This window comes from Eptesicus fuscus, chromosome 10, assembly GCF_027574615.1.
Source record: "Eptesicus fuscus isolate TK198812 chromosome 10, DD_ASM_mEF_20220401, whole genome shotgun sequence".
NCBI classification, from domain to species: Eukaryota; Metazoa; Chordata; class Mammalia; order Chiroptera; family Vespertilionidae; genus Eptesicus; species Eptesicus fuscus.
Genome location: NC_072482.1, coordinates 31,771,679 through 32,311,201, shown reverse-complemented (window position 1 = coordinate 32,311,201; position 539,523 = coordinate 31,771,679). Strand labels below are relative to the sequence as shown.

General features: G+C 38.9%; 2 protein-coding genes and 1 non-coding gene across 3 annotated transcripts; 1 reads left to right on the top strand and 2 right to left on the bottom strand.

Annotated features, from left to right (window-relative positions):
- The first annotated feature begins 75,770 nt into the window (after positions 1–75,770).
- Positions 75,771–162,325, top strand: COL9A1 (collagen type IX alpha 1 chain). The gene is made up of 38 exons (XM_054722235.1): positions 75,771–75,817; positions 76,339–76,415; positions 77,572–77,649; positions 77,787–77,919; positions 83,980–84,376; positions 95,892–95,975; positions 96,679–96,699; positions 98,161–98,235; positions 98,563–98,598; positions 98,722–98,784; positions 105,842–105,895; positions 106,159–106,194; positions 108,406–108,429; positions 108,775–108,828; positions 110,084–110,137; positions 110,765–110,797; positions 111,529–111,585; positions 113,232–113,285; positions 113,705–113,758; positions 116,428–116,481; positions 121,310–121,363; positions 122,702–122,755; positions 122,895–122,948; positions 123,080–123,133; positions 123,568–123,621; positions 124,691–124,735; positions 125,789–125,842; positions 125,945–125,998; positions 135,421–135,474; positions 136,093–136,164; positions 136,710–136,745; positions 137,862–137,906; positions 140,224–140,256; positions 143,283–143,429; positions 143,651–143,705; positions 145,456–145,644; positions 152,343–152,420; positions 161,955–162,325. The coding sequence occupies exons 1-38, from the start codon at positions 75,804–75,806 to the stop codon at positions 162,137–162,139; spliced, it is 2,769 nt and encodes a 922-aa protein (XP_054578210.1). The 5' UTR covers positions 75,771–75,803; the 3' UTR covers positions 162,140–162,325.
- Positions 162,326–172,804: 10,479 nt separating this feature from the next.
- Positions 172,805–467,302, bottom strand: COL19A1 (collagen type XIX alpha 1 chain). Its single transcript, XM_054722351.1, has 50 exons — positions 467,212–467,302; positions 459,384–459,458; positions 457,823–457,922; positions 426,473–426,596; positions 424,129–424,404; positions 420,073–420,153; positions 416,813–416,938; positions 415,438–415,500; positions 389,952–389,996; positions 386,537–386,581; positions 342,168–342,221; positions 333,582–333,635; positions 331,929–331,964; positions 309,142–309,195; positions 275,007–275,060; positions 252,443–252,496; positions 245,062–245,106; positions 239,205–239,267; positions 234,893–234,928; positions 233,590–233,625; positions 233,441–233,494; positions 232,720–232,773; positions 230,472–230,525; positions 229,666–229,755; positions 228,855–228,899; positions 228,670–228,747; positions 227,079–227,114; positions 226,928–226,972; positions 226,782–226,835; positions 225,447–225,488; positions 220,737–220,841; positions 220,599–220,652; positions 220,285–220,338; positions 217,334–217,387; positions 215,633–215,686; positions 212,795–212,839; positions 210,807–210,857; positions 210,685–210,729; positions 210,206–210,232; positions 205,846–205,899; positions 201,881–201,925; positions 198,722–198,766; positions 198,570–198,632; positions 193,683–193,718; positions 193,071–193,115; positions 189,745–189,915; positions 188,025–188,091; positions 180,181–180,309; positions 173,105–173,182; positions 172,805–172,932 (listed from the first exon to the last, which is right to left on the bottom strand). Exons 1-50 carry the CDS (start codon positions 467,300–467,302, stop codon positions 172,805–172,807), a joined length of 3,414 nt encoding a protein of 1,137 aa, XP_054578326.1.
- On the bottom strand, positions 361,129–361,245 carry LOC114231193 (small nucleolar RNA SNORA77). The gene has a single exon (XR_003617164.2). It is a non-coding gene; the product is annotated as a small nucleolar RNA SNORA77 (small nucleolar RNA).
- Positions 467,303–539,523: the final 72,221 nt, after the last annotated feature.

Genomic DNA, 539,523 nt, shown 5'->3' with positions numbered 1-539,523 from the left:
GGGAGATCCACGCTGGCTCTCGACGGCTGTCTTTTAGGGACTCCGTTGTTGCATTTCTTTGGGGGGACGTGGGTGCTGCTACGGTTACTTGTCAGTGATGGATGCTCAAGAGGGCGGGAGGGGGGCGATGAAGTGAACCTTTGCCTCATAACTTCCCACGACCACACGCATATGACTTGGGTAGCCTGCGAAGGGTCATCCTTCAGTGATGTACCTCACGCATCCCAGTCTCTTGAGTGGAACCGCACAGAAAGCTCTGTGGTGCATAAAGCCCAGGATGTTACTGAAACAAAGTTCATGGAAAGAAGGAAGTTGCGGCTGCAGCCTGTGTGATAAAAGTGAATGAAGAGGATGGCCCGTGGTGATGGCTGTACAACAATGTGACTGTACTTAATGGCACTGAACTGTGCTTTTTAAAGTGCTTAAGTGGCACATTGTATGTGTGTTTTACCATAATAATAAAAATGAATTTGAAGGAAAAGCTCTGTGTACCGGTTTGGGGGTTTGGGAATATCGTCATGCCCTGTAGTCTCTCTAGGCCATTTGGGAGGCAGGTTTGGAATGTCACTTAACCTCTGGTTTTTCTTCAACAGTAGGAAATGTCCCGTTGTCCTATGGTAACAGCCAATGTCGTGCTTTCCTGGTTCCTAATCTTTGTAGTTTTATTAATAGCCAAATCTCATTTTACTATCCTTTCTCATAAGAGCCTTTGTTATTTGTTTTGTGATCTGAATTGTACCCTCAAAATTGAAATCCTTTTCTATTTTTTAGGTTCTGTCTCAGGAAAGTATACCAAATATTCATTTACTTGCATTTCTACATCTGTGCCTTCCCTGAAATACACTCTGTGCCAAGATGACTTCCCTGTTACTTGTTCTTTTTATTCAAGTCACATATTAAAGTCATCTATGTGCCAGACAGTGTACTAATCTTAGAGGATACCACCAAAACAACTTGGGTGGAGTGTTTGCATAGTTACTTTATGATGTGATGGTGTAGTGCAGATATGTGCCCAGAGAACTAACGGCTGGTTCTCAGAAGCATTAATCCAGATTGGGAGAGGTTATAAATCAGGAAATATTGCAGGAGAAAATTATTCCAGAAAGTTAATGAAGTCGGATGTGTGTGGGGGAGGTGGGAGAGGTGAGAGGATAAAAGAAGAAAGGGATCACTTGAAGGAAAGAAACCATACAATGAGAAACTTATCTTTACACAACTAAAACTAAGAACAATCTGATGCCATAATTCGAGGAAGTGAGGCTAGAGAAGTAGGCAAAGGTCAGATCATGGTGAGCATTTTAAGGATTTTAAAATTTAAGGATAGATAAATTCAAGTAGTATTTTTGAGTACTAGTGTGCGCCAAGTATAAGGTCCAATGAGGATTAAGATTCAGTTCCAACTCTCGGAGTTTACAATCCAGTACGGGTAAGACAAGTCATCAAATATCAGTGAATTGTCTCTGTGCAAAGTATTGATTTAATCACTTGTAGGCACTAGGTGAGTGCCCCCAGTACTCAAGGGTAAGTTTTTTTAAAAGTTATATAATCTTAACAAATATGAGATGGAGCTAAACAAGGTTTCATTATAGGACTTCCTCATGGGTTAGTAACAGCTACAAACCATGAGGACAAATGTATTACTCCATAACTTAATGTTGTAATGTTACTTTATGACTTAATAGCCATGGCTATCTAGAGGAACCGCCATATAAAACTTAATTACCAAGTTTTTCTTCCTTGTAATGTAATAGCAAACTCTTAAAAAAAGATTTATTTCTTTTTTCTTTTAACTGACAATGTTGGTTGCTTGTGAGAGGGAAATTTGGAGGCTGGGTGTTTGGTGAGGGGAGGGAAAGGAGACTTTTATTGTATATTTTTCTGAGTATACAATAGTGAGTGTATTAAAGAAAAATATTTGAATCTCTGTAAAATGAATGCAGTTTTAAAAATGGATATACCATAGTCTTTAGTAATGACATTACGGAAAAAACCCTGATAGCTACATAATTGATTAAATGGCAAACAAGTTTTTTCTATATAGTGTGAAAGGGGCACTAAAGTAGTGACTTCTTGATTGCAGCTCAGATTACCTGGATTTCCCAAAGACAGTGTGTCTGCTTAGATCATTCAGAGAGAATCTGTCAGACAGAAGATATTCCTCCCATCACCATTATACTGAATCATTTCTGTGAAGGATAAGTATCTAGTATCAAATGACAGTAATGAAATAATTTCTGAATATTCTCTTCCTTATATACTTGAAGCTTACCATGGTTGTTTTTAAAATAATATTTATACTTGATGCTAATTGATGTGTGATAGCAAACATGTTAGGGCAATTATCTCTCTCTTCTAATTATCTTGATTCCTGATCTTTAAACCAACTCCAGGCACATCGTGACTGCTTCATATTAGATCTTGTCACTTAGTTTGCCTGTTGACTCCTCTTAGTCTATCCCAAATGCAATTCATCCTGCTCGTCATTCCCCATTACACACAACTCCATCTTTCTCCTAACCTTCTAGTTTCTATTAATGATCCTCCCCACCCATTTACCGAAGCCCAGAAACACACAGCCATATTAGCACATAATCAAAACTTCAAAATATCTTTCTGTATCTGTGACCCTATACATTTACATAACTTTTTTTTCTAACTTCCTGATCTGTAATGTGGATCCTATATAATAAAAGCCTAACATGCAAATCAACCGAATGGTGGAACAACTGCTGCAACAATTGGTCGCTATGACACGCACTGACCATTAGGGGGAAGATGCTCAATGCAGGAGCTTCCCCCAGCCTGCAGGCCCCAGGCCAGCCAAGGTGGGTGCCAGCAGGGAACCCCCCAATTGCTCTGCCAGTCACCCTGCAGAGGGAGGCGACTGACAGTGGCGGCGGGGGGCGAGGCTGGAGAGCGGGTAACACCAGGCTGGCCAAGATGGGTGCCAGCGGTGGCCCCCTGATCACCCTGCTGGTCGCCCCACAGATTGGCCCTGATCATCAGCCAGGCCTAGGGACCCTACCTGTGCACGAATTTCATGCACCAGGCCTCTAGTATTATAATAAGAAGCTGCTTCATCCAGATGTTGTGAAATTGATTATTACAAAGATCCTTTACCAAAAAAAGGTATTTATTTCTGATTATTCCTGTCACTGGCAGAAGTAGTGAAAAATAATGACAGATTAACATATCAATTGAACTTAGAATAAAAGACAATTATAATTAGTGCTTAAGACCCTCTTAACAAATAAGATATACAACTCTAAATTCCTACAATTTGCAAGACCCCATAAGGAATGCAAAATTAACTTCATGTTTTAAAATCTCTTCAGCAGAAAAACTCTTCTTTAGTTTCTGCATTGGGAATATTGATGGGAATGCAGTAAAAGGAATAAAAAACTACAATAAAGTTATTTTTCTATATTACAATTGCCAAATTTATCTTGGGTACAGGAAAATAAAAACTTCTCTGTATTTGGAAATATGAATTGCTTTTACTATTTCCATTATGTTTTTAAAAGCTACAAACCACCCTTTTTTTCCAATTTGCTCAGCAAAAAAAAAAAAAAAAAAAGCAATGTGTGTTAAGATAATATTTAATTTAAAGTTCTGGACCTTTGAGAAAAAAATCAAAAATAACTAACTTACCTTTTTTTTTCAATCCTTAAAGAGTTAATCTATTATTTTTAGACTTGCTAGACATCTCTATATATAAAAACCAAAGTGACCGATATGACTAAATGACTAGAACGACTGGTTGACCAGTCACTTTGATGCGCTCCCACAGCCAACCTCCTGCAGCCCCTCTCACCCCCCAGCTGGCCAACCTCCTGGGGTCCCTCTCCCCGACCAGCTGGGCCCCGCTGATAGGCCTCAATCATCAGCTAGGCCGAGGGACCCCACCCGTGCATGAATTCGTGCACCAGGCCTCTAGTAGTATAATAATGAAGTAATGAAATTAGTACTGCTTGAAATCAGTTAATGAATCCTTTGTAAACAAATTAATAGTGCCTTTCTGACATGCAGTCAGAAAACATAAAATTGATTCTTGGGTGATTTTAAATTTTAAATGAAGATATTTAGCTCATTCCCTCTATCTCCACTCTGTCTTCACAAGACAAAAGCTTTGACATTGCTGAACTAAGTTCAAGGCCCCTTGAACAGTGTAATTTCTCATTCACTGATAGTAATGAGGCTCCTCCTCTTCTTCCTCCTCCTCTTTCTTCTCTCTCTCTCTCAACTTATTCTGAATGTCTTCTGCTTCTAGTTTATGCCCCTCCAAACTATCCTCCACATTGCTGAATAATTTTTCTAAAATGCAAAATGTATTATTTCCATGCTTATGATGAAAATTCTTTGGCAGCAATCTAGGGTCAAGTGCAGGTTTCTTAGCAAACCTTATAAAGTCTGTATATGGGATATATGGGATGAGAATAATACTGGCAGAAGGAGCAAAAGGGTGCCTGGAGCAAATCAAATAGAACCAGGAAGAGTGTTCAACTAAGGTGGTTTGAGGCAGCTTTTGCAGAGTGAGAACTACTACTTGTTATCCAGTGGAGATCAAGGTTGTTATTTGGACAAGATTATTTCCAGATTACCAAAATAATAGGATGAAGATAAAAGACAAAAAGGAGTTACATATATAAGAGAAATAGGACGCCTATTATGTAGTGACTAGTGACCCAGTGCACGAAATTCATGCATATTAAAAGGGGATTAATTAGAGGAAATAATTTAATATTGCTATTTGCCCTTTCTCTATAATAGAAGTGTCAGAGATGAAAGAAAATTAGTAAAATGTATATGAAAATCTTCCTCCTGTCAGAGTCTGGGGCTCACCATGGGACCCAGAGTCAAGTCCCTGCCCACGCACATGCACCTCAAAATCGCGTGAGACCCAGACCTGGCCAGCGCCCCCCCATTGGGCTAGATGCAGACCCGGCCAGTCCTACCCTTGTCAAGCCCTGCCAGGCAGGGGGCGTAGCCTCAGGTCCCCTGGCCCAGCACCAGGATGGGGGGCATGGCCTGAGGTCCCCTGTCAAGCCCCCTGGGTGGGTGGCATGGCCTGAAGTCCCCTGTCAAGCCATCCCAGGTGTGGGGTTGCAGCCTCAGGTCCCCCGGCCCAGCACCGGGAGGGGAGCGCAGCCTCAGGTCCCCCGTCAAGCCCTGCTGGGCAAAGACGCGGCCTGAGTTCCCCCGACCCAGCACTGGGGGTGCACCTTGAGGTCCCCTGTCAAGCCCTGCTGGGTGGGGGAGGGCGTAGCCTCAGGTCCCTGCTGATTGCTTGTTAAGGCTCCTTATGGGAACTTGGCCTCAGCTGTGGGTGCAGCCATCTTTGTGATGGAGTGATGGTCAATTAGTATATTCTCTCTTTATTAAATAGGATGTGTGTGTATGTTTAGGGGAGGGAGATAGGCAGATATTAATCTTTGTAGTTCATAGATTGTATGTCAAGGTAATATTTAATTAAAAATTCTGGGCCTTTGAGAAAAAATTTGAATCAAGTGTACACTAGACTCTTAGGCCACATTCTTACCAGATGGAGCAAGGACATTACTTGAAGATCCCATCCATGCAGGAATTCATGCACCGGGCCTCTAGTTCTATATATAAACCACAAACTAATTCTAAGCTGTGATGTGTAACTACATGCTAGTCACATTAGTTTTTTAAAAATTGATTTGAGAGAGAGAGAGATTGACCAACTGCCCCCTCCCCCCCCCCCCCCCACACACACACACACACACTGGGGAATGAGCCTGCAACCAGGGCATGTGCCCTGACCAGGAATCAAACTGACAACTTTTTGGTGCATGGGATGACATTCAACCAAATGAGTCACACTGGCCAGGGTTAGTCACATTAGTTTTATCAGTTAATTGCCATGTAGGCAATATAATTTACTTGTCAATAATTCTGGCTCTTAAAAACAAACAAACAAACAAAACTTTGGTTTAAATTTTGGCTCAGCTGACCTAAGCTTCTTCACTTGAAAAATGGTAAAATAATGCAATTTTATGGAGTTGTGAGCAAAAACATGTAAGGTACCTGGCTCAGCACCTACTGTATGGTAAGTTTTCAATACAGAATTAACTCATTTGATTTTAGAAGATTTTTTTCCCCTAAATTCTGTTCATGGTGGTTTATGAATTAAGAGTGTCCTCAGCTCCCAAGTAGATGGGAACTGATTTTATTTGCTCCTATGAAAAAGGGGAGGTGCCCATCTTGTTGTGCCTCTTCAAATCCTCCCCTTCCCTCCTCCTCTCCAAGTTCTCTTTGAATCCAGTGCATGCTGGGCTGGAGGGAGAGGTGTCACAGAAGCTGTATTATTTGGCATTGTCCCACCACAGGCTGCTGTATGGAAACATAGCGGGGAGTCTAGTGTTTCTCTTAGTGGAGAGAAGGGCATATGCTTCCAGGGCTGTTTTTCTTCCAGGTGGAGGAGAACTGTTGAGTTTTCAGGTTTATTTAATCACCATCGACTCTCACTTTCTATTTCTTACTTCCACACTCCCTAGGTTAGGATGCTGCTCTGTGCTTTATGTAACAGCTCACCGCTTGATCAAAGTCAACATGAACAAATATTTATTGCTCTTTCATAACAAACAAGGCAACATAATTTGAAAGAACAAAAAATGATGATGTAGACAATGCATCTTTTTATCTGTTAGCCACAGTGCTTGTGTAGAAATGGAGATGACATTCAGCCTTCAGCAGCAGTACTTAGGGCAGATGAGTAGTTTGCTGAAATATGATTATAAAAACACCTGACTCAACAAATTATTTCCTACAATAGTTAGCTGGGTGGAGGCTCACCAAGTTAATAACTAAGCCCAACCCTCGAGTCTATTGGCAAAGAGCATATTTCAGCTTAATGACTCTGTATCCACCCAGAAAGATAAAGTTGACTGTGAAGAGGACCATGACTCATTAGGTGCCTGGGACACTGAATGAGTGGCCTGTATTGGAAATATTCTGAAAGGTGAATTGAAGTACGAAACCAGGCTTTTGGAGACTGCACCACATTAAGCCTGAGGCAGATGATGATTCAAAAAGAGAGACAATCTTGTGCAAGAGAAACATAGGGCAGAACAAATAACCTTTGCATCATGAACACTTGAGTCAAGAGTTAGAAAAAGGAAACTAAATAATGTACCTCCACAAGTTTAGAACATTTCCTATCTAATTATATTATTAAATGACCTAATGTATTTAAAGCATGCAGTCCAGTGTCTGGCTGGCATATAGTGTCACTCAAGATAATGTTTCTTCCCTTCATCTCTCATCTGTGCTTTTTTTTTTTTTTTTTAAGAGAAAGAGCATTCTATCTAATAAAGAGGGAATATGCAAATTGACCATCACACTGTCACAAAGATGGCGACACCCACAGCGGAGGCCGAGTTCCTGTAAAGAGCCTTAAGGAGCAATCAGCAGGGATCTGAGGCTGCGTGGTGCTGGGCCGAGGCAGGGGACCTGAGCCTGTGCCCTCCACCTGGTGGGGCTTGATGGTGGACTTGAGGCTGTGTCCCCTACCCTGCAGGTCTTGACAGGGGCCCTGAGGATGTGCCCCCAACCTGGTGGGGCTTGACGGGGGACCTGAGGCTGCACCCCCTGCCTGGTGCCAGGCCAGAGGACCTGAGGCTGCGGCCCCTGCCTGGCAGAGCTTGATGGGGGTGGGGCCGGCTGGGTCTGGATCTCACCCAATGGGGGTGGGGCTGGCTGGGTCTGGGTCTCATGGGTGGGCAGGGACTTGACTCTGGGTCCTGCAGCATGCCCCAGACTCTGACAGGAGGAAGATTTTCATATACATTTTACTGATTTTCTTTTATCTCTGACACTTCTATTATAAAGGACAAATAGCAATATTCAAGTATTTCCTCTAATTAATCCTCTTTTAATGTGCATGAATTTCATGCACCAGGCCACTAGTTTTAAGATAGTATCTCTAACAGTTTCTAAGGTATTAGTGTCTAAAATTTAGCTCTTTCTGTTAGTTTTACTCTTAACAGTAACCAAACATGGTAGCAAGTATAGTTATTGGTATCAGATTGTTGCCATATGGCTGAGCAACTATTTTGGGGAACATTTTGGAATGAAGAACATTAGTTTACTTTGGTATACTTACTATGATTTTGTCCCCCAAAACTACCCATCGCCAAAATGTGAATTTTTAAATACCACTGATAACTCCATGTAGTTACTCATTTTTTAATGCTCAACTACTAGTGTTGACATTTTAAATTTGGAACCAATCTTTCTAGTTCTTTCCCTGAGAAAATAAACGATGCTTTGAAATAGTAACAAAAAAGAGCACCCTTTCAGCTCTTCTACGATAAATTATTCCACAAGTACCATTAAAAGGCCTTGCATTCTGGCCCTGGCTGGGTAGCTCAGTTGGTTGGAGCATTATCTTGTATACCAAAAGGTTGTGGGTTCAATTCCCAGTCAGGGCACATACCTGGGTCAATTAAAAACACAATATATCCTCGGGTGAGAATTAGGAAAAACGTCCTTGCATTTTGAATTAGGGTGACAAACATTCTCATACATAAAAAAAATGTATATAAGGAATAGACAATCTAAAATATTTGCCTCTTTTTCAACTCTACCCAGTTACTAGTTTACTTAATGTGTACAGCTAATATATAAAGTTCTACATATTTATAAATATATTAAGTTCTATATATTTAGAACTTGATTAAACTTAAATTTATGAAATAACCTCAATATAATTTCTGTCAATGACATTTAATCTTTCTAGAAAATGCTAACATTGCTCTCTTCTAGAGCAAAATAGCAGGAAAAAAATCACGAGGATTTACTTGACTGAGTATATATAGGCTGGATTCTAACTCTCTTGAAAATCCACTTTCCTATTTCAATTCCCCCTTTTCCCTAAGTCCTTCTGATCCAGCACACACCCTTTTGGGCAAGTTTCACTTCAACAGATACAACCTTGTTGTTGGGCCAGTCTGTCTACGGACAGGATGTAACTTGTAAGAGAAGCAGCATCAATAGTGTGTCAGAAAGACTGAGGTGGCCAGCAGAGGGGCAAGCCTGCCTCTTCTCTTTACTTTGCTGCCCAGTATTTGGGCTCCTTCAGAAGTAGACCGCTGTAACTCAGGAGCATGAGGAGCTGTGACTGATAACAGGCTCTTTGTAAGGAAGAGGGGAGAACGCAGGATGCAGGATCGTTGAAGGGCAGGAGGTGCTTCCAAAAGGAGGAGAAAACAGCTATGAAGGGTGGTTTGAAGACTTCAAAGATTTGGCAACTTCTTACCTAGGGCCAGTGTGGTGTGTGTGTGTGTGTGTGTGTGTGTGTGTGTGTGTGTGTGTGTGTGTGTGTGTGTGTATGTGTGTGTGTGTGTGTGTGTGTGTGTGTGTGTGTGTGTGAAGGTGCGCGTGTGAATGCTTACACAGGAAGGAAGTAGCATTGTGAAATATCCTTAAGCACCATTGATCATCCTGCCTGTCTTTGGAAAACAACAATAAAAAACAAACTACTTTGAATAATTTTGTAACAGGAAGTAACACACTGAAAACTGGAGAATGGTGATGTGGAAAAATCTAAGAACCTAGAACAATAGAACCTAAATAACTTATTAACATACTATATATAATTGAGGTTGAGAGTAAATAGAAAGGGAATTTTAGGCATCCTGTTTAGTTTACTAGGCCTCAAATGAGGCAATGAACGCAACTAAGAATCAACCATGTGCCAGGCTTTCAAATATAGTAATAGATTTTTAATATCTCCTCTTCAAATAATTATAACCCACGTTCTTTTTGCATTGCTGCTGTCTTAAATTCAAATAATAGTAGTAAAAATTGCCAAAGGAATTGACAAAAACCAAAGTGTTGGTAATTAGAAAAATCTAGCTATTAAATATGAGTGAGTTATTATAGAATAAAAAAGGCATATTTCACATTTCACTTTAGTCAAATTAGAGCAAGTTTTTCTTCTGATTATGAGTAGAGATGCCATGTGTGGCTAGTTATTAGACAACCATTGGTTTTTGTCATATAAGAATTACTAAAAATACAGTTCTGAAAATCATTTATACCTACATCTAACCTAGATGATTACAAGAAGAGGATACTGGAAGTAATAATATACACACAAACAATATCATGATGAAAAGTGTTAAGGGATATGGTTCTTTACCTATCAATTCTAATTCATTTATTATTTTCACAGTCTATCTCATTTCAAGACCTGTATTTTCATTTTCTTCTTTTAGACACAGAATACCTCTGTTGTCTTATCATGAATTCCTTCTTACGTGACCTTTACTTTTTTTTCATTGACAGAATGTCAAACAGGGGACGAAGTGGAAAGAAGGGACTTGAAGATGTGCTTCTGGTGAAAACAAATTTTATCTATTTTCCAATTCTACCAGTGGGAAGCCTCCTGATTATCATTTGCACTACACTTCCAAAGTTAGTGGACGTGCATGAGGAACTAAAGTTCAGGGGCATCTCTTCATAGGCTTTTTGTTTAGAGTTGGTTTATTCTGAATAATTTGCCTTATAAATGTTGTTTATTAAGTGCACCTTATATTCTTATATTAATTCTTTCCTTATCACTACTCTTTATCCTCGCTTATCTTTGTTCATCTCAGTTTGATTTATTATCCTTCAATAAATTGTCTTGTCCCTCATTCAGTGACCTATTTCAAGATGCTGTATTTTTTATATTGACAGTGGATTCCTTGGGAAGAGGGGAAGTAGTGATTCTATGTATGGGGGAGCTTCACTATTACTTCTATAACATAATGTTTTGTGAATAATGTTAGAGGTATTAAATAAATTCTTTCTTTGAAATGATCATTGGAAAGATTGCCTATTTACACTCAAAAGAATTTACAACAAAGGACTGAATACTAAAATGGAATAAAAATGCATTTATCTACATGAACTATTCAAAATAATTAATTCTAAAATGTCTGTCATGCTGGTAGTGCACTCTATGAGAGGTTTAAACCATTCAGATGGAAGACAAAAAGTCCTCCAGATTTTCTTACCAACTGTGAATACTCAGGTATGAGACTGATGTTTCTGTGACTAAGACTTGTACTTTGTGTAGCTTGTTACATAATCAGTTGTAACCATTTAGAATAGCTGAAATTAAAACAATAATCTTTCCTTTTCCAATAGCTAGCTTACATGTTAACAAGTTAATTCAACCTTCTTTCTCATTAGTTTTAAAAAATTCTAGGAAATTCTTTCTATTGTATGCTATGAGAGATTTTGTTATTGGATTAAAATCTTTTCAGTAGATAATAGAGACATGAGGTTAGGGTATAGGTATTCTATATCATAAGCCAATACTACACTGCCAGGTAAATCTTAAAATGGACTAAATTTAATTATTTCTGCTTTGTTTTTATGGTAAAAATAGCCATGTTTTAAATTTTGCACACCATATCTCAAATTCTCCATTCTGAATCAATCTAACCACCTTGTTCTCACACTCAGGACACTGGGAAAGTTCCTTGGGGGAAAATTTCATACTTTTCATTAAATGTCTGTTAGGTCCTTGTGTGGTTTGTTTGGTTTTGGTTTTTGAGAAGGCACATCTCGGGCTATCCTCCTACATTAACTATTCCTAACCCTCACTGTGGCACCGACTGCCCACATTTGGCCACAGATGGCCTTGCTCTTTCTTCATAGACAAAACTGAAGCACGAGTTGGGAACTTTTTTCAGCTTTGCTGCCATTTGCAAACTTATGAGCTTCTATGCACATTCTACAGTTGTCTTCTTCTGTAAGTGGAAGGGATGTCCTCCTTTGAAGAAGGCTAACCCATTCATCTGTGTTCTAGATCACAGGCCCTCCAAAGTCCTTATGCCTTTGCTCCATCACTTACCCTCTCCCTCTTCTTCTTTATTTTTTACTGGTCCCTTGTCACAGACCTTAGTCCTCTACCCAGTCCACAAATTAGGATGTTCCACAGGTTCAGTTCTCACCCCTTTACTTCTCCCATGTGTAACATCACACAGGAAATTTTATCCACATCCATGGCTTCAAGCTCACATTCAAGGCATCCGCATCTGCCTCCAGCCCAACTTCTCTCCTAAGCTCTAGGTGTCCACAGAATATCTCTATCTGCCCAAAGATATAGCAGTCTTCAAATGTTCAAAATGAACCCTTTACAACTGGACAATTTTATAACCTTCTCTTCCAAATGAAAGGCACTACAGTTGTCTAACTTTGAAACCTAGAAATCATTTTTGTATCTTCCCTCTCTCTGATTCTTTTATCTTCAGAGAATTACCAAGCTCTGTTCAATTTATTTATTTAAAAAAAATTTTTTTTTCAGTCTGTAGTGAGTTTCTTTCTGGACCAACAGTTCTTTTGAGACCCAATATCAATGTCCATCAGTTCCTTATGTGTACATGTTGGCACTGACCCCTCAGCTCTGGATGGTGGACAAATGGTGGTAATGCAGGTCCGACTCCCTCTGGTTTGGTCTCAGCCGGACCCAGGGGCACGGCTTCACCCGGACTCAGGGGCGCGTGGCCTCTCCCAGACCCAGGGGCGCGTGGCCTCACCCGGACCCAGGTGCACACGGCCTCACCCGGACCCGGGACCCAGCCTCACCCGGATCCAGGGGCACACGGCCTCACTCGGACCCGGGATCCAGCTTCACCCGGATCCAGGGGCGCGTGGCCTCACCCGGACCCAGAGGCGCGTGGCCTCTCCCAGACCCAGGGGCACGTGGCCTCACCCGGACCCAGGGGCGTGTGGCCTCACCCGGGCCCGGGACCCAGCCTCACCTGGATCCAGGGGCACACGGCCTCACCCGGACCCAGGGGCGCGTGGCCTCACCTGGACCCAGGGGTGCGTGGCCTCTCCCAGACCCAGGGTCGTGTGGCCTCACCCGGGTCTAGGATCCAGCCTCACCCGGACCTAAGGGTGCATAGCCTCACCCGGACCCAGGGGGGCGGCCCCACCCAGACCCAGGACCCAGCCTCACCTGGACCCAGGGGCGTGCGGCCTTACCCGGATCCAAGGGCATGTGGCCTCGCCCGGACCCGGGACCAAGCCTCCCCCTGACCTAGTTCCCAGCCTCACCTGGACCCAGGGGCACGCAGCCTCACCTGGACTCGGGACCCAGGGGGGGTTTCGTCTTCTTGATCCTAGTTCCTGTTGGTCAATTCCCTCTCAGCAATTCCTTTGGCCATTTTCTCAGAGCTCCAGGGTGGCTGCCGCAGAACTCGTTGGGCGGTGGGCTCGTTGAAGCTCCGGTGTGCCCGGTGCATAGTGGCGGGCTGGTCCGGGGTCGCTGCGTTGGCTCTTGGGTCTGCAGCGGTGGCCGGTCGCCGAGCGTGCGCACCTGGCCGCTTCCGGGGCGTTGAGAATCTCGAAGGACTCAGAGGTCAGCAAGTGCGGAGTCTCCCACCCCATGTCTCCCAGGGGCTCGTCTGTCCGTGCTCGGCAGCAAGTGGAGCCGTCCCCTCAGCCGGAGACCGCCGGGGGAACTGCGCCAAGCACGTTCCAGGCCGCCATTGTGTCGCCTGAGCCGTAGTTCTTAAAGTGTGGTCTTTGGCTCACCGGCATCAGCATCATCCCGTGTACCCCTCTCTTTTATTCTAGTTGTAGAGCATCTGTTCAGCCAGCTCTTCGGTGGTTCTCTTATTTATTTAATTTTTAATATATTTTTATTGTCTGTTGAAATTAATAATAATTAATACTTCTTAATATGAGCCAGGATTTTTTCTGGCCATCTCATTTCATCTTCAGTCACCAAATTATGTGGATGGCTATTATTATCTCCATTTTAAAGGTAAGGAAACTAGGCACAGTGAGCCAAAATAATTTGTCCAGGTCACTGGGTAGTAAAGGGTAGAGCTGGGATCTATGCCCAGGCTTAAATACAGAGCTGGCCTTTTAATAATCACACAATGCTGCCTTCCAACATGTCAGGATCCCAAATATCTCTTAAATTCACTTCCTCCTATTCTTTCTCATTTTGGTGACTTGATTCATGGCTTCCTTAGTTCTTGCTGGTGTAACTTCCTGCCCCAAATCCATTACCTAGGATATGTCTGATTACTCAGTCTTAATCCAATTTTCTGGGGGTGTTGGCTAAGCTATGTCCTTTTAATCTATAGTTTTGAATCTTAATTTTAGGAACATTTATTCAATTATATGTTGGCTTTTCCTCCCATCCCATGTATTTTCTTCCAGAACAGTGGTTATTTGTATGTTGTCTATATTTATCATCTTTTTATAATTCTATCTCTTTGTTCTTATCCATTTCATTTTGTTATTCCTCAAGCCAGTCCTCTTTATCTTTGATTATATTTTTATTCATATCTATTTTACCTTTTTTTGATTCTAATGAGAAGCTCACATCTGTAATAGTTTCATCTTATTCTTCTATTAATTCATTTTTCATCTTCTATTTTCTTTTCATCTCTTTTTAAAAATCTCTTATTAGTCTTTCAGGCTCATTAATTTAGGAAGGCCAAATTGCTTTTAGTTTCTTTGAATCTTGGGAGAACTATTTGTTTAAAATTGACCCATTTTTCTAGGAAAGGTCCTATAATTCTGTGTCCTTTATTTAACTCTTGTTTATCTCTCTCTTTTGTGTTTTTCTTCAATACCCATGTTCCCATCAGCAAAATGATGTTTTAGAAAGAATAAAACATAAAGACAAATGATAACTTGGCAGATGGAAGTCAGGCTGCTATACATGGAAATGGTAAGTGTGAAGGAATATGAGGTATGCCTGGCTTTCAGTTCCCAGGTGGCAAGGATGCTGACTTCACATGACTTTTGGTTATGTGAGCCAATCAATTTCTGTGGTGGCAGGGCTCTGTGACATAAAAGTGGAGGCAGAGAGAGGACCAAGCAGAGATGTGGAGGGCTGCAGCCAGAAGGGGCAGAAAAGAGGTTGTGTCAGCAATGCATAAGCCAGAAGAAAGAAGTGAGAATTTAAAAGCCATATCGTGTTACACCACAGCTCAGTTACACTGAACATATGCAATTTATTCATTTCTGTCTATAGCAAATCTGGTCTTTTGCGAAGCTTCTAGCTTCTGATTAGTAGAAAAATATTAACATTTTAAGCTTATGACATTGTTTTCTGTAGCATTATAACCTAAATAGTCCTTTCAAATAAAGTTCAGTCTCATGGAAGATAAGCTTTTAGGTACCTTCCATTCCCACATCTCCTACTTGTGACTCCTCCACAGGTCATGTCCAGGTACCTGGAGAGAGGTGTGCCTTACTTGACTTCCTAATAGTGAAAGAGTCACCGTCCTCAGATGTGATATTCCCTTGGTCCTCTGGTTCCCAAGTGTTTTCCTTTATATCTATGTAAGGTTAAATTAAGATACATTTCATTTAGCACAATCCACAAGTCACAATTAGTTATAATTCTTTACTGGTTTTGCATACACTAGTGCATATTCGTTATCTGCTTATTATCTTCTCTGGCAACAAAGTCTCTTATTCTCTGGCCACATTAGTGGTCATGGGACCTAATCAGATAATCAGAGTGCCTCACCTGCTAATTATAATTACCTAAGGAATGGTCTTGTACCTCCACTGGCCCAGTCAGAGTTCTTATCTGGAGTTTTTATTTTTTAAAATATATTTTATTGATTTTTACAGAGGGATAGAGCGTTAGAAACATCGATGAGAGAGTAACATCGATCAGCTGCCTCCTGCACACCCCCTACTGGGGATGTGCCCACAACCAAGGTACATGCCCTTGACCAGAATCCAACCTGGGACCCTTCAGTCCGCAGGCCAATGCTCTATCCACTGAGCCAAACCGGTTAGGGTTTGTCTGGAGTTTTTAATCTGGAGCTGAGAAGAAATTGGGAGGAGGTGAAGCTGGAACTACGGACAACAATACCCTTCCTTGATGGAGAAACTGATCTGAGAGAATGAGACCAGCATTCATTGAGAAGCAGAAATGAGCACTAGAGAAAAATCCTAATGAAATTAAAATTTTTGCTTCCAATCAACCCCCCAGGCCAACTCTACCTTTCCCCTGTCTACTGTTTGGTTATGTGAGCCAATTATTTTCTCTTTTTAGAATTTTCTTTAATACTTGTAACCAAGACAATCAACAAGGGAAAGTTAAAATTGTTGCTTTATTTTAACTGTGGGAATGAAAAGTGTAAACTTGTACAACCACTTTGGAGAAACAATTTGTATTATCTACTAAAGTTAAAGATATCCATACCTATTACCTAAGAATTCCACACCTTGATATTCACTTCTAAGAAATGTTTGCACAGGAACACCAAGAGACATGACTAAGAATGTTTATAGCATCATTAGCTCTCAATCTGGAAATAATCCAAGAGCCTTCTGTATGTATGAACATAAGAATGGATACTTTATGATATATATTAATACAATTGAATATACATTGAGAACAGATAGATTTATCAACATGGTAAATAAAAAGTACAATGATGAATAAAGAAAATTTATTGAAGAAAACTATTATGATTTGAATTATAATTCTTAAAAACATGTAAAACTAAACAATAGGCATAATTATATGTACTGCATACATGTGGTAAAACTGCAAAGAAAAGCATGTTGTGAGATTGATGAAATTCAGGATAGTGTTTGTCTCTTAAAAAGGAGAAAGTGAACAAAGATTTTGGTTATGTGTTTTTTCTTAAGTTGTGTTATATGCATGTTTACTTTATTATTCTTTAAATTGTATGTATAAATTATACTTTCTTGTTTGTATATTTTATTAAAGAAAAACCAATTAATTAATTTGGAAGTAACACACTATTAGGTTGGGTCCATTTTCCATCTTCTGGTAATAAATCACAGGAAATTAGAAACATTTTAAGAATTCAATGGAAGGAGTTGTTACCAACTCTGATACCAAATTGTTTTTATTTTAAATTTCTAATTTAAAAAAAATATATTTTATTGATTTTTTACAGAGAGGAAGGAAGAGGGATAGAGAGTTAGAAACATCGATGAGAGAGAAACATCGATCAGCTGCCTCCTGCACACCCTCTACTGGGGATGTGCCTGCAACCAAGGTACATGCCCTTGACCGGGATCGAACCTGAGACCCTTTAGTCCCCAGGCCGACGCTCTATCCACTGAGCCAAACCGGTTAGGGCTCTAATTATTTTATAACAAAATGAATAATAACAATACACATGGGCACACTACTCAAAGCAGTCTCATCTAGAAGTTAAAACAGTGCTAGTTAATTAAAATAATGAAATGGTAAAAAAAAAAAAATAATATACCATAGCTATTGACTATTAACTACATTTTTATCCTCAAATGTCTTGGTTAAAGTTTTAGTTTAGTCTCTGGTGAAATACACCAGAAGCAAAATAAATGCAGGGATATTTCAAAGTGGCAACATGGCAATGTTTGCCTTTGTAAAACTCAGAAAATGACTCATCTTCCATTTGAGGACATATGTTATTTCTTCATATGTGGTTGGGAACCATAGAAACTATGGCTGCAAACAGTGTTGGAACAAGCAAACACAGCTATTTTTAAGACTATGATGATTTTGAATATAATCAGCACTGAACTAATAAATCATGGAATTAGATTGGTTATATACTTAGTGTTGAGTGGATCCTGGCAACCTCTGGTCAAATGCTTTGCAATTAAACATCACAATACCTCCAGGTGTGGGTCCTCTGGGCCAGTACACAGATAAATATTTACATAAACCTGCTGCACAGCAGCTCTCTATTATCCTAGTAGTCCATGTGGAGACACAACTCAAACATCAATAATAGGAACATCTAGTTCCTCCTTTGGGTTTTACTTACTAAATTTATATTAAAAAAAACTTTTAAATTTTGATTTTGAAATATACATACACAGAAATGTGTAAAATAAAAATAGACAAGTATTTTAAAGGGAAGACCAGTATAACCACCACCCAGGTCAAGAAATGCGCCTCAAAGAGGCCAGCAATGCGCCTTTCCTGATGGCAACCCCCTCGGTACCTTTTACAAGGAACCACTATCCTCATGTTTTTGCTAATTCCTTGTTTTGCTTTCGAGTTTGGCTTTATAACTATGTATTCCCAAACTACATAGTATAGTTGTGTCTGTTCTTAATCCTTACAAATGGAATCATAGTGTTTATGATACTCTGTTTAACTTCTTTTGTTTATTATTATGTTCCATTAGCTCCATCCCTGTTATTACATAGAGTTGCTCTCGTAAAACTCCTTAATCTTTCTTATATCCTCTGCTGTGCTTTGTAATTTCTATAGCACTCTAGTGATGAGAGGTACCAATAATTCTACTTTGGTATGTATATAATTATAATCTCCCTGGCTCTCCCAGCATATAATAATATATATTTTAAATTATAACTTTTATTCACCATGAGCTAGGACTGCATAAAACACTGTTCATATAGTATTACTATACTCAAAATAATTCTATGTGGCATGTAGGTTTAGCATACTGTTTTTAGATAAGAAACTGAAATTCAGAAAGATAAGTTCTGGGTGTAGCCTTTCTGATATTTAGGTATCAGCAGCACAAATCTAGTTTTTATTGTTATTATTATTATTATTATTGCGATTTTAGTGACATTAAGTGAGTAAATGAGTAAACTTGCCATTTCATAGTAGTCTTTGTCTATCTCACCAAGCCCTTGGCATATTGCCCTCATGTTCCATTGGTGCTTGCATTTTTTGTACTCCCTTTAAAGTAACAGTTTTTTTTTTTTTCCTACTATTCACACAGCAGTCACTTCTTTCTGGCCTATGTATGACACCTACAGAATATCTCTGTAAACTTACTTTCGTAGGAGTACTAGAGAGGGGACTGCCTTCTTGTAGGAACCCAGGAGGAGGTCAGTCTAAACAGGCAGGGTGTCAGAGTGGGAAGAGCACAGAGCTGAGAGGCAACATCAGTTCTACATGGGATTGTCATTAGCCGGCTGTGTGACCTTGGGTAAGTCACTTACCCACTATAGGGCTCAGTTTCATCACGTATAAGTGAGGGGGTTGCTCAGTAATTTTCAAAGTGGAGTTCAAGGACCATCCTGAGTTCTGACTTTAAATGCAGATTTGTGGACCTCATAAAAACCCTCCAATGTGGGAATCCATATGTGTAACAAGCTCCCAAGTGATTCTGACACCCACCAAGAGTGAAAGCCAATGAAGCAAGAGATGTCTGTCCCAAGCTTCCTCTAATTTTAAAATTCTGGGATAGAATTTGAACTTTTGGTACCTTTGTATTTTTCGTTAGAGCTATGTGCCTACTTATTGCAAAGAGTTCTGTTTGCTTTTGTTAACAAAAATAAATACAAAGCCATTAAAATTTAAGGTGCTAAATAAATACTGGCTATCATTGCTATGAGTAAACAATGATAACACAGGTCTAAGGTATTAGTCATCAAAACAGCTTGGGGCTGTTTGGTATTCATAAACTGAAAAAAAAAAAGATTGCTCTGATGGAATTCTATTATATCATTAAGAACTATTAATACAGTGTAGCAGGAAAAGCAATATCGCCTGTCAACAGGACACAGCAGGGTCAATGTGATTAACAATGAATAATATAGAGTGCTATACAGTCATTAAAAAAACCCTAAATAGTCATTTAGACTCTCAAAACAACTATAAGCCCAGAGGCGTGGCTCAGTGGTTGAGCGTGGACCTATGAACCAGGAGGTCACAGTTCAATTCCAGGTCAGGGCACGTGTCTGGGTTGCAGGCTCGATCCTTCATGTGGGGTGTGCAAGAGGTAGCTGCTCAATGATTCTCTCTCATTGATGCTTCTATCTCCCTCTCCATTCTTCTCTATGAAATCAATTAAAAATATATTAAAAAACCCAACAACTTTAAAAGTCAGTTTACTTAATTGTGAAATATGCTAAATATATCACCCAACAGATTGGAGACAGTCTGTTGGCTGATTTATTTTTACTTTGATATTACATTCCTTGCATATTTTTCAAATTCCTTTGCGATTACTTAGGGGAGAGGGCTCTCCTTATACTATTTAATACTTTCCTGGAGCTATTCTTTATATCCTGAGGAATTGAGTCACCCAATTAATTGCTTTCATTTTTGTGTGATTTCTTTTTCACTGGGAATAACTAACCTGAAATTTCTGCCTTTTCCCACCCAAAATAGTCTGCAGGCATTCTCAAACCCATCCCTGAGCCAAGAGGTACACTTATCAGTGAGAAGACTCACAAACCACGATTCTCAGGTAGGGGGCTTAGCCGCCGAAGGAGGTGATAATGGAATCTCCAGGAATGTGTGTAATTTTGAAAAGCTCCCCAGGTATTCTTCTCTAATGCTTGAATTCCAAAGCTGGATCCAAAACCTGTTACATAGCAGTTGTTCATATATTCACTAGCAGTCTAGAAACCTTTAACACAGGAGTTGCTATGCTGCTGTAAAACCAAGATATTACTATTTGAAGTCAACAGAAAACTTTAATATCAAAAGTATATAAATGCATGGAGAGGAATAACACTTTTCAAAATCGTATGGCTATTAATCTCTACATTAATGTAGACATTGCTATTTGTTTTCTTAATCAATTCCCCATATCTTTACCCCCTTTCCTTCCTTCTAGCCCACCGAAAGGTAAAACGGACAAAATTGTTTAGTAATTATTCCTACTCTTTCTTTTTCTCAGAAAACTTGTAAATTAATTTGGCCTTGAAGGATGGGTAGGCTTGATTACCTGAGAAAATGCAGACAGTGTATCAGTCAGAAGGAAGATGAGCGTGCTCAATGACTTGGAATTTAGGAACAGTGAGAAGTCCATTTTGGCTGAAGTAGGGTAGAATATGGTTATAAGATGTATACGGAGGACCAATCCTGGCCAAATGTCAAATTTCAGGCTAAGGAGAGTATAAGAGAGAGGAACTGTTGAAGGTTTATTTATTTATTTACCTATTTTATTTTTATTTTTTACTGTGTGATACCATTTTATTTTTAAAAAATCTTTATTATTGAAAGTATTACATATATTCCTTTTTTACCCCCATTGATCCCTTCTAACACTCCCCCACCCCATCTCAGGCCTTCACCAGTCTGTTGTCTGTGTCCATGGGTTATGCAGCTATGCATACAAGTTCTTTGGTTGATCTCTTCTCACTCGCCTGAAGTTTTCTTTTTATTAAGTGCAAAAGCAAATTTTTCTTTTTCTTTTTTAAAAAAAATAAATTTTATTGATTTTTCACAGAGAGGAAGGGAGAGAGATAGAGAGATAGAAACATCGAAGAGAGAGAGACATCGACCAGCTGCCTCCTGCACACCTCCTACTGGGGATGTGCCTGCAACCAATGCACATGCCCTTGACTGGAATCGAACCTGGGACCTTCCAGTCCGCAGACCGACGATCTATCCACTGAGCCAAACCGGTTTTGGCAAATTTTTAATTTATTTTTTTCAAATTGAGATATAATTGATGTTTAACATTACATTAGCTTCAGGCGTACAACATAATGATTTAACATTTGTATATATTGCAAAATAAGCACTATGATAAATCTAGTTGGTATTCATTATCACACATAGTTGCAATTTTTTTGTGCGACGAGAACTTTCAAGATCTAGTTTCCTTCTGAAGCTTTTTAAATGGAGACTCACATGAAGCAACTGATGTTCTAGAAGATTAATCTGGCAGCTGGGTGGAGTACGGCTTGGAGAGCAAGCAGAAGCAGGGGGAGTAGTTGGGAGGACTGAAAGCAGGTCAGAGACAAAGAAGTCTTGACAAGCAACTGCAGAAAAGAGAGGAAGAGTAAGTCTTGAACAGAATTTAAATGAAATACCAATAGTACATGTTTGCTTACTAGACTGAGAGAACAAAGAAGAAGAAACAGACGCAAGGTCTTCAGTCTGGGGGCTTCCTGGGATCCTGCTTCCTTCAGAGTTGCCACTTCATTTCTTTCTTTTTTTTTAACTGTCAAACTTCTTTTGTTGTTGTTGTTTATTTGTTTTATTATTTTTAAAAAGATTTATTTTTGAAAGAGTTATGCTCAAATGCTACTTCTGTTCCCACTCCTCCACTGAAACGGTTCTGGCAAAGATCACCAATGACTCGGCTGCTAAATGGAGCAGCCTCTTTTCAGCTCTTATTCTCTGAGCCCACTCTGGAGCATTTGGTAATGCTGACTTGTTTCTAGATTCTAAAATATTCGTTTCCATTGGCTTTTATAACATTGTATTTGACTCCCCAGATTTTTGATTACTTTTCAAAATCTTTTAATGGCTCCTCTTCCTCTGTCAATGTCATCCTATATAATAAAAGCCTAATATGCGAAGTGTCCACTTGTTCGGTCATCCGTTCAACCAAAGTGTAATATGCTAATGATATGCTACGGCCGCTCAACCTCTCGCTATGACGTGCACTGACCACCAGGAGGCAGACAGTCAACTGGTTGACCAGTCACTATGACGTGCCCTGACCACCAGGGGGCAGATGCTCCGACTGGTAGATTAGCTTGCTGCTGGGGTCTGGCTGATCAGGACAGGCTGGACATACCCTGGAGCCCTCCTGTGATTCTTCCCCGGCTGGCCAACCTCCCGTGTCCTCGTGCACTGGTGGGGTCCCTCGGCCTGGCCTGTGCCCTCTCGCAATCAGGGCTGAGGGATCTCCCTCCCCCCCCGAGTGCACGAATTTTATGCACCAGGCCTCTAGTATATATATATATTAGTATGTATACTGGGTCACCAGAATTTCATTTTTAATCTTATCACCATATTCCCTGAAACCACCCACACTACTGCCAAATTCTAACTTATCAACTTCTATAACTTGGCTTATCATCTATAACAATTCCCAAAGTTATAACTTATGCCCATATGGCTCTATTGAACCACAGAATTGTTTTTCCATTGCCTTCTGGATATCTCCACTTGGATGAAGCATAGATATTTCAAAATTAATATGTTCAAAACTGAACTCAATATATTCCCCTCTAAAACCTGCTTCTCCATCTCTATTTCCATCTCAGTTAATGATCTTGCTCTCCAATTATGTGGCTAAGCTAAATCTATGCATGCTTCTCCATTAATGTTTACATATGGTCTGTTTTGCATTGTCTTTTTCATTCTCCATCCTCCCTGCCATTGCCACTGACTTTGTTCAGGTTCATGCACTTTCCCACTGAGACTCTTCCTAACTCACTCCAGTTCCTCCAGTCTCTGTCCACTCCAGTCAAAAAGTGCTCCACAGCATCACCAGAGACATTTGTCTAAAACCAATCTCTATTCCTCTTCTGTGAACAAATAGCTCTCACTCTCTCTGGCCTTAAGATAGAGTCCAAATTTTTCATTATGGCATTCAGGGGATGATCTGACCACAAACAGCTTTTCCCAACTTATCTGCCATCATCGCTCAAAGCAATGCTCAGTTTCTGCTTCATTTAGTTTAAAGGACTATGTGAACAAAGTACTTCATTTCCTGCCTCTGTGGTTTTTACACTTTGTTCTTTCAGGTTTCCTTCTGAATTCTTCACCAGGTAAACTCCTATCCCTTTGTCAAAATCCAACTCAAATCACCTCAGAGACTGGTCTGCGACTTAAGCCAGACCTCTCTTTGCCATGGATTCAGAGCCTGTTCCTCCACCTAGCAAGACAGAAACCTGAAGTTTTTTGAGAGTTAAGATGCAAGATGATTGATTTATATCAGTTAGACTCATGGAATTCACATAAATACAAATTTGAACCAATTTATTAATTTATAATGAAAATCATAACTATCAAGCAAATTTTAAAGTTCATGATCACTAGTGTGGAACTCACTTATAGGAAAATCTCCAGAGGAAGCTACATTATAATTAGGTTGCTAGTTGACCATGAAATCAGTGCAAGAAGGCTATGGTGGATGATACTAATGGCTGTTGACACCAACACAGCCTGATGCATTCATCTATGTTATAAGGGTGTATGTGCCAGATGGACTAAATGTGAAAACATGGCAGGAATTTGCCTACCTGGGATAATGTTAGAGACAGACTAGAAAAGCCATTGCTCCCTTTTCTTAGACAGTAGTGTTCACTATGTGCCCTTTGGTCCTACATCCTTTCTCTATAGCCATGAAACTTGAACATCTCAGGCTTTTCAAGCTGTGATTATAAATGTAGTCATCATGATTGCAAAGTCTCTGATAGATCCTTCTGTCTGTCCCCCTCAGGATTTCTAAGAATGCTTACTTGGGTTCATGCATAAGCATTGGTCAACCCTCTATGGCATAAACACTGTAGCCTTCAGACATTGGTATTTCCAAAGAGTAGCAGCTCCAATTTAGAATTCTGTTGCCTATCTATAAAAATAAAAGCGTGATATGCTAAACTAGACTGGACAGCCAAATGACCTTCTGGATCTCCTTCCGGACAATCTTTTGGATGAAGCCACCATGGTGGGGATGAGGCAGAGGCAGTTAGGGGTGATCAGATAAGTGGGAGATCAGGCAGGTAGGCAGACAAGCGGTTAGGAGAAGGCAGGCGAGCTATTAAGGACAATCAGGCAGGCAGGCAGGCAGAATGGTTAGGGGCGATCAGGCAGGCAGGCAGACAAGCAGTTAGGAGCCAGCAGTTCCGGATTGCGAGAGGGATGTCCGATGGGTCCCGAATTGTGAGAGGGTGCAGGCCAGGCTGATGGACCTCATACCCCCCTGTGTACGAATTTGGTGCACCGGGCCTCTAGTGTATTAATGAAATTGCATATCTACCATCTAGTGACTATAATCACCATCATTTCTTGACTGAGGTACAGCATCTTAGAGGTCTCTCTTAGCCCTCCTATAATCTATTTTCCATATAGTGGCCAGAGTACAGGCATAACTCAGAGATATTACAGGTTTGATTGCAGACTACCTCAATAAAGCAAATACTGTAATAAAGCAAATAAAAATTTTTTGGTTTCCCAGTGCATATAAAAGTTATTTTTATGCTACATTGTGGTCTATGAAGTATGCAAAAGGATTATGTCTAAAAAACAATTTACATACCTTAATTGAAAAATACTATATTGCTAAAAAATGGTAACCATCATCTGAGCCTTCAGTGAGTTGTAATCTTTTTGCTGGTGGAGGGTCTTGCCTTATGATGATGGCTGCTGACTGATCAGGGTGGTGCTTGCTGAAGGCTGGGGTGACTGCTGCAATTTAAACTAAGACAGCAATGAGATTTGTCATACCAGTAGACTCTTACTTTCAGAGCAATTTCTCCATTGCATTCAATGCTGTTTGAGAGCTTTTTGCACACAGAACTTCTTTCAAGTTTGGAATCAATTCTTTCTTTCTTTTTTTTAAAAATATATTTTATTGATTTTTTTTATAGAGAGGAAGAGAGAGGGATAGAGAGCTAGAAACATCGATGAGAGAGAAACATCGACCAGCTGCCTCCTGCACATCTCCCACTGGGGATGTGCCCACAACCAATGCACATGCTGTTGACCGGAATCGAACCCGGGACCCTTCAGTCAGCAGACCGAAGCTCTATCCATTGAGCCAAACCGATTTCGGCTGGAATCAATTCTTTCAAACACAGTTGCTGCTTTATCACCTAAGTTTATGTAATATTCCAAGTTATTTGTTGTCATTTCAACAATCTTCCCAGCATCTTCATCACGAGTAGAGTCCATCTCAAGAAACCACTTTATCTGCTCATCCATAAGAAGAAGCCCCTTGTCCATTAAAATATTATCAGGAGATTGAAGCAATTCAGTCACATCTTCAGGCTCCACTTCTAATTCTGTTTCTCTTGCTATTTCCATCACATGTACCATTATTTTATCCACTGAAGACTTGAACCCCTCAAAATCATCTGTGAGGGTTGGAATCAACTTCTTCTAAACTACTGTTAATGTTGGTATTTTGACCTCTTCCCATGAATCATGAATGTTCTTAATGACATCTAGAATGATGAGTTCTTTCCAGAGGTTTTCAATTTACTTTGCCTAGATCCATCAAGAATTCACTTTCGCAGCTATACCCTTACAAAGTGTATTTCTTAAATAATAAGACTTGAAATTAGAAAGTACTCCTTGATCCAGGGGCTGCAGAATGAATGTTGTATAAGCAGGCATGAAAACATTAATCTCGCCCAGCCCACGTGGCTCAGTGGTTGAGCGTTAACCTATGAATCAAGAGGTCAGGGTTCTATTCCCGGTCAGGGCACATGCCCAGGTTGTGGGCTCGATCCCCAGCAGGGGGCGTGCAGGAGGCAGCCAATGAATGATTCTCTCTCATCATTGATGTTTCTGTCTTTCTCTCCCTCTCTCTTCCTCTCTGAAATCAATTTAAATATATATATATATATATATATATATATATATATATATATATATTTATATATTTTAAAGAAAACATTAATCTTGTACATCTCTATCAGAGCTCTTGGGCAGTAATATTTTGAAAGGAATATTCCTTTTCCTGAGCAGTAGGTCTCAACAGTGAGCTTAAAATATTCAATATACCATGTTGTAAACAGATGTGCTGTCGTCCAGGCTTTGTTGTTCCATTTATAGACCACAGGCAGAGGAGAGTTAGCATTATTCTTTAGGGCCCAAGGATTTTCAACTGGAAAGTGAGCACTGGCTTCCACTTAAAGTCACCAGCTGCATTAGCCCTTAATAAGAGTCAGTCTGTCCTTTGAAGCTTTGAAGCCAGGCATCGACTTCTCCTCTTAAGCTCTGAAAATCCTAAATAGCATATTCTTCCAATATAAGGTTGTTTTATCTACATTGAAAATCTGATGTTGAGTGTAGCCACCTTCATTAATTATCTTAGCCAGACCTTCTGGATAACTTACTGCAGCGTCTACATCCGCACTTGCTGCTTCACCTTGCATTTTTATGTTACGGAGCCTGCTTCTTTCCTTAAACCTCATGAACCGACCTCTGCTGGCTTCAAACTGTTCTTCTGCAGGTTCCTCACGTCTCTCGGCCTTCATAGAACTGTAGAGATTTAGGGCCTGGATCTGGGTTAGATTTAGGTTTAAGGGAATGTTGTGGTTGGTGTGATCTTCTATCCAGACCCTAAGACTTTCTCAGCAATAGGGCGATTTCACCGTCTTATCATTCCTGTATTCGCTAGAGTAGCACTTTTAATTTCCTTCAAGAACTTTTCCTTTGCATTCACAATTAGGCTGTTTGGTACAAGAGGCCTAGCTTTCACCTTATCCTAGTTTCCCACATGCCTTCCTAACTGAGCTTAATCATTTCTAGCTTTTGATTTAAAGTGAGAGATATGTGACTCTCCTTTTCACTTGAACACTTAGAGACCATTTTAAGGTTATTAATTGGCCTAATTATATCGTGTGTCTCAGGGAAGAGGGAGGCCCCAGGAGAAGGAGAGAGACAGAAATGACAGGTCGGTGGAGCAGTCAGAACACACACACATTTACTAAGTCAGCAAGTTCCACGGTTGGTGGTGCCCTAAAACAATTACAATGGTAATATCAAAGATCACTGACCATGGGTCACTGTAACAAATATAATAATAATGAGAAAATATAAAATATTGTGAGAATTACCAAAATGTGACACAAACATACGGAGTGAGCAAATGTTGTTGTAAAAATTGCACCGATAGGCTTGCTCAATACAGGGTTCCCACAAACCTTCAATTTGTAAAAAATACAATATCTGCAAATTGAAGCACAATGAAATGAGGCATGGTGGTAATTGTTCAAAATCATGTCAGTTTGTGTTATTCCTTTGCTCAAAACCGTCTAATGGCTTTCTACTTCACTCAGAGAAGGGTTTTGTCTCCTTTCATTCTCTCCCTGGATAACTCTGCTCCAGCCACACTGGCCTCCTTGATATTCTATGAACACACTGGCACACCCTTACCTTGGACCTTTGCACTTGCTGTTTCCTTGGCCTGGTATTCTTTTCCCTTGATATTCTCTTGGCCTTCCCTCTCACTAAATTTAAAAAGCAACTTTCTTTATCTCCCGTTTTGGCTTTATTTTTCTTCATAGCACTTACACCATTTAGTCCACTGTGTATTTATTTGTCTATTATCTGTGTCTGGCTACTAGATGATAAACTCCATGAGGTCTGAGGTTTTTTTTTTAAAATATATTTTTATTGATTTCAGGGAGGGAAGGGAGAGGGGGAGAGAGAGAGAGAAACATCCATGATGAGAGAGAATCATTGATTGGCTGCCTCCTGCATGCCCTCGACTGGGAATAGAGCTTGCAACCCATGCATGTGCCCCAACAGGAAGAAAACCATGACACAAGGTCTGAGGTTTTGTCTCTTGTTCTCTGCTACATTCCCCCCGAGAACTGGGACAGTGCAGGGTCTGCCATGTAACAGGTGCTCCTAACATCTGCTGAATAAGTGAATCCAGAGTCTTTGCTTTCACTCCTTTCATGAAGGTACAGGTTTGTAAAAGCAATAATAGGACAAGTATTTCTATTTATCTCTTTTTTTTTGTTTGTTTTTTTAAAGGAGAAAGTGTTTCTCTTTGACTCCTGTATTAGGGTTTTTCAGAGAAACAGAACCAATAGGATGTGTATGTGTATAAAAAGATCTATCTATCTATCTATCTATCTATCATCTATCTATCATCTATCTATCTATCTATCTATCTATCTATCTATCTATCTATCTATCTATCTATCTATCTATCTCATCTATCTATCGAGATACAGATTTGAAGGAATTTGCTCATGTGATTGTAGGGCCTGACAACTCCAAATCTGAAAGGTCGGGCAGCAGGTGGGAGACCCAGGCAAGAGTTGATGTTGCAGCTTGAGTCCAAAGGCACACTGCAGACAGAAATACCTTTTTCTCGGGGGAACCTCAGTCTGTTTTCTCTTAAAGGCCTTCAGCTGATTGCACGAGGCCTATCCACATTATGGAGGATAATCTGCTTTACTCTAAGTCTACTGGTTTAAATGTTAATAGCCTCTAAAAAATACTTTCACAGGAATATCCAGACCGGCACTTGACCAATATCTGGGTGCCATGGCCTAGCCAAGTTAGTACATAAAATTAACCATCCAGTTTCCTAGTCTTGGTTTTTCTGGCTCTTGGCATTCAGCGAGGATCTACTGATAGACATTGTTCATGCAGCCGGATATTGTTGGTAGTTTGTTGAACTTTATGGTTCTTTTATTTTTCTGTATCAGCAGAAAATTTATTAATTTATCAGATTACTAGTTTATTCATTACTAACTTGCTCTGATCTTAGCTTACCCAATGTTTTCTCATCAGTAGCTTATTATTACAGTTCCTAGAGCAACTAATTCTCAACTCCTAGTGTCTTCTAAGCTGGTTTTAATACAGATCACTTTTTGAAAGAATAGACTTTTAAAATACACATAAACAAAATTTTAGGTTTAAAAATGCATTCAAAATTATTTCATTAAAAGCTATCTGAGGTATGAAAACAACAACAAAAATGTATTTTGGACATGATGTGAAAGCAGGAATTTATTTTATACTATAGTTTATTCAATAATATACTTTTGTTTTCTGAAATACTGTTCATCTCATCATTATTCTTACAAACTGCTTTTATCTGAGCAGTTACTCTTTGATTATTAACTCTTCTGATTATAGCCTAGATGCCTGGGTCATGGGTTCAATTCTTACGTAGTCCAATTAGCCAACTTGTGTTGAGGTCTGCCACCACACTCCTAGGCCGCCTCCAGCCATTGTGCAAATGTATGTTTTTGGACCTATGGGGAACTGTCTAAAACAGTGGTTCTCAACCTTTCTAATGCTGCGACCCTTTAATACAGTTCCTCATGTTGTGGTGACCCCCAACCATAAAATTATTTTCGTTGCTACTTCATAACTGTAATTTTGCTACTGTTAATGAATCGTAATGTAAATTTCTGTGTTTTCTGGTGGTCTTAGGAGAACCCCTGCTGAAGAGCCTAAGACCATTGGAAAAACAAAGATATTTACATTACGATTCATTAACAGTAAGTAGCAAAATTACAGTTATGAAGTAGCAATGAAAATAATTTTATGGTTGGGGGTCACCACAACATAAGGAATGGTATTAAAGGGTCGTGGCATTAGAAAGGTTGAGAACCACTGGTCTAAAAGAATGCACTGATGTTTGCAAAGCTGTAGTTATTCATGGAAAATCAATTGGAAGTCCATCACCCTATTAACAATGATTCAGTGGTGTACACAAAAGCACTTTGGAAAAAAGGGTGCTTTATTAAATGTCTTCAATTATTTATTTGTGTCTTCCTCCTTAAGAACAGAAAAAAAGAATTCCAAGGGAAATTTCCTTTTATATTCCTTCTCCTAGACATTCTGAAGATTTCGCTAACATTTCATGTGGTTGTTTTTTTCCCCAGAGTAACCTTTTATAGTCATGTGAAAATCATGATCTCTCAGATTTTCCTTCTGAACATCTTCAGTGAGGTAGGTAGGACGTTTGTAAGGTGTTTGGAAATAAACACGACTTTATCTTGTGCTTCCAGAACATTTTTAGATTAGATAGAAAAGCTTTTGGAAAGCTTTGAGATATCTGGCACACAACAAAGTAAATTTCTCACCTTTTTTTCTTTTTTAAAAATAATTTTTGCAATTGTGACTAGTAATATGATAGATGATTGGGGGGAAATTTAGTTGGATGTTAGACATAACATGTTAGAAACAACTTAAAGTGATTTGAAAGGGGTGATTAAGAAATTAAAAAATGAATAATTACTTGATATTTGAACTTTAGGCTGTGCTCTTAACAGCAGTTCTTAGATCACCAGTCATCCATCATGTCCTGTTTGTCCTCAGCTTACTGAGTACAGGTACCTTTGGCTTTAAGGGTTTGAAGTGAGGCTGCATCATTAGTCCTAACTCTTCAGCTAATCTCTGAGAGAGACCTCTTTTCAGATTTTATCAAGGTCAGGTGAGAAATTGCTCAAAACATTTTTTTGCTGAGAACTAAAACTCCAATGGAATCTAGGATGCAGCTTTTTCACTTAGCAGTACTTAGATCTTATCCCTTCCCACATCAGTGAAGCAACTGACTTGTAGGGACTTGCAGAAAATTTGTGTCAGAATTTGGTAGCATGAATTTGTAGGCCTTAAGCCATGGTTTCCATAGATTCCCTGGTTGACAAACTGGGCAACATTATACCCCTCTCTTTTACAACTATTTTCACATTAGCACAGTTGCTTAAGATGTAATTTTTTTTTTCTTTTTCAAGCCTTTCTTAGTATTTTCCTTAAATAATTTAAAAATATGTTTAATTATGAATTCACAACTATACTCTTGTTGTAAAGACAACAAATTCAAATACTATAGCTGAAGTCCAGGTGCCCTGTGACCACTCCTGCTCCCTGGTGCCTTCTCCAGAGGCAATCACTGCTATTATCAGCTGAGGTGTTGTTTTACAGCCCCTTCTCTATGGGGTTATATACATATATGTAGAGGACATACATACTTAGGAATGTAGTATGTGTGGAAATATGCAGTTAAAAATGTATCTTATTGTCCTTGTTTCTATTTTAGATTTTTTGCTGCCCACAATATTTGTTATTCAAGGTTTTGCTACACTTGATTAAATTTATCTGTGGACTTTGTCACATTCCAGACTTCCTTGTCCTTATCAGGTTCCCACACATTTCTAGTGATAGCCCTTTTCATTTTCTTTTTCTTTTGGCCCCATGATATAGCACAATGTGATAACACACTTGTAACATTCATATACCGTATCTTATCACCAAACATATTTTAATCTCAGCTAGCAAATTAGGGCTGGATCAAATAAAATTGGCCAGGAAAAAAACTTCTTTTTTTGCAGTCTTTCACTCTTAGTTTGCTGGACGTGATAGAGGTTTTTGAGTGGCATGGAATATCAGTTAGGGGCTTTTTGGAAAAAGGAGTTGTAATTTTTAAACATCTTCCCTTTTCTGGAGTCACAGAGGGTTTTATGACCTTGGCAGTCTGAATCTATCTAGAAAGACTCATACTCTGAGACAGGATCATTGTTTCATTGAAATGGAAAAGGTAACTCAGTTAGTCAACAATATCCAACAGTGGCCACCCAACAGCCAGGACTTACAGTAGATTTGTTCCTCATAAAAGTTAAGTCCCAGTATTTGTACATAGCACCATATTTTACATGGAGTAGGAGATTCTTAGCCAGGAATTCTTGTTGCAAGATTCCAAACCAAATCATTAGATTCTTAAATTCTGAGTCTGTACAGTCCCTTGTTTCTACTTTTTGGTCTGCAATTTTCTCCTGTCTTCATACTGTCCTCGCCTCCGCTTTCCCCAACCGTGGCCCACTACTTGCAGTTTCTGTTCCCTATAACTATAGCATGTATTCCGCTTGGTGTTGCTGTGGTATAAATTTGCTGTGGCTCAGTTCCAGAAACGAACACAAGTGGGCTTGCTTTGTTTTTGTTCTATCAGTCTTATGGTCAGCCGATAAATTAGCCAGCCATGAGCAGTCCTGGTCCAATCACGTGTGCCTTGGGGTGAGGAATGAAGTTACATACTACAAACAAGGATATCCTTGGGTGGGTTATAAGTAAAGGTAGTTTTCAGAGACAGAGGCTGTGGATGGGGCAGACAAGGCTGCCACTAGGAGCAATCACACTATTTAAATGAAAAGCCCTTTGTTGATTTTTTTTTTTTTTTTTACATAGTACATTGTTACAATCAAGTATGTATCGTTGCCAGCAAAGGCATGGTGTGATTAAAATTGTTGGAATACACAATGTGTTGATGGTAAAATTCACCACAAGAGGAAAGAGAAAAACAGTTTCTTTTATTTTCATTTCAATCCTGTTAGGAAATACACATTTTCTGTTTTTTAAAAATGCAAGTAAAATACAATTTAAGATTTTATTTCATGAAGTTAACTTTTCTCTGTTACCTGTACTATCTGGTACTTCAGCAAGAACTTCTGATTCTCTCCTAAAATGTATCCTGAATCTGACTATACCCCCTGGCCATTGTTATTTCTTTGCTTAAAACCATCTAATGTCTGCTCACTAAAATTAAACTAACACCCAAACTTTTTATCATGTTTGACAAGAGCCTCTATCATCTCACCTCAGCCTGCTTCTCAGACTTCATCTCCTATCACTCTCCCCCATCTACTATGTCTACCTCTTCCTCCAACAGCTAAGCTTGTTCTCATTTCTGCATGTTTTCACTTGCTTGGTTTGTTCCCTTTGCCTGGAACTCTCTTTCCCCAGATCTTGACACAGTTTGCTCCTCCTTATCTTTTTGGCATTAAGTGCAAATGTCACCTTCACATACAGACCTTTTCCGACTCTCTGAGCCCAAGTAGCCTTTCCCCCTCATGACTCTTTATTTCATCATCCTTTTGAATTTTCTTCATAGCTTTTTTCACCTTCAAAAAAGAGCTGATTTTATTTTTAGGTATCTGTATTTCTTATCTGTATCTATCCACTACAAGGCAGGTAGGTTCCATGAGTATAAGAATTTTGTATTGTTTATTGATGTATTTCAGTGTCTAGGATAAAGTCTAGTCAACAGTCATCACTATCCAAATATTTGCTGAATGAGTGAATAAAAGGAAGAACAAATGAATACTGTCATGTTTCACATTCTGCTACGTCTCTTATCTGTATTAAAATATTAGGTGGGGCACACATTTTGAAATAGGCTGTCTTGTTTGTCCCTGGGCCTCCTCCATGTTATAATTACAAATCTAAATTCTATCTGTATGTCTATAGATACAAGTATTAAGTGTTCATTGGAAAATTTCATAAATGACTACTCTCTCTAGAGGACACAATAAAGAAGCCAGAAAATTGTTCTTAGAGACAGACAGATCTGGGTTTGAATCTGGGCAAGGTTATTAGCTTACTAATTTTGTCACCTTAGGCCAGTGGTTTATCAGATGTAAAATGCCTGGTACAATGCTCAGTGTGGGTGGCAATTGCTCTCATTACATTGTACATCACTTTTATTAACTGAGTTTATGAGGCATTTTGTGTGTCATCTGCAGTTGTTATTGGCAGATTGGGGTTAAGTTTGAGAAACAGCACTCATGAGAAATAAAATTAATTTCATGCAAACTTGATCATTTGGTCAGATGCTATTTCAATATAGGTAGTCTTCTAAGTAAGTTTCTTAATAGTAATACTTTTTACCAAGAGGCAAAATAAATAGATATAAATAAGAATTTAGTATACTTTAGAGTGTCATGTCTTATAAAATTTACAAATTTTGTAATTCATAAGTAAAACATACAAAGAGAAAATGAAGGTAGAGCTACATAAACTGGGTTTTGAAAACAAAAATAATCAAGTAGATTTGTTTGTTTATTCATTAATTTATCAAAAAATTTTGAGTGTCTATTCAAGCTAGGCTTCGCGTGCTATATTGAAATTACAAATTCATTTGTAATATATAAATGAATAATCTTTGTCTTTTTGAGTTTCAATAAAGCACCTGGAGCAATACTTCTTGATTTTACTTTAAAACATACTTAAATTATATAAAATACTAGAGGCCCGGAGCACAAAATTCATGCACGGGGGTGGGGTTGTGTCCCTCAGCCCAGCCTGCACCCTCTTCAATCTGGGACCCCTCAAGGGATGTCTGACTGCCCTCTCACAATTCAGGACTGCTGGCTCCCAACTGCTCACCTGCCTGCCTTCCTGATTGCCCCTAACCACTTTTTTTTTTTTTTTTTTCCGATGCAAAAGCAAAGAGTCTTTATTCAAACCCGGGTTTGGCGCCCGGCCTCTTTCTGGCATAGCAGTGAGACCAAAGAGAGCGAACCCCGGGAGAGCGGTAGGTTATAAAGGGTTGGTCATTTGGGTGGGCTTAAGGAAGTGACGTGGGTTACAGAGATTGCCTAATTTGGACCGAGTCTACTTCTCTACATTCCTATTGGCAGGTTTATGCAACTGTTACATTCTCGCGGTTTTCTAAGAAAAAGGAGTCATATACATAGTTACACAGGATGGAGGGTACAGTACATTTTGTGCTGGCCTGCTCTGCCCTTTCATTCCCCCCTTGTCTTGGGACACCCGTCTCAATCATGAGACGGTTTGCATTTCTACTTTGTCTCTTATTTCTGGCCAAGGCCTCTAGTACTACAGTCCCCAAAAGTACTGTCCACAGTGAATTCCAGTTCCTCTCCTGTAGGTGTCGAATTTCCTCCTGGCCTGTGTGGAGCCCAGGCTAGGGATCTCATGGGTAGTTGCCAGGATCCAGGCCGTTTCCTGGTGCGGGAGCTGGGAGTGGTGTAGCCAGGTCTGGACACCATCTACTTTAATAGCCGTGGGTGCCCCTAACTACTTTTGCCTGCCAGCCTGATCACCCCCTAACCACTCCCCTGCCAGCCTGAATGATGCCTAACTGCTCCCCAGCCAGCCTGTTTTCCCCTAACTGCCCTCCCCTGCAGGCTTGATCGCCCACAACTTCCCTCCCTTGCAGGCCTGGTCCCTCCCAACTGCCCTCCCCTGCTGCCCATCTTGTGGCAGCCATCTTGAGTCCACATGGTGGCAGCCATCTTGTGTGTTGGAGTGATGGTCAATTTGCATATTTTATTAGATAGGATAGAGGCCTGGTGCACAGGTGGGGTTGGGGGCCAGCTGGTTTGCCCTGAAGGATGTCCCGGATCAGGGTGGGGGTTCCCTTGGGGCGTGGGGTGGCCTGTGTGAGGGGCCTGTGGTGCTTTGCAGGCCGGCCACACCACCCGGCGACCCAAGCAGAGGCCCTGGTATCTGGGATTTATTTATCTTCTATAATTGAAACTTTATAGCCTTGAGTGGAGCCAAGACTACTACTTGCTCTGTGGCCGCAGCCATTTTTGTTGGGATTTATTTATCTTCTATAATTGAAACTTTGTAGTCTTGAGTGGAGGCCAGGGCCCGCCAGGGTGTGTGGAAAGCTTAGCTTCCTCCATTGCCCAGATACCCAAGCCTCCTGTTTACTCTGTGGCCACAGCCATCTTGGTTGGGTTAATTTGCATACTTGCTCCTGATTGGCTGGTGGGCATGGCTTGTGGGTGTAGCAGAGTGATGGTTAATTTGCATATAACTCTTTTATTAGATAGGATAATATGTTACCTGGATTAAGACAATTCAACAATTGGGCAATAATAGTCTTTTGAACAAATGGTGCTGGGACAACTGGATATCTACATGCAAAAGAATGACATTGGACTCCTACTTCACACATAAAAATTCATTCAAGATGGATCATTGACCTAATGTAAGAACTACAACTGTCAAATTCTTAGAAGAAAACATAGGACTAAATCTTTATGACTTTAGGTTAGACAATGGCTTTTTAGATATAATCCAAAAAGCAAAAGTGACAAAAGAAAACGTAGAAAATTAAGTTACATTAAAAAAAACACACAAACCCTTTTGTGCTACAAAGAATGCCATTGAGAAAGTGAAAAGACAACCTTCAATATGGGAAAAATATTTGTAAATTATATATCAGAAAAGGAACTTAAATAGAAAAAAATGTATAAAGACTTCATGGAACTCAATAATAATAAGACAACCCGATTACAATGGGCAAAGAATTCAAATAGACATTTCCCCAAACAAAACATACAAATGGCCAGTAACTACATGAAAAATGTTTAACATCATTAGGCATTAGGCAAGTGCAAATGAAAGCCACAACGAAATATCACTTCACACTATAACTCTAGGATGCTATTTAAAAAACACAAAAACTGTACAACCTCCAGAAAATAGCACTTGGGACACTTGTATATTGTTAGTGGGAATGAGAAATGGTGCAACCACTGTGGAAAATGGTTTGACAGTTCTTAAGGATGTTAAACAAAGAATTATATGACTTGCAATTACATTGCTAGGTATATACCCCAAAATTTGAAATTAGAGATTCAAACAAATACTTGTATGCCAATGTTCATTATTTCAAGTATGCCAAGTAGCATTATTCATAATAGCCAAAAGGTGTAAACAAGTCCATAAATTGATGGAGAGAGATAAAAATATGGTTTATATTAATAATATCTAATAATGCCAATATGGTATACAAAACATGTATTTTCAGCTATAAAATGGAATAAAGTTACCATTGGGGAAACTGGGTATAGGGGTACATGAGGTCCTTTTGAGTTATTTCTTTAACTGCATGGAAATCTACAATTACCTTAAATAAAAAGTTTAATTTTTTTTAAAAAAGGAATGAAGTTTGGATACATGCTTCAATGTGAATGAACCTTGAAAATATTATGCTAAGTGTGCGAAGCCAGTCACAAAAGAGCACATATTGTGAGATTCCATTTACATGAAATATCCTGAATAGGCAAATCTATAGAAACACAAAGTAGATTGGTGCTTGCTGAGGGGACTGGTTAAAGCAGATGGGTGTTGATAGCCAATGGGTACAAAGTTTATTTTAAGGGAGACAAATTGTTCTAAAATTTGATTGTGGTGATGGTTGTATAAATTTGTGACCATTCTGGAAAATATTGCATTGAATGTACACTTTCAATGGTTTAATTGTAGAGTATGTGAATTTTATCTCAATAAAGCTGTTAAAAATGTTGTTTGGAGTGAAAATTACCATTGGGGTTTATAAGTAAGGAGCTACATTTAAAGGCATTTAAATTACTGAATATGCCACCAGCTGGTTTCACTTAAAATTAAACTAATTTATTAATCTTTAAGTCTATGTTTCTAATAGTTGCATACGTATATTTATCTGAGTTATCCCAAAGTAGATGGAGGGGAGAACCATGGGTTTTAATCCCTATAGTTCTCTCTTGTTGTTTTTTTTCATTGTAATATTTATCATAGTGAAAATTAGACAAATATCAGGAAATACATTTTTGCCTTTCACCAAATTTCTTTCCTACTCTCATGTGTGCCAAATTATAAGATTCTAGTAGCTTAAATTTACATACAGGAAACCTAAATCTGGTATAAGTAAAGACTCATTAATTCTTCTTTTCTGCTTTGACCCAAAGTAGTATAAACTTTTTTTTTTCTTTGTGCCTACCATGTTATTTTTGTTTGCTTGTTTTTGTTAATCCTTACTGGAGGATACCTTTTCAATTGATTTTTAGAGAGAGTGGAAGGAAGGGGTAGAGGGTGGGAGGAAAGGGAGATGGTGGGGGAGAAACATCAATTAGAGAGAGAGAGATTGATTGGTTACTGGCCAGGTATCTAACCTGCAATCTAGGTACATACTGTTGACCAGGAATCAAACCTGTAACTCTTTGATGTGAGGACCAACACTCTAACCATTGAGCAACACTGGTCAGGGCTGTGCCTACCATTTTTATAGGATTTTGAACAACATAAACTGATGAACAAAAACAGATCCAGAGACAGAGAAACATGGATCAGACCATCAAACCTCAGAGGGAAGGTAGGGAAGAGTGGGGGTAAGGGGGAGAGATCAACCAAAGGACTTGTATGCATGCATATAGGCATAACCAATGGACACAGACAACAGGGGGGTGAGGGCATGAGTGGGGGATATGGGGGGTAACGGGGGGATAAGGACCCATAAGTAATAACTTAATCAATAAAGAAATTTAAAAAAAGGATTTTGTATTTTATGTTTTAACTTGTACTTTTAGGCCAAGACTGGGTCTCCAAGTCTCTGCCATCTAGTGGCAATATTGAAGAAATACAAGCTTTCTACAAGCTTAAATGTACAAATGTTGGTAGATGTCCAACAAATGTTAAGGACCAGCAACAAATTAATCATGAATCTTTATGGTTGCTCTTTAATTCAAAGCACGGAACTATGTATTTACATAAAATTTTTATGACTTTATCTGTCTTTTATCTTTTTTTGATGTTGACTGCCTGAAATACAAAACCTGGGAATTTAAGCAGACTGGATTTCACAAAAACATTTCTGTTTGTAGTGTAAACATAAAATAATTGAAAAATTTGCTAATTGTTGTTAATAATATTATCTACCTTCAATCTTAAATTCTGATATGTACACATATTAAATGTCAGTTATATTGTTTTAAATGAAGCTTTAATTGATTGAATATATTTGCACACATGAGCATAGTGATATGTCTCTACATCATGATTGATTTATATGATGGATAAAATAATGTTTTTTATGTTAAAAATCAAGAGTAGGATGTCTCTGCCTGGCTAGTGTGACTCAGTGGTTGAGTGCTGACCCATGAACCAAGAGGTCACTAGTTAGATTTCTGGTCAGGGCACATGCCTGGGTTGTGGGCTGGATCCCCAATAGGGGGCGTGCAGGAGGCAGCCCAATGATGATGTTTCTCTTTCATGGATGTTTCTATCTCTCTATCCCTCTCCCTTCCTCTCTCTCTAAAAATCAATAAAACATATTTTTTAAAAATCCCCTTAGAAAAATATTTAAAATGAATTTTAAACAAAAAAAGAATTGGATGTCTCATTAATTAGAATGTATATAATGCACTGATGGCAATGGCTTTATCTACTGGTAACATTATAAGGAAGCTATTTTAAAGCTGTCTTATAATATGTATATTAAATTCTCATAATAAGTTATCTTCTGAGTGATCAACTTTTATAACATTTGCTTGAATCAGCTAATTGTATTCAATGACAGAAAAATACTTCTTTATTAAATGTGGAAAATGCTCATGGTTAGTTTAAAAAGTAAAATAAAGTACAATTATTTAAAATAGATATTGTTTACACTGTGGACTCATTTTAGCTCACTTCTGAATAAATGTTAATTTACTTTTAGAAAAGACATGTCAGACATGTGGGCAACATATTCAGTAATAACTTGGGTAGAGATTTTAATAAATCCTCCTTCCAGATACTCAGCTGTAGCATTTATATTCAAATGAACCCAAATCTTATTATTATGGATGAATTTAGAGAGAATAAGCTTAGAACTTAATTCTCAATCCCGTTTGGAACTGACACTGGCAGACTGTGAATCTTTCCATCTCTTTAGGAAATAGAATAATTAGCATGTGCATGTGTTCGTAAATTATAAAGTTGTTCATTCTTAATAGGGTTGCACAGGGGAAGGAGTACAGGGACTGGTGAAAACAATACAGCTAGTGCATTCTCTTTTTGCCTAAATGCCTTAAGTGCTGCCATGTTCTATTGTAACATATTTTTCACAATACTGAAATTATGGACTGCTAGAGTTTTAGGACTGGAAGGGAACTTAAGTCACCAGTCAGGCTACAATATTTCTGGGCACAGCAGCATTCTGGGATGTAAGACCATCTTTTTTTTGTTGACACACCCTGACTCATGGCTACATGAACTAGGATGCCAACTGCCATAGCAAACTCTTTGCCAGCACCCACGCAGAGATAATACTCCTACTTTCCATTTCGGCTTGGTTTGTCTATCTATATACTTGCCTACTTTGGGGGTGTGACTAACCATTATTTTTTCAGTTTTGATGAATTTCCAGCAGACGTTTGCTGGACATACACATGGGAATAATGTTTTAATTTTTTCCCCAGAAAGATTATACAATTTGCCACTTAGAGGCCTGGATCTTATGCTCTGGTCATTTGAATGCCAGGGCCAGACAGCCAGTTAAACTATTAACTCCAGCCCAGAAATCTGTATAAACTAGGACTATGAAATGGAAAACAGTGAATAATGTAGAAGTGTAGGAAAAAAAAAAGAAATGTTAGGTCTTATAATGGACATCTATAACTTTCATTGAAGCTGTTTGAAAAATTTCCCTTAGGAATGAATATAGGGTGTCCCAAAAATGTATACACACACTTTGAATAATTATAAAGGCAGTATTTATTAAAATACATGTCATTTTCAAAATTGAGTGTATATTGTATACATTTTTGGGGACACCCTATATGTGGAAAAACAAGCAGCTGTCCTTATGGGAAAAGAAGCAGATTGTCTATTTGAAGATGTCCATTATTAATAAGAAAGAAGAGGAAATTCAGGAAAGGACTCAAGTGTTAACAGAGAAGTTATGGGAGAATCCAGAAGAGATAGCTGCCTCTGAAGCCAGACCAGAGTACAAAGCAGTTCACAGAAACACGCACAAGCCGGAAGGAAAAGAACAGAGCATAAAGGATTTTGAGCAAGAGAAGACTCCTGATGACTTTGGATTCCTGTCCAAAGGATGGGGCCGCTAGTCATTACCATCATTTGACAGAAGGGGGCAGCAGAGAGCTGCTAGGGTGACCTAGTTGAATTAAAGTCAATTTAGAAGATGAGAAATGCAAAGAAGCTGGAAGGAGAGCTGGGAGAGCCGGAAAGCCTCCCACTGATTGTGCTGGCTAGGCTGATTAGGTCAAGCGTGTCAAACTCAAAGGCTAACACAGGACAAATAAACAAGGTTTAACTTTATGTGGGCCGAAAAAAACCCAAAAGCTTTAATTTTCATAGAAACGCAGGTTTATTTCGATAGAGACATGCTGAACACAAAGGGCTGAAATAATGAGTAATCATTAACATAAAATAATAGAACACCTTAATAAAAATTAATATTTTTTCTTGAACATTAACTTACCAGACACTGAATTAACTGCACAAATTAATAAGCATAACGCAAATAAACCTATTTTTCTTGTTCTCTGAAAGCAAAATATTTCCTGTTGTGCACACCAAACAAGTCAGTACAAGACTAATGATGTGGCAATCAGCTGCTGGTATTAGTGGAGAGAAATAGTGCGCCTGCGCGTAAGGCGCGTAAAGGAAATGAATGCAACACGATTATAGTAATCAGTCATTAGCGAACGTTGTAGTTTGTTATTAATAATTATGTATAACAGGATATTGCAAAAATTAAGTTATGAAATTTTTATTAAAACATTTCTTGCATACCGTTATATTGGCTGGGCCACAAAAATATTCATTGTGGGTTGCATGCAGCCCACGGGCCGGGAGTTTGACATGCTTGGATTAGGTGATTAAGGCCTGTAAAGGAAGCTACCAGCACGATTCTCTAGCCCCAGAATGCCTTTTTTTAAAGGCCATTCAAATAGCCACTTTGTCATGGCTGGGTAATGAATGGCTCTGGTCCTAAGAGAGATACCAGACTGTAGCTCTTTATCCAGAGCCTATTATTCACATTTAACCACATGAAGGGCACAATACCAGTAGTGATATTAATAGTGAATGAGTCTCTGTCTTTCTATCAGTTGCTTCCACATAGGTTCCTCTTATTTACTTAGTATTGTCTCTAGGTGTCATACTTGACATTGATTTCTGTGTTACTGCTGCTGAACTTCCATCAGCCTGATCTCAACATAATTTCAGAAGCAAGGCTGGACAGTTTGAGTACTCCCAAAGAAATCTCTCCTGGGCAATGCTTTTGTCACACCTGTTTCTGGAAGTGTAATGAGCAACATCACTGCTATGACCGAGGTCAAGTTCATGCTAGTGAGCCACGGTAGGGAGGAGCAGGCTAGTGCTGTGCTAGGAAGGCACAATAGTTTAGTCTTTTCATATATATTTTTTTTTAATGAAGTGGAGCACTTGTGAGGAAGATACGATTTCATTTTGTCTTCCATAAATGGGCAGCCCTGGCTCAACCATTGACTAAGGCCAGAAGGAGGTTGAAGGCCCCATAGGTGGTGGTTGGCTGGTTGTTGATGCATTCATCAGGTGCTTATTGAGGACTAATAGAAGTGGTGCGTTCGAACCAGCTTGTACTGAGACCGGAGAGCCAATTGTTAGCGTCTCAATAATATCACATTGGTAACTTGAAATAGGTCATGAAGGGAATATTTACACCACAGAAATTGAAAAGCCCAACAAATGAACCTCCCATAACCTGTTGTGAAAACTGGGTGTTGGACCTTTACCAGGACACTACTGACTAGGCACTAGGTCCACTGTTATGTCCTAATTCAGGTATGGGCAGAAATAGGATTAGCTCACCCTTTTCAGGTCTTCTCTACTTTCTTTCTTACTAGAATTTCCAAAGCTGCTCAGTATTATAAACTACTACAGTGAAAGATGACAATTTTCCCCCTTACCCTCTGACTTTGTAGTTATGGATGTCCACCCCACCCCCCTCCCAAATATCCCATTTCCGGTATGAGGTCAAATGGTTTGGATCAGGTCATGAGGTTACAGAGCTGGCTGTGTGGCAGAGGAGCAACATGAAATAAACATAGACCAGCAGACAAGAAAAGTAGTGTTGCCTTTACCATTCATTAACTTGAGGGAGACAAATATCCTCCCCCAACCTGAGTTTTATGGTCTATAAAATAAAGGGGCTTCGTCTAGTTATTTCTGCTCTGACCTTCTGCATTACAAACCTAATTTTCTTTTAAATGTCAAGTATCTATGTACTTAGAGAGGGTTATCCATCATCATCTCTAAATAATTTGCTCAGAGCCTCTATTTGTACTAAACCATCTTTTTATTCCACAAAATATGCTGTGTCAAGCCTCTCTGGGCCTTTGTATTTAATGTTCCCTTTTATGAAATGTCGTACCTTCTCTGTCCATCTGACAAAACCCTGCTCCTCTCTGAATGGTCTGCTTGTGTGACCACCGCTGTAAAGCATTCCAGGACTTGCTCAGCACACTTTAATGCCTATTTTGTTGTTTCTCATCGCACCAGCAGCGCTCTCCCCCGGCATAGAGGAGGCTGCCTATATGTGTGGGTCCTCCTGACTGTCCCCTGGCTTCACCCATCTCCTGTGTATCCTCTTGAGTTCATTTGCTCCATTTGGCTTGGCTGAGTTTTGGATTCCATTACTGCTTGATTTTCACTTCTCTGTTCACCACTCCCCTTTGGACTTTATGTGTTAGAGCAGTGGTCGGCAAACTCATTAGTCAACAGAGCCAAATATCAACAGTATAATGTTGAAATTTCTTTTGAGAGCAGAAAACCGACTTCTGCGCACGGGCCACGAAGTTTCACTCACACTGTACGTGCGCGCCCGCACGTGGTATTTTGTGGAAGAGCCACACTCAAGGGACCAAAGAGCCGCATGTGGCTCTCAAGGCTCAGTTTGCCGACCACTGTGTTAGAAGATGCCTTTTTTGCCTTTTTGTTTTATTAATCCTCACCCGAGGATATTTTTCTATTGATTTTTTAGAGAGAGTGGAAGGGAGAGGGAGCGACAGAGAGAAACATTGATGTGAGAGAGCACATTGACTGGTTGCCTCCTGCAGACACCCTAATCAGGGCCGGAGAACCTGCAACCAACATACATGCCCTTGATTGGAATTGAACCTGGGACCCTTCAGCCCAAGGGCCGGCACTCTATGCACTAAGCCAAACCAGCTAGGGCTAGAGAATGCCTTTGATATCGCTTCCATTCTCCTTTTGTTCCTGACCTCTACCAGCCATTTCTCTTACCCCATTCCCATGTCTTATTCCAATTCCCGAAATACTAAGCCTGGCCAGATACCCCATTCCCTACCTGCCAGAGAAGGCAGTTCTGATAAGAGCTTGGAAATTATTTAGGGAAGGAACTATTCTTTCACCCATGTGTCCTCAATGCTTATAATCATGTCTGAAACATATAAGTGTTCAATGGATGTTTATTAAATACATGAATACATGAATGAATATGGCAAGAAGAACTAATCTGGCAGAAGTTCCTACTTAGGGGATACTAGTGAAAAGCAAGCTTCATCTCACTTCTTGAACGTTGATCACCGAGTTTGGATTTTGCTCTATAGATTGGGGATTCTCAACCTTTTTAGGGTCTCAGGGAGGATAAAAAAAAAACCTGGAAATTTCTACCAGCAAAATAATTTTCTACAACATACAAAATTTGCACAGAATTTCACTGTCTTCAAAAATCCCCTTGAAGCCCATCTGTGAATGCCCGGTAAATAACCCCAGTTATATACAATGGAGAAGCATCGAAAGTTTTATAGTTTTCATCATGTCTGGATATGGCAAGATGAAATGATGCTTGAATGAGATGTTCAGAATAGACTGGAAGGCTGGGCACTCTGAAGAGCTAGAGGATCTGGGTGTAAGGTGATGAGGGGCTGAGATAGAATTTGATGCAGTGTGAATAAAAGAAATGGGCAGATATAAGAGACATTGGAAAGAAAAAATAGAGGGGCTTGATTATCAATTTTATGGAGGAACCAAATAATAATTATTCTGTGCTCTTGAAAAAAGGTTCTTAAAGAAGTTAAAGTCTAAGACAATTGATTCAACAACCATCACTTTTTTAAAATGAGTGATACTGACGCATGTAAAATAAATTAATATTTCCAAATATATTGACTCATTTGTTGGGAACAGTAAATTTACCTGCCCAATGATCTGATGACCTGATCATTATTGGCTTAGAAATTCAGTGTGAGAGAGCAGAAGTAGGAGGGAGGTGTAGCTTACAACTTACCAAATTTTAAAACTGGCACCTTTCTTTCCCCTCCTCTTTCCCTTCATTCCTTTCTTTCTGTCTCTTTCATATAAAGCAGAACACACTCTTCTGTAAATTACATTTCCCCAACCATTTAAAAAAATGAAATATACCTATTCTGTTGTTTGGCGCTCAATTAAAACAAAATGCCTTCCTGTAAAACCTGCGCATAATGCTGTTGTACTTCTGTGTTCAGGTTGGTAAAGTCTCTCATACCTCAGCAATTGCCTATTTTAATTTATGATATTGCTTGTGTGCATGGAGCATGAGTAACTCTGCATAGAAATGCATTAAAAACATGTAAGATTTAGAAGATATCTGGCTTAGCATAAATTAAAACTAGGCATTAAGGGTGGTCTGTGGGGATAAACCTGAATTAATGCAAGTATGTGAAAAAGATTAATACAAGCTCAGTCATTTGGAAATTCCTTTGATTACACTTCTATCAGAAGATGGGAAAAGGTGGTCCATTTTGCAATTACTAGGTTTTCTACAACTTTTAATAATTTCTCCTCTAATTTCTTTGTTTCTTCTCCCATTTTACTTTCCGTTGCTCTTGTCTGTGAGCAAACACTCCTTTTGAGACTTATTTCCTTGTGTCTTTAATTTTAGTCTTCCATTTCTTTTTATGAAAATGGATCCATCTATTATGTCCTTTCTTCTTTACCTGACCAGTTTCTTCATTGTTCTCCATCCTCTCTTTGGTCACATCCTGTGTAGCCTACTCTTTTTGCCTCACCTCCCAGTATATTTTTTGCATTAATTAAGATGCATGGTAGGTTATGCTATGATAACAAATAAATGCTGAACTCTCAGAGGCCGAGCAAAACAGACATGTGTATCCCTTTACATCACAGTCTGATACAGGCTGGGAAGGCTGCTTCTATCCCAGTGGCAACCCTGAGGCCTGGGCTACATCCAGCTCAACACTGCCCTGTTCGAGTTGAATCCTTTGATTCAGCCACACAGACAAGGGAGAGAGTGTATATGGTAGATGAAACCCTTTACTTTAACTGCCCAGACCAGAAGAACCACCTCATTTTCCCTTTTGTTCCTTTGGTGAGAAATAGTCATATTATCCCACTTTGGTGCATGAAGGTGGAAAATGTTGAGGAACACATGGATTTTTAATGAGCAATAATGGTCTTGTCCTTATCCCCATTTCCTCAATATCATGTTTCTCACCCCTTTGAAGGAATGAAAGAACAGATCACGGCTTGATTATGCCCCATGTCCCTCAGGCTGCACCTGGGCACACTCCGTGTCCTTCAGGCTGCATCTGGCCAATGCTTTGGAAGGCGAGGCTATGAATACTAAACTGAATATATGATTTGAAATTTTAAACTGGCCTAGACTGGACTGGATTTTTAAAATATTCAAACTGACCAGAAAGCTATGGGGTCTGCCTGACATGCTGTCAGGAGTCAGGAAAGGGAGATTTGACAAAGCATATTTGAAAATGGTGATTGAGAAAAATAAAATGGTTTGCACCTTATTGGGTTTAAGACTGTCCAATATAAAGCCTGTGTTGAGTTTAGAGAACAATATAATTAGATAGAAATAAAACTATGCCACATTTTATTGTTAAATGTAAGCTATATGAAACAAAGTCGTTTTTTTAATAAGCTTAAACAATGATTTTACTTCAATTTAGATAACAAATAAGGAAACTTAATCACATTTTAAATTAAATTCAAAGATAGATCTTCTAAGAATAATTGAAGTTTGGTGAATGCCTTTCTGCTAAGAGTGCTGTGAAACTCTCATAATTAGATTACTGTTTAATGCCCTTGGAGCATTGCAGCCAGTGTGGATCAGCCCTAATCGTAAAGTTCGTCCCTTCTAAACAAAGCAAATGCCCTGCAATGCCCTCACAATGACTTCCTGAGTGGAGTTTTCAAATTCTAATAAGTCCTCACACATGTTTTTAACTTCTAGGGACTTTAGTGTGAATTATCATTTAAAGATAGAGTTTGATTAATAAAGTATCCCTATGAATAACGAAAAAGACCCCATAGTTATGGCAAATAAAATACTTTAGGTATGAAGCAAATGACTCAAATGATATTCAGAGGGCTGGAACAGGCCTGATATGTTATCTCAGCCTTCTTCTTCCTTAAGCCATCCCACCACAATCAGCTTTGTTTCTAAGGATCTCCAGAGAAAAAGATTTCCACATCACACAGCTCAGCCATTCTTCTGGTCACTCAACTAAATCTGTATATTATTGATTAAACTGAATATTATTTATTATAGATTTCTTAAAACCATGCCTATTGTGTTCTTACAATTTTTCTTACTTATTATTCTATTAATTCTTTGCACTTTCAAGTGCCTTTTCCCTCCTGGAAGACAAGGCATTTATTTGTTATGATATAGCAAATTGTTGGGATCTAAAATAATGTTGGGATTGAAAAGATATTTGTCATTTGATTTTAAAATGGGAAGGATCCCACCAGGACATCTATGGCACATATGGACATCTATCTAATTTTCAGATTCTAAAGAACTCTGCAAGTTCATTTGATTGGTGGAAGAGCTGGGATTCAACTGACTTTTCATGCTGGTGCTTTGCGCCTTATATAATAATTTCTCCATTCTGTGTACCTCTTTATGGACATAGAGTGGGTGGAAAGATTGAATTGGGATGTATGCAAGCAAAATTAGTATCAATAACTAAAAAGCTATGGACAAATTGTTTAGAGGGTATAGACAAAATAAAATCAAAATTATTGTTTGTAATTATATACTAATTTGTTTGATTAATTACTCTCTGCCTGACCCATTAAATTGTAAGCTCCAAAACAGCAGTAATATTTTAAATTATATTTTAAGAACAGGCATATGGTCGCCATTTCTTAAAGAGATATTTAATTTGGCAATTTGTCATTCCTCTTTAAGTATTTTCTCTAATACTATATTAGCAGTTCCACAGGTGATTTCCAAGGTCTGAAATTTGTGAATTTTATGATTCCATCTTTTTTCACAAAGTCATCCTTTAAAGTAATTGCTAAAATACTTTATATATATCTATATATATAAAAGTCTAAGTGACCAAATGACTGAACGACAGAAAGACCAGTTAACTGGTCGCTATGATGCACACTGACCACCAGGGGACAGACACTCAATGCACAGGATCAGACTCCCTCCTGTCTGGATCGGGCCTGCAGGGATTGGGCTCCCTCCTGTCTGGATAGGGTCTGTGGGGATTGGGCCAAAACTGGCTATCTGATATCCCCCAAGGGGTCCTGGATTGCAAGAGGATGCAGGCCAGGCCAAGGGACCCCATCAGTGCATGAATCCATGCACCGAGACTCTAGTATATACATGTTTCTAAATACACACACACACACACACACATATAATACACACACACACACACACATATAATACATATATATATATATGTACTAGTATATACCTACATACATATTTCTAAATGTCATCAGAAAAGCCATGGTGTAGAGTTCTCTTGGAATTTTTGATATTGTTCTAAAGGATTTTTCTACTGGAATACTTGTTAATTGCATCACTTTAAAGTAGTCAAATGGACCAATGAGACATCTTACAAATTGAGAGTCACTATTGATGAAACTATCCATTAATGTCTTACATTGATGGCTCATTCAACCTGCAGTTGGTCCAATTCTGAAGGTTAGGAGATAACTGGAGGTGTCCCTACAAATGAATTATAGATCTCTCCCCACTTTGATTTGACTTTATTTTAAATTGTCAAAGAATACATTGATATATTCTCATACAAAAGTGAAATAAAATAGCAGTTACAGAGCAAAAACTAAAATTTTTCCTTAATAATTTTATTAGTATTTTCAGGCTGCCATAAAAACAAAACACCATAGACTGAGATGGCTTAAACAACAGACATTTATTTTCTCACAGTTCTGCAGGCTGGAAGTCTGAGATTATGGTGACAGCATGGCCAGGTTCTGATGGGAGCTTTCTTACTGACTGTGGATGGCTGCCTTCTCACTGTGTGCTCACATGGTGGACAGAGAGAGCAAGCTCTCTGGTGTCTCTTCTTGTAAGGCCACTAATCCCATGAAGAGGGTACCACAGTCATGACCTATTGGGGCCCAATTACCTCCCAAAGGCCCCATCTTTAAAGACTTATCACCTTGTGGGTAGGGCTTCAACATACAGATTTAGGAGGGATACAAGACAGTCTAGGGCAATAATATTGATGCACATTTGTGTAATGTTTGCTAATTTATTTAATGTGAATTCTGTGCCAAGATCTGTCCTAAACAACACTTGCACGTTATATACATTTTACAGATGAGGAAACAGGGATCTAGAGAAAACACTCAGCTAATAAGTGGTGGAGCCAGGACTCAAATTAGGAGATTTCACCATAAAGCCATGCCTTAAATTCTATTCCACAAGATTCTCTAAGCCCTCGCTCTTTCCATATAACCCTTTCAGCAGTCGCCAACCTTTTGGACCTCATGGACCACCAATTGGGGACACTGGATGGTGTTTTTTTGTTTTGTTTTGAGTTTTGTTTTTTGTTTTTTTGTCACTGAGTTCATCAGGAGAGTAATATAGAATGTGGCATATAGAACAGAACATGCTAAGCCTCTGGGCTGCTCCTCTTCCTGCATCCACCCTACCCCGCTTACCTCATTCATGCCTGTCAGTCCTTAGGATTTCAACCTAGCAACACTTGATTACGGAGGCTTCCCTGATTTCCCACCCCATTTATTCTAGAGTAAGAAAATGAGATCCAGAGAGGTAAAGTGATGTCCAAGAGGCTGCTTTGCCACTTGGTATCAGAGCTAGGACTAGAATTCATGCCCCTTGATTTAAGAGAGCTCTCTTTCAGCCCACCACTTTGATTTTCTGAAACTCAAACTCACCACTATGACTCAAGGCAGAAATTCATAAGAGTACTATAGTCTTGGGCTTTGGCGTATTTTGGAAAGCCACACTTTAGAAGTTGAATCTATAAACTGATTTTTTTAAAGCAGCTGCAAGATAATAGAGACCACTCTAGACTTCAGCATAAAATAAAAATTTGAAATTAGTTCTGTGAAAGGCAAGGTCATTTAAAAAGATTTTTTTGGTTATAAGTTACACGAAGGTATGGAGGCAGTACTTCTATCTATTAGAAAAACAGAGAGGATCAAATTATTATAAGAATTTAAATCTAAATGTATAAGTGAATATGTATTAGTTGCCTATTGTTACCAGCAAATTATAATAAATTCAGCAGCTTAAAACAACTCATTTATTATTTTACAATTGCATAGGTCAGAGGTCTGGTAGGCTTCGCTGGTTTCTTTGCTGTGGGTGCCACAAGGCTGAAATCAAGGTTTTGGCCAGGGTAGAGGCTCTGAAGGAGAATCCACTTCAAGGCTCATTCAGGTGGTTGGCTAAGGGTTTTTCTCTGTTTCTAAAGGCTTCCTGCATTCCCTGGCTTGTGGGCTTCTTTCTCCATCCTTAAAGCCAGCAACAGTAGGTCAGTCCTTCTCATACGTATCTCTTTGATGTCATTCTCCTTTTCGCCTCAACTTTCCTGCTTTCTTTTCTGCTGTAACTCTCTGATTAACTCTTCCACTTTCCTCTCCTACTTTTAAGCACCTTGCTTAATAATATATTGGGCCCAGCTGAATACTCCAGGATAATATCACTATTTTAATATCCATAGTCATAATCACATTGATATCTTGCCATGTAAAGTAACATTGTTCTGGGAATTTGGGTGTGGAAATCTTTGGGAGCTCATTATTCTGCTTGCCACAGTCTATCTTCTGGCCCTGAAAGAGTCACATCCATCCCACATAACCAAATACATTCATCTCACCCCAAGATCCCCAATGATCTCATCCCATTACAACATCAACTTAAATTCAAAATTGCATCAAAATTTCATCACTTCCAAAATCCCAGATCTAATCACCTAATTTATCTAAATCAGGTATGAGTGAATCTCTGGGTATAATCCTTCGTGAAGCACAACTCCTCTCCTTTAGGTCTGTGAAACTAAAGAAATCAGGTATTTGCTCCAAACATATGATGATGGGACAGGCATTGGATAATAGTTATAGACATTCTGGTTCAGAAAGGAGAAAATGAAAAGATGAAAAGAGTCACTGATGCCAAGTGATTTTGGAATCCAGCCACGCAGATTCCATTAGATTTCAAGGTTTTGGGATGGGAGTGGGGGGGGGGGGGCGATCCTCTGGGTTCTTGTCTACATCCTCTTGGGCTCTTATTTCCTTTCTCAGAGTCACACCTCCTTTTCCAAGAAAAGTAGCACAGTTTGCAACTGAGTAGTTTTGTTGGCCTGTTTTCTGCAGGTAGAATGGTGGGGTTCAGACAGCCTCTTTCAGTTCTGGCTGGCAGTGTTTCCACTGTCATAATATCCTCATGTGCGTCATGGGGGTTCACCTTGTACACAGATCTTTCTTAGATAACCTTAAACTATTTAGGCTTCTGCCGATAGGACTGAAGGTCTTTATGAATCACATCCATAGTCTCTTCAAATAGCCCCTGTGCAATGGAATATTCTGAACTTTTGTACTTTCTAAGGCATTAGCAGAAGGTGTTACAGACACAAGTGCCCTTTTTCTCTATAAAGTGGCTTCCTGACGAAAGGATTTCTTCAAAGCCAGCAATGGTGTGTCAAGCCCTTCTCAAGTTTTGAATCTGACTTCTCCTTTGACTTCATCTCTCCTCTGCCTCTTTTGTCTTCTTTACCTCTTTCTGACTGAATCCAGGCATAGAAATTTCTCTACTTTTAAGTGCTCACATCTTCCTAATCTTCCTTTTTTGGGATCCATAACTTTAATCACATTTTCAATGTCTGTTTTGCCCCGTAACATAACATTCACAGGTTCTATGGATTAGCATGTGGTAATCATTGGTGGACCTTTTTTTTTTTTTTTCCCTACCTACAACAGAATATAATTCCACAGATCTATCAGGTCATGGGTAGGAACATGAGAGGGGAGGTGGGAACTGAAGAGAGAATAGCTCCTGACAGCCAAAGGATATTGGAAAACATTCAATGTGTTACGGACCTCAGGTTTCAGAGTAGCTACGTAGGTTGGTGGCTGAGAGTACCGAGCAAGTGCTGAGTAGCCTGACAAACCTAGAAAAGCCTTTCTGGTTTGAACAGGAAGGTAAACTAGGTAGCAAGGAAGCCCAAGTAGAAAAAAACATTGCCTTTATCTTTAGTTATCATGAACAAGTCTGGTCATGGGTTATACAGTGTGCGAGTAGAGCGATATGAGAGCCTCACAGACCAACACTGAACTATGCTATTTTATGTTAAGGGTTTTTAAGAGTACTAGCATGCTGGTCTCATAGTGCAGAGATTCTCATGAATGAGAGCGTCTGGGTGGATAATAAACCCATAACATCTAATTCCTGGAAACCCTTTACTTGGAGTACTCCTGTGAGAACACAGAGGCATAATAGCTTCTATCGCTTCTCTGAGTAACGGTATGGTAATTGTCTATTTATTTTTTCCTGCAGTAGAGTTATTCATCTGGATCACGGGAGTCACACGCCTCCTAACCTGGCAGCTCCATAGGAGTAGCAGATCTTCAGCAGTAAATCATATTAAGATAGGCTGTGGCACTTCCCTAAGAGACTCCTCAATCCTGGAAGAGTGTGCAGGCATCTATTGAAGGACTCTGCCATTTCCATCTGCTGCAATTTCAATTACATTGCCAGTGTGATGTTTAAACTGCCGAGTACTAGAAAATTAATCAGAGAACCTCATTCATTCCGGTTTGCTTTTCTGCGGTGTTGGCTCACAAGTTCAGATATATGATGAGATACCATATTTAGCTTAGCACTTAAATCAAGGTTACAAGAACACACAGTGACTTCAGTGTGTTAGTACTCCTTTCCTGGCCCTGATGGCTTGCTTTCTAAATGGGATTCTTTCCAAATCCTCTCCATAGGGGAAAATAAAAGTAATTTAGAATACAAGCCAGTAGTTAGTAGTTCACACAACATGTTTAATATGGAAGCTAAATCTTAAACTAAAATTTTATCCCAAGCACCAAGAATTTGGACGTAAGCCACAGTAATAACTGAAAGGTCTTCCTTTCTTTTTTCCTCTTTTTTTTTTTTTTGGTGGTGAAATAGAGACCATGATCAGGGAGTAACATTGTGTGCGTGTGTTTATTGTTTTTCTCATTTATATCTTTCTTAAAGACATAGTACTTAATATTTGTATATGCTGGTACCTAAATCTTGGGATATTACCTTGGAACTCCATCCCAGAGCACCATTCAGTCTCGTGTGGAAGTGACTTTTATTTATGTGCCATAATCACCTGGACGGTGTGGCTGGGGCAGGGGAGTCGGTGTGAGTTTGTCTCTTTGCTTACCTAAATTTATGGCCATTTACTTTTGTTTCTTATTATCATTCTCCCATCCTGTGCCACAAAAAATTTGGGCCCAAAGTCCAGTTTTATTCTAAGGTGAAGGAATTTAAGGAATAAGCTTCAGAGGTTTAAGAGTCATGATGAGCCCTAGCTGGTTTGGCTCAATGGATAGAGCGTCGACCTGCTGACTGAAGGGTCCCGGGTTCGATTCCAGTCAAGGGCACATTGTGGGCTCGATCCCCAGTAGGGGGCATGCAGGAGGCAGCCAATCAATGATTCTCTCTCATCATTGATGTTTCTCTCTCTCTCTCTCCCTCTCCTTCCCTCTCTGAAATCAATAAAAATATAATTTTAAAAAAATATAAAAGTCATGCCGAAACCGGTTTAGCTCAGTGGATAGAGCGTCGGCCTGCGGACTCAAGGGTCCCAGGTTCGATTCCGGTCAGGGGCATGTACCTTGGTTGTGGGCACATCCCCAGTAGGGGGTTCTCAAGAGGCAGCTGATTGATGTTTCTAACTCTCTCTTCCTCTCTGTAAAAAATCAATAAAATATATATTAAAAAAAAATAAAAAAAATATAAAAGTCATGACCACTGTTTAGAACTCTGTTGGTGTCAAAAAGTCTCACCTGGTGCCACTTTCCATCTCGGTCTGTGGCAGTGGCCTCTCCAGTGAATGTCCCCCAGTCCCCTCAGGCTCATAGCCCATGTCGCCTTCTGGCAGGAGCCAAAGACAACTTGGAAGAACAAGAAGGCAATGATAGGTTTTTAAAGGTATTTGTGGAATGATGTGAGAGGTGACCTTTTCTCACCCACCCAGCTCCCCACCCCTGCCACTGAAACCTTCAGTCAGTTCTATTAACCACATGAAAGATTTATTTTTCTGTCCGAATTGAAGCCTAGCAAAGTAGAGACACATTTGTGGGGGCAGACACCTAAGAGCAGAGGAGGCTTTGAGAATAAATCACCTAAAACTTAGCCACGTCCTAGGAAGGGCTTTGGACTTGCACAGACCAGGGCAATTTCATGTAGAACTCAAGGAGTGGGGAAGACCCCAGGTACTATCTGTATTGTGCATGTTAACACAATAAGGTGTTTAAAGGTCACTGTCAAAACCTTTATTAGCAAATACCAGTGTTGACTGAAAGTTCAGCTTAATAGAAGCATTTTTCCTTGCGGAATGACATAGTACAAGTGTGATCTTTGCCCTCCTGATATTATCATCCAATCTGGAAAGACTTGAAAAAGTCAGATTCGGGTCATCTTCCTAACCATCTCTATAAATCTCATTCCAACCATCATGCCATTTATTTCCTCCCTAGGCTTACTCTAAACCCACTTGAAAATGACACAAAGCCATATTACCTTGTCTCCCAGAGGTGTACCCTTAATTACAATTAACTGCTCATTAAGGGGAGGCTGCTGGTTGGACAGTAAATATACTTTGCCACGTCTTTGATATTGAATTGGCAATTTCGCAAACATATTTTTTCATATGAGCAATCAAGTCAAAAATATTTCAGGAAATCTGCAAGTCCAGCACTGAAGGTCGGTTGTCTCTTCAGGTCTGTGAGCACAGTCTGGGAGCAAGGGCTCTGCTACTTGTTTGCTCGGAGGCAGCTGGACAGTGAAAGTCGTTTTAAATATAAAGGGGCTCCGAGTTTTTAACGTCTCACTGAAAGGAACGCTCTTTGCCTCTTGCCCTGCCCTAGACTTAGACTTTCCCAAGGAGACATTGCTGGACCAACAAGAAGTTTCCTTGTCTGCTGTTGAGATGCCAGAAAAACTATGAGAAGAGCACACCAGGTCCATTTATAAAGTAAAACTGTTTCCAGCCACAGCGAGCAGCATTCCTATGCCAATTTTCCATACTGCCTGCATCTGTAACAGTTGAAGAAAGATTTTTCTAATGTGTTAAAAATTTCTCTAAATTCTTAAATTTTAGATGTTTTATCATTTGGTACTGTATTTGAGATATAAAGAGAGAGGGAGTTATTTTGTGTGTGGGAGTTACTGGTTTATTTGAATATCACATTAAGAAATCTTTTGAGATGTGTAAAGTTGTGGCTATAAATATGTTGTTTTGGGGGCTGGGTATGTCATTGATGGGCTCTGCACATCTTGAAATAATTGGAAACAGGATTTCCTGCAGGGATATATTTGTTCTACCTAACTTTCCTGTGCTCCCAGGTACTGAAAATAAGGAAAGAGCAGCACCATCTTAAGAAAAATAAGGTGAATACACAGTCAATTTTTTTGGTTTTGAATTTCAGTGGAATCATTCTGGGTTAAGTTTTGATGATGAACAAATTTGATTTGGCTCAATATTGTTGGCTCACCCAGTACAAATCATTATAATTTCACCCTATTTATTATTTCCTGCAAATAACAAAAATTTCTCTTGTTCAATAAGGACCTTACTAATACTTTAGTAATAACATCTAACATGTATGTATTGAGTGCTTCCATGTGATAAACATGTGTTCAGCACTTTAATGCATTATTTAATTTAATCCTCAGAACAACTCCATGCTGTGGTATTATTAACTCTATTTTGCAGATGAAATTGTTCAGGTTCCATGAGGTTAGGTAACTTGACCATGAGGCTGGTAAATTGTGGAACTGGGATCTATAAGAATAAAAGGGTAATATGCTAATTAGACCAGGAGACCTTCCGGACATCCTTCCGGACAAAGCCATGGTGGTGGGGCCGAGGCAGAGGTGGTTGGGGGCGATCAGGCCAGGAGGGGAGGGCAGTTGGGGGGGATCAGGCCAGCAGGCAGAGTGGTTAGGGGAGATCAGGCAGGCAGGCAGGTGTGCAGTTAGGAGCCAGTGGTCCCAGATTGTGAGAGGGATGTCCAACTGCCTGAGGGGTCCAGGAAGAGATTTGGGAAACACTTTAAGTTTTATTGCCAACACATGAACTAATCATTATTTGGGGTGGAGTAATTTTACTAATAATTCATCAAATTTTATTTTTATTATTTTCATCATAAAGTCCATGGGAGAAAAATTTCTAATCTTGCCCCTAAATTCTAGAAATTTTGTATCTGTAACTCCCTTTTCATGGGCTACATAACTCCTAATAACTCCATTTGGTAATATTTTCAAGGAGACAAGAGGTGTAAGAGAGTATTGAAAATATACTCCAAAATTGGAATTCTTCCGATACTTAAAATTATAGATTTCTTTGCTAAGAGAAATAATGATATTTAAAATAACCACCCCCCCCCCTCCACACACACCCATTCTCTGTTTAGTCATTTCCTCCACATTGTATTCTGCTTAGACATATGAAACATACCTTGTCTTTTCTGAATGGTGTACTTTGCTCTATTTTAATGCTGTTTCAAAAGCAAAATAATTGAGAAGTAATTTTCTTACTTTGAGTATCTTTGTATTTTTATATACATCTAAGTTGGGTTCTTCTCTTTTCATTTCTTTATTTTAAAATAATTAAATAAAATAAGAAAATGCAGCTTACTGCCTAAATGCTGACATTCTGAGTACCTGCTGGATTCATTCCAATTTATAAAGTTATTCTGAATGATAATTTCAGAATTGATTGGATGCATTTCTGATGGAGCCCCGTTTCTATGGCAACACATTGGGTTTACAGACTAAAAGACTATTCCAAACAGCATTAAGTAAAATTGCATATGCATAGGACGAGTCCCCTCATTCCCTAGAAAAATTTATTAAAAGAATAAATTATCCAGTCACCTATAGGTTGTCTACCCAGCTGTAGAAATAGTTAATTTTATAGCCAATATCCTCTGAGGGGAGAGGGTTCCTTATCAGGGAAGTAGTAGAGCGCCAGTACTGGCAGGTGAGGACATTGTTACTGATAGGTTACTTGTGGGAGTGTCTTGCCAGGCACATGGGTCAAAGGTGAAGCTAAGATCTGAGCCTGGGAGTGAGTAGTTCAGGCATCAAAGCAAAAACAAAACTGAAGTGAAGTACTTGACTCAACATGGAGAAACCCCTGGAGAGCAAAAAGGAGAAAATGGGGCAATTTGAGACCGGGGTAGTGAATGCAGAGTTTCTGAGGAGGATAGTGCTGTGCTGCCCTAAATAGCAATTGGAGATCTTTAAAGTAAGAACTTTGAGCTATATTTCAGCATGAAGTTTTAGTACCTAGTCAGTGTTGAGAGATAATTCTCCATGGGTATCTTAAAGTTTCTGTATATCTCATAAGCAGAGGCAATAACTATGTTTATTCTAGATTTTCTTTTCAAAGACTTTTGTATAGTGAACAGCCTTGGAAGATACAATGTCTCTGGAACAAAGTCAAGTTTGTTTACTCACCAGTATAGTAAATATGTCTCCCTAAATGGCAAGGCCTGACAGGCTTACTGCCCATTATAAAAGATTAGAGGCCTAATGCACAAAAGAGTAGGCCTTCCTTCCCCCGGCTGCCGGCACCAGCTTCCCTCTGGCACCTGGGACCAGAGCTTCCCTCACAGCCCCGGCTTCATCCGGAAGGTCGTCCAGAAGGACATCCGGTCTAATGAGCATATTATGCTTTTATTATTATAGATTTGGGTTTCCTAAGCACTTCTGCAATGGGTCCCACTATGGATACAGGGATCACCTGGCCTTCTTCACATCACCCTGTGGGAACTGGGGTTCAGGGAACATGCACAAATGCTGCTACTGTTTACAACTATAAATGGTAAACTGTGCTTTATCTCTGACCCAGGAATGTCATGTCTTTGCCAGGGTCTATGAATCTCTGCTAGCCTATCTTGTTAGCTTGCAATTAGGGTAAATTTTTAGACCCTGCCCAGTTCTCCACAATCAGTATGGTTTGAACATTTCCTTATTGTCCTCAGCTTGAGCCCTGAAGCAATGTAAAACATACTATTATCACCTAAGGCACCAACCAATACTGGGCTTCTGCTTCCTCATGCTCCCATCACTGAAGTGCTGGGGTGAGTAGAGCCCTTGACCCTTTGAGTAGGTTTCTGGGATTCCTTGCTGCCCTGCTTCCAAAGGTCTCGAGTGTAAAGGGTAGAGAAATATACTCTGTCGTCACACACATGTGTTGGCTTGCACTGGGTTTTGTATTTAGCAATAGTGTCTAGTTTTAACCTTATTTATCACATTTGAACATTTATGCAAAATCACTAAATAATCATTTTGTCCTTTTATTTAGATTGCTTACTTTTTTATCATTAGTGGTCTCTATCTCACAGGGATACTGACACCTACTTTGAACGGGGTTTTCACTCTTCCTTAGGTTCGGCTGCTGGGAACCGCTGTTCAATACATGTTATATGGCTTGCCTGGGTGTGGCAATGTGTTTGACGAGTCCCTCCTAGGAGATTGTTAAGACACAACTAATATCAGGATATGGAGAAAATATTTACATGACAAATGAGAAACGTTAGAATTTTAATCATAAAGCCAAAACTCTCTTAGTAACAGGAAAGAAACATTATTAGATTCTAAATTACTTCCTGTTTTGTACTCTTGCAGAGGATAACAAAATAAATGTAACTCACAGTTTGCTGCTGCCGGATATAAGATGCTTTTGAGAAGCTTTCAACCTGGTTTTGACTTGGTGAGAATTCCAAAAACACTTGATCGAGGATTCTTCCAGATCATCCCCCTCCCCTACTTCATGCCATTACAGCTTCACACAAGGTCAAAGTTTCTGGAGGAAAAAAAAAATGTGTAAAAGTTTCTACAAAATGGAGACTGTAAAAGCCAACTTCCCCACTCCACAACCATCTTGAGAGTTATTTCTGTTCTCGTCACATTCAATTTCCTGTGTAACAAGGTGACCTTTTAAAAAATGCACAAATTAGTTGTTTTAATTTCATTCACACTACAGAAATTTGGGAATTCTAATGGCACTGGCAATTAACTTGTCCATTTGTGCCCAATCTTGTCACGCTAATGTATAATGATTGGTGCAGAAAAGAGCAGAGCATAGGTAAATAGGAAACATGACCTATGATTTATAATTACACATGCCTTACATTGACTTTGTATTTAGAAACAGTGCTGAGCTTTTAACCCTTTGAACTGAGTTTTGTACAAAAGCATTAATTATTTTAGAGGCGTTTATGACTCAATTTGTATTGCTATTCAGAGTGTCCATCTGTTCTTCATGAGTTCTGGGAATTAGTGAAGCTTCGTGTTTACCCCAGTGGTAAAGAAGCAGAATATAACCATAGAAGGAATACATCTGCATATTTATTAGCCAAATAAAAAATACAGTACAACCATTAAGATTTTCAAGAGCTTACAGGTATTATAATGATAACATTTGGTTTGCTTTTATTTCAGGTAATTTTTTTCCTGGTAGTACAGATGAAGCAGTTATGAGAATTAAAAGAAAAATCTGGCAATACTGTTAGATTTATACTAAATCGAGATGGTACTTAAAGTAAAGAGAACTAAACTGTTCTCTCTCACTCTCGATTCTTTTATGTTCCTCATCAGCTGGTTGAAGGGTTCCCAGCCCTGTCTCCTCCTGCTCATGAATGTGAGCTTCAGATGCTGTGAGAACCTGCTTTAGTTTGGGCTACTATTACAAATTACCGTAGACAGGATGGCTTACAAACAACAGAAATTTGTTATAGTCTGGATGCTGGGAAGTCCAAGATCAAGGCCCCAGCAGATTTGGTGTGTGAGGAGGACCCGGTTTCTGGTTCAGAGGTGATCATCTTCTCCATGTGTCCTCACGTGGTAGAAGAGGCAAGCGAGCTCTCTGTGTCTACGTTATAATCCCACCCGTCAAGACTCCACACTCCTGACGTAGTCACCTCCCAAAGGCCCCACCGCCTAAGATTATCCCACCCAATATAGGACTTTGGCGTGGAGGCACAAAAAATTCAGCCCACAGCAGAGTCCATTGAACTCAAACATAAAGTTCAGAGGAAGTCGTCCTTGCTATCAGGGACTACTGCACATCTCTTAGAGAACATCTAATCCATAGAGAGGCTGCATTACATCTATGACAATGTACCAAGGCCAGTTAGTAAAAGCTGCCAGAAGATAGTTGAGTCTCAAAGACATTTTATTAAATGTTTCCAGATGTCAGCAGTGTTTAGTAAACCACAATACTAGATACTTTGGAAATAATTGAGACCTTGACAACTTTAGCGCTTGTTGCAGATTCTGCCACTTGTCAATCTGATTGTCCGACCACATTTAAGAGATTTAAACTTTTTAAAACTTGCTGAACAACGTTAAGGTGGTGTGATGTGAGAGCACACATTTTAAAAAATTAGTTTAAGGTCAGCACCAGAACGGCTACCCCTCCGTCACGCTGTTGAGAGATTCATATTGGAGCCTGATCTCAGTTGTCACACATTGGCAAGACTCACCCTCATTAACACTGACAGATGTCAATTCCTGTTCTCCAAATGCAGCTAATAGGAGGAAATCTCCTTTGGTATGCATTTTCCCAAAGAACCAGTGCCAGGGGCAAATGATAGGATTGACATGTAGGAAAAAATTAGGAGTACACAAGAATGTCAAGTAAAAAAACAGCAGACAAGAATTGCTTTAGGAGTATCCTTGCAATTCTGTTGGTCCAAAACTATGTGCCAATTTAACTCAGATTTGTATATATGCTGAGAACAAATCCTCATAATATTTAAATTATAAATCAATAGTTTCTTATCCTTTTAAGACAGTTCTTAAATAGCAGCTTTATGATTCTGTTTTTCTTTATAAGCATGTAGGATAAGTCGAAATACAAAAATTTAAGCAACAAATCATATTACACTAAGTATGATTATTCACTCTGGGGAGAAATAATTAGGAACAAAATATTTATACACATGAATAGATTTTTTTAAACCTAAGGCCATAGTATTTTATTTGAACACTTGAAAGGATGTTATAAAAAATCTTATGCATTTGACTTTGAGCAATTTGTAATCCATCAATTAGCTGCTGGTTGTCTTATTTATGTCCTACATTTGATTTAATTTATACAGATTGTGATATTTTGTTTATTTCCATTCTTTCTCTTTGTTATTACTTGATTTTACTTTGGCTCTAAAATCTCCTCTATGTAGGTCTTCTTAAAATGTATTATGGTTGATGGACTTCAGTATGCAAGAGGCAGAGAGTGAAAGAGACTGAGCCCGAGCTTTGAAGTCAGAAGAACTAGGCCTGAATCTCAGCTCTACCATGTATTTCTAGTGTGGTCCTGGGCAGGTCACTTAATTTATCAGAGCCTAATTTCTTTACGTTACAATATTGGAACAATGACGGTCATCTTCCACAACTGTTGGGAGGATTCCAGGTAATACGTATAGAGCACCGTAGTGGTTCTCACGTGGCGGCTGGTAGTATCAATCCAGCCCTCTTTGGCACACATTGTTACTATTACCAGGAAAGATGATCTGGTCCGAAAGATGGGTCCAATAGCTCAAAGCGAACTCATGACTGGATTCTGATTCTGGTTGTTTATGGGGTAACCAACCATCTCAATTTGCCTGGGTTTGAGGTGGGAGGGTGGTTCCCAGGACACCAGACTTCCAGTGCTAAAACTGGGACAGTCCTGGGCAAACTTGGATGAGTTGGTCATCCCAGATCTTTTGTTTATGTATTATTGAGGATAAAATGTGAATTCTTTGCGAAGACAATGTGTGTGTGTGTGTGTGTGTGTGTGTGTGTGTGTGACATGAACCTAAGCCTAGAGGTTTTATAAAACAAAGAACCACTCATATTGAGTGTCATGAGAATTAGGTCTCACTGCATATTATATATGGCAGGGAAAAAATTCTTGCACTTTGAGAAAAGGGTCTCAATCTAGTTGCCTAACCTGAAAATAAAACCAACCAGGAATGAAAGGTAACTGCAAACAAGGCCAAGCAAGTTCCCTCTATATCCTGGACTTCAAAGCCAGAGTTATACAATCTCTTTGACTAGATGATTTTTTTTTAACTGTTCTATGTCTTGTCCTAATTACTATCAATAGTCTATGCTTCTTTGTTTTCCTGGCTCAGAGTCTTATTAGCATGTAAATATAATTTCCCCTCCCAAACAACTTTGCTGCCTCATTAGCAAGTTCAGCGATGTCGCATACAGCTGGTATAAAGATAACAAAGTTAGATTGCTTGGTTAGTCCCTTGAGCAGTACTGGGAATATTTTAACTTAATATTTGTATCCATGCTTGTAGGAAAAGAAGAAATAATTTGGTGAATAGATTTGAATCTATTTTTACCTCAGATACAATCTTTTTTTTGTTGTTGTTGTTAATCCTCATTCAAGGATATTTTCCTGCTGCTTTTTAGAGAGATGGAAGAGAGGGGGAAGGAGAGGAGAGAGACAAAAACACCATGTGGGAGAAACACATTGATTAGTTGCCTCCTGCATGAGCCCCAGTGAGGGCTGGGGATCGAACCTGCAACCCTGGTACACTCTCTTGACTGGGAATAGAAACTGCGACCCTTCAGTGTGTGGGCCAATGCTCTAAGCAATGAGCACACTGGTCAGGGCACATCTTTACCGTAATTAAAAAGAAACTAGCTCTAGAATGTATTCCAAGATCCAGAGAGGATACATATACATTTAACAGTCCCTAAAGCTTTCAGGTTTCGGATTGGCTCTATACCAGTGGTTCTCAACATGGCTACACTTTAGAATAACTGTGGATGAGGGTAGAGGTTGGGATGTTGGGGTGGGGGAGAGATATTTAAGAAATATAGAAGTTTCCTGACTTACGATGGTTTGACTTAGGATTTTTTTTACTTTAAAATGGTGCAAAATCTCTACATATTCAGTAGAAACTGTACTTCAATTTTGAATTTTGATCTTTCCCCAGGCTAGTGATATATGGAAAAACAATGAAAAGCAAGTACTTAAGGACTGTAATGTAGAGTAGTTAGAATACAGAAAGCTAAGTTTGGGGCAAAGTTATCAAGGTTGTGACACACACACACACACACACACACACACACACACACACACACACACATCCCAGGTGCTAGATAATAGAGGGAACAGAGAAATATGGCACCATTGCTACTTGCTGGGAGCTAACTCTGTTCTTGGAAAGCTTATTTTTATATAGAAGAGATAAAGAATGATTTAAAGACAGAATATAGACTGCCTGTTTTTATATTGTCTAGTTTTCTGACTCAATAGGTGATAAGGCCTATTGTAGAGAAGTTAGGATTTAAAGAAAACTGTAGAAAGAAAAATAATGATCACCCTCCATCCCTGAGTGCTTCCTCTTTTGAATTCCAATAGCATCTTCCTTCAGTTTCCCTCTCTGCTCTGGATCCCTTTTCTCAGCCCACACCCGTGGTCAGCTCTCTCCACCTCAGTTCTTCTTCACCACAGTGGAGATCATTGTACTTACCACTTAGGACTGCTGTGCGATTAAATGAGGTAATAGAGGTAAAATTCTTAAAACAGCAGTATGTAGTAAACAGCCTTCAATTGTTTTAAAACTTATTTAAAAACAAATAAACAAATAAAAAAACCTTTTGCTAAATCCTGTCCTCCTCTAACTGCTGGCTTAGCCTTTCCCATTCTTTGGTTCCCTGACCTCTGTTGACCCCCCCGGCTGTGCTTAAGATTCTGAGGAGGCTTGCAGAAATTGCTAACCTTACCATCAGCCTCTTACTAGGGTGCTTTCCCAGCTCTGCTGAACCTCCAGGGTCACCTCCCTTCTTCTCCTATCCATCTGCCTTACAGCACTGGTCAATCCAAAGCCTGATTTGGTCCTTTTTACCTTTAAAAAACCCAGTCTTTGAAAACATATCCTAAGCTCTGACATCTTCTGTCAAACTTATCCTTGAGCATCGAGTCCTAAGCCTTCCCACGTGTCTATCTCTACAGACCTAACTCATTCCCAGGAAGCACTTTCTTTATTGTGTTTATCATCATCTGCTTTGTGTTGACATTGTTGTCACGTGTGTGCCCTTCGTGCTGGATAGGTGACAGTGACCCACCATGTTTATCTTTGTGTCTCAAAAGCCTGTTTTATGGATATTTGTTAAGTTGAGTTGAAGTCCTGGGGGTATCACTGAAGGAACTTACTATTTACTACGCTGAATTTTATGTACTAAGGTTTATGTCTCTCCTTTTCTACTATATTTTAGAAAGCCCTTGAGAGCTGAGACTTGGCTTTCTTCAGTGTTCAGAACGGTGCCCTGCATGTGATAGGTACTTCCTAAATATTTCTGAAACAACAATTACCTTTGCAGAGGACTCTATACTTTACAAAGTTTTCCCACCTGGATTAGCTCACTGAGTCTCTCAGTGAGCTCTCAGGGCAGTCCCCATCTGGCAGGAAAGGAAACAGGCTCAGTGGTGTTACAAGACTAATGAATGGAAGGGCACACACTGGTGGAACAAGGACGGTCTCAAGGCCACATCTTCTGACTTAAGGTGCCCCTGCTTCCTTGTCTATACTCTCCTGCCTGTGAAACTTAAATGTGGCATCATTTCGTGTAAGCAGCTTTTCCTATGAGTGACCAGAATGGAGAACATCGGGCTGGAGGCACAGGAGAGCTTTGTGGAAGAGATGGGTTTGCTTGAGAAGGGCTGGGAAGTCTGCCTTGAAAGGGCATGCAGTATGGCCAACAGAGAAGAGGAATGATGTTTCAGAAGGTATAGTATGTGAAGAGAAAGGTCCTGTATTTAAATTACTTTCACTATTCCTCATTTGAGAAAATAGCAGTACTTAGTTTTGGCAGAAAAGCATTTGTTTTTAAAGGAAACACATGAGTTACAACTATACAAATTGAATTTGTCACCAGTGTAACTGGACACAGAGCAATAGGAATGACTATGGTGGGCTCTGTAGGCAACGCAGCAAAACTCTGAGGCTTTTTATAAGCTTTCAATTTCTTAAGTAAGCCTTTTTATGGTTATTTATAATCCAATGAGGGTCAACTAACTTGGGGTGTGTTTTTTTCTTTTTTAAATAACTGCTCACAATAATGCACCAAGGGTCTGTCATTTAGCCTTGGGATATAACATCAAAGTTATTTATTTCTTGCCTCCTGTGTTTATAGTGTATATTTATGGACAGCTTTATTACGGTACAAATCTGTAGCCAAATGACATTTTCTGGTATTGTACCAAGAGACAGATTTCTACTGGTTACCCCTGTGATTCTTGTAATAACATTTTATACATTCTTCTGGCTTTCCAACATTGTCCTGTCAGATAACAAAGCTTAAAAGGACATACAGCAACGAAAGCCTTGAGAGGCCACGATTTCTCTACATCTACTTCTGAAACCAACCTTATGTAGCAAGTTACGCTTGGTGAGGCCAATAATTCTAGGTCATTTATTCTCTGATTGCTTTTTTACTATTTTGTTCTACTTGACTAAATAGGTCCTAGGAAACACACCATGGGCACGCGGATTTCCATTTAAGTTGCTCCAGCTTCACTCTGCATTTTTCTCTGTCTCCCTTTTGAGCTCCATGCGAGAGCTCATTTCACTGTTCAGAGCAACTTCAATTTCAAATATTTTTTTCTGCACATAACACATCTCCCATTCTTGGCTCTGTGCCTTCCTTCTTGCAGTCTGAAATGATTGCTTAGTATGTAACCAGAATTCTCTTGGACCTTTCTTTTTGGAAGTAGTGTTATCTTTGTTTACTGATCAGCTTCCCCCCAAGGACATGAAAGCTTCGCTAACTGCTTATTAAGGGTGCTATTGACCCTTCCTAGCACCCAACTTTAGCCAAGCTTAGTAGCCTATTACTAGTATTGATGGAAAAACGAATTGTAACTTACTAGTAAGTGGTAGCAAATAACTTGTTTTGTCCTAGAGAAGACATCTTGCCTCTTTTACTCCTGAGGCTGCTAACAGGGCCACCTGGTGTTTCTTCAGTCTTTTTAAAAAATATATATATATTTTATTGATTTTTTATAGAGGGGGATAGAGAGTTAAAAACATCGGTCAGCTGCCTCCTCCAAACCCCCCTACTGGGGATGTGCCCGAAACCAAGGTACATGACCTTGACCTTGACTGGAGTCGAACCTGGGACCCTTCAGCCCACAGGCTAACGCTCTATCCACTGAGCCAAAACGGTTAGGGCTGTTTCTTAAGTCTTGATGGAATCCCCAAACTGAGAATCCTTTGCAGACAACAAAAAGGTTCTCCTAGAACTTGCCCCTCTATAGCTAAAGCGCTTATTTACATTTCCCACTCTAGCAAATGGATTGCTGATTTATTTTTCAGTGACAAAATACTAATGTGATAGGCAGCCTAATATAAGGTAGTCATAAACATTGTTGGACTATTTATCCTACCTAATAATAGACAAATATGCAAATTGACCATACCTCTGACACACCCACAAGCCATGCCCACAAGCCACACCCACCATCCAATCAGAGCGAGCATGCAAATTAACCCAAACCAAGATGGCTACAGCCACAGAGAGCAAGGTTTCCTAGGTAACAGAGGAAGCCAAGCTTTCTGCCTTCCCTTGCCAGGCCTAAGCCTCCACTCAAGCTACAAAGTTTCAATTATAGAAGGTAAACAAATTCAAACAAATGGCGGCAGAATGGAGCTTGAGAGAGCAGGCCAGGGTTGCCACCGGCAACAGGGGAAGCAAAGCTTTCCGCACACCCTGGCTGGGTCCACCCGCTTAAGGCAACAAAGTTTCAATTATAACCCCAACAGAAATGGCTGCCGGCCTCAGAGGGAGCCCCAGGCTTGGCTCTGCTCCAGTCTACAAAGTTTCAATTGTAGAAGGAAAATAAATTCCAGATACCAGGGCCTCCACTTGGGTTGTCAGGGGGTGTGGCTGGTCTGCAAACCACCACAGGCCCCTCGCTCAGGCTGCCCATGCCCCAAGGGAACCCCCACCTGATCCGGGACACCATTCAGGGCAAACCAGCTGGCCCCCACCCCTGTACCAGGCCTCTATCCTATCTAATAAAAGAGTACTATGCAGATTGATCATCACTGCAACACACAATATAGCTGCCCCCATGTGGTCAAAGATCCTGCCCCCATGTGGACACAAGATGGCTACCACAAGATGGCCAGCAGGAGAGGGCAGTTGGGAGGCACCCAGCCTGCAAGGGAGGGCAGTTGAGAAGGACCAGGCCTGCAAGGGAGGGCAGTTGGAGGTGATCAACCCTGCAGGAGAGGGCAGTTAGGGGCGACCAGGCCGGCAGAGGAGGGAAGTTGGGGGCAAACAGTCTGGCAGCAGAGTGGTTAGGGGGTGATCAGGCTGGCAGGCAGAAGCAGTTAGGGGCAATCAGGAAGGCAGGCAGGCAAGCAGTTGGGAGCCATCAGTCCTGGATTGTAAGAGCGATGTCAGACTGCCCACCGGGATCGGGCCTAAAAGAGCAGTCGGACATCCCTCGAGGGGTCCCATATTGGAGAGGGTACAGGCTGGGCTGAGGGACAAGCCCCCTCTGTGCACAAATTTTGTGCACCGGGCCTCTAGTTTACTATATGTACCTTAATGATACTATTTTTCTCCATCCCTGAGTTCACAGTGACATACAAATAATATTTTCAAAAAGTTAAACACAGGCCTTTAACATAATTAAATACATTCCACACATTATCATGCCTCTGAGGTTTTGTTCTCATTATCTCGACTGCCTTGTAACCCTTTCTGCCCTTTTCTGTCTTGTCAAATATGATTTATTCCTCAAAGCCAAGTTAAAATGTCACTTTCTCTGTGAAATGCTTTTGAATCCTTCTGGACAGTATCAATTACTTTTGGTTTTCCTGTCTCTAGGACAATTTGTTTATGATTTTAAACAACTTGTTTTCTTTGGGGGTTCCTTTTAGGCCAAAGTGTGCTTCATAGTTTTAGTGCGTGTGTGTCCTTTTTCCTTGAGGGCAAATAAGGCATTATTTGGCTCTGAAAATTTTCTTAGTACCCAGCACTGTGCTTTAAATATAGTGTTGGTTGGTTGAGCATTTGACTCCCAAAGAATATACAAAATAATGTCTGCAGTAGGTAATAAAAGGAAGTACGGGAGAGGTAATGAATAATTGATGTCCTTAACCGGTGAGAATTTAGAATCTGAGGCAAATTTTGATATACATAGAACCACAGGAAAATACAGAAATGACCTTTCCTTCTGCCGTTACTTACAAAAAGCACCGCTAAGGTAAATCTTTGGACACAGCTTGCTCAGTGAGGGCACCAAGTTGGTGACCAGTACAATGGGCAAAACTAATCAGCTCTTGCAGGACAGCTTGGTGGTTTATGAAAAAAAGAAAATAATAGTGGAGGATTAGGTGCACAGTGAAATGGAAAATATACTTAAGCAAACTGCATTGTGTGTGTGTGTGTGTGTGTGTGTGGTGTGTGTGTGTGGTGTGTGTGTATGTGTGTGGTGTGTGTGTGTGTGTGGTGTGTGTGTATGTGTGTGTGGTGTGTGGTGTGTGTGTGTGTGGTGTGTGTGTGTGTGTGGTGTGTGTGTGGTGTGTGTGTGTGTGTGTGTGGTGTGTGTGTGTGTGTGTGTGTACTCAGAAACAATACATTAGAGGAAGAACATTGGCTTTGATGTCAGATAAACTCAAGTTTAGCTTTGGCCTGTCATCTGAGATTCCCCTAGCAAGTTATCAAACATCTTGAAACCTCACTTACCTCACCTATAAAATGACAATGACTGTGCTAATGCCAGGACCCTTTCAGCTTGTAAGGGCTCGAAGTCCAGCCTTTAAGAACAAAGGCTCTTTATCACCTGCCCATGTGTCAGTCGCTATTGCTATTTCTGGCATTAATCATGGTTTCAGGGATATTTGAAATGCAGGAATGGCAGGAGGCGGCACGCCCCTGTGGCTGCCCTTGGGTGCCTCTGGAATGTCTACTCAGACCTCTGCTGCTTTGTGGTTAGTCAGTTAGTTGGGAGTTTACAGTCCCACATGGTTTTGGGTGAGAAAGAGACGAATCTCCCCCAGTTACTCAAACATGTCTCTGGAATTGTTTCTTTTTCAAGGTTACAGTAGTTACAGTTAAAATCCATCATCTTGACTTCAAGACAAAGTTCTTACACTTGGGCTTTGGTATCTACTTTGTGCTATATGATTGCATGTAACTTTTGTGAAAGAAAATGTGTAAGTACTTTAAGTGATGAGCATTTATGCAAGTTGTAAAACTATGAAGAGTATGACCACAACTTGTGCATAGAAAAAGGACTAGGAGAAAACAGTCTAAAATGTTAACGGTGAGTTGTCTCTCTGAGTGATCTTTTTCTATGTCTACATCTTACCTTATAATAGACAAATATGCAAACTGACCGCACCTTCGCTACGCCCAAGCCACGCCCACCAACCAAGCCACGCCCATCTACATTTTCTATAATTTCACATATTCTCAAATGAAGAAAACAATTATATATACATAATTATATATATGTATCTTTATAAACCACTGTTTCACTGTTGCTACAGTGGTTAGTAGGGTTGCCTTTTCTTTCTATCAGTTCAAGATTCAGTCAATAGACTGGAGTACCTTTTTTTGTCACTAAGTAACTATGGATTTATACATTCCCCCCCCCCCCCCACCTTTTCACCTAAGTTTCTTCACCAGGAAAACAGAATGGTCACAACTATCTTGTTGGATTGTTGTGAGGTACAAAGGAGATTATGATGATAAACATTCTTGAAAAATCATAGCATGTTATGAAAGAGAAGGTCTCATTGATGCTGAAGTAAACTTAAGGATTTATGAATCACAGTTTTGCAGGAGGAAAAATCAAAAGTGAAGCAAATAACCAAAGATCTGAGTATTTAAGGGGGAAGGGGGCTTTGAATTGATTGACTTTGGTATCTACAGGTGAATTTTTTCAGTAGTTGCATATTTTCAAAGAGTTTTGAGTTTCTAGCACCACTACATTCTTTCTTACTAAGAAGAAATCACCACTATTTACTGCAGCAGAGTGGGGTTGAGTGGGAGAATTAAGGAGAGAGCGTTATAATAACAAGAACATTTGTATCTAAAATTTATTGAGTTCCAGGCACCATTTTAAGCTCTAGTTTAATTCTTATACCTATAACATGGGTACTTTTATTATTCATATTTACAGGCGAGGAAACTGAGTCACAGTGAGGTTTATTATCTCTCCAGGGTCTCCCAGCTAAAAAGTGTTAGTGCTGAGATTTGAACCTAAGCAGTCTGACTCTAGAGCCCACAACATTAACTTTGGAGATGCCTATAGGGTCAAAATTGGTGGTGGAGAGGGAGGGCAGAGAGCATGGCTCATATATATTTATGGAAAACAACCAGGAGTGGAATATTTGCATAAAAATCAAAGTTATCTTCCTAAAGACTGGAAATCAAATTCTAGTTGGATTTCTTTGCTTACGTTTCAAATATCAGGATTACACTGCCACCTAGTGCAGACAGAACATTTCGCAGAGTGTGAAAGCTAGTGAACACATAGAATTTCATAGGATGCAACATAAAACAACATTTATTTAAGGGCTCTTTCATAAAAGAGAAGGAACGATTTCAGAATCAAGGTTCTCTCTCTTTTAACTGATAAAGGGTAACAAAGAATTCAGGAGCACACATATTCTTTGGTTGATAAATGATAATAGTGCAGAAGGGAATCCTTGGGTTTCTGCAGTTATTTCTGCCAAGTAAATTTCTTTAAAAAAAATGTTTTTATTTATTTTAGAGAGAGAGGAAGGGAGAGGAAGAGAGCGATAGAAACATCAACTAGCTTCTTCCTGCACATCCCCAGCCGGGATCCAGTCCGCAACGCGGACAGGTGCCCTAATCGGGAATGGAACCGTGACCTCCTGGTTTATAGCTCCACGCTCAACCACTGAGCCTCACAGGACGGGCTCCCAAGTGAATTTCTTAATACACATCCAGTAAGAAAATTAGTACAAGTTTTTTCATGAGCTCAAAAGTTACCAGCAGTTCTTCTGAGTTCAACGGATAATTATTTAAAAAATTAAACAAAAAGCAACAGATGAACAAAGAAACCCCAAACAAACTCAGAGATACAGACCAGAGAACGAAGGTTATCAGAAGAGGAGGGTGGGGGGAGGATAAAGAAGATAAAGGGGGCTACATGGCGAAGGAAGAGGACTAGACTTTGGGTGGTGAGCACATAATAGCGCATACAAGTGTCATATTTAAGTTGTACACTTGAAATTTATATAATGGTATTAACTGATGTAAATAAATATAATAAAAAGTTATTCAGCAAATACTTACTCAACACTCACAGTCTGCAAGTCAGTATCAGTTGTAACAAAGGAGAGGCAGCTTCACGGAGTGGAAAAGGTGACCATCTGAGCAGCATTTCTCACTGGCCCGCAGCACCAGCAGCACCGGGGAGCTTGTGGAAAAATGTAAATTCTCAGACCCACTTTAAACCTCCTGAATCAGAAACTCCTGGGCGGAGCCAGTGCTATGTTTTTAACAAGCCATTCAGGTGATTCTGATGAAGCTTTGGGGAGCCCTGTTAGAAAGGAAGGCCGCCTGGCCGGCGTGGCTCAGTGGCTGAGTGTTGACCTTTGAACCATGCCCGGGTTTCGGGCTTGAGCCCCAGTGAGGGGTGTGCAGGAGGCAGCTGATCAATGATCCTCTCTCATCACTGATGCTTCTATTTCTATCCCTCCCTCTCCCTACCTCTCTGAAATCAATAAAAAAAAAATATAAAAGAAAGAAAGGCTTTCCACTGGGCAGAGAAACGCAGATGGGCCAGCACGTGAGGTTTATTGGAAGAAACCAAAGAGGCTTAGGACATGCATCAGATGCTACAAACGGAAGAACCACAAAGCAGCAAATATATAGCAAACAGCTCCTAGATGCACATGGGCCATGAAGGGAATTGATTTCTCTCTTCCTTGGGGAAAATGGAAATGCTCATATTTTAGAGAACGCACAAGTAATATGCTGAAAAGCTTGAGGGTGTGTGTGTGTGTGTGGTTTGTGTTAAATAACACATTCTGGTTTTAATGGTCCATGGCGAGAACACATTTATTTGTGAGTGATTTCAGAGAGAAATGGCTATCATCATGGGGCTCTATTTGCTTGCTATGTATGATTAGGCTACAATTACAAGGATAGAACCAAAGTAAGCAGATTAAAAATAGAGCTTTGATTGTGGTAAAATTTCTTTACTGTAAAACTGAACCCAATGCAAAACTGTGGGAGTCCTAGTTTTAGCAACTCCCTGATTGTTAATCAGCTTCTCAGCCGGAGATTTCCATGATAAATTTCAGGCTCTAGCTGTGGCTGATTTGCAGCATCCTCACACAACTGCTGTGTTCCACCAGGCATTTTGGGCCTTTTATTTTTAAAACCAAGCTAGACAGAAGAAAGCTTAAAACTAGGCACTCTTAGGAAGCTAGTTTTTAGTGCCTGTTTGTTTTAATCTATAAAGTAAGTCAAAATAGTACTCATGCATCTTTAATTAATGTTACTAGTTTTTGGTGACTTCACTTCAAGAGAATACTTGCAAAATAATATAGTCATATTAAAGCTAAGGAACTGGCCTTACTATTCTATGAATTTTATGAGGCATTTCAACTGTTGTGCATTGCAAATAAAGAACTTCAGTGGAGAGGGTCCGTTTGGAAAACGCCTTTTTTTCCTGTGGATTAAGGGCTGGCTTATCTTGTGTGATTTTAGGATGTCAGGGAGGACCCTGCTGCACAATTCCTCCTCTGAAGGCCTACCAGTGGAGGTTCAATTCTTTGGGTTAATAAACCGCTCCATTTAAATAGGCCCTGGTCGACTTATATGGATGAGCGAGGCTATGACCACTTGTGACTTGGCCAAAACGGCTGCCCTAGGGAACTGGAATTCTGACAGATGGAAGGAGAATGACAGGGCCTTGTAGAAAACTCCAAATGATGTGAGGAACTGGATGTCCCTATGCTGGGAGGGCCCCAACAGTAAGGTGACCAGATTTTAACATTGGTAAAGCGGGACACCATTGACCGGGGAAGGGGGGTGGGGAGGGGGGTTCTTGATTAAAAATTTGGTTTATATGGAGCAACAGAAATTTTCATAGAACGCAAAAATAGTATTGTAATATATTTTTTTAAATTTCAACGTAAGTACAATTTACAAATATAATAAAAAAATTATGTATAGTATTATTTTATTCTTTGGCATATTTCTCATTTGAGTGAATTTTTTTTAGTTGATTGCTGTCGTAGTTTAAAAGGTCATGAATTTGCCGTAACGTAAGTCGTAAGTGTCACTTTCAAGGCCGGCGCTAGACTTTTTGCCGCCACTATAAAATATAGATAATATGAGTACTGTCTGCTAAATTCAAGAAAATTTATGTATTTATGAAATAAATAAATAAATTACTTACCTAAATTATCTGAATAGCTGATTTGTAATGACATCACTTGTTTAACTAGCTTACTAGCATGCAGTACGATGTGTATCGTCTGAGAGACAGTTACAAAATGTTTTCGTCGTTGCCAATCCCAAAAAATGCCATTGTTCATTAAGTCCAAACAATGGTGGTCGAATTCTAACAACTGATCAACAATGCGAACTTTGATAAGCAGTTCTCAACAATTATTTGTTATTATTAAAGTTTAACATTATAAACTTAACAAAAATAATATAAAACTCATATCCTGGCTAAATAGCCACATGGCCGCCGAAAAACGTATATTCCCTTCCCGCCGTTCCCTTGCTTGTTGTGCATTCTTTCCAAAAATCGGGACTTTTTTAAAACGCCGCGGGACGCGGGACAAATTGTTAAAAATCGGGACTGTCCCGCCAAAAGCGGGACGTCTGATCACCTTACCCAACAGGTAGTTCACGACTAGTAAAGGAATGCCGAACAAGTGGCACAGATGGTCAAGGTTGCCTGGTTCCCAGCTGATCAGGGCAAACTCTCCATTGAGCTGAGGGAGGTAGAGGAAAAAATAAAATTTATAAAAATAAAAAAATAAGAAACAATGCTATTTATTTTACAATTAATTTAAAAATAAAAAAATGTTCAAGGAAGCAAAACTACCTTATGCTAGATACCACAATTTATTAAGATAACTGGATCTTCTGAACCTAAATGTCCCTGTTATAGGACAGGACTGCCATATCCCCTAAGATGGAGCCAGAAGCAGACTATCCTGAGTGGGGGGGGTGGGGTCTCTACCCCGCCCCCCCCACCCCCACCCCCCCTCCCCGTCTCTCTCTGAGCTTGGTTCTGGACAGAAAGTGTGTATGTGTGACATAGTCCTGACAAAATCTCTCTCTACAGATCTGTGCTCCCCCGTAACCTGCTCTCAACTTCTTTATAGAGGGTAATGTACTGCTTATTTCCAAAGTTATTCTGCTTGGCTCTGGTAATTACTGAGTTTAAGAAGAAATAAGAACTAGGGGCCTGATGTTACATTTATCAAGCACAAAGAAGAGGGATATAATGTGTATTGAGTAATTAGCTGTGCAACTTTGGACAAGTCACAAGTTACTTCATTTTCAGTGCCTGGTTTTCTCGTCGATAGATTAGAAAACATTTTAGTTTTACCTTACAGGGTGAGAATTAAAGTCATTAAGCTTCAGACATTTTCCACAGAGGGGCCCTAGTGAAGTGTTAGCTATAATGATGGTAATATGAGGAATCCGAGGCAAGCATTAGATTCTCTGAGTTGCTATCTTGCTTAATTCTCAAAACGATTGTTTTAGGAACTACTGTTTTTCAATGAAGGCAATGGGTGTGACAGGCAGATTAACTAATTTGCCCAAGGATATGTAACTAGTAAACTTCAGAACAAACGGGGATTCAAACCTAGGTTGGATGGGCCCCAAGGCTCCCAAGAGTTCCCACATCTCTCCTGTGATTTCTCTGTACCCCAGTCCTCTAAAAGGTTCACTGTGTGCCTATAGCAGTTCTAAAAGCTTCCACTGTGTTCCTATAGCAGTTTGCCTGGGTTTTTCTAGTGAATTTCTCCACATCCTGAAATGTGTGTGTGTGTGTGTGTGTGTGTGTGTGTGTGTGTGTGTGTGTGTGTTTTCTTTTCAGCAAATTTTCCCTTGCTAATCCCTCCTTCAGTGTAACCTTGTTAGCTTTGGGGCCACACCCCCCACTTTTCCCCACCCCTTCCTTCTCCTTTGGTTTAAGGTGTCACCAGATGGCTCTGGTTCACTCTTTTGCTTGTAGCCCTGACAGGGGCAGGAGGAACCAAGGCTGGGTCCAGAACTCCTCAGTCCTGGGGAGACAGTGAAGGGGTCTTTGGGGAGTACTGACTCCCCAACAATCCCTGCTTCATTGGGACGATTGGCAACAACAAAAAACCAATTGGGAAAATGAAGACCTTCTGGTAAGACCTCGACCCTGGAAAGAGTGGTGGGGAGATGGCCAGGGGTGACAAGATGAGGGGAGGTGAGGGGAGGCTAGGGGAGAGATGAGAGGAGAGAGATAGGAACAGAGACAGAAATAGAGAGAGACAGATGAGAAAGTGAGACAAAAAAATAGCAAGCATGGGAGACAGAAGAGAGGGACAGAGAAAGAGGGAAAGACAGCCACCAAAATGGAGAGGCAGAAAAACTAAGATGAAAGAAAACAGAGACAAGGAAATATATAAACAGGGAGATAGGTAGAAATGGAGACAGTGAGGTAGAAAAAAAAACAATGACTTAGTGATTGTTTTAGAATAGGAGCTGAAAATATGAGAATTCATTAAATTTCTCAATAAGACTCCAAAGTAAAAAAAACACACCAAAAAACTATACTGAGATTTGATCACCTACATTAATTAGGTTTTTACCATGCTTAAAAATACTAAAGTAGTCTCCAGCTGGAGGGACTTCTGTATGAGTCATTTTCTTTTCTCCTTTTCAGGAAAATTTCAGTTTTCTTCTTTGTATGCGGTTTCCTGGAACCCTGTGCATCTGCGACTGCCCTCAAGCGTCGCCCAAGTAAGGGCCACAGTTTCTAGATTTTGAAATATCACTTGTTACGGGAGGGATCAGGCAGGGCGGTGGCTCAGTGAGGACTGAGTGAGGCACCCATGGTCCCTCATACCCTCTCTCCAATTCTGCTTTGGCCCTGGTCGACTTATAAGAATGGATACTCTATGGTTTTCCGTGGTAAATGCTGGGTATAAAGCAGAAGTCATGGCTGTGATCAAAGTTGGCAGGAAAGCCAGTTTGTTCAGATGGGTGGATGACTGGCTGGCTGAATGGCTGGCTGGATGGATAGATGTATAGAAGCCATTAAACTGGGGTCACAGGGGGATTTGTTTGATGTACTGGGATGTCTGGGCCAAAGCTTTGCAGCTGTAAGATGCTTTTTCTGAAGTGTAGGATGTTTCTACCATCAGGCGAGTCTCCGCAGGGCACAAGGGTTGTATAGTTACAACAGGTGGCAAAAACACTCCTTCGCCACAACCTTCCACCTGTGTAAGGAGCACCCAGTTTCATTCTAGGAATCCCCATCAAATTTTGTATTTAATCCTTTTCATTTTCTTCTTACTACTCTTCCTCATTTTAGGATACTAGCAACAGTCTAGTTGGGACCCTTATTTGATCTCTTAGAATGAGCTTCTGAAATTAAATGTGTTCTTTATATTTTATTTAGGATTAGTGAACCAGAGACTCCACCAAATCCCTCCTCTGTTTGACAAAGATTCCTAAGATCTCCCCTATCCAGAACTCTCACTGAACTGGCTCAAGGCTGGCTCTGGATTCTCTTGGGAATTCTAAAATTTGTGGTATTTAAGGAATATTTTCTAGCCCAAACCACCAAAAGTTTTCCAAACAGGCCTCTGACACTGTGCCATTCAGAACGTTGTGCAGCTCCAGTTCCAAAAGGAACAAATTCCTAACTTCCCCCAAAAGAACCTTTTCCCAGCACAAATTATTAAAGCACCTTTGTGCCTTGCTTCCCTTTCAGGATGAATCGAAATGAATGAGTTATAATCACAGTCATAGTGTTAAAGCCAAATACACTTACAAGCAAACTGCTTGGTATAATATAGTGTTTTAAATAATTGCTCAGCTCTTATTATTATTGACACATTCCCCACGATCCCAGTAAGAGGTGAGGTAAAATGACATGTGATCTCTTTTGCAGGGTTTCCTATCAATTCAGTTCCTAATGGTGAAAATGAGCTCTGTCCAAAAGTCAGAATTGGCCAAGATGATTTACCAGGTGAGTAGCAATGTATCATATTGAAAATGCATGCCTTCTGTAAACTTATCTAAAATATTATTTTATTTGGGTAGGCTGTGGAAAGGAACAAAACCAATCTCAATGTGGACTTTTAATTTTTTGTTCCCTTTTTATAGGGTTTGACTTGATTTCTCAGTTCCAGGTAGATAAAGCAGCATCTAGAAGAGCTATACAAAGAATAGTGGGATCAACTGCATTACAAGTGGCTTACAAATTGGGAAATAATGTAGACTTCAGGATTCCAACCAGGTAATATTAAAAAAAAATAATCTAATCATCTGCCTCAAATGCAATTTTTTAAAAAATACATTTTTATTGATTTCAGAGAGGAAGGGAGAGGGAGAGAGAGATAGAAACATCAACAATGAGAGAGAATCATTGATCGGCTGCCTCCTGGAGGCCCCCTATGGGGATCGAGCCTGCAACTCAGGCATGCGCCCTTGACTGGAATTGAACTGGGGACCTTTCAGTCCGCAGGCCGACACTCTATCCACCGAGCTAAACCAGCTAGGGCCCTCAAATGCATTTTTTAAAATAAAAAGCTAGCCAGTGTTAGAGAACTTTCTTGCTCAATCTTTCTTGAATTATGATTTTATTTAAATATGAAGGAATTATTTACTTATCTATCTTCAGTGCCTGAATATATGAATGCCTTTCATGTTTTCAGTATGTAATTTCCCATTCCAGGGGTGAGGGTTGGGGGTGGAGGTGGATCACCGAGACTATTTATTATACATTGATTCAGGACAAGTTCTTATTACTCAATGCACTGTTTTTCTATAATTTGTCTGGTTTTGACTGAAAGAAGTCTCTGTGAGAAGTGCCAGAGGTTAAGCATAAATTTAACTAGGAGCCACTGAGTGGTAAGAGGACTCACAATGGTGCTGTTCAAACGTCCTGGTGCTGAAATGGAAACACACATGCAGTGCTTGGCTCCTGACAGGAACCAAAGTAAAACTAAGGCCCTGGAGGAGTAGTTCAGTTGGTTAGAGCATAATTCTGATACACCAAAGTTGTGGGTTCAATCTCTGGCCAGGGGACACACAAGAATCAACCAATGAATGCATAAATAAGTAGAACAACAAATCAATGTTTCTCTCTCTCTCTCTGAAAATCAATTAAAAAAAATCAAAACTAAAGAAATGATAACCGGAACAATGGTAGTGATAATAATAATAAAAAAATCCCTCACTTCATTTATCTCTTTCTCTGGAACTCTTTATCCTCCAAATCACTCATTACTGAGATGCTTTTGTGTATGTGTAAGTGTTGAGTCATCCCATTGTTATAAATGAGCTTTCAGTTCAGTGTCACCTAGTACCTTATATGTGACTATTATGATTGTGTCTTAGTGCACTGAAAAAAATTAAGATTCCTTTGGTAGATGAACAAGCAATTTAAGGCTTTGATAGAAATTACAGTGTAAAGGTAAATAATGATTAATTAGAACAGCAAAGAATATTATAGAAACTCTAAATGTTTATGATAATGAAAAATTTGATCAAATTAAGAATATTCTGATATAGTGCCAGATGCAGATAGAAATTTATGTTTTGAACATACTATATTTTATAAAATAATAACAGTGTGCTGTATACATACTTTCGATAAATTTCCCAATTAACATTAAACCTCATCTTCATCACACCCCTGTGGGGAGGACATTATTTTCCATATTTTATGGAGGAGGAAATTGAAGTTAGAGAGTTTAAGGTACTTGCATAAGGTCACAGGGTTGGGAGGGGCTGGGAAGACTGAAACCACAGGTAGAATGGCTCTGGAGACTGTGCTTCCAGCCACGATTTGATATAGACCCTGGAAAACCATTCACATTTGGAAAGATTAAAGGCATAATAACAGCAATTAAGGTTTTTCTCTTATATTTTCTTTTCATGCACAGACATGGTAGTTGTCTTCCTAAATAATTTTTAAAAATATTCATATTTTAATTTCTTAAATAAAATAGTAAAACATGACAAAAACTCGAATTTGCTGACTTAATTTTCTCTTCTACAATTTAAGGTACAGTCTGGAGTATCACAGACTTTAAATTCAGAGATTGAAGGGCACATAGATCCCCTACCTCCTGTGCACCTTTTTTGCTGTTCCTCTCTAAGGGCCTAGAATGACTCCAAATACTTTTTAACAGGTCATAGTCAATGTCATATATTCTCTATCTCCGTGACTCTCTGTATCCCCACAAATACTAAAAACTCTCACTTTACTGGCAAGGCTTATTAAGTTGAAAAAAAGAAAGGACATTAAAAAAAAAGAAAGGATGAAGAAGGAAGTAGGAGAAAGAAATACAAAGAGAAGGAGGAGAGCCAAAGGCCCAAGATAGATGGAGTCCCAAATAGGTAATAAAGTCCATTCTCGGGCAAGTTACTTAAATAAACTTAGCTTCAGTGCCCTCCGACTGAAATTAGAATGATAATAACTATGTCAAGAGTGCCAATGAGGAGCAAATGTAAATCAATGGAGAGGGCTTGAATAGAGCCTGGTACACAGTGGTAGTTGCCATAAGTGGTGAAGAGCACTAGAATGAGAGAGTGTATGCAGGTGGAAATCTTTTCTCCTTAGTGAATGCTTTCTTTTCAAGCTGCCCTCCAAGTCCTAATCATTAAAAACCAGGTGGCAAGACAGGCTGGAATTGCTCTCAGATCATGGAGGGGTTAGACTGTCTTGATGTAAAGGGAATTTCTATGCTGGAGAATATAGACTCTGAGTGAGCAAAATAGAAACTTAGTAGTGGGAAGGTGAATATGGCATTTGGGATGAACGAGATAGAGACACAGATTATTCTTACTTTTCTTTTCAATTTTTTTGAAAGATCATGAGACAATATTTTGCTGTTTGCATTCTTTATTTTGGGCACTATAGTTTCTCATTCTCAACTCATACTTACAAACATGCCATGTTTGTTTGCCTTAACAAATACAATCCGTACCTTTTCCTTGGGTTAAGGTCATAAACAAATGTGTCAAGGTCTAAGACTTCTTATCTTTTATTCAAACCCTTATGGTTCTCCTTTTAAGATACTCTGTGCAGATTGTAACATAATGAAATAAATGATTTATAGACCCAGTTTCTTTTAAATTATGTATGCTGTCAAGTTTACTTATCCATGTGCATAGCGTATTTGCAAGAACAGAACCTGAGGTGTTCAAAAAAAGACAGTGGGACTGACTGTTCTATAAATTAGTGAGGACTTCTAAAATGGTCTTAGATCTATATAAATACATATATATTTCATTAATTTGAAACAGAATTAAATTTTCTTATCATATTGACATACTATTTTAGCCTAGTTTAAAATATTAATAACATTATAATCTTGATTATGTTTGTATATATAAGCACACACAAATTATATATGTATATATATGTATGTATATATATATGAATATAATCTTACTGGACATAAAGAAAGATAGATAAATATCTTGGGTTTAACAATATGTCTATAAATGAATTGTTCTTCTAGCAACCTCACCACGACTCCATTTTAAAAAAGTTTTTGGCATTACATAACCAAGTTAGAAGTAAATGGGGACGTCATGCCCTATGCTACTTTCAACATAAGCTCTTTGCTCATGTAGCAGGAAAGATTGGCTGAAGCACAAATTGCGAGGGATCCCTCACTTAACTTCATGTCTTTGCAAAAGAGTTGCTCAAGCAAGTTACCATGACTTCTAAATTCAAATCAAATACGTGTTTTTTTTTTTCTGGGACTGATGAAATTCTACATCCACACTCAGTACATGTGTAAACACATAAATAGGTAACATAGATTTTTTAAAAGCCTATACGAAGAGTGCTTTAAGGAAGAGAAGAGGACCAAGCATTAGGATTTAACTTCCTTCTATAAAAACCTCAGACCTCAACAGTAACTGTCCTGGACAAAAACAACAACAACAACAAATTCTTTAAGCATCTAATTAAATCCAGATTATTAAGTGAAAATAATATTAAATAACCTATTTGTAATTTAAATGGATACTAGTCAAATTTCACCATTGAATAAATCTTTAAAAAAATTATTTTGTTAATCCTCACCCGAGGATATTTTCCCATTGATTTTTAAAGAGTGAAAGGGTAGGGGAGAGACATAGAAGAGACACATCAATTGATTGCCTCCTGCAGGGCCTGAGGCTGGGATGGAGCCTGCAACTGAGGTACGAGGTACGTGTCCTTGAGCAGAATTAAACCTGGGACCCTTCAGTCCGTGGGCTGATGCTTTATCCACTGAGCCAAACTGGCTAGGGCTGAATAAAACTTTTAAAAGTTATCTTCCAGCTCCAAATTGAGGTCAGTTAAATGAAATGTAAAAACTTCTATGAAGTTTTATAATTATACAATAGGCAATATATTATGCTGTCATTAATGAGTCTCGGTTTTTCCCCTAGAAGTTATTCTGGAATGTGTATATTCAGAAAAATCTAAAGTTCAAGGGAAATATGACAAACAATCAATATTAAAAAATATCAAAATAGATGTGGTAGACATCTCCATTCTGGGGGAATGGTTCTTGTATATATGTTTTTTTCTTTAGCTCCAAATTGAATCTTTTAAAAATATACTTGTTAAAACCTCCTGCACACTTCACAGACATAAAAGATACTTAGTGAGTTGAAAGGTTTGAAATAAGTAGAGTATACATCACCAGTAATCATTTAAGAATGCGTACTGACAAAAAAATTCACCCAATATTATAAATAAGAGCCAGTCATTTTAGAAAATAATATCTAAAAGAAGTCCTTGGATGATAAAAGAGTATTCAGATGAAAAGTTTCACATTTTTATAAAACTAAAAAAGCAATGAAATTTGTTGACATAGTTGACCCATATTATTGAAGGCTTGCAAAACTGTTTGCAATTAAGAGTTATATATTTGTTTATTGCTATTATAAGGATGACAAAGTTTTATAGAGTAAAAGTAAAGGCAGAAAAATCTTAGCAAGTTGAGTAATTTTACATATTGCTAAACATGCTTAGAACAGAGGAATTTTTTGGTTTAGAAATTACTGGCCCCAACAATATGTTTTAGTATAAGTGGCAACAACACCTATGCCAGTACAATAAATTTATGTGTTATGAATTTTAGTTTGCAGCACATTAAATCAGCATCCACTTAGGTATTTATTTTAGCCTTTCTCTTTTTACTCCTCACAAGAAGGGGGCTATATACCAGGAGTTTGACCTGGAGAGAGGTTATGTGGGACTTTGGGTCTTGGTTCATAACTGTTCTCAGAAATGTCAAATTTTATTATTTAGTTAGAAAAATTAATTTGCATCTAGTTTTCCTAGCATTTCTTCCTTACTTAGGAACATTTCTATACTTAGGAGGAGGAAGGTAGAAGGACAAAACCTTCAAGCCCTTGAAGGTGAAGTTTACATTTAATATGTCTTGATTTTCTTAAAATGTTGGTCCTCAGGTTCTAGCAGTTTGGTTCAACCGAAGATGATCCAGGTAGTCGTTGCAGCTACAGATCACAGTTCCCGCACAGACTGGAGATGCCTTAGGGCCACTGGTAGTCTTAGGCTGCCATTTAAAGGAATAAAGTAGCAATGATACAGAGTCAGTTGTTGGATGGAGGAACACCTAGGTTGGAGCAGAGAATTAAGAACTGGTCACCTGTCCCTTGTCACATATCTAGTGACAAACAACTGCTGCTAATTTAACATCATACTTCGAAGCTCCCTGAAAATGAAAAACAGGCTCAGTGTGAAAGAATTACTCAAGTCTGAACAATTATCGATTCTCAAAATGCTTATATGGGTGCAGGATATAGTCATGGAGGGAAATCCCCAAGCAATTATGGAAATAGCAAATAATCCTAACATGTTATATTAAAATATAAAAAATTAAAAGCTGCTTTAATTAAGTGGTCTCATAAACTAGCAGAGCTGATTTGGATTCCAAATGATCTCTTCTTTCATACGCAGGAGAAATGGTGCCAAGAACTTTGTAAGGATGTGTTTCTTGGCTGAGATGAAATTGCTGAACAGTAGCTCTTGAGGCAGCATAAATCGTAATATTGTTGGGATTATGTGGCGTTGGGAACTCTCTTTAGCTTTGAGGGAGGGTTTTTTTTTTTTATGTGTATTTTAGGATGGAGCATAAATGTACATGAATAATTGAACTTCTGTGAAGGCCTTTATGGACAGTCATGAAAGAACAAATAGCGCATCGTTTTTCACACTGTAGCTTTTCTGTAGAGCTAGAATCTAAAATAGCATAAGAGAGGATGGTAATATGCATGGGCACAGAAAACGAGATTTATGTTTACTGTTTTAAAATTTCCTCAGGCATTTATATCCCGGTGGACTGCCTGAAGAATACTCCTTTTTAACTACTTTTCGGATGACTGGAAGCACACTTGAAAAGCACTGGAGCATTTGGCAGATTCAGGACTCCTCAGGGAAGGAGCAAGTTGGCGTGAAGATTAATGGCCAAACAAAATCTGTTGCATTTTCATACAAGGGACTGGATGGAAGTCTCCAGTCTGCAGCCTTTTCAAATTTGCCCTCCTTGTTTGACTCCCAGTGGCATAAGGTTATGATTGGTGTGGAAAGGAGCAGTGCTACTCTTTTTGTTGACTGCAACAGGATTGAATCCTTGCCTATAAAGCCAAGAGGCCAAATCAATGTCGATGGCTTTGCTGTGCTGGGAAAACTTGTAGATAATCCTCAAGTTTCTGTTCCGGTAAGTATAAAATCATACACTATGGTAGATTAAATCAAAGCCAGATTGCTAACGATGAATACCTCAGAGATCTTTAGTAATCATCTGCATGTCTTAAACAATGAACAGTTATTCATCTTTTTTTATTCACTCAAGCACTTATTAGAAAAGCCCTCAGTACTAATTTGAGTCTAGCATGTACCAGATAGAATGAGGATTCAGAGGAATTTAAGTAGATGGCTCCTGATCTTAGGAGCTTAAGGTCTACTTGGAAGTTGCTACATGTCTACCTGGAGTACCCAGAATCCTTTGGAGGGGACTTAAACCCATGTGGTACATATTATGTATAAATAATTAATGTGAAGATTCAAAGTAAGGTTAAGATGAATGAAGGATTCAGTTAGTCAAGAATTCCATGCTTCTTGAAAGCAATGAACCTTGAAATGGAAAGATTTGAATTGGCAAAAGAAGAGGAGAAAGTGCATTCTAGCTTAGGAAAGAGCATTAAAGGAAAAAGAAGCAGAGAATAAGTAGACCAGATTCAAAGATCTGAAGTGTGGTTGGTTTGAATGAAAGGCATTTGAGAAAGTGTGTGTGTGTGTGTGTGTGTGTGTGTGTGTGTGTGTGTGTGGTGGAGGGGGGGAGGGGTGAGGGATACGAACTGCAGAATGTAGAAAATGTGGTTAGGAAGCCATATGGTGTCTTCTAAGCAAGAATGAAAATTGTATAGAGGACAAAATAATTGTTTATTCAAAAGTAGGTCTTGCATGGAGTATTATAAAAGTAAAGAATTTTAGAGCTCTGTTCATAATTTTATCATAGAGATCCATGGATATAAAGGTAAGGAATAATATAAATTACACATAATTGTGCCAACAAGTACCATATAATTCTGTCAGTTTGAATTGTTAAATTCTCACTGAATAATTATTTAAAAAGATATTTTATAGTATGACAGGAATTAAAAATATATATATATATTAGAGGACAAGTGCTCTTTGGGGGAAACTAAAGAATTTATGGATCAATAAAGAAATTATTGATGCCAATCTCTCTCTCTCTCTCTCTCTCTCTCTCTCTCTCTCTCTCTCTCTCTCCCTCTCTCTGAGCTATTAAATTCTAGTTACCTAACTCATGTCATGGAATGTAGCAGCAGCAGTACAATGATTTTGAATTGTTTCTCTGCCCTTCTCCAAAGTGGGGGGGGGGGGAAAGGTTATCAGACATCTCAGTAATGGAATAGTTCAAATAACTTATTTCCAAGGGAAGAATTGTGATTTGTGTGAAAGGTAGTTTGAAATTTTCGATATTCTCTGATGGACAGGAAACAATTTGAAACTGCCACATTGCTGCTCTGGCTTGTAGACACTTGAGAAAGTATTTCTTCAATGAATGAGTTATCACATCTCAAGTGTGCTGGGTCAGAAAGCCCATGGGACCACTGTTGTGCCATTTTGAATTTTAGGCAGTCTAATCTTTGCAATGGCACTGGAATGGTTTTCAGACAACACTGAACTTCTGCAATATCAGGGATGACGGGGGGGGGGGATGGTAAAGACCTAAGGGGACACCCTCACTGTGATGTATATTGATCAAGTACTTGTAAAATTGATTCATTAGCCTTGAAAACAGTACAAGTAATTATAATTCTGAATCCTGGTGCTAGCATGCTATTAAATTATCTGGTTGCCAGAAGAGTAAAGTTACAATATTATTTCATTATATTACAGTATAGCCAATAATGCTAAAGCTGATTGTAAGTTTTCTGACAAGTCTGGTTTCACATCACCATGGAGACCAGTTATCTTCTACTTTATTCTTTCTAGTGCAGGAATGCAGCAGAGAACCTGGGAGCTGCTGTTACATTTTGCTGCTGGTTCACCAAGGAGTTTGTCAGTCAGTACAGTGTAGTCAATGTTAAAAGTACTTGAAACAGACCTAAACGATTTTTTCTTTTGTACTGACTTCTGACTCTCCCACAAAGAAACACAAGAGACTTAGTATATTACGGGTATGAAAAATTCCATATTTGATGATATAGTGGTGGTAATGGTAGTGACAAAAACTAAAATAGATCAAGGATATAGGCCAAAAAAGTTTACTTATATCCAAGGACTGACAGTGACAATGTCAGATTCAAATTCGTCACCAAAATGTATTCCTCAACTTGCACTCTGTATAAGAAAAAGTAGAAATCTCTATGTAAGAAAAGCCCATTTATGCTTTAAAAAAACATTTTATTACCCTTAACATACCAATGTAATGTTTTCAAAATTCTTTCATTCCCATTAACTTATTTGATCCTTGCAATACTTTTATAAGTTAACAAGCACAGATAGGATTATCTCCATTTCTCAGTTGAAGAAGTAATCTCAAGAAGGTTTCTGAGCTTGCAAGAAACAGGGTTAGGCATAAAATTTCTAATCTGCCTTATTTTCTGCAATGACAACTATTCTCTGATAAAAAACAAAAGGATGTGCAACCATATATCCTTCCTTATAAAACTCATCATTTTTATTTTGGAAGACATTTGTAATTTGCGTAGATTTTCCCGAATTTACTTTGCAGGACAAACAATTTTTTTTTTTTTTAATAAGAAGAAGGAACATGTCCTCAGACATTAATCCTACTTATTTACTTAGTGAATGTGAATGTCATCATGTTCTTATATACTGGGTATACAAAGTTAATCGCAGCTTTTATATTCTTTAGTCTGTAGAGGGTGAGGGGTTGAGATGGTAAACAATCTATACAAATAAAAGGGTAATATACTAATTAGACTGGACGTCTTCCGGATATCTATCCAGGCATCCTTCTGGACAAAGCCACGGTGGTGGGTGCCAAGGCAGAAGCGGTTAGGGGTGATCAAGCCGGCAGGGGAGGGCAGTTGGAGGTTGACCAGGCCAGCAGGGGAGGGCAGTTGGGGGCGACCAGGCAGGCAAGGGAGGGCAGTTGGGGGCAATCAGGCAGGCAGGCAGAGAGGTTAGGGGCAATCAGGCAGGCAGGCAGGTGAGTGGTTAGGAGCCAGCAGTCCCAGATTGCGAGAGGGATGTCCTGGATTGGAGAGGGTGCAGGCCGGGCTGAGGGACACCTCTTCCCCGACCCCCCCCCCGCACGAATTTCGTGCACCGGGCCTCTAGTGACAATATAACACAATAAGGACCATGATAGTGAATGGAAGCACATGGGAAAAACTCCTCACTCAGATTAGGGTAGGGAGGCCTGAGAGTGGAATTCAAGGATGTTTCCTAAAGGAGATGATGGGGATGAATAAAAGTTATCCAGAAGAAGATAAGGTCCAATATTCTAGGCAAAGGGACTCTCATTTGTGAATTCTCATGTTTACCAATTCTTTCCTTTTTAAACTTTATTAGTTTTCCAAACTGCTCCTCACTTTTCCAGACTAAGAATGGTCAAATACCCGTACAAGTTCCCAGACAAAGCCCAGATGCCCACAAGTTGTCCCTTTGCCCTCTTTTATTTTCTGTCCTATGATATCACCAAATTTGGCTGAAACTGAAGTTGCTGACAATTACTGAAGATTAAGTGACTACATGTCCCTTAGAAGACTTAGAGAGTGATGAGTATTGGTATCCATCTATTCTGGGAGGTAGGAGAAGTACATTGATAGGGCACCCTTTTCTCAATTTGCAGACAGCAAATATTCAGTATCACTATGTGAGAAATTTTAAATTAAAATGAAATGTGCCAATAGCACGAAAACAACAAGGAACAGTGTATTTTTCAATTTTCTTTCATGAAATTGGATTTATTCTAATCTTTGACACTGCATTAATTGAATACTTTTTTTCAGGATCAATGGTTGCTTTTGTTTAGTAAGTAAAACAAAAGCAAATATCCCTTCTATGGGCAATTACAGATGTCAAGAGGTAGCCCTAGGAACTGCTTAATAAAAAAGGCAATGGAAAACAACATTTGATGGAGCATCAATGCTAAAAGACTCAATTATATTGTACTTGTTTGTGACTTTCCCCTGTCTATTGTATCTTTTGTCTCTTTTCCATTTTTAAATTGGAAAAAGAAACCAATTTCAGGAGGTTTTCCTAAGGCTTGCAATACAGCTGCTCACGTGGTCTACAACTCAAACACCTTCTCATCCTTCATGGTTATTTAGGGACTTCAGAGCATTTTATATTTTTTCCCAATGTACTGCTGTAAGACATGGTTAGTTTTATTTTAAAGCAATAAATCCCATATTTCCTATTCTCCGTTGTGCACATATTTTAGGATGGTGCTATTTATCCCACTGCAAAGCTCAGTTTCCCGGCAGCATATCATAAAAAACATGTTACTTTATGACAGGTTCTTTATTGTTTGCTGTCAGCATGATTGCCTGGGAGAGTTATTTGGTACAGCTCTATTAGAAAACAAAGTTAGCCTTTTTTCCTGTTCAGGGATGTACACTGGGGGTTTGGGCTTGTTTGAGGCAGGATAAAAGTTTATGTGGCATTACAAATCCTGTGCATATTCCAAATAAAACAACGTGGAACAGGATTAATCAGACAGATAAGTGCTTTTAAAAGTATATTTCAAATGTGTCACTCTGTTATTTTTGTTAAATTAAGAGAAAATATGAAAGTAAATAGAAAGAATAAAATAAAAAAAAACACCCAAAAAACTGTTGATAGAGGAGCTATCTGTCCTTCTCTCTACTCCATAGAATTAAATCATACTAACCTCCAAATGCAAAAACAGGGCAAGTGTCATAGATGATAATATGGAAAAATCAGTTATGAGGTTGCGATTAATATTGTTTCTGGTATTTAAGAAACATTGTAGGGAAGCTATTAGTGATTTAGGAAATGCATAATACCTACTATGCATAGTATCTAAACTATTAAGTTGGCTTATGAAATTGTTTTTGACAAGTACACCTTTTACAAATATGCTTTCACTTGGAAGTAATAAATAAATACAAAAGAAATGGCAATGTTATTTGAACCATATTCATAGAAAATACTTTTTAAAACACTTTGATGAGACTTGATTGGAATACTTTTGAATGCTGACTGTCAAAATAATTTTTTTTTGGAGATAAAACCTAGCATGCTGCATTGTAGACCGTATTAACAATATCAGCTGGATTTCCCACTAGGTGACAATGAAAGGGGAAGAACACACAGTAAAAGAGATGCCAACATAGGAGAAGCCTGATTGGGGGAAAGGACTACAGATAACCAGAATAAAAAGGAAATGATGGTCAAGCTTGTTTTTAATGGAAAATTGAAAACAGTAAAAATTTTTATTGGCCTTAGCTGTGCCCATACTGTTGCAATTTTTAAAAAATCAGTGCTGTTAGTTTTTCTATTTCTATTAAGATGTGTGCGGACTAAGGGCATGTAGATTGGGTGGCTAAAAGGCAAGAAGTTAAATCAGTGGTGGTTTTCCTTTTCTTCATGTTGATTTCTGCATGGTTAGTGGTTTTGGTTACAACGTGTTGGTGTCAATAGAATCATGGGCTCTCACAGCTGGAGGAAACTGAGTGTGTCTAATCCAAACCTCTCAGTTTACAGGTGAGAAATTGAAACCCAGGCAGGGAAAGGGGCTTGCCCCAACTCTTAATCAAACCAGAGGAAAAATACTATTAATTATTTTTTCACTATATTTCTTATCCACTGTTATGCATTCATTTATTAACACTAAACAACTATTTATTAAATAGCTGCTAAGTTATAGACAGAAATTAAAGCTCAAATGGAGCTTACATTCATTCTGGGGAGAAGAGATGGACACAAATGAATAAATGAGTAAATGTATAGTATGCCAGGTGGTCACAAATGCTATGGAGAAAAATGAAGCAGGAAATTGTTGTGCCTGGAGAGAGGGCCTTATTGAGAAAAACATTTTTTAGGAGAAACCTGAAAGAGTTAAGGGCATTAGCATGTGGATATCTCAGAAAGGAGAATTCAAGAAGTAGGGAACATAGAATGAAAAGAAACTGGTGTTCGTGCTATCTGTTATGTTTGAGGACAGCATTGAGACCCGTGTGGCTAGAATGAGACTGAGAGAAGTAGGCAATGAGGTAACAAGATAGAGTGAGGATGGGAATTTTGTGTTAGTATTTTGGATCTCCTTCTGTGTAAGATGGGAAGCTATCAGATGGTTTTGGATAGATAATCAGTAAGTTCTCATTTATAAAAAGCATGTTTTTGGTTTCTGTTTGACAATATACTGTAAGGGGAGAGAAGTACAGAACAGTTAAGGGATCCTTAAGAGAAGAGGGTGGTGGTGGTGGATGTGGTGCACATTGGGCAGATGCTGATATATTTTGAGGGTAAAGAAAACAGGATTTGAAGTATAAGAGAGCAGAATCAAGGATGACATCAATATTTTTGGCATGACTCATTACAAATACAGAGTTGTCATTTACTGAGATGGGAAAGGCTGTGGTGACAGCAGGCATCAATGAGAATATTAGGAGTTACTTTGGAACATCTAAGTTGATCACAATTCTAGACATCTAAGTGAGGATACTGAGCAGGCAGTTTGATATGTTCTTCTGGAGTTCAAGTGACAGGTCCTGCTGGGAATAGAACTCTGGGATTTGTCAACATGCATATGGTATTAAAAGCTATGGAACAAGATTAAATTACTGAGAGAGGAATGTGATAGAGAAGTCTTGCATTGAACTCTGAAACAGCCAACATATAGAACTTGCTGAGATGAGGAAGATTCATCCAGAGACTAAGGAAAGCAGCCTGTGATACAGGAGAGAACTAGCAGATTATGGTTCCCTGAAAGTCAAGGGAAAATAGTATTTCAAGGAGGATGGAATGGTCAACCCACTCAAATGTTGTACATGGATCAAGTAAGATGAGGACTAAGAATGGATCATTGGATTTAGAAACCAATGAGGGTAAATTTGAGAAAAGAACAATTAGAGTAATGGGAGGAAAAGCTGAGTTGGAAAGAATTCAAGAGAGAATGGAAGGGAAAGGAATTGAAGTCAATGGACATAGACAACTCTTTTGAATTTTGTATGATGAGGAGCAGAAAGCAGATGGCAGCTGAAGAGGGATGTGGCATGAGGGAGGGTGTTTTCATTGTTGTTTTTTAAATGGGCAAATAACTCAGGATGCCTCAGCATAGTTCAGAGGATAACACTTCTTGATGCTATACTAGAATAGTCTTCTTCTGCCTCAAAGGATCAGGCACTTATTATCACATGAATCTCCTTGAAATGCCCTTTTCAATTTGGCCACCTTTCCCTATCCCTATCTCTGTTGCAGACAAATTTTAATAGTCATCCAATAATCAGCTACCCAACAGTGTTAAAATTCCTTAGCTTAGAATTCAAGGGGAAAAAAATCTGTCTACTCTTTGCAACAGCAAATTTGATCTCTTTTCTGCATCACTTTCCACCCTGGTGCCTTGTTAGTGTCACCTCTCTTCAGAACTTTGTTACCCTCCTCATCTTTGCTTATGAAAATCTCAATTTTTTTGGGCCCTACTCACATATGACATGTTATATGATCCCCTTGTTGATATCACATGTCAACTGCAATAGTATTTATTGTCAAAAACATTTTTTTTGGCTTAGATAACTGCCTATATACTAAATATTTTTGTGTCTTGATATCAAAGTACATGAATGTATTACCTAAAGATACGTTGACAAAATGAATAAATCACTACACTCCAGGTCTGCTACCTTCAAGTCATCTGATCTCTTCCCTTTCATCATTCTGCCTCTGCCTTTGGTATGATTCAGATGATTGTCACCTACTCATATTTAACTACAATTCCTAGCACTGAGTGTAAAACTGCATGGCCTAGTCTACCTAGAGTTGGGGAAATGTCTCATTTCAAGGCAGCTGAGAGCCTCCTGCTCAGTAGCCAGGAAGCTTCACTTGAAGGAGGTCCCTTATGATGGTAAAAACCAACATTTTGACATAAACTGAAAAGAAGAATGAGATCAAATATAAGAATTCAAGTATTTCTTCAAATATATGTTGCCACTGAGTAGACCGAGGCTTAATGAAACATCTTTCTGGTTAAAAAAATATTTGAAGAGCTAGTTTTAGGTATTTTATACTTGCAAAATTTAATCATAATTCAGCTTGCAAAAAAACACACACCCAAGCTTTGTGTCATTCTCATTAATATTGAGTGAAGTTCCATAGTCTGTCAATAGAATTCTCTCAGGAGGAAAAGATAGTTGTCTGCTATTAGTTTTTGTTTAGTTCTTATGAAGGAATTAAATACCTTATCAATTTTTCTCAACAACCTAGCAAAGTAAGTAGAAGTCACTCATCCTATTAAAAAAGTAGAGAGTTGGGGCCAGAATTACTTGCTTTAATGAGTTGTCAGCTGGACACTACTTTGTCTTAGGGGCTGGAATTATACCTTAGTTTCCTAAAGAAAATAATTGGATACTGCCAGCTGGGCATATATAAGTCACCTTACACTCACACAAGTTTCTGAAACATGGCAAAGTATTTTATGTTGAGAAGGATGGACTGTTTTAGGACATTTTATGTTCTATTGAACACATTTAAAAAAATCTTTTTAAATTTCTTTGCTTGGATTTTTCAAATTTTACAAACTTTAAACTCCTTGTGGGGTTGGGGGAGAATATATCTGGTTTCCCTGGAATGTTTCCTTTGTGCTTGGCTTATATTGGGGCTTTAAAGATGTTGCCTGAAGGACTAAATTAAAATATTTGTCAGATATATTTTGTCATTGTGCATTCAAAGAGAAGAATGATTCCAGGTATGAAAATGAGAAACGTGTGGAAATCAGCATTTTAGATGTATAATGAAAGTGACTTTTACCAAGGAACTCTGCCAATCTTCCTTCAAAATAATTAACATGCAAATTGGAATTCATATTGTATGCCAAAAAATGATTGTTGTAGAGATGATTATTAGTACATAGGTGGTGTTTATGTGGATGCACAGATGTGTTCAGAAACTTCTGATCTATGTCCCACTCTGAACAACCCAGCCTGTATTCACAGATGAATTACATTTCATTCCCCCATTATCCTGTGCCACAGTTGCATCTCACATATTTAAACAGGTGTGCTAATTTATCCAGAGAGAATTACATTTTTTGAGAAAACAGCTTAATGAATCATTTTGCATTTGCAATAAGTATAATTAAAGCTTCTCAAAGTGATTGAGGTATAAATTATTTTTGAGAATTAAAATATTACACACACACTCTCCATTCTAAGTCTGAGTTACCATTCACAAAGAACTTAGTGAATAAAATTATATATGGTCTCTCTTATTTTGATAGGTAGGGAGTGAAAATATATCTTTTCTTATTCTGGTAACATTTTTATCTGGTCACTGAGAAAAAATTATAATTATTTTTCCTATATGATATTTCATTATACACATTAATATGAAATCGCCTATAGAAATAGCTGTCAGTTTTTGAAAGAACACTAGAAATTTTGCTTCTGGATATATTTCTGTAACAAGCATGCAAATAGGAAAAGGTTTGAATTCTTATGAAAGTTTCTTAGCCTAGTTCTGAAGTTTTCTAGCAGATGTTGGAAACTAGCTTACATAGTTTTAATTTATAAATAATTCTTTTCTATTCATCTTTAATAAATACAAATATTCAGCTACCATTTGCCTTGGTTACCTCCTTATAAAATTATAACTCATTTCGTATTATTTGGGGAGGCTGAGTAGGGTAGCAGAGAAAACTCTTATTTTAGAGTCAGGCACATTTGGAATGCTATCTCTGCCTTTTACTAGCTGTGTGACCTGTGGCAAATGATTTAACCTCTCTGCTCCACTTTACCCCAGGTGTGATTAGCTTCAAAGAGTTGTTTGAGGCCCTGCCAGGTAATTAGTATTCATTTAGGAAAAGGTTGTTCCATTCTTTCTTTTATCTTTTAAAATTCCCACTGCAATTTAGAACAAAACAAAATAAAATCTCTTCCAAACAAACAAAAGTATTCCAATAAAAATAGTGTTTGATGAAAGTAATTTCCTTACCTGCAAGACATTATGTCTTTCCAAAGCAGTTCTTTTGAAGAATGTCAGTATATTATTAAATAGTTCAAACCATGAAGAAACAGATAATTGTCATACAATCCACAGATAAATTTCCATTTTAAGATATGTCTTAATTTAGTGGCTCACTTTCTTTTCATCCTACTTAACTCATTTTTCCAGATGCCCACATTTTCTGGAGAAAAGGCATGGTAAGGTTGAGAGAAATCAGAATAATGGAGAAAGAGGACTCTAGGATACTTAGAATCACGTAAGAAGAGGCATCAATGCAGGAATGTGAAAGTTTAATGTCTTATTTTAACCTTTTATAAGGGAAAACTTCATTTGTTGAACGTTCCATTCATTGTGGGCAGAAGGGAAAGACTTCATCCTTCATCCTCTCCAATTTTGATCTCCCATCCAGTAACTTCTGGATGATTCCATAACAGTTGAAAAAATGTATCCAAGTTAATTCTAGATCCAGCAGATCTAGTCAATTTGACAGGTGGGATGGAGTATAATTCATTGTTTGATTAAAAAAAGAGATAATGTTTAGATTTGGGACCTGGACACTTAACTAGACATTCATATAATGCCAGAAGAATCAACTGACCAAGAAATATGGATCTGACTTGAAATGCCTAGCAACGAACATTCTCAATTTAAGAGGGGCCAGCAAGGCACATAGTGGCATGCTCCTTGTGGAATACATCTCTGTGTGTTTTGTTTTGTTGTTTTTTCCCCCCTTGTCTCTTGAAGCTCTCAGATTCAGATCTGGCCACTCTTCCTTTGGCCTGTAACTTTTCTATTCCACTCTTTTTTTCTCCCTCAGCACCTGCTGAAATGTAAGAAGTTGGATTTCAAGTGCTTAGAATTTTATATCTCTGCAACCAATGAATAAAATTATACCAAATCTAAATATATTTTTGTTATCTTGTTTTCCCCCTGAATCCTAGATTTCCCTCTCATTTCCAGTCTTTCCTATTTTTATTTCAAGCTGTGACCACTCCATGGAGAATGTCTTCTCTAGCATGCATATTTCTTCCAGGATCAGATTTTCTTTCCTCGACTTTATTCCTGGGTGCCACCTCTTTGGCTGCCTTAATCTTCTCCCATATGAACTCTTAGCACATATGTTCTCTGTGGAGTTCAGTAGGCCTGGGTTATAATTCAGCCTCTAACTCTTACTGGCTTCCGACTAGGACATTTCTTTGTTCTCTCCAGTCTCATTTTAATAGAATGGACTTTTTGGGGGTTTTGGTGAGGACAGAAATAGAAAATCAGTGCCCAGCAATCCGTTTCCTGCCTAGGCTATGCTGGAGTAATGCAGAGCTAAAGACATCTGCATCCAATGATCAGAGAAACTTGGGATTCCAGCCCATTTCCAGTGGAAATTTATATTCAAGGAACAATGCAAGTCCTGGTGCACTGAGATCAACCAGGTCAAGTTGGTCCCCAGTCACTTAGCAATTGGACCACACTTACCAACTCACCTCTCTCTTAAATGACCTGTTTCTGTCCTCCAAAAGAACCTGAACTGACTGTCTGCTGTCTTTGTCCAGTTTGAACTTCAATGGATGCTGATCCATTGTGACCCACTTCGACCCAGCAGAGAAACTTGCCACGAGCTGCCAGCCAGGATAACGGTGAGTCCACCTTGACCGTCTGCCCCTTCCATCCAGCTGATTCCTCTCCATCCTGCCTCCCATACTCTTTCTCCAAAAAGTCTGGGCTTCGCTGTACCCATCGGATAGATATTAAGGAAGCACAGCCTGGAGGGTAGAAACCACCCAGGGGTATCTGATTCTGCCTTTGGTCGCTCGCTCCCTTCCAAAATGCTCCTCCAAGAAAGCTGAAGGTCTACTCGCGCGCCCACCAAGGCGCACAGGCCACCTGAGGAGGCTCTGAGGACAGCCAGTGGCAGCAGTGGGTCTGGTGGGCGGAGGCAGAGCCGGTGCGGTTGGGGAAAGGGTTAAGGGGACTGTTGTCATTTTATCCGTCCTCCGGGCCGCAAGCTCTCCTCCAATCCCCAGGACCCTCTCCGGGGCCATTCATAAACAGGAGGAACGTACGCCTCCCCCCACGCCCAGGCACCTTTGCAACCACTAACCCCGGGGGCGCTGTTTGCGGGGGAGAAGTACCACTTTGTGCGCGGGGCGGAGGCAGCATCGGCCCCGGGGATTAGGAGAGGGTGGTGGGCATGGCGTGGACGGCGCGGGACCACGGGGCCCTAGGGCTGCGACTGCTGCTTTCAGGGCTCTGCTTGTGCGCGGCTCAAGTAAGTTGTGCAAGAGTCTGGGGCGGGGGCGGAGCGCCTTCTCACGTTCTCCCCATCTTTTCCTCCACCAGCCCAGCCAGGCTCCCGATCAGGTAAGCTGGGGGCGAAAAATGTTTGCATTTTCCCAGCGCACACGGGGAAAAGGCGGGGGCGCAGCTGCTGAGGGAGCGGAAGGGAAGGCTCGGAGCATCTCCAGGGCTGAGGGTGGCGCCCTACCTTCGGCCCGGAGCACCTGCAGCAAGTACCATGGGAATCGGGGACCCCAGATGACCCATCTGCCCGGGAAAGGACACCTCCTCCCACTTGGGACCTAACGCTGCGGGCTCAGACCCTAAAGGCCCCCGGTGTCTCCAGACTCGGCTTTAAAAGCTTGGTTTCCTCTTACCTTCTCCTCCCCTCCCGCTCCTGGACACAGCCAAAAGCCAGCCGGGGAAGGCGGGCGAGAACTCAGGCCTGCGCCCCTAAACCTCCCTCTGCCGCTCCCCCAGCCCGAGGAGGCCGCTCTGCACCGTGCGTCCCGCTCGTGGTGCCCGTGGCGCGGGGGTTGGCACGGGGCAGCCCTGGCGCCCATAAACATTTCAGCAACTTCCCAAAGGCACCGGCGTCGCCTCCCGCCCGCCCGCGCCGGGGGCGGAGGAGTCCGGCCGAGGTTTGAGGTTTCCCTTACAAAGACCCCATTGTAACCTGTCTGCTCACTGGAGTTTAGAAACACAAAGTTTTCCTTGATGAAAGAAGCTTTTTTTTTTTCTTTTCTTTTTTTTTTAAATTTAGAAAGGTGGAAAAGCCCCCCACATTCCCTAAGCAACACGCTCACACTATTTCAAAAGCTTAGCTGCTTGCAAGCGATAAGACGGGCCACTCCTTAGGGTCAGTCTGAAATGTGGTGTCGTTTGGAAGCAAGGCGCAAAGACCTCACGCCAGAGAGCGTCCCTGCAGGCGAATCTGAAATGAGGCCAGGCGCTCGCTGGGTGTCGGGACCTTCTGCCCCACTCCTCCCCAATCTTTCCCTCCAGAGCATTCCCCTCCGATTTCTACTGGACTAGAGAGACTGACAAAAACGACATTGTAATCCACCTGACCTAGGGTACCTCCAGCCTTAGCGGTTCCATTTTAGCCAAAACACGGACTTGCAATCACTGGTTCAATCAAGGTATCCAGTGACCACCGTTTTCATGATTGAATCCCTTAAGGGGCGGCGGGGGTGGGGTGGGGTGGGGAGGGGGAGGCATCAGCCCCCCCCCCTCCCTCCCTCACACCCCTTTGGTTTAGAGCACTTTGTAGAGGTGAGGTGAGGCCCTAGGACCCCTCTCCCCACTGTGGGGGCTTACAAGCTGCTCCAACCCCACTGTTCAGCCTTGTCCAGAACGTGGCAGAGCCCCAGCAACCTGCGCAGCTTGGACGTTTGATCCATTTCTGTTCTGTTGGGTTTCAAAAACCCGGCCTCCTCAGGGGGGTGTCCTTGCCCTGCGGAGGTGGGGGCCTCAGGACACCGCGCCCAGTGTCTCCTTGTTGCCCCACGTGTTCCTCTAACCCGTGTGTGCTGTTTTTGTCAGAGAGGTCCCCCAGGCGAGCAGGGCCCCCCGGGGCCCCCGGGCCCCCCTGGAGTCCCTGGCATCGATGGCATCGACGTAAGTGTCTCTCTCCAGCCCCTCTGTCTTCCAGTCCTGCCCTTTCCTACCCTTTCTCCAGCGGCTCCGAGGCTGTTTTTTGAGGGGGCAAGTTGCCCTACCCCCCCCCCCCCCCCCAAAGGCGGGATTGGACCTGGGTGACAGTTGGGGGTTGGATCTTAGAAGACTCGGGGTTTTCGGAGGGAGGAGGCGGTTGTCTCCCGTGGTCACGAACCTCCCTCATTTACCTTGTTTCTGTTCCCGTCTGTGTGGGGAACATGGTGGGATTCTCTCAGAGGGTCCCCAGCATCTCAGAGGCTGCTCTTTCCTTCTCTCCTACCCCTCCAGGGTGACCGAGGTCCAAAGGGTCCCCCAGGCCCCCCGGTAAGTTGATCAGCGCGTTTGCACTCCACTTGGTTCCTTTAGATGTGGTTTGCAGCCACATGCGTCCACAGGGTCTCAACGTGTCACCTTTTCCTCTCCCTGCCTCCCCCTCCCCCTCCTCAGGGTCCTCCTGGAGAACCTGGGAAACCGGGAGCTTCTGGCAAGCCTGGCACGCCTGGCGCTGACGTGAGTAGGCGTGTGTGTGCATGTGTGTGTGCGTGTGTGCGTGTGTGTGTGTGTGTGTGTGTGTGTGTGTGTGTGTGTGTGTAGGGGAGGAAGGAGGAGGGCAGGAGGAGGGGGGAGACAGTGCTGGGAGGCGGCAGACCTAGTCGGAACGGGGCTGTGGCCCTGAATTTGCCTGGCTGACTTGGAGGCAGCAGCTTTCTGCAAAGAGGCCTGCGAGGGTGAAGCTCCCGCATACCTCGGAGCTCTCTGGGGACTGGCACGCAGCGCTGGCATTTCCAACTTCCAGAAAACAGCAATGGTACCAGGTTCCTGCCTCAGACAGTCCGTTCTCTGCTCACCTTCTGCACTCTCAGCCCCACTTGGGGGCACAAGGGGTGCTTGGGGAGATGGGCGCCTACTGGTCTCCGCTGGGGCTTCGCAGCACGCTGTCTTTGCTCGTGTCCTCTTACTGCCATTCCCTAGATTAATTCAGAAAAACAACCTCAGGCAGGGAAAGGGGCAGAGAAAAAAGAAACTGGGGTGGAGGGGAGGGCCGGAAGGGAGTGGGGGTGTCTGGGGGTGGGGCAGGGGCAGGGCAATGGCCAGCACACATGGGATAGGAAATTTAAAACTAGTTTTCTCTCTTTCCCTGGGGGTTTCTTAGATAAAAATAAGCTGGCTAGGGTCGCGTGAAGCGGAACCAGCAACCGTTGCCCAATATACTCATCTCCATACTCCCCCCATCTGCAGGAAACTCAGATACTGACCCTAACCCTGAATAATATTTCCTCCGAGAAAGATTACTTCAGGACGCTCAGCTTCTCCCGTCTTTAGGCGCTCAGCTCATACTGACTGAGTTCCCAGTACAGGCCAGTGCTGGACTTGGTGGTTGAGACACCGAGTGGAGAAGGATATGGCATCTCTTCTCAGAGCACAGACAGTGGTGCCTCCAAGTTATCCTTCAAGTTATCACTTGATGTCGTTTCCCAAAACTAAAGACTTTTCTGACTCACAGAAAGCACCTGAAAACCGATGATTGTAATCTCCAGGAATGTTTGATTCGAGTTTAGGACAAATCCTTCATTTTGAGAAAAGCAAAATAGCAAGATTTCAACAGCTAGTAAGATGTGCTTTCTTTATCCAGATTATCATAATGAGGACATTTGTTTATGGTATTTATGCTTTAGGAGATAGACTTTGTTTTACATTTCAAAGCCTCTAGTTTGAACTTTCTATGTATGTATGCAAAGTGATAGTGTGTGAGGCCCCCAAGGATGAATATTTGGAGAATACAAACTGAATATCAAATTAATTTTTGTATAATACACAAACACTCTGAATGACTTGAAACAGCCTCATAACAAAAAAGTCTAATAAATATGAGACCACTAAAAAACTATTAGTCCAATATAGGTTGGATTTATTTCTTTGAAACTTTGATTTGACTTTTGTTTTGTGTGGAAAGAAATTTTATGATTGAATTATTATTATTATTTCTGTTAGTATTATCATTATTAATTTTTGTGGTAGTTGAAGCACCTGGAGTCTTGTCTTGCTATTGAGTTGCAATAATCTCAGACAGAGGGCTAGACTTCTCTGTGCCTTAGTTTTATGGTCTTATGTAGCATGCTCAACAATTCTTTATTTTTTACCATAAGGTCAGAAAGACGATACCTAGTTTTGCTTTATAATTTCCCTACATAAATAGATATTTTGGATAAACAAATGGGAGTGCTTCAAAATCTTCAGAAGTAAATGTAAATAACAATTACAATAACAATTTTTCTGTGTCTGTAATTGCAGTACTATAGTACAGAACAAACCAGATTTCCAAAGTTTAAAAATGTAAGAGTAAGGCTTCTTAGTGCCTTACTTTGATCCTGGAAGGCCCTCAGGGAGAGTCTGATGAGGATATTGGGTCAGTCTTCTGGGATTGAGAAGGAAAGCAAGAGAAAAAGAGAAAGGAAGGAGGAAAAAAGTAAGAAATCCATCTATGTGCCAGTATTTTAGGCATTTCCTAGAACTAAGCAAAATATTAACTATACTAATTTGCATTTTTCTCAAGCACCCTCACAAAACATTATTTCCTTTAACCTTACAACAATCTGGAAAGCAGGTTTGGCTAATATTATTCTCCACAGATAAGGAAACTGAATAATTATGAGGAGACTAGGTTCCTCAGGGACCTAGAGTTCTTCAGTGGCTAAGAAACCAGATTTCTTGATTTTTAGACTTACTCTCTTTCTAGATAGTTTTGCTTTATTCAGATACAAATGAGGTTCTTAAATAGATGGATAATCAGAGAAAATAGAGAGAAAAAGAGTAACTGAATTTTTGGAATCTGAATTACTAATGAAAAATGATATGGATAATTCAGTGGATAATAAAAATAATTTATAATTGATATTTTATAGTTATTTATAAATATTTCTATGTTTCTTATTTACCACTTTTTGAAATGGAGCCACATCTACACTAATAAAAGAGTAAGATGCAAATTAACCCACCAGCCAATCAGGAATGAGTATGCAAATTAACCCAATAAAATGGCGGGTTAATTTGCATTTGCAGGCGCCAAGCGGCCCGGGGCAGTCCGAGCCTCTGGGCAGTGTGGGAAGGCGGGAAGGTGGCTCCGGGTTGGAGTGAAAAGGTGGCTCTGGTCGGAGTGAAGGAGGTGCCAGCAGCCAGGGGATGGAAGGCCCATTCTTTCATGAATCTTTGTGCATCGGGCCTCTAGTAAGACGTATAAGATTCTTAGCCAAAAAGTTTTCTTACTCTACTCTTTGTCTTATTTGACATTTTAAACAGGTCCTTTACTCTAAATTCAGGATAGACATTGAGAATAAAGAAATATCAATAACAAGATCAGAGTTTGCTGTTTGTTTGTCCCTGGACATAGGGAAGTAGGAAAGCTTCAATAATGTTTCGCGATAGGTGAACCTTGAGTGTAGTTGTAGGACCGTAAACCTCCAATCTCTGCCTTCTGCTGTTTGGATCATTGCAAAGCTGTATTTTTTTTTTGCATTTAGTTAACATTACCACATGTTAACATTACCAGATGATGTTTGGAAGAATTTGAAAGGAACATGGTTTAAAGGTAATTATCCTAAATTAAGTGGATTTTTGACAGAAAAGATAAAAAGTCATGGCAGCTGTTATGCCTGGAGTCTCCAGACCTGAGTCATTGGAATGCTGGAGGAAATTAGATCGAGGGCTGGAAAGCCTTGTGCTCCCTGCCAAGCAGCAGCGTGGAAGTTCAGAACAGTCATCTTCACTATCATCCTATATAGAACTTTATCTTTATAAACATTCATATAAAAGCAATTCTTTCTGCCACTGGTAAAATTGTACTTTTTTATTTCTTTAACCTTTTGCACTCCGATGTCGAGTGTGACTTGATGGTTAGCATTAGAATAAAGGAATCGAGAAAAAAGCAAGCGAGTGCAAAGGGCTAATAAGTAAGAATTATTGCAAATTAAAATTGTGTGTGTGTGTGCATGTATGTGTGTGTAAATGTAAATGTGGGGGAAATATATATCTAATCTTTTAAAAAATATATATTTTTATTGATTTCAGAGAGGAAGGGAGAAGGAGAGAGAGATAGAAACATCAATGATGAGAGAGAATCATTGATTGTCTGCCTCCAAAATGCCCTCCGGGATTGAGCCTGCAACCCGAGCACATGCCTCTGACCAGAATCGAACCTGGGACCCTTCAGTCCATAGGCTGATACTTTCTCCACTGAGCCAAACCAGCTAGGCTTATATATACAATCTTTTCCTTCCTGCTATGACTTTAAGTTCTTTGCCCTTATAGACATGTAAAATTAGAGAAGTCGGAGCTTGGTTATAAGCTTGCACTCAAAGGACAACTATGTTATTATCTATCTTCTATATATATATAAAAGGCTAAGCGAACCGCTGACTGGCTGGTAGGTATGATGCGCACTGACCACCAGGGGGCAGACACTCAACTCAGGAACTGCCAAGCGACAGCAACTTTGCATAGTGCCCTCTCGCACTCTGGGACCCCTCAGGGGATGTCGGAGAGCCGGTTTCGGCCCGATCCCCACAGGCCAGGTCGAGGGACCCCACCTGCCAGAGGGACTCACTCCGCCAACACCCTTCAAGCCCCACGCCACCTCAGGTGCAGCCAGCCAGGGAGGGACCGCGGGAGGTTGGCTCCAGGGTGTGTCTGGCCCCTCTTGCCCAGTCCTGCCCCGCTGGCTACCTTCTAATTAACTTCCTTTCAATGTGCACGGATTTGTGCACCGGGCCTCTAATCATTAATAATTTTGCTAGAGACATTCTTATAGGCACTATTTGCTGTGACATGCTCAGCGAGCTCTGCAAAACAGTATTTTATTTATTCTTATAGCATACATCTAAGATAGGAAGAAGAATAATTAGAATTAATGATAGGAATTATAGTTAAACCATGCCCTTTTCTACAGGAAAGAGGTTAGAACATACTCTGAATGTATACAACTATTATCCCTGGGAGATGGTATATGTTTAGCACAGTGCGTTACTAAGAAATTATTCTGAAAAGTCAGTATAAGTAGAACTAGTAAGGCTTCAAAGAAATGTGAGAGGTCTGTGAAGTACAGTGCCTGTGGTCAGTATCTGTGTTTGTTGGTCTGTTTGCAGAACCCTTTCCCAGAGAACAGGAAACATGTCTTATGATGCATGTGAGCCCTTCCCAGCATCTAGAACAGGGCTGATGCTACAACAATGATGACAATAAGAGTAGCAAACATTTATTCAGAGCCCGCTCTGCCAGGCACTGGTGTAAGCACTTTGTGTGTTATATCCCATTTAATCTTCAACATTGCCACATGAGGTAGATATTATTATCATCACATCTATTTTACAGATTAGGAAACTGAGGCACTATGTAGTTAAGTAACTTGTGAATGGTTGCACAGCTAATAAGCGGCAGAGCTGGGATTTCAACAAAAAATAAAGATGTTGTTTAAGGGACAGGTGTCATATCCTTTTACCTACCAGGCTGACCTAAATTAATTTTATTCCATAGTCAGGTATTGGGTATATATTAGATGCTCGAGGCAATGCTCTAGGATCGAATGGACACGCAGCCCTTGTCCTCATGGAGTGTTTCTTTTTACATTTCTAAAAATGTCAATTACAGCTCATGGAGTTTTATGCCTTTCTACATGGCTATTTCATAACAGAGTACACTGTAACATCTGATACCAGAATATATTTTCAATTTAATTCAGAGAACTTCCTCGGGATAGACATCTTTATCATGTCCTGTGGAGGATACTAAGTAAGAAGAGACCTGGAAGCAACCTCCAGGTTTTTCCAATCCTTTACTTGGTTCTGCTCTATTCTTGTGCAGCTGGAATTCTACCATAAATAGAAGCCACTGTCTTCTAATCTTATCAGTTATTCAAGTCACAGATTGGAGATGGTTAGTGGGCCGTGTGTGTAAAAATTGACTAGGATTGGTATTGAAGGACATATACATAAAGTGGGAATTAGAGGTTCCATTAGTTAAACATGCCCCGAGATTTAGAAAATCTATGTGTCATATATGCTTCCAGAGAGGGTTCATGGATGTATGGTTTGTTTGCTGAAGTACTGACGCCAACGTTCCATTACCATAGGTGCTCAGCAACTAAGATGTTGGGGCTTGTTCCCAAATTAGTGTTGTAATTAGACTAGGGCAATTGAAAATAAGAGACAGCCTGTCAAAAATTCTTTTGTGTGGGTTTAATAATTTTCTTCATTGGCACACTTCCAGTAATTAACATTTTCAACTCATTTTTTTCTACTTCCTTTTATTCACTCTATGGAGTTATGAGGGAAATTAATTAATGTAGAGAAATGTAAAAATGGTGACCAGTGAACAAATATTCTCTATAAGTTACAGGAAAGCATTTTATTGATAATTATGTAGACTATGATAGATTAAAACTGGATTTTGATGATCCATTTTTAAGTTGGGTTTTTATAATTTCAAGGAATCCTTCCCTCAATTAATATCACTTGAATCTTTTTCAAAATCTTAATAATAGATAGGTTTTATAAGATGTTTATGTAATCATGCATATATGTATATGTACAAATCTGTGCATATATATAGATACACATACATAAAATTATCTTTAGCAAGGTGTAATTTCCATTTCCAGATTACATTATAAACGACATCTAAAAGAGTCAAAGAGTAAATAAAAAATTAAAAATATAAAAATGTATCTTCACCAAATATGGAAATTCAAATAACACATAGTGTTATCTTGCTTTAGTATCTATTTTATGTTGAGAATGACAATAAAATAAGTACTGGAAAAAAATGAGCATGCTTTGGAGACATGCTTTAATAACTGCTTTAGTATTAAATATGAGAGTTATAAAGTGTTTTATAGTAAGTGGCTTAAATTTTATAAACATAGTTGTACAAATGAAAATATATACTTAATTACAGTATAGCTATTTTTATTAAGGAAGGTAATATAGAAAAATTAATGCTCTCAAATGTTTCAACTTTAAAAGTTGATGTTCTTAAATAAGCAGTTATTGCTAGAAGATGGCTAGAGGGCTTTACTTAGTGGCTGTAAGGCAATAAGGATATTGATTATTTTAATTTCCTATTGAAGATACATTTTATTAATTCTCAAGACATTATTAGAGAGTTATAGAGACACATAGTGCTTTTATTTTATAAATGAAGTAAAGGAGGTATTAAAATATGGATAAGTCACACAGCTAAGACCTGTTGTTCCATCAGATTTAGCTATTAGAATACTGTAGTTACTATGTTGCATTTTTTCAAAGCAATGGAAAAAACATTAAGTTATTGAACTCTGTGATAAACAATGTAGTTAGCAGGAAGTTAGAAATGTAATAACATTTATCAATATGAAGTAACTAACAGATGGTATGTTAAACATTACCTTTGAGTAAGAATATAGAAAGATATTTTTATGAATATTTGCATTATACATAGGTAACCATTCTGTACATAATTAATAAATAAAATGAAATTATCAGCTTAATGGTTTGACTATGGATGCTATAACAGTTCTAATATCATCTTGCTTTGTTAGGGATTAACAGGACCTGATGGATCTCCTGGCTCTGTGGGACAAAGAGGACAAAAAGTAAGTTAGCCATCTGGTATTGCTTGTTGGTGTTAATTAAATGCTGAAGTATAATTTTATTGTAATGACTGCAAATCAACTAACAGATAAGTTGTGAAGCAGCTGAAATACACGGTTCAACTAAAATTGTATTTTAGCTGAATTAAATTAAATAAAAAACACTCAGGTGGAGTGTTTTAATGATTTTAATATTAATACAGTTTGTATATTTACATATTTATACTACAAAAAGCTAAGTACAATGAAGCTATTTTTATTTTTAGGGAGAACCTGGTGTGCCGGGATCACGTGGATTTCCAGTAAGTGCATGAAAAGCAATAGAATTGCAAATCTATCTTTAGGTAAAAATTTGCCACTGTGGAAATTTTAAATGCAGTTTTCTACATATTAGACATTACAAAAAAAGTTATGACTTACCTGGCATGGTAAGTATTCTGAATATGAGTAGAAACACCTTAGAGAAATGTGAATGTACAGTAAAATACATGTTTGTTTGCAGGTGGTATTTCCCAATGGAAAATTCCCCTTCCGCCCTTATTGATAGAAAACATTTCTTGCTTAACATCAGCAAATCGAAGTATTCAGTGTTTAGCCCATGACATCACACTACTTTCTTCATAACTGGTTTTTATCTCTTACTAGAGGCCCGATGCATGCAATTTGTGCAAGAGTAGGCCTTCCTTCCCTCTGGCTGCCAGCACCCGGGACCTGGGCTTCCCTCGCAGAGGGCAGCCCGCCTCCTCTGTGCAGCGATCATGGGGCAATGGCTGGGCCCCTGACCAATCACATTGCACCCACCTTGGCTGGCCTGGTGCCAGTGGGTGTCATAGCGTGGTCCTGGATGGTCGTCTGGATGGTTGTTCCACTGTTTGTCTGTTTGGTCAATTTGCATATTACGCTTTTATTATATAGAATGAAATACCAGCCATCAGATATTCACACCTGTCTGATTCCCTGTCTAGTCTTTTCCTACATTGCACAACTTGGCAGATTTGTATTATTTCTACTTCTAAGAGGAATAAGTTCTCTGGCTGCTTTTCCTTTATATTTTGCTCTTCATTCCTCTTTTGTTTTTGTCATTAATCTATATTTTTCCTCCTGGTTTTTTCTTTGCACTGTTTTCTTTGCTATATTTCAGCAAGTGTCAACTTTTCCAGTAAAGCCTATTTTCAGAAGTGAATAGCTCACTGGTCTTCCTTCCATATTTTTCAACTAAGAGCTCAACATCTTTTGGTGATGCCTTTAAAAAATTTAGTGAAATTTATCAATCACCTAGGTCTCTGATAATGAGATAACTTATTGATTACTTTGGTATTTTAAAGCATAACACATTCCCCAAAATTGATCCACATATTAAAATTTTCAAGTAGGAGCAATTTTTCAAAGAATGCCTTGAAAAAAATCCCACTTATCATTAAACATACTGCTTGTGTGAAATTACTTCTTATTTTGGCTGCCTAAATAATTAGAAATAATAGTATTACTATCAGAGGGTATATATTGATACCACTGGATGCTTCATATATGGATTTTTTAGAAAAGAAAGTCTAGGATGAAAAGTTAACATGAATATGGTATCAGACAGAGATAGCTGTGAATAAAAGTGATTCAAGCCCGCGTAGGCGAGAAAAGAGTTATGAGGAACCCCAAGAGAGGAAAGGTGAACCTGGAAAGCAAAGAGAGAAAGTAAGGGATTTTAGGCAGCTGATGTTCAATTTATTAATAAAGTTTAACGAGCATATAGTTAGGGTTTATTATATAGTAAGCCTTGTGCTAGGAATTGAGGCTTGGAGGATGAATATGATGTGGTTTCAACCCCTAATTATACACAGTTTGGTGTTGCTAAAGAGAGATAAAGTGTAAAGGAGAGGGGGATGGAATGCTAGTTTTAAAATCAAATTCAGCCTATTAAATTAGGATCCCATCATAGGTCATTTCAGGAGTGGCACCATTTTACTTTTAATATCTACTGGAGTCGGTGTCTGGGACTAGAGTCCTGCCTGTCAAGGAGTGTGTGTTTGGACCCCTTTTCCTCCCTTGCCTCCCTGTGCTGAATATTTGTCTGGGCGAACATCCAGACGTCACGTTATAAATTATAAAACATTACACTATGTTGCTCTTAATGTAGGTTTCTTACAAAACACGACAAATGAAAAGCTCTTTAAACTGTCAGGTTGTGATGTGTCTCTTTGTGAGTGATGGTAAGTCCTCTTGAGGGCAAGCATGGGGACTTCTTTACTTTGATTTTCTTTAAAAAGAAGTTTGGAAAAAAATATTCCTGGTTCGCTTAGACGCCAGAGGGATGTTTGAGGAGCTGGCACAAGCTCCCCCTTCCTTTAGAAGCAGAGCCGTGTTTGTGTTTCTTCATCCAGCGCTTTCTTCAGAATGAGCATCATATATTTATTTAGTGACAGAGTTAATAATGTACTTTTGAACCGAGTTAGGCCTGTGTCTGTCTTTATACTAAATATAAATCACATATCATTGTCATTTTCATTTTAATCTCTTAGGGCCGTGGTATTCCTGGACCCCCTGTGAGTATCGTCTTTTGATTTATGTTTACACAGTCTATAAAAATGGCCTATTTTCTCAGATCTCAGCCTTACTCTCCAACTAACATCCTACCTACTGGTGTTCATAGTGCCCCACCCACGATGACAGCACCTCTATTATGCTAAACAAAGTATTTCATTAACTTGAGAAATTTCTGTTCTACTTTAGCAATTAAAATTTGGTCAGATGGCTTACTGTTTCACTAGAGACCAAAGCTAGCACAGACACATAATTCCAAGTCAGTTGTTTATCATACTGGATAGCAATTGTGCTGGATTGTTAAAATATGCACCAATGACCCTGTCCCTCTAATTTGTTGTCTTCAGGGTCCTCCTGGGGGAGCAGGTCTCCCTGGAGAGCTTGGCCGTGTTGGACCAATTGTGAGTACTACAACATCTTTGGATAGACATTTGCTGATTTAAAAGATGATGTTACTAGGGAAGGCAAATTACCCAAACTGTATATTATTCCCTGGCACATCCAAAAAAAATGACAGATGAATTTCATTCAGTTCATAATATTGATGGGGACCAAAAGATAACAATGCTACCTTGTTTTTGTACAGTGAGTTAAAATTTTCCCCAAAGTTTTCAGCCAAATTTTTCTTCCCAACTTTCAGAATTAGTGATCAAGTCAGGAAGTGTCACCTCTATTTTACAGACTCAGCCAGGATTGGGGCCCAGTGTTTTTTCATGAAATGATAAGTGAATAGGCTACAATCATTACTGCGGGTATTTATGTTAGGGCTGTTACAGCCTAATCAAATGAACAGAACAGCTTTAGGCAATAAAGGGCTGAACTTCATAGGAGAAATTACTGGTCATAAGTGCTTGATGTTAATATTCAATACATATTTCAAAAATGAAATACCGATGTTATGTAAATTCCTTGAGAGTAGGAATCACTCTCAAGGTGTGATTATATACCTTTCTTGTTTACTGTTTGACAAATTTACTTATTCAACAACTGAATGAATATGAAATGATTTTAAAGTTAAATTAAATCTAAGATGCTTTTGACTTCTTATAGTAGAGGATTATGAAGGAAAACATATGCCAGGAGTAAACTCTGGATATTAAGACTAATTGGAATCCATTTTCCCTGAATGGCTTGTTTGAATTTAGCCACATTGGATCTTCTGTCTCAATTGCAAGAGAGTGCAGTGACAGAGCAAGTGACGGTTGTGGGTGACCAGCACCAGGGAGAGTCTGGCTCTAAGAGATTAACCTTCCATTTCACATCTTCAGGCTGGGTGCAGGCCTTCTTTTGCTGCCATTAGATGGATGGCACTAGCAGTATTGTCTGTCCAGTTCCTCTGCAAATCAGCTAGAAAAATATGTAGTGTTTCCAGTTTGTTTTCAGAATAGAGAAAGTGATCGTTTTATAGAGAATTGGCTTTGCTTTCCCCCCAAGTCTCCCTCTGCCCTGTTTTATTACTTTGGTGCGACTGGAACCCCTTCTGGTTTTGTGGAGCTGATTGGATTATGGGCCACCCATTGATTTTGGTGACAGGTCTATGCATGACTGAGCTCTGTAGGGGTTTCTAGTAATATCATTCTCTCATGCCTCACCAGTTTTCTGCACTGTGTTTTGACATGTATGTAACCGCTGTGTCACAATTTTCAAATAACTTAGGGTGACCCTGGGAAAAGAGGACCACCTGGCCCCCCTGGACCCCCAGGACCCAGTGTAAGTTATCTGCAGCTTAAATTTCTCTGAGTCTGAGATTCGGGATTAAAAAAACCTAAGAACCAAAAAATAGAAGTACCTGTTAATTAGTCATTGTTCTAAAATTCCGAAATAGCCACCAACTTTTTGCACCCATTCAGAACACTGTTCTTTTTAGGCAAGAAACGTAGAGGAATCACAATAATTTTAAACGTGGTTTTCACAGGGAATGGTTTACTCATTATATTTGAAGTCCTTTGATGTTTGTGACTCTCAAATGCTCAGAACTTGGACATATGAAAGAACATTTTCAAATGAACTAGTTTTTACAAAGGATTTACACAGTAAGCAATTAAAAAATGGAAGCTCAAGTAGGAGATAATCCATATTTTAAGTTTATGATTCCAAGTTCCCCATATTTCCTATTCCTCTCATTTCATCTTCTTTCAATCCCCTGAAAGAAATAATCTACGCAATTTAGGGTTCTCCAAAAGATATACACCCATGAGGCAAGGTTTTAGAATATTATATGCTCTTTGTTCCTTATATTTTTATTGAACAAATATATTTTGTTCAGTGAACTTCCTATTTTTAGTAGGTTTAAGTATATTTAAGTATATTCTTAACTCTAACGTTTTGTTACTTTAGGGAACGATTGGCTTTCATGATGGAGATCCGCTGGTAAGATGTTTTCCTCTGAACAAAACAGTTTTAAGTCAAAGACCATGCAATCTTCAGATGAATTCTCTTTAAACTTATCTCACTGGAATATGTTGTATTTCTGTGCTTTACTCAGATGACAGAGCAAGCCGTAGTAGCATTAGTGGACTGGTAGCTTGTATACACTCAGACTGTAACTGTTTTTCATTATAGAAATATCTTTGTTTTTCTATAATCTTTTTACTTTATGCCTTTTTACTTTATGCCTTTTTTTTTCAACCAGATCACCCCCATTTTAAAAGACAGAAGTCAAAGACTTGTTTTACTTATAGACTAATTTGCAAATGATGTTGGTAAACTGCACTAAATGCAATTTTGGCACATTTGATGAGGGGATGTGACCCTCAGGGTAGAGCTAGTCCAATGGAGCGGGGAGGGGAAAAAGATCCAGTCATGGTGTAATGGGTTACCTGGATACATTTTTAAAAAATAAATTAAATCTTAAATAAGTATGGCAAACTATTAGCATTTATTAAATCTGGATGGTGGATACATGGGGGAAAGGGTTTGCTATATTCTCTGTACTTTTCTAATGAAAAATGAAATAATTAAAAAGGGAAAAGGTTATTCCAAGTTATTCAATGAATACAATTGCATTGGAGTTCTATGGCTGGAATTCCTTAAAAAAATACCATTTTGCCACAAAGTGGAAACTCTAGTTTATGCATTTCCTGTCTCTATCTCTCTGGCAGTGTCCCAATGCCTGTCCACCAGGTCGCTCAGGATATCCAGGCATTCCTGGCATGAGGGTAAGAGAATAATTTCAGTATTTTATTTTTGAGAGTGATATTCATAGAAAAAATAGAGCCTTTCCTTTAAGCACTGGCCTTTCTGATGCACAGACCCCACTTGATGAGTCAGGCAAGTCTGTGTTTGCTCATTCTGTGGCTTAGTCTGTGTCCTTATTCATAATAGAAATTCCTGCTGGTGCCCCTGACAGGTCTTCCTACCGAGACACAGATATGTGGTTATACAGTGCTTTTGTTGTTCAGGGAAGAAATACTCATATTGTATTTCTTTGATTGAGACACTTTAGACACCAAATTAAAAGTTAGAAGTTTGCCTTCTATGGAGGGTGGGGGGAATTGTGCACATCATGTAGTTGAAACTATTTTAGTTTAAAAAAGAAAAACAGCAAAATAGGCAAGAAAAGGGACATTCCAAAAGCATTTTTTCTTTCACTCTGCCATTATAATTCAAATTTTCCATTAAAAAATAAAAAGACAAAACCAAATGCTAGGGTCAAATGGTTTTCTATCTCTGGTCTATGAGTCTGAAGTGATTTTGAAAAATGTCAGACCAATGGAGTTCTGCTATGATCTGAAATGCCCCAAGGCACTGATTTTCCAATTATGGTTTTCTCTAAGTTTACTTTTGATGGATTCCCACAGTTGCCTGGATTGGTGTCTTATTACTTACAAAGACCTGCACTCTCAGAACAAGAAAGGCTCTGAGAGTGAAAGCTCTGATACACTTACGTTGGAATGTTCATTTCATACTTGCCTCATGTAACTGCCCAAAGTACATGCATGTGTAGAACAGCTGTCCTAACAAGAAAAGATGGGGATCTTTTCTCATGCTATGCAGCCCTCACTGACTGCTTTTTAGAGATTTCCTTTTGCATTTAAAATTGTGTATTAGAAGAGGCAGTTGTGCATCTGGGGAAGTCCACACCTTTTTTTTTTTTTTAATGTTTTTTATTTCTGAGAGAGGAAGTGTGGAGAGAGAGAGAGATAGAAACATCAATAATCAGAGAGAATCATTGAGCGGCTGTCTCCTCCACAACCCCACTTGGGATCAAGCCTGAAACTTGGGCCTGTGCCCTGACTAGGAATTGAACTATGACCTCCTGGTTCATAGGTCGATGCTCCACCACTGAACTACACAGGCTGGGTGGAAGTCCACTTCTTATACCAGCCCTTCTTCACCTCCAGGAAGGAGATGGCGCTGGAAGAGGCAGAAGGGTTTTCAGAGTAGCTTCCACAGAGCATAGGACACCAGTTGAGTTGGATCAGAGCTGTCACCTTGGAAAGTAACTTACTGGGAAAGACAATGCTCTCAACCCAACTGTGAGAGGAAGTTTGGGGTGGAGGGATCTAGGCACCTATAGTCAATGAACCATGTTGCTGAACCAGGTTATGGAGCTTTAGTTATTCTAGAACAGTGTTTTTCTATGAACTAAGACTAATACTTACCATATGTAGCAGTCATGTAATACATATGGCATTACTAAGGTCATCTAAGGTAGTCACACAATCTTTTTCTTAGCAGCACATTGACACAGAATTAGGGAAGCAAGATCACTTAATGAGCCTTCTGACCACTTTCTGTGCCAATCCCAATACAAGTATTCTTTTTATTTGTTTGTTTGTTTATTTATTTTTGCATTTGTTAGGGACATAAAGGGGCTAAAGGAGAAATTGGTGAACCTGGAAGACAAGGTCATAAGGTAAGGAAAATGAGTGTTGTAGTTTATGGAAAAGTTTGCATAGTGTGATCTTATTTTTCTAGTAATACCCCCCCCTCCCAACACATGCACACTTGAAAGATGTATGCATACATGTTCTTTCTCTGTCTCTCTGTCTCCCTCCCCCATCCCTCTCTTTTTCTACTGCCCCCCTTTCTTTAGAAAAGCATCTAAAAAGTTACCGGTATTTATAGTTGAAAGGTGAAATTTGGGTGGCTTTATTTTGTATACTATAATGTTTTATAATTAATATGGATTACTCATGTAAAATAATGTTTTAAGGCATAGTAGAGTAAGTCAGAGGATGCCAAATAAATTAAAAATATGCGGATTTAGACCAAGCCTATTTCTACGCTCATTTGCTAGAATAACAGCACGTGTGCTTTTTGATTGCTTTTTAGGGTGAAGAAGGTGACCAAGGAGAACCAGGAGAAGTCGGAGCTCAAGGACCTCCAGTAAAGTATTTTTAAAAAATTTAACTAGGACATGCAAATATTATTTTCAGGACATTTGGAATATTTTCTATTTGGCATTTGGATTAATAGTATTACATTAACATGATATTCTCTATTTTTCTGCCAAGCCAGTCTTTGGAGATTATTATTTTTTTCAAAATAGGAAAGATCCCCATTGTATATTCAAGCACCATTTTAACAGGAAAATTCTACACATAGTTACATTTGTTCATTTACTAAATTTCAGGGATAGGCAATCTGGAAAAAATACTGAACACAGAGAATGATATATATTTTCTGTGTTCCATGGCACTATTTATTACATGATATAATGAGAAAATTTTGTGTATCCTGAATATTCAGCAGGTATATCACCTGGATTTAATGTATCTTATGCCAGCATGCAATTATTTTAATTAGAACATTCTCCTCACCCGCCTCCCCAATCCTCACCTGAGGACATGCTTAGAGAGAAGAAGAGAGAGGGGAGAGAGGGAGGGAGGGAAGAAGGGAGAGAGAGAGAGATATCAGTTGACTTCCCTATGCTCCCTGACCAGGGATCAAACCTGCAACCTGGGTATGTGCCCCAACCAGGAATGGAACTGGCAATCTTTTGGTGCACAGGGCAAACTCAACCATCTGAGCCACACTCCAACTGGGCTAATTAGAACATCCTTAATTGCTTGTATTCATATCTTTTAATAAAAAGTTGATCCCTTGTGCTTTGGCAAATTGCTGCAATAATATGCACAGTGAGGAAACTGGGGCTATCAGCATACTTCATTTAAAAATGTTTGTTAAATCAGAATTTACATTACTTTCATATATGAAAATGGAAGTGTGCCACTTTTTGGTCACAATGAGTAATAACAATTATGGGAATAATAATTTCAAGATATTCACTGAACATTGTAGCTAGCCAAGGCTGGGTCCTGTTCTCAAAACTAAAGAGTTAAGTAGGACAAACACGGGGCCACCCTTCAAGCCCTTGCTCTGTTCTCCCCGAACAACTGGCTTTTATAAAGGGTGCAGGGAGCGTGCAGATCAGTGCTTACCAGAGCTGACGGGAAATCCAGCTAAAGGAAATGAGTCAGAGAATCTGTAAGAAACAGACTCTACTTTTAAGCCACGTGAGAAGTTTAAGAAAATCTGAGGAGTCCAAGGGTGTTTGTTCCAGAAGCTTGCCTTCCTCTAGCTTTGCTGTGAAACACTATATGTGGGTGGAAAATAGAGATAAATAGTGTGAGAGACTTATGCTTTACTTTTTACTTGATGAAAATTTTATAGGGACTTAAAAAAGTTATTTAAATAGCCATTCCCCAAAATCCTACGAACAGGATTTTGCAAGGAGCATTTAAAAAAGTGCTCATGGATTAAGGATCTCTGTTGGGTGCTTCATGGCTCAAGTGGTCCATTGGGGGTATCATTAGTGCTTGCTGACCTTCTGGGGTTTGGGAGTGGATATGTAAAGATGTTTTTGTAAAATTCACAGATTTTCACTTTTTAAACATGTCTCTATAAAGTTATGTACAGATTTAAAAAAAATACATTTTGGAACATTTATAAACAAGCTCTGCCCTTCAAAGTAGTCACCCTGAGGGATGATACCTGGCACTGTCATGACTCAGAATCACCTTTGAAAAGAGCAATTTTAATCTGAGGTGGCCACGTCTCACATCATATCCTAAATAAATATCCTAAGCTGGATCATCCTGCACATTTGTATTTCAGGTCAATCCTAACTGATCTACATAGACTTTGTGACTGACCTGGATGCAGAGTTGGCCATGGAATGGCCCCATTTTCTCCACATGAGAGCACAAGGGAAATAACTGGCCTTGAGCTGCTTTATCTTAAGCCAGTTACAGTGGACAGTCAGCAAGGAGTTCAGAAGTAGCTACCCTATTTCTTGCTGAAGCATCTACCTACTGCTGCTCCCTGGGAGCTCTTAGGCTCACTCTTTACAGGATTCATTTTTGGGGCCCTCCTGCTGTGGGATCAGGGAGCCAAGAGGTAACATTTTAGTAGTGAAAAGGATACTAGAAATCACACTCCACACCCTCATTTTTAGGATTACCCACTCTGGTGCCTGAGATTGGGTGAGATGGTTTTCTACTGGACCAACCTGGAGTTCAGAACACACTTATCATGGAAATGGGTTAATGAATAGTGACTACAGGTGGCTAATGGAGACTCGAGCAGCTGCATTTATAGGCCATAAGCTTTCGTGGGTTAGCTTGGGAATTTAGTTGCCTTTGATGGCATACAATGGGGAGAAAAAATTATCCCAAGGTCTAAAATCACAACCATGTTACATGTAACCAATTTACAAACCATGAAGGAGGTGAGATTGGCAGTGTATTCTGTATATATTAAAAGCTAAGCCATATGCATTACCATAATTCTCTTGTGCCAGTGATAGTTACTTTTTTGTCATCAGTAATTGTTTGAACTCCAGGTGTGTAAGTCTTCAACATTTTAAACAAGGATTTATCATCAGAAGAATTCTCCTTGGACTTTTCTTTCTAAACTAGAAAAATATGATGTCACTATTTGTTAATGTTACCTTAGGTTGTGATAACAACCTTCTTCTGGATCAGTTTTTGTGATGAGATAAATGAGTGTGTGCTTCAACTACAATAATTCACTTTTCTTTTTTACATTTCCAGGGCTCTCAAGGACTGAGAGGCATCACCGGCATAGTTGGGGAAAAGGGAGAAAAAGTAAGAATATGATGATTATCCTATCTAATAAAGAGGGAATATGCTAATTGACTGTCCCACCCTCAAAGATGGCGGTGCCCACAGCCAATAAGGAGGGAATATGCTAATTGACTGTTCCACCCTCAAAGATGGCGGTGCCCACAGCCAATAAGGAGGGAATATGCTAATTGACTGTCCCACCCTCAAAGATGGTGCGCCACAGCCACAAGATGGTGGTGTCCAGTCCCCCAAGCCCCGCCGGAGCGCTTGCCTCTGGAGTCCCCCGGTCCCCCTCAGTCCTCCAGTCGCCCAGGGCCGGCCCAAGGCGCAGGCAAGCCTCAGATGGTGGCTTCCCAGCTGCCCAGGGCTGGCCCGAGGCACAGGCAAGCCTCGGATGGTGGCTGCCCAGCCGCCCAGGGCTGCCCGAGGTTCAGGTAACCAGGGCTGGCTGAGGTTTGCGCTGCTGGCAGGGGCAGCAGCACAGGTGTGATGGGACGTCGCCTTCCCCTGATCGCCGGGTCGCCTCCCGCCCTGGAGGGCTCCCGGACTGTGAGAGGGGGCAGCCTGGGCTGAGGGACCCCTCCTCCAGTGCATGAATTTTCATGCGCCGGGCCTCTAGTCTATACTAATAAAAGGGTAATATGCTAATTAGACCAGATAGACCGGATGTCTTCTGGACATCCTTCTGGACAAAGCCACAGTGGCTGCGAGGGCTGAGGGCCAGTGGCACGGGAGAGGCCATGGCGTGGGAGAGGCCTTGGTGCAGGCTGGTCCAGCACTGCGGTCCTTTTGCAGAGGCAGCGGGAGAGGGTGCTGTGTGGGCCCAGTCCCGGTGCCATGCCTCTGCAGAGGCTGGACAGGGTGTGATCTGGTGTGCCTCAACCTCCCACAGCCCCTCCCCCTGCTGGCCTGGGGGTCAGCACTAAGAAGTGAGGGCCAAGGGCTGGATGCCTCAGCGGCCAGCAGTGGCAGCAGCAGCGGGGTGATGGGGGCAGCGCCTTCCCCTGATTGGCCCGGTTGTCTCCTGCCGTGGGAGGCCAGAGGCAGCAGCAGTGGTAGGGTGATGGGGGCAGCACCGTCCCCTGATTGGCCCAGTCGCCTCCTGCAGAGGGAGACCAGACTGTGGCTTAGGTTCGCTGGCCCCGGGGAGCAGGCCTAAGCCATCAGTAGGACATCCCCTGAGGGCTCCTGGACTGTGAGAGGGGGAAGGCTGGGCTGAGGGACCCCTACTCCCCCAGTGCATGAATTTTCATGCACCGGGTCTCTGGTCTCTCTCTCTATATATAAGCCTAATATGCAAATTGTCCCCTTGGAGACCGGGAGTTCGATTGCTCACTATGACGTATGCTGACCATCAGGGGGTGGTGTGGAATGAAGGAAGGCCCTGACCAGCAGCTGGGAAAGGGAGGCCCCAGCCAGCAGCTGGAAGGCCCCAATTGGCCCTGATCTCTGGCCAGGCCTAGGGTCCTTACCCATGCATGAATTTTATGCACCAGGCCTCTAGTATAATATAAAAATGTATAAATGTTTAAATTTTTGGCCACTTAAAAATATCTTATCTTCAACAACATCACTTTTTTAATTATTATTTTTTAAATATATTTTTATTGATTTCAGGGTGGAAGGGGGAGAGAGAGATAAAGAGAGAGATAGAAACATCAATGATGAGAGAGAATCATTGATCAGCTGCCTCCTGCATGTCCCCTACTAGGGATCGAGCCTGCAACCTCGGCATGTGCCCTGACCGGGAATCTAACCAGGACTTCTTGGTTCCTAGGTTGCTGTTCAACCACTGAGGCACACCAGCTGGCCACTTTATTTATTTATTTATTTATTTTTGGTGCTTTGTAGATGTTTGGTTAGACTGTCTCACATTTCTGTTTATCACTTAGCTGATAAAAATGAGTAGTATGCATAATACTTGTCATGTATTACATATTTTAAATAGGCAAATAGTAATAAAGAGGGCCATTATACTTTACCTCTTTATCATTAATGGTAGTTAACACTGGTAACACTGATGCAGTACCTGGAGAGCAAGGCTAGGACAGGGGAAGATGGAAAGGGAGAGTGAGAGAAGGCAAGATACACTCAAGGACACCGGGGCCTTCGGCGGCTGTGCTGCCACGCTGATCACTGAGCTCTGCCCTTAGCAGGGATCATACCCTCGTGACCGGACTTCACCAACTTGTTCTTAGCCTGGTCTCAGAGCCCAGGTTCTCCTAGCCCAGTGATGGCGAACCTATGACACACGTGTCAGCACTGACACGCGTAGCTATTTCTGATGACACGTGGCCGCATGCTGAGGATGAAACATTTGCTGCTCCTAAGGATGAAACATTTGCGACTAGAGTCTTAAAGTTAGTTTTTTCCTCAAAGTGACACACTACCCGAGTTATGCTCAGTTTTTTGGCGAAGTTTGACACACCAAGCTCAAAAGGTTTCCCATTACTGTCCTAGCCTTTCCATAGCAAGGTGCTCTGTGAGATGCTGGGGAGATTCAAAGAGGAATAAGGACTTCTGCAAGTTTGTTATTTATTGGGAGAAAACAGCTAATTATAATGCAAACAAGAGAGATATCAACTTGAGGACAAGTGGTATGAAGGAGTGAAGAAGGAATAGCTAACCTTGATGGGGGAACTGGGAGGGCTCCTGAAGGCCTTGGCATCAGACGGATGTCAGGCCTGGAAGGATGAGGTGTTGCTGCTAGCGGAGGATAGAGATCAAGGGATGCCTGGCTGAGTGAATATCATAAGCAAAAACAATGGAAACCTGAAAGTTCATGATGTGCTCAGAAGTGTCTGTCTGGCTCTGTATGTGTGCATGCGCGTGTGTCTAGCTTCTTTATCAGACTTTAAGAAAACAGTTACCACTTCTTAGAAAGTATGTTAGGAACTGCAATTTGTAGGATCCAGAAAAAAAAAAAAAGCACTTTTGCCAACCACCACATCTGACTCTTGCCCCATTTCCTTTAGAACGTCTATGGCTAATGGCTAATTTGTATCATTCCACACAGAAGCATACAGCCTTCCACTAACAACTAAACAAGAATAATTTGCACACTGTCGGTACTCAATAAATGAAATTAAATATATTTTTAAAGAGATGCAGATTTTTGTGTTTTGGAAGAATGATTTTGTGAATACTTTCTTCAACTTCATTTTTTTCAGCCTCTTTTAGGTATTCTCAGTCTGGCTGATCTCCTCTTTCATTTCTTTAAAAAAAACTCTGCACTTTAAAAAATATTTCACATTTCTATATTCATGTTACCTTAAGTAACATTCTGTGTATATCTTTTCTGTTATTAAATAATAAATCCCATTTATTTCACAGTTGCCGATACTCAGGCCTTTGCTTTTTCTGGATTTAAATCATTCCTAATATATATGATCCCTCACTTTGAAACCAATCACCGATCTTGATATGCTTTTTATTTGAGGTATTTTTCTAGTTGCTATTTTTCAAAATTTCTCATTTCCTCTGATTCCTGTCAAATTGCTACCAATTAAAAAAAAAAAAAGGCTCTTCGTGTGAACTCAGACCCATCGAGTGGTTACCTAGTAACAGCAGTTTGGGTCTGAGCTCTTGCTGAACAGCATGAGAGAGAAGGTGCACAAAGTCATTTCTGTAATGCAAGGCTGGGCATCGCTCTCACAACACAGGCTGAATGATGAAGTCAAGGTCTTTCTCAGGTCTTCCAAACCCCTTCTTCCCTGGTGAATGTAGAATGCCTACTGGTTTGTTCTAGTTTTTAGGGATCAAAGAATTTCAAGGCTCCGTGGTGTTTTCTCTGTGGTGGTCTTTCTTCGATGCTACCTATGTCTGAACCTTCTATCACAGGTTTTCTAATTTTTAATTCTTACTACAGGCGCTGTTCACCCAGTTTCCTTGGCCTGACATCTATTCAATACTCTTTCGACTGTTTTCCATTTATTTTATCATCTCCCCATCTCAACCCTGCTCATTAGAAGATGGCCTGTTCACTTCAATTGCCTTCTCGTTCACTTAATAGAAGAAAGAAGGTTTAAAGGAGGGGATTGCATTTTGTCATGCAGTATACGTAGACAGCACTAAAAAACGCCATATGTTTGTTTTAAAATCACATTTTGATTTTTATAATGAAAAAGAGGAGATTATATAATGTAATATGTAACCAAGTCAGAGATAATTCAAGATAGATTTATAAAGCTTCGTAGTTCTTACGCCACATCACTTGGCAGGGTGAATCTGTTGTTGAGCGAAGAGATCAATTGCTTTATGCAAACTGAACCTAACATCTGTCTGGGATGGGAGAGGGGCTGCTCAAATCCTTATTACAATCCATTCTTCCAAACCACACGGCTGGACTTCTGAGTCTAAATCTGATTCTTCCTTGGTGGCAATCCAGAATCCCAGACACCCCTCCCACAGCTCTAGCAGCAGCAGGGTTCCTGGCAGCTACTTTTTGGGCGGCTCCTTGGTCTTTGCCATGAATGAATTCCCATAGGGATTCTGAGTGTCCTGGAGGGGGACTACCAAATCTCTTCCAATACACTTGCCACGTTCTCTAAGTAGGTGCCAGTGTATTTATTCCTTCAGCAATCAAGAATGGCTGCAGTGTTAAGTTCAGATATCCAGAGTGCTATCAGTCTTGGTGTAAGCACTTTTGGTGGGATGAGAAGATGTAGACTTGAGTTTTCATATTTCAGGTGTCATATCTATTTTTTGGGGTTCACTGATGAATAGGATATATATCACACACACAAAACCTCCTTTTTTAGTGGCTATTAAAGTTCTTTAGAAAGACTGATATGCCCTTTAACATATATGACTGAACTCATTTTCATTTCTTCGTCTTGTTTTTTTGCAGGGTGCTCGGGGCTTTGATGGAGAACCTGGGCCTCGAGGTATTCCTGGTGCATTTGTAAGTAGTTTTCCTTTAACAAGACCCCATGATGGTTTTTTTTTAAAAAAGCAATGATCAATGATAGATTTTTTTGCTATATGCATGTGTATCTGCAAGTGTCCCCTACACGTGAATAATTAAAGTGGAAAAATGGGCACTAGTTCTTATATTTATTTAAAACATTTTAAATTAAGATAAGCATCTCTTTCCTGGGTTGAGATAGGTTTTGTTTTTTTCATAGGTAAAGTAAAATTGTTAAGTTTTTGTCTTTGCTATGTTTTCCTTTTGTTTTAGTTGTAAGCATGCTTAGAATTATAGTAACTATCTCATGTCAAGTTCTTGGGTAGTTCTATCCTTTTCTTTCTCTATGATTTCTGACCTCATTATTCCATATTTTGACTGCCATAGGTATAAGTGTCAGTATTGTGGGCTGCCTCACACCTTTTCCCCTTTCTGAAAGCAAATAGAAAGCCATTCATTAATGATAACCTATACACATAGAGAGTAGAAAAGGTATAAGTAAAATAGAATTTCCAACTATCAAGGTCCTATGGTGCAGTGTGAAAGACAGAATGTAACTAAACCATTCATTATAAGGTCAAACACTAGAGCATGTGGTAAAGGTAATCTGAGCAAGAGGCCCTTAGAGGAGGCTTGGCCTGGAGAGCAGCAGAATACAACTGAGAGGAAGCACTTTAATGGATGGGGTTGCTGTCGCAGATGCTGCCACTGTCTGGAGTGGAAAGTTTATGCTGAGAAGGTGACATTGCATAGATAAGGCAGAACCACATTGTGGAGAGTGTTTCATGCCAATCTTAGCAATAGGAACTGATCCAGTAGCAATAGGAAGCCATTTGAGGTTTTAGAGGAGGTAAACAATCCAACAAAAGCTGTATTTTAGGAAGACACATCCTCCATCTGTTGCCACCTATACCATATATCAACAGGAGCTTGATAATTTTTACAGAAACCATTATTATTAACTGGGGAATTAAATAATATGGAGAAAAGGTGGGCAATTAATCCAAACCTTAACCCACCAGGATAATCAATGGGAGTAGCTGATATGTACACATAGTTACAAATGTCAAAGTTACTTGCAGTATGGACCTTAATTTTATTTTACCTATACATCCAAAGAGCAAAGAAGCATATGCATTTAAGATGAAAGTAAAAGATAAGTAAATCTCAATGATCCCGATGGAAAATCATTTCTTAAGACACGATTTTTAGAAAAAGATTTCTTGAGCTAAAGTCATTGGGATGACAGAGGTAAGGTGGATGGTATCTTATAATTTCAAAAGTCTATCAATAAGTAACTTTTGCTTACAGTAACAACATTTTATTTTCATACAGGGTGATCAAGGACAGCGAGGACCTCCAGGAGAAGCAGGTCCCAAGGGAGACAGAGTGAGTTCAAATAGGTGTTCATCGCCACAGACAGCATGATTTCCAGCGTCATCCGCTGACTATGCTCACCTCTTTGACATGTCCTAAGCATTGTGATAATTGAGCATGACTTGTCTGTCCTTTCCCTTTTGCCCTGCAGGGGGCTCAAGGTTCTAGAGGAATTCCTGGCCTCCCTGGGTCCAAAGGAGACACGGTATGTCTTGAGCAGTAGTCATCGAGCACATTTTTCAAAGTGATTATTAACTCAAAATAAAACTTTAGAAAATAACGAAGGGCAGAAGAATGTGTTTCTAAGAGACAGTGTGCTTCTTTGTGTGTCTTTAGGGCTTGCCAGGTGTGGATGGCCGTGATGGGATCCCTGGAATGCCTGGAACAAAGGTAGCTGTGTGATTTAGTCCAAGAGTGAATAGGGCCATCACTACCCTGGCCAACCAAGCATAGCTTTTCCATTACTATATTACTGGGAAATTTATTTAGCTGGTTTTGACTTCTTTCCTCCTTTTAATTTTTTAATCAAGTGTCAATTCAAAGTGCTTATTAGAATAGAATGCTTATTTGCTTGATTTCAGGAACTCAGTAAAATTGTCCCATTGATGCAAGTAGGCTGAAGGAAATTGTGTATTTTGATTGAATTTATATCCTAAGTCTTATCCCACCACAACCTCTGCCCTTCATTGGGTCACATTATAAAAGTGCATGTAAGGTCAGCTGTTGGGATAATCCTTTTACTCTGAGTCCTTCCTTTTCTTAAAAGCAATACAGCAGTTGAGACAAGTTCAAAGATACAATAAAAACTTTTTTCCCCCCCACAGGGTGAACCAGGGAAACCTGGGCCTCCTGGTGATGCAGGACTGCAGGGGTTACCTGTGAGTACTTAGCTCTTTAAATGCTTATTGGTTTATATACATATAGTGATTTACATGCATAGATATGAATTTGGGGGGAGAAACATATTAAGTAAATTGCTAAGTCCTGCGGAAAGATACAGTGCTTTAATTCATCTTTTTTTATATTTACATTTTTGTACTTTTTCTCTGAGTAGCTAGTTCTTTTTCTAATAACATACTAAGCTTTAATTTTACATTTTGCATCCCTCTTTAGTTCACTCAATCTTCTCTATATCTTTTTCCTAACCCTGAGCTGTGGGCCAGGGTCATATACTTTCTCCTACTTTTAACCAGTTCTGAAGTTTTTGTTAGCAGGGTTGAGCTGTAAGATAGTTGTTATGTCTCACATTGTTCTTGAGGGTAAGCTCAAGAACAATGTGTTACATAAGATATCATTTCTGAGTATGTGCTATTTTGTAAAAGGCAAAAGATTTATACGGTCTGAAGAGAAACCAGAGCATAGTATGTGCTATTTTGAATGATTCAAATTGGTGTTTCCCTGCATTAATGTGGCTAGAATTTCATGTGGATCATACCACGTGTATTCTTGGCTCTTTGGAAGCAAATGTTTCAAGTTAATAAGGAATAGTTGGTAATACAGAGGACTGGCCTCGAATTTATTTTCTGACACTTTAAAAATAACCAGAGAATATTAGGACTCCCATTAGTATTACATCTTAATCAGACCCAGCATTCTCCTGCCATTCTTTATTTAACTTAAGCTTAATTTTTTTTCAAACAGTCCTTGTTTTGTTATTCTATACATGAAATCATGCTGATAAGAGCTCCCCTTGACAAAATGGAAGTTCAAAAATAACTAGTGTGGAGGTAGGCTTTGCTTTATGGGTGTTCAGACTTAACAAGCCGGATACAGTAAAGACATACCTTCTGAATTGTTCAGAGTTGGAGAACAAGGAGAACCTTCCTCCCGCTAAATCTTTGAGGTTGTCATGATTCCCTCAGTCTCTGGGCAGTGTGCAGTAGGCTTGGCACGTCACAGATTCTCAGATAAGGTGATTAAAACTATGTTCTGCCTGCATTCTTTTAGGGTGTGCCTGGAATTCCTGGTGCAAAGGGTACTGCGGGGGAAAAGGTAAAAGAGTGAGCCTTTTAAATTAATGCTTTTTTAAACTTCTTTATTTTATTAACATATTTAGTTATCATTTTTAATACTTACAACCTGCCTTTTATTTTATATTTGACACTAAGGAGAAATTAAAAAAGCTTTTAAGTTTTCAAATGCTAATCTCTTTGTCAGCTGTAGAAAGAATACTTTGACAAAGGGTTGCTGATCAGATGTCCTTCTTGACAGTGTCACCTTTTGCTAGTGTAAAACAGAGGATGTTTTACTCTAGTAAAAGTTTTACACAAGTAACATAAGGAAGACATTATTAAGCCATACAAATTATGCCAAAGAATATTATTACGATGGTTAAGTTTACACTGAAAAAGATGTTAAGCATCTCTTGTTCACATACTGATCAACTAGTGCTTATATTCATGTATTATTTTTAATAGGTGAAAGAAAAAAATAGATAAAATGTGAATAATGTAGAAATTGGGTACCATTAGATCACATGCTACAGCCCTCCAATCATATTGGTCCACAGTGTGCGGACCAGAGATGTGCCTTGAAAGTGGATGGTGAGAGATGGATGTGGAGATGGTGTCCCCAGACCTGTGCCTTCCCTGGAGCTTGCTGGGAGGGTTTCTCAACAGCACATTCTCTCATATTTCCTCATGTTGACATAAGTGTTTATAATTTGAATAGTGTCAGTGTCAGGTAAAAGGGCTCCGAGAGGTATATCGGAGGTGAAAATGGTAGAGGAAAGACATATAGTTAATATATAGTAAGTAAAGAAAAATCCTCTCATATTCTTGTCAGGCTAAAGACATTTGATATTTGACCTTCATTTTTTTGGACATTTTTGACACCTTTTCTATACTTCTGGGAATAACAAAACATTACCCTGCATCTAAAGAACTGTGATGTATCCACCAAGAAGGAGACTGTACAACCTCCCACATTCTCAATGTAAAACTGAGAAATTAATGCTGTTGAAGTGTAAGACATACCCGGGCTGGGTGAGACAGATGGATGATTATGCTTACTTACTGTCTGAATTATGCTGCATTTTACCTTTAGGGTAACACAGGCGCTCCAGGGAAACCTGGCCAATTGGGGAATTCAGGCAAACCGGTAAGATGCCATAAGTTCTTCCCACACATTATGACCTGTTGTAATCACTAAACAAGGACTAGGGAATGTTAACTTTTTCTCTACCTGCTTTCCTCATAACAGGGCCAACAGGGGCCGCCAGGAGAGGTGGGACCCCGAGGACCCCGGGGGCTTCCTGTGAGTATTCCTTTCCTTAGGACCCTCCCAAAGTGCCTTCTCAGGGCTTTGCTGGGCATTCATTCATTCATTCATTCACTCATTCATTCATCCGCCAATCCCTCCTGATGTTTGAGCATATGCTAGTCTATATAGACAATGAAACGGGAAAGCCATTTAGAACTACAATGTACTTGTTTTTTGAGAAAGTGGAAACGAAAATGAACTATTTTACAAAAGCATGACAATCTTTTCTGCTCTCATCTCATGTTAAGGAAATATTTTAGTGTGATTAAAAAACAATTAAATCAAGAGAGAACTCATATACTATGTAATTCACCCAGTTAAAGCATATAATTAATTGATTTTTAGTATATTTACAGAATTGTGCAGCCATTGTCACAGTAAATGTCAAGACATTTTTATCACCCCCAAAAAGAAACTGTATTCACTTGTAGTCATTCAAATTACCCCCGAATCCTCTCAGCCCTATGCAACTGCTAAACTAGTTCTGTCTTTAAAGATTTGCCTATTCTGGAAATTTCATACAAATAGGATTATGCAATATATGGGTTTTTAAATGATTGTCTTCTCTCATTTGCATGTTTTTAAGCTAATCTATGTTGCACCATGTATCAATACTTCATTTTTATTGTTAAATATTTAATTGCATGGATATACCACATTTTATTCACCCATTCATTCATTGACGAACATTTGGGTTATTTCCACTTTTTGGCCGTTATGAATAATGCTGCTATGAATATTTTTCTACAAGTTTTTGTTTAGACATTTATTTTCATTTCTCTTGAGTATATAACTAGGATTAGTGGTAACTCTGTTTAATCTTTTGAGAAAATGGCAGACTTCTTTCAGTGTGAGTTTGCAAATATCTGTGTTGCAGCAAATATAGCAATGTATATATTCTCAATAGATACAACTTAACCCTCAGAGAGAAACTGATGAGGAAATTAAACATTATGCACTTCAATTTAACTTTAAAAAATTCTCTCTGACCTTCTACTAGTAAGTTCTTTTTGAAAGCCTGCTGGGCAAGAAAAATAACTCCAACTGGGAAAACAGAAACTTTTTCAATCATTATTTCTTGTAAAGCATTTCTTGAGCATGATGAATTAGGATTTTCATGCTTTAGGAGAGTGAAATATTCCAGGTGTCTTGTGACATGTTAGTGCTTTTCCCTTCTCACAGATACCTGTCACCTGACGTCTACCAGGTGGTTTCCATAAGTTCCTCTGCAGACTCAAACCAGCTCCTGCTCCTCACTGTACTCCTGGCTCTCTCACTCCTCACTTACCCTTTCCTTCTCTCTTGCTCGGAGCCTGTGACTATCTAATAAAAGTACTTTCATTAGACTGTCAAAGCAATGAAGTTACAGCTAGGTCACACTTCCACAACCGTGAAGATGCTATATGACTGGTTCGCAAAGATTTAACAGTGTGCGAGAGGGCACGGGGACTTTGAGAATACTGACCATCACGTCTAGTTTTCACTTGATAGAGCGGAAAACTGTATCGCGGAGCAGCTTCTGTGTGTCAGCACCATGCACCGACACAAAAACCGACACAGGTAGAGAGGGCCTGGCCCCTCACCAGTAAAGTGCCACGGGATGTATAAAGCAACGAACATGAGGCAGAACTGCAGAAGGAGGCAAGGTGGTGTGTGTGTGTGTGTGTGTGTGTGTGTGTATGTGTGTGTGTGTGTGTGTGTTTAATATTCTCATGTGAAAAGCAGCAGATCCCAGAGGAAATTATGCCTGTGCAAGGTTTAAGGTTTTGATTTTTGAGTTTTTATGAATCCAAATTGTTCCTGTCACTGAGGCTCAAAGCTTTGGTATTCTTCTTCACATTTCCTATGTCCAGTAGGACCTTTTGCTTCTATTGCCTCCTTTTCTAAGCTCTGATATATTCCACTCTTCTCTTCTTAGCCCTCCTTTACCACCCTGGCTCAGATCATTCACTGCTGGTGGGATTATTTTGGTCGTCTCCTGATTGGCCTTCTCAGCTCCAGTCTTTCCTTCGTCGCCCAGTGTCTCCCAACAGGGTACTTGGTATTGTGGCTGGAATGGGTCTTCGTTCTCCAGGACTCTTGCACATTGCAGGGTGTCTGCATCTCTGACCTCCACCGTGGAATTCCAGCAGTGTCCCTACAGTCATGGAACAAACAAAAACGCCAAACACAATTCCAAAGGCCTGGGGAATGGCAGCACGCCAAGTTGGCACACACCACCCTGCTGCTGGTCCTCCCAAAGCGCAGCTTCCATCATCCCTTCACTTAAACAGCGTTAATCCATCTCCCCTGAAAGTAACAGGAAGTACAGCAGCCTAAACCACCTGTTTATGCCTGGGTTTTCTTCCATTTTCTGCCTTGCTCAGAGCCTGTGCTCAAGTCCATGCTAACTGCCCGGTACTCTCTGCACTTCCCCACCCTGCCTGCTTTCTTCTGTTACACCTTTCTTCTTCATTTCTCTGGCTCAACTTCCCACGTACCTTCTGAGGTGTAACTCAAATGTGAATTCCACAGTGAAATCATCTCTGATTGTGCCCTGTCCCCCAGAGAGAAGTGACCTCTCCTTATTCTGAACCCCGTCACCCTTGGCCCATTTCCATCCCACGCTGTGGAAACTGCCGGAAGGCAGGGACACGTCTGGCCCACCTTCTGTATCTTACATCTCTTTACTCAGGGTCTGCCATAAACTAGTAAATATTTCTTGAAAAGAGCTGAATTGGAGGTATCATAAATCTTGCTATGCTGCTTATGTAATAATTGACTTCTCACCCGCTATAAATTTTTCAGGAGTGTCATGAGAGGTTATAAATATTTCAGTTCTGGAGTAGAGCTTCTACACCCAATCTCCTTGCTGAAAGATACATTTGTTCTTTCATTTTACATCATTAAATTCAGTTTCACAGACAAGTTCACACATTTTCAACTAGTCCTCACAAGTTGGATCAGTTTTTCCTGCAAATCTCAAACTGAGAAGCTGAGTCCAAGGAATGAAAACCCATTTCTAATATGCTCTACGAATGGATCAGAGCTCATTGGAACCCGTCTTTGAAATTAAGTGGTATTCCCCCCTTTCCCCATCATCGTTCCATTAACTTTTGCCAATACTACAGCAAGAAAATATTGAAGTGTTTTGGTATCTCCTGTGGTTATATGTGAGCATATACCTTTACCACTTGGACCGAGCTTCTGGCTCTCACCATGGCATGTCACTTGGTTTATAACTGGGTCTGGGTGGTTCCTGGTTTGAAGTAGGCAAGTGGCTGGGGCCTCTGATTTGGTCCAACCAGGATGTGGTTCCTGGTCCATTTCCCTCTTCCAGGCCTCTCAGAACTAGCCAGGGCTTTTCCTGGGGGGGGTTGGGTTCCTCTGATCTCATGATTCTTAATGGGATGAGTGCCATACTGGTCTCCCTCCAGTTTTCTGAAGATTATATAATCCTGGGGAAGCCTAAATCATGTTTCTTTTTTTCTTTATTGATTAAGGTATTACATAAGCGTCCTTACCCCCCATTGGCCCCCACCCCACCCCTCTGGTCATGACCTCACTCTCCTGGTGTCTGTGTCAATTGGTTAGGCTTATATGCATGCATACAAGTCCTTTGGTTGATCTCTCCTCCTTACCTTCCCCTCCCCTACCTTCCCTCTGAGATTTGATGGTCTGATCGATGATTCTCTGTCTCTGGATCTGTTTTTGTTCATCAGTTTATGTTGCTCATTACATTCCACAAATGATTGAGATCATGTGATATTTATCTTTCTCCAACTGACTTATTTCGCTTAGCATAATGCTCTCCAGGTCCATCCATGCTGTTGCAAATGGTAGGAGTTCCTTCCTTTTAATAGCAGCATAGTATTCTATTGTGTAGATGTACCACAGTTTTTTAATCCATTCATCTGCTGATGGGCACTTAGGCTGTTACCAAATCTTAGCTATTGTAAATTGTGCTGCTATGAACACAGAGGTGCATATATCCTTTCTGATTGGTGTTTCTAGTTTCTTGGGATATATTTCTAGAAGTGGAATCACTGGGTCAAATGGGAGTTCCATTTTTAGTTTTTTGAGGAAACTCCATACTATTCTCCACAGTGGCTGCACCAGTCTGCATTCCCACAGCAGTGCACGAGGGTTCCTTTTTCTCCACATCCTCGCCAGGACTTGTAATTTGTTGATTTGTTAATGATAGCCATTCTGACAGGTGTGAGATGGTACCGCATTGTCGTTTTGATTTGCATCTCTCGGATGATTAGTGACTTTGAGCATGTTTTCATATGTCTCTTGGCCTTCTGTATGTCCTCTTTCAAAAAGGATCTATTTAGGTCCATTGCCCATTTTTTGTTTGGGTTGTTTATCTTCCTTTTGTTAAGTTGTATAAGTTCCCTGTAAATGTTGGAGATTAAACCCTTATCAGAGATAACATTGGCAAATATGTTCTCCCATGCAATGGGCTTTCTTGTTGCTTTGTTGATGGTTTCTTTTGCTGTACAGAAGCTTTTTATTTTGATGTAGTCCCATTTGTTTATTTTCTCTTTAGTTTCCATTGCCCTAGGAGCTCTATCAGTGAAGAAATTGCTTCGGCATATGCCTGAGATTTTGCTACCTGTGGATTCCTCTAAGATTTTTATGGTTTCCCATCTTACGTTTAAGTCCTTTATCTATTTTGAGTTTATTTTTGTGTATGGTGTAAGTTGGTGGTCTAGTTTCATTTTTTTGCATGTATCTGTCCAATTTTCCCAATACCATTTATTGAAGAGACTGTCTTGATTCCATTGTATGCTCTTGCCTCCTTTGCCAAATATTAATTGAGCATAGTGGTTTGGGTCAATTTCTGGGTTCTCTATTCTATTCCATTGGTCTATATGTCTGTTCTTGTGCTAGTACCAGGCAGTTTTGAGAACAGTGGCTTTGTAATACAGCTTGATATCTGGTATTGAGATCTCTCCTACTTTGTTCTTCTTTCTCAGGTGAATCATGTTTCTTAAAGTCCTTCCCCTCCACCCTATTTTCAACAGCCTCAAGCACAGAGGTTCCCATAGGGTATGTTTTTGAGTGATTTAAGCTGTCTTCCTATCCCACTCAGGCCCCAGAATGTTACCCCTGTCAATAATTTGTGAAACAACTGTGATAGTTATAGTTTAGACAGATTTTTATCTAATCTGTGCATGAGGGAATATTTAAACCTATACCAGAAAGAAACAGAAACGATATAATTTTGTGAAATTGAATAGATTTAAAAATATCTTTGTGGCAAACCTAAAAAGTATTATTGTGGTAGGACTAATGTGATATTTTGAAGTTAATATGTAAATAGGTATGTAAAAGCAACAATTGATAGAAATTATAATTGATTTTCTGGCTTAATCAGCATTCTTTTTGCCAAAGAGAGGCACTTAGTATAGTGATTTATATTTCCCATTTCTAAAATTGGCAAAGTACTAAGGATAATGTTTATCCTTCAGCTAGTTAGCATTTTGGGTAATCAGGCAAATACAATCACCATCACAGTCTAGAGCACAATGAAATAAAAATCCATTTTTTTGGGGGGTAAAATAATTATGACAATGCAAGTATTTTTCTGCATTATTTTAAAAGTCTAATAGTTTCATTTTTTTAAAAGGGAGACTTCCAAATAGAATTATTTTTCTGTATTTATTGAAATAAGTATTTCTGAGTAGCTCTCACTATAGCGAGTTTTCAAATAACATCGGTTTAATCAACGTCATTTCCTCATAACATTGATGAGATGCCATAGGAACTTAACTCTCATTCATATCAATTAGCCTTTTATTATACATCGCTTCACCTAAAATCGCAGAACCTATTGATGATGTTAAGTGAGAATCTTCTGTGCTTGCTTCTAAAGAAAGTGCCCTCCTGCTAATCAATGATCTTAACAGAAACTCAAGAAATGAGGACCAGAGACTCATTTTGTCCAAGCACAACTTGAGCTTTTTAAGAAACATAAGAGAGTTGAAAGGCAAAAAACATGTAATCATTCAATTAAAAAACAATTTTGACTGTTTTTCTTTAGTCTTTGAATGAAAACATGGATAAAAATAATAAGACTTCTATAAACTTCCTATGAGCCAGACACTGTTCTAAGTGCTTCATGCATCTAATCAATCCTCTCAGATAGGTACTGCTTTTAAGCCCCACTTTCTAGACGAGGAAACCCAGGCACAAAGAGATTGCGCTGTGTGCCCGGTGTTAGCTGATGCACGGGGAGCCAGACTTTCTTATTGGAAGTTAGCTTGCCAGATTCCAGTGGTACAAGACATATTTAGCAAATTTTAGTATTTATAGAACTTTTGTAGTGAGCACTTATCAAAAGTCTAAGTAAAGCTCTTAAAGACAAACACAACATAAGCCCAAACAGATTCTTAAGTCTTACCCCAAGCCTACAGGATCAGAATCTGGGGGAGAAAGGGTGAAATATGAGGGGGAATGGGGAGAGGGACTGGTGGAAGATATCCGGTGAAATACATTTCTAAAAAGCCCTCCGGATTCTGATGCACAGCCAGAATCAGGAATCACTGATCGAGGGTCTGCATCTTTATTTTTAAAGCCTTGCTTGGCTTCTTAAATAGGGATGAACTGGCTGATGTGTCTGAACATGTCAGAGATATACTAGTATGTGGTGGCACAGAGCATCCAAGAGCAAATTATAGCCTCTTATTATGGTGCTTACATTTTTATTGGTAGGCTTTTGCCTTTTCCCTCCTGGTTTCTTCAATTCTCTTATAAAAGAAGTTATAACTCTTATTGTCATGGGGTGTGTAGATATTAGCCACTGGGCAGAATAACCATTTCCCTACCAGCCTCCCTCACCCTCATCTGAGAATGTGTTTATCATCACAGCTGTTGAAACGTAGGAGATTTAGCATTTATTTAGCATGCTTGTGGTTACCAGGTCAGGGTTAATTGCTCTCTGCAGAATATGTTTAGTTTATCTATCTTTTTAGCGATTACTGTGTATATATTGATTATTCATGTTCATCTTAGTTACAGGTGAAATTCCAGAACTTGGAGAAGGATCATGCATGTTTTTGGAATACCTAGAAATGTTAAGAATGGCCATTAGAAAATCTTGCCCTAACACTTTGTTTGTAGCTGTTTGATCATTGTTGTAAAAACAATCATTACTTTTTTTTTCCCCCACAGTTAGATGATTTGCATAGAAATAACTGCGTTTAGAATGGCCAAGGATTTGTAGGATGGAAGTGAAATGAAAACGAGGAGCCATGTGCTATTTGTGCAGTAACAGAGGAGTAAATGCCCATAATCTCACCGATCCTTCCCCCGGTCCTACGTCTGTCAGGCTGTCATGTGTACACAAGTTCAGCAGAGCAGGCTGTCTGCACTAGGGTTCTGAGCCACTCATATGTATTACCAAGGGCCTGCCAGTGGTTGAAAAATACTTATGAACTAAATAATTAGAGCTCACCAAAGACAGAGAAAATAAGATTCCAGCAGAGAAAATCCTTGTCTTTGACTGGAAAGATAATTAATCTCTCCAAAAATAAATGAAAGGTTATACAATCCTTTATTTTGATTTAGCCCTTTCGTTGTGGAAGAGAAAAAAGGTACTATATTCATCATCTTTATTTTGGGTAAGATGGCATAATGGCTCATTTATTTAGAAGTGAATGCTTGAGGTTGTGTCAAGAGCTGAGTTCTCCCCTTCTGATATGATTAATTATTTTCTTCACCAATGACTACTAATTATTCTGTGAATTAAAGTCATGTTAGCCCAATGACATTTAGGATCTCAATCATGATGCAGTTCAGAAATTATTTGAAAATGCCAAAAGAGCAGATATACTGAAGAAAATCTGTCTTGAACTTTGAAGTGCTGGGCCAAATTAATGGGTGGAATCTAATTTTCTATTTATAGGTGAATAGAAGAATCTATCACAGTGACTGGTTTTCATTTAGACTTATATCATAGGCACCGTCTCTGGCTTCCAAGCTTCTTACATGGTTAAGGACCAATGTGTTATCCAAACTCATACACTAGTCAGGTTGCTTATATAAAACTTTTGGAAATTATTTGTCCTGGCAGGATGGCTAAGTCAGTTGGAGTGTCATGCTGTACACCAAAAGGTGCTGGGTTCAATTCCTGGCCAGGACACACATCTAGGTTGTGGGTTTGATCCATGGTAGGGCACGTACAGAGGCAACTAATTGATGTCTCTCTCTCTCTCTCTCCCTCCCCCCACCTCTCAAAATCAATAAAAAGATTGATTTTATTCTTGGGTGAGGATTAAAGAAAAGAAAAAATTTTGGAAAGTATTTAAGAGCATTTCATTTAAATCACCTATAAGTAATATGAAATTACTGCCACAAAATTATACCTCATAGCTAGAAACCGGTAATTTGGCAAATATTTCTTAACCCCTTTAGAGAAATTGAAAATTTAGTAGGTTTATGAATCCTGACACCTTGTTCAACTTATAGATGAATGAATAGTGTATGGGTCAGATCGGGATAATCTTACCAGAAGCATTTACAAATATTAAACATTAATATGAAATTGTAATGTCATTTTAAAGAAAAACAAACTTCCATTTTTAAAGCACTGTCCAGTGATTATTTATCTAATAACCTCAGTGTTCAGCTTAATTGAACATGCTTAGAAATAAAACAAGCTTTTGTCAGACTGCATAAAACTATATGAAGTTCTCAGGGAAAGAAATGGAAGAGTTCATGTGTCTCCACAAAGTCCTTAATGTTTCAAATAAAAATCTAAATTGGCTCAGAAAATGAAGTTAGAATGCTGCTTTTGGTGTGTCTTCATTATAAATTGTACTTTTCAAAGTGTTTAATCTTTTAAGACACATTTAAGACATGAGTAGAGCAAAGCATTTTTAATTTCAGAAACTATAAATTTCTACTATCTATGTCTTTTCAAAGTTGCAATAGTAATTTAAAGGCAAACTTTTCTGTCTTTGTCTCTTTTTCACTCTTTTTAGGTTCTAGATAATTTGCCAGATATTGCTTTAAAATGTACTGTTTACTCTGAGTTTTAGGCATTGTGTGGCATTCAAAAGTAATGTACCTACACCTCAAGAACACAGAGTCTAAATGAGGGGATAAAACATGTACATAAAGAACCATAACGTAAGTTAGGTGGTGATTTCGATGCTGAAAATTACTGAGTGCATTTCATACAGATGTACCAGTTATTTCTAATGGTCTGTAACCACAATGAACAGCACTGATGACATTCGCCGAGGGATGAACACTGAGGAGGCTGAGGCATTTTATATAAAGATGTGTCTGCCTTTAGTCAAATATGTGAATACTTTAATGACATATTTAAATAAAACCCTTGGTAGGATATGGTTTTATCGGCATGGTAATTAAGCATTTGGATGTTGGCAAACGATCCAGCTGACCATCGCGTTGTGTTTTTCCAGGGCAGCAGAGGAGAAGTAGGACCCGTGGGACCCCCAGGCCTACCAGGCAAACTGGTAAGTCATGTTTTCAGTCTCCAGCAGTTTATCTGCTTCATATAAAACACAGTGCATTTTAAAAAATAAGCAAGGAGAGAAAAACGATTTACAAAGGGCAATTTAATCATCCTTTCTTGATTTTCATTGTTTATGTGAAGATGTGAAAAAAGAAAATGGGAAATTTCAAACTATATTTGAAATACCCTCCGAGGGCATTTTAATCAGTGTGGTTTGAAGCATACATTTTAAAACCGGGAGAGACATCAGTAGCTACATTTGGCCTCTGGTTGTTCTTGGAATGGAAGAGAACTGTGCTGAATGCCGCCTTTTCCTCCTCCAGCTGCGCTTGTTTACACAGCAAGAGGAGCAGTGCCCTGGCAGGGGTAGACTCAAAGAGCCCACTGTTGGGAAGGAGTGCAAACTGGGGAGTGAGGAGCTCAGAGGTGGGGCAGAGGGGGTGGGGGAGCTGGTCTCTCTTCTCCTGAGAATGTGGGAAAGAGGCAAGTTTGAGGAACAGAGTAAAACCAACCACACAGCTCATTAATTTTAGTTAGACAGGCGTCAACACACCCCGGGCCTGTGTGCTTTCAGTGTGGCAGCAACAGTGATTCTGGGGACACGGTGTTTGCTTTTCAGGGTTCTCCTGGTAGCCCTGGCCTCCCTGGCTTGCCTGGCCCCCCCGGACTTCCTGGAATGAAAGGTGACAGGGTAAGCTTTCTAGTCCTCCAAAAAGGTTCCTTGTTTGGAAGGGATTTCTACTATGCTGAGAAACCAATCTTGCTTTTGGCTTTGCTTTTAGAAAGTTCTAAATTTTTTTTAACTTATCACAGAGAGCTATCAAGAAAGGTATTTGAAATTACTGCGAGTTGAGATTAGGAAGCCAGAAAAACCTATTAATATAATAATTTATCAGGCGGGGGGAAAATGGAAGAAAGTAAAAATTTCTGTTGTAATCATGCTCTCTATTTAGATCTGAATTTACATTCTTACTAGTCAAATTGTACATAAATGGGATCAAAGAATGCCCCAAGTTGCCCCAACGCCCTGGGGTGGGGTGGGGGACGGGACAATTGCCTGTTTCTCTAGGTCTTACCTGACTCTTGTTAGGTGGTGAGAGAGGGAGATGTTCTCTTCTTTCACAATATTTGTATTTGTGCTTATCCACCAGCCCAATAAAGGGGGTTGATTCATTTCAGATTATATACATAAAAATATTAAAATACTGAAAAAGTATTATATTTCATGCATTACAGGGTGTAGTCGGTGAACCTGGTCCAAAGGGTGAACAGGTAGGTCCTATTTGAATGGTAGTATAAAATGCAGGTTTAATGTGCATGACCATGCTCTACCAGCAGGGGGCACCAGCTGGTTTATGGGTGTAATTAAAATGTTGGAGGGCCAGTGGTTTTTCTCAATGTGTTTCACCGTGAGTGAAACCTAGAGTTTAGTTTGGACGGTAGCCTTCTTCACTGTTTTAATCAGCTGGAGCTAATGATGGCTCTGCTTCCAGAGCTCCACATTTTCCTTCCTTTGAAAAAAGTGGCCCTGCCTCTCTCCTTCACCAAATCGGTTTATTCTGATAAGCCTTCCATAGCCACGCTATAATGTTTTAAGTTTCTCTGTATCAGGGAATTAGCAAATAAACTATGCATATGAATTAGAATCAGTCCTTTCTCTGGAGATCTTTTCATACTGGAAGAGCCCTTTGTCAAAGATTACCTACTTATAAGAGTGCTGAATACACTCAGTAATCCTTAATTTTAGCAGAAACTTGGCCTCACCTTCTGGCTTTTCTCTAGGCCACTTTCTTTTTGTTTTCTTCTCACATATGGATTCTTTTAAATTTTATTTTTCAATTACACTTTACATTCAATATTATTTTGTATTAGCTTTAGGTTTACAGCATACAAAATGCTCCCCTCAATATTTCCAGTACCCACCTGTCTAGGCCATTTAATTAAATTAATTCATTAACTAATTAACTAATTTTTAATCTTTACTCAAGGACATGCTTAGAGAGAGGAAGGGAGAGATAGATAGATAGATAGGGAAAGAGACATATCAGTGTGAGAGAGAAACATCAATCAGTTAACTTCCGTACATGCCCTAACAGGGGATTGAACCCCCAACCTAGGTATGTGCCCTGACTAGGAATCCAACCAGCAACCTTTTGGTGCATAGGATGACACTCAAACAACTGAGCCACTCTGGCCAGGCTAGGCCATTTTCTGATTTGGTCTGGCCACCGACAGCTAGATTGGAAAGCCACTGAGAGCATTTTGTATTTCTGCACGATCCTGGAAGCAGTGTGGCCATTTATGAATGCTCATTAATGTTGACTAAGCCGGGGGGCTAAGAATTTTAAAATGTGACTTTTAAATTTTCAAATGTGACTTAATTTTTAGGGTGCCTCTGGTGAAGAAGGTGAAGCAGGAGAAAGGGGTGAACTTGTAAGACATCTTTTTTTTTCTGGTTAATGATGGAGACTTACTGACTTCAAACTGTATTACAACATATATTTTTCCTTTTCTCTGCCCGTCTTATCTTTTCTGTCTTCTTTAAAAGTTAAGATGTTTCTTATATATCATAACAAATGACTCTCCAAGATTACAGCCAAGATCAAGTAAGGCAGAGGGGAAACATTCAGATGGTGATAGACCGAGCCTTAACCCTTTGGAGAACGAAGTGTTCCTGTTCCCTTAGACATGGTGAATTCTCCTGTGGGTTTATATCTAGACATTCAGGGTGACATATACATATATACATATATACACACACACACACACACACACACATATATATTCTATATAATAAAGAGGTAATATGCAAATTGATCATCACACCCTCACAAGATGGCTGCCTAAAACCAGGCCAGCAGGGGGGTTAGTGAGGAACGACCAAATGACTGAACAAGCACGCTGCGTGGGGCAATCAGGCTGGCAGGGGGTTTAGTGAGGGACAACCAAATGACTGAACAAGCAGGCTGCGTGGGGCGACCAGGCCAGCGGGGGGGCTGTGAGGGGTGACTAGGCTGGCAGGGGGGCAGTTGGGGGCAACCAGACCAGCAGGAGGGCAGTTGGGGGCGACCAGGCTGGCAGGGGAGGCAGTAAGGTGAAGGGGCAGTGAGGCCGGCAGTGAGGGGGCAGTTGGGGCCGACCTGGCCAGCGGGGGGAGCAGTTAGGGGCGATTAGGCCGGCACACAGAGGCAATGAGGGGCGATCAGGCCGGCGGGGGGGCAGTTAGGGGTGACCAGGCAGGCAGGCAGATAAGCGATTAGGAGCCAGTGGTCCAGGATTGTGAGAGGGATGTCCGACTGCTGGTTTAGGCCCAATACCCGGGATCGAGCCTAAACTGGCAGTTGGACATCCCCTGAGGGGTCCCAGATTTGAGAGGGTGCAGGCTGGGCTGAGGGGACCCCCTCATGCACAAATTTCGTGCACCGGGCCTCTAGTGTGTATGTGTGTGTGTGTGTGTGTGTATGTATTTATATATATATATATATATATATATATATATATATATATATATATATATTTTATATATGCACATATATATGTATATATTATTGATTTCAGAGAGGAAAAGAGAGGGAGAAAGAGATAGAAGCTTCAATTATGAGAGAGAATCATTGATCGGCTGCCTCCTGCATGCCCCACACTCAGGATCAAGCCCATAATCTGGGCACGTGCTGACCAGGAATCGAACCGTGACCTCCTGGTTCTTAGGTTGACGCTCAAGTGCTGAGCCATACAGGCCGGGATTCTTATGTGACTATGGAAAGTCTGAATATTGCCTCTCATGGAAACAAAACATTAAAGTTTTAGTATAGTTAGAAAGCTGTGGCTCACAGGTGGGCATTCTCTGTACTCTAAAACCCTCCAAAGAGGAGACCTCCATCTCTACCTGCGGCTAAATCCACAGGAAGACAATAAGAACAAGTAATTGTTACTGCCAGGACAGCTAGATCCCTTGGTTCATCCTTACGGTTTTGACGACGTCTAGCATGACCTAGTGTGGAAGCTAATGTTTGGTCCTTGGGGGTGGGGGTGATGGATTCCTCATAAATTAGTTTTGGAGAGCTTTTAGTGCAGGAAAAAATTCTGGTAATGTTTTTATTCAGATTTTCAGGATTTATAGTATAAATGTAACATCTGAATTAGGCAAAGCTTCCTAACTATTAAGCAAATTCCACAAATAATTGTTTCTATTTTAGTTTTCTGTTAAAACTGTTCATTTTATGGACTAAGGGGATGTTTTAAATCTTCCGTTTGGTAGTGGAGATGAACTGATGTGCTAAAACTTGAGCTGCATTCATATCTAGACTTGATGGTGGGAGATTTTTAAGGTTTTGTTTTTTTTTTGCCTAAAATATGCATATTTGGCTTGATAGGCTTTTGGGATACATTTTAAAATATTGTTAGAGTTTGAAAAACAAAGTCATAGGTTTAAATGCCTATTAGGTTTTATAACAGAATGCTAGTTTAATATCTTTTGACATTTTAATTCTCACGGCCTAGCATTTTAGATCTGGATGGAGCCTTGGATAGCTCTGATTCAACCCTGTTACTTAACCAGATAAGTTAGCCAAGTTTGGGAGGTTACCTGGCTCACACAGGGTAGCAAAACTGGGAGTAGAATTCAACTTTTGAGTCTAATGGCTTTCTGTGGTGTCAGGGTTCATCTCTGTTCACGGTTTTCTATAGATTTCAGCAGCATAATATCTTTGTGAATACACTGTTCTAATATAATTTTGTTTTATTGATTTAGGGAGATATAGGATTACCTGGCCCAAAGGGAACTGTAAGTATAATGAACAGTAATGGTTTAAAAATAAAAATATCAATAATGCTGAAGAAAATGCAATGTTTTGCTTTATGAAATCATTCTGTAAATTCAATTCTTAATGGATTTATCTTCAAGGAAATGAATGTCTAAATTTATTCTTTAAGGAGTGGATTAATTCAAAGAACAAAACAACAGAGCAAATAGATCTGCCTATTGAACTAACCATTCTAAAGGATGTTTTTTATTTTTTCATATTATAAGTGGCTCAATGAATATATTACATGGTAATTTCTTCCCCAAATGGGCCATGTTTAAAGAACTGACTTGTGCTTCACGGTGATGAGAGTATAATTGAGTTTTGTTGGCAGTTGTACAATTTGTTGGCAAATATTTCAGTAATTTTCTTAATCTCCAGGGTATTCTATTTGGGGAAGTAAGATAGAGACATACTGCATAAGAAAATGTAATAGAGAATTAATAGAGCTGGAAAATGATTACCTTCTTTAATTCATCATTTTATAGAAACTAAACTGATGTCCTTAGAGATTAGATGAATTCAGAATGATAGAACCAATTAGTGGCAGACCTGGGATGATCTGTAATTTGAAAGGAATGCACTAGGACAATAAAGGTTTAGTGTAAGGAGAAAAGATGAAGCTCAGATCTCAATCTCAGATGTCACTAACCACCAGTTAGTCTCCAAGTCCTTCCTATTTCTGGAATCTCCCCCACTCCTCTCCATCCCTGTCCAACATATGATCCTTGTGGCAGCCATGAACATCTAGAGAGAAAAGATAAACACACTACCCCTGCTCTGCTTAAAATCCTTCAGGGATAACAGTTTATGGAGTAAAATCGGATTCTTAGCAAGGTGTCCACAGCTTTTGACAAAGTGTTGTCTGCCTTGCCTGTCTCCTCTCATCTCCTTCATGTCTGGAAGTGCATCTGTTTGCAGCTCTTCTTACATGGCATGCTGTCTGATGCCTTGTGCTGTTCACCTAGCCTGCTGCCTTCTGTTTCTTCCCTTAAAACAGCTGCCTCCTCCTATGCATTCAGCCCTACTTTCTCTGGGGAGACTCACCCAGACTTGGTTACAAAGCCCAGCCCTGGGCTCTTTACACACCACCGAGGTGGCAATTATTACTAAGTTGTATTAACTTAGCTGTTTACATCCTGCCTCTAAACGCCATGGAACAGTCTCAAGCTTCAAGTAACATCTTTCTGCCTAAGAATCTTAGACGGACATGGTTTGGGATTGAGAAAAATGTAAAAGATAAACCAACTTAGAATTTGGTAATAAAGATGCTCTTTCATAGTGTAGCAGTAATTGCTAATGTTCAAGCTATAAAAGAAAAATGAACAATGCAGTGATCACTTCATTTAAATTTGGATATAATACTAGGAATCAGCTCTTGATTTCCTCACCTCTCTTCCTACCCCCGTCTCCTCCAACATGACTCAGGTGATACTGATGAAATTAAAGTGCACTGTCCCAGAATCAGGGGGAATAGTCACTAACAGGAAGACTTTTGCTGTCCTTAGTGATTTCAGCGTAGACGAACTTGATAGCAGGTAAAGTCTGTTTCTACTTTAGCATACCTCTCCTCATCTGAGGGATTTCCCCCCCAAAGATCCAGGATCCTTATCATGTCCTGGCGCCTTGATCTCTTCATCAAAAATTTCTTGTCTCTTGTTCCAGCAATATTTTAGCATTGTCGGCAGAAACTACACTGATCCGGTCTCCTCTGTTTTCTGCCAGTTCCTTAATGCATTTCTGCATTCATTTTGGCTTCTCCTCTGGGTTGCTTCAGAAGCTGTGACAGTTCTGCACTCTAGTCACCTGACAACTCCCCAGCCTTCCATTGCACATCCTTCCCTCTCCCTGTTGACAACGTCTTTCAGGAAGTCTTTTAAGCTGTAATTTCTTCCTAGGAGCAATTTTGACAGGTTGACTTAGATGAATATCATATTTTTTGTTTTGCATTAAGAGAGATTGGAAAAAGCACACTTGCTGAGATTTCTTTGGATGTGTCTGGTGAAAGCATTGCTTCATTGCCTTCTTCCCTTCAGTTTGAGACATTTGAGTGTTTCAAAAGAGCTTTTTCTAGAGAAATGTTTCGTATGAAAAGGAAGCAGGATTAGGTTGCTTTATGAACATTCGTATCTTGAACTCTAGCATCCCTTGCTGCCTCCTGTTCTTTTATCTTCTCATTCTTATTCTATAAACAACAGTACATTGTAACTACTGCGCCACAAATTCTACCAGAGGTAGTTTAACAAAAAGTGAATTAATTTAGTCTCTTTCTAAAGCAGTTATTGTACTCGAGGATTCCTTTATATGCTTTCAGTGGTCTGCTTCCAGAAAACAAAAATCTAATGGGTGTATGCTTTTGTGCTAAGGAAACAGTTTATTTCTAACTTCATTAATATTTAGATTTTTAACTTTTCAATACTTAAATTATGGACTTACTCTTTTTGTTCCAGTATTTTAAATGCATTGATTTTAAATGCAATGTTGTAAATGTGGTGTTTTGCATGTATTGATTTAGTTCCTGTTAGTATTTTATAATTACTGGATATATCTGGCATCTTCAAATTCTCCAAAGAATCTTATAAAAGCTAAATACCTCATGTTCTTAGAGATATCTTTGTTTTATGCTTTCTGTATTGGTGATATACAAAGTAACATGTAAGAACTTGGTGGCCTTTTTGTGGAAAGAAAAAGTTAACAAGCCTTATTAACCGCTAACTTGCTCTTCGGAAGTGGCTTAAAGTATGAAGAATGTGGTTTTAAAAATGCATTCTTTCAATTACCGACTTGAAATAATAACTATACAAAAAGGAAAGATTCTTTAAAAGTGTGTTTGAACTGGAATTCTGAGAGACTGGTGAGTTGTGCGGCCCTGTGTGTCTACGCTGAGGAATTCTCACCTTTGACTGAATAGAATGTAGTAAACCTCAAAGTTTGAATATTAATATTGTGTCAATATTAAGCAGACTTGTATTTAGTCCTGGTTTCACACTGTGCCACTTTGTTCTAGGTGGGTAACCCCGGGGAGCCTGGCTTGAGGGGGCCTGAAGGCGGTCGGGGGCTTCCCGGAGTGGAAGGACCGAAAGGACCGCCGGGACCCCGAGGCGTGCAGGGAGAACAGGGCGCCACCGGCCTGCCTGGCATCGAGGGCCCTCCAGTGAGTGGCAGGCAGCCCCCCCCGTTTCTCTGTGGAGACTCCATCCCACAGCACAAGGGGTCAGGGCCCCCCGGCCAGCCCAGACACCCGCTCCTGGGCAGTGTGGGCAGTTGTCCTGTTGTAAATCCAGCCACCTGTTCCCTGCCACGTCTGTCCATTTACCCTGTAACAGAGCCCTGTCTATGGTTCCGAGGATAACTGCCTTTTTCTTCCTGCCCCAGGGGAGAGCACCGACGGATCAGCACATTAAGCAGGTTTGCATGAGGGTCATGCAAGGTAAATAAATCACAATGCTTGATTTTTTGTATGCTTTAAAGGAGGGAGTTTTTAAATAATACTCATGTCAGTTCTGTTTTATCCAATTGGTCATCATCACAATAGCTTATAGCTTCAAAGAAAAAGAAAAATATTGCCTTTCTGGATTAGCCTGAGATTTTTTTTGGCCAAAGGTATTAATTTACAAGAAAGCGCACGCGTGCGCACACACACACACACACACACACACACACACACACACACACACTTTTCCCTGTTGAAACTACAATTCTCAGGTATCTTTCCCTTCTTCAACACCTTACCACTCTGTGAGTACCCAGCACTGACCGAGGCTCTCTCTGTAGATTGCATGAGAAGTAACTGACAGACTCCATGCCGTAAGAAGCGTAAGGACAGTATGGCTACTCATGTACCACCTTTATTGAAAATCAAGAACTAGTATTTTACCAAAATGGCAACATTTGTTCACATTTGTTAACCTTTATCTAAACTAATCTGTAGCTATGGCGATTGCTGTTTGCCACAGCTGTTTCAGAACTGGCCTAGTTCTGAAATCACACTGAAAATGGAGGTGTGCAAATCCTCCTGTAGCAGGAGGCCTGGTAACCCTCCTGTAGCAGGAGACCTGGTAACCCTGGGGCTTTCTAACAAGTAATTGTCTTATTCTGGTTGGAACCACTCCTGGCAGAAAGGAATACGCTTCTCTGTATGCTCATGAGATTGTCTAATTTGTCTCGTATACTTGTAGAGTTTTCCAGAATGAAATGGTCACCTCTGTATTTGAAAACCGGTATAATCTCTTTGCTGCAGACATTGTATCTTGAAAGGATACTTCCATTTTAAACATCACATATCCAGAAAATTGTGACTTTATACTAGCTCTTACTTATGCAAGGCACACTTAGCATACTCACATTGAGACAGTTTTAAAATATTGGTTAGAAATGTGTTTCCAATTCCTATTCTCCTTTACACCCTAAAGCGTGAAAATATATTACATCAGAATTTGTTCCTTAGGGTATTATAATGGGAACATTGCCTTGTTCTCTATGGTTTTAGTGGATGATTCTTAATCTATTTAATGGTTCCTGAAAAAGCCCACAAAGTTATTAATGTTTAAGACAGACTGCGACCATTCCCAGGAAGCAGGCTATTTTTAATGTTTATTATCTACTCCAAGCATGAAAAAAACTTTTGAGAAGAAGGATTCATAAGAAGTCATGAATTCGCAAAATATTTCAAGTTACTTAGTTATCTTCAAGCTAAACCTGTGAGGCTAGGTCTCAAATGGTGTCTCAATACTGCTTCTGGACAATGTCCTTGGCTTTTAATAAGCTCTGGACATCATTCTACCTCTGCGAAGAGACTCATTTTCTCCCCATCCTGGGCTTTCCGATAACAAGTCAGGATGCAGGTGACACCCTCATTCTTTTAGAACACCACTCACCCCAAAGCCCTGCAGTTTAGTTTAGTGTTGTTTTTTTAAAAAATCCTCATCCTTTTGTCCCTGGTCTCACACCAGCAGGACCAAATATATCCAGGCAGAGCTGAATAGAACAGCCCCATGAAGCTTCCTGGCAGGGAGCCCCTGGGAAAATGATCCAACTTGATTCACTTCTCACCACCAATTTTGAAGTTCTGGTGACACATTTTTTTTTTTTTTAAAAAGGCACTTGAAATACCCCTCTTTTCATTTGTATCCCTTTCATGTCTCTGACTTTTCTGGGCTGTTTTGTTTATTATCTTTTAGAGCATCTTGCTGAGATGGCTGCTAGTCTCAAGCGTCCAGACTCGGGAGCTTCCGGCCTTCCTGGGAGGCCTGGACTCCCGGGTCCCCCAGGGCCCCCTGGAGAGAATGGCTTTCCGGGCCAGATGGGACTCCGTGGCCTCCCAGGCATGAAAGGGCCCCCTGGTGCTCTTGGTTTGAGGGGGCCCAAAGGTAAGCCTTTTTGCCCCGGTGGAACCAAGGACTCCAATTAGTCCTTTTTCAGGTGTATTCACATGTCCTACCAAGCTCCAGGTATTCTGTGAGCTAAGATGTGTTCTTCTCTTTTGCAATGCTGCTGGTAAGGATTAGAAAACTGTTAGATGGTATTCCCTTGACCTTGCTCTATGACAGTGGTCAGCAAACTCATTAGTCAACAGAACCAAATATCATCAGTACAACAATTGAAATTTCTTTTGAGAGCCACATTTTTTAAACTTAAACTTCTTCTAACGCCACTTCTTCAAAATAGACTCGCCCAGGCCGTGGTATTTTGTGGAAGAGCCACACTCAAGAGGCCAAAGAGCCGCATGTGGCTCGCGAGCCGCAGTTTGCCGACCACGGCTCTATGACAACAGTAGAGTAAACACCAGCATTAAGGTCCCTTGACTCCCAGCATTGACCTTTTCCAATTATACGCTGCCTCAACCCCATCATTCAAAATAAACGACAGGACCTAGTACAGGATCATTCAGCTGTTTATTGTTTTTTTTCAGACTCTAAAATTAGTGTAGAGGTCTTCTAAGATGACAACCAGCCTTAGGATGTTTGTATCGGTTACTTAAACGAACAAATTTGTTAGCAGGATGTAAGAAACATTAATTACATTATGAGTTGAAGCTGCCTCTCCCTTCTTCTAAAATGTGACACTGGATGTTTGGTTTTGATGGATTTTTTTTTTTAGTTCTGAAGTACACTCAAACTTTATTCCTTCTTTAACATGTGAGGGAGCATGCGAGAGTCTGTTTCTTCCCCTTCTACTTAAAGCACGTTAAGCTCTGGTATCCAGTATTTTTTCAGAAAAATAGGGTTGTGTGCTAGGTATTAAATGGGACTTGCAGAAGGACTGGTTATAAGGTGAGTGTGTGATCTTGGGGTGTGTGAGCCCTGGGGTGTGTAGAGGACTAGATACAATGAGGAGTTTCTGTATCATGATGAGTGACTGACAGCTCCCTGGGAAACTTCAGAAAGGTGTGGCATAAAATAAACGAGAGAAAGACTTATTTTTAAAATGGTGGTGCTCCAATTAGGATTAAATATTATGGTGTGAATGGTCAGAGGGCAAGCAAGCTGCCTTTTTGGATCTATAAATGAATTGCTGATGCATTTGGCTAACTATACCCTCAGCTGGAATAAATTCCTTAATTACAATTGTTTTTGGCGTGTTCATGTTAATAAATGAGCCCTAACTGGGGCCTCTTGTAAGCCTGGCACCATTTCAGAGTTTTCAGAGGCTAGACAAAACCAGATATGGAGAGAGCTCAGAGTTTATCTTAAAGAGAACCAGAGAAAAAATTTATCTGAGAAAATCGCATAGGCATTCATCGCTGTTCTGCTTTCAGCTGTTAGTTTAGAAACTCATGCTGTAGGTGCTTTACAGTTAGTTCCCATTCATTCTGTGAACCATTTTAAGAAACTCCATTACCTTGGGCGATTGCTGACGTAGTTGGCTCCGTTGTGTCGGGCGCCTAGGATGTCTTCTTAGCTCTCGGGAGTTCACTTCGGAGCTGTGGTTGTGAAAGAGTGGCCCCAGGAGCTTCGCAGCACCAGGGACCTTGTTAAGAATGCAGGCTCTCCAGCCCACCGGACCCACCGATCAGAACCCGGAGGTGGGGCCCAGCAGTCTGCGCTCTAACAAGAGGCCAGATTCCCATGCAGCTAAGTCCTACTGAAAAGGGACAGGTGTAGGGCCTGTAGAAACCACAGCCCTTTGTCATTGGCTAAAAGGAAGTCTCCATATTTGGATAGAGCCTAACTTTGAGTTAGTGTCAGAATGCTCCTCAAGTCCCATCTGATTCCTTTAAAATCGGAAGCTGTTGACTTGCTCCGTTAGGAGAGGCCGCCTAGAGCTGCGGAGGCAGGCGGGGCTTCGAGCTGGGACCACCTGAGGAGCTTTAGGAATGACTCACGTCTGGGTCCCATTCCCAGAGATGCTGATTTAATTGGTCTGGGCTTTGGAATTTAAAAATACACCCCCAGGTGATTTCAATGTGCAACCGGGGCTGAGGACCACTGGAAACAAAGATGAAATATTTGGAAACTGTCCGGAAAGCTCTTTTAAAAAAACTATTTTTATAGATTTCAGAGAGGAAGGAAGAGGGAGAGAGAGAGAGAAACATCGATGATGAGAGAGAATCATTGATCGGCTGCCTCCTGAATGCCCCACACTGGGGACCGAGCCCACAACGTAGGCATTGCCCTGACCAGGAATCCAATGAACCGTGACCTCCTGGTTCATAGGTCGACTCTCAACCACTGAGCCACATTGGCCAGGCTGGAAAGCTCTTAATAGCACTGACTTGTGGCTGGGCTGGGCTGGGCTGGGTTGGCCCTAGCAGATAAACCTAATTTTGACGGGGAGAAAGGTACATTTCTATCCTTGGAACCTGGGAAATGTCTCCACCACAAAGCCTATTCATCAAGCATAGCTTGATCATATAAGGGATTTCCCCTAATTTTCCTTCAGTATTTATGATGTAGTCTATAGTCTAGGAGTGATGTAGTCCTTTTCTTTTTTTCTAAAGGACTTTCTCTCCCCAGCGCCCTCCATCTCTTTCTTGTCACTGGATCCCTTTAAAGCAGCACCTTTTCACGTTTCATTTCTTAAAACTTGGGGTGTATGCAGAAAAAAGTAATCAGGTTTTCTTTATCAATCAATGCTGTCACACACTTGGGAATGTGTGATTCTAGGTCACTGGACTTGAGCTCTCTTGTCCCCCACATTCATTAACAATGGCATGTAATAGAAAACATAGTGTTTCACCATCCAAAGGCTACAGATCACCTTTTCCATGAGAATAAGCACCTCCCCATTTGAGACATAAATGTTCAGCCCATTAGAGAAGAGAGATGCATTTCCATGTCAGCTGTTGCCTCTTCCCCATCCCTCATAAAGGTATGGAGCCCTGCTCTGCCATGTTGTCACTTTGAGATGGTTTTTCTAGAGAAATTGTCATGTAAGTAACAAAGAAATAAGTTTTACTAAAGCTCTTAATAGTTCAGGCTATGTCTTAAGTAAATCACTATTTTCCTCCTAAAAATTACTCTGAAAAACACAGTAGCACATTTTCAATAGGAGCCAGTAGAAATAGGCCTCAAGTCATACTCAAGAGCTTAAGTCATTTATACATATGTTATATGTTTTTGTTTCTCATACAACATGTCTCGGCCCATGCACGGTGTACATTTTATGTGTGTACTCAAGCAGAGAAGCCTATGTTCACTTTGCTTAGTATTAAATCAGTCTTTCGTGTCATAAATACCATTTTTGAATGTTCACAGTGTGGATTCGTTTGAAGTCCTTATGAGTAAAGCTGCATATTTTTTCAGATATTTCAGTGTGAGTCAGACAGGCATGTCAGTATGTGAGTGAAGGTTTGAGAAAGTACAGTCATACTGTGACTAATACTTCTTAAACTATCAAGATGCTCACATGATGATGGGCCTTCAATTATAACTTTCAAACAAATTAAATAAAGAGCAACAATGGAGCGATGAAAATTTAGTTTTAGCCACTCTGTTCATAATAAGCTGTTTTTCTCTTCAAACCGTGTGCTTTGCTTCATACCTTAGGTAAAGCTGATTTGATAAGCTTTTTATACGTATTTTATGACACAATCGGCTAACAAAGGTGGACATTTACTTCTTTGAGCCGCTTTTTGAACATCTCAGAAGCAGGCGGGCCCAGGGCTTGAGGAAGTAGATGAACCCTGGTGACAAACAGAACCAGGCTGTGGAACAGCGGTCTGCAGCACGGCTGTCTTGGAGCCCTGAAATTTGTTTTCTTATGACCGTTAACCAGAATACAGCATCACAACTATGACGGCAGTCTTCCTCCTTGCAAGCAACGATTTCAAGTTGCCATGGCTTCATGCCGAATGTGTTTAACTTTCACTATCTGTGTGAAAGTTGCATTTTAATTTATAATTTCATCTCCTGTATGAAAAAACATGGCACATTTAAAGATTCTCTTCTCATTGCCAGTCTCCAGAATTGCAGTGATTTGACATTTAAATTGCTAAGTTAACTAGAGTGCTTCAGCTGTTAGTTTTAAAAATGCCAATTGTCATATCTTCCTAATATAAGAAGACTAGATTAATGATGAGTGTGAAAAAGTAGCTTATGTGAATATGAGTCCGTCCTGAGCTCTGTTCCTTACACAGTAGTTACATAAATTTAAATTGCTTTGAAAATGTAGTTGTTTCACCATAAAAATATCCACATGAGGACATTCACAGTTAAAATCAAAGGATGATAACTAAACATTCCTTCATAAGGAGAGATGGTTGATATTTGACTAATGTATCGATGGTTGTACAGATATGCTTCCTATTTTTGTTGTGTGCATGCCTTTGTTTTTAAATTATTGGAAAGACTCAGTATTGAATGAGGTTGGGCTGATACAGATGTTTGGGAAAAATGATTTTGTATAGAATTCGTTACAAAAGACCATTGCATTTTCTGAAAGTGTCGAAAATAATACAATACTATACTAATGAGAGAGTAGGATAATGCCTGCCTGTACTGGGAGCACTAGAAGTCATTCAGGACCAGTTTGTTAATGAGGCAGAGTTTCTGGGTTTGGTCTCTGCAGGCAGCGGGGTAATTAATGCAGCTTTGCTTCTGTGACTGCCGATTCCCTAAATTTAATCAACTGTCATACAAATACACACAGTTGGTTCCAATCCGAACCATATTCTCTGTAAATAGTGAGTCCATAGTAAATTGTAGGCACTTTTGATAGCACACTTTAAAATTTGGAAATTCATTAATTTATTTTTGGTAATACTAACTTGCATTATTTAAGAATTTTAAAATATATAGAAAATATTTAGCAAAGAGTTTTTCTGTCACTCCTGTCTCCCATTTGCTGAGGTTTCTTTATTCTTCCTCTGAGGTCATCACTACTGTTAATTTCTTCTACATCCTTACTAACTATGATATGCAAGGATATATGAATATAGTATATTTGTCCTAGATTCCTTAAAAAACAAGTTATATTGTCTTGTAGTAAGTAATCTGGACTGTGTGTTTCTCATTTAACAATATCTTGAAGATCATTTCAAAGAGCTTCCTGATTCTTCTTCATAGCTGCATAGTATTCCATTCTGTGGAAGTACCATAATGTATATAACTCTTCAATGGACATTTAGAGTGTTTTCAATCTTCTGCTGTTACAGTAAGGCTGCAGTGAGCACCGCTGCATATGTTTCATTTTTGTACAAATATCAACATAAGCTCTATATCTCTAGGATAAATTCCTAGGAGTGGACGCTGGGTAAAATGGTAGTTCTAGTTATAATTTTGATAGATATTGTTAAGTTACCCTCCAAGAGACTGTACCAATTTACACTCTTATCAGCAATGTGTAACAGTGTATTTTTTAACAGCTAGCACATATTTAATTAAACGTTGGAATTTTTGCTGATCATGTAGGTTAAAATAGCATCCTAAGTTTACATTAATTCTGTTATGAGAGTGAAGTCAGGGAATGTTTTTATATAGGTAAGAGCCTTTTATTTCATTTTATAGACTTTTTTTGCTCATGTATTTTGCTTATTATTTATTGTGTTGTTTGCCTTTTTGTATTGATTTTAGGAACTCCTCATATTAGAGTTAGAACTCTTCATATCATACTAGAAAGGCCAACTCGAATCTGAGGTGGCAAAATAATTCTCCCTTGTTTTCTTCTGGTTCCTAAATTGCATTTAAAATATTTGATACATTTGCCATTTATTCTGGCTTATGGTGTGAGAAATAGATCCAACATGTTTTATTTCAAGTAGGCTACTCACTTTTGCAACACTATTTATGGAATTATTCAACTTTTTCCCACTTTGAGATGACACCTTTAAAACAACCAAATTCCTATGTGTATTTGGGCCTATTTTTAGATTTTCTATTCTGTTTCACTGACTTTTATGATGATGTCATTCCAAATGAGAACATTTCCTCAGTCTTTTCATATCCTTTAGAAATATCAAGTATTTTCATGTTGTATTTGCATATTTCTGATTAAACGTATTCCTAGTATTTACTATTTTAATTGCTATTACAGAAGGTATCATTTTTCACTACCAATTACTGACTTTTTTATATATGAAAATTATTGATTTCCATATATTAACTTTGTATCTTGCCGTTTTACTGAATTATCTTATTGTCTGTAGTACATTTGGAGTTGATTTTCTAGGGTTTAATATATATACACATAGCACCTGAAAACAGAGGGTCTTAACTTCTCAAACCAAATGATAATAGTGATAAAGGGGGAACCTTGATAATGTTCTGACTGTAGTGGGGCTGCTTATCGTGTTTCCCATTAAGCATCATGCTAGCTTTTGGGCTGAGAGAAGAGAGTAGTTTTTTTCATGTTAAGGAGGTAGCCATTGATTATTATTTTATTGACTGTTGCATCAGGAATGTGTGTTCAATTTTTTCAAATGTCGTTTCAGCATCTATGACTATGGTTATTTGATTTCCCCCCTTAGATCCATTATGATAATTAACTTGATTTTTGCCTTGCTACAATCTAGTTGTGGCAATTTTATGACCTTTTGGTTTTAGAATTTGGGCTTTGATTAAAGTTTCAAGTTACAGAACTTTATTTTTATAGATGTATAGAAATATAACATTTCTCTAACACTCTGCAGGTGACTTGGGAGAAAAGGGAGAACGTGGCCCTCCAGGAAGAGGTGCCAAGGGTTTGCCCGGAGCCACAGGTCTACCAGGTAAGTGTGATGTATGGCAGGAGGAGGTTGAGAAGTTGGTAGCAAATGGGATAATATTTTAAAGAATTGTTCTTTAATTACTTAAGCATATCATGTGATACTTGAGAATGGCTGGCATCAATTTTTCCAGACCAACTTTAATGAAGAGTTAAATGATCTCTAAATCACATTTGTACTCTTTGTGAGAAAATATATGACAGGACTTGAAATATTAATTTTTTAATGGATATTTTAAAAATTGTTGGTCCAGCCATACGCACTTAGTATGAAATGCTGAAGGAATGGGGTCCTCTCCATTTCAATCCCAGTTGATAGTTTTCTGATTTTTTTTTTTAATTTTAACTAAAAAGTCAGAGCAACAGGAAAATTCATCCAAGTCTTCAAACTATTGCACAGAGAGTAACTAAAAATTTATTTTAAAAGCTCCTGTTTCAAACATCCTGAACTTCTAGAAACACATGTCCCCCAAATAAATAAATATGTAAACCTGAATATTCCTACTCATAGCCACAAAGAGCCACACACAGGCCACATATCACTGCTGTGTCAACCGAGGCCACAGAGCAGCCTGTGTGTGAGAGCCGGGACTCTCTCACTGGGTGTCTGTTCTCTCCTTACACACTGGTGACTCTGTCCCCCAGCGTTCAGGCTGAAGCACAGTCGTCTGCTGGGAAATGACTTATAGGCCCAGCCACAGAAGCCGCATAGCAGGATCGAAAAGCCAGCCAGTTTAAGAGCAAGAATGAGGTGCTGTTTTACAACACACTCTCTTATCGCTGCTCAGTAAGGCTCGCAAACCCTGGCGCCGAGGAGAGGTGAGGTCAGAGGAGTTGTGCAGAGAAAGGGAGGCTCATATTTCCACAATAGATTTGCAAAACTTGTTTTAAGGAACTTTAGGAAAAGAAATAATCATGTTCTAATTCTGCCACAGGCTTACGTATTCAATCATGGCTATAATTGCAGCCCCAAACATCATTGCTTTCTAATTATACATTTCATTGCTCCTGGGGATTGCTTTCTCATTAAAATACATTTTAAAAATATGAACACATTTGGAGATAGCTCCAACACTGCCTCTCTAAAACTGTGGGCCTGTCAAGATATTTTCATAAATTGATGCTTTTTTTGTGTGTGATTGGAAAAGGAAAGAATCTGCTTGGAGCTAAATGGGACCAAGGGGAGAGTATTTTAGAGGAGCCTGGATTCATTGATAGGTGTTTAGAAGAGAGAAACAAGAAATAGAATTTACTGAGTCATTGCCTTTATCAATGGCAGCGATAGGAGGCTTTAAAGCTGATAAAATACCACCATTACAATGTACTCAATTACTTGTATACATATAGGATAACCTTATAATTTCTCCTCCCATTTTGTTGAGAAATCACTTAATAGTTCTTGGAACAGCCACTTGCACTATTGGCAAGATTTTCCTCTAACAAAAATATATTATGGTTTCTGGTGACTCTTTCAAAAAGTCTGTTGATAAACAAAATTTTAAGCTTAAAAATGGGAAGATTGAGGAAGACTAGCTCTGTATATGCAGTGTATCAGGCTGCCATCCGAGGCCCATGATGCCCCACTGCGGGTGGGGAGGGTGTCCCTAAGTCTGACTGGAAGGGGTTTACAAGTGCTCCCTCCTGTTCTGCCAAAATAGGACTTGGCTGATTTGCTTTTTAGTACATGAGACACCCATGTATGGGCAAAATGGTAAGGTAAGACAAGCTCATCATTGGCCGCTCCACCTGGCCGTCATCTTTTCTCCCTTATAAGTAAATTTGTTGCAGCTGGTCTTGGATCTCATATTTAAATTTGACTTGTTAAAAAATGTTATGGACTCCCCTTTTTTAGGACTCCTGAGACCTGCCCTTCTCCTCTCTGCCTTTGCCAGTCCTTCCCCTGCCTCCCTGGTACCACTCTGAAATTCCGGTCTTTCTTTTTCTGAGCTTCTGTTATATTTTCATTGGGAGGATATTTGACATTGTTTTTTTAAAAACAAAGGCTAACTTTCAAAAGCACACAGGCACACGGGGGCCTTTGTTATTGCACTCTTTGAGGCGCAGGCCCTGGGCTTTGGGTTTTAGGTCATTCTCGGGTCTGCACATAATTTGCACAGCTGACAGTTTCCCAAATCCATCAAGTTCCTGAACGAAAGCTTTTGGGGTATCCCTCCTCTAAAGCTAGTTCCTTTTTTCTTTATTGATTAAGGTATTACATATGTGTCCTTATCCTCCCTTTGCCCCCCATGCCCTACCGCCCTGGTGTCTGTGTCCATTGGTTAGGCTTATATTCATGCATACAAGTCCTTTGGTTGATCTCTCCCCCTTACCCCCACCCTCCCCTACTTTCCCTCTGAGGTTTGATGGTCTGATCAATGATTCTCTGTCTCTGAATCTGTTTTTGTTTATCAGTTTACTAGAGGGTGGGGGAAGGGTGTCCCTCAGCCCAGCCTGCACCCTCTCCAATCTGGGACCCCTCAGGGGATAATTGGCAGTTGGACATCGCTCTCACAATTCAGAACTGCTGGCTCCTAACCGCTTGCCTGCCTGCCTGATTGCCCCTAACTGCTTCTGCCTGCCAGCCTGATTATCCCTAACTGCTCCCCTGCTGGCTTGATTGCCCCTAACCACCTCTGCCTCAGCCCCGCATCCGGGACCCAGGATTCCCTCCTCCAGCTGACCACAGGCACCCGGGATCCGGGCTTCCCTCCCTCTGGTCAGCCATACGCACCCAGGCCGGCTGCAGCCGCAGGGGATGGTGGGCAGGTGGCTTCGCCTGGGCTGCAGCTGCAAGTGCTGGTGACTGGGACCGTGGGGTGGGCGGCTTCTCCGTCTCCCGGGCAACAGCCAGCAGCAGGTACTGGTGCCTGGGACTACGGGATGGGCAGCTTCTGTGTCTACCAGGCTGTAGCCAGCCGCAGGTGCTGGTGCCTGGACCGCAGGCGGGCGGCTTCTCTGTCTTCCCTGGGATACAGTGTGGGCGACTTCTCCGGCTGGCTGCGGCCTGGGATCATGGGGCAGGCGGCTTCTTCGTCTCCTGGGCTGCAGTCAGCCTCAGGCGCTGGTGCCCAACTTCTTTGATCCCCACAGGCCCGGTGCGGCGGGGGGCGGGGCTGCCGCCATGGTTTAAGGCTAATTTGCATATTCACTCTGATTGGTTGGTAGCGTAGTGGAGTGATGGTAATTTGCATGTTTCTCTTTTATTAGTGTAGATGTTGTTCATTATATCCCACAAATGAGTGAGATCATGTGATATTTATCTTTCTCTGACTGACTTATTTTGCTTAGCATAATGCTCTCCAGGTCCATCTATGCTTTTTACAGCAGCGTAGTATTCCATTGTGTAGATGTACCACAGTTTTCTAATCCACTCATCTGCTGATGGGCACTTAGGCTAGTTCCCTGAAAGTGGGCTGTTGGGAATGTGGGCTCCACAGTTTAGACATGCTAGATTCAAGTATTGACTCGGTCACTCACTAGCTTTATGACACTGGGCAAGTTACTTAATTGCTCTGTGCCTCCATTTCTCCATTTATAAGATAGTGATAATAGTATATTTGAGAAATCCCTCCATATAAAGGGATTAGGAACATTTCTGGCCATCGTAAGTGCTCAAGAAATGTTGGTTATTGTTACTCCCATGACATAACAAATCCACTTCTGTTTTCTGAGATGAAGGGGAGCTGGGCACAGCTGGGCCTGGCTAAGCCCCTGCAGCCTTTTGCTCTTGCCTTCAATGGGCAGCAATCAGCTACTCTTCTCTCCGCCAGCACCACCCCTACACCTCTGCCCTGCCCCCACAAAACCCTCTTCAACTCCATGTCACAAACGCAAAGCACTGGCTGGCAGTAAATTATTTCACTGAGTAATTGTCCACTGAGAGGCTGGGCCATTTTAAATGTCCCTGGTGGAGCTTGGAATGTGATTAGAAATGTGATTTCTGGTCTCTCACAAAGATAATGGTAATAGGACTTTAAGACCCGGGGGAACCTTCACATTACTCTATGCAGGAGCTCTCTGGAACCTTCTAGGTCAATACATATCTTACCTAAAAGAAAGAACCTGCAGAACAAGTTATTCTATAATCTTCTCTGTTGTCCCTTCTGTTAAAATTGAAACGCAAATCCTCCTAAATGGAATAAAGATCATTTTGGTCATTCTTCTTTCTGCTAACCTATCTGATATATTTGAAAAAATGTACCCAAGGCCTTCGTTACCTATCAATTATCAGAATTTCTTTATTCTTTCTGCACAGTGTTAGCTCCAACTCCCCTTCATGTCTGTCACTTTGTTCAGGGTTAAGAATTACATGGCCCTTTGGGCTGTAATGCTACATCACCTACTATGGACCATAGGTTATTATTATAACATCACATCGACTCTCATTCGGCTGCAGTTCTAATGTTCAAAGAGTAGACAGATACCATGTAGTTTGTTTCTTCTCACAGTCAGTAGTCAGGGCAGATATGTAAGAAGTCTGGGCTCTGGGACGAGGCTGCCAGGTGTATGCACTGCTCTCTTACTTATTTTTAGCTCCTCTCCCTCTTAGTGCTTCAGTTTCTCCCCAGCATGACGGCAATAATAACCACACCTACCCTATGGAGTTATTTAGGGGGACCTATGTATGTGTTACCACATGGAAAGCACTTAGCGTAGCGCCTGGCATATGGCACACATTCTGCAAATTTAGCTGTTATTATTGCCATTTCTCTTCTTATATTTGCAGAAATAGGGACTTACAAAGGCCACATCTCCTGACAAAGTCCTCTCGGTAATAGGTGATAGAGGCAGATATTTATGCTTCCTGCATTCAAGCTCACTTAGTAGGCAAAATGATGGGCTGGCTGGTTAGTAATAAGATTAGTTTGTCCCCGCCACCCCTAACCACTTAGTGTCTCCATTCCCTTTCTGTCTCTTTCACATGGCTGTGTGGATCACAGTCGAGACCCCTGGGGCTCTAGAACCTCCCCCAATGCCTGGCCCCGCCTCCAGTTTCTTACCAGAGGCCGTTAGTGGCATTACTTGACTGGGTCATCTCATTAAGCGGAACTCTCTCTGTCTCCTGACACCGAACTGTGCAGTAAGTTCCTTGGCACTCTGAGGAGTTCAAAGAAAACTATTTAATAATGGGTCCTGACCTCCTTCATGTGCATTCAAACTCACGAGGGAGAGGAGTTGAATGAGGAATCATAGGTATGTGGCCACCAGGCCTGTGACTTGTGAGCTGAGATGCTTTTCCCTTCTTGGCCGGGGAGGGCAGAGCTGGCTTTACCCTGGGCCACACAGGATGAATGGGTTATTCGGGATTCTCCCAACATCTGCTGGTGACTAGTGAGTGGGAAAAACAAAAAGCAAACAAAGGGCACACTTAGTTCAGCAGTACGTTTAGCGGTAGTCATTGATCTTATTTCCATCGCTGCAGAGATCTTATTTGGTTGTGGGGATCTTACGCAAACCTACTTCTCAAACATATGTGCTTAAAAAAAAGTACGCTCAGCATAAGGTGAGAGATATAAGAAAGTCCCTGGCACATAAAACATTTTACATAAGCAGTGGATTAATATCAAACACCCTACTTAATACTTTAAATTATTTTCAGGTTTCTGTGTTATTCCCCCTTTAAAGTCTGCAGAAACAGTCCCTTTCATTCTGTGGCTTGCATTAGAGTCTTCAGAATGTCCTGGCGTGGCTTGCCTCCATCAATGTGACATGACTACCCTCTAGTGTTTGCACAGGGAATGACATAGACATTCAGTTTTAAAAGCCATGCATGTTTGGCAATGGCATTTTCATAGGTCCTTGAAATTTCGGAACCCTGCGTAGTCATCAGGCAGGCAGAGCAGAATGGCAACACTTTAGATCTGTGCTTTCTCTTCTTAAGACTTGAAAAGTAGTTTATGCATATTTGTTCATGCAGCTACTGGACTTTTTGAATGACTTGGACTGTGGTGACATTGCTTTACTCCCAAATTAGCTCTTACTCAGTAAGTTTAGAGCACCTTTGAGAGTGAATGCCCAGTGTCAGGGCTCACCAGAAACTGGCAGTCTGTTATGTGAAGGCTGGTTTATTTTTCCTCCGACCATTTCTACAGGGTAAAACCTCAGAAAAATATCGTTAGTTTCTTATGATAGGTGGAGCTCTAGAAAAATTAATACTATCTCTTGGCTATTGTGCCTCTTCCTGTGGAAAATTCAGGCCCAACAAATTAAACAAAATACACTACACACACACACACACACACACACACACACACACACACACACACACACCCTCAGCAGAGTTAGCAAATCAATGGGTATGGAAATACAGTTAGGCAAGGCTAGTAGGTCCATGTTTCTAACTCCAACACTTTCTAGCTATGAGATTATGGGCAATTGTTTAATCTTCCTAACTCTCAGGTTGCACATGAGGAAAATGGATCAATAATGTGCACAGTGCATGGGCAGGGTAAAGGGAAAGCACTTTGTGATGATGATGATTGATGATGATGATGATGATAACATCACCCAAAGCTCTGCAGGGTAAATTGCTGTTTTTGCCAGAGGGAGAATTGGGCTAGATGAGCTTTTTATAAACTAAATCAAGGCTAGAGAGGATGGCTTTGTCAATTCCTTCCTCAAAGGATGAGCAGGAATCTGAAATGAACTCAGCAAGTGGGAAGAAAAGGCCTCTCCTAGAACGTGTTGAAATAGGGAGCAAAGCATGAAAATCTATAATGCGCTCCTTCTGCTTTTTAATAGTTTGTGTATTAGAGAATGGCTTTCCTTAAATTGAAGGTTTTAGGCAGGAGGCTGGCTCTACAAATGTTAAATAAAATTTTGAATTAGTTGCTAACATTATAAGTTGAGAGCTATTTATTTAAAAACTCAGCTTCCTACCTTCCCTTGAAGATCATCAGAGGTCCTGGCAGTCCTGGTCCATGCTCCCTCCTGGCAGCTGGGAGCTGGAGCAGAGCCGCTGCCGACATCCGCTCTCCAGGTCACCACAGGCCTCAGTCCTCCCTCAGTCCTCCCTCAGTCCTCCCTGCTGCCTCCCAAAGCTGATCTAGAGTATCGTTATCCATTCCAGTTTTCATCACTTGTGCCATCAGTTTTCTTCCAGAAAAGACAGTAAGGACTTTCTTAATCCAGGGTTACTTCTTTATGACAGTGGGAGTGAGCAAACTTGTTTTGTAAAGGAGCATGTGTTTTGGCTTTAGGGCCCTGTGTTTTCTGTTGAAGCGACTCAGCTCTACCCTTGTCTTGCAAAAGCAGCCATAAGCAACGTATCAATGAATGACCATGGCTGTGCTCTAATTAGGCCACTTACAAAAGTAGGGCTTGGCTCATGGGCTGCCATTTGCCTACCATTACCTACATACCGGCCTTGTCCCTGTGGTCATCTGGTTTGCAACCTTTCCTTTGGGCATTTTCTGCTCCTAATCGTGGTTGATTTTAGCCTGCACCTGGTATTGCTACTGATGAGGTGCATGAAAATCTCCTTTTATATGCACTTATATCTGGCCTATATCATAAACCTTAAAAAAAATCACCTTTAAGTGACCCCAGTGTGAGGAGATCTGAATAGGCTCTGCTAAAGGCACGGATCTGCTGGCGTCTCCTTCATAGGTGCTCTGGGTGAGAGAGGAATTGTCTCAGGGGCCTCATCTTTAGGGGAAAACACATAATCCCTGGCTTCATCACAACTTAATATAGTCAAATGAAAGCTTATGGGATAAGCGAGGGGAAATTATATCGCTGCTTACCTACAGCCTTGAGATGGACATTGTCAAAGATAATTATTCTCTTGAAACTTTTAATGTTTTGTCCCATAACATTGCTTTATGTGGATCTACTTTGTAAGCTTCTTGGGGAGAATGAGATGGTAAATGTAAAATAGGATCTCTAACCTACTTGCCTTCTAAAAGTATATGCGTCTATGTAATAAGATCGTGTAATAAGACCAAGGAGACATATATAACGTCACCACTAAAATAGAAAAGGAAAACTAAACACCATTGAGAAGGAAAGAAAAAAGCCTCAGCAAATGTGTAATTGCACGTGTAGATTTGGCTTTCATCTTTTGGCCGGATGGACAGATTAAGATGGCTGAGGTAGAAGGAGGGTCTCTGTAGAACTGAATCATCATCACAGATACAAGTTGTTTTACGCTGGTTTCTTACTGCCACCTTTGCAATAACAGCACGAAAGCACGGCTGGTGTGATGCGGCAAACATTGGGCAGAAATCCCTCTTTGTTAGGGGCGCCTCACTGGGGGAACCGAACAACTTCCAACACACAAAGGGAAGAAATGCCCCCGAGGAGGTGAGACTGGAGTGAGGTGCCCTTGGGGTAGGGCCCTGAGAAGACGGCCAGGGAGCTCTGTAGGGTGCATTGCACAGTTCTCTAGAGACATTAATCAATAATACCCTCATAATTATAGTAATAGCCCCCATTTATCAGATGCTTTCAGGCATAGAATTTAATTATAAGGAAGGCATTATCCCATCAGAAAGTGAGAAATTAGTGACTTGCTAATGTCACCCTGTCTGTAAACGGCAGAGCTAGACTTAGAGCCATGTGTCTGTCTGCAGAGCCTGTTCTTCTCACCACTGAGCTATTCTTATCCCTGTCTGCATACTGATCCCCTATCAGAAGTGAGGGTGCCGCTACCGGAGTGCTGTGCAGAAGAAATGTACTGGGAGCCCCACATGCCAGTTGCACCTGTGTGTAATTTCAAATCTTGGAAATAAGTCAGATGGAAAAAGTATGTGGGTTATAAGACTGAAAGCAACAAATGAACAAATAGGACAAATAAAGAAAAACTCATAGACACGGACAACAGTATGGTGGTTACCAGAGGGAAGGGCGGTGGGGGGTGGGATGGGTAGTAAAGGGTAAAGGGGGTCAAATATATGGTGACCGAAGGAGATCTGACTTTGGGTGGTAAACAAACAATGCAATATACAGATGATGTATTACAGAATGATACATTTGAAACCTATTTAATTTTATCAACCAATATCATTCCAATAAATTTAATAAAATAAAAAATAAACAGTTTTGGGATTATGAAAAATAAACTTTAAGTAGCCTCATTAAAAAAGTCTAAAGAATCAGGTGTAATTAATTTTAATAATATAGTTTCTTTAACCCATGGTGTTCAAAATATCATACCATGTAATAAATATAAACATTATTAACGAAATAGTTTTCATTTTTTTCATAGTCTAGGTGAGCTTATAGTTCATCTCATTTTGACTTAGCCTCATTTCACTGCTCAATAGATATATGTGGCCAGAGGCTACCAACTCAGACAGCACAGCTCTACAAATGGAAATGTGGGTTCGAGATGCTGAGATCTTACACTTTTAATTTATAAGAAACCTAAGTCCAGTGAAGGAATTTTATCATTGTCATCATCATCATATCATCACCCATCATTTCCCAAAGTTCCTATGTACACCTGCTGGGCTGCAAGGTCTGATGCCTACTGCCAGTTTGCAGCCTTGAGTGTTCTCGTGTTCACATTGAAAATTTTTGTGTGTGTGTGTTTCAGGTGATCCAGGTCCTGCCAGCTTTGGGAGGAATGGCCGGGATGGTGAGCGAGGCCCTCAAGGGGCGGCAGGCATTCCTGGTGTGCCCGGTCCCCCAGGCCCTGCTGGCCCTCCTGGTTTCTGCGAGCCAGCCTCCTGCACCATGCAGGCTGGTCAGCGAGCCTTTAGCAAAGGGCCAGTCCAGTGAGAGGCTTAGTGCTGCATGGCTGTCTGCATAAACCACCCCTGGCAAAGGAGCTTGGAGGACAAACACCACCCGAAACTGGGGCAAGAGACGACAGTGTATTACCTTCAACATTATTGCAGAAGTCCTACTTGACAATCAGATTTAGATCGATGGTGCTATTCAATAAATCCTCTTTCCTTTTCCTTGGAGGAGAGAGAGCAGAGTCATTGGTAAAAACAAACAAAACCTCCCTTTGAATGCATTTATAATCCTGTTCCCAGGATCTTGAACTTTAGTGTGCTATACATATGTGACATTGTGGGCCGCGGTGCCAATAAACAGAAACAACTGTTTGGTTTACCTCAGTTGCCGTAGTTATTTTCATTTGTAATGGGATGTTCTCAGATTGTTGTTCAGTCATATAGAGGATTTGCAGACTAGCTATGAAGAAACCCCTCTGCAGTCAACAGAATTGGTGCCTAAAACCCCCATCAGTGTGCTCTCTGGAGTGACAAGAAAGCGCTGTGCTATGAAGAATGATTTCTTCACAGCACATGTTGGTTCCATGGTCAGCCTGATTTTTTGTGGAATTGTACTGTATCCCAAACCTATTAACATTTTGAGCTCTTCTATGTGAAAGTAAAGAAGGACTTTTAATATCCTGTCGGGCATAAGATTTATTGATGAGATTATTTATTTGTAAGGTGTGAGGTAACATCTCTGGTTGTACCCAAGAAGAAATAAATATGGTTTCTTAATCTCTTGCATGTTTTCTTGTAAGTAATCTTGTTCAATAAAAAGGAGTCACTGAACTTATTTAGATACATTAAAAGTTGTAAATTACTGCTATTTCTCTAAGTTTATGTTAGTGCTTTTTTTTTTTTTTTTAGCACAGAGAAATTAAAAAGCCCTTACTGTTCCCTTGAAGGTGCTACCCGGGGACAGAAATCCATTGTATATGGGTGTGTGGTGTAGGGCGGACAGCTTCATAGACCTTTTGGAAATTCTAATGAAAGCTATGGACCCAAACCCTGGAAAAATGCACAAATGCTTATGCACAAACATGTCTGCAGACTATTTCAGAGACTTGATCGACCCCTTAAGTCTAGCCTTGCTCAGGCTCCTGCCTTCATTGCAATGGTTTGTTAGCTCCCTCCTATTCAGAACGTCACTGCTGCAAAATGACTATTTCACCAATTTTCTTACACATTTTATAAAGGCGGCTCCGCTAAAGCACTGGATTCTTATCAATAAGCTAGGTATTGCCTGACCAACTCAAGCACTTGATTATCATTTACATAATCACATTGGTTTGCTATTTTACCAACATCTACATAAATGACTGATGAGACTTAATGCATTCATTCTGTCACAGTGCATACGAGTGACTTGTCCCCGAGCCCATCACAGTGCACAAAATAGTCAATGCCTTCAGTTAGTTTATGGAACTCAATTCTCTCAAGTCAAGGGGAATGAGCCCTAATAGGATTTTTTTTTCTTGTGTGTACGCTCTATACCTTTAAAAATTTTAGCCCTATTTATTTGGCCAAATCAATTATTGTGTAATCTGCATTTGGGATTCTCTCACAGCATCTATTCTGTACTTCCAGCATAGACTGTGCTTAAGAAGAGAGATTTCACCTTGGTTCCATAGATCATGCTATTTACCCCCACTGAGAGGGACGTTATCCTTTGTGTGGAGTAGATACGTTTTTGGAAACAGAGGTATCTGTTTGAGCTACTTGAAATGATCTTTATATAAGTGGCAAACCTTCTCAGGGTCTGTGACATATCCTATATAATAATAGACAAATATGCAAATTGACCATACCTCCGACACACCCAGAAGCCACGCCCACAAGCCATGCCCACAATCCAATCAGAGTGCGTATGCAAATTAACCCAAACCAAGATGGCTACAGCCACAGAGAGCAAGGTTTCCTAGGTAACAGAGGAAGCCAAGCTTTCTGCCAGCCGTTGCAGGCCTAAGCCTCCACTCAAGCTACAAAGTTTCAATTATAGAAGGTAAACAAATTCAAACAAATGGCAGCAGAATGGAGCTTGAGAGAGCAGGCCAGGGTTGCCGCTGGCAACAGGGGAAGCAAAGCTTTCTGCACACCCTGGCCAGGCCCACCCGCTTAAGGCAACAAAGTTTCAATTATAACCCCAACACAAATGGATTCGGGCCTCGGAGGGAGCCCCAGGCTTGGCTCTGCTCCAGGCTACAAAGTTTCAGTTGTAGAAGGAAAATAAATTCCAGATACCAGGGTCTCCGCTTGCATCCCAGGGGGCGTGGCCCACCTGCAAACCACCACAGGCCCCTCGCTCAGGCCGCCCCATGCCCCAAGGGAACCCCACCTTGATCAGGGACACCCTTCAGGGCAAACCAGCTGGCCCCCACCCCTGTACCAGGCCTCTATCCTATCTAATAAAAGAGAACTATGCAGATTGATCATCACTGCAACACACAATATAGCTGCCCCCATGTGGTCAAAGATCCTGCCCCCATGTGGACACAAGATGGCCAGCACAAGATGGCCAGCAGGAGAGGGCAGTTGGGAGGCACCCGGCCTGCAAGGGAGGGCAGTTGAGAGGGACCAGGCTTGCAAGGGAGGGCAGTTGAGAGGGATCAGGCCTGCAAGGAAGGGCAGTTGGAGGTGATCAACCCTGCAGGAGAGGGCAGTTAGGGGTGACCAGGCCAACAGAGGAGGGAAGTTGGGGGCAAACAGGCTGGCAGCAGAGTGGTTAGGGGGTGATCAGGTTGGCAGGCAGAAGCAGTTAGGGGCAATCAGGAAGGCAGGCAGGCAAGCAGTTGGGAGCCAGCAGTCCTGGATTATGCAGGCAGGCAAGCAGTTGGGAGCCAGCAGTCCACTGGGATCGGGCCTAAACGGACAGTCGGACATCCTTTGAGGGGTCCGAGATTGGAGAGGGTACAGGCTGGGCTGAGGGACAACCCCCCTCCGTGCACGAATTTCGTGCACCGGGCCTCTAGTAATCAAATAAATGCAAAGAAATTGCCTTGTCTTTTCACCAAGTGGTTTTATTTTAACTGGAGTGATATAATTAAATACAATAAAAGAAAAATTAGGTTACCAAATAAATACGTTTCTCAGTTCGGTAATATAATCTTCATAAGAAGAATATACTGCAATGTATTTTTTTAAATTTACTTACAAATAAAGGTTTAGGTTGATAAAAAAAAAAGATTGGAGGCTATGTTAGGTTGAGAACAAAATGGAGAAGAAAATATATTTCTAATTTGTAACAAATTAAATATTCACACTTCAGTTAAAAAATAATTTCCTAAGAAAACAAAACAAAAATACCCTCAAAGGAACAGGTCATTCAAATGTTTTACAAACTTGATATCTAGAAGGCTACCCACCACGCTCCACAGATATCATAAGCAATATTGGAAACAACTACATACAAATAGATTATGTAAAACTAGCAGGTCCCCAGTGGTGGGAACAATCCCTATGAAACTCGGTTAAGTGAAATAGTTCACAGAAGCAGTAAATACTTGACTGAGAAATTGCAAAGAAAGCCATCCAGCAATGCCTCTCCATTAAAGCGTCGGTAAATATTGAATTAGACCAAATATCTTTTTGTAGCAAAACAGAAATCTTCAAAACCTCTCTGAGATATTTGTTAAAAGTTGGATGAAGTAACGCCTGGAGCACTTGCTGAGACAGGAGTGTGTGACTAAAGTTGGTCAGAAACTGGCATGTTATTCGGGGCAACTGATGTCCAATTGTTTTCTAGCCAGGGCTTCTGTGGCATTTTCATCCCAAATATCTGACAGTTTGGATAAGAACTATGGAAATCACTTCCCGGTCTGACTGAGCACATAACCTCACTGGCCTGGTTTGGCATAACTGACCTCTGTCTATCTCAAGAGTATGAATGAGTAGTCCTATCAGTTATGTAATTGACTTGGTTACCGACAGACACTTAACATTTCAATCTGTCTAAACACATAGTGCTATTCTTAAACATCATTAGTTAAATCTGATTTATTTATTTGCAATCAGAAATAAGCTTAATGTAAATCCCTACTTCAGAAGATCACCTCTGATTGTATTATTTAATTTTGGGCTGTTATGGTGTCTCTGACTTACAATAATCTTCAAATAAACCAATATAAGGGGAAGGTCACTAGAAATACATAAAATCATACCAAGTGTCAAGGGAATTGCTTTTAGACATGTCTTAGAAGCTAAAGTAAAAGTGAAAAAGCAATAATAAGAACAATAATACTAGTGAACTAGTAGTTTTTCTATTTACAAATGGGCAATGGATATAAATGATTTTGAATACATATATTTAAAAAAAGAATATTTGTGCTCAATAAATATAGGTGAAGTCCTTTTTTTTTCATAGAGTAAAATAATTAAATTTTAGTTGTGTACTTCATCCTTTTTAGTTAGCTTGTGCTCTAGGACATGGCAGTACTAAGTCCATATGGCTCAGTAAACATTAAGTCAAAAGTGGTGACTATACAAATGTATGACATGAATACAGATGCTCAAATGCTCTTTAAATGATTAAGTAGAGGAAGTGCACCATAGTCATTAGATTATCAGAAAGTGGATGCTGACTGCTTTATGTTTAGTTTTAATAATATTACTATTAATAGTCTTAATAAATGACAACCCATGCTAACTCTCCCTTAACATGCCTTCACATTTTGCTCTTGAGCCAAGTTTTCTAAGAACAAGTAGAAAGAGAACAAATGAGGGAAATTGGCTCCAATGAAGTAACTTTCTTTCTGAGATTCATTTGAATTTGTCTTTGCCCTCCAAGTTGAAATTTTGTGTGTGCAAAGGCTTAAGAATATTTCTGAGAGAGCTCCTGGTTGGTTTACTACATGGAAGGGGACCTGAAGATGAGAATAGTGTAATTTATAAGTAAACATGTAAATCTATTGACATGTTTTAATGTAATTAGTTGCTGTTAAGGAAACACTCTGTGTATTAACTTATTATTGCCTATTATCACTAATGATGATGTTTATGAGTAAGTTACTAGTAATTGTGATATTCCTTATTTTGCACTGGCCCCTCTACAACAAGGAGTCCTGAGTGACTTTAGTGAGGAGATCACTTTGTGGGACAGAAGTTGCAAAGGCCTGCCTGCTCTCTGACGTTTGCTTCTGCCTCTAATTCTCATCTCAGTCATTAGACCAGACCTTTTATGAGCTGCCACGGAGATGAGTTATACATGTAAGTAGCGTGAACTAAGCATTGATTCATGTGACAAACAAAACTATAACGACCAGCACAGTATAAACAAGAACTCTGCAACAGACCAATGGACAGGTATCTTGGCACCCGTGTGGCTCATGATTGGTATGGAAGTGCTCTCGGGGCATTCCTGTCATTGTGGCCTAACAATGCAACTCAAGTGTGGCTCTTTGGCCACAAGAGGTGGCGACGAGTAGACATGGTGTTGATAACTGCACCTCAGAATTCCTGGATTTAGGATCAAATTCTTTATTGCTGAGATAAGCGACAAGCTCATTATGCATCATGAGTATATTTAGGAATCAAGGCCTCAAAGCATTATATCCACCAGAGACTTAGAATAAAATTAGTGCCATTCCACTTAACATGAGTATGTTGAATTCAATCTTTAACAGTTTGATGAGGTAAGATCGAGAACAAACAAAATGGGAAAATGTTATTTTTGGCACAGTTATAAAATATGCCATAAAACAATCTGAACTTAAATACAAGAATACACTGACAAGTATTTAACCCTAAAATATACTTTAAATAATACAGCAAAATAAAAAGTTGTAATCACCATCTTTACACCCACAAGCTTATTATAGTCAAACAACTGGCAACCCTTTGACAAACTTAAATCTTACTGAACTACCCCCTAAGTTCAGTGAAATCTCCTACTTTACTGGCAGTACTCACTTTTGACAAATCCATGAAGTTAAGTAGTTAACTCCTTGAGTTGTACCTAAACATGAAGTTTTTTTTTCCCCAATGAGATTTTTCTTAGACTTGGCTTTGGTTTTATAAGCCTTTCTAATCTGAGGTAAATTTTTACTGTTCTGGGTCTGTTTGTCTGAATGAGTTTTCTCTGTGTTCATCTTGTTCTTTATTCAATTTAACTAAAGTGACCAGATATTCTGGCATGATTTTGTTGAGAAAAATGTTGGGGTACACCACACAATGAAAATGAAGACACCCATTTGTCTTGTTTCTTGAGACTCCTACTGGTTAAACGAATTTAATGTAATTAATGCTACTTTTACCAGCCAACTAATAAATAAATGTAATTCAAAGGCTAAGTCACTTTGAAGTATCCAGGCATAAAATATACAAATTCAATTCTTTTCTGCATCTCCTCCTCTTGGAAGTCTGTGTAATCTCTGAGAGCAAATCATATAAAAGGGGGGTACGTTCCTCAACACTAGAATGTTAAGAAACAACATTGGGAAACAATAACAATATACACTGTGTCTTAAGAAGGTGAACATGAACAAATATGAAAAATAATTTAAGAACAAGAGAAATGAGCAAATCTACAAAACTTTTATGAGAATTCATTGAAAAAACTTCAGCATATAACAATCTAGAAATTCTCAGTCTCAGGATAATATTACCAATGTTAGGAAAAATTAAAATGGTATTTTGAAAAATGGTGTTCTTTATTTTACTTTTGTAAATAGTGATATAGTTCTAGAAAAAAATATTGTACAAATCTAATTGTAAAATTTTAAGTACTTTGAACAATATGAAGATTTATTGGTAGACAGTGGGTAATTTTATAAATGGTCAACATCTTGTATTAAGCTAAATAAAGGAGTTTGCTTGTCTGTCAAAAGTGAGTATATATCCTGTATAAAAGGTAGGATGACTTCTTAGGTGTTTTCATGTTAATCACTAAAATATGAGGGTAGTGTACAAACAAAAGTTACAAATAGTAAATATTCAAGTTAACTAAGTTATATAAATCCACTGAAGAAATAAAATTGAAAGAGCTAACAAATCAAAGGTTATTTTGTCTGCTTCAAAGAGATACTTACAATGAGAAAATATATAAATTAACAAAACAAATTAATAAAACATAAGTTAACAAGTAATTATTTACAAAAGTAAAAAGAAAAGTGCAAAGGCAAAGGTCTGATTTAGTTGTTGTCCACTAAATGGTTTCTACCCTTGTATTTCTGCAAGTCTGTTCAGTTCTGATACAAATTGCTTTAAAACACCATCTTGTGGACAAATGGAGGTATATCACAGGTTCTCAACAGATGTGAGAGACTGCAGAAAGGCTAAATCTTATTTAACTCCGAAAACATACTTTAAAAAAATTATTTTAAAATCTAAACATCAAATGACAATTCTTACAGAGAACATATGTTAAGATAATTATTTAAGCTCCATAATATAAGTCACTAAAATTTTAAAGTTTCAACAATGTCATGAAATATAAGCATATGGGATTAGAATCATTAACTAAATTACTTTGATCACAAGATGACAAATTTCAAAGGTTAAGACTGGCTGTGTATCTGTTATGCTTAGGGGAAAAATGTTAATGTCTTCAGTAGGAAAGAACAATGAACAAACTCATGAATGATTTTTCATTTTTTCTTTAGATTACAAAGGCCATAATTACTAATTGACTTCATACCTTATTTTTTTTTGCATAGAAAGTTTTCCATTTGAAGTGTTAATTTATCTTGGTATAAAATGTTTGACTGGAATTTAAAATATGTACATAGGGCAAACACAATTTTAATTATTAATTGTCTTCATGGCCTATAATTATTTTGTATTTCAACATTTATGTTGTCTGGAGTCCAAACAAGAGATAAATTAGGAAATTTGATAATTCTTCTTCCCAGCTGTGGACATTACTGACATCTATGTGAAAGTAAACAAATGTTTTGGAATGGAGTAAAATGATAAAGAGATTTGGCAACCACCAAGTTATTTAGGAGAGAATTTCCCACCCTACTTTGGGGCCTAAATTATCCATTTTCTTTTTTATTAAGAAAAAATAGGCAAATGCCAAATATCCACTTTATCTGGTGTTTATATTAGCTGGACCCAGCCTTGGGTATCATTTGTCCAGAGATGAGGCAGGAACAAGTGTTGGAAGGTAAGTAATACAGTAAGGTGAGAAAGGCTCATCCCACGGCACACAGCCCCGTTTCTATGGTTTTGCCAAAGGTATATTTAGTCATATGTGTCAGTTATAAAAAATGAGCCTGACAGCTCTACTTTGTAATACACATCATATACCATTATAAACCCCCCATACTTAAATCATCTGAATAAATACAAATTCTTGACACAGGAATAAACCAGCCCAGTATTAATGGAATTTAGAAAAAAAAAGAGAAGGTTCCTAAATATACAATTCGTAAGAAAGGATGCATGACATAGTCTGTGGAATTAAAATGAACAGAAGTTATGAAACAAGGAAATGAATCGAGTCTTTTGATGTAGATGAACGGATCAACTCAAAGAAAACAAAGGAAAATACATTGATCGCCACCAGCAAAAAGTTCATGAAAACATTAAAATGCTAAAATAAATACTTCTGGATTAGTAAAGAGGTATAAGGATTAAACAACCTATTAATATGAAAAAAATAATTTTTGAAAACATAAAATATTTAGCTTCATGACAAATTCAAATAAATTAATGAATGGCAGATGAGCTGTAAGCTTTCAGAAAAGTCAACAAATTAAAAGCTCAAGATATACACATAGCACCAGATTTAGATCTTTGTATATATTTTTGGGATAAATTATCATTGTACTAAAAAAATGCATATGTATATTCCAATTGTATAATTTAAAAACACAGCACCATTGTTAAGTATTGCACAAGAAAGAGAATAAAGAACAAAATCAATTTAAAGTTAAAACCACTTGAAATAAATAAAATAACCTTGGAAAAAAATAAATAAACTTGGAATTGAAATATACAACATAATTCAATATGAAATAACCAAAAGGTTGTATGTATGCACAACCATGTAGATATCCCTGACCAGCAGTTCGTTAATCTACAATGAAAATCAGTTCAACTCATGGGTGCATTAGAACAAAGCCTGTCTTAATCTAGGCGCGCTCCCAACACAACTCTGTTCATAGCTTTTCCGATTTCAGTGGGTTTCCCTTGCTAAACGCACTTTTCAATTAACCGATGGAAGCTATCATCCTAGCCTGATTTGGCTAAGCTGGAATCGGCCCTGTTTCTTGAAGAGGTGAGACCTCGTGGTTTCTGTGACAGGAGGGCTGTGGGCGGCAGGCTCTCCGCATCGGTGGGACCCAATACTTAGATTTCAGCAACATCCTCATGCCCAATGTTCCAGAAAATGAGTTGCTTTCAACCCACAGTCTCTCAAAATAATGTATAGTTAGGCAATACAAGTATCATTTAGTGATGTGGTTGGCGATCACTGCATTTCCGTTCCCTGCCAGAAGACACAGTCTTTTGCAGCCCCTGTTGTTCCCCCCTGAAGTGAGTGTTAACTCTTTGGTCTGAGCACTAGTTGTATCTCCAGTCCCATGGCTTTTTGTCGCTGCCTGTACTCCTTGCTGCAGCTTTTAGGGAAAACAGCTTTCTGGAGAAACATGATTCTCCATGAGAGCTTCTGGGCTTCACCTTGTCCATGTGCATCTGTCACACCACAGGGAAGGGGTTTCTTTTCCGGCCGCTACTCATCTCGTCTTTCGTTCTGGGTCTTGTCTTACAGTCTGAGAGTGATGCGGTCAGAAGGATAATGGATACAGGGGTCCAAAGTTCTTGCTAGTACCAAAGGCAGCTTGGAGCCTTCACCACCGAAGGCCTCTTGGGGGAAACAGCTTTATGTTTCCCAGCGGAGAAACTCAGCAAAGGACTACAGTGCTAGGCTTTTCTTGTGGAACTCATACACAATTGGACTTCGTTTCTTCCTTTTCATGCCATACATATTCATGCCGTGATGACTGCTTTGAATTTGGCTCATTATACAGATTTAAGAAAATCATTTCAATACTTGGCTATATTGGGTTTTGGGGGCTCCCTGATAAAACAGCCTCCTGGTAACCCCTCAAAAATATGTTATAAAGTGAAACTCTTATTGCCTATCTATTTCTCTGCATAAGTAGGATGGATGTAAGATGGTAGAAGAATTCTTAAGCTATAAAAAGTAGTCAAAAAACATTCAGCAGGAGCAATGCACTATATCAAAAAAGATGACATTTTTAGCAATGACAGCAAATTTAACCACCAAGAAAACCTCAATATAACTCTGAAACTTTAAAATTCAGAAGTCAAAGGCCAAATACAAGCTGATGAGACTACAAAATGTACCTCACCATCAGTCTACTAAATCATAAAATGTAATTTTCTCTTGAAGAAGAGCTAATGACAAGATTTGCTTATGTATTTCATAGAAAACTCTGAATAAAAATCAGTAATGCTGAAGCAAAACATATGGAATGAATTTGGGAAAAATTCTAAAAATGCTGATATCGCAATTGCTATAGGAATAGGATTCAAATTGTTGCTTTTAATGTCTGCCTACACCAAAAAAAAAAAAAAAAAAAGAAAGAAAGAAAGAAAGAAAGAAAAAAAAGCCACCCACATATCATGAGGGTTTGACCGTATCAAGATAGCTCTGACAGCAAGGGGATATCACCCAAAATCAAGTCCTCCTCAAGTGTGCTTATTTCCCACCTGTCCGCTGACGGGCATGAGATACAGGATAGAGGCAATCTTCTGGGTTACATCTTCCACTAGGTCCTGGGGGTCCCTGGGGACCTGGGGCACCTGGTGAGCCTGGCAAACCCGGAGCTAATGAAATAAAAGACCCCGTCAGAATGCAGATCACGTATGGCTCTTTCTTTCTCACTCCCACCAACATTATTCAACCTCTCCTGTAGCAACACCTAAGGGCATAGGGGAAAAGGCATGGCCCCTTGTTTTAGAAGCTTGCTTGTGTTGTGCAGATAAATATCACTATTACCTGAAGTCCCAGGGAGACCTGGACTCCCTGGAAGCCCAATTCCAGGTTCCCCTCTTTCTCCTTTCTGTCCTCGGTAGCCTAAGGGAGAGATATATAAAAAGAGAGACACAAAAGTGAGAGAATTCTATGGCAGCACAGTACAAATAGAAGCCACGTTTCTAGTCTAGGATATTTCTGTAATTTGTTCACTTAACACAGAGCTAATATACTACTTTAACTGTCTGTTTTGCATTAACTACATATCAAACTTACATACCGGATGAGATGCAATAGGCAATGAGGATCTTAGAAATATGCAACTACTATAAAAAGTACAACTAGTCAAATGTTTGACAGTGAGGCTTTGGGTACTGAAAATGATACCTAAGTAACTCAAATCCATCATTCCAATCTTCCGTCAAATAGCGATGACAAGGTGTGTGAGCGTCTTCAATAGGAATTCTGACTGGAGGGTAGGTTCAGGCTAAATATAAATATACTGAGAGTTCTGCTTACTACAAGGACAAAATAATTTGACAGCAAGAAACTGGACCTTAGTCTAAGAATTAAAGGGAATGAAAGGAACAAAAACTCATCATTTTAATAAATGACAGTAAGAGTGTGAATATATGCGAATTCACCCATCTCGGAGTCAGGAGAGGACAAAATTGGGATGTGGTTCAAATGACTGTCTATAGCAACATGATATCCTTTCTAGTAAAGTTACAACAGCAACCTCCTGTTTAATATGGAAGTTCGTAACTCCAGAGAGGAGGGACTTCAGCAGTTCCAGAACACAAGAGAAGACTGAGGGATCCTTCTAAACTCACTTCATCAATTTAAGCTACTTTAACCAAAATAAATTAGGCCTAGGATCTCTGTACATTTTAAGACAAAATCACTCTTGTTACTGAATATGCTTATTGTTACCTCAGGTAGAAAGGTACAGAGTAGTTTGTGCCTCTTATCCCTGCTTTAAGAAAGCATAAAACATTTTAATCTGGGTTTTATATAATGTCTTCATCCATGTAAGACATTGAAGAAAAGGTTCTGTGGCTATAAGTTTCACAGTGATGGTAAATGGAGTTTTAATTTCCAGCTTTCTCAGACTTAAACCATGGCTCCTGGTCCTGACGGAACAGAGCGGTCATGTAGAATCATGTGGACACACAGCAAGGCTAATAGGTAGGAGAGTATCTCAGTAGGAAACAATAGGTCCTAACTTAGCTGTGCCTGTCCATAAAGGTGTGTTATTACAGCTGAACATGATAGGAGGAGAACATTTAATGTTCTCTATGAACAGTATATAGGACAGATTATTTCCCATTATTGCTCAGAATTAGACATCAGTTTGGGAGCAACAGTCTTGACTTGACCATACAGTCTATACATTATTATCCAAATAACTTTAGCAATGTAATCACCACATCATTATTTCTTGGTTTCGGAAGGTATGACCTGACCATAAATGTGAAAATATTCAAAAAAAGGATTATATTCAGGATATATATATAGAAATATACCCAATGGGAATCTTCACACATTTATATCTGAAAACTATGTTATAGACACTCAATAGAATCCTAGATCCTAGAGAGAGCAGTGGCTTGAACATGTAGCCCAGTACCCTAAATTGATACATATTCAACTTTAAAATATTCTCAGGATTTCTTGTATATAAGTGACTTTCATTTAACACATGTAAACAACAAGAAACGATATTTGTACTTGGGGTCATTTCGAAAGCACCCTTTCAAATGCATTATTTAAACTTGCCTGCAGTAAAATAACATCTCATGCCTGAGGTATATTTAATAATCCAACATAGGTTTTACTGTTACAGAAAGATTGTAAAGTTGACCCTCAAGCTATCTCAGTAGGTTCTTAAGATCATAGGCTAAAAAAATGAGGAAGAAAAAAATATGACTAAATATATACAAACTTTAAAAATATATATTTTTTATTGATTGTAGAGAGGAAGGGAGAGGTAGAGAGAGAGATAGAAACATCAATGATGAGAGAGAATCATTGATTGGCTGCCTCCTGCACACTCCCTACTGGGGATTGAGCCCGAAACCCAGGCATGTGCTCTTGGCCAGAATCGAACCTGGGACCTTTCAGTCCGCAGGCTGATGCTTTATCCATTGAGCCAAACCAGTTTGGGCAAGATATACAAACTCTTGATTAACAAGAGAATTAACAAGATTGCAACACAATTCCAAATGATGAATATATCTGTTAAAATCTATATATTTAAATTTAGTTCTCAGATTTTAACTAAGGCAAAAATACATTATTCCACATGAATTTAAGTGAACATGGTATCACAAAACAAGAATTAATAATTTGTATATTTGTATAAGAGGGTGACATATACTCTTCTCCTATCAAATGTACTAATTTATTTGTACAAATCTCTCAGTTCTTTGGTTAATAACAACCTACTATTAATAGACAAAGCTGTTGAATTGTACAAGGTACCAAAATCATCATGGATGAAGGCTTCCATAAAGTTATAGGGTCTTATTTTATAATTGCTTCACAACAAAATTTCCGATTAGAATACTAATAAAGTCAATAACAGCTTTCTTACTTTCTAGAATTAAGCTTTTCACCCACTTAGGGTAGGCCTCCCCTGAAATTTGGAAAAGACTAAAAGGTGGGTTTATTTGCAAATGCACATGTATTTTCGTGGCCTGGAAGTATGCAGGGTGACCGTCTGACATCACTGTAGCTTATGTAAGAAAACAGAAATCCAACAACAGCAGTGTCCTAATCTAAAGCACCTAGAGCAGCGGTTTGCTGCTCTGTTGACTAATGAGTTTGCTGACCACTGTCATATACTCCCCTTTACCTCTTTGCACACAATATGCCACAATTGCCTAATCCTCACAGCTTCCAACTACACGGTAACATTTAGTCTAGCAGTGGTCGGCAAACTCATTAGTCAACAGCTGCAAACCGCGGCTCGTGAGCTGCAGTTTGCCGACCACTGACCTAGAGGTATTAAGTGAAGAAATCAGGGTGCTGCTGTAGTTTTTTAGGTGGTAGGCTTCATTTATTGCTGGTAGGGAGAATTCCATTTTAATGCCAGGGATATTCTTCCAAAGTTATAAATCTGTGCATCTATATGCCTACTGGGCAAATGAGACCAGTAGAGGAGTATTACTGGCATTTCCTCACTTGGGGGCCTGCCTCAAGCTTCTTAAGCTGTTCAGCCTCCCTGGTTTCTTCTCCTAATGGACCACAGCGCCCTCCGTCATTTTGACACGCACATGCCTCCCATTACTTAAGCTCCCTACTGCTGACAAATTTTAAAGGTCAAATCTATATCCGTCACATGAACTACTCTATGGGCCACTGGCTTACAAATAACAGCAAGTTTCCTTCCTTATAAACCAATAACAGGTAAACTTTGAAAGTTTAAAAGAAAGAAAAATAATTCCCAACAGTGTCTTTTCAAAACCGCTGGAGGTTATGTGAAATGGCTGGACCTGTTTTCTCCTGACCCCACATCCACACAGTGGGGGGCACAGTGGGGTTGTTTCTCCTGAACGGACAGGGCTTTCAACTGTGGCATCTGTTCGTCCCGGTTTTCACAGAGGTGGAGAAATAATTGTGTTTTGGAAAAAGTTGAAATAAAGTTCTTTCTCTTAAACTCGTTCAAGAGGCTAAGGTCTGTTAGGAAAATGCGCCTCTCTTGCTTACACAGGAGAAGCCAGCTGGATGGAGGCTTCTTTGATCCTAACATGGCACAATCTCGCTCATCCCAGGCAGGACAAATGAGGAGGCCCCGCGCTGCAATGCAGACTGAGGTGGAACGCATACCAAGGAAGGTGCTCTCCGTGGGCATCGGGAAGGCAAGAATCAGAAACCCACGGGGTGGTTAAAATATAAGACTGTTTGGAAATCCTTCTGAATTTAAAGAAGATGCCAACAATCACCCACTTTGAGAATTTAGAAAAAACGTAAATGAGGTGGCCCTACTCGAATCAGAATGATTCACTATTTTCACGGAGAGATCAGGGGGCTCCATTAGGGTCCCCAGTTTTCATGATCACAACCTCAGCAGGAGCAGTACCTCCCTTTTCCAAGTTAGATCATGTGCTTCTAATGCTCTCGTATGGATTTTCTCCTTGATTTCTACACATTTTCTGCTTTTCAAAATAAGCACAGGAAACTAATGAGACAGACCCCTTAAAATTTGTGTCCTTCCCTACACATCTATTATAACAAAAGCATAATATGCTAATTAGACCGGACGTCCTTCCAGATGAAGCCAGGGCTGCGAGGGAAGTTGGGGTCCCGGGTGCCAGAGGGAAGCCAATGCCAGCAGCTGGGAGAAGGAAGGTCTACTCTTGCACTAATTTCCTGCATCGGGCCTCTAGTAGTAATATAATAAGGGACTCATTCCATAGTGCATATTTCAAACCAAATCACTTTATTTCTAATGAAAATGGATTTCTTTTCTGAAAAACACTGAAAAGCTAATTCTTTTAGAAATTTCAGAAGAGCCACCATCAAACAGAATTCATGAGTGGGCAGACACACTGCTGCTCAGCGCCCACATTTCCTTCCCCTCTCTGGGCTGCGTCCTCACTTCAACCTGGTCTCAGACTCAGCCAGGCCGTGTGTTAAGAGGACGAATTCAGCCAGCGGCACCTGAGGTTTACATGGTCACTAGGGTAGCAGTTTTACATGCATTTTTTCCTTTCCTTTTTGAGAAAACTTTTACATTGAGTGGAGCAAAGCTTTGAAGTTACATGTATAAATTCGTTTTCTGAGCACTTCATTCTATTTATCTACCAGAGAGTAGCACTTCAATTCCTTGTGAACTCCTGGGAAGGCATCAAAAACCAAGCGGTAGCCCCTTGGTTTCCTTTTTCCAGTCAGGTTTCTCTGTGGCTTTATTTTTTAAAATTTACTTATTTATTTATTTTTGGTTAATCCTCACCCGAGGCTATTTTTCCATTGATTTTTAGGGAGAGTGGAAGAGAGAGAGAAAGACAAGAGAAACATCGATGTGAGAGAAACACATTGATTGGCTGCCTCCTGCATGGGTCCGGGTTGGGGAGGAACCTGCAACTAAGGTATGTGCCCTTGACCCAAATCGAACCCAGGATGCTTTGGTCCGCAGGCTGATGCTCTATCCACTGAGCCAAACTGGCTAGAGTTTCTCTGTGGCTTTAGAGATAATTATCAGCATAGTTTGATGATAGGCAAATATTCTTTTAAAAATGAATCCCATAGTTTGCAAGTTTTATTTTTCTGCTGCATTTCTGGCATTTAACAAATACTGCAAAGGAGATATCAGGGAAACTCTGTGGAGTCACCAAGCTGAATTATACTCAAGACATGTCTATTGTCAGAAACCCTCAGATGAGACCAAAGTTTTATCAACTTCACTAAACCTTGGTTTTAAAAAAATTGAAAATCATTTGGCCAAGTCTTTCAAATTTAAGAACTGCATCCAAAATGTCTATCAGGAGTGGAAGCAGGCTGTAAGATCTCAGCAGAACTGCAGGTAGAACTCATAGACATCACATCACGAAAGGAAAGGGAAGTCACGTGGGGAATGGAAGTCTGGTTTCCAAAAGCTTCGCTGACACTGTGGACTTAGCCTTGCCTTTGAGATCCTTCCAAATGGGCCTTCCCTACACGGGAAGGGAGCCTGGAGACAGGTGCTGTGTGGACAGGTGACTCCAGTTCCAGAACGGTTCTCCTCGATGTCCTGACTTTCCACTGTCCTTGTCCTCTTTGACCGCCACTGTTCGAGGCATCTGTCCAAGGCTTTTCTCCTACAAGTGTTAACAGTCCATACTCTTCAGGTCTTTTGAGGCATCTTCAGATGGGCTTTCAAGCTCCTCATTCCAGTCTCATAAACTCTAACTTCAGAACAGACCCAACTAGCGAAAGATAATAATTAACCACCCTCTATACAACAGTGTACACACAGAAGGCTGCACCTGATTCTACACTTTTCCTCCAACTATCTGCCAAACCTCTCTATTATCTAAGGGAAAGATAGAATGTACTCCAGAAACTACAGTGATTTTACTATTGTTTTACACTGTGCGTATGAGGCCAGAAGCCTTGTCACTCTGGATTGTTACTTCGGACCCTAACAAACCCTGCAGTTGGGGACAGTTCTTGCTCTTTTTGTTGAGAGAGGGCATGTCAATCACCTTGGGGCACTTCCTACAGAAAATGAGGCTTGATGTTACAGAGGAGCAGTAAGAAGAAAAGTGAACTAGTGGACGAAAAGTAATTCTCTGCATACTATCCTTAGGTAATTCCGTTGTGAGCTTTCTCTTTTCTCCTAAACAAACTTTTTGATTATTTAACAAGGAGAGCTCTTGAGCTCCTCCATGGTAACACATGCAATATAGTTTCCCTGGTCTTATCTTTCATGGTACATATCCATTGGATTTATTGTTTCATTGTCGGAGTTGTGAATCTTCTAAACCAGGGCCTATGTGGCCCTTTGCCTGATCGCTAACCTAATTCTAGAAAATGGCCTTCCTAGATCAATCTGAGCTACATCCAAGATCTGGTCTGTCATTTTTTTTTTGCCAATTTAAGAAAAGTCTTGCTTTAAAATTTTTAGAAACCCTATGAGAAATTCTTTAAAATTCAAAGTTACCACCCACAAGTTCTATTAGAGAGAGAAGGATTCTAAATTTTCTCAAAAAATATTCTGGCCCCAAATCACTACTTATAGTAGCTTCTTTTCCCTCAGTTTCTTTAAGATACTAAGATGATGATTCTTGCTGTCTACATACATCAACAGGGTGGCAAAAACAACTCTGAGATTCCCAGTTAATAATGACATGTAAGCACCTGTTATTGCTGTTATTATCACAACAAATATTATTATTAACATACACTTAGATTAGCAGGTAATTATCAGTTTTAAATTTGAAGAAGTAATAGTTAAAATCTATGTCTAGAATGTCAAATATTAACAAGATATTCTATATTAAATCATTTTATATATACATATATATTGAATATATATATTGCCTAACTGTGATTAGCATGTTATAAATATGGAGCGTTAAAGAACTGGTAAACAAATATTATACCTGAGGACTTACCTTGGGGTCCAGGGTCTCCCGGTGGCCCAGGTAATCCATCCTTTCCTGGTGGCCCAGGCCTCCCATGAGCTTGAGCAGCCAACATTGCCGCTGGGAGCTTGAGTTGGGAGAGGAACACAGCCATCCTCTCTGCATTTATGAAAGGAAAAATAATATATCATGCTATAAGGATACTTTTAGGTAAAAAAATGCCAAATATTTTTTACATGAAAGTCAATGAAAAAAAAAAAGATTTGGCTTTCAATTTAAGCACATCTAATTTACCAAATGGTCTGATTGCTGAGAGAGGTTTTTGATTGGTCAAATAAGATGGATTGCACAAAGTTGTTTGAATATAGATGAGGACCAGCTGTGCTGATCACAGGATCTAAGAGTGTTTGGTGCGTCAGACATACAGCCAATCTAGTGGACAGAACAGTTACCTAGAATCTAACTCACCTCCTGGCAATGACTTGTGGAGAGAATTTAGGTTCATATTAAAAAATGGTTTTAAATAAATTTAAGCTACTTTCCAACAACCTTGTGAATGTGCAGTGATTTAAAATGGGTTTACAAATTCTTTGACATGCCCTTCCAAACAGAATCAGGGGAAGTCTAGTTCCTCCATTCTCCAGTGTGGCCTGGAACTTACTTTTCATTTCTAGTAAATAGAAAAAAGCAGAACTGACAGTGTGTAACAAGGGAGACTAAGTCACCCAAGGCACTGAAGACACTCAAGATGTTCTGTGGAGAGACCCAGCTGGGGACGAACTGAAGCCACCTGCCAGCAGCCACGTAAGTCCACCTGAAAGTGGGTCTTCCAGGCCGTCAAGCTTTTGGCTGACTTCCACTCTGCCTCACATCCTGACGGACTTTGTTGTAGACAGAACCACACAACTAAGCAACCTTTCAAGTCTCTGACCCACAGAAAATGTGAGATAATAAAATTTTTTAAGCCACTGAAGTTTTGAGTTGTTTTCTTTTTAAAAAAATCCTCATCAGAGGATATGTTTTATTGATTTTAGAGAGAGAAAGAGAGACATCAATGTGAGAGAGAAACATTTATTAGCTGCCTCTTGTATATGCCCCAACCAGGGATCAAACCTGCAACCTAGGTATGTGTCCTGACTGGGATTCGAACCCGCAGCCTTTCAGTGTACTGGACGATGTTCCAACCGAAGCAAACCAGCCAGGGCTTGAGTCATTTTCTTATGCAGCAATAGATAACACATGCAGTATTTGAAACTTTATATCCTTGAATGAAACTGCATTAATAACAGATAAAACACATTTGTAATTAATATATAGTTATAATTTTGCAAATCTATACATTGAATGCAGTTATATCTTTATTATATTAAATTATAAGCTGGGTGTTTTATAAACAAATATGAAAGTCAATGATTATAGCTTGAAACTTTGAAAACTATTTGTTGTTTTGAATTTAATATATATATATATATATATGTTAGTAAATATATGTGCATTTCAGTATAATTTTTCTTAATTTAAGATATATCTCATTGAATACCTTCAATGTCTAAATGCAAGTATTCACAGTACTAATTTTTCCTCTCTCATGTATGAATTAAGTTTACAAGTAATTTGCTTGGGGTGGTTTTTAATATTTTCAGTAAAACAGAAAATTTTAGAATAATTGCTTTTAGCTGTAAATTATCTAGCTTTAAGATATGCTCAGAAATAGCCATTTAGTATAAGGTAATTACTGCTTCAGAACCCTACTCTAATGCTCTATTATTTAAAATAGCATGTTTCTGAGCCTCTAAATAAATTGTAAAGACCTGTATTTTTTATTGCCTTTCCTCTGTTTTCAGCGATTTTTCATCAATGAAACTGTTTTTGGCTATGCTTTCTAATGAGGCAGGAAATTGAAGAGTTCAGACAGGAGCCAGCACAAGCCAAACTCACATATTCCATCTGCCAAGGCAAACCCTCAGCAATCACTCTAATAAACAAGACCGATGGTTTGCCTTCCTTGGAGAATAAGTTCAGTACTGCAATGAAGACATTAATAATAAAGTAATGAGAAATTACCTATACGAAGAAGGAATATTCAGATGTCATCTAGCCCACGTTTATCTTCTATTTCACAGATAGAATTTGTAAATATTTTCAAAGAGAGAAATTCATCTTTTTCTCCTAACGCTCATTCAAATGTTTAACTGCCCATTTTCTTGGTACAGCTTCAACTTTCTTTTGCTACTCCATAATGGAAACAGAGGGTAGCTAATGAGTATTTCTCTTAGGAAATCAGTCACATACTTAAAACTATTGTTACCTCTTAGCCTTCAGGTTAAACAACTTTTACTCATAAGCTTGGTAATCTGTTTTGTAAATCACTTTTTGGCTCCCCTATCCCAGGGCTTTTCCATATATCGCTTAAATGTGGAAACCAAAACTAGAAGCAGTTCTCTCCTAAGGGGCAAACATATCAGCAGAGTAATTTCCTCTCATACTGTAGTAATTATTTTCTGATTTCATTTTAACTGCAAATTCAATAGCATTGTTTGATGAATTCATATTCATTTTGTGGTTCATCATCACCCAAAGGTTGTTCCTGCCGCATGTAACTCTGGCCCAGTCCTTTGCCATCTTTATAAACATGTTGCTTTGACATGTTATTGTGGGTAAAGATGGTGGACTGAACACATGCATCTGTTTTAACTCTTCCCTGAATCCCTGAAAAACAAGTAAGATACTTTTAAAGGCATAAAACCACAGGAATAGAGAGACCATGAAAGGAGAGAGTATAACAAAATGTTGGAAGCCGAGAACAAGAAAGATGGGAATTGGCAGTGCATCTGGAAATGGGGGTAATGGATGGAACTTATTTTAAGGAGAATTGGTTCAAAGCCTGTTTAAGAAATAGTCAGAAATCTCTGTCTCTGCTCTGCACAGCTGGGCTTGCCCCTGCCCACGCCTAGCAAAAGACTGAAGGTTTATTATCTGAAAAGGCTAAACAGACTGTCTCTGCACTGGGGGCCACAGACTCCACTGGGACGTGGGCGTTCCTTCTGAAAGCAAGGAGAATGAATGAGCATTTACAGGTTCTGTGCTAAAGCCCCAGCTCAGTTCTCTGACTTTGCTCCCCAAATGCTGGCAGCTGGGAGGAAATGGAAGTGTTTTCATTGGGGGATCTGATCATATTAAGAGGAGAGACTTAAAGACACCGAAATCTGAGGATCCCTCAATGAAAAAGCCCAGCTAGACTGCCTTAAAGTGAAGCTCACGCTGCCATGGTGTATCAGTGGTTGAGTGTTGACCTATGAACCAAGAGTTTACCAGGTTCAATTCCAATCAGGGCACATGACTGGTTTGCAGGCTCTATGCCCAGTGGGGGACCTGCAGGAAACAGCAGAGAGATGTCTCTCTCCCTCATTGATGTTTCTATCTCTTTCTTTCTTCCTCTCTCAAATCAATAAAAACACATTTAAAATAATAAAATGAAGCTCACGATTGGCAAGCCTCACCATTCACTCACAACTCTCAATTTGTTAGAACCTAACTCTTATGCAGGAGCGGACAGCCATGGAAATCCTGGAAATCCTGAGGAAATCCTATAAACTGAATGACAGATCCAAACAAAAACACAGAAAGAAATTGGATGAAATAGAGATTATACTATGGAAAATATTTTTAACTGTAACTGTTTTAACATGTAAAAGTTACTCTTTGCTTTTACAGAGAAAGCTTTCTTGAAAAGGAGAACCGTGACCTTGGAGCTCTATGATTTGTGAAAATGGAGTTTTTCTTTTTTCTTTTTGTAAGTAGTGTTCAGAAGCCATGGGAAAGAGACTTCTAAATGGAAAAATAAATGGACTGAATTGGGATAATCTTGAGACAAGTGAACTAAAGTGCTAAATAACTAAATTCTGGGTTTCAGGAACAATTTTGTTTGGGAGAAGCGAGTTTTGTGGGACTGGTGCCGATAGAGGTAAAAGGAGAGGGGGTATCACAGGTGGAGTCTCAGCGTCAAGATGTCTCAGGAAAGAATCTCCTTGTGGGCCATTTGAGAATACTGTCTTGAGGCTGAGACATCTGGGGCTTGTGAGGGAGCTGGACTCAGCCAGGCTGGAGAGGCCGGGAATGCTGGTGGGAGAGATGTGGTGAAGCCAGAGGAGAGCTGGGGAGACTGCACCCTGCAGGTTCCAGTGGGCAGGGGGGACCCTGAGAGAGGAAGAAGGGGTTGAAATGCAGAGGGGGAGCTGGAGGACTGAGAGGAGGAGTTGTCCAGCAAGTGCAAGCCAGGCGAGGCTGCCCCAAGACAGCCAAGAGCGATCAAATCCCCCTGGCCTCCTCCACAGGAGGCTGACAGCCTCTCATGGGAGTAACCACAGAATGTCTGGGAGTGGGCAACCCGGGAGCCTCTCCCAGGAAGAAGGAGCCACGTCTCCTCTGCTCAAGGTGCAGGGCAGGCCACCGGGGGCCAGGTCTTCACCCAGTGCCCACAGGACTTGAAAATGAATATTTTGCAGATTTCAACGCAAAACAGTTCCTGGTAGTGCTTGATTGTATTTTCTGACATTCTTAACCAGCTTTTAAGAAAGTGAGACTAATGACTGCTGAAGTATTTAATGTACATTTTCATCTAAAGTCTTTTACAAAATTGAAGTTCAACATTAAAGCTGCTTGAGATGAAAAATAAAATAGAGGTGGGCAAAGGGTGGGAGGAGATGGGGGATGTCTGTAACAGTGTTAACAATAAAAAAAAATTTTTTTTCAGTGATCTCTTTACATCATCTATTCAGTGTGGTTTGTCTGAGTCCACAACTCCATGCCAAACAATAAAACATTAAGACCCATCATCTCATAAATGGAACCCACTATATTTACCATAATATATAGATATCCTGCAATGTTGAGACATTTTTTTTTACATTGAATCTAGAAAGTATTATCAACCACCACTGCTATTTCAATAAAATACCCGTGGGCCCACCAGCCCTCATAAGAAAAAAAAAGAAAAAGATAATTGACATGAGAACTCATGGAAATTGAGAATTCAAGGAGAATTTTAGACTGCAATCCAAAAGCATGTATTTGCTGGATCTCCCTCTTCTACTAAAGATGCGGTGCTGAGATCCTAGGTGCCCTGCAGCTGGGGCGGCTTCATGGACAGGCTACCTGTGAGTCACACAAGGCCCCGTGCCCAGAAGGGCCCTGTGCTTGCTATTAACATTCTGCTGCTGCTGTCGTGTAGTTCTTAATGAAATTTGAACAAGGGCACTTGGAGGTTTCATTGTGCACTGCATCGGGCACATGCTTCTATGTTCTTCAGTGTCTGTCCTCCAGAGAGCCTCTGTGTCTTTTCTTTGTGAGGCAGTGAAGCTTGAGAGATGATTGGTGAGGTGGAATGTCTGAATTGCAAAGTTCGGAGCCTAATCCATGATCCTTGATTCAAAGGTCAATAAAGGAAAATAAAAGGGGATTTTCAAATGTGGGGGCAACATTAAAATTAGAAAGAGAAAACTGGTAGCTTAAAAAAGAAAGAATAGACAATTATATCAATAGACTATCATGTAAAGCACTGTCCAGATACTTAGTAGAGATCAAGGTAAACTGAGATCAACAGGACGAATTCATGAAAATATTTTTTGCCCTATTTTGTCACTGAAGTGGCTAAAAGTCCCCGTGTTCCTCTGCTCTGTGTCCAGCGTTCATGTGAAATAAGATAATGTGCACTCAAGCACTGCGATTTTGGTCTCTGATGCTAATTACTGCTTAAAATAATCAGAGCTTCTTGGAGAGTAGCTAACTCCATGTTTGCAGTAGAAATGTTAATAGATGAACTTGGGGCATTTTGTAATCTTATTCCTTGTAAATTTAACCATCTATTTTTAGCTTAGCAAGGGCAGAGCACTCTGCAAAAGAAGCAGAAACTGTGAGAGCCAATGTAGTAGATTTATGTTCTGACAAATAACTCCCACTTTATTAAGTTCACAGTTGAGGGGAGTGATCTTGATTTTAGCAAACCACCTGACAAAATCATGTGCTATCCTGTGGATAAAAAAAATATCCACAGGATATCACATGATTAACAGTTCCTGGTAGTGCTTGGTTATGTTTTCTGACATTCTTAACCAGCTTTTAAGAAAGTGAGACTAATGACTGTAGATTTTAGGACAACTACATGGATTCAGCACTCACAAAAACAAAAGACTAACAGATGGCGTACAAATGGGCAGGAGGAATGCAATGGCATTTAGAAAGGCCTAATCCTTGACTCTTTTTTTAAATTTAAAATGTCTATCAATAATTAGAATGATGACACACTACCCTCCCCCCTCCCCCCCAGGAAGCATAGCCATGACATTCCTTTCCCTTCTCTTTCCCCCACAGGAACCTATTACCCTAACCTCTACAAGACCCACAAGACTTGCAACCAGGGGAACAATGGGCAGTGGCAGCTTGTCCCAGGCAACCCCCTGAACTGGTCTGCAAGGTCCTCTTTTCTCTGACTTCCCAGTGAGCCACAGCAGCCCAGCCTAGGCTCTCCTGTTGCTTCTTCTATGCCTTTCTTTATTTCACCACCCTAAGTGTCAAAGTTCTGGCTGCCATCAATGAATTCTTGCTTGTTTTTCTAAAAAAGATAAAAATTAGAATGATGAGATGTTTATAAAATTTAGAGATAACACAAAGTTATAAAGTTCGGCCAACCTGCCTTATGAGACATCATTCCAAAAGGTATCTACAGGTTGGAACAATGTGTGAACACAAATCACTTGAAATTTAATAAGAAGTAACATAAAATAGCACACCTAGATTTTAAATATGGAAAACAGTGCATAATGAGAAATAGCTAATTTTAAAAACTTTGTATAAGAAAGATCCAAAGTTGCTAGTTAATTAAAAACTCAATATGAATCAACAATGTGATATGGATGCTTATCAAAAAATGCTGTCTTAGGCTGTGTTATTGAAGTGTCTGTATCAGGGGTCAGAAAACTTTCTCTGCAAAAGTAAATATTTAAGGCTTTGCAGGCTATCCTGTCCCTGTCACAACTACTCAATTCTGCTGCCCTAGCATGAAAGCAGCCAGAGAAAATACATAAAGGAATGAGTGTGATTGTGTTTCAATAAAACTTTATTTATGGACACAAATTTGAATTTTAGGTCATTTTCACTAGTCATGAAATATTCTTTTGATTTTAAAAAAAAACCATTAAAAAAAGGTACTCCCCTGCATCTCCCCTCCAAAGTAAAACCCATTCTCATTTGGGCCGCACTAAAACAGGTGGTAGGTGGATTTGGCTGGTGGGCCATAGTTTGCTGCCCAGGACAAAAGACACTGCCCTGTTCAAATACTCCTGGGTGAATGAAGGACATGTAAAGATTAAGTATTTCTAAAGGGCAATGATCATGGAGGAGCTGGACACACTCCACTGAAGAGAAAACTAAGGAGGATAATGAAAAATACATGGGCCCTGGCTGGGTAGTTCAGTTTGATTCGAGCATCGTCTAGATACACCAAGGTTGTCAGGGCACATACAAGAAGCAACCAATGAATGCAAAAATTAGCGCAACAACAATGTTTCTCTCTGAAATCAATAAATAAAAAAGAAAAAGGAAAAATACCCGAAGGGTGGTCACACTTGAACAGAGAAAGATACTTTACCTGTGTTGTTGCAGCAGACCAAGAATGATGATGGGAAGTTACGGTGAGGCAACTTTAACTTAGCATAAGGAAAAATTGTCCATCAAATACTAGCAGAGCTTCCCATCACAAAGTGGGTTGGCTCTTAAACTTGTTTAATGACCATCTTTTGAGAATGTTGCTGCAGGGGTTTTCCACAGTGGATGAGAATTGGTAAAGGATTCAGAAATGTTTATTAAGCAAATCTAACCTTCAAAAATCCTTTGTACCTCTTGATTAATATACTTCTTTATTTCTTCAAATGAAACTGCATCAGCCTAAAGAAGAAGAAAAAAAAAGGTCTGTTAAAATAGAGCACAGCAGAAATGAAGAGAGAATAGAAATATTGAGTTGGCATGCATACTTGAAGCTTCTGTAGAGATACATTTATCAGGCAAAATGCTTTTGGCCACTGACTATATTAAGCAATACATTTCTTTTGTTTTGATCAAATGCTAGAAAGAAGTTGAAGTGCATAATTGCTTTAAAAGCTGTGGGCTGAAATCATAACCAGTAATGTGAACATATTTCCTATTGAATGGAGAGACATGGTTTCATATAATCAGGAAAGACATTTCATATTACTTCATTTTCTGAAGTTACAGAATTTGAGCAGTGTTATCATGATGTTAAATATCCCAGGCACAACTAAACTTCTAACCAATCACTGGACACTAGTACAGTTATTAACTCACTGATATTATGTATTTTCAAAGGAAGACAACCTGGAAAAGAATTCTAAGTATTCCAGATTATTTTTTAAATGTTTTGTGCATGGGATAAAGCTTACTAAGTTTTTCCCATTTCATGGTAAAGTTTATTCTGTAATTTATATTTTGCAGGCCTATTTCTATTAAGTAGTTTTCTTTTTTAAGAGAAAATGCAAGTAGGTAAATGATGTCAGTTGAGTTTTTAACTTCTTCACAAATAAATTTACATGACTTTGACAAAGAATCTATCAATATAATAGTAATGTTTTACTATAGACCTGATACTTCAAAAGGGAGCTATCATTTTTTCATGATGGATAGGATTTCAATTAAAAAATTAAAGACAATGTGATGAGCTCAGATGACAATTGCTGTTAGGACTCAGTAGTTCCAAGAATGCCCTACTTCAACATTTTATTTTCACTGCAGATGGGACAAATAAATTTGATTTAATGCATCAAATACCAATTATTGACATAGCACCGAGAAGCCATTCTACAGGTTTTATTCAAGTAGAGCTCAGGGGAAGTGGGTAAAAATAAAGAAGTATGAAAATTATGGGAATGCTCAATTTGGCCCTGTCTGGTAATGACATCTGAGGACAGCATGTCCTTAACTCCCTGACCTCACTCCCAAACTCTCCTTTCTTCCTGACATGGACATTTTCACATGAAGTTCCTCTGTGGAATGGCACCCACCATGCTTCTGAGGATTTAATAAAGACATGGGCTTTTTTAACCAAACACTCTTGGCCCCAATGGTCTTCACTTCAGAGCACTTCTCCGAGCAGATCTGCTGTTCTGATATTCATCAAGGTGAAGTTTTAATATGAAACATACATAGTATGTATTTTCTGTGTAGTGGAAGGAGGCATTATAGATAGTACTTAAAAGGAAAGCTTTGGAGTCAGTCGAACCTGGGTTTGATCCACTAAATAACTGTGTCCTTGGACAAGTTGACTCCCAGTTTTTGCTTTTGTTAAGTCGGATGGAAAGGACAGCCATCCTCCCAGGTTCATTGTGAGGATGCAGGGAGGTCACGTGTCGGAAGTGCTTCGCAGAGGATCTGGTACATAACTTGAAAGAAATGACAGCAATTGTACCCTCGCAGAGACCACTTTAGGCTCATTTCATTTATTTTGAAAGAACTATGTTGCTTTCATGGGAAAAGGGATATGTGGTCAGTACCAGCCAGGAGTCTGGAGCTCTCAGTACCACTTACCGGAGTGCCGGGGACGCCTGGAATGCCAGGAAGGCCTTGGTGCCCGGGGGATCCCACAGAGCCCTTGTTTCCAGGTGGCCCCACAGGACCTACGTCTCCCTTCATGCCTGGAAGGCCTGGCTTTCCCTGTTCACCTTGTGGGCCTCGGTCTCCGGGAATCCCCTGATCACCCTGTTAAGGAAAAAATTAATTATAAAGAATGATCTCTTCTACAACAGCAACAGCTGTAGTTCAGACAAAGGATCGGGATGGACATTGGCACTCCCTAGCTGTGGGACCTCGGGTGAGTGAATTAAATTCTCTGTGTCCAACTTTCTCTTCCGAAAAGTGAGGGTATTAATAGTGTCCACTAAGCAGGGTGATCCTGAGAAATGAATGAGTTAACTCAAGTGAACTGCTTAGAACTGTGGTCGGCAAACCATGGCTCGTGAGCCACATGTGGCTCTTTGGCCCCTTGAGTGTGGCTCTTCCACAAAATACCATGGCCTGGGCGAGTCTATTTTGAAGAAGTGGCGTTAGAAGATGTTTAAGTTTAAAAAATTTGGCTCTCAAAAGAAATTTCAATCGTTGTACTGTTGATATTTGGCTCTGTTGACTGATATTCATCAAAGTTTGCCGGCCACTGGCTTAGAACAATGCCTGGCATGCTGAAAGCACTCAGTGAACGGTAATGACAATGTCAGGTGTACTGTTTCCAGTCTAGAATAATGACAGTTTCGAAAGTCAGTAGCAGCTGTCACTTTAGGCCTGGGTCTCCTTTGCAATAATAAAGGATGATTACCAAGAGGATTTCATCACTGAAATTTTTCACTCAGAAAAACTTCAAGACACTCAAAATACCTCCTAAATCACGTGCTTTTTTCCCCTGCTTGCTATTATATGTTTGGTCTTCATTAGATTCTGTGGGTTGATTTCTATACAGGTGTTTTGTGTGTGTGTGCGCACGCGCACCCGTGTGTGTGTGTGTGTGTGAGAGAGAGAGAGAGAGAGAGAAGAGAGAGAGAGAGAGAGAGGGAAGGGGAGAGGGAGAGAGGAAGACAGATTATGGCAGGTGTTTCAGTTATAGATATTTCAAATATTCACTTCCCTACTCCATGAGGTAATGACCAAACCAAATATGATGAAATGATGCACTGAGGCTGCCTATATTTCACTGTATTATTTTTTTTATTTGTTGTGGCTCCACTGCAAAAGTCCAAAGTCTATTTCTCTTTATTAAAAAACTAGAGGCCCAGTGCATGAATTCGTGCATGGGTGGGGTTCCTCAGCCTGGCCCCTCGGCCTGGCCAGCGATTGGGTCCGGTCAGGGGGAGAGACCTCAGGAGGTTGGCCGGCTGTGGGAGGTTGGCTGTGGGAGCACAATGACCACCAGGGGCAGCTCCTGTGTTGAGCGTCTGACCCTTGGTGGTCAGTGCATGTCATATCGACCAGTTGGGTCAACCGGTTGTTCGGCTGCTTAGGCTTTTATATATATAGATGATGAAAACAAATGAACAATTACAGAGACCTATTTAATCATGGCATAAAGAGGTGTAGAAAGAAGCCATGTAGATCAAGCATGTCAAACTTGTGGCCCGTGGGCCACATGTGGCCCACAACAAATATTAACGGTATTTAAGAAACGTTTTAATAAAAATATCATAACTTAATTTTTACAATATCCTGTTTACATAATTATTACTAATGAACTACAACGTTTGCTAATGACTGATACTATAATCATGTTGCATTCATTTCCCTTACATGCCTTACATTCAGGTGCACCATTTATTTCCACTAATACTAGCAGCAAGTATTTTAGCAGCTGATTGCCACCTCATTAGTCTTGGACTGACTTGTTTGGTGTGTGCAATAGGAAATATTTCGCTTTCAGAGAACAAGAAAAATAGGTTTATTTGCGTTACGCTCATTAATTTGTGCAGTTATTCAGTGTCTGGTAAGTTAATGTCCAAGAAAAAATATTAATTTTTATGAAAATGTTCTATTATTTTATGTTAACGATTATTACTCATTTATTTCAGCCATTTGTATCCAGTATTGTCTCTATTAAAATAAACCTATGTTTCTATGAAAATTGAAGCTTTTGTTTTTTTGTGGCCCACCTAAACTTAAACATTGTTTATTTGTCCTGTGTTAGCCTTTGAGTTTGACATGCTTGATGTAGATGGACCTAATTTCAGTGCTACTGTCTTAGTTATAAAAATGTATTTGCACCCAACTGGCATGGCTCAGTGGGTGAGAGTTGACCTATGAACCAGGAGGTCATGGTTCAATTCCCAGTCAGGGCACATGCCCGGGTTGTGGGATTGGTCCCCAGTGTGGGGCGTGTGGGAGGCAGCCCATTGGTGATTCTCTTTCATTATTAATGTTTCAATCTCTCTTTCTCTCTCCCTTCCTCTCTGAAATCAATAAAAAATATTAAAAAAAAAGAAAAAATGTATCTGCATGCAAGTATATCAACCCAGATCACATTTGGAGAAATATCTGAGACTATTAACATAAAAAATAAATAAAAGAAACACTAGCACACTTTGATCAATACCCTGATCATGTGCAAAATGATAAACACAATCTTTAACATATTAAAATTATTTTATAACCTAGGGACAAAGATGCTCATTATAGTGATGTTTATAATATGAAAACTGGGAGAAACCTAAATACCCCCAAAAGGGGGACTGGGTAAGTGAAATAAGGTGTATCCAAACAGTGGAATAACGTGTAGCCACTAACAGGTAGCTGCAGCTCTATATTTACTGACATGGAAAGGCAGTCATTATATATTATTAGGCAAAAAAAGACATTTACAAAAAAATTATGAGTTCACTTTTGAAAAAAGTATATATTCTTTTGTATTGATTCATTAAGTATATGTAAATGTTATGAATAAGAGTGAGAGAAATGGAAATTGGGCCAAAATATCAATAGTGCTTGTCTGTAGTGGGGTAAGGTAGACTTTTTACTATCTTCATGTTATTTCCTCTATTTTCATATTTCCTTCAGTTATTATGAATTATCTGTGGAATAATAAGTAAAAGCTTTTATTCCACAAATCCTCCTATGTCTGAGATAGGAGGATGATAAAGCTTTCCAAACCAACAAGACTTAGCTGTTTAGAAAAGCCAGCCATGCAGGTGTATCTGCCACGTGGCCTGCTTTTGGGTCTTCAATGGTCCTGCTTTACATCTAGCAAGATCTAGGATCACATACGCTCTACCCTTTTCATGCTGAGAGATTTATAGGAGGTCTACATACATAATTGGGAAGTCAAATGATGGGACAGGTGTAGCAGACAGACTTAACAATCTAAATACTAATATACATACACGTTCTCCTTTGGGGCCTCTGTCTCCAGGCTTACCCACGATGCCCTGAAAAACAGATGTCAGCATGAAAAGTCACTGCATGTCAAGATTTCCCTCCAGTCCAATCCTCCAGGTATTCTGCTGCCAGATATTCTGTGGTTGTGCATCAGAACACTTATTTTAAAGTAGAGGCCCGGTGCACGAAATTCATGCACTCAGGGGCGGGGGGTGGGTCCCTCAGCCTGGATTGCGAGAGGGTGCAGGCCAGGCCGAGGGACCCCACGGGTGCACGATCGGGGCCAGGGAGGGATGTGGGAAGTTGGCCAGCCAGAGAGAGACCGTGGGAGGGCTCCAGGGTGTATCCAGCCCGTCTCACTCAGTCCGATTGGCTGGACCCCAGCAGCAAGCTAACCTACCAGTCAGAGCATCTGCCCCTTGGTGTTTAGTGCACATCATAGCACTGGTCGACAGATCGACTGTCTGCCTCCTGGTGGTCAGTGCACGTCATAGTGAGTGGTTGAGTGGCCTTAGCATATCATTAACATATTATGCTTTGATTGGTTGAATGGATGACCGGACGACTGGACACTTAGCATATTAGGCTTTTATTATATAGGATGGTATTTTCCATACCTGAGCACCTGGTAGTCCATCTTTTCCATTTATTCCCTGTAAAGACAAAAAAATGATTAATATTTCTAATTCTGCGCTGACAGACATGTTTAAATACAACAAAAGGGTAGAGACCGAAGGACTTCATCATATTCCTGCAGAGATTTTGGTGATGCAGTATGGTGAAATGGAAAACAAAATCAATAGAACCAGATAGCTCCACGTTTAAATTCTGACTTTGCCACTGAAAAGTTCCATTTACTTTAGGCCAGTGGTCGGCAAACTCATTAGTCAGCAGAGCCAAATATCAACAGTACAACGATTGAAATTTCTTTTGAGAGCCAAATTTCTTAAACTTAAATTTCTTCTAACGCCACTTCTTCAAAATAGACTCGCCCAGGCTGTGGTATTTTGTGGAAGAGCCACTCTCAAGGGGCCAAAGAGCCGCATGTGGCTCGCAAGCCGCAGTTTGCCGACCACGGCTTTAGGAAATTTACTTAACCTTAATAGCACTGGCTTCTTCACTTAGAAAGTCAGGGTAAAATAATGGCCTTACAACAAAAGATTTAGTGAAATAGCTGAACATGCCAAGCTCACTGTAAACAGGCAACAGGGTGATTTTCCTTACTTATTCTATCAGGTACATTCTGAGAAATAAGAAGGTGCCCAATAGTGCCGGGTGGCTGGTGAATGGCATTTACTGCTACCTCCTCACAATTTTTCCAGCACGAGGAGTCATTCTCAGTCAATGGTCTCCGCTGCTGCTGGGGAAATTTCATAACATGGGCAGAGCATGATCTTAATATGAAATAAACTGTCAGCCAGAGAAAGAATGTTATTTTTCAGCTGGAAAATATGAAGGGAAAGCAAAGAACCTATAATCACGGTTTCTGAGAGTATCAAATAGTGGCTTTTTATTAGTAAACTGCACGTTTATAAGGGAGTTCTGGAGGTGGTAATAAAAGCTCGGGGATTTATAAGACGGCGAGAACTATCGGCCGGGAGATGTGAGAAGGAAAAGCACTTGGGGGTCAAATGAAATACCTAGAGTCCAAGAGCAGATGTGTTTTTGAGATTTGATTTGAAGAGGGAGATCAAGGTGAGGAAAATGATTTCTTAGCCAGCGGGCGATTTCATGGACATGCTCCTTTGAAAAGCCGAGGGGACTTTCATTGTGCGCCCGGGAATGGATTCTATGCCGAACTGCAGACAACCTCACGTGCTCAGTGCTGTAAATTACACTAAAGTCTGTCACAGCTGAGAGCCCAGCCAAAGTCCCCCGACCTCTCTTAAAGATCCTGGGAATTGTCCAGAATATTTTTACTAAGAACATGTTACCTGAAGGGCATGGTTCAAAGAATTTATGACATCCAGAAACACAAGCAACGAAGATACAGCTGATTGAGCAGAGGATGTGAAAGAAACAACTGTGTCACTTGATTAAAAGAAGATAAATCTAGTGTAAAAATGTAATTCATGTCTTTGGTAACAGTATAGGAAAGGAAATAACCCTTACAGTCTTTTTTTTTTTTTGGGGGGGGGGGGAGGACTCATAATTCATCAAAGACTGTCCTGTGTGTTCTCTTTTGCATACGAAGGTGTTACTAACTTGCTTTCCATAGCATATCCTGTTCTCAGAGATTTTTACAATAACCCAGGTGTCCCGCGGGCCACACGCGGGAGTTTTTGCCATTTTGTTTTTTTTACTTCAAAATAAGATATGTGCAGTGTGCACAGGAATTTGTTTATAGTTTTTTTTTAAAACTATAGTCCAGCCCTCCAACGGTCTGAGGGACAGTGAACTGGCCCCCTGTTTAAAAAGTTTGAGGACCCCTGCACTAACCTATGTGTCCTGGACTTGCCGCTCCCTCCCCTCATCTCACTTCTCTGGAAGAATCCATTTCCGGGAGAGCCAACTTTCTGTCTATGGTACGTCTGCATCTGAGCGTCGAACTGTGGTTGAAGAACACCACGAGTTCCTGCTCGCTTGTTCCAATCTAAGGGGAGGATGGCAGAGGGCAAGCAGTCCTCCTGCGTTATCAGGTCGCCCTTCTGTATTTCCGGACTTGACTCCCTTCCCTTCTCTCCAAAAATGCTCTTTCACATATTTCCTATCTCTTCAAAAGTCCAGCATCATCCCCCCACTCCTCAGGGCCAGCTGATGACCCCGATTCTTCTTTCACTGAGGCAATAAACAGGAGAGAACCACCTTCCCTTCCCTCCACCCGACCCACCAGCTACATGCATTTGTATTTTGACTGGTGTCTCCTGTTAAAGAGGAATGGACTGCCCCATTCTTTGTTAAGACCAATTTCCATTTGTGAGTGGAATACTAGTCTTCTCCCCATGCCCAAAGTTACCTGTACTCTCTTATATCCTCCAAATTTCCTCTCTCAATTGGACCATTCTTATCAAGTTGCTAACATGCTGGAATCTCTCCCACCATGACCTCCTCATTGCAAAATCCAGTGGCGAATGATCAGCTCTCATGCCACTTACCTGTATGTTTATCACTCCTTTCTTTTAAAACACTTAGTTCTCATGACACCCAGGAAGCCTCATTCACCTGGTTTTTCTTCCCATCTCTTGGCTGCACTTTCTCAATCTTTCCACTAGATCCTCCTCTCTGCCTCACCACAGTGGCTCCGTTTCATCCAGCTCAGCTTTAAGTACCCAGATTGGTCTCTGCAGTCCCAGCCTCGCCATTCACTCCAGATGCTTCTCTCCACAGCTTACTTGGCATTCCCCTTGGATATCTACTCGTGCTTCAAGATGAATGTGTCTCAAATAGACAATTCTTGGGTTTCCCTCCCCAAACCACCCATCTCCAGTCTTTCCCATCTCACCGAACACTCCACTGTGATACGGTGGCTCATTCCCCAAACCACAGCTTTGATTTGTCTCCCTCACACGCCACAGCTGGTGCCTCAGCAAGTCTTGTTGGCTGTCCCTTCAACCCCAACTCTTCCTCCTCATGATTTCCCTGTTCTCACCATCTTTCTCTCTCATGGGGGCTATGGCAGTTCCTCCTCACTGTTCTGTCTGCTTTCACCCTACAGTCTGCTCTCCATACACTAGTCAGAGTGATCATTTAAAATGTAGTCCAATCATTTTCCTTCCCCTCCACAAACACCCCAGCGAGTTTCTATCAGGTTGCAAGTGAAATCCAAACTCTGTTCAGGACCGAGAAGTTCCTTGTGGTCTTGTCACTGCCTACCTCTACCTCAGGATCGTTTCCACTTTTCTTTAGCTTAGTTCACTCTGAACTTCATGCCTTTTGCTGTTCTTTAAACACACCATGCTCTGCTAGCCATTTCTTTTTCTTAAAACAATGCCCCCACCCCCAACCTCCCCAGGACTTGATCTCTCACTCTGTGCAGGTCTTGCTCCAATGTCTTTCCTTTTTTGTCCACCCTATTAAAGGCTACTCTAGTACTTCACCCTGTTTAGATCTTCTTCTACCTGAAATTGCGTGTGTTTGTTGTCTGTGGCCCTATCATAGCATGTAAATCCCATGAGTTGCTAGCACGCAGCACGGTGCCTAGCATAGAGTAGGTGCTGAAGAAATACTTGCTGAATAAACAAATTGCCTTTTGCCTCATCCCCTAGGCACCCCGTGGTAAGCATTAGAATGAGATGGTGTTCAGGGGTTAGAAATGGGAAGTTGGTAAGAGAAAGCGAAGGGGGAGGCAGGGATTAAAGTAATATTTATTGAGCACCTCCCCTGGGCAGGCACTGGAAATGCTTTCCCTATGTCATGTTACTCAAGTGACTCACAATACCCTTGGAGTCATAATTCAAACCCAGATCTTCCTAACGCTAGATTGCAGATGCTTCCCATTTTTTCACGTTGCCTTCTCTGGGGAGGTGGCGGTCAGGGAATGCACCAACCCTGAATGTTTCACAAAGATAGTAAGTGGCCTCATGAGTTCTGTGCTGCTGGTTTACATTCAGTACCCTCTCCTCCTTATACACACAGAGCAAATAAACAAGAAAAGGGAGCAGTGACCTTCTTTGTGTGTTTTTTTTTAAAAATGTATTTTTTAAATGTATTTTTTTTATAGATTTCAGAGAGGAAGGGAGAGGGAGAGAGAGATAGAAACATCCATGATGAGAGAGAATCATTGGTTGGCTGCCTCCTGCATGCCCCCCTACTGGGGACGGAGCCTGCAACCTGGGCACGTGCCCTGATTGGTAATTGAACTTTGACCTCCTGGTTCATAGGTCGACGCCCAACCACTGAGCCACTGTGGCACGGCAGTAGTGACCGTCTATAAAGAAAAAACCTGAGACTGGGGTATGTCTTATTCATCTTTATATCCCTCCCTCTGGGCTCAGCACATCCTTAGCAAACAGCATGAATATATGTTGAATTGGATTAGTAGGAATGACTGTTACAGTGTCACAGCAGCACTATATATCAGTAGCCCAGAGCTCTTTAGGACACAGGGGGATGATATATTTGGCAGCAGTGATTTATGAAAGTGTAAGAACAAGGCACATAGATAAGGGAGGGATCCTGAGAAAACAGCTTCTACTTTAATCTTTAGCTTCACACACAGGTGTTTTATATCTGTGAGTCTTCAGTTTCTTTATATTTTAGGATGTGAAGGGCCATTTTATTTTTAAGTCCACTGAGAACATTACACTTAAGAAACAATGAGTCTAATTCGCTGACACTTAATACGAAAAGAATCTCAGCTTCATCTCCCTTGTGTAAGACATAAAGATACCTCATAGAGAGCCAGGACACTCAGTGAGAGCCACACCCCAGAAACCATCTGCAGAACCTCACTTACTTCCTCAGAAATGCCTTACTTAAATCTCAGGTGTTCTGAGGAGATGGAGAGGAGGCAATGCTTAGAGCATTTCTCAAGCTGGCAAAGTTTAAACCGTGGAAGTTCTTACCGGCTTTCCCGAGGGTCCTTCCGGTCCAGGGAAACCAATGTCTCCAACAGGTCCTCTCTCCCCCTGTGGAGATGTCCACAAACGTTAGTCACCAAGAAAGCTTTAAAACGGCACGTGGTGCAACACAAGTACAACTGTTAGTAATAACTCACCGGTTCCCCTGGAACTCCTGGAGGCCCCTGGGCGCCTGGTTTCCCCTGGGAAATCAAACCAAGGAGAACGGTTAGGAGCCAAATTACTGAATGATGCCAACGTGCTCAACCCCCACACTCTGAGCTTAATGTGCTGTCAGGCTGTGGCTCTGCACTCAGATGGCACTCCTGGTGGGACAGAGTCCCGGGAGCCCCTACTCAGCCCTGCAGGCTCCTAGGGACAGGCTGGGGAACAGTTCCATGAAAGTGCACATGTGTGTATGTTGGGTGGGTGAGCGGGAAGGATAATAAGTTTTGAAAATATTAAGAAAATGCATTTTCATTTTTGGAAATCCCTCTGGTGCCTGTTTGACTGGCAGTTCGTCTTTAAGGGGGTGGGAAGGCACAGAGGGGAAACAAAATCTTTCCTGGACTTTGAGTTTCACAAGAAGGTTTCTAAGTTTATAGTAGGATAGCCTGGCAAAGAGCATGTTTGATTTGAAAAGCTGTGTTTTGTTGAAAGGGAGATGACAAGATCGATTTGTTCCAATACACATCAATAGATGCGTCCTGGAGCAGTGACAACAGAAGAATCTTGGGGTGGGGAGACCACAGGGATGATACATGTGAGAAGGATGGTCCCACAGAGTCTGGAAGTGGGAAAGTGCAAGTGTCCAGAGTGGGCATAAAGATGTTGCCTTTGAGAAGGAACTGCCCACGATCCCTTGGACTTAATGTGGTTGGGAAAGACCAACTAAGTGGGGATGTAGGTGTATGGCTGAGACTGTAGAAACCATGGTAGGTTACGAGGAAATCTGAAAAGGAAGGGCTTTTCCCCTGTTTGCTGTTTGGAGTTTTGGGAGGAGACCTCCTCCCAGCTGAAGATATGGCTGAGCAGTGAAGATGGGCAGACGCCAGGCCCGAGCGAGAACCCTGGCTCTCCACAGCCTGTGTGGGCAAGCAGAGACTCCTGAGGTTCAGTGGGGGAGTGGAGGGGCGGAGGGGAGTGCGCTGACCAGAGGCCACACCCACTGCTCATGCATACAGATACTTCCTTCTGTGTCCCCATATGCCATTCTGGCAGGGCTGGGGAGAAGAAGCCTGGGGAACCCCCTGGACAGGCCTGAATAAGCCAGAAAGGGATAGACTGGTCTGCTCTAGGAAGGGCAGGGCTGGGTTCCCTTGGTACTCAGCAGAATGGCGGTGACGTGTCTGTCCAGGTAGGTCTCAACCAGAACAATCACCTTACATAGTTTATTTCTTACTGTGGTTAAGATACACATGACAAAATCTACCATTTTAAAGTGTAAAATTCAGGAATATTAAGTATATTCCCACCATTGTGTAACCATCACCACTATTTCCAGAATGTTTTAACTGTTTTATTTCCTGAGCCACCGTCCGGTCCAGTTATAAAGAACAGTCGTGTATTTAATTACACTGCCCTATATTTGCAGGGTGTAAAATTTCTACCCCTTCTCGATTTTTGTAATTGTCAGTTCATTCTCTTAATTATGAGGTAAGAAAACTGCAATTACCCCTTATTTCAATCATGCTGCAGCCTTCAAAAATCTCTTTGGAATTCTTCATTTGGATTGAGTCTGTCACTCATTTTTTATCTTTATTTAAAAAAATATTTTTTATTGATTTTAGAGAGGAAGAGAGAAGGAGAGAGAAATAGAAACACCAACGATGAGAATCATTGATTGGTTGCATCCTGCATGCTCCCCACTGGGAATTGAGCTGAAACCCGGGCATGTGCCCTGACTGAAAATCAATTCTGGTTCATAGGCTGCTGCTCAACCACTGACCAACACCAGCCAGGCACTCATCTTTTAAATACCTTCAGTGGTTGCCAATATTTTTTCTCTGATGAGAGATTTAATTTAGGGTAATAGCCAAAAGTGATCTGTAGCACACGTGGGTGAATACAGTGGGGCATTAAGCTGCATTATAACATGTGGAAACAAAAACGGGTGTGAGTGAATGTGGTTGTAAGGGGACTATGGGCAATTCTGCAATTCTGGAAACAAAGTTCCAAACACATTTCTAGGATGGTAGTGAGGGGAGGGGAAAGGAATGGGATAAAGTGTGAGCCAACTTTCAAGAAGAGTACTTTCTTGAATAAAAAATTCTGTAGTGTTGCTAAAGAAAATGTTTCCATGTTACTTTTCAATCATACTAATATTTTTGCTTGATCTAGAACAGCTGAATAAGGAGATATCCTCTGTAAAGGATGGTTTTCTGTGGACTGTGGACAGAATTAATTAATTGTTGTTCTTAGATTTAGCAATAAAATAGAGTGAAATAGAGTGGCTACTGGTGGGAGGTGGTGATGGAGAGCAGAGGGGTTCTGTGGCTGGTGGCAGGGGGTTCTGGGTGGTGTTGGGTAGTGGTGGGTGGTGCTGGTAGGGCCCTTTGTATCTTTCTCATGTTCAAGCACGTGGTTTCCATTGACTTTCCTACCCTGCGCCTACCCTGCAGGGACACTGAGCAGGCAGGAGGATAAATGGGCTGTTATTCATAAAGCATGACCACAAAATTTTAATTAGAGATTTGTGAATGAAGATCAGAACGATCCCTGGGGCTCAGAGAAATGATTTCAACCTTTCCTGCAGCGCTTTCTATTCATCTGAAAAGACCTTGATGAGATTAAAACATTTGACATCAGAGAGCAACAAAGATGATTGATATGATTGAAGGGCTAGTTTATGAGGAAACATTAGCAGCAATAAAGCTGTGTTAATAATGCTGGGCTGAGGAAAATCTCGGGCAGATTGCAGTTTAATGCAAAGAACCTGAACTACATGCCCGAGGATGAAAACTTTACCTTTTGAGGACCAAGAAACCTTGACATATGACAAAAGTAGAGCAACAAAACAAACTTCTCAAAGCTGTGCTTGTATATTAATGTATCATCACATTATACATTACCCCGTAGTGAGTTGGGAAGAAAAAAATATAACAAAAAATAAGACAGAGGTGGAAATGAAGAAAGGAGCATTCTTCAAATGGAAGAGGGACAGGTAGTTTTATTTTTTTAAACTGGAGGTTTCAGGAACCTCATATCATGGGAGTTGCCACATGCTCCCCAGTCCTTCTCACAATCCTCAGCTGTAGGTTTACTGTGGAGACAGAACTGTTTACCTGAGAAAATAATGAGAGATAATTTGCACTCACCAACATGCCAGCTATTCCTGGGGGACCCGCTGGGCCTCGATCTCCCTGTTGGGATTAAAGAAAAATGGTACTTATAATGATATCTATAAAATCTTTACCTATAAAATTAGTGCTCAAAAATCATTTGAATTTGGTAAAGTTCAAAACTCTTGACCCATTGCTACTTCTAGTCCTCAGTTGTCAAAACTGGAACCTTGTTTGAAATTGATAAGCATTATCAATGTTAGCTGGTGTGAAGCTAGAGGGTAGATGGGAAAATAACAAAATAAGTAGCCAATTGAATGTGTTAGTAAAACTAAATCAAATAATCTTAATGAAAAGAAGTATTCATCTGATCATTTCTATGACCTACTGTTAATAGGACCCTATACATACTTGCAGCTAAAATTAGTCAATATTTTTGTTCCACATATTTAAAAGTAATTCATTACAGTACTTGAATTCTACTTAAAAGCTTTCCCTATACTTGTCTTGTTGGATGTAGGGTTGAAATAAAAATATTTAGAACAAGGGATTATGTAGTTCTCATTAGGCCAATCAGAAGATCCCTTTAATTGCTCTGAACAGTAGAGTGACTCAACATTTTATCCAAAGGCAATGTGGTATTTTAGATAAAGCTGACCATGCTAAAAATACTAATGATTATATATGGGATAATAAAATGGCAATTTTTATTGAGCAGAACCTACATTATAAACTTCCTAACTTCCTTCAGGGACATAAAAGAAGGCCTGATTAAATGGAGAGATATGTTTTGTTCTTGGAGGGCAAGACAATATTGTAAAGGTGTCACTGCTACCCAAACTAATTTATCAATTTAATACAATTCTTATGAAATTGCAGCTTAAACAAATAATAGTATAGTTCACTCAGGATAATAAGTAGAAGATAAAAGAAAAATATTAAAAGAAGATTAATACCAATATTTAAACACATAATAAAGCTGTAACAATAAAAATAATGAAATGTGGGCATAAGATTAGGCAGTATATCAATGCAAAATAACAGAAACCTCAGAAAGAGACCAACATTTATAACAGTATTGTTTTTTTAAAAAAGGGATGTATTATTCAACAAATAGTGCTAATAATGGAATAATTTATTTGAAAAAAGTTCATTCCTCTTTTTATATTATACTTCATATAAATTTCATGTATATTATGTAAAAATAAAATAATATGAAGTATAAAGTAACTAGAAGAAAATATAAATGACTATCTGTAGTTGAGTCTAAGAACAAAAGTAATTTAGGGCATATAAGCAAAATAAGAAATCATAAAGCAAAATAGTTTTATATTTGACTATATAAAAGTTTTATTTACATATGCAATAAGATTAAATATAAAAATGGAAGGCAAAGATGAACTAGATTAAAAACTCCAACATATAAGAAAGAAGTAATGTCTTTAATATATAAAGCATAACTAGAGTCAAATAGAAAAAGAACAAAGAAACATGGGCAAATAATGAAAACAGCTAATTCTTGTCAGTTTCACTCTGCTCTTTTTAAATTTTAGGATTTTTACCCTTTTAATGAATATACTAGAACCTTTCATTTAATGGGAACATTTGCATATCTGATAAAGATGAATGTTAAGCAAACTCTCTGACAAGATGGTCCTTCCAACCATCAGGTCTTTGAACTACTCTCCTCAGTGATCTGGCTTCTTTCTTATTTCCAAAGTTATACCTGAGACCTTGTCAATAACAATCACTGCATCCCCTCCATGATCTCAGTTTTGTGTATTCCAACCTTGGACCACCATCTCTTATTGTCATAATCTACTCACTTGGATACTGTTGATGCCACCAAGACCTCTAATCCATTAATAGACAAATTTTTCAATACCTTTCACTCCCTGGATGGCCTCTCTATTTATCTGGTTTAAACTCCATGGTCACTTGTTATAACCATTCCCCTGTGTATACTGGTAACTCTTAACCCATTGCTACTTCTAGTGCTCAGTTGTCAAAACTGGAACCTTGTTTAAATACAGCTCCCCTCCTATTCTGTACTTTTACCTGAGAGTCTGTACATGGCTGGAAAAGCACTCATAATTTTGCTGACTAGTCTCACTTCAGTCTTAAAGGAGCCATCACTCTGCAGTCCATGAACTCTTCCTCTCTCATAGAAGATCTTCTCCTTAAATCTCCAACCTCTTCTCCCTACCCCACCTCAGATGATTACCTTGCTTTCTCCATCTTAGAAAATTTAAGAAATCAGAAAAGAACTTCTATAGACTCTAACTAATTCATCTCTCTACATATCAACATGTGTACCACTATGCTTCTGTTTTCCCACATGTTACCATAGATGAACTACCCTCTCTGAAGCCAAACCCTCCGTTTATGCACTAGGTCCCCATCCCTCTTAGCTATTTAGGGACAACATTTCAGCAGTTCCTCCCTTTACTCCTATATCATTCACCAAACCTTTCTACTGGATCATTCCTTTAGCATACAAAACATTCTGGTATTTCTATAGTCTTAAAATCCATTTTATCCCAACCAGCTTGGCTCAATGGTTGAGTGTCCACCTAAGAACCAGGAGGTCAAGGTTCTATTCCCAGTCATGGCACATGCCTGAGTTTCAGGCTCAATCCTAATGTGGGGAGTGCAGGAGGCAAACAATCAATGATTCTCTCTCAACATTAATGTTTCTCTCTCTCTCTCTCTCTCTCTCTCTCTCTCTCTCTCTCTCTCTCTCTCTCTGTTTTCATCTCTGGAATCAATAAAAACATATTTAAAAAAGACCCCACCATTTAAAAAATGGTTAAAAAATCCATTTTATAAAATCTTGTCTTATTTCCTTCAGCAACCACTGGCCCATTTCTTTGCTTTTCTTTGCAGCAAAATTACTTGAGCATTGCTTATACTGTCCCTAAATCTTTTTTTCTCATTCTCTCTTAAACCCATTCAAGTCCAGCAGTTGTTCCTAGCAATATAGTGAATTAGTAATAATTATTCTGGTGATATATGGCCTCTATGGTGCTAAAGGAAATGGTCAATACTTGGCCCCATCCTCATCACACTTGGCCTATTTGCAGTATTTGAGAAAGGTGATCACTGCCATCTCCTTGACACCTCTGCACTTGGTTTATAGGACACCAAATTGTCCTTCTCCCTCCCTGGTGACTTCATCTTTGTCCCCCTTGCTTGTTCTTCCTTTTCTTCCATGTCTCCTAATGTCAGAGGGCTCAGATCAGTCCTTGATCCTCTTCCCTTTTTAAAAAGCTTACTGTCATTCCTTTGGTATAAGCTCATCCACCACACTCCCCTCACTCACTTCCTTGGGCTCATTGGATGGAACAAGAATGCTCAGGTCATTTAAACCTACTGTTCCCTTTTTATTTTAAATGTATACATTTAACATGTACAATCTGATGACTTGATATATGTATATACTGTGAAATAATCACTACAGTCAAGCTAATTAACAGCTCTATCACCTCACATAGCCATCTCTCTCTCTCTCTCTCTCTCTCTGTTTGAGAACACTTAGCAAATTTCAAGTACACAGTTTAGTATTGTTATCTATTGTCACCAAGCCATACAACAGATCTCTAGAACATACTTATCTTGCCTGGGCCATTCTTCCTGCAGAAGACTTGGCTAGCTCCCATTCACCTGTTTCAAGTCTTTGATCAGCTCTTGCTATTTGATCAGACAACCCTATTAAAAAATCACCTTGCTCCCCTTCAGCACGTCTAGATCCCTTTAACCTGCTCTTTTTCTTTCCATTAGCACTGACCAACAATATTATTTAGTTATTTGTGCTTACTCATTTAATTTCTGTATCCTCTTCTTGGAATATAAGTTCCATGAGGTCAGGGATTTTTGCCTGTTCTGTTCCCTCATGTATTCCCAAACCTAAAATAGTTCCTGGTACAATAGTAGGTGCACAGTAAACATTAAACATGTTTGAGTGTTGAATCAGTGAATGCATTTCTAAGCCCTGTACTTACCTTTATGCCTGGAAATCCTTCCAGCCCTGGCAAACCCATTGCACCAGGTTCTCCCTGTTAAACACGAACACAAGGAACTCAGCAGCAATGATTAAATGAATTTCAAACACTGGTTTTCAAAAGCAAAGATATATTTTGCATAAAACTACTCCCTCTAACATTGATTGGTAATCTAGCAAGTAAATGGAATGCTCTATTTTGAAGCATTTGTATTCTTGCATTTGGTGTTTGAAAACAGTTTGAGAATAAGGCTATTCCCTGGAGAAGTATGAGTCTATTTTCTGATTAGTTGTTTTTATTCTGATTAGGAATCTAATCAGAATGAATCCCTCTAGTCGGTGGCAACTCCAATTGCAATAAGAATTAGAAGGAAAGGCTGTCTTAATAAAGTCGGCCAATGTGGGAGGTTCCTGGGGCTGCTAGATTACCAGGAGTAAGACTATGCCCTTTAAGAGCAGAGGAAGATGAGCTCTCACAGCAGAGTTTGTCATCCTCCAGTCTTCTCTGAACCTGCAGCGGGACATGAATTGTGACCCCAGGGGCAGCATTCCAATGATTTTAAAAGTTACTGATCAGTATGGCCGGCGGGGCTCAGTGATTGAACGTTGACCTAGGAACCAGGAGGTCATGGTTAGATTCCTGGTCAGGGCACATGTGCAGGTTGCTGGCTCAACCCCCATTGTGGGGCATGCAGGAGGCTGCTGATCAATGATTCTCTCTCATCATTGGTGTTTTTTTCTCTCTCTCTCTTCCTTCCTCTCTGAAATCAATAAAAATATATTAAAAAAATGTTACTGATCAAGCTGATGGGTCACTGATAGGAGATGGGTAACCATTTCCATTAAAAAATCTTTTATACATTCTAGTGTGTGGTCTCAAGCTCACTAGAGACTTCTGATCCTCAAGGAACACATTTAGAAAAGTTAGAGTGAAGAAAACTGCTCACTTTGAACAAATAACCTTTTTTAAAAATATTTTTTTGTTAACCTTCACCTGAGGATATTTTTTTCCCCTTTGATTTTTAGGGAGAGTGGAGGAGAGAGGAAAAGACAGAAATATCGATGTGAGAGAAACACATTAATTGGCTGCTGCCTGCATGAGACCCAACCAGGACCCAGGCCGGGGAGGAGCCTACAACCAAGGTACGTGCCCTTGACCGGAATAGAACCTTGGACCATCTGTTTGCAGTCCGGCACTCTATCCACTGAGCCAAACTGGCTAGGGCGAACAAATAAACTTTTATTCAAGAGAGATAAAGTGGGTAGCATAGGACCTGATAATATTTTTTCTTTTCTCAATTTTTTTAAAAGCAATTATTTTTCAATTATAGTTGACATTCAATATTATTTTATATTAGTTTCAGGTGTACAGCAGAGTGGTTATAGAATTATATGATTTCTAAAGCGAGTCCCCCGATAATTCAAGTATCCACCTGGCACCATACATAGTTATTACAATATTATTGACCATACTCCCTATGCTGAACTTTATATCCCTGTGACTATTTTGTAACTACCAGTTTGTATTTTTTTTAAATCCTCACCTGAGGATATTTTCCCATTGATTTTTAGAGAGAGTGGAAAGACAGAGAAATATCGATGTGAGAGAAACACATCAATTAGTTGCCTCCTGCACAAGCCCTGACCAGGGCCTGGGCTGGGGAGTAGCCTACAACCAAGGTAGTGCCCTTGACCAGAATCGAACCCAAGACCCTTTGGTCCACAGTTCGATGCTCTATCCACTGAGCCAAACCGGCTAGGGCTCAATTTGTACTTTTTAATCCCTATACCTTTTTTTACCCATTCCCTCCAATCCTCCTCCCCTCTGGCAACCATCAAAACAGAAATAGACTCATTGATAATGCTTCAGAAATCTTTTAAAATGTCTATGACTATGTAACCTGTCAATAAGAAAAAAAAAGATATTCAAATTCTATTCTACATAAAGCTCTGTAAAAGAGTCCTTGGGTTATTGACAAAGGAAATAAGCATTTGATTCTCTTTGTTTACAATCCCAACAATCCTTAGGACAGAGAAAGGTGCTCAGCCAATCACTATTTGTTTGAAAGCAGCTAATAATGAAATATTTAATTGAAAGCCACTTATAAATTGTACACCAAAGAAATGAAATGGAGTACCTCAGAAAATAATTGAGTTTAAGGTAATTTTCATCTATAAAGGTCTACTAAGCTGATTAGAAACAGGTGATCTGGTGCCAGGGGGTCTGAAGGATTCTCCAAGAGTAAAGCTACCCCTACCCACTTCAACATGACTTCTCCATATTCTATTCTGTGACCATTTCTACCTTATTTCTAATGGCACGAGATATTATTTCTCCCTACTGGGCAACTGGTGGGAAATGAAGGCAGCTGCATGGTGGTGTTGACATAGAGCCCAGAAGAGTACTTTCCAAGTTTTACCTAAGATAAACCTGAAGATTTACACAGGATTTAATTTCATGATTCCACATTCTGTTTTTGTGCTTCACTCACTTAATTCATCTTCCTAAAGGCAAGGAACATCCTTTAATTAGTTTTTATTCTTTATCCTTTGTTGCAGCTAAGAAATTTGCAGCATAATCTCTTAAAATTCTACCCAAATGTCTGCATTTTTGTTGCCACCCACTTTCCAATCCAAGTGAATTATAATTTATCCTTTATTATAATGCTTTTTTTTTTTTTTAAAAAAGCCTTTCTCACCTTAATCTGAAGTTATTAATGATAAAACTTGAATGTTGCAGAAAAGCTAGTGAGAAGTCTAGGTGCCCCTAGATCAGTGATGGCGAACCTATGACACGTGTGTCAGCACTAAATATTTAGTTTTTGGTTTATTAAATACAATTATATATAACAATTATATATTTATGTTATTTAAACTATAAATATCACGAAATAATGTTTTTTTCCTCAAAGTGACACACTACCAGAGTTATACTCAGTTTTTTTGGCGAAGTTTGACACACCAAGCTCAAAAGGTTGCCCATCACTGCCCTAGATGATTCAGAGGGGATGTTTTGTGTGTGTGAGGATGAGAAGGAAAGACCATGAGGAAATTTTTATCAACAAGATGAAAGAAAATTAAAATTAGGATGAAAGATATAGTTGGTGAATGCATAACAAATGTTACAGATAAAGCTCTGGCCGGTGTGGCTCAGTTGGTTGAGTGTCTTCCAATGCACCAAGAGATTGCTGGTTCGATTCCCGGTCAGGGCACATGCCAAGGTTACTGTGGCTCGATCTCCAGTAGGAGGAATGCAGGAGGGAGCCCAACTATGATTCTCTCTCCTCCATGTTAAAAAAAAAGTTACAGATAAAGCAAGGGCAGAATGAGTAGCAAAACAAAGGAAACTTCTTGATGACATATTTGGAGTTTGAAAATGTTGGTCAAAATCATGCTTTCAGGGGAAAACAAATTGGCTTTTAATATTCAGTGCCCCATAACAAAATTACACTCTTCAATCCATCTTCTTTGAAAATACATTTAGATGTGAAAAGATTACTTTGTATGGTTTGTTCTTTTGCTCATTTAAAATTTATTCATCTAGTTTTACCAAACTGTAAGGAAAGGGCCTTACGTTTTCTCACATGATGATGGAAAGTGGTTTGGAAGTTTACTTCTTCAATTTCAGGTACAGTTGAGTTCAGGTATATGCCCCGAAGTTAAAAGTATATACAAATGGAATATAAACGATGGAACATATGCTTATGAAGGACATGAAGGGGAAACTGCCAACAAATAAAGGGGATGTAATTGAATGTGGCGGAACTTTCACAGTGACGCCCCCTGGCTGAGAAGGACGCTTGAGAACAATGACCATTCTTTGGGCAGCTGAGGACAGGATCTCTTTCTGTGCTGAGTGTTAACCTCCTGGTACATTACTCCCAAGAAGCGGGTTTATGACAGCACAGCACATCTCCTGCAGAAAAATTGCCTCACATTCAACGCAGATAAACAGCCTCCCTGCTTTCTTTTGCTGGGGAGATGGCCGACATATTAAGGGATTTCTTTCCAGTAACTATTTCTCTTCTACAATCTACTTAACATGGAATCAATCATCAACATTGTTCTAGTAGAAGAAAGTGTCCCATTTATCAGGAGCTGTATATGTGCCTTCCTTCATCACAGGGTGATTTTAAAACACAGCGATGAAAGAGACAAACGCCAAGGGCAGTGACTTCAGGACGGATGCGTCTTACAAATGAAGAGCACACTGCTGGCATCTCTTCGGTGGCCCGCCTGCTGCCCCGGCACGTTAACTGATGAACATCTAAGAAGGCAGGGCATCTCTGCCTGATGCTCCGCTTTCAAATTTTAACCAAGACCTATTTGCTAAATGACACAAAACATGGGAATATACATACCACTGGGCCAGGATCACCTTTTGGGCCCTATGAGAAAAAAGAAAGCAAAGTTATTTTTAAAAGTATGACTGAAGCAAAATTACCCAATAGGAAGCATTTTTTGTCTGATTTGCTTTAATACACATACAAATATTTGCAAGTTTTGTTCTGCTACAGTTTGGATTTGAAGAATGAGATGAAGAAACATAACTTGATGGAACTTTCATGACAGCAATTGATTGGAAATTGATTTAGTTCTTAGACTTTTAATGTGAAAAGTGGCACAGCGATGCATAATGCTATTTTTCATTATTTTGGCTGTGTACATTTTCTCAGTTTTATTATAATTGGTTTCATTATGTCCTCCTGCATAAAATTTTGGTTATATCTGTATCACGTATTTTTGTGTGTGCACTTAGGAGTTATTTTTGTTTGCTTTGTTTTGTTTTAGTTGTGGTTGTTCAGCTAAGGTATGCTTGGTGATAAACAACTGTACTCACAGGGGGGCCGGGGGGCCCTGGATAACTGGGAACAGTCACGCCTCCCTTAAAAAAAAAAGATGACCAGAATTATATTAATCCATAACTGAAAAACTATTTTATGTAATTATTAAGGTAAATACCTGGATTTTATATAAACTGCTCATTCCATTTCCTTCAGTGAAGGGCACACCCTTAGGAAAGAAATAAGATATAGAATTATTCTTTTATCTTTTTACAAAAAGATATTTTTCCTGTTCTATTTTAGAAAGTGAGTTTAATACCATAAGTAAAATAATACAATGTTTCTATTTTTGGCTCTTCCAAAGCAAATATAGAGGAAAAAATGGAAAGGAGTGTGAACTCTACCTGGAGAACACAGGCACATCCAGTGGGGGTGTGATTAATGTTCAGGTTTGACAGGCGAGACACTAATGCACTCAGAGGAAAATATTATTGGTGCATTAAAATTCAGTTTCTGAATTGCCGATTTATGCAAACTGTTTACAGCCCGCTGACCTGCAGGCTGTACCACAGTCCTGCTGATGAAGATGTGAATAGGGAACAATTTGGCTACTGAAAAGTAATTTTTTCCCACAGTCTCTTCATACTAAACAGAAAATTAAGGTTAAATGGGATGATGTTACTCACAACCCTCTGTGGCCGTTTCTACAAAAACATATTCCTTAGAACAATGGGGAATAAGAACTTCCTAATAAAATTGGGCTGTGATTGGAAAGTCCCAAAGTAACTAACACAGAGAACTCATCTGAGACCTTTAGAAATCACACACGTTGGCATTCAGGAAAAATCTGCATATGAAAATTTTACTTAGGATCTTTTATCATTTTTAAAGAAATTTCCATACAATCACTAATCTACATTTCTCTTTTTATGACTTGCACATTTCCGGTGCCAAGTTGAAGAAGCCACCATTTCACTGGTTTAGGATAATGGTTATCATTTGAAGACTTGCATCTTCAAATCACTAGTGATGGAAGAAAAAAAAAATGCTCCATTCATTTACGTCTTTATTATTTCATTCGTTAATTTGACAATTGCTGAATGTCTACTATATTTTAGTGTGCTAAGTCCTAGAACGATGAAGGATAATTTTGTCCGAGATTCCCCTCCCCACCCCAAAGGTGAGAGGTTTCCCCCCAAAAGACAACATTAATCTGTCTTGAAGAATAAGTAATTTTGGAGGATTCAGGGGGAAGAGGAAGATTTTTCAAGCCCATTATAAAATACAGGTCTCTTTTGTGTGTTCAGTTTATATTTTGCTGCTTTGTCCACTGGAGAGGGAGTGTATCTTAGGATTTGAGCCCCAAATGCTTTCTGTCCTGTTTCCCTGTCAAGGGAGAAGGTAAACAAAATGAAGACCAGGTTTAAGGAAAACAGAGTGAAAAATCCCTTCTTTGTGTGTGCAAAGTCTACATTCACATGAAGACTTATCAACATATCTCTGTGGTCTTCATAAAGTCACAGTGAGTTTGGCTTCTGAAGTATTCCTATGAGGCAGGGTGGACCACAGTTCTGCTGCGATTTGAGCGTGTCCCCACACGAGGGCAGACTTGCTACAGAGAGAGGTATCTCTTCTCTTCTCGGCCTCCTGACAAAGTGCACATCTGTCTCAACCAGGAGCATAAAAACTCCGATGGCTCTTGTACATTTTATCCAGTAGGTGCTATGTAAATAGAATTTCCTTGCATCTCAGACATAATGGACCGCAATGAACACATATAACATAATACCAAATCCTGCACCTACTCACATTGTTGGAAGGGATCTCTTTTTAAAGCCCACCTGTTTTCTGTGAATGAGGCTGGCTGAGGTTTAATGACTTTCCCATGACCCCCCAGGCAGGAAGTGGAGAGTCTGGGCACCTACCCAGGTCTTCTGAGTCCACAGTAAGGAGGCCTGCAGTATGCAAATCTGAGCACTTCTCATTGGAGCAGAGCTAAAGGGGAAACACCAGGTCTCCCCAAAGCTACCCTGGCTAACATTTATATGGATACATAAAACTCAGATGACTTTTTATCAAGAACATCTACATGTAGTCTGACCTCTGAGATACAGAAGTCATAACTAGGCACACACAAATTTAACTTTTAAACCTGAAACAACTCACAGGCGGTCCAGGAGGTCCAGGTCTCCCAGGAGGTCCTTCACTGCCCTGCAAGGGATATTCAGACCAAAAATCAATGGTTTAGACATTTCCACCCCAGGCTGATGAACCAGATTGTACCTGCTCTGAGAACGGCATTCTGAAATCAATATGGCCTGTCATTTTGTTTTGGCCTTGCAAGGTCTTATTCAACTTGGCTTTTCTCTTTCATCAGGAAATACATGTCTAGACCACAGGGAAGGTAAATGCCTTTTCCTACACTCATTCAAATCCTTACTCTGGGAGCCCAGGGATGAAGCTTATTTTTCGATGGAGCCAGACAACCCAGGTAATCCCATCCTGGACTTCGAGTGCAGCTGGGGGAACTCTCCACTTGTGGGGGTGCAGAGCAGAGCTCCTGCAAGCAGGGGACAAACCACTCACTTCAGCCTCACCTCTATACCTTCAACTTTTGGGAACCAGAGGGGTCATCTGCATAATTTGACCAAAGTAGAAAATCTATTTCATGTCTGCAGGGGGAGAAACCTCTCTCACTTCCTAAGTTCATATTAGACTTTATAACCAAGTCAGGCATGTCCCACTGAACAGAAGTGACTGTGGTTCGACACTCTTTCAGATAAATGTTCTATACAATTTAAACAGCCTCAGACATTTTGTTTACAGGAGAAGCAGACTGAAAAATGAATTCAAGTTGAAACTTGAAAAATGGATTTCACTTTTATTTTTATAAAACACAGAATGCTTATCAGTCCATAATAAGCAGAGGTATTGTGGTCCCTTCGGTGCCTTTAATAAGTTCTTCCTGTAAATTTTCTTTTAGAATCTTTTAAGTACTACCTTCAGACCGCTGGCATGAAATGGTTAATTAAAAAAGAATTCAGAGACAGTAGAATTCCTACTTACTGTGCCCCCAAATCTTGAGGGATTTCAACCCATTTCCATAAATTTAATGAAGGATTTCATTCCAATCTCCCATTTTTTAAGGAAAGTATCATAAAACAACAACAACACCTTTCGTTTGCATCTTTGTCAATGAAAATAAACTGTAAAGTTTTTCTTGCAATATGTCTGCCTGGGAATGTGACAGTGAGTATATTGTATCTTTGCCCAAACTGCTTTGATGGTGGCTCTCTCTCCAAGACATGTCATATTCCGCTGACTGTGGGCAGTGTCCTTCCAGAATTATGTCATCGTTCTCACGAGCCATGAGAGGACAACAAACAAGGAAAAACATGTGCCTGTTGAAAAGACTTTCATTCCTGGCACAATTAAAAGACATATTTTCATCCTCAACTGCGCCCTAAAGCTCATCCAGTGCGGAATTCCATTAACTTCAAAAGGCAAATCTCTGACTGAATAATTTCCATAGAGAAGAAAGGCTGGTGGGGTTGGGCAAGCTCCTTGGAATACTATCAGAAAAATATGTGTTGAGACTATTTGGAATAAGCACATTGTTTCCTTTCACATTTTTTGGGGGGGGATTCCTTTGTTCCTTGATGCCATTTTGTCCCATTTTGTTCATTTCAGGGTAGAAGCCACTTGCGTGTCTCGTGTGGACTTTTGATTGTTACTTCCCTCATCTGCATAGCTAGTCTTATTTCACTCATTTTCTGGCTCTGTCTGGATTCATATTGTGGGGCCGATTTAGATTCTAAATCAGGTAAACTTATGAAGCCCCGTGGCCTTCCTGTCTGTCTCCTGTATTGCTGCTCCTCCCTTCCGACCACAGTAACCCATTTGTGCAATCAGCAGCCTCCCCAGGAAACAAGCCGCCCTGGTGAGGAGAGAGAAGGAAGCTAGGCAGTCAGGAATTGGGACCATAGGGGTGGGGAAATAAAACCGGGGAATCCAGCGAATGGGCTAAGGGATCTCAACTGGGCGGGGAAAGGAGGACACCTGTACGAGGCACGAACTTTAAAATGTACAGATGCTGCTAAGACAGGCAGCTTGCAGATAACCAAACACAAGACAGTGAGGCATAGAACCAATCCCAAGAATACTATTAAGGCATAATTCTTTGAAAAGACCATTGAGGAGCTAGCCAGGTGTAATCCACCCCCTAATTAAAGGGTGTGCGCCTCCTCTCACCCTCACCCTTCTCCCCGGCATGCAGTGGGTTCCGGACATTCCTGTGGTGGGGGAGCACACCCCTGCACCCACGTGGCTTATGGCCATGTGGGCCTGTACACATGGACTGACAGACCTGAACACGCAGCTGTGACATGGAAAGGAAGCTCTGGGCACCGTCCTGCTCCTGGAACCCCAGCTGCACTTTTTCCAGGGCGGGCTTCTCTCAATAAACTTTGGTTCCACTAATCGTTTTTGTCCGTGACTTCATTCTTTGGTTTTGCAAGACAACGAACTCAGACTCAAAACCCCACCTTTTGGTTTCACTACCGGCTCCTTAGTAAATTTCTCCTATGACTCTCAAATAACAACTCCTCGATTTTCTCAGCCGCCGCCTGGTTATTGGACTCCTAGCCCCGATGACCAGCCTGCTCTCCGAAGCCCGGGCCCCTGTGGCTGGAACGCCCGGCACAGAGAAGAGGTGCTGGAACGGCACCTCTTCAGGAGGCTGCTCCCACTCCCCCTTCCACAAAGCACCATGGATCCAGCTTTGACTTTTGCTAAATGGCACCAGTGTTCTCTTCATCTTTCCTCTAGGAATGTATCTCCTGTATTCGGTCAGGCCAATTTTTTGACCTATGTCCTTCTAAGCCCACTATCAGAATAGCTATTCCCTGACATCCATTCTACTGTGGTGATCTCTCTGTAAATGGTCTCAGCCTGCCCCGACCCCGGGCCCCAGGTCAAACACTAAGGGAGGCTTCTCCTCTGTACCTTGTCACCCTTCGTTCCAGAGGGACCCGGATGTCCGGTTCTTCCCAACAAGCCCTGTAAAACACAAAACTAAGTTTGCTACAGAAAACAACAACAAAGTGGCCACAGGGTATTGACAGTTGGTCTAAAACTGATACATTTTGAAGGTCATTTAATCCTAATTAAATCAATCCTACAAGCTTCCATTTCTTCAGGCTGATGCAGCAGCTGTAGCCTGCTGATAAGCTCTTGCAAGGGTAAAATTTGTATTTGTGGCTGCTTTTCACCTTGGCCAACCACGTTTAGTGACCTTAATTGGAACCTTTTGATACATTTAAGAATTTAGCCTTGCTGTTTAAATGGCAATTTACATAACATTATGCCTTCCTAAATGAGCTATAATTTCGGTAGCGATCAACATTTTACATACTTCAAGACGAGGCAGAATTAACAATGTGCATATTGAGTTATGTGATCTGCAATTTACCAATGGAAAATAAAATTTAATGTTAATTCTTTTTTGAGAATAGAGTTAGCTATAATTTTCATGGTTCCTTTCACAACCCTCTCTCTTAATTTTTAATTTTAGTCTGCAATTTAAAGCCAGGTTTGTTTGTACATAACTGTGGTGAAAGCAAAAATGATAAAATTTTAATTATGGCAAATCCATGATTCAAAACACTAAGGAAAGTGATTACATTCCCACTTGTGTGGTAAATACCATTTGCATAGGAACTCTAAGAAGGGAAGAGCTGGAGAAGTTAAGAATAGTGTTGCTATCTTTAGCAAATGAAAATACAATATTTGGGCCCTGGCCCCTGTGGCTCCGTTGGCTGGAGTGTGGTCCCATGCATTGAGAAGTCTCGGGTTTGGTTCCTGGTCTGGGCACATGCACGGGTTTCAGTTTCAATCCCTGGTCCTTTGCTTGTAAGGACAATTGATATATGCTATAGAGCAACCAATCTATGTTTCTCTCATTGATATTTCTCTCTCTCTCCCCCCTCACCCTTACTTTATCTCTAAAAATAAATGAATAAACATATCCTTGGATGAGGATTAAAAAATATACTATTTGGGACATTCTAAAAATATTGTTCAGATGAAATTAAAATTGAACTGTGTATGCTATATTTTAACTGGAAAAACTAGACTTGAGCTTTGCTTTAGTGAGAAATTGGATCTAGCAGGTGGAAAAGGAAAATATATTTTATTTTGGAAACACAATATAACCAAAGACACAAAGATGATGGTGTTGTGTCTGAGGGAAAGTGAGAAAAGGTACTGAGTAAAGTAGAGGGCATTTTAATTCATAAATAGGAATGAAAATAAATTGAATCTGATGATCCATGACCAACTTTTTCCCTGTAGAAAATAAATTCTTAGTTTATGGTGCTCAAGAATGTAAGGGTGTAACCATCTAAATATCTCTTCCAAAGGTTAATGCCAAAAAATTACAATTAAAAAATGGAATGTTCTTTTCTATCCAACTTGTTTTCAAATAACTAGCTTAATCCCAGACTGATTTCTGGTCAGGTAGCAACCCTGAACAACCTTAAGTAATACTAAATGAAAATCTGAGATGGTAGATGCTACTTTTCTATGCAACAGCTGGATAATCTACATAGAAGCACAGAGAACAAAAAACAATGAAAAATATTAGTTCACCTTTCATCACTCCAGCAGATAAGACCCATGGGCAGAACAGTTCTAGCAAATACTTACAGGGGGTCCAGTTGGACCTGGAGCACCCGGAATGCCTGGAATTCCTTGAAGACCCTAGAAGAGATAGTTCCTACCATAAAATCTATCACATCAGTGAAAACAAGGCATTTTACTTAACCAAATAATTTTATATTGAAAATTAAACATCTATGTCGACTAATCAAAAACCATGATATATGCCCTATTACAAATACTCGATTTCAGAGTCTTGTGTAACAGGGAGGAGGAGATCAATGGGGGAACAAAGGGGGACATTTGTAATATTTTCAACAATAAAGATAAATTTAAATAAAAGAGTCTTGGGGAAAATCTTGTGTGTGCTTGTGTTAAATAATGTGGACATATTCTTTCTTCAAGATGATATCATCCTCACTGGCAATACTATGTGTGAGTGTGTGTGTGTGTGTGCATCCACACATCATGTACATGTGTGAATGGTATGAGTTAAGATATTGTACTGGCTCTTTTTATTTACCCACCATTAATTTTTTTTACAGGTGTATAAGTAGAAAGAAAAAAAATTACTTTGGGAATGGCACCTCTAAATATCTGGAAATTAGAAATGCTATGCCACAAATTGCTTTATCTAAAAATACCAACATCTTCATAAAATTCTCTCCATATGTACATGTATAAAATATGCATTTACTTATGTATTTTTTTCGCTACTTTTAGTTTCAGCACTGAATCAGCCTAGAGATGCTGAGTGAGTCTTTAGGCAGTCTAATTTATAAGCTTGGGACTCATTAACCTTTGATGACCACATTAAACTTTAAAATAAACCTCAGTCCATAAATAAAAAAAATCATTCTCGGCAGTCTTTTTCTGAACAAGCTGAAATTTTGGAGTAAGGGTAAAAGTTACTATGGATGCATAAAGGGCAATAAGATAATTTTAGAAGACAAGGTGGTCATTAAAGAAGATGAATACATATTAAAGAGTAGGACAGTCAATTTAGCATATAGTGCCAAGCTAAAATATAAATTAAAATTTATTGCATAGTTATTCAGGGACCACTAAGTTCTTTCCCTTCTCTGATATTTTCATTTTGCAAGTCCTAGCCCAGTTGCTACAAGAAAATTTATTTATTCATTGTAATAATTTATGGCTGACAATATTTTCATGTCCTACTTATCAATTATTATTCTGAGATATTGTAGGAAGGCCTGCATTCCAAGCAAGAATTTACTTTGACTATAAGATGTGTGTTCTATTTGCAACTTACAAATTGCTACCTTGAGTTGTGAAACATCTGCAAAAAACATAGAGGATAATGTCACTTTTTCTAAGACCAATAAACAAACAGGCAACTCCTGTCTCTAAGTTCCCAGATAGAACTTAACTTTCTGGAATTCCCTATGTAATAAGAGTCTTGTGCAAGATATTGTGTACTCTGGTAAAGGTCAATCAGGTGTCCTTAAGAAAGAAAACACTAAAATAGCAGAGGAGTAATAGCAATGGTTTTCAATTCACCAAGAGGATGAAGTATCTATCCTGTTAAATCAATAAAAATTAACTTCTGGTAAATTTGACTTAGAGTCCCTTATAAAAACCTTGAATTCCAATTATTTCCTGGTCTTTTTGTCATTACCTTCTCAATTGCCTCTGAAGCCTACCTCTTGAATCTAGGCACTTAACAACTATTAGAATATTAAAATCAGATATTGTGTTTGTATTTCAATAAAACATTCTATGGAGCATGAAAAAGCAAATACTCAACAACTCTTACTTAATTTGAAAATAAAATGCCCTTACAGTTTTATTTATGAATGAAAATAAATGTTATATTTCTATTCTTCAATTTTTAACTTGGAAAAAATCAAGAGCCAATCCTCCTATTTCTAGAATAGGATCAATATTAATGAAAAAGAATAATACACAATGATCATTTATAATTTGAAATAAAACTCCAACTCAAAAAATAGATCTACTTCATACCGTTATGATATTCTGCACTAATATCAAGGTTAATATATGCCAGATGGCTTACTTACTTTCATTAAGAATTATTAGCATCAAAACTGTTTAAACTAACAACAATTCATCATCCTAATAGGTTTTTCTAATAGTTAATGTGAATTATGCAGGAAAAGAATGATACCCTGAGCATCATCATGGCTTTGAGTCAGAAACTTATACCATCATCTCAAAAGCACATTTGACTTTGAACCTTAGTCCGGGGATGGGCAACTGATTTAAGCTAGTACAATCAGATTCTTTTCTCCCAAGAGTTTGAGAGTTGAGCAGACACACTGACAAAACAAGGTCATTGAAGTTGACTCATATTAGAGCCAGGTTCCAGAGAAGTCCTGTGAGTTCTGGGGCTGTTCTTATCCCTAGATTGGTTCTTAACTATTCTTCCCATCCTACTAGCTATCTTGGGATATTTGTCAGTGAAACCCCCTTCTCCAACCCCATGCTTTTTTTAAAAATTGTCTTTAAAAAAAAAATTAAATTCTTTATTGTTTAAAGTATTACGAGTCTCCTTTTCCCCCCATTGACCTCTCCCCGGCCACCCCCACCCCCAAGCACAAGCCCTCACCCCCCTACTGTCTGTGTCCAATGGTTTTGCTCATATGCATGCATACAAGTCCTTTGGTTGATCTCTTACCCTCACCGCCTCCCCCCCCCACCCCGCTGGCTTTCCCTTATACAACCCTTGGCTTTTATTTTGGGAGAGCTGGAATTATCATCTGCTACATGAAAATAGAAACATAGCAACTGATATATTAACTTTGTGTTTTAATTTCATTGTCTTAAAAACTGGACCATTGATAATAAACCTTAACATATTGATATATTTAAAATGTGCTAACATTTGAAAAGACCTAAGTCTTTGTTTTTATTTGTTTCAGTATTAAAAATGAACTCTAGAAAAATTGACGTCTTTCTTTTGATGAGTTACATAAAGAGAATCAATAGGACTATATTATCAGAGAAGAATCTTTTACCTCATCGCCTTTCTCCCCAGGTACCCCAGGGTAGCCCCGTTCTCCTTTGCTTCCCTAAAAAGACAATACATTCAGCAAGTACACTCAGTCACTTTGTCGTCGTCTTTTGAAACAATGACGGTATCTCTTCTCAGGATACTTGGGCCATATAATTTGGACAGAGTTAGGGAACAAATAAATTGCATTTGCCAATGGCTTTATACCAATTTTCCAAAAATATTTTGCAAGAAGTAGTGTATTTTAAAACAGGTTTTCCTTTTTTCACACTGAATTGGAGGTCACACAAAGGAGAGTGAAGAAGAGACCTTCCTTACCTTTGGTCCTTCTCTGCCTGGGATTCCTGGAGGACCCCGTGGCCCTACGTCACCCTGGAGGACAGGGGAGTAACAGATCTGAGAGAAGGCACTGCATGTCACCTACGAAGGCCATCCACACCCAGCCTGCCTTCTCACCTTCTGGGCTATAGAATCGTACTTTCCAGGCTCACCAGCGCCTCCTTCTTCTCCTTTGTTGCTTTTCAGCCCAGGGACACTGGTTTGGCAGTTGCCACAAAAATTCTGAGGAGTAAAAAGACAAGGTGACTGAGAGATTCATGAAAGTCACCTATAAAAGGGAGGTTTGATCAAATTTGGAGTTCTAATTGAACTGTTGCCAAAGATAAGGGATAGAACAATTGCTATTTCATCACTTTCAGAAACTTAATTTATCCAATTTGAAAAGACTACTTTTTGTGCAGTAAAAACTACTTATGTACCTAGTCACTAATATCTGTTTCTGATACTGGTGAGTTATTTAAGAAACATGTATATGATGAAATTTAAAAGGAAAATTCTAAATAAATAAGGAATAGACATGACAGTCAAGAACGCAGACTGAGTTCAACTGCCTAGTAGCATGTTTAAAAAAAGAGGTGGGGAAATTAAGAATAAAAAGAGAGGTGGCATTATAGTTTAGAATAACAAGCAAGATTACAGAGCTCATACAGCCAGTACAATAAATTCTTAAAAGAGAAAGAAAGAGAAAGCTGTGAAGAAAGGATTTTTCTTTTCTGAGAGCAAAATTAGTTAGAGAATTCTACATCGTTTACCAACATTTTATTTGTCAATGGAAGCACTCATGTGAGAAATAATTACTTGAGTGACTTGGACCTGACTTCTATGTCAGATCCAAGTACAGATAGGAAATATAAGTGGAATTACCTTTCAATTGCCTTCTCAGTAACCTTTAGCTGATTGGGAAAGGCTTTAAATTAATTGTCTGAGCTTCCAAGATAAGTATCTTATCATGTATCTAAAGAAAAATTGTCTGCAAAAAGCCCTGGAAAGGCTTATGGTTAAATAAATTGTTAAATAAAAATATTATCAGGAAAGGCACAGAACAGGGACCATTGGATGGGGGAGAAAGTTTAGTTGTTTTAACAGTTGACCGAAGATAGGACACTAGAAGCCTCTACCCTTTCATCCTTTTCACCAAAGGGAAGATTCTTTAAACATGAAGAGGGAACCAAGCTTGCTATTGTGAAGTTAGAAAAAAATTTGCTCATGGCTATTCAAGTTCAATATTTTTGACCCATTGAATATTAGCATAAGTCTGATTTCCAAATAAATTAGTTTCCCTGGAGAACTAATTTTATATGATAGTGAAATGATTCTAAGGCAATTTGTCTTAAAAAAAATGCTGGGCTAGAGCTCTCTTCATGGTAGGCCTTCTTAGTTCTCTTCATGGTGGGATATGTAAATGGGAACTAACGTATACATTGTTTCTTAAACTAATTTTACCATCAGGATCTTTTTACAGAGGCAATGTGCTGGTAGAGGAATTAAAAATATACATATACAATTGTAGACTACCACTTATAATGTCTGAAAAACCATAATGAGAGAGAGATGCCTGAGGACTTAAGAAAACCAAAAAGTTTTTCATATTTAAAAAAGTATGAAGAAAATGAATTATTGTATCTATAGACATACATGTAAATGTGGTATATCAGTACAGAGCAAAACCCTGACATATCAATATACAACAACATTTTAGAATAGAGTATTCAATTGATTATTTTAATAAAACATAAAATATGGTAATCATTAAGAGTTAATAGAATTTTCTAAGTGTCATTTCAAACTGTCCTCATTTTCTTTAGTGTAGGATTACCAGAATGGTAAATTAATGGTAAATTAATTTTCATTAATGGTAAATTAGTTTTTATTAAGCTTCTTGAAAAAAATGTCTTAAGATTTCCTTATGAAGAGGATAAGGATGCACCAATTATTAGCCAATACACACTCTCATTCAAAGAGGGAATAATGCACAGATTAACCTACATGATGGTCTTTGATAGGGTATCATTTGGGTCTGGAATTATTTCAGCTCTTTTAAATACTTTAATCAAAGATATTTTTGAAAACAGAAATCAGGATGACCAAATTTGCTAAAGACTCAAGACAGAGAAGGAAAGTTAATGAGTTGAATAACAGGGTCAGGATTTAAAATGGCATTATTAAGTTGGGCTAATAGAGCCAATCCCCAATCTAAATTCCTGTATTAGATTTTGCTTTGGGGAACTACATGCTTTCCTGTTCTATTGAATACAGTTTGTTGGGACTATCAGTCAACATGTCCTGCCCGCCTCTTGCCAATCGGCTCTCCTGGGTCTCAGAGCCTCAGCTGAGATGCTAGGACTGGAAGAATGGCAGAGAGCTTTATTAGAGGGGTGCTGCCCTGATGAAACTGTCTAAATTCCAAGAGCCTTGCAGTCCTGGTCCCTCACCATGTCAGAGCCTATTCCATCTTTTTGAGCCACCCAGTATCCCATCGGGATATTTATTTCTGCTTAAGTCTATAAATTTTTTATCCTTACAGTAAAGAACCCTAACTATTTTGGAATGTTATAACACAATTCTGCTATTTACAACACTACTGCATTGTAAAGAACTGAGACAAAGTGTGAGGACCTGTATTCCTATGCTCATGTTACACTTATGAGCTGTGTGACTCTGAGCAAGTTACTTAACTGCTGGGAACCTCAGTCTTTCATCTACAGAACGGGGATACTACCACAGCCTGAACTCACAGGATTGTTGTGAAATTAAGTGAGATTACATAAGTAGAGCAGCACACTGCCTGGCATGTAATTGTAACTCAATAAATATAAGATCTTCCTGAAATGCCCATAAATATTCTTTTTTGACTTATTAGACAATGTTGACCTTTGAAGGTTTTAAAAACTTCTATAATATATTTTTATATATATTCATATTGAAATTCATATTTACATTTATCTTAAGGTGACCAGATTTTAACATTGGTAAAGCAGGACACCATTGACCGGGGCAGGGGGTGGGGGGGAGTTCTTGATTAAAAATTTGGTCTATATGGAGCAACAAAAATTTTCATAGAATGCAAAAATAGTATTGTAATATATTTTTTTAAATTTCAACATAAGTACAATTTACAAATATAATAAATAAAAAATTATGTATAGTATTATTTTATTCTTTGGCATATTTCTCATTTGAGTGAATTTTTTTTAGTAGATTGCTGTCCTTGTTTAAAAGGTCATGAATTTGCCGTAACGTAAGTCGTAAGTGTCACTTTCAAGGCTGGCGCTAGACTTTTTGCCGCCACTATAAAATATAAATAATACGAGTACTGTCTGCTAAATTCAAGAAAATCTATGTATTTATGAAATAAATACATAAATTACTTACCTAAATTATCTGAATAGCTATTTGTAATGACATCACTTGTTTAACTAGCTTACTAGCACGCAGTACGATGTGTATCATCTGAGAGACAGTTACAAAATGTTTTCGTCGTTGCCAATCCCAAAAAATGCCATTGTTCATTAAGTCCAAACAATGGTGGTCGAATTCTAACAACTGATCCACAATGCGAACTTTGATAAGCAGTTCTCGATAATCAGTTCTCAACAATTATTTGTTATTATTAAAGTTTAACATTATAAAATTAACAAAAATAATATAAAACTCATATCCTGGCTAAATAGCCACATGGCTGCCGAAAACCGTATATTCCCTTCCCGTCCTCCCGCCGTTCCCTAGCTTGTCGTGCATTCTTTCCAAAAATCGGGACTTCTTTAAAATGCCGCGGGACGCGGGACAAATTGTTAAAAATCGGGACTGTCCCGCCAAAAGCGGGACATCTGGTCACCTTAATTTATATATATCTATTCTCAAAACTGTAATCACCTAACAAGTACATATACTAGAATTCCTGAGTGTTTTGAATTCAACAAATATTCCTGCCTGCCTACTACTATGTAAGTAATTGTACAAAACATTGGGTAAATGCCAGGAATATAAAATAAATCACATATACACACACATAGCCCAAATGTATGTGTCTCTCTCTGTGTGTATACACATGTACACTGTCCATTCACACACAGACAGATAAAACACATTAACATTTGAATATAATGTAAAGAATCAGATTTTCATGTGGGCTCACTCTATCTTAGCATACCATGAAGAAATGCAAATACATAGAGCTATGGATGTCCCATTATCATTCTCCCCACATCTGTTTTACAAATAAAACACAGGGAAGTATTAGAGAAAAATGGCAGCAAGATTTATTCCCTCTGAGATGGAAAGAAGTAGACATACTTTTTATTTGACAGAGTAACAGGTGTTAAGGCAATTGTTGGCTTTGGAACTTGAGAGTTCATTTCGTAAACTCCCATGATATCAAACCTCAGCCTTGCAATCAAGCTGTTTATTGAGAAGCACTGGTTTTCATCCTGGGTCTGGCCAGGGCAGATACAGGGAGAAGGATTAGGTTTCTCAGTGGTGAGCCAGGGTGAGTAAATACCAGATAAGAGAGGAGAGGATGATCTACTCAAGGGTGTCAGTGACAGGATTCCTTCCCTGTGGTTCATCTCAGTACTATCATCTCTCCCCTCCCCCGCCCTTCTACACCCAAAATGGGAGGGTGGTGATGAAGGAGAGAGTAGAAGGATTAGTATAAAGGGCGCAAGGTACATAAAAGTACATGTTCCTTTTTTCTATCTTATAGATGTTCTGCCATTTAAAAATTGAATTTTAGCTCAGGCTAAGCAATTAACTCAATTTCTTGTAAAGATTTCCTTTCTGATTTTTCCTGGAAATTAACATGTAATTTCTTACATAGCAACAAAGTACCTTGAGCAAAACACCGATGTCTCCCAAGAGAGGAAGTGCAATCTGTGGTTGAGAAAGAAGCAGATCCATGTATTTGTACATATACAGGCACACAATACGATGCAAACATTCAGCACAATGTAGACATTTTAAAGAAATACTCATTATTCCTCTACTACGAACAACCAAACACATGCATATTATTGCTTTGATTCTGTGTCTCTATTTTATATTTTCATGACCATGGCAACCTTTATACCAGCCCTACCATATTACTGGTTTTACACTTGATCTTAGCCAAAAGGCTGAGAAGCAATTTATTGTTAACATTTTAAATAATGCATAAAGGTAAATCATTTATTCAAAGAAAATCACTCCTCTGCCAGGCAAATTATCAAGCTGTTGAAAAATATAAAAATTACAGGATGAGTTTGCCTTAAAGTTCTTTCTCGCTGAAACTTAAAAGAGCCTATATGTGGCTTAAGGGATGGGCAAGACAGGTCCGGAGGGAATTCAGGCAGTGTTTTGGCTCATGCCTTAAATTGTCCCTTCAAAGAGACACTGTAAACCCAAGTAACACTTTACAAGATTCCCAGATGGTGCACCGTGATTCACTCAGTGGTGGAGTTCAAGTACAGCTGAAACGTGCCTCTGCATGTAGCTTATAAAGGCACACAGGGCCCAGCCAGTGTGGGAACTAGAAGGATTTGTGAGGCTTAGAACTGAGAGGCCAGATTTGGATTTTATTATATGAAACTCTTAATACAATGTCATGTCCCATATGGCCTCTCAAATTATAGCTGCTGAATCTGAGGCTATTTAAAGATTTCTCTGTCGCTCAAAGCAAGATTTAGGCTAAAATAAAACTTTGGAACACACAATTAGTGCCTAAACTCATTTTGTAAGAGCCCACTCAAGACACTTTTTGTAATCTAATCATTTCAGCATTTTAAAGCCACAGAATCAATGGCTACATACCATATTGTAAGTAACTTACCTGCAAACTTCCATTTAGAGAAATGAAATTCATTTAGTCACTAGCATTAGAAAGAACAGAAATTGTGGCTATAGATTTTAACTCAATTTTCCATGGGATTGAGACATTATATGCCAAGGCTCAGCCTGGGGCAAAAATTGTACAGCTGAATTATACCCTTAGGAAGTAAATATTCATCACACACGCAAAAATGCTGACACAGCTTGACTTTTTCCCCCTCTACAAAATAATGGGGACAAACAAAATCACCAGGCAGTCACCGAGCATTCTAATTAGTTTGGACAGCAAAACTTGCTTGGTAGGCTGTTTGGCTTCTGGGTGTATTAAAGATACATAAATCAGGCAGTCTGTTGACATACCGGGTCACCTGGGGGGCCTGGCAGACCTGGCTTTCCATCCCTCCCTGGAGCTCCCTGAAAACAGAAACATGTTCACATCTTGGCACAGAGGAACAGGTGCAGATTAAACAGGTTGTGGGGGAGGAGTCGGTCAAGGCTGTCCTTACATCATTCCCTGGAGTTCCTGGCAATCCAGGGTGACCTCGAGGACCCTGGAAAAGGGGGGAAACAGTGACTTATGAGGATGGTCTTTCAGTAATTTCACCCAAGTCAGCAAGCTGGATTTGCTGTGCCTAATAACTTGGTTAAGTAGCTTACCTGAATACCTGGCTCTCCAGCTGGTCCTTGGGAGCCCTAAGTAGAATGAGATGCAATGATCAGAATTCTGCCAGGAATGTCCATAAATTACCCAAGGGGGATAAAGGGCTAAGTATGGATATTTACTTAATGGAACCACACGGCTTGCCACCAGGCACACCCTGAAAACTCTCTGCAAAGTCAGCCCAGACTTTTGGGTGACAGGTAAACACTTCACTAGATGCCTGTTTCTGGAAACATCCACATGGTTTGGCTCAGGTGCCACATGGTTTTGCTCTCTCAGCACCATCATCTGTCCCTGTACCCTCATGAATACACAAACAATGCATCCAAATTCTACCAATTCAGAAACTGACTGCCCACAGGGTAACTGGATCAGGGCTTCCTTCTCCTGCTTCTACTTTGTGTCATTTCTCTGTTTGAAGAAATTTCCAGAACCGGTGTCCAGTGACAGGAGTAGGAAGTAAAACATTAGTCAGTTGTCTGTTTCTACTTCAACAAATCAGAATTTGGGGTAACTAAAACAAGGCTGGGTGATGATCAGTGACCCTAATGATGACAGTATGTAACCATGGACCACTGAATGAGGAAGTGACAACCAAGTAAGTAAAGAGCTGGTTTCCCCGCAACTGGCGTCAGTAACGGCTCACAGACCTTTCCTTTTCTTATTTTTTATATAAATATTCACAGCACTGTTATTGTCAAAGCTACTTTTGCTCCCTGTCTGTTTGTACTGTGTTCTTTTTATTTTTTTTTTGCTTCAACCTCCTCCACTCCCCTAATAATTTTCTGATCTACTTTCTTTTACTTTGTTTAATCTCCAGTGGACTTTTATAGTCTTGCCCTAGAAAATCAAACAGTAGTCAACACACAACTGACTTCACTACTGACACCTCCTTTTAGCTCTCATAACTTCATTACAAGAGCAATTTCCCAAATGTCATTAAAATAAGCATGTATTCAACTTTTATTGGCCCAGAATCTTTGTGTTTTTAAAACAGCAAATAAAAAGCTTTATTGCTTATTATTATTTAGTCAGCAAGTATGCATACACTGGTCATTATTACCAGGCACTCTCCTTATAGCTAAAACATGTAAAAAAACTGCCTATTCTTTGTCTTAACTATTAAAAACAACTTCTCTTCTCTATTCTTTAAGATAATACTTAGAGATGTTTCATATCATCCCATTCATACTTACTCCATTCACTTTAAATATTAACTTTTTATTTTATCCTACTTAAAAGCAAATGGTAATCTATAATAACCTAATAGTAGGTATTTTGATAATTGTACACACATTCACTCATACTTTTTAGTATATAGAATAGAGGAATAAAAGGTTAGATAACTGTTTCTATTCCAAAATCAGTGTATGTGTGATCAGCCCTGTAAGTCACACACTGAGTGCCCTCTCTGTGCTTTGTAACCTAACCTCAGTGCCCTTTAATTCTCTCCCTCTGACCAGTGTTTATTGGTATTTCCTCCTCAGACCCTTTAATTCTTTTCTCCTTTTCAAATTTTGTCACTGGATTTTGTTTCACAATATTGGAATCAACAGGGTTTCAAAAACTCAATTGAATTTCACTTACTGTTCGGCCAGGAATTCCGACCCCTGGTGGGCCTATGTCACCTGGGGAGCCATGGACACCAGGTAGTCCTCTTTCACCCTGGAAATGAGGTGCTTCGGTTAGTGCAGAGCCCAAGGGATGTAAGCTCTATGGCTGTATTATATTAATGAATAATTCTTTAAAAATCATCTATGATATTTTTATACCTTTGGCCCACGGGGCCCAGGTGCTCCAGGATGTCCATCTAATCCCTAAAAGAATAAAAAAGGTGCATACATTTCTTTTTCTAAAAAGGTTAATAACATTTAAGAAATCATTAACTCAAAAATATGTTATTGCTCTTCATCTTTCTTGAATAAACCCTTTTCTATAAAATAATAATAAACCAGGAATACAAATTTCACTAGGGTATGGGTTTTATGTAGTTACATTAGAATGCCTTTTCATCTTTAAAATAAGGCATCTGATACTGAGAACTATTTATCATTATTAATTAATATGAAAGGTCAAAGGGGATGAGAAAAATGCATATAAAGCAGGCACACTGGTTAGATTTTCCCCGCTAACCAGTTTTCTATGTCCTGGAAACAGCCTGGACCAGCAGGACACTTTCTTCAAATGACCCCCTGTGGCCACACCTGCGGAGCCCCAGAAAGGAAAACTCAGGCAGTTCTTCTGTTTTAACATAGTGTCCTAAGAAGGTTTATTGTTTAAAACTGGTGTTCCTTACTAGGCTTCATAGATCCCTAAAGAATCTATGCCTTCTGCAAAGCGGGCCTGTGAAGCTTCCAAAATTGGCTGTAAGATGGTGCATGTATGTGCATTTTCTTCAGAAGAAAGGCCTTTGCTTGCATAAAATTTCCAAAGAGATTAGGTCTCTAAGCTGAAGAATAAGATGAATATTTATTTTTCTGCAGATCTGAACATGTTCCTGTACTTCTGATCTGAAACTGGGAGCACACAAAGGATAGCTCACAATCTTCCCGGGGAAATATTAATAAAAGAGCTGGTACTTACTGGATCTCCTGGCAGGCTTTTCCCGGGAGGACCAGCCTCACCTTTTGGACCTGGAAGCCCAGGAGGGCCGATAATCCCACCTGGATCTCCCTGAGGAAAACACGGTAAGATTCTTACTTCCTTGTCCAGGCTCATGGTGGGAGGTGTGGAGGCAGTAGTTTCCATTGATTTAAATTGTCATTATAGCCGGTCAAACTTCATTCATTCACTCTTTCTACAATATTTAGTAAGTGCCTAATTCATGCTAGGCACTGTTCTAGTTATCTGAAGTGCATTTAGATTTTATAGTGAGTTATGTTAACAATAAGTTTTGCAGTATCATGACATATATATGTGCATAAATATATGCACAATAAAGGCATTTATTCATAAAACTCATTAGCTGAAGTCAAGGAGGGTTCATTCTCCAATACAATTTAAAGCTTTCTTTAAGTTATTCCCCAGAAATGGTTCAACACTAATATACTATTTCCACATAGACATCAAGAAACAGGTCCTGAAAGATTGAGACTTCTAAGGTCCATATCAGAGGAAGCAGCTGAGTCTGAAGCAGACTTTCTGAGTCCCGAGATCTTCCTCTCTGAGTTAGTTCATTTTGTCAGATTGTGTTTTTATGCCAGAACCAGGGCTGCCACTAATGCATAACATTATTCACCCCATGGTTTATGGGGCTGTCACTTCCCTTCATAATCCTGGCAGCCGAGTCCTGAGTCCTGTTCTTTCACTGCCCCAATGCCCTTTGACCCTCTGCTTCTTCCTCTGCCTTAGCCACTTAATACGCACAATGAGTAAAATGGAAGCTATACCTTTTCTCCTTTAATGCCTTGTTTTCCTGGGATACCATGTTCTCCTGGCAACCCCTAGACAATTTAGAATTAAAGGGAAATAGCAATTAGAACATCTCTTATTATAATGACACTAGAGGCCTGGTACATGAAATTTGTGCACGGGGTGGGGGGGTGTCCCTCAGCCCAGCCTGCACCCTCTCCAATCTGGGACTTCTTGGGGGATGTCCGACTGCCAGTTGGCCTGATCCCGCAGGGATCCCGAAACCCGCAGTCAAACATCCCTCTCACAATCCAGGACTGCTGGCTCCTAAGCACTTGCCTGCCTGCCTGATTGCCCCTAACCACTCTGCCTGTCAGCCTGATAGCCCTCTAACCACTCCCCTGCTGGCCCAACTGACACCTAATTGCCTTCTCCAGCGGGGCTGAGGGTACTGGGGGACTCCGGCTGGATGAGGCAGGGCTGAGGGGACTGGGGGACTGAGGCTGGATAAGGCAGGGCTGAGGGGACTGGAGGACTGAGGCTGGATGAGGCGGAGCTGAGGGGACTGGGTGCCACTATCCTGTGGCTATGGATGCGCCATCTTTGTTAGGGTGTGACAGTCAATTAGCATATTCCCTCTTTATTGGCTGTGGGCACCACCATCTTGTGAGGGTGTGATAGTCAATTAGCATATTCCCTCTTTATTAGATAGAATTTTTATCTGAGTCTTTGTCAGGAAAACAGAACTTCAATATATAAAGTGTGTGGGGATGGGTTGATTTTGATATTTTAGAGAGGAAAAATTTTAGTGAAAATATGTTGTTTCAAGGGAAGTAACCAGGATATAGTGGGAAAGAAACTAAACAAGGGAGAATTGAACCAAATATTGCCAAGAAGGGGTGGGATCATGATGATTGGTAGCATCACATGATTCAGAAGGACAATGGGGTAAATAGAAAAATATGCTTTTACTATATTTCAGCAATAGGGGCCCTTCCCCTTTTGATTTTGTTCTCTTTTTTAGCTTCAGCCACTATCACTTCCCTTTACTTCATGGGCATCTTGTGGCTCCATCTGTGAAACCAACATTTTTTCTCTTTCCATAGGATCTCTTCACTAGGGACACCTGTAATGGTGCATTCACTGCCTTAGGGGATCAACAAAAACCTTAGCTCTATGAACTGAATGCTCAAAGTACGGAGCAGAACAAAATGCACTATAAGATAGACCTCTGGAGTATGCAAAACAGAGCAAGGGTTCATGGAGCTGTCTCCAAGATGATGGCCTAAGGAGAGATTCTAAAACTTGTCTAGAGAATACTGGAACTGTGGCCAAACAGAGATCAGTTTCCAAGAAGATATGGGCAAGCATTTTTCTTGTTTTGCTCAAGTGAGGACTGATGGTATGTCTCAGCGCCAAAGGTGTCAGAAGGCTAGGAAGGTAGTCCAAGGGACAAATGGCTTACTTGGAGGCATGGATAGAAAAGTGCATTTAAGGGGCAAGAGAGAAAGACACAGACAGAGAGAGAGAGAGAGAGAGAGAGAGAGAGAGAGAGAGAGAGAATGAGTCCACTAAATATAGGTTATAATGCAACCTGAGGACCTTTCTCCAATTGCATTATAGAAATATTTTCAGCCAAAAGACTTGTTCTTTTGGGAGGCTCACACAAGAACAACAGAAGCTTTGGAAATATCTTTTTTTTTTTTTTTTTTTGGATGGAGAACTGAACCAAGGCCATGCATAATGGAAATGCTTTCTTTCTTGCTTGCTTTTCCTTATTTCTTTCGATGTTTCCCATCTCCTTTACTATTGGTACACCAATGACAATCATATAAAAATGATAATTTAGTTAACTTGTGTCCCAAAGACCAATTTATTAGGCTACTGATATTAGAAAAGACTTCACATAAATATATGCAGGTACTAGCCTCCACTATAGCCCTTGACATTAGCTATGATAACTTTTTTTTTTTTTAACAAGAGAAAAACAACCAAATCTAATTATATACATACGTATGGGAACTTCACATACATGAGCATCAGAGACCCCACATACATGAATTATTCAGAGGCAGACAAGCAAAATGAAATATATATGACAAACTGAATTAAGAAATGCAGTGAGACACAGGGTGCTATGATCACTTTAGTGGTAGAGATGACCTATGACTTTGAAAAATGCAGTATAACTCAGTCACATGAACAGATGTTGAGATTCTTTAAAACAAGTCCCAGTCTCAATTTAATTTTCAAATATAAAAGACACTTGTATCTACTAATACATACAATATCTCCAGGTGGTCCTCTGGGTCCCATAGAGCCTGCAGATCCTTGCTGACCCTAAAGTAGAAGGTGACATGTACTTTTAACTTGGCTAAAAGAATGTACCTGAATATACATAAAACATGGTGTGGCTTATATCTGTAGAAATGTGGACCTCCCACCCTCCTACCTTCTCTGAATAACACTGAAATGTGCTGTGGGCTTACAAGAGAGCTTTAAGATGTTCTCATTTTAATGGATTTCATCAGCAGATGAGGCCTGAATAACTTGCCTTACCTGTTGGTAGGAGCTTCCCCTGTGAATTTTTCCCCCACCTCCCAACAGGGGGTCTTTCTTGGGACACTTCCCCAGATCCCAGATGGGGAACTCAAGCATCTCAGGGATGCACAATTTTGGCTTAGAAATTGAACCCTGAATCCTACTTACTTTAAGAAAATAGTTCAGGGCCATAGATTTAGCTCACATTGTTTACTCTTGACACTTTTAGGGGTGCTATTGTGAATATGTTCTGAAAAAGAATTTAAATCCCTATTGTGAATCAAAAGGCACAGCTACTGTGTGTGTAATAAATGCAGCCTATGAGGGGAAATCACCATGGAAACATGATAAAGCCTCTGAGAACATTTGTGAAGAAAATGAGTGGCACTAGACTACCTTGTTTCACATAGAAATTGTGATAACTCCAAAATTATTTCCTCCTTTATTTCAGTTATTTCTTATATACCTTTAGTCCTGGGCTTCCTATTAAACCGGGGGGACCAGGATCTCCAGGTTCACCCTAAGAAAAGGAGTGAAAAGGAAATTAAACTGGTTACTTTGATTTTCACATTATCATTAGATTGGAGATGCAATTGAAAAATGTCAGGATATTACCTTTATTCCTTGTGATCCTATTATTCCTGGTTCTCCCTGTAAATAAAATAATCAGTAAATATATATAATGCTTAAATTCAGATGGAGATGAGCATCTCTTGTCATGAATTCATTTGCATTTCTACTAATTAGCATACAATAAAGGGGGAATTATGGAAGACATGATGAAGTCAAGGAGGGTTCATTCTCCAATACGATTTAAAATACTTATTGCTAATAAATAAACAATATTTTTCTTTTCTTTTTTTTCTTTGTAAATTTTTTCCTCAATGTTGCTTTTGACACTGTAATCATCACATTCCATTATCAATATCTGCCTTCTCCACTCAGCTGACATTGTTACAATTTGCCATAGGCTAATCTTTTATCTCAGAGAATGAAAAATTCAGATGAGGAGGTAAAGAAGACTAGAATTGAAGTTGCTATGTCATGGTGATTCTACTATCAGCTATATGTACTTAATTAAAAAAAAAACACACAGAAAAAATAAAAGTTATACACAAGACAATGATATTGGCAATACTAAGTTTGCTTTTATATTTCCCATGACTTATTATTGACCATTTTGATAAAATTATCCTGGTTGATAAATACAATTTGTATCATTAAGATAATTTTTGAAAAAACTGTATTTTGTATTTTATATATCTTACTAGAGGCCCACTGCATGAAGAGATTCATGCAACAGGCCTTCCTTCCCTTGGCTTCCAGCACCGGTTTTCCCCCAGCACTGGGGACCCAGGCCTTCGCTCTGGCCGGAGTCTGCCATCTTCATCTTCACTGCAGACTCCAGAGTCTGCAGTCTTGTCTTCACTGTGGCACTCTGCTCCTGTAGATCCCTTCGCCCCCTGCCCTCCCTCTCATAGCAGGCATCCTGCCCTGCCTGGCCACTCAGCGCCTGGAGCAGCTGGGTGGCCGCCATCTTTGGCCTTATAATTTGCATACTCACTCTGATTGGCTGTGGGCATAGTGGAGGTATGGTCAATTTACATGTTTGTCTATTATTAGGTAAGAAGTGGGTATATTTCAAAAGATTCATGTCCAATCACAAACAGTAATGGGTTAAAAAAATATACTCTACCCATACCAGATGTTAAAGTGTCATCAGAGGATAAAATTTAACAAGGTTTAAAATTTCTCATTTATCAAAATAAAAGAGTCAAAATACACAGAGGAAAAAGTAAAATGCTCAGGGACCTTCTTTCATCAAATATATTAGACTCCAAAGTAAACATACCAGGAATCAGAGAGAAAGAAATCAATGAAGTAGAAAACCCAAGATAGTGATAAAACATCCACTTACTTTATCTCCCTTTTCACCTTTTGTAAAAGGTTCCCCCTAGGAAAATGGGTAGAAAACAGAATCAATTACAAACACTTTTAGAAATAAACTCTCCAGAACTGAAATTGAATATCCTGCAGGGCAACCCAGACTCCATTCAGGCACACCTCTGCAATGGTCCAGAATATCACACAGTACCCTGTACAGCTTAAAGGGAGTATATGAGAATTAGTTACAAAAACCTTCCATATTCCCAAATGAACAATAAGCTAATCATTCTAATACTATTTTGAGAATCCTGAGTGGATGACAAATTGAAATTGAAATGCTGCCCAAGGCCCAAGTTTCCTTTTACACAGTTCACATAGAAGGTGAACACACACACACACACACACACACACACACACACACACACACACAATTTCTCTTATTAGCTTCTATTCCTGGAGTTCTATGCCCATAATCTCATTTACTCTTACATCAGTGCTATGGGGAAGATATTGTCTCATTTCAAACATGAGGAAAGAGATTCAGAAAGTTATTTCCCCTAAAACAACATGTGAACTTTATGTTTCCTTATTTATCATGCCTATAAACTCTTCAAATGTAGAGATGTAGTTAATCTTGACTAACACAGCATCTCTGGTGTACACTGTTAGTACCCAATAAAAGTTTAGTAAATTAGAGAATTTAAAGTTATGCAGATATTACAATAATGGCTGACATTTGTTAAATTCTTATAGTGTATCAAACACTTCACATAATATGTATTAAAATATTAATCTTCATATGTCAGTGGAGTAGGTACTAGTAGTATACTCATTTACAGATGAGGAAACTGAGGCACATAGAAGTTAACCAATTTCCCCAAGGTCACATAGCCATCAAGAGGTTGTTCAGGGTTTAAACTCAGGCAGCCTGACTTCAATCTTTGGTTTGAAGGCTTTGGTTGCTCAATTTGTTTGATTTAATTTGTAATTTGATTTATTTATTATTTAAATTAGGTGAAATGACAAGGACAAATTAAAAGAAATTAAAAATATTTCTTTTGCAAGAGAACATGTGAGAACAATCATGGACTACTCTTGAAGGTCCTCTTAGGATTTGTCATTCTCTTCAACAAATCACTAATGAGAAATAAGTGGTTACTAAATGAACTTCTGTGATTTTCACCTCCTGTCCTATGAGGTAGGGACTATGGGGCTCACCTTCTCTCCCATTATTGCTAGCCCCCTTGCAGATACATGGGCCTTACAGTTAGTTTTGGCAATAAAATGTGAGAAGTGACATGTGGTACTTGTAGGCTACTGCAGGGAAAGTCTATTCATGATCCTCCATTCCCACATTTCCTGCAGTAATGACTAAGAAGGTTGTGTATACCAGATGGCTTAGTGACATGGTGATAATCAGCCTGAAAACTGAGTGTGGTATGGAGTAGAACACCCATTCCTCCCAACGGAACCATGCTGGGCATGCAGCACAAGCAAGAGATAACCTTTCTTGGGTTAAGCCACAGAAATTTCAGGGATAATTTGTTGCTTAGCATAACCTTGCCTACTCTTACTAATATGTCCCAATACCTAGCCAACATGATTAAATCTCTTAATATTGGTTAATTTCTCACATTAGAGTAGGGCTTTATTTACATTCTTACCTTTCAGCTTTAATTCTTAAACATCTACTTGATTTTTAAGATAGGAGATGATGTTAATTAGATATAAGCAATGGGTAACACTGCTTATATAACAGCTCATTTCTGCTTATCTTATGTCATTGCTCATTTAGAGCCACTATCAGGCCACATTGACTAAAGTAACTGGTTTTAAAAAACACACAAAAACAGTAAACTGCTTGTCTAGAGACTTGATGCTTAGTCTAACTCCCATGGCTACTGACTGGGTCAAGTCACTTAACTTTCAGAACTTCTCTTTCATTATCTACAAAATCATGGTATTCAACGAGATGATCTCTTACATATATTTTAGCTCTGATACATTTCAGTAGACATTTAGTCAAATACTCAATGTCCAGTTGTGGGCGGCAAACTGCCATTTGAGATAGGTAGTTCAGAATTTTTTGCCTGAATTTTTTGGATGAGTTGTTTGAACCTTCTGGTTACTATGCAAAGTCAAGTCCAGATCCTGTTCTAGAATAGACATGTTGAGGCTATAGAAAGCTAAACTTCTCTGCATAATCATGTAAAAATGTGCTTTTTTATGTTGGTGGGGGGGGATGTCAAGCAAAGTTGTATAAGGAGGTGGGATAATTAAGGGAGTAATAAGGAACTTTCAAGAAGACGAGTTAAAAGAAAAGAAGGTTGTTCACCTGGGTAAGCCAGATAGTTGGGCTGCCCCCAAAGGTTGGTGGTAGGAGGGAAAGTCAGAGGGAATCTCTCAGGAGTTGTGAAATCCTCCAGTGCTTGCTACTCAAAGCATGACCCATGGACCAACAGCAGCAGCCCTGCCAGGGCGCTTGTGAGAAATGCAACTTCTTAGACCCCACCCAAGATCTAGTGAATTAGAACCAGCATTTCAAAAGGATCCCCAGGTGATTCAAGTGCACCTTTGAGAAGCAGAAAGTATCTCCTTTCTGCTATACACGTCCCTGATTTTCCAGTAGAATTTCAGTAAATCTTACTGCCAGGCCTGCCATCTGTCACGTGGAAATTAAGGGTCAGTGTTCAAGCTTGGAGAGGAGTCAGTGGAGACCTGGAGAAGCAGTTAGGAGTTGGTAAGAGGTGTCAAGTGTGAAGCATCAGGAGTGAGTTGGCAGATGGAAGAGGCAGTGACCACTAGATTTATGGAACATGTGAGTTTCCTAGACATTCATGGGAACACCCAGTTGGGGAACCCTGTTAAAGATTGTTACTTCCTGCAGAGGGTGGGGTGGAGGTTTGGGCTTGATACTAAGGGCAAGCATGACCTCTGAAGGTAGGAGAATGCAGGGTACCTGGGTAACAGCACTCATCCTAAAGCTGCCTGAAAGTTTACTGTCATTGCCAGAGATGCCTAATTTTTAAAGCTGAAGCACAGGGAACGTTTAGCTTAGTAATATTGAATACTTTTAATAATTGTTCCTGTTTGGCATGCAGACATTTTAGTGCCTCGTCATTCATTATCCCTGGTGAACCAATATTCTTTGTTCATCCTGGCGAGGAAAAGTAAAGGTGATTTTTAACAAGTATGACCTTTTTGTTTATTTTTTTTTATTTTTAACAAAAATGAAACATTTGTTAAGTCTGATTCTTGCTGATTCATATAAAGATTGCCATAGGTTGTCTGTCTGTTTTAGCAGCATTTTAAAAAAGTTATTTTTGTAACTAGGATTCATGTAATCTCTATATGTGGTCCTATTTGAATACAAAGGGTACTATAGGGTCCCCCCACCATCAACAAAATAACTAAGTTTTTAAAGAAACTGGCCTCAGTAACATTGACAAGTGGCTTGAGAGGCCACTTTGATCTTACAAGAACCAAGAAAGGAAAGTAACTTTAGGAAGTATACTGAGAGCAGTTGTTTGAGCAAATAGACACGTTTCTAATTTTTTGGATAAATTAGCCCTAGTCTTTAGATATACTGATTTAATTATTCATTTCAGCTATAATATTTAGTAGCTTAATGGTTTTTAAACCCTGGTTCTAGAGTCAGGCTACTGAAATGGGAGTCATGGCTCTCAGACTTACTAGCTGTGTAACCTTGAGCAAGTTACTTACCCTCTCTGTGCCTCAGTTTCCTCATCTCAGGGTGATAGTAGCCTACCTCAAGTGGTTTTCTTTCGAAAGAATTAAATCCCTACAAGTAAAATGTAGGGAGCGACTATGGGGTTATGCCTCAGACTGACCTGTGGCAGGGCCACAAACAAGTCCCAGCTTGGAGGGCAGAGCCGTCTTAGCATAATTAAGCTTAACCTTATAGCCCTCCCTAGTTCCTTCCTAGGTAGCTAATGGGCTGTGCGAGGTGCAGCAAGTGCTGCCAAAACAAGGTGAAACTCACAAGAACATTGAAAACATGTTGACCCTTGTTTTGATCTCACTATAAAATAAAGCCTGGGCTTGCAGGCTGGATCTTTCTGTGTCCTCATCCAGGCATGGGAGATCCGCCGAGCCCCAGCTGTATTCTCTTGTCTGTCTGGCTTTAATCCTTCACCACCCCTCCTCAGGCTCACCGAACCCTTGGCTGTGCTGGCATAGAGCACTTGCTCAAATATTGGAGCTATTGTTCTTGGCCATGGCAGGGGCAACCAAGGTATATAGAAGTGAGGCTAATTAGGAAAAACATTTTTAATTCTACATTTTAGATATTCTTTCTTGGCCCTAAAAGCTAAAATACTTACAGATTCTCCTTTTTGACCTTTAGGGCCAACAGACCCTGGAAATCCTGGTTGTCCAGTTTCTCCCTTTCAAAAAAAGAGCAGAAGAGAGATTTTGCATGAGGTCAGATGAGATGAGTACTGTTGTGACGATCAGAGTCAGACTAATTGCTCGAGCTGCTTCTAACCTATTATCCTCCAAGAGACAATGACAAGTTCTGAATGGAGTTAGGCTACTTGCATAGTAATGTATTTGTCAGCACTTCACAATGCCTTTAGGTCTTTTAGACATCCATAATATTCACTACATTTAAAATTAATCTGAAACAAAAATTATTTTTCAAGAAAAGAACATCTAGAGGAGAAAAAATAATTTTGCTCTGCTGTACTAAAAATTTTTGTGTGATCTTAAAGACATCAGATTGTTTAACTGACACAATAATCCAGACTCATTTTATTTCAGACACTTCTTTCTTTTTTTAGCTGGGGAAGATGGAGGAGTGGAGAGACAGGAAGACAATGAGTCTCTCAGCTGTTTCCAGCATTTACGTTGCAGCTTAAATGATTGGCTGTGGACAAAGAAGACATTCTTGTCAATGTGGTGACAGCAACAGCTTAGGAATGTCTAAGGATGTCTTAGATCTTGAAGAGGAATTTGTATGCAACATATAATTGAAAAAATACAATTTTAGAAATAATACTTGTGGAAAGGAAATATCTCACTAATCAGATTTCAGAGGAATCTTCAGCATTGTGCTACTTTTTAGTGTTTACCAAAATCCTTGACTATGGCATACTTGTATATCCCATAAACATAGTCGCTAGAAGTTATATAATGTTGTTTTTTTCCTTAACCTCAAGAGCATTTTTGCAAAATGATGTTTCTGGGCTTATACTTTTCTCACCTGTCTTGTCTATTTTTTTATTTAAAAAAAAAACAAATACAGAAAACATAAAGTTGAATTATGTCAAACTTCCATGTCCCAGGCCCCCAAAATTAAAAAAAAAAGAAAGAAGATATCTCCTATATTTCCCTCTCTGTTCCTGTCCCAGGGAGAGCCACACTCTTGAATTTAACACTCATATTTTTAGTCCATATGTTTGTACTTTTACTACATATGTGAAATCATAAACAATATATTATTCTGAATATTTAAAACAAATTCCATAAATAGCTTTATCTTGTATATAACATCCTGTGACTTGTTTTTTTCACTGAACATTGTTTTTAATATCCATTTCTATTGATACATATAGAGCTAGTTCATTCTTTATAAGTGTTGAATTATATAATGTTATATAATTACCCTATATAAAAAAGCCTAATATGCTAAGTGTCTGGTCCTCTGGTCAGCTGTTCAACCAATCAAAGTGTAATATGCTAATGATATGCTAAGGTGGCTCAACTGCTCGCTATGACATGCACTGACCACCAGGGGGCAGACGCTCCAACTGGTAGGTTAGCTTGCTGCTGGGGTCCAGCAATCAGGACTGAGAAAGACTGGCCAGACATGCCCTGGAGCCCTCCCATGGTCCCTCTCGCCCCGATCATGCACTGGTGGGGTCCCTTGGCCTGGGGACCCTCACAATCCCAGATCTCTCGGGGGATGTCGGAGAGCTGGTTTAAGCCCGATCCCGCAGGCCAGGCCAAGGGACCCCACTGGTGCACGAATTCGTGTACTGGGCCTCTAGCAGCATTATATAATGCTAATGTACCAGAGCTTAGCCATATCCCATTTATGGGCACCTGGGTTGTCCCTAGCTTTTCTCCATTATAAACAAGGCTTCAAAGAACATCTCTATATGTGTCCCCTTGTATGGACATATTTGTTTGTTTATTTTGAAGCCTCAAACAATAGTCTACCCGAAATACTTCAAGTACAAACTGATTACAGTCCTGTAATAGATGTTGGCTTAATTCTAGATTTCTATCCAAATCAGTGTCTTGTGATTTTAGATTAGAGGAAGATGGAGCTTGTCATACGTAATTGGTAGACAGGATCATATTTTTATTAAGGAGTTTCCTAGATTTGTGGAATATATTTCATAAATTTAATCTTGATTTTATTAATATAATTATTTTTCCTTCTAGTATCTAAATATCTAATATGCCACCAATCTTATACTTAATAAAGGTGAAGGGAAGGCATTTTCCCCTTAGAGAAAATACATTCTACCCAAAGTAAAAAGAGGGAGAAATTGGTAGATACATTTCAGGGACCAATTGGTGTTGGTTGAAAAGAGGAAATAAATAGTTGTCCTAGTATGAGCACTAGGGTGTACAGTGTGACCATCCTATAACTATCTGGTAGGTGCTAAAATCCCCAGTGCACACTAGTGAAGGAAAATATTCCTAGTAGTTAGACTGATCTGCAAAAAATTAAAGTAGAATTCAGGGAAGGGGTCTAGAAATGACTATAAAAATCACATCTGCTCAATACCAAAAGGGAAGGGGGGATGAACATGGAGAAAGCGTAATTATATTCATAGCTCATATTCATTGAACTGATGTAAATAGGTCTCCTTTGGAATGTAGATGAAGGACCCAACAGAGACTTTGATCCATCTCTCTGTGTGGTACATTGATGTGGTTGGGTTTAGAAAAAGATGGCAGGAACCAATTCCCTCATATAAAATCCTGGAAACAAAAGCATTTCATACCCGAATCTTAGACACATGTGGAGTTGTTTTTCACATTTAAAATGGATGCTCAGTGATTTGTCACTGTGGATATGAGTTGAAAGGCAAGTGATGAATTTACTTTGCTTCAGAAAAGGCTGCCCCTGGACACTTTTGGTGCTATTTTTAAACTTGGTGCTTTTGTGGCTTTATCTTTTCTCTCTGACAGTGGGCCCCAAAAGACCCCTGCCAATTTCTCAGAAGTCTTTAAATATTCACCACCTTATCCCACTGTCTCTATAAAAAAGCAGTTCTTCTTAATCACCTTACAAACACATTATTCCTTCATCACATTTAGTTAGCTGCAGTCAAGTTCCAGAGCAGAGATTATCATTTCAATACTGGTAGATATGTAACATGAGTGCCATTTGCCATCGATGGCTACCAGTTTGCCTTCATATTCCCTCCTGCCTCTTAGTGCTCTTGACACTTGGTACAGGATGTGGCTGCTAAACCAGGAGTGACCCATGTGTAGATTCTACTGTTGCTGTGTCTGTGGGGCAGGGTTCCAAATTTGGCTGGTTTTGTGATTCTGTTTTGCCCATCAGCATATTGAGAAGTGGTAAGTCATTTAGGTGCTGAAATTGTACTTCTGGTTAAATCTTTTATTCTACAACATAAATTCTGCCCCTTCTCTGTCAAAATGACAATGGAAGATGAAACAATGAGCAAGACCATGTGTTAAGGATGGTAACGCCTAGTAACACCAAAAAGAAATATATGAGACCTCATTAGAAGAGAGAAAGTCTGGGGTGGATGAACAGAAAGAAACAAGTTATTAGTGGGGGTTTAACATGGGTCAGGTGTTAGGCTTTCAGGTAAGTTCATATCATCGCATTTATTTTTAATCTTGACATCAACTTTGTTTAGATACCATTATGCCCATTTTTGACACGAGGAAACTGATACTCAGATAAATAAAGTGAATTTCCCAAGGAGACACAGCTGTTAATGGCACAATCAACTTTTGCCCCAAAGACCATGCTCTTTCCACCACTCACTGGTTTTCAACCCTGGCTGCCAGTTAGAATCACGTGCAGTATTTTTAAATGACAGTGATATGTAACCCACCCCAGATCAACCAGAGGTATGCCCCAAATCAGAGTCTCTCATGATGGACACTGAACAATGGTATTTTCTAAAAACCTTCCAGGTGATTCCAGGGTGCAGCCAGGGTTTGGAACCACTGGGGTCCACCACAGGTGGAAGCAAATCTGTGCGAGCAGATTGCAAGAGCTTTAAATTCTTACTACAGTGACCCTTGAACTGAATTATAATTTTAAAAACCAATGTATTGATTTAGAACAGCGATGTGTGTAAGGGAGAGGTGATTTCACTCTTCCAGCAAATGCTATGCTTAACATTTTTTAGTTTATTTTATGGATTATTTATTGGCAGTCTTTCTCCTGTTAATTAAAGTTCTTACAAATCGCCGAAACCGGTTTGGCTCAGTGGATAGAGCATCGGCCTGCGGACTCAAGGGTCCCGGGTTCGATTCCGGTCAAGGGCATGTACCTTGGTTGCGGGCACATCCCCAGTAGGGGGTGTGCAAGAGGCAGCTGATTGATGTTTCTCTCTCATCAATGTTTCTAACTCTCTATCCCTCTCTCTTCCTCTCTGTAAAAAATCAATAAAATATATTTAAAAAAAATTCTTACAAATCATTTTATATGTACATTTACATCAGGTTTTGCATCAGGTTCCCTGCAGACTCTTCGAGAGGTTATTTCTTTGAGTGGGAGGAGGGGACAGACATGCTTTTGTAATTCCATTGAAGACTCTGAAGCAATTAAAAAAATTTGAGCAATAGAAAAGGTCCTTAGAGCTTGAAATACACCTGTTTCACAGAATCAAATTTCTCATCATTGAGGTCTTAAGAATTTCTAAGTAACATATGTTTCCTAATGAACATAGCAAAACAGAAGCCAGCTGTTTTGTTTCAAGAAATGAATCATCATTTAAATACTTTAAAAGTGCCACAACTCCCTTCTTTGCTCAGCTGTCCTATGTGACAAGCTCTGTGGCTTTATTTTGCTCCTCCCCACTCCCCCTTAGCTTGCAGGTGTCCAGTAGTAATTGCTTTGAATGTAATGTGTTCTTTATGGTGGCATAGGAATTCTGTAAGCTATTTGGTTACAGGAAATAGTGCTAATGTACTAGCAGTACAATCCAAGACGCCCAAATGACTTGTTATTGCTGTATAATAAATATTTTGGCTGTCTCTTGAAGAATGTCAAGGTTTTATTTATTTTTTTTTTAAAGAAAATTTCATTTTCAATGGCCAGTCTCTAAGAAGCTCCGACTTCCTGTGGAAACTATCTTTTAGCAGTATTTTTTAGTGATGGATGTATGATCTTGTGACTAAATTGGCTGCACTGATTTATAAGGCACAGAAGTCATATTTCCTTGGATTCATGTCGAAATACCCTGCCCTCAATCAAGATGATTTTTACTGGGTGAATGAATGAAGGTAGCACTCACAGGCCACATTCCCTCAGAGTATTTTCAAACCCACTCATCTCTGTCTGTAGATTTAATGTGTACTGTGCCCCCCCCCCCCCCCGCCCCCGACAATGGCACATTCACACGAATCCAAGGTCATCACAATTTCTGAATCAAATGGGAGTGAAGCACCTTTCTGAGCGGGCAAGCGGATCTGTCATCTTCACAGCTAACACAATTAAACCTGTGATGATGATGAGAATGCGTCGGACACCATCAGCCGTTTAATTTTAAAACTGTTCTGAAAGAATTATTTGGTTAAACCATGACTGTACATTATAAAACCACCAAAAAGATGCTCCCGCAACAGGCTATATTTGGATACTTAAGAAGACACAAAAAGAGTGGGCCTGAGCCTGAGGCATTTTGTTAAAGGGGTCTACAGATTGGTTTTGTCACCTGCATGGACACATGAAGCACCCAATTATAAACGGAGGCTTGTGCCCTAACTCATTTACCTTGTTACAGGTATTTCCCCTTCATGTGTTCCCTTCCTTGTAGCAACTGCCGCTCAGCCGTCTTCACAGAGGAGCTGATTTCAATCCTGCTTCCCCAGGCAGCAGGCGGGCAGAGGCCGCGCCTGACACACCTGACCGCCCCTGGACAGTACCCCCGTGGCAGCAGCACCTCCCCTGACATGTGAATGTGTGACTCTGTCTGGAACCCCAGACGTGTTTATTCATGTTGAAAATCTGATTACCTTCTCTCCTTTTGGGCCACCAGCTCCATGTTCACCAAAGCTGCCCTAGGTAAACATAAAACAAAAAAACACACACACAACATTTATCTTTTGATACATTCAATCTCTACTTTAAAAATACAAATAGGTAATAGTACTGTAACAGTTCCCATGGGTACCATTTTAATCACTTTTGCCTCTCTCACCTTCCATTAACTATTCCTGCAAAATTCCAACTTTGGGTACACTATCTATCTCCTCTGTGATGTCCCCCTTGGAGATGATTCTGGAGAAATATCACACTTGCAGAGGAAAACTGTCACTACTCCAAAGGAATGCCTGGAAACCTCACCATTCCATGGATATGACTCTCTAATGTTGTTAATGATATTTTTGTTGCTCAGTATGATGGGCATTGGGTTAATTGACCTCTTGGCGGTACTTGCCACTCTCTTGACTTGTAGAATTCCTCACCCTCTTTTTCTTTCCATCTCTCTGATCCCCCCTCCTCTTTCCCCACCTAATTGGCAAAGGCTGCACCTCCTCAGGGCTCTGTGCAGACTCTCCCCTCCTGTAATACAACATTTTCTCCCAGGCCTTCTTATCTACCCCCATGGCTTAGGTGTCATCTACCATACAAACACAGAGAAAATTATAACCCAGCAAACGAGGTCTCCTTTCTGAGTTTTGACTCATATATATAATTTTCTATTTGATGTATTCGCTTGCAAAATCTAGAAGAAATTCATACTCAGCAAGTTCAAAACTGAATTTAAAAATATAAGCCCTGGATGGCATTGCTAAGTGGTTAGAGCACTGGCTCATGCATTGAAGGGTCACGGGTTCAATTCCTGGGCAAGGGCAGGGACCTGGGTTGCCAGTTCGAACCCCAGCCCTGGTGCAGGAGGCAACTGATATATGTCTCTCTCACATCAATGTTTCTCCCCCTTCCTCTTCTCTTCCACTCTCCCTAAAAATCAATGGGAAAATTATCCTTGGGTGAGGATTAACAACAACAACAACAAAAATACAACAAACACACACATACATATATAAGAGAGAAAGATGTAAGAATTATATCATCCTGTTAACATTCGTTAGTCCAGAAGTGTGAGAATGACTAACTTCTTCCTAGTGTAAGTCTTCAGTGTGACTTGTTAAAATGAGTGGTGATTTCATTTTACAATTGAAAAAAAAAAAAAGTCAAGGAAAGAAAGAAAATCTGAATTCACCCTCTCCCTTCCGTGGAATGCTTCCTTCTTCAATCTGCATGTCCTTCTTAACACCACCCTACTTATTCCTCCAGGACAATCAGTCTGATGGCTTTTGTTTCCAAAACCTCTTCTCACGCTACCTGCCTTCACTCTGGGAAGGCCACCATCGTGCCTTGCCGGATCACTCAGTAGCTCTCTTGATGGCCCTCTATACTCCACTCTTGCTCCCCTGCCCTCCCCGCCGCCATACACACACTTTAAATAAGGTCAGAGTGAGATCTTTAAAAGACATCCTAACTTCATTCCTTCTAAACTTTAACAAAGCCATCAAAACCCGGCATGAACTCATTTCCCTCTCCAGCATCATCTCGGCCACTCTTCTCCCTCAGAAATTCCAGCTGTAATGCCTTCTCTCCACTTCTTAAATGGACCAAGATCCTTCCCATTCCACCATCTAGATCCTCCTCCCCAACAACCTAGAGGTGTTAAAGATGCTGTGGTTGGAATGAAGAAATGCCTCTTCAGTACTAAGTCAAATTATTTTATCCATATACTCCATTATTCTAAAATTTTGATTTTCCTGGTGGATTTTCCACCCAGAAGAACAATAGGGTCATTTACTTCCTAGCAGAGCACCATATGTTTGCTTCGCTCAATAGCTAAGCCAGGAAATTTATCTAATCAAGGATCCGCAGGGCCTCTATAAGTGTTTTCCATTCTTGGGCTAACAATACTCAATGCAGATTCAAAATTGAACTTCAGGAGCATCTATTCATTGACATTTAAGATTCTCTTCTCTACTTTCTCAAGATAACTGCACCAGACAATTACTTGGCTCTACAGAAATAATAAAACATATTATTGTTATTGTGAAATAATAAGACATTATTACTGTGAAATAATAAGACATATTATTATTGTGTTTCTGGAACCTGCAATTCTGCCGCAGATACTATTCTAATTTTACTAGGTCATTTTTGTACCCTGGCGTCATGTTATTTGAATGCATTATTATAAGCCTTTTGAATAACTATAATAGCTGTACAATTTTGAATGTTTTTATTTAAAAGTTCCTGGTGCAGTAGTGAGGGTTGTGGGGTGAAGAGTGCTAATTAGCCTGCCCATTTCAAGAATTCTGGGATGTCCTTTGTTCTCTTGTGGATTACGGTGAACAGAACTTTGAAATGTATACTCAGGCAAGTGGGAAGACTTTCTAGCTATTTCAATGGCCCTGGAGAGGGTATTCTCTGGAAAGAAGGGAACATACCTAGACGTGTATAGGTTCAACCATAAGAGATGGCCATTTTATAGGCCCTAAAGAGTCAAATATAAGCAGTTTCCTGTGGCTCAATATAATAAAAGAGATAAAGGACATGAACCCTCTTCCAGGATATAGGGTAATTAAAAATCCCCCAGTTTAGCCCTCGGGGAATTTGCTATAAAATCCTAAGCATGAGGGAACATAACATTACAAAACAACAACAGGTGATCTATTACAGATTGAATTGTGTTTCTCCCCACAATTCGTATGTTGAAGCCTTAACTCCCAGTACTTCACAATGTGACCTTATTTAGAAATCAGTTCTTTGCATATGTAATTAATGAAATCATACTAGAGTAAGGTAGACCCCTAGTTCAACACTTTGAACCAGAGACATGCACACAGGGAGAACGCCATGGGAAGGTGGGAGTTATGCTGCCACAAGCCAAGGAATCACCAGGAGCCAGGAGGGAGGCCTGGAACACATGCCTCCCCAACACCTTCCTAAAGAGCATGACCATGCTGACACGCTCCATCTTGCACTTTCAGCCTCTACAACTGCGAGACAATGAATTTCTGATGCTTAAGCCACTCGGCTTGTAATATTGTTACAGTCGTCCTAGCAAGTTTATATATAATACGTGGCCTTGAAAATAAGACCTGAAGCTGGCTTCAAGTCCAACCTCTCAGTTTCTTGCAGGAAGCCATTTCACCAGCTCCAAGTGTGGCGGACCACAGAGGGGAGGGGGAAACCCAGGAGAGCTTTGGGGTTCTCTGTAATAAAACTAAGATCCAAAACTAAGATACATCTGTGCCTCAGTTCCCAATGTTCTCCAAAGCTACTGGGTCTTGCAGTACAGGGACAGACAGGAAGTTAGGACTTATATTTTATTTCCCAATCTTTGGGCCCACAGGGTTGCTTCCGGTGTCTCCAAGGAAGCCTTCACGTCCTGTGCCATTGTTGGGTTCAGCTCACAGCTTGGGAAGACCCTGAATATTTGATTTTGGAGAAAGGCTTTCTGTCCTTACTAGTCTGTGAATATTAAAGTGAAGTTATGACTTGGTACTTGAAAAGAAAAGTAGATTATTTGGCTAGCAAATTGGTGGATTTTTTTTTTTTTTTTGGAACAACAATTTGGAGAAGTGAACACCAGAATTGGCTGCTGGGGGACACAGTGTCAATCTCCAGCAACTGAGACTGATTCTCTGCAAATTTCACCGAGTGTGGTAATGTAAGATAGCACAACCGCACATTTTCACTGTGGATCTATAAAAACAGTATGAAATGTAAAATATGCCAGTCTGTGGCCTCCACAGATAACACTTTATCCCCCATCTACAATGTTGTAAAGGGGCTCTGGATCTGATGGCTTTAGCAGTTGACAGAGCCTATCAAAGCCTTCTGAAAATCCCCAGAGCTGGAGACAATGAAGAGCAGTTTGCTGGTAAGTGAGCAGATTTTCCTTATGGGGAAGAATATGTTCAGCGTTGCTGCTTCTTTGCAAACAGTCTTGCAGATTGGGAGCAGCTGTTTTGCAAATCATTTTTTGTGATGGAGAGGGAAATCTTCTACCTTTTGTTCTTTGCATCCTCAAGTGGACATGAAAAAATACAGATAAACACATTTGGATAATCTCCCCGACCTTAGTCTCTCTCTATTCCTTACTTCCTTTTTTCTTCCCTATTAGCTTTTGGATTTGTGTTGCCGGGAGAGGGTCTTTTAGGCCTGACCTTCTCCCTCTGATGACTTAAGAAAAAAATATAGGGGGGAAAAAATCAGCACTTGAACAGGACCCAAAGGCGTGTGTGGGCAGCTGCTGGTCATCTTCCTGGGGTCGCTGCTTCAACAGGCTGCCCCGACTCCTGTAGCCTCTTCGAGCTGAGGAGCTGAGGTTCAGGACTCCAGTGCAGAAATACATAAATCAATGCCAATTCAAGAGGGAAGATTATTTTAACCTTGAAATGTCATTTTTATATCTCAATCCATGGTCCATTATTTAATCTCCATGAAAGTTTCATTCTGAACCCTCCCAATCCCCCTCCCTCTGTGTTCATTTGTTACAGCCAGACTATCCGGCTTGCATTGAGTTGCAAAATGAAAGAACCTCAGTATCCAAAAATAGATAGAGGCATGGGATGGGGCGGTGGGGGTGGGGGGAACACTGCCGAATGAAAACATACTGCTCACCCATTATGGCACATCTGGCCCTGTCTTCTGTGAAGCTGGGGGTGAGGAAGGGGTGGCTACCTTTCAGAAACATTGGTCAGTGTAAGGTCCTGGGATGCTGGGCATTGCCTCTATCAATGTAACAGCTCTAACTCTTTGCAGAAGGAAACCAACTGTAGTGTTTGGGAAGTGGCCTTGCATTAATCCCCAGATGGGTCTAAAGCCTCCTGATGCTAAGTGCCTATAATGCATCATTTGGGGAAGAAAAGCTATGGTCTCTCTTTTTTTATCCACTGAGGCTCCAGCTCTACAGCCATGTTTTGAGCACATGTGGAGTACTTACCTGGGAGCCCCTATCCTGTAATGGCAATAATAGCTGGAGTTCTCTTAGGTGAATCAATTAGCTAAGTTCAAAGTACTGGCTTGCTATTGGCCCTGGCTGGATAGTTCAGTTGGTTAGAGCCTCACCCTGATACACCAAGGTTGTGAGTTCTATTCCTGGTCAGTGCACACACAAGAATCAACCAATGAATGCATAAAAAGTGGACCAACAAATCAATGTTTTTCTTTCTCCCTTCCTCTATTCCCAAAAATCAATCAATAAGTTTTGTTTTATGTTTTTTTTTCTTTTATAGAGAGGGAGAAGGAGAGGGAGAGGGAGAGGGAGAGGGAGAGGGAGAGGGAGAGGGAGAGGGAGGGAGAGAGAGAGAGAGAGAGAGAGAGAGAAACGTCAATAGTAGAAACATCGATCTGTTGCCACCAGTATGGCACCCCACCAGAGACCTAACCCGAAACCTGGGCATGTGCTCTGACCGGAATTGAATGGGTGATCTTTTGGTGCACAGGATGACTCTCAACTAACTGAGCTACATTGGCCAGGGCAATAAAAGTTTTTTTTTTTAAAAAAAGTATTGGTTTGCTATCAGCAAGACTCTCCATTCACCTGCTCTGGTTAGCCCCATTTTTTGAAATATAGCCTTAATACTCAAAAATTTACATTCTTTAGACTAAAATATAAATGCTCCATATATCTTCATTTAAGGGAAAACCTACTCATTGGCAAGATAAAGTATATATACAAGCAGTATTAGGAGACCTGTAAAGATATGAGCTTTAAAAGTTTTGCAAGAAATAGCAAATATTTAAGTAGCTGAGTCGCAACTTAGTAAATTTTATACTAAGCATGAAAGTAATATAGTGTGTTCTCTAAGTTTTTATAGCTGACACTGTGACATCAGAGCCAACTAATTCTCATTATTTTGAAGCATTTATGATAAATCCTATTTTGTAATAGATGTCATTACAAAAAAGCATTGTATTTTTATTAATTTTAGACATGATTCACTTACTTATTTTCACTTGTGCCAAGCCCTAATGTTTTGAAAAAGCTAGTATAGATCTATTCAGAAAATGTTCAATTATACCAAAACTTTATTCCTAATATAATTCTCCCTGGAAAATCTAAGTAAAGGAGAAAATGTAAGATAAGCTTACTTAGGAAGTGTAACAAACTTTCCACACTTTTGAAATTTATCAACCCCAAATGATGTAGGCCTTTATGTTGAATTTAATCCGATGAACAAAGAATTGGGATTTAAAAAAATGAATTAGCTCATCATTTAAAAAACACTTTTCTGAGCACCTGCTATCTTTAAGGCCTCTGCTAGCATATAATGTCTCTTTGGGGTTTCTAAACAAAAAGGAATAGCAGTAGTCAGGAATTTATAGGAAAGGAAAGCATAAACTAGAGGAGTGTCTCTGAATTTGTTTGTCTAGAGGCACAATCACCAGCACCGTATCAATGATAAGCTACTATGTATGAAAGGGACCCTCATCAGTGGACAGAATGCCTCACAGCAAGTGATTACACCCACATATTTGTTATTGAATGATGATGAGTCAATCAATGGTCCCACACAGGTCTCTCAGTCTTACTTCATTGCCAAGACCCATTCTTCTCCCTCCGTTGTGCTTCCTTGGAGAAGAAGAAGCAAAACTGTCTTCCTTTATGCCTCTCAGATACTTCCATGTCAGAATTCCATCCATCCTAAATGGAATTTAAAAACCTTGGGGAAGTTAAAAGTGGCTCCTCCTTGAAAGATGGGGGACCCCCTGCTTTGACCTATGGGATATAAATATTTGCTTGACATTGTAGTGTAGCACCTGTTGGTTATGATAAGAAATCTATCAGCCGTTATGTTACCCAGAGCTTCAAGGTAGCAAATAATCTCTATCCTCAGAGAAACTAGATATATGACATTATCAATGGTAAAATGTAATTTTTGCATTTATTGTTTGCATGCAAATTTTAAAAATTTGAAGTGAACTTTTTAAATTTATTAAGAAAATATCCTAGTTTTCAAAAAAAGATACTGAGCAAAATTTTTTTTTTTTTTTTTGGAAATATTTTCAGTATGGAAAGATGTTAAGAATATGTGATCATGTTTCAAGTCTGAGCAGTTAGGAATTAAAGTGTGTGTTTTGTTTTCCAGAAATATGATCACATAGCCCTGGTTGGCTCAGTTTGTTGGAGCGCTGTCCCGTACACCAAAAGGTGTGGGTTCGGTCCCCTTTGGGGTGCATACAGGAGGCAACCAATAGATGTTTCTCTCTCACATCGGTCCCCCCCTCTTCCTTTCTCTCTCTCAAAATCAATAAAAACATACCTAGCGTGATGATTAAAAAAATAATAATAAAATTTTAAAAATATGGTCACATGAAATCTCTGTGTATATAATATGTGAAAATAAAAGGCCATACCTTGTTATAATATCCACTAAGATTCTGCTGCATTTCTTGTGTTCCAGGAGGTCCCTGTATTAGAAACAAATGAAAAATAAAAACCTAAACATTTACCAAACAATGTGAATTTAAATAATATATCTAAGAACTCTTGAAATCTTAGTTAAGGAAAAGGAAGAGTATGTTCAGTCAAATATTCCAATTAATGGAGAATTACAGGGGCATTAACTCATCAGGTTCCTAAAGGTATGTCAAGGTTAAATCCTGCATGAATTCAGAGAGGTCTTTAATGGGAACATGTAACATTTCACCAGAAGGTCAGCATCAGCATATTTTTATTAAAAGGAATTGTGCCCATAAAACTCTTCAAGGGAAGAGATTTTAGCTTCAGTTTATTTTTGACACTTTTCACAGGGCTTTGATTGATGTGTTATAGAAATGTGTGGCCACTTGTTATTAACTTAGAAAATATGGGAAAATATGTTTTCTATTGCTTTATCCTTTTGAATGGGTTGCACATGACTTTCAGGCCAGGAAAAGATGTTTGCTCTAAGACCTCAGATTTAAGATATTTAAACACTCATACTTTTCAGTTTACATGGAAACATTTGCTAAGCACTATGGTGAGCTTTGGGGAGACAGTAAAGATGTAAAGGCATTTCCCCCCTAAAACTTACAAAAAGAGAGAAAGAGAAGAGTTTTTTTAGTTTTTCAGGGATTAAACTTTGGGGAGAGGGCCATAAGATAATACAAAGCTTAGCATTATTTTAAATCAAGTAGTTCAAGCCAACAGAGAGGCCGCTATTTAAAAGAAAAAGATTGCAGTCCAGCTGTGTGGCTCAGTGGTTGAGCATCAACTTATGAACCAGGAGATCATGGTTCAATTTTCGGTCAGGGCACATGCTCAGGTTGGAGACTCAGTCCTCAGTAGGGGTTGTGCAGGATGCAGCCAATCAATGATTCTCTCTCATCATTGATGTTTCTACCTCTCTCTTCCTCTCTCTGAAATAAATAAAAACATTAAAAAAAAAGATTGCGTATTTCATAGATCTTTAAAATGTCCAGGAGAAAATATTATAGAGGCAAAATTATTTATATTTTACCTTAAAAGATAAGACAAAGAAAGATTATGATTGAGTAAACCAAACATTACTGTTGAATAAAGATTATTTTTTAAAAAAGGTATTGAAAGCTTTAAAAAATGGAGAAACATTTTAAGGAACCATTGTCAGCTGCACTCACTGATCTAGGTACCATTGAAAAAATTAACATTAACATTTGTGACTGGTATTTCTTAGGAAAGACTTGTGACTAATGATCTCTTCCAATATGAAACGTTTGCATTGTGCCACTAAATGTACAGGACACAGAGATGTAGTGATGGATGTTGGAAGCAGGTTGGTATAACTCTTAAGAAAATAATAGGCCTCCTGAGTAATGGGGCCGTCTGTGATTGGAAAGACAAATGATGCTGTTACCTTGCTGAAGTAAAAACAAAGCTAATGTCAGAAAAGAACTCTCATCGCATTATATATTGCTCTTGTTTTTTTTTTTTTTTTTTTCTCCCTGCCAGCCAGCTTTGTGTAAAGTACCTAGGTCAGTTAGATGAAGCAATGAGGAAAGCAATCACTGAGTTGGAGATTGCTGCACAAAGTTTCCAGCCAAGAAGATGCAAGTTAAAAAATCGTTCTTGAAACTCATGAGACATGAGATTCCATATACATTGATCCACCTGCAATTATATAATGAGGTAAGAAGTTTTAGATACCACATGTAGTATCATTAACAGGTAGCTCAGGTAGTAGGTGCTTGGTAGATGGTGAATGTGTGTTAATAATGTCAGTTAGAAAAAAGAATAGTGATGTGGTAGGTAAATTTTGCTTTATACACATTCAATCTAGATAAAATGAGAGTCTTATAATTAGGGATCCCAAATATGGCAGAACAATTAATAACAGAGTATCTGAAACAAAGCAAAAGAAGCAATCAAATAATAATAGCAAATATGTAGTGCTTATTGTATGCCAGGTGTTATACCAGGGGCTTTATGTGGATTAATTCATTTAATCCCCACAATGACACCATGAGGTACATACCATCATTATTTCCAATTCAACAGTACAGAAAACGAGGCTTGAAACTGTTAACTGGCCCAAGGTCACACCACTGATAAGTGGCAGGGCTAATATTTAACATAGGCAGCCTGGGCCCAAACTCTACCATCTTAACTTAAAAGCAGACTCTCAGCCTAAAATAATTTTTGCAGTAATTTCTTTATCATGCTGACCGTGCTGTTGAGAATACTAGGTGATCACTCTCCCCTGTTCTACTTCCCATATTGAAATTTAAAGAAAAAATCAACAAAACTGGTACTCAGCACTTCTCCTGAGCCAGACTGTGCTTGATGCAGGGGGTGGGGGTGGGGGGGGGAGAAATAAGAACTTGGACTTTAGATGTAGTCCTAGCAGATAGCTGTTCCTTGCATCTCCCATCTTATCTGCATATAATCACTCAAGACATGATAGGAAGATTGTGCCTGAATATTACAAAAAAATTCCTCTTAATCCACAACTCTACTAAAACGCATCCTATCTTTGTTTGCAGAGGTTAGGAGAGCAGGTGGTCAAAGGATATAAGTGGGCACCTTCAAAGGGGGCCCTGGAAGGGAGTAAGGAGAAAGAAGCAGAACAGCCAACAGTGTGAGAGGGGTTTCCTGGTACAGAACAGGTAAATGGATGAAAATAGTAAAAATAACAGGATGGTGATAACTTTTAAAATTGGGTGAGAATGGGTCTGATCTTTTACAGACTGGCTATCTGCCTATAGTACATAGGTGAAATACAGAATATATTCCTCATCTGGAATCCTGACCTTGCTGTTGAGGGTATCATTGGGGATAGGGTAGGAGAGCTCTAAAAACAATAGCAAGAGCATAGCTCACGGAACAGAGCCACTGGCCAATAGAAAAGTTTGGCCCTAACCAGTTTGGCTCAGTGGATAGAGCGTCAGCCTGTGGACTCAAGGGTCCCAGGTTCGATTCCTGGCAAGGGCATGTACCTTGGTGGCGGGCACATCCCCAATAGGGGGTGTGCAGGAGGCAGCTGATAAATGTTTCTCTCATCGATGTTTCTAACTCTATCCCTCTCCCTTTCTCTCTGTAAAAAATCAATAAAATATATTAAAAAAAAAGTTTGAACAATATTATTCAGATACCCACAGGATTAATAAACCCTATAAAAGTCACTGCCATGTTTTCATATGTTCTGTTCTTGCCATAAAATGTCATATCCACAAAGTAGTGCTCCAAATGGGGTCAATCTGAAATTTTAGTCTCCACTGCTTAATTGGCTGATGAGCATTTATGATGACATTTTCTTCCTTGTTCTTTTAGTCACCAGGATACTTTGGGTACCACAAATTTCAAGTTGAATGTAACAGAGATTTATAGCTAACAGCCTACCCTGCAGGCAATACTTCACACAAACTCTCCCAGGGGGCTGAAGAAACCCTGCAGCAACTGAAAGAAGATACCAGCACAGAGTCCTCAGGCTGGCTACCTGTACGCTGACTGCAGTCAGTACAGCAGCCACTCACTGGGTTGTTCTCAAACTGTCAGAAGCAAACAACCTTGATCAATGTGGCGACAGTGACCACAGAGAAACACTCTGCACATAAATGCCAAGAGCAAGTCTGCTTACTGTAAGAAAAACAATATAGACCCTGGGGTCTTGGAATTGGTGGCTGTCCTATTAGCCACATTCCCCCAAGAGATGGGCTATTGTGCTATTTTCTATTCTGGCACAAAAGCACAGTTGGAGAAGATCCAAAGAGTCATTTGTTTCCTCCTTTAGCAAGAGCTGCCAGTCTTGTAGACTATCAATCAACTCCGAGGAAAGAGAAGTAAAGACCTGTGATAAGTGACAGGTCTCCTGACATCGCACAGTTTTAGTAGATGCTCCAGGGCACTTGGGAGGTCACTTTCTCTGAGGTTTGCAATTATAAGGACTCCTCAAAAAGATGCATAGATGACCCAGGATGAGTGGAGAAGAGAGGTCAGTTATGGAGGGCATATCAGCCTTGACTAATGCTCGCAGGAGCTCTACTAGGAAAACCATTTGCAGGTTTATAGAAAGGAAAAATGTCCCAAATCTGGCTCAGGATGGTGACCTGCAATATAGTGATACAGAAATCATGGTCATGTAGTGTCTATCTTTTATGCATTTCTGCTTCACTCTATTTGTACTGGGTTGGGAGACACAGGACATCTGGGTTAATGTGATGGGTACACAGTTATAGAGCAGCTTTAAAATGAATTCCAGGGAGATATACCTGTTCAGAATCCAACTTTACTTAGGTGTGATTACCTGAGAGAGCCTGTTGTTGTTTCTTACTGCAAAGAACCATACCTAGTGTGAACAAGTGAATTAAAGCTACATTCAGTTTGGGAGTATATACACTCATCAATAGTTTAAGGTTTTTTTTTTGGGGGGGGGGGCTAAAATCTTGTTAAAGATGGAAAATAGAGAAATATGTCTTCCACCAGCATCATCAGATGGGTATGTAAAAATGAGGAGTTGCTTGCATGATCAAAGATTGGAAACGTTCTCAGTTAAAAACCATACTTCCTTAGTCCTGGTCCCAGCTACATTTTCATTTCCAGCCGGTTGAGGTAGCACACTTAGTTTGAAGAACTTAACTTTTGCCTTTTTTTCCTCTTCCCTGATCTTTGATATAAACTCTGTGCAACTCAAGGTTCAGGTCCTTTGATTCAGCTTTAGCACACCGTAGATATTCTAAATCAAGATCTCCCTGGCTCCTCGGTCAACTATGTCATTCCCTCTCTGATCCTCCCTCCTGAACTATTTTCCTTTCTCCCTTGCATCCTTTAGTTCTTCATATTGCTGGCCAGTCCCCTTGAGCCATCTGGGTGCCACTCTCCAGGCACCATAGCTTTTCAACCTCTTATTAGGAACTCCTTTCAGGGTTCACAAATACGTATTTCCAGGCTACACATACCTGCCTCTGGCCTGTGGGTCTCCAATTAACGTCAGTAACAACCTCTGAAATACCAAGAGCCTCTGTGAAGAAAGTTGTACTAGTCAACTCTCTTCAAACATGCCAAAAATTGCTTTGTGATAAGAACAAATAGAAAGTTTGTTATTGTAAAGTTATTTGTGCTAATTTTCAAGAAATGGTCCAAATTTTCTAAAAGCCAGTTTAAAAAAAAAAAAAAGGCAGAACTCCTTTTTTATAGCAGTGTAGTATTCCATTGTTCAGATATACCATAGTTTTCTAATCTACTCACTGCTGATGGGCATTTAGGCTGTTTCCAAATCTTAGCTATGGTGAATTGTGCTGCTATGAACATAGGGGTGCATATATCCTTTCTGATTGGTGTTTCTAGTTTCTTGGGATATATTCCTAGAAGTGGGATTATCTGGAGAGCATTATGTTAAGTGAAATAAGCCAGGCAATGAAAGAAAAATACCACATGATCTCACTCATTTATGGAAAATAAAGAACATTATAACCTGATGAACAAAAAGATAGATACAGAGGCAGTAAAGCATCGAACAGACTGTCAAACTACAGCGGGAAGGCTGGGGAGGGGGGAAAGAGATCAACCAAAGGACTTGCATGCATGCATATAAGCACAACCAATGGACACAAGACACTGGGGGGTGGGATGAGGGCATGTGTCAGGGGGTAGGAGAGGCTGGGGGAAGGTCAATGGGGGGAAAAAGGCGATATATGTACTACTATGAGTAATACTTTAAACAATAAAATAAAAAGAAATTAAAAAGAGGCAGAGATCAGTAATTTCTTTTCCCTTGGTACTAAAATATATATTATGAAGCCTAAACTCATTCACAGGAATGGGAAGATGAAGCACCTTTCAATAGGTAGTATCCTGGAAAAGCTAATGTCAGAAAGTTTTTCTCTCATATAAATTTCCATCTCTAACATTATTTATAACTTGTACTCTGAGTATAGTGGCTTATGAACATGCCTGTTTTTCCAGTTGGAATGAAAATTCCTCGCAGGCAAGGAGTTTAAATTTTTTTATTCTATCATAACACAGGATGTAGCACATAGTAGCTCTCCCTTCCCCCCAAATGTCTGTTGAATACAGTAGAATAATTACTTTTACAAGAAAAAAATCTGAGGGGAAAGACAATTTCTTGCTTGTTGGTTTTGGTTTCAGTTAGAAATGGCAGCAAACAGAGCGGAGGTCTTGCTGCTTCCAAATTCACAAACGACAGGCCAACAGATTGAGATTGATCTAAGAATCTGCCTAAATAATTAAAAACCAAGTTGCAGCAAGCTCCAGTTAAGTAGGAAAGAGCTTATGAATAGATTAAAAATATATTTTTACTTATTTTAGAGAGGAAGGGAGAGGAGAGAGAGATAGAAATATCAATGATGAGAGAATCATTGATCAGCTGCCTCCTGCATGCTCCACACTAGGGATCGAGCCCACAACCCTGACCAGGAACGAGCCATGACCTCCTGGTTCATAGGTTGATGCTCAGTCACTGAGCCATGCTGGCTGGGCTGAATGGATTTTTTTTTTTTTTTTACCAGAATTACAATGCAGAAAGTTGTATTCTAATTCTGAGAGAAAAATCAATAATGCTCTTTAGATAGAAAATATTTGGGAAACCAATTGCTTTTTCTTTTAAACACACATCCTTTTACTTAAATATCTGCTCTAAAAGAATTTTTGTTTCTCTTGGGACTTAATTATGTAGGTTAAGCAACTGTAATTTTATAATGGGTTATTTTTCCGAGAATGCGTCTGATACAAATTTTTTTGTGACTATGGAGATGCCACAAAATTGCTGAAAATGCTCAAACTGCAAATATTATTTCTGAAGTCAGGAGAAAGTTCACTGATGTTTATATTATGTTTACATTTCAATACAGAACTTCCCTTTCTGGTATTACAATGGGAATGTAGTACAGAGCTACTATGTACCACATGTATTAGGTAAAATTTAAGGTTCCTGAGAAGGAGCTCTTGTTCCTCAAAGTATTCCACCTACTTTCTCTGGTTTATGCCTAAAACTCCATAAAGGTAATTGAATTATTTGGCATTGGGTTTTATTATCAGCTCAAATGCCAATGTTCCTGGGAGATGTAAAACTAACCCTTCATATTTAGACAGCTCAGGATAATTCTAAAATTGTTTTCACTTATATTTTCTTGGATAGCAGGGTGATGTGATTGCAAAACACATGATAATATTTGGTGTTCTTAACACCTAAGTGCGGTGGATATTATTATATTCTCCATCTGACATGGCACAAAATGAGAGATCCCTTCCGCCAACCCAATCGCACAATAAACAAATAGTAGAACCAAGTCTAAGAGCTGTTCCACTGTAATCTATTCCTATGAAAGTCAGACCCAGGGCCCTCACTTGCAGCAGGGGGGTGTGAGAAATGGAGCTACTTCTGAATCAAATGTTGAGGTTAACTTTGCTTATAAGAGGTGGGAACTCAGAAATAAGCTCAGGAAAAACTACTATTTCAAGCTAATCAGAAGGGCATATTACATTCATTTGTCCAATACATAGACATAATCACGAAATTGGAAGTGCCCTCATCCTTAAGTATATGCTTTCAACTGTTGTTTTTTTTCACATTAAAAATAGAATCTAATGAGTTTTTCTGGATGATGAGTAAGTCAATGAAGGTATTTAGGTCAACATTCTTAGATAGATGAAGTTTCTCTATAAAAACTTGAATGGAAGAAATAGAAAGAAGGAGAACAAAGCAGGTAGAAGAAAACATTACATGAGAATGAGAAGGACAGAATTGGGGAAAGTATCAATACTTCTGCTTTAGAAATGGTAGGCCCTGAGCTAAGCCCTGGGAAAGAAATAATGAGCAAATGGAGAATGATAAAATAAATATTAATAAATAACAATACTTTCCCTTAGAAAGTAATAACTGTACATATATTATTGCAATCCAGTGAGGTAGGCATTATCATTATTTTATATGTAACAAAAGGTTAATCATCTTATTCAAGGTCAAAAAACTAGTAGACAAAAGCTAGGTGTGAACTCAACTCAGACTGACCCCATAGCTTTGATCTTTTAACTCTTTCATTTATCTGCCTCACAATAAGTGGGGTGACAGATAAAAAATAAAATATAGATCATCTTAAAGCTGCTTTGAAAAATCATGGAGGGCATTTAATAGAATCCCTTAATGAGATACAGAATCAATAAGGGGCAAGAAAAGAGAGCTCTGGGACATGGTATAGATACACATTTTCAAAGATATAGATGACAAGAAGAGATCAAGAGAAAGTGACTAGCATGAAAAGAAGGTAAGGAAAAGAGAACCACAGGCAGACACTGAGAACTGTTAAAATCTTGGAGGGCTTAGATTAGAGAGAGATAAGAAGAGAGGATTCTGAGAAGGCAAAGGAAAGACGTTGGCAATTTTAAAAAATATATGTATTTTTACTGATTTCAGAGAGGAAGGGAAAGGGAGAAAGAGATAGAAACATCAATAATGAGAGAGAGTATCACTGATTGGCTGCCTTCTGCATGCCCATACTAGGGATGAAGCCCACAACCCAGGCATGCCCTGACAGGGAATCGAGCCATGACCTCTTGGTTCATAGGTCCATGCTTAACCACTGAGCCATGCTGGCAGGGCGACTTGGCAATCTTAATCAGCATCTTAACTTTGAGGTTCAAATGATACCAAACAAAAGGTAAAAATTCACAGCATTTATGAGATGATAGAAGGAAAGGAAAAAGAAAAATGGACATAGTAGCAACAAGACTAGCTAACCCAGAGAGTAAATTGCAAGGGGATGACTTTGATAAGCTAAAATTCCTACGAGCATGAAATTGCAGTGAAGAACAGTTATGGGAAAATTGTCACACTTAGAGAAAATGAAATATCCTTCAAATAAGACTACAATAGCACCACTGCATTTGCTGTGGAGGAAAGATTTGTGTATTAGCATTCTGGGAATCTGAAGGATTTAAGTGATACAACAATACACTGGTTTAAACATTCGTCAAGGACATCTTCTGGGGACGTCTAAAGAAAGTAATAGCAGCTTTGTTGGAAGCCAGCAGCCACACACTCATTCTGGGTTAATCTCTGGAAGTCCTGAGCAGCACTGTGATCCATGATCTTCTCTCATCGCAGCCAGTTTTCCCCTGACAGTGGCATCTACCTGCACCATGCTTGGAAAGATCGATAGCTCCTAAGCATCTCAGTCTAAGATATTGCCAGCATTCTTGGTTCAGAAGTTCAGAAGCAGTGCGATTAATAGGTGAGGAATTGCAGCAAAGGCAGCTTCTGAATCTTGAATGAGAATTTATCACATCTGCCACTTTGGACATTTTTCAAACGATTCCCCTGTGTGTTCCAGGAAGTGCTCACTTGAGCTGGGTTTGTCTCTTCTGGCCTGCATACTGAGCTGTGTAATTGAGGGAACTCAAGCATAGGCAGTTTATGGTTGTATGAATAAGCAAAATACTCAATATGTGACCTGATTGTTTTCCAAAACTGCACAGTCCCCGGTTTTACTTGTCATTTTGGAGCAGGAGTGGGAGGATGAGACTGACAGTGAATACATTCAATGGGTATAATTAACCCATTTCATGAAAGCAGATTTTCTAAATTATGCTATGAAGCTCATAAAATTTTAACACTTTCTTTTCTACGGGGGAGAGGGGATATTTTTTAAAGGTTGCTTATTTTTTTTTCCTGATCTCATGAAACAAATCAATCCAATTGGCATACAACTATTGCATTATTGATAGAGTGGGAAACTTTTGACTGATTTCCATGCATGATGGTTAGGGAAAAAAATGATTCCTCCTCTAATGCTGCCATTATGCTTATCCACCCATAAAATGTTTCATATTCCCCTCTCCTCAGTATGTCCTACAAAAGGAAAAATATTATTTGTCAGCTTCCTGCAATATGAGTAGCAGCAGGAATATTGAGAGTGCCTTGCCATCCCACAGAAGCAGCACCATTGACCCAGCACAAAGTGATAAAGCCACAGGGGCATGGAAACTAGTAAGGATGGAAATGTGTGAAACAACTTATTTGTATCCAGTGGTGTCCCCCAAAGCTCACTACCAACAAAACCTGTACCTGGGGAACAACTGTACCTCTACCTCCTGGTCTGACCTCAGGAATCTCTCAATATGCTACCCACATCTGGAGGGAAGTTGGCTCACATAGCAGCACCTATCAATACTTTGAGTTTCCATTTACTGTAATTAAGTGATAACATTCACTCTCTTTAAAAGTGTTGGTAGAGCCCAGCAGGCATGGCTCAGTGGTTGAGTGTGGACCTATGAACCAGGAAGTCATGGTTTGATTCCTGATCAGGGCACATGCTGGGTTTGCGGGCTCGATCCCCAGTGTGGGATGTGCAGGAGGCAGCCGATCAATAATTCTCTCTCATCATTGATGTTTCTATCTCTCTCTCCCTCTCCCTTCCTTTCTGAAATCGAATATATATATATATATATTTATATATATATATATATATGTAATTTAAAGTTTTGGTAGAAAGACAATGCTTCCTGTGCAAGGAAAAGGCAATTTCCAAGGCAAATTGGGACTTAAGATATCCAGGCTGATGGCCTGGCTTATACACTGCCAGCAGTTACACAGAAGCCAAGAGCATGGGCAAAGTTTGAATAGCTGGGGACATTCTGAACAGTTCTGGGGAAAAAAGCAAAATGAACAATCTGTAGGTTTTATTGGGGTGGGTGTTTTGTAGTCTCCACTTTCAACTTGAATGTGTAACATCAAGGTTTCTGTCTGATCTATCAGTTATACTAATAATAAATCTGCAAATGACAATTGTTAGCTCAAGTGAACACCATGGTTATGGAGGGTATACTCAAGGCAGTTCTAGTAAAAAATACTTAATTATTTCATTTTTAAAACATCTAGGCCTATTCCACAAAAGATTTCAGTCAGAGGAGTAGATACTGACACTCTAGGCCAGTGAATAAGTAATTAGTGATATTAACCTTTGCTAATCCCATAACATGACTTTTCTATTTTTGAAAATAAATTTAGAATATTTCAAGTATGCTGAAAAGTATAGAAAATTATACAATAAATACTGATAAATCCACAATCCAATGTTGTCAGATCTGAACCATCTGCCATATTTACTTCAGATCTTTTTACTTTTTAACAAACATACAGATAGAATTAAAGCTCCTGCAAATCTTTTTTCTATGAAATTTCCTTCCATATTTCAGACCCCCCCCCAGATAATGCTGAAAACTTGTTGCTTCTCTAGTTACATAATTTCTTTCAGTATTTCCTTTGATCAGAACAGTTTCCTGCCACGTTTCAGTGGTTACGTAGAGAAAACTGACTGCAGGGATTTAGTAAAGCCCCTTACTTTCCAAGGCCCAGAGTTTTCTTGTTGTTAAAATGGACATAATCTGTTCTTGCCCACCTCACAGAGCCATAAAGTGGTAAAATTAAATTTCTGTAAGGAGACACTTTTGAAAACTCTATCATCAAATACAAACTATATGGTTACTTAGGAAATAAATCTCCCTTTCTGAATATCTCCTCCAAGGCCAACCAGATGTATTAAGACCTTAATGTCTATCCACCACAGAGAAATGGTGCATAATCCATGCCCTGGCCCAACTAATAATAAGTTTGGTGGCCATACCAAGGATTTTAAATATTCTGTTCTATCATTGCTATACAGAATACATGTCAGTTCAGATGTCTTAGTAGTTGGTTTCAATAACATAATCCAAGATGAAAAAAAGTAAGTAGTGGCTGTAAGATAAAATCCCTTTTCTCCAGAGTGGAGCTATAATTAGTAAAAAACCCAGGAAGTCAGAAAGTGGCTACTAATGTCCCACTGTTGCTGTTCATAGGGAGAGAAAAAGAATAATTAGGGAATCGGACCCTAGTGCTAGTTTTCACAACCTGATAGCCTCAGCTGCCTCACTTGCATGTCTACATATTCTGTGGCAACACAAGGTGACACTGGAATTTTAGCAATGTTGGCAACAGCTGTTTTGTCTGGGACCATGACCCTAGTGGGAACAAGTGGCAATAAAATGATTAACTGGCCATGTCTCCATTTTATAGATCTTATGTATCTTTATTTTTAAAACCTAAGGAAGTCACCTTATTTTTAAGAAATAAAATTACTATATTCATTGATTCAAATAAATGGTTAGGTTCATTTTTTTCTGAAGATATTATCATTACAGTACATGGTCTTTGGTTATTTAATAGGCCCAAGAGACTCGGATTCTTTGCTGAAAGGAACACTGAAAAATATGACAAAACCCTGATCAGTTCAAGGCTCCTGGAAGGGATGTTAAGAATATGAATTAAATTCCCAATTGAGACATAAGAGTCTCAAAATACATATAGTCATCTACCAGGTGTTTGATCAAGAAATCAAATGTTTTAATCAGACATTTATTTTGTCATTCGTCTTATTCAGCAGTCCAAAATGTTTGGGGTACTAATTTGTTTTGGAAGTGGGCCTTGCTATATGTGGAAAACAAAACTTTGCACCTCGAGTTCGCAGTATATAATACATAAAGTTGGAGATAGAAGACATAAAAGTTGAGGATAGTGGTAGATCATGGGGTACAGTTACAGTTCTATGGTGTTTTGAAGGCATACATGTTCATTGCTATGGCTGTTCATCTGATCCAACCCATAACTTATCAGAAAGGAAGCAACAGGACAAAATGGACTTATTATATGTGATTAGAGTCTCCATCTTTAAGGAAAAATGTAGTATCCACTGGACTTAGGCAAGATTAAAATTAAATGGGCTACTAACAAAGCTTTGTCAGTTTTCTTGCTTTCTCTCAGCAAACAAACCCACTCCCTGTGTATGTAAAGACTAAAAATAATCTGTTAAAAATGATGTGGCCATTAGAATTATCAGTAGAAACAATGATGTTATCACATCAAAATAAAAATCTAACCATCTCAGGTACAAGCACAAATAAGAAGACTTACAAAGAGAGCTGTGACAGGTTGACCATTGTCCTTGTCACTTATTACCATTAACTCCTTCCACCCCCCAACTCCTACTTCCGCTCTCCTTGGGCCCTACATGATAACAGCCACTCAGCTCCAAAACCTTTTCTGGGACTATTCTTCTCCCAGCTCCTTTACGTTTATTAAATACAGTCAGCTCTTTCCCACCTCAGGCCCTTTGATGCCCCGATCTTTCTGGGTGGGAAGTTCCTGCTCTGGCCCTCACGTGGGCTAGCTCCTTTTATGGTAATGTCATCTAGAAGTCACTCAGAGATACCACCTGGACCACCTTATCTGGAGTAACAACTCTTCCTTCCAAATCATTCTCACATACCCACTCAATTCCCCTACACCTACAGCACCTCATGCTAAACTGAAATTGTTTTGTCTGCCTATCGAATTGCTCATTAACCACTGCTCCCCCTCCCACACAACAGTGTAAGGTCCTGAAGGTAGAGGCCTTGTCTGTAGTTTGTGCGTTGCTATGTTGTGTTTTTTTTTTTAAACCACTATCTCAATGTTTGTTATAGTGATTAACACACAGTAGATGATCAATAAGTATGTGTTGAATAAGTGAATTCAATTTCACACTCTAAATTTATTCTTTTAACTGTGTACACTGTGGTATAACCATGACCTTCAGGACTGCACAATGACTCACGCTTTAAAGGTGAATGAAGTTCTATACTGAAATTAAAGCTATAATAGAAACAACAAGGTTATATGTATTTTAAACCGTATTGTTGTTTTAGAAAAGAAGCTTAACTTCCATTGGAGTGAGGTCCCACAAAATTAGCACTGTAGGATTTTGTCAGCATTTTACAATAGATGGGCATTAAAGATCCATGAGCTAAGGGCTTTCACTTCAAGAGAGCATCTCACTGACACTGAAAATGACTGTAATGAAACAGCATTTGTATTTAAGATACAAGATAAGCAGAAAATGCAACAAAACCCTAAAAATAAATTTTGAAAATCATGTAGATTTACAATTAAGCATGGAAAAATTTCCATACCTTGCACATCCTTCAAAGGGCTGTGAAGTGTCATTCTTTGCTCAGAGCTTTACAGTGAAAACAGTAGAGGGAGCTGCTGCCCCACATTACAAATTTCTTAAATTTCTGTTTCCAACATAAATTGCTATGCACTGAAATGTGACACATTTGAGCCCACTGCTCAATTCTCATGCTGCAATAATGAAACAATGCACAAAAACAATGCCAGAAAAAAGAGAAAGGAAATCAAGAGCCCTGCCTGGAACAGAGAGAAATAATAACACATCTTAAAATTAATGTGGTTTTAAATAAACACTTTTTTACACTGATGATGAATGAGAAGTAAAGTTAATGTCAAATGGATGGGCTAATCGTAAGTCCTTTAATGGCTCATTAGTTAAAGTCTCCTGCCCTCCCTTCAATTCTGCCTCATTCTCAGCTGCTCCCCTCTCTTTTCTGAAGCAAAGAAAAACCAGAATATTTTGAAATAAACTAAGACATTTCAAGTCTCAAGACTTTCCAAGTCTCATTATCATAACATAAAGCCACTATTTTCTGTTGCTTATTCTACTCAGATAACTAGAAGGCTTTAAAGAAAAAGAGAAGTTTTTATTAGAGTGTGAGGGATAGTAGTTGAGACTTAGAGAAGGTCACAACTAATAAAATGCAACAGCTCAGATCATGGATAAACCAGCCCCACAAGCCAGGAAGAGGCTGTAAATCAGAGAAGAAAAAACATCACTGAATGCTTAGACGTGGTTGTTAGTACTACTACTACCTGATTGTTGAGTAACTTTTAGGTATCTCTTTGTGAGTAGATTTGCATATCTAGAATAAGTATTTCATGTTGAGCATATGGTCTTTCATTTTAGCAATTATTTGAAAGACATTCAAATGTTTAATTGAATTTTGAGAAATTGGTAAGAGAAAAAAATGTCTTGGCTCAGTTACAGATTCAAGACAATCTCTTCCATCTACAATACTATATGAGAGAATGGATGTTCAGAAAGAGTAATGGCTTTAAGTGTATTTAGATAGAGTCTTACGTTTATAAGAAAGTTCTTTCACATACTTGGCATTTGATTCTTCCAGCAACTGTGTAAAGTAGTCGTGGCAGGTACTGTCATTTCAAATTTGCAGAAAAGGGAAGTCCAACATGGAAATGCCAAGTGAATTGTCCAAGGACACACTTGTGAAGAGGATTAGTTTCCTCTCTGTCTGTTTACACTGTCCCACTGTCCTATGGCTCTGCAGTGCCATGAGTTGACTTGGAAAAATCAAACTATTTTCTGTGTGTGGTGTGAAAAGTAAAGCTGATCTAGTCAAATTGCAAACTGGAAACTTGTCTTTCACACCTGTGATCCAGTAGAATAAAGTTGGGTTTAAGGATCAGTTCCTGGGTGTTAATTCTGGCTGCCCCCACTTACACTGGTGTGACCTTGGACATTATAAATTGAGGATAATTTCTGCTTCTCACCATAGCTGTGAGGCTGACACAAGGCATTGGCAGGAGAGTACCCTAAGCAGAGCTAGTGCAGTAATAAGCTCTCCTGAGCCATTCCTTTCTTTTGAACTTATTTCCTCGTTAGTGCTATTTCTTCCCCCTGGGAGATGCTTAATGCTTGTATGCTTCTTCTATGAAAAACTGCTCTCAACCATAATTTCAGTGTATTTGCTGGTATAGCAATCCAAGACATCTCTGCTTAATGGTTTCCCTCCAGTAAAGAATATTCATTCAAAATGAGATGGCAGAAAGTTATTCAGGGACATTTGGAAGCTTTTCCCCTTTACAGGTAAGATCAAAGAAAAAGCTGGACCAATGCTTTATAAAAAAATATGTTCATCACAAAGTGTTCTGACTAGCTCTGTTAACCTGTTAGCTGCTCTTCAAGCATTCCAATTAAGAATAACCCTATATATTGCCGAAACCGGTTTGGCTCAGTGGATAGAGCGTCGGTCTGTGGACTGGAAGGTCCCAGGTTCGATTCCGGTCAAGGGCATGTACATTGGTTGCGGGCACATCCCCCGGTGGGGGGTGTGCAGAGGCAGCTGGTCGATGTCTCTCTCTCATCGATGTTTCTAGCTCTCTATCCCTCTCCCTTCCTCTCTGTGAAAAATCAATAAAATATATTTAAAAAAAAAAAGAATAACCCTATATAATAAAAGGCTAATATGCAAATAGACCGAATGGTGGAACAACCAAACAACCGGTTGCTATGACATGCACTGACCACCAGGGGGTGCACACAGAACATGGCAGGCATCGGCAGCAGGCAGTAAAGTGTGGAACATGGCGGGCATCGGCTGGGGCTGGGATGGTGGAGCAGGTGGGGGGGGGGCGGGTACCAGACCAAGGCAGGGCGCTGGTCACTGTCATCTGGGTGAGCCTCTGGTGGTTACTGAAAATTCATTGCTCCCGTGTGCCACGGTCCTGCCTGGTGCTCACACCCACTGCCAGCCGGGGCCCTGATGGCTCGGAGTCGTCAGTGGGTGCAAGTGGGGCCAGTGCCCTCAGTGCATGGGAGCAGCGGCGACGGGAGTGGGGCTGCTGGCAGACAGGGGACCAGGGGCCACAGTGGGTGGGCCGAGACCCACCTGGTGCCCACCACAGCCTCGTGGCCCACAGTTCCTTTCAAGGTGCACGAATTCGTGCACTGGGCCCTGATTTCATTATATTAAGATTACATGTGTGTAAATTTCAAATAAGTCTTCCCCAAAGAGAGGAAAAATTGCTATTCAATGTGGAGAGAGGAGGAGCTAAAATGTAGGAATATGTATGGCTTTGATGAAAAACCAATTCATCAAGACAATTTAATAACTAGATCTACTTTTAGTAAATATTTCATATAAGAATTTTTTCCCTAGGAAATATACTTTTTCAGGGGGAAAGAGGTTTTCTATATATATTAAATGGAAAGTTGTGGGAAAAATTATTCTTTGTAAACAAAGTATCTTTTTGGTACAAATCTTTCTTTAAAAAGTGAGAAAATACAGATTTGGCTTCAGAACAAAGATTCACAAGTAGAAAAAACTGGTTAAAATGTTTTAATTATGGGAGTTGCTTCAGGCCATTAAAGATTTCTTTTAGTTCTATTTTTAAAAAATTTCTTTGACACTCCCTAAATAACAACACTGCCTTTGATTGAAGGAAAATCTCTAAAGCCCCATAGGGAAGAACATTTTCTCGAAGAAATCGAGCAAAGTATGCTGTTATCAAAGGATCCATGCCTCCTAATAACTCCTATTCTTCTTTGGTTCTTCTCTGATAATTACACTGAAGTTTTTCCCCTCTAACTTTTCTAAGGGCTAATTGCTTAAAAACACATGCTAAAATTTTATACTATTCATTTGAGGGATAGTACATATTACTTGATTGCTATTTGGTAATAGAGATAAAATGTATATATTTTTACATTTCAAATTGTCTTAAGAAATTCTAACACGTGCTTCAGGGATCGCACACGCAAGCCACTAGGGTGAGTCATACACCGTCTCCCAACCGCAACCACAAGTGTTTTAGCTCTGATCAGCCTTTCCCTCTTTCTCTTATTACCTTCCTTCCTGCTGTGAAATGGGGCTCATGTCACACAGGGTCCAATGTTGAAAAAGGCAAACAAATAAAACACAATATTTTGACTTAAAAATGTTCACAAGTGTTAAAAAATACAAATAGTCCCATGAGACATCTTAACAGCGATAAGAAAATATTCTGCTGATACTTTAAAAATAGTAAACAGACTAGAAGAGATAAATCAAAGAACTTATATACTTATATGCATAGCCCATGGACATGAGCAATAGGATAGTGATGACCTGGGGGAGTGGGCAGGGACTGTGAGGAGGGAGTTAAGGGGGGGGGGAGATATCTGTAATACTATCAACAATAAAAATATATTAAAAAATACTAAATAGTATGATAGCTGCAATGAATGGTGCTTATTCTCTCAACAATCCAACTCTATTGTGCCACTAGAGTAACATATCAATGAAATCCGGCATGGGACGCTCCACTTAGAACTCCTCACAGATTTTATATTGCTGCATGACCGTGGGGCTTGACATGAGGTTTACCAGGACCCTGCCTGGGCTTGACTTGTCAGCGCCGTGTCCGAACTGCGTGGGCTGCCCGCCTGCCGCCAATCCCCAGAAATTCAGCACTTAATTGTTTTTGTTCAGGCTGTTTTCTTCTATTCACAGTACTTAGCTTGCATTCTCTTTCCCCTCTATTTACTTCACTGGAAAAACCTTCTCAACTTTTAAAAAATAGCTTTATCAGGTATAACTGATATAAAAAGAACTGTATATATTTCATGCATGCAATTTGATGAGTTTGGACAAATGCACACAGTTAAGGGAAGACAATTTGAAATGTAAAAAATATACATTTTATCTCTCTTATCAAATAGCAATCAAATAATATGTAATATCCCTCAAATTTTAGCATGTATTTTTAAGCAATTAGCCCATGCAACAATCACCACAGTTAAGCTAACATATTCAATACCTCCCAGTTTGTTTCCCTTAGTTTTTCTGTTTGTTTCTGTAGTAAGAACACCTAACATGAGATCTACCGTCTTAACAAATTTTGAAGTGACTATTATATTGTTAACGATAGGCACTATGCTGTATAGTACAACTCTAGGATTTACTAATCTTGTATAACTAAAACTTTATACCCATTGAATAACAACTGTCCATATCTCCCTTCCCCCGCCGCCTCTGGCAACTACTATTGTGTTCCCTGCTTCTATGAGTTTGACTATTTCAGAAATTTTATGTAAGTGGAATCATGCTGTCTTTGTCCTTCTGTGACTGGATTTCACTAAGTATAATGTCCTCCAGATTCATCCATGGAATTGCTTTTATTTAAGGCTCAACCTTTATGCTTCAATTTTCAATTCCTGAAGGAAACCACCCCAACCATTATCTTTTCTAAATTGTCACCCTCTGTTCACATTTCTGTGAACTAAACTTGAATCCCTAGAAGACAAGGACACTATCTTACTCATTTTTTCTGCAAGCCCAGCTCCTAACAGAGTGGTAGGCATCTAAAAGGCCTTAAATAAATGTTTGTGAAACTGTTAAACAATGTGAATGAGGAATAGTTTCATTGCTTTTATGAGCTCATTTTCTTCAAATATTAGTTAATATGATCTTGAAACGACTGATTTCAAAAAACTCTGTTCATTTCTAACATTTTGGAAACAATAATCCTCTTGCTAAAGTAAATTATGCTTAGAAAATGAAACATGAAGGTGGCAAAGAAAAACGTTATTTTACCTTCCTGACCAATGCTGCCCTTAGCTAATACTTGTAAGTACGAGTAGGTGCTTCAGAGGAGTTTCTGCAGCCTGCTGGTATGCACATCATCAATTCAACCAAACATGCAAACAACTTCAGAAAAACCCAACAGCTGATATAAACTGTACCCCAAGACACAGTTTTTATAATTCATGTAAAAGATATTTTAGTCAACTAGAGGAGTTATTCCAGAATAAAAAAGACAAGGAGTTTTCATAAACCATAGTTCTTAAGCAGAAAGTGAGCTGATGGTCTAGTCTCTTACTTTTTCTTTTAAGTAAAAGCTGACCTATAATAAAAAATCTTCTCTTTTTTGCTTTGTTTTCCCCCCTTATTTTTGTAGTCTAACAAATTGGTATCTCATTATATTACAAAGAATAATAAACCATTTTTCTTTTAAATACTGTGGACTCAGGATTCAATGCCACTGTGTGTTAGACCCATAGCTGAGTTTAAATTGTAAATCTAATATTTGAAATAAAATAAATACCTCTCTACCCAAACATTCTGGAAATAAACTAAAACCGGTGGAATTAAATATTATACATATTTTCATATAGTTGCATATTTCTTAATCTTCTAAATTCTCTAGTCAAATCATTTGATCTATAGTTGAGAACTCGTTCCAGGATTTGGTGTAATCCTTTTCTCTCTTGGACATTTGGCAAGCTTGTCAGAAAGGCCTTCAAATTCAAATTCCTCCTTTGAGAAAACAATTATCCTGTCTTGACTGCAGCATCATACATTCAGAAAACATATGAAGGTCTAATCTTGCCTGTTAGCATTCACCAGCTTTTCTTCTTTGTAGCAGAAGACAATTATTGAGAATCCTATAATGTGTTCTCTGTTTTGCCAGAGACCTTGGAATAAAAATCAACAAAGCTGATTCCTTTGTAGACTGGATTCCAGGGTGCCGAATTCATGCCTCTTTTGTTAACCCCCGCTTACTTTTATAATCAATATCAACTGACACCAGTACATTACTGGTAGAACAATTCCCTTGAATGGCTAAAGTGGATGAAATGAAATTCATGACAGGACAGCAATCATTTCTGGCACATGACCACATGCTACTGGAGTCTTGAAGTTCTAGGTCTGGCCTGAGCCCTCTAGTGGTGGTTCAGGTCTTTAAAAAGTTCCTTATTTTTTGGTCTTCACTTTCTCATCTACAAAATATATTAATTTGTTTACTTATTCATCAAATAATTAATAACCACATGCTACATGCCAGAAACTTTGCTAGGCAATGGTGACAAAATAGAGGTTTAAAAACATTCACAGTGCAGTGGGCAGACAAATAAGGAAAATAACATTTACAAAATCATGTGCTATATCTGAAGGAGGGATAATGTTATAGGATCGTGGGAGATGACATCGAACTCACTGAGAGCCCTGACAAAGGCCATGTAGGAGAACTGATGTCTGAGCTGAATCATGAAGACAGAGGGATGCTTTTCTAGGTCTGCGGGAGAACATTGCGAAGCATGGTATTTTTGAGATAGTAAAGGATGATTACACTGTAGATTGCAAATGAAGGAAGGGCACAGAGGAGGATAGGCAAAGATGGGTCCAGGGCAAACTACGAAGGGTCGAGAATGGCATGCAGAAAATGTGGAATCCTTCTTGAAGACAAGAGGAGTTATTCAACAGTTGTAAGCCAAAGAGTTACATGGTTAGGGTAATGATTTAGAAATATTCATCTGCTTATAGAAGGCAGAGGCAATGACACCAGCTCTGAGATGGCTACAAAAACACAAATATGAATTGACAAGGGCCTAAACTATGGCAGTGGCAATGAGGAAAGAGAGGAGGAAGAGAAGGTTCATGGGCTACTGGAATGTAGAATTGACATAATTTAGGAACTATCTTGATGTGGAGGATGAGGGAGAGTTTGGGGCATGCTACGCTACTACTTTGTAGTACGTAGTACGTAGGAGACCTCCAAGTGGAGATGCTGGAACTCAGGAGGAATGTCTGGGTTGAAATAAGACTGGGAATCTTTAATCCATGAAACAAATAGATAGGGGAAGAGGGAATCTTGGGGAGCACACGAGACTTAGTTGGAAAGTTTGTAAGGAGGACATTCTGAGAAAAGAGAAGTGTATGGAAGGTCGCCTGCCCTGTTTATCGGAATTTCGACTTAGGGGAGACTTGGGGGAGTGTCAAAGGCGGTGCCCCTAATTATTCCTTGACCTTTCCAAACAAGTGTGTGCACGTGCAGACCCCCAGGTGCTTACTGGAATCCTTAGGCCTAATCTTTGGGCGCCCTTGTCTTGAGGACAATGCAAACACATGTGTTCTCTCAAGATAACTCACCCTACTGATTGTATCTAAAGATAAAAACTGCAATAAAAGCCGAATGAGGCAGGCAATCGGGGCTGTCTGGTTGCTATAGCCAGGCAGTCTCTTAGCGTCTCTTTCACAAACGTGTCAGAGTAATCCATTTATCCATTGCTCAGGGTCTGCTGGTCAGCCCCGGCAAGGGAATGTTGTTAATGAAGGAGGAAAAAAAAAAAGAATGGTCCCAGAGGTAGGAGGAAAAAATGTCAATGTCACTGAACCAAGAGAAAAGAGAGTTTCAAGGAGGCAGCAGTTAGCAATGAAAATTCCTATATAGCAGTGAAATAAGATGGAGCCTGAAAAGTGTCCTGGGAATCTCACACTGCAGAGACCATTGGTGACTACAGAGATGGCAGTCGCAGTGGAGTAGCTTGGACATGAACCAGATTCTAGTGGGTTAAAGAGTCAGCAGAACCACAAGAAATGGAATACCTTTTCTAGAAGCTTGGGGTAAAGGAAAAGAACCGCTAATTGGCTAGAAGATCTTTATAGCTTTCTTTAGCAACAACATTCAATGAAATTCTACTAATAAAATAATGTATTAAGAAACGGGGCATGCTTCCCCAGAGACCTCACTACCAGCCTGGCTGTTAAGAAATTGAGGAGATTGAGGAGTCAGGTGGGTTTGGAACAGGATTCATGTATTTGGAGCCTTGGCTTAGAGTGCTCATGCAGGCAGTATAGCTGTTTCTGTGGTGTAACGAGATGTGGGTGAGGTGTGCGGACAACTACCAGCCTCCCTTATCTTTTGGTTGTTGTGGTGGTAGGAGGTATAGGCAGTACATTTTCAACAGTAGAAAGATGTACATTATTACCTACAAGGGAGTAAAATACCCCATAGATAAACACACAGAAATAAAGAGGGATTCTCCGCACAAAACAGTCATCCTATTGTTTACTCACAGGGGGTCCTGGGGGTCCTGGTTTTCCTGGAGGACCTGTTTTTCCTCGCCTTCCCTTAAAAATCAAAGAGAAAAAGACAATAAATGATGTGACTCCATTTTCTTTTAAGATGAGACAATATTAAATGGCAATGTTAAAGACAGTAAAAATTAACTAAAAGTTTTTAAAAAATTCCAAATCCACATGACCTTTAAACATCAATGAAGTCTAAAAGTTATGGGCCAGATATTAACAATCAAGATGAGAAAAATAGTGCCTGGAATGAATAAATCTTAACTGTTATTAGCAGCCCCTGATACTCTAATAAAGTAGTATAAAGCATCTGAAAGATGATCTAAGATTGGCATTTTATCTGATGATTCCGTGGTTTCAGATGCAATAGTACATGCATTTGTCATCTTAAATTGGTGTTTCTCAAAGAGTGGTCTGAATTCTAATTTTATAGGAGTTGCCTGAGGATGGGATTGGATGTTAAAAATGATATTATGGGCTCCGTTCTAGACTTACTGGTTTAGAATTTCTGGGGAAGGAAGTTGTGAATCTGCATTTTTAAAATCACTTCAGGTAATTCTTATGCTCACTAAAGTGTGAAATGCACTTCCCTAAGTCATATCATAATTATATATGCTGTATAAAGTACATTAACTAACTCTTTTCTTCCCTTTGGATGGTTAAGCTCTTTTATAAGTGAACTAAAACATATACTTGCTTATTAATTTTCATTATTGTAACTGAATGTTAACTCTCCCAAGTTCACAACCAGCTAAATTCCAATTGCAAGAGTTAGAAAAATAAGATCGTGCTAACATTTAAAATTGTAATTGTTTACCTAATATCCTTTAAAGAGCAGTTATTTATTAGAAATTAATTTTCTTTAAAATTTTCCCTTTCTAATATAAGGAAGTAAGCTTAGGTATTGAAAACATTTTGAATAAGAAGAATCTCTGAGCATGTTTTCTAAATATGGCCATGCTATTTCATTGTTACTAATAACTTTTTAATTACCATATTGGTAGTATATTAATACATGTTAAGGCTTGTTTCTACTGAAAAAGTAAAAGTATTGGGTTGATCTTTTAAGGACTTTTGGGGAGAATTATAAACATACAAATAGAAAGGCCCATTTCATTAGTAATTTTCTTGCTCTAAGTCAGGCGAAGTTTGATCACTCCGGCTTGGAGTGGGGTAGCAGGTCCACTGCCACCTGGACCAGTGAAGTCAGCTTTGGTAAGTAATCACATACTACACTGTGATTCTGTGGGAAATGCTTCCATTGTGGCTGCAGGCAAGTTAAATTCATACCACCAGGGCTTACAAAAACAGCAGCTGTTTCACAAATAATCCTAGCTAACATCTCCAGAACAGATTTTAAAACATTTTATCAAAAATAAAAATACAATTAGTGGTGTTTTCATCTACCCTCTGTTTCAGAGATCTGTGAACACTGGAGTTCCTTTGGGAGATTGTAAGATCGGAATAAATATACAATTTAATATTCTGCATCCATAAAAAATGTTATACACATGTACACCATTTTTCTAGTCTTATAGTTTAACATTCTGAAAATCAATATATTGGGTCTTTCAGTAAATGTAAGTCAATTAGCCCCTGAGAATTAATCAATGATTAAAAAGTTTACTTGGAAAGTGGAAGCACTGTAATCTAATTCACAAGAGGACAAAGGAACAAAATCAATGGCATTCAAGTAGTTGTTCGGTTTTTTTTTTTAGGTTGAGGTAAGTTAAATGCAGGATCAACGTTTGTGTGCATTCTCCTTTCTTTAAAAGAGACAGATTTATTGAGTTGGGCAGGAAGTGGGGAAAATGAGGCTGACTATTGATCAACTTTTATCGCAGAGTTAATGTTTAAGACAAACCAAGTGTCAGATATTGTGATATAGCATTGGCATGTTTTAAGATGAGGAGTGAAAAACATTCAAGATTCAGTATGGTTGGGCAAACATCCAAATATCTTGAATATCACTGCTGATTTACACGATCTTTTAAGTCAGTCTTGCATTGTCGGCGTGCACCGATGTGTATGTCTAGAGTGCAGGGGAATGCTGAGTGGGTTTATGCATCCTTGCTAAGAGTGTTCATGCAGATCAGATATTTTTGAGGCTGTTAAATTATTGGAACATATTGTGGGCAGGTAACTTCAGCCAGCACATGGTTTCAGTTTAAATGTGGTTTCTAGTCTTATATTTCTAGTAACACCTAAAGCAGATTTGAAGAATTTTTTTTAAGGATGTGCTTTACAAAGCAACACAGTCACCATTTTCTTAGCCATTCCACCAAATATATTTTAGGAACAGGGTTTACCTTCAGTCCTCATCTCAGCAACCTGTAGAAGGGGCTCTGACAAGACAGGGCAGAAGGGTGAATGGATGAAAAACATGGGTGGAAACTCCAGAATATTGGGGGCCACAATTTAATAGTTCAAGCCCATTCTCAGACATCATCCTTCCCTCCAAGAAGCCCCAGGAATGAACTCCTTTGCCTTCTTCCTCACAATCAAGGCCCCCAGCTGCACTGAACACGGTCTCATAGATTCCTTTTCCTCCAAAAGATCACTCTTTTCACTTAAAAGCATCAGGGAAAGGCAAGACCCTACTTAAGAGACAAAGTAGATTTTTGGTAAGGTAAATTTTATGATTTAAGCTGGGATAATTTGGGGTGTATTTTATCATTAATAACTAGAGGCCCGGCGCATGAAATTCATGCATGGGGGGGCGTGTCCCTCAGCCCAGCCTGCACCCTTTCCAATCTGGGACCCTCAAGGGATGTCTGACTGCCCTCGGACATCCCTCTCACAATCCAGGACTGCTGGCTCCCAACTGCTCGTCTGCCTGCCTGATTGCCCCTAACCACTTCTGCCTGCCAGCCTGATCACCCCCTAACCACTCCCCTGCCAGCCTGATTGATGCCTAACTGCTTCCCTGCCAGCCCAATTGCCCCTATCTGTCCTCCCCTGCAGGCCTGGTCACACCCAACTGCCCTCCCCTACTGGCCCAGTCACCCTTAACTGCCCTCCCTTGCCAGCCTGTTCACCCCTAACTCCCCTCCCCTGCTGGTCTGGTTGTCCCCAACTGCCCCCTCCTGCAGGCCTGGTCGCCCCTAACTGTCCTCACCTGCAGGCCTGGTCACCCCCAACTGCCCTCCGCTGCAGGCCTTGTCCCCCCTCAACTTCCCTCCCCTGCAGGGCTGGTCCCCCCAACTGTCCTCCCCTGCAGGCATGGGTCCCCCCCAACTGCCCTCCCCTGCAGGGATGGTCCCCCCAACTGCCCTCCCCTGCAGGCCTGGGTCCCCCCAACTGCCCTCCCCTGCAGGGATGGTCCCCCCAACTGCCCTCCCCTGCAGGCCTGGGTTCCCCCCAACTGTCCTCCCCTGCAGACCTGGTCCCCCCCAACTGCCCTTCTCTGCCAGCCCAGTCACCCCTAACTGTCCTCCCCTGCAGGCCTGATTGCCCCCAACTGCCCTCCCTTTAGGCCTGGTCCCTCCCAACTGCCCTCCCCTGCTGGCCTGATCACCTACAACTGCCCTTCCCTGCCGGCCATCCTGTGGTGGCCATCTTGTGTCCACATGGGGGTGGCCATCTTGTGTGTTGGAGTGATGGCTAATTTGCATATTACCTCTTTATTATATAGGAGGATTGTGCTAAGTCAAAAGGCATAAACTGCAACTCTCACCCTAGGGCTAAAATGAGATTCCTCCATTTTTCTGAGGAGAGTGTAATCAGTGAATCTCTGTTCTTTTCCTCATAGGGAACAGAGGAATTAGATGAGGCCACCTGGTGCCAGGGGCTGAGGCTGGGGCTGCTGATACTGATGGGAGGAATGGTTATTGCGTGTTTGCTCCCCTTTCTGTCTCCTTTTACTTCAGTCCCTTTATTACAGGGCTCACTCGGGACCCATTCATTGTAATGTGAGACAAAAAGTAGGGAGTTGGCTGTGGGTGGGGATGAAAATCCTGGCCGATTACAGACAAATGAGGCCTTCCTGGTTAGGATTTCTTTTCCCAGGTCACCATTTGTTCATAAGCAAATTGGAGTCTGGCTGAATCTCCAAATGGATGGAGAACTACTGTTCCAGCATAATTACACTTGGGTTAATCCAACACTTTTCTAAAAACTGGAACATAAAGCACAAAATACAGATTTACTATCTCAGGTTGCCCTAGAAACCTCCGTGCTCAACATGTCAGTTTCTTGCTTGGCAAAAATGTAAAGGTTATTAAACAGTAGTTTAGATATTTTCAGAATGATTTAAGCCCAGTGGTGCTCAAACCTGATAGTGAATTGGCCTGGTCAAGAGGGCTAGTTAAAACAGAATGCTGTCCCCACTTCCAGAGTTTCTGACTTAGTGGGTCTGGGGTGAGACCTGAGAATTTGCATTTCTAACAATTTCTCAGGAAGGCTGATGCTACTGGCCTGGAGACCACACTTTGAGAACCCCTGCTCTAAATCTCAAGCTCTCATTTCACATTTAAAGTCAGCCAATCTTGTAGAGTCCCTAATACCTTATAAATCTTGTAGCTCAGAACTCAAGAGCTCGAGTTTTATGATAATGTGGACCCATTGTCAAGTTCAGGAGCACCAGGACTGAAATCTGGCTTTTCTCTTATGGAAACTTTTAGTGTCAAGATGTCATTGCTGTGCCTGGCTGGTGTGTTTCAGTGGTTGAGTGTAAGACTATGAACCAGGAGGTCACAGTTTGTTTCCTGGTCAGGACACATGCTCAGGTTGCAGGCTCAATCCTCAGTAGGATGTGCAAGATACAGCCGATCAATGATTCTCTCTCATCATTGATGTTTCTATCTCTCTTCCCCTCTCCCTTCCTCTCTGAAATCAATAAAAATATTTTTTAAAAATGATGTCATTGCTGTAAAACTGGTACTTATACTTTGCAACAGGTTTGTTAAGGATTCAAGAAAGAGATCATATACAAAATTCCTATCACAGATCCACTAGGATGGCTACTTTTTAAAAAAAAGAAAATAAATATTGGTGAGGATGTGGAAAAACTGGAATGCTTTTGCACTGTTGGTGAGATTGTAAAATGGTGCAACTGCTCTGCAATACACTATACAGGTTCTTAAAAATTAAAAGCCGAACTACAATATGATCCAGAAATCCTACTTCTGGGTATATCCAAAATAATTGAAAGGAGGGTCTTGAAGAGACATTTGCACACCCATGTTCATAACAGCACTATTCAGAATATCCGAGAGGTGGAAGCAAGCCAAATGTGCATTAACAGGTAAATGTATAAACAAAATATGGTATCTATACTAATAAAAGGGTAATATGCAAATTGGTCACAATGCCCTCACAGTAGCAACCGAACAGCAGGCTGCGTGGGGCAACAAGGCTGGCAGGGGTGTTAGCGAGGGACAACCAAATGACTGACCAGCAGGCTGCATGGGGCGACCAGGCCAGCAGGGGGTTAGTGAGGGACGACCAAACGACTGACCAGCAGGCTGCATGGGGCGACCAGGCCGGCAGGGGGGTTAGTGAGGGACGACCAAACGACTGACCAGCAGGCTGAATGGGGCGACCAGGCTGGCAGGGGGGTTAGTGAGGGACGACCAAACGACTGACCAGCAGGCTGCATGGGGCGACCAGGCCGGCAGGGGGCGGCAGTGAGGGGTAACCAGGCTGGCAGGGGGGGGCAGTGAGGGGCAACCAGGCCAGCAGGGGGGGCAGTTAGAGGCAACCAGGCTGGCAGAGGAGGGCAGTTGGGGGCGACCAGGCCCGCAGGGGTGGCACTAAGGGGCAACCAGGCTGGCAGAGGGGGCAGTTGGGGGTGACCAGGCCAGCGGGGGGTGGGGCAGTTAGGGGCGATCAGGCTGGCAGGCAGAGGTGGTTAGAGGCGATCAGGCAGGCAGACAGGTGAGCAGTTAGGAGCCAGTGGTCTCGGATTGTGAGAGAGATGTACGACTGCCGGTTTTGGACATCCCCAAAGGGGTCCTGGATTGGGGAGGGTGCAGGCTGGGCTGAGGGCACCCCCTGCCCCCCATGCATGAATTTTCATGCACCGGGCCTCTAGTATATATATAATGGAACATTATTCAGCCTTAAAAAGTAGAGAAATACTGTTATGTGCTACAACATGGATGAATCTTGATAACATCGTGTTAACTGAAATAAGCACAGTGAAATAAGCACTACAGGACAAATACTGTCCAATTCCACTTACATAAGGTACTTAGAGTAGCGAGATTTATAGAAACAGACAGCAGAATGGTGGTTACCAGGGGTCGGGGTGGAGGAAGTGAATTTACTATTTTAGTTTTACAAGCTGAAAAGGTCCTGGAGACCTGTTTTACAACAATGTGAATAGACTTCACACTATTGAACTATACACTTGAAGATGAGAATTTTATATGTGTTTTTACCACAATTTTGTTTTTAAAAGCACTCCAACTGCAATGTCCGATACATGGTGGTAATAATAAATGTTAGTCCCTTTCTTTCCTGCCTTTCTACCATCCTGAATCCAATTCTCCTTTTTTTTTTAAATTTAAAAAGATTTGACAATATATCAAGAAAACCTTCTAAATTATGCACTGTGGATCAGTTTAAAAGTGTAACCAATTCTTAACTACGCACATGGAATTTTTTCACCTAAAATAACAATCAAGATGGCTGTTGAGAGTAGAAATAGAAAAAAATAAATTGTGGGTTATTCATACAATGGAATACTATATAGCAATGAAAATGAATGGAATATAACTACCTGCAACAGTGTGGATGAATCTTTCAAAACATAACGTTGATCCATGTATATAAGGAATTAAAACAGGCAAAACTAACCTATTCTGTTATAACAGGTTACTGATGTAGGAGTGGGGGTGACTGAAAGAGCATGACCAGTGTTTATGGGGTTGGTGACATGGATATTCTGAACTATGTGCTGATTTACAGGGGTGTGACGAATTTCTGAAAAACCATCAAGTTGTATCTTTATGGTATATGTATTTTTCTGAATAGATGTTATACTTCAATAAAAATTTTAAAAATGTCCCTAACCGGTTTGGCTCAGTGGATAGAGCATCGGCCTGTGGACTGAAGGGTCACGGGTTCGATTCTGGTCGAGGGCATGTACCTTGGTTGCGGGCACATCCCCAGTAGGGGGCGTGCAGGAGGCAGCTAATGAATGTTTCTCTCTCATTGATATTTCTAACTCTCTAACCTTCTCCCTTCCTCTCTGTAAAAAATCAATAAAATATATTTAAAAAATTTAAAAAAATGAAACCAGATTACTACAATGAAATGCTTTTATTTGAATTATCTGATGACTTTACCTGTCTGCATTTACTATGTGCAAGGCCACGGAGAGTCTCCATTGTCAGGAAGATAAAAACAAATCAAGGCTTTTTAAACGAATAACATCTACAAATTTGCAGCAGTAAAAATAACCTGATGCTTCCAGGATGACTTGCAGGAGGAGAGCACGTGTATCTTAAATTAGCCACTTGATTTATAAACATTTGGCCCCCAGGAGCATTAAGAAGGGAAGAATGCAAATAATGGACGACTGGTACTCATCTGACAGATGGTTTTTGTTGTTGATGAGGATGAGGATGATAAGGATACAGCAGTAATCGGACTTAAATAAAGGATGGTATGCAGACCCCAAACCCATGGAGGAGATGTGTGTAAATAGTCTCTCTAAATTGCCAGGTCTTGCTAATACAGCTGGCTCCTCTTAAATATTTCTGTCCCCATGTGTGTATTTAGCACACTCTTAGACATCAGCTCAGTCTGAACAAGGTATCAAGAAAATGTCAAGGAAGAGGAGACAGGGCCTTGATTGGCACCCACAACTGTGAATGAGGTGTTAATTACACAGGAAAACATTACACACTATCTGGGAAGTTTCATTTTCTTTTTTTACATTGTGAGCGGAAGTAAGATTGATGGCAGATGTAAAAAGTTACCACATTTTGAAATCAGTGATAGGTGAAAAAAGGGGAATGGAATACTTATGTGCGCAATGAATAATATCCTAAGTGCATTTTATTTCTTAACAGAGATTTAAAAATACACATATGACAGCCACAACACTAGTCACAAAGGTCTCATTATTTCAGGGATCAGACAAGTGGCTCTTGTAAGGACATGGGAAGAAGATGTAATTCAGTATGAACAAACGATTCAAAATAGGTTTAGAGCTCAGGAAAAATGAATCCACACTGTGATGCTATTCTCAATATTGCCTTCCTCATTCAGGTTGGAATCCCAAAACTTCTAAATCATTCCACAATTTCTCTATCTCTCGGTCCCTTTCCTTTCTTTATCTTGGGTGGAATCTACCAGTAACTAATGTGGCTTTTCAAAACAAGTCAGACATTATGACATTATTACCTAAGGCCCCTCAGTGACAACTGAACAAATGATAATCTGAATAAATGATAACACTACATCAAAACAAGTGGTATGGTCTACGGTTAGTAATGTCGACAGTCACTGTTCAGGATTTCTATTAAGTTATCATGTTGATACCAACTTGGTCATGAAAATAAGTATAGCCAAGGTTTGACCTCTTAACGCCTTCTGACTGGATGAACCCAAAAATCTACTTCCCTCTTCTGCCCTGAGCTGTCCATGTTATGCTAGGAAAATATAAGAAAGGTCTACGATTAATGACTATTAAAATGGTTACCATTGATCAAATGTTTGCCATGGTTCAGGAATGGTAAGTACCAATTACGTGGTTTCATTTAATCCTTTTAAAATCACAGTGGTAGGTAGTATTGTTCCCATTTTACAGAGCAAGTTTAAACATCTAGCTCCAAATCACTCTCCTCTTACTTGGTGGGGCCAACATTTAAAACCAAGTGTATCTGACTGGCTTATTTCACTTAGCATAACATTATGCTAAGTGAAATAAGCCAGCCAGCGAAAGATAAATATCACATGATCTCACTCATTTATGGAATATAATGAACAACATAAATTGATGAACAAAAACAGATCCAGAGACAGAGAAGCATCGATCAGACCATCAAACCTCAGAGGGAAGGTATCGGAGGGTGGGGGTAAGGGGGAGAGATCAACCAAAGGACTTGTATGCATGCATATAAGCCTAACCAATGGACACAGACACCAGGAGGGTGAGGGCATGAGTGGAGGGGACTGGGGAGCAATGGGGGGATAAGGACACATATGTAATACCTTAATCAATAAAGAAATTAAAAATTAAAAAAATACACCAAGTGTATCTGATTTTAAAACCCATAATCCTCAGGATTAAGGTGTCGTCGGTGGGTATCCTGATCATTCACAATTTAGGTTACTTTGCTGCTGTAATTGTTGAAGTTCTCTTGTTTCCTCACAATCAAGCCAGATTCTTAAATGTCCCACTTATTACTTTGCTCTTTGGAATTTGGGTCTTACTAGTTCTTACCCACTCATCTGATTCCTGCTTGCCCTCGCCTCAGAGTCTACTCTGACTTCTGCAGGCCTGCCAACATGCCAACCACAACCTTCCATTTAGATTTGTCTGGACTCCTGATTGCCTTGCCAAACCACCGACTCTCTCAGCCCTGGTCTCTGGCTCTGTTTTCTAGGCCTGCCATTGTCAATCTCTGCCAAGGCACTTGATTCGTCTTGGTATCATGAGTGGGGCAGTGGTAGGGTGTGGCTACACAACTTCCTGAACGTGCTGTGATATATTTTAACATCTTTGTATCACATTAACAGGGTGGGTGCTGGAAGTGCACTGTGAAGAGCCCTTTTCTGCATGTTTGGAAGTTCCCAGCAGGCCCGTGCCAGACTGGCGGAGGGGAATCAGGCCTTATAGACGGTCTTCCTCATCCGAGAATTATGCTACCGGGCTGCCACATCACCAAGCATCTCACAATGCCTCATGAATGCAGAATTTTCTCTTCCATTTTTATTAAGGGAATTAGTATATTTTTAATCTTAGAGTAGGTAAAATAACAGGTAGAGGAACAAATAATGCATATAAACTGATAGCGTCTTATTTAATAGACATGTTAAAAGGAAAACAATGTGGTGTGGTTCCTCAACAAACTTCAGACAGGTGAGAGTCTGGGCCAGTGAAACAGGAATAAACTCAGCCTCACTCAGCACGGAACAAAAAAAATCGCTAATGACATTTTACATTTTGATTTGAGTTAGTAAAGTTATAAAGGGTATATTTTCAGCATTTTTTTGAGTTGCCTACTTTAAAAGATGAAATGTATCCTCAAGGGGTACAATTTTGGAACTTCATTTTCAATGTGAAGGATCAAAATGACTAGCACCAAATGAATTCACAGGAATGCATTTTGCAGCTATTCAATAACTGCTTGGTAAATGAAGAGAATTCCAGAGGATCTGTAAGTTGAAACTATAAAGGTCACCCAGTTTTGAAACAGAAGAATTTTCCATGCATAATTCTCAATTCATTAATTTGAATTAAAAAAAATCTTTATTATTGAAAGTATTACATATGTTCACCCCCCCACCCCACTGACCTCTTCTAGCTTTCCCCCATCCCCCACCCCAGGCCTTCACCACCCTAATGTCTGTGTCAATGGGGTATGCATATATGCATATAAGTTCTTTGGTTTATCTCTTCCCACCCACCCACCCCACTCATCCAACCCTGCCTTCCTTCGGAGATTTGACAGTCTGTTTCATGCTTCTATGTCTCTGGATCTATTTTGTTCTAAGCAAAAGAAGCTAGTCAGAGAAAGACAAGTATCATGTGGACTCTAATGAACAAAATAAATGGATGAACATTAATATGAATTTAATGTGTTAAACTGCATTTGATTTTTGAATCAAACCCTATCATAAAGGTGAATCTAATAAATAAAATAAACAACATAGAACAGACTAATCAATACAGGTAATAGACTGACAGCTGTCAGAGGGAAGGGGGTTTAAGGGGCTGGGTGAAAAAGGTGAAGGGATTAAGCAAAGAAAAAGAACACTCAGACAAAGACAACAGTATGGTGATTATCAGAGAAATGGGAGGGGATATAGAAGAGGGTAAAGGGCATATAAATGGTGATGGAAGAAGACTTGACTTGGGGTTGTCAGCACACAATATAATATGCAAATGATGTATTATAGAATTGTACACCTGAAATCTATATAATTTTATAACCACTTTCACCCCAATAAAATTAATGAAAATATTTAAAAAGACGAGTAAATTTATTCAGCAAAATTTGATGGTCTGTGTTTTACATAAGGGAAAATACATTAAAATGGTTAAGTCTGGATCTTGCCTTCAAGGTAGGAGGAGGGACAGTTATGTGCAACAGCTATTGAATAGACCTGTTCATTTGGTTATAGCTAAGCTCAGGAGTTCTGGGGAGGGATAGTGAGTGTTAAGTTCTTTGTCAAACTGCTCATGTTCTACCTTTCCATAACTCTTTCCAACCTTCCCTTTGGGAGGGGAAGGGGGGCAGAGGGACATCAGATGGGAGGGAAATGTTGGCATTGGAAGCTGTCTGTACACCTTCACCAACAAGAAGGGGTACTAAACCCTGAAAATTCCCTTCAAATAGGGACAGTTCTCCCTGGATGCTTCTGCACTGACATAGATGTATGCGTCCTCTTTGGGCCTTTTCTCCTCTAAGACTTATCACGAGCCTTTCAATCAAGTGTGTTCAGAAGGTATTTCCTAGCCTGCCGCTCCTTGATCTTGCTTGATTGATATAAGTACTGGGAAAATGTATTAATGACCTTCAAAAACTGAACACTTGGGGACATGCCATTATACAATTACTGGTTATATTTTTTCTTGATTTGAATATTTTTCATTTCCTTTAACTTAGCATTCAATGTCACTTAAAACTGTCACTGGGTAAGGCAATCTGGAAACTTCTTCATCAAATCTATCTCCCCACAGTCTCTTTCTCCTTCAGCTCCAACCTTTCCCCAGCAGAAGGTTAGGGCTTCCCAGTAGGTCCTACCAGCCCCACCAGTGGGTCCTTTGCTGAATTATGTTAATGTTTTCCTTTGACTTTTCCATCCCCTGTAGGGAACTATCTCACAGGCCAAAATCCTGGTTATATCTTGTTCTCTGCATCCTGCTACATGTAGTACACACACACACATACATACAAGCACACAAACACATAAATACACACATAGAGCCTAACCAACTCATCTTTCTCAACTGCAAAAAATTTCCATAACAACTTTTAAACTCTCCATTTGTTCACCCACAGCTTTTCACTGTGTTTTTATAGGACATTTTTCCTACTCTCAACTGGCACATGCCCAGATTCATTCATTAAATCATTCAGCAAACACTTACTGAGTTTCTACTGTGGCCAGAACCTTCCCTATACTGTGGAAATACCATGTCCTTGTACAGCTTATATTCCAATGGGCATAATAAATAGTAATAGATGATGCATAGTCCTTACTCTCTGCCAGACACTATCTAAGCAATTCACATCTATTTATTCATTAAGTCTTCAAAATACCTCTGTGGTATCTCTGTTTTACAGAGGGGGAAACTGAGTGACAAAACAACTTGCCAAAGGTCACAAGTACTAGTAGTTATGTCACACTTCCTTACATGTAATAAAGTATTTTTACCTCATGATTATTTGGAAAAAATCATGTTGTATAAACAAGATTCAAGTTAACTAAGAAGAGAACACATGTAGGTGAGGTCTATTTGATAATATCTCCAAAGGCAAAGAGAAAAATCCAATCACTTGCATATGTGGTTCTAAACATAAAATTGTTTGGTAATATTCATACATTCATTTGTATGTATGGACTCCTATAGACAGAATATGAATTTAAATCCTTCAGAAACATCAATAACTAAAACTACAAGAGCTAATGTTGGAAACAGTCAAAATTACATATTTGTTTGCTACCTTACTGAGAAAGCAGCTACCAGCAAATAACACAAGTGAGTGGGAAAATAAGTAAACAGATAATCTTATGTCAACAATAAGCATTTGTGCTTTTATTAAGTGCTTATGATATGCTGAATGCTGGGGATTAAAGAGATAATTAGACACAGATCCCATCCTTGAGGGATTTATAATCTAGTATTAGAATATTTCTCTTTTCTTCCCAGGGTAAAGTTTTTTTTTCCATCACACAAAAAATTAAGGCTTCTTAAAGAGACCTAAGAAAAGAGAACATTAGTTCATCACTATTTTCAAGAGCTGGAAGTTGTATTAAACTTGGCCATAATGGCTTTGCATGATTAGAGTAGCAGCATTTCTATTTTGGCATAATTTAAATAGGTGGTGCACCTGTTATCCACGGTTGTTTTTATATTATACAAAGATATGATTCAGTTATTCCAACTCATATATTTAACAAAATAACTGATAATTGGCTTAACAATAAAATAGAATGGAAAAGAGTATGCATTGTATTGAGAAACCATAGACCTGGCCATTACTACCTTCTCTTTTACTTATTAGCTTAGCTCATTAAACCTGTGCAAGTCAAATAATCTCTCAGCCTTAGCTGTTTCCACCTTTAAAAAACAAACAAACAAATACAAATATACCTGCTGAAAAACAGTGGTCTGGAATATATGAACACCTGAGAAGTATTTAAGATAACTCTCTAAGTTCAAAAAGCGCTCTCTGTAATATTTTCCCCATTATTAGACAGTAAACTCCTTGAAGGAAGGGATAGTGCCTGGCATTGAATGAGTTCTCCATGAATGCTTAACCATTCTTCTACACAGAAGGTTCCAAGCTGGTTCAGAGAGGTTAAACTACATGGGGGCATGGAGAAGGTTATCAAACACATTCAGAGGTAGAGCTAGTGGGTCAGTTACATTGGTGGTAAATACCAAGGGAAAAGACATCTCAAATACTCTTTCTGAAATTTAGTATTATTAGGGCTAACTTGCTGGCCTAAAATAAAGCTGTACATAGAATGTGCTGACTGACACTAGCATGTCAACACACTGGTAAGATATGTCCACAGAAAAGATTTTCAACAATGGTAATATGCAGTCATCAGTGATCTAGTTCTCATCTCCTCTGAATATTGGTAAGAATTGGCAGGATGTCTGGCAAATTGCAAATGAAGTTTTTAAATATATGTAACAGCCTTTTCCTAAGGAAGTAGTATCCATAACTTTAGCCTCAGTCTCTAAATGAAATAAGTATTCTAGATTTTACAAAGGACAAAGTAGGGCACTTATTCAGAGTAAAAGCCAAATTCCTCACACACACATACATGTGTGTGTGTGTGTATGAATAAATAAGTAGTCTTGAGTATTTTGAAATTTGAAAAAAATATTTTTTGTATGTATTCTTTAACAAATTTTTGGTACTCAATATTATATTTTTAAGATCAATCCTTGTTGAGATGGGAAGAGGGAGAGAGGGAGAGAGAGAGAGAGAGAGAAAGAGAGAGAGAATAACATTACCAAATGAAAATATTTACAAAGTAGAAAAATATAGAAATACAAGTGCAAGGCTGTTTATCATATTACTAGAGGCCCGGTGCACAAAATTTGTGCACTGGGGGGGGGGGGCTCTCAGCCCGGATTACGAGAGGGTGCAGGCCAGGCCGAGGGGAGGGACAAGGAAGGTTGGCAAGCCAGGGAGGGACCGTGGGAAGGCTCCAGGGTGTGTCCGGCCTATGTTGCTCAGTCCCAATCTGCTGGACCCCAGCAGCAAGCTAACCTACCAGTCTGAGCATCTGCCCCCTGGTGGTCAGTGCATGTCATAGTGAGCGGTTTTGCAGCCTTAGCATATCATTAGCATATTACACTTTGATTGGCTAAATGGCCGACCAGACAATTGGACACTTAGCATATTAGGCTTTTATTATATAGGATAAGGCAAAGTCCCAATTGTTGTTTTTTCCCCAGGTTTTCTATATTGGGGTCTCATGTTGCTGAAGTCTTTCACCCAAGAAAAGACCTAACAACCCGTGGAATTGAGAAATTTAGCACCATTTTATTTTCTCTGCTAGAAAAACTTTATCCTGTAAAGTGCTGATTCAATTATTAACACATGGTAAATGTTACAATAAGACAACTCACTTCCAATATTTCAATTTATTCAGCTAAATGCTAAAATACCTAATTGGAAATCACAATGGACTTCTACTTACATAAAACATTAGTGGTCTCTTTAACAGCACCCCGATGGCAAATATTTTTAAATGGCATTTAAAATGTAAACTGAGCAAGCTGAAATTAAATCTGGGTCTCCTGATCCAAAGTATCGGTTTCTTAGAGCTTTAAAATAGAGTGTCCATTTACAATAAGCTCGATATATGGTGACCTTAAAAAAGACTTCCGTCATATTTCATAACATCAAGGAATGGAAGGAGAAAGAATAAATCCTTATGAAACATTTGCAGTCCATAAAACATTTCAAAAAGTACTTGTCAACCTGTTATAGTTTACTCCTGATGTGCTGCTGGGTTTTACAAGCATCTCTACAATGACAAAGAGAAAAATCTCTCAAAACTGTTGGAAAATATCATTAGAAGTACAAATATCTTGGCAGGTAGGGAGCCAATTACACTAAAAGTTTATTCACCTATCACTTTATTAAATGGAAAAGTTCACCAAATGACACTTCCAAGCTCCTATAGGATAGTGTTGACCCAGGAGACGGGGACATCAGTAAGCTGAGAAGGTGCCTTTGTACTATTGAGAAAAAGACACCCTGACTCTGGCTGCATAGCTCAGTTGGTTAGAGCATCGTCCAATATGCCAAGGTTGCAGGTTCAAACCCTGATCAGGGCATATACCAGAAGCAACCAATGAATGCATAAATAAGTGGAACAACAAATCAATGTCTCCCTCTCTCTCTCTTTATAAATAAATAAATACAATTTAAAAAACGTAAAGAAAAAGACACCTTCCTCCTGGTAGCTTCAGCCCTCCACTGGGGCACACAGCTGGTTTGTGGGACATGGGCTGGACTTCAGCCCCCAAACACCTGTTGACTGGTTGCACTTCTTCAGGGAAATTGTGCTAAGTGACGAATCCACAAAAGTCTCTGGAATTCTAAGAGAACCACTAAACCTTTCCCATGGTTTTAGTGCTAGCACATTTAATTTTGCTCAAGTACTTGGAAGTGAATATTGTAAGCATGATATCATAATTTAGCAATTATTGAGCACCTGTATGTGACACGACCTGTACTGGTTACTTTACATATATATTTTTCTAACCATCACTTTTGGACAGGCATCCTTAATATCATTTCTGTTGCATAACTGGAGAAGCTGAGGTTCAGAAAGGCTGGGGAGCAGTGCCTGGGCTGCAGAGCCAGGGCTCACCTAGGAGTCTACATGACTCCAGAACCCGTGACCTTTGAGGTGTACATTGCTGACATGGTGCAGAGGTTAACATTTTATTAGTAAAAACTTCAAGGAACCAGAACTCTATATAAGGCATGAACCTATCAAATGATGAATGGCCATCCTTCCATTGGCAAGGTTTGTGGGTTGCTCTGGCTACCACGACCAAGGCCATTCTACAGCAGGAGGAATAGCATCTGTGTCACCAGCCAGCATTCATGTGCTAAGTTTTAGGCCAGGGGAGAGAAGGCAAGTTGAAAGGGTTAGTAGGGAAATGAATCAAGGCAGTTCCAAACAGACAAGGGGCTGGGCAGAGACAAATAGGCAGAGAAGCTTCTCTGCCAATCTCAGGGGTGGTCTCTGACACCACCCATTTCCCTCTACCGTGGTTACAAGCTATTTTGTATATTCTATTGTATTTTTTAAAACAGTCTGATTGTGACCCACTCAGTTGGTTTCTGACATGCTAATAGATCATGACACATGCTTTGAAAAATATGGCTACTGCAGAACCAGAACTTGGTAATGGACTTGGGTTAGATCCTGACTACCAATTTCTTGTTCTGTGACCCTGAACAAGTCACTTTAAATTCTTTAAGCCTCAGTGTCGTCATCTGAAAAGTGGAGGTAATACTCCTTTAGAGAAAGGGATGTTGTAAGTAACCAGGATAACATAGCATTACCATAAATGATATTTTATTACTATAATATTGCATATATTAATGTTATTGCTATAACAACTGATGAGATGGTCCAATTCTTTCAGTTTTGTGACTAAGTCAGCTCTAGCCATGACAAAATTAGGCATGTTCATCTTACCTAAAGAAAGCCAGTCAGCAGGAGCCTAAGTTCAGCCATAAAGTTAGTTACCTTCACAGACCCTCATCTGGATACCTTCAACTGTGTCTTGTTTGCCTGTCTGTACACCTGAATCTAACACATAATTGTCTTTTCCTCTTCACTCTAGGCTGTTAAATTCTTTGTGTAAAATGCATCCTCAGATCTCAAAAACAGTGGGATGACTGTTCAGACTTGACCCACTAACTTCCATTTTAACTTCTTCCCAAGGAGAAAACTGGGAGAGGAAGGGGCTCTTTTTCATCTTAGAAAAAGATTTTTCATCTTAGAAAAAGATTTCAGACATTCCATGTACAAAATCACTTTTAGCCTCACAGGTTATCTTGACCTGCAATAGATTCTAAAAGAACAAATCTAGGTAGCCAGAAATAAAGCAAGCAGAAGTAAAACAAGTTATCCTTATTTGATACAGAATATGGGTGCCTGCATTCTAAGTCCTGGTATTACATACTGCATAGCTGAGAACTCCTTTTAATAGTTAATTCTTTTTAAAAATTTATCTTTATTGTTGAAAGTATTATAGATGTCCCCTTCTCCCCTACGCATTTATCTCCTCCCCCCAACTCCCACACCCTCTACCGCCCCCCAGGCCTTCACTGCACTATTATCTTTGTCCATGGGTTATGCATATATGCATACAAGTTCTTTGGTTGATCTCTTCCCGCCTCCCCCTCCCGCTTCCATCTTCAATTCCTCAGTCAATTCCATGCTTTATGTCTCTGGATCTATTTTGTTCCTCAGTTTATTTTGTTCATTAGATTTCACATATAAGTGAGATCATGTGATACTTGTTTTTTTCTGACTGGCTTATTTCACTTAGCATAATACTCTCCAGGTCCCTCCACGCTGTCTCAAAGGGTAAGAGATCCTTCTGTTTTACAGCTGCATAGTATTCCATAGTGTAAATGTCCCACAACTTTTTTTATGTACTCATCTACTGATGGGCACTGGGGCTGTTTCCAGATCTTAGCTATTGTAAATAGCACTGCTATGAACATAGGGGTGAATATATTCTAATTAGTGTTTCAGGATTTTTAGCATATATTCCTAGAGGAGTTGACATGGTTAAGTGCACATTTCTCTTACTTATTACAAAGTTAAACTACTTTTATTAAAAATTTTTAAACAATATATATTTTTATTGATTCAGAGAGAAAGGGAGAGGGAGAGAGAGATAGAAATATCAATGAGGAGAGAGTTTCATTGACGGCTGCCTCCTGCATGCCCCACACAGGGGACTGAGCCAGCAACCCAGGCATGTGGCCTGACCGGGAATCAAACCATGACCTCTTGGTTCATAGATTGACGCTCAACCACTGAGCAACACCAGCCAGGAACAAGTTAAACTATTTTAAAAGCCTAGTTAGGTCCTAGCCAGCTTGGCTCAGTGAATAGAGCTTTGGGCTGTGGACTGAAGGGTCGTGCCTTCGATTCTGGTAAGGGGCACATGCCTGAGTTGTGGGCTCTATCCCCAGTAGGGGGTGTGCAGGAGGCAGCCAATCAATGATTCTCTCTCATTATTGATGTTTCTATCTCTCCCTCTCCCTTCCGCTGTGTAATCAATAAAGAATATATTAAAATAAAAAAGAAGCCTAGTTAGTAATACTTAAATAAGAGAAAATTTTCTGCTAGTGATAAAGGTTTTGTTGTTACAGTTTTAGGCTATTGTCAGTGCAATTCACTAAATTAAAGCTTTCTTAACTCTATTGAAAAATTTTAACATTTCCAATTTGCTGTGGGCTGGTAATTTATTAAAATATAATAAAACTTAATTACTAGAAAAAATGAAATATGGGCATACAAATTATAAGTCCCAATGTTTATTACTAAATTCAACAGACATAAAATTATATTTTAATAAAAATAATCAAGAGAACCACCTATATAGTATTCCTGAAAAAAGTGCTTGCAGGTAAACTGTAGTCAATCAGTGTTGAATCACAATAAAGAACTTAAATATGGAGTTATGTTATAGAAGAACTAACTATTGATAAACACACTAATCAGGATTAATTCTAAAAATATTGTTGTTAATATCATTATTAAGTAGCTCAAATGAAAACTGCAATTCTCAAATGAGAAGACATGTAATATTAGATGTACAATAGTCATCATCTTGCCCCTGAAATATTGAAAAGCAAAATGGGGACAAGGAAAGAAACACGACTTAAAAGTGCACTACAGTATTCCACTTTCATTCTTGATACTTATAATAACAGCAGGTAAGTACACTTTTTCTTTAAAGAGTTAAATTAACTATTAAATAAATATAAATATATTATATAATAAATACACCGTGTGCGACAGCATGGATGGACCTAGAGAGTATTATGCTAAGTGAAAGACAAATACCATATAATCTCATTTATATGTGGAATCTAATGAGCAAAATAAAATGAAGAACAAAATAGAACCAGAAGTATGAATACATGGAACAGACTGGCTGGTGCCCAAGGGGAGGATAAAGAAGGTGAAGGAAATACCTAAGGAACATATATGCATTTCCCATTGACATAGATAATAATTGGTAAAGGTGAAGGAAGGCGGAGGTGGGGGAGGGTGGCGGTGGACAAAATGGAGGGAGGAAGGGGGACTCCTGCAATAATGTCAACATTAACAAATATTTTTAATTAAAAAAAATCTTGTGAAGCTTGTTTTGCCATTAGTTAGTTAGGGTTATAAATAAGCAAATAACAAATTTTACTTCCCTAACTTGATTAAAATAAAAATAATAGCATAAAAATACATGATTGCATTTCCTCAGATTTTTGTGTATTACAGTTGACAAGCTAACCTGAAAATGCTACATGTTGTGATGTGGCCCTACTGCTCATGACTTGTAGGCAGCAAGCACTGCTGTGACCCTCCATGTGAGTTCAACAATATACCACCTCATTTATAGTCTGTTCTACTGGACGAGTCCAATAAGCATTGCTTAGATTACACAGAAATATTAAATTGTTTTAAAAGTTTCTAAACCTGTATTTTAAATTTCTGTACTTATTATGGTTTGGTAACATTTTGTGCATCACACTTGAATAGCATTGTACTGCACAGTGCCCATGGTTTATTAACTCCTATCTATTGTTTGGGGACAATCATCTCCACTCTTCTGCTTCCTTTTACATCCTTTTAACTAAGTGGACAGTAGTCTATGCTTTAAAAGAAAACAAACACAGGGTCAACTGTAAGGAAAATGCAGATAAGGCAGGGTCTATTTTCTTTGACCTTGTCCCCCTTTCCTCTATCTCCATCACATAGATCTCCCAGGGACATTCTAGGCACATCGCCCACAATGGTCTTGTTTCATTGGATGACTTTTCCTCACTTAATTAATCATCTGTTTTAGGGTGGGTTTAGCTCATTTCTGTGTCTCTAGAAAGTGATGCTGCTGACATTTTTATAACAAAATCAAATTAAGTAAAAACAATTCAAAGTCATAGAATATTATACAAGAATGTCCTAATTTGATTTTTCAAGGGAATGATAAAATATGAACATGAACAGTAATAAGATCTGAGAAAGTTTCATAAATCTGCTCATCTTTGGAACTGTGTTATTGCTAGAAAATGTGTCTAATTGTTGGAAATAATGTGGCAGAAACAGAAAGGTCATCAATGGTTTGTTTTTAAGGAAAGCCATTATAGGTAATTAGATTTGAAATGGAATAGCAAGATAGAAAGAAGGAGTATAGAGGGGGAGCATGAGGGAGATAATTAGGAATGTTGCATCTCTTAAGGATAAAAGATTAGAAATGAAAGCCTCATCACACTAAATGCTGTGGGGAATTCACCAATTTAATTTTTGCTCCGGTTTTTCTTTTACTAGAAATTATCCAATAAAAGTACATTAGACACACTCAAGTCATGCAATTTTGACAAAATACAAAAGAAAGGGAAGAGTGCACCATTTTAAATATTAAATTAGAAGCATAACTTCTTTTGAATTAGTAATTTTTGTGCTATCACATTTTAAAAGGTTTTTATCTCTATGGTAACCATGCAGAGAAATACACCATATTCATTTCTATCAGCTCCCAGTGAAAAGTATTTTAAGCCCATCGTAAGTTGGCAGTATACCATATAAAAATTTATAACTATAATCACAAGGATTTATTGATAAGAGACACAGGCAGGACCCACTTATCTGGTAAACTGGTCTCTTGACATTTCCTAGCTTGGGAATTATACTTAATTAGCATGCTTCAAAAATTTTATATCATTTGAGAAAAAAATAAATGACAGTTTACAGAATGTGTACAGAGCTATAAAAAGTGAAAATTGCCAAAAGCAATAAAGATAAGAACAATTTAATTTTGGCAATATTTTACTCTGACATTACTTAGATTATACCAATAAAACTAAGTTTTCCAAGAAGTTAGAACTGTATTCTAGCAAAATGGATTTATAAAACGAAATAAATGAATTCGGACAAACGGCTGATAACAGAAATGTTCTAAGATACCCCTGGTAATTTACAAAAGAAAGAAGGCATAGATAGAGGAGATAAAAAGAAATGCCTACATTTTTCAGCAGCTGCTTCAAGAATCTAGGAAAAGTTTGAAATTGCAGCAGCAGACCTTTGCTTCTCCAAATGCTCCACCCTCTTCACCATTTTCAAGTATGGCTTTCTCTACTTCTGTATTTCTCTCTGCTTTCACTTGACTAAATGGGGCTTGCTGTTCATGAAGGAAGAAAGCAGTAGCCATCTGAAAATTATGAACAGTCTTGAGACTGATGCCTCTTATGAACAGCAAAAGTTTTATTCAATTATATCTACACTGAAAAATTCTTTCTGTATGAGATGAATATGCACAATGCTTTGATTCCTACTTTGCCCCCTAAGTGAGTGGCCACACCCCTCTTCTCCTCCCATGTGTCCCCAAGGTAGAGGTGCTGATCCATATTTACCTGTGTGTGTTTTCTAACCTCCGCTGGTACTTCTGGATTATCATTGTTTCCTGTTGCTTGCACCTTCAGTTTTTCCCTACTGATTGACTTCCTTGCCTCAGTTTACCAATGTAGTCAATTACCAGAAAAATTATGTGATCGGATGTCATCTTTATACCCAGCTTCTGAAAAGAATAGTCTCTAATCCCCTGACTTTCTCAATACTTACTACAATTCCCAAGACCTAACCTGTAAAATGTCCTATCCACCTCTGCGCAGAGCAGTGACTCTTAGAAACCAGCTTCATTCAAGATCACTGATGGCTTTGCCTCGTACCCCAGCCTCTCTGATGCCTCTGAAGCATTTCCAATCAGTTGACCACCTCCTCCCTTTCAAAACTTTTCTTATTTCTCCATACTTTTCACATTCTCCTTCACCTCTCAACCCACTACTTTCAAGGTTTTGTCCTTAGTTATTTTCTTTCTGTAGTCTCTCCCTTGGCCATTCTACCCACTCGAGTGGCTTCAATTATCACCATAAATTGATGATTTCCTAATAGTAAACTCTGTCCCTTTCCTTATGATCTTAATCCAGATTTTAAAGGGCCGACACTTTTCCATTTGCAGATTCTTTCAGCAGATCTAATGCTATAGGCTTGGAGTTGACTCATCTTCCCCCAAAGAATGTTGCCCTCCAGGGTTTTCTACTTTGGTTAAAGCCACTATCACCATTTCAGATTTGATATGTCAGTAACCCCTTTTCCCCCTGTTAATCCTCACCTGAGGATATTTTTCCATTGATTTTTAGAAAGAGTGGAAGGGAGGGAGGGAGAGGGTGACAGAGGAAGAGACAAAGCATCAATGTGAGAGACACACATTGATTGATTACCTCCCACACATGCCCAGATGGGGGCCAAGGATCAAACCTGCAACCCAGGTATGTGCCCTTGACCAGGAATCAAACCTTGACCCTTCAGTACTTGAACCAATGCTCTATCCACTGAACCACACAGGCCAGGGCAGTAATCACTTTTGATACATAAGTCCATTGCCTTGTCTCTCTGCTCATTTTTTCTCTGATGTCTATTTCATCTTGTCCCATTTCACTTTGTGTTTACAAATGTGACCTGAGGTTAGCCTTTTATTACTTACTGGTTAGACTAAAAAAACAGTTCTGTCATCTACTCCAATATAACCCTCCCCCCACTCTCTCTTTTTCTCTCTTGGTGGTGAGGTTAATATTATCAAAGTTTTCATCATGTCTTCACTTCCACTTAAAAGCCATTGTGGATGCTGCTTTGGTAATAATACGGATGGTGTTTTATTCTGCCTTTGGTGCAGATGCTATTGCTGCCAAGTTTGGTTGGTACCCAACTACCATGGTGTTGGCTACTAATGACTTCTGTCTGCACCCGTCTGCCTTAGTCTACAGGAGCTGGAGATACCTGCAAAGGTACTTTCCCACCCTGACTGGTTTCGGTCAGTGGATAGAGTGTCAGCCTGCAGACTGAAAGGTCCCAGGTTCGATTCCGGTCAAGGGCATGTACCTTGGTTGTGGGCACATCTCCAGTAGGGAGTGTGCAGGAGGCAGCTGATGTTTCTAACTCTCTCCCTCTCCCTTCCTCTCTGTAAAAAAAAAAAAAAATAAATATATATATATATATATATATATATATTTAAAGGTACTTTCCCTGTCCCCACCCAGTGTGTTTTTGGGTATCAAAGTCTAGCTCCTTGCTCCAAGATAGGATAAAATCTATGATGCTCCTGATTGCCTTGTGGGATCAGGCTGAGACTAGACTTCTGAAACGACGTTTTGCCTCCTTTTTCGACTTTTTTCACTTTTTTTCAGGTTTCTTTTATAAATCATGTGCACAAGAATTCCATCTTAGATTACTATGCTTTTAGGGAAACCCAACCTAAGCCACTTCCATGGTACCTCATACAAAACAGGCACTAAATTTATTTTGCAAAATAAATTACATTTGTTTTCAATAGCTCTACTCTTCCTTAACAAATGAAATATAACATATTGAAAAAACTGAAGTACTATCAAATTAAACTTACTTTGAGAATTCTGTGCTATCACCTAAAGTAGTTCAAAATACTATGGAATTGTACCAAATTAAGGTCATATATTATTTATTAGAAACATAATTTGCTAGCTTTCAAAGTCACTAGGCCATAAAAATAATTCAAGTTCCAAATGTTTTGCATTTCTGAAAACTTACGTTAGTATTTCCCAAATTGATTAATAACGTGTAATTATTGGTTTTGGCAGCCATCCACACATATATTCACCGTGTCCAAATGGATAAATAACTTTGTACTTGACATTTCCAATGGTAAATGTACCAAGTAGGTACTAATGTATTCAGTGTGCTGTACTGAGTAAAAATACGGATGCAGGAGTATTAGCATATCGCCACTGTGGTGGAAAGTGTCTTCTCCTTTTCCATTCCCTTTAAGTGTTTATGTGGCTTAGTAGGTAATATTTTTAAGACTCTTTCATAGAACACCTGTCACCAGGGTGCTTTCAAAGTGCTTGTGGCTTAATCCCATTATATACCAGAGGGCTGAGTTATGATGAAACATAGATTTAGCTGAGAATCTTGAGTGATTTGCCGGAAGTCACAAATTAACCCAATTCTACAGCTGATAAAGAGCAGCTCTGACTCCCACCCCTGCTCCCCACTGACCAGGCAAGGCTTGTTCCCAACTGGTGGTGCCAGATAAGCAGGCCATGGGGACATACTACCACTCTTTACAATATGTGGAGACCACGACAGGACCAACAGGACCTAGGTACATTTGTTCCTTATAATGTCTGGCCTTAAATAGAAAATAAAGTAGCTTTGGTTACATTCTCAATATTCTCCATTTTAAAGACATGCAAATCTAGACTTTGGTTTGGGACCACAAAATAAAACATAGTGCTCCTTCTCACATAGAATAACTAAGACATGAATAGCACTGCAGCCTTGGAGAATGGCTGAATGTTTCGGGACCTCAGTTCCCTTATTTGGTGGACTGGAGCGACATTACAGTTCCCTTTCATCTCTAACATAAAACATGTGAAGTCCCTGGTACGGGGCTTCCTCTCAGGCCCCTCCCTCTGAGGTGGCTCCAGTCTCCCCAAACCTCGGGGCCTGGGTGTCTCCACTTGGAAGAACTTCCTAAGAGATGGGATGATATTTTGACAGCAGACACCAACCCTTAGGTCTGTTAATACAAACAAGCCATTTAGTGTCAGCATTCTATTTGAAAAACATGAAACATTCCTTCTTTACTAATCCAAATAACAGAGACAGCTTATAAAGCTAGTGTGTTACACAAATAAATATTCATTTAAATGAATAAGAACCCTAACTCCTTGTGGCTTAATAACTTACACATGTATTATTGAAACACAAACATTGGTTGTCACCTTTTTGTTGTGGTTGTTGTCACAGCCTTCCCAGGGTCCTTTGTCTTCTGCTTCAAGTGTGCTACAGAGACTCACTAATGAGAGTGAAGCTTACCACGGTGGGCCACAGGCACACTGTCATTGAATGGCTATGATACTTAACTTGATCTAAGGGATGGCCTACTCTCACAAAGCCTGGGCTGCATCTCCCACTGTGTCTCTTTTTCACCAGTTCTAATTAGAGTGAGCTAGCAGTTGTCTCCCAACATCTTGTTCTTTTGATTTATTGTTCCCACCAGTCATGGAGTGTGAGGCAAAAGTGGAGGATTCTTGTCCTTGCTCCACAACTACTCCCTGGTGGACACTTGTCTGACATTAACATGTATTAGCTTCTTTCCCTTCTTCCTGCCTTACTCCATTACTTCAGAAGCTATATTTGATGTAGCTCTGGGGACACGAAGCTAGAATGAGCAGGAGTATCTGGGTGGCAGGACACTAGGAGAAGATTCTGAAGTACAAATTTTCAGATAAGCAGACAGGTGTCATTCCTTGAAATTTTGTCGTTTTCTGAAATTCTGATTCTATATCTCGAGGGACATCTAACTGACAAGAACCCTGAAATACTACAAAAAAATTTCACAAATATTAAATCACGCCTAAATATGTGAAACAGTAAGTGGTGAAGTCACATGCTTAATACTAAATCACATGCTATTTGGGACCTCATCAATTAGGACTAGCACAGGAAGGTAATTTGTAAATGATCTATTTTTGCTCTGAGAAATGTATCATATGACAAAGGGACTAAGATCAGTATGTAATTCTTATATTCTATACTGATTTCTCACTTAATCACTGAAATGAGGACTAGAACAATGGAAGCATATAGGTGACTTCATACACACACATACAACATATAGCACCCAAAGCACATAAGCAAGAACTGAGTAAAGTCATGTTACAAATGTGTATAACCTGTAAATATGATATATAGTGACACAGATACTTATAGTGTTTCAATGCCTTACATACCTAGTACAAATGCTACTTCATACAAAGAAAATATAAATGAAAAATAAATCATTATATGATTTAAGATATGGTAGAATTTATATACTACAGTACATTTTTTCTCCCCAGGTGGCAAATTTAACTCAATAAGAGTTTTCTCAATTACATAAAATCATCCCATCATAAGTATTAATTTTAAAAGTCTCATAGGTAAACTGGAGATAGCTAGATAATCCTAAATGATGAGTTTCTAGAAAGACATCAAGACAAAGCCAGCAATATCAGCCAGTAAAACAATAGTGGAGATTCCCCAAAGTGAGCTTCGAAGCTCTGCAAAAAGAAATGCAGTGATAATTATAGATTTTATCATTTTTTATCTTCTGACTCTCATTAGTTTTATAAATTCTAGTAAGGTGTTGGGGGAAAACTGCCAATCTCTTGGGACCTGAACAGGGTACACACTTTCCCAGTTACCCATTAGAAATGTCAGATAGGATCAAAGTTGATATCTTTTGTAAACTCTCAAGGCATCCTCAAGGAGACAGCCTTAGGAAATTTCATAGGAAGTAAAGTGGAAATTTAAAACATGAGCAATAAACATGAACTACTCGTTGTTGCATAAAGAACCTCTAAAATGTTATATAAAATATGCATATTAACACATTTATATATGGATCCAAGCAAAAATGATGCTTCCTACCCCCCTCACCCCTGTTCTACCTAGGACCAGAGCAGAATTATTATTTAAAATTATTTTCCTGTTAGCAATACAAATTCTTGGTACAAGGACACTAGTCATAGCTTTAGTGAGTGAGCATAATTTTTGTATATGCTCACTGTGCATTTTACTGGTCAATGTCAGTTTTAATACATAAAGTTAGGAAAACAATCTTCTATTTCCCTCTAATTATACTGTGCAACTAACCAAATTACTTTGTGAGCTGAAAATTTATCACTATTCATTCTTTTCTTCATAAGGTTCCTCCCCCAAATTCAGGCCCATGTAAAAGAATTTAATTGCAACTACGGAGAATTGTTAGTGGTTCTCCCAGCCCCTGAACTTGCTTCATTGAAACTCTGAGGTGATGTTATGGCTGTGGAGTTAGCACTGTGGAATAAGCTATCCGAGAGTGAGAAGAAATGCTTTTATACTGTGGGGGAGGAGGGCAGTCCTGACCTGCTTTACTGGCTTGCTGCATTCTATGAAGCCTTCACTGAATATGGGTAGGCGAGCTGGGTAAAATTTCACTTGAAAAAGGTATCAAGTCCCATAAAAGCAAATCAGCTTAAGGAAAATTTTGCTTAGATGAGTTCTATAGCATGTGTTGATTTCACAGAGGCAGTGATTTTGTTGTCCTTTTTCCTAATGAGACTGATTGACTCAGGAATTATTAGAACATTATTTATATTACTTGTGTCTTCTTAGATAAAGGATATAAATCAATCCAGAAACAAGCCAAAAGAAGAACAAGGTTTATCTATGAACACTTGGCGAATTTATATATGATCAGCACAATTTATGCACTAAATAAGCATTAAGGCCTCAGCTACTCCACGATGAAGACACCAATCCTCATCTCTGCTCCTTTAAATTAAAATTTTTTAGATATTTCATTTTATTATGAAGCTGGATCAACACTGGGCCTCATAAAGTTTCTGGGGTATTAGAACATGGGGGAGGACATACAAATAAAGTAAGAATTCAGATGAGAGTTAAATAAGATGGGCTCAATGGAGTGGGAGTGAAAACAGTCATTTTACTTTATATAATTTTTCTTGGCCAACTAGATATTCCCTTTAATCAACTTCTACTACTCTGAAGTTATATACTTTCTTCCCTTCTATACACAGCTTCAGATCACTAATATTGGAATGAGAATCATGACAACAGCTAACTCCTAACCAGCACTCTCCTTCCAATAACTCTAGGGGTGGGTAGGGGTTATTAGAATCTCTATTTTCTAAATGAGGACACTGAGGCACAGAGAGGGTGAGGAACTTGCCTAAGGTCACACAGCTAATGTCTGGCAAAGCTGGGACTAAAATTCAGGCTGTGTGCCCCTAGAGCCTAAACATCAACCCCATGTTGCTCATATCCTAAGAAGCCAGCACAGGATTGACCATCAGATTCCTACTTGTCGAGGAAATATGACCCAGTTCCTTTGCCATCAAGACTGGGCTTCTGTGAAGGGACATATCCTGTAAGGGTGAGAGCTACCTATGTTCAGGTTCTCTGTGCTCTTTAGAATGCAGGGAATCCTGACCCCAGACACAGGCTTCAAAGCTGGCTTCGAGCAAGCACTTCAAAGGAAAGTAAAATATGCACAAAAAATGTTGGAAGGAGGGTTAGTTGCCTGGATATATATGAAGGGAATGGGAAAGGCTGGGGGGAAAAAAATGGCACAAGTATAGAAGCTAAATTGAGAGCATGATAGAAGGAATCTAAAACTTAAAATTTCTGTTTAGCACCCAGCAACAGAAATGCAAGAGTGAGATGTCATTTTGGTCCAACCAAATAAATTTCTGTTTGTGGAAGTAAGTAGAGCTGATTCACCAAATGTTTGTGTGTGTGTGTTTTTTTCAGAGGCCTAGAGCAATTCCTTTTAAAAAGGCCATGGTAGTTTTATACGAATCTTAAAATCAAGATTATTCAGTCATGCACTTTATGTAACTACTAGAGGCCCGGTGCACGAAATTCGTGCACGGAGGGGGGTTGTCCCTCAGCCCAGCCTGTACCCTCTCCAATCTTGGACCCCTCAAAGGATGTCCGACTGCCCGTTTAGGCCCGATCCCAGGGAAATAAATTCCAGATACCAGGGTCTCCGCTTGCATCCCAGGGATCGGGCCTAAACGGGCAGTCGGACATCCCTCTTATAATCCAGGACTGCTGGCTCCCAACTGCTTGCCTGCCTGCCTTCCTGATTGCCCCTAACTGCTTCTGCCTGCCAGCCTGATCATCCCCTAATCACTCCCATGCCAGCCTGTTTGCCCCCAACTTCCCTCCTCTGCTGGCCTGGTCACCCCTAACTGCCCTCTCCTGCAGGGTTGATCACCTCCAACTGCCCTTCCTTGCAGGCCTGATCCCTCTCAACTGCCCTCCCTTGCAAGCCTGGTCCCTCACAACTGCCCTCCCTTGCAGGCCGGGTGCCTCCCAACTGCCCTCTCCTGCTGGCCATCTTGTGGTGGCCATCTTGTGTCCACATGGGGGCAGGATCTTTGACCACATGGGGGCAGCTATATTGTGTGTTGCAGTGATGATCAATCTGCATAGTTCTCTTTTATTAGATAGGATAGAGGCCTGGTACAGGGGTGGGGGCCAGCTGGTTTTCCCTGAAGCGTGTCCCTGATCAGGGTGGGGTTCCCTTGGGGCATGGGGCGGCCTGAGTGAGGGGCCTGTGGTTGTTTGCAGGTGGGCCACGCCCCCTGGGATGCAAGCGGAGACCCTGGTATCTGGAATTTATTTTCCTTCTACAACTGAAACTTTGTAGCCTGGAGCAGAGCCAAGCCTGGGGCTCCCTCCGAGGCCCGAAGCCATTTGTGTTGGGGTTATAATTGAAACTTTGTTGCCTTAAGTGGGTGGGCCCAGCCAGGGTGTGCGGAAAGCTTTGCTACCCCTGTTGCTGGCGGCAACCCTGGCCTGCTCTCTCAAGCTCCATTCTGCCGCCATTTGTTTGAATTTGTTTACCTTCTATAATTGAAACTTTGTAGCTTGAGTGGAGGCTTAGGCCTGCAACGGCTGGCAGAAAGCTTGGCTTCCTCTGTTACCTAGGAAACCTTGCTCTCTGTGGCTGTAGCCATCTTGGTTTGGGTTAATTTGCATACTCGCTCTGATTGGATGGTGGGCGTGGCTTGTGGGCGTGTCGGAGGTATGGTCAATTTGCATATTTGTCTATTATTAGATTAGATAAAGGAGAAATCCAAGGTTATGTTAAAATAACAACTATTTTTTTATATTTTGGAGGATTCTATTAGGAATATTAGGAAATCCTATAAAAAATCTATATCTTAGAGGGAATGTTTATAAATGCCAGTTCTTTTGAGATGTTCATGTAAATGTCAATGAATATGGCTCAGCTATGAAATTCTTCACTTTTCATAAAGATACCTTTTTCCGGGGTGCCCTCTAGTTCCTCCCCTTATCCCTCTATCAGATTTCCCACTGCTGCCTCTCCTTCCTCACAATCCACCAATTCTCTCATACCTTTTCTTACAATTTATGTTTCCAAGTAGAGGCCTGGTGCACGAACTTGTGCACGGGTGGGGTTCGGCTGCCCCCCCTCCCCCGCCCCATTGGGGCCGATTGGGCGGCGGTCAGGGGGAGGGGACGTGGGAGGTTGGCTGGTCGGCCCTGCCCCCTGGTCTAACTCCCAGTCAAACTCCTGGTCATACTCCTGGTCAAGGGGACAATTTGCATATTAGCCTTTTATTATATAGGATGCTCTCCTGATTATCCAACTAAAACCTCTCAGCTGGCACCAATTCCAACCACCTCTTTTCTTATCCATCATCTCTATGTTACAAATTTAAATCCTGTTGAGCCCTCCTTGCATCTTGAACCTCTCTTATGTTGACTTATTGGCCCTGCAGTGTCCTGGCCCTCTGTACTCCTCATGATGTTTTCTATTACAAACTCCAGTGAAATGTAAAAATTACTGGCCTTATCTTTAAGTATGTGTGTATGTATATATATATACACATCCACAAGTATATTTCTATGCCTAAAAGAGCTGAATTCTACCTAACTCTTGCACAGGGAAGAAATAGTGGCACTAATATGGACCTAAATGTAAATATGAAAGCATGCTCATTTCTTAAATTAATTAAGCATGCTCTCTTTCAAGTAGCTTATAAAGCAGATTATACCACTGAGAATATTTTAAAATAATCATTTGTAAATGTGGATAATGTCAATAATACCTACTTCTAGCTACCTTTTCTTGATAAATAGAACACCTGTAAAAGACCAGTAATAAAGACAAACCATGTCTAACAGCAGCTTTAAAGTCTGTTCTTTAGTTTCTTACACTGTGTCACTCTTGCTAGAAGAGAAAATAAAGGTAATATAAAATAATCTGGACTCTGCATATTTATAAATGGAGTAAACTTTCAGAGAACAGTGGTTGAACTTTATAAATTGAAAACATTCCTCCATAATTATCATGAAGAATAGATAAGTTTAATTTATTCTTTAACCCAACTTCTGAAATGTAAGTTTTGCTAGGGTACAATCTCAATTTCAAGCATTATTATTTTTTAAAAAGCCTCATTCAAATATTTTCTTTATTTTAGCTAGTATGACAAAGACTCTCATAATTATCTTACAGGCCAAATTAAGAAATGTGGGTGGGAAGGAAGTAGAATTTAAATGTATTTGTATATGATTTGATTATCATGACACAGGATATCAATGGTAGACAAGATGGCAGCCTTTGCTGGTGTTACATAGAAATGCCAGGCCCTATTCTATTCAGGATTCATTAATGATTTGAATGAGTACTTAGAGGAGAGACTCATCAAAATTTGAGATATGTAAAATTGGGAGCTATTTCACTGGGGAAACAAAACAAAACTAAAAAGCCCAACTAATAGAATGGTATTATGGACTAATCCAGAAGATGAAATTTAATAATTACATTGATCAATTTCTACTCAGTGATTCAAAAAGGCAACTGTACAACAACAGAATGGATGACTATATGACTTGGCAGGATTTTTCATTAAAACAAGAGGAGGAACTGAATTGACCACATGTCTGTACTCACAAAAGTGCAATATCATTGTGCCCTTAAAAATTTGTTAAGAGAGTAGGTCTCAGGTTAAATGTTCTTCTCACATGCACATGCACACACACATGTACACACATGCGCTCTGCCATCTGAAATTACTTAGGGAGTATAAGTGGGGTTTTTTCAGTTATAACTGAAAAATCTGTTTATTATTATTTTCTAGTTTATTGAGTTATACTTGACTAGAGGCCCAGTGCATGATTAAATCATGCACGTGTAGGGTCCCCTACATGCTTTCGCTTTCGATTGCAGGGGAGCTGGGTGCCTGTCCGCTGGTGCCTGAACGGACAGGCACCCAGTTCCCCCGCTTTTGATGGTCCGCGGCGGGACATGAGCTCGCTGCCCCAGAGGCCCCTTCTGTGCCGCAGCACAGCCATGGCACAGATGCTGAGCTCGCGCCACCGCCGGCCCAATCGGCCACCCCGGCCACCCTGAGTCCTGCCCCCCTGCGCCTCCTGGCCAATCGTGGGCATAGCAAAGGTACAGTCAACTTGCATATTTGTCTATTATTAGGTAGGGTAATTAAAAATTGCACATATTTAAGGTGTACATCTTTATGATTTGATATATAGTTACATGTTGTAAAATATTCACCACAATCAAGCTAACTTAATCCAGCCATTACTTCATATTTACTTTTTTGTGTGTGGTGATAACACTTAAGATATACTCTTTTAGCAAATTTCAAGTAGATGATACAGTATTGTCAACCTATGTTGTACATTAGATCTCCATAACTTATTTATCTTGGATAACTGAAACTTTGTATCCCTTTACCAACATATCTCCAAATCTCTCCCCCCACCCCCACTAATCACCCTCTACTCTCTGTTTCTATTAATTAGACATTTTTAGATTTCACTTATAAGTGAGAATATGCAGTAGTTGTTTTTCTGTATCTGGCTTATTTCTCTTAGCATTATGTCTTCTAGGTTCATCCATGTTGTCATAAATGGCATGATTTCCTTTTTTTAAAAAAAGCTGAATAATATTCAATTTCGTGTGTATGGAAATATATATCTTTCCTTCTTTATACATTCATCTGTCAATGGACATTTAGGTTGTTTCCATATCTTGGCTATTGTGAATGGTGCTATGATGAACAAGAATAAATATCCCTATACTATCTGTAGAAATTATAACATTTTGTCTTTCTGATAATAGTCATTCTAGTAGATATGACATCTCATTGTGGTTTTGATTTGCATTTCCCTGATGAATAGCAATGTAGAGCACCTTTTCATATACCTGTTAGTCATTTGTATGTCTTCCTTTGAAAAATGTCTATTAGGTCCTTTGCCCATTTTTAAATAGGATTATTGATTTCTTTGCTATTGAGTTCTTTATATATCTTGGATATTAATTAGAAAGTATAAGTTATCACTAGTTTTCCAGGAAGGAGTAGTTATTAGAAAGAAAATGTTCCCTGGATGCTGAAGAATGCATTTAATTCAGAAACAGATGCAATATACACCTTGGCCATCACTGTGAGAACACAGAATAAGAAGCTTGGGAATTAACTTCATAAGGTTATTTCATCTAGTTCTCTGCCCCCAATGGGTTAAATGCTTAAGACAGCCTCAAAGCACAGATCTAAGGAAGTAATTTTTATCACCAAGACTATTCAAATTTCTGATTCAGGTAGATTAATGAACTCTTAGATGGAGAGGGGCTAGAGATTTAAAGGGGTAATTACTGTATACATTTGTGCTGCCAATCTTGAAAATATATAGAATTTCCTGAATTGTCTCTGTCAAAATCCAAATTTCAGCTCACAGCCTTCAGATAATTGATACTCTCCTTATGCCTCTCTGCTTGCTATATTTTGGTTTTATTTCTATTAGTGTTCAGAAATAAGTAACCCCTGAATTAGTAATGCCTGCCAGTTGTTCCAAGTTTACTTACCCTCTGGCCCTCTTTTCCAGGTGGACCTTGGGGGCCTTGAATCCCCAGGGAACCCTATGAGGAGAAAAGGACACATGTTAATGGCCTGTTTCATGTACACCTGCCTCACAAAGAATGTTGTGAAAATTGATACCTACTTTACTGTTCAAACAAAACTTTTAAAGTGATTTGAGCTCTTCCAAGATTAGACTATGAAATATATTAATAATAATGAACTGTCCTACTCTGAATGGTCTATCTTTATAGTTAACTCCAGAAAAGAAATATATAGAATTTCCTGAATTGTCTCTGTCAATTGACCTGGTGTGAGGTCTAATGTTCACTCCCAGTGAAACCTCCCATGTGATCAGAACCATGTTTCACCAAACTAATGTTTGCAGGCAGAAAAAATATATTTAAACACAATTATATTTTCAGTGGAGAGTAGCTCTGTAAGTATCGCTAAGAAAACATATGGTTATGAGAATGGCTTCAACATATGTCTATTCATAACATTTAATTTTTAGTATCATAGACCTTATTTAATACTTTCACATAATATTGCCAAGTGGTAGGGAAAATAAACATTTGTTCAGATCATAAAAAAGGCCCAGGAAATGCCTGGTGTTGTTAATCTGAAAGTCAAGTCTCCTGATTCTTACAGTTAGTATTACACAAAAATTCCAATTCATCATGACACTCAAAATGATGATACTGCCGGTTATATAAAATCGTCAGCAGTTATTGCTAAGTTGTTACTGCTCTGAAAGCTCATTCTTAGTATCTCCTGATCTTCCTTCTTCCTTATTCACCTATAATTGTGGGAGATTTAGGTTCTTTTTCTCTCAGTCCACATTCTCTTGTCAGTGAGCTTTGAATTCTCTAGGCTAATAATTCTAAGATTTATAACCCAAGTTTATTTTCTGAGCTGAAGATCCACATATCCAACTCTCTGCTTGACCATACCCATGGTCTCCTCTAGCTCATAGGCATTCAAAATTTAGCATGTAAAACAGCGAACTTAGGACTCTCTCTAAAAAGTGAGATCTTCCAGAATTCCTCAACTCAATAAATCCACACAACATCCTCTTGGTGCTCTTTACAAAATCTAGAATGCATCCTCCTTACATTCCTGTCTCAAATTTCTTTTTCACACCAAGTGACCAAGTCCTTTCAATGCATTTCCAAAGTATATTTGGATCCATCTATATCTATTCTTAATGCTCCCAATTATTGATTCTTGCTTGCTCATCTGTTAAGAGCTCCCTAGTTGACACTAGACACAGACCCACCATTCTCTACATCACAGCCAAACTGACCTTGAGGAAACCCAGCCTGACCTTCCCTGACTTTCCACATGAAGAGATCGTTGCCTGTTTCACAGTCTCACAGTGCCTTATACTTGTCCTTTAAAGTATTGGCCACAAGTTCATTAAGTAATTGTTCATGCAATGATCTGTTTCTCTCACAAGACTCTAAGGACAATAGTAAAACCTATGTCTTATTCATCATGGCATGTGCCTATTAATGTCTGAGTAAAAAATAAAATTCATATAAGGAAATCAATTAACTCTAATAAAAGCTTTTGGGTAAAGGCAGTAATTTTCAAATGATTTTGCAAATATTTATGATTAATTGATCATCTATTAAATGACTTAAATGGCTTGAAAAAATGAGAAGTCTAGTACTATATATTCAAACAAATCTGAAATCACCTTCATTTAAAAAGAAACATTCTATTGTTACCCAATTTAAAAATAATTAGGATTCATTTCTATAATATGACCTTTTTATTTAAAAGTCAAGGCTACTATTAAACTAAAACATTAGATGTGCTTGTGATGACCTATTTTATTTATCATGTATATATTCAATTTTTCCTTTTTTCATAGAAACTAAATTTTCATAATGTTGTAAAGCACAATTTTACTATCTAATTTATTTTTACTAGAAAAAGGTTATAAACATTTTAATTTTTTCATTCAGATAGGTTTCATTTGACTAAAGTTGTCAGAATTTAGTATAAATTGTTGAAACTAATTTTCTAAAAACATTAGTACCAAAAATTCTGCACATATCACCAATCCACAGTATTCCCTATAAATCTTTCTGACTCTTCTATAAAACACCAATAAAGTGTAGGTATTTATAATTTTCAATTCTTTTATCAATTTTGGAAAAATTTAATATTACAGGGACATATGGAGCCTATGTTTTATTGATTTAGGCAGGAATAAAATCCTAGGAATGAAAAAAATAGTTCTTTTTGTTGCTATGAATGTGTTATGTAACCAAGGAAAGTTGGCTTATTAGGCCATCATAAGGTTGGTAAATTCCTAATGTATATAAGAAAACAAATGCTGAAAAACAAATATAATAAGTATTAATTACAATATAATTACAGGGAGTTGTGTCATTATTTACAAGAAGGACACAATCTTGGCTCTAGATTAAATGCTTCCCTCTTACCCTTAGGAAATTATTATCATTTCATGAATAGTCAAACTTATATATAACATTTTTGACATCCATCCAAATGCTGACAGCCCTTTCAGTGTTTTTAAACATGAGCCACTAAAAATACACACACCAAACATTCATCAATGGAGTACAATTAGTTCTGAGCCACATATAATAAAAAAGTTCCACTTCCTTTACTTTCTGAAGAAGTTACATAACAAAAGTTTACATAATGTAAAAATAATAAAATTGATTTAAAATGTATTCCGGAGATTGAAAAATATATATGAGAATGTTTTGTGAGCAATGTCCAAACAGTAAGATAAAGTTCACTCACATATATAACCCACTTTTATGCCTCTTGGATCTTCGTGATTCTGAATCCTCCCTTCACCCTTAACCTCTGCTAACTCTAGAACCTATTGGAAATTATTTTTAATCTCCAATGGATTATTCAGTATTTGAATTATTCACGACCAATTTTTAATCCTAGCCACATTGCATTAACGTTCAGAATACTTTTGGGCTGCCCTTTATAAAATATTATTTGAAATTTACAAAGAAAAATTATATGATATTGTCATTAGTAAAGCACAGGCCAACCAACTGTAGAAAAATCATATTTTTTATAATGCATTAAAATTTGGTGATGATTTATTATTTAAATTATCCAGCTCACTACTCCTCTCATTTAGTAAAGTCTAAAAATGGACTTACTTACCACATACTATGACAATTATAGATATACTGAAGCTCTAGCCTACTTAAATTAAACTTGGGTAGAGCTCAGCATTTGTCTCAGAACTCTCCCACAATTCATTCTTACTATGGTCTTGTAAATGCCATTATGCATGTATTTTACTTATTATTTTAATTAACTAAGAGTTCTAGAGGATTACTTATATATTTATTTTTAATTAAACTTATTGGGGTGACATTGGTTAATAAAATTATATAGGTTTCAGCCCTGACCAGTGTGTCTCAGTGGTTACAGTGTCAGCCCGAGCCCCGAAGGGTCTTGGGTTCAATTCCTGGTCAAGGGCACGTACCTGGGTTGCAGGTTTGATTCCTGCCCCAGTCAAGGCATGTGTGGGAGGTAACCAATCCAATCCATGTGTTTCTCTCACATGGATGTTTCTCTCTCTCCCCCTCCCTTCCTTCCACTCTCTAAAAATCAATGGGGAAAAAAAAATCCTTGAGTGAGGATTAACAAAATACAACAACAACAAATTATATAGGTTTCAGGTATAAAATTCTACAATACATCATCTGTATACTGTATTGTGTGTTTACTTCCCCAAGTCCAGTCTCCTTCCATGACCATTTATCCCCTCTTTACCCTCTTCTACTTCTCCCTCCCTCCTTCCCAGAGGACAGAGGATTCTTTTTTTCCCTATCTTCTACCACACACAGAAGAGACTCAATAAACACTTAGTAAATTGAAAGAAAAAGAAAACACAGCGATAGAATAATAACAGGTGGTGATGGTAGGGAATAGGTTTCTGCTGTCCATATAATCATATTCATTTTTAAAACTTGAACTTGGACTTTAATACCTTCAGTCTCCTCTTCATTCCTTATATAAAGTGATCATTCCATTCCTTGATGACTAAGAGTAAACTGCCTTACAGTTAGTTCATTTAAGAATTATCATTTACCACCTATGTCATCGCTTCTGTTATGAAACTTACTTAAATCTTTGACCACTACTTGAGATTTAACAGATTTATACCATTTCTCTAGTTAGAGAATCATATCTCAACTTTGTGCACATGGCACATCTGCATAATGTGTACATTATTTTCTTTGATTTAATTGGCCAAAGAATAATGCCTATCCATTTCTTTCTACTTTTTCCATCCAGTTAGTCTGCTATAAAAATAGCTGTAAATTGGTTTATTCCTAAATTCCACAAACGTAAAGATTTATTGCTTTTTGGAAAGAGAAACTTGAGAATGTATTTAGAATAGTCACAATGTAAACATCTGCATGTGTCTATCAGGTTTTTTTTTTAAGTGGAATTCTGGACAATAAAAATGTTGACCAATAGTGGAATTCATGAGACTGTTACCTCTTTGGGTTAGGATAAAAATATGCACAAACAGTCCAATCCAGCTAAGCCATTCTAAGTTCCAGTGGATACCTATTACAGAGGGTCCCATTTCACACAGCCCTCTCTGGACAATCGGCTGATTATTTAAGACAGACTAGAGCTTATCATCAGGGAAGCTCCTGTAAATATTTAACTGGGAAATTACTTAGAATTAACTGGTTCAGAACATAATTTTGAAGTGTTTAACAAATACAGCAGATGTTTAGTAGAGTTAATAGAGTAGATTAATTGCATGTGAACACATCTTCAATTGTGAAAAGAGGCAAGCTATATTCATAACTTCTCAATCAAAGAAAGGAGCTCAAGTGAACAAGGAAAGTTTCATTTTAATGTATTATTTACACTCCCTTGCCAGGAATGTTGAGGAACATATGATACCTAAAACTGACTTCAACAAAAATGTTATGCAAGTAAGTGTATTTTAACTGTTATGATTATTGCTTTAGAATATGCTTCATAGACTTGAAACATAAGATTAAGCAAAAACTGAATAAATTCTTAACATGCCACTAGGGCATTTTCTGTGTTTCAAATAGAGTATATAAAATTAAAATTGAAAACAGACTTTATCTGTTATTATAGAAAGTTTCATGCTTTAATATGAGAACAATGGGAACAAATTTTATAAGTTGGAAACATCAGGACAAACTACAAAAATCAAATAAATAAAAATATAAAAGGCATACAGTCCAGTCATGGGAAGAGATTTTCATATTAGTTCTGAGAAGTGGCATTTAAGAATTTATGCTCATAAATTAAAGGAGCAACCAGTTTTATGTTATTTCACAGAAGTATAATGACACAAGAAAGAATTTCCCTCAGGGTGTGTAAGTATTCAGAAAGAGAAATTCTATGTTATATTTCAAAAGCCTATCATTTTATCATAAGCAGTTGTCAGTGCATGCTAGGAAATAGATGTCTTTGAATAAAGAACAATAGAATCTCTTCCATATACTGAAAGAAGCCCTTCAAGCCTATCTAGTAACACTGACAAGAGAAAAATAAGAACTGTCACTAGAAAGAATACTCTATGAAATAACTGTGTGGACAGGAATGCTTCAATCATTATCATTTACAGTAAACAGGTTTCATAACTAGATGGACAATTTTACCCTACCTTTGACAATTTAAAAAATAGAGGTCATTTGTAGTGCTTTCAAAACTTAACTTCATTCTAAAGTCCTGGCAGCATTTTAAACACGAGACATAAATGAATTATGGTCCCATGTGGATGCAGGGATAGATTTTAACAATAATCTTTTTCTATGCTTTTTGAACTCAGAAATCACATTTCTTTTTGTTATATAGATTCTGAAATAGCATGTCCTTAGTCAATACTGATTCAGTCAATTAAACTAAAAGTATTATAAATTAAGTAATAGAATATATAGTCTGTAAATTTGGATTCTGTACTTTCATCTAACAATGATTTTTGCCCTTATTTGAGACATTCCACTTCATAAATTGTATATATTCTTGGTTCCTTTCCACTTTGCATATTATCTAGCATAATGGATTGCATTTAGTAGGTGTTAAATGGATGAATGACTGCTAAGATTCTGATTCTTTATACTTCCCTTGGTACTTCTGTAGTGAGAACATTAATTGTCATAACTACAGAAATTCCAATTTAGAAACTTACATTATTCATCAACAAATCCCACTTGATATCAAAGTAATTCAAGTTATAATTCTTATACTTCTATATGGAGAAGTTTGTCCTTCATTAGAGGAAGAAATACAACCTGAATTCTTTGATTTATCTCACAGTGATGAGCATTAAGTACTTAGTTTTTGAAAAACAACAACAACATGAACTGAAAGATTAAAGCATCTAATCAAACCATTTATTAATAAGAAATAGAACCAACCAAGTTACTTACAATGTTATCATTTAAAATAATGTAGTTTCACATTTGGTAATTATTCTTGATATACTTTCATTTATTTGTCATAAGTAATTTCACATTTTGGTCATTTCATGTTTGTAATTATTCTTGACTATGAAAAACTGTGTAGATTTGCTTTATTTGCTTCACCTAATAAATGAAGTCATTTGATTTCTGGGAACTCAAAGGTCTGTTGACAAGTAAAAAAAATTGATAGGCTATGGTCTGTCAAATCCACTTGTATCATGTCTTAATGATTTATGAGGGAGAATATATATGATTGATTCAGTTTTAATGATTAGTCTGATCGAATAACAGTCTGTATTTCTGGACTGGATTTTCCACAGGTGAGTGTCCACATGGAAACATGGTTCCATTGCACAAAAAGGGAATAATCTACACATACTAGTAGGTGTTTTTAAATGTATTCTGATGTTTTCTGAGGAATGGACAGCATAATAGAAATGTAAGTCCAAATGTAATATCATCAATAACTTTCATCTTTGGGTTATGCAACAAATGACCAGAATGAAGAAAACTTAATCTAGTAATTTCAGGGTTAAAACATAACTCAATACAGAAATGTTCACACATCACATGAAAGACTCAGGTACTTAATGCAGATAACTGTAATGATGATTCATACAATATCAGGCTAAGTTACAATTGAGTAAGCTGGTGAAAACCAAACTTTTAAGAGGGGAAAATGCTGCATATTATAATAAAGAAAAATTTTCAATATTAAAAACATACATTTGAGTACTTTTTCCTATGAATTAAGACTTAACTATACAGTGCATTTTGGTAATTTGTGTACTAACTAATCAGTAAAGTAGTTGCATTATCTATTTATCAGCTTTTTATAGGTAAGTTTTTATATTGATAAAAAAGACTAACCCTTGAAAATGTTAGACTTGTCAGACTTAGTTAAATACATCTGAGGGATAACTTCTTTTTCCTTTTAAAAATCTTTATCTGAGGACATGCTTATTGATTTTAGAGAGAAAAGGACAGAGAATTTGATCTATTGTCTTCTCATATCAGGGATCGAATCTGCAACCTAGGTATGTGCCCTGACCAGAATCAAACCCCACAACCTTTCAGTGTACAGGATGATGCTCCAACCAACTGAGCCACAATGGCAAGGTCTCAGTAATGTACTGTATATTGTAGGTCAATGGAAAAATCAGTCTATATACATATTTCTTTAAACACAACCATTTAGAAATGGAGTAAAACATTTACTCTTCAGAATCACATCTACTTAATAATTGAATAACTTAAGGCTGTGTCAGAGTAACTTCAATTCAGTGCCAGTGGCATTAATAAGATTAGTTGTGATGTGTCGTATTGACCCTTCAGGATGTTGTTCCTATGTCACTCTTCAATCTGCTGGGTTGGCAACACGATGTGTTTTCCAAGTAGGCAGAACTGATTTATCAAAGCCAGGAACAAACCACTTCATTTTCAAGCTACCAATCAAACACTAGAAAGTTAGCATGAAAGTAAATTGCAATTAATGTTTTTATGATATTTCAATAAAATGGAGGAATCATAAAGTTATTTTCAAGCTTCTGAAAAAGAATAGTGTATCAAGTGAACAAATCAAGATAATTTGAGAGTCACTGTACTAATATAAAGCTATAACAAGAATACAAACAGTAGTGAGTGAAAAGATAATACGAACAACACATAAAAAGACTTTCATATTTGCACAGAACCAAAAGGTAGAAGCCCATCATCATTTTAACAAATCCTTTGAAAACCTCCACACACTCACAATAACAAATATGGAAGAGGTTAGAGAACTGGCATTGAGTACCTGCTATTGTCAGAAATCCACTAGTCATTTTACATAAGTGATTTTATTTAATTCTAACAACACCGAGAAATAGAATTTTCCCTTTCATAGATGAGAAAAACTTCCTAAAATAACACTGCAAATAAGAGGGGGACCTGAACTCAAACTCAAGTATGTCTGACCCAAAACTCTATCCCACTTCCAATGTATTCTACTTCCACTTCCAAAGAAATATTTGGAGCATAACATTTATGTGAATATGCATCGTCATAGTGCATGAATGGAGTTCCAGCTCAATATCACCAGATTTAAAACACAGCATCATCCTTTATGTTTTTATACATAAAGGTATTAAGCCTTCCAGAATATAATAGGAAACTAAGAAGTGGTTGTAAAACAGGGTGGCATTCTATAAAAAAAATGGAATGAAAAATCAACAGCCTGAAGGGAAGTAAAAATAGCAAAGCCCCAGAAAGCCATCTGAGGTTTAGAATAGGTGGGGAGCTGAATGGGTCAGTAGTAAGGTTAGCAGTGCGTGGTAAACAAAAGAACAACCATTTGCTAGGATTTGTTTTAAAAGGTATACCATGCATAAGAGAATTATTGGTGACAAGTCTCCATCCATTAGTTTGCATTTCTACTTGTCTTGCGAGTCACTAACTGCTCTATGTTCTGAACTATCTTTTCACCCTTCAGGTAGTTGTCTATCCAAAAGGGGACCTAGAAAGTTCCAACTTAATTCTGGCTCTGCCACCTAGATGCTCTTGTTGACTTGACTGACATGGCACATTGCTCACTCAGCACCCATTTGGCTAACATGGGGGACAGAATGGGTCTCTGTAAGTTTTATTAAAATGTCCATGTCCTTGTTGATGAATTTGAATTGCTGCCTCACATTTAGGGGAAAGATCAATTAAGAAACTTAAGGAGAAAACAATCTGGCTTTCTAAGGTGAATTTGGGTAATTTATAGGATTTGTTCAGCTGGTTGGGTCTGAGATCCTATAGGTTGGCCTCATCTACTTGCTTGGGGTCATTAATGATAGCCCTCATTAAATGCCATATGAGACAAACTGAACAGTTTTGGTCCTAGCCTCTGTTTGTAGGGATAATCAGAATGGTTGATGGAGTAGCATACTCACAGGAAAATTTGCCAGAAGTCAACAAATTTGCCAGAAGTCAGCAACATAGAAAAGAGGGAGGAATATTGTTGGGAGACAATGGATCTTTCCAGGGTCTTTCATGTTCCTGCATGTCTTATGAGGGAGGTACTAAATGCCGTTTTGTTCTGAACTCTCTTTTTAAGACTGTTTCTATAGAAAAACAAAGGGCAGGTTTGCTTATTGTTCTGCATATTAAAGAGAAGGTCTCCCTCTGGGGCAAAGAGAAGGTTTCCTTATAGACCATTATGAAAGAGTTGGGTTTCCTGAGCATGGAGTTCCTCAGTTGTGACACAAACATATACTGTGTGTCAGTACCTATGGATTACTCCTGAGGCCTGGCAGCAGGGCAACCAGTGCAAACAGGAAACTCATGCTCCGGCTGCCATGAGTAATGCCTCTTCTCTCTCTGGCTCAGTCCATAAAACTGTGGCAGGCTAACCTGCAAGTAGGTTAAAATTTCACACCTTTCACAGTTCTTGACACTGATAAGTCAAACCTTGCTCTATATTGGGAATATATCTGATTTAATTAAACTATTCTTTATATTTAATCTCTAACCTTTTAAAATAATGTGATGAAATAGAATTTAAAGAAAAATTATTATTAAGAAGTACAAATTGGCAGTTACAAAGTAGTCACAGGGATGTAAAGTACAGCATAGGGAATATAGTCAATAATATTATGATAACTATGAATGGTGCCAGGTGGGTACTGAAAATATCAGGAGGGCCACTTTGTAAAGTATGTGGTTATCTAACCACTATGCTGTACACCTGAAACTAATATAAAATAATATTAAAAGTAAACTGTAATTGGAAAATTAAAAAAATATATTATTAAAGGGTATCTACTAGATCAGTGGTCAGCAAACCGCGGCTCGCGAGCCACATGTGGCTCTTTGGCCCCTTGAGTGTGGCTCTTCCACAAAATACCATGTGCGGGCGTGCACGTACAGTGCGATTAAAACTTCGTGACCCATGTGCAGAAGTCGGTTTTCGGCCTGGGCGAGTCTATTTTGAAGAAGTGGTTCTAACGCTGAGCCACCACAAAATACCACGGCCTGGGCGAGTCTATTTTGAAGAAGTGGCGTTAGAAGAAGTTTAAGTTTAAAATATTTGGCTCTCAAAAGAAATTTCAATCGTTGTACTGTTGATATTTGGCTCTGTTGACTAATGAGTTTGCCAACCACTAGTAACTAGATCATAGATAAATTAAATTTCTTTAGGGAATGTACAAAAGGAAAGAATAGAATTTTAGAGGTGGAAATGACTTTTGAAAACTTGTTTCAACCCCTAAATATTAATAGGTGACATGACCAAGGTAAATAAATAAACAAAAATAGTTGCATATCTCAGGTCAGATTTGGGGTTTTTCACAGCCATTGTTTCTTTATTTCTCAAAAGATGACTTTAATAATGGATTAAAATATAGAAAGCTTTCTGGCTATGTCTGCAGTATATTGAACAGAAAGTAGGATTCTTCAAGTAAGGAGATAATTCCAGTTGCCCACAAACATCATGAATTTCAGAATGATAAAAAACAATCAGGGTAGTAAGTGACATCAGGATTGCCATTGCTGAAAACTTTTAATATAGGGGAAGGTGACTATCTGCCCTAAAACCTGCTCTTTATTATGATGTTTAAGTCAGTACTCTTATATTATTCTCTACATATTTTCACTGTAGGATTTAGTGATATTTTACTTTAATAATATGTTCACCAGTGAAAAATATGTTTCCCCTACCTATGAAGAAGAAATGTATTGAGTAGCTTACACTGCACCAACTACTTTTAATCTCTGGTGGTGCAGCTATACATAAGATACACAAGGTTGCTGTCTTCCTGGAGGTTATACTAGAAGTAAAAGACAAAACTTAAATTTAGTTTACATTTAATAGTTTATTTCAAATGAAAGAATTCTACCCGTAAAGAGACCACAATTATATAAAAGTTCTCTTTGAACATTTCTCAGCAATTACTTCATGAAAACCTCTAGGTTTATTTCTATCGATATATCTACCACTGAATACTAAGCATAATAACATACTAACACTAGTTCAAAGTTAAAAAGGGGCCAGTCCAATGATACATCTGAAAAAGGGTTATTATCCAAAATATATAAGGAACTCATACAACTTAACAGAAAGAAGACAAACAATCCAATTAAAAAATGGGCAAAGGACTAAATAGACACTTTTCCAAAGCGAACGTACAGCTGGACAAGAGATATATGAAAAAATGCTCAAAGTCACTGATCATCTGAGAGATGCAAATTAAAATTACAATGAGGTATCATCTCACACCTATCAGGATAGCTATCATCAACCAATCAACAAATGACAAGTGCTGGCAAGGATGTGGAGAAAAAAGAACTGCTGGTGGGAATGCAGACTGGTGCAACCATTATGGAAAGCAGCATGGAGTTTCCTCAAAAAATTAAATATGGAACTGCCAGTTGACCCAGTGATCCCACTTCTAGGAATATATCCAAGAAACCCGAAATACCAATCAAAAAGAATGTATGCACCTCTATGTTCATAGCAGCACAATTTACAATAGCTAAAATCTGGAAATAGCCCAAGTGCCCATCAGTAGGTGAGTAGATAAAAAAGCTGTGGTACATTTATACCATGGAATACTATGCAGCAGTAAAAAAGAAGGCTTTCTTACTCTTTGAGACAGCATGGAGGAACCTGGAGAGTATCATGTTAAATGAAATAAATCAGTAGGAGATAGACAAGTATCACATGATCTCATTCATATGTAGAATCTAATGAACAAAATAAACTGATGAACAGAGTGGATTCAGAGACATGGAAGCATGAACACAGTGTGAAAACTCAGAAGGAAGGTGGGGGAGGGTGGGTGGGTGGGAGGTAATCAACCAAGGCCCTTATATGCAAACTAGTGGCCTGGTGCACGAAATTCATGCACGGGTGTGTGTTTGGGGGGGGGGGTGTTCCTCAGCCTGGCCTGCACCCTCTCCAATCTGGGACACCTCGAAGGATGTCCTACTGCTAGTTTACAGGGATTGGGCCTAAACCGGCAGTCGGACATCCCTCTCACAATCTGGGACTGCTGGCTCCAGCTGCTCACCTGCCTGCCTGCCTGCCTGATTGCCCCTAACCACTCTGCCTGCTGGCCTGCTCACCCCCAAATCCCCCCCCCGCCAGCCTGATCACCCCCAACTGCCCCCGTGCCAGCTTGCTCACCCCCAACTGCCCCCCCTGCTGGCCTGCTTGCCTCCACCTTTCCTCCCCACTGGCCTGCTTGCCCCCAACTGCCCCCCTGCTGGCCTGCTCACTCCAAACTGCCCCCCCGCTGTCCTGATCACCTCCAACTGACCCCCACTGATGACCTGCTCATCCCCAACTGGCCCCCCTGCTGGTCTGCTTACCCCCAACGGCCCCGCCCCCCACCAGCCTGATCACCCACAACTGCTGTCGCATTCTGGCCTGATCACCCCCCCAGCGACTGAAGCTCCCAGCCCCTCCTTTTTTTCAGCGCCTCCTTGAGCGGAGGCCAGGGCCGCCTGGAAGCAGGTATCTGGGATTTATTTATCTTCTATAATTGAAACTTTGTAGCCTTGAGTGGAGGCCAGGGCCGGCCAGGGCGGGCAGGAAGCTTGGCTTCCTCCTTTGCCGGAGGCAACCCAAGCCTCCTGCTCACTCCAGCTCCATGGCTGCCACCATCTTGGTTGGGTTAATTTGCATACTCGCTCCTGATTGGCTGGTGGGTATGGCTTGTGGGCATAGCAAAGGTATGGTCAATTTGCATGTTTCTCTTTTATTAGTGTAGATATGCATGGTCCATGGACACAGACAATGGGGCGGTGAGGGCCTGGGGCAGGGGATGGGGGCGGACTGGAGGGGGTAAATGGGAGAAAAAAGGAGACATGTAATACTTTCAACAATAAAATTATTTTTTAAAAATAAAAAGGGGCCAGTCACTGTTCAAAAAATCCAGGGTCTGCGTAACTCCTAAACTACACTTCATGCATTTTTGGTTTGTTAAAACAGTTGAATAGTTAATTGGAATAAATATAATTCTTATCCTTTTAGAGAGCAATCATTTTAAAATTCCATTTTATAGATAAAAAAATTTTAAATTCTTAAATAAAGTGGAATTGAGTTAAAGTAATTTCTGTGTAGATTCATGACTTAAGTACACATTTTTATGCATATAATTTTTTTAAAAGTCTTATCTATTTTATAATTTTCTAATGGCATGTGAGATACATTTTAATGTTTTTTTCTAGATTGCTAAATATCATAACATGACATAAAATAGTTCTTTCATAAAAGTACCAAAATGCCAAAGTAGAACACTTTTAGGATAGAAAATTTGACTAAGTTTTAAAATACATAATTTAGAATTCTGATGAAAACAATTTAAAATGTCTTTTGAAACAGAAGCAAACTATAAACAGAAGGGCAGAAGGAGCTATTCTCAAATCATGCATCTGATGGAAGATATATAAATCACCTCCCTGTCAAATGAACTGATGGTAGGTTTTCTACAATATAAATCTTCTCTCAGGCTAAACATAAATCTTTCTAGGGCCTTAAGCATCAACTCCACTATTTCTTCACAGAGTCAATAAAAATAGCTTTATAGTATAGAAATGCTTTCTATTTTAATCAACAAATTCATTTATATGTCTTTTGCCCACAAATTTTAGAAAAAGGCTGGGTTTTTTTAAAAATTTCAACTGCCTTCCTTCTACTGGCCCATTCGTACCCTAAACATCATTGAGCTGGATCACCAGTTTCAGAAAGTTAACAATGAATTAAATGTGAATTCTGAAACATTTTAAGGCTAATAGTATTCATTCAAATTCAGGCAATTCATAGAAAGAGCATATAAATAACCCATATTTTAATATGTAAGAAATTTAAAACAATGTTAAATTGAATTGCCTGTTAATTACTATGCTACAAAACATATGCTTATTCTAGTCAGAACAGAAAGAGAAATTATGCTTCATGCGCATTTAACAAGAATACAGTATTTCATTCACTTAAAAAGAGAAGGCCTGGGGTGGGACAGGGGCTGGGAGGAGGGGAGTAAAGGGGGGAGAAATTGGGGGATACCTGTAATACTGTCAACAATAAAATAAAATTTAAAAAAGAGATGGTTATAGTTTCTTAGAAAATTTTTAAAAAATATATATTTCTTTATTGATTTCAGAGAGAAAGGGAGGAGAGAGATAGAAACATCAATGATGAGAGAGAATCATTGATCAACTGCCTCCTGCACGCCCCCCACTGGGGATCAAGCCCGCAACCCAGGAATCGAACTGGGACCCTTCAGTCCGCAGGCTGACGCTCTATCCACTGAGCCAAGCCGGCTAGGGCAAGTTTCTTAGAAATTTTAGTAAAAAATAATTATTTAGTAATTGAGTCTGTGATTTAAATGTATTTAAAGTGAATAACCAAATTATAGCATAAAAATTCTAGTAAAAATTATTTTTTCAGAAATAACTAAATGTTTTTGTGTAGTACCAGCATAACTACAGTTGTACAAATACTTGTAGGATATTTATGTATTAATTTCAAATGATCAGTTTAAAAATGAGCAATTTTATAACCAACTGGTTGCTTTTTTCTTAAACCAAATAGGTTTCAAGAAGGCAAAAACAGCCAGGGCTGTTTGTGTCCCGAGTACCTAGTGTAGTGTCTGACACATAGAATTTGAGTAACTGGGCAGGTTAAAAGGAAGGAGGAAGGGATGGAAGGGACCATCTTATCTACTGATCATTTCTGTACTTTGTTTATGCTAATTTATAAAACAAAACTACATTGCAAGGCTTCCCTTATATGAATACTGTATTGTCTCTTGTGCATTAGGGCCATCTTTAATTTGTATGTCATCTGATTTATAAATGAGCAGCTGAGATTTCCTCTCAGTTGCTTATGGTATTTCAGTAGCCTTCATAGGGTGAAATCTGTCCTCCATCTCTGTGCCTAATTTTCCCTTAAGCTGGATTTATCTGGGCCCTAAGGAACTGGCATTTAAAGTCTCATTTAGTAAGCATGTCTAAGACACTTGTGCTGTTGACTCTCTAAACCTTTGGCTTCTGTGTAAACATTTGGTGCCATCTGGATGAGTCTTTAATAACTCCCCAAAGAGACAGGGCCAGAGCAACACAGTCATTTTCCTTGGGAAGTAAAATTAGTGGGTAAATTATGTGAGGTAGCACTGTCCCACCTTTCTCCACCTGTCCCTTCTGACATGACACGCAAAGGCCAAAAGAGAAGAGAGGGAAAGAAGTACTAACCAGTTGCCTCATTTTAATAAGGCCTTGCTTCTGGTGAGGATTTTAGCAAAACTTGACTATAAAAACAGCAGTATATTTATTTGAGGAGAAGCTGGAAATAGTGAGTAAATAGTAAGGGCATAAAACATATACACAAGTTTAGGAAGTTATATGGGAAGACACACTACATTTACACAAAATTAAGATTTTAACAACAAACGACAAAGAACCAAAGAATCTGTATTTATTATAGCTGCATATTGAAATGTAAAGATTTATAGTTATATTTAAATGTCAAGAAAAGGTTAATGTAAAATGCCAAAATTCAAAAATACAAATAAACCAGAATGTATCTTTAACATAAATTTTCATTATAATCTTAGATACATTGTTTTTTAAACAAACTTGGATGTTATTATATGTTTTCCTTATTCAGTGTTGGTTTTAGCTCACATAAATATAGGGTACTGGGCTGCTAGTTGTATAAAAGTGTAGCGCATAAAATTATGTACGGTACATAATACTTGATAATGATAATAAATAACTATGTTATTGGTTTATGTGTGTGTGTATATATGTAAATATATATATATACTAGAGGCCTGGTGCATGACATTCGTGCATGGGGGGGGGGTGTCCCTTAGCCCAGCCTGCGCCCTCTCACAGTCTGGAACCGATTGCCCCACAGAGGGAGGTCCCGCCCACCCACCGCAGCCTGCAGGCCGGTGGCCTGGGCTTCCCTCTTTGGGCGATGGATCATGAAGCCCCCAATCAAGCACCCCATGGAGGGTGGCCTGGACCTCCCTCTTTGGGGTGATTGTGGAGCCCCCCCCACCCGCAATCCTGATTTATTGCCCCACCACTGGTGGCCTGGGCCTCCCTCTGCAGGGCGATGGTGGGGTGATGGCAGGGCCCCCCCAACCAATTGCATCGCACCCGCCTTGGCTGGCCTGGCGCCAGTGCGTGTTATAGCGTGGTTGTTCAGACAGTCTTTCTGCTGTTCGGCCATTTGGTTGATTTGCATATTATGCTTTTATTATTATAGGTTACTATAGATAATACATGTACACATATATATATTTTACTGTTGACAGTATTACAGATGTCCCCCATTTTCCCCACCTTTGCCCCTCTCCACCCAGCCCCCGCCCCACCCCAGGCCTTCATGACATTATTTTTCCATGTCCATATCTTTTTATGGTTATTTTAGAGCAGGGGTGGGAATGTGCAGCCTGTGGGCTGTATAAAGCCCACGAAATTATCTGGTCTGGCCCTGCCAGGGCAACTGCAGGCAGGACTCAAAATTCAATAAATCTAGGAGTTTTTTTCATAGCAACATAAATTTACATTAAGTGAATTATATTAAGCAATGATGTTATAAATATCCAATGGGCCCTTGGCCAAATAAAGGTTCCCCACCCCTGTTTTAGAGTATAGTCTCTTTACCCATAAAAAAAGTTTGCTGTATAGCAGTATGCCTGTCACCCAGGCAGCAGTCTCATACATCTCATACTTACTTTGTCTCTTAATAGCATCATTTCCTCTTGTACTTGATTTAATCTTGCGTTGTTTGGTACAGTAACATGACATACAGCTTATAGCCTAGGAGCAATACACCATATCATATAGCATAGGTGTACTGTAGGCTATCTCACCTAGGTTTATATAAGTGCGCTCTAACATCTGCTTTGAAAATTATAAATGCCAACAGAAGAGACATTTTAAACTCATCAGTAACTCACTTTCCCCCCAGTTTTATTGGGATAAAATTGACATATAATATTGTGTAAGAGTCAGTTATACGATCTGATTTTATACACATATATATAGTGAGATGATTATCATAATTAGGTTAGCTAACAACTCCATCATCTCACATAAATACCTTTGTGTGTGTGTTGATATCATTTAAGATTTAGTCTGTTAGTAACTTTCAAATATCTAATACAGTATTATTAACAATAGTTACCATGCTATATATTTGGTCCCCAGAAGTTATTCATAACTCTAAGTTTTTTCCTCGACCAATATTTTCCAATTTCCCTTATTCTCCATCTCAGCAACCCTCATTCTACGATCTGTTCCTATAAATTTGGTTCTGCCTACATGTGAGAACATTTAGTATTTGTCTTTCTGATTTATTTCACTTAGCATAAGACCCTCAAGGTCCATCCATGCTGTTGCAAATGGGAGGATTTTCTTCTTTTTATGGCTGAATAATTGTATATTCATTTACTCATTCATCTATCAATAGACTTAGGTTGGTTCAATCTCCTGGCTATTGTGAATAATGCTGAAATGAACATGGAAATACAGATTGTCTCTTTGAGATAGGACTGCATTTCTTTTAGATATGTACTCAGAAGTGAGATTGCTAGATCATATGGTAGTTCTATTTTTAATATTTTGAGTAACCTCCACACTGTTTTCCATAGTGGCTGCACCAATTTACAATCCCACCAACAATACACAAGGGTTTCATTTTTCTCCACATCCTCACCAACAAATTTTTTCTTGTCTTTTTATAATAGCCATTCTAACAGATGTGAGATGATTTCTTATTGTGGTTTTGATTTACATTTCCCTGATGAGTAATGATGTTGAGTATCATTTTATGTACCTGTTGGCAGTTTATATGTCTTTTTTGCAAAAAAAAAAAAAAAAGTCTATGCAATTATCTGTGGGTTTGTTTGTTTGTTCGTTTGTTATTGGGTTATATGAGTTCCTTATATATTTTGGATACTAACCCCTTATCAGATATATGGTTTGCAAATATTTCCTCCCATTTCATAGGTTGCCTTTCCTTATTTCTTCTACACTTGGCTTCTTTTATTCCTTTATCCATCTCCTCCACTGAGACCCAATTTTATACCACCAGTTCTAAGGAAAGTATAACTAAGAAACAATGTAACATTTCATTAAAATAGATGGATAGTTTCATATATTGGATTTATGAAATAAGTTGGTTCTACCTGATTTTTAAAATTTAAAATAATAGCCAAAGCACAGTAATCCACGGGGACATGAAAATACCAGTGATGACCACAATCCTCCTCACAAAGTCCTGTATCCAGAAGGATTACCCTGCATCAGTAGACTTAGTGTTTCAGTGTGCTCAATTACGATTGCTCTCAATTTCTTATTAAGCAAAATTCAAATAAAACCAAAACAAATATGGTGTGTATGCTTTAGAGGGAAAAAAGTGTTCAACATTTCCCCCCGTATTTATTCGGGGCAGTTCAGGTCTGTATGCTTGGTCTCTGAGGTTCTATGTGCTGGACGTGCCAATGCTGAGTCCTGCTCAAGACAGGACTATTGATGGACGTACAAGTGGGTTGTAAATGTGCAGATGGAAGGTCATGGTCATCCTCTAGAATAAATTAATCAGGAACCAAATCACCGGTATTAATAGAGAGTCTGCATTTCCTGTAAGTGCTTCTGAAAGTAGTCAGGTTGGGTGTTTTTGATACAAATGCTGAAGTAATGAGTAATTCTAAAATGTTTGCTCAGACTCTGAAAGAGGAAGCTGTGGAGAAAAGTATTCGACACGCCTTCAGAGCATTAGTTCTCATCCTTGGCTGCACATTGGAAGTGCTGGGGGAAAATTAAACCGACCAGAGATTCTCTGTTTTTTTTTGTTTTTTTGTTTTTTGTTTTTTGCATAAGGTACAGCCTGGGAATTGGAGCTTTTAAAGCACCTCAAGTGATTCTAATGTGCACTACAGGTGGAGAAGCACTGATCTGTGGAAGGAAGCAGAGTCTGCAGCACAGTAGGATGTTAAGCCCTGTGACTCCAGGTGTGGTCTGAGGACCAGTAGCATCCGCATCCTCTCATTACAAATGTAGAATCTTAGGCCCCCACCTCAGACTTATGGAATGAAATATGCATTTAAACAAGACCCATAAGGTTCCTATGCACATTAAATTTTGAGATGTCTTCAGTCCTGAGCCCACAGGAGTCCTTGAATGGTTAAGTTAAGGATATAATTAAAGATACCTTCCTAGCACTAATTTCCTCCACTTAACCAAACAGGCTTCATTCTTAATTTAGTTTTACTATTATGCCTCCCAAATGGAAAGAGCTATTTCTTTATTATAATACATTAAGTGGAATTTAAGATGAAAGCTAGGCTTCTTCAAAAGTCTCAAGGAATTTTCCAAGTAGAAAAAATGCTTGTTCCATTATAGTGCCATAAACAGTGGCTTTCAACTCCCACTGCATATATAACTACCTGGAGAGCTTTTTAAACGTACTGGTTCCACATCGTATCTATTGAATTATAATGTCTCGGGGTGGAGGCACACATTGGTATGTTTTAAAGCTCTCCCATGGAGTTTAGTGTGCAGCTAGCTATGAGAACCACCGTGGCTGAACTCTAAGTTTATTGACTCCTATATATTGGTGCCTCAGTTCTTTCTCTTTTTGTTTTGTTTTGTTAAACCTCACCCTAGAATATTTTTCCATTGATTTTTAGGAAGAATGGAAAGGAGGGAGGGAGAGAGAAAGAGAGAAACATCAATGTGAGAAAAGCACATTGATTGGTTGCCTCCTGCATGCTCCCCAAATGGGGTTGGGGATCGAATCTGCAACCCAGGTATGTGCCCTTAAGTAGGAATTGAATACATTCAAACCATTGAGCAACACCGGCCAAGGCTTGGTGCCTCATTTCATTCAAATATAGTGGACTCAGTCATTGTGGCTTCCTTGAGACTGCTATCAATCACTTCATTAAAATGTATCAATCTGCATTATAAGATCAATTAAATATTTAGTGTGCATGGTAATTTGGCATTCATTTAAGTTCATCCCTATTTCATAGTTAACAGTTGAATATCTACATTAATAAAGTAATGCCAAGTATACAGATGGTCATATCCAAATAGTACAGATTTTTTTCCTTTATGAAATAAAACATTTCCTTTCATTTTTTTTTTTGCCTTGACATATCCTTAGTTAAGTATAAACATTAGCTTGTACCCCCTCAGTATCTGCCAGCTGAATAGTGCCAAGAGACACCTATAGGGTGCTACTTGGCAGGAAGACATCAGCCATCATTAAAAATCCACAAAACCGATACCATCCAATACAACTTTCTGATTACAGAGACAAAACTGCACATGCGGTGAACTGATACACATAAACTGCATTTTGCTCTTCAAACACAAGTTAAAAACAACTAGGTCCTAACCAGATAACTAAAAGGAAGCAGTTGAGCAAATCACTTGATTGAAGAAAAACAAGCAGTGGACTTAAGTAAAATGAGCAGGCTTAACCCTAAATCACTGCCAAATAATTTTAAAAATAAACTCCACATAGTATAAAAATTGAATAATATACAGATAAAGCTTCCTCTAAATACACAGATTTTATTTCCATCTTGAAAACAAAAGCTTTAAGCACAGAATTCCATTGCAAGTAGCATTTGGTTATTCCTAATAAAGTCATCTGTTTGGTTCCTTAGATTTTCTATTTATACTTGTCCCTTAAGTAAGCACTGCAAAGACTATGTGTAAGACAGGCATGTCAAACTCAAAGGCTAACATGGGCCAAATAAACAAGGTTTAAGTTTATACGGGCTGCAAAAAAACAAAAGCTTCAATTTTCATAGAAACAGGATTATTTCGATAGAGACATGCTGAACACAAAGGGCTGAAATAAATGAGTCATCATTAACATAAAATAATAGAACATTTTTATAAAAATTAATATTTTTTCTTGAACATTAAGACACTGAATAACTGCACAAATAAGTGTAACACAAATAAACCTATTTTTCTTGTTCTCCAACAGTGAAATATTTCCTGTTGCACACACCAAACAAGTCAGTACAAGACTAATGATGTGACCATCAGCTGCTAAAATATTCACTGCTAGTATTAGTGGAGAGAAATGGTGCGCCAGTGCGTAAGGAGCGTAAGGGAAATGAATGCAAGTGATTATCGTAATCAATCATTAGCGAACGTTGTAGTTCGTTATTAATAATTATGTATAACAGCATATTGTAAAAATTAAGTTATGAAAGTTTTATTAAAACATTTCTTACATACCGTTATATTGGCTGGGCCACAAAAATATTCCTTGTGAGTCACATGCGGCCCGTGGGCCATGAGTTTGACATGCTTGGTGTAAGACATTACTAAAGTATTGTCCAAAATGACATTTTCAAGTATATAGCGATCTGTAAATGTTCTCAAAGCCACACACAGCCTTTGAAATTCCTGTTCTGCTCTGTTGGGAAAAGCTCCATCCAGATGCTAGAAGACTTTTTTAAATGTGAGCTTTTATAACCAGGACAGGTCTTTGAAAAATGATGACTTAAATTCTTAACTTATGTCATTAGGTCACACCAACATTAAATTCGAGAGACCTCAGGCTATAAACGATCTTACTTTAAATAAAAAACTTTTTTCTTTTCTATTAGGCTTAGAGTCATTCTTAAATCAATTCTTTAAGTTAAATGAGAATCCTTAATGGCCTATGAACAAAATCTATAGTAGTAAATTGTATATAAATATAAAACGATTACATATTTATGATTAAATTCTTAATAAATGATGAACCATTTAAATGAGAATAATCCCATTATGTATACATTATAAACTTTTCTCATAAATCTGTTTCTGAAATATCACCATTTTATCATTTGCAAATCTTAGAAGCAAATCATATAGAAAAAAAGCAACAGTCTTGGACAGATGTGGGGGAATGTAACAATCCACTTAAATAGGTAGCTGTTCTTACCACTGGGTGATTATGGTTTATTTTGTTATTTTTCAGTTTGTAGAGTATGCAGAACTGTCTCTGCTTCCATTAACTTTAAATGTCCTGTTAAGAATGTATAATCAAACATCTAAGGGGTAAAATTATGAACCTCATGGAAGGAAGATAGAGAAAATTGCTCAGGACAAGTACTGCTTCCAGACTTTTCTAGTAACTACCTATATAACCTCAGTGAGTAGATGCCCCATCTTTAACATTTGGAGGTTTGGCTAAATGCACCCTGAGGTCACTATCAATTCTCAAAATAGCCTGTGCCTTAAATCCTGGTTTAGCCATGATGTAGTGTAAATAATAAATAGGATAACATGTTTCAATTTATCATTTTGATTTGAAGAATACTTACAGTTAAGGCTGGTGGTCCTGGAGGTCCTGTTTCACCCTAAAATAAATTAAAGAAAAGTTGCAGTTACCAGTAGCCTCTTTTTACACATAATATTTATACATTTTCTGAATAGATAGAAACAATATCTGAATAGATAGATAAATCCTAAAGAAAAGGAAAATAGAAGTTTATCTTGATAAAAGCACACTGAGAGATGTATCATGTGCTTTGAGCTCTCATGATATAAATATCACCTGGTGCACGCTCATGCTTTTTGCAGGACTTGTTTTGAAAGCTAAAATAATCTGATTTCTATACTTTTGTCCACTGAACCAAAATTAGAAAGAATATCTCTTCAAATATGACTACTTGCCAATGGAGCAGCTGGGACATGTCACAATGACGGACACTTTTCCTGACAAAGTTAGTATGAGGATCAGCAGAAATAATAAATGGATGTCCCCACTTCATGCCTCCCAGCTGCAAGAAGTGGTCCCATTTCCTCTTTTAATGCTCGGCTGCATTGGCATTGCACTTGCCATCAATTGTAAAAGGCTTTGCCCATATTTATGTATTTTTAAATACTAACATTGCTTTGCTGATGTATGTGAATACAAATTACCAGATGGATGTATTGACAAACGAGTCAAAGTCTTTAAAAAATGGTTCATCTAAAAGTTCACTATTTTCTGATATGTAAATATGTCCACCTATATGCCACCTTATTGTATCAGTGCCCCTGTTTAATTCATAAGAACTCTTAGTCATTAAGACCAAGCATCATGGCTATAATCCTTATTTAAGTGGAGACGATGGAGAGCATACACTGTGTGGCATGGGGCACTGGGACCTTGTAGTCTCAGGTTGAAAGTATCTCTATAACTTTCTCTTTTCTCATCTAACATAGTCAGCTCAAAAGTTAAGACAGCATTGTGCAATCATTATTTGGGGGAATGATTGAATACAAATGACCAATCCTTGTTAAGAAACATTGATGTAGCTTAAATCACTCACTGAGGACCGATTTACAAGACCAGCTTTAATGCAGAGGTAAATATTGACGACAGACAAGGATTTCTAAATGCGCTGATGGTGGAGAACTACATATAGTGCAAAAGACCCAAGCATACAATTCTCATCAAATTGGGATCATCCAATGACCTTGTGCCAAATGACTCTTGCTTTTACTATTTCTTAATTCTCTTTTCAAGGTCAATTGCCAATATGCCACTATACTAGTAAAAGGGCATATAAGAAAAGGTGGCAGGAAATGGAGCATTTAGACTAAGATACTAAATTAGCCTCCTTCCCCCCAAAGGCCACCTGCTTCACCATTACAGTAGCAGCTCAGTGCTACTGGCAAAGTTCCCTGATACAGGACACGGTTGCTAATTTGGTGATGGAATACCTAATGCTGTTAAGCAAGAAAGAGAAAAGGGAAATCTTATAAACACAAATTAATGTTGACTAGCAATTGTGCATTTAGTCTCCTCAAACTAATTAAATGAACCAAAAATAGGTTTTTCTTGTTCAGATGCTTTTAACATAAAAGCCTTTGGTTCATTTGAACAAAATTAACTTTTGGCAGTTAAACAGTATCAATGAAAAGTCACTGCACAGGTTCTCAGGGGTTTCTTAAGAAAAGATCGGCACTTTTCTCAGTGAGTATGATACCTTTTCTCCTTTGGGGCCAGGTGCACCACGAGGACCCAAGTCACCTTTCAAACCCTGCACAAAAAATAAAACCAATGTGATTTCTACACACAGTGCACAGAAAGCTTCAATTTCTAACGAGTCATTAGTCACAAAATAAATCATAATTTACTGAGCTCCCAAACCCCATTCTGCAGTGTGTGGAATGGAGAGAAATAGAGACAACTGGCAGTGAAATGACAAGCAACATCTGCGCTGGGGTGGGTACAGATATGTTAAATCAGTGTGAGTCCTCCATTGTGCATATTTGTGCAACTTTGCTTCCTGCTAAAATAACATTAATTCACCATCTGAGAGAACATCACTTAGATCTATATGAGCTTTTAAGTATCCACTTTGGATTAAATGTATAGATGTTGTAAATACCTCTGATTTAGCATTAATTTGCCCCCAAAATTCAAGATTTAAATAAAAAATATTTTTATGTCTCTATCAAGAAATCTCATTGTTGGGGGAAAAGAAATGAAAGATGTATTCTTTTCCAATCACTCACAAAGCTGAAGCTAAAATGTAGTCTCTTTTCTGTTTTAAAGTATGATTTAGTTCTTGAATTTCTCTTTTTTTAAACCTGGATTTATAAAGCTATCAAATGAAACTATATAAAATACAGCATATCAGATAGTAAATATATTCATAAATCTCCTAGACTCTTGGGTGTTTTAGTGGGTATTTAGTTGATTGACTCAGAAATGACAGCTTTCAGAATATCACAACACATTTCACCACAGGAGATCAGTTCTACGGCCAAATGTACTCACAGTGTAAATACAAAGAAAGGTAGATAGACACACCCTGACTGTGTGGTAAATAGGAAAAAATATATTTCCTTGTACTTAACACATTGAATGAGGGAAGAACAATAATGGAAAAAGAAATATTCTGAAGCCATACAATGCACAGTAAATCTAGGCATCTTACTGTTCCTGAAGGGTCCAGCTATCACCGCTCTGACATTTTGTAGTAAATAAACAATGCCTAATGCCATCACCTATAGCTTACTCAATGCAGAAGCCAACGATAAATTTAAAGGAACAAAAGAAACTGGTTACTTAAAATCTTGTTGCAGAGAATATGTGAAAACTGTAGTCTTTAAGAAAAAAAAATGAATGAAAACAGCATCTAATTGGAAAAAACCCTTTGTAGTTGCATAAACACCTTTGTGGATGTAACTTATAGTGATGTTTCTTTCATCATCACCTTGGAGTAGTTATAGACCAAAAGTGAGTAAAAAATAAATCATATTTGAGATGTGATTTTCAGGGTTGAACACAATCTCTCTTCCCTATTGTAATACTCATACAAGCTAGAGTCTTGAATAAAAAGTCCTCCTTACCATTTTAATATTTTTTTTCCTTAACAAAAATCAAGATCTCTGCCCTTATAGAACTCATGTTTTAAGAGAAAGGTGATTGACAATAAATAGGTCAACTGGCAGAATGTGATAAACGTGAAGGAAGAGAGAACTACTACTTCAGCTGGGGTGGTCAGAAACAGCCTCTCTGTGGAGGTGACATTTGTTGTTTCAAAAGATCCAGCTATGCAATGATCCTGGGGGAAAGCACTGGGGTTGAGGGAACAGCTAGCACACAGCCCCCGGGGGTGAAAGGAGTGTCATGAGTAAGCAGGTCAGGAACCAGAGAATAAGTCAAGGTTAGCCAGGGGTCATGGCACACAAATTGCTGGCCATGGTAAGAAGGAGAGGTTTTGTTCTAAGTACAATGGGAAGCCACTTATTGTTTTAAACATGGAAATGACCTGATGTGACTGTGTTTCAAAAATAAACCACTGGCTACAACATGAAAATAGACTAAAGGCAGCAAGAGTGGAAGCAGAAAAGGAGCTATAGCAGCTTTTCAGGCAAGGGAGCAGGATGGCTGAGACAGGGTGGTGGTAGAGAGGGAGAGAAATATCAATGTCTGAGAGAAACATTGACCAGTTGAGTTCGCACCTGTCATGGGGAGTGAACATGCAACCCAGGTATGTGTGCTGCCTGGGAATCAAACCTGCAACCTTGTTGGTGTATGGATGACACTCAACCAACTGAACCAACCGGCCAGGCAGGAGTCACATTTTATGCATAACCTTTTGTAAGTTATTTAAGCTTCCCTATAAAATACATTATAAATAATAGTTATCTGGAAAGGTTGTTCTGAGAATCATATGTTGTAAGAACACTTAGCACATGGTAGGTACTTAATAAATGCTGCTTCTACTTTTCAAGTCAAGTTGAATGGATAATCAATAGTTGAGTTTTGTACTCATGTTGATGGATATGTACAATTGTGCTTTAACTCACATAAGGATAAAATGCAATTGAGAAGTATTGCTTTCGTCAAGCTTCTGCTTTTATGGCCACTGAAGTGGGCCCATGTAACTCATGGCTTCCTGTGACAGAGTACAATGTTTTTAAGGCCGTGGCATCATAATAGGCTCTGAGGAACAGATCTGTAATGCTTTTCTCAAGTGCAATTTTTCTCCTCATGTCACACTGGTGCTGCTATCAGTGGTTATTGAATACTGGGGAGAAAAAGACATAGTGCTCACCATAAAGCATAAAGAATCAAATGGAACAGACTCTGAATTCAATATTGAATAAGGTAGGCATCTATTACCATGGTTCTCAATAAAATTCATGTATATAAAGATTCTCAAAAGTACAGTAGTTGATTCTGTATGCGATGCGGAGACAGGACTTCATCCAAAGGCAAGTGGAAAGCTGAAGGACGATTGTAACCATATTTATAAAAGCAGGTAGATGATGAAATTAGTTTTTATTGGAAGATCTACTCATGATACGTAGCATTTTTGAAAATCAGAAGATGATACAAAATAATGTTATTTGTTAAAATTTTTAACCCATCTTCCACTGACTGCATCTTACTCCCCAGCAATGGCACCAGTTATTCGCTTTGTGATTCCAATATTTTTTATTCAGGATTACAGATTGCATTGGTATAAGGAGATTAACATGATTATTTTAGGGACATCAGTTGCTGTAATTCTGACAAGGGATGTTTGAAAGACAATAATAAAGATGCAGAGGAAGAGACTAAACTCAATGATTGAAATCTACTTTGCTAAGATTATATAACCCCACAAAAACAAATGAGTGAATAGCTATTTCTATTAGAGACAGACGTATTTTATTTAACATAGTTTCTGAAAATAGCAAATGTTTACATAGCTCTTACTGTATGTGAGGCCCGTTCTACATGCTTTACATAGGATAAGCCCTATAATCCTCAGCAAAAGCCTATGCATTAAGTTTTAATAACATGAAGACCCCATTGTGTAAATGAAGAAACTGAGTCCAGAGAGTATAAGTAATGTACCAAGTAGTATGATAGCCAGGCAGTGGCTGAGCTGGGATCTGAGCCCAGTAGTCTGTCTTCAAAGGCCACATTAACAATGTGGCAAGTCTCCCTCTCAAGTCTCCCTCTGAGATGCCATTGTTGAATGTGTCTCACAGTAGGTCACAATCAAAATCACTTAATTATAAACTAAAATGTCTTAAAGCTGGGGTCTTGTATTTTGAAGGCTAACTTGTAGCAATTCAAAAATTTGACAATTTCAATATATGTCTGCCATGCATTATTTAAACTATATACTTGGTATGCAATCTATAATAATAAAAGCGTAATATGCTAATTAGACCAGAAAGCTGAATGACCTTCCAGACATCCTTCTGGACGACCTTCCGGATGAAGGCGGGGCTGCAAGGGCCGAGCCCCTTGCATGAATTTCGTGCATCAGGCCTCTAGTATTTAATATTTAAACTGTGTGTGTTTAGTCAATACCGTTGGTCTAATACTCAAATCTGCTGGAGATCAATCCACAGTTTACACACACACACACACACACACACACACACACACACACACACACAGGAAGGGAGGAGGAGGAAAGAGGGAGAGAGAAAGAGAGAGAGAGTCAAGCTTGAACTTAGAAAGATGTCAGAGCCTTTGCTGTTTTGTCCTAATGTCTAAGATTTGCCACTGGCATTTAATTGGTGAGCTTCAGCCCTGACCGGTGTGGCTCAGTGGATAGAGCGTCGGCCTGCGGATGGATGGGTCCCGGGTTCGATTCCCGTCAAGGGCATGTACCTTGGTTGCGGGCACATCCCCAGTCGGGGGTGTGCAGGAGGCAGCAGATCGATGTTTCTCTCTCATCGATGTTTCTAACTCTCTCTCCCTCTCCCTTCCTCTCTGCAAAAAAACAATTAATAAAATATATTAAAAAATAAAAAAATAATTGGTGAGCTTCAAGGATGCTAAACATTCTGCTCTTGTAAGACAGTCGCACATGGCAAAGAAATGTCTTGCCCCAAATGCCAACATTATCCCCTTGAGAGAGACCAAACCACTGCACCTTCTCCTTTAAACAAGGTTTACACTTTCTGAAGTGAGGTTGCACATTTTGTAGGAAAGCTTGCACAGAAATTATTAAAAGATACATTTATATCATGGTATATGTAATATGTAAGAATAAAGACTATAAAAAGGGCCTTTGGTTCGTATAGTAGGAATATTAAATTCTTCCAGTTTTCTCTGACTTGGAAAGAAGCTGGAATGAGCTGGCCCATTGAGTTCATTCACTACACATTCTAACAGAATATTCCTGAAGTTATAATCCCCATCATGGCTTGACTTCGATTCAAATGGAAATAGCTATTATAATAGTCTTCATTCCCTACGCATGTGTACCTGTGCTTATTGAAAGTCAAAGTCACTGTCATAAGTGCCAAGTGATTTTTAGCTTGCAGAGTCTGTTTATTTCGGCATTGAAAAATAGACAATAACAAGGGTGGCATGAGTTAGTGGGAAAATAAGAGACTTTTCAGTTAAACATGTAGGGTGAAAGACTGATCTTACCATTTTTTAAAAGAAAGGTGCTTAATTTCCCAAGCCTTTATTTCTTGACTCCGAAATAGTCTAGCTAGCCCATAAAGCTAGGGTGAGGATTGAATTCAAATTCCTCATGAAAACAGTTGATAAACAATAAAAAACCACCACCAATGCTGTAATAACAGCACACTTGATTCTTCACTCCTATTTGTGGTAAAGGGGAAGGAGGAGAACTTCCATTACTTTTCTTATTTCTCTCTAGTCATGACTCCTAAATATCTTTGGCAAAATTAAGGAAAGGAAAATAATATCATCTATGTTTTAATTAAGTAACCAACTGAGAAAAGCTAGTCACTGTGCTTTGTCATGCTTCATGATGTACCTGATGAGCTACATTGAACAATGATGATGTTAAAGAAATGGCAGCCTGTGACTGGAGGCATGGAAAGGACACTTCCAAGATCCTCCTCAAAGTGGAATGGTCATCGTGCTCACCAGGCTGTGGGCTCTCACCACAAGTTGATCTACTCAGGTTTGGACTCATAGAATGGCTGCCAGAGTGTTTGGGCATTTAATGGGCACTCAAATGCATATGTGTATCAATAGATTCATTCTAAAAAGCCACGTCACCTTACTTTCAGACACCATAAAAGTTTTCCCCAAATCTTTACGTTAATGTGAATATATGTCAGGCTCCAATCCCTCAGGCCTTTTTCCAGTTTTATTCAAGTATTTGGGATAATCCTTTCTCTATTCCAATTCTAACATTATCTTAATAAACTTCTAAAAAATGTATTTTGCTCATCTGTCTCAGGAAGCCCACATAAATGTAGCTTGGTTATCTGTGCAACAATATAGTTAACTTCTCTCAACATTACTACATTTCCTGCAAGGTAATATCTTTCCCATAATGAATGGTCAAAACCTTGGGCTGTTTTTGAGGTTTCACTGTAATCAAGTACCAAATTGTATATTCTACCTATGCAATATCTTTGCCTGCTCTCCCTTCCATCTCTGCTATCCTAACTCAGGCTCCATATACTTATATTTTAGACTATTTTAACAATCTCTCAGTTTTTAAAATGAAACATTAGCAAATAATTATTGAGAATATATTCACTCCAAAAAATTTATGAAGTACTAGGGATTTCAAGAAAAGGTCTTTGCTTTCATGAAGAGTATGATAGAAAACACACACACACACACACACACACACACACACACACACACACACACAGGCAAAGGCCCCAATTCTCTGTAAAACAAATCTTCATTTAACACCGCTTGGACCATATCTCCCCTCTGTTCAGAGGAGGAAGGACAAGCATCCTCACATACATGCTTTCCATCCTGTGGCTCCAGCTGTATTCCTCTTTTATTGTCCCCACAATGCCTTACATGTAGCAGGAATCCCAGAAAACCTGCGTGGATGCTTTGCATTTCCTCATGCTTTCCAAATGTACAATCTTAACCTCTTTGTAGGAAATCTTAGTTATGGGGGCTTGAGGATCTATTCATAGTTCATCACTTTATAGACCCTGAGTAGCGATTTTTCTCAGCTGGTGGCAGAGCTGGCACACAAACTGGACCCTGGCTTTCCACTCCAGAACTGGTACCACTGCATCACGGACCTCCAATGACAGGGATGGGAGGTGAATCAGAGGCTCCATTTGAATGTATGAGGCCAGGGCTGTGACATTGCAAGTCCTGATGTACAGTAGGAGGTAGAGAAAAGGCAGAGGCTCTCCTCGCTGTAAGCCACCAGAGCTAGCTCCTGTTCTCTGGCGTATAAATATGACTTCGAAGGGGAGAGGAAGAAGAATGAGGGTCATACTACAGATGCAAATGTGGCTTCTCAAGAAGTAAGTAAGAGTAAAGCCCTGGGGGTCAGGCCTCATGCCAGTGTTCACCACTAAGGTTAACTCTCGGGGCTTTGGAGGCACCCTCCACTCCACTGGGGTGAATCTCTTACTTTGTCCAAAGGCCCCAAAGATGGTAATGATCAGCATCCCTTCCCACGCAATGACCTGCTACAACAAGATGGGGTTTGCTATAGAGGGATTTGATTCCTCTATGGCATTAAGGAATCAAATCTAGCTTTGCTATTCTTTTATCCATAAAGCAGGTAGTGTGGCCCTTCAGAGCCATTCAAAAATGTTTTCCATGCAGGTAAAAAAATAAAATTGTGGGGGAAAAACGGTTCTCATTGTGGACACTCCCCCTGGTAAAGTTAGTGTATCTATAGTAAATGGTGAGGTTGATGACCTCAAGTATGATTAATCTACATTTCAGAGAAAAATCCAGGTTTGGGCCTTAAATTTCATCATAGGAATCTAAGTAAAGCTCCAGGAATAACTGTCATAAGAGGAAGGAGAGGAGATAGTAGGATCAGAGGGTGTTACAGGCAAGGGTATCCATGGGGTGGAGGAACAACGGCAGGGGAGGGTGAGCAACACAGATACACAATTCCCTTCCTTTTTGCCTTTTCTTTTCACCACTGTGATCTTATCTACACAGACCCTCAGTAGGTGGAGATTTGGGGGAGGATGAAAAGTGACCCCTGGGTAAGAACACAGGCCACAGCAGAATGTAAGAAGCAAAAAGAGAGAGAAAGGAAGACTAGACAAAATGCAAGCCAGAAACAAGGAAGAAAGGGTTATCAAGGATAACACAATGGGTTTGAACTACACGGGTCCATGTATACATGAATTTTCTTTTTATGTTTTTGATCTTTATTACTGAAAGTATTCCATATGTCCCTCTCTTCCCCCATTGACCTCTTCTAGCCCGCCTCCTCCACCCCAGGCCTTCACCACCCTATTGTCTGTATCCATGGGTTATGCATACTAGTATAAGTATACAAGCTCTTTGGTTGATCTCTTCTCACCCACCCACCCTCCCCTGCCTGCCCTCTGAGATTCGATAGTCTGCTCCATGCTTCTATGACTCTGGATCTATTTTGTCCATCAGTTTATTTTGTTAATTAGATTCCACATATGAGTGACATCATGTAATACTTACCTTCCTCTGACTGGCTTATTTCTCTTAGCATAATACTCTCCAGGTCCCTCCATGCTGTCTCAAAGGGTAAGAGATCCTTCTTTTTAACAGCTGCATAGTATTCCATTGTGTAAATGTACCACATCTTTTTTATCCACTCATCTACTGATGGACACTTGGGCTGTTTTCCAGATCTTAGCTATTATAAATTGTGCTGCTATGTGGATCGTTTTCAATAAATGCCTGTACTATTTCTGATCCGTGGTTAGGAGCCCATGCATGTGGAGGGCCACCCGTAAACATTGATCTATATCGTTTTATACAGAGTACTTGAGCATCCTCGGATTTTGGTACCCACAGAGGCAGTGTATGTGTGTGTGTGTGTGTGTGTGTGTGTGTGTGTGTGTGTGTATATTTCTGAGTGCGCGCACACACACACACTGTGGAACCAACTAAGTTTTGGGGCAGTCAAAAGTTATATGCAAATTTTCAACTGTGCAAGGTTTGGCACCACATTGTTCAACAGTCAACTGTATATAAATACAAGGAACAACCTGTAGTGAAATTAAAAGCTCTGGGTCTCTACTGAGCCGTGTGAAAAACTGCCTTTATTCTTATAGTTGAATCTTAACAGCGTCAGGTAGCCACCATATTTCAGTAGCAAAATGTAAAGACTATTAGAAAAAAAGAGAGTTGGGCTTACATCTTTTCCATTAATGCCAGCCAGACCTGGATCGCCTTTTTCTCCTTGTTCACCCTAGAAAGAAACAATTTATACAATGAAAAATATTATATGTAAGAACCTTTGCCAAGAAAAAACAAAAGAGTTATACTGTCTGGGTATTTATAAAAATGTGATTACTTTGTTAATCCCTTGAATGAAACATTTTCTTAAAAAACAATTCTGAGTTCTAGAATCAGAGAGAGGTTTAAAGGTCCAAGAAAAGCTGTATAAAAAATGATTAGAGTAGAAATATAACAAGGATTATTTATTTGCCTCTATAAGCAGCAAGGAACTTTCTGGAGGGCAATCTGACAATATATATCAGGGTCTTAAATCTGTTCATTTCATTTGGCTCAGTGATTTCACTTCTAAGATTGTATCATAAGAAATAATACGAGTAGGAAAAGAAATACAGACTAGGTTATATTACTACAGTGGACATAAAACTGGTAGAGGAATGGTGCCCAGTGGATCAATATCTCTCACTTATCAAGTTCTCTTAATCTTGGCATCATTGACATCCTTTGTTTAGGGCTCTCCGCTCCATTGTAGGATGTTTAGCATTATCTCTGGCTTCTATTCACTAGAGGCCAGTAGCCAGTCTCTCCCTCAGCCCCTCTACCCTCAATCTTGAAAAATAAAAATGTCTCCAGATATTGCCAAATTTCCCACAGAAGGCAAAACTGCCTCCAGTGGAGAATCACTAATATATTATATATCATGAAGATATATGTAACAGATTTGTAATATGAAATGCTACAACAGACTGGAATGATATACTATAATAAACAGCATGGACTTTATTAAGAATAAATGTGCAGTCTTTAATTCTCTATAGGTTAGAGAGCCCACTTAAAAATGAAAATATTAAAGGATCAGAAGAAAATGTAAGTGAACATAGCTTAGAGCTTATGATAAGTAAGATGTCTTTAATCATGGAACCTAGATAAGAAATTTATAATAGAAAAAAATTATATATGTGACAAAATATTAATTATATACTTGTAAGACAACAATAAATACCACAAATTAAACTAAAAGGCAAGTGAAAAAAAATGGGGGAGAGTATATGGTGGCTTACTAGTTCACACACAGTTTTTATCACACATAAGAAAAAGAATAATAACCCAATTGGTAACTGAGCAAAGGATATATCAGGTAATTTACTACAAGCAATGAAAAAGAAAGGCAAGATGACATTAATATTTTAACTGGTATTAATTCATCAGGTTATATTTGGGACTAGGTGAACTCTAAAGCACCTCCACTGTAAATTCTATCATTCTTTGGGTGGGGGGGAAAGGCAGGAGGAGTTCTATATCCAGACAAAAACATAATGATATTCAAGCATTGCATACTAAATAACTCCTAAACAAATGAAAGTTGACAATAGTAACCAGCTGTTCCTTTTTTATTCACTAGGAAGAAAACGAGTAAAAACACAGTACTACAGATTTAAGCTAGAATTAAAGGAAATTTTATTTGCCACCAGAGGTTGTTGGAGATTAGATGCATTTAGATTGCTTCTCAGTGTTTGGATAAGTTCAAACGCAGAAAAAAATAAAAAATACAAACCCAACAGAACATCTCTGAAGATTTCTTGGAAAATACAGTAAATCATTCTAGAATGATAGAAACTTAAGTGCAATCCCAACTAAAGGAAAGAGGATGAATGGGAATTAGATTACATTTAAGATTTTTCCAATGTCTATTCTTTGATGAAACTAATTTCAAAACTATTTGAAAAGTTAATGTCCTTCCAAACAAAACCACAATGCTTTGGTATTTAAACTATTACATTTAGGTAAGTAGGGAAACCTTTTTATAGAGGCTGAATTAATCAATTATTATCCATTATACAGGTACAGTAGTTACTAACATTACTAATGTTTCAATAGATAGCAGCAATAAATATACTAGCTCCTGTTTTATATTCCTTCCTACATGCCAGACTCCATGTGAAGTGCTTGCATAGTAAGGACTCTTTTAAATTCTGGAAGTAATTATAAGCGGGGGTTCTCATCTCCATTTACTGATGATAAATGAACATCTCAGAGGACATATGTAACTTTCACACGGTCAAAGAACTCCTCCTATTATCTCAAGTTATTTGCTCAATTACTTTGATTCATAGGGACTTTCATTCAATTGGTCTAATTTGACCTTGTACCACATGCCCTAAACTTCCTTCAGTTTTCAGCTCAAGTTGTGGTGTTCATCCATTCCTATGGATGCTGTCGACATTTCACCTCAAGCTCAACTTTCCTTCCTATCTTTGTTTTCCTGACTGTGGTGTTTCTGAAGCTGGAGTATTTTTTCATTCCCAGAAGGCAGCCTGGAAGGAAGGCGGGGTAGGGGAGGGTATGAGATCCCTGGAAGCAGTCTTCCACCAAAGAGTGACAGGAGTTGGTGGATTCATGTGTCCATGTCCATTTCCTAGCCTGTAGAGATTATTGCAAGGCATGTTCCACATGATTCCTCAGAGGGTCCCCAGCATAACTCAGTTCCAGTTCCCTACAATGATAACCAGCTTAAAATACACCCTGTTATTAACTTTTTCTTGTTACTTGACTTATCCTCCCCACCCCCTAACACCTGTTTCTTGAGATCCCTCTCAGATAAACTACCCGCCCCAAGAATTGTCTTGAACCTTGTTTCAGGGCAATCCAAGTGAAGGTGATGTCCATCAGCCCCCAGTGTCTGCATGTTTGTCCATACTCAAGATCTATCCTTCAACTGCTCTGTTATCACTACTCTATACACCCTGGATCTTCTCCATCTTCCCGATGGCACCAAGCTCAGAGAATCCACCTATCTATCTTCTCTCTTGTTCCTAGGCTGTTGACTAATTCTAGAGAAAATTATATAACTAGGCAGTTAAGCACCATTATAAATTCACTAGAGGCCTGGTGCATGAAATTCGTGCACGGAGGGGGGGGCGGTGTCCCTCAGCCCAGCCTGCACCCTCTCCAATCTGAGACCCCTTGAGGGCCGTCGGACATCCCTCTCACAATCCAGGACTGCTGGCTCCCAACTGCTCGCCTGCCTGCCTTCTTGATTGCCCCTAACCACTTCTGCCTGCCAGCCTGATCACCCCTAACCACTCCCCTGCCAGCCTGATTGATGCCTAACTGCTCCCCTGCCAGCCTGTTTTCCCCTAACTACCCTCCCCTGCAGGCCTGGTCACCCCTAACTGCCCTCCCCTGCAGGCCTGGTCCCTCCCAACTGCCCTCCACTGCTGGCCATCTTATGGTGGCCATCTTGTGTCCACATGGGGGCAGCCATCTTGTGTTTTGGAGTGATGGTCAATTTGCATATTATTCTTTTATCAGATAGGATTAGATAGGATAGAGGCCTGGTGCACAGGTGGGGGCTGGCTGGTTTACCCTGAAGGGTGTTCCGGATCAGGGTGGGGGTTCCTTTGGGGTGTGGGGTGGCCTGGGTGAGGGGCCTGTGTTGGTTTGCCAGCCGGCCACGCCCCCCGGTGACCCAAGAGGAGGCCCTGGTATCTGGGATTTATTTATCTTCTATAATTGAAACTTTGTAGCCTTCAGCAGAGCCAAGCCTCCTGCTTACTCCATGGCTGCTGCCATTTTTGTTGGGATTTATTTATCTTCTATAATTGAAACTTTGTAGCCTTAAGTGGAGGCCAAGGCAGGCCAGGGCAGACGGAAAGCTTGGCTTCCTCCATTGCCAGGGAAACCCAAGCCTCTTGCTCTCTCTGTGGCTGCAGCCATCTTGGTTGGGTTAATTTGCATACTCGCTCCTGATTGGCTGGTGGGCATGGCTTGTGGGGTGTAGCGGAGGTACAGTCAATTTGCATATTACTCTTTTATTAGATAGGATAATAATTAATCTCATTCTAGGTTGTTAAACTACTCTATTCCCTTCAAATCCTTAGTATTAGGATTTCTGCTCTTACTCTCAGATGACCATGTTTCCTACAGAGAAAACAGAAGCCATCCAAGAAGCTTTCCCTTGATGCCTTGAAATCTATGAATTTGCTTACATCTATACCATCATTTCCTCTATTCGTATGCATGGAAGAACTGTTTCATTCTCTTTTTAATACTTATCCCTCAACCTGTGCTTTCAATTTCATATTCTTCTCATGCAATTTATGTTTAAACGTATGCCCTTTTCTCTGAATCCTCAACATCCTTCCTCCTACTCACTTCTTTCCAACTACAGTGACACGTACAGTTGAATCTTTTATGGAAACAAAAACCTCTCACTTGCATCTCCTGTCAGTTTCTGCTTCATCTGCCTCCTTCCATTTTCAGATTAACATTGAAGCAGACCTCCCATACTTCTTGTCTGCATTCCATTGCCCCTCACTCACTTCGAAGTCCCCTCCAGATTGCCCTGTACCCTTCCTGCTCCTCAGAAGCTGCTCATTCCAAGGTCTCAGGTGCCATCATTAGATACCTTCTTGTGTGTTTTCTTCTTTGAGCCATTTATAGCTTTTATTTTGACCAGCATCCTCTGAGCAATACTTGCTTGCTGAGACACTATAATATTTGTTGCTGTTTTTTCTACTTCTATAGCCACATTTTCTCATTTTCTTTTGTGCTGGGTGCTCTAAGCATTACAAGTCCATAGGGATCTGTACCAGGTTCTTAAAATTTCCCTTTCAATGTACTTTCTCTAGGTATCTTCTCCACTTTTATAATTATAGTGACCATCTATATGCTAATGAGTCTCAAATTCCTACTTCCAGACTAGATATATTTTTTTATCTTTAAAGTACAACTTATATATTATAATAATGACATGTTTTACGTGTACAGTTCAATGAGTTTTAGTACAATTATTTCATTGTGCAACCATCACCACAATGCAGGATTAAAATACTTGCATCATGCAGAAAGTTTTCTTGTGCCCAATTTGTAGTCATTTGTCCATCATATCTACAGCTCAGGCAATCACAGATACACTTTCTCTCTCTCTCTCTCTCTCTCTCTCTCTCTCTCTCTCTCTCTCTCTCTCTTCTTCCTAGAAACTTCATATACAACATGCAGCCTTTTTTGGTCTGGCTTCTATGATGTAGCATAGTGGTTTTGAAGTTTACCCATGTTGTTACAAGGATAAGTAGTTCATTACTAATTTCTGAGCAGTATTCTTTTTTTAAAAAAATGTTTTTATTGGTTTTTTACAGAGAGGAAGGGAGAGGGATAGAAAGTCAGAAACATTGATGAGAGAGAAACATCGATCAGCTGCCTCCTGCACACCCCCTATTGGGGATGTGCCCGCAACCAAGGGACATGCCCTTGACCGGAATTGAACCTGGGACCTTTCAGTCCGCAGGCCGACGCTCTATCCACTGAGCCAAACCGCTTAGGGCTGAGCAGTATTCTTTGTATGAATATATGTACTGCATTTTGTTTATCCACTTATCAATTTCCCATATTTAGCTAACCTATATAATAAAGGGCTAATATGCAAATCAACTGAACAGCAGAACAACTGGTTGCTATGATGCGCACTGACTACCAGGAGGCAGACACTCAATGCAGGAGCTGCCCCCTGGTGGTCAGTGCACTCCCACAGGGGGAGCGCCACTCAGCGAGAAGCTGGGCTCATGGCTGGCGAGTGCAGCGGCAGTGACGGGAGCCTCTCCTGCCTCCACAGCAGCGCTAAGGATGTCCGACTGCCGGGTTGGGCCTGCTCCCCGGGAATGGACCTAACCTGGTAGTCGGGCATCCCCTGAGGGCTCCCAGACTTCCAGAGGGTGCAGGCCAGGCTGAGGACCCCCCCCCCCCCCACCGAGTGCACAAATCTCGTGCACCGGGTCTCTAGTTCTAAATAAGGTTGTTATGGACAATGACATACATGATTTTTTTCTGTGGAGATGTATTTTAACTTCTCCTGGGTAAATAAATATCCTGGAGTGTACTTACCAGATCATATAATAAGTGTATGCTTAACTTTTTAGGAAACTTCCAAACCTATTTCCAAAGTGCCTGTATCATTTTACATTACCATCATCAGGGTATAAGGGTTTCAAATTTCTACTAATCCTCACCAACAGTTGGTATTGTCAGTCTTATTTTATTACAGCCACTCCAGTGGGTGCAAAGTGATACCTCACTGCAGTTTTAATTTGCATTTTCTTAATGATTAATGATTTTTTTCATGTGCTTATTAGCCATACACATATCTTCTCTGATGAAGTGCCCATTCAAATATTTTGCTCATCTTTAATTATTTCCCTAACTTATTATTGAGTTGTAAAAGTTCTTTACATATTATTTATACAAATTCTTTACATATTATCTTATATATAATTTGCAAATATTTTCTCCCAAAATGTAGTTTGGCTTTTTATTTTTGTAATGGTATTTTTAAACTTTAAAATTTTCTACATCTTTATTAAGGCATAATTGACAATAAACTACACAGTTTGGCTCAGTGGATAGAGTGTTGGCCTGTGGACTGAGGGGTCCCGGGTTTGATTCCGGTCCAGGGCATGTACCTTGGTTGCAGGCACATCCCCAGTGGGGAGTGTGCAGGAGGCAGCTGATCAATGTTTCTCTCTCATCGATGTTTCTAACTTTCTATCCCTCTCCCTTCCTCTCTGTAAACTACAAACTGGTTAGGGCTTTTTCTTTTTCTTTTTTTTTTTTTTTTTTGACACTTTCTTTATTACTTTATCTTTATAATAAATGTTAAAATCAGATAGTATTAGTCTTTCAGATTTTTCTTTAAAAGTTGTTTTGGTTATACCAGGTTATTTGTATTCCCATATGACTTTTATTTTTATATTATTTTATTTTTATAAGTGACAAAGGAGGAAATTGTTAAAGATACCTGCTATTCCATTTTCACAGTAGGGAAACTGAGTCTGAGACAAGACTCCCAGCCCAGTGCTAAGAGAGCCAAGCTGTTCCATCTATGACAACAGACTTTCACCCTCATGACAGAGCTGTCTTCACTGGGGGAGGGAGGGTAGGAGATGATTTTTAGAGTACTCAATACATTTAAATGGATATCAAATTCATTAATGCATCATCTAAAATACAACCTCCTTTGATTTTGCCCCCTTTGATTCTTTCTCTACCTGTTCAGTTTAATCTTCGATTAAACCATTTTGCTGGACTTAAAACTCTATCTCCCAAGAGCTTTAATCATGTCTCCACATAGCTTCTCTCACCACATAGGAGAGGATTAAAGATGAAGAGCAGCAACAGGCTTGATGAGGTTTAACCTAGTCCTGCAGAGAGCAGCTCAACTTGCCTTGGCCAGGGCAAAGCCTTTCTCCCTGCCACTCTCTCAACAGATCCCTGCACTTTTGCACAGATCCCTGGGTTCCAAAGGGCCATGCTAGAATTTAAATCACCTGAGGACTGGGTCTGCATTCTCCTTATTCACTGATTTTTCTCTAGCTCTTAGTGCAAGAGCTAAACCAAAAAACTTCCTTGGCCTGGCCAGTGTGGCTCAGTTGGTTGGAGCATTATTCTGTACACAAAAGGTGGTGGGTGCCATCCCCATTCAGGGCACATGCCCAGGTTGCAGGTTCAATCCCTGGTCAGGGCACGTGTAGAAGGCAGCCAATTGATGTTTCTCTCACATTGATGTCTGTCTGTCTGTCTGTCTGTCTCTCTTTCTCTACTCCTTCCTCTTCCTAAAATCAGTTTAAAAATCTAAAATCAGTTAAAAAAATAAAATAAACTACAGTAGTTTCTAAATTAATGATTATTGAATGGATTCATAAATTAATAGAATGGCCCTAGCCAGTTTGGCTCAGTGTATAGAGTGTTGGCCCACAGACTGAAAGGTCCCAGATTTTATTCTGATCAAGGACACATACCTTGGTTGCAGGCTCAATCCCTGGTCCTGGTCATGTGTGTGGATGCAACCAATTGATGTGTGTGTGTCTCTCTCCCCCTCTCATCCTCTCTCTCAAAAATCAATGGGAAAATATTCTCTGGTGAGGATTAACAACAAAAAAATAGAATGGATCTTAAAAATCTGACAAGGAAGCTTAACTCCATTGTCCCTGAAAATTCTTTTGACTTGATGGGCCCACAGCACTGGAAGCTAAGATTTCTGAATGGCATTTTGCTTAGCTGTAAACCTCAGAAGATAGTCTCTGCCCTTCCAGCTCTGGGGGCCATTATGGTGATTGTGAATAAATACATAAATAAAAGTGTAAATATAAATATATATAACTAGTGGCCCAGTGCACGAAATTTGTACACATTAAAAGGGGGACCCAGAGTCAAGTCCCTGCCCACCCACATGTGCCTCAAAATCACATTAGACCCAGACCTGGCCGCCCCCCCCCCCCGAATTGGGCTAGATCCAGACCCGGTCCCACCCTTGTCAAGCCCTGCCTGGCAGGGGGCATAGCCTCAGGTCCCCTGGCCCAGCACCAAGATGGGGGGCATGGCCTGAGGTCCCCCAGATGGGGCACGGGGTGTGCCTTGAGGTCCCTTGTCAAGCCCCGCCAGGTGGGGGACACAGCCTGAGATCCCCTGTCAAGCTCCGCTGGGTGGGGGGCATGGTCTGGGGTCCCCGTCAAGCCCCGCAAGGTGGGGGGGGTGCAGCCTTAGGTCCCTGTCAAGCCCCACTGGCAGGGGGATGCAGCCTCAGGTCCCCTGTCAAACCCCACTGGGTGGGGGGCACAGCCTGAGTTCCCCGGACCCAGCACTGGGGGTGCACCTTGAGGTCCCCTGTCAAGCCCCGCTGGGTGGGGAACACAGCCTGAGGTTCCCTGTCAAGCCCTGCCAGGCAGGGGGGCACAGCCTCAGGTCCCCTGGCCCGGTGCTGGGGCGGGGGGTGTGGCCTGAGGTCTCCTGTCAAGCCCCACCTGGTGGGGGGTGTGGCCTGAGGTCCCCCAGCCTGGCGCTGGGGCGGGGGGAGCAACCTGAGGTCCCCTAGCCCAGAACCAGGATGGGAAGCACACCTTGAGGTCCCCCGTCAAGTCCCCCTGGGTGGGGGGCGTGGCCTCAGGTCCCCTGGCCTGGTGCCAAGGCAGGAGGCACAGCCTGAGGTCCATCAGCCTGACGCCAGGGCAGGGGGCGTGGCCTGAGTCCCCTGTCAAGCCCCATGGGGGCAGGGGAGGGCATAGCCTCAGGTCCCTGATGATTGCTCATTAAGACTCCTTAAGGGAACTTGGCCTCAGCTGTGGGTGCAGCCATCTTTGTGATGGAGTGATGGTCAATTAGCATATTCACTCTTTATTAGATAGGATAATAAATTCTCCTTGAATTGAAATTTAATGCAATGTCCCATTAATCCCATTTTAAAGATGGGAAAAAAAGGCATGAACATCTAAGTCAAGCATTTAAAGCCCCTCATGAGTGACTTGAAGGGTAGGTGTCCAGCTGACAGTCGTGGAGCCTCTACTGCCCAGTTTTCTTCTAAGAGTAAGTAAACTGCCCATATGACTTTAGATCACATTTAATGTAATTTTGGCATGGGGGCTATCCATGTGGAAAAAAAAACAAAACAAAACTTTAGTCCACAAATCTCATCCCACATGAAAACGAACTCAAATGAAATTTAGACTCAAATATGAATCTAAAACTACAAAATTTCTAGAATGAAATATAAAAGAAGTCATTTGTGACCTTGGATTAGGTAAAGGTTTCTATTTTGTTTCCATATGCCTCATATCATTTAAATTCCTTTGGTCTTTATTCACTGCCTTCATTTTATTAAAAATATTTTTAGCATGCCATTTTAGTTTTCTCTTATGAGTATGTAGCTTTTGTGAGAGTTTAAAAAAATATTTGCTTTAGCACTTACAATATGCATCTTTAACTTATCACAATCTAGTTCAGCTAATACTGACTTAATTTCAGTAAACTATGGCAAATTTGCTACAATTAAGCTTCATTTCCTTCCACTTTTTATGTATTACTATTGTCATATATATTATATCCATCTGCTATAAACCTAACAGTACGGTGTTATAGTTCTGCTTTAAAATATGCTTTTAAGGAAATTAAAAGTAGAAAAGAGAATAAAAAGGTATACATTTATACACACACACATGCATACAAATACAGAACTTTTTACATTGACCCATATATTTACAATTTCCAGTACTTTTCCTTCTTTCTTATGCATTCAAATTACTATCTGTTATCATTTATTTTCAGCCTGAAAGATTTCTTTAGTAACTCTTATAGGTCAAGTCTGCCAGCAAAAATTCATTTTACTTTTTGTTATTTGGAAATCTCTTTATTTTTGCCTTCTTCTTTGAAAGATATTTTCACTGGATATAGAATTGTTGGTTGACAATTTCTTTTTGAATATGCCATTTTTACTGTTTTCTGGTCTCCATTGTTTCTAAAGAGACATTAGCCACTATTCTTATTGTGATTCCATGCACGTGATGTTTTTCTCTTGGTGCTTTCAAGATTTACTGTTTGTCTTTGGCTTATCAGCAGTTTCACTATGATGTGTCTATATGTGGTCCTCTTTGTGTTTATCCTACTTGGGTTCTATTGAGTTTCTTGGATCTAGAGACTAATATTTTTCATCAAATTTCAGAAGTTTTTGGCTCTTGTTTGTATCTTGTTTATCTCTTTCCCCTCCTCCTGGGACACCCAGGACATAAACTGGTTTCCTTGGGATCACTCCTGTGTCCAAATAGTTTAGTGATCATCCAAGGGTTTATTCAGAAGTTGTGTTCTAGCACCTCAAATCCATAAGGCTTCCACCCTTTTCTGATCAAGCTGTGGATGGGCTGGAGAATCCATTTAATGTTGTAGCCCTTTGTCAAATCTTTCTTTTCCCTTTTTTGCTGGGCTTATTCAGATTTCCCCTGCATATGTACATGGTTTCCCAGTCATCCTTTTACCCTGTTAGATTGCATATGTATTTTATATAAAATGCAAATATATTTTATATTATATGTGAGAGCAATACAAACTCTAAGAAAATAAATTTATACATTTCATAAGGTGACAGCTCTATTGCAATAGAAGTAAATCTACTCAGTTTAGGAGATCAGAAACAAAACACTTTTCTTTGGTGAATTATTAATGTGTAAAGATTTAAATAAACTTACATAATTAGTTTTTCAGTAATTTAAACTATTAAAATATTTTGTTGATTATAAATACACACAGAGAGTATACTAGTAACCCATATACATAGATTAATCAAATAAGTTATAAAACAGAACTTTTCTAAATAAATTATTTTCTAAGATAAAGTTATCTGTGATTTATACCTTATAATAGATAATAATTTACTGCTTTGTTGTTGTTATTTATGATGATGAAAAAGAAGTAACTAAGTATGTCTCTGGCAGCTAAATATATACTGAGAAACATGATAGATTTTCAAAAACTGCCAAGCCAGAGCTTGAGGTTCTAATTGTGATCTACTGAACTGAATCTGGCACGTGGAAACAGGAGGTCTGAGTCTAATAACATGTCTGTCTTTACAGCTATGTGAATCTTCATAGTCTTTCCCATAATTGGCCTTTTGGGATTTTAACTGGAAAAAGCAACTAACTTCTACACCTACCTAAATAGTATTGTTATAATGCTGAGATGAAAAAAGTTATATGTAAGGTGCTATATTATGAATTACATGGAGGTGGTCAATGTGGGGGGGCGGGGGCGGGAAGGAGACACCTGTAATACTTTCAACAATAAAGATAACTTTAAAAAATAAAACATGACTTAACACATACAGGATGCATAAAAACAAAGGCTGAGACAATTTTGTCTTTAGAGACCAATGCCCCTGCTTTATAAAGCTTCAAAATGACTATCTTGATAAACTTATTTGTTATGTCACAAATTGAAATTCTTTTATCTAAATGGATTAGAGCCAAGATTACTCACCTAATTGCTTTTGTGACATAAACCTAATTAAGTTATCTCTCCAAGGGGAAGAACTTAATCTAACAAAATAACTTCTATAAAATCAGTCATATCAATTTCCTTTAGTAACTAAACATGTAGATATATTAACAATTACAGATTATAAACTTATTGTGGTTCATATTTTGTATATAAAAGAACAAATAGTTTTTCAAGAAACACTCTCTATAATTCAACCATAGGAAGATAAACAATCCAATTAAAAAAACAGAAATAGTCCCAATGTACCATGCTAGCAAGATGGTATGCTACAGCCCACCCTCCCACTTAGCTTAAAATTGTGGTCACTACTTTAGGCATGACAAATAATATGACCCAAAGTATTTTCAGATTAGCTGAGGGGGTAGTTTGAGGAGAGGAGAGGCGAGGAGAGGAGAGGACAGAAGGGGAGGGAGGGAAGGGGAAGATAAGAGAGGAGAGGAGAGGAGAGGAGAGGAGAGGAGAGGAAGTGGAGGGGAGGAGAGGGAGAATGAATGAATCCTGGGAAATGTGATATAACGAGAGAATGCCTCCTTAGGGAAGCCAGGCCTAAGTTGATGCCTGAGTAGGTGAATGGAGCATGAGCAGGGAGTGGCAGGATGTGAGGTATGCTGATGTAGGCCCATTCCTCATTAGTCTGGTCTGCCTCTCCTAAGATGCACATAGGCAGAGACACACATTAGGTCTCCCAAAAATATTTCTGAATGAAACGTCATCAAGAGGAATTTTGAATAAAATAAGGGCATCTTAAATGACAGTTCTTCTGGCTGATTTGGAACTCATGCCATATCTAGAGTGAATTCTCAAAACTGCAAAGTCATCTGGGTATTAGTGTAAAAATTTCTGCATTATAATAATATATGTAATAATATTTCAGGCCCTTTTAAAAATTCTCTATTGCATTTCATTTTGCGGATGAGGAAAAAAGATGAAACTTTATACTCATTGGAGAGAGACAGTTCATTCTGTCACAGCTGCTGCCTGGGAATCCAGTGAGAATGACCGATCTAGAAGGGAACTCTCCACACTCATCACAGGCAAATCGAAACGAGGTCCAAGGACCCATTCCTCTCATGCTGTCTGTAACTCGTTTTTTGTTTGACCAGGATGCATGGACTAGAGAGTTTTCTTCTCTGTTTGCTTTGGCATTAAATCTATAAACTTGCTACGAGGTCTCACTAAATTAGAGTCAGCAAGATTTATAGAGAGAAGAATTTAACACCACTAAAACCTTTCAGGGCTTCAGTTTCCTTATTGATAAACTTGTCTAATAATATCATCTATCTCTTGGCATTATTTTGAGCTGCTGCCTGAGAAATGTGTTTATAAACTGTGCATGAGTGTTATTTATTTCTGTTAAAATCAAAATATGTAATGAATTCATGTAAACATAAAACTGATCATTGTGATTATGTAAGAGAATATCCCTGCTCTTAGAAAATACACAATTAAATATTTAGAGATAAAGGGCCATGACATAAGTAACATTATCAAATTACTGGTATATAAAAATAAATATTTGTTTATATATAATTATATATAGTTATATATATAAATATGAGAGGGAGGGGAGGGGAGAGAAAGAGAGAACACAAATGATCTATCATTTGAGTTAAAGGTTATATGTATGGCTTCTGTACTTTTTTTACAACTTTTACTAATATTACTATTACAAAGTTTATGGCTTAATTTAATTTTACTCATTGAATCTTGACTGAGGAAAACCAATCCAATTATACATGTAAGACCAGAAAATGTCTTAACCGACCTTAGAATCTCAAACCCCATACTAAGTAAAATTATTCCCATTAAATTATTGAAAGGCTTATAAGTTTAATTGACTAAGGCAGTATAAAATAATCAGAGAAACTGATCACATAACAACTCTATGCAATGCCTTATGCAAAGCATTGGGGATATGAAGACTCAATGTTGCCGTTTAGAGAAGATCAGCCTCTGATTATTGATAAAGGAGCCCACAACACTGAAAGCCACAGGGGTTCAGTGGTGAGGTATGTACTGTGGGCATTTATGGTCAGAAAGTCTTCGTGTTGGACCTGAAAACTAAGTTAGGCTTTGAAATATAATTAGGACTTATATAATGTGCAGGAGCCTGGACCATGTTATCCTAAGGCAGTGGTCGGCAAACTCATTAGTCAACAGAGCCAAATATCAACAGTACAACGATTGAAATTTTTTTGAGAGCCAAATTTTTTAAACTTAAACTTCTTCTAATGCCACTTCTTCAAAATAGACTTGTCCAGGCCGTGGTATTTTGTGGACGAGCCACACTCAAGGGGCCAAAGAGCCGCATGTGGTTCGCGAGCCGCAGTTTGCGGACCACGGTCCTAAGGGATAGAGAAGAAGCTATCAAAGATGCCTGGTTCATGTCAAAGGGATTCAGAAGCTAAATGGAAGAGATTCCTACTGACCAAGAGTGAGACAATTTGAGGTCAAATAGGAAAATTACAATAGATTTAAATATATTCATAATACTAAAAAACAAACAAATGAAATAAAATGTAATTGGTAAGCATTGGAAGATACTAGAGAATCAGCTCATTACTTTGAAAAATGGTTTATCAATGGAAAGAATCAAATATTTAGTAGGACTTTCCTTTGTGAAAGTCCTTTAATAACTTCTGTAATATGCCACTGGGTAATCAGAGAGTAGATGAGGAAAAGTTTGCCCTCTAGACATATTCCAGCTAATAAATGTAGAGTAAGTGATAAAATTAAAATATCATCATTTTTCAACCCTAAGTTAGTTAATGAGTGTAGGTATTGATGATCAAGGCTGCTATCATCACAAAAAGAAATTTTCCAACATTAGGTCACTTATGATAGAGGAACACCACACCACTGACGAAGTAGTCTTGCCAAGAACATCATACTTAAATCTGATCTAACTACTCATTTAAAGGAAACACAGAGATGAGAAGAACATATTAAATTACATCATGGAGAAGTAATAAAATCCACTGGGAAATTCTTCAAGACAAACAACATTGCTTCCTTAACAAATAATTTAATGAAAGCAAACAACAAAACAACGGAGACAGAAGGGGATATTACAGATTAGTAGACACGTAAAAGCACAGGAACCAAAGGAAATGTGTGAGCCTTTATTTGGATCCTGACTAAAGCAAATTGTTTAAAAAATTAATGACTTTTATTATACTGTTGGAAATCCAAATACCAAATGACTATTTAATGACATTAAGAAATTACTGTTAAAGAGGGAAAGGGGGATGGGGGAGGTAGGAGAGGGAAAAGGGGGGGAAAAGTGGTGATGGAAGGACACTTGACTTAGGGAAGTGAACACACAATACAACATATAGATATAGAATTATATACCTGAACCCTATATAGTTTTATATTAACCTAAAGGATATAGGTTAATAAATAAATTCAATAAAAAATTTAAGAAGCCTATAAAAAGGAAATTACGGTTAAAACTTATAAGAGTGATAATGGTATAGAGGTTATATAAGAAAATGTTCTTACCATTTAGAGATACATATTAAACTGTCTGGAATTGCTTCAAAATCATAAAGGAAGGGATCTAGCTGAAACAAGATTGGCCATGAGTTGAGCCAGTTGGTGTATACATAGGGATTCCTTATCCTATTCTATATACTACTGTTTGTTTGAAATTGTCTTTAATAACTTCTGTAATATGCCTGACTATAGGTTCTTTATTTTACATAAACGTAAGTGAAGTATACTTTTCGTGCCCACAAATAAAGAGATGTGTTATTTATACATATCTTTAAACTTTTTAATACCTAAATAAAAACTTGCTTAAAGGGTAAAGCCCTAGAAATTAAAGCTATTCATTCACAAATGATGTCTAGCATTAGATCTTATACGCTTGAGACACTATTCTCAGAGCTTTAATTTATTTACCTCACCACAGCACCATGGATTAAGATAATTTCCCCCATTTTTTAGCTAATAAGTTGGCAGAACCAGGGTTTGGACCCAGGCAGTTCTACTCTATGGCTCAGGCTCTTAAACTTTAGCCTACATTTAAATTATGTACCTAATTATTGGTCAAGTTCCCATGTTTTAGGCAGGATCTAGACCCAAAGGAATGAAGGAAGGCTACTCCAGAACAAGGTAAAGGTAAAGTAAAGGCACAAACATCAGGACCAGCAAGTTACTTGGTTTGAGGCAAGCGCAGAATTCCGAACAAGAGAAATGCTGTGAAATGAAGTTGGAAAGTCAGACAAGACTGGATTGTGACCTACCATGAAGGAGAAGTTAGCGGTGTCAGGACAGCCTTAAATAACCATTTGGGAGGCACTGACTCTTTGGAGTGAAAGATTGACACTATAGTTTTTGGAGATTAATGGAGCTTAATCTGTAGGAGGAATTATTGGGAGGGTTGAGATTAGAACTAGGAATTCAGTTAGGAGGCTACTCCAACAGGTTAAGCAAAAGCAAGGAAGGCTGGAGTTTAGGGTCATTGTGTGGCAATGAAAAGGAAGGGCAACTATAAGAAATGAGATGCTACTGAAGCAAGAGAGAGAGAGAAATAAGAGTTGACAGAAATGACAAGTTTGGGGCCTGGGCAAAACTTGGGAGGATGGTGATGTCACCACCGCTAACAGAAAAGAGCAAAATGCAGAAAGAGAACCAGATGTGAGAGAAAAGAGGAAGGATTTTGTTTTGAACACACTGAACTAAATGAAACAAACAAGCCATCCAAGAAGACAGGTCTAGTAGATAAAAGGGTAAAGTGGGCTGAAACACGGAGAGAACCCAGGTGTAGGGTGCAGTTTTGGGACTGAGAGGTGATGGTTGAACAGATAAGATTAGCTGACACTGCTGAAGGAAAAAGGGAAGGTAGTTTGGCTGGAGTCTCTAACAGTATTTTGAGTCTTTTTAAGATACATGAATGTTGTCTTCTATTATTTTCCATTCCTTTAGCACAGAACTCAATAAACTCTCTTGTCTGATTCATGAAGAAATATGAGGTGCTAACACCTCTTTTCATAGCAGTGTTTTGATTTCCTAAATGATCCTAGTACAGCATTTATTTATTAGTAGTGAGAATGGTTTGATTTCTTACTGTCCCATCTGGGAACCAACTAATAGGGAAAGGACAAATCTCAAAAGCAAGCTTGTAGTGGAGGACTAAAGACCCTTTTCAGATAATTCAGACATGTAATTCTATTTTAGATGGAAGCATCTTTATTTTCTGGCCTATATTTCTCAATAGTGATAGTGTCACAATTTACTATTGAGTTGTTAGTCAAGTCTAACCAATATGAGAAGTAGAGAAAATGACACATAACTTCTTACTTGCCTCTAACATAATAAACTACTGATCTAAATAAGCTGCAGTTAATTGAGAATAAAACCATAGGAACAGAGAAAGAAAACTGTAACAATGCTGCACTTTTAAATAATTTCTAATTTAAGTTTAAGTTTTTCTTTAAAAACTAAAATAAAGATCTGTTTCTTACAGCAAGGCCAATAGCAAAGCATTGCTGTCTTTTCCAGAACCCATATGAATCAGAATATTTAGTCTAAAGCTTTAAGGATCCAAATAATTATCTTTTTTTTTCTTGGTTTATTCCTCCCATGTCAAAACTTGATGTTCATACTTCATTTCAAACTTTTCACATTTTCCATTTACTGCAACCTTGGGCTGAGAAAGCCCATTATTTGACTGGATTTTATAGGGAATTAACAACTCTATTCAGTAGGGGTTCTCTACAGGAGAAGGAAGAATATTAATCAGAGAGCTGCTAAGTAAGCACAGCTGGGAATCCTTATCAACAATCAAGAACCAACCCCACAGGGCAGTTAAACACAGCTGGGAGGCCTTCTGTCAGATCCAAGTCTTAGCAGCCAGTAAATGGAAGAGCCATGATACAAATGGCAGTGCTTATGGCTTTAACTTTTAGAAAACTTCACAAGCTTATAAGAACATTGATGATTTGCTCGTTGTGAAGCAAGTAACCAGGCAATTCTTTTAAAGACTTTAAGCCAGCAGTGTGATATTTGTTTTAATTTTTTTTCAACCATCATAGTTGATGCTTCTCAGTAGCAAATGAACTTTCCTTCAATGTAGCCTTGTTTTTGTGCCACAGATATGCAAAAGGTGCTACTGTTTGTACTACTACAATGAAAGAAAACAGGGAGGGAAATGTAGAGATAGGGTTATTAAGTTAATAATAGAATTTCACTTTTTTTATAATTCCCTTTTTGAAGAAGACTATAGAATGAAAAATAACATGACAAAGAGTTTTTGTTTTGCTGTCTTTTGTGTTGGTATAGCTAGTGGTGCAGTCAGATAAGAGTCCCTTATAATCACTGAGTTCATCCATAGGCCATAAGTGGACACATCTGGGGTGATGCCTTTTGATTTTGAACCACCAAAATGATTTTTTTTTAAAAAACACCCAAAGTCCTAGCAAGAGGAGAGGATTTCCAATGAACAATTGTGCTCAAATCTCTACTCTACACATTTTAAAACTGCTACTACAAAGTTAGAATTGGGAGACTTGGCATTAGACCCACAAAGCTCAGTGGCTTCTCATGTAAATCCAACGTGGGTAGTACAGATCAGGACTGGTTTAAAAATAAGTGTTCCTGGAAGAATGTTTACGGGGTTATAGCCACACTCTGCAGTCAGACTACACACCCAGTTAGCAGATTTCAGTCTAGATAGGACTTGGGTGTGGACTACATTATGTGGTTGCATTTGTAGATTAAAATAAGCACTTCTTTCAAATCTCAGTTGTTGTGCAAGAATCTCTGAGTTCATTAAAATACAAATTTCACTGCACATGCCTAGACTTCTTCTCAAGTAGATCTAGGGACTTAGGAGAAACAGGCATTGCTAAACACCCAGGAGATTCTGATGTAGTTGATCTGTAGACCACATTATGGAAAACACTGGATATAATCTATGCTCAATGCCTTTCATTAAAGTATATCCATTGATAAAACAATTAATAACCTTAGCTTAAACTGAAACACATATACCCTCAGTATTCTAAAACATGAAAGAATTTTTTTATACAAAGTAATCTGTGTCATTAAACACTTTTACAGAGCGATTATCATTATCATTATTATTATTGTTGTTATTTTTTTCCCGTGCTCCTGGGCAGTTGCATTACCCTTGACAGGTCACAGTACCCTGGGATGTTTCTGTGGCAGACAGAAAATTCATCTGCCTGGGACTGCCTCCAGGTGCAGAGTGAGTCTGCATGATAGATATTACTTTTAAATGACATTTTTCTATGTATATTTTTTGAAACAAAAAATAGTAATTAATTGTAAAGGTTGCTTTCTTCCTACCTTCATAGACTGTCTTACTGAAAAAAAAAAAACACCAACTTTTCTATTTTTATTTTTCTTAACTAAGCAAAACAAACATATCCAAGCCCTAGGTTACCAGAGCAAACTTCTAAGTGGAATACGACATGAAGAAAATGTATGTTTTAACAAGGCCCTGAACTGTGTTTTCCAAAGATCCTAATGGGCCCATTGTAGTTGCTATAATCTATTAAATTCAATTTATGTAGGTGGAAAGCCCTTTAATATGCATTTTATGATAATATGCTTTTTAAGATGTCCCCTGATATATATTATACACACTACTGAACCATAATGGCTATTAGCACAGTAAAATTAATAATACACATTTTTAAATGGCCTAAACTTTCAAAGACACTCATGAGAGAGACACTTTTCTGAGTAAAGTTTTGAAGAGACATTTTTTATAGTTTTGTGTACAAAGAAATAGATGATTAAGGAACTTTTGAAGATGTTCAGTAATGGTGAGGGGTTCCAGGACCCATGTCTCTGCTTTTCCCTCTCTATGATAAGTTTCAAGAGGTCCTAGTTTTTTCTGATTAAGCTCTGTCTCCAACAGATCTAAATGCAAAGGCTCTGAATCTTCCTTCATCCTTTGTCTCCTCTTCTAATGGTGCTGAATGCACCACTGGACCATGGACCTCTGGATGGCAGAAAGGGTATTTCTATTGAGAGGAAAAATTAGAAAATGACTCGAATGCCTCTGTTTGGCATTAGTCACTCTCCATTAACTCATTTAGAGTCTCTTCCAATATTAAGTCAAAACCTGGCTAACTTAAACAAGTGGAATCATTAAGCTCAAGATTCCAAAACCATCCCACACAATGAAACTCAGGTTAAATACTTCTAACCTTGTACTATCAAAATTTTAATAGTGAGCAGTTCATTTTCAAGTCTTCTAATGCCCAAGGAACGGATCTCTCCTCTCAAAGATGTAGCTTCAGCTTTACTTTATGTGTGGACTCCAACTACAAGTAGGGAGACCTGTACCTACCCAAATTAAATCTAAAAAAAAAAATTTCCCTTAAATACAATCAGCTCTTAAGTGAAGCCCTTAAATCAACTCAGTAAAATTAATTAACACATTTGATTCCTTCGTTTACATTAATTCCATCTTTAAAGTGAAGAAAATTATCAGTCTCATATGAAAAAAGAAGATTTTAGGATGGTTGCAGATAACTCCACAGCAACATTCAACACTCAATAATGTTAGTAGACCAATGGCTAAAATGTCTTCAAGAAAACAAAGACTGTTCCAAGAACTATAAATCCAACTAAACTGTCATTAAGTATAGGAAAATTTTTTGAGGGGCTCCCCACATAATCTGCATATACATTTTTCATGAACTTAAAATTTTTAAATTTATTTTAGAGAGAGGGAGATTGAGAGAGAGAGAGATTGATTTTTGCTGTTCCACTTGGTTGCTTTTTGTAGGTGTCCTCACCGGAGACTGAACCCACAACCTTGGCATTTTGGGACAACACTCTAACCAACTGAGCTATCTGGCTCATGAACTTTTTGAGAACAAAACTAGAAGACAAGCATCAGCCAAATAAAAGAAAAACACTAAACATGTACGCAAAGACTGAACACAGATTCTAATTAGCTGTAAGATTAAAAGAAAAATTGGGTATTGTGAATAGAACAAAATCTAAACATTGTAATATTGAAAAATGTTAAAATTACATGTCTAACAAAAACTGGAAGGTGAAGGGAGAAAAAAGGGAGTGGCAATATGAGTGCAAGAATTTCTTTGTGATGAGGTATATAAAGTTCATCTTAAAACCATATTAAGCAACAAAGACTAGCATATCAATAAAACCAAGGTAAAAAATAAATACCATAACGTACTTCATTTAAGTCAGACAATTGTAGGGATGGAAGAAGTGGAAACATATTAATTCTGCCATCCCAGAGAAGGAAATCAAGATACTGAGGGGAGAAATAGAGAACTTAGTTTATGACTATAACCACAGGAACAAAACTTTTGCCAAATTTTGAAGAGAGACACAAAAGAAAGCAATAAAAAACTAATTAAACCCACAATTTAAAATATTTCCCAAAGTAATCTCTAGATCCTATTGGCTTTTCTGACTAGTTCTTAACAATATTTAAGGAAGAAATAATACAAATATTACATATACTCCTCTGGAGAACAGAAAAGGAGATCACAGTTTTCATTTTATGAGCTGAGTACAACTCTGATACTAATATCTGACAAGGTAATTATAAGAAAGGAATCACTCAGGTTTTTCATAGACATACTAGAGGCCCGGTGCACGAAATTCGTGCATGGAGGGGGGGCGTGTCCCTCAGCCCAGCCTGCACCCTCTCCAATCTGGGACCCCTCTCACAATCCAGGACTGCTGGCTCCTAACTGATCACCTGCTTGCCTTCCTGATTGCCCCTAACCACTTCTGCCTGCCAGCCTGATCACCCCCTAACCACTCCGCTGCCAGCCTGATTGATGCCTAACTGCTCCCTAGCCAGCCTGTTTGCCCCCAACTTCCCTCCTCTGCCGGCCTGGTCACCCCTAACTGCCCTCCCCTGCAGGGTTGATCGCCTCCAACTGCCCTCCCTTGCAGGCCTGGTGCCTCCCAACTGCCCTCCCCTGCTGGCCATCTTGTGGTGGCCATCTTGTGTCCACATGGGGGCAGGATCTTTGACCACATGGGGGCAACTATATTGTGTGTTGCAGTGATGGTCAATCTACATATTACTCTTTTATTAGATAGGATATGCAAAAATCCTAAAGAAGATATTAGCAAAGTGGATCCAGTGATATAAAAAAAAAGGATGCTGCATCATGAACTAATAGGTTTTATTATAGGAATCCAAGTCTAGTTTAACATTTAAAAATCAATCAACAAAATTCACCACATAAATAGAAAAGAAGGAAAAATCATATTGTCATTTCACCAGTTGCAGAAAATGTGATTGTTGTTGTTTTTTTTTCAATCCTCATCAGAGGATATGTTTTTCATTGCTTTTTCAGAGAGATTAGAAGGGAGGGAATAAAGGAGGGGGAGAGAGAGAGAAACATCAATGTGAGAGACACATCAACTGGTTGCCTCCTGCACCTGGACTCAACTTGGGGCAGGGAGTGAACTCAACTTGGGGCAGGGTTCCATTCCCAGGTAGGTGCCCTTGACTGGGAATGGAACCCTGGTCACTGAGCACACTGGCCAGGGCAGAAAAATGCATTTTTTAAATTAAATATCTGAATAGGTATTGAGGGGATAACTCAGAAAACTGTATTCTTAATATCCTTTTTCTCATAAAGCACTCTACAAAAACCTACAGCATATTTAATTATGAAATATTAAATTCTTTCCCAATGAATTTAGAAATAAGACAAGGGTATTCACTATAACCACCTCTATTCAATATTGTACCAAAAGTCCTAGCCACTGTAATATGGCAAGAAATCCAATGAATAAGAACTAGGATAAAAGAAGTAGAACTGTTTATTCATATATAACATGGTAATCTATACACTATTAGAATTAATCATTCAGGTTGCTGGATAAAAGATCAATATACAAAACAATGTATTTTAATATACTAGCAGCAAAAAAATTGAAGTTAAAATCTAAAGTTAGTTTCCACAGACATAAACAACAGTGTGGTGATGGCCAAATGGAAAGGGTGGTGAGGGCTAGATGGAGGTGGGTAAAGGGAGCCGTAAATGGGGACATCTGTAATAATGTAAAAAATAAAAATAAAGTTTAAAAAATTTGTTAAATAACATTAAAAACATCAAATACTTAGTAACAAATATTATTATAAATTTATTTAATAACTCTATACTGAAAATGACATAACTAAGAAACAGTAAAAACCTAAATAAATAGATATACTGATTAGATGACTGTATGTTATTAAAAGATAAATCTTCCCAAACAATCTATAGGTTGAAAAAAACTTATTCAAAATCTCAGCAGGTTGTAGGTATGTAAATGTGGAAATAGACATGTTGACTTTAATATAAGTATGGAAAGGCCAAGGTCCTAGAATACTCAAGATAATCTCAATTTGGATTACTTGATAAAGTCTTAATTTATTCTCTCCAATGGTTCCATGATACTCTATGATATAGATGTACCATCATGTAGTCAAGTGTTTTCCTGTTGATGACTATTTACTGTTTCCAGTTTTCTGCCACTACAAATCATGTGCAATAAACACCACTATATGCATGTGATATAGTTTGTATAAATCAAAGTCTCAAGGAATTTGCTAGGTAAAGGGATTATTTAAAATTTTAATTACATGTTGCTAAATTGCTTTCCAAAAGAGACTGTTGCTCTCCGCATACCATCAGCAACGTATGGGAATGCTTTTGTCTTTAAATCACATCCAGCAACAGGTGTCAGGGTGATATGTGTAGTCATAGCTCATAATTGCTTTAAATTACATATCACTGACTACTAGTGTATCTGAGCCTTTCATATGTTTGCTAATGTTTTGGGTTGGCTCTGTAGCAAACTACTATCCATACATTTTGTTTATTTTAAAATATTAAATTTTTTATCTTTTCTCAATTTTTAAAAACTCTTTGAAAAGTACAAATGTTAATTGGGTGCCTGTTAATCATAACTTTACCAGAACTACCACTTTGTAATTAATGTTTGTTATAGTCCCTTACCTTTGAAATGTTTAATTTTTATATGTCTAATACAACTGTCTTTTATTTTACTCTATAGTCCCTGAGTTAAAAATCTTGCTTAGGTATACCTTTCCCCCTAGCTTGTACAAATGTAAAATATATACTTTGTTTTGAGTTTTACATAATTCCTTCATCCATCTTGAATTCATTTTTCTATAGAATATATTTTTCATATGGATACAGTCAGTAGAGCCAGCACATCTATAATAATGAAAGCATAATATGCAAATCGACCGAATGACTGAACAGCAGAACCACGGTCCGGACTACCTTCCGGACGACCATGGTATGACACCCACTGGCGCCAGGCCAGCCAAGATGGGTGCAATGCGATTGGTCAGGGGCCCGGCCATTGCCCCATGATCACCCTGCAGAGGGAGGCCCAGGCCACCGACCAGCGGGCTGCGGCGGGTAGGCGGGGCCTCCCTCTGCGGGGGCAATCCATAGAGGAGCCCCAGCTGGGTGGGTGGGGCCTACCTCTTTGGGGGATTGATCGCGGGGCTCCCGGACTGTGAGAAGGCATAGGCTGGGCTGAGGGATGCCCCACCCTGAGTGCACAAATTTCATGCACCAGGCCTCTAGTATATTTACATGCATAAGTAAATTTACTTATAGCTTTCACTTTATTTCTTATTAGATTAGATATTAAAACTTTGCTGACTTCTTTGAAGCTGTCCATATATTTTTTAAATGTTTTTATTGATTTCCGAGAAAGGGAGAGGGAGAAACATCAATGATGAGAGAGAATCATTAATCAGCTGCCTCCTGCACACCCCCTACTAGAGACTGAGCCCACAAGTGACCACTTGGTGCATAGGTTGATGCTCAACCACTGAGCCACACCAGCCAACTTTTTTTTTTTTTTTTAGGAAATCATCTATTTTTCTAAGTTGCCTAATTTGTTTCTTTAGAAGTACATGAAGTATTCTCTCAGAATTCTTTTAGTTCATATACTATCTGTGTTCAAATTTATATTTATAAATTTATTTTCTTATTCTAATTTTTCTCATTTTTATTTTCTATTTCATTAACTGAATTTTATTCATTTATTTTATTGGTAATTTTATTAAACCAGTTTTTAGATTTGTTTATCTTTTTTACAGTTTAAAAATTTTGTTTCATTGATTTTAGCGATTATATTTACTAATTCCCTTCTAGTATTTTATTTTGGTATATTTGTAGCTCTTTTTATTATTGTATAAGACAAAAATTCATTTCCGAAACTAATATAATATTAATTTCAGTTTTCCAAAATTTATGCAGCATTATTTGCAATAGCCAAGATATGGAAGCAACCTAAGTGTCCACTGTATATATGGACACTCAACAACAAAAAAGAATGAAATCCTGCCATTTGTAACAACATGGAACTTAGAGAGTATAGCTTTTTTATATTCCACTAGAGGCCTGATGCACGAAATTCGTGCAAGAGTAGGCCTTCCTTCCCCCACTGCCGGCACCGGCTTCCCTCTGGCACCCAGGACCCAGGCTTCCCTCTGGCTTCTGGCAGGCACCTGGGACCCGGGCTTTTCTCTGGCTGCCGGCAGGCACCCAGGACCTGGGCTTCCCTCACAGTCCTGGCTTCGTCTGGAAGGTTGTCTAGAAGGATGTCCGGAAAGATATCCTGTCTAATTAGCATATTATGCTTTTATCATTATAGATTACGCTTTTATTATTATAGATGCTTCTTCTTGTTCATTGATTTCTATGAATTTCTCTTTCCATTTACTCTTTAATTTAAAGGTTATATTTGGAAGTGTTTTTCTTCTTTTCTTGGTTTCTTTATTATTATTTATATCCAGAAATATGTCCTGCAAAATGTCTGTTTTAACTTAAAAATTTCCAAGGAATCATACATTTTTCTAAATATTCCATAAACATACAAAATAACTATATATTAGATAAATAATTATCTACCTTTTTCTGTCCCTCTCTCTCTCTATATATATACATATAGATAGAGATATGACAAGCCATCAACCTAAATGAATGAAGATATAGCAAAGCTATAGATGCCAATTCAAATTATACAAGAAATTTCTATTCCTCTTCTCAAGAACCAAAAAAGGAAATGACAGTGGCAAGATTTTATGTTAGCCCTAACCGGTTTGGCTCAGTGGATAGAGCGTCGGCCTGCAGACTGAAGAGTCCCAGGTTCGATTCCAGGCAAGGGCATGTGCCTTGGTTGCGGGCATATCCCCAGTAGGGGGTGTGCAGGAGGCAGCTCATCGATGTTTCTAACTCTCTATCCCTCTCCCTTCCACTCTGTAAAAAAATCAATAAAATATATATATATTTTTAAAAAATACTTTATGTTAACTCACACGCTGATCAGAGGTAATACATATGGAATCCCTGAGAATTCCTGTGACAATTTGAGGAGGGGGATCATAAGAAAGGACTGGACATCTCGCTAGTCAATTATTGGAATTTAACATCTGTAAAATGTGGGGTTCTTTGGTAAATATGACTATTTATTAGCAGGTAAAGCCAGGAATTCACAACTTATGCTTTATCATCAAATGCTAAAACTTTGGCTACATTTCATGCTTTTTCTTTTCTACCTTCAATCAAAGGAAGGATAAGATACTTTAGATTAAGTTGCCTTAGGATCTTAACTAGCATAATAGAAGCCAAATCCACTTACCCTCTTACACTAAAACTTTCAGTTTTATAAATGGCAAGAATAAAGAAAATAGCTTCAGAAATTCCTGGGAAATGCCAAGCAAAAAGCTTATCTAAAGTCTCTTTAAGCCAGCATGAGTCTTTTAAAGGGACATCAGTTTCTCTAATCTTTTGTCTGGAGACTTCACATGGATCTTCTAGCAGGAATATTATTCCAGAAATATAAAAGTTCCCTACCATAATGATTGCTTGCTTGGAGGTCAGGTGGTGCCCCTTCGGGGTGAGTGAGCTAAACATGCCATCAGCTGAACTCTCAGAGGGAACCTCTTGATGTTATTTCCTGGCGATTCTTCTGGTTGAGCGCTCTACCTGAAGCTGTGCTTCAGTGGGTTTTTTAAAAGTTCTTTTCCTTTGTTCCTCTGGTGGTCACTGCTTTTCATTTTGTTTCACAATATACCCCCTCTGGTTCTCTATACATCCTGCGGTTTATCCCTCTCTGTGCATTTGAATGAATTATTCTATTTGCTTCTTCCTTGTTCTGGAGAACTAGTTATCCTTCAAGATTCACTAATGAGTCCTCACCGAATTCACTTCCCTCTGCCAGGCAGAGTTAAGCACCCTCTCCTCTTTCTTCTCACAGCATCCTTTATCAACCATCGGACAGTTTACGCATGCTCTTCAGAAGAATGTTCTGTCTCTTTCATCTCTGTTAATCTTGTGCTGAACATAGTATCTGTATACAGTAGGTAGTAAGTGATCAAATAAAATGGATGACTGAACAAACAACTGTGTTCTAAAACCTGGCATAAGATTTGGGAAAAAAAAATCAATATCACGTTGGGTTATGGTTGGCATCAAACTGCGTTGAAAATAAAGTGAAGGCTTTCTTAAATTCACTGATTCTAGATAACCACCCTTGAGACAAAGAAAGACATTAAGAGAGGAGAGGACATATTAGGGACAGATACTAAGAGCTCATGGAAATTAGTCACTGACATAAATTTCTGAGATTTTGGAGAAGGAAAAGCCAAAATCCAGTCATGTTTTCTCAATTGAAAAATATACATGAGTAATGAGTAAGTTGGGTATTGATCCCTGGCAAAATTCTAGAATTAATTATTACACAAATTGGTTTTAAGCTATTAGTAAAGAATATGATTATGAAGAGGGTATATCACATTAAAAACAAAACAAAAATTATGCAAAGGTTATGAGATTGGTTTATTTACTTCAGTTAGACATTTAATGAAAGTTCTTAAGATGTGTTGGATAAATGTGGGTTAAACTGCAGTGAAGTGAGTAAATGGTTAAATAAAAATATTTATTTTCACTTAATTCATGTTTAGTTGTCACCTAGAAAGAGGAGTGCAGTGGTGTGCCACAGAGCTTTGTTTTATTCAATATTTATATCAGTTATTCACAAAGACCCAGAACTTATCTATATAAAATTCATGGCTATAACAAAGCTGAGAAAAGTGAATATTGCAATAGATGTCAGAATAAAGAGTTCAAAGTTGACAAGCAGAAACACGAGGCTAAAACCCCAAAATAAAATTTGGCACATAAAAATGTAAATGCTTACATTTTAATTCAAGAAAACAAATGTCTGACAGTAGTATAGACCCTTTATAGTCTGAGATTCATTTTAGCTCTAAACATTTATGATTCTAGATGTAATGCAGCCTCCTTTTTCAGGGGAATCCTTGCAATCAGTTGGAGGTGGAGCCAGGATTAGGACTCAGCTCTACTAAATCCCAGTTCCTTCACTCATTTGCAATGCCAGTTTTACTCCCTGCTCAAAACACACTAGAACTCTGTATACATATGAACATCACAGTAACAGGACACTGATGAGCTATTGTATCATGAGATTAAGGCTGTGAGGAATATGAGGATCTGCAAACCAGAATCCAAGGAGCATAATGGAAAAACCTGGAATTCTAACATGGTTTAGAAGAATACATTAGCTACCTTCAGCTCTCCAAAAGGTTGTCAGTCACTTGGAAAAAGGAATGATCTGAGAATGCATTCTTCTAAAGGATTATAACTGAGATAAATTGGTCAAAATAACAGGCTTTGGATAGATTTTGGCTTAAAATAAAGAACTTAGAATAGTTACCATTAGCCTTAATAAGCAGAGCCTAGATGACCACCTGTCAAAAGCTGAATAATGAGAGAGTCAAAGTGGATTACCTCCTAAATTCCCTCTTACCTAAGTAAGAACCCTTGATTTGACCAGAGCCTAATGGGTACTATTGTGTGACTCAGCCCTTTGATTTTTACCAAGACATCAATTCCATGAATCATCTGTACACACAAGTAAACCTTAAGTGGAGGAAGGATCACTATCAGAGAACCCCTGGAACATAGCCAGTGGGTGAAGCCATCTGCATTGCCACACTCCTTCCCAGGGCTGGACAAGTGCAGGTACTTAAAATAACATTCCACAAAATGTTTGCTCAAAGCATTAATGTGTTACCATTTTGTCTTTATTTTTCATCTCACGGCATAATTATTGGCAGAACATGAAGGACAACAAGGGGAAATGTAGAAAAGACAAACCAAATGTGAATTGCTCTCTGTATCTTGTCTAATTCATCCTCGACTGCTATTAGAACAGATCATTGAGGGGGGAATTAGTTATATGGCTTAAAGGGGATTGTGAAGATTAACGAGGAAAAGTAAGAACCAAGAATAATTTCTGTAAGAAATTAAACTACGAAGCAAGAGATGTTCATAAGCCCAGATGAGAACTTGTCACACGGTCATTGCACAACATCCACTTAGAACAGCAGCTGCGCCAACACCTCCGTTTTTCTGTGCAGTGGAATTCTGCTATTTAAGTCTGGTGGGACACACTTGTTCAGCAATTACTATACAGTGAACTGCTTTTACGCTGAATGGGAAAGAAGTTCACATGCCAGTGGCTTCTAAATAAAAATGCACCTGTCATCTAATATTTGGTGATATTGAATTAATTATCTTCCCACCATCTGGAATGCAGCTCCTACAAAGTTTTAGTTAATAAAATATATTAACTGAGATTTAGTGAAAACAGGCAATGATGAATATTTGATGGTTATGCTGAGCAGAAGCAATTGCTAGATTAATTTAAAAATCCATTTCATTAAAAAAAAATTAAAACATTTTTATACACTAAAATCTGCTACCAAATGAAGAGTTGCCTTTACCTTACTCTTAATTTAATTGAGTACAAAAATCACTCCAGAGTCAGCTGTTCATGAATTCATTTATTTATATGAAAAATTCTCTTCCTTTCTCAGAGCTTCCTGAAATAAAAATAGAATGTACTAGTAACCTGAAAAGAGAATCAGGCGTGGAGGGGATGAAATCAAGACAGGTGGAAAAGAAAACAGTGGGGGTGGGAAGATGAAGGAGAAGCTGAGGAAAGCGGAGCCAGGGGGATGTGGAGCAAGTTAAGTCTCTGGCATAGACAGACCCTGGAAAAGAGAGTAAGACAGACTAAAACATAAGAGTAGAAATCTGAGAGAATGCTAGAGCCTGGAGTGAAGAAACAGGATAATTGGAATAAAGATCAAAATAAAAGCAAGCCCGGCCATTGTAGCTCAGTGTTTGACCTATGAACCAGGAGGTCATCGTTCCATTCCTGGGCAAGGTCAGGGCACATGCTCATGGTTGCAGGCTTAGTCCCTGATGGGGGGCGTGCAGGAGGAGGCCAGTCAATGATTCTCTCTCACCATTCATGTTTTTATCTCTCTCTCCCCCTCCCTTTCTCTCTGAAATAAATAAATAAATAATTGAAAACATAAAGAAGCAAATTATAAACCACCCTTTTAGAATATTCAGCACTAATTAATGAGAAGCTATCAAAAGCAGTCTTAATCATTATATAATGATTGTATACTAAACTCTGATTGTGTGCCCCCAAATTTCCATTTCTTTGTCCCTAAATTACATACAATAGGGACTGAATAAATTTCCTTAACAAATCCAACCTAAGGTCACTATGGTCAGGCATTCCAAAATTCTACTATAATTGCAACTAAAAATTAGGACACAATCAATAGACAACCTTTAACACTACTGCTAACTTAAAAAGATACCATAATAGCTGGTGTTAAAAGAACTGTATTATTTTATTTTATTGAATCAGGAACTAAATAGCGCCTGTTTGCCACTGTGTTTCACAAGTAATGAAAAATCAAAATATGCTAACTGTTCTATTCTCTGCACATCCTATATAATAAAAGGCTAATATGCAAATAGACTGAAAGGTGGAACAACTAAACAACCAAACAACCAGTTGCTATTATGTGTGCTGACCACTAGGGGGTGCGCACAGAACATAGTGGATGTTGGCAGCAGGCAGCAGAGCATGAAACATGGTGGGTGTTGGCTGTGGCAGGATGGTGGAGCAGGTGAGTGGGGGCGCCAGACCAAGGTGGGAAGGCGGTCACTGTCATTGGGGTAAGCCTCTGGTGGTTACTGAAAATTCTTTGCTCCTGCATGCCACAGTCCCACCCGGGGCTCACACCTGCTGCCGGCACCAGAGCCGCCACTCACACCCGCTGGCACCCAGCACTGGCCCTGATAGCTTGGCACCATCGAAGGGTATGAGCAGTGGGTGTGAGCAGCAGCTGCCACCCCGATAGCCCCTGAGGGCTTCTCTACCTCCCGCTGCTCCTGAGGGGCGATCAGGGCAGTAGCTGCTGCTCACTCCCACTAACCGCACCGGCCCTGCTCACACCGCTGCTGGCACTGGCCACAATCACTCCACGTCATCAGCAGGTGTAAGTGGGGCTGGCACTGTCAGCGTGTGGGAGCAGTAGCAGCGGGAGCATGGCTGCTGGCCTACAGGGGACCAGGGGCTGAGGCAGGAGGGGCCTGGTGGGGGTGCAGAGGATGGGCTGAGACCCGCCTCTGTGCCCACCACAACCTCACAGCCCACAGTTCCTTTTAAGGTGCAAGAATTCATGCACTGGGCCCCTAGTTTTAGTATATTACTAAATATATTAATGTTTTATGTATTGTAATTTTTGAAACACAATTCCAAGGGCCATACATATAAAGTTAACTTTGATCTCTAACTCTTCTTCATAAATTCAATAGCAGGAATCTGAAAAAGTAGGGTTGATGTTGAATCAAATGAATCAAAATAATAATTATCAAATATTTCAAAAAAGAAACACTACTTAACCTTGTCTACACTGCTCTCCTCCAGTATGGGATTAATTAATTGAATTCTTCTATGTGCTATGCATTATGCTGGGTGCTGGAGAAAAAGGCATAAACAGACACATATGGTTGCTGGTCTCATGCTGATCTACTCTAACAGAGGGAGATGGAGAGAAATGGATAGATTTAAACTATAATTTGGACATAAAACTGATGGACAGAATATTGTTCAATAATATTAATGGTGACACCTTTGTCATATTCTTGATTTTAATTGGAATTACTTAATATAATGTTATTACTGACATTAGTATGACATTCCTTAGGAAGTATAAGACATTTGCGACTCTCTAAGTCAGCTTGGTCTGTACTTTTCTTTTTCTTGATCAAGAATATTTCCCTATCAAGGGCCTCATGACTGCTTTGGACACTGGTGTATTAAAGTTTTCTTCAATAATCCATATCCCTTCCAGCTTCTGTTCTATTGTGTTTGCCTGCGTCACAGCCAGCTTTTTTTGTATATATATAAAAGAGAGAGATTTAAAAAAAACACATCAAATTGTTGTTCCACTTATGTATGCATTCATTGGTTGATTCTTGTATGTGCCCTGACTGGAGCTTGAACCCTCAACCTTGGTGTATTGGGATCAATGCTCTAACCAACTGAGCTATCCAGCCTAAGCCACAGCCAGCTTTTGAGAGAGTGTTCTGAATGCTCTCATCTGAAATTTACTCTTAAACAAATTCCAAATTGGAATTTACCCTCATTATTACACTGAAATTACCTTTGCCAAAGTCATCAATGACCTATAGTGACAATTGATATTATTACTTTATTTGACTTCTATGTAATGTTTTGAACATTTAAACACTCACGTTCTTAAATATTTTCTTCTACTTGGCAACACATTCTACTTGTTTTCCCTGTACTTCTCCAGATGCCTCTTTTCCATACTCTTCTCCCTCCTCTACTCAACTTCTGAATGTAAGTTTCTCCACTCACAGTTACAGGCTCTATTCTACTTCCAACCTCTCCTTATGCAATCTCACCCACTCCCATGGCTAAATGCTGACTACCCCCACTTGTAACTGAAGTACAAAATTTTCTCTGAACTCCAACTTAGGTCTAATGAGATACCTTACAAGCCTCTCAAATTCATGGTATAAACCCCCATCCAAATTTGTTCCTTCTCCAAAGCATGATGGCCAGAAATGTGACAATAATCTCTATCGCCACTTTCTCTCTCATCCCCAAATCACCAAAATCAGTTGATACTATCTCCAAATTATATCTCAAATCTGTGTACTTCTTTCAATCTCCACCAAAACTGCAATCATCTCTTGCTTGACTACTGTAGAGGTCTCCTAAATATTCACCCTACATTGACCCTTTCTATCCTGCATCTTTCACCAATTCACAGCAAGACATAAAACATGAAGAAAATTAAAATAATTGGAATGAAGAAGCCAAAATTACTATATGTGAATTTCCTATAATACTATCATATATATCCCATTGCTTTCAACTAAAAAACTAATAGAATTAATAAAATCAGCAAATAGAGCCAACAAGAAATTGAGTAAACGCACCAGGTACTTAACAAAAATCAAGAGCTTTTCCATATATAAGCAATACTCACATTCCTATGACTGCCTATTATTTTCTTCTCACCCCAAGCCCCCTCTTAGAAATCCCATACACTGTCTGTAAGTCAGCTGAATTGGCTGCAGGGGTTTTTAGACACAGGTGATCAGACCAGAGGTGAGTCAATTAGATTATCGATATTCACGATGGGGACATGAGACCCAGTGACCACAGTTTTTATTAGCACTGGATTTAATAAAGTTACGCAAACTGAGGGACAAGGCTGCCATTTGGAGTGGTCATTTAATACTAAGCTTAAGCATCAGCAAATAAAGTCAGGTTGTAAGACAAGCAAGAGAACAGAGCAGTTTCCCAGAGAAGAGAAATCATTCAGCCAGAGAAGAAAAGAGAATGCAGAACTGTCTAGGTCAAGCATGTCAAACTCGCAGCCCACGGGCTGCATGAGGCCCACAACGAATATTTTTGTGGCCCAGCCAATATAATGGTATGTAAGAAACATTTTAATAAGAATTTCGTAACTTAATTTTTACAATATCCTGTTATACGTAATTATTAAAAACGAACTACAACGTTCGCTAATGACTGATGACTATAATCGTGTTGTACTCATTTCCCTTACGCGCAGGCACACCATTTCTCTCCACTAATACTAGCAGCGAATATTTTAGCAGCTGATTGCCATGTAATTAGTCTTGGACTGACTTGTTTGATGTGTGCAACAGGAAATATTTCGCTTTTGGAGAACAAGAAATACAGGTTTATATTTGCATTACGCTTATTAATTTGTGCAGTTATTCAGTGTCTGGTAAGTTAATGTTCAAGAAAAAAATATTAATTTTATGAAAATGTTCTATTATTTTATGTTAACGATTACTCATTTATTTCAGCCCTTTGTATTCAGCATGTCTCTATCGAAATAAACCTACGTTTCTATGAAAATTGAAGCTTTTGTTTTTTTGTGGCCCACATAAACTTAAACCTTGTTTATCTGGCCTGTGTTAGCCTTTGAGTTTGACATGCTTGGTTTAGGTTCTTAAGAGCTTTTTTGGTTCCTGATTGCAACCCCGCTGAGGCTCAACCACACTCTGCTACATCCCGAATCAATATGTATATTTAACATAAACCAAAGTAACAATGCTATTTATATTTTGGAATTAGGGGAACTGATACTAAATTCATAAGAAAGACAAAAATAAAAGCAAGACCTTAGCATATTACTATGTGCTGGGCACTGATTAGAATCCTTTGCATGATGTGTTTTACACAAAGCCAATAGGTATCATTATTATTCCCAGTTGAAAGTTAAAAGTGGGTAACTATCCAAATATAAATGTCTAGCAAGTCGTACTATAAATGAGTAAAAATATGCAAGGAAACATTTGAAAAGAAGAGAAGTTTTAGTGCTACATATTAAAACATGTTATAAAGGCTAAAGTAAAATAATGTGGTATCAATATAATAATTAACAGAGAGAATACGTATCCCCCCAAATAATCTTAGTACATAAGAATTAGCATAGAATAGAGCATCATGAACAAATGTTTAAGGAAATTATTATAAGACACAGAACTGAGGGAAAAGTTTATCTTCATTTTCATATTAAATTGATCACCAAAATAAGTTTTAGATTGAAGCAAGGGTTAAAATATATAAAAACAAAACTAGGAGAAAATGAGTGAATATTAAACTGACTAATTTCTTAAAGCATAGAAATTGAAAACACTGAGGTAGTTAAGGAGATTTTTTTAAAAGACCCAAGTGAAATAAGAAATTTAGAATTTCTATATACAATAAACAATAAAAGCAAACTTTAAGATGGGAATAATATTTGTAATCCAAATGACATAAGATTATTATCTGAGTTGTGCATGTGTGTAAATGTTTAACGAGATATAGTTAAGGAAATACAAGATATAAATAAAAAGTTAAATAGAATAATATTTATTGATTAAAAAACTGGTAAACGTTAAAAAATGCAATACTTAAAATAAGTTAGGGTAGAATAAAGATGTAACCACTCATGAAAGTGTAAACTGGTTTACAAAAAAACAACACACAAAACCTTTCAGGAAAGTTAATTTGAATATATGTATCAAGTATCTTTAAAAAATTTCCATAATTATTAACCCAGTGATTCTAATTCCTGAAATCTAGTTTAAAGGAAGAACAAGAAATATGTTCAAAGATGCTTGCCAAAGTATGCCAATTCTGCATTATATGTATTTGCTAAAAGAAAAAAATTTGAAAATACAACAACTAGGAAAGACTTAAATTTCCAACAATGGAATGGTTAAATAAAATATAACATACCCATATAGAGAAATATTATGTATTTATTAAAAATAATACTTGAAAATTTAACACTTAAGAAATATTAGAGCCCTTGATGATTATTATCCTTTCTTTCATGTCTCTCCTTTTTTTAATACTTCATTTTTTCTATAACCACTATTAAAGATGCAGCAAAAGCATATTTCACATAATCTACAATTATTCACTAGCCCTATAAAGAATTTTTTTTAAAAAGCACACAATCAGTAATGACTAACATTAAGCCTCTTGTTTGGCTATGGGATCACCATTACACTTCCTAATTTCCTACTACCATGGCTAATTAAAAGTTGGCATGGTTACTCCCATACCAATTGGCATTGGTCACAGATAAATTTCTGTGATTTTTAAAATCATAGTTATTATTCTACTCCATCTGTTCTCTTCGGTTTTCAAGTCAGCTGTCAAATTAAACAAGTAAGCCCTTCCTAAAAGTTGTAGAAATTTTATATATTACCAAGGTAAATAAAACAATTGCATAACATGCTTTTGTTCAGTAGAATTCTACAAGGTGAACCAAGAGAGAATTCACAGGAAATAATGTGACGTGTCCATAGTGATGATGGGAAAGCGCTATATTTATAACAGTAGTTAACATTCTTGCATTAGTTTCGAATATGAGGCATAATTGCCAAGAAAGTTTTAATAGTGAAATCCTAAAAATACATCTCAACTCTGACCACCTGCTTTTTCCAGTTATACTCTCTGTTTTACATTAGCTAAAATCAATAAGCTCAGGAGATTATGTAAAAGTACTAAATCATTTTTGGTTTAATTATTTTATATATTTCCCTATTCCCATTCCAATTAAGAATTTCATTTTTCTATAATATTTTCCTATTAAATACAAAGCATCCCTACCATTTTAAAGAGAAAAGTACCTTTGACACAGTCTCCAAGTTCCACTATGTAAACATAATTTTAAGAATTATACTGCAAGTCATGGGAGAAGAATAAGAAAAAATATTCTAATAGCTAAATCTACTCAACCTTTTCACTCTGGAGTTTGTTATACTAAAATAAAACATTTATCTCATTTGTGTTCAATTTATTACAAAAGTAGCCTCATTTTTCACCCCTTCATGTACCCATAATCCTTGCAATCTTGCTGTACATATCATCAAGAGGTGGCATCTATTTTCCTACTCCTTAGATCTGGGCTGGATTTGGGACTTGTTCTAGCCAACTAGATGTGGCACAGGTGATGGGATGCTAGTTCTGAGCTGGGGGCCTCTAGAGGCCTTATATGCTTCTGCTTATCCTATATAGTAAAGAGGTAATATGCAAATTGACCATCACTCCAATACACAAGATGGCCGCTCTCATGTGGTCAAAGATGGCCGCCCCCATGTGGACACAAGATGGCTGCCACAAGATGGCCGGCAGGGGAGGGCAGTTGTGGGCAATCAGGCCAGCAGGGGAGGGCAGTTGGGAGGGACCAGGCCTGCAAGGGAGGGCAGTTGGGGGCGACCAGGCCTGCAGGGAAAGGTAGTTGGGGGGAACCAGGCCTGCAGGGGAGGGCAGTTGGGAGGGACCAGGCCTGCAGGGGAGGGCAGTTAGGGGTGAATCGGGCTGGTAGGGGAGGGAAGTTAGGGGCGACCAGCCTGGCAAGGGAGGGCAGTTAGGGGTGACCTGGCTGGCAGGGAAGGGCAGTTGGGGGCAACCAGGCCTGCAAGGGAGGGCATTTTGGGGTGACCAGGTCTGCAGGAGAGGGCATTTGGGGGTGACCAGACCAGCAGGGAGGGCAGTTAGGGGTGACCAGGCTGGCAAGGAAGGGCAGTTAGGGGTGACCAGGCCTGCAAGGGAGGGCAGTTAGGGGCAATTGGGCCAGCAGGGGAACAGTTAGGCGTTGATCAGGCTGGCAGGGGAGTGGTTAGTGGGTGATCAGGCTGGCAGGCAGAAGTGGTTAGGGGCAATCAGGCAGGCAGGCAGGCGAGCACTTGGGAACCTGCAGTCCTGGATTGTAAAAGGGATGTCCGAGATCGGGCCTAAACAGGCAGTTGGACATCCCTTGAGGGGTCCCAGATTGGAGAGGGTGCACGCTGTGCTGAGGGACACACACTCCTCCCCCCAGTGCACAAATTTTGTGCACCGGGCCTCTAGTCTTTTATGTTTCTGCTTGCCTTTATCTTGAGATCAAGAACAGGATAATGTGCCGAAACCAGTTTGGCTCAGTGGATAGAGCGTCGGCCTGCGGACTCAAGGGTCCCAGGTTCGATTCCGGTCAAGGGCATGTACCTTGGTTGCGGGCACATCCCCAGTAGGGGGTGTGCAAGAGGCAGCTGATCTATGTTTCTCTCTCATCGATGTTTCTAACTCTCTATCCCTCTCTCTTCCTCTCTGTAAAAAATCAATAAAATATATTAAAAAAAAAAAGAACAGGATAATGTTGGAGGATGAGGAGACACATTATCTATCAGAAGCCAACCTAGACCAGCCACTCTCAGCCAACTTGCCAGCTGAGAAGAGATATATAAGCAAACTGAATAAGATTGGCTGAGACCCAAGAATCACTGAATTAAGGCCAATCTAAATTGCTAATCTACAGAATCATCAGCTAGATTAATGAATATTTTTTTAGCCACTATATTTTGGGGTTATTTGTTACAAACCAGTAGTTAACTAATACATTCTCTTGTCTCTTGTTTACTTATTTAGAAAGAAAATGAGGAAGTAATATTAGCAAATAAAAAGTTAGACATAACTATATAAAATCTATTTTCTTCATATCAATATTTATATTTTTCATATTTTGGCTGTTGGTGATATTAACATTTATAAACACTTTTCATTTATAGGTATTATTTAACTCTTACAACAATCCTGTGAGGTAGGAATTATGTTTATTTTATATAAAAGGAAACTAAGGTAAAGAAAGCACGGAAAATGTCCAGATTCACACAACTGTCATGACAGAGGTAAATGGGAATGGAATACAGGAATATATAAATCCAGGTATTCCATGAGAATCAATCTACAACCAAACTGTCAAGTCCAGGCTCTTTTTGGAGTTGTATTTTAGAAACCAGACATGTGTGCTCCCTGCAGAATGACTTAGATCCTGTCTCCAGAATGATCTGAAGATTAATTTATGCATATACTTACTCACTTGGGCTTTTTCTCATTCTCTAACAAATTTTAAAAGGGCCAAAATGTCACAGTGATCTTTTCAAATTCTCAAGTTCTACATGCAATCGATATAACAACTGAATGAAAAATGAACATATAAATAAGTAAAAATATATTCCAGTGTAAAAGCTCTTGATTTATTTGAAGTCATAACTGTTGTTTCTAGTAGCAAATGATTACTATTAATTGTCTCCTGGACTATAATCTAATTGAATGCTAACAGTCAATATTTAGCGATTTACTGGCAGGCAAAATCATGTATTTGTGGGGCTAGTATAAAAATAGTCTCAATTTTTAAGTTTGGTTGTGTCTCAGGTGCTGATACATTTTTAATACTTAAAACAAAAAGCAACTTAGTGTTGATTTTATGTATGTTGTGTAGCTTTCTGCCTTTGATGGTTGCTTTTGAAGACGTGATAGGAGGAATGGAAAATGCTTACTAGAAAATGTCCTTATGTATCTATTTTATGGCTTTATCATTAATTTTGGTTTCTAGCCAAGTGATTACTATAGAGCAGCAGCACTGAATCCCTTTCCTGCTATTTTGCTGTGAGAATTTGCTTCTACATGTGCCTATGTGCACTTAGATATCACTACTGAATGAACTAAAATCAACAACATTTTACCTAGAAATTGTAGGGAAATTCTCAGGAAAAGTGTGACATGAGTAACAGTTGCCACTTGTTTCTCTCTCATGATCTAATGATATTTAACAATAAAGTTTAATGGAATCCCACTTAACACTGAAGAAATTAGTTTTTCAACTTGAAGTTTGTCAGGGCTTGAATGACAACATAAAAATGACTATTTTAAAAGCAAACAAAATTATATGATTTGAAGCAATTACTTAAAAATATTGACTGCTGTAATAAAGTAGATGTTTACATCTGCTTTTTATTTGCTTCTTCTTTTCATAAATGTAACTAAGTTATATTCCTATTTTCGTAAAGACCTAACATAAAAAACTTGGTCTCAGGGTTTAGAAATGATGATCATTTCCATGACCCCTGCTAAATGGCCCTTTTCTAATGTGTTGTTCAGAGCTTAGTTCATGCATTTACATTTGGTCATATAATAAGAGTTTGACTACATCACTGGCAGAAAGGCTGACATCAGGGGATAGCTGTTACCCAAGAACAGACCCCATTTTGTTCACTAGCAGCAGTTGCCCACACAATACCTACAAAAATACTGAAGTCACCTAAGGAAACCTCCCCACCTTCCTGCCACAAGCAGAGGTGTTTAAGATAATTCCTATGGAAGCAGAGAAGTCACCTCAGCTGTGGGACTGTCCCTCAGTCAGGATATAGACCCTCATTCCCCCTGCCTTGTGAATGATGCTGTTAGAGTAGAAGGATGAATGAGCGATGATCACCTGACTTAGCCAGTCAGGTGTGGGGCAGTGAAATGAGATTGTTCCTATACACCTGAATGATAAACCAGACCGTGATAAACCTGAAAACAGCTGTGTTCTGGGAGATTCCTGTCAGCATAAGTAACTCATTTTTGAGAGAACGAACCGCCCCTTCAAGTAATTTTTACTTGAGAACTGACTTGGCTGGATGTGTTTGCTCAGGTACTATATGAGCTTCTGTTCTGTTATATGTTGCTATCGACTGAGGAATATATTTTCAAATGAAGTCCTCTATACTTGTTCCAGTTCCATGGACTAAGGGCAGCATGCTCAACACATGGAGGAACTACTTACTCTGAAGTAAGAGTTAAACTGGCCTAAGGCCTAGTTTTTGAATCATAATGAAAAGCTGCAGATTTCTCTACTTGGTTATAATGGATTATAGAAAGAACACCTGAAAATCATCACATAGTATTTTATCTTTGACAGTTAATATAATTATTTTTGGATCAGCAGTCATCTGAATTATTTAATTTTATAACTAGTGAATTTTGTCATTCAACATAATCCTCTTTTTTTCCAATTACAGTTTACATTCAATATTATTTTGTATTAGTTTCAGGTGTACAGAATAGTGGTTAGACAATCATACACTTTACAAAGTGGTCCCCTTGCTATTTCAGTACCCACCTGGCACCATAGTTATTACAATATTATTTATTATATTCACATCCTCATGACTATTTTGTGACTACCAATTTGTACTTCTTAATCCCTTTTTCACCCATTCCCCAATGCCCCTTCCCTCTGGCAACCATCAGTCTGATCTCTGTATCCATGAATCTGCAAAGCAGTCCATTTTTAAACACAGTAAAGGCCACAACAAGGTAATTAAAGAAGAAAGGTAGGTCTTATACTAATTATATACTAGGTTTCCTACCAAAAATTGAAATTCAAATTAGTTTGTTCAGAAAACAAGTTATGCTGTGAGCAGTCCACGAATCTCATGCTGGTGTCACACAAAAGTGAGTGCTTTACTTATTTTCCTTGTTTAACTAATCTAGAAACAAAAAGTTTATAATCTAGAAACAAAAAGTTAATCATCTAGAAACAAAAAGACAGCCTCAATTATTTATCTTATAAAAAATACATATGGGCCAAAACCGGTTTGGCTCAGTGGATAGAGCGTCGGCCTGCGGACTGAGGGGTCCCAGGTTTGATTCCGGTCAAGGGCATGTACCTTGGTTGTGGGCACATCCCCAGTAGGGGGTGTGCAGGAGGCAGCTGATCGATGTTTCTCTCTCATCGATGTTTCTAACTCTCTATCTCTCTCCCTTCCTCTCTGTAAAAAATCAATAAAATATATATATAAAAAAATACATATGGTTAAAATCAGAATACATAGTGTGTAACCCTGAACATATATATATACATATATACATGTATCCTATATAATAAAAGGCTAACATTCAAATCAACCAAACGGCAGAATGACCAGTTGCTATGATGCACACTGACCACCAGGGGGGCAGATGCTCAATGCAGGAGCTGCCCCTGGTGGTCAGTGCACTCCCACGGGGGGAGCACTGCTCAGCCAGAAGCTGCTCATGGCTGGCGGGTGCAGCAGTGGTGGCAGGAGCCTCTCCCACCTCCGCGGCAGTCGGACATCCCCTGAGGGCTCCCAGACTGCGAGAGGGCACAGGCTGGGCTGAGGGACGCTCCCCTCCCAAATGCACAAATTTTGTACACTGGGCCTCTAGTATGTGTGTGTGTGTGTGTGTGTGTGTGTGTGTGTGTGTGTGTGTATAAATATGTATATATGTATATATGTATATATGTATATATGCATATATGTATATATATGCATATATACATACTAGAGGCCCAGTGCATGATTAAATCATGCATGTGTAGGGTCCCCTAGGCCTAACCTGCCATCCAGGCCATGTCCACTGCCCCGCAAAGCCTAGCATGCTCCGCGGACACTGCTGGCAGCCTGCTCCCCACTTTTGATGGCAGGGGGTCCGCTGGTGCCGGAGCAGACACACAGCTCCCTGCTTTCGATTGTGGGGGAGCTGGGTGTCCGCTGGTGCACCAGGCCTTTCAAAAGCCGCTGGCGGAGGCTTTTGGCTGGTGCCAGAGCAGACAGACACCCAGCTTCCCCGCTTTTGCTTTTGATTGCGGGGGAGCTGGGTGTCTATCCACTGGTGCTGGAGTGGACACCCAGCTCCCTGCTTTTGATGGTCGGCAGCGGGATGTGGGCTTGCTGCCCCAGAGGCCCCTTCTGTGCTGCAGCACAGTCATGGCGCAGACGCTGAGCTGGCGCAGACGCTGAGCTTGCGCCACCGCTGGCGACGCGAGCTCAGCGTCCCGCAGGCCCAATCGGCCACCCCGGCCACCCCGAGTCCCTGGCCAATCGTGGGCATAGCGAAGGTACGGTCAATTTGCATATTACTCTATTATTAGGTAGGATATATTTGATATGTAGTAAATAATAAATCAAAGCAGAACATATATTTTTACTTACAAGAGTTATTATGTGAATCTTACATCTCACTATCAACCATTTGAATTGTAATTTTCATTCTGGGTATTGTCCTTTCTATTTGATGCTTTATTTCTTCCAGATATCTCAATTATTCTCCATAAATATTATCATCTTATGGTGAAACTGACTATTTAAAGGCAATAGTTTATTGGTATGAACAATCAGAAGGGAAATCTTTGCAGTCAAATGTATTGAATGTTTTTCTATACCTCAGAGCCTATGAGAATCAATTTATTACTGAGCAATACCAACTATGTATAAAAATATCAAAATAACTACTAAGATTTTAGTGAGATTATGACTTTAAATTATAGAGAATATAGCTGTTTTCCTTGTCTATTCTCACTTATTCTTTCAGGTAAAATCCCATTAAATAAAACAGGAATATGTGTAAATAAAGCATTTATTTGAAGGTATGGTCTTGCAATGACTGTCATTCTAGAGCAAAAATATTTAAGGGATTCTTTAAAAGAGAAATCCACTTTTAAAAACAGTCATCACTTAATTATTCTCAATTATATGATTTATATGGCTATCCTATTATCTCCCTCACAGTTCTGTGAGGAAAAGTAATTATCCAGTAGCTTACAACATGCAATTTATCTTATAGTTATAATAGATGCTCATTCTGTCTATAAATACTTATTAAAGAAGTAAATAACTGATCACCACCAAGAAGACTAAATAAAGGTAATCTAATATTTGAGATTATGCTAATTTGAGGTTATAACACAAAAATGTAATCCATCTATAATAACAAAAGCCTAAGCAACCATCGCAACCGAACAGAGGACTCAACAGGCTGTGTGGGGCGACTAGGCCGGCAGGGGGTTAGTGAGGGCCGACCAAATGACTGAGCAGCAGGCTGCATGGGGCGACCAGGCTGGTGGGAGTGGGGGGGGGCAGTGAGGAATGACCAGGCTGGCAGGGGGCAGTTGGGGGCAACCAGGCCGGCGGGGGGGGGGGGGGGTAAGGGGCAACCAGGCTGGCAGGGGGGGCAGTTAGGGGTGACCAGGCCAGTGTGGGGGGGGATAGTTAGGGGCGATCAGGCAGGCAGGCAGGTGAGCAGTTAGGAGCCAGTGGTCCCAGATTGTGAGAAGAATGTCCGACTGGTGGTTTAAGCTCGATCCTAGGGATTGGGCCTAAACTGGCAGTCAGACTTCCCCCGAGGGGTCCTGGATTGGAGAGGGGTGCAGGCTGGGCTGAGAGGACCCCTCCCCATGCATGAATTTCATGCACCGGGCCTCTAGTATATATATAAAAGCCTAAGTGACCTTTACAATTGGTTGACTGAATGACCGGTCGCTATGATGTGCACTGACCACCAGGGGGCAGATGCTCAATGTGGTTAGTGCGCTCCCACAGCCAACCTCCCATGGCTAGCCAACCTCCTGCAGTCCCTCCCCACCGCTGGTCGACCCCTATTGGCCCCGATTGCCGGCCAGGCCGAGGGACCCCACCCGTACACGAATTCATGCACCAGGCCTCTAGTGCTTAATAACTGTCTAAATCATTTATATATTTATGGAATGTATTCAACTAATAATGTCTAGATATAATGATCATCTAAACATGTTTAGAAATATTCCTGACAAACATCAATATATGAAGTCTACCTTACTTGAAACAAATATTTTAAATCATTTCTATAAAATTATTGAATTGCTTATGAAAGCACAAAACAAGTTAGATATTCCACTTGAAAGTATTTTCAAGTACACAATTTATCTTTATAAATGTGTATGTCAAGGGAGATATTTACCTTTTCACCAATTTCTCCTTTGCTGCCTTCAACACCTTGTTCTCCCTATAGAAGAGAAACACAATGTGTATAATAATAGGAAAACTAGTTTTAACACATATAATTATTATACTAATTATTACAGCATTTCTAACATTAAAAAAACAATAATTATAAAGACTATTTCTAATATGTAAGCTCTAACCAATACTAAGTTACATACAATTTAAATATTCCTAATTACTGAAGGAATAATTTTCTAGGGTATGAGCTACAGCTTCACTACTTCCAATGAAATTTAATCTCCATAAAACTTAATTTCTCCATATATAGTACCTTTCTCATAGTTTTGTGAATTGAATGCATCAACATATGCCCTAAACAGACTAAGTTAGTCCTTATTGTTACCATTTATTTCACTAGATCTAATGGAAACATCCTTCTCAAGCTGACTTCTATGACTGCTGTTCCAGTGAGAGTTGTATGATAACAAGTTCAGGTTTGAACCCCAGAGTTCTGGCTCTGGATCTGATACTAGCATCATGCTCTTCATCACCCAGATCTCCTGCCTCTCCGTCACAGGAGGGGGAATGGCTCTCAATCACGACATTTATTCTAAAAGGCATAAGTCCCCTGTTCTTCAACTAAACCCTCTTTGACCTGACAAACTTACTTTCCCACTTATTTCTGCACTGATATTTACATTATTGATGTTTTATTCATACATTTAACAAATGTTTTATTGAACACTAAATATATGTCAGACAGGCATGACAACATAGCCAGCAAGTAAGTCATATGCACCCCTCCAAAAAAAAAAAAAAAGATTGCTTGAATATTGGGTTAATTTCTTTCCTCAGCTTCTATCTGGCCAAAAGAAGCTCTCAGCAAACATTTCCTGAGTTCACCAAGGAAAGGGATAAAGGGATTCTTAGCTCCAGTATTTTTTCCTGCAACGCTATAATAGAGTAACACTTAATATAATTAAAATTCATGTTTAAAAAGGAATGCCAGCTTTTTACTATATATAGATTCTCTTTGTGTAAAATATATATCTAATATGTATAATCCTATCTAATAATAGAGTAACATGTAAATTACCATCACTCCGCTACGCCCACAATTGGGCGGCGGGAGGCTGGGAGGCGGGACTCGGGGTGGCCTATCCGGCCATTGAGAGGCACGGATCCACTGCCACTGAGGGGGGCTACCCTGCTGTTGAGAGGCGCAGGGGGCGGGACTCCTGACCCCTGTGCCTCTCAATAGCCAGATCTGTGGCCGCTGAGGGGGCCTGCCGCGGACACCCAGCTGTGCCTCTCAACGGCAGGGTAGCCAGGTGTCCGCGGCAGCCCCCCTCAGCGGCCGCGGACCATCAAAAATGGGGGAGCTGGGTGCCTGTCTGCTCTGGCACCAGGCCTTTCAGAAGCCTCCGCCGAGCCGGAGGCTTCTGAAAGGCCCGGTGCACCAGCGGACAGGCACCCAGCTCCACCGCGAAAAGCGAAAGCATGTAGGGGACCCTACACATGCATGATTCAATCATACACTGGGCCTCTAGTTCTATATAATAAAGAGCTAATATGCTAATTAGACAGACAACAAAATCACCTTTGGGAATGACCAGTGGGCGGGGCAGCAGGGCCACAGGGCAGGGGGGGGGGGTGCAGGGAGCCACGAGGCAGCCAGGGCTGTGAGAGCTGAGCCCCTTTGCACAAATTTCATGCATCGGACCAAATTTCATGCACATGTACTTATATTTATAGTAAAATATAAGTACATGTGCATATGTACACACATAAGATTAAATAACTATTTCTGCTTCATCTACCCTCAAAAAAGGTATCAGGGAAGAAAATAGTATTTGGGTATATCTGCCACTGAATTCATGGTCTACCTTTTTTTCCACCATTTTTCCTAAAACATAGACTTTAACTTGATCTGTTAATTCAAGCTGACATTGAAGCTGCGAAACACCCGCCTCCTCCCCCCGTACATCAGCCCCAATGACAGCATGATGCAGCCACCACAAACAGCTGCTGGAAAGTCCAAAACTATTTCCCAGCAGATAAATCTGCACATCCCTTGGCTTGTAACTTGACTTGCAGAGGCAGCACATGCTGCAGCAATGGGTTTTGTCTAGGATTGCTGTGAAGAAATTCAGAAGCTTGCTATTTCATCGCTGCCAGCTCAATCTTATCATCTTTATCAAGCCAAGTAAAGGAAGATTTTTCAAAAACTGTAACTATAAGTGTTTTTGAATGGTAACTTTTAGCCACAGAGAAAAACCTAGATGTAATAGTAACTTCTAAAACCTGTAAAACTCCCCCAGAGCATAGAAATGCTATGCGTGGCTTTGGTGGGCATCTACTATTGCATCTGTAATGCTCTCCCTGTGGTAGGGTCATCTGGGTGGTGTGACAGCTGGCCCCTCCTGAAGTGGCTCCCAGTCCCTCCAGGAAACTGGAATAGACCAGCCTTTGTGTTTCCAATCATGCTGATTACACACAAGCATACTCCTTCCCAACAGAAAGAAGCTCTTGGACAGGGAAGGGGTAAAAATGAGGTTCACCTTGGTTAAGAGGAAGATACTGGGCACAGAAAGAAGAAGGCTCACCAATGCACACATCCTTACTTATTATGTACTTATCATTTTGAATGAAAGATATTTTTAAGAGATTAGGTGCAGCATCTTTGCAGTATTTAATAATTTGTCATTGTAATGATTATGTTTAGCTCAATAAGGGGTATACAAAAAGGAAGATAAATAAAAATATAACCAAACACAGTCGAAGGCGATAAACACTGTTCCATTCTTCATTTTAGATTCTGTCAAATAGCAGTGAAAACTGCTGTGTACATTCCTAGGGCCCCTGGAGAGCACCACTGTAGCAGTCTCTGGAGAAGCCTGTTGCTAAAACTCTCTGATTAAGTCTCTCCTAGTGCACTGGTCCCTTGAGAAGGGACAGCTTCCATGGGTTCTCTTCGGAGAGATGGGTTAGTGGGTTGTCTTCAGAAAGATTAGTTAGTGGCTTTCTGAAAGTCTCTCAGGGAATTCAGCTTCATCAAATACATTTTCTGAATCTTCACTATATTATATACAAATTCAGTGTTCAGGCTGTTAACATTCTCAACTTATATGCAATACTCAAAAACTCTTTATCTTGCTGGCCGGTGGGGCTCAGTGCTTGAGCATCAACCTATGAACCAAAAGGTCAAGGTTCGATTCCTGGTCAGGGCACATGCCCGGGTGGTGGGATCGATTCCCAGTGGGGGGCATGCAGGAGGCAGCCAATCCATGAATCTCTCTCATCATTGATGTTTCTCTCTCTCTCTCTCTCTCTCTCTCTCTCTCTCTCTCTCTCTCTCTCTCTTCCTCTCTAGTCCTCTTTCTCTAAAAATCAATGAATACATATTAAAAAAGCAAAACAAAACTCTTTACCTTTTGACCAGGTAAGCCTGGAGCTCCATGGAAACCATTTTCACCCTAAAGGAAGTACACAGAATAAATGCTATTAGCTATAAAAACAAAACAAATGAGTATAGAACTTTTTGCAGCCTTTAATAGCTAGCTCTAATGCTACAAGGAAAGGTAGCCTAGTTCTGAATGTCAGTCGCCTGCAGGGGCTTTCCTTCTATCCCTTACCTCACAAATCCAGGATCAGTACTTTATTTTTAAAAATAGGAAAATGGGGGCTCTGAGAGGTTCAGTTACAACTGGTAGCATTAGCCGAGATTTGAACTGAGTTTTCTGACTCTGTAGCCCATGTTTTCCCATATACTATTCAGTATCCCTTATTTCATTTTCTCTCTTTCAAACTTCTAGGCATAATATTAAAGTCTGACATAGACTGCCTAAGGGCTAGACACTGTTCTTACAACAAACCTATCAGGTAGATACTATTATTACGACCACATATTATAGATGATTACACAATCAACAGGAGCTAGAACTGAGATTTGAACCCATACACTTCAGCTTTGTGCACCTAATCACCACCCTACACTCTCTCATGGGAAAGATTTAATTCTGGCTTATAAGTGATCTCTTGCCTAAAATCTGAATCTATCTATCTATCTTGTGCATATAAACATATATCTTGCTTATCTGTTGATTGCCTTTGGATCAATTTTGAATTCATATCCAATGTCATTTTACTTGAAACAATTACTTGGGAGAACTTTTCATTCCTTCCATTCATCTTGCCCCTGTCTTGGGTAAAAAGGTTTCCAGCAGATGCCTATCAGTTTCCATTACTGGAATTCATGGATCATCTCTCTGAGTCTGGCTTGTAAATAGTACACCAGCTAGAAGGAGGTACTCCTGGGAGGATCCACATGTTCTTGATAGAAGCTTAGGAATTTAGTTGCTAATAGGAATTGACTTTGGCTCCTGAGTTTCAGGTTCAGACAGCTCAAAATAAATGAACAATTCCACTGACCTGTCATATTTCTAGCAAACATGTATAATGAATTTATAAGGCAACAGTTTTTTAAGCATTTAAATATCATTTCTTAGAATTCCTTAAATAAAATTCGAATATATGAAGAAAAATATTACATCTTAAAACTTTAAAATAGCAATAGCATATTTTTTCTAAATCTAAAGAGGTCTTTACTCTCATTAATTAATTCATTTTGGAAAGTTTCAATCCTTTGCACCAGAGGTGTACTACTATATACAGATACACATATTACTTTAAAGACTAAGGCTTTTAAAAAAAATATCAGGTTAAATTATCTAAGTGTTCCACAGTATATACTAAACACTAAAGGCAAAACTTTGTTGCTAATGTAATTAACTGTTGGAGTAACAATCCTATATAATAAAAATATAATATGCAATTGGTCGTTACGCCGTGAAGCATAACGACCGACCGCATAACAACCGGATCACAGATCAGCAAGAGGGAGGGGCAGCGAGCTACAAGCGGGTGGCAGAGAGCTACAGGAGGGGGCAGGGAAGCAAGCTATGGGGGAGGGTGGGTGGGGCAGAGGGAACTACAGGAGGGCGGGGCAGCGGGCGGAGAGCTACTGGAGGGCAGCAGCAAGGTACTGGTGCACAGATTCCTGCGCAGGGCTACTAGTCTATAATAATAAAAGCTAATTAGGCTGGACGACCTTCTGGACCAATCTGGGGCTGTGAGGGAAGGCTGGGTCCCGGGTGCCTCCTGGCGGCTGGAGGGAAGACTGGGTCCCAGGTACCAGAGGGAAGCTGGTGCCAACAGCTGGGGGAAGGAAGGCCTACTCTTACACGAATTTCGTGCATTGGGCCTCTAGTAAAATATAATGTGCTTAATCTGTGTAATAAACATATTTGTATGATTAAAATTTTTGTTGGACTTCTAGACTTCAGGGATCACACAATATATTAGGAACTTCCAATTTCACTTGGTCAAGAAATAGTAAGAGCACATTAAGTTTGTGATGCCAGGGAACAGTCTATAGAAATTAAGCATCTGTTACTCATCAGAGAAATATGTCCACTTGTCCATAAAGAGCAGAATTATTTTTATCTGTTGGTCCAATATAATGTTTTATATCATATTACAAGTTACACATGATAATAAGATATGGCATGTAATCCAGTAACGGACACTGATACAGTATACTCTGCCAAAAATACTTTCTGGAGAAAAAAAAAAAAAGTAGTGACAGTATCTCCTCTTTTTCTTTGCTCACAGCACACTCCTATGTACCATATGCTTTGAGTACTCACACCTAAAGTCCCACTTCTGACATATGTCAGGTTAGGGTTACACCCAGACCTGATAATTGGGTACCAAAACTCTCTAAAACTGTGATATAAAGCATGTTTTTTAATAGACACCAGCTACCAGCTAGGGTTGTTTTTAACCAGCTACAGTTGGCCCTAGCTGGTTTTGCTTAGAGCGTTGGCCTGCAGACTGAAGGGTTCTGAGTTAAATTTTAGTCAAGGGCACATGCCCAGGTTTCCGGCTCAATTCCCAGCAGGAGGCAGCCGATCAATAATTCTCCCTAGTGTTTCTATCTCTCTTGCCCTCTCTCTTTCTCTCTGAAATCCATAAAAATATATTTTTAAAATTTTTTTCTTTTTTGTTTGAATTAAAATGTGTTTTCCTATGGAGAGTGTTACTTGGTTTTGGCTCTTTCTTGACTAGACATTTGTCTTGTAAACATAACTCTAAACGCCAAGATAACCCAATGAACACTTGGGGCCATTTACTCTCATAAGAAATGAGTCGGTTTCACATGTCACAACATGTGGAAGGTTTTGAGATAGTTTAGATAGATTTTTGAAGTTTAAAGTTTGCAACATGGGTATTCAGAAACTTTGGTCTTTTCTCCTTACTGATTTTCTTTTATTTTCTCATTGATTTTGAGAGAGAGAGAGAGAGAGAGAGAGAGAGAAGGAGAGAGAGAGAGAGAGAGAGAGATCATCCATGTGAGAGAAAAACATCCATCAGCCACCTCCCATATGCACCCAGACCAGAGATTGAACCCACAACCTAGGTATGTCCCCTGACTAGGACTTGAACCTGAAACCTTTTGGTGTATGGGATATCACTCCAACCAACTGAGCTACACTAGCCAGGGCCTTACTGATTTTTCTTGAAATTAGCAGAGATGTCCTACTAGAATCTTCTGTAATCATTTTAAATCTTTTGTTATTTTCTGTCCAAAAAAGAGAGATTTATTAAGTAGCCTAAAAACTAAAGAAGAAAATAGTCTTTGAGAACAAAATTTTGTTTAACAGATTACTGGACAATGATGTTTCTGCCTCGACTTTATTTGAAACCTAATTTATGTCAACAGAATGAGCCCCTCTTCATGCTCATTCTGAAGTGCAATTTCAAAGCACCAGTACCCCATGCAATTTGGGGCCAAATTTAATTCCATCTATCCGATAAATGCCTGTTGACAATGACTGGATGGGCAGACGTTAGCTGTTTTTCCTGAACTCTAGTTTTCCCTCCTTCCTCCCAGTCTCAGAGCAAGAAAGAAATACGAAGCTTTTCCTTTAGCTTCCAATCAATGTTTTAGCCCATTATTGAAAGAAAATGACAATCAATGTTTACCGGAGCAACCATAAGTTTCAAAACTTGTTACTGAGGCATTTGTTTTCTGCTATGGGTTTTCCATCAAAGGGCGGTGTACCTTTCTTGTCACAAAGTCAAGCTACAGATAGGCAAATGAATGAGTCTGAGCAATACAAAGTGGGGCAAATTCTAACACTGCTGCTGATAGCATTGTGCCATGTTATTACTGTAACACATAGCATGTCTTCAGCTTCATGGAACAATCAAGAGCACCCTTTCCAGAATTCGAAGTAACCTCTTTGGGTGCTGTTCACCTGAAATTAATACCAGAAAAGTGTTGAATGCAAAAAAGAAGAAAAGAAAAAGAAAAAAAAAGAAGAAAGTAGCTTCTTTGAGAAGATTTTGGAAAAAAATTAGGTGTAATTTAGGGCCAGCTGATGGCTTTCTGAAAAACTGATTGAAGTATTTTATTTTTACTTCCTTTTCATCACTGCCCATGTCCCTGAAGCAATCACAGCTAGCCATAAAAGATAGTTTTCCTGAATCACTTAACATTGGAATTAATGTCTTTTCTTATTATGCAGGAAATGCATGTTGTCTAAAGGGCACTTAATAAGGAATCACACTCCCCAGGGCTATGGTTTGCAAACCTAGTACCAATGAGACCAAGCAAAGAAAGATAAAGTAAGTAAACAAAAATTTGCTAATAACTAAATCTAAGCCCAGAAAATAAAAAGTTATATACTAAAACACATACTATGTTTTATTTTTTCCTTTAAATAGTTAGGCATTCAGCCTTAGATTAAAAAGTCTGAGATCCTATTATAACACTGTTTCCATATTTAAAAATTAATTTAACCTATTATTTCATTTAAATCTTGTTTTTTGGGAACATAATCTTCTGTATGAATTTAGTGTACACTTAGAAATATATCAATATTTTCCCACTAATTCATATTTATTTAGAGAAAATTTACTTAAATTGAATGTTGAGTGCAGTAGCTGGAAGAAACATCTGAAGTAGCATGCCAAAATTCTGGCATAAAAAAAAAAAACAATAAAAAAAGTGGCTAAAATAAATCTGATTTTGGTTTTGTGTATTAACTTGACCTCTACATTTCTAACTATAGTTCTGCTTTATTCAGGATGTAATCTTAGGAAATTGAATTTTTATGTGGTTCTTAAATTGTTGGAACTCAAAGATTTCAGGAAATAGAATATATACCTCCCTTTTTTTCACCCAAATATCTCATCAATCTGAGTCCTTATTTCAAGAAGTATTTTTTCTTCTATTTTCTGGTATTTCATTCCAAGAAATATATTTTCAAGTTAAAAAATACATATACTGCATAAGGTTTTAAACTTCAAACTTTTAAAAATTATTTATATATGTTGGACCTTTAATGCAGCTAACACATGGAGATGTATTATCACATTAATGCTCAGAATAAGAAAAATTTAAAACATTCTTACTCATAAAATGAATGAGACTCTATTATTACTTATTCTTATGGGTCATTTCAAAGAAGGGGACACCAGCCCACCAAAGAATGTATGGTCAATGCCTGTCTTAATCATAGTAAGGTGAACATGGAAAGTTAGTAAGTAGCAGTTGAATTCAACATCTACTATTTCAAAATCTACTGACCTAAGTGTATATGCATGTGTGTGTACACAAGTATATGCAGATGCACATAACTAGAAAACAAGTTGGATGGGTGTTGTTAATTATAGGAACAAGTACAAATTCATACATTTATATTAACCACTTTCACCAAAGAATCTGTTGAGATACTGAATCTACTGAAAGTTGATTAAAGTCAGGCACTTTTGCTGTTTAAATTGCATTGTCAAGAACAAACAAAAGAATTCTAGGTGAGGATACTGAAACAATGTTTTCTGAACCCAAATGAACTTTCCCAGATTTCTGCCCATTAGTCTTATTTCACACAGAAAGAAACATCTTATGGGTCTTGTACAGAACATCTCTTTGTTCCCTGTAAAGCCTTCTGCTCAGTAAACCAGTCATTGATCAAATGATAGTTTGGATTCCCTTAATATTATCGTCACTATTTTCTAGGTAAACACTGGTTAGCCAATATGTCTTTTAAAATGTGGCACTCAGGCCCAGAAGGTGTGGCTCAGTGATTGAGCACTGACCCAGCAACCAAGAGGTCATGGGTTCAATTCCTGGTCAGGGCACATGCCAGGGTTGTAAGTTCAATCCCCAGTAGCAGGTGTGCAGGAGGCAGCCGATCAATTACGTTTCTCTCTCCCTTCCTCTCTTAAAAAAATCAATAAAAAACATATAAAAAATTAAATGTGGCACTCAGAATTCAGTGTATCATTCCAGAAATGGTCCCTCATACTCATAATAGAGAGCAGGACTGTTACACACACACACACACACACACACACACACACACACACACACACACTGTTCTGGGTACTATACTGTCTCTATTAATACAACTTGCTTTTTTAATGCTAACTTGCATATGTAATATGAAAGTTATAGTCAACTACAACCATTAAGTTTTCCTTTCAAAGACAAATGTTTTATAATCTTTTATCAAATGAATTGAATACAAATTATACTAACTTATTTCAATGTAAAAAAATTGAAGTTGTTTAGAGAGGTAAACATTTCAAGTCAGGGAATTGAGCCTTGGCCATTGCTGTAGAGCCCTTCACAATACCTGGGCTTGTGTGTAATTGTGGTGCTTTTCTTAAAGTGAATCTGTCAAGAACAAGTGTTTGGGCTCTTCACTTTGTTGTGAGACTAGTTGTGAGACAGTTTTTAAGTAAAGTTGAAACTTCACAAAGGTACTAGGGAAACCGAAGTATAGAAATTGACATCTGAATTAAGTATTGTAACAAGTGAAAGATGATTTAAGATATAAAGAGAAGGACAGTGTCACTGGTTAGCTCCTAACTGAGGAAAGTGAGATACCGGTAACTGCAACTATTTCCTGTCCAAAGTATTCCTCGTGATGAGTAATTTATAGTTCTACTTCTCTACTTCATATCAATTACTTCTACTGGAGCTTAAATGCACTAAAGTCATTGGTTAATTATCTTTAGCTCTGAAGTAAATGGTTGTTAAGATATGGAGAAATAACATTCCTTACACTGTTGTCAGAGACAGGAGATTTTCAAACCAAGTTTGGGGAAAAGGAAAGAGCAAGATAACTTGCACATTTATGCTTGAGAGAGAAGAGAGAGCATAGTTCCTCCAAGAGAAAATGGGAAGCAGGTTCCGGAGCTATACACACTTCTATTTCATTCTAGGACGCAGTGTCTGTAAGCTTTGCTAGGTAGGTAAGAGGGTCTCCTGCCCTCCTATTTCCTCGAAGTATGCTTTTGTAGAAAATACAGAAGGCTTGCACAGAGGCATCGCTGCCATCTGGGCTTTTTCCAATACCCTCCCAGGAGGGTTTTCTAACAATCATCCTCTATTTCTGAACAACATAACAAATATTTGTCCGGAACCAATCAGGTGCTATATGTTGGGCCAGGTGTTGGGGTTCCAGGGGTGAAAGCGATACCAAGTCCTTGTTCTTTGGGAGTTCATCCTGGGGACAGTGACACAAACTCTATTGGTAATGTAAATGAAGTACTATGTGAGCTGAGTGAAAGGGTTGTTAAATCTGCCTGGTGACCAGGGAGACTTCATGAAAAAGATGCAATTTGTCTTGAGCTTCGAATTTAGTCATCTGCGAAGACACAGTGAATTGTCTGTGATCACCCCCTCAAATCGTCTACCTACAATTCCAGTCCCTGACTTGGCTGGCAAAAGGCTGTTTTAAGGAAACTCTAATATCTGAAATTTTCTATGTCTATAAAATACCAGTTACCTTTAAATTCACTGTAGTTCAGCAATCAACACCAAGAATAAAACAATTAGCTGCTAATCTGTGCAGAGAAACAGAGTGTGTGATATCTTTTTATGGAAATGTTTTACTATTTATGTGCTCGATTCTCATCGTGCATTCAACCAAACAGAAGCATTAGCAGCCTAGGTTCTTGAAATCCGGCTAACTGTTTAGCAAATAGAAGTCAAGGGCCTGGGTGCCAGATCCACTGCATGTGTTGAGCTTGTCATCCATCTGTTGTGCTCTCTGCCAACTGCTCCACTTGGGGTGCGAGTGGAAGGCATTAGAAAGGAATAAGAAACCATTAAGAAATGAAATCAACTGCAGAGTGAGCAGGTTTCTGTTTCTTTTTCCTGTCCTTCTATTACCTCTGTCCTTCTCATGTTTCTGCTTATTTTAGTGCTCTATTGTATCAATATACTACCCACAGATAAGACAATTAAATGAGACCTACTCCATGTAAAGGCAGTAATTTTTCACTGTTAATCCAAGCTATCATTCTTGTGACTATAGTAAGTAAAGCTAACAAGTCCCTTAACAAAACTGTTTTCTTTGTGGTCATTTTCTCCTATGATTATTGGTACAATAAAAAAGTTCAATCTTTTGTGCAGAATTGACTATACCTTCATTCGTTTCAGAATTTTCTGAAAGACAGAAATATACAGATGATTCTCTATTTAACTGGCATTTTCTCTAACATGGAGCTCATACTTGTTTTTCAACCTTGACAATCTCATAGGAAGGAAACAGCTCAATGTTACAATAAAGTTAGGTTGTCACATATAAATAAGTACTTCAACTTTCTTTTTTATCTTGGAAAGGACAATGAAATTAATTGTATTTCTGAATTTCAATGGGAAATTGGGTGAAATGATATAATAGAGAGAGACAGCCAAATGAGTTTTTAAAATTCTCTAGTTTTTTGTGTGGTTTTTTTTTCAATAAACATCTCTAAGTTTCTGAGTCTCTGAGGCATTAATGCTACATCTGGACCAGGGCTGTCGTGGAGTTCATTATAATTCACAGCAGCTACGGGTCTTGTATGCGCTTTCATAAACTGCAAACCATCTGCCTTTATTTCTAGAAGCTGTAGTCTTCTCATAAAATGTCTTTTTAAGAGAAAATCAAGATTCAAAGATCACAGTCATTTCATTTTCCAACAGAAAAGAAATAAACAGACAGGGAACAATGGATCTGCCCAATTCAGTCTCACTCACCTGCAAAGACTGAGGCCTTCAGAGTTTATGGTGAAAAAAAAAAAAAACCACCATCATACAATGCACCTCGTAATGAGGACAGTGAGCCTGACTATTTTTAAGACAAGCACTTGGCAACTCTCTCTTCATGTTCTCAGATATACCTCTTAAGTGCCCTTAATGTATATGCCTTTTTACCTCTGGAAGTTTTGTGTGTGTGTGTGTGTGTGTGTGTGTGTGTGTGTGTGTGTTTTAATAAAGTCATGGTACTAAGTTAAACACTTATGTTTTTAATCAAATGAATATACAACTTATTAATGGCCAATTTGGTGGGAAACATAGAGAATTTTCTAAGTTAGGTGCTGAGGTAAGATTAATCTGAAGAATGTGGCCATGACTGGCCTGCTTGGAGTGGGGGGGGGGGGGGGGGCGTGCAGGGCAAATAAGGATCTTCAGAGAGTCAGGTATGTGTGGGAAGTTTAAAAGCATATTTCAAATATAATTTTGAATTTGGAAACCAAAAAAAATAAACTGTATTGTTTTAATAATACTTATTTTGGAAGGTAAATCTAGACAAAATCTTTTTATTAGGTGAAAAACATATGATGATAATTTTTAATAGGTGAACACAATTTTCTACGGGTGGGAAAGTCAGAATCCCTATAGTTAGGTAGACTATATAAGGAGTCAATGCATTTTTTCTTTTCCCTTTTTAAATTACAGTTTATATTCAATATTCTTCTCTTTTTGTTAATCCTCACCTGAGGATATTTTTCCATTGACTTTTTAGGGAGAGTAAAAGAGGGAAAGGCAGAGAGAAACATTGATATGAAAGAAACACACCGATTGGTTACCTCCTGCAGGAGTCCCAACCAGGGCCTAGGCCAAGGAGGAGCCTGCAACTACTGGACGTGCCCTGGACCAGAATCGAACCTGGGACCCTTTGGTCTGCAGGCCGACGCTCTATTCACTGAGGCACACCAACTAGGGCTCAATATTATTCAGTATTAGTTTCAGATGTACAGCAAATTGGTTAGAAAAGCATGTACTTTACAAAGTGGTCAAGGGATCCACAGATTTTAAGAGGACACAGCCCTCCCTGGAGCAGAATGTAGGAATTTGTACAGTTCCCTCTGCAGGCTGCTGGCAAACAAATTTAAGACCTAATTCAGAGCTGTCCATGCAAAGGAAATCTGGATACTTGAGGAGCTGTCCTCAAGTAATAATGGAAAGGAGCAAGAACTATGAATTCATATGGGTAGAGATTCAAATCCTGCCTCCACTATTGGTTAGATATGAAACTTTGGGGAAGTTTTAATTTTTTCTATATCTCAGTTTCTTAATCTGTGAAAAAGTGGTGATATAAATCTTATAGAGTTATTGTGAGGAATGAATGAAATAATGTAAAGAAGTCTCTTAACAGTGTTTAGCACATAATAATTATTGTGTAAAGAGATGGCTATTATTTTTATGAAAGTTTATACTCATATACATTTCAGCTAAGTAAAATATGTATTGGTTTGCTAACATCTAGTATGTATTAAGAGGTCAAAGTAAGATATGTGACTTTTATTTTAACATTTTTCTACTAAATATATTTTGAGAAAATAATAAAAATTTCCTTAAATGAGTTTTAACTTAGTCTCATAGTAAGCCAGAGTTTAGAATACTAGACTCATCAAACTGTTTTCTTTTAAAATTATATATTGTTTACCAAATATGTATATATCAGGCACTGAACACACTTTCATGAATAATTTCATTTAATCTTTAAGACAAAACTAGAAGTAGGTACAATATAATTCCTGTTTTATAAAAGAGAAAAGTTAAAAGAAACCAAGAGACATGCCCTAAATTACACAGGGTGAGGCTTTGAACTGGGAGTCAAACCCGGCAGTCTAATTCTGGGTATTTAATACTTGAAGGACATAATGGTGATGGTTGTTATTCACTGCATACCTCCTCCATGAGAAGAAATTTTAACTTAGTAAAAGTTATTTTTCCATTAAAATAAACATTTTAGGACAAACTCTAGGTAATTCAGCAGATAGAAAATTGGTTTTAGCATAAATTAGGTCTATATTTAATTTTAAAAAGTATTTTATTGATTTTTTACAGAGAGGAAGGGAGATGGATAGAGAGTTAGAAACATCGATGAGAGAGAAACATTAATCAGCTGCCTCCTGCACACCCACTTCTGGGGATGTGCCTGCAACCAAGGTACATGACCTTGTCTGGAATCGAACCTGGTACATGACCTTGTCTGGAATCAGTCCCCAGGCCTATGCTCTATCCACTGAGCCAAATGGGTCAGGGCTATATTGAATTTTTAACATCGCATCATTAGGATAACAATTACTGAGAAATAACTATTCCTATTTTTAAAAAGTATGCCCACTTCTCAAAAAACATATCTGATACATGACATACATAAACAAAATGGCGAATGAAGCAAATTTTCGTTTGAAATATTCAGGTAATGAATGCAAGCATACTTTGGGCAGGATTCAATCCCAGTGTCCAAATCTTCATCTCATTTTGCCACTGCTTACCATGAGAAGGTGAATTGCGTGCATGTGTGTGTGTGTGTGTGTGTGTGTGTATGTGTGTGTGTGTGTGTGATCTCATAGACTGTCGTTCACTTCTCTTGGAAACTGGACCATCCAATTTACTGATTTTGACTGACATTGGCTTCTGTCCAACCAAGCTTACCAGAAGTCACCAGTGACTAATCACTAGTGACACTTGCTATGGGGAATAGATTTCCTTATGTGAACCCAGAACAGTTTACCTAATCTCTAAGGCACACTTCTAGCTGTGCTGCATCAATGTAAAGGGGACACTTATTTTTCAGTGGTGTGTTAGCAGGAAGGTTGTATATACCAGGTTAGAATGCAAGTTTGTATGAGGTGATGGGTATTATAAATATAAAACAGCATAAATTCCACAGTTCACCATCCTCAAAGTCTCCATGACTCCCTATTCCATAAATTGATTTCATAATAAGTATAGTGTTGGTTAGTAAACTATTTTTCTCCCAGGCCTCAGAAGAAAAATGCTGCCTCAGTAAACTAATATTTAGTTCAGGAACTTTACTTTAAAAAAAATTATTGCTATCACCTAATACACTTCAAAGTGTAGGTTTACTTTAGAATAATGGGACTCATATAGAGATCACTTAATTTATTACTTCATTACATTGGAAGTAAGTACAGCTAATATACAAATTCTATTCTGCACTGCTCAGAATATGTTTCACTCCATTATTATAAATCAGTTTGTTAGTTTAAATATTAAACCTTCAAAAACAAAGGACTTGCCCTGGCTGGGTTGCTCAGTTGGTTGGAGCATCATCCCAAACACCAAAAGGCTGTGGTTTTGATCCCCAGTCAGGGGACATACAGGAGGCAACCGATGGATGTTTCTCTCTCGCATTGATGCTTCTCTCTCTTCCTTCCTCTCTCTCTAAAAATCAATAAAAACATATCATCGGGTGAGGATAAATTAAAAAAAAAATAAAGGTCTTCACTTTGAGAATATTACACCAGAGGTATACATGAAGGTATATATGTTTGATGGAGTATTACACCGGATGTATACATGGAGGTATATATGTTTGATGAAGTATTACACCGGATGTATACATGGAGGTATATATGTTCTTGCTCCAAGGAAGGTTTTTACTTTATATTTTAATAGAACTCTTAAGCATTTTTATTTATTAGAAAAAGAACACCAAGAATCACAAATGCTGAAAAGCAGAATCAAAGTGAAGCTCGGGATGCTGTATGAGTACTCTGGGAGATGCATTAAGCCAGCTGTGGGAGATACAGCTCTGAGGATACATAATACTTTAAGAACTAATGAATTTTCCTTGGAAACTTGCTTAGAAAAATCCATCAAATCAATTTCATCATAAAACAATGAAAGTATTTTACGCCAAATGTAAGTGCTCATATTTACAACTTTAATTTAAAATTTTTGAAATTTTAGAGAATAGTCTATTTAGGTCCTTTGCCCATTTTTAAAATTGGATTGTTTGTCTTCCTTTGTTAAGTCATATGAGTTCTTTATATATTCTGGAAATTAACCCCTTATCAGATATATCATTGGCAAATATGTTCTCTCATACAGTGGGCTCTCTTTTCATTTTGTTGATGGCTTCTTTTGCTGTGCAGAAGCTTTTTATTTTGATGTAGTCCCATTTTTTAAATTTTCTCTTTTGTTTCCCTTGCCCTAGGAGATGTATCAAACATATTGCTATGAGAGATGTCAGAGAAAGACAAGTATCACATAATCTGTCTCAAATGTGGAATCTAATAAACAAAATAAACTGATCAACAAAATAGATCCAGAGATATAGAAGCATGGAACAGACTGATAAATCTCAGAGGGGAGGAGTGGTAAGAAGAACTTATATGCATATATGCATAACCCTTGGATATAAACAACAGTGCAGTGAAGGCCTGGGGCGGAGGGTGGTGGTGGTGGGGGGAGCAGGGAATCAATGGGGAAAGAAAAAGGGAATATCTTTAATACTTTCAACAATAAAGATATATTTAAAAAATAAAATAAAATTTAAAAATTTTTAAAACTTTTAAAAAATTTGATATATCTTTATTGGAGTCAAATATTTATAACATATTAACCATGCCCTCACATAATATAGTAACTTTCTTGTTATTTTTATTTTGTATATATTCATTAGAGTTATTTTAAATAAATGATAACCTGGGAATTATAGAAGTAAAAACAAAAATATTCCTGAAGTGATATTTCTTCACTTGTGAGTGTTATGTCCCTTTAACACCTAAGTGAAGCGACAAGTTAGAAGCAGGTATGGCACCACCAGGGATTGTATCTTAGGAGAGGGTATGGTCAAAGACTCAGTGATTCTACAGACACTGGGAGGGTATTAGCCACTGAGGAGGGTCAATGAAGATGCACGAAACCAGGATCCCAGGGCCAAGTGGAGCCTGATACCATGTTTGGCACCATGGGAAGCTGCATGAATTCTCTAAGGGTCTGTGAGGCCCTTTACGAACAACTCAAGTAAAACAGACCCAAATAAAACTGCTTTGGAAAAAAAGAAGAAAACTGCTTGAGGAAACATGAGAGAGTGTTTGCCAGGATAATTTCTGTTGATTTTAGAACACCATAGATACAGCTTTTCTTATCACATTAACATTTAAGTTCCTTGGAGACAGAGTCTTCACACAGACACTGAAACTCATTGATTTTGTGAGATTCACTCCATGACCATTTTGACCAAATGGGCCCCAAGGGCTGACACTTCTATTCCCATAATCACTAGGTTCAACCAGTTTATCAGTAGCTGGTATATTCCTTTATTTTCACTGAAGTTTTATGTTAAGTAGAGTGTAGGATGAATCATCACACAAAATTCTTCCTACAAATTTAGAATTCTGGGAAAAGAAACAAAATCTTGAATCCTGAGTAGCGTTTGTCTCTGCAACATCATGTCTTGCTCCAGTTCCTTCCCTCTGCCTCAAATATTCTCTTTCCTAAGAAACTATTTTATTTTTTGTTAATCCTCACCCGAGGATATTATTTCCACTGATTTTTAGAGAGAGTGTAAGGGAGGGAGTGTGTGTGTGTGTGTGTGAGAGAGAGAGAGAGAGAGAGAGAGAGAGAGAGAGAGAGAGAGAGAGAGAGAAACACTGATGTGAGAGAAACATATTGATTTGTTGCCTCCCGCATTCACGCCAACAAGGGCAGGGATGGGACCTGCAACCCTTCAGGGATGGGACCTGCAACCCTTCAGTTCAGGGCTGATGCTCTAACTACTGAATACCAACAGCCAGGGCAGAAACTATGTTTTTTAACAGAGAATTTCTTAACTTACATACTTAACTTTCTAGCCTGTTACCGTCTTACTCTCCTGGATGCCCTTTGATTGAGATTGAGTTGATCAACTTTTACTGATTGAACCTGTTGATTACTTAATCTAGTTCTCATACTGAATCCAGTCTGCTGATACTACCTCTCAGGAGTTGAAAGCCTTGTCCCAGCCAATCAATAGCAGTTTATACCTGGTTTTCCCAAATAGGATCCAGGAGAAGTCATTTTGGAGCACTGAAATTAATGGTATTTTATACTAATCTTAGTAAGTTTTGTTCAAAAGTATTCTAGGGGAATTTTATTCTGCTTTCCCATAATTGTGTAAACTTGTATAAAGTTTACTTTACAAAAAGAAGTAAAGAAGTTCAATAATATATTTTATAGTTTAAGTACTCCAGTGATTCTGTATTTGGCTTTGTAAAAAAAAAAAAAAAAAAAAGAGTTCCTACATGTATTCAAATGATTTGAAAAAAAGCCAGATTTTCAAAAAAATCAGATTTCTATGATATATTTTAGAAAGAGATTGGTGGAATGAGTGTACAAAACAAATTTGGATTGGGGCAATCTCTTTAGGAATTAAGGGAAGTACTGAGAGTAGTATTCTCTAGGAGAAAAGGCATTATGACGGAATTAGTCCATCTTAAACATGTATTTGAAGGAACTTTTATTAATGATGAAGAGTAATGTCACTAACAAGCTTAAGCAAGAGGCTAGAAGCACAAATAAATATTAACTTGTATCAAGGTATGCATTGTTGTTCAACACAATTTGTTGGATTTCATGGAGTCTAACAGTTACACTACTACAGGAGTAAAATATTTGCATATCAGGCTGAGTAATTTCTAAAAGAAAAGCAGTCAGATATCAGAGACACATTGAAGAAGGACTCAAAAAACATCTGGATGTGGGATATAAAACTGAAACTCATAGACACAGACAACACTTTGGCGGTTACCAGAGGGAAGGGAGGTGGAGGGTAGTAAAGGGTAAATGGGGATAAATATATGATGATGGAAGATGATTTGACTTTGGGTGAGGGGAACATAATGCAATATACAGATCAGGTATCATAGAAATGTGCACTTGAAACCTATATGATCTTATTATGAACCTATACGAACCAATGTCACCCCAGAAATTTTAACAAAAAAGAACAATATTTATCAAACTATTACAAAATATGAATGGTAGTTTCTGAACCTTCTACCACTTTAACCTCAGCTACTACTGTGACAGTTTTAGGTGAATAAGCACCAGGGCCATGGCCTTCTAGATAATGAGACACAAGAAGGCGTGGTGCTCTCCAGATAATGGCCAATGCTCTAGAGCAGGGCTCCACAACTTTTCTGCAAAGGGCCTGACAGTAAATATTTTAGACATTGTGGGCCATACGATCTCTGCCACAATCACCTAATGTTGCTGTGTAGCACAAAAGCAGACTTTTTGTAATATGCAAACAAATGAATGTGGTTGGGTTCTAGTAAAACAATTAGAAAATCATACAGCAGTTTGTGGCAGCCCCGCTGCAGGGACACAGTGTGTGGAGCCCTGACTTCCAGACTGGTTCTATAAACGTCCCCTTCCCATCCGATACAACCACACAAAACAGCCACAAAGTTTAATCAAGTAGCAAATCAACATACCTTTTCCCCAGGAATTCCAGGAGCACCAAATTCACCTTTTATACCAACTGCACCCTAAAATATAGAAATGCTCATTAGGAGGTTTTTTCAAAGGTGTATTAACTGCTAATCTTGTTGAAGAGAATCTACAACTTCTTAGATGAGTTGCTTTTGCTTGTCCCAAAGTCTGTGCCCTAAGTTCCTTCCTCATATTGTCCACAAGTTATTAAACTATATAGTTTATAATTAATATTCAAACTATTAATAATGAATAAATATCAAAGTGGTAATCGAAACTAAAAATAAGCATTCTCCACACAGACATACGCAATTTAGTTTTGTCATTTCTTTTCTATTTATCAAAGGTAAGAAATGATTCTATTGCCGTTCCCTCAACTAATACCTGATGCTTACCATTCAAGTAAGTCGTGAAATTTCAGGCTCTAAGGTACTCATGTTTGTTTCATTTAGTGTTCCTGACCTTCCATTGCATCCTTCAGGAAAAACCCCAAAGCTGGGTCAATCCAATTCTCAGCTTCCCTGCTCTCCCACCTAAACTGGAAAAAATCTGTGAGCTGCCTATGTCTGCCTCGATGGCTCTATCACAAATTCAGTCTATTAAATTTTCCTTGAAACAGTGGAAAACACTACAACCAAGCATTAGTTCTAGTTAAGACAGACTTTTTGAATGAGTCTGTCTTAACTACAACTAATGCTTGGTAGAGATTAAGAAGTATATGAGAATTTTATGAGTATAAAATGCCATTATAATAATAATACTGTATGTTAATTTCAGATTTAAGGCACACAAGTAACTGTCAACTTCAAGTTCCTATACATTAGATGAGATTATATCAGATTGGGTAAAATTGATACAAAAAGAACCTGTCTACTAATCCAATATATTCAATATTGGATTCGAAAGGATAGAGAACTATTCTTTATTGGACAAAAACTTGAAAAGCATAACATTAAATTCTACTTCTGTAAAGTTATTATTAAGGTAAGATATTCTTTTAAAAATTCTGAACATATTTTCATTCAACTATTTTTATTGGTGTGGTATGGCACAGAACAGGCATATGAGCAGTGTCAGATTGGAACAGAAATACAAGGATCACTAGCAATCTCTGGGTTAACAAATTAGGCTATTCAGAATGGAAACTTCCAGGTAGTGAAATTACAGGGTGGAGTAGTAGAAAGTTTTTTACTATAGAGTCAAGTAAATAAACTTAATAAATTTTAAATTATTTTGATTTTCTCTAAAAGTATATTAGCAAAGCAATCATTTCATAAAGCCTACACTTTGGGTAATTAACTGGAAATGTGAAAGATAATACAGAAATGAACTAGAAAATTATTCCCAAAATAGAGCTCAGATCACACCCGCCCTTAGGTTTGGGAACATTGAAATTGAGCTGCTATTTTATAAAACTCTGAGAGAATTTCAGAGTTTTCTCTGAAGTGGGTGAGGGTATTAACAAGGGTCTTAAAGAACTGAGAAAGGAAAGTGGTTGCTAAGTAATTAGGTTGCCAACTATACTTGCTAAGAAAGGGGAATGAGAAGATTCAGAAAATTATAATAATTTAGTCTGAAAAGAATTCATTATTTGAAATTATGTCACTCAGAGTTTAGTCTTGAACAGAGGACATAGTTAGAATGGTTTGATTAGGTGCCTTGACATAGAATACTGATCATATCTAGGTGTTCAAACATAAGCAGTGTTTGAATTTCAAACCATCTTACTCCATGAAAGAGGGTCATCATCTTTATCAAACATTTAAAAAGCAGTAAATCTGATTATTGAAGCATCACAGCAGGGATGAGAATATAGGCAAATAAAGATAAATATTAAATCATGCCAAAACATGTGGCTTTCCCCCATATATTTCTGATTTTTCATTAACCAATTGGCAGTATCAACCTAAAATTAGTTAGGTCACTATGTGAAAATAATTTTTGTATTTTTAAAGGAAAAAGGTGTAGTGGAACAATATTGAATAATGTAACAATCCTTTATGATTTATCTAGCTCTTTCTTTGCAAATTGACTCTTTGTGCTGCCTGGCAGGATCCCTAAGCAATTGGAGCATTGAATTTATAGATTCTAGAAATAGCTGAGTTGATTTAGACTATAGTGCTCATTCATTCATTCAGCGTATTTTTAGCTCTTATTATGTGCTGTTCTATGTATGGTGCTCACAGAAATCATATGCTAGTGGGGGGAATAAATAGATGCATAATGATAACATGTCAGGTGGCAATAAAAGTGCTAAGAAAGAAGATAGAGGTGGAAAGAAGGGTGATTTTCACATATAGATGTCAGAATAGGATTTTAAACTGATTTTTATATAGAAATGTCAGATTAGGATTTTAAACTGATTCCTGAGCAAGAGCCTGCATGATGTGAAGAGCATCAAATGGATATCTAGCAGAACATTCCAGGTGTATGTAAACTGGTGCAAAGACCTGAGAGCAGGAGTGAACAAGAGGAGAGGGTAGGAGATGATACAGGATGTGAGGGGTGGGGTAGGATGAGTACTACAAATTATGTGAAGCCTTGTAGCCCATGGTTAGAGCTTTAGTGTTTAATTGATGGAGACAGAAAGCCATGGGTGGGTTCTGACTCAGCTGGGACAGGACTTACATGATTATGCAAAATAGCTGTCAAACTCATAGTACATGGGCATAAATAAAAGTAAAATTTGCTCTTATAAAACTGCCCCAGATCACAGTAAAGTTTCTCAAAATTTATAATAAGTAATACATAACTTGTTATGTCAAGTCACATAACAAACTACATTCAATCTAAAGGGATCATCTCCACCTGTCCTTCAACATGTGAACAATTACACTGTAGATAGGAAAGCAGAGAAAACATATTTGTTGAATATCCATTATGTGCCAGTTTCTGATACTACAAGCTTTTTATATATTTTATTGTATAAAATAAACAATTGACAAGGTGTTATTAAGGATCATTTTCAAAGAAAGTAAGAGGTACATAGGCTTCAATCCCAAATGGTTTGGGCTCCAATGTGAGACTCCTATTGCTATACTGTTCCAGCTCCCCTAAATTTCCTTTCTTGGCCTTCTAGACAAAGAAAACCTTGAGAACAGCATTTGGTCCCCTTAGTAACACTGTACTTCTGGTCATGTCACAAAATTAACTATTCAATATGCCTTAGAGAAAAATGACTTTTTGATTTCAAGCTATTTAGGCATTATTTTGTGCACCTGCTCTAATATCTAAAATTATATACCAGACATAAACACAGAGAAATGCCATCTTTATTTACTGCACATTAAAGTGCAGAATCACACAGTATAATAAAAACAGGAATGGACTTTTCGTCAAATGAAACAATATATCCAAGTTTATTACAAATGCCAGGAAAGCTGAACACATGAATGGCCATGGTCATCTGAAGTCACATTTACACAGAAAGGGCTATACTGGTTTAATCAAATGCTAGTGTTTGTATTAAAAAATAAAGGAAGTATACTGATTATTTGTTTTGTAGATTATTATCAATTTATTTTATCCAAGCTATTTTGCCTTGCCTTTCTTGACATTACAAGTTTTGTATAGCCTGGAAGTAAAAATGAATGTTAATATTTTAAAGATATATCACAAATGGAAAGCCATGTAATGCACTGTAATTCTGAGATACATTTTGGTATATTTTATAGATCTGGCATGCAATAAATTTGCTAATAAATATAATTTTTAATGGTTCCTTCCTTCCTAGTTTTTTTTTTTTTTCATTCCTACAGAGGAGGGAAGGCTTCTTGAATGAATCATCCCTAGAGTATAAACTCAGTGAGATTAAGTTCTGTGCTTTCTTAATACTGCTATAGCTCCAGAACTTAGCACACTTTTGATTATAATAATTGGAACAATAAATAGTTATTGATGAGTGAATGTGATATACTAGGCAGTTAGATGGCATGCACATAGAAGGAACAATAGGCCAAGTACAGAAGGTCACCAGAGTGGAAAGCCCCCAGTACCTAGCAATGGGCAAAATGAGCTAGGATCTTGCCTCCAGAGTGACCTTTCCTCCCCTAGCATACTGATGGTCATGCTGGTCATGAGGTTTAGGCACCTTGACCTTACATATCGCTGGTCATGCAGTTTGGACTCTTCGCTGACCTCTCCTCCCCTGGCATGTCACCAGTCATTTGGTAGACCCCCTTAGAGGAGGAACAAGGGGGCCAGAGAATAGTCTCATAGCCTCCTATGCAAGCCTGTGCATGACCACTCCCTTAAGCATTAAGCTATTAGAGATAACATCTAGGCCTCCCTTGTATTTCAGCTACAGGCCTATAAATATACAACCTACCAAGACTGGATTATAATAAAACTAGAGGCCCGGTGCATGAAATTCGTGCACTGGGGGGGGGAGGGGAGGTGTGTCCCTCATCCCAACCTGCACCCTCTCCAATCTGGGACCCCTTGGGGGACCCCTGTGGGATCGGGCCTAAACAGGCAGTTGGACATCCCTTTCATAATTTGGGACTGCTGGCTCCCAAATGCTTGCCTGACTGCCTGATTGTCCCTAACCACTCCCCTGCCAGCCTGATTAACACCTAACTGTTCCCCTGCCGGCCCGATCATCCCCAAATGCCCTCCCCTGCATATTCCCTCTTTATTAGGTAGGGTTTTTTCTTTAACATATTGGACAGTATACCTGCTGTGGTCTTGACAAACCAGTAAAAATGTAAACCCAAACTAAAAGTGTCATAAAATAAACTCCTTAAACAGGAATTTCATGAGACCTTGGAAAGGTGATATCATGTGGTTATTGGGCTTATATTTGAATAAGTAGAAGGTTTATAGGTGATTTCACACTTTTTCATATTTTCTAAGTTTCCTTTTCTTTTATAAACAATAGACATGTAATCAACTGTCCATCTTTCCCTCCAAAAATTATTTTGAAAGGGCAAAGTCAATTGGAGCCAAGTCTGTTAAGTAATGTAGGTGTCAAGATGGAAGGCTTTTTCACATAGAAGTCTACTAACACTGTACTTATCCATTTTCCCACAAACTTTTGGCCCATTTTTTCCCTTCTGCTAGAAATACTCCTTCCAAGATGCCTTTCTCCTCTTAATAATCTCAATCCTCTCTACCTATGAAAGTTCTACTGGGCCCTTTGAGGGTTGGCCAAGTCTCTGTGGCCCTCTCCCCATCCTTGCAGCCAGATCTGCTTGCTCCTTCCTCAGTGTTCCCACAGTGCCATGGACACAGCTCCAGCACAGTCCACACATGCAACCAGTTGTCACCATTTCCTGGGAACATCCTGTCCTATTCTCTTCCCTTTATAGGGGAATCAAGCTGGAGTTTTGCAGGTTGGGAAGAAGCTGGAGGCGGCTGAAAGTGGAATGTGCCTAGAGGGGCACAGGCACCTCAAGCCAACAGGCCTATGGCCAGGGTCATGGCTGGGAGTGGATCACATGGGAGAGGTGCGCCCACAGCCCTGGCCACATCTGGAAGCTGAATACGCTGAGAGGGGCACAGGCATCTCCCAGCCAACAGGCCTAAGGCCTGGGTCACGGCTGGGAGCGGATTGCGCTGAGAGGGGCGCAGGCACCTCCCAGGCGATAGGCCTCGGCCCTGGTGGCAGCTGAAAGTGGAGCATGCGGAGAGGGGCGTGGCTGCCTCCCAGGCCCACAGTCCTGACCAAGGCTAGAAGCAAAACTCTCGGAGAGGGGCACGGGCGCCTCCCAGCTGACAGGTCTACGGCCAGGGCCACAGCTGAGAGCGGATCATGCCTGGGAGGTGCGGCTGCCTCCCAGGCCCACAGCCATGGCCCTGGCTGAAAGCTGAACCCGCCCGAGAGGGGCGCAGGCACCTTCCAGGTGACAGGCCTCGGCCCTGGCGGCGGCTGAAAGTGGAGCATGCGGAGAGGGGCGTGGCTGCCTCCCTGGCCCATAGTCCTGGCCAAGGCTGAAAGCTGAATGCGCCTCCCAGCCAACAGGCCTAAGGCCCCGGTCACGGCTGGGAGCGGATCGCATGGGAGAGGCGCCCACAGCCCTGGCCACAGCTGGAAGCGGAACACGCTGAGAGGGGCATGGGCGCCTCCCAGCTGACAGGCCTACAGCCCTGACCACAGCTGGGAGTGGAACGCGCTGAGAGGGGTGCAGGCACCTCCCAGCCGACAGGCCAATGACCTGGGTCACTGCTGGGAGCGGATCATGCCAGAGGGCGTGGCCGCCTCGCAGGCCCACAGCCTGGGCCGGGGCTGGAAGTGGATCTCGTGGAGGTGGGGTCCAGCTGCCTTCCAGGCCCACGGGCCGGGCTGGGGCTGGAAGCGGATTGCGGAAGGGGAGTTGGGGGGTGTACAGGAGCCTCCCAGGTGGACGGCCAGGGCTGCGGCTGGGAGCAGATTGAGCCAGGGATGCTCGGGCTGAGGTTAGTAGCAGATCATGACGGGGGCGTGGCCACCTCCCAGGCTCTCATCAGCTGCCCTCCCTGGGACTGGGGTGTCTCCGGGGGGCCTGAGAGGACTGGGCACCGCCATCTTGTGTCTATGGGCGCCGCCATTTTTGTTGCGGAGTGATGGTTAATTTTCATATTACTCTATTATTAGATAGGATAGAAAATCTGAACAGACTGATTAGTAACGAGGTGATTAAATCAGTAATTGACAATCTCCCAACAAACAAAAGCATAGGACCAGAGGGCTTCACTGGTGAAATTTACAAAACATTCAAAGAAGAATTAATACCAATCCTTCTCAAACTCTGCCAAAAAAAAAAAAACAGAAAAGGAGAAAAGTCTTCCAAATTCACTTTATGAGGCCAACATTACTCTGACACCAAAACCAGACAAGAAGACCACAAGAAAAGAAAATTATAGGCCAATATCCCTGATGAACAAAGATGCAAAAATCTTCAAAAAAATATTAGCAAAACCAAATTCAACAATACATTAAAAGGATCATAGACCATGAACGAGTGGGATTTATTGCACAGATGCAACAATGGTTCAACATCTACAAATCAGTCAATGTGATATTTCACATGAACACAAAAAAGCATAAAAACCACCTGATCATCTCAATAGATTCCAAAAAAGCATTTGACAAAATTCAACATTCATTTATGATTTAAAAAAACACACACAACACCTCTCAACAAAGTAGGTATAGATGGAAAATACCTCAACATAATAAAAGCCACATATGACAAGCCCACAGCTAACATCAAACTCAATAGTAAAAAGCTGAAAGCCTTTCCTCTAAGAGCAAGAATCAGACAAGAATGTTCACTCTCACCACTTTCAACATAGCATTGAAAGTCTTAACAAGAGCAATTAGGCAAGAAAAAGAAATAAAAGGCATCCAAATTGAAAGAAAGAAGTAAAGATGTCACTATTTGCAGATAAGAAGATATTATATACAGAAAGCCCTATAGACCTCATTAAAAAAAAAAAACTGTTGAAATTAATAAACAAATTTAGGAAAGTTGCAGGATACAAAATCAATACACAAAAATCTATTGTTTTTCTATACACTAATAATAAACTACCAGAAAGAGAAATAAAGAAAACAATCCCATTTACAACTGCACAAAAAGAAAAAAATACCTAGGAATAAGTTTCACCAAAGAAGTGAAAGATCTACATATTGAAAACTAAAAGACATTAGTGAAATAAATTGAAGAAGATACAATAACTAGAAAGACATTCCATGCTCATGGACTGGAATAACCAATATTGTTAAAATGTCCATGCTAACCAAAGTAATCTACAGGTTCAATGCAATCCCTATCAAAATCCCAATGCATTTCTTAAAGAAATAAAACAAATAATTCTAAAATTTGTATGGTCTACAGAAAACCCTGAATAATCAAAGCAATCTTCAAAGAAGAGCCAAGCTGGAGGTATCACAATTCCTGATTTCAAACTATACCATAACTATACCATAAAGCTATAGTAATTAAAACAGAATGGTATTGGCATAAAAACCCATTGATCAAAGGAAGAGAATAGAAAGCCCAGTTATAAACCTACTCATATATATTCAACTAATGTACAATAAAAGAGCCAAACATATCCAAAGTGGAAAAGACAGTTTTTCTAATAAATAGTACTGGGAAAACTGAACACCCAGCTGCACACAAAACTTGACTATCTTATACCATATACAAAAATTAACTCAAATGGATTAAAGATTTGAACCTACAACCATAAAATTCATAGAAGAAAACATAGTCAATAAGCTGCTTGACACAGGTCTTGAAGATGGTTTTCTTAATGTGTTAACAAAAGCAAAAGCAAAAATAAACAAGTGTGACTTCATTAAACTAAAAAGTTTCTGCATAGCAGTGGAAACCATCAACAAAATGAAAGGGCAACCTACTGAATGGAAGAAAATATTTGTAAATTATATATCTGATAAGGGGCTAATATCTAAAACCTTTAAAGGATGCATGCAATTTAATAGCAAAAAACAAACAATCAATTAAAAAATGGGCAGAAGATCTGAATGGACAAAGAAGACCTACAGATGACCAACAGGTACATAAAGAGAATTTTCGACATCATTAATAATCAGAGAAATGCAAATTACAACCACAATGATATATTAACTCACACCTGTTAGACTGACTATTATAAAAAAGACAGGCAATAACAAGTGTTGGTGAGGGTGTGAAGAAATGTAAATTGGTGTAGCAACTATGGAAAACAGTACGGAAGTTCCTCATAAAATTTAAAAAAAGAACTACTTTTTTAGGCAGCAATTCCATTTCTGGGTATCTATCAAAGAAAACAAAAACACTACCTCAAAAACGTATGTGCACCCCCCCATGTTAATTACAGCATTATTTACCATAGCCAAGATAGAAAAACAACCTAAGTGTCCATTGATGGATAAATGGAGAATGAAACTATAGTTTGTGTGTGTATGTAATGAGTCATACAAAAAAAGACAAATACTGTATGAGCTCTCTTGCATGTGGGATCTAAAAAAAAAAAAAAAAACACACCAAAAGCCATAGATACAGAGAAGTGATCGGCAGTTGCCAGATGTTGGGGGGGGGGGTAGTGGGAGAGGTGAGAGAATGGTTGAAGGGAATACATTTATTAAGTTAAGAAAGTTCAGCAGGGACCCATCAGCAGACTAGAGAAGCAAGAATTCAAGTATTTGAAAAAGAATGTTAAAGAAGGCTAGGGCACAACTAAAAACTAAACTTTCTTGTGTCACAATTTTGTTTACTGTTTATAGGTACAACGATTTGGGTTTGAATCCAAATACAAATGGGACACAGAAAAATGAGAAAATTATACTTTTAAGTCACTTTAGAACAAATCCACTTTCACCCCAACAGTACTGGGTGGTGTCTTACCGGTTCTCCTTTATCCCCTTTCTGACCTGGTGAGCCTGGTACTCCGGGTAATCCTGCTTCTCCCTGAGCAAAAATGAATTTCTGTGTTATCAAACAACCTGTCACACTGAGCTAAAGTTAAGTGGTTTATACATATTATGCCAACAATAGTAAGATACATCCTTGCTCCCTCTGAGCTGATGCTGGGCCCTCCACTGGAGTGTCCTTCTTCCCTTGCTCATGAGGCTCACGGCTCTCCCTCATCAGCTCCTCCATACAACCTTCCATGGTCTGGGACACGTGCTGCTCCTCTGTGGGGCCCTTGCACCTTGTATTGTCTTTCTGTGGAGCTTTCAATACAGCATTAGTCCTTACAGGAAGTATAAGATTCCTCTAAACTTACACCTAATCCCGATCCCCACTCCTCCAGCCAGGGGTGAAGCAGGAACAGGATGTGTTAAGTCTCAGGGCCTGCATTAAGTCACAGTGCTAGGGGACGGACAGCCTCTCTAGGCACGGCAGCAGGTTTCCCTTCCCTCTTTCCTTTCCTCAGGTATGGGTGGAGAGGAAAACCGTACTTAGCCCACTTTTTAGCACAGGCCTCGTGACTGCCATTTACATCCACAAAAAGAAGTGAATGTAGGTCCATGAGCCTAGACTTCCCAACCATACTGGTGCAAGCGAGACAAATTCTCTGAGTATTTCCCATACAAGTTATGACAGAGGGAGCTAGCTATGTCAGGGATACTGGATTAGTAGTCTCCACACAACAAAGGCATACTATGTAGTGTCTTTGTATTTGTGTTGAAGAGCAGGCACTGCGTTTCCTTCAACTGAGAATCCCCAGAATTGAAGCCTATTCCTGGCACATGGAAAGTACTCAATACTTGTGTGTTGTACAGGTTGTTCCTCCCTTCACCTTCCTATTCATTCTAATTCACACCCGGAAAGAAGGTCTGATGGGCTCAGGACTATCCAGATAAAAACCCAGGAAATCCCCAACCCCCTTCTCTCTCTCTCTTTTTTTTAAAAAAAATATTTTTATTGATTTCAGAGAAGGGAGAGAGAGGTAGAAACACCAATGATGAGAGAGAATCATCGTTCGGCTGTCTCCTGCACACCCCACACTGGGGATCGAGCCTGCAACCCGGGCATGTGCCCTGACCGGGAATTGAACCATGACCTCCTTGTTCATAGGTGGATGCTCAGCCACTGAGCCATGCTCGGCCTGGCCCAACCCCCTTCTCTTAATCAACCCCCATGGTTCAGTGGCTTAGGCATTTGAGTCAACCAGCACTGAAGGACAAAACACATTCCGTGCACCAGGGCCACATTCAAGGGGCTGGCTCACTGTGTGGAGTGGCTTCTCAGTGGGCATAGATTAATATGAGCATACCTTGTTTGGAATGCATTGGCACTGGTTTTTAAGTTCCTGCTTTGCTGGCAGATATGCAGACACTTTGCTGGCATGAGCGGGTAGTGATAATGATGCAGTACTTCCAATGCCATCCTGCTCTGAGCACTACAATCCAAAAAGAGGCTTTAGGAAACGGGCGAATTTCAAACATTCCGACATTCTAAACACTGGCTCCCACCAACTAGGAATGACTGAGGTTACCTGTTAGAACTACCTTCTAATTAACCAAAAGTTGACTCTAGCATGTGAAAGTGTATAAAGACTTTGCTCTTTCACTAGGTCCCCTGTGTGTTTTATTACACTGACAACACACTAGAAATGCATCAAAATGTTGGTTTTGGTGAGACATTTTAAAGCTATTACAGGTGACTATGACAAGTATAGCAATAACAAACATTTACAGTAATTGCTTTGTCACAATAAAATAATTTACACAAATAACATCTGTAAATATGTTTTGGGGAAAATTTTTAGAAAATAATGTAATTTGAACTTTTAAGACATAGTTTACTTCAACAAGATGATTGTCAATTTCTGTTCTAAAAATAGAAAAGAAATTATTTTTTACACTGTAAGATGCTATATATTTAAATAAAGTATATCTTCTTCCAGTCCATTGCCCTTTAAAGTTATTAAAAAGTCTCCACTATAACAGACATGTGGTGAATTTTATACTTATTCAGTGGGTTCAGTACATGTGGGACAACATTAAACACAAATTTGGTTATGAAGCAATGAATTTTTTTTCTCTCTCTCTCTCAAAAAAAAAAAAATATATCAATCCAGATGGAGAGACTAAAGAGGATAAATACATCCTTTTCTCTCAACATCATTTACCAGGCTCCTTCCTCACCACAGTTTGTAACTCTGAATTTGCAATTTAGGGGAAGGAGTTCACACATGACTGCATACTATAAATTAGATATGCATGGAAAATACTGTCAGGATACAAAACTAAAAGATTGTCAATGGTTCTTTATTGTGGTACGATCATGATTGATATTACTTTTGACTTTGAATTTGGCTATATTTGCCAAGTTTTTTATAATAAACATGCATAACTTTTGAAACAAAAACAAATTATTTTGAAAATTGGGTAGTACTCTAATGCTTGTGATAACAATACAAAATATAAAAAAATAGCACCCAGAAATACTGGGACTCATTTCCTATCTTCCCCACTTGTCTCTTTCCAGAGTTAATGATTAGCTATTTAGTTATCTTAATAAGTTTCCAAGTCCATAAGTATAAAAATCACATTAGAATGAAACATGATTATCACCAAAACAGTCCACATAGCACTATGATCTGACACAATTTCCTAGCCAGTTTCTGTCGAATAGGTTCCTAGTCAGGTAACCAAGACCCAGTTGGAGATCACAATTTTGCTCTGATTCACTATTAAATTGGGGACTTTAAATGACTTTAAAAGTATGTCTCAGCCTTCACTATAAAACTGTCCACACTCCTCTGGTTTCGATTTGACTCATATTTAATTAATTGGCCCTCAAAATTTGAATCACATTTCTCATTTATTTTCAGCAAATGTTCCTGATTTCCTTCTTCTGTTATTTGTTCTTCTTTTATGTCTGAACTTATGAAACTGGACTGCTTCAGAAACAGAAAATTGAATCAATAAAAGCAAAGAAGTATGTCTATAGATTATCTTGAATAAATTTCACCTTTGAAATATGATATAAAATATTAATAAAAAGCATGTCTGATTTGAAATTCCAGAACAAAATGATATTTTTAAGCAAGTACATTAAAATTTTCTAAATTCAACACATTAAAAACACACACAAAATAACAGTTGATGTCAGAATTATAGCAGATGCACTTAAATGGCTTTTATATAATTATTTATCTTCCAAACAATGCATTCCCATTTGTAAAATGTAGATTGTTCTATTTTGTTAATCATTAACAGAATGCTGATGTCCCTCTAAATAATTATCAGCAGAAAAATAAGTGGTCTTTTGTTATTTTTTTCCATAGTTAGAGATGAATTTCTATCTTATTTTATACTCTTTAAAACTAACTCCTAAGTAGTAATTTTAAAACATGATTAAAGTTATTTTTCATAATTTGTGAAGTCATGTCACTACTTTTAATAATCAAACCACTCTATCAAATCCACACCTATACTTGCTTAAAGAGTTTTCTCATAATTTGAGTTGAAAATGTCCATTATGTGAAAACACAGAGTAGTAACTGTTGGTCAAGAATATTTTTGGGCCCAGCCGGTGTGGCTCAGTGGTTGAATGTCGACCAATGAACCAGAAGGTCACGGTTCCATCCCTGGTCAGAGTACATGCCTATGCCAGATCCCTAGTGGGGAGTCCAGAGGAAGCAACTGATCAATGATTCTCTCTCATCAATTATGTTTCTATCATTCCCTTTCCCTTCCTCTCTGAAATAAAAAATATATATTTAAATACATATATATATTATTTGGATATATCAAAACATTATTATGTTACTTTTTAATAACAGAAAATTATTATATTAAGAGCTCTTACATCACAAAAGGATGATTATTTTAAAAAAACTTTAAATCATCTTCAAGATTTAAATGTGTGACTCCAGGAAGTCTAGGTATTTCAAGGCTGTAGACTGGCATTCTAAATTATCTTTTTAGATATTTATAGAAAGACATTTGGCTGGCTTTCATTTTACTAGGAATAAGAGCCATAAACTGGAAGAAAAAAAAAGAGCCATAAACTGGGTTGGAAATATGCTTTATAAAACCAAGTTACATAAGCAAAACATAAACGTTTGAAAGACTTATCTATGCTTTGAATCAGCTGGTCACATTATTATTCTACTACCCTACCCATAATGAGTGATAGAAGTTAAAAATAGTTTTTCTGCATTAAACTGTTGATAAAAATTTTCACATAATTTTTTTGGTAAGTGTAGAACTTCTGGGAAAACTGAGATACAAAGAAAAACATTTTCACCCCTGTAACTGGAGAATGATGATGCTACTGTTATAACATAGTCTTTTACTTATGTTGAGCCCAAAGTGAGGATATGTAGTTCCCAAAGTTCAGAATGAAACACTGGGATTAAAATATCTAACAGAACTCTGGGAGAGTTCTAAGATGGGTTTCTTTCTTGGGACAAATTACTCACCTGGCTTCAACAGAAGCTATTAGGTGCTGCCCTACTTTTGAGCTCTATAGACTAGACAACTGGCATTCTACCATCTTCACAGGCCAAGAAAATTAACTTACCTTAGTATCTGATATGTCGCAACAAGTTTCTTTAGCTATGAGATTTGAGTCACAGTAGATTTTAAGTTGGTGAAGTTCAATCTATTAAAAAATTAGTAAAAGATATATCATTAATTTTTTAGAAAATCACATTTAGGCATTAAGAACTATGGTAATATAAATGATAAGAAATAAAGAAGCTAATACAAATAAATTACCAGTAGATATTTTTAAATATTTTTATAATTATTATCATTTGAGAAAGATTCAGTTATCAAGATGAGTCTATATATGATGCAAATCAAAGAATGAAAGCAATGGCAAACCTCAGCTAGTTGTTTAAACAATATAAAAGAAGTATTTAATTAAAGAGAGGCATTGCTATTTACTACAATAAAGTATATGCCCACAAAATGAAGACTATATCAAAATAAATATTCGGAAAAACAATAAAATCAAAGGTCTGAGCAGATGTTGGAAAAAGCTTTATCTATAGTTCCAGACCTATCTGGGTAACGGAAAAAGATGGTCACTTCCCACAAGAAAAAAAGTATTTTGTTTTCATCTCTATTTTTCATGGATTCTGTCTAATACCTATGGACTTTATATTAAATTGGCACAGTCTTGAACAGGATGCACAGTCTTTACAAAAATAATTGATCCCTTCTATTTTCTCAGCAGATTCATGTTTTTTGGCATTTGGACATGAAATTAAAGTAGCTTCAGGAAAATACAATCATGCCTTTAAATGCAAGATCAAACAACCACATAAGAGCAAGCAAATAGTACAGACTGTTAATAAAATTTCAATATGAGAGATGCTTAAATAGGCTATTTTAAATTACTTTGTGGTTGAAAGATTAATAATATAATTAATAATTAATCATATGATGATTAGACATATAAAATAGGTCAGGAACAATCTTGTGCCTCCACTCTTCCTCCCTGCCTCTTTCTCTGTCTCTCTCTGTCTCCCAAAATAACAGAGCTAGATTATGCTTTACTTTGAGGTCAGTAAGTACTTTCTACAGAAAGACCCAACTCTAATATTGTAATAATTAATCCTATGAAAATAGAAAGCAGACATCTGAAGTTCTAAATCCTACCCCAGCACAAAAAGGGAGGGCGGGGACACTGTAACTGACTGTCTACACCCGTGGTCGGCAAACTGCGGCTCCAGAGCCACATGCGGCTCTTTGGCCCCTTAAATGTGGCTCTTCCACAAAATACCATGGCCTGGGCGAGTCTATTTTGAAGAAGTGGCGTTAGAAGAAGTTTAAGTTTAAAAAATTTGGCTCTCAAAAGAAATTTCAATTGTTGTACTGTTGATATTTGGCTCTGTTGACTAAAGAGTTTGCCGACCACTGGTCTACACTGAGATAAAATCAATTCAGCTCATAGGAAGCATTAAGAACTCCAGACATCTTGTGAATTCATGAGCTGCCTAAGATTTGCAGCCAATGCAAAATTATGAGATGAAATGAATTTCTTTTCTACAACTTTCCCCAGGGTTATTAAAGTTAAATTTTATTTATAAAGTTTAAATACACTGTCTTACATAGTCTAATGAAATACCAGGCAGTAACATTCGATCCATTATGTCGAATGAAGAAGTGGGACAACAATTAATTTTCTTAACTAAACCTTATTTATCATCATTTTTATCAAAATAGTCAATAAATATTGAAATTCTATTGTGTACAACCACTGTGTTAAGTCTTTCATATGAATTATTTTACTTAACTGAAGGTAGATGATCAGTTTTTATTAAACCTAATCAACTACCCATGACACTGAAACTACAATCAAGCCAAGTTTAATCATGCTTTTGTTATTCATGAGTTACTTGGGAGTCCTTCATTGACACAGTGCTTTAGAATGAGAATGTTCAGGCTAAGTCTTTTACTGACCCTTATCACACAGGATTTGTTAGGTTAAAAAAATCCTTTCTATCAGTGTTGTCAAGTATCTCTTTCTCATAAAAGCACACAGGTAGCATATGTAAAATAAAACCCAATCATTAGAATTTTTTCAATAATATACATTCTGAATAAATAAAACATTTTCAATTACAACAGATCTTATGAATCACATAACTTGTAAGAAGATAATAAAAAATTAATCCACTTAAAGTTTTAACAGTTTATCTGTTTAGTATTAAAAGCTGCATCATTGTGATATGCCTTTCATTTTATCCTTAAATGAACTGATTCCATATTGAACTATTATAACTACTATAACACTATACTTTTCACATTATGTGTTTTTATAAGGATACACCTGATATTATTCAGCCTCAGATTCTGGTTGAATTTTTTCCTTGGGTGAGAAGTTAATAACAGGACAGACACTCAACTTTCAGAGGGTGAGCTCTGAGCCCAGCCCCCACTCTTGCAATAACTTGTTCCTCTCTCATTGCTGTTTCTCCCTGGAGACTATGATTTTCTCTCAGTGTACTCTCTGGAACCACAGTCTACTTTGCTCTCACTAGTCCTATACGGACCAGATTCCAGTCCCTAACTCTGGTACATGCAGCAGGAACTATTGCCATTCCCTACTTCTGTTGCTAGAATTCCTTGAAGTTGACTTCCAATCTACCTGCATTCCATGTACTGCTGGGAGTCACATCTCTGTTGTTCCAGCAGCTGGTCTCCAATTCCTCTCTTTGGAGAGACCTTTCTGAAACCTCTGGCTAGTACTGTTGTTATTTCAGGTAATACTGTTATTATTTCTAACATTAACTTTAATCCTTCCATTAGCCTTCAAGAACTTTGAGGGCAGGAATGGAAAGTATTTTTCTTCTACTTACTTTCTTATTCTAGGGTTGAATGCCATGTCTGGCCCTGAATAATGAATTTGCAGAGAGCCAATCGTGTTCTAGGCACTACAATACATACTCACAATAACAAGTAATTATATCTATTGACACTCTTATAATTGAGGATACTGAAACTCTGATAAATTAACAGCTAACAAGATAAATTAGCAGATCATAGAGTTAAGTATATGAGATAGGATTTACGACCACAACTGTCTGATCCCCAAGCTAGCGCACTATCCATGATGCTGTGATATCTTGTCCCTGGATGGGCTTCTGCTCTGCCTATTTTGCTGATCATCGTTGAATCCCAGTTATGGCATTCTCATTGAGTTTTTCACTATCTCTAAGAAGAAGTTTAAAAATAATATTTCATTAAAAAATGTGTGTGTGTATAAAATTAGCTGGCCAAATATATATCTGCAAAGAATTATGCTTTTGAAATAAAATTGAACTGTTCAGTGCTTTGGGTTAACAGCAATATCAATTCCTATTGGTGACCTGCATTCCGATTATTTTTATATGGTTCTATGATTTTCCATGATTCTACTCATAAGAAAATGTAAATTCATCAAAGTCAGATATATCTCGCTTTGTAAAGATTATAGACCTACTTCTCTAAGGAAGTCAATTATAAATCTTTATCATCTGAATACCAAAAGTAATTTTTAAAGGAACTTTTCATCTGAGAGAGTTTTGGTATCTAACTGTTCTCATCCAAGTGACCTACTGATATAATTAGTGGCTATGTTTTAGTCTACTAGAACCCTGGAAAATCATTATAAGCTCATGAAAAATAGTCTGCAATACAAAGCAGTTGCTATTCTGAGGATGAATAAATAGTCTATTGTACTTGAATGAAAACACCAGATAATCTGGAACCTTTTAAAGTTCATCTTTTTCCAGTCCTTTCTATTCAAAACATATAAGCCTAGACACCAAGCTTGCTTTTTGTACTATATTTTCTCTTTTACTAAAATTTAATTTTAGCAACCTTATATTTTAAGGCATGCCCTAATTCTTTTAAATTCACAGACTGAAAAAAATGTGTGAAAGAAAAATGGTTGAAAATACACAGAAGATACTATATGTGAAAATACAGTACATAGCTAACCTCATATCTGATGGCAAATTAATTTCAACAGTGTTAAGAAGGCCATGTCTTACATAGTAATTAAGGAAATAAGTTTTAAATAAGATACTTTGTCTTGATTTAGAAATTTGACTACTTCTCTTTTACAATCAACATCACAACTCACGTCCACAGGCTTGCCATCTGAAGCTCGTGCGGTGATAACAGTCCTTCCTTGAATGTCCACAGCATCCTTTTCATCGGTATGCCGGCTAGCAATTAAATTACAATCCATATACAGTGAAACTCCTCGGGATTGTATACCAATGCCAAGTTTATGCCACTGACGATCAAACAAAGAACGGAGTTCTCGATTTTTAAACATGTAGTTCAACACTTCTCCCTCAGCAGCACGGAACATAAATTCCACCACCTTCTTTCCACCATCGACTACTACAGAAACCTGCAAAAATGCAAATTACCTTTAAATATTTTAAAATCAGTGTTTGAAATTATTAAAGCACACAAATAAAAATTCAGCATTCATGTTAGTATAACTGAGGTACTTAGTAAAATGTCTCAGATAACACCTGTGTCCTCCAGATTGGTTAACATAAAAGAACAGCAAAATATCCAGCTAAATAATGGTTTAACTCTGGAGTATTCTGGTGAATGTAATATGCTCCTTTCTAAACAGAACACCTAGGAGCATGTGTGTGTGTGTGTGTGTGTGTGTGTGTGTGTGTGTGTGTGTGTGTGTGTGTTTCTGTTTGAGTAATTCAAGAATTAAATGCTACTAATTTTATAAGAATAAGAATATGAACACTTTGATAGCATTGTAATTAACCTAGTTATTAATAACAGGAAAGGAGCAAAGAGAAGGCCAGATATCATAGGCATGTCATTTAGACAGCTTCACCAGAAAGCTGCAACTTCACACTCCCCAGAGGACCAACAAAGGGGAGATAGACACATAAATTTGGGGTGACACAGGGAAGATGCTTACTGTCATACCTGAGAACAACCGTCATTGGCCAGAATGGGCATGGCCACTGCAAGGGCAAGAAATTTGGGATATTTAATCCCCTGAACAAAAAAGAATTCACTCCCTTGGTTCTTCTTGCCACTCTTGGCACTCTTGGGACTTGTGTGACTCTGGGTTTGTGGCACTCTCCTGCATTCGCCCACATGGCCCAGGGCCATGGGGACCCCACACAAATGGACTAATGGACTGTAACTAGCCTGATGCTGAACTAGACCTGGCTCAAACATGGAAAGGAAACTTTGGACACTGGCTCTGATTTTAGCTTTATGGAAGGGATGTAATTCTATGGAAATAAAGCTTTCTACCATATCTCATCCTCCCATAGGGGCCTCCGGAATGCTTATTCCAGCAGTATTCCCAAGAACCCCATTTCTACCGATAACAACTTCTCTTGGATTGGAAGCTGAGATCAACTTCTCTAACCTTAGATGATTTGCATGGTGCAGAGAAAATGCATTTTCATAGAGGACAGACTCTTTCAGTTTGGTTCATCTTTTCATCATAAAACTATAACTGTATTAACATATTAAAAGATCATCCCAATGAATGTGTATAGAAACAATCACAAATGTATGGTGCCAACAAGTAATAGTAATGTTCATCTCCCCTCACTGGAGCACCCACAAGCCATCTCTTTGACAAGTATTCCTAGATTCTTATTCTCCCCATCCCCCATTTTGGCCAGCTGTCCTTCCCTGTGTTTCTATAGTCTTCACCTAACTCTGAGCTTACCTCCATCACTGCACTTGTCACATTGTATTATGCTCTAGTATGCTGTTTTCCTAGATGACATCCCCTTAGACCATGTGCTCCTGAGGGCAGGAATTATACTTCTTTTTAAAATATATTTTATTGATTTTTTACAGAGAGGAAGGGAGAGGGAGAGAGAGTTAGAAATATTGATGAGAGAGAAACATCAATCAGCTGCCTCCTGCACACCCCCTACTGGAGATGTGCCTGCAACCAAGATACATGCCCTTGACTGGAATCGAACCTGAGACCCTTGAGCCAAACCGGTTAGGGCAGGAATTACACTTTTTAAATCTCTTATCTTTGTCGCTAACTAGCATATAGCATGTGTTTAAAATTTTTTTACTGAGGGCATCAAAATTAATATCTCCCCTCTTAGTTCACTAAGGATTTTCAGATGAAACAATGAACAGATTTTAAAATAATACATAATATCAAAAATAATCACAGATAAGTAATCAGTGAAGTAGACTTAGTGTCAATGAAGCAATTGTGAAGGAATGGAAGTTTGAGTGTCTTTAGACAAAATATTAATCTAGAAGTAAATAGGAAAACTAATATTGTCTCACCTACCAGACTCCTATATTACAAATTTCAGCAAGATAATGCTCACTGTGAGAGTACCTGAATTTCCCTGTTGATGACTCCTCTAAAAGACAGAATATCTGGATGCTCCCGATTTGTACACACAGCTCCAAGATTCACTTGGCCTAAGCACCACTCCATGGTTCCTTACCTGTGGCATGTTCTGCTGGTTTAAAACCTGCCATAGAAACCACCGTTCCTTCTTAGTGCTTCTTCGTACACGAAACATGGCTGCTATGGCATACTCCTCAGGAAGGCCTTTGGGAAATATCTTACTGTGGGAGGAAATAGAAGGATTGTGGAAAACCTTAAGAAGGCAAGGAAAGAAAATCTAGGTATGAAGTTCTACATAACATAATATCTTGGTCATATTTTTCTCCATAAATTTAAGATTCATTATGCATTTTTATAGTAATCTACTTAGCAGATGTAGGGAAGCAACATGCTTATATAATTGTAATTTTTGTTCTTTCCCTTTTTTATATCTTCTGGTATGATACAGTGAAAGCTTGGGGTATATAAAAGCAAGCAAGTAGGCTACAGTACTACATTATGATATGGCCTTACTCAACAAGATGTTCTAATAGAGGAGACTCTCAGAACTAGCTGCAGTTTGGCAAACAGTAGAGATTTATAAAGGAATAAACAGTACTTTTCATTTTTGTCAATTTAGAGAAGTATAAAGCATTTCAAAGAACACTGCTAACAATTACATGTATATTTTCCAAAGAATAAGCTTAATCATATTAAACTCCTGCAAATAAGTTCCTAATGCTGACTTCCTAGTATCAATTTAAGACTCTCTCTCTCTCTCTCTCTCTTTCTCTCTCTCTCAATCTCTCACACACACACACACCCACACACACACACACACACACACACAAAATGAAAACAGAGGTTTTAGCTTATTTTTCATTCCTAAGGAAAATAAAATAAGCAAATTCTTACTAGGTAGCAGAGGAAAGCCAAAAGCCAACTATCCTTCTGACTTATCTTATTTCACTAGTCTCCCTGGACTCATGAAGAAACTCAGGGAAAAAAAATAACAATGAATATGCCTCATATCTAGACGTTCATGCGAAAACAAGGAGAAACACATTCCTCCACGCTGAGTTTTACATTTATCTGTATTGTATGTAAAAACTCTGCAAGGCAGGAATTTTGCTTCTCTTTTAAAAAATCATGAAGAATAGTAGGAAAGAATTCTCTTAAGGACTACCATAGCCAGAAGCTGTTTACACAAATAAAACACCATGCACTGAGATGCCACTTTGAATATTACACTAAGGTATACTAAAACTGCCAACTAACTACTGAAACTGACAAACTGTCATGGAGAATTCCTGACTTTTGGTTTTACTTTTTGTGTTAAAAAGTAAACATGCAGTAGGGCAATCAACAAAGTAATTTGAAAAAGCTGTGCTGGCCTGAAGTTCTTATTTACTTACTGGGTTTAACACATGCACACATTTACGGACATATACATAGTATCCCCAAAATATATACACACTTTAATAGCTGATAGCTGTATTTTGAAAACGAAATGTATTAATAAACACTGCCTTTATAATTATTCAAAGTGGGTATATATATTTGGGGAGGATGCTATATATATCTCCATGTATATATCATATATATATTCTCTAGTTTTATCTTCCTCTTTGAGGATATACTAAAAAGAGAGAGAAAAAAAAGAGGTAACCAGCTTTATTGCATCTACATTATTATATCCCCTCTTAAGTGAAAAATCGATTAGCAAATCATTTGTTTTCCAGTGCATCAAAATAAAAGCAATCTTCTAAAATTGTTTTTTCTCTGAAAAGACACCAGTATTAAACTAAATTTTATAATGACCATTACTGTTCTGGTTTAAGTAATGTTGTTCATTAAAAATCAAACAAAACAACCAGGCAAAGTAGAAGTGGGAAGTGAAACTAAAACATAAACTTCCAAGTGGAAATTTTGAACAAGTGAGTTGCATCAAAACTCTTTTTAAAAAGAAAACCTCAACCCATACAGCAGGTCCCCCTGCCACCACTACCTGCAATAATAACTTGTGTCTCCACCTTGCTTCCAAGTCCTGCCTCCTTTATCCCACTCTCCACCTTGATGCTCTTAGGATCATATCTTTATCTCAACTTTTATAAAATTTGACATACTATTCCCTGGACTTTTCTTCCATTCATTATATTGAGCACACCTTTCAATATGGGTTGTACATTACTAAGAAAAAATTTTTGTAAGTATTTTTTTTTATTTTCTCCATATCATTTTCTCTTATCCCTCCTTTCAGGAACTCCTCTTTTAGACAATTATTTAACATCTATATTAATGACCTAATTTTCTTACTCTTTCTCTTATATTTTTCCATCTCCTTATTTATTTTACTTTTTGGCTACTTCCCAATTCAACATCAATTTTTGTTATCCCCCTCAAAAAATTTCTCCTTTGTTCTCTTTTGCAAACTATCCTGACTTCAGTATTTCAAATCTCTGACATTATCAATTTGGTGGGCTTTTACCTGGTTTTCTCTGCATCCTTGAATGTCTCCATTTCATCCAAGTTAGTTTTTCCTATTTAATACCCTGGCCTCTCTCTTCCATGTTGGAAGTTATACTCTAATCCCTGATGATTCGCTGTAGTCCATGTATATTTAAGAATAAAACACTGAAACTTCACAAAGTTTATGCATGCTGGCACAGTGTATCAATGAACCAGCCTTACTGCGAAGCATGACCAACTAATGGATTTCATCGAGAATCCCTCAAATGTTAATGTAGGAAGATTATGTCTCTGGGGACATGCAGTTTCTCTATAGAGTCCTGGTATTTCCCACTTTAAAATAAAATAGAATCCTTTTATTTACCTCTTTCCCACAGGTAAAGATTATTCACCTGACCGAAGACATTCTGGGAGCAGGATGGGTGTGGGGGGTTCCCACAATTCAGTATAGAATTTTACTTTATTCCTCTGTTTTTGGTGCCATGCCTCTTTTTTGTGCTCAACATCCTGCTTATCCCCAGACTAGAGGCTCTCTGGCTCAATTTCTCTCAAGAATAAACCACTCAACTCTTGTCTAATTTGATGAGGAAAATAAGATAACTAACCTGGAGACCTCATTTTTACACATACACACACCCTCACCAGCTTCTGCAGAGACTGGTTACCCCAGTGATACGTCTCCCAGATGTCTGATGTGGTAAACTGGCCCACATCTCACCAGTATTCCCCAACCTGCAATACACAGGTTCTAACTTCCCATCTTTTGAGTCAGTTATCAGTCTTTCAACTGTTTTCTGTCTTCTAAGAATGTATTATAGACCTCTTTCTCCATTGCTTCGTCTCCTATTGTAGTCATTTTTACATTTAAAAAGATTAAAATCCCTTTTAAGTCTTCAACTTTTCCCTCTCTGATGCCCCCCTTTTTTATGGTTTACAAATATACTCATGTCTTCCCCCTTGCTATAAAACAGAAAAAACTTCCTTCAATCTTGCTAAACCATTATACTACTTCCTAACCATCAAACTTCTTTAATGAATACTCTGAATATCTACATTGTCACAATCCACTTAGTCCTTAACCCTCCTGCATTTTTTAAAAATATTTTTTTATTGATTTCAGAGAGGAAGGGAGAGGGAGAGAGCGATAGAAACATCAATGATGAGAGAGAATCATTGTTCAGCTGCCTCCTGCACGCCCCCCCACTGGGGATCAAGCTCGCAACCCAAGCATGTGCCCTTGATCAGAATCAAACCCAGGACCCTTCAGTCCGCAGGCTGATGCTTTATCTACTGAGCCAAACTGGCTAGGGCAACCCTCCTGCATTCTAAAAGCATTCCCAATCAGTGAATCCATTCCCTCGTCTCAATCCTCATTTTCTTCAATCTTTGTGAAGGTTTTAACACAAAAGACATCATTTCTTCATGGATATAAACCATCTATGTAGCTATAGGGCCCAGCAAGGATACTGGGATTTCAGCTCCCTGATGTTTATCTATGGTATTCACCTATTTGCTCCCAGCATATGGAACAGTGGCTACCCAAGGTAGGTACTCAATAAATATTAAATGAATCAAGCAATAAACTGAATCCAGGTATAAGCAATATAAAAACAAAACACATGGCCCTCTCAGTCTAGCTTCAATCTTGGATAAAAATGTGCATATATAAAATTTTCACTTTCCCCTTAAGTCTTTTATAGGAGAAACACATACAGGAAGTGAGTACATAACAGCAACTGACACTTGTCCTAACATAGAGGACACTTGTGCAGACTGAGAGAAACTGAGAGTCCAGTCCATCTACAGGGACCAACTGCTATTTAGCTCCAGCCAACTTGACCATGTGGGAATGTAGACTGAGTTTTGCCAGATCATGCCATTTTTGAAGATATGCTAAATACCCACATTTTTATCTAAAAAGTTTAGAGTTTTATTTTTTTTTAAAATATATATTTTATTGATTTTTTACAGAGAGGAAGGGAGAGAGATAGAGAGCCAGAAACATCGATGAGAGAGAAACATCGATCAGCCGCCTCCTGCACACCCCACTGGGGATGTGCCCGTAACCAAGGTACATGCCCCTGACCAGAATCGAACCTGGGACTCTTCAGTCCGCAGGCCGACACTCTATCCACTGAGCCAAACCAGCTTTATCTAAAAAGTTTAGAGTTTTAACTTTGGCAATTATTTTAGGATCATATCTTTATCTCAACTGTTATAAAACTTGACATAGTATTTCCTGGACTTCTTCTTCCATTCATTATATTGAGCACATCTTTCAATAGGGGTTGTACAAACCAAACATTGTGCAAACCAAACAAAAACAGTGACTGCTAGTTCGCAACCTTGGACCTACAAAAATGTTTGCTCTATGCCCACTATGCGTAGAGCACTGTGAGGCTTACAAAGATGGGAAAAGGAAGGTCTTTACCCTAATTGCTACTTAAAATTGGTTGGGAGAGGAAAACATCCACAGAAAATCTAAGAAGTAATATAAATTGGAAGAGAGTGGGGACATAGAGTTCATAGCCAAAATCAGAAGTAAAGGTGCAAGTGGAAAACCGAGTGTTGGGGAAAGGGCTCCTTATAAAGCTCTATACCAGCAGGATGGTTTCGGCCCTTCTAAATGTATTGAAACTTGTTTTATGTCTTAACAAATGGCTTATCCTGGAGAATGTCTTATGTATACTTAAGAAGAATGTGTATTCTGCTGTTGCAGGGTGAAATATTCTATTGTCTCTTAGGTCTAATTGGTTTATATATTTGTTCAAGTCATCCATTTCCTTATTGAGTTTTTGTCTAATGTTCTATCAATTTTGAAAATGGGGTACTGAAGTCTGCAACTATTATTGTTCAATTGTCTATTCCTCCCACAAATTCTATCAGTTTTTGCTTCATGACTTTGGGGGCTTTGTTGTTGGGTGCATAAATGCTTATAACTGTTATACTATCTCGATGAATTGACACTCATCATTATCAAAATGGCTTTCCTTGTCTCCTCTAAAAGCTTTTTCTTAAAGTCTATTTTGTCTAATATTTGTTCTATAGACTGACTTGTGTCTCCTCAAAATTCATGTGTTGAAGCCCAACTCCAGTATGATAATATTAGGGATGAGGACTTTGGGAAATAATTAGGTTTAAAAGAGGTCACAAGGATGTGGTCCTGATGATGGGATTAGTGCCCTTATAAAAGGAGACCAGAGAGCTCCCTATCTCTCCCTTTCTCTCTGTCTCTTTCTCTCAGCTCTCTCTCTGCCATGTGAGGACACAGAGAGAAGGTGGTGATCTACAAGTTATATAAAGGGCCTTTACCAGAACCCAACCATATTAGCATCCTGATATCAAACTTCTAACCTCCAGAACTGTGAGAAATAATATTTTAAAATACATATATTTTTTATTTCATAGAGGGAGAGAGAGATAGAAACATCAACAATGAGAGAGAATCACTGATCAGCTGTCTGGGATTGAGCCTGCAACCCTGGCATGTGCCCTGACCAGGAATCAAACCGTGTCCTCCTGGTTCATAGGTCGATGCTTGACCACTGAGTGATACCGGCCTGGCGAGAAATAAATTTTTGTTGCTTAAGCTATCCAGTCTATGGTACCTTGTGAATCCCAAGCTGACTAAGACAATTAGTGTAGCCACTCAAGGTCTCTTTCAATTTCTGCTTTCATGAGATATCTTTTTCCCTTTATCTTTTTTTTTTATTGATATAAAATATATTCATTTTAAGTGTGGAATACAGAAATGTCAAGGAACTTTGAAGAAACTTTTAGTAATTTGAACCATATATCTCTATTCTTAGTGAAAAATGAAAATACCCCATAGGAGGTTTTATGTGTAGTAAACCAGGTCTTGAAATGGTCTATATTGAAAGACCCTAACACATAGCTTATTTGGACAGCATGTAGATGAACTGTGCATTCTTTTTATCTATTCTGCAAATCTTTGCTTTTTTATTTAAGTGTTGAATATTTACCTATAATAATACAAGTGTAATATGCTAATTAGACAAGATGTCCTTCCGGACAAAGCCAGAGCTGCGAGGGAAGCCTGGGTCCCGGGTGCCAGAGGGAAGCCAATGCTGGCAGCTGGGGGAAGGAAGGCCTACTCTTGCACAAATTTCATGCATCAGGCCTCTAGTATTGAATATAATTGCTGCTAAAGTAGGGTGTCACACAGGTCTCTGGGGTTCTGTTCATTTTTTCTCATTCTCTTTTTTTCCTGTTTATCCACACTCAATTGACTTATCTTCCAGTTCTCTGATTCTTTATTCTGCAACTTATAATCTGTTCTTGAAGCCTCTTATAAGGCTTTATTGTTATTATAGTTTTTAACTGCAAAATTTTGATTTGCTTCTTCTTAATAATTTCTATTTATTAGTATCTTCTATTTGGTGAGACAATAGATGTATACTTTCCTTTAGTTCATCAGAAAGTTTCCTGTAGTTAATTGAACATAGTTTAAATAGCTGACTTAAAGACTTTGCCAAGTAAATCCAATGTGTAGGTTTCCTCAAGAACAGTTTCTATTAACTGCTCTTTGTATGGACCATAGTTACTTTGTTTGCATTTCTTATAATTTTTTAATTAAAAAGTAGACATTGTAAATAATATAACACGGCATCTCTGGGAATCAGATTATTCTCCACCCATTGGTGATTTGCTGTTGTTGCTGTTTATTTTTGTTGTCAGTGTTGGTGCTGCTTGTTTGCTTCGTCATGTTCCTAAACTAATTTTTCAGAGGATGCACTCTGTCATGTGCGACCCACTGGAGTCTGCTCAATTAATATAGTGGTCAGCTAATAACTGAACAGTTAAATGCTTATGACCTATAAGAATCCCAGTCTCTGTTGTGGGATTATATATGCATGTTGGAGAATGCCTTCAATGCTCAAGCAGGCAGTTTATAACTCTCCTTAGCCTTTACTTTATGCTTGTTCAGAGCTTTAAATCTGGCCAGAGCTACAAGCTTAGAGCCTTTTCAAATTTGGTGGGGGAGAGGGAGGTGTTGTTCCCACAAAGCCCTTACATACACATAGGTGTCTGGATTCCCACAAATATGTTGGAGCTTTCTAATGATTTCTATGGACATTTCCTTTGAAAAATTTTTTATCATCTTCTCACTTGCCTGAGTTGTTAAGTGTTGTCTTGGGCAGCTGCAATGTTACACAATCACAGTTATTTTCATCAAATGCCAGGGGAAATGCTGTCCTTACTGAAAAGCTCTGAGTTAGGTCAAATAAAGATAATCCCTATGAGAACTTACTTTCCAAGGAACTACCAGTCAGGTAAAATAATGAAAGTTCTCTAGAAATGGGGTTCTTATTGACCTCATACCCATTCTTCCTTCTCCAATGGTTGCTAGGCTTCTAGCTTGCACTTGAGATTATAAAACTGTTGTTTTTCAAGCCCACCATTATGTAGGGGATAGAGGAATGTAAATAGGACAAGTTAAATGCCAGAAAGCTTGCTTAGTTAATTTCCAGAGTTCTGGTTTTGGGCTTTTTTTTGCCTGTATTATCATTGTTTTTATGAATGAGTGCATTTTCTAAGCTCTTTACTTTGCCATTCCTGCTGACTTCATCAGTAATACCTATTTGGACCTTTTAGTTTAGCCCAACTACAAGTTGCTTGCAGCCAAGAGAGCGATTGAGTGAACACCTCTTGAAGCAGAACATGTAGATGAATCCTATTCATACTTCTGACACACGTCATCATGAGAAATAATACATTGTTGTTTTAAGTCACTAAGTTTTGCAGTAGTTCGTTGCAAAGCAAAAAATAATGAAAACACCTTTCTCCTCACTTTCTACTTAAGATTATATCTATATAAGCACCTGTCACAGCTTAGCAAGAGATTGCAAACTCTTCAAAGGCAAAAGCAACATTAAATCTCTCTTTGTATCAACCACAAAACCTAAGTGCAATGCCAACAGGACACTCTATAACTATTTGTGAAATGAATGACTGATGCAGCAAATGAAACCGATGACAATATAGTTAATTTGATATGATTCTACAATACCACATAAATAAAACTTAATATAGGTATTTTTCAATAATTTAAATTCTCATTCAAAAATTGAAAATACTTATATCACATGAAAAGATTCTTCTGTGACAAAATATAATAAAGCAAAATATTAATAATGTTAATACATAATATAGTGTTAAGATAATACATTGAAATAAATTTAGTAATGTTTAAAGAAAAATGAACTCTTCTTAGCCTGTTTATAATGGATAAAAATCTTTATAATTACTATACTTCCCTTTCAGGAATTTGTAATCTGTTTTCAAGGCCAAATTGATTTTGCTTGCCAAGACTGTAATTTTTGAAGAAAAATTTCTGTTTTAAAAATAATGTTACAAAATATATCTGCTCTTACAGACTATGTTTCTAATTTATACCACGCAAGCACAAACACTTACTGTGACAGAAAGATTCTCTAGGTCTTGCCAAAGTTCCTATTATAAAAAAGGCCATATTGGATTACTGGTCTGTTACCAGAGAGATATAATGACAGCTTGCTATGTCTAAGATATCCAGGCTTGAATATTTTTCAATGGAGTGTAATTTCCTATAAGAAATTCTATCCATTGCTTATTCAGTGATACTCCCATTAACAAAAATATTGTTGATCTGTATTTGCCAAACTCATTCATATATATATTCGGGTAGAAATTCTCAATGAAATAGTTTCTCCCTTCCCTTCCACTTTATACACTGCCAATGGAAAATTCAATCCATGTAAATTCATATTAATATATATTTGAAGAGCTCAGGGCTTTGTGAAATTTAAGTGCAATTAAATTTTTCCCATTGTCTATTTTTCTTGTCATTAATCAAAGTCACCTAAATATTTGGTGAGGTATACCAAATTAACAAAATGTTTAATCTAAAATTGATTTTTTAAATGGGACTAATTAAACTCATAGAGAGCCAAACTCCAGACATACCAAGTTATACAACGGTGCCAAAAAAATGCCACCTGTGGAATCCTCTTTACATTACCCTGAGAAGGCTAGTCCAATCTGGAGTGTCTTTGAAGACTTGTAATTTACACACTTTAAACTTCTTTGAATTTGTAAATTCAAATATAAATGTTGAAAATACGTAGTTTTCACCTGCTCTCTAATGTTCTCAGTGTATAGCAGCACTCTGTTTAATCATAAAGGAGAAGAAAACACTATTAAACTGTAGGGGAAGTGGCAGAAGATCGAAATGGGACTCCCTACAATGACCAGCTATGGTGGAAGGCCATGTCTTGACCTGACAATCAGCACCAGTGAGACGCTGACCCCAATAAAAAGTTGATGGCATAAAGACCTTAAAGTCACAATGCTTCCCCTCTTGGTATTAAAATTAAGAGAGATTTTTATTTTCTTCTTTACATTTTCTCTATTTTCAAATTCTTGCAATTTGCATAAATTGTACTAATTGTCTTTTAAAAAACACTACTAACCTTTAAAACAACCTATTAATTAATCATATTCTCCCAGGACATTCACGAGGAAGAATTAACACTAAAATATTATTTTTTGCTATTATGAGTAAAAAAGAAATCATAAAAGTCTATAACTCCCAACTTATTGTCTTCATAATGCGTAAGTCATAAGACATTAAGACAAGATGATAAAAACTTCAAATGAAAATACACTTTTCCTAATATCTTCTCCATTTACTCCAAACAGAATATCTGACTACAAAGTATTAGTACTTGTATTTATGGAGTTGGATAAAAATTAACATCTTATTAACCATGAATAAATTCACTGTATCGGATTTTAAGAATGGGTTACATTTGTAAATAGCACATTAACTACATTCTCTAGATTTTTCTTTCTCACTTGACTAATGAAAAATCCTTTCCTGGTCAAAATTTATTTAAAATCATTAGGAAACAAAGTGAAATGATGATGTCTAAAAGGTATCTATATAACATGAAAGATGTTGGCATGAGATGGAGGAAGCATACACTCTGTGCATGTATAATTGTTATTAAATAGGATTCTACAACCGTTGTCTTTTGTATATATGGTTACAAATTCAGAGATACCGACATTCTCCCTAATTATGAAGTACTTTGACTGTCAAGCCAATACAGCTAATATTCTACTATTAGAACTTTTTTCCACCCTGGAAAATGCTTGTGTCTATAAAATAAAAGCTCTGTTACCATTAAAAATTAAAATAGTCTCTAGAAACCAGTCACACATTACTAACAAATTGTCTAGTCATTAATTCCCACCACAGAAAGCACAGAACTGGGATCTACAGGGACTGTCACAAAGCAAGGAAGTTTAAATGGGGAATGGGTAGAGAGAGAAATAAATCCAGAGAAGGAAATCCACCTGAGTTAGCCAGACCCAGGGGAGATGTCATTGTTGTGAGCCCTGGGTGACAAAAGGGTCACCTTGAGCCAGTGGAAGCATGGGAAGAAAGTTCCTGAAAAAAGGAGGTGAGGCCAAAGGGGAGATGTAACCAAGAGAAACCTTGACTATTGTCCTTGCCTGTGCTGTGGACTCACATATCGAAGTCTCCACTTGGCATCTCCACTTGGATATTAAAGGCACCTTTTAATAATTGAAATTGAACTTATTGTTTTCTATCAAACACATCCCTTTATGAGGATTTCACATCTTAATAAAAGACACGGCCATTCACCTAGGTGCTCCAGACAAACACCTAAAAGTCATTCTTGGTTCTTGCCTTTATTACCCTCCATGCCATACAATTTATTGGCAATTCTTATGATTTGTATCAATGTCATAGATCCTGATTCTGCCCCCGTCTCTTCAGTTCCACTATCGCTCCCTAATCCATGGTGCCACCATTCTTGGGACCACTGTTATAGTGTGCTCTCCCTCTTTTTCCTCCCTTAAAGTCTATCCTGCACAGAGCAGCTAGAATGAGCTTTTAAAATGTAAAGCGGACAAGGTCCCTTCCTTACTTATAACCTTCCTACAGTGTCCCCTGGGTCCTATAATAAAAGGCACATGCCAGATCATGGCTCACAGAGCCTAATGTGCTCTGACTCCGGCCTTCCTCTGACACATCATCTCCTATTTCCGTCTTGGTGTGGCACCCACACTCCAGTTACAATGACCTGATTTTGGTTCCTTGAACACACCAGGTTCATTGAGGTCTTAGGCTTTTATACTTCCTGTTTCCTCTCCTGGGATGGCCATTCCCAGAAGTCTTCACTTAGATGGGTCTCCTCACTACTCAGGTCTTTAAGGTCACTTCCTCTGAAAGGTCTACAGTTGTCCTCACCTCAGTCAGTACCTAGCACCTTGTTTTATTTGATTCATAGGCTTAAACCTACTCAACATGTTTTTTACATGTACTGGTTTATACATGTATTGCCTGTCTCCAGCAACTACATGTGATGTCCATGAAAACAGGAACTCTGCCAGACTTGTTGCTCTAGACCAGTGGTCAGCAAACTCATTGGTCAACAGAGCCAAATATCAACAGTACAACGATTGAAATTTCTTTTGAGAGCCAAATTTTTTAAACTTAAACTTCTTCTAAAGCCACTTCTTCAAAATAGACTCGCGCAGGCTGTGGTATTTTGTGGAAGAGCCACACTCAAGGGGCCAAAGAGCCGCATGTGGCATGTGTTTGCCGACCACAGCTCTAGACCAGTGGTTCTCAACCTTTCTAATGCCACGACCCTTTAATACAGTTCCTCATGTTGTGGTGACCCCCAACCATAAAATTATTTTTGTTGCTACTTCATAACTGTAATTTTGCTACTGTTATGAATCGTAATGTAAATATCTGTGTTTTCCGATGGTCTTAGGTGACCCTGCTAGTGGTTCTCAACCTGTGGGTCATGACCCACAGGTTGAGAACCGCTGCTCTAGACTAACACTGGGCATATAAGAAGTACTCATAACAATTTATTCCATTCATGGAAAATCCATCATGATGCCTAGGAGCAGTCATAATAAGTCCCAAACACTTGTATCCCATATAAAATATGTTAGCTTGCATCATGCCTTAAAGTTAAGGCCTCATGAGGCTGTGCTTCATCACACTCAACAGGAAACAGCAGAAGGAAAAACCAAGCCCTATGGGGTTCTATAGCAGGTTAATAAAAAAGCTGACACAAAACAAGTCTGGGAACAAACACAGTCAGTATTCTTACTTTCAAACAAAAGTTGAAAGTCTCTAGAAAATGGACTAGCTGCCCCAGGAAGACTTCACCAAAAGTGTGCTTTGGCAGAATTCTCCAGTCCTCGGAAATGTTTCAAGACACCCCACATAATAGTTCCCTGTAGTTCTACACTCCTAAGGCTGAAAGGAACCTTAATAGTGATTTAGATCAACCATCTTACTTCATAAAAGAGAAATTAAAGTCACAGTTGTCAAATAACTGCTCCAGCATCACTTCACCAGACAGAGGTCAGGATGGGACATGAACTCTTAACTCCTGATTCCAAGGTCAGTTTTTTCCGGTATATCAAGTTACTTGCATCCTCTGGGTTAAGAATAAATTTCCCTCATTTTTTTCCAACCGGACTTAAAAGTAATGTTTTTGGGACTATAAAGGAGAAAATCAATCTACTTTTCTGAGTATTGGGTGGAGTAGGGGGGAGGTAAATAAATATAAAACATTAATTTCAAGAAATGAATAATCAAAATGTTTACAATCATACTGTAATAGTAACAACAATAAATCATATTTTGGGCTCTGAGCAAAGTATGCATTGTGACATTTGCAAATCCTAGGTGACCAGTGGCCCTGAGGGATAGATTCTTACAGTTCCTTCCCCTAATGATACTTTGAGCACAGATCAGGAAGTAATCGCAAACCACACAGTAATATCTTTAAAATAGGGATGCTGTCTGCTGGGTTTTAGGAAAGATATGCATGCTACAGAAGGTGATTACCAATCAGGAATATTTTCTACATATTCCTTAGAGGTCATTTCTCAGAAAGATTAGGATTTCTCACCAAGCATTTTTTTTTTTAAATGAGTGCAGTTTTCAGGAAGTAGTGAGAATTATGAAAACAGTTTATATACCAATAACCATGTAATGTGAAGAAAAGTTTGAAGTATTCTGATAAAAATTGCCTCTGTGTTTATCCTACTGTTGAGAAGCAATATATCAGGAAGAACATCAATAGAATGGTAATCTAACTAAAAAGACAAGTGATTCCTTAAAATGTGAAAATCAGCATCACAAATGTGACTATTTCAAATGATTGTGGAAAGAAAGAGAACCCTTAGCACTGAGGCTACATTAATATTTTCCTGGCATAGGAATCAGTGTTAGCTTCCATTCCATTCATCCCCTGAAGTGTGAAGTCAATGCCTAACACAGCTAGCTAGTCACAATGCTAAGTTAATGAAGGTGAAGTGTCTGGTCTCTCAGGGACAGAAGGACGTTAACTGAACAAATAATGGGCATTCCTGGCTGTCCCAATTAATGACCGACCAAGTAGAACTGCCTTAGGGGGTCAACTGCTTGCTCATACTCCCTTCCAGATGGGGAGCAATGCAAGCATGGCAAAGCTACGAAAAACCACAAATGTTAAAAAATAATTCACTCTTTTAAAGTACATGCAAGTACTTATTAAAAAGTTGTTTTATGGAGAGATGAAATCAAGGAGTAGATCTCATTTATTCTCCACAACTAGGCCCTGGTGGTTTGCTGACAAGAAAAATAAAGACCATAATGAAGCTCATACATTTCTTGATTTCTTAATATCTCTCTCTATATAAAAGCCTAAGCGACCGTCCAACTGTTCAACCATCTGACCAGTAGCTATGATGCGCAATGACCACCAGGAGGCAGACACTTCGACCAGTAGCTATGACGCACACTGACCACCAGGGGGCAGACGCTCAATGCAGGAGCTGCCAAGCTGCAGTGACTTGGCAGCTGCAGTTCTCAGGTGACGTACCCAGAACCAGAGAGGAGGAAGCCTGATTCCGAGGTGCATCACCCGAGAACCATCCTCTCGCAATCTGGGACCCCTCAGGGGATGTAGGAGATCTGGTTTCGGCCTGATCCCCACAGGCCAGGTCAAGGGACCCCACTGGTGCACGAATCCGTGCACCGGGCCTCTAGTATTAAATAATTGGTAATTTCATTATACAGTAAATTCAATTTGATGTATTTATTCCGCATTTCTAAAAGAAGCATAGTTTGTAATGTGGCAAGTAACATGCCTGTCTCATGCATAGGAAATATAAAGAATAAAACAAAACTACATCATGAGAGGATAAGGAAGAAACACCCAGGACTACCAGTTTCTTTTTTATTCTTTTACCTAACTAAGTAATAAGGAATGTGTTGCAAGGAGTGAAATGTGTAAAAAAAAAAAAATGTCTAAACTTTCACAATGTTAGTTCTCATAAATTGAAAAGCAAGAGGACACAATTACTATAGAGAAATTTCATTTTGTAAATCGTGTTCCAAAAATCAAGTGTAATATACTAGTACATTTATTAAACAAAGTGTTTAAATAGTTTACGTACTAATTATAATGGTTCCAGAGGTAATTCTTCAAATAGCTCATAGCATAAGCCTTGAAGCAAGGCCTTTTTTTAAAAGTGTTATTTCGGTAGAGCCGAACTGAGTTTTCCAGATCATATTTAGCAAGCCTAACCTTTTTTTTTTTTTTTTTTACTTTGAAAATTAAATAAAAAATTCTATTTTTAAATATCAAGAATTGGCTTCCAAATTAATTATTCCATTCTAAATAAGCGTGAAGCTGGGTTTATGAAGAACTTCCGTATTTACAAGTATCAATGGGGCCTTTGACTTGCTGACTATCTTCCAGGAAGAGAAATAAGATACAAGTTACATTTCCTGAGAGTGAAGTGAGAGATGCTTGGAGTTTATAGTAAGTCATTTCTTTCCCAGCTGACATCCACCATCACCTGTCACGTTACGAGCAATTTGGCTAGCAGGAGGGTTTGTCTGAAATGCCTTCCCTGCAAGCTGGGTGATGATGTTTGAGGTCCACAGCCCCAGAGACTCTGAAATCTTAGCCCTTTTGTGTTTGCTGAGGGGATACTGGCAGATACATTGTTAATGGGAAAACAAAGTTTGGACGACTTCCTCAAAATCTTCCGCCTGTTATGGTTAGCACTAGTTCACTGTGACATTGCAAATGACTTCCCGTTGAAAACAAGCCTTACTACTAGATAGCATTCAGGTAATAAAAATCGAGGATGGGTACACAAAGGCACTTTAGAGCAACTTTTAGGTCATTTCATTGGATTCAGGACAGTGTTCACTGGTAACTTTGAAAGAGAAATTTCCAGGGTTCAAGAAGTCAGAGATGAGTAAGTTAAGAGATGTGTGTGTGTGAGGAAGTAACATTGGTCAGTAACATTATTCCTTTGGAAAGTTTGGGAGTAAAAGGGACTGTCAAGGGGAAATGCTTGGGATAGGGGAGGGTTAAGTATATATTTGTAGACTAGGAGGGCAGGATACTGTGGAGAGGGGCATGGAAAACAGAAGAGCAAAGGGGATCATGGGTTAATCAATGTCTTAGAGAAGGTTGGCTAGGAGAAATTAAGAGCACACATGAAGGGGTTAATCTTTGAAAACAGGAGGGTCGCCTGGAGATAGGACAGCTGAAGCAAAGAAATTCTGTGGTAGAGAGCAGAAGTTGGATGGTTTAAATAAGAGGAATAACTTGGGTATAAAACATCTGGTCAATTCAATCTCCTATTCAACCAACAAGATGTTAATTCTACAAGGCACTATCTCAGTTATACATATTAATTAAAAATTTTACCCAACCTGTGATTGGTTTCAAGTTACATAGACATAGCCATGGTGAGTGGAATTATTAAAGTCAATTATTTGAAATTTTTTAAAATTTAAAATTATAAGAATTTCACCTAATCTGGAACAAATGCATTATAGAAATATAAGTGCTTGCTAAAATGAGACAATGGACAAGATATTCTAAGCTTATATGAGTCAATGAAATAACAAAAGCAGCTCTTTGGCTGTCAAGCTTATTTTCTGATTAGCCTTTGTGGCTAAGTTGAAAAAATTAAAATTATAATAAAGCTTATCATTGAAATCATAATTGTATCTTACTGATTCTGTACCTAATAATAAGAATTAGATTACTCAATGTTATTTTATGAAACAAGGACTCCTATCAATCTACAAAAACATCTGTAGAATTATTATAAAGTTATACTTAAGAATTAGTAGAACAAAACATCATCATACTACAGTCAATTCTCTGGCTAGTTCATAAATTTGTCATGCTTACACTTAGATTTAGAACCATTATAAAAGCAATACATTTGCAACTGTCAAAGGCTAATAACTAATTAATTCTCACAGTATTTCTATAGGCCAAATAAGATTAAAGATGACTGCAGTATGTTCCTCCATGCTTTATTTCTTTTGTAAACTCTGAAAACCCTCAGTGCACACTCCACAGATGCATGTAACCTCCACCCAAGCAAAAGCTCTGCTGTCCCTTATAAGATTTGATTCATTGGATAAAAAAATTAGTGAAAAAAAGAAAACAAATCTACACATAATCTGATAGTAGATTAATCAATGCCTGTCAAGACCCAAGTAATTACCAAAATAGAATAACTTAATTGTATTACTTTATGATGATATTTACATTATTACTACTCCTAAGTAGTACATTTAACTGGTATCTTGCTACTCTCAAGATAAATGGCATAAGGACATTTTAAGAAGAGATAATTTACATGTAGTTAGCCATAATAAAATAGGCATAAACTCTACAGATCTGCTATACCTATAATCAACAATAATATATTGTACAATTAAAAGTTTGTTAAGATGGTAGATATGTTAAACGATCTTTCAGAAATAAAACAAAATAACAGAATAAAATAAATTTGATATGTTATAGAATCTACATACATATGATCAATTACTGATACTTTTTACTTTTCCCCAAGCAATCTTGAATTATATGAAATCTGAAGAAGGAAAATCACAGCTTTGATGACTATAATAGTAAATTTTCCCAAAATTGGTAAATGGAAATACTAAACTGATAATATTTCATATAATATTACAGTTTAGCATTGTTTGAGGAGGTCATTGAGAGAATGTGATCTCGGTTTAATCTGGAAGCTGGACCTGGCAATCAGAGGTTTCCATCCTTCTGCCACCATTCTCACAGGAGGTCCTCGAATAATGTCATTTCATTCATTATAACATTGATGAGAAAAAAAAAAAATCTATTCCTGGGAAGGGCCCCTGTCTGTGGGAGTTTGCATGTTCTCCCCATGTCTGTGTGGGTTTCCTCTGGTCACTCCAGTTTCCTCCCACATCCCGAAGATGTGCGCATGAGGTGAAATGGCCTATCTGTACTATCCCAGTCTGAGTGAGTGTGGGTGTGGGTGTGGTGTGGGTGTGAGAGAGTGCTCTGCAATGGAAGATGTTCTGTCCAGGGTAGATCCCACTTTGCATCCTGAGCTGCCAGCATAGGCCCCAGCTACCCACACCCTTAAAACTGGAATTATCAGGTTGGAAAGCAATTATCTTACTTGTTTTTATGAATCTTTCTTAAATGTATATGCAGCTCACATTTAGTTCAATGTTTAACATTATAATTGGTTTGAATGATTACTTAGAAGTTTGATGATTTGTGACCAAAACTATGTCATAGGAACTTAACTCTAGTTTATATCAACCAGACAATGGTAAAACTGGCTTGGCTATACATTGCTTAGCTTAAAGTTACAGTTTCCAAGACCCTACCGATGATGTTAAGTGAGGAGTTACTGTATAAACTTTTATGATACTGGCTGACAGATCGACTCGTTTTGTGGATGCCCAAAACAAACCTCATATGTAAGTGCCCTTGCTTATTAAACCTGCCACCTGCCAGTCCAGGCTGGTCTGCCTCTTTCTTGGGTCTCTCCTTGCCTTCCATGTTTTGGGGGCAGTTTCAGATTTTACCCGGGGAATTTCCAATGTTGAAAACCAACAAGTAGACATTTCTCTATACAAAACAATTTGTTATTAAAATACCAGAGACCCAGTGCACGAATGTCGTGCACTGGGGGAGGGGGAATCCCTCAGCCCAGCCTGTGCCCTCTCACAGTCCAGAACCCCTTGGGGGATGTCCGACTGCCAGCTTAGGCCTGTTTGCAGGCTGGTGGACATCCCCCAAGGGGTTCTTAGCGCCACTGCGGAGGCGGGAGAGGCTTCCACCACCGCCACTGTGCTCTCCAGCCATGAGCCTGGCTTCTGGATAAGCAGTGCTCCCCCTGTGGGAGTGCACTGACCACCAGGAGGCATCTCTTGCATTGAGTGTGTGCCCCCTGGTGGTCAGTGCGCATCATAGCAACTGGTCGTTCTGCCGTTCAGTTGATTTGCATATTAGCCTTTTTATTATATAGGATGTTAACATCTCTGAATTTTCTGGAGAAAAGATAGGTTCTTGTGATATGTTCTTATGATGAAGAAGAATATATTTTCATACATTTTAAAACTCTGTATAACAATATTCTTAAAATTCTGTTCTACCTAATCTAATATATATAACTTAACTAAATTGTGCTTTTTAAAGAATTTAGTAAATGTGAACTTATCAGGCTTTTTTCTTTCATCTTAAGAATGTATGACTTAATGACCCACCTCACATTTTTGGTATGCCCAACTATAATTAAGGAAATACAGTGATGATTTAAGAGTTTATATGTAACAGTCAGTCAATCTCATATAAGTAGCTGGACAGCTTTTGAACTGAGTTGCATTTCCTTATATGGGAAACTCTATCTATAAGATAATAGCATGTCCCAAATGAAAACCCAAGGGGTGTACAAACAGTCATTCTTTACAGTTTAATGGAATTGTGAAGCAATCCTCCTGAAATATTCAGCAACTAGAAGCTTCAGGGTCACAATTTTGAGTTTTGGAATTTAACTGGTTTTGATAACTTGGAGAGGTTCCAAATGAGAGCAATAAAAATGGAACCTGGGTTAGAAAACAGGCCCTTAAGAGGGAAGGGATGAAACTTAAAAATCATCCTGTGTATGATGCTTAAGAAAGGTTAGCCTTTATGAGTCCCATAGCCCATGCTTGAATGATAGAAGAAAACACATCTCAGTTTCTTTTGAGTCAAGGCAAGAGTGAAGTATAGCTTTTCTTGCACTGTGAATCACTCCAGTGGGATCCAGAAGGCAAGACTAGATCCACATTCTTTCAATAATGTCATCCCAGAGCCTAGGAAAGTGCCCAGTCCATACTGATGTTCAATAAAGATTACAGAATCAAAGGATGAGCTCTAGACTAGACTCCATTCATTTCAGTGACTTATTGAATGCTACCTCTTACTCACCCTTCAACAAAAGAGAAACATTTCAGGAACTCCTAATACATACATAGTAATCTACAGATTTTACTTGTAATTGATATGTTTTTAGTTTGAAAAACTTACTAAATGCTTTTAAACTTAAAAGAATTATAAAATCATGTCTAATGCTACTGAAGATATTGGGTAATATGCGGAATAGATGGATAAAACAATGATAGAGCATAATTAGAAGTATATGTCAATATCTCTAAAAATGAACTAGGAATTCCACTTTGAAAAATAAATCCTATGGAAATAATCCTAAACACAGAGAGAAACAACTTTCCTGTATGTTGAAGTGTTATTTATAATAAAAGTTATGAGGCAGCTTAAAGGTTCAGGGAGAAAAGGTGAATCCTTCAACAGCAGCAAAGATGGGGCACAGATTATGCTGCAGTACCCATAGCAGTTTTCCCCCATTCAGTACTGTTTACAAGGGAATTGTTAAGGTCCAGGGAACTTAACACCTCCAAAACACTACACGTCTTCCAAATATATAATCTGTGGCTTCCTAGTTACTGAGGATTACTTTACTTATAAAAACATAAAGTGCAGACAGACAAACTGGTGGCAGAATAGACGGACGTGTCCCGAGCCCTGTCCCTGAGCAGATAGAACGAGCAACTAAATCGAATAACATCCACCCTGAATTGGCAAAGTAGACACAGCTGGTGAGACAATTCGCAGCCAGGAAGGGCAGAGGATTTTATGCCTGGAGAACAGTAAAATCAGGGATCTGGGCTTCAGAGAACTGCGAGACCTCCGAGCCCAGAGGGTCAGAGGGAAACCGCCCGGTACCCGAGGCCGCGTCCCTTGGGACTGGTGTAGTGTCTGACTGTGGAAAGGAGGTCCACAGGACTGCTGGCGGCAGGGGGTTCTGGATCTGGGTCCACAGCCACAAAAGACTGAGCCCAGAGAGGGCAGCCTGGATGGCTGCCAAGGCCACGCTGTGCCGGGGAGGGGGGGCGCTCACAGTGATGTAGCTCTTTCCCCTCTTTTTGGTCTTTGCTTTTGTTCACTAAACCTAGTTCACAGGACCTTTCAAATACAGACACTCACCTGTGGCTGAGGTGCAGGTGGAGGTGCGAACTTTTGGAGTCTGGGGAGAGGATAGGGTTGGGGAGAGGTGGCTGTGAATCTGGCGCTGAGTTATACCTGACATGCTGGACCTAGGCAGCCATTTTCTCCTAAAGAGATAGCCCCTCCCTGCAGACTCCAGGCAACCAATACAGCCAGACTACACCCTGAGTGGCACAAAGGATACAAAAAAAAAAAAAAAAAAATCTGAATAGTCCCTGAGAGCCCTCAGGGCCTGGCCTAAAGAGAGGCCTTCAGTACCAGCAACAGGAAACTGAGAAGCGGCAGACAGAAGAGTGGGATCTTAAACCAGCCAAAGGAACGACACTTCACTTTTTCATTTTTATTTTATTATTTCGTTATTTATTTATTTTTTATTTTCCTTTTGTTTCTTTATTTTCTATTTCTTTTTGCAGTATTTAATTTTTTTTTTAGTTTATCCTATTTTTTAATTATTTTTTTTCAATTTTTATTTTTTTCCTTCTATTTCTTCTTATCCACTCATCCTCTTTCTACTTCCTCTATACTGAACTGAGTTCCTCCCCATATTCATCCAATTCCTTAACCTTACTTTCTGTATGTAAGATTCTGCCCCATCCTCTTTATTGGGTATTTGGTGTTTGTATGTTTTGGTTTATCTGTTTGTTCTCTAGTGTTTTCTCCCCACATATATATTTTTTTCCATTTTCTTCTTTTATACCATTTTTTTTCCTCTCTTCGATATCATTTGTGCTCTCTTTTCTCTCCCCTAATTATATTTTCTCTGGTGGTCACTTATATTGGCGTTATCGGTGTCCTGAGTACATTCGTGTTTTGTTCCCTTTGTGTCATGTCTTGTCGAGATGAATTTTATCCTGTTTGGCCAATGTGGTAGAGAGGAGCCACATAACCAGACACCCGGAGAGGAGACTCCATCCATGAACAGGTCAATAACACTCCAGACCCAACTATAGAGGCATGAAAAAGGTGTCAGTGAGGGAGAGAGCATGAGTGAGTGAAGGAGCAAAAGAGGAGTGTGTGGACATGTGGGGTGGTGTGTGTGTGTGTGTGTGTGTGTGTGTGTGTGTGGCACAGTTAGATCCTGCAGGACCTTCGGGGGCAGGCTGACTGGGCTCGCATAACCAGGCAGCCTCTGCTACCATTGCAAACAGTACCAGAGCAGCCAGCTCTTCCACAGAGGCTGCTCTTCTTTGAAGGGGAGAGCTGCTGTGACTGGGAGCCCAGCCTCACCTCCACCCAGAGTGCCCTCAGATAACACCCGGGACTCTACAGCCACCCCCGCCAGAGACCTGATACCTCGGCTGTGATCCCACAGTCACCGAGACTCCAGCCACCCAGGTGCGGGCTCCTGTGAGTTCTGAAGTGCACTCCCCTCTGGCCAGCCCAACACTTTAGCCCAGGGCACTGTGACCATGCGAGCAGCAGCCACGTGAACAGCCTGCCCCCATCCGAGGAGCAGCAGCCCTGCAAGCAGCCTATCCCATTCTAAGCAGCGGCAGCATCATGCGACCTGCCCCCACCTGAGGAGCAGCAATCCCGTGAACGAACTGCCCATGTCCAAGGAGAGGCAGCCCCATGCAGTCCACCCCTGCCTGAAGAGCAGCAGCTGCAAGAGCAGCCCACCAACGTCCAAGGAGCGGTAGCACCGCACAGCCCGCCCCCAACCAATGAGCAGCAACCACACGCAGCCCACACCCGTCTGAGGAGCAGCAGCTGCATGAGCAGCCTACCCCCGTTCGAGAAGCAGCAGCTTCAAGAGCAGCCCGCCCCCATCCGAGGAGCAGCAGCTGCGCAAAGAGCCAGCCCCCACCAGCCAGAGGATCCACCACTGCTGAGGAGAAGCCACTGCCATGACTGCCCAAGGAGTAGCCGCTGCCCAAGGAGCCACTGCCACCCTAGGAGCAGCCCTTGCACGACTTGACACCTAAATCCTTTGGTGAGAGCAAAAATGGGGAGACAAAGAAACCCCCAAAAGAAAGAAAAGAGAATTGCGAGAAAAGCAGCTAAGTGAAATGGAGGCATGCAATATGTCAGAAAAAGAATTTTCAGAATAAGGGTCATACAGTTCATAAATCGATGGATGAAAAAATCAATAACTTATGTAAGAATCAAGAAGAAATAAAGAGTGATGTAGCTGCAATAAAAAACACCATGGAAAGTTTCAACAGTAGACTAGGAGAAGTGAAGGACCAAACTGACAAATTAGAAGACAGGGAAGCAAAACACACCCAAACTGAACTGCAATTGGAGAAAAAAATTAAAAGACAGGAGGAGAGCCTAAGGGAGCTTTGGGACAACATGAAACAAAGCAACATACAAATAATAGGGGTGCTGGAATGACAGGAAAAGGAACAAGGGTTAGAAAACCTATTTGAAGAAATAATGTCAGAAAACATCTCTGATGTGGAGAAGAAAAAAGTCACACAAGCACAGAGAGTCCCAAAAAAGATGAACCCAAAAAGACCCACACCAAGACACGTTGTAATTACAATGGCAAACATTCAGGACAAAGAGAGAATTTTAAAGGCTGCAAGAGAGACAGAAAGTTACGTACAAGGGATCTCCCATTAGATTATTAAATGATTTCTCAACAGAAACACATCAGGCCAGAAAGAAATTGAAGGAAATTTTAAAAGTGATGCAAAGCAAGGGACTGAATCCAAGAATACCCTATCCAGCAAGGCTATCATTCAAAATTGAAGGGGAAATAAGGAGCTTCACAGACAAAAAAAGGCTAAGGGAGTTTATCACTACCAAGCCAGCAATGCAAGAAACACTAAAGGGACTGGTGTAAAAAGAAGAAATAAAAAGGGAAGAAGGAACACAGGCACAAAAAATAAAAATGGATACAAACAAGTACCTATCAATAATAACTTTAAACGTAAATGGACTAAATGCTCCAATCAAAAGACATTGAGTGGCTGAATGTATAAAAAAAATGACCCATATATATGCTGTCTACAAGAGACCCACTTCAGAACAAGGGACTCACACAGACTGAAAGTGAAGGGATGGAAAATACCTTTCAGGCAAATGGAAATGAAAAAAAAAAAAAAAAGCTGGGGTAGCAATACTTATATCTGACAAAATAGACCTCAAAGTGAAGGCCATAACAAGAGATAAGGAAGTCCACTTCATAATACTAAAGGGATCGATACAACAAGAGGATATAGACCTGGTAAACATATATGCACCCAATGCAGGAGCACCCAAACACATAAAAAAAACAAAGAAACAAATAAAAAAACTCCTGGAAGATATCAAGGGAGAGATTGACAACAATATAATCATAGTAGGGGATTTTAATACCCCGCTGACATCACTGGATATATCCTTTAGACAAAAAATCAGCAAAGAACAAGCAATCCTAAATGACTCACTAGATCAGATGGACTTAATTGACATCTTCAGAACATTCCACCCCAAAGCCATGGAATATATGTTCTTCTCAAGTACACATGGGACATTTTCAAAGAGAGACCACGTATTGGGTCACAGGCAAAGTCTCTCCAAATTCAAGAAGTCTGAAATCATATCAAGTATCTTCTCAGACCACAATGGCATAATATTACAAATAAACTACAATAAAAACAATCAAAAAATTCAAACACTTGGAAGCTGAATAGCATGCTATAAAACAATGATTGGGTTAGCAAAGAGATCAAAGAAGAAATTAAAAACATCCTAGAAAGAAATGACAATGAAAACACAAAAACCCAAAATCTATGGGACACAGTGAAAGCAGTCCTAAGAGGGAAGTTTATAGCTCTACAGGCCTACCTCAAAAATCAAGAAAATATGGTAATAAATCATATAACTCTACAACTTAAAAAATTAGAAAGAGAGCAATAAGAAAAGCCCAGAGTGAGCAGAAGGAAGGATATAATAAAGAACAGTGCAGAAATAAATGACACAGAGACAAAAAAAAAAAAAAAAATACAAAAGATCAATAAAACCAAGAGCTGGTATTTTGAAAGGATAAACAAGATTGATGAACTTCTAGCCAGGCTCACCAAGAACAAAGAGAGAGGACCCAAATAAACAAAATCAGAAATGAAAGAGGGGAAATAACAACAGACCCTACCGAAATACAAAGGATTGTTAAAAAATACTATGAACAACTCTATTCCAACAAAGCCACATGCGGTTTGCCGCTCTGTTGACTAATGAATTTGCTGACCACTGACCTAGACTCTCAATTCTAATAATTACAGGCTGTTGTTGTTCCTTGTGAGTAAGCCCCTAGACAATCTAGAGGAAATGGACATATTCCTAGAAAAATACAATCTTCCAAAACTCAATCAGGAAGAATCTAAAAATCTCAATGGGCCAATAACTATGGAGGGAATTGAAGCAGTCATCAAAAAGCTTCCAGCAAACAAAAACCCAGGGTCAGACGCTTCATAGGGGAGTTTTACCAAACATTCAAGGAAGAACTAAAACCTATCCTCCTCAGACTATGCCAAAAAATTCAAGAGGAAGGAACACTTCCAAGCTCATTCCATGAAACCAGCATTACCCTAATACCAAAACCAAATAAAGACAACACAATGAAAGAGAATTACAGTCCAATATCCCTCATGAACATAGATGCTAAAATCCTCAACAAATTTCTAGCAAATCTGATCCAGCATTACATCAGAAATATCATACACCATGACCAAGTGGGATTTATCCTGGGGATGCAAGGATGATACAATATCCGCAAATCAATAAATGTGATACATCACATAAACAAATTCAGAGATAAAAATCACATAGTCATATCAATTGATGCAGAAAAAGCATTTGACAAAATCCAACACTCTTTCTTGATAAAAACCCTCAGCAAAATGGGAATAAAGGGATCATACCTCAACATAATAAAAGCCTTATATGACAAACCTACAGCCAACATCACACTCAATGGGCAAAAACTAAAACCATTTCACCTAAGAATAGGAACAAGCAGGGATGCCCACTTTCACCACTCCTGTTCGACATAGTACTGGAAATGCTAGCCATAGCAATTAGACAAGAAGAAGAAATAAAAGGTATCCAAATTGGAAAAGAAAACATAAAACTGTCATTATTCACAGATGACATGATACTGTACATAGAAAACCCTAAAGACTCCATAAAAAATTATTAGATTTAATAAATGAATTTGGCAATGTAGCAGGATACAAAATTAATGCCAAGAAATCTATGACATTTGTATACACCAATAGTGAACTTACAGAAAGAGAGATTAAAAAAACAATCCCATTTACCATCACACCAAAAAAATTAAGATACCTAGTAATAAACTAAGGAGGTAAAAGACCTGTACTCAGAAAACTACAGGACACCGAAAAAAAGAGATAGAGGAAGACATAAACAGATGGCAGAACATACCATGTTCATGGATTTGTAGAATCGACATCATTAAAATGTCTATACTACTCAAAGCAATCTATAGATTCAATGTACTTTCCATTAAATTACCAACGGCATATTTCACAGACCTAGAACGAACTCTCCAAAAATTCATCTGGAATGAAAAAGACCCCAAATAGCTGCAGCAATCCTGAGAAAGAAGAACAAAGTAGGAGGGATCTCAATACTAGATATCAAGCTGTATTACAAAACCACTGTTCTCAAAACTGCCTGGTACTGGCATAAGAACAGACATATAGACCAATGGAATAGAATAGAGAACCCAGAAATCTACCCAAACCACTATGCTCAATTAATATTTGACAAAAGAGGCAAGAACATACAATGGAGTCAAGACAGCCTCTTCAATAAATGGTGTTGGGAAAATTGGACAGATACATGCAAAAAAATGAAACTAGACCACCAACTTACACTATACACAAAAATAAACTCAAAATGGATAAAGGACTTAAATATAAGATGGGAAACCATAAAAATATTAGAGGAATCCACAGGCAGCAAAATCTCAGACATATGCCAAAGCAGTATCTTCACTGATACAGCTCCTAGGGCAATGGAAACTAAAGAGCAAATAAACAAATGGGACTACATCAAAATAAAAAGCTTCTGTACAGCAAAAGAAACCATCAACAAAACAACAAGAAAGCCCACTACATGAAAGAACATATTTGCCAATGTTATCACCGATAAGAGTTTAATCTTTAATATCTACAGGGAACTAATACAACTTAACAAAAGGAAGATAAACAACCCAATCAAAAAATGGGCAACGGACCTAAATAGATAGTTTTTGAAAGAGGACATACAGAAGGCCAAGAGACATATGAAAACATGCTCAAAGTCACTAATCATCCAAGAGATGCAAATCAAAACGACAATGTGGTACCATCTCACACCTGTCAGAATGGCTATCATCAACAAATGACAAGTGCTGGAGAGGATGCGGAGAGAAAGGAACTCTCATGCACTGCTGGTGGGAATGCAGACTGGTGCAGCCACTGTGGAGAACAGTATGGAGTTTCCTCAAAAAAACTAAAAATAGGACTTCCATTTGACCCAGTGATCCCACTTCGAGGAATATATCCCAAGAAACTAGAAACACCAATCAGAAAGGATATATGCACCCCTATGTTCATAGCAGACAATTTGCCATAGCTAAGATTTGGAAACAGCCTAAGTGTCCATCAGCAGATGAGTGGATTAAAAACCTGTAGTACATCTACACAATGGAATACTATGCTGTAGTAAAAAAGAAGCCCTAGCTGGTTTGGCTCAGTGGATAGAGCGTTGGCCTGCAGACTGAAGGGTCCCAGGTTTGATTCCGGCCAAGGGCACATGCCTGGGTTGCAGGCTCGATCCCCAGTAGGGGGCGTGCAGGAGGCAGCTGATCAATGATTCTCTCTCATCATTGATGTTTATATCTCTCTCTCCCTCTCCTTTCGTCTCTGAAATCAATAAAAATATATTTTAAAAAACAAAACAAAAAAGTAGAAATTCTTACCATTTGCAATAGCATGGATGGAACTGGAGAGCATTATGCTAAGCGAAATAAGCCAGTCAGAGAAAGATAAATATCACATGATCTCACTCATTTGTGGAATATAATGAACAATATAAACTGATGGACAAAAACAGATCCAGAGACAGAGAAGCATGGATCAGACCGTCAAACCTAATAGGGAAGGTAGGGGAGGGTGGGGCTAAGGGGGAGAGGTAAACCAAAGGACTTGTATGCATGCATATAAGCCTAACCAATGGACACAGACACCAGGGGTTGAGGGCATGAGTGGGGTGGTGGCGGGGGGTAATGGGGGGATAATTACACATATGTAATACCTTAATCAATAAAGAAAAAATATTAAAGAAAAGAAATTGTGATAAGATGATCATAACTGACTAAAAAAGAAACTCTAAGCAAGAAGTCAGAATAAAATAAAAATCAATAACCAGGAAAAAAAATAAGATAAAGTGCAAATGAGACTATCTTCTACCCGCTCTTTTTTTTTACCATGTAAAGCTGTGAAACTGAATAGCCCTTGCTTTCAGAAAGCAACCCCCAAATTTGTGAAAGACAGAGAGATGCCTCTTCCCTGGAGATATAGCAAAAGCTAAGGGACCATATCTGCGAATTATGCCACTGTGTCTAGCTCCTAAAATCTTATTAAAATCAATATGTGTTGGTTATTTTTTCACACATAACCTCATTTCCCCATTCTTAGGAACTGTTTCAGCTGCGTTATTCACTGGAATCATCCTAAATCAGAGAAGCTACAGATGTGAAACACATATGAGCATTCCCTTCTCCCCTCTTTTTGCTAATGGATCATAGCACTCTCACCCCCTGAACCCCAAATGTACTCAGAATCTTTCTCAACACAGTATTCCAGATAGCCAGTAGGTATCAATCACAGAACCTGAGAGAGAAGGCTCTTTACCACCCTTGAATTCAGTGATAAATCAGGACATTGCCTTCCCTGGTGCATTTACAATGGATTGATTTCCCCCATTGGCTAGTCAAAACAGGGTGTGCAAGTTGCCCCTTCAGAATCACCAGTGTATCGAAATTCAACATTCATCAACTCTTCTAAAATATTCAACTTCTAAGACATTTTTATTTAAAACGTGTTTCTATAGAAGCAACAAAACACTGTAAGGACTATATTATACTGAGAAAATAAGGTGTTCCACATGTTTTGTGTATATTTTATCTCAAAACTTCAAAATTTTGCCCTGGTAAATGCCAAAACACAATTTAAAGATAATCAGAATATGATCATCTATGGTATAGCTCTCTTTCAATATGTATAGAAATAATGAATTATTTATTTCACATAACAAGGGATATTGGTAGATACAAGAAGTCAAGGAATTGTTTTCTTAAAAGATAATTCTAGGAAACTAGGCAGCATGTACCCAGAATCTTTAAAACACCCAAATACATACCATTTGCTATCCCAAGGAATACTGAAGAAATGGACATGAATTTAAAATAAAACCAAGCACGTAAAGTCCCTCAGATGTTCCCTGAGCCCATGCCACCCTGAAGTGTGTAACATTTATTTGAAGGGCCCTTGCAAGGGCAGCCTGTGGTATCTCCACATTAAGCTAGGCTTAAGGTACCAAGTGTGCCCAACAGGTAGGTATCTGACCAACACACTCATAATTCTCACCTGGGAGATAAAAACAAGCTCAGGCACAGAAAGAAGCCCCATTTTCCATATAAGATAGCATCTGACTTTTCCCATGCTAATTCTGCAAGGCAGCTTATTTACAAATATATAAATAGCTGCAACTTTACTCCAGTCTCATTGAAAAATCAAAATGGCATCATGCAAGAGAAGCATCCTAGCATACTTGGCTCAGTGAGTGAAATTAAGTGGAGATGTGCCAAGCTACTTGACACTTGCTAGTCAGCTTAACCAGATACCCTCCAGTTTCCTGTAGTGGAGGTACCAGGGCTCTGCTGTGCAGAGTCAGAGAATTCACTTACGCTGATTGCCCAGGGATCGCACAGTGATCCAGAGCCAAAAGTGGGGAAATAAATTTCTAGTTGTACCTAATCTTTACTATCACACCTATTCAAAGAGGAATGGCATTGCCTAAATGGGGCAGCAAAATTTCCAATATAACTACTTACAATTAGCTAAGTTTTCCTATGTACAGGCTCCATGAATTTTAAAAAGATTTATCACTCCAAATCCTTTAATCACTTAGCCAAAACTTCATTAAGAAGTGGGCATGAAAGAAAATACATCTTAATTTTTGGAAAGAATTTATTGACTTTCTTAAATTCATTAATTAAATTTACCTACTAGTAAAGAAATATCTTTCTCTATATGTGAAATATATATGAGATACATATTAACTTGACTTCACTGCATATGACTGTCCAATTATGAAACTGCCTTGCCCTGAGGATTTCATGCCTACATGTGAAACCACCTAAAATCCACTCACAATAGTTACATCTGCTGAAGTGCCCCACCTGACGATCACTTATTATACCCCTCAGTATCAAATTACTCTTTTCCTTTACACTCTTATTTTTGTATTAATTAATAAGCAATTTACTTCTAAGGAACCATATCATTAAACTAAAAGTATCTAAATTATCACAAAATAGAAGGCCTAAAAGAGATTTTTCTCAAAAAAAAAAAAAAAGCAAGTTAATAACATGGTTTATATGGAGCATCGGAGGATAGGCAATAAGATGAGAATTCAAATGCTGAGAATCTCAACAACCCTGTTTGGTAACTTAAATATTAGGCTACTCAAAAGGATGTGAGAACATTCATACATGCTTTCACACAAGAACAGCTATGCTGCATTTTAAACCAAAAAGAATTTTGATGCCTTTTTTTATTGCAGTGTATTCATATACTAAAATGTTCATCTTGGACTACAAGACTAAATATCATGACCATATATGCCAGATCTGCCTTTCTGGTGGCTCAAGCTTTCTGAATTGCTATTTATCCACCCTCCAGTGACATATAGCCAACCATATGAGGAATTAATTATTACCCTAAATAGTTGCTGACCAATTGTCAGTATTTAAATGGTAAGTGACTCTTTTTTTTAATCCCAAGTTTATCAGAAAAAAAGAATAGTAAAAATAAGAAAGGAAACCTTTGGTAAAACCATTTTGAAATGAAACAAGTATCAAGACCAAAAATAAAACTGAAAAACAGTTTTTCTCTACTATTTCCTCCACACAACATATAAAATAAATACCTAAGGGCCACATTCTTTTATTTTAATTTATCATGAAGCTTATGTATATGCATAAAACATATAGAAATAAATATAATAAATCTAAGCTTTTTGTCTCCAACTCTAAATTGTGCCTTACATTTATATTTTAAAATCTAATGTTGGTCATGTCTACTTTAAATAAAAATATTCCTTCAAGAAGCAAAATTATTTGCTATTCTCTAAAGATTATGCCACTATCTGTATGTGTAAGTGATATTTACACCATAGAGCAAGATCAGACTGCAAAGATTATTAAAAACAACAGATTTATAAACAGAACATTTATCACAGGATTCAAGTGAGTATGACAGTAGTTCGATGTTTTATTTTGTAACAAATTATTTGGGACCCCATTAGAAAATTGGTATAATTTAAATATAAAGAAAAATTATTTTACTTACATGGTATCTCTAATAAGAAGTGCACTTCCCAATTTGAAACAGGGTTTATCACCTTCACAAAATGCACGTCGCAAAGAGAAGCTCTCTCCTAGGTCAAAACCTGTAAAATGTGACAAATGATTTAATCCAGCAGTTTTATTAAATTTAGTAAACTCACAACGATAATGATTTTTAAATAAGATTTTTTCATTGTCCTTATCTATGCACTGATTTATTTTAACTAAAGTCCTGCTGTTTGGTATTAGCAAAATTTCTTTATTTCATTGTTTCTCTTTTTGGGATGTAGAAGAATAAAATATGTTTCAAGAGACTAAAATATTAATTTTCTTTGACCCAAGGAATTATCCTAAGTAAATAATCAGAATAGTTCATTGTAGCAGTTCTGATAACTAAAGACAGAAAGTCAGTTAAGTAAAAGTTATTACCATTCAACTGAACACTAAGCAGCCTTTTAAAAAATATAATACTTTAGAAAAATACATATTGATGTGGGGAAATATAGAGAGATCTTCTTTCTCATATTTTTCTTCAAAATTTCTACAATGTGTACAAATTCTATAATCTATATATATAAAAGGCTAAAAAGCCTAAACAACCGGCCAACCTTCTGGTAGCTATGATGTGCAATGACCACAAGGGGACAGACGCTCTGACCAGTAGCTATGATGTGTACTGACCACCACAGGCAGATGCTCAACACAGGAGCTGCCGAACTGCAGTGACTTGGCAGCTGTGATTCTCGGGTGATGCACCCAGAACCAGAGAGGAGGGAGTCCCATTCCGGGGTGCATCACCGGAGAATGCCTTCTCGCAATCCGGGACCCCTCTGGGATATCAGGGAGCCAATTTTGGCCCAATTCCCACAGTTCAGGCCAAGGGACCCCACCGGTGCTCAAATCCATGCACTGGGCCTCTATCTCTATATATATAAAAGGCTACGTGACCGACCGACTGTCCAACCGTCTGGTGCATATGATGCGCAATGTTGACTCGTGCATGCATGACACATATAAAGCTGTCATTGGCGCCAATTGCACGTGACCAACCGGCCGGTACATACGACGGGCACTGGCAATCCTATCCTAGGTAATAAGAGCATAACATGCAAATCGACCAAATGGCGGAATGACCAGTAGCTATGATGCACACTGACCACCAGGGGGCAGATGCGCAATGCAGGAGCTGCCCCCAGCCTGCAGGCCCCAGGCCAGCCAAGGCAGGTGCCAGCAAGGAGGCCCCTGATTGCCCTGCCAGTTGCCCCACAGATCAGCCCTGATCACTGGCCAGGCCTAGGGACCCTACCCATTCACGAATTTCGTGCATCAGGCCTCTAGTCTTAAATAACCTTTTTTCTCCAAAAGGTTGAGTTGTTGTTGGTCTTAAAACAATACAGAAATCTGTTTTTAGCATATTTTCTACATCATCCATCTTCTTTGCTTTTCATTTTTTATACTGATGTCACCATCGTAAATTATAATGTCAAGGAATCCCCTACACTATATTACATATTTGGTGATAATTTGACACAGCATGTGTCTTTGTAAAGGATTATAATGCTTACCTGAAACTTCAAGTTTATCTCTGTTGTCTTGGAAAAACTGATGTCCCTCTGTTCTCAGTATAGCACATTGTTTTTCTATTAAAAAGAAAAAGTACTAAGGATTTCCTATCAACTTTTTCAAATAAATTTGAATCACACAATATAACCAGAAACTTAAAAATGGGAATAAATTAAACCAATTTATTAAATCTCTTTAAAATGAGGATAAGAAAATTACCTACCTAATAGTGTGTTCGTGAAGATTACATGTAGTTATTTATGTATGTGAAGTGCTCAGAACAGTACCTGGTACGCAGTAAATGGTTGTTAGTGTTAGCTATTAGCACTATTATTATTACTATTATTATTATAATTCCAACATTCTAATTGTTGCTATATACTTGACATTAGGAAATTAGCTGGCTTTAGCATCATTAAATTTTCATATTCAAAGTACATTCCAATATTAAAACAAGTGAACTACCATTATATTTCTTTTCTTTTCTTTTTTCCATCACCATTTATCCCTCTATGTCCTCCTCCACCTCCACCCACCACCTCTACCTCCACCACCACAATCACCACACTGTTTATTTCAACATGACTTTAATTCAGATTTTGGTGTCAGGTGACATTAAACTTGAAAACAGAAGTGGGACTAATATGGACAGATTGAGTGTCCAAAATTCATATGTTGAGGCATTAATCCATAATGTAATAGTATTTGGAGGTAGGGCCTTAGGAGGTAATTCGTTTTGGGTGAGGTCATAGCGGTGGGGCCCCCATGATGGGATTGGTGTCCTTCTTTATCAGGGGATGGAGAGACAGGAGCTCTTTCTCTCTCTGCCATGTGAGGAAAGCAGAAAGAGGACCCTCACCAGAACTTCACCTCTCTAGTGCCCTGACTTTGGACCTCCCAGCCTCCAGAACTGCGTGAAATATATGTTTGATGTTTAAGTCCCCCAGTCTAATACCACTATGGTATTCCTGAACTGACTAAGGCAGCAACATACATAGAAGTTATTAAAATAAAATTAAAAAGCAAGAGTGAAGTCCTTGCCCAGCTGGCGTGGCTCAGTGGTTGAGCATCAACCTATGAACTGGGAGATCACAGTTCAATTCCCAGTCAAAGCACATGCCCTGGATGCAGACTCAATCCCCAGCAGTGGGTGTGCAGGAGGCAGCTGATCAATGATTCTCTCTCTCATTGATGTTTCTATTTCTCTCTCCCTCTCCATTCCTCTCTGAAATCAATAATTGTATATCCTAGGGGTTTTTTTTAAGTGAAGGCCTCTACTATAAACTAAAGTGGCCTATAATGAGGGGGGAAAAAGAAAATCATTGAGAAAGTATTATGTGCTAAGACACTTAATAATATTCAAAGAAATAAAAGATACATTTTGTCTCTAATCAAAACAAATTTACATATTCAATAGTACCACAACACACTCAAACAGTAATGTACATGTAGACACTAGTTTTTTATTATCTGGGTATGTTTAAATCTAATTTAGACTAGATTCTGGAAATGTAAATCACAACCTTAATTCTCCACATCTAAGACTCGTGTTTGGGTTCAATGAACTAAAAGTTTTGAATTCAGAGGGGAGATAAACTGCTTAAAACCAAACTGACCTTCTGCTCTGTGGAAAATGGAAATTACTGATTCTCCAGTTCAACTTCTGGGCTCCTGAGCCCTTTCTTTAACAAATACATCACAAAATTCAGGGCATCACCTTAATATATTTAACCAGAATAATAAATCAAATTCTAAATAGTGCTACCACTTAATCAAAAGCTTCAATACACATAAAGGAAATTATAACACAGAATAATTGTTGAGATTACTTAGTTAGCTACTATGGAAATTCCTAACTCAAAGATCTAAACATAACTGCAGGTCCTATGTAATAGTAAAACTGGACATTTTGCAAACATTACCAATTTTTAAACTTGAATTCATAGTTGCTTTTTTTTTTTTTTGGTTGTTAATCCTTACCTGAGGATATTTTCCCATTGATTTTTTAGGGAGAGTAGAAGAGAGGGAAAGACAGAGAGAAACATCGAAGTGATAGAAACACGTCGATTGGTTGCCTCCTGCATGAGCCCCTATCAGGGCCTGGGCCAGGGAGGAGCCTGCAACCAAGGTATGTGCCCTTGACCAGAACAGAATCAAACCTGGGACCCTTTGGTCCCCAGGCCAACGCTCTATCCACTGAGCCAAACCAGCTAGGGCAAGCATGTCAAACTCACGGCCCGTGGCCGCATGTGGCCCACAACAATATTTTTGCAGCTCAGCCAATATAACGGTATGTAAGAAATGTTTTAATAAAAACTTCATAACTTAATTTTTATAATATCCTGTTATACATAATTATTAATAACAAACTACAACGTTTGCTAATGACTGATTACTATAATCGTGTTGCATTCATTTCCCTTACATGCAGGCACACCATTTCAGCCGATTGCCCGTCATTAGTCTTGGACTACTTGTGTGCAACAGGAAATATTTCGCTTTCAGAGAACAAGAAAAATAGGTTTATTTGCATTACGCTTATTAATTTGTGCAGTTATTCAGTGTCTGATAAGTTAATGTTCAAGAAAAAAATATTAACTTTTATGAAAATGTTCTATTATTTTATGTTAATGATTACTCACTTATTTCAGCCCTTTGTATTCAGCATTTTTCTATCAAAAGAAACCTACATTTCTATGAAAATTGAAGCTTTTGTTTTTTTGTGGCCCATATAAACTTAAACCTTGTGTATTTGGCCCGTGTTAGCCTTTGAGTTTGACATGCTTGAGCTAGGGCCATAGTCACTTTCATAAAAACCAAGCATCTCATCAAGATCTCTGCACCAAAAACTAGAGAATATTGCTGAGAGACATTAAATGCTGAAGTAACTGAAGAGATTAGCCAGAGTATTTAGATAGGAAGATTCAATATTGTTAAGCTGGCAATTGTCAATTTATTTTCAGATTCAATGCAATAGCAATTGAAATCCCAACAGGGTGTGTGTGAGTGTGTGTGTGTGAGTATATGAGTGTGTATGTGTGTGTGTGTGTATGTGTGTGTGTGTGTGTGTGTGTGTGTGTGTGTGTGTGTGTGTGTATGTTTGAACTGACAAGCTGATTCTCAAATTTATATGGAACTACAAAAAAACTAGCATAGCTAAGGCAAAATCAAAGAATAAGCTAGAAAATGTACAGTCAGATATCAGGAATTTTTATAACATAGTATTTGTTAGTACACATATAGATAAATAGATCAATGAAACAAAGTGTCTAAAGACAGACGTTGATATCTGATCTCCTTGTTTACCTTAAAAGGGCCACTGATATACAGTGGAAAAAGAACCGTCTTTCAATAAATGGTTCTGAGTCAACTGGATCTCCATGTAGGAAAACACTAAACCTTGACCCTTATCTCACACCATGCACAGAAATTAATTAGAGATTATCTTAGACCTAACTTTAAAAGGTAAAACAATAAAGAAAAAAAACATAAAATCTTCATGAACTTGGGGTAGCAAAGATTTTTAAAAGGGATGCAGAAAGTACTAATTATAAAAGATAAATTGGACTTCATTAAAATTAAAATCTTTATTAATCAAAAGACAACATTAAAAGAGCAAAAAGGCAAACCACAGACTAGGAACTACAGACTATTGCAACACACATCCTATAAAGTATCTTATCCAGAATATACAAAGACTCTCACAAATCAATAAGAAAAAGATTGAAGCCCTATTTTGAAAATGCACACACACACACACACACACACACACACACACACACACACACAAACACAACTTAAGCACTTCACAAAAAAGAATATCCAAATTGTCAACCAGCAATATGAAAGATTGCTCAACATCTTTAGTAATCAGCGAAATGCTAAGTCGAATCCCAATGAGATACAAGTAAATGGCTAAAAATTAAAGGACTGACAGCACTAAGTGCTGATGAGGAGGTGGAGCAAGGAGAATTCTCCTACATTGCTTGTGGGAGTAGAAACAGGACAACTACTTTAGAAAACTGTTTGGCAGCACTTATGAAAGCTAAATATACCTGAATTCTATGACCTAGATATTCAATAACCTAAGAGAAATAGGGAAAGCACATTGGACCAGAATATAAAAAAAAATAATAATACAGAAAAGTGATCAAACAAGAAAAAGGAGGGGGAGAGGAAGAAAGCTATTTTAACAGAGAGATCACAAAAGGTCACAGAATCTTCAGTGCTTATTTTGTTTCCAAAGCTATTCCTCCACAGGAGAGAACACTGGTGGAGGAGCGATGCCTTTACTGAACATTTGTGAAGCTTTCCTCCACTTAGTCACAAAGTGCCTTGGTCAGCAGCACCATGCTTACATGTGCCATACTGAACATGAGAAATTCTTGAAAACACAAAATATTTTCTATATGACAGCATACTTTCTACTCTGAATTTCAGAGTGCAATGTTTGTCAATTGGTAAAAGCCAAATTTCAGAATGTATTTTTTTTCTTGAAATTAATATAAAACTAGTTTAAAATGGTTTATGTGTATAGTTTGGGACCCAAGTTTATAATCAATTCAACCTAGATATTTAACTTGAAATTTTACCATAAGTAAAAAATATATATATATATGATTTAGATGGCATTCTATCATATTTCTTTGTATTTAGTTGTGTGGGTTTGTTTTTTGTTGGTTTTGTTTTTTGATGCTTTTCCTTATTCTGGTTTTCTGCTTACTGTTACTGTTGATGATAATTTGGTATTTTATCTTAAAGAGAAAGAGAAGAGTAAGAGAAAAGAGGAACCTTTAATTAGCTATATATATAAAAGCCTAAGCGACTATTACAACCAGTTGACCAAACGACCTGTCAACCGGTCGCTGTGATGCACATTGACCATCAGGGGCAGACGCTTAATGTAGGAGCTGCCTCCTGGTGGTCAGTGCGCTCCCACAGCCAATCTCCCATGGCTGGCCAACCTCCTGCGGTCTCTCCCTGATCGGGGTCCCTCCCCCGCAGCTGAGGGGCCCCACCTGTGCACGAATTTGTGCACTAAGCCTCTAGTTTGATACATAAGTAGCTATCACAGAAGGAAGTTTTAAGTAACTGAGTACAGTAAGTTTTGAGTTGATCTACATGCTGTATAATTTTTAATACAACTCTCTTCCCTACCCTCTTTTGACAACTAAGTTGAAACTGCCATATTCGAACAGAAGTTCATCTGCAGCATAAAAATACACAAATATGCCTTATCTCATAATCTCCACATAATGGTACAATTGATGAAAAACATGAAGCAAATTCTAAGTAGCCTCATGATTTTAAAATTCAAGTTGTTATTGAAGCACTCCATATTACACTTGAATTCTGTCCCAAATAGGACAATATTCAAGTAATTGTTAAAGATACCATAGAGTCAAAGTAAAGCAATTAAAAGACTCGATTTATCCTTCATATATTTAGGTTTAACAGTAGACTGTTGACAACTTCAGACTCCAGAGCTGAAACCCTAGCCTCTCCCGCAGATTGGTTATATTTTATTTTTAGATGTAATCACTTCCCTCCGGTAAATGGTTAGTGACCGCATGCACAGGTCTGCACATGAGGAAACTAAAACTGGAACCTGCGCTGTGAATCAGAGACACAAGACACAAGACGACGATGCCTGGTGGGTCATCATCTTCAATAATCCTCATGACAGTGCTGTGCTGACACGGCAATTAAAGCGAATGATACTTGGAGTCAAGCAATTTCCATGGCACGTGCAGTATGCATTACTTTGCGAGCACCTACTACCTAATGGCATGATAAAAATCAGCTCTTCATGTTGTTCTTAATTTCCTTTAGTACTTTATGTTTATGTGAATCCTGTTAGAGTTCAGATTAATTTTGAATTCATACTCTTATGAAAAATTATCAGACAGATTAAGTTGGTAAGTTAATGGGCCAGCATACATACATTTCCGTTGTCCTACATACGATATAACCTGATTAAAGAATTGAGATACCAAAGCTGCAAAAGCAAAACATTCAGGGGAATCCCAAGCTGGAAAGTTTCAGTTATGCAAGATGATTACATTCCAGAGATCCGCTGTCCTACACTGTGCCTACAGTCAACACTGCTATATTATCGATTTAGACATTTGTTGAGGGTAGATCACATGTTAAGTGTTCTCACCACAATAAAGGGAAAGTTATTAAAAGCAAAAAATAAATAAATAAATAAATAAAAATAAATAAAATAAAAGGAACCCAATAGCATAAGATGCAAGAAAACCAACGCCATTATGCTAACGGTGTTTTCTTTAGACATGCTGCATTAGATTTACCTGGGGAGCTTGCTAAGCATGTAAATGACTGACTCCCACCCAAGGCTGTCCTCCATGATGGGAATCTCTGAGACTGGGGCTTGCAAATCAACACCCCCAATGATACATGCTCACACTAAGACTGGAAATCCACTTATGTAGATCTTTCAAATAATTATCATCAAAATCATTTATTACACACTGGCATGTGCCTAAAAACTGTGTCCTACTTAATCAAAGATTCATTTTCCTTTCTAACCAAAAACAGTCCTGTTCCCTCTCAGTAGCAATTTGCTTTACCTCTAGCTCTCTTAAAAGAGTCATAAAGGAATCCAGAATAGTAACAACTTTGTCAGAATAAACTCCCCTGCTCCATGTACTTCTTTTTGCCATGAGTCTTTCCTGATTTCTTTCTCACTAAAGAGTTCCCCACCCCTCCAAAAAAAAGTATGACAGCCACAGGATGTCATTTATACAGTGGTAGGATACACAAACTTTCATGTAAATTATTTTAGGAAATGTACCTCCTGCCAAATTAGTAAAAAAAAAAAAAAGTCATAAAGACTCACATAACACTCAGAAACTAAAATTTGTTATAGCTTTATAAGAGATTGCTTTTATTTTATGTGTGCTTCACACTCAAAAGTTTCTACTAGTGTGTATTTATACGTGTTTGGCAAAAATTATTAAAGGATATATTTAAAAGAATAAGCACAATGAGACTCATACTCAGTATACATCATCACATGTGACCATAATCAGAATACATTATATGTAATTGCACAGAAGAAGAGTTGAAGTTTCTTTTTGCTTAGAAAATGGCTTTTTCAATGTATCCAGTTCAACTTTTAATTATGAGGTACATCTAGATCGGTACCTTATACATACTCAGTGTTCAAGAAAAATCTTCCAAATTAGTCACATAATCATTTATAAAAATCAGAGGTAGAATTAAATGTTTCAAATTGCGTTCAAGCCCTTTAGAAATATTTATGAGGTTGATAATCTAACAATTACAAATAAATATTACCTAGTTAGTTCAAATCTTTTGTTCACCTCATCTGAGACATTACAAAACTAACCTATAATTAAACGACAATTCCTTTTATATCTCCTATTCTGTTTTTCACTTTTTCCTAATTAAGATTAGCTATGTCCCCAGTTAATCCTAAATGGTGATGAGTTTCTGTACTTATAATTTGAATAACTCAAATAATTTAAAACTTAAAGGAGAAAGGGAGAAATATACACACACAGAAATGAACACAAATATATGTATATTTGCAAATATCAATGAGAGAAAGAAAAGGCCATTTAGACCAATATAATATGCATATGAAAAAAAATGAGATGATTTTAGGAATTCTCAATGTTCAAATGAAGGTGAATGGGGAAAACAATGTATTATTTATTTTGTCTTAATAAAGTTAACCCCTGGCCTCTTCAACCTTAAGAAGGTTTATCTTCATGATTTTAAAAAATAATTTAAAGACTATAAATAACATCTGATGGCTGGGAAAAGAGGTAGCCTGGATACCTGGCTTGTCCCTGACCGTCACGGAAGTGGAAGCAGGAAGCAGGAGCACTGCCGCCCAGAGCCAAAGTGTCCAAGAGCCAGCGTGACTCATTGTGCTTCGAAACCATGTGAACAAGTGACCACAGATCTGCAACAGAACAAAATATTAGAATTGAGCTTATTATGTAATTCCTCTCATTGTATCTCCAGAAAATCCTCATCACCAAAGAGAACATAATAGATTTTTACATTATGTATAATTATATACAGTTGTCCTTTGGTATCGATGGCAGATTGATTCCAGGACCCCCAAGGATACTAAAATATTTGGGTGCTCAAGTCCCTAATATAAAATGGCATAGTAGTTGCATATCTATACTAATAAAAGGGTAATATGCTAATTAGACCAGACAGACTGGACATCTTCCGGACATCCTTCCGGACGTCCTTCCTGACAAAGCCAGGGGCGTGGCTGACCTGCAAACCACCCACAGTCCCTCAACCAGGCTGGCCCCACCCCCCAGTGGGGACCCCCAACCCGATCGGGGGCGTGGCTGGTCTGCAAACCACCTGTGGCCCCTTACCCAGGCCGACCCTGCCACCCAGCGGGGAACCCCACCCAATGAGGGGTGTGGCCGGCTGCAAACCACTTGCAGCCCCTCATCCAGGCCGGTCCCGCCCCCCCAGCGGGTCCCCCCCCACCCTGATCTGGGGCCCCCTTCAGGGCAGGCCAGTCAGCCACCACCCATGCACCAAGCCTCTATCCTATATAATAAAAGGGTAATATGACCCTAACGGCAGGACAATCAGAACTGCTGGACCAATCACTATGAGGCACACTGACCACCTCTTGGTCCCTTTCCCCAGCTGGCAGGCTCCGATCGCCTGATGGCCACCCGTGGCAGGGGCGGGGCCAGTGAGCAAGCAGGAACAGCCAACCTCTCAGTCCCTTTCCCCGCCCATCAGGCACCGATCACCTGATGGCAAATGGGGAACCGGGGATGGGTGGTGGCAGGGGGTGGGGCTGGCTGCAGGCAGCTGGGGAAGATGGCCCTGATCTCAGGCCAGGCCTAGGGACCATACCCGCACATGAATTTCGTGCGCTAGGGCCTCTAGTCCTATATAATAAAACCCTAATATGCAAATCGACTGAACAGCCAAATGACCGGTGGAACAACCATTCGCTATGACATGCACTGACCACCAGGGGGCATACGCTCAACACAGGAGCTGCCCCCAGCCCTCAAGCCCGACCAGCAGTGGCAGCAGGGGGGTGGGGCCAGTGAGTGGGCCGCACCAGGTCAGCCAAGGCGGGTACCAGCAGGGGCCCCAATCACCCCACCAGTCGCTTCACAGATAGGCTCTGATCGCTGGCCAGGCCTAGGGACCCTACCCATGCACAAATTTTGTGCACTGGGCCTCTAGTAATCTATATTTGCAGATGGGCTACATATCACTTCATTTGACTGGCTTATTTCACTTAGCTTATCTCACATATCACTTCATTTGAGTGGATTCAACACAGTGCTTGGCAAGTGGCAAATTCAAGTTTTGCCTTTTGAAACTTTCTGGGCTTTTTCCCCCTGAATATTTTTAATCCAAAGTTGGTTGAATCTGTGGATACAAAACCTGCAGGTACAGAGGGCTGTCTATAATTGGATATTGATTATATATGCAAATTGATTATATATGCAATATACACCTTTTTAAAATTAAATCTTTATTGTTGAAAGTATTATATGTTCCCTTTTTTACCCCACTGTCCCCCTCCAGCCTACCCCCATCCCCCACTCAGACCTTCACCATCCTATTGTCTGTGTCAATGGGCTATGCATATATGCATACAAATTCTTTGGTTGATCTCATCCCATCCGTCCACCTCTGCCTTCCTCTGAGATTCCATGCTTATTTGTCTCTAGATCCATTTTGTTCATTAGATTCCACATATGAGTGAGATCATGTGATGCTTGTCTTTCTCTGACTGGCTTATTTCCCTTAGCATAATACTCTCAAGGTCCCTCCATGCTGTCTCAAAGGTTAAGAGATCCTTTTTTTTTTACTGCTGCATAGTATTTCATGGTGTGAATATATTTTCAGATTAGTTCCTAATTATCAATTACGTAAATACACAGATTTTTTTTATCCATTCATCTACTGATGGGCACTTGGGCTATTTCCAGATTTTAGCTATTAAAACTGCATATATTCTTTCTGATTGGTGTTTTGGGTTTCTTAGGATATATTCCTAGAAGTGGGATCACGAGTCAAATGGCAGTTCCATATTTAATTGTTTGAGGAAACTCCATACTGTTTTCCATAGTGGCTGCACCAGTCTGCATTCCCACCAGCAGTGTACTAGGGTTCGCTTTTCTCCACATCCTCGCCAGCACTTCTCATTTCTTAATTTGTTGATATAGCCATTCTGACAGGTGTGAAGTGATATTTCATTGTTTTAATTTGTATCCCTCTGATGATCAACGACTTTGAGCATTTTTTTCATATGTCTCTTGGCCATCTGTATGCCCACCTTGGAGAAGTGTCTATTTATGTCCTTTGCCCATTTTAATTGGATTATCTGTCTTCTGTTTGTTAAGCTGTATAAGATCCTTATATATTTTAGATATTAACCCTTCATCAGATGTATCATTGCCAAATACTTTCATAATATATCAACATATACCTTAATGTGTATGAAAGAACTCTGAATATATTTTCAGATTAGTTCCTAATTATCAATGTCTATACAGCCTCTTATAACTTAAATTTTGTCTTCTTTAAAAAATGTTTAATGTCATACCACTTATAATAATTTATATATTTACTAGTAGCCCGTTTGCACGAAGATTCGTGCAACAGACCTTCATTCACCTGGCTGCCTGCACCAGTTTTCTGCCGGCACCGAGGACCCAGGCCTTGGCTGTGGCCACTACCTTCTGCCTTCTTTCAGGGTCCAGGCTTGGACCTGGGCGGTGGCCTTGGGCTCGGCTGCACCCAGCGTCCCTGCTACCAATCGCAGGAGCCGACCCCCAGTGGTCTCCTGCGATCGGCGCAGGCACCCCGCTGGCGCCCAAGGCCGGGAAAGCCTCAGGCGGCTTTCCTGGCCTTGGGCTCCGCCACACCCAGCGTCCCTGCAACGGTTTCCTGGTGGACGTGGTTGGTGGGCGTGGCTTCGTTGGTGGGCGTGGCTTGGGCGTAGTGAAGGTGCGGTCAATTTGCATATTTGTCTATTATAAGGTAAGATTGTTTTTTAATCCTGTTAAATGACACCTAACATAAAATTTAATATTGTATATTTCAGTGGCATTAAATATCTTCACATGGTTGTGTAAGAATCACCACCATACATAACTTTTCATCTTGCAAAATTGAAATTCTATAACTCCCCATTTCTCCCTTCCCCGGCCCTTGGCAATCATAATTCTACTGTCTATTCTACAGATATGTATACTCTGAGTACTTCATATAAATGGAATCACACAGTAGTTATCCTTTTGTGACTTTATTTAATAATTTGTCAAGGTTTGTCTATGTTGTAGCATGTGTCAGAATTTCCTTCTTTATTAAGGCTGAATAATAATATACAGTATGTTTATACCATGTATTGTTTAACCATTCACCCTTTGATGGAAGCTTGGTTTCTCCCACCATTTGGCTATTGTGAATAATGGATATTCAAATAACATGAATATATAAGTATCTGTTCAAGTCCCTGCTTTCAATTCTTTTGAGTACAGACCCAGAAATGGAATTGCTGGATCACATTATAATTCTATTTTTAATTTTCTGAGGAACCACCATACTGTTTTCTATAGAAGCTGAGCCATTTTACATTCCCAGCAACAATTTACAACAGTTCCAATTTCTCCACATCTTCATCAACATTATTTTCATGTGTGTGTGTGTGTGTGTGTGTGTGTGTGTGTGCGCGCGCACACATTTAATAGCAGCCCTCCTAATGGGTGTGAGATGGTATCTCATTGCGGTGTTAATTTTCATTTCCCTAAGGATCAGTGATATTGAACACTTTCATGTGCTTATTAGCCATTTTTGTACCTTCTTTGGAAAAATGTCTATTTAAATCTTGCCCATTTTTAAATTTGGTTTGTGTTGTTGTTGCTGACTTGTAGGAATTCTTTATATATCCTGGTTATTAACGCCTTGTCAGACATATGATTTGCAAATATTTTCTTCCACATGGTGGATTGCCTTTTCACTCTGTTTCTTGTGGCCTTTGCAGCACAATTTTTTATTTTTATGTAGTCCAAATTAATTTTTCTTTTATTGCTTGTTCTTTAGGTGTCATATATAATTATTTATATCTTTAAAACGTAATTTTATTACTTACAATTCTATTTTCTCTTCTGAATAATAATTTTCCATATATTGACTTAATTAATATCACATTTTCTATAAACTTAACTATTTTGTTACTGGATTGAATAATCACTGCTACTGGAGTAATTACTGCACACATAAAAAGTATTTTTTCCTTCTATTTAAAGTATAAAATGGATCTATGCAATGCCCACCACATCGAGCCTGCCACTAACATCATATTTAATTTTAATGTATTACTCCCCAAATTGTTTGTCTTTCTGGATTCAGACTACTACTTTACAGACATTACAATAAAAGATTTAGTAAATAGAATCCCTGTAATGGAAAACTTTAACATTACTTAAATTAATTTTTATAGTGCAGTAACTAACATGGAAATGAATTGCAATTAAAAATATAATGGCTCCTCCAGTGTACTTGACAAACACAGTATTATTAGAATAGCTATTCTAAGAGTTCTAAATATGTAAATAATATTATGTCATATATTTACCACCATTCAAAGTCTACTCGAGTCAAATATAAAATAAGCCATCGTACCAGTGCCTAAATGTTGTCCGTAGACACGCTTTAGAAGAAAACTAAAGCCACCATCTTTGGTATTCTGCATGTGCCAAACCCTCTAAGATCAGCATTTTAAAATTAACTTAAGATTTTGGATATTTCTGAGGGAATAGCTAGAAGCTGCAATTGCAATATTAAAATCATATGTATGGGTCTAAATATCAAACAGCTGGTTTTATACTTATTTCTTTTGAACTCTCTCATCTAGATATAGTCCTAGTCCCAATGTGACTTTGCAAACTTATCCTAGCTATTACTTCAAGTCAGTTGGTAACTGTTAAAGCAATTAATTCTATTTCAAAGAAACAAGCTCACAAACATTGATCAAACTCACAAATATTGATCTAACTTTCAGAGAGATCCTTGATCACTTTCATTTTTAAACAAAGTGATTTTTATTAGTTGATAAATTAGCAGCATAATATAGTAGCTAAAGCCATGGCTTTATGTTTATTTTCACCAAGACTTCATTTATTCACCTGAAAAACCAGGAACAATACTATTTAATACTTGGAAAGAGTAAAGCAGAGGGCCCTGAACTCAGTAAGTGTTCAAAAAAAAGTACCTGCTACTATAATTGTTCACTCTACATATTCATAAATAAGAATTAGTAAAAATTTAGTTGCATTTCTCTCTTTAACCTGTTATTAATATTGATATTTGCACAATGAAGAAGTGCCAAGGCCTCCTAAAAATTTGTTCATTGAAGTTTTGGTCCCTGGTCAGCAACAAAGAACCAGAGGGCTATATAGCCATAAGCATGTGAATTCAATCTATTTATTTGAGCCGCTTAGAGAATAATTGTACTCAGCTTCATTTATCCAAAAGGTTTGAAGAACAAGATGTTATTGTTAGTTGACTAAGCATTCTATTCACTAAAGAATTGCCATTCCACTGAAATGGTGAGATCACCATTGCCAACCTACTGAAATGTCACTGGCCAAGTTCAGCAAGATCTTGAAAGAAGAATCCTTTTCTCACCCAGCCTGGTGTAGCTCAGTGGTTGAGCATCGACCTATCAACCAGGAGATCACAGTTCAATTCCTGGTCAGGGTACATGCCTGGGTTGCCAGGCTTGATCCCCAGTGTGGGGCATGCAGGAGGCAGCCAATCAATGATTCCCTCTCATCATTGATGTTTCTCTCTCTCTCTCTCTCTCTCTCTCTCTCTCTCTCTCTCTCTCTCTCTCTCTCTCTCTCCCCTTCCTCTCTGAAATCAATAAAAATATATATTTTTAAAAAGAATCCTTTTCTCTCCTTATCTAATTCAACTGTTGGTGTCATTTCCAATAGCTGACCACTACCTCCTCCTTGAAACCCTCATTTTCATTGGCCTCTCTGCTCTCATACGCTCTGGGATTTCCTTCTAAATTCTCTTCTCAGATCTTTTTTTATACCTGATTTATTAACTCTGGAATCTGTGGGCCCTCCTCTCCTATCTCTTTATAATGTCTTCCTAGGTGATCTCACCATTCTCTTGTCTTTAAGTAGTATTTGTCAGATGATAAATCTAAAATTTACATCTCCAGCCCAATCCTCTTCTCTGAACTTTAGGCTTTGCATCCACCTGCCTACTCAATCTCTCTTAGCTATCACACAGACATCTGTAACTATACAAATTAAACATTTGATTCTCAACCACAACTTGTTCCTCTCATTCTCTTCCCAATCTCAATAATTAGCACCCAACAAAATGCTCAAACCAGAAACCTAAGCACACATGGATTCTTTTGTCTTCCTTATCATCTCCCACACCCAAACCATCATACCAGTGTTACCCTGAACACATTTCAAATCCATTCATTGCTCTCCAGTCCTCTACCACTATCCTAGGTCAGATTGTCCTGATCTAGACACCTCAACAGTTCCCTAAACTAATTTCCCTCATCCACCATCAACTCTGGACAAAATTCACTCTCAACATAGCCTTAGAGAGATTTTTTTTAAAAATCCAAGTTGGATCATGTCATTTTCAGCTTTAAACCCTTTAGTGGTTTCCCATTATACTTCAAATGCAACCCCAAAAATCCTTTCTATGGCCTAGAAGCCCCGAATAATCTGGCCCCTACCCACCTTTCCAGTCTCATTTGGTACATTTCTCTTCACTAATGTCCTATTCCTCAAATTCCCTGACTCTTTCCAACCTCAGGGCTTTTGTGTATCTGGGAATATGCTGGATCCTGCTCTTCCTTACATCTTTCAATTTAAATGTTACTAAGTGGAAAAGCCATTACCTGTCCATGCCTGGCCCCATTTTTCTCTAGCTCAGACTATTTTGTCTGTGTACATATGTTTATTGCTCTTACTCAATGCTAAGCTCCTTGAGGGCAGGGATTATTGTGTGTCTGTTCTATCACTGTGTCCTGAGCACTTGGCACAGTACCTGGAAAAGCAGAGACTCAATAAATATTTGCAGAAAAGGTGAAGAGATTGAGAACCACACATTTTGGTAGTCACAAAATAGTCCAGGGGATGTAAACTGCACCATATGGAATATAGTAAATAATATTATAATAAACATATACAGTGCCAGGTAGGTACTTGAAATATCAGGGGGACCACTTTGTAAAGCATATGATTACCTAACTACAATGCCGTACACTTGAAACTAACACAACTTAGTATTGTATGTAAACTGTAATTGAAAAATAAAAAAATTTAAATATTCACAATTTTAAAAAGTTAAAAGCTGCCAGTTTTCAAATCTTGAGATAGAGTAAATAGTACTTATCTTTGAATCTATAGTGACAATAATTTTATCTTTCTTTTATAATTCTTAAGGCATCTCAGAATCTTATATTTCAAAGATTGCTATAATGAATACCTTTGCTCTTTGCCCATTTCTAAAATATGTTTACTATCTGATGTTCCTGTTGCTCCAACCTTAATTAAATAGAGACATACTCCACTAAGCTAGGAATATTAGACATAACTTTTTATCGCATTCTCAAAATGAATCCTGTATATGTTTAAAAAGGGAAAAAAAAACACCTTTTTCAGATCTTTAATCTCTGCTATAAGCTGTTGACAAGGGTTGACTCCCTGCAAAAAATTGTTGAGGACAAAGCTTTCCTTGGGGTCTTTCTGGACTCTCCTCCGGATCCTTCTCACTCTCCCCAGACACCTGCTGTTCTCAGGCTGCTTCCTGCTGTCTTCCCTGGTGCCCTCCCAGGATTTCTCAATTCTGGGCTTTGTTCACAATCTCCTTCCTCAGCAAAACTTGCCTCTTTGCTATTCTGTCCCTCAGATCCCAGCTACATAGTTATTAAGTTAGCTTTATAAATGAATCTAGGCCAGTGTTTAATATATTGTTCATCCCAGGTAAGATTTAAACTTTAACACAGACCTTTAATGTTTTCCCAATGGAGTGAGTAATGTAGAACCTCAGAATAATATATGTGCATGCTGAGCTTTCTTAAGGCCTTCAAATCACTTTTTTTCCAAATGTGTACAAGGATGTCTCGTGATTCATTTTAAGAAGGATATGAAGAAAATTGGTCATACCTGTTGTCATTTTCTGCAGTAGAATTTCTTTTACTAGTATATACGGTATTTTATTTTAATACTCAGAATAACGTAAGAGGCAGGCATGCCTGCCCCTCACATCATCAGGGTTAGGGCAAGAGATCTACATACTATATGTCAAATATTAGAAAGTTAAAAATAAAGCTAATAAAACTGATAATAGATATGTTGGGGGTTTTTTGGCCTTTTATCTTGGTAAATATATCTTGACAAAAACCTGAAAGCCAGAGTCAAGTTTAAAATTGACAGTGCAGACTGCAAGGAATACACTGGCCTTTGGCCTGGACCGAAGTCCAGCCCTCACTCTTTCCCATTCCTTGCTCCGTCTACACCAGTGATGGGCAACCTTTTGAGCTTGGTGTGTCAAACTTCGCCAAAAAACTGAGCATAACTCGGGTAGTGTGTCACTTTGAGGAAAAAACTAACTCCAAGACTCTAGTCGCAAATGTTTCATCCTCAGGAGCAGCAAATGTTTCATCCTCGGCATGCGGCCGCGTGTCATCAGAAATGGCTACGCGTGTCAGTGCTGACACGCGTGTCATAGGTTCGCCATCACTGGTCTACACCATGAGGCGCCTCAACCACACATATGAGAACATCCCAATAATTCTAAGCTTCGTGCACAGCACCTGCAAACAGCCACTCCTTGACCACTCCCTTGGGCCTAGGAGTGTTCACACCTAGTGACTTGGTCTGGCCCTGGGAAGATGGATCCCAGGAAGAGGGCTTCCAGATCCTGCAAGAGGACTAAAGGTGGTTCAGCCAAGGAATTTCAGGATCTTGTGTACCCAGAACCTGGTCCAGAAGATCATTCTTTGGGTGGGCAAGTCCCCTTACTTCTCTAACTCCTAACACTGAGAGCCGGTGCACATCCAGAGCAAGGGCATACCAGGGCCTTCTAAAGTAGAGGGCTCAGAGCAGGGACCCTTTTGCCCAGGCCTCAGGGTGGCACTGAAGACAGGCAGCAGGTCCCTGTTCTACAGATGGGAAACATTAAAGCTCATAGAGAAGATCCCACAGCCAGGGATTCAAGTCCAGGTCTGCTTGACTAATAAGCCTTTGCTGTTACACCATGTTTACCATTAGGATGTGGGACAGACCTAGCACACTCTACACACTTCCTTTTAAATTTTCAGCTACTCTCTATCAGTATCCAAGTCAGACTCCAGACAGTTCCTTCCTGAGGCTACCAAGTACTGACGTCATAATTGTTAGTGCACCCAGCAATGGTAGTCTTAAGCAGACAACACTGCTAGAGCCTATGAACCTCAAAAATCATCCAGACAGTCCTGCCTGTAACTGGTTTCTCATTCCCATGTTAACAATGAAATAAAAGTTGCCTAAAGGCCTGGCTCTGACCTCTCTCCACCTCTAACCCGTTATTCTTACCATCCTCTGCCAACCAGAATAGTTTTGGATACTGGTTGGGTTAAGGGAATTATTAAAGGGAAAACAGTCACTATCCCTTAAACTTCCTTAATCTAGCTCTTGAAATCCTATGAGGCAACTATCAAAACTAACAATATTTGAATTGGGACATAGATTTTTTTAAATCCCTTATTAATCTATATTTGTGTAGAGAGAGCACAAAAAGGACAGAAAGGGACATTGGGAAACCTTAGTCTTTTGTCCCATTGATAGGATGAGGTTCCTACAGTGTGCCACTGGGGATCCAGTAGTCATTGGGTATACAGCACTGAGACAATTAAGGGGAATCCCTGGTGTCACTTTGGTCAGCAAAACCGAAAATAAATAAACACATACATTGTCTTTGTCTTTATATAGGCTGTTAAATGAGCAACACAATATTTTGACTTTCAAACAAATAGGCTTGATTTGTTAAATGAAAGAACCCTTTTTCAGAGCATTCATTATAAAGAGATATGCTATATGGGTGGGTAGAAGGTAAATTTTATTATTATTTTTTAAATTTCTTTATTGATTAAGGTATTACATATGTGTTTAAATCAAACCATCTTGACTACCCTTCAATATGCCTGTATGTGACTCCACCAAAAAAATCTGGCCATACTGTTATGAAGTGACACATCTTGTAAATGAGCAAAACAACAGGTGTCTTACATCTGTTCTTTACCAATCTTTAGAATCTATCTTTCATGAAGCTATACTAGAGTCTATAGACGATTGGAGAAAACTGACTGCCAAGATATACCTATAAAGTTAAAACTCCAAGCCAATAATAGGACAAATATCCTCTAAGATTAGAACTAGATTTAGCATTATTTCATGATATTTTTCATTGACTGTAGTAATGAAACAGGTTAGTTTGGGAAGTCTTTTGCAGCTTAGGCAAAGTTTCTACCCTCTTTATATTCCACAGATACCTCTTGACCTTCATATTTCAATTACAGGCATCATCATTAACTTAGGAGCCTAAATCAGAAATTTCAAAATCATCTTCAACCCCTTCTCTACCCTCCATATCAAATTTCAAAGTTTATCAAATCTACTTTTAAAATGTCTTTGGAATCCATACCAACTTTCTCATCCTCACAAAAACTGCCTTAGTTCATGTCCTTACTATTTCTAATCTGGAAAAGTGCAATAGGCTGCTAATTAGACTCCTTTCCTTCAGTCGTTTTATAAAATACCAGAGGCCCGATGCACGAAATCCGTGCAAGAGTAGGCCTTCCTTCCCCCAACTGCCACAATAGCCAGGCTCCTCTAGTCTTGTTCCCCTTAACTGCATCTCCTACTGCTAAATAATTTCATTGCTAAACCAAAACTTTAATCACATTAGTGTTCTGCTTTGCTGAAGTCTCCTGGTGGCTTTTCACTGCCCAATCCTCAGAGAGGTGCTCAAGGCTATTTGACAATAGGGCCTCAACTCATCAGTCCAGTCTCATGCCCTGCTCCTCCTTCCAAATGACCTCTACTCCATCAAATTATTCGCAATTCCCCAAATGTGCCAGGCTTCGGCACATACTGTTTTGGCTGCTGGAATGTCCTTCTAATTCTCTCTCCATCTGGTGAACATTAACTCTGCCTTCCACATGCAGTTCAAATGTTGAAGAAGTCTGCAAGAACCATCAGATATAGAGTTTGTTACTCACTGCCTTGAGAGCCAGCAGAGCTTAGTACCCATTGTCTATGTTGCATTGTAACAATTTATGTGTATTCTGTCTCCTACCCATAGTCAACATCTTGGAGAAAAATGATTGCAACTTATCAGTTGCGTTTTGTTTAAACTTGGCATTTAGTAGGTACTCATTTGTTCAATTTGTAGGATCAATATAGTCTAAAGCAATACCTTTGTACTAAAATTAAACAAATGAAAGGTTGGAACTGTTGAGTAATATATCTAGATAGGGTATGGATGAAGTAAAAAAAAATTATAGAAAAATATAGGAAAATTACTAAAAGGCTCAGTGCATGCAATTTCAGTTCTTTGGGGGACAAAAAAATATTATCAAGGTTCTCTTGTTCACAAAAAATATATTCCTTGCCAAAACCGGTTTGGCTCAATGGATAGAGCGTCAGTCCGTGGACTGAAAGGTCCCAGGTTCGATTCCGGTCAAGGGCATGTACATTGGCTGCGGGCACATCCCTGGTAGGGGGTGTGCAGGAGGCAGCTGGTCAATGATTCTCTCTCATTGATGTTTCTAGCTCTCTATCCCTCTCCCTTCCTCTCTGTAAAAAATCAATAAAAAATAAAAAATATATATATATTCCTTGGTTGTGAATGTCTCTACTCCTCTAAAATTTATCAACTTTATCACCTTTTCTCAGAGTTCCATGTTATATCTCCTGTCATTTCAAACCTAGTGCCTACTTCCTGTAGGATCTCTAACTTCAGGTTCCCCTTGAGCATGCTTAATCCATCCTCTCTATCCCATATGGAAACCATTCTCAATCTCAACCCTCATGACTGACCTACATTTTTTTTCAGATTTCAATTCTTTAGCTCCATTTCCACAGATCTATCTATGTCAATAATCCATTGCCACTTAAAATTTTTAATTTATAGCCATAACCAGTTTGGCTCAGTGGATAGAGCGTCAGCCTGCAGACTGAAAGGTCCCAGGTTCAATTCCTGTCAAGGGCATGTACCTTGGTTGCGGGCACATCCCCAGTAGGGGGTGTGCAGGAGGCAGCTGATCAAGGTTTCTCTCTCATTGATGTTTTTAACTCTCTATCCCTCTCCCTTTCTTCTCTGTAAAAAATCAATAAAATATATTTTAAAAAGTAATTTAATTTTTTTAAATTTTATATATATGTATATGTATAGATTTTCCCACCTTATTAACTTTTTCTAATTGTTCCATTTGAAGAGTTCTACTAGCTTTCTGATTGAATAATCTTACAATCTAATGAGTTACCTTTGATTTCTCTCAAAGACAGAGAGATCGTAAATCCGATGGATGGATAACACAGACCTATTGTTTCACTCTTGCATTCAACATCTTCCCAACAATTTACAAATTCAATGGGCAATTTCCTTACCTGATTATCTCGCCACTTGCCTATAAAATAACACCCTAAAGAGCCCCTTGCCTCTTAGCCTCTCCTTTCCAATCTCTCCTTGGCAGGTGCTATCTGCTTTCTTCATCTCAGGTTTCACCCCAGTTTGGATTCTTGGCCTTACCAGGCACATGACTACTCACTCCCACCTCTAAGCCTTGACACATGCCATTCCTTCTGGCTGGAATGTCCTCCCTCTTGCTCTCTTCTGCTACGCCTTGTTATTCTCTGCCTCTTTAAGATATATGTCCTCAACATGGCCTGCCTTAAATAATCCAACTCAGTCACATTTATTCTATTTTTTCCAGCATCCTTTCCAGGTTATAAATTTGCATCTCTCTAAGTTCTGCTAGTTTTTATTTCTGTTTATTTTTCATTCTTCTCTTGAATTGCAGTTATGACACCAATTAGCAATACAATACCTCCATTTCTTCTCCTGCCTCTAAAACCAATACTCTGTGTACCCACTGGGCATTTTTGTCTGGGGGGTGGGGGGAAGGGATGAACTAAAACTGCAGCAGGAGAGATTAAACTGGAAGACCAGAAAGTAGATGGAAATTTTCCATTTCTGGAGAATATCATGGGCTCCCATCTGTTTTAGATGGTTTCCTTGGATGATGATGATTCAGATACAGAGATAGTGTCCAAACTGCGATAACAATCACATTTGATTTTCTTTCACCTTCTTGCTCTTTCTCTGACTTGTTCATGTCAGGTTCAGGCTCACCTCCCTGCTCGATTGCTCATCTTCGCCCTCCTTTCCCAGGAAAGGCTACTTAGACTGCCTACCAGTTTGAGAAACCAGTCTGGACAAAACCTCATGGAAGCACCTACCGGTTTCTTTCTCCATTTTCTATCCCCTGGGGAGAGAATGAATTTTTCCACCCCTGGGGATCACCCTTCCTTTTTGCCACTCAAGACAAATATTCCCGCTCAAAGAATCGTGTCAGCTCTCCTCAAAAATAGGCTTTTAGGTGCGTTTTGCACCATCTGGACACTGGAACATCCCAGCTCCTCCTTTGCAGGCACCTATCAAAGATCTCCACTTAGAGAGGGTCCTAGTTTCCTCGCCAGGCACCCGCCAGGGGATGCGAAAAGATCCCACATTTGAACAGAGCAGGTTTTAAGAACCCCTTAAAGAACTACAGTCGTGCTTGATTTGAGCAGAATCAGAAGCACCTTGTGCGCGCTCTCTGTCTCTGTCTCTTTGGTTTTGGTTATGGTCGGGGGCAGGGGTGGGGTTGGGGGCTTTTTCATGCCCTCCATTATCAGGCTGATAGACATTCCTCTTGAGCTTCCTGACCATCCTCCCATCTTGTTTTTTTCCACAGACTTCTCCCCTCCAAGCAGATGGGACCAGGACGTCTTGGCATTGGGGGTGGCAGGAGGCAGCACAATTTTCCCCTTTACCCTTGCATTTCCCAACTTCAAGCTGTGGCTCCTGGTCACTCCCTGCTGCAATTCCTTGATGGTTGCATGAAAACTCTAGGCATTTTCAGGATCTTTTTGACGCCCCCCAGCTACCGTCCCCTGAGGCCAGCACTGTGTTCCGACACCCTCTCCACCCTCCCCCAAATCAGTGTCTCCCTGAGGCGCCCGTAACCTGGCCTGTGCACCAGCGCACCTGCCCCGCGCGCGACTCGCCTGCTCCCGCCCGCCCTCAGTGGCCTGCGCGGGGCAGGTTTTGCTTACACGCCCGTCCGTTCTGGAGGAGCCAGTGCGCCCAGCGGAGGCGACACGCTCGGTTCCGGGCCAACAAACTTCTTCGGGACCCTGCAGCGCCCCAGCGGGGTGGCGCGGCGCCGCCTCCCCGCTCCCCGCCTCGCCGGCCGCGCCGGCGCCGGCGCACTGACGGCCGTGGCGGCCGTTCTCGCGGCGAAGGCGGCGGAGGCGGGGGCCGCGTTCTCCGAGCGCCGGGCCGGGACGTTCCCGCGGCGGCGGCGTCTGCGGGGACGGGGACGGGGACGGCGGCCGCGCGCTGCAGGGTAATTAGGGGCAGGGCCGGAGGCTCCGGGCGAGCGAGGCCGGGAGGCCGGGGGGGCCGGGGAGGCCGGGGGGACCGGGGTCCCGGGATCCCGCGCTCGCGCCCCCCGCGAAGTAGCACTTGGGAGAAATACCCGCAGGTCGGGACAAGTGACCCCGGTCGGAGACCCAGACCCAGGCACCGGAACACGTCTCCTCGCTTCCCGGGGTAACATCTCTAGACATCGACCCGAAATTAATACCCAGCGGCGTGCCTTGATAGTGTTTGTTTTTGTGCAATGAACACCGTGAATATATATATTTTTTATTCTGCATTTGATGTCTGTTCTCACCCGCATCAGCAGTCCTCTTAGCTCCGCTTTACGCACACGGAGCCCGAAAAGCCACCTAGAACTAAAGTAGAACGCGTACAGCCTGCGTTAGGTGCCCACAGGGCGCGAACTGCAGTACCCGGAGCTCAGCAAAGCGGCCCCGTCGTGCCAAGCGTTTTCGGTCCCATCAGGACGCTCCCCGTGCGAATGCGTAATTGCAGGTGTGCGTTCCTCATCCACCCAAACGGATTCCCATGTGCAGCACAGTTTTTACCTTTTCGTGGAAAGCAGATGCACGCGAACGATCAGAAACGTGAGCGGAGGACACAGACGCGGCACGGGTGCGAGAGGTGAAGCGAAAGGGCCGGCCGCGGGGCTGCGCAGCTTACCTTGACCGTGTGCGTGAGCCCCTCAGGCGCAGTGGAGTCCGAGCCGGGTTGCCGCACCGCCGCGGAGTGGCCCGAGGGAGCTGCCTGCGAGTGGGGAAGGGGGACGCATCTCTGCCCTTATTAGTCTCTCCCGGGGTGACCCTCCCACTCGGCGAGGACGGAGGACTCTGCAAGACAGGACTCCGCCAACTCGTGCACAGGTCTCCCTTAATTGTAACGAGGTCGCCTTAGAGCTGGAAATAATGCATTTCAGGTTTATCTTTTATTAGCAGTTTCAACAGATAGGATGATGGTCGGATGCCAGGTGCTCAATTTCTCACTTCTGATTACGAAATGTCTTCAAAGTATTCTGTTTGGCATACTTTCACAGGTAGATAATTGGCTTTTTAACAGTTGAGCTAAAAAAGGATGGCATTTATGTTTCATTTTTCACTTTTTTGGGGGGTCAGTTTACATAAAGTTAATCAAAAGAGCCTGCCTGCCTTCCAATCATGCTCTTATGTACAGGTTTGTGTGACTTGGGTTTGTCTCAGGGCGCAAAACTATTTTTTATTTTAAATATCGTATCTTTCCTGGATTTTGAACCCTTTGGGATCGCTTTAAATATGTGAAGGTGACATTTGTCTACAGGTTTCTGTGTGTGTAGAGTATATATAGGTATACACACATACATATGTAGATATAGATCTACGTATTTAGTAAATATATATGTATATTTGTAGATATATACATGTGTATGTATATACATAGAGTATATGTATGTATATGTATATGTGTGTATATATACATATACACATATATATTTGAAAAAAATAGAACCAATATCGAATTTCAAAGCGTAATCTAGTCGTTAGAAAAGAGATATATTGATTTAGTGTTTTTTAGTTCAGTATTACCCCAGTTGGGGAAACAGGATAAATTTTATTGATCCACAATGGTGAAAATCATTAAGCTTAAAAGTTACCATACGCTTCACCTGCCAGGTCTCACGTATCAGAAAATAACTAAAATCAATCTCACAAAAAAATTAAAATGTTAAAAAATTTTAGGAGATAGCTAGCTTCCACTTCATTGAAGTGAAACTGTCTAAGAGTCAACTCGTGGTTTTTAATGCTGTCTTTCATCATAATCAAAATACCTGCAGTTTTAGAGCTTTACATCCACAGTGATGCAAACCATGTTTATATGTCAGGAACTAAAACCCACTGATGAATTTCCTCCTTGTGTGATTTTCATCACTAATTTTTGGTTGACTATGGAAAGAGGCCAAGGAGGGAGGATATCACATGAGTCACGCTGCTCAAATGGTCATTTGAAAACATGATCCACAAACTTTCATCAGACTTTTGGTGATCGTTTGCTAAGTTTTTTAAAAGGATTACCGCTGTTTGGATTTTTATTTTCTCTAAGCAACTGAACTTTACCTTTTAATTGATAGTAAATTGAAATAAGAGTAGCCAGGCTTTATTTCTGTAATAGACTAGAAAATTCATCATATTTGCATTTAATTGGTACTATTTAAGGCAAACTATCGAACAGGAAGTCCAAAATTGCGTCTCTAATTTGTGTTTTAGTACAGGTAATCCACCTTTAAATGTAAAGCATTATTTTGAAAACATCTTAATAATTTCTTAATCTTTAAGATGTTTTTAAAATAGCCAAACACTTATATTTTGGTTTGTATCTTAAGTTTGTTCCTTTTCCTACTCAAAATGTTTAACTAAAGTTTTTGGAAGAAAGTGAGAAATGAATAAATAAGGTTTGAAATCATTATTACCTGTTGTCCACTTTGTTCCTAGACATACCAACATCCCCAAAGCAGTAAGTATGCCTGTGTTTTTCTTTTAGGAAAGGGTTCCAATCTGGATCGGTTTCCTGATCACAAACTGTTGTATCCCTAGGTTATGGTCCTTTATTCAATTTTTTAAAATTGAATTTTTAAGTGACTTCATGTCTCATCAAGAGCCTCTTATTTATCTAACCCAAATAAAATTGTAAATGACCAGTCTTTCCACTTGCTTCTGAAGCGATCGCTGGTGAACAAACATCTGAAAACAACGGGAGAATCTGACAGGACTTTGAATTCCGGTGAACAGCTTGAGGGACTTTTAACACATGTATGTACGTAAAAAAATTTTTTTTTAATTTCAAAAACAAACTGCTTTCAACATGTATAACCCATGAAAGGCATGTTCAACTATTTTTATGCCAGTAAAATAAATTAGAGATAATTCCATTTAATGCATTAAAAAAACTGTTCCATATTTGTAATGCCCACTTACATAATTTAAACAACTTCAAGTTAACTTGTACTGGATTTTGATAATAAATTTAAAGAATGTGTTTTTTTCTAAGCCTCACTTCTCAATCTCTTGTTTGATAGCTATTTTTCCCCTTTCTTCTTCTTCTTCTTTTTTTTTTTTTTTTGTACTTTTGTATTCCCCAGCCATGTAGTTTTTTTCCCCCTTTTGTAATTTATTTCACTTTTCTCCTCCTTCATAGTTTCCATCTTCCAAGAAGAATTTCAGCATTGCCCCCAGCTAATTTCTTAGTTACCAAACCATAAAAGTTTCATTCTTTATTGAATTTATGGGGCACAGCCATACATGACTTCCATACATAGCCCATGGAAATACTTCACTGCATCAATAGCAGATGAACAGACGTTACTGTTCACTGTAATTACCAAATCTGACTTGTCATCACTAGCATGCACTTCCTAGTCTCTATTCTTTCTAGGCCAGTACTATATATGATAGTCTTAAGACCAAAAGGAAAGTTATCATCTAAGTGGTAACTTTTTAGGCATCATCAAAAGTAAGTTAGGGCATTTTTAAAATTTATATGCTATTTTTACCATTGTTTCTGAAAATAATTCTCTTCATAGAGAAAATAATATTTCACTGGTTGTTATGTTTGCTTCCAGATTCCTGGAAGACATTCTAGCTCATGACATTGACTCAGCTTAGACGAGAGAGGAAGAGGTGATCATAGATATGACTTTCACTCAGTTTATTAGACCCTCTTCTAGAGATCGGTGACTCTGAAAGGAGAGATGGTAAAAGGCAAACGCCTGACTGGGGAAAATGTTTATTAATACACATCCAGTTCTCAGAAATCATTTTTAAAAGGGAGGAAGAGAAATATCCCAATAGAAAAATAAGCAAAAATGTGAAGAGGCAATTCACAAGGGGAATACAACAAACACTTGAAAAAAAATATTCAATTTAATTAGTATCAAAGAAAAGCACATGTATAAAGGAATGATTTTTCTCCTACCCATTTTGCCAGGATTAATATTAGTGATTGGCATAAGTGAGGAACATTCTCAATAACTCTAAAAGGAGTTTCAGTCTTTCTACTGAGCCATGTGTGTGAAAAGCTTTTAAAAATGCATGTAAAATCTGCTTCATAAACTCCTAAAACGGTAACTTATTTCTGAGTTAGGATTGTGGGAGATTTTTATTTCTTCCTTTTGCTTATCCTGTGCTATATGAAATTTCTCCAGTAAACATGTATTACTGTCGTAATAAACATCTAACAAACACGAATAAGTGTGGGGTTTTATGTACTAGTATATCTCCGACAAATTCATGCAACAGTGGTGTTAAGAAGAGCCAAGAAATTTACCTTTCAGGTACTCTTTTTTCAATCATTCCCGGAAGGAATCGTCTAGGTAAAAATTAGTATGTACCTTAAAGCATTTAAACTTAGTCTAGTGATTTCACTCGGAAGCAGATATTAATTAAACTGTCCACTCATCCTCCACATATTTTTTAACGCCTCGTAAACAGAGCCCTGTGGAGTACACAAAGACGGGTGGAACATGGACCCCACCTCCTGGAGTTAACATTTGATAAGAAAGAGAAGACATGTGTGCATATAGAATGATAATATGAAATGAAAATACAACATGCAATAGACAAAGTAGATATAAAATATTGAAAGAGTTCAAAGGAGAGGGAAATTGTTCATAGGTGAAAGTGTCAGGGTCAGAAAATTACAGTGAACGAAACACAGTCATTTTTTTTTGTCGGTCACATACATAGACTTACAAATCATCATAGAACCATAGTACTGGAAGGCCCGTGGTAACTAAATATTTGTGAAATGATGAGCTTACTTTTTCTGTTATAAATATTTGTTGAAAGAATTAACAGAGAACAAGCCCACTTCCTCCTTATTCAGATGAGGAACATGAAATTTCTTATTTCCTACTGAACTAAATCCTTTCCCTGTAATCCAAGGCCCTAAACAGTGTAACCTCAATTTACCCTCTTCAGTTGTGCACATTATGCACAGCCAGATGAATTACTTGTAACCACATAATAAACACGTCCCATGCTTTCTCCACGTTCTCATCCACGTCGCTGCCTTCTTTGGAACCTCGAAGTGGCTATTAAAATCCTGCCAGTCGTTCAGGCTTATTTTAGGCGTTATCTATAACAGGATTCCTTTCCTGGCCTCCTCCCACCCAACAACCCCTCCCCTGCCTCTTAGGAGCAGAGCACAATTTACACTTTTTTAAGAACGATCTACTTCTCCTTGTTTCACAAACACCTCTGTATTTGTCTCTCCGTTTTGATTGTAAACTCCTTGAGGACTAGAATTGTGTCTTCTTTCTTTTCATAATACCCAAAGCACCCAATACAATAAATTATTTTTTTCTGAACTAATCTTTAAGTATTTGTTGATATGAGGCCTGTGAAGATTATGTAACTGAAAACATGGAATTTTCTAATGACAAAGTATAGACTAAATCTCAGAGTTTGTATGGAAAAATGGTATGTTCATTTGGGGATTATACCTCAGGGAATTATTATACTGCTAAAATAATCACAGGATAACTTGTTCTTCCCTGTAAAAGACTCCCAGAATAGGCACCCTGGGGACAGCAACATGTCAAGGCAGGACTGTGATTAGTTGGAAATGTCCTCATCATAGGTACTCTTCACTCCTTTTCCAAACTTAAGGTAACTTTTCATTATGGAAAATTAGAACAAAACTTTGTTTAATCTATTATTAGAATGACCTAATTAAACTTTGTTCTAATTCCTAAATGTTTTTAAAGAACCAATCCAATATAAAAAATTTTAAATATTAATGCAATTCACAATTGGTACATCATAAATGGTTAGCTAGTACATTATGTCTACAAAATTGTTGGGTTTTTTTTTTTTTTTCACTCTAACCTCTTTCGGGAACATTTATTTTCAACTTAGAACTTATTTAGCTTATGCTATGAGATTCTCATGGAATCATTTAAAAATCACCATGTGCTAGGTACAGTGTTTTACATATTTTATCTTTTTAAAAGCCTTCAGCAATTCTATTGTCCTATTTTTACAGTTTAGGACTAAGGCTCTGAACCAAACCCTCACAGAGCCAGGACTTTTCTCCCAAGCCCATCTCATTGCATAGTCCAGGCTCTTATCCACTATGCTCTGGAACCTTGTCTACTATCACTTTTTCAACAAACGTTTTTAAGCACATGTTTGCAACCCTACATCACCCCGTAGACCATCTGAATAGATGCTCAAGGCAAAGCAGACACTTCATAGACATCTGATCACAAACATAGTAATTGCCCTTACAAGATAAAAATAGGTGAAAGAGAAAAATATGAAATAAACCTGTCTCTGTTTCAGACAAGTATCAATTTTAATTCATAGAAAATCATGAACTAAATTAGTTGAAAAAAAAAGTATTCAATTCCGGGTCAGAGCACATGCTGGGTTGCTGGCTTGATCCCCAGTAGGGTGTGTGCAGGAGGCAGCTGATCAATGATTCTCTCTCATCATTGATGTTTCTATATCTCTCTCTCTTTCTTCCTTTCTGAAATCAAAATATATATATATATATATATATATATATATATATGTGTGTATACACAATATATATATGTATATATATATTGTGTATACACACACACACACACAGACACACACAGACACACACACACACACACTATATATATATATATATATATATATATATATACATATATATATTTAAGTATTTTATTTATTCAGGTGCTGTGCTGCAACATGCTTTAATCTGTGCTGACCTAAAAGAAAAAAATCTAAGATAGTAAACGAGGTAAAGTGCTTTGACTATTCAACTAAGGCAAGGTAAGATAAATTTGTCCAGACTCTGTTCTCTATCAAAGGTGACAGATTTACCTATTTTCTGATAGTCAAGGACATTCTTGCTGTCAAATTATTTTACCATAAACCCATTTTTACCTATCTTAAATGTAAACTTCTATGTTCATAAAACCCTTTTAAGTCATTATGAGAAGTCATAAAACATAGCTAGTGAAGGAAATAATGATAGCTCATAAATCTATACTTATTTTTAAGCACTTTAGGAGTTAACCAAAAACTACAGAATATTTTTTTCCTATGTAGAGCAGTTCTTTATTTTTAATAAGAACCTCACAGCTTTTAGTGTTTGGACAGGCACGTTAAAATCCACTGCCTTTTATCGAAAGACTTGCTTGCACTGGCTGCCAGACTGATACTCTCATGCTAATCCTGTCCCCAGCCGTGGACACTGATCAGCGGGTTGTGCTGTGGAGCCATCACTCAGATTTGGCCCCAGCCCTGGGATGCTGGCTACATCAGGAGCTGCGTGCCATCTGAAGTAGAGGAAAGATCTATTTTCTCCATCAAGGTCAGTCTAATGTTGGTGGTTTCTTTTTAAATGACAGTCTCATAGTAGGTGACATAGATGGTATTCTCAGGCAGTCTTCAGTTTCTTTTCTTGTTTTGTTTGTTGTTAATCTTCATTGAAGGATATTTTTTCCATTGACTCTTAGAGAGAGTGGAAGGGAGAGAGGGGGAAAGACACACACACACACACACACACACACACACACACACACACACACATCAATTGGTTGGTTGCCTCCTGCATGTGCTCTGTCCAAGGCCTGGGATGAACCTGAAACCCAGGTACGTGCCCTTGACCAGGAATCAGGACCTTTCAGTGTGTGGGCTGACACTCTAACCACTGAGCAACAATAGCCAGGGCTGTGTTCAGTTTCTTTACTGCAGATATCATTAGCGATTGCTGCATAATATCCTATCCCAAAACTCAGCAGCTGAAAACAATAACCATTTATTATTGCTTATGAGTCTGCTGATTAATGTTCATCAGGTACAGGCTGGGTCAGCTGGGTTTTCTCATGTGTTCGCGTCAGGAGGATAGGCTGGTAATATGGTGGCTCAGTTGGAACAAGTCATTTCTCCTCCACATGATAACTCATCCTCCAAAAGGCTAGCCTGAACCAAGATATCATAGCGGTTGAAGACAGAGTGCAAGCATGCAACAGCCTCTTGAGTTTAGGCTCAGAACGGGTACATAGTCTCTTCTACCACATTCTATTGACCAAAGCAAGTCACAAGGCCAACTCAGAGTCAAAGTTTAGTCCCATGATGGGACGAGCTTCAAAGGCCTTGCAAAGATCCAAGACATAAGAGGATGACACCAGTAATTTTTCATGATTAGGAAGATGCACAAGGAGTGTTTTCATTCAGCCCCCACCAATGGTCTGTCCCGTATCCTCTTCTGGACACCAGTTGCCTCTAGAACCACCACTAAGCAACTGCCAGTGCAGCTCTCCGAGTTCTGTCCCTCAGCTAATTCCAGCCACTCTCACTTGGGATCATGAAAACTAAAGAGGTCCTTCACTTCACTTTCTCCCAAGGGTGCTGTGTCCTCTCCTTCTTAGAAATCCTTCACTTACTTAGCACATGTCCTGCCAGTTCAGGGGAATCCAGCAAGCTTCCTGCCCTCGGAAATCTCAAAAGAAGAAGTGAGTTTTGTCCTCAGTCTTCAGAAAGTCTCACCACACCTCAGGGGAGACAGATCCAGCACCCCAATAGGGTGACGATGAACCTGAACCGAAGTTGCTATAACCCTGGATAACTCCTGTCTAACCACCTTGGATAAACTGAGGAAAGGCGAAAAGGAGACTGTGGGGAAAGACCAAGAGGATTCCAGAGAGAGAACTTAAGTAAGGGACCTCTTTGCTTTTCATGAATCATAACTATAATTATGAACACAAAGACACTGACAGGTATACAGAAAGGAAAGGAAAAACTAAACACAATATTTTAGAGTATGTTATGGACTTGGTGAAATAAATCAAACCTAAAAATTCTATGTTGATCTAATGTTTAGGTTTCTTTTAGACTTAAGCTCCTTACATAAGACAGCAAAATTATTTATTTTTAATAATCCAGTGATATAAATCTTGAGTCTGTCTTTTTAAAGTTTTGTAAAGACCATATACATTCACATAATTCCCTGACAAAGCAGGGAAGTTAATCCAGTGAGTGGCTGAGGCCTGTGCCACTAGCCAATGCATCCTCTTCAGTCATCCTGGGGTTCTGGCTCTGTGTGAAAGACAGGGACCCCTACGCTGTCACATTGCAACTAGTGAAAAAAAAGATAGCAGGACTCAATTTCCTGACATTCCTTCCTTTATTTATTAATCCTTCAATATTTTGGAGGCTGTGGATTTATCTTGGAAAAAGAGAAGATAAAAACCCTGTTATAGCCGAAACCGGTTTGGGCTCAGTGGATAGAGCGTCGGCCTGCGGACTGCAAGGTCCCAGGTTCGATTCCAGTCAAGGGCACGTACCTTGGTTGCGGGCACATTCCCAGTAGGGGGTGTGAAGGAAGCAGCTGATCGATGTTTCTAACTCTCTATCTCTCTCCCTTCCTCTCTGTAAAAAATCAATAAAATATATATATTAAAAAAAAAACCCAAAAAAACCCAAACCTGGTGTTTGTGTAATTTTTTTAAATATTGGGGTCTTACTAGTGTTTCTACGAACAAGGCTACATTTAAAGTAAAACTTATTCATATTTTAAAATCATATACATATACATGGAACCATTATTTTGAAATTATTTACAAACAGCAAGATGTATTTTTTAAATGATCAAAAGTAAATCAGTTCGTAGGCCTTTCTTGTGTCTTTCATCTTTTTGAGTCTTTCCAAGAGTATGGTCTGAAAAGAGCAGGATCTGGGATGGCTTCTGCCTCTGAGACAAAGAATCTCTTTACTTGACTGCATACAGAGGGGAGTAAATAAATAAGCAGGGTGATCCGATAATTTATATACAAACAGGCACACTTTCAAGAGTGAAAGGAGGCTCTATGAATAATTTTAACAGCACACTAGTAGATGCCCAGTGTGATGGTCCCAGGTTTAAAGCACACAATAAACCAACAAAATGTCAACAGAGAGAAGGGCCTAGTGCGCTTACCTTTGTATTTAGAATTATTTTCGGGAATCAGATCGGACCCTAAGTATTGATTGATCAGTGGAAGCCCTTGATCATTGCTGCAGTATTGTAAGCTTTTGTTTGAGTATTGTTAACTTGCCACCTTCTTTCCAAGGCCTAAGACTCCCCAGAGCTTGTGCTACTGTGCTGTGTATCTCGTAGTTCTAAAATAACTCTCCGGAGGCTTGCAAGAGTTCATGTGCATAGCATGAAATGCCTTCTACCAGAGTGTGACTTGTGCTCTAAGCAAAACTGAGTTGCCTGTTCTAGCATCTATTTGTTGCATATTTAAGGTAATATTATAGTTCTTAATACTATTGTCCAATTTCTTTTTTTTAATTTATTTTTATAGTTGAAAGTATTACAAATGTTACCCCCCACCCCCGCCCCGGCCAATGACTCCCTCCACCCTACACCCCACCCCCAGGCTTTCACTGCACTATTGTCTGTGTCCATGGGTTATGCATATATGCATACAAGTTCTTTGGTTAATCTATTGTCCAATTTCTTCATGGTTTATATTGCCACCCATATAAACGAGTTAATTAGTATCATAGGTATCTTTTTATAAAAAAGTAAAAACCTCAATCCTAAATTATGTCACCACATGCTGTGTAAAAATAATGAACTTTAAAAATGAATATGTGTGTGTGTGTGTGTGTTATTAGAGAATGCTGAATGGATTGTTGGGCTTAAGGAATCCTCATAAAGATAGATTGTGTACTATAAAAAAAATTGGATGGAATGAACAAGAGAGATCAAGTGCTATGTAATACTAAGGAGAACACATGCCCAAATTGACTTCTTATAAAAAAAAAAAAGCATTTATAAGTTGCAGCTGACTTTGGTTAATACCTTGGTAATTTACAAGGTTGAAACATTTGGCTTTGTGTTTTATTTGCAGATGCAAGAGAAAATAAAATCTTTCTTCATCAAATAATCAAGAGGTTCTAATGACATAGAGCTGTATTTACAGGAGGGTAAATATACACATTCAAGAAATACTTATTGAGTCCCTTCCACTGTTTTTATTTCTTGGGAAACAACCATTAACAGGGAAGATAAGAGTCCATGTCTCTTACATGAATTGTGATGGAGATAGCTACAAATATTTCCATCAATATTTGTGATTTAACCAGTTGCAGATATGTATAAGGATTCTTCTAGGAGAGAGGAATGCATTGCAATTTTAACATGTCATTGCTATGTTCTAACTAGAAGATCTAATTTAATTTCTGTGAATAATTATCTTTCAATTGCTTAGAAGAGTTTAAAAAAACCTCCTGAAAATGTTTCCTATGATGCATTCAACATTCATTATCCAACAAATATTTATCGAGTGCCACCGTGTGCCAGGCACTCTGTAGTCATTGAGACACAAAAGCAAACAAAATAAAAGTTTTCCCCTCATAGAGCTTATATCCCAAAGAAAGAGGTGGTTAGTAACTGCAGAAATAAGCAAATAATTACATAGTATGGCAGATGATGGCACATGCGATAAAAGAAAATAAAGCAAAAAAAGAGATAGTGTCAGGGTGAATGCTGAGGGTAAAGCAGGGCATGGGGTCAGTCTTTTATAAAGAGTGATCAGAGGCCTCACTGGAAAGGTAACATTTAGCAGAAACCTAAAAAATGTGAGGGAGTGGAATATAGAGACACATGGGGGGAAGCATGTTTCAGGCAGAAGGAAAAGTTAGTGCAAAAGTCCTGAGTTAAGAATGTATCCATTGTATCCATGTGTTCAATAAACACAAATGCCAGTGATGCTAAAGTGGAGCCAAAAGGAGAGAAAAGTATGAGATGGGGTCTGAGAGGCTGGGTTGCCTCTAATTGCTGCATGGTCGTCTACTATTGAAGATATGCTGGCATAAAAAGAGGTGTTCATTTGAAGACTATTGGGCATTTTAGAAGAAGCTGCTCTGCTCTATTTTAGTCTATTTATCCTTTTAAATTCTTTCTAGGCTCCTTATTTCTCATCCTTGGGATAACAATGTGTCATTTTCAGGCTATGTGTATAAAATAAGATTTCTAAAATAGCTTCACTTTATAAGAATTTTTTTAATTTTTTTTTTTTTTTGGGGGGCAAACAATATAACATCCCTTCACTGAAGTGTCATTCAAAGGAGATTTTTTGGTGAAGAATAGATAAAAAACACTTATTCCAATTCTGAAAGTCATTGTATGTTTAGTTACTTACGAGACAAGTGAACTTGATTTTCCAGCCAATCTGCTATGTAAAGGAAAAACATATTTTCTCTCTCTCCTGTATACTAGTACATGTGTAACTATGTATATGTTATGTGTGTGCCAATGTTTTTCAAAAATATATTTCTAGCACATGATAAAATTAAAACTATTTCTAGAAAGTGAAGAAATAACCCTGTCTCAAATTGTACAAATTTTTTAAAAAATTCTCTACTCATTGGCAGGTGGGTTATGGATTGTTGAGGAAGATGTTGGATATTTTCTTAGAGAGTTAAGAAAAAGCACCAAAGAAGAGAAAACATAAAATTTCCAGGAGCAAAAATATATTTACCTCTTTTATGTATATTAATCTATACCTGAATCTACTGCCATTTTCAGGTAGAAAACCTAACATCGCTCTAAATGCTTACCTCACAAAGAAACTGTATTATTTTACACTAGAGGCCCATTGCAGGAAGATTCCTGCAAGAATAGGGCTTCCTGTTGAGGTCTCTGCCACCCCGCCTGCTTCCTTCCCTTCTCCGCCGCCCCGCGTGCTTGCTTCTCCGCAGCTTCGCTCCCTTCTGCAGTGCTTGGCTTCCTTCTACACTGTCTTCAGTCTTCACTCTGTGCCTGGATATGCAAATTAACTGCCATCTTGTGTGGGTTAATTTGCATACTCGCTCATGATTGGCTGGTGGGCATGGCTTGTGGGCATAGTGGAGGTACAGTCAATTTGAATGTTTCTCTTTTATTAGATAGGATAATGTAAATGGAACATTCAGAACAGTACCTAATCCTAATATATAAAAACCCTGGGTCCATCACATCCACAATGACCAAAGGCTCGACCTAACGCCCAGGCTGCGCGTGCAGTAGGCTCTGGTGGCTGGGGATTTGTGGCAGTGGAGATGGGGACTGGGGAGGTGGGGCTGGCACTCACACTCACAACCACACACACACACAGACACACACAGTGCCCTCCAGCTCACAGCCTTTTCTCCCTTTCTTTCCCTTCCTCCCAGCTCGCTTTTGGAGCCTCTCTCAGAATGAGGAAACAAAACAGACAGAGGCCTGAAGAGGCCTGGATGGAAGGGAGGGCAGGCAGAAGGTGGAGCAGCTCCCACTGGCCCCGCCCCCTCTCAGCCTGGAAAGAGGAAGAGGGAGACAGGGAGGCAGGGAGGCCTGGAGGAATGCTGAGAAAAACAAAAAGAGACAGAGACTGGGTGAGATCAGGCCAGTAGGGGAGGGTAGTTGGGGGCAACCAGGCCAGCAGGGGAGGGTGGTTAGGGGTGATCAGGCAGGCCGAGGCAGATCAGGCCGGCAGGGGAGAGCAGTTGAGGGCGAGATCAGGCCTTGCAGGGGAGGGCAGTTAGGGGCAATCAGGTAAGCAGGCAGAAGCAGTTAGGGGTGATCAGGCAGGCAGGCAGAGGGGTTAGGGGCAATCAGACAGGCAGGCAGGTGAGCAGTTAGGAGCCAGCAGTCCCAGATTTCGAGAGGGATGTCCGATTGGAGAGGGTGCAGACTGGGCTGAGGGAACCCCCAGCCATGCACAAATTGTGTGCACTGGGCCACTAGTATATAATAAATGCTCATTTCTTAACTCCTCCCTATTCTTTAAGTTCCTATGTTCAGCCAATTGCCATTTCATATTAATCCCTTCAGCAGAAAGACTATAACTTCTATTTATCTGTATTTCTAATACAGTTAATTAAATCACTCGTTTATTTATTCAACCAGCACTTACTGAGCTCAGGACCTGCCCCAAGCACTGTACTGGGAGACAAGGAGAACAGTGAAAAAGATAGAGAATTGCCAATGAGCTTTCAGTTTATTTTATTTTATTTTTTTTTCTTCAATTTTATTGTTTATTACAATGTGTTTGTTCTCAGATGTATTTTAGCCAATGAGCTTTCAGTTTAAATAGCACTGCCTTGAATACTAATTTTAGATAAAATATCCCCTCCATACCTAGCATGGTGCCAAACATTGAGGATATTCCAAAATAGCCAGAGACTTAGTCTTGTAGAATTAGAAAAGATCCTAGAGATAATCCTATATAAACCTCTTACTTTTATATAAAAGTTTGTGGCTAAGCTTAGCTCAATATTGAAAGGTGATGCTTCAAGTAACATAAACAAAGTAGTTTAGTTTATCACAATAACAGATCTCTTTATTTGGTAGATAACACATAGTGACATAGAACTTTATATTGTTCAATGCTAGGAAAGTCATTAGAGTCAGACGTGGGATTAGAATATACTACAGTTAATCAACATATCCAAAAATTAGATGAAAAATGGAGAATTTTTAACATAAACTTAATTCTATAAAAATAATCAAGTGGAAATTCTAAAAGTAAAACAAACAAACAAACAAAAAACAAAAACCCTACCACAATAATTGAAGCTAGCTCAATAAATTGGTTTAACAGTAAATTAGTCACAATAGAAAGGGAGGTTGGTAAAACTGGAAGAACAGTTCATAGAAATAACCATACAGATGTATGATGAAGACCACCCTTCCACTCTCTCTAAAAATCAATGGAAAAAATGTCCTCAGGTGAGGATTAATAATAAATAAATAAATATATGTATAAAAATAAATAACAAGAATGTGATATTTCATCACCAACACATCCTACCATAAAATACTAAAGGAAGTTTTACAAAAGAAAAAATATCCTAGATGTCAGCACAAAAAATCAGGAAAGAAGGAAACCAATGGAAAAAATAGATAAGTAGATAAAACTAAATAGATTTTGACTGATAAAATCAAATGTAATATATTTTTTAGTTAAAAAATATATGTATATGAAAAGAAGGAGGTAGGTCAATAAAGTGTTTAAAGTTTATTGAACTTTTTTGAGAGACAGAAAAATGACTAAATTTTATGAGACCCTATTAAGTATTCATGTTGCGATCTTTATGATATACAATGAAAGAAATAGCAAAAGAATGTGTAATAAATGAAATAACAGAGGAAATAGATTTTAGAAATACTTTATTAATATAAAGAAGACAAGAAAATAATAAATAATAGAATTAGAAAGAAAAAACAGAACTCTCATTTTTCACAGAAAACATAAAGGAATAGTAGAATATTCAAAAGAATTTTTATATACTACTAGAATTAATAAGTGTATACAGCAATGTTACAATCAGTATATAAGAATTATTTGTATTTCTAAACTGGCAATATATAAGTATATAATGAAATTTTCTTTTTTAAAAAAACACAACAGCAATAAAAACAAAATGAAAAGGAATTATTTTAATAAGGTGTGCAACTTCTATACAGAAAATTATAAAAAATTATAGAGGTCATCTTAAATACCTAAATAAATGGTGGCTATACCATGTATGAATTAATAAAATTACTACTGTAAATACACCAGTTTCCCGTAAACTAATTCATTTCGATGTTATCCCAATAAAAATACCAAAAGTTAATTTTTTTTCAGTGTTCATCAATCAATAAGCAGATTCCAAAGTGGGTATAAAAATACGAAGAACTAAAGCAATCATGAAGAAGATGATGGAAGTTGGACTTACAATTCCAAATACTAATTTATTATAGAGCTAACGTAATTAAGGTTGTGAGGTATGGTTGTAAAGATAGGCAAATAGACCAGAATATAGGCGCAAGAGACAAACCCACATTTATATGATTTATGTCAAAAGTGGTAAGCAGGATGTTGGAGAGAGGAGCATATCAAAATATGTTTTCAATAAGTCGTGAGGAGGTGATTTCTACATGACACCATATTTTTAAAAATTAATTTCCAACTGGGTTATGGATCTAAATATAAACAAAATAAAACTTTTCAAATAATGTAGCAAAATATACTTATTACCTGATAAGCAAACATTTTAAATAGAATACACAAAAATATACCAATTTGAAGAAATGGAACATTGCTTTATATTTCATGTAACTTTTCATTTTTAAATCTTATCTTTCTAATTAGATTCTCTATATATTTACTTCACAGTGATTTGCACAAAATATATATTGATAATATTTTTGTTGAGTGGTATTTAATCTATTGCTTTTGCTTAATGAGTCTTTATTCTATAACTTTTCCATAATTCATGAAATATTTTAAGCATCTAACAAATTTGTTAAATGCATTATTTATATTCTTGTTTATAAACTCCAGATAGTAATTACCAGATAGTAATGCTTCATTTCTATAAAATCTTTGAAACAATATTTTGAAATAAATCTAAAACTGAATCTCTACTATACTCATCCTATATAATAAAAGGTTAATATGCAAATCAACCAGACAGCAGGACGACCAATCATTATGACGTGCACTGACCAGGGGGAGCACCACTCAGGGGGAGCTCATGGCTGGCGAGCGCAGCGGCAGTGGCAGGAGCCTCTCCTGCCTCCGCGGCAGTGCTAAGGATGTCCGACTGTGGGCCTAAGCTGTCAGTTGGACATCCCCTGAGGGCTCCTGGACTGGGAGAGGGCGCAGGCCTGGCTGAAGGACCCCTCCCCACCCCCACCCCCCTGTGCACGAATTCCGTGCACTGGGCCTCTAGTTATTTATAAACCACAAATAATGTACTTTTAGACTTTCAAAGACTTGAATGAACAGATTGCATGGAATGATGTCTATAGTAAAGAATACTAGAGTCCTAATTTTTCGATTCTGTTCCCACAGTTAATGGCATGGCAACAGAGAATCCAGGGTTTTTCGCATTTAGAAGAGAGCTTTCTTTCTTTACACATTTTAGCCACTTAAAAGTTACTAACTAAATTATAAGTAGTTGGAAAACAGAAAAATAATGCCTGAAACTTCCATCTAAAGGTGGTTTTGAATGTTCCTTGTGATACACGAATTTGTGCATTTGTGTCTGGCTGGCCCGTCCTGATGTGGGCCGGGCCGGCAGGGGGGAGGGGCTGTGGGCAGTTGGCCAGCTGGCCCCACCCCCAAATGGGCAGTGGGTGTCATAGGGACTGGTTGTTCGGGTCTTTCCAGTTGTTCTGGTTGTTCCAGCATTCCGGTCGCTGTTTTTTTATGTATATAGATTATTCTTCAGTTGTGTCATAGTAGAATTTATGACAGTCAAGTCCACTCTTACTTTATGTTTTCGTTATATTATTTTTATACTAGAAGCCCGATGCACAAAATTCATGCAAGAGTAGGCCCTTGCAGCCCCAGCTTCATCTGGAAGGTCGTTTGGAACGTTGTCCGGATGGTCGTTTCGCTGTTTGACCATTTGGTCTATTTGCATATTTTGCTTTTATTATTATAGATTATGATAATTTATTATATTTTATGTTTTAACATCACAAGAGATTCCAGGCAAATGTCTATGGGTAAATTAACTGGCCCGTAGTTAGTGGCAATAGTATGATTCAACATTCAAAGCTAATCCATTTATATGTGCATCAGGATTGCAAATTTACATATACCACAAGTTGAATGTGCATATAATGTGACTTCTTCATTTCGCTATAACTAATCTAATCTTCATGACCCAACCCACCTCACTCAGTAGGAAGTAAGGCTGAAAATTTAGCCTAATCTGTCTCAAATATTAGTCCAACCAATTATCTGAACAGATTATTAGCATAATCCTGAAGCAATCCTGCAACAATGTCTCATTATCCTTCCTCTAGTTCTTTTCAAGATGGCATTTGATATGTGGGAGAAAAATCTAAGTCATTTCATGGCATTGGGGAAGAGAGTCCTCATGCTTGTCCTTAGATATGCATTGATTAACCAACTGCTGAAATCTGATTGACATGTATTGGTTGTGCTAGCAAAAATTAAAAAAAAATACACAGTACAACATGGACACTTATAAATACAGACACTGGCTATAAACAGCCAGTACTGTCATATTATGCATACTGGGATGAATCACAGTTCTGCACCTGCTGCTAGTGTCTGATGCTAATAAATCCCTTGTCTATCCCATCTCAGCTTAGTCAGGATCCATTGGCTTCTTCCAGCTGACTGTGTCTCTCCAATCTGGTACTGAAGATCCCTGTCCTGCCTTTGACTCCCTCCAAAAACCCCTAGACCAAGCGGGCAGGCTTCCCACTACATCATAACTTCTTCCTTCCAGAGAAGGCATCTTCCCTCCTCTGTCTTTTTTCCTGGACTGTAATGGTGAACTTCATCTTGGGAGAGAAAACCAGCTTACCAATAAGAAGGAAAAAGAAAGACAAACATGTATTTTAAAAATACATTATACTTGTATTATACCGATGATAAAATAAGAAAAGGGGTGCTATAGAAATATTAGAATAACAGAACTTCAAATATGCTTTAAAATAATGAATGAAAGTAATTAAACCCCTTTTTCCTTCATGTAGATTTGAGGCAAGACATAATTCATTATAGTCTTGCTTCCAAAAGTTCTATCTGTCCATTCTGGCACCATAAAAGATCAAGATGAGCCTACATTCTTAATGCTAGTCATTTAAAACTCAAATAAGTATCTTATGTGGAAAAGATAATGAGTCAGTAGAAGTTACCTACCAGTAAGTAGACTACAATAACCTGAATTTGAGAGTAAGGAAGACATTTATTCTTTTTTCCTATTCAACATCTTTCTTCTGTTAATATCATTGGGTTTTCCTTTTAGGAACTAGCTTTCCCACTTTCAGTTTATGGAGCTTGGCTGGAGATAATAACAATAGCCCTAGTGACCTAGTCTTGCACCGTGGACAGATTCCACCTCCTTTGCTTCAAGGATGACTCAAGTTATCCAATGATACTTAGTGTTGGGGTTTTCTTAGAACTATTGAGAATAGCTAAGAGTAAATCTAGAGTTCCTAGAGGCCACGTTATGTAGATGAGTTGCCTGAAACATATAACAAACACAGAGCAAATTAGAGCTGGGAAATGAAAGAGAAATCTCTGGAGCATCTGAATTTAGCAACCCCTGAAGCAGGACCTAACCCTTGAGTTTTCTGTAATGTTCGTCAACGAATTCCCTCTTTTATTTTAACCTGAACTTAAATTACTATTAGTTGTAAACAAAAAACTGTTGAATAATATAGACTGTAATGTTTCTACTTCATATCATACAATTGCCTCAAACTTATCTGCTTTTCTTATAGTTTATTTAAATTCTTTCCAGAGGACAATATTCAGATTTATGAGGAAATATATGCCATTAATCCATGTAAAAAAAAAAGGAGTTTTTGTTTATTCTCTCTCAAGAGATATTATTGTAATTAGGTAAAAAAAAAATAGTGCCTTGCAGATTGTGCATACATGACAATTAAAACAACAAAAAAGCAAGCAGTAACAATATGACCAGAAATTACATATATACCTTTACCAGCCATCTCATTTCAAGTGCCAAAAGACCATAATTTTTTGTTACTTCAAACATAAATGTAAGTCTAGGGATTAAAATGCCAACATTAGCAAGAATAATCAATTACAATATTCTAAATATAGCGGAAAACATAAATTATAACTAAAATACATGATGTCAGGCAAATAGATGACTTGAAAGCCTTTAGTAATATTTGTCTACAAATGATTTAAAATTTTATTCTAGAGCATATTTACATATTTCTAAAATATTATGAGCCAACTTAATAACTTTTAACAGTAGCTACATTCTTTAACCATCAAAAATTGCCTTTGTCTAGATTAGGTTTTTTATAAATTCTGCAAAAGTAAAAATTTCATTTTCAATAATACACCCATAAATATATGTAATGCATCCAGATTACAGACATAACTACCAGCAAAATGCTAGGGTTCTGGAGTATCTCAGAAATACTTATATTTATCTTTAAAATATACTATGCTAGCCAGGCCGGCATGGCTCAGTGGTTGAGCATCAACCTATGAACCAGGAGGTCCTGGTTGGATTCCCAGTAAGGGCACATGCCCAGGGTTGTGGGCTCAATCCTGTGGGGGACATGCAGGAGGCAGTCCATCAATGTTTCTCTCTCATCATTGATATTTCTATCTCTCTCTCTCCCGTTCTCTCTAAAATCAATAAAAAAAATATTAAAAATAAATAAATAAAATAAAATATACCATGCTGAGATATATTTGGCTCAGTGGATAGAGCAGGCAGAAGATAGCCCTGATCGCAGGCTAGGCCTAGGGACCCTACCTGTACACAATTTTGTGCGCTGGGCCTCTAGTTTTAATATAAGAAAGCTAGCTAGCAGTATAAAAATAATGTTTGAAATTCAGCCTTTACTTTAAATAATATGATATACTATATGAACTTGTACTAAACATTGAGTGTCTGTATTTATTAAGAAAGCAACACACTATCTTTTTAGTGCATGTAATTCAGTCAGCAGTGTATGATAAACAATAGCTTCATATCTTTGGTTAATAAGAATTGACTGTCAGAGTTGGAACTTTCTTTTCTTGAATAACTGATATAAACAACCCTTAATAACTCACAATAGTAATACTCTACTACAGGCCCAGTGCATGGAATCTAGAGCCAATACAGCGTCTTTATTTTATACAGCAAAAACCAGGAAGTTTTACTAAAGGTCAAGACAAAGGAGATTATGTGCATTCTTGGGTGGGCCCAAGTCGTATTCATTCCTGGTGCTTGGCTGGATTTAGATAATGAAACCCACCCCCTGGCCCCTGGGCTGAAGGTCAAGCTGACAACACTCCTGCCTCTGGATTCAGCTGACAATAATTAAAGAAATGCCCATGTGCCTTCCCAGGCGCTCTCTACAGTTGTTAGCATCTTTATTCAGCCTACTAACATTTTTCCTATGTGACCCAAGCCACTCTGACTTACAAGAAGCTATCTGTTGATGCATAAAGAGCACAGATCTGAGAATCCCCACACACCAACCTGACCACCCTTTTATATTTGGTCTCATTTGTAATGTTACCCTATTCTTGTTAGTTTGCTGTGTAAGAACCACCTTCAGAGCAAACCATTATCTGTTTTACATTCCCAAAATGTTGTATCCCATGTCTGTTTGAATATTTGTTAAAGGAATTATCGGTTCCTAGAAAGGTGAACAAAGAATGAGTCCAGGTTTTTACTCTCAACACTGTCACTTGTATGTCACTGACATTGGATAAATCATCTAAACTCACCAACATTGGATAAGCCATCTAAGCTCTCTGGATCTCAGCTTCCTAAACTGTAAAGTGATAGAGTTGGATAGATAAATCTGAGCTTTTCCAGACCTAAACTTTGATAGATCCTTGAGATGGCTATGGCCAAACAAACAATCCTAAAACATATACCCTATTCTAATGTTTCATAGCTGTATGAAAGTAAAACTCCCTGAATTTAACATATCTTTTCTATCTTGTTTAAAATCCATTTACCTCTATCTGGTTTTGCTCAGTGGATAGAGCATCAGCCTTCAGACCAAAGATTCCCGGGTTCCATTCCGGTCAAGGGCATATACATGAGTTGCAGGCTCCTCCCCAGCCTGGGCCCTGGTCAGGACTTGTGCAGAGGCAAACAATCGATGTGTTTTTCTCACATTCTCACATTGATGTTTCTCTATGTCTTTCCCTCTTTCTTCCACTCTCCCTAAAAATCAATGGAAAAATATCCTCAGGTGAGGATTAACAAAAAAATTTCTTTTTGCCAGTAATAAAGAAATTTAATGTTTGTGAGCTCTGGTAAGGCAGGTTTCATTCAGGTTTCTGTATCCTTATATCTCCCTTAGTGATTGCAGATAACATGGATCCAACACTTGTTTATGAAGTGAATGGCTAGAGAATGATGATCTTTAACCTTTTTTCTTATTTTATAATGTTTTAACTCCTTTTTATCTTTCTTTTTCAATTTTTTTGCTAATTCTAATTATATAAGGCTCTTACATGCTGAACCCATATCTTTATTTTTAATATAAACTTTAATAATTTAAATGCAGATAATTATTTACCCATGAACCTTGCACATAATCATCACCTACTTCCTGAAATTAAGCATATCAACTTAGTGTGAAAGATTATATTTTGGTACCTAATGTTTACTTTAGCATAACTGAGCCTACACACATCTGCTACTCACAGATAAAAAAATATAGAAATGATGAAAAATAAGAGTAAGGAAATATTTTAAATCTGAGAGGAAATTCAAGCAAGAGAATTAAGACAACATTGGCCATTTTCTTTTAAGATTGAAAGGCATACAATATATGTATAGTGAAGAGAAAAAGGTATTATAGGAAAAAAATTGACTCTGTGGAAGAATGTGAAAACATTTCTCAGGCCCAATCCTAAAAATCTAGGCAAATATTTCTATAGGAAATGGCTTACTTAGCCCAAATTCTTCTCATATTTCTTTTCATATATCAAAGTAATAAGGGGAAGTGAAAATGTGTTTTGGACAAATTACTGAACAATGCCCTTAAGCACTGGTCCTTAAGTAGAATGGAAAAAACATATTAGGATGGGCTGTTAATGGAACTACTGACTGAGAAAAGAGTGAGATGACTAAGATAAACATGAACTTTCAGAGTAGTATATGGAGATGTTTAAAGCACATGACCTCAAAGTCAAGGTTATCTATAATAATAAAAGAGTAATATGCTAATTAGACCAGACAGCCAAAAGACCTTCCGGACGTCTTTCTGGATGACTTTCCAGACGAAGCTGGGGCTGCGAGGGCCCAGGCAAGCTGCTGCAGCTGCAAGGGCCGAGCCTTTTGCATGAATTTCGTGCATCAGGCCTCTAGTATAAAAATAATGATGCTTTGGACATATTAGAAAACTGAGATTGGAGAGGAGGTTGTTCTGTGACTAGCAAGTTAAAATGTATGTAATTCATCTTTCAACATTAAAGATAAATTTAAACAAACAAACAAACAAACAAACATATTTCATAGTCTGGCTGGTGCTAGAGCAGTCAAGAGAAAAAGAGTGTTGAAAAATCCCCACATATTAACAACAGATTGGATGTGCAGCTTATGTTATAAATAGATATAAACACAGAGAAGAAATGGGAAAGAATTCATCCTAGTAAAAATAGGTGGGCAACGCAATAAAGAGTTTAAGAGTGTAGGTATCAACAAAATGATCTTGTGGAAAGATCTTAGGTCTGATGGGAATTTACAAGGCCTGGTTTGAGAGTCTTAGCCCCAAACCAAAACAGCTGAGTGACCACAGGCAAGTAACTTATTGTCCAAGATCTTTCAGTGCTATGCATTTCAGATCGCATTTACTCAGTTCTGAACCAGGCACAAAAGGAACACAGAGATGAGTGAGGTCCGACTTCGTCTTCAGGGAGCTTAGATTTAGATTCTAAAGGAATAGACAAACTCAAAAAGGGCTCTTTGGTTGGGAACAGAAAGACATGTTAACAATTCTCCCTTTGGGTAGCCGAAGAGAAATACTTTCAACTGGCTTTAAAATACGGTATAAGCAAAGGCGGAGCAGTAGCAAGGTGCACAGTCATTTCAGGGGCTAATGAGCAGATTGATGTCAACTGAACTGTAGGGAGTGGTGCAGATGACTCTGGAAAGTTGTTAGAGGTCAGGCCTTACAAAAAGTATGCTTTATTCTTTGGGTAACTGACTGCAACTATGGAATTTTTTGCAAGAATAGATGTTGCAATGTTTAGATAATCTAATGATTAATCTCTAAAACACTTTTAACAATTGACTATTTCAACAGCTAAATGTGTGTTTCTATCTATCTCAAAGGCAATTTAAATAATTGTTATGCCATTTGGAAACTAAAAGGTAATAAAGCACATTGTTTAAGAACAAACTCTAGAGTCAGACTGACTTGGTTTTATATCCCATGTCTGCCACTTACTAGCTGTAATGACTAACTTTTGCTACTTAATCCCTCTGTGCCCAATTTCTTCACCTGTAAAATACATGTGCATGGCATATAGCAATCATTTCCTAAAGATAGGGTATATAAAAGGAGAGGCAATAACCATCACAATTATTATGACAGACAAGAAATAGCCGAAGCCGGTTTGGCTCAGTGGATAGAGCGTTGGCCTGCGGACTCAAGGGTCCCAGGTTCGATTCCGGTCAAGGGCATGTACCTTGGTTGCGGGCACATCCCTAGTGGGGGGTGTGCAAGAGGCAGCTGGTCGATGTTTCTCTCTCATCAATGTTTCTAACTCTCTATCCCTCTCCCTTCCTCTCTGTAAAAAATAAAAAATAAAGAAATAATAAAGGTCATGTGCAAGTAAAAAATAAACTGTTGGAACTAATCAATGAATTCAGTAAAGTTGCAGAATATAATATTGACATGCAGAATATAATATTGACATGCAGAAATCAGTTGTGTTTGTATACATTGAAATCTCTGGAAAAAAAAAGGAAATCATCCCATTTACAATAGCACCAAAAACAATAAAATACTTGAGAATAAATTTAACCAATGAAGTGAAAGATCTGTACACTGAAAACTACAAGACTTTAATGAAAGAAATTGAAGACATAAATTGGAAGATATTCCATGTTAATGGATTAGAAAAATTAGTATTGTTAAAGTACCCATCTACCCAAAGCCATCTATAAAGTCAATGCGATTCTTATCATAATTCCAATGGCATTTTGACAGAAATAGAAAAAACAATTCTAAAATTTATATGGAGCCATAAAAGACCTTGAGTAGCCAAAGCAATCTTGAGAAAGACAAAAGCCAGAGGCATCATACTTTTTTTAATTTTAAACTATATTACAAAGCTGTGGTAATTAGAACGCTCTGATGATAGCATAAAGATAAATACCTAGACCAATAGAACAGAGTAAGGAGCCCAGAAAAAAAATCCTGAATAAATGGTCAGCTACTATTAGACAAGGGAGCCAAGGACACTCAATGGGGAAAGGACAGTCTCTTCAACAAATGGTGCCAGGAAAAATGGATACCCACATGCAGAAAAATAAAATTGGACTCCTATCTTACTCCACTCACAAAAATTAATTCAAAATGATTAAAATACTTCAACATAAGACCTGATACCATAAAACTCCTAGAAGAAAACATAGGAAAGAAGTTCCATGACACTGATCTTGGCAATGTTTGTTTTTTGTGTGTTTTTTTGTTTTTTTGTTTTTTTATATGACACTAAAAACAAAAACTGAGTCCAGCCAGTGTGCTCAGTAGTTAAGCATCAACCTATGAACCAGGAGGTCACAGTTCTATTCCTGATCAGGGCGCATGCCAAGGTTTTAGGCTCAGTCCCCAGTGGCAGGCATGTAGGAGGCAGCTGTTCAATGATTCTCTCTCATCATTGATGTTTCTCTCTCTCCCTTTTTCTTCCTCTCTGAAATCAATAAAAATATATTTTAATAAATAAATAAATAACACAAAACTTCTGCACAGCAAAAGAAATAATCAAACAAATCTCAAGTTCAAGAAAAATTTTAATGCATGATAAATCCATAAAAAAATAAAATGAATATTAAATGATCATGATTTAAAAAAAACCCTAAAAGTCAGCAGAAGCAACCAACTTTAAAAATTTGTCCTGCTTCTTAAAATTTAAAACACAAGTGGAATTCACTGGCTAGAAGATACTGAAGCAGAAAGTTTTGTGAGAGTGAAAAAAAAAATTATAACACATTTATAAAGCTAAGAATAGAACTAGAGTACCTAAGATAAAATTACAAGGACTATAAATATTTATTCTTTAGGGTATAATGCTGGGATTACCAAGAAAATCTACTGGTGATTTATACTTTTAACTAGAGGCCCAATACACGAAATTTGTGTAAGGGCCTTGGCCCCCACCTCAGCGGCAACCGCCTCTGCCTCAGCCCCCACCCGCTGCGGCTTTGTCCAGAAGGAAGGATGTCTGGAAGGATGTCCTGTCTAATTAGCATATTATGCTTTTATTATTATAGATTATTATAGATAGTTTTGAGATTTCTAAGGACCTTTTCTTTCCTTCCCACTTTTCCAAATTTACTATGCATTTGGAGGATACAATTTACAGTGAAAATATACCATATGAGCATGCTCTATGTTCAGTGTCTCTGTAAGCAATATTCTTTATTAATACATATTATCAATGTATAGATTCCTGTGAAAAAAATTTTGAGTCCAAATTCTAAGAATTTTAGAGCAAATAGCTGCAGGAATTGGAAGAAAATGCAGTCAGAGGTGAATGTGGATTGAGTGAAGTATTTCATCAGCCTGCTGAGACTTGGTGGGCTCTGCTGAGAGGCACCATGTTCATAAAGCACAATAGCCAAGTAACATCTGTGTAGGTAGGTTATATATAGACAAAACATAGCTAGCAGTATTCCAAGAATACAATGAGAAAAACCGATGCTTTCTCTGAGGTCATCTATTAAGACCCCTTAAGCTTCATCCATAGAGAAAATAAGTGCTGAAGAGACACAATGACCTAGATAGATGGGCAATAAAAGTTTAATTTTTAAAAGTTATTTCAGCTTTTATTATCTACTTTGGTTGTTTATATTGATCAGATTCACTAGGTAATCACCCATTGCACAGGCAGCTTTGAGTTATCAATGGACATAAGTTGTTTACCTGGGGCAAAAATAAATGAGTTTTCCACTGTGGGACCAACCTGGAAATTCAGAATAGGAGTTGATCAGGACAAAATGTCCTAAAAAAATTGATGTAAAAGTCTTGTCACAGTTGCCATGACACATGAGTAAAGATGATGTCAAAAACATCTAACATGTGGAAAAATTATTCTCTTAGTGAAATTTTAAGATTTGCAAAATCTGAATGGAAAACGGCTTGTTTTCCATTTTGTTTGTTTGTTTCACTATATAGCTCTTTAATTTCCAAGTAGGCAACTTGCAAAGCCACTGTTTTAAAAATATATTTTAATTGATTTCAGAAAGGAAGGGAGAGAGAGAGAGAGATAAAAAACATCAATGATGAGAGAGAATTATTGATTTTCTGCCTCCTGTGAGCCCCAAACCCGGACATGTGCCCTGACCGGGAATCGAACTGTGACCTCTTCGTTATAGGTTGATGCTCAACCAATTGAGCCACACTGGCCAGGCTGTAAATCCACTCTGGATGAGAATGTGATAATCTAAAAAGAAAGACAAGAGCAGATTATAGTAGACTAGAGGCTTGGTGCACGAATTCGTGCACAGGTGGGGTCTGGCCGGCCTGCCCCCAATTGGGGCCAATTGGGGCAGGGCTGGCCAGGGGAAGGGGCTGCGGGAGGTTGGCCACTGGCCCCGCCCCCGATCAGGCCAGTTGGCTGGCTGCAGTACGCATCATAGTGACCGGTCGCTCTGGTTGCTTGGCTTTTATATATATAGATTAATAATAATATGGAATAGACCCATGACCTATAGTTATTTTCATTTCCTGTCCTTAACTTTCTGATCTTTATTCCTTAACCACCTAAAGGAAATTCCAATAAGGAAGATGGTAAATCAAGAGAAAGCTGCTGTCAGCACATATTCTGATTCTATCTGTTGATTACACAGTTTTATACCCTCATCTTTACCTGGTTGGAATGTGCCTCACCAATGTAATATATGCAAACTTCATTTCTCCCAAAATTTATCCTCAGCCATCAGCTTTGATTCCTTATGGATTACAAAAAGCCATGTTACATTTTATCCTATTGAATCCTAACACCTTTGTGATATGTCAAAGGAGTTATCAGACTTACCATGTCCTACGCAGAGATTCAGCAGAGCTCTGGGAGTTCAGCCCTAGTTTGCAGCCAGGTTTGCCACTTAGTAGCTTTGGGAGTTTGAGACGTCACTTACCCTCTTTGTGCCTCAGTTTACACATCTGTAAGATAGGGACAAAAGTAATACTTCCCTCAAAGGGTTGTTGTGAGGTTTAAGTGAGTTAATAAAGTGCTTAGAACTGCACCTTGTACATAATCCTACATAATAAAAAGGTAATATGCAAATTGCATCACTCCGTTACGCCCACGATTGGGCCTGCTGGAGGCATGGGGGACGGGACTCAGAGTGGCCGATTGGCTCGTGAGTCCCCGCCCCCCGCTCCTCTCACCGGCCTAATGGGCCGGCACTGCGGGAGGACCCATGGGGCCGTCAGAAGGCGCTGGTGGCGGAACTCGGGGTGGCCGATTGCGTGGCTGCCGGCATCAGTTTTCCGCCAGCACCAGTTTTCCTCTGGCCACCCGCCCATCGGAGCGCCTCCAGTCAGCGCCATCGGCCACCCCACCCCGAGTCCCGCCCCCAGCCTTCAGGAGGCACTCCAATCGGCGGGGTGGCCAGAGGAAATGGTGCCAGGTGACCAATCGCGCTGGCTGGGGGCACTCCGATCCTCGGGTGGCCAGAAGAAAACTGGTGCTGGCGGAAAACTGGTGCTGGCAGCCAGGTGAAGGAAAGTCTATTGCACGAAACTTCGTGCAACGGGCTTCTAGTAGATGATAAATAAATATGAACTATTTGTACTCAATTTAGAGTTAGTCCTAATGTTGAATCCCAGTTCCATGAGACTTACTAGTTGTGTGCCCTGGGGGAAAAAAATAACAACCCTTTACTTCTTTGATCTTTGGTTTCCTCATAGGTAATTTGGAGGTTTAAAAAAATAAAAAAGAAATCATAGGCGTCACAAAGATTTAATGGGATAAAATGTGTCATAGCTCTTCATAATCTATAAGGACTAAAAATGAAATATGATGATTGAGAAGTTTTGGAGTCAGAAATCAAATGTACATAGCAGATGCTAACCTACCTAGACATTGTGCTCCTTGACTCTGACTCTCGGAGTACATCCAGACTGGTCTGGTAGTAAGTGGATGTAAAATTGATCCTAGCCTATCAGGCTAACAAAGCTGCACCTACCATGGAAAATGAAGATATTAAAAATTACACCTCTGACAAAACTTACACATAGACAATAGCTTTCCATTTCAGTATGAGCTTCATTCCCAGTTATGTGATAATACTATAGTCAAATGTTGTAAAAAGCAAATGAAATACTACAATATGTCAACTGTAAAATTAAATTTAGTGAGACAAATTCAGGAAGTGGAAAAGAGAGGTTGGTTGGAAGTAAGGCCATTCTAATAATTAGCCATCAGGAAAGGTCTCACTGAGCATTGCTGAGATCACATAGAGGTCAGCTTCTAAGGTTCTAAATTATCTTGAATCAGAAAGTGAATAGTATTCAAAAATCAGTGGATAAACTAATGACTTTCAGCTTTGCAACATAATAATTGATTACAGTTTGAAAACACTCTTTTTTTTTAACTAAAGTATAGTTGGTATACATTTTTATATTGGTTACACTAGTTTCAGGTATATAATATAGAGATTCAACATTTTTATACCTTCTAACATGATCACCCCACTAATTCTAGTAATCATCCATCACTTTGTAAACTTATCACAATATTATTGACTATATTCCCCTTCCCCTTTTTACCAATACCTCCATCCCCTCTCTCTGGAAAGCATCCCTTTGGTCTCTGTTTTTATTTTGCTTGTTTTGTTTTTAGATTCCATATAATATAATAATATAACATAATAATATTATATGGAATCTAATACACAGCAATAAAAAAAAAATGAGCCCTAGCCAGTTTGGCTCAGTGAATAGAGCATCAGCCCCCAGACTGAAGGGTCACCAGTTCGATTTGGGTCAAGGGCACATGTATTGGTTGCACGCTCCATCCCCGGCCCCATCAGGGCATGTGGGAGACCAACCAATCAATGTGTGTCTCTCTCTCTATTCCCCTCCCTTCACTCTCTCTAAAAGTCAATGGGAAAAATATCCTTGGGTGAGGATTAACAACAATAACAACAAAAAGAATGAAATATTTTCATTTGAGACTACTAGGTATACTGGTTAATAATAGCGGATTTTGTAATCAAAGAAAACACTATAATTTCAAGAGAAACATCAAAAGTGCTGTATTCAAAGTAATGTCCATCGCTAACTACACATTTCCCCATCTTTCAGGTAATTTGTGGATACCGTCCCAATAGAACTTTTCTTATTTTGAGGCAAACCATTCAGAGACCCAATTTTCCACTTCTTCATACATTTTGAAGTGCTGCTCAGAAAGTGCATGTGCCATCAATCATAACAAGAAGGTAATCTGAAGAAGCAAGGTCTGGTGAATACAGCAGGTTGGTTAATACTTCCCAGGCAAGATCTTTTAACGTGTCTTTAACTGGTTTTGAAGTGTGTGATGGTGCTTTATCATGAAGCAAAATTACTTTGCCGTGTTTTCTGGCCCATTCTGGTCGTTTCACGAACAAAGCAAAGCGTGGTTCAAATTGATTATTTGTTGTCAATAGCGATCAGTATTAATGGTTTCACCTGGTTTTAGAAGGTCATAATACACCACACCTTCCTGATCCCACCAAACACAGAGCATTGTCTTCTTTCCAAAGCGATTTGGCCTTGCAGTAGATGTTGATGGTTGACCTGGAACAACCCATGATTTTGTGCATGTGGGATTCTCAAAATAAATCCACTTTTCATCGCCAGTCACAATTCAATGCAAAAAAGACTTTCTTTCATGCCGTTGAAACAACATTTTACTTATGACTTTTCAGTTTTCCATTCGTCTTTAACTCAGTTGATGTGGCACCCATTTTCCTTCCTTTAAAATCTTTCCCATTGCTTGTAAATGATCAGAAATTGTTTGCTTAGCAATGTTTAATCTTTCTGCAAGTTGTTTTTGAGTTTGACATGCATCTTCATCCAATAATGCTTGTAATTGTTGGTCTTCAAACTTTTTTGGTTGACCTGGATGTCTTTGTCTTTCACATTGAAATCATCACTTTTAAAGCGTACTGGGTGCGGCAGTACCAGGGCAGGTCCTTGTTCCACAATCCTTTTGGTCAGGGGCTCTGACTCAGTCATCCTTTGATCCCCTGCAGTGCCCAGGCCTATTTTGCACATAAATAAATGTATAATGAATTAATATTTATACATGTCTTATCCAGTAATTTATCAAGAACATAAAGGAAGAAATCATGTCTTCCATTTCTTTACATTCTTTATGGTGTATATGCATAAAAACATAATTGTAGACTGTTGCTAAAATTTAATTGGAAGTTTTATTTGTATTCTTGAGAAATTACTTTATCAACAGAACACATATTATTATTGATCACTCATAGACTAGAAAACTGTGAAACAAGATAATTTATATCAATTATAAGAAATAAAGCAAACAGCCCTGGCCATATGCAAGGTCTAGGGTTCGACCCTGGGTCAGGACACATATGAGAAGCAACAAATGAATACATAAATATGGAACAACAAATGAATGACCTCTGTCTCTATCTCTATCTCTCTTTTTCTCCTTTCCTCTCTTTCTCAAGTCGAGAGAGAGAGAGAGAGAGAGAGAGAGAGAGAGAGAGATCATTCATTTACACCTCCTTTGATTGCCAATTGCTTCAAAAAAGAAAATATATGTCTAGTATTTAAATTTATGCCTGACACATGGGATATGCTAATCTGTGAGCTTTTTCTAGTCCTCTTCCTTCCTATTTTTCCTTTTGCTCTTCTATCAATGGATCTTCAGAGTGTTGTACAGAGGACAATGAGGTTATTCAGGAAGAGAGCCAACACTCCTTTGATGATGGAAGGAACAGAACAACCAGGATTCATTCCTGGCTCTTCTAATTCTTTCCCCCCAAAATGGGAATTTAGTCTTCCTACCTATACTTCCTCATTTCGTTAGGTATGTGACTAGTCTTCATAGGGCAAAGACCAGACTCTTCATTCTAGTAAAAGTCTGACTAGCTGTGTAGTGCTGCATATTTACCTTAAATATTACTCTAGGATCATATATATATATATATATATATATATATATATATATATATACACACACATAACACTAAGTTTGATCATTTTACTGGTGTTGAATTAAGGGCTACAAGTGGGACAAGAAATATTGAAGCCAATAAACGGGGAAAACATGCTTCCTGATCCCTAAAAAAAAGTCTATGAAAGAAGAAAAGGAGATGGATCAAATCTGAAACTCATCCTTAATTGAACCATAAAATACATACTTAATTAAGCCCTTAATTCCAACTACACTAAACCTCTGGATATGGACTTGATACACTGACAACCATAGAGCACCATCTGGCTTTGGCCATTGGAACTGCAACTGAGACTTCTGATTTCCTAAGGCCTTGATCGGCAAACTGTGGCTGGCAAGCCACTTGCAGCTCTTTGGCCCCTTGAGTGTGGCTCTTCCACAAAATGCTACGGCCTGGGCGAGTCTATTTTGAAGAAGTGGTGTTAGAAGAAGTTTAAGTTTTAAAAATTTGGCTCTCAAAAGAAATTTCAATCGTTGTACTGTTGATATTTGGCTCTGTTGACTAATGAGTTTGCCGACCACTGTATCTGAGGTAAAACCTCTGAAGGTGGGGACAGAGAAACCACACTTTTTAGTGTTTTCAAATTTTTAATTATTAAAATTCTAAATTTAATTTAGAATTTAGCCATTTATTTCTTATTCCCTCATAAAAATAAGCATACTTTTCAACAGCTGTTCATTTGACATATTAGAAAAATCTGTAAAATAAATGATCCATAGGTAAATATGAATATAAAACAGATCATAATAGCAAAGATTTATGTATATTTAAGGCAATATTAGTGCTTCCACTATGAACTTTTTTCCCCCAGACCTTATGGATCAGCTGCATAAATGTATACTAAGTGTAATCTTGGCATACAAGGAATTCAAGTGTATTTTAGAATCAATCAAATGTTTAATAAAACCAGTATTTTATAAAAAACTAGATTTCACTTAACCTTAAAATTTTCATTTCAAAAGTATATTTTAATCTTAAATGACAAATTAAGTTATGGTTCTCTGAAAATATTTTAAAACAGAGAATGCTCTTGCTGTCTTCACTTTTCCTTGGCTTAGAGATTGCATTATACATTTCAGCTAATAACATCTACTACCCTTTTAGGTTAACCTAAATATTCCTCCAGTTGGGTTTATTGTGCATATGTAACTAGTTAGAAATAGTTAGAATAAATGGAATGAAATTTTTACAAGAAATCTTTTTAAAAGGGAATACCGATTGATTTAGTTAAAATGTATTCCATTTGTAGAGATATCCTTTGTGCTGGAAACTCACCATGATACTCATGTTATATTTCTACATAGATTTTTTAAATATTTATTAGCTACAATGAGGATAATCACCTGTCATCTGACAAAAATCCTTCAAAGGGTTCACATAGAAAAAAATTATGACAAGTCACCAATGCTTCAAAAGCATAATACTTTTAATTTATATAGCATTGTACTATCTCAAAGCACTATTTACTAAATCATTAATTTAAAGAGAGAGGATAGTTTCTCTGATAGGATAATATGCTTATGTGCATTACCACTTTAACCTTTATTGTTTTTATTCTTCAGACTAGAGGCCTAGTGCACAAAATTCATGCACAGGGGGCGGAGCAGTTCCCTCAGCCAGGCCTGCACCCTCTCGCAATCCAGGACTGCTGGCTCCTAACCACTCTGTCTGCCTGCCTGATTGCCCCTAACCACTCTGCCTGCCTGCCTGATCACCCCTAACCACTCATCTGTCTGCCTGATCGCCCCTAATCCTCTGCCTGCCTGCCTGATTACCCCTAAACCTTCTGCCTGCCTGACTGATCGCCCCTAACTGCTTGCCTGCCTGCCTTATTGCCCCTAACCACATCTGCCTCGGGCCCCACCACGGTGGCTTCATCCAGAAGGACATCCAGAATGATGTCTGGAAGGTCATTTGGCTGTCCTTAATTAGCATATTATGCTTTTTTATTATAGATATTCTATCTATAATTGATTAATTAATTAAATTTCTGGGATGTCATATTTTGTTACCATAGTGAAAAATGTGTTTGCTACTCCAGGAAATTATTTAACTACCTGAAGCCAGGATTTAGTGGATATCAGAAGAAGTGAAGTTCTAGTGTTCAAGCTATGCAGTGTTGCAGCTTCTCCCATGCTAAACAGAATCAGGTAAAACTGAACCTGATGAGAGGCAGAATAAACCACCTGTTAACATAGTCACTTTACAATAAACACCCTGATGAATTGGCTCCAGTCCTCCTGACCCCACCACACACTGTGCTGAAGAGGATTCAACACGTAGGTCAGTTATTCTCAAATAACCACCTTAATTCAGGTTGCCAACCTCAAGGTCATATATTGTTATTTTCATGAAAACCATATTTCCAATTTTATCCCAAATATTGCTTAGGGTTCTAATTCAATGCAACTATTATTGAGTCAATTTTGGGTAAAAAAAAAAGTACACATATCAGACAACCTGGAAGCAAATTCAGGGGGGCAGGTAAGAGGAAAATAGTGAAATCACTGGCTTTCTATATAAGACAAAACTCTTAGGTTTAGTAAGAGACAAAATGTGGCGTGATCAAGTTTGTAAAAATTAAATTAGAATGAAATTGGCTTATATAATTATGTTTTTACTTTCAAATTAGTTTTGGTACTCAAAGCACATATTTGAAATGCCAATGACTAAAGCCACTTGTTAACCAATTTGCAAATGTATATCTTACTTACCCATTATATTATTTTTGAGAATATAATTTAATTTGTAAATATTCTTTCTCCAAAATAGAATTGTTCTCATCTTATATTTTTCTACAATTCAGAAACTGTCTTTGTTGACATAGTTGCTTGACGATTATTATTTTAAATTTGTATTCACTTAGAAAATTCAAAAATAAAACATAAACTGAAGTTCATCTGTGTAATGAGTGCTCCAAGAGTGTATTTCTTAGAATCAATAAAAATACAAAAATTAAGGAAAAGGTTTTCTATAAGGGTTTTAGAAAAAAAAAAAACTAAATCCCTATGAAATGACTGCAGCAGTTAAATAGGACAATAGGAGCTGCATTAATAGAGAACCAAATGTACAAACATATGGAACTTGGATCAATTATCTAAAATTATTTCTCTTAGGCTGGGCTGAGTGGTTGAGCATTGACTCATGAACCAAGAGGTCATGGTTCGATTCCTGGTCAGGGCACATGCCCGGGTTGTGGGCTTGATTTCCAGTGGGGGGCAGCCGATCAATGACTCTCTCTTCATTATTGATGTTTCTATCTCTCCCTCTCCCTTCCTCTCTCTCTCTAAAAATCAATAAAAACATTTTTTAAAAGAAAATAAATTCCATGGAACATGAAAAATAAGCAAACAATACTATGGTTAATGGAAAAAGTCAAATCTATCAAGTGAAATCTTATTCTTCCTTGGTTTATATTTCTTTTGTATCAATCGAAATTTTCAGGGGTTCTAGAATTTAAGCTTGCACATCAGTGAGAAAAAGAATGGTCAAATTTCCATATCATCTTTATGATATTTTTAATCCATTCCTCTATCATTTTAAGACTATTTAGAGTTCACATTTTCTCATTTTGTTCTGTTATAAATTTATACAAGAATGGAGTTTTTTGTTGATGATTGGGTAATATATAAATCATTCAAATTAATATATGTATTAATGTATGCTATTAAAGAATGTAGACCAATTATAGTTTCTTTTATCTGCCACAGTATAAGCTAAAGATAGTGTGGTGGACATCTTTATTCCTTTTTGGCTGTTGGACACATGAATGCTTTTTCCATGTTTGGGGAATTCCTACCACATGAGGCTGAACACTCCTCCCACTGTAAAAGCTGAAATATGAGATACTCTCCAGCTAAGTGCACAATGCGGGTGGCAGTAGTGTTTTCACCAGATTATTTATGTGTTGTAATTTAATCACTGTTCTTTGTTTTATAGCATTGAATAAGTTGGATGAGTTACCCAGTATCTGCTTAATAAAACCATTTTCTGCTTAAACCAAGTGAAGTTAGTTTCATTTGCTAAATGATAGAGCAAATGAAGAGGCATGGCTGCAGACCATAATTCATTATGGGAAACGAGGGCCAGGTTGGAATTGAGAACAGTGAAAATCCAGCTTATATTAATTGATAGAACTTCAGGATCTCACATCATCAAATTATTTACAAGGTTACTTGAGATGAAATATCCATTGAAGACAGGGTTTGGGGAATTAAGTGGCCAATCCCCTGGAGCAGTATGAAGGGCTTGAAGAATTAAAGGACTTTGGGGAGAGATGGTTATTTCTAACAGCACCATAATGTTTATGCAAAGGAGAATGACAAGGTCAAAGCTGATGGCCACAAATAGCTCTGCTCTACATTTATGGAGCAGTTTTATACATTTGCCTGACTTTGTTCCCTGGACATATATTTCCCTCAAGGAAATTCACAGTGGGATGGGTGCCTGATAGAGCAGTACTATTGACTGAGGTCAACTCTTTTCACAAAATGTTTGACTTGAATTTTGCATTATTTTCCCTTATATTGGAAAGAATCAGATATCATTAAATGATAACTAAATCCATCATAGGTGAGGAAATAAGAAAAATCTAACCTTTAAGTGTGTTCAAATATTAAAATGCAGATACTTGTATTATGTTATTAGTTAGGCAGGCTAAGGTATTAAGGCAAGTTTCAGTCCTTTAAAATGCAGGGTGGGATAGGGAAGTTAGGAACAAGAAGTGAGTAGAAAGGAGTCTGCAGCGAAGATGACAAACTCTGGACGGAGTCTGTAGTGAAGACGAAGATGGCAGACTCCGATTGGAGTCTGTAGCGAAGCAGTGAAGATGAACTGGCCAGAGTCTGCAGCAAAGATGAAGAAGGCAGACACTGACCAGAGCGAAGGCCTGGGTCCTGGGTGCCGGAGGAAAACCGGTGCTGGAAGCCAAGGGAAGGAAGGCCTATTATACGAATCTCTTCATGCAACGCGCCTCTAGTCCTATATAATAAAAGCCTAATATGCTAAGTGTCCAACCATTCGTTTAACTGTTCAATCAGTCTCTATGATGCACACTGACCACCAGGAAGCAGATGCTCCGACCAGTAGGTTAGCTTGCTGCTGGGGTCCAGCTGATTGGGACTGAGCGAGACAGGCCGGACACTCCCTGGAGCCCTCCTGCAGCCCCTCCCCAGCCTCTAAATTTTTCTTCTAATTTATTTCCTTTCAATGTGCACGAATCCATGCACTAGGCCTCTAATGTAGATGTAAAGATGGGAACCCAGCCTAATAATCCAGACCTATACAGAAGCGAGTATGGAACAAAGATTTCGTATTAACATAGGTAACACCAGTCTCACAACACAGGCATTATGGCAATGCAATCAGATCTTTGATGTCGGTAACAAGGCTATTTCCAAAGCCCCAGGTAACAAAATTTCCTGCCTCAACTGTAATAACTGATTCTCATTGATACTGATTGATATTAATTTTTTAAATTATGTGGCATCAAATGATTAAAGAAAACAAAAAAGGGTAAAGATTGGAAAACTACCTCAGAAATAAATCTTGAAAATGTTGTCATCATATTTTAGCAACCAGAGGAAATGGGAGTGCTTCAGAAATGAGTAAATGTAGCCTCAGTTTTCAAGAGAAAAATAGATAAATTAAAAGGTAGATTAAAAATAGAGGTATCAAGGGAATAAAAAGACAAGCCACAAATTGGAAGAAAATCTTTTAAAAGACACGTGGTAAAGAACTGTTATCCAAAATATACAAAGAACTCTTAAAACTCATTAAAAAGAAAACAAACAACCCAATTTAAAAACGGGCTAACGTTCTTAATAGACACCTCACCAAAGACGATATACAGATATATAAAAATATGCTTTACATCATATGTCACCAGGGAAATGCAAATTAAAACAACCATGAGATACTACTATACACATATTAGAATGGATAAAGTCCAAAACACTGACAACACCAAATGCTGACAAGAATATGGGGCAACAGAAAGTCTCATTCATTGCTGATAGGAATATAAAATGGTTCAGACACTTTTGAAAACATTTTGGCAGTCTCTTACAAAACTAAATATACTCTTGCCATATTATGGAGGAATTGTGCTCCTTGGTATTTACTTAAAAGAGCTGAAAACTTTTGTCCACACAAGAACCCAGTTTTATTCATATTTGTCTGTGAAAGTTGTGATAACCACATCCTGCGTGGCTTGGGTTCAGGAAGGATCTGGAGAAGGGTCATGCACAAATGACGAGATGAGACAAGAAATATGAATTTGGAAACAGGGGGCCAGGCAGAGAGCCCAACTCTAGTGGGAGGGCTTCACTGGTGCTCAGGCCCTGACAGCCTTTTATTCAATTTTAGATACACATATTGCCCTTAGTCATGCAGGCAATTCCAGTAGCAGACAGACTATCTTAAAGGTCAGTAAATATTAGTAAAGATTTACTTTGAGACTATTAGGTCAGGAAATTGCTTGAGCCACCATTGTCTCAACTAAACAATTGGTGTATAGCTTTGGCCCTTGCCAGAGCTCAAGGTCCATCAGCCTTCTGGGTTCCTTATTTACACTTTCCTGATAGCATAGACCAGTGGTCGGCAAACCAGTTTGCCGCTCTGTTGACTAATGAGTTTGCCGACCACTGGGATAGGGGATTAATCACAAGGAACAACAACAGCCTGTAATTATTGGAATCGAGAGTCTAGGTCAGTGGTCAGCAAACTCATTAGTCAACAGAGCCGCAGTTTTCCAACCACTGGCATAGACAATGGGTAGCTTCCAGCACTTGTCAAAACTTGGAAGCAACCCAGATGTCCTTCAGGAGGTAAATGGATAAATTTTGGTACATGTATACAATGGAATATTACTCTGCCCTAAAAAAGAAATAAGCTGTCAAGCCATAAAAAGACATGGAAAAATCTAAAATGCATATTGCTAGGTGGAAGAAGCCAATCTGAAAAGGTCTCATACTGCATGATTCCAACTATCTGACATTCTTCAAAAGTCAAAACTATGGAAACAGTCAAAAGATCAGGATTTGGGGGCAAGAGGAAGGATAAATAGGTGGAACACAAAAAACTTTTAGGGCAGTAGAAATACTCTGTATGGTGTGATAATTATGGGTACATGTCATACATTTGTCCAAACCCATAGAATGTACAAAACCAAGAGTGAACTCTAATGTAAACTATAGGCTTTGGATAAAAATGGTGTGTCAATATAAGTTCATCAATTGCAACAAATGTACCCACTCTAATGGGGGATGATAATGAGATAAACTATATATTCATGAGGACAGGGAATATATGGGAAATCTCTGTATCCTTCCCTCAATTTTGCCAAGAACCTAAAATTGCTCCCCAAAAAAGTATTAATAAAAAAAAAATCTTGAATAAAGATAGAGGTAGACCTTTCTTCTTGGGAAAAAGTTCATTTGGATCATTAAGTAGAGGAATTGTCAACTTTGGGAAAATACTGTAGTGAATACTAGATGAACTGAGTCCTTTTGATAAGATATGCCAAGATTATATCATTTCCTTTTTATAAAAATAGTGTTTCTAGAGTGGTGGCAGGTAAAGTAAAAACCAAATGTGTAGTGTACCTTGAATTGAGTCAAAGCATTTGATTCAAACTTTTCTTAATAGTCCCATAGAAAAGATGATGAAACGTTGATTGAGTAATAGTGTAGATATTACTTTCCAAACAGTGAAAATGTTTGGAAAGATGTTACACATTAGATATGAAGTTGAAATCTCTTTTTTTTCTGATTATAAATGTCTTCAAGAACTAAGGATATTTTAAATTTTTATAGGAATATAACTTCAGCCAGGAGATCTAAGAGGGAGTTAATGTAATGAATTTAAAATTATATATATAATCATCAAATAACTTCATATTTTTTCATAATTTTCACATCTTCGTCACAGTTATTTCTGTCAAGTAGGCTTTGATGGGGGAGAATCAAATGAAACTGAGATTTTTATCTTGCCTTGGCCTGTATTTCATGGCACTCTGTGTTCTCTTTGTTAGATGTGTTATAATAGATAACACTTTCCAACATCCTGAAATTTCTCCTCTGAAAACAGGACCACCTGGAGGACACCTGCTTTCTCTCTTTACAGGTTCTGATAAAAATGAACTTTAATAACACTTTCTCTATTTCTGTGGATGGTTTTTGTGACCTGGTTACTCCTTTTGCTTTGATGGATGGACATTCATCTTGAGTAGCACACATGCAATGCAGAATCTTTGGTGCATAGGGCATTCTGAAACATTTATTAGTTAATGATATAGTTCTTCAGACAAGCAAAAGTCATAAATATTGAATGAAACTCCAAAAGTTTCCCACTTGTCTGTGATAAGAGCCTACCTGTTTATCAGGGAATGTCAGGTGGAAGCCCAACATATAGATCAATGGAATAGAATAGAGAGTCCAAAAATAAACCATTGTCTTTATGTTCAATTAATATTCAACAAAGGAAGCAAGAACATATACTGGGATACAGATAGTCTATTCAGTAAATGGTGTTGCGAAAATTGGACAGATACATGCAAAAAATGAAATTAGACCACCTTCTTACACCATACACAAGAATAAATTCAAATGGATTAAATAATTAAATATTAGACTCAAAACCATAAAAATCTTAGAAGAAAACATAGGCAATAAAATCTCGACATTTCTCATGGCAACTTTTCCTGATATGTCTATTTGGACAAGGAAACAAAAGAAAAAATAAACAAATGGGACTACATCAAACTAAAAAATTTTTGCACAGCAAAGAAAAATACCAACAAAATAAGAAGACAACCCACTGAATGGGAGAACACATTCACCAATAATACATTTGATAAGGGGTTAATATCAAAAATTTATAAAGAATTCAAACTCAACACTAATTAAAAATGAGGAAAGCACCAGAATAGACACTTCTCCAAAGAGGACATACAGATGGCCAATAGACATATGAAAAGATGCGCAATGTCACTAATCATCAGAGAAATGCAAATTAAACCACAATGAGATATCACCTCATACCCCTCAGAATGGCTATCATCAATAAATCAACAAACAAGTGTTGTCAAGGATGTGGAGAAAAGGGAACCCTTGTGCACTGTTGGTGGGAATACAGATTGGTGCAGCCACTGTGGAAAACAGTATGGAGTTTTTTTTAAAACATTAAAATGGAACTGCCTTATGAACCAGCTATTCTACTCCTAGGAATAGATCTGAAGAAACCCAAAACACTAATTTGAAAGAATATATGCACCCCTATGTGTATTGCTGCATTATTTACAATAGTTAAGATGTGGAAACAGACCAAGTGCCCATCAGCAGATGAGTGGATAAAAAGGTTGTGGTACATTTACACAGGTATTCATTTTAAAAAATCTGCATATAGGTTGACTTGTGTAATTGCAACCTGTGTTGTTCAAGGGCCAATAATATTCAAAATAAATCAACATTGAGTTACATTGAATTCTGAAATGAAAAAATGCCAAAATAGTTTATGTTTTATATTTAAGTATTTTAAGAAATATGTCTGAATTTAAGCTGCAGACAGGAGACTGTCAAGAGATTTGACTATTTTTAGGTATACGCAGATATAGGGAGATATATTCTCTGATAATGAGTAATTTCCACTGAAGAAATAATTAATTAAATAAACTGTAGCAGGAAGAACGATGGTTAGACATCAGGAGGAACTTGATAGCATTATGAAGTCTAACTTACAAAGCCTTAGGAATCTACATATATAAAAGCCTAAGCAACCTAATGACCAAACGACTGGTCAACCAGTTGCTATGATGCACACTGACCACCAGGAGACAGATGCTCAACGCAGGAGCTGCCCCCTGGTGTCAGTGCCCTCCCACAGTGGGAGCGTCGCTCAGCTGACCAACGGGCGCCAGAAGCACGAGCCTCTCCCGCCTCTACAGCAGTGCTACTGAGCAGCAGCGGTGGCAGGCGCAAGCGGGCTGGGATGAGTGGGAGCGGTGTAACACCCAGCCTGGGTTCCGGCTCCTCCCTGGCTGCCTGCTGCTTAGTGCATTACTGCATCCCTCGGGGGATGTTGGACTGCCAGTTTTGGCCTAATCCCCGCAGCCCAGGCCTGGCCTGGCCTGGCCTGGGGTGGGCTGTGGGGATCGGGCCAAAACCAGCAATCCGACATCCCCTGAGGGGTCTCAGATTGCGAAAGGGTGCAGGCCAGGCTGAGGGACCCCACCAGTGCACGAATATGTGCACCGGGCCTCTAGTAATATTATAAACAGGGAGTATATAGGCTCATCATAGAAGATGAAAAGATTACTGTCTTTTCAGTTTGGTTTCTGTAAAGGAGTCACAAACACACACCAACTATTCCATATGTTAAAATAGGGCTTATTAGGGAAAAACTTACAGATAAAGAAGTAGTGGAGAGCACATAATCCATTGAGCAATCATTATCACATGGCTTAGGCACCATGCCTAATAGTCCACATAAGACTCTACTCATCAAAGTTCTACACATTTACAGGGTAGATTCTCAGGGAACATTTATATGACCTCTGCCTGCCTGCCTGATTGCCCCTAACTGCTCCCCTGCTGGCTGGATCACTCCTAACTGCTCCCCTGCCGACCTGATCACACCTAACTGCTCCCTGCCAGCCTGATTGCCCTCTCCGAGGACTATGAAAAGTGAATGATATCAAGTAGACTGGAGAAGAAGGTCAAGATTTGAAAAATGTTTAGTATAGTGGAGTTTCCTAGTTTTCTTTCTTGCTTTTTCTTTCTCTCTCTTTTCTTCCTCCAGCACTCTTGAGACCAGAACTACTAGTAGAACTGAATTACCATTACTATGGAATCTACAATAATGAAGAACTTCATATTAATGTGAAGTGATATGCCTATGGTGATGGCAGGCACCTAAAACACTGTCAATATGGATAGAGGATTAGAAGGGCAAAAAGGCACCTGTTGTGCAAAATATAGAAGTTAAAAATCTGGTTATTTTTTCCCTTTCTAAGCTCTTGAAACTTCACACTGAGGGTACTATTGTACAGCAGCATGAGGTACTAAGACTCTGAGTGAATCCAAACATTTTGGCAAGAGGAAGCAGGGATCTCTGGGAGATGAGAATATGAGACAAATTTCAAAGTATAGAGTGAAAGTGACAGAATTTCCAGGCTTATTCCCAAACTGAGCATGCATAAGACACAGCCAAGAAAGAGTAGCAAAGGCTTTGAGAACCAAATTGTGAGATAAACCACCATCCATGCTCCAGACTAACCTTTGAATGGCTCAGACACGCAGCAGACCCAAAGAGCACAGCAGACACTTTACAACTGAACAGACATTATATACAGAAAGTGAGTAAGAACTTTGATCGCCTGTGAAAACAAACACAAAAATTCAACATTCTCCAGAGGATTTTAACAGGATTTAAAGTTTCGTGACACAATGTTCAAAATGTCTAGGATATCATGCAGAATTATTTGGCATACCAAAAATATGATAAAATTTCAAGGGAAAATATAATCAACAGATGGAAACTTCATGGTGATCCAGATGTTGGAACTATCAAGCAAAACTTTACAGTAGCAATTATAAATAGCCTCACCCAGGTAGAGCTGAACACTCTTTTTTTTATTTTATTGTTGACACTATTACAGATGTCCCCCATTCCACCAGCCCCCCCCCCCCACCTTTGCCCATCTCCACCCAGCCCCTGCCTCTCCTCCCCTGGCCTTCACCACACTGTTGCCTGTGTCCCTGGGCTATATGAATGGAAAGCTAGAACTTCTCAGAAGAGATAATTTGGTGAGTGTTTCTTATGTGCTTAGAAAGATCTGTACTTTTCATTCATTGGTTGTCATGTTCTGCATATGTTCATAAGGTCAAGTATGCTAACTATACTCTTTAAACCTTCTGTATTATTATTGACTTTTTTGTCTGTATTTTATAACAATTTATGAGAGAGATTTGATGACTGTAGATCCTGTTTATATCACTTTGTGATTCTGCCAGTTCTTTATAATTTTTAAATTATATTATTAAGTGTATATGAACAATATTTGATATATTTAGAAATTAAAAACTTATCTTCATGAAGTTTCTCTCTTAATCTTTAGTAAATATTTTGGAATTTATGTTTACATTATATATTAAGGTCATTAATTTTGTTGTATTTATTATAATAAATATTTAGAAGTAAATTCAACAATAAATATTTAAAACCCTACATGAGTAAAACTTTAAACATTTTTAAAATATATAAAAGCAGATGTGAAATTTAAACACATAGAAAAATATGTCTATATAATTACCAACAAATTTTATTTTCTGAAGTTAATTTAAAATTCATCAACTTTAAAATTTATATCAAAAATAAACATGCAAGAATATCTAGAATAATCCTACAAAAGGAGGTCAATAAATTAATTTACTAAAACTGCCATAATAAAGGACCACAAATTGAGTTGGCTTAAATAGTAGAACTTTGTGGTCTCACAGTTCTGGAGGCTAGAAACCTAAAATCAAGGTGTCAGCAGGGTTGGTTCTTTCTGTGGCTGTGAAGGAAGAATCTGCTCCGGCCTCTCTCCTTGGCTCATAGATGGTTGTCTTCTATCTGTGTCTCTGCAGTTGTCTTCCCTTTATGCCTGCCTCTGTGGCCAAAGTTCCTGTTTCTATAAGGATACCAGTCATATTGGATTAGGACCTACACTTAGGATCTCATTTTAGCTTAATACCTCTAAAGACTCCCTATCTCTAAATAAGGTCATATTCTGAGTTCTTGGGGATTAGGACTTCAATATATGAATTTTTGGGAGACACAGTTCAACCCATAGCAAATAGAAACTACCATTGCTGCTACCATTGTATGTTATTAAAATATACTACAAAATCAGTGTGTTACTGATATGAATAGACAGACCTATGGAACAGAAATAGACCCAAGTACATTAAAAAAATTGGTGTGTAATAAAAGTTGGCATCTCAAATCACAGAGAAAACAATGGTCTTTTTAAGAAATGATATAGGACTTATATCTCACATCATATACCAGAATAAACTAACCTGGAACTATAAAGGTTAGGAGATTCTAGGAGATGCAATTGCAGTCTAACAAAATGAACACAGTAAACTGAGCCTCAGATTTTAGTTAGTTAGGCAAGGGCTGTATTTGATTCTACAGCTGGTGCTCTTTCTGGTACATTCAAATTTTTACCCAAGACTGACTATACATAGTTGGGGGTGGGGGAACAGCCTATAAATGGAGACATTTTCTTTGTATATAACCATGCATATACATAGAATGCATATGTTGCTGTGTTTCCATGCCACGTGTGTAGATAGACAAAATAAATGAGCTATGTGGTTGGAAATGATACCCAATAGAATGCTGAAGAGCTGCTTGCTGCTCTAACAGGGGAGAAATCTGATGCCATTTTTACTCTTTATTCCTGAGGCTACCATTGAGATATGTAGATGAGGCATTGTCTTGGTCCATTTGGGCTGCAATAAGGAATTACCACAAATTGAGTGGCTTGTAAACAATAAACATATCCAAGATAGGGTGGTATGGTCAGGTGTGGGCTCCCTTCTGTGGTGAAGATCTCTTGTTGTACTCTCACATGGTGAAAGGTGTTATGGGTCCCTGGGAGATCTCTTTTTTGGAAGGAGGGAGAGTGGATCTCTTTTATAAGGTCACTTATTGCTTTCTTGAGTGCTCCACCATCATGACCTAATAACTTCCTAGTCACCAGAGGCTCCACCTTCTAACACTATCACATTGGATATTAGGATTCCAACATGTGCATTACGGGGCAGCAAAACCTTCAGGTTATAGCAGACATGTAATGCAATGATCCCCAAATGTTTGTGGCTCAGAGAAGCCATTCATGGAGCTACTTTAATGTTTAGATGGACAGGCGTCCAGGTAACAATAACATATTTTATCTATTGATCTGCTTTATGTAGATACTTGTAACTGTCTTGGGAAGTGCATACATCTGCAAGGTGGATGAATTTTCAGACAAAAATGCTGCTGAAGTGTGTAGTCAGGGACAGCTTTATGGGACTGTGCTCACATGAGGTCCATATTCAGAAGGACCCAATGCATGGTTTAATTCTCTACTATCTTGGAATTCTTTTTAATTATATTTAACTTGTTTGAATTTAAATTAAAAAATTGTATTTTTGAATTTTGTAAATGTAGCTCAGTGGGGAAAGAGAGCATATGTACGAGCAAAGGAGTTAAGTGAAAGAAACAAGAAAGCTTTATATTTTACTTTAGTAGCACTTTTTTACTGCTTTTAGAACAAAAGATCCCTCATTTTCCCCCTGGGTCCTATAAATTATGTAGCTAGTCCAGAGCACAGTGTTAACATGAAACTAACTGTCTCCAAATAAATGAAATAGATATTTGACCTATGTGGTAACACTAATAACAATAGTTCAGAGTAAATAGTAAAAAGACCTTGCTGTTATGAAGTAGTAAGTGCTTTTCATTTAGGAAAATGGTTTGTTTACAAACCATTGAACTATAAATTGAACTATAGAATATCAATACATCTATAATGTTGTATTAAGGAAAACCTGGGTATAGGATGTGGAGCACTAACCTTTGGACATGTTTGAAGTCAAACATTATTTGTGTTGTGGCTGAATAATGAAATGGATGGACCTGGCTCCAAAATAAAAGGTAGTGACTGAAATGCCTTGGAGTTTGGAATTTGGAGATTTCCAACCTGTCCTTTATGGCTACTGAATAAAGCAGGGAGGTCAGGCAAGTGTGCCTGGAAGGTAGCATATGGCTCAGAGAATAAAAAAGTGGCAGCTGGGGTACACCCAGAAAAGGCAAAGTGGAGCAGATGGGCATGTGAAAGAGAAGGAGGGTGCAGTGGAAAATGGGATGCAAGGCTGCTGGCCCAGGCCCAGACCCAGGACATGTGGGAGTTACAAGCTGGATAGCATATCACAAGCAAGAGAGAACATAGTCCCTTTTACAATCTGGTTCAGAAAGGAAAGAGTAAACGCAGAAGAGACCCTGGGGAAAAGAAAAGACAAAATATGTTCATAAATAAGTAAAATCTCTATACAGAAATATATCTAAATAAACTGCTCTACAAAATTGGGGTACAATTTTATCATGTTTCTTTTTTCATTAAAATGAATTATTAAATCTTCAATGTATCCATTAACAAAAAGTTTAATCTCACCCTGTTGAGGTATTCTCCTTTTACCCCATACACCGATCATCCAATAACCGCAGGGCATACTCATTCTGAGGGTTCAGTACTACTTCTAACCAGGAAGAGCCAGGCCCAGAGAGCTACAGCTGTACATTATTCCCGGCGTGCAGTGTTGCCTTTGGAAACTGGTCTGAGTTAGCTCCAGGTAATTGTCCATTTCCATAGAAATGCTTTTGCTGGTTCAGGGCTATGCACAGTGGTGCCCCAAGGTGGCCTGTCATTTTAATTAACTTTCCCTTAATCAGCCCTTATTCTCCAAAGCCTAACCGCTATGGCAGGGTCAGGAGGCACCTTTCAGGCCTAGTCAGCATGAATCCTCAAATAAAGCTTGGGGACCAACTTTGGTAATATTTCAGAGACCGAATTTCCCAAGGTGGTTTTATTTGAAAGGTTTCTTGATTTTCCTAGAACCCTGAGACCTAGTGGAAACCACCATGACAGTCTACACAGCTGCTTTCCCAATGTCATGTCTCGGACAACAGGATGTGGGAATAGCTTTACTTTCCTTCCAGAAAGCCTTGGACTATCCTCCCCAGTAGTCAGCTTTTGCCTATCAGGACCTTTAGGGAGAGACAGCATTGATGAAATGATAAAAGGTTATATTGAGCCTTTTCTAAGCCCATCACTAGTGAATCTACTCTTCCTGATGCTGTATTAAGTAAGGGATATTCTCAGTGATTCTTTGTAGACTAATATCTGCTTGAGAGTTACTTTCTGAAGTTGCCAAAAGCAGCAACAACTTCTCTTATTAAAATATGTTTTTTTAATTAATTTCTTTGTTTATCATTTAAAGTATTACATATGTCTCCTTTTTCCCCCATCAACCCCTCCCTGGCCACTCACACCCCCCCCCCCCCCAGGATAAGCCCCCACTGCCCCAGTGTCCCTGTCCATTGGTTATGCTAATATGCATGCATACAAGTTCTTTGGTTGATCTCTTACATCTGCACCCGCCCCCCTGCCCCCCCCCCCCGCCTTCCCTCTGAGGTTTGACAGTCCATTCTGTGCTTCTCTGTCTCTGGATCCATTTTTGTTCATCAGTCTATGTTCATCATGTTCCACAAAAGTATGTTTGTTTAGCCTGGCCAGCATAGCTCAGTGGTTGAGTGTTGACCTATGAACCAGGAAGTTGCGGTTTGATTCCCAGTCAGGGCACATGCCCAGGTTGTGTGCTTCATCCCTAGTGTGGGGTGTGCAGGAGGCAGCAGATCAATAATTCTTTCTCATCATTGATGTTTCTCTCTCTTTCTCTCCCTCTCCCCTCCTCTCTGAAATCAATAAAAATATATATTTTTTAAATATGTTTGTTTATGTGTGTATGTCTAGTGCTCCTGCCATACCAGAAACCATATTTTGTACAAATGAAATGTATAATACATAGAGGTGATTAAAGATTAATGTGGCCCTGGCTCGTATGGCTCAGTTGGTTGGGTGTCATCCCATGTACCCTGAGGTTGCCAGTTTGATTCCAGTCAAGGGCACATGTCCAAGTTTCAGGCTTGAACTCTGGTTGGGGCATGCAGAAGGCAGCCAATAGATGTGATTTCCAGTCAAGGGCACATGACCAGGTTTCAGGCTCGAACCCTGGTGGGGGCATGCAGAAGGCAGCCAATCGATGTGCTCTCACATCCATGTTTCTCTCTCTCTCTTTCCCATGCCTTCCTCTCTCTCTAAAAATAAGTAAACTATTTTTAAAAAAGACTAGTGTGTGTGTTTGTAGTTTTTACAATGGCTGTTTCATTCATTATTTGGTAAGAATTTCTGGATAACTTCCTATGTGCCAACACTGAGGATATAGATAACAAACATAGCCCCAGGTCTAGAGACTCAAGAGGAGAAAATCAATAAGTAAATGGACCATTTTAATACAACGTAGTAAGAACATATGCTAGCTAATGAGTACAGTGTTGTGCAATTATAAAAAGGTTGTGTTAATCAGACCTTCTTTGTTATTGCAAAGACAGAAGTTCCCTCAGAATATCTTATATCATATGGAGTTTATTAAAAGGCTCCAAGTGGAAATAAAAGGAGAAATCTCTCTCATATGGCCAGGCCTCCTGGGAATCCAGGAAATGCCCCAAAACCAGGCCGCACAGGAAGAATCAGAATCTTATTGGTAGGGCTGGGTTTCATGGACTTCAGGAATGTAGAAAGTCATTCAGAATCCGTCAATACAACCATTAATTTCTCCACTACAGACATCTTTTTTATCCTCATTTACCTTACCTGCCACTGCTGATTAAATTTTCACTTACTTCCTTTCTAAGTTACTGCTTGTGTTTCTTTCTTCCTTCTGGTTTTTGCTAATTCCCTGCTTCTGCCTTGTAACATTCATTGCCAGGTAATGGCTACCACCTTCTTTCTTACCTTTCTCCTTCTACTCTGATTGCTAAGTCGCCAACTTTTTTCTGGGTTCTAAACTTCCTGAGTTTACATTCTGTTTATCTCTCTAGGCATCATTACTCAACCTCCCTCTCTATTTCTTTCTGTCCAATCTCCAGACCAGCTGCCCAACTCTTCTTCACTGTCATCAATTTATAAGAAGCATTTTTATAACCATCTTATTAATAAAGTAAAATAAAATAATGATTATTGATTGAGAGTTTTCTAAGCCAACTTCTTCATTGTGTGTTTTTATCTTCACAAAAATATCACACAATTATTTTACACATATATTGGGTCATCTGATTCATTTGAAGAACCTGATAAGTGAATACTCTCTTGAAGTTTCATACTTGCAGAATCATACAGCATTTAACATGGTCACTAATGTGTTCTTTTATTCCTGCAACAAAGAATTATGGGCAGGTTCATCTTCAAAGGGCCTAAGGACATGACAGGCACTTGGAAGTTAGGTTTGCTCAAGACAAAGAACAATTTCAATATTTGTAATAACGTATGAACACATAAAGTTTATAATTATACCACATTCAAGTTACCAATCACAAAATTCTGTTTAAAATATAGTAGTTGCATTAGGGATGTAAGGACACCCTTAGAAGGTGATGCCTAAAAGCTTTGCTCTCAACTTGAAACCACTTAAAATTATCTTGCAATTTACATTTTCTCTCTCATTTACACCCAGTGAAAATCAGAAGACACATCAAACTGAATGTATGAAAGTAGTCTATTGGTTGGGATAGAAAAATATGATGATAGAATTGAATGATCCCATGATATATGACTTTTCAGACTTACCAGATACAATAACCTCTTTTGTTAGTTGGTGTTATATTCACCGTGTGAACAAATAATTTTAAGAATCTTATCTGTGTACATTCCACTTTGTAATACTTCATTAGCAGAAAATATGCAATGATAAATTGTTCTGATAAATTCCAATGATAAATTTTGCAATGATAAATTCCAAAACCATCTGATGCATACTTCAATAGTGCTGACACATTATTTGCAAGTGAAAAATAAAATGTATATAAATATCAAATTATTTTATTTTAAAATGGCACAAAAGGATTACTCACCAGCTGAGATTTAGTTAAGCATAAAGTCTGACTATACTTAATTAGCAAAGACTTGAAGTTATTAATACCATTTTCTACCACAAACATGGGAACAGACATTTTCTAGATTTGTGTTATTTACATCACAATCCAAAAATAGATGAATTATATAACCAGGCATGAGCCTGCATCTCTTTACTATTAAGCTTATGACTGGGTAATTTTGTTTCAGCAAAACACCATAATATCTCACATTAAAATAATGTCATTAACAGATTTTTTCTTCTTTTTAAGTTTAACTTGAAATTTATTTTTTAATTTGTTTTAAAGTTATATAATGTCTATAAAGTTCAAAGAATTTATACATAGTTTTATATTTTTTCACTCATTCAAATAGCATTATCAAAATAACTTAAAGAAGGAGACTTGATTTGGGGTAGTAAATACACAGTACAGTGTACAGATGATGTGTTGTGGAATGGTGCACTTGAAACCTGTATAATTTTGTTAACTAGTGTCACCCCAATAAATTCAATATAAAAGAGGAAGAAAAAAGAAAATAACTTAGATCAACAGTGGATTTACCCAAGATGTTTTCCCTCTTTGAAAGAGATCCATCCATATATTATAAGTTTGAGAAAACACTAGATAAGAGTGTAAAAGATGGAAAATTTTATTCACATTTAATTCCAAAGCAGAGATCTACTACTCAAGAGAAGAGCAGTCAAAAGCAGCGGGGGGTGCGGTGGGGGGAGAATCAAATTCAGATGCTTAGCAGGACTTTCATGAGGTGGGAGCAATGTATATAAAAATGAAATAGGGAAATAAGAAAGGTAAGAGAGGGGCACTATTAAGGAGGGGCTGGTGCTTAGTAGAAAAAGTCAGCCTGTCTGACTGTCAGCAAAGTTTTCTGAAAAGATGAAAGAAGGAGAGAGAGAGAGAGAGAAGAATTTTTTTTTTACCTGCAAGGCTATCCAAGAGATTGAAACTTTTAATTTTGAAGGAGGGATTCTTCTTCTTCTTCTTCTTCCTCTTCTTCTTCTTCTTCTTCTTGTTCTTCTTCTTCTTCTTCTTCTTGTATGTGTAAGGTATTTGTTTTTTGTTGTTTTTCTAAGAGAGAAAGATTAGAGGTCTGTATTATGATTGGTGGGGAAAATCTCATAGCACCCAACACCAGGATTTGTAGGTGGTAGAAATAAAGTTATGAAAGTATGGCACCAGAATCAAGTCTGGATAATTATGGGGGGATTTTTTTTTATGGGGGGATTTTTGATGCTTATGTTATTTGATACCTGTTAAAATTTTCTAATTTTGGACCCCCTGACCTTTCCTCTATGTTATCCTAGAGATAACATAGGCCTTAGTTGTATTTTAGTTCTAGGCCCAGAAAAGCAACAAAACCAGCCTCAGGACCAGCTGCATTGAGTAATGACCTCTTGCTCTGGTGCCGGCCAATCAATCAGTGGAGATCACCTCCCTGAAAGGACACACCTGGAAAACTGCTGAATATTCTATTGAGATCTTCGCCTGGGACCTCCCCTAAAGTCTCCACCCTTAAAACCCTGAGGACAGGGGACCCAGAGCTCTCTTGCTCCCAGAAGCAAGCCCGTGCCTTTCCCCTCCCCCTCTGCCTCCCTGCCCCAGGCACAGTAATCATTAGCTTCCTCACTCCCAAGCTTCAAGGGCCCTTCCTTCACCCCTATAACTTGTTTCCTCAGCCCATTTCTTCTAGAAAGTACTCTTTCTACCTCCGAGATTTACCAAATAAATGTTGTCTTACAGTTTGGGTCTTGGCTCTGAATTCTTTCCTAGCCAGAACCCAAGTACCCAGGTTGCTGAACTCAGGTTTGGTCTGACCCCATGAGTCAGACACCTGGTGTGGTTCCCACTGCCTAAAACAAGGGGAAGTGTGATGGAGAGATAGTCTAACTGGAAAGAGACATTGCCATCAAAAGATTAAAATGAAAATAGTATCAATAATAAAAAAAGAGAGACAAATTTACAGAAAACAGAATTGCTAGGGCCTCTTTCAGGGACCATGGAAAATGCCTGTGCAAGTGGGTCATTTACATTTAAGCTTCATTAACATCTTTGTAAATCTGCCCCTGCAGACATGTGAGAGAAGATGATAGTAAGGTCTAAAGAGGACTTTAAAGAAGTTTAATTACCCTAATGATCCTTTGGTGATTTCTCTAGAGACTGAGTAAAGATTTCACTTGCTTCTAATTATATTTTTATACCCAGTTGGTTTCTTTGAATGTGCATCCATGAGACAGGGCTATAAGTAGCCCAAGAATCATAGAGGTTACAAGATAATCCTCTCTAATAAAATGGTGATATGCAAATTAACCATCACTCCGCTACATAAGCCACGCCCACCAGCCAATCAGGGCGAGTATGCAAATTAACCCCATCCAAGATGGCTACAGCCACAGAGAGCAAGGTTTCCCAGGTAACAGAGCAAGCCAAGCTTTCCATAGCCGTTGCAGGCCTAAGCCTCCACTCAAGCTACAAAGTTTCAATTATAGAAGCTAAACAAATTCAAACAAATGGCGGCAGAATGGAGCTTGAGAGAGCAGGCCAGGGTTGCCGCTGGCGACAGGGGAAGCAAAGCTTTCTGCACACCCTGGCTGGGCTCACCCGCTTAAGGCTACAAAGTTTCAATTGTAGAAGGTGAATTAACTGCCACAGAAATGGCTGCCACCCCAGAGGGAGCAGCAGGCTTGGCTCCGCTCCAAGGCTACAAAGTTTCAATTGTAGAAGGAAAATAAATTACAGATACCAGGGCCTCCGCTTGGGTCGCCAGTGGGCGTGGCTGGCCTGCAAACCACCACAGGGCCCTCGCTCAGGCCGCCCCCGCCCCAAGGGAACCCCACCCTGAACTGGGACACCCTTCAGGGCAAACCAGCTGGCCCGTGCACCAGGCCTCTATCCTATCTAATAAAAGAGTAATATACAGATTGATCATCACTGCAACACACAATATAGCTGCCCCCATGTGGTCAAAGATCCTGCCCCCATGTAGACACAAGATGGCCACTACAAGATGGCCAGCAGGAGAGGGCAGTTGGTAGGCACCCAGCCTGCAAGGGAGGGCAGTTGTGAGGGACCAGGCATGCAAGGGAGGGCAGTTGGAGGTGATCAACCCTGCAGGAGAGGGCAGTTAGGGGTGACCAGGCTGGCAGAGGAGGGAAGTTGGGGGCAAACAGGCTGGCAGGGGAGCAGTTAAGCATCAACCAGGCTGGCAGTGGAGTGGTTAGGGGGTGATCAGGCTGACAGGCAGAAGCGGTTAGGGGCAATCAGGAAGGCAGGCAGGCAAGTAGTTGGGAGCCAGCAGTCCTGGATTGTAAGAGGGATGTCTGACTGCCCGTTTAGGCCCGATCCCACCAGGGATCGGGCCTAAACGGGCAGTCGGACATCCCTCCAGGAGTCCCAGATTGGAGAGGGTACAGGCTGGTCTGAGGGACAACACCCCGCCGTGCACGAATTTCGTGCACCGGGCTTCTAGTTATATAATAGTAAACAGATAGTTGACTTGAGTAGGTAAGCAAAGGTGAACAGTTGTTTTTTTTTTTTTAAACTGTGAAAACTTGAATTTGCATATGTTCACCAGAAACAACTACGGCCTGAGAAAAAATGAGTTGTAAACATCAGAAATGGGACAATTCTTTTAAAAAATAATAAAATTGTTTTTTAAATTGATTTGAGAGAAGGGAGAGAGAGAGAAACATTGATGAGAGAGAGAAACTTCAGATTGGTTACCTCCTATATACACCCCTGGAGATCAAACCCACAACCTGGGTATGTGCCCTGACCAGGAATCAAACCCACCACCTTTTTGTGTATGAGATGATGCTCCAACCAACAGAGCCACACCAGCCAGGACAGAAATCGGACAATTTTTTAGCATTTATAAGCTTTCATACTACCTTCAAAATTAAACATATTTTAGAATTGGTCAGATATTAATTGGTATAATGGCTTAGAAAAGGAAATGTAGTGTGTCTTTTTACTTTGTTAAAAGTTATGAAAAGAAACATTTTTGAGGACTTTCTATCAAATTTATTACCAAAACTGCCTTTTACTTCAATACAGGAAAGGGCTTGTCTGAATGACAATAAGCTATCAATCCAGAAATATGCATGTGGACACATGTTTATATATTGATGAGAGCAATTTTAAAAATCAAACTTTGATATCTATTGATTGTAAGTCCCTTTTCTCTAAAGCCACGAGGCTGATTGTTATGTTTTGCATCAAGTAAACTCCCTTGACCTTTGGCTTCTTGTTAAGTTCATCCAAAAGAGGGCACTGAAAGAGATAAGGGTGTAAGAAGAAAGAATCAGTTTATTTATTCTCATGGCTCTCTGTGTTGTTTTTTTTTAATCTTTATTTTTGAAAGTATTACATATGTACTCGTTTTCCTCCATTGACCCCCTCCAGCCCATCCCCAGCCCCTCCCCAGACCTTCACCATCCTATTGTCTATGTCTATGGGTAATGTACAAGTGCATAAAGTTCTTTGGTTGATCTCTTTCCACCCACCCACCCATCCACCCCTGCCTTCCCTCTGATTCGATGGTCTGTTCCATGCTTCTATGTCTCTGGATATATTTTGTTCATCAGTTTATTTTGTTCATTAGATTCCACATATGAGTGAGATCATGTGATACTTCTCTTTTTCTGACTGGCTTATTTCGCTTAGCATAATGCTCTCCAGGTCTCAAAGAGTAAGAGATCCATGTCCCTCAGACACTCTACTCAAGATACCAAATTAAATCCATTACCTATTTTTTTGCAATATAAGGTATCATTGATTGTAAGGTACACCATCATTTTATAATCTATTAAGAAAATAGTCAATTATAGTGGGAAGATGTCATCAATTATAAGATGCATCCTAACTTAAAATGTAAAAAAGAAAAAAAGTGCATCTTAGAGTCTAAAACACTGTAGATTTCTCTGCCATTCCTCACTTCCAATCTGCTCTTCCTCATGTACTTCCTATCTGCTTTAGTTGCCCTGTCACTCTCCACATCTCTTAATTCAGAACTGTAAAAAGGATCTGTAACCATCATTTTTTATGTATCAACAGGACTGGGCTAGAGTACCTAATTATTCAATCAAACACTAACTAGGTTTTCTGTGAAGGTATTTTGTAGATGTGATTACCATCTACAATCAGTTGATTAAATAAGGGAGATATTTTAGATAATCTGGATGACTCTGATCCAATCAATTGAAAGGCCCTTAAAAGCATAATTGAGGTTCCCTGAGGGAAAAAAAAAATCTGCCTGTGGACTGTCAGTGTCAGTTTCTGCCAGAGTTTCTCACCTGCTCTTCTGATGGCCTGCTCTATGGATTTTAGCATTGCCTATTCCTCCCTCCCTTCCTCACTGAGATACTATGTCTTGAAAATGAATCCTTGTTAATACCTCATAAATTTCTTCACCTTTCATGTCGACAGCCTCAGATTAGCTTTTATCATCCCTTGTCTTGACTATATAGTAACAGTATCTTACCTTTAATAAATCTGTATCAAGTTTTCCTCATCTCCAATCATTGTAAAAGGAAAGTCTTATTATATCGCTTCCCTACTTAGATCACTTCACTGGTTCTCATCACCTACAGGATGAAGTCGAAGTTTCTTAGTGGGGAATATAGACCCATTCATGACCTAGTCTCTTAATTGGCAAATTCCTTCCACTCACACACTGAATGCTTAAGCAACACTGAACATGGTACCTCATGCTCTATGCCTTTATACATGCTGTTTCTTTGATGAAATGATGTTTACTCACTTTTCACCTAGTCTGATTGATAAACTCTTTTTCATCTTTTAAAACCTAGCCCAGGGGCATTTGAAATCCTACTCCCTGGCATATATCTTCAGTTTGACTCAAATATACTCATACCTCCTCCTCCACCCCCGCCCCACACAAACCTAGCCCAATGTTACATCCTTCTGGAATTGTTTCCAAATCTTTTTTTTTTTTTTAAGTGTTGGGCTCATGGGCCAAGGTTCTTTTTTTAAAATATATATTTTATTGATTTTTTACAGGGAGGAAGGGAGAGGGATAGAGAGTTAGAAATATTGATGAGAGAGAAACATCAATGTGCCCGAAACCAAGGTACATGCCCTTGACCAGAATCGAACCTGGGACTCTTGAGTCCGCAGGCCGACACTCTATCCACTGAGCCAAACCAGTTAGGGCTTGTTTCCAAATCTTAATAAATATATTTCACATTTTAATTAAAATACTAAAAAATCAGAATTTTGTATGTTTGAAATGCCCTAATTTATATCATTAAAAACAATACAAAAATTCACAGTATATATTTGGCAACAGATGAAAACATAAGGATACTTTTAGTCTATCAATTGTTTAACAACTTAAAGATCAATTTTAAATTCTTTCATGTTGTGCTACAGATATGGCTATATGCACCTGAGCTACTTTATACCCATACATTCTAATAAGATCAATTGGTTTTATAAACTTTATGGTTTTTAACTCATTAATATGTGGGAATTGAACACTTTGATTTCAAATATAAGCTGAGAGGCAAATGGCACACCACTATGAGAAAGAATAAATGTTGGAGACAGGAGAGGAACCCTGTTGTTAGAAAAAAAGAGCAACATATGCTCCAAATTAAAAAAACAAACAAACATCCATTGTTGAAATTATTGAATGTGCTATGGATCATTTCTAGACACCGTAAGTTCAAAGTAAGTTTTTATTGTAATTTCTACTTGTATCATAAGCTGACTTTGAAATTATTTTATGTGTGAGCTATATAAACACATTTATTTTTTATACCTTAAA

Excerpts from the sequence above, each read along its gene's own strand:
- COL9A1 (XM_054722235.1), top strand. Across the intron at positions 95,976-96,678 it reads AGCTGCCAGCCAGGATAACG|CCCAGCCAGGCTCCCGATCA; the intron begins GTGAGTCCACCT and ends TTCCTCCACCAG. Across the intron at positions 113,286-113,704 it reads CTGGAAGACAAGGTCATAAG|GGTGAAGAAGGTGACCAAGG; the intron begins GTAAGGAAAATG and ends ATTGCTTTTTAG.
- COL19A1 (XM_054722351.1), bottom strand. The coding sequence starts at position 467,302 with ATGAGTCACGCTGGCTCTTGGACACTTTGGCTCTGGGCGGCAGTGCTC. Across the intron at positions 424,405-426,472 it reads ACCAGCAGAACATGCCACAG|GTTTCTGTAGTAGTCGATGG; the intron begins GTAAGGAACCAT and ends GCATTTTTGCAG. Across the intron at positions 331,965-333,581 it reads CTGGCCCCAAAGGAGAAAAG|GGTGAAACAGGACCTCCAGG; the intron begins GTATCATACTCA and ends AATTTATTTTAG.